At 38.5% G+C, this 476190-nt stretch overlaps 16 protein-coding genes and 2 long non-coding RNA genes across 29 annotated transcripts; 8 read left to right on the top strand and 10 right to left on the bottom strand.

The window, feature by feature from the left end:
- The first annotated feature begins 21566 nt into the window (after positions 1-21566).
- On the top strand, positions 21567-34142 carry ppp1r14ba (protein phosphatase 1, regulatory (inhibitor) subunit 14Ba). The gene is made up of 4 exons (XM_007244502.4): positions 21567-22237; positions 31445-31528; positions 32153-32185; positions 33032-34142. Exons 1-4 carry the CDS (start codon positions 22046-22048, stop codon positions 33113-33115), a joined length of 393 nt encoding a protein of 130 aa, XP_007244564.1. The 5' UTR covers positions 21567-22045; the 3' UTR covers positions 33116-34142.
- Positions 34143-34147: 5 nt separating this feature from the next.
- On the bottom strand, positions 34148-37564 carry fkbp2 (FKBP prolyl isomerase 2). Its single transcript, XM_007244501.3, has 6 exons — positions 37439-37564; positions 36378-36538; positions 35700-35812; positions 35523-35569; positions 34938-34973; positions 34148-34450 (listed from the first exon to the last, which is right to left on the bottom strand). Exons 2-6 carry the CDS (start codon positions 36534-36536, stop codon positions 34389-34391), a joined length of 417 nt encoding a protein of 138 aa, XP_007244563.2. The 5' UTR covers positions 36537-36538; positions 37439-37564; the 3' UTR covers positions 34148-34388.
- Positions 37565-53759: 16195 nt separating this feature from the next.
- Positions 53760-56706, top strand: LOC125782464 (uncharacterized). Its single transcript, XM_049466646.1, has 2 exons — positions 53760-54163; positions 54645-56706. The coding sequence occupies exons 1-2, from the start codon at positions 53840-53842 to the stop codon at positions 56181-56183; spliced, it is 1863 nt and encodes a 620-aa protein (XP_049322603.1). The 5' UTR covers positions 53760-53839; the 3' UTR covers positions 56184-56706.
- A 113-nt stretch (positions 56707-56819) lies between these two features.
- LOC125782465 (uncharacterized) lies at positions 56820-59366 on the bottom strand. Its single transcript, XM_049466647.1, has 2 exons — positions 59074-59366; positions 56820-58239 (listed from the first exon to the last, which is right to left on the bottom strand). Exons 1-2 carry the CDS (start codon positions 59312-59314, stop codon positions 56906-56908), a joined length of 1575 nt encoding a protein of 524 aa, XP_049322604.1. The 5' UTR covers positions 59315-59366; the 3' UTR covers positions 56820-56905.
- Positions 59367-62332: 2966 nt separating this feature from the next.
- Positions 62333-327791, bottom strand: pcxa (pyruvate carboxylase a). The gene is made up of 21 exons (XM_049466645.1): positions 327386-327791; positions 319178-319319; positions 318914-319098; positions 314466-314631; positions 313268-313413; positions 311762-311879; positions 311076-311227; positions 282728-282846; positions 233031-233193; positions 176070-176252; positions 111053-111197; positions 107034-107123; positions 106071-106292; positions 101223-101379; positions 98752-98992; positions 97446-97695; positions 75865-76109; positions 70082-70261; positions 67297-67545; positions 66830-66970; positions 62333-65900 (listed from the first exon to the last, which is right to left on the bottom strand). The coding sequence occupies exons 2-21, from the start codon at positions 319317-319319 to the stop codon at positions 65649-65651; spliced, it is 3546 nt and encodes a 1181-aa protein (XP_049322602.1). The 5' UTR covers positions 327386-327791; the 3' UTR covers positions 62333-65648.
- LOC103023274 (uncharacterized) lies at positions 62792-68098 on the top strand. The gene is made up of 5 exons (XR_007425148.1): positions 62792-62878; positions 64518-65952; positions 66917-67025; positions 67330-67617; positions 67774-68098. It is a non-coding gene; the product is annotated as an uncharacterized LOC103023274 (long non-coding RNA).
- On the top strand, positions 126157-135438 carry lrfn4a (leucine rich repeat and fibronectin type III domain containing 4a). 3 transcript variants are annotated; one of them, XM_007244506.4, is made up of 4 exons: positions 126157-126598; positions 127349-127889; positions 129347-130953; positions 133432-135438. In XM_007244506.4, the coding sequence occupies exons 3-4, from the start codon at positions 129368-129370 to the stop codon at positions 134483-134485; spliced, it is 2640 nt and encodes an 879-aa protein (XP_007244568.2). In that variant the 5' UTR covers positions 126157-126598; positions 127349-127889; positions 129347-129367; the 3' UTR covers positions 134486-135438. The 3 variants fall into 3 exon arrangements, with proteins under 3 accessions (XP_007244568.2, XP_007244567.2, XP_007244569.2); XM_007244505.4 differs by having other exon boundaries at positions 126157-126757; XM_007244507.4 differs by lacking the exon at positions 127349-127889.
- Positions 303694-306368, top strand: LOC125782466 (uncharacterized). Of its 5 annotated transcripts, none has more exons than XR_007425152.1 (5): positions 303694-303746; positions 303866-303942; positions 304106-304137; positions 305179-305276; positions 305353-305412. It is a non-coding gene; the product is annotated as an uncharacterized LOC125782466 (long non-coding RNA). The 5 variants fall into 5 exon arrangements; XR_007425153.1 differs by lacking the exon at positions 304106-304137 and adding an exon at positions 304019-304050; XR_007425151.1 differs by lacking the exons at positions 304106-304137; positions 305353-305412 and adding an exon at positions 305440-306368 and having other exon boundaries at positions 305093-305276.
- Positions 327792-328738: 947 nt separating the features above from the next.
- calm3b (calmodulin 3b (phosphorylase kinase, delta)) lies at positions 328739-333209 on the bottom strand. The gene is made up of 6 exons (XM_007244509.4): positions 332826-333209; positions 331723-331753; positions 331485-331628; positions 331283-331389; positions 330956-331091; positions 328739-330774 (listed from the first exon to the last, which is right to left on the bottom strand). Exons 1-6 carry the CDS (start codon positions 332826-332828, stop codon positions 330746-330748), a joined length of 450 nt encoding a protein of 149 aa, XP_007244571.1. The 5' UTR covers positions 332829-333209; the 3' UTR covers positions 328739-330745.
- Positions 333210-336765: 3556 nt separating this feature from the next.
- slc3a2b (solute carrier family 3 member 2b) lies at positions 336766-341688 on the bottom strand. Its single transcript, XM_007244513.4, has 9 exons — positions 341569-341688; positions 340176-340438; positions 339369-339559; positions 338871-339044; positions 338629-338720; positions 338403-338539; positions 337706-338015; positions 337569-337619; positions 336766-337448 (listed from the first exon to the last, which is right to left on the bottom strand). The coding sequence occupies exons 2-9, from the start codon at positions 340391-340393 to the stop codon at positions 337098-337100; spliced, it is 1524 nt and encodes a 507-aa protein (XP_007244575.3). The 5' UTR covers positions 340394-340438; positions 341569-341688; the 3' UTR covers positions 336766-337097.
- Positions 341689-348087: 6399 nt separating this feature from the next.
- Positions 348088-350818, top strand: banf1 (BAF nuclear assembly factor 1). Its single transcript, XM_022676187.2, has 3 exons — positions 348088-348244; positions 349779-349946; positions 350037-350818. Exons 2-3 carry the CDS (start codon positions 349821-349823, stop codon positions 350181-350183), a joined length of 273 nt encoding a protein of 90 aa, XP_022531908.1. The 5' UTR covers positions 348088-348244; positions 349779-349820; the 3' UTR covers positions 350184-350818.
- A 3083-nt stretch (positions 350819-353901) lies between these two features.
- gng3 (guanine nucleotide binding protein (G protein), gamma 3) lies at positions 353902-361012 on the bottom strand. Its single transcript, XM_007244511.4, has 3 exons — positions 360818-361012; positions 358701-358800; positions 353902-354879 (listed from the first exon to the last, which is right to left on the bottom strand). The coding sequence occupies exons 2-3, from the start codon at positions 358797-358799 to the stop codon at positions 354751-354753; spliced, it is 228 nt and encodes a 75-aa protein (XP_007244573.1). The 5' UTR covers position 358800; positions 360818-361012; the 3' UTR covers positions 353902-354750.
- A 2754-nt stretch (positions 361013-363766) lies between these two features.
- Positions 363767-375662, top strand: bscl2 (BSCL2 lipid droplet biogenesis associated, seipin). Of its 2 annotated transcripts, none has more exons than XM_007244516.4 (11): positions 363767-363908; positions 365515-366044; positions 366246-366327; positions 366585-366728; positions 369021-369155; positions 369268-369365; positions 370568-370697; positions 370855-370936; positions 371977-372057; positions 372167-372229; positions 372968-375662. In XM_007244516.4, exons 2-11 carry the CDS (start codon positions 365734-365736, stop codon positions 373174-373176), a joined length of 1335 nt encoding a protein of 444 aa, XP_007244578.3. In that variant the 5' UTR covers positions 363767-363908; positions 365515-365733; the 3' UTR covers positions 373177-375662. The 2 variants fall into 2 exon arrangements, with proteins under 2 accessions (XP_007244578.3, XP_007244576.3); XM_007244514.4 differs by having other exon boundaries at positions 370568-370709.
- Positions 375663-388455: 12793 nt separating this feature from the next.
- On the bottom strand, positions 388456-391899 carry plvapa (plasmalemma vesicle associated protein a). Its single transcript, XM_007244517.4, has 5 exons — positions 391415-391899; positions 391031-391073; positions 389645-390357; positions 389270-389555; positions 388456-389147 (listed from the first exon to the last, which is right to left on the bottom strand). The coding sequence occupies exons 1-5, from the start codon at positions 391799-391801 to the stop codon at positions 389095-389097; spliced, it is 1482 nt and encodes a 493-aa protein (XP_007244579.3). The 5' UTR covers positions 391802-391899; the 3' UTR covers positions 388456-389094.
- A 7835-nt stretch (positions 391900-399734) lies between these two features.
- Positions 399735-411407, top strand: nxf1b (nuclear RNA export factor 1b). 2 transcript variants are annotated; one of them, XM_049466029.1, is made up of 22 exons: positions 399735-399988; positions 402147-402387; positions 402695-402759; positions 402805-402911; positions 403086-403169; positions 403558-403662; positions 403841-403921; positions 404086-404155; positions 404935-405023; positions 405141-405248; positions 405346-405455; positions 408247-408283; positions 408465-408536; positions 408645-408700; positions 409052-409159; positions 409276-409334; positions 409706-409821; positions 409909-409951; positions 410124-410196; positions 410314-410496; positions 411078-411138; positions 411240-411407. In XM_049466029.1, the coding sequence occupies exons 1-22, from the start codon at positions 399955-399957 to the stop codon at positions 411279-411281; spliced, it is 1944 nt and encodes a 647-aa protein (XP_049321986.1). In that variant the 5' UTR covers positions 399735-399954; the 3' UTR covers positions 411282-411407. The 2 variants fall into 2 exon arrangements, with proteins under 2 accessions (XP_049321986.1, XP_049321987.1); XM_049466030.1 differs by having other exon boundaries at positions 399736-399988; positions 402695-402807; positions 402847-402911.
- Positions 411408-411656: 249 nt separating this feature from the next.
- On the bottom strand, positions 411657-417513 carry prdx5 (peroxiredoxin 5). Its single transcript, XM_007244518.4, has 6 exons — positions 417337-417513; positions 416509-416643; positions 414961-415092; positions 414503-414541; positions 414211-414275; positions 411657-412102 (listed from the first exon to the last, which is right to left on the bottom strand). The coding sequence occupies exons 1-6, from the start codon at positions 417427-417429 to the stop codon at positions 411994-411996; spliced, it is 573 nt and encodes a 190-aa protein (XP_007244580.3). The 5' UTR covers positions 417430-417513; the 3' UTR covers positions 411657-411993.
- Positions 417514-423767: 6254 nt separating this feature from the next.
- Positions 423768-441828, bottom strand: esrra (estrogen-related receptor alpha). Of its 4 annotated transcripts, none has more exons than XM_007244522.4 (8): positions 441299-441826; positions 438161-438262; positions 431984-432370; positions 431587-431703; positions 431344-431457; positions 430540-430707; positions 429721-429990; positions 423768-427736 (listed from the first exon to the last, which is right to left on the bottom strand). In XM_007244522.4, the coding sequence occupies exons 3-8, from the start codon at positions 432363-432365 to the stop codon at positions 427483-427485; spliced, it is 1305 nt and encodes a 434-aa protein (XP_007244584.1). In that variant the 5' UTR covers positions 432366-432370; positions 438161-438262; positions 441299-441826; the 3' UTR covers positions 423768-427482. The 4 variants fall into 4 exon arrangements, with proteins under 4 accessions (XP_007244584.1, XP_022531905.1, XP_022531906.1 ...); XM_022676184.2 differs by having other exon boundaries at positions 441601-441826; XM_022676185.2 differs by lacking the exon at positions 438161-438262 and having other exon boundaries at positions 441601-441828.
- A 7186-nt stretch (positions 441829-449014) lies between these two features.
- On the bottom strand, positions 449015-465630 carry LOC103026898 (potassium channel subfamily K member 4). Its single transcript, XM_007244521.4, has 8 exons — positions 465330-465630; positions 462604-462715; positions 459046-459322; positions 458534-458645; positions 458236-458396; positions 454858-455044; positions 453788-453930; positions 449015-452949 (listed from the first exon to the last, which is right to left on the bottom strand). The coding sequence occupies exons 3-8, from the start codon at positions 459244-459246 to the stop codon at positions 452329-452331; spliced, it is 1425 nt and encodes a 474-aa protein (XP_007244583.3). The 5' UTR covers positions 459247-459322; positions 462604-462715; positions 465330-465630; the 3' UTR covers positions 449015-452328.
- Between the last annotated feature and the right edge of the window lie 10560 nt (positions 465631-476190).

The raw sequence follows: 476190 nt of genomic DNA, 5'->3' as shown, positions 1-476190 counted from the left end.
TAATGGCAAAATTCAAGATTCATCTGTCCAAAATATATCATCCCACAGGGTCTGCTTTTTGTGTAGGTTTTTTAAATCCGGTCCTGGATTTTGTATTGACTGAACATTTAGGAAACATCTGATATAATCAAAAGTAAAATTTTTGACCACATATCACAAGGTCAAAAAATGAAAACTGGATTCAGGGTCTATGGCAAAATTCATACAATTTTTTTTGACAGCAGGTTCAAGAGAAACGACTAGAGAAGATCAAATCCACATAATGCATATGAGGAACCTGACCCACTAAACAAAGAGACGTTGAAACGACGTCTTTTCTAGGTCATTTTTGCACGTCCAATTTTGGTCTCCTGAAGGTGCAGACTGTGGCGCCAGACGACGTCTTTTTTCTGACGTCTTCTGCACGTCCAGTATTGACGTCCCCCAGACCTCCGGATAAGGGCTAATTCTAGTTTAAATTAAGTCGTTGTGGACGTCTTTTCTACGTGAAATTTACATGTATACGTTTTATAGACCAACTACTTTGAGGCTCCCTGCATAACTGTAGTGCCATTTCAGACGGTGGCAACTGTTCCATTGTTCCAGCTTCAGCAGTTAACTGGAAACGCATACAAAGCTAAGCCAAACAATTACTGGAACAGGTTCACAACCTTCTGGAACTAGTTATGCACGTTAGTTATACACAATATGCTTTACAAATAAATTGCATTTCAACCCTCTCACTTTTATCAAAACATATCAACCTGCAAAGAACCAGTAAAAGCAAGGGATAAATTAATTACCCCCATCTTACCACTGTTGATTTTAAATTGACCCTTTCTGTTTGGGGAAACATTAATATAATAATAAACATAATGAGTAAATCTCATTTGGGGTTAATGCCTTTATTTTACAACATAACATACACCTTAGATTCACACCATAACAATTTCACTAAACATTTACCTTCCCTTAAAACTATTACAGCTTTACATTACACCTTCCCTTAACAATATTATACCTTCCCTCAACACTATTACACCTTTAACATTACACCTTCCCTCAACACTATTACACCTTCCCTCAAAACTATTACACCTTTAACATTACACCTTCCCTTAACAATATTATACCTTCCCTCAACACTATTACACCTTTACATTACACCAACTTAAATTTCAAAACGCTCCAGACAGGCTCAGCTGAGTCCTGTAGCCCGTGGCTGGGCTGTAGCTCTGACTAACGGTGAATTTACACTGCTCCGACGCGACAACGCACAGCGACGGATCCCATTCATTTTCAATGGGAAGCGCCGCCTCCGTCAGACGCAGTCGCGCGGTGCATCATGGGTCCGACGCGTCGAGAGCGGGGGATGCGATGCGATGAAAAGTTGAGCCGAGCTGAACTTTATGCAAATGAGTCCGTCCAACGCAATGCGTCTATCCAATCAGAGAGCAGGTGTTGGCCTGTAACGCGTCCTCAGCGCAGCGCATGAAAACATTTTAGTTCCGCTTTCAAGCGTCCAGAGAAGCCTGGAAGAGAAGTTTCAGGCTCCCCTGTTCTTTATAAAATCCCTGCTGATTCACAGGGACTCTGTCAGCGAGGAGAGAGGCTGCTGTGATTGTTGGAGTCTCTGGTGGGTTTTTTAAATATTAATATGTAATTTAATTGGAAAAGTTTGCTTTTTTCAGCTTATATACTGCTCACTAGACAGTGTAATGAAGCTCATTCAAACATTTATATCTATAAAGACACATTTATATTTATTAAGTATTGGAAATAATAATATCTTATATAAAAAGCATTTCCCATTTATTAAAACGATTTAATTGGACGACGCAGGGAAAGCCTTTGTCACGCCCACATGCGACCGGTTGGAGGGGGGTAGTGCGACCATGTGCGTTTTCGCGTCGGAGCAGTGTAAATTCACCGTAAGCAAAGACTGCGTGCTTGTGGTGCTGCAGCTGCAGCTCCGACTAGTGGTTGGATGAGGAACTGCTAAATCTGAGGAAATGCTAAATCTGTCACAGCTCACAATTTTTGATTTTATATTTATTAAGCCTTATTTCAGTATCAAACGTTTTGATCAAAGTTAATATAACTTGTACTTGATGTAATTTCTATTCACTTGAATAGTTTGGTTCTTGATTGATGGAGTTTTTGGATTTCATAACATGACAAATTAAAAGGATTTATGTTAATAGAGCAACAAGCAAACATTTTTCCATGCAACTGTAATATTTGATTGAATAAATAGTATATTGAGAGTTATTTAACATTAAGGAGTAATTACATTCATTTTATATTACATCTGGTTACATTTTCTTATATTTATAAGTTACATCTGGCCCTCAGAGGACAGCCAATATGTCAATGTGGCCCTCGGCAAAAATGAGTTTGAGACCCCTGCATTACACCTTCCCTTAACAATATTATACCTTCCCTTAACACTATTACACCTTTAACATTACACCTTCCCTCAACACTATCACACCTTTCCACTACACCTTCCCTTAACACCATTACAACTTTACATTACACCTTTCCATTACACCTTCCCTTAACATCATTATACTTTCATTAAGATTCTAGGTCCTGAGAGACAGCGGTGTGTCCTCCACGTCTTTGTGGTGCATGTTTGAGATGCTCCGAAGTATGAAGTCCTCGGTGGCTGTCCCGTCACATTTCATGACTCCATCTGCACAAGTAGAAAAAGACAAATTAGAAATCTCAGAAAATGTTGAAGATGGCCATTTATTTTTGTCCCACAACAAACTATTTTAAATTGCCTTATTTATGTAATATTCACATAAACTTACTTCTTCACACTATGGCTTAGCTAACGCTAAGCTAACGGCGGGAATACACATTTAACACCTGACGAGAATTATCGTGCTGTTTTAATTCTCACACATCATATTAAGCTATTTTAATTATTTTTTTCCCACAACAAACTATTTTAAATTGCCTTATTTATGTAATATTCACATAAACTTACTTCTTCATGCTATGGCTTAGCTAACGCTAAGCTAACGATAAGCTAACGCTAAGCTAAAGGCGGGAATACACATTTAACACCTGACGAGAATTATCGTGCCGTTTTAATTCTCACACATCATATTAAGCTATTTTAATTATTTTTTTCCCACAACAAACTATTTTAAATTGCCTTATTTATGTAATATTCACATAAACTTACTTCTTCATGCTATGGCTTAGCTAACGCTAAGCTAACGATAAGCTAACGCTAAGCTAAAGGCGGGAATACACATTTAACACCTGACGAGAATTATCGTGCCGTTTTAATTCTCACACATCATATTAAGCTATTTTAATAAATGTTTTCCCACAACAAACTATTTTAAATTGCCTTATTTATGTAATATTAACAAAAAATTACTTCTTCATGCTATGGCTTAGCTAACGCTAAGCTAACGATAAGCTAACGCTAAGCTAAAGGCGGGAATACACATTTAACACCTGACGAGAATTATCGTGCCGTTTTAATTCTCACACATCATATTAAGCTATTTTAATCATTTTTTTTCCCACAACAAACTATTTTAAATTGCCTTATTTATGTAATATTAACATAAACTTACTTCTTCATGCTATGGCTTAGCTAACGCTAAGCTAACGCTAAGCTAAAGGCGGGAATACACATTTAACACCTGACCAGAATTATCGTGCCGTTTTAATTCTCACACATCATATTAAGCTATTTTAATAAATGTTTTCCCACAACAAACTATTTTAAATTGCCTTATTTATGTAATATTAACATAAACTTACTTCTTCAGGCTATTCAAAATGCACTTGATATTGCCCCCAGTTGCCTAGGTTAATTGTGGGTGCCACAAACTTATATAACTTAACGCTAGCTTAGCGAATTTAGCCAAAGACGGTTCTTTGATTTAGCTTAGATTGGCTTATCAGCCTAGCTCTGGTTAGTGCATTGACTTAATGACCGGACAATGCTTCTACGTTAAAGCTTCGGTTACAGTAAATATTATTTGCATTACGGTCGTTCTCAAAAGTAATTCCAATTCCATTTTAACTATGGCCACTGTTTAGCTATCGTTAGCAAGCTAGCTAGTTAGCTAACTGCCTGGGAAGAGAGGCAACGCCAGCAGGTTCAGATGATTTAAGACCACAGAGCTAAAACAACTAACACTACAAATACATTAACTTATACATATCGTCTTACCTTATAGCTTGGCAGCTGAGTCCGGTCCGGAGCGGAGCTGAGCTGAGCGAGCTGAACTGAACTGAACGAGCTGAGCTGAGCTACTGCAGCAGCCAAAAAATGTTGAGCGTGTTTTGACTCGGCATATCAGAGTGGAGTTTATGATGACGTGCGGTCTCAGCAAATCAGAGTGGCGTTGACTGGTTGAAATCAACTTAACAATTTTCCACATAAATTGCATTTCCAAATAAAAATAAAAACATACGTAAATAAATACCTACATTCGTTAATTAATTAAATAGATAAAAAATATAATACTCAAATAAATAATTAGAAATAAATGATGCTTAATCATAAATAATCTATATTCATAGTGATTAACAATATTGATAACAACAATTTTGACATACATTTAAAAATAAATATATTCTTAAATAATGTTAATTTCCTGCACCTGTATTAGACGTCCCCATGACGTCCAAAAAAGTGACCTAGTCCGACGTTCAAATGTTTAACTGCATATTGACGTCCAAGTGGGGTCATAGTTAGACGTCCAAATAGCGGACCTAGTTTGCACGTCGTGTAGACGTACAGAATTGGTCTTGGACCGACCGACGCAATATAGACATGATCTTCACGTCCATAAGACGTCTAATGTTTAGTGGGGAGTTAGTAAGTAAGTGGATATGAAATTTAAAAGTAAAGAAATAAATAATCTAGTATAAAAAAAAAGCCAAGAAACAAAAAAAGTAAATATTAGCAATTATATTTAGAGTCCAAGTAAACATTAAATGGGGAACATGGAATTACAGAAGGATTGGTTCTGTTAATGCTTTGCTCTCTTGACGTTTTAAAACCAGGTTTCTTTAACCCCCAGAGTTTATGACGAATGAAACACAGCGAGTTTTAATGAAAGGGAATGCACGCTTGAATGACAAGAGTTGATATTCCTCTCTAAATCCTGTATTCTCCAGAATGTATGACAGATGGCTCTCGACTTGGTCCTATTCCCCCCACAGACCGCCGAGCAGCACAGCAGCCCCAAACACTCATTAAACAGAGGAAGGAGAGGGATGTTCTGAAGTGGAGAATATAAATAAATAATAGTAGTAATAATAAAAACAGAAATGAAAGCCTCGTGGGGAAAGAAAAAAAAGAGGAAGAGAACTTAGCTACAGCCCTTAATACGATTAGCCCAAAACACTTCAGCAAATACATGACACTGAGAGTATGAGACGTGAAAGTGATGGAACATGGCCTCCCTGATTACCACACTGGCACTCTATTAAAAAAACAAACTGCAATTATAGGGGCCCAAGCATTTTTTTTTGCATTTGGCTAGTGTTCAATAACTTGCATACTTCATTAACTTGCTTAAGTAGAAATGTTGGTTATCTATACTTTACTAGAGTAATTCTTTTTCAGATTACTTTTTTACTTCTACCTTTTAAATTTCACACAATTATTTCAATTTCTACTCCTCGCATTTTAAAAATAGCCTTGTTACTCCTATTTCATTTCAGCTTGTTGTAATTCCAGCTTCTCATTGTTCTAAAAAAAACCTTTTCAAATAAATCTCTCCATCAGGATAGAGGGAATCTGATTGTGGTTGGATGAGAAGTATAAACATATTACATTCTGACACCCTTTAGAGCACTATAGGACTCTGTGGCACGGCCTAAGCTTTTGTCCTTAATAGCATTTTTTCCCCCTTACATTACTTTTACTTTTATAGTTTAAGTTGTTTTTAAACCAGTACTTTTACACTTTTACTTAGTAGTAAAAAAGTAAAAAAGTTGAGTTGATACTTCAACCTTTACAAAAGTATTTAAAACCCTAGTATCTGTTCTTCTACCTGAGTAATAAATGTGAGTATTTTTTACATCTTAGGTCTTCGTGTCCAACAGTGTTCATTTTATTAACGAAATCTGTGAAGAAAAATTTTGGTTCTCTATATTTTTCATGACAAAAACAAGACGAGAACTAAAAAAATTTTATACCTAAAAATAAAAACTGACAAAATGTATTACACTTTTCGTCAATAAATAAAAACTAAATATTTTTTATTTTATTTATTAAAATTATTTGTAATACATTTTATTTTTGATCGGTGATTTGAACATAATGTTTAATGTTTCAAACCTGCGGCACTACACAGCATCTTATACCAGGTAAAATCAGCGCTGTGTGCCCTCTGAGGCAACGCTTTCCTTCTCACTGGAAGAAATACAATTTATAGGCTTTTTAAGTTCAGCTGTGCTAAATAACATAAATAACAAAACTCGAATACAATAAAAAATAAATACAATTCATCTAACAAATTGCGCTCATAAGGCATATGTCTCACCACCAAGACATCTGTAAACAGGTAAGCTAATGATACATTCAGATGTATGGAAGACTGTCCATGTAACTTAGCTCGGTTAGCTAGTTAGCGTTAGCTAGTTTTTTAAATGTTTACAGGGGGAAGCTTATGTGCATTCAAGGATCATTAGCTAATATGTTTCAGTTATACTGGCCACAAACGCCTGTTTGTGAGTCATAAGGCAACTCATACAGTCTTCACTGCATTTTACACACTATTAAATTTATAAAACCAAGAGGTAATGCCTGTTAGCCGTCTTAAAACCTCTTTACGTGTCGTTTAGCATTAACTCCAGCACAAACAAGTAACAGGTTAGCTAGCTAGCACACAGGAGAACACAAAGCAAAACTAAAGTTTCAGTCTCATGCCTAATCCTAACCATTTCTGACATAAAGCCCTAAAAGCAGAATGCTCCCATTTACCTGTTAATTTTGTGTTTATGGGTGGTTTAAAATTTTCAACAGTTAGAGTGTTTGCTCTGCTGGATATGTGCTTAGCTTTAATAAATACAGAAGACTGTATAAGCTAAGATTACTGGTCTTTGCAAAATAAAAACACAGTTAAAAATTTTACAAAAAAATATATGACATAAACTAAATATTTTAGAAATTTAATTGCCTATAATTACACTGCCTGACAAAAAAAAAGTTGCCAGTATAAGCACAGAGATTGCTGGTCTTTGCAAAATAAAAACACAGTTAAAAATCAAACCACAAAAAAATAGATGACATTACTTAAATAGTTTAGAAAATTAATTGCCTATAATTACACTGCCCCAACAAAAAAAAAGGATTCTCTGCATTTGCTGTGGCATCGTTTCGATAAGCTTCTGCAATGTCTTAAGATTTATTTCAATCCAGTGTTGTATTCATTTTTCACCAAGGTCTTGGTGTTTTTTTTTGACCAGGCAGTGTAATCATAACTAAATCACTAGAATGTTACTAAATCTCTTATACATTTTATCAAAAGACTAACACTAAAACTAAATGAAAATGACCTGTCTAAATTATCACTTTATGTAAAAGATCATCCAGTGCCAGTTTGGGGTGCATGACCTGGACAAAGCACCTGCAGTTATAACAGTTTAGATTCATATTTAGACCTGCATAAATTTGACCAAAATTAATTATGTTTGTTGGATTACTTTAGCTCAATTATTCATTAAAACAGCCTCAGGAACTCAGCTGGAATGCTGACATTACACAATAAAAAATAGGGCTCATTTGCATACTGCAGCCTTTTTTTATATTAATAATGCAAAGGCCAATCTTGCTATAACAAATAAAGAAACAATAAAATTGGAGTCCTCGTAATAGGTACAGAAAAACAACAGGAGTTTAAAATCTCAATCAACAGCCCACTGACTTCTTGGCTGGAAGCCTCTGGACCCATTAATCCCCATAAATTCTCCCTTATTTAAACCTTTTTACACCCGTTTTTACACCTGCTCCCCAGACAGGCTGTGCATGGCGCTGTTCCAATATCAATCTGTCCTGCAGATTTCTGACTTTATGACTGAAACAAACACCTGTTCCGTTTTGTTTTTTCACTTGCTTGTTTTTCCCAAGAAGCAAACCTGTCGGAGTCGGCTGCACTGAAGAAAAATGGTTGATGACAAAGTTTTGACCTTTCCTGAGGAGCAAAAAAAGAAACTGAGCACAAAAGCCAGTGTTCAATAATGTATATGAAGCAGAACACAATGCTGTTTAACACCGCAGGAAAACCTGCACATATGTTGCACTGGTTTAGCACCTTTTACAGGGCATGTGACTGTTTAGCTGTAAAAATTTAATCATGCTGGTCAACCAACTTGGTCATGCTGGTCATTCTAGTAAACCAATTAATACCAAACTCACAACAACATACCCTCTGCTGGTCAAGAGCTATGCTGTTCAATGTGCTTCTCAAAGGTTTTAAAAAGCTTTGAGATTTTGTTGAACACAATTCTGTAAAACAATATTAATACAGCAACAATGGCCTCGGGAGAATGGCATATTTTGGCCTGTTAGTATGAAATTAACGATTAATATGATGGCAAACATGCACTATTAAAATTGGTGTGTGGTATTTTCTGTAAAGTATTAGTGTGAAGTACAAAACTGGAAGGAAATCTTAACTTCTTAAGGACCTCATTTCATAAGATCCGATAACATTCAAAGCTAAATTTACAGCAGTCCAAACATTTTGCAAACATTTATTTCCACAGAATAAACGGGGTTGAATAATTTTACCCCATGTAAAATAAAAGGCTACAACCCAGAACCCATTCCTTATTTTGGAAGGCAACAAGAACAATGCATGATCAGAGCTCTACAGACACTTGCATCTGAGATTTCGACTCTTCCTCCCTCCATCTTTCTCCCTTTTCCCTTTTTGTAAGTTGTCATCCCCACTTTCCCTCTTGAACATGAACGTCCTTGCCTCCCGAGTCCAACAGAGCCTTACTCACAATAGCTTCTCAAGTGAGTCATTTTGTGTGATGCATCCACTCTTGCTCAGGATTAGTATTGTTATGCAACAAGTTTTCTTTTTTTCTACAGAGAAAAGTTATTTCTACTTCTGTTCTTTTCTGCACTCTCATCCTAGCAAAAATTATTCCTGCCATGAAGCTTCTAGGCTTTACACACTGAGCCTGACAAATTCCCTTCAAGCTGATTCCCACCTGCTGTAACCGGTGGCCTTGAAGGAACCCCTCATGCATCAGCTTTGATCATGTGAACGCCCCAAATGTTTGCCTTTTGGATGTTGAAATGAAAGAACGAAGAACTGGTGCTCCCACCCACTTCCATTCCTCGAAATATCCGAGTCACAGGAGGTTGGAGGCATTCGCAGCAGAAGCTACTTGAAGGATAACAAACTAGAAAACGATTGTTTTGCCATGACCATTTGTCTGAGCGATCACAGGCTCGATTTTCAGATCACTTGGAGGGAGAACAGAAGGGTCTGCAGCAACGAGTATTGCAGCAGCCATTTAGTGTCATCAATCACTGTAGTCCGGCTGCAATAGACACCTGGCACAAGGGTCAGCTCACACTGCGTCTGCTCCTCACACACAATTGTTGCTGGAAATAGGCTCCACTTTGCTGAATTATGGCTGCCGTGTTTCATATTTCGAAGAAGGACGCTGGGATTTTGTTTGAAACAGATATATTTGACTGCTGTCCACTGAAACACATCTCTCATCTTATATTTTTATCGATTTTTAGTTTTCCTCATAGTTTTAACCATGTAGCTGCTCTTTACGCTGAATAAATACACTGCCTGGCCAAAACACGTCTCACTATATACACTATAATATTGTGTTGGACCATCTTTAGTTTTGATTCTGGCATGTATTCACTGTGGCATCTTTTTCACAAACATCTGCAACAGCAGAAGACCCAGTCGGGTTCCTCTTTAGTCAGCCAAGAACAGAAAGCTGAGGCTGCAGTGAGCACAAGTCCAATAAACCTGGACAAAGGTGTTTGCAATGGTTCACATACTTTATTAACTCATTCACTGTTTACTACAGTGTTTCTTAAGCAACATTTACACAGCAGATAAAAGTTCAGTAGGTCATCTGATCTATCTTGTCATAAGTGACACAAATAGCAACTATCTTTATCGCAGCACAGGAAGAGACTGAAGAGATAAACACTTGTTTCTGCATAGCGATGCAAATCTGATTTCATCCCACATAGCAATCAGATTTTAATCTGAAAATATAGACCACAAATTTGTCGCATGTCCAGAAGACCTGGTATCATCATGGTGTGGGGTGAAATTTCGTACAATGCCAGATCACATTTGTTATGTTTGTTATGTTATTAAGACTCTATGTCATAGCCAACTTCATGTGTTTCAATGTGTAGCTCCATAAATATTGCCCATATCAGCTGCAATATTTTATCATTTATTGTGTCTTGTAAACATTATATTTCTTACAGATAACATTGCAATTCAACACTTCCTTCTGTGTGCAACTGCCTTTGATGACAAGTGTATTTCCTGCCATAACACTCTTTTTTTACAGCTCAACCATTACATGAAGCTGACATATTGAACATTTGTGGAATTTCCCTTAAAAAGAAAGGATGTTTCAGCACCACAGCTGCAAAATGATCATATAGCCAAATGCAAAATTTACAACCTAATTACAGCAAACAGTTACAACATTTTCTTTTTCCAGAGAGTGCTAATGTAAGTTATAGTGGTCTCAGGTGCAGCCATTATCTTTTTTATTGGGTGTAATGTTCTGATGAACATTTGGCCCCAGGTCAAAGACCTTGTGGAATAAATATTGGATGAGCATTTTCCTCTCTGGCCTCTTTTTATTATAAGCATCGGAGGGATTAGCCGTTTTTATGCGCTTATGTCTTTCCCTGCAAGAAGAGAAAGCAATCCCTGCTTGAGCAACAACATATGCGGCATATTTCTGTTGCTGTCTGTTAGGTCACCCAAATGTCGAAGTGAGAGAGAGAAATAGAGAGAAATAGAGAGAGAACACAGACGTGGGATTGAATTAGAGAGATGTAGAAAGTAAAATGGAGGTAGGAGGAGAAGGCAGAGAATGGGTGCTTGTTTCATGAATCACTAGCTGAAGCGAGTTAGTCATCAACATAGTGTCACTTCAGGGTGAGGATGATTCACTGGCCCTGCAAAGCAACACTGTAGTCTTCAGCTTCGTCTTCCTCATGACTAGCGAACGTTGCTTTAGTGAGCAGAGCGGAGGGCCATCATTGTGCTTGTTTTTTTCCAGAGTGGATCATAGCATTGGTCACACACTACAGGGATAATTCGATCACAATGAAAACAGATTTATGCTACGTAACCTGAGGGGAGGGGTGTAGCATCGGATGAGGTTCTGCTATTTGTACTCTTGTCATTATCATCATCTGGCTTGGGGAGCTTGGCAAAGCTCTGCACTGCTTTTTCGATTTCTCCGCGGTCGTCAGCCCGCCAAGGAGGGAATTTAGTCGACTGCTTTAGGAGTTAGTTACTGAGTGTTTTGTGTGTCCAGTGTGAGAAAAAGAGAGAGAAAAGCTAAAGCTAAAAGGCTTGCCGTGGTAGATTTACCACCAAGCCCCCTTCTACCATCTCAGCGCGACACAAGAGTATATATATATATATATATATATATATATATATATATATATATATATATATATATATATATATATATATATATATAGATCGAACTGTTGAAGAGGAAGGGGGCCTGGAAGAGCTGCTTGCTTGCTTGGGCTTTATCCAACATTTCAAGCCAGCGACTCTGGTGAGCGCTTATACAACATCTTTTTTTTCATGCTCTTCTTACATGGCTGGAGTTCAGCTGTATCCTCACGGGAAGCCCTGGGAAGAGGTGCTTCTCTACACTTTTAAAAATGTAGGTATCAGCAAGGGTTCTTTGGAGCGAAGCCAAAGAACAGCCACCTTCCCCAAAGACCTTTTCAGTGGATAATCCTTTAATACTCCAGCCTCTACCTGTATTTCAATGCTCATAATCACTGTCTACCGTCTGCATGCCCTAGGAAGCCAATTTACCTCGATTGTTCATTGTAAGGTGGTTAGGATTGAAAGTTTAAATCAGGCTTTTTCTCGTCTTGCCGTTCAGATAAAATCAATTCTGTTTAATATTATCGTCTATTAAGTCTTGAGACTTGGCTCACACAAATAGTGACGTGAAACAGAGTGCGAATTATACAATGAGCTTAATTATTTCTTTGGGTTGTAAATGAAAATCAGTACAGCGCAGGCACGTGCTTCACTAAACTTAAGTCTTACAATCCTTACAGTGTCTTGCTTCCTTACTGTAAGGAAGTCTACAGCAAGTAAAAGATAAATCCATTACATCAGCTAATATAGCACAGACCACACAATACCCTTTATAGTCATAAATAATATATTATTCAGCAAAATCCACAGTTAATCCTGCAAAAACACACACAATGCTTTTGGCTGCTAGCTTTCATCAGCTTTCTCGCCTTTAAATTTAAATTCATATTCTACAGGATCTCTCCCACAGGAATCATTTGTTAATTAATTCTAAATAAATAGAAAATAACAATGTAACTGAAATCCCTGTAGATAAGGCTTTAGTCCCATCTCATCCACATATTTTGACACTGGGAATACAATATTAAATGTTAAGTGGAGATTTAGGAATGCATTTTTATAGCTTGGCTATTGTTAATTTTCAAAGTAGCCTAATAAAAAGATAGAAAAAAGTCTTACCTTAAAAAATTGTAATACACCAGTTTACTGTAAAACTACTCATCTGAGTAACTTATTACTCACTAGGTCTACTTAATGCAGCGTATAAGGCTTTTAGTTTCCTGTTCACATTTCCATTCCACCTTGACAGTTTCCCTGCATTTAAACAAATTTTCTCTACGTTAAAACACAGTTCCCTCTTTAGACTGTGGTAGATGATTAAGTGTTTTAAGAGTTTTACACATTTCTGCTTAGGGTGTGCAGAAATCACGAACAGTCCATATAAAGCAGAACGTGGATTCCCATTAGAATTTTCTGTTTCACCTTAAAAGTGCCGAAAATAGTATCCACAGCCTGAAGTCTGTGTGCCGCCACAGCAGCATTTAAGGTGGAATGGTAAATTAGCAGCATTTAAGGAGGGATAGCAAATTCATGTAAGTTATTTATGTAAGCAAAAGTGTGTTTAAGGTGCATATTTAAGAAAGCTAAGTAGATGCTGTAGCTTGAGCAGCTTGCGTACCTTAACTATTGAGGCAGGCAGGTAAACGAGAGGAATGCTTAACATGAAATGGTATTCTTCCAGGCATAGATACTGCATTGTTTTTGTTGTATTTAACATTATATGTAGGAAGTATTTTTAAATGTTTTGAATCGGAGGAATGAATCTTAATTTTGACCCCAATTCTCCCCCATAAAAGATGTCAACAACCAATAGGAGAACTACGGGAAGCCACAAAGCAAGCATGGGAACGTTTGGATGAGACTCCAGCCATGGCTAATCTGTGAGTAAAAAGTCTGTGACTTGTCTTTAGATGTGAGAGGTTGTCAGACTTTAGTCTGTTAAAAGTCTTTTCAGAATCTTTTTGAAGTCGTCTAGTGTATAAAAAGGTTAGCATAAATTGTGGGATTGTGGTGGTGCGCATCTCTGAGGATTGGAAGGAGGTAATTATCTCTGAAACATTTGTGCAACTATATTAATGAACAATACTGTAGCTTAATCCATACAAGTAAACTGAACGTTTTGGACAGCAATACAAAATGCATGAACCCCTATATATTACAGTAAAAAGAGATTTTCTTTTAGACACATCTATGGAAATCTGCCTTAGATTAGTTTCACAAAGCGCAAAAATGGCTAGCATCTCCTCCAATATTTGGAGATGCTTGCCACTGCAGATGTTTGTTGCTTTACGTAACAAAATTAGCAGTTAAAGTTTTCTGCCAAGAGATTTCATCTGTTCAATCTTATTGTCTTTGAAGTTGTTTGATAAGATGGCAGTTGGCTGGCCTTATGTGTGTCAGAGGAAGCACATGTTACCCTTCACCCTTCCAGCATTAATGGCATTGTGTGACTCTTCTCAGTGTGGGAACTTGATATGACTTAAAAAAGGGTTTTATGAAAAAAAGAATGAATAATACATAAGTAATACAACAATAACTTTTTTGATTTTGGCACTGATTAATATGTAGCGCTCTGTATGTGGTGCTCACTACTTAGTATCTGGTGCTCACCACTGGTGCTTTAAGGTTGATTAAAGTTATTTCAGGAACAGTTTGTTCTTCTACGGCTTTACATTCTTATTAATCCATTTGCTAACACATGAAGTGCTTGATTTTGTGGCAGAAGTAGAGAAGAGCGCAGGGGTTTGGAGAGAGCTGCGGGACCCAGAGCTCATAAGCTGAAGCTGCCATATGACACGCAGGGGCCACTGAACCAATTACATGCTGCATTAGGGGACTGGATGAGACTCTTTTTAGCTGGGATTTCATTTGGATCTTACTCTGCTGGGGAGGCACATTGCTAAAAACCTAAAGACCACTGATGGACAGTAGTGCTAACCAATACGATGAAAATACCATATTGCGATTATTTGTTATTTTGCAGTTAGCCATTAAATATATAGTAAATTCCAGAAATGACAGAAAACACTACTCTGAATCATCTACAAATCACAATAAACCAGTTTTACAGATTTGGAGGGTGAAGTAATGCGGTTTCAGTAATATTATAATACATATATATGCACTAATATACTGTACATGTACTGTAGATATTGTTTAGACCATCAGCTCATCTACTTGTTGCACCTGACAGCGCATATATGCTAACTCTTTTTAAGCTCTATTTAAATACAATTACCGTGAATTTTGCTTGCAATAAAAGTATTTAATCAGAATTATATATACCAACATAATGTATACAATCATTATCACTATGTTTTAATACAGGAATTCCTTTGATTTTATTGTCAAGGAATTTCTGCATTCATCCATCTTTCATCAAATCTTATTATTTATTTTTTTTACAAGCATCTTGAGAACACAAAACACAGAGAATATGGTGATCAGAGTCTGCCACCTGGTGGTCAAGCACTCTAAAAAAGCAATCTAAAAAAAATAATACTTTAAGTGCAAAATATTAATATGTTAATTAGTTAATGACTGCCAACCTGTACAGCCTGACACTGATGCCGATAGAAGACTACCTGCACCTGACCATTTCTATTCTAGTTTTTTAAATTTTAAAATTAAAACTCAACTCTGACACAATATAAAATATAACACAATAAAAAAAAACACGATTAAAACATTTAAAAAACAGATTTATATCATATCAAAATGGTTAAAATGAAGATACAAGTATTTGTGTGACAGCCCTGATTTATTATAAGCTCTCAAAGGGAAGGCTTTGAGTGCTTTTTAAGCTTTAAGAGAGTTTTATTTTCTCACCTTGTGATTATTTGTTTTAATTTCGTTTTTTCGTCTTATTCCTGGATTTCTGTAAAGCTTCTGTAAATCTGCTTAACATGACTTTGGCTTTTGTCCAGGATTTTGGTATTTGTAAAAATATTTAGCTAGTTTTTGACTCAAACAGAATTTTTTTTCCTTATAAAATTTACATAGTTACCCCCTTTTGTACATTTATTACGTAATATCAAACACTATATCATTATAATTATTTACTATAGGAAAATCATTGCATTTTAATGGACCTAATGCTTCTTGTCAGACTAACAGACTAAAAGTTTTTTATATATATAGTTTTATTATTTAATTTAGCTTAAATTAAATTAAATTAGTCGTTCTGTTAGCTCCACTCTGACTATAATGGATCTGTGGTCTAATTCTAATCCTAGTTTAAGGCTATGAAAATGATCTGAACCCTTTGCCCCAATTTTTACATACAACTGTTTATATTACCCCCTCAATCAATCAATTAATCAGTCAATCAATCATTGAATTCAAGTTTCCTCCACGGTATTATGTGGATGTAAAAACCTATCCTGCTTTTGTTGGAGTATCTGTTGTCCATGGAAAACTTTCTATTAGATGTTGGAGCATTGCTGTGAGCAACAATACATAATACAGTGATTGACAGTGAGGATTTGATTGCATTCAGCAACAAGAGAATAAGTGATGTCAGTATTTTTGATGATCACCACTTAATCCCTAATGCCAAAAAAACGTATCAGATGGCAGACCACCATTCCAAAGACACAAATGAAGATTTGTATTAAGAGTTTTTTCTGGCTCCAGCATGTGGCCAGTCAGAGTAATTGCAGTAAAACCTTCCTTAATGTTGATACGTTGTATCACACACTGCAGTTGCATGTGAACACTGGGCAGTGACCGAGTATAATCCCAACAGTTTCTAATGTTGTAGCTCTTTAGTGCCACGTAAAGGAATTTAAACATTTCTCTTCCTGCTGGCTTCTGCACATTACCCAGGACATGAGCATTCATGCCTCTGCTAAACCTGCTGTAGTAGGAATGAGCATAGGCGTAGGAACCGGGGGGGATGGGTGGGACATGTCCCACCCAATATTAGAAACAGTTGGATTTGTCCCCCCCAAAAATGACATCAGTTCGCTCAGATCAGCTGTATTATTAATGAGGAGACAGACCGGACCAATCACGGAGCTGGTTCAGGTATTAAGTCCCGCCTCTCAGTAGAAACAGCCAATCAGCTTGCTGGTTTTGCGGCGCGCGGAGCAGAGGCAGTTTGCTGTTGGGGAAGCCCCGCCCCCTCGCTGTGAGATTAAGCAGCGGGATCGGGATGCAGCAGCTTCAGCTGATTTTAAAACAGAGATGGATATACGGAGATTTTACTAAAATAAAAAAGGTAACGATAAGCTAACCACGTAAACTGTGATGATATGTTTCTGATAGCTGGTTAAAATACACGTCTCTGAATCAGCACACAGATTAAACTCACTGTGATTAATAAACTGCAGCTGTGAGAGTGAGTTAGTTTATCTTTGGAATGAGCTAGATTGGGAGTCAAGGTTAAAGAAAAAAAATAAACTATATATGTATTGTTTCCCTGTACCTGATCAGCTAATCACTTTCATTTTCAAACTGTTTATTCATTTAGGATTACAGGACTTAGCTATAATGAACGAAAATTAATTTAGCTAACTAGTTATCTAGAAGCTGGATGTAGAGGATAGCCAGAACTTAGTACAGTACTTTAAGTTGGTACTTTAAAGCAGTTACTTAACCCCGATCACTGCCCTAAACTAGTGTTTTCCACCTGATCCAGCTGATCAGCTAATAAACATTTACTGAGTTTACCTGTTAAAATCCTTTAGCCCCCTATGGAGCCTAAATTAATCATGTATATCCACCAGAGAGAGCTCTAGAATATGCAGAACATTGTTAATATGCAGTAGAATATGCAGAACATTGTTAATATGCAGTAGAATATGCAGAACATTGTTAATATGCAGTAGAATATGTAAGAACTGGGTTGAGAAACACTGCTGTAACGTGACTTCTGTTCATTTGTAGTTCACAGTAAGACCACTTATCCTGACGTTTGTAAAAATCTCTATGAAACGTAATTACATTCTTTTACATAAAAGGACACCATCTTAAGAAGAGCTCTCAGTAGAAAAAAAATAAGAGTGCAGGAGAAAATGTAAATATACGACCGAATTGACAATATTATTTAAAATATTAGGTGATAACTGATATTTTTTGTCATATGTATATAATTCAGACATTGCATGCATAATTTTTCTAACAACAGTAACTGTAATGTGGAGTAACATGTTTAGGTTGTAAAATCACCTTATAATAATAATAATTTACTTTTAATTAATAGTAATTTCCACAAATAGTGTTCTAGGAAACTATTGGGTGGGCTTGGCAAATGTGTCCCCCCCCCAATATCAAGCCCGCTCCTACGCCCTTGGGAATGAGAATACTGTGCCAACTTCTTTTGATCTGGGGTTGTAGTTAGTATTAGTATTGCTTATTGTAGTATTAAGTATTGTGTAAATGAGACATTGGGTTTTTTGTGTTACTTGCTTTTGAATTAAGGATTAACTCTCCCACCTAAATACTGTGTTTTGGTCTATGCCTGCCATGACAACAACATTGGATAATAAATCTAATTTCGTACATGCAGCCAGCCACAAACATCAACCTCACTTTATATGCTTGCAGTCAGTATATCTAGCTCCTCCTGAATGTCCTCTTGCCAGTACCCTTGCTTTTTCTACAGGGACCTGAGAGACTGTGAGAGGTTTAAAGGCATGTGCCTGAGCTATTTGAATTTTAATGACGAGTATTTCCAGTCTAATGAACATCAAGTGGCTTTCTCTGGTGGTTCTTGTACTATAGGGATCTAGGTTGGACTGAGGGTATCACATCTGGGAATTGCTCCTTAGCTACGTTCTACGTTCAGTCTGCCCTCTGTCCTCACTCAGTAAAAAGGCTTGATAGCAATTTTCTTTGGTCTGTGGCCACACACTATTTGGCAGTGTCCCATGTGTGTTACAAGGCAGAATGCTGGTAACACAGTGAAGGAGAGATACTGGAGCGAGCAGCAGGGTTCACAATGTCACCCGATGCACCAAAAGTGGCCAGCATGGGAGTTCACTGTGCCAAAGAGTTCTCCAACCCAGTCCAATCTGGACTTCTGACTTCTGAACTGAGAGCAGAAAAGCAATAGAATATCTACATCCTACCAGACATCAGAGAGGAGACAGATGCTCTCATAAAATTAAAAAGCGTGGCCAGGATCCTCAAGAGCCTGTTGTGAACTTTGCTGCTGCATAGAGTCAATGTATCTATATATATGTAACATACTTGCAAGGAAAGTTGGGCTGTATTAACAAAAAGCTGCAGCAAGAAGTTTAAAGTAATTGTCACATGCTTTTGTGAGATTGTTTGATGGTTAAAAGGAAATCTGATTCCTGCCTAATTCGCTGTGTAAACCTACAGTTTTCCCATTAATCTGACTAACTAGGTGTACGTAAAGTAATTGTTTGAATTATTGAAAAATATATATATATATATTTTATGCAGTTATCAGATGTATAAGTTCATGCAAACACACATGTGACTTCACCAGTACAGAAAACATGATTAGAGAGATCAACTAACTCATTATGCAAGTGGTAATTCTTATATTAAGGAGAGCCTACTACAAACCAACCACATTTGCTGAAACTATTACAATAACCACAAATGATGAATGTGCAAAGCCATGTGAGAGTGTAATTTAACTGTGTCAGCTGTGTAGACCCAGCTAAAACCAAAAAGTGAATTATCTCCTCACAATGGACCTAGTGTCATTGAGATGCCATTAATGCCTTTCCACAATATTTTCACCTATTTTTGTAACCCAGAAGAAAGTGGAGGAATCAAAATGACCATTAACCTTAGAGAGCCTAACAAAGCAATTGTAGCACCCATTGACAGGCATCACTTACTGCACAAGTAACTCTGAACTCTCTGCAATTAAATTAGAAAACAGCCATCATCTGTTCTGACCACAAATATACAGCTGTCTGGTACCCAAAGTTTTTCCAAAAAATCATTGTCAATAATCATGAAAGTAAGTAAATGTACTGTATCCATCTACCATATTATGTATGCATGAAGGACAATATATAAAAAACCTTACCTTAGATCATTATGAACCATTTATATTGGTTCATTTAACATAAAGCTACACCAATGTTGTAGTGTAAAGATGTGCTACACAATTACCAGAGTAATAAATATAATGTAGCTTAATCATCACAGTACCTCAGGAACGATATACTCAACTTTATATTAGAAAAAATGTATGGGTTTTTTTGGATCTACAGCAAGTATGTATCATGTTTACATTGTGATGAAACACAACTGTGGGTATACTGTACTGTTTACATCCACCACTTAAAAATCACTTTAAATGACCAGGGCTGTAAGGGGTTGACTGGTCTAGAGGGCTAAAGGCACTATCACTACGCTCCAAGTTCAAATCCAGGGCCATGCTGTTTGCCATCAGCAGCAGAGTACAATCAGAGCACAATTGGCCTTGCTTTCTCTGGGTGGGTAGATGGCGCCATCTACCCCATTACTTCTAGTGCAGGGCTCCTCAATTCTGGTCCTGGGTTGGCCTCCCCTGCCCTACACACGTGTGGCTGTAAGGCCCCCCTCTCCCAGCACACGATTTAACTATCCAGCTCATTAACACAGCTCATTACCCCCCTAGAATGCCCTTTCTGCCCTTTCAATGCAGTTGGGTGTGTTAAAGCAGGCAATACTTTAAAATGTTCAGAGCAGGGTGGGGGCACCAGGACCAGGATATGCTATTATGTGAAAGTACTAATGTATTCAACGGTTTGTACTTAATATTGCAAGTAGTGTATTTTTTAAAATGTACTACTCAAGTACTGAAATTTTGAAGTTTTTGAAGTTTTATGTAGTTATTACAGAAGGCAGTCAAAAGTGAATAAAGCAAAAGTGAATAGAGCAGTGTGGCCTTCTTATAAAGCAGCTTCATCATTTACTGTTGAGGCAGCTTCATCATAAGCCCAGTGACAGTGGGACCTACCGCTCTGACAGTGATAATGCAGGTTTGGAATGATTAGTAACATTTTTATAATTGTAATGTGTAATGGTGCAGCACATAAAAAAGACTTCATTATTTCTTTCCCACAAAGCAGGGAAGCCTCTAAAATGTGCAAGACAGGGGGGCACTAACCTGAACTGACTAGTATTGAGAAACATTGCCTAAAAAACATGATTCCTTTGCCATGAACCAATCCTAATCTACAGCTCTGGAAAAAAAATAAATTATGAGTTGACTTTGATTTTACCAAATTAAAAACCTTTGGAATATAATCAAGAGGAAGACTGATGATCACAAGCCATCAAACCAAGCTCTTAAACTGTATGAATATGAACTTGTTTTCCTTGCATTATTTGAGGTCTAAAAGCTCTGCAACTTTTTTTGTTATTTCAGCCATTTTTTATTTTCTGCAAATAAATGCTCTAAATTACAATATTTTTATTTGGAATTTGGGAGAAATTGTGTCTGTAGTTTAGAGAATAAAACAACATTATTCATTTTACTCAAACATATACCTATAAATAGCAAAATCTAAAACTGATTCAGAAACTGAAGTGGTCTCTTATTTTTTTTTATCAGAGCTGTATTACCATTTCTTATATATATATTTTTAAACAGGAATATGATAACACATCCCATCCATGAGAAACATGAACATATAAATATATACATATACAGCAAGCTCTCCACAGACCAAAAAAAATCCAGTTACAAATGTGCTTTTGAAGAGCTCAGCCTACTAAGATGTTAGATTAATTCTAAGAAAGGGAATATAGCAGGCCCAGAGCTCAGCTGGGTGTCATGGCTGCGTACCGGTAAGGAGGAGAGATGTGATTTGGCGGAATAGTCCAAATGAAGCTGAGGGGGGAGGACGCGGTGATGTGGCTTGGGGAATATTATAATATCAGGGCGGTGTTTTTATATTTAACAGCAGTAAGGCTCCTAATGCGTTCTGTGTGTGGATATGTATAATTTAAATTAGTGTTAATTTATTTCTACAAAAGAGAATACATGAATGCAAAATATGGAGCCTGTGTAAGAACTGTGTGGTCGGTCACATGGAGGCGCCCACAACCTGTGTGCAGACAATTGATAGCCGGAGCCAGGAAGATGGACTTTGATGTGTTACATAGCAGGGCTACTTTGTCTTATTAATCCTTTCTTTCATTTTTTATTCATTTTTAAATCAGTTAGCTGCCTGGAGCTGGAGCCGCATTAGCAGACGCCCGTACAGCACACCCACAATTGGGGAAAAAACGACTGCTAGATAGAAATAAAAAATAAAAAAAGGAGATGAGGAGGGCATTTGCAGGATGCAGTGGAGCTCCACATGGCAGGGCATGAGTAGCTAGTCTGGCACTGCATTTGAATTGATGCTGTGAGGAGGGATTTCTCCTGTAAGAGACACTTAACTAACATTATTATTTTTTAAGCTTCCTTTTTTTGTATTATTAAATCAAATTACTGGACAATGGCGGCGGTGACAAGTCCGGAGTCGACACCTCAACCCCGGGTCTATTTCCAAACCCCTCCCGGCACCGAGGAAGAAGTTCCACAGAAACAAGGGCGAGTGACCGTGAAATATGACAGAAAAGAGCTGAGGAGGCGACTGAACCTGGAGGAGTGGATAGTTAGCCAGTTAATGAATTTGTACGACTGCGAGGTAAGACACCACTTTTGTTAGACTTAACGTTACTGTCTGTCATTCCTTTGTTGTAGGTGAGGAGAAAGAAGAAACCCTTTGTCAGTAAGCTTTGTGTCGGTCGTGTCTTGTTACATTTGTCATGCTGTCTCGCTACATTTCTTTACATGTCTTTAACAGCTAATAATGTCTATATATTTAACGCTCACTGTCACATTTGTACGCTGTTGGGAAGCTTTAGCAAAATTAGCTAAAGATAAATAGATGGAGCCCTGTAGAAGAAGGGCGTGGCATGATTCAACTCCAGACAAAGCCGTAAATGTACCTAGCTAGCTATAAGTAAGGTGACTGTGCAGGTGATAGCATGAGTATGGACAATAGGACAATGGACTCTACCTGAAGCTTAAAGCTCTCTTAGACAAAAAAAATAAATATCTGTAGCCTGTACTTCACAAAGCGGTGAGCTTTATAATATTAGACTGCATCTTTTTCTGTCGCTTCAGTAGCCCAGTTTCAGCCTAGTCACAGCTTACTATAAGCCTAATATAATCTGACAGATTTATTTTTGCCTGCAGAAATGTTCCTCTCCATTTAAACTGCTCTTAAGTGGCCTCTTTTCTCATTTTTATCTTAAGAGTTAGGCTCCTTCCTCTGTTGCCTGCATACAAGGCAGCAAGGTTGTGAGGAGATTTTCTAAGCCTTTTGTTGGCTTGCCCTCAGGGATCCAAGACATCCCTCAGTTTAGCCACTGAGATGATGTCATCTGTTCAGACATGCAAAGCATGCTGGAGTTAGTGAACCTCATGGGCCAATAACTCTGAACCAGATTGTTGTCTCCCGCTAAAGAGCATGAGTTTGTTGAGAAATAGGGTTTATCTGTCTGAAAGCGAGTCGTGGTAGGCCTGTGTCTCAATGCTGTGGTATTTAGTAAGTGCACTTTGTTTCATAAACCTGGTCCTGCTTTTCCTTCACCCGAAACATTCAACTAATCAGATCAATCAGATCAATCAATCAATTTATTGTACAATAAATGGACATGACTTAATAATATTTGATAATCGCAATATTGTCTATTGTGTCTATTTGTGTGCTTGTTCACATATACATCTCTGAAAAAAAATGAAGAAACCTTCAGTTTCTGAATCAGTTTCTCAGATTTTGCTGTTTATATGTTTGATTAAAATGAACAATGTTGTTTTATTCTATAAACTACTGACAACATTTCTCCCAAATTCCAAATAAAAATAGTAATTTAGAGCATTTATTTGCAGAAAATAAGAAATGGCTGAAATAATAAATAGATGTAGTGCTTTTAAGCCTTAAATAATGCAAAGAAAACAAGTTCAAATTCATAAAGTTTTAGGAGTTCAGAAATCATTATTTGGTGGAAAAACCCTGGTTTTTAATCACAGTTTTCATGCGTCTTGGCATGTTCTCCTCCACCAGCCTTATACACTGATTTTAGACTACTGGTGCAAAAATGTAAGCAGTTCAGCTTGGTTTGATGGCTTGTGATCATCCATCTTGCTCTTAATTTTTTTCTAGAGGTTTTTTAATTTAGTAAAATCAAAGAAACTCATAATTTTAAGTGGCCTTACATTTTTTAAATAGCTGTATATAAAAGTCATCAGTGTTTTACACAGACATTGCAATGATCAATGCTTTACTAACTGTGGACCCATACACAATACAGTGTGAACAAAACAAACTATACATTAACTATGATAACTGAAAATTCTGTTCACTTTAATAAATATTTGCTTTGTTATGCTGTTCTGTTATCATTATGTCAGTGGCATTTAATGGTCTTAATATGACAATGTTTTTTCACAATAAGTTCTGAAACAATATATAGTCCACAATAAATTGTTATCGTGACAGGCCTAGGTATCAGTGACCTGGCGCAACCATCCCTGCAGTGTCTATTATATTAATTCTAAAAACAAAAATAGTGGTCTGGCAGGTTTTGGTAGAGTTTGACAGCATGTCAGGAATAAAATAGGCATAAAAACAGAATTTTGTGTAGCAACATGTTTACACTAAGCTGCATTAAAAATACTTTTTCCCATGTTGTTTGCAATTACAGAATTACACATTCTCATCAGAGAGGTCTCCATATCACCAAATCCCTAAAACTGAAGGGCTGTCGCTTTAACAAGTCCTTTCAGAGTCGCAGTGGGTGTGTTAAAAGTAGAGAAACCACTAAAAATGTGCAGGGCATGGGGAGATCCAGCACTAGGTTTGGAAAAAGAAACTGAGCTGATGTGTTCCGTCTGCTCTCTGGACACCTAGCTTCAGGTAAGTATCGGGTGTTTTATTTGGAAAGCAGTGTTCACTGTTCCCTCACTCATCTTGGACATCCAACTCCTGAAGGAGGGAACAGGTTTCACTATCCACCCAAATCTAACACCATTTAATCTAATCAGGAACATCTGAGGGCAGGTGCTTTAGACTGGGGTTGGAGCTAAAGTCTAAAGGTGGGTAGGTCTCCTGGAGAAGGGTTAGGTGATCAGCACTGTGGTTTGGACAGCACCTGCATGTATGGCTTGTTAGGAAGGCTCAGAATCCACCTGATGGACTTTTAAAACGGTGGTTTTAAGAATTTTTTAACCATGCCATACACACACTTACACACATGTTACATGTCATATTAGCAAGCTAAGCATGACAGGATGTTTGATCATTGTTTATGTTCAATGTAGTATGCCTATTAAGATATCTGGAAACACAAGAGAACAGAATTTTGGTAATCAAACTTATTTGTCCAAAAATGGCAAAAAGACTTTTGGAGTTCTGCCAATTAAATGTAAAGAATTTATAAATTATACAGAATATTGGTTCATTTTTTGTAAATCATATGTATTGAGTAGGAGCGGCATAAATTCATATTTCGCTTCACTTACATGTTTATCATAATTGTATTTATCAGTTTACTACCTCTTTACAAACTGGCTATTTCCAAATGTTTAATGGCCAGTGTTTAATTAAAATACAAATAATATAAGACTAGAATAGTAACTTTAGGAAACTTGGAACTATTCGAGAAATATTTTGTAAATTGTAGTTTTATAATCGCTTTTTCTTTGAAAATCAAGAGAAAATACGTTTAGGCTATTCAATTTATGTAGATATAAAATGAATGAAATCCTGCAAAAAGACAATGCACCTGTAAAATATATTGCAATAAAAAGCAGGTGGAATTTTTTTAAGATTTTAATTCTTAAAATTTCAGTGCATGCAGCAGATATTTCCACAGTTTTACAACCTTTTAACTGAGCCTAAATATTATGCACCTGTAGTTTTATTGTTTAATAGAAAAAAATCTAATATTAATGTGCGCCGACAGAGGAAGTTGACCATGAAATTGCCCCTGTCCCAGAAATGTTTGTTCTCCAATTAGGTTTGACTGCTAGAAAGAACATGTTGCATCACAGCAGCCCTCAGCTCAAATTGAAAGTCAAAACTAGCCTGTCTGAATGGATAACAATGCATGAGACAATGCACTGTGTATTTTCTGAGAGATTTCGACAAGCATTCATGAAAAAAAACTCTTTCTCTTAATGGTTTGGAAGAAGGCCTCAGTTAGCTAATAGTTTTTTGGCCTACTAATTTTTTTCTTCCTCATATTAGTGCAGTAGACTGGAGTATGACTCAGATGCCCTTTTAGTGGTGCAGCAGATTAAATGGCTTTAAGAATCTATGGCTGCTTTATGCTCTTAGTAATATCTCTATACTGTTATGAGCCATATTATTTCTAATTACCTTTAATTTCAGTGGTGCTTTGGTAAAGGTCCTAATGTTAATCCAGATGTTAATGCTATAGTGTAATCCAATATGTAGTACTTTGTGCTTAATATCCTCCTGCTTGAGCATTCCCATAAATAAGCTTTAGGGCTATTGATGGGTGTAGTGATTAAAGACAGACTTTTGCATGCTGCATATTAAGAGCAAATGGCAGCATCCATCTCTGTGCTCTCTGCTCCATTAAGCTGTGTGCTGTATGCAGCCCTGGGCAAGGCAACCTAGGCCTGCTCAGTGTAGCATTGCCGCAGAGCAATATGGGTCAGTGTGAATTCTTTCATAACTCAAGCCTGCTCCCATACTGTCACAGTTCTGCTTGCTCAGTGACTGCGATTACACAGACGCCTGCACACACGCCACACTCGCATGCTTATTTAAAACACAGCACAAGATTCCAGCTCGGAAGCTCTCTGACAGTACTCTGTACACTGAACTAGGCCTGGGGATTCTCCAGTACTGATGATAATCATTGCATTGTGCTGTTTTGGAATCTGGTATTCGGTATTAGCATTAGTTGTTAACAGTTTTTGCATCTGTATGTTGGGTGTTAAAATACTTATTTATTCACTGACAAACAGGGAATAGCAGTATATAAATTAATCATGAAGTGTTACCTCAGGGGACAGCTTGAGAACACCCACACCTGTTTAGATTTCAAGGTGTTATCATAGCCACCCACAGTGTCTAGCATCCTCTCAGCAGGGTGAAATTAATTATTTTTACAGTTCAAAGAGGTCTGATAGTGGGTGCCATATTGATCCTCATTTACCCCCAGTGCCACACATGTACTAGGACAACTGTGTCATAGAAGGCTCATTGTAAGATATAGTAGTGTAGCCATGTTTTTCTTTTAATTCAGCAAATCTCACCGCTAGGAGGTGAGACCTGTAAAGTTAAGTTCAGTAAAAAACTGTAATTCTTAAAAAAAAAAAAAAAAAAAAAACGAGCACTGGATGTTTATCTACACATAATTCTTTCCTGTTTATTTGGGTGAGTAAAGTGCTTCCGTTTATTTAGAGTAACCTTAGATTTCCTGATTTATACTAAGGCTGGGTGCAGCAGCATTAGCATTAGCAGCGCTAATACTAGCAGATAATACTTACCTCTGAACAACAAAAGAGATAGCGGCTAATGCTAATTCTGCTCCAGCAGTGCTACCTGGGACTACAGGGCGATAATACTCACCTCTTAATGGCAAAAGAGCTACCGTTTAGCGTGACTGGCAGCTAATGCTAATACTGCTGGAGAACGGATAGAATAAAAAGTAAATTAAAGTCAATTTAAAAGTCCTACTTTAAAAGTATCAGGTTACACTGGTTTGTCGAAATAGTAAATTGTTCTAATGCATAATGTATGTCGGAACTGGGCTATTCCAATCTTGTCTAATTCTGGTTGTCTGTATAAATTGCTATTTATTTATGACCTTCTCAATGTTAGTTGATGGGCTACAACAGCTGTCCAACCCCTTTAGTTGAGAGGATGGACACAACCACAGATAACATTGTCCTACCAACAAACCAACCATTTTACCCAAAATTCCATTAGGTGTTAATCTTATATATCATTCAAACTTTATTAATCTCAGACCAGGCAAATGTAGATTTATTTTTTTATTTTTTATTATCGGATGGGGTACGTGAATGGGATGTACCAGATGTGGAGCAGAGCAGCCAGAATAAGCCTTTAGCATTCTGTATTCCAAAATACTCTTCAGACTGTTCAGAATCTACATAATTAGCTATAATTATCATTATCAAATTATATGGAAGAATATATGATGATTAGATTTCTAGATTTCTGCCCAGACTGAAAAGGCTGAGCATGCCCAGTAACACAGCGGGAGAAAATGGACTGTGTGTGAGAGAGATGGGGAGTGAGGCTGATTTAAGACCAGGTGCAGTGACAGCTGTCCTTGAAAACTGTGAGATGGTGAAGCAGAGAGAGAGGAAGCAGCACAGATTTTACTGAATATGCAGATTCAGCAGTGAGAGTGAAGGGCAGAAATGGAGGAAATGGTGAGTGAATAGTGGCTTCAGTCACGTGCGCTGGAACTGAGGCGTCGGCGTCCTGCCTACACCATTCCCATCATTTCTCCAGCCACTGTGAAGAGAGAGAGCCTCTCTGTTCCATCAGTGAGTCTGAGAACGTGATTGTCGGCTGTGTTTAGAGAAAGACCAAAACACACTCAGCACATTGTGTTCTGTATGTGTTGACAGGAAGTTAACTACAGTTATCGTCTCTCGCACATGCATAGACCCAGGGGGTTCAGCACATCCTGTTGAGAAAAGGGACATGTGGGAGGAAACCAGGGACAAAGACCTCAGAGAATCTCCTTAGTCACGGATATGTACACAATAGACTGAGTCCAGTTTAGTGTGACATGTGTTGATGTACTTTTCATGAAGAAGAAAAGAAAACCCCCCACACAGCACAGTACTAGAAGACACAATACTAGAAAACATTACCAACATATTGCAAGCAGTAATAACAATAGCAAAAATTCCAAACACAAATCATCACCAGACTGGCATCATTTTGGCAACATACAAAAAAAATGTTGGTCAGGCTATCAGTTAAATACAAATTGAGCTTTAAACTTTGGAATAAGTGAAAACCCCGACTATTTCCGACTTTAATATTACAAAGTTTCTTAGCTTAAAGACTGTATTGTGTAACTCTTGCTAAAGAAATGCATTGATTATCTGAATCTCATTCCAAATAAGTGCTCTGAAGTTGTCAAGTGTCTGTTCTATTATGTTGTATGTAGGCCTGTCACTATTAGAATTTTTTGTGGACGATATATTGTCCCAGAAATTATTGCGATACATGATATTTTTGTAATTTTAACACTATTAAATACCACTGACATAATGATAACAGAACAGCATAAAAAACAATTATGCACTTTTTAAAGACAGAAAAAAAAATAGAACTAAACATTTAATATAATTAGTTTGGGAATTATATACTTATTTCTTCACCAATTTTAGTCCACTCTGTGTGTTTAGAGTCACAGTTATTGAAGCATGACTGACTAAAATACTGATCACTGTTATATACTGTGTGTGAACAAACATACAAATAAACGCAATAGACAATATCATAGACAATATCGATTTTCAAAAATGATTGAGGTCATGTTCATTTACTGTACGATAAATCAATATTGCAATTATTGTGACAGGCCTAGTTGTATGTAGCACAAATGTGTCATTTGTGTGGCATATTAATGGCAAAAACAAATTGAATCTGATATTTTCAGTTACAATTTGAGCTGGAAATTGTAATAGGATACATTTCCAATTGGCAACAGTGTCTGAACAGCGAGATCTGAATTAATGTGAGTTTTTTTTCTCTAGGAGAAGAAAAAGGTCTGTAAGTAAAAAAAAGGATGTGAGTATAGAGGAAAAGAGAAAACAGCAGTAAATACGTTTTTTTTATTGGTGGGCTGCAGAGCCACCTTATTAGTTCTTGGACTTATGTCTCTGTTCCAATAATATCACAACCAGTCAGTGTTTCAAATGAAATGGCAAATGCACCCACAGGAGGGCACTGCTGCAGCGTCGGTGAGAAAAAAAAAAAAAAAAACGCTTAAAAACAACGGTTATACAAAGAACACAAACAAAAAAAGTGGAAGTGGCTGAATAACGTTTCATTTTTACAGTGAGCTCGAACTAATTCTCGGTGATAAGCCCAGCTGTCAGCCTGAACTTCTGGTGAGGATGAAACCGAAACTTCATATGAAGCATTACTCTCAGAGCAGACTGTTATGTGATATGTGACACATTACAAAGATAGTGTGAACAGATTTGCTTAGGAAATTTGATTTGAGACGCTTTCAACTGCTGTTTGAATGTAGCCTTTAAAATATGAATTGTTCTTCACAATTTGAAAGAGTTTCTTAGTAGATATACTACTACTTTGTCCAAATGCCCAAATAGGCCAAAATACATTCTGCTGTGCTATGTTGCCCCATGTTATGTGTCTACTGGGTACTACCTGTTGAGTTTCATGTCTCTACACTTGCATTTTGGATTGCATGATTAAAAAAACAAACAAACAAACAATTTAAATTAAATTCCAAAATGAAACAATATGGTTCCCAAATGTTGAAAAAAAAAAAAATTGCTTTTAGGGACTCATTATTTTAAGCAATACTGCTTTATTTCTTTTGAATAAAATTGAGCAGCATGTACAGTGTCTCTTTAAACCCAGATGAACCACACTGTAAAATAAACTCAGTAGATTTACTATCCCTTCACCTTCAACATACCAGATCAACCATAACAGCTTTATAGTAGTTTAGAACTGGTGAAATGTAACAGTTCAGGACTGGAGCTATTATAATCATCTACATATTGTATGTCTATTTGTGTCCTTATTTCTATTTACTCATATTTTTGAATATGTATCACTGCACTGTAGTTCAGAACAGCATGTCAATGGGAGTTTTCTGCATTGCATGGTTCTGCATTGCAATGATTGTGTAACAGGACAATATATTGAGATATATTTTTATCACATCACCCACCCCTAGCTTGCTTGCCACGCTGTGGATTCACATTCCAAGTCTAGCAGTCCTTCCAAATGTTGCATTAGTAACCAAACAGTTTACCAACCTGTTTTATAAGAAGAGAATGAATCACTTATTTTAAATGTCAAACTGACTAGAAAAAAAAAACTTCTTTAAATATTAGCAATTACTAAATAACATGTAGTTGGAGAAAAATCACTTTGTTTGATCCAGCTCCTAACACACCTGAAACTAGGGGAAGAAATACCTATGATAAGAATGTTGACCTGGCTTAGAGATCAGGACACTTTTGTTTAGAAACCACTACTGTTCACTATGAATTGTAGGGCTTTGTATTTGCAAGAGCTTGGCGATACAGTATGTATCATGATACAGGGCTTATGATTTAATAAACTGCAATACTGTAAGCAAGACTATATATTGTTTAAATCAAATAAAAAAAAGATGTCAGTATAAGAAAATATTTATAAAATTGGAACAACACTTAAATCTAGCTATCAGGGATTGAACATAACACGTTTTAATTTAAAACCAGTCAGTACTGTTTTTGAGAATCGATACTTAATTGCACAACATAATATTACAGTACAATATTAATATATTCTGACTCCTAAAAAGACTATACTCGGGTTGTTGGTACTTCAGTAGCCTTTGTTTGCACAATAAGAAGAGAGAAAACCCATTACATCTGAGCTTTATGAACGCAAATGTTTATTCAAATCCTTTTCTCATGCCTCTGAAATACATTTGCATTTTCAAACTGCTGGTGAATGTTTTTATACAAGTGTGTACTACTGATATGGAAAACATGCACTTAATAAGTGTAAAAAGAAATACTGTAGTCAATTATTGAAAAGACTGTAATTGTCTGTAATTTTGTGTTTGTGCTACAGGAAGATGAAGTTCCTGAACTGGAGATTGATGTGGATGAGCTACTGGATCTACCCAGTGATGTGGAGAGAGCCATCAGAGTGAAGGTTCATATACTACAGTTTTTCCTCTATGTGTTAATATACATACTATAGTGGTGTTTTGACATTTTAAATCTTTTCAAGTGTAGTTTGCCATTAAACCAACCATGACATTAGTGCTGGATAAAGGGTGTGTACAGATTAACCTTTGTGTCTTTTGGTCATGGTGCTCTTTCTCCATTGTAATGAAAATGGAACTGCCGGGAAGCTGAGCACCATTTACAAAACTCAAATCATAGAAGCACCTCAGAAGACTACTGGTCTCCCTCACCCCACATACTATAAACACTGTGTGGTACCTGCTAAATTCCTTCAAAATTGTGAAAAACATGACTCATTTTCATTTCTACAAGATTTATTGGATACAATTTTGGATAAAAAAGTCCATTTTAATTAAATGAGAAAATTGCAAGTACTGATGATTCTCATTTATTATGTGTTATTCTTAATACAGTCATATTGAACTAAGACACATTGAATCAAGATACATTGAATTAAGACATGTTGAACTAAGATGTTTTGGAAAGCTTAGTATCCCAAAATCATTAGTGAGCAGCACTGATGGGATTGTGAGGGATATAATCACATTATTTAATGCAAACTGACATTTTAAATGTGCTTACCTTCCAGATGCTGCTTGTTGACTGTTATAAGCCTAATGATGTAAGTTCATTTTTAAACTATCCTATATATTGTTTTTGTTTGGTCAGCTTGATACTTTCATGCTGAATTTTTAAAAGCATTCTGTAATCTCCTTTGAGTGAGATAGTTATGACAGTATGGAAGAAATACAAATACAGTATGAACCAAAGATATTTAATTGTTTGTCTGGTCAACAGTACGCCTCTGTAATGGTAACATAAATGCAGAAAATTAAATTAAGGTCTTAGAGCAACATTGTGCTGGTTTAAAAACATCTTTTCCTGCAATGACCATTTATTTTTCAAGACAATGCAAAACCACATGCTGCACACATTAGAAACAATGACAGGGGGGTACAGGTACTTACTTATCCCCAGTAGAAAATGTATGGGGAGATTTGAAACAAAAAATCTGACATTAATGACCCTGTAATGGTGTACACCCTTGTACACAGACATATTTGCAGGAAGAACTGAGGAACACATGAAACACTTTGAAAAGGAATGGGAATATTACAAAGCGGTAAATGCTGCACCATCCTAGCTGTGTTGCAGGCTTGAAATGAAGGAAGAGATTTATATTAACAGATGAATTAAAGTTGACCAGACTGATCATGAAATATCTTATGTTAATTATGTCTGTCTGGGTTAATTATATTCATTTTTCCATACTGTCACAACTTTTATGATCTGGGGTTGTAGCCCCAAGTCATTTTTAGGCCATTTCTAAACTAGCCTCTAAAATGTCATGTTTTATTACATTATGATTTCAGATTTATAATATTAAAAACATTTTTCTCACTGATGAATATTCTAAAACTGTTTTCAATAATTCAGATTAAATTCATGCATTGTTAATATCCTGTAGGACTTTGTGGCAGCGCTTTTGGAAAAGGTGCGAGGCATGCAGAAGCTCAGCACTCCACAGAAGAAGGGGGACATCACCCCGTGAACTCCACCAGCTCCTCCCACTCTCAACCCTGTTACTCCAACCCTGAGGGGTGGAGGCGGGCACACAGACCCTACCACTACACCACAGTGTCTGTCTGTCAAAACGAAGACGAGCGAGGAGTTCAGCCAAGCCTATCTCAGCTGCAGGTTAACCACCCCAACTGTCTTACTTTGTTTCAGTACTGTTTCCTGGATATATAATTAACGTAGAGAGTGTGGTAGTGTCCTTTTTAGCTTAAACGTAAGGGAGAGGAAATGTGGAGCGGTTGATGTTTTTCAGTTTTGTACACTAAAACACTAAGTGCCATTGGACATGGCTCGGTGCATCTGTAATTGAGTAGAAGATTAGATAAGACTCTTCTTTTTCTTTCCCTTTTCTCCAAGTAGTTTCCACTTAATGTCTTTTTTTGTTGTTTTCACAAGAGCAAGTAACACTTGTTTCAGAATGGGCTAAGGCAGCTATTAGAGACAATGAAGTGAGTGGTTTTGTTTTAACTTTGAAGTGTTTTGATGTGAAAACAGGGAAACAAGAATGCTGGGGATTTGTGTGTTGGAACCATTTTAATTCAGTAGATTTTTACAGTAAATGCGGATCAAGATTGAAACGTGCTTTAGCACTTAGTTCTAGATTAATAAAGTCAGTGTCAGTCAGTAGCAATACCATGGGAGTGAATTTGCCAATCAATTGTTACATTCTTATCAGATTTTTTAAAAACAAATCCTTACGTGTATGCAGTCCGAAGGTTATGAAGAACTTGAAGGTTGTGAAGACTATGAAGGACCCAGATTTAAAATTGACACTAGTATGTGTGGTAAGGCCTTGCTCTATGAAAAATCAAGTCTTAACGTCCAGACATTTTTGTACATAAAACCTTTATTCAATTCAATTCAACTGAATATGAACTTTCTGACAATGAGGAAGTAAACACAGTCCCTATGTGCTGGAATGATAACTGTACTGTATGCACTCTCACAACCAATTATGTGTACTAAGGTTCTTAAGAAAATAAAGAATGGTGCTAAACATGCTGGGTCCATGAAGATATGTTTAATTTTCAGCAAAATTAAAGTTGACTTAATCCAAATGCACAGGTACACCTTTTAATATTCATTTCCAAATCTGCAAAATACTACTGAGCAAATCCCCTGAAACTGCTAGTCTCCAGAGCAGCAATAGCAAATCCACCTTCAGTGCTTTTACAGTGTAGATAAACACTGCTATTGCAGCACACTGATTCAGATCTGTTAAGACTTACAGGCAAATCTATCTGTCACTATAAATCAGCTCTTCTTTCGATGCTCAGCAGCTCTACTTCAAAGATGAGTGTGGCTCCACCTGGAGGACAAAAAGTAAATATAAAAATTAATGCACACAACATTGCATGTATACAGAGTTTCAAAATCTTAATCCTGGTGCTGGAGGACCAATACCCTGTACATTTTAGTAGCATATTTCTGTGCCTTAACACATGTTTCTACTTCATTTTTAAGTATTGTATGTGTCAAATGGCCTTTTTGGTTTATTTCGATGGGATTTCATTATGAAGAATCCCGGGTTGCAAAATCTGTACACCTTTTACATATTACTGCAAACTGGCCAATTCAGGCATTTCTAATTACTAGATGCAAGCACTAGATTACTAGAAACTTATAAAATTTAACAAAAATAATACAACATCTTCCGTCCGATGCTGGCTGGGATAGGCTCCAGCCCCCTGCGACCCTTAATGGATAAAGCGGTTGACGATGAGTGAGTGAGTAATACAACATCTGCACACCAAAAAAAATCTTAAGAATGAGATTACATCTAGAATACTACATACCTGGAATTTTGGGTGGGGCTCCTCTATCTCCATAACCTGAAGATACATAAAGCAACAGTAAGAAACAAAAATAATTTTAGAAATGCATGAATATGCTATTCACTAAATCAACTCGGAAATGTTGTCAAAGTTAGATTTCAATGTATTACATGAAAAAAGGCGTGGCAGTAGCCATAGAACCAAAGACAGTCCCAGAACCCTGCAACTAACTATGTTGGTCAAAATGGAGTGAAGAAAATAGTATTAAGGTCTGTATTATCATCAGACTCTTCCTGGACTATGTTGGTTCTTGGTACTTGGAGCCATTCCACTAACAAACTAGGCACTAGAAAGTCTGATTAGACTATTACAACAAGTTATTTGTGATGCTAAGTCAGAGATCTTAGTCCTTAATGCTCATTTTGCCACTCTAGGTTCCGACAAAGGGAAGTAATCAGTTCATGGTTTATCTACCACCATATTTTAAACATTTCTCCATCACAACAGGACAACAATAATTCCTTCATGACCAGTGGTCATCAGTTCTGGTGATAAAGGGACAGAAATCAACACACAGTTGGACAGTGACACCCAAGGCTTACTCACCAAGCTCAGATGGAATGACCAACTTCCTCTTCTCTCCCTCACACATTCTTAAGAGAAGAAATAAAGATGAGACACACATTAAAACTTGGTTTAATGTCCTTTTTGCATTGTTCTGGAACCTTTGTACAATCTCTCACCTTTAACTAGTCACACAAGCAGAAATATAACTGAACTCACCCTAGAAGACCCTGGTCCCAGCCTTTAATGACCTGTCCAGTACCCAGAGTAAAGGTGAAGGGCTGATTCCTGGGTATACTGCTGTCAAATTCTGTGCCATCCTCCAGCTTTCCCTTAAGGCAAACAAAGCAAAAAAAAAATCAGTAGGTAAGAAACAATGACACAGCGTTATGAAAAACAAGTAATAAAAATGTTCAGTTGATGTTCTCAATCATATAGCTGTGTGTATTTGCATGAAATGATATGGCATTTAGCAGATGATTATATCCAAAATGACATACAAATAATGAAGAGAAAAAAAACATTTTGGCAGAGCCTGAAGGAGGCCAGAAAGATAATATTGTGATAGAAAAAGAAAGGAAGAGAGAGGGGGCAGGGAGAGTTAGTACTCTTTGAAGAGCTCTGACTTTAGGAGGTTCTTTAAGAGGTTCTTATCCTGCTCTGGTAGCAGTAGGTAGCGTGTTCTAAAACCAGGGAACTATGTAGGAGAACAGTCCGGATTGCTTTGTGTGAATGTTTTGCAAAACTAGGCAAGGTTCACTGGAGGAGCTGAGGGATAACATAAAGCTAAGTCTTTAATAGCATGTGCAGAGTATCTCTACTTTTATGAATTACTGCAAACTAAAATCAAGCAATACAGAACCGGACAGAAACAAGTAATATAGTGAATACACCTACAGTGTAGTGCATATTCAGAACATCTCCTTTTCGAGACTTGATAGGACAGTTGTCCACCCTTTTCTTGATCCCGATCTGGAGCTTTTTCTTCTCAGCCCCATGTACAACCTCTGTGAGGAGGGAGATCAGGGTCACAGCTAGCAAAATGTACAGCTTCATATCTGTAGACAGGACAGAAACGGACAGGATTCAAAATGTGAATAACAGCTGTATTTGGACTTCATACGTCTAGCTAATATTTAAAATATAGAAAAAAATAAAGGAGAGATACAGGTACGTTAATGAACACATCAGGTGTTCTTTAACTGACGTGTCATTCAGCACAGTATAAACATTAACTAGCTAAGCTAGGTTACCTAAACTGGTTAAACAGTTTCCTTTATATGACCGAGGTTAGTTATATTTGAATTACTCGATTAAGATTAGAAACAAAGAACTTGCGAATTAGTGGTTAGTTAACCTAGCTCTAGCTAGTTAACGTTACATATATACAATAATAATAATAATAGCTAGCTTGTTAGCTGAGTAAGCTAATATTGAGCTTGGCTATTCAGGCCTGAGCAAGAGGAGCACAGAACGCGTTTATATTCACTAAAGCCCAAATAAACACTTCAGTAATTCAGAGCATAGCTGAGAAAAACTGTAGGTTATTTTTATTTCTCACAAAACACTTGCTAAGCTTAATTATTTTCAACTTTTTTTATGGGCTGAGTAGCCAGGGCACACAACGAGCTAGAGACGAATAGTTCAGGACCAGAAACTAAAAATCCGTTCCACGATTTTGTTCCAACTCAAACTATAATCTGTTGGGCCTCAACTTAATACTAGGCAGCTGGAACAAAGCTGGCATGGATCTTTACTTTCTGGACCTGGACTAACAATATCTAGCAGTGTTATACTGAGCTACAGCTAACATTACCAGAGCTAGCTAGCTTGGTTGTTTATAACTACATGCTGTAAGTTAACTACAATGCATATGTCTAGATTAATGATTAGTGATTTAATCAGTCTTCTACTAACAAAGAACTTGATAAATCGTATTTCCCATTAGATTATATTACCTCCAGCTGGAATCAGATGCACAGGATAGAAGCTCTATTGAACAGAAAAGCGTGAAAGGCGCTACCAGACCCGGTTAATATAAAGCCTGCCCATTTCCTATCTCCCTGGTTATATCAGAAAATAACTAACAACCGCTAGAGGGAGCCCGCGATGGAGTCCTCAATGAATGGGGTGAATGGAGCTATACGGCTAAAATCTTAAATTAATAATAGTAAATAAATGCTTTTCCATTATATTTCTGTAATTTTAGAAATTAGAATAAACAGTTTTGCTTTAAAGGCAAAAATGCTTGTCTATATGTTTTATGATATTCCACAGCAAACGGGTTTTAGGCAGTAAAGACGCTAGCATTACTGCTAATATGTGTTGACTAGTTGGTGAGCTGCAGAGATGTAAGTAGAACTACCGCACTTCACTACTGTACTTAAATAGCACTATAATGCTGTATCTGTATCTTCTGAAGTATTATTTTTCTCCTACTTCCACTTTTACTTCACTACATACGTTTTCATGAGTTTAATACTTTAACTCCAATATTTTTTGTGCTGCATCGTTACATCGTTACAATGATAAACCTTATCACAGAGCAGTAGATGCTCAACACTGTCACTGGGTTTAATTAAGCTGCTCCTCATTGAGTGAATCAAGTGATCAAACTGTCTTATAAAAAAAAAACATGCTGCACCCCTTCTGCCTTTCGCTCTGCAAACTTTCCACTGCTTTCTATAATAACTACAGAGCACAGTACTGCAGACATCCCAAATAGCAAAAAATAATTTCAGAGAGGTACCCCCGGACCTGGACTTGGACCAACCACTATTTCCACTTAAGTGTGGAGCTTAAAGAACAATTCAACTTCTACTCAAGTCACTTTCTTAATAGATCACCTGTACCTATCTGAATCTTTAGTACTGTAGCGTGGAAGAGCAAGGAGGACTCGTGAGACTCATTGCAAGTACTCAACAGCTCTTTATTAACAGGCTTGCCACTCACTTATAGCCTTTAACAAGGCTGGGAGAGCGAAACCCAACTGCTCACACAGCATAAACAGCCCTAAGGTCACTAAACCAACTAGGAATCTACCGGATGGTAGATTCAGAGTGGTGCCCACCACTCTGCATAACCCCACCTAAAAGGGAGGCCCCACACCTGACATCCACTCACACACAGGCACACGGAGGCGGGCACACAGAGACAGGCACACAGCAGCCACACACACACACACAGACGCCACAGTACTTTATCCATGTCTGCTGATATGATGCTAAAGAAACAGCCAGAGCACTAAGTTTAAAGGTTCAAAAGAACTGAAACTTTTGATAATTTTCTGGGTTGAGGATATTGGTGCACTTTTTTTGTATACCATGATCAAACATCTATAAACTATGATTTTGCTCAATTGCTCAATTGAACCCCATTCATTTAGAACTCACTCGGTAGCGCCCTCTGGCGATGTGGCAAACCCAGGAAAGAATCTTAAATAGGTATTCCCTTTTGTAGAGATTCTTTGGGGCTACTATATTCTACTATAATAAAATGCCTGTGATTGAAATTCGTGTAGGTTTTTATATAAAAAGAAGAGGGCCGTGGCTGTTCTGTGTTCGTTCGGCGAAGTTCTGAGACTCTTATTTTGATGGGTGTTTAAGAAACCCGGATGTTGTGTGCTGCGGTTGCTTGGTTGTGGGAGTGCGGGTAGCTGAGCGCGCGGCGGGAGGCGCCATTTCTCTCTTAATGTCTTTAACTCGCCTTGTTTTTGGTTTAGTATAAATAATAATTTCACTTATGTAAATATAAATATTCATATAATAAATATCCAATACAAAAATACATACATGCTACTAATTCTAGACAGGCTAAAAAAGTATAAAGTGTAGCTAGCTAGCTACAGGTGGGTGTTTTCACCACAGCCCACAGAAACAAGGATTTGTAAGTAAGAACTTTTCGATACTATTGTTCAATACTCTTATTCTTTTTTTTGGAATATGAAATATGAGTCAATGACTGAGATACAGCCATACAGCAAGTCTAGATTATGATGAACTAATTCACAATAATGAGATACTAAATATGAAGTTATAAATATATATATATATATATATATATATATATATATATATATATATATATATATATATATATCAGGGAGCCCTAAGTGATATGCGGTAGACTCCCACAACTTCCGTGAGACTTGGGAAGTCTGTATTAGTGTTGTTCAGTGTATAACTCCATTTTAGTGGAGTTGAATTTAATTTAGTGGAAAATAGATGGTGTGTAGTGATGTATACCTATAGTTTAGTGTAGCATTCGACTTTCTCATGTGATATCACTGTAAGACTGAGGTGAGGCATCATTTTAGTGCTGAAAAAAAAAATCAAACCATATTCTGTGTTCCTTACAGTTTATGCGACAGATATAAAGCACAATATGTAAAAAAGTTTAATTTGTTTAATAGTTTTATTTAGAATAAAACAAAATAGCATTCACTGAGCAAAAGTCTTTTAAATGAATCATGCTTATCAGCACATCCAGCCAACATTCTCATGTGGGGCTTGCATGGGTGAACATGGGCTAGGCAGGTCCCAGGTGGACATGGGCTCAGTTTGGGTTTGCATATGTGTTTATACTTGGGCCAACTGGGCTTCCTAATTGCCCCTGCTTTGTTACAGCCCACCTTAATTTCACATGGGTCCCATTTAGGTCCTAATGGCAGTGTACAAGCCATGTTACTGTCCCTGATGGAATCCATAACAGACATCCATATAAGGGGCCAATGTGGAACCCCTTGGCAAAACATTCTGCTTCCCAGCTACTGTCAAATGATCTGCAAACTTCAGTTGGCTACCTATCCAGACCCCACATGTGGGGCATGATGTCTGGGCATTCTCTTGCACCCTGCAGGAAACTGGCTGTTCTGCACTATTTCCTGAAGATGGCGTGAGATTCTCATGCTGCAGTAGAGCAGTACAGTGCAGGGATTCAAACATTTATAAGCTGTCTTTTCTGACAGTTTTCTGTCAGCTGTACATGAACTAGTTTAGAGATTGCCAAGTAAATGGTGCTCCAGTCTGCAGAATTTGCTTTCTGGAGATTGTGGGTGGAAGAGACAGCTGTCCATTTTACGAAGGATGAGGGGCTGACGTCTCTGTATCACTTTACCTCAGAACCCACTGAAACAGTTCTGATTGATTCTAATAGCTCAGATGCTCTGCTGCATCTCTATTTGGTCAGAGTTTTTCAGTAATGTGTGTTTGTGTTTGACACCACTGTAGTGCCATTTTGGAGGTATCGTTGTGGTGATTTTTGTGCACGTGGGAGATTAAGATTTAGAATGTATGTTTTGGTGGTATGCTTTTATTTCAATTTTTTTCATACAAACTACAATTGGTAAATAATTATAGATGTTCAAATCAAATGCTTTAATATTAGAATGAATGTACAAATTGTACTTTAATTTTCCATGTTAAAAATAGTGTTTACAGCACAATCTGGTCAGTTTATATTGAAAATTTCAGTATCTCCAACTTCAGAGGGTTTCATGTGGTTCTTTTTAGTGAGAAACCCAATTTTCCAATAAAACTGACACCATGGAAACAGCATTACAGTAATGGGTTCAGTGAATGCAATGAAATACATAACAGGAGAGGCAAAAGCTATATTGAGAGTATAGCATACCAAAACACACTCAGCAAGGATGCCAAAAAAATGTTTTTCGGATAAATGACCAACATTGATTCAATCTGACCCAAAAAGTTGCTATGTTATCATGACTGCTATAATTGCTGCCTTCAGCCTCATATTTAGATATTTCCAACTATCTTGTTTCGTATGTAGGTTATACCTGTGAATAGGTCTAAATCTAGTCTATAAATCCCCGGAAACCCACAGTCAGATGAACATAGCATCCTTTCCTGCATTTAACTTTCCTTTCATTAAAGCAAAATATTACAAACGTATTTAATGTCTAGTCTGTAATGATGAGGATATGATTATAAAATATAGTTCTAAAGTAAACCAGACACATTATTTATCCCATATTAATAAGTAAACAAGATCATGTCATCATCATTAAACAAACCAATGTCTGACGTAGTCTTAAAGTAAACCATAAAGGGGATTGTATGACATTTAACAGATAAACCTAGCTTCTGCTACTTTAGTGTTGCTAGAAATAGGAGCACCAGGATGTCAATGACAGGGGTTGTAGGTTTGACTCACTAGTGTGTTTGTGTTTATTGTGTAGATGGGCTCAAGGCAAAAGTCACATTTTATCCGTGTGTTCAGGAAAGATATGGATGTACTTTTCTAATCCATAACAACTCGGAAATAAAGTTAATGTTGGCTACTGTCAAATAAAAAAAAACATTACCTCACAGAACATGAAAAGTAAGCAATTTATAAATAAATAAACATAGAGTAGCCTTGACGAAAAAAACCTCCAAAAGCACACTTTAAAGCAAAAATCATCGTTTTTTACCATTATATTTTACATTTAGTAATAAACTTATTCATTCACCTCACTCCAGATGAAAAAATGTTTTTGCATTGTTATTATTGTTTTAATTACTGTCTTTTCCAATCCGTTTCTAATTTACATTTTTAAATTCAAGTGGTAGATGGAAAACCTACTAGCACTGAGCTTGTTACAGATAGGAATGTGAAGAGGAGGAATTTTTCATGTATAACTGGCTTCTGCGAGCCCTGTTATTAAAACCCTTGAATGGTGTTGTCAGAGGGCATCAATGACTTTTCATTTTTTACCAAACTACAATATAAAACTCCATTGAATACTTTGTGTAAAACCATGTATTCTGTTCTAATCACATGCTTTTCTGCTGCTGCCTGAACTTCACCCCCTCTCATCCACACATACACACACACACACACACACACACACACAAATCCACAGCACTGTGGGGTCTAATGTCTGTGGGGTGTAATTCAGTGTTTATACGCATCAATCTGAGGGGGCAAGTGAAACATGTGGAATGTGTTAAAGAGTAAAGTTTATTCTTTTTCAGAAATAAAATTGGTTTGTTTTTAAAAGGATAAAATATACATTCTGCAGTAAGTGAATAATTAGGGACAGTGGAACAACAACCTTTATGATTACATTTAAATGTTTACAGGGTTTTTACTTAAAACACAGACTACATGCCACCTAGAGTGGACAGAGCAGTGGATGATAGTGACTGGTTCAAATTGCCCATGCAAATACAGTCCCCTCCAAAATTATTAGAATAGTAAGTCCTACTCATTTATTTTTGCTGTAGGCTGAGGCATTTGGGATTGACATTAAAAGATTCATATGAGACAAAATATCAACATTTCAGCTTGTATTTCCAGGTATTTACATCTGGATCTGATTTACACTTTAAAAGACAGCGCTTTGTATGAAACCACCCAATTTTCTTAAGCAAAAGTATTAGAACAGATAATTTTAAAATAGATTAAAGTGAATAAGAAATGTTTTTATTCCTGCCATCTGAAGGTTGTTGCTGATGTCACAAACAGGTTTTAGGGTCTTTTTTATACAGCACTTTTTGTAATCAACTGCTGTTGTTTTCCTTGATCTACCTGTTCGACATCTGTTACTTAGTACACCAGTGATGACTTTCTTCATCAGGACATTCCAAACGGTTTTACTGGCTTTCATCTTCTTTCAACTTCACAGTTGCCAATTGATAGCTCTCTGGTTTTCATGTTGGTTACTTCTCTATTTTTAAATTTACAGTCTGCACAGATAAAACCCAAATCTGAAACTGAGTGTAGACATTCAGTGCAGTTTATTGTTTGAATTATTAATGTATTAGGACAGTGCAGCAAAATACACCTAGCAGTCACATGTTCCAATACAAAATAAATAAAAGGGTGGATTCAGACAAACAGTGGTATTTTCTGAACTGTGAATCAGACCCAGATGTAAATACATTGAAATGAATGCTGAAATGTTGATATTTTTTTGTCTCAAATTGATTTTTTAATACAGCAAAAATAATGGGATCAGGCTCATTGTTCCAGTACTTTTGGTTGGCACTTTAGATGAGAAATCACATCAATGCACATCAATGCAGGAGTACATTTGAGCTTTTAGTAAGATTTAACATGGGATTTTAATGTTAATAAAATGTTTTACACTATTTAATTGTGATAAACTTTTAAGATTTGATAGATACCGGCTATATAAAAAGCAGATTTCATCTCTTATCCACAGCATTGAATGTTATGAACTCAAATTGCTCTTCTTTTATGAAACCACTCTCAACTAGAGAGAAAGAAAATGATTCAATTTCTAAAAAAAAAAAAAAAAAAAATCTCATTCCCACCATCATTAATCACAGTGCACTCCATCTGCTGTCTGTGTTTTATCACCGTATGCCTCCTAAAGATTCATTACAAATAAGTACAGTACAGTACAATCAGTGCATCAGGCTCTTCTGGCTTAAACACTGATAGCACAGACTGGTGGTAAAATTGATGGACTAACTGAGCCTGGTATAGGAGCCATATTTGTGAAAATCTAGCAATAAATTAGACCCATTTCAGCAGCTGAACAGAAGCCATATGAGCATTGAGCATTGAGTGTGTGAGTGTGTGTGAGTGAGCGTGTTGTAAATGGGCCTGCTCTAAGTGACAGGCAGAGGGCTGCTGTCAGCAGTCTGATGAGCTGTGCTCATGGCCGCTCCTGAGGGGAATGAGTGTACGGCTCTGATCCTGAGTCACAGGACAGACATAGAGAGTCATACAGAGCCGGTCTCCGTCCCCAGCTGGACACACTAAATGAACTTGTCTGGTCAACAGCCCCCTTGATCACGCACAGCTCAAGCTCCAAATCCAACCTGGGTCTAGAAACCCAGCAATCACCCAAATACTGATCCAAAAAACCCTCACTGCCAGCGCAGAACGTGTCTTCCATAGATGTGGGCAGATATCAGCACATATTCCCTTCATAAGACATGTGGAGACATAACATAACATTTTAAAATCATGACAGAAAGAGGACCCATCCTAGTTAAAGCCTAGGTTTACCAGCTGCAAAGCATCCCTGATAATAACGATAATATTGCCGGAACCTGGGCCAAATATGATATTTACCAGTGGGTCATACACCACTTGGAATGATAGACAAAAAGTGGGATAAATGTGATTTTGTGGGACATATGTGCTACCAATTTATATTTTTTATTTAAAAAATATTTATTCACGCCACAAAGCTGAGCTTATTATAGTTACCTCACTCTTGTCCTGTTACAGTATAGGTTTATTAGGCAGTATGTATTATTATTGTACTGATGTAAAAGCTATAAGAGAGCAAGGCAATAAGTTGAAGCAGTCACATTATAAAATTAACCAATTACACAACCCGGGCATGGATAGCTTCCACACATATCAGTACTCTGGGCGGCTAGTGTAAAAACACACTTAATCTCAATAAAAGTGAACAATTAAATATTATTATAGTGTTTCCATCATCAAACTTTGTCTTGTCTCATGTCTCTTGTCCCATGTGGAGCCATCCCCCTTGGTAGTTGGCAGGATCATCGTAATGGTGGCCTCTATTTGTGAACATGTATCGTTTTGCTTTAATGCGCAAAAAATTGCAAAATGGTTGTTATCAGCTGGAATTGCTAGCAGTGCTAACCTGGCACAATGCTAACAATGGTAGCTGGTATCTAAATAGGAACACAGTCATTTGGGTATGATGTCATTTCCAGCACAAGATAAGTTAAACTGAGCACAACAGTGACAGGTCTGCATGTAACACATTTATTCATTACAGAAGCTTGGTATCTATGCAGGAAGTCTTAGTCTGGGTGAGAAAATGGTTCAGCTTTTTATAAGACTGGTATAAGACAGGTATAAGACTAACCCATTTCATATTTCCAATTGGTCACTAATTATCTATGACCCAGTAGAGAACAAAGGCTATCTTTTTTGGATTTAAAAAGAGAAGGTAATAAGGGAATAACTTCAAGCAACGCACTTACAGTATTTGGCCCAATTATCTTTGACAAAGTATTAAAACTCTCAGACCAGTGATTATGGAGCTTGGGTGAAGTCAGAACATTTAAGGTTTTCAGGAGCCATGCAGCTAACATCTGTCCCAGGCTGTCGATCAGCTTGCATGTCTTAAAGTAGTTAATAGTAGTTTTTGGTTATTGTTAGATTATTTGTTGTAGTAACCAGTCTCTGTTTAGCTAAAGGAACCCCTTTTTCAGTCAAAATGCTTAATGTTTTCTGGAGACATGTGACACATAGGGAGTGATGTAATGATTTATTATGAATAAGTTTATTTTGAAAAGCTGGAAGTGGCCCTGCTAAGACTGATGATTTGATCGACCCAGTGGCCATTTATTGTGCCTATTTGATCATATTTTTTAGCATATCAACAAACCTGTACTGTACTCAATGGAGGAAAACTTTCCAGTTTTCTGCTTATATTAAATAACAAATATAAAGGAAAGGGGGTCTGGTCAAGACCAAGTCATGTGCACAGTGGTAACTCTGAAAAGAGAAACGTTTTGAATACCACTCAGAGGCAAAATTAAGACCACTCTTTAAAAAAATAAAAGACATTAGAGTAAGTTTGTGATAATTGTATGTTCTGACAAACCAATGTTTCAAGCAAACAAATGAACAGTTTTGGTCTAACAAAATTTAACTTTTTGTACACTGACTTTTTGTACAAATGAGGTTCAGTGCACAACAGGGGTTAGCCAACCAGTTTTTGTTAAATTTACACTTACCCCATGCCTAAAATTAAAAAAACAATCTGTTTGTTTCCCATAGTCTGTCTTTAAATCAGTAAGCCATCTTGCATATGACCCCTCCTTACAGACCATATTCGTATAAGCAATACTGCACAGTAGAACAGTGCACCACAACTAATCAGTATGTAAATTGATCATGAAGTGTTACCTAAGGGTATGGCTTGGAGTGCCCACATCTGTATAAGTTCTGAGGTGTTATATTTTGAGTGAAGTTGAACACTGGCCAGTGTACTTACTGCAAGGCGACACAAACAGAGTTTCAGCAAGGCCTAATGACGAGTAGGTTCCAAAAGAATGGAAAGCTGTTTGAATCCAGTTGTGAGTGCATTAAACATTCTTTGATTCACAGTGTCACATATGTACTATGTTGTAAATGTGCCATAGGAGGCATTACCACTCACAGTAGACAGTGCAGTAGTGGTAATGATTGTGACGATTGGTTTCCGGCTATAGGTGTACATGTAAACAGACAATTGCAGCTGGAAGAAGATACATCAATATTCTATGCGGGGGGTTGCAATGTCCGCACAATTAGTCCCATTACATTGTGTTGTCAGTGTAGATCTTGCTTTTAATTCCACATTATTTCTTAATAGCATTTCAAAAATTGTGAGCTGGAAGTGTTTTACTGATTTACAGGCATTAGTCAGCTTCACTATCATATTCACAGCCAGCTAATTAGATGAACCCATGGTTTTGGGGGTTTTGCACAAAGTGGAAAGAAGCTAACAATTTATTATGCTCTGGGTAATTCATAATGCCATTTCCTGACCTGTCTAACCAGTACTAACAAGCCAATTAAGGCTTAATAAGGAAGGGTGTCCAGAAACCCCTGCCACTTTTTGCCTGCCACTGTGCAAATGTGCATCTGAGCAATTTCTGTGACGTTTGACTGCCAATGTATGGGTGATGAATCTGGGTTTATTTTTTAATAGCAATAGGTCCATTCTGCAGTCCATGGTTGCTTTAAAACTAATCATGGAAACGTTCACCAGAAAAAGCAGAGCCTTTTTTTGTCTTACACTGACATTTTCTTCAGGTCATTAATATTGTGAGGTTTACAGTTTTGTGATTTAGTCCTTGTCAGCATTAGGCTGAAGAAGCCTGGGGAAAACAGTGGAGTGTTGTATCTTGTGATTATGATGAGGATTATGATGATGTATTATTCTGTAATACTTATCCCAAACACTTCATCTACAAGAGCAGGTCTGGAAAGATGACCCTTATGGCACTCTAGCAGATCTTGTGGCAAATGACTAATTAAGTGTTGGAGTGGGGCATGCTGTGAATCTTAATGATGAGAGCTCTCTCGGGCAGGGAGGATTTCACTGTATTACATGGAATATGAGGAAGGGAATCAAACCATTAACTGCGAATGAAGCCCGAGCGCTTGACTCGCTTTGAAGGAAACTGTCACCAATTACATTGGCAGTGTTGCTAAAGGGAAAATCTTGCCATTTTCCTGACTGGTCGGCTTCACGGCTTTGTGAAAAACAGCAACGTGTGCAGAAAAGTCTGCCGATGCAATGAATCGCAGCACAGCAGCCTATCGAGTGGAAAAAGCAAGGGACTGCCGAGCAATCAGACCTGTCTGCTGCAGAACGGCCCACACCCTTCACAAGCGACTGTTAATGCATGAAGTGTGTCCATGAGAACGCGGTCACATGCAGAGAGCACCGCTTGCTACGAAACAGCAAAAACAAAGCATGCAAATTGGCCCTCGCACACATGCTGAGAAAATGAAGCCAATGGGCGTTGATTCAAGGCACACAAATGAAGCCAATTAGCTATTTGCTCTCCATTGAGCACAAGGGCCTCCTACAGCAGCTCGGGTTCTGATGTGTTCAAAAGGCCATCAGTCATAACCTTGCAGCAGCAGACCCTCCGGCCCCCCGAATCAGGCATAAAGTCAAGCCCTCAGTAATGAGAGGCCAGGTGGAGGCAAGGCGCTGGCTGGGTTTGCAGGGCATGGGAGGAGAGCAGGGCTTTAATTTTGCTCCAAAACCACCAGGCCACCAACACAGTCATGGACGAATGAATGCTAATGCCAGCTTTCCCTCAGAGATGGCCAGCGGGCATCGACACACTCTCACTAGCATTAAAGGAAAAGGTTACTAAAAATGGCATTATGTACAATGTTATACGTTTAATACAAAATATTATTTTGTTGCTGTAGATACGAATAGAAGAGTGCTTAACAAAACCTAACATGTTTGTGAGAGATATGTAAAAAATGTATTTGGGGAAGATTAATATATCTTTTCTTGTGGGAGAATATCTTTTCTTATGCTGAATTTACACTGCACAATTTTTGATTTGCCACAGATCAAATGAAAATTAGCATTAATAGCTATGAACTGTTTACATATGTACTACAAATATAAATGTATAGCAGACTAAATATCTGGAACAGTCAGGGAGTCCAAATCTGCTTGTGTGACCAGCTAGGCTGCAAACAATTTGGGAATGGCAGTAAGTGTGTCAAAAAGTCAGTGAAATTACAAGACAAGGCCCTGTTCTAATTCACATTTCCATTGTAAACCATAAGACCCCCCTGGAGGTGCATTTTAATGAAAGTTAAAATGGTTGTGATTGTTCAAAGGTTCAGAAAATGTACAGCATTATTTGGACACTTTGCCTCGTGCCCCTTTACCTGTATACAACAAAGTCCTCCTTAAGTGCAAATGCTGCAGTTGCCTTGATTATTGCCTTGGTTTATCAGTTCCTGCTGTTTTCACATTGCTACTGCTAAAATGGATAAGTAGTCTGCAACAGAAAATCTTTCCAAGGCTGCTGAAAAATTAATGTCACTACTGCTTAAAGTTAAATAGTGCTTTTCTCTTAACTTTAGATACATTCCCTTTCAAAACCAGTTCAATTTTGTTATAAATACATAGATTGTAGATTTCATTGTTTGAGTTTCTTTATCTACATTTTACCTTAGGGTGTGACTTCAGTATGCAATACACCTTTCTCACTGGCTCCTTGCAACATCTATTTGCCTATTGGGCATATCTTCCCGCCCGCCTCATTTACCATCAGTGTGTAGTCATTCCCCCGGGCTACCATCACTTGTGTATTCTGAACTATGTTGCACTTGCTTTAATATTAAAGGCTATTAGAGTAGCTTACCACTTTCTCAACTGCGACTTTAAAATTATTCTATGTTCTCCTAAAGTTAAAGTTCAGTGTGAAATGTGTGTTTGTAATCTTTCAGAAACATTTGTTTTTCACAAAGAGCTTTAATAACATGCCACACACACACACTGGCTCTTTTATCTTTTCTTCTGAGTGAGTGCTGTTTAGAATGAAACGCTGAGATGAACAGACAGATGGACCCACAGACGGACAACAGACACAGAAAGGAAGGCAGGATCGGCTCAGTGGTCAGAAGAGCAGACATGATGGTAAAAAAATGTTAAAGTCTGAGACACAGAGAGAGTGTGTGTGTGTGTCTCTGTGTGTGTATGTGTGTATGAAAGAGCTTTGTGAGGCTTTTCGGATAAGAGAACGTGTGTAGGGCGTGCTGGTATCGATCTTGGCTTCGTTTAAACTCATTGATCTCTGTGGGGGTGATGTGCAGACTGCAGGAAAAGCTCGGCTTACTCGGAGGTCATGAATATTTGAATACCTGACATTGGGGCATTACAGAGAGGCAGGGTTAGACTTTGAATATTCATGTCTAATTTATCACCAGGTACTGCTGAGGCTGAAAGAGAGAGAGAATTATGCATTTCCAGAGCTCACCTCATATAAGCGTATTATTTACAGTTTATATCCAGTACCTAGTTTACCTTATCAGGCTTTAAATAAAGTAAATCAAGGGAGATGCTGATGGATCCCCAAAGTTTGAACTAAACAGCTCTAGTAGCTAGATGATAACCTGGTATATTGGTCAGATATATTGGTCAGATAATCAGTCAATATACAGTTTGAAAATGTTTGTGTAAAAAAAAATAATACAATGGCAGCGGAAAATCACAGAGGGAAAAATATTATAAAAGAAAAATGTTGGATCTGGGGCTTTTTAATATAGTCATGACAAAGAAGCTTTAAAGTTGAGCTGAGGATAGAGAAGAAGAAAGGGAGGAGGATAAAGAAGGATAGAGGGGGTTAGCAGATAAAACTAAGCGGAGCTGCTACGACAAGCTTGGGTGAAAGACATTGATTTGAACATCCGCTGATAAAGAGTGACAAAGTGAGTGGCAGCAGTGCGAGAGTATCTGCCTCTAATCCTTAAGTGCTAAAGTAGTGTGACTTAATCAAATACAGATATAAGCACTTCCCACACAGAGAGTCATATTTCACATTTCAAATGTCTCACATGACGCAAAACATGTGACTCACACACACTTTTTCATCTGCTTTATATGTCAGATGAACTACGAGTTTAAGGCTTTCTGCCTTTTGTTTCCTTTTGACTCATTGTTTTTCTCTTAAATATCAAACAATTATCGGTTGTAGAATTCCACCAGCATGCTGCTGATGAAGCTGCTAAAAACACTTCAGAATCAGAGGCCCACAGCACTGTTTTTTTTTTTTTTTGTTGAAGAAATTAGATACCTTGTGCTCAAGAACAAAAAACAAAAACCCAGGGTCTGTCATAGTATCAGGTTGTGTCAGTGCACTTTTTTGATGCAGCATTAAAGGAGAAATTCAGTGTGAAATGGATTTGGGGTGTAATGAAACAATTTCCCTTCAAAATACAGGGCTTTTAGCAGATGCTCCCAACAGGCTTACAATGCTAGCAATAGTGGCATTGCATTGCCCATGCAAAGAATCACTATTTTAACACCATTAACTACAATCTTTTTTTATTAAACTACTTGTGCACTGGCCTTATGGGTAATGGACTGGCCTGCCTGATTTTCTGACCTATCCCCAATAGAGAATGTGTGGAGAATTTTAAAACAAAAAATCTGAAGAAAGTCAACACCATGCTGTTGCACACCTTAAGAAGTGTTTGCAGAAAAAAATGGAAAGAAGCACCTGAAACACTTCATCAATTTGGTATCCTTGCTGCCAAAATTACTTTTAAATGTTGTGAAATTTACAAAGGGGTAAATACTTTACCATCCCAACTTTTTTGTAATGTGATGCATCGTATACACACACACACTAGGTCATCCATCAGTTCCAGCACCATTGGGTTTTCAAAAGGGGTACAAACGTGTGCATCAGTGTGTGATGAGAATATTAGTAGTGTGAGACTACTGTGCTTTTTAAAGCAGGGAATCTAAACCCTTTTTACCTACCAATATTATTTGAGTGCTTTGAGCAAATGAGTTTCATTAAGCAGTGGGTTCCCTCAAGAACATTCTTTCAGAGTTAGAAAAGTTAAGTTCACTTTGACTTTTATGTAGACAGTATTAACCCATTTCAACATCATTTCATTTATTACTATACACCCTGCAGCACATTAAAAAAAAAAACATTGGGACAAAGGCAGTTTAGGCTTAGTAATAAATTAAATGTGTTTTGTAAAATGTTTTAAAGAAGTACAGAAAACAGGATTAAAAAAATTTAAAAAGTGAATATTCAACATTTAACAGCATACATTTGTATGAGGAATGCCAGATAATGATTTAAAAAATAGAAATACATATTAGACCCACTAAGTAAAAAATTGCTTTTTATTGTGTCTGATGGTGTTGACAAAAACTGTAGTAATAATTGAAAAAACGCCTATTTTAGAAAAGAAAATACAAAATGAGAAAGCCAAGACCTCAATCTAGACCTTAAATTAAAACCTGTTTTATCCAAATTCCCAACTTTTTGTTGTGAAATAATTCTTTCAAAAGTTTTCTTCAGCAGTAATTTTGGAAAAATTGCAATATTTTATTAATATATTTTTGTTGGCGTTTAAAAGTATATCTATCAATGGTCCAGGGTTTGGTTGAAGTGGACGTGCTAAACATGTGCTCAGTCCAGTCTATCTTTATATGAATCTGGGTGGGTTCCTTTATCTTCATTCTGATTGGACAGTCTAACAGGGGCTTACGCTTTGAGTCTTTGCTATTGGTTATTGTGTAAGAGGGGCGGGGCAGAGAGAGGAGCTGGAGCTGAGTGCGAGGGAGAGAGAGCTTTTAGATTAAAAAATGCAGTTATTACTTTAAACAAGTGTCTTTTGGACCTTTGTAATGCTTAGCAGTCGCTGCTAACTTTCTTACTGAGTGTTTCTGAGTAGCCTTCCTAACTTTTTAACCGTTTATGTGGTTTGTTAGTGAGCGGAGTGTAAGTTATTCAGTCGCCGCGTTAGCTAACCTAGTTAACTTAGCTTAGCTAGCTTAGCTTATGCCTGATTTTTTGGCCAAACGAGCTTGGAGTGCGAGTTCACCGTCAGCTAAGTTACCTGTGAGAGTCTTTTGCTGTTTTTTTAGTCGGAGCGACTGGAACAGAGAGCTGGACTTTGCCTTGGTAAGAGAGAATGAGATACACAGCTCCACAGCGCCCTGTGTTAGTTGGAGCTGCGGCTAGCGGCGCGGGAAAGTGGAAAACCCGACTTCAGAGCTCCGCAGCAGAGAGAGCGCGCGTGAGTGAGCGACTCAAGCATCTCATTAATTTGAGGGACTTGGTAAAATGCGGAATCCGGTGTTTTAACAAGATGTGCTGCCTTGTCAAATGGTGCTACAACTGGTAGGTCGCAGACAGCTTACTTACTAAATAAATAAATACTTTTTTAAACAAATAATTAATGCTCATTTGATTTTAGTACCGCTCAAGTCGTAGCAGAGAAACAGGGTGAACATTGAGCATAATGATCTGAGAGGAACTCTGTCCACTGTCACCCCAGACTTTTGCTGCCTTCAAGCCGTGTCGAAAATATCATATTTACGAGATGAAACACTTGAACGCCATCACAGACTCGTATTTACCAGTGGGGAAATTCAGATTTTAAGATAAGCTCCTAGTTTCCCAGTTAAGGGCGTTTCAGTAACAAGAGGTCAATAAATTGAAGCAAACAGGTCGTACTACAGTACGAACTGCGGTTACTGCTGCTACACTTGAACACTTGCAAGTTGTTCTTAGCTAACAAATTAATAAAATAACTAGCTATTCGTTAAACAACGCAAAAAGTCTTGTATAATTTATGGTGCTAATGGGATAAAAATAATTGCGTGTCTTATTCGCTTCATTCTCTTGCAGTGCAAAATAAACCTCCTGTTTTTATGACAATATTCCAAAAGTATAAACAAAATCATTTTCCTATTGGCGTACATTTCCACCCGACCAAAAAACAAGGTTGGCAGGTGAAAGCATTTTGTTTTGTAGCCTTATTTAGTTCATGCATTTTGGATATTTAAATGTATTGTAGTAACCTTTATACATTTAGTTGGTGGGGTCCTTCTCAGTTTCTTAAAAATGCCCTTAAATTCACTTTATATGCATATGTAAATGTTTAAATGTTATTTTGAAGGCTATTTTTAAAAAATAAATTTGTTTGGTTTGAATTTTATAAAAGTGGGTCACGACTTAATGAGAAAATGGGGTCCCGGGCTGAGACCAGTTGAGAGAGAACCTTACAGGTAAAAAAAAACAAAAAGCACCATATAGAGTGTGGGCAACTACGTCATGGCGCGTTGCATGCTGGGTAGCGGCCGCCATGTTTTAGGACACTCTATCAAAACATAAATGGACCGTGCGAAGAGCAAGTGCAAGATACCTTACCGCGATAAGCTAAACAAAGAAGCAAAGGAACGCTACCTTGAGAAAATTGAGGGAATTAATGGGCTTGATCCGTACGAACATCATGAGTGGACAGGTGATTTTAACGAGCTACCACAAATTACTATTCCTGACGTGTTTAGCTACCTTGTTTGTGGCGTGAGCGCCTACACATTCGAGCAGTTCAGGAATTATAAATCTCTCGAAGCTCATCTTCAGTTTACCAATGGATGGGTGCAGGACCTGCAGATTTTCAGAGTCAATGACCAAAAAACCGTCGTTCTCACAAAGGTAGGTGAACAGTACACACACACACACACACACACGTCTTTCAACAAGCAAACTTTTAAAGGCTATAGACTGCATTACATTTGGTCATTGCAGTTTGCAGGCCAAACACTACTGTGACATGTTTCTGGTGATCAGTGTAAAACATGAAATCTATTGTTTTGTGTTTTATTATTGTCTTTCACTTAGACCACACTGGGTAATGTGGTTTACTTTTGCTTAGTGTGGTCTCTAGACAAAACACTACTATGACATGTTTCTGGTGATCAGTGTAAAACATGAAATCTATTGTTTTGTGTTTTATTATTGTCTTTCACTTAGACCACACTGGGTAATGTGGTTTACTTTTGCTTAGTGTGGTCTCTAGACAAAACACTACTATGACATGTTTCTGGTCATCAGTGTAAACTATTAAGGCTATTCTGACCTTCTTAATTATTATTATTATTATTATAGTATTAATTTTACAATTTTTTTGTCTTAGGTTTTGCACTCTCAGCGCCTCAATGAACCTCCGCTTCAACCCTGGGTGATTGTCAGTTCTAGTGGCCAAGTGGACTGCGCGCACTGCACATGCATGGCTGGCATTGCAGAGTCTTGTACACACATTGGGGCTCTCCTGTTTAAAATTGAGGCTGCAGTGCGTATACGCGTGACCAAAACAGTCACTGATGTTCCAGCTTATTGGATGATGCCCACTAATGTTGACAAGGTTCAAGCAGAGGTAGGTTACAAGATTGACTTCTCCACTGGTGCGGCTAAGAAGAAGGCCCTTGACAAGTGCATCAGAGGGGAGAGAAGTATGCCAAGTATACGTACTCGTGTTGGTTCCAGAAGTCTGTGTGAGCATAAACCCACACTTTCAAACCTGTCTCCCTTGCTTCAGATTTTGCACACTCATAGCAAGGCTGTTTGTCTTTCTGGAATGGAGGACTACTACCATCATTATGCAGACCCTGTTAAGCCAGTGGTAGTGCCAATGTCATTACTGCATCTTCGTGACAAAGGAAAGGATAGATGTGAACTGTCTGTTCTGCAGCAGCACTGTGAGAGCCTTACAAACCTGGTGGCGCTAACAGAGGCACAGGCAGCAGCAGTGGAAGTTCAGACAAGACAGCAGCATCGATCCCCTGTCTGGTTCACATCAAGAGCAGGAAGAATAACAGCTTCCAATGTCCACGCTGTTGTGTCCACCAGTGTCACTGCACCAGCCATGTCGATTGTGAGAAAAGTGTGCTACCCCAAAAAAACAGCAACCACAGCTGCAATCAAATGGGGGATAGATCATGAGGAAGAAGCAAGGCAAGCCTATGTCAAGCTGACAGCAACCCAACATGAGAACCTGAATGTGGAGAAATGTGGGTTTATAATAAATCCATCCTTTCCAGAAGTCGGGGCTTCTCCTGATGGTTTCATCAACTGCACATGCTGTGGGAAAGGGTGTCTGGAAATCAAATGCACATTTAAGTACCAGAACAACTTCATCATGCAGGCCTGTGCAGGTGACAGCAATTTTTGTCTCCAGCTAACTGATGGGGAACTAAACCTTAAGCAGACACACAAGTACTACAGCCAAGTACAAACACAGATCTTTGTGACTGGGTCAAAGTATTGTGACTTTGTAGTGTGGTCACAGAAAGACTGTGTTGTAGTTCGGATCTTACCCAATATGGCCTTCTGGACGACACTTCTGGCAAAGGCACAGAACTTTTTCTTCAAGGTGTCTTTACCAGAGCTTGTAGCTTGTTACTACACCCGAGCAGCTTCCACAGCGCCCAATGCTAAGCCTTTAACTGAAATACAGCCATCTTGCACAAGACCAGGAAAACAGACACGAAAGAACATGACCAAAATGTGGTGCCTTTGCAAAGGGCCCGAAGAGCAGGATGACATGGTGGCTTGTGACAATGAAAACTGTGCAATTCAGTGGTTCCACTTCAGGTGTGTAGGACTCACTCAGGCACCTTCAGCGAGTGAGCCATGGTTCTGTGCCACATGCACTAAGATGCAAAAATGTCAGTGACACGCAAGTACTTAAAGGTTACACTTCCACTTCTTTTGCCTCTTTAATTTATGCCTTGAGTTTGTTCTGAAATGCTTTGTTCTAAAAAAAGGAATAATAATTCAGACTTCAGAAGTGTTTACAATTTGTGCCCCGCTTTGGGTACACTCAGGTCATATGGTAAAACAGTTTGTATTTTTGTGATTCAATGAGTTCATACTTATGTATGCATTTAGTTGTTTACCATTGTATTGTTTACTTTATCAATTTTGTTGAAGGTTGCACTGCTACTTTACCTGTTATATGCACTATATTTTGTATGTTAATTACACTGCCACTTTACTTGTCTGCACTACATGGTTTACTTGAATATGCATTTATTTGTATACCTTTTGTATTACATGTTTATTTCTGTTTTGTATGTTGATTGCACTACTACTTACCTCTACATTGGTTCTATGAAATTTTGAGTGCAATGGGTTTCCATTAAGATTCTTTCAAAATGCATTGTATTTATATTTCAAATGTTGTATACTTGTTTACATTGCCAAGTCACATCAATCTGTTGTATTTGCAGTTCATTTACCATCACCTCTGAATGTTTACATACATGATGATAGCACTCATTATTGTTACACAAATAAAGAGACTTAAAACTGAAGTAGTTTTGTTATTTATTTACAGTGTGCATCATGAATAATGCCTTTATGTTGCAAAAATTGCATATTCATTTCACAAGTTTTTCATGGTTTCAGAACAACACTGGGGCACATATTAGTCAAAGCACAGCACACAGACACAACTTTGTCCAGTAAAACCATGTCCTCACCTTCACAAGGGAGCACCATGCTCAGTGGTATGTTCCCACTTAGTATGGTGTATTTTGTACGTACACATCCAATCACCCTCTCCACATGGACCCTAAGGTGAGCTATCTTCCGTGTCTCCTCAACATCTTTTGCGTCCAGCTGGCAGCGACCTCTTGTGAACGTGGGGATTTTTACTTCTGCACACATTAGTCCAACAATGTCCCTGATGTCAAATCCACGATCAGCCAAAACCAAGTCTCCAGGCAGTAGTTTTTGAAGAAGGCCACTGTTTTCAGTCACATGCTTGTCACTCGCACGACCTCCCCAACCTTTGGAAATGAAAGAGACAGCTCCTTGTGGTGTGATGCCAATGAGATACTTTAGAGTGTGCTTGTGTTTGTAATGGGAAAATGTTTGTGCTCTAGCTTTCAGATTTGATGCTCTCTCAATGTTAACTTCAAAGCAATCCACAATGACTGCAATACGATTGCCAAAAGCCTCCACAAACTGATGTGGCATGCTGCCTTGCAAGCAGTGTCTCTCTGGCCAGTGCACCAAAGGGCTGAGGTGTGTAAACATTACACCTATGGTATCTCTAAATGTGGTGGAGACCTTCTTTCGGTCAATGCAGAAGAGGTGTGCAATGTGTTGGATTGGCAGATTTAGCCTCAGGCGCATTAGAGTAAGGATCAGCATCTGAAATTGTGAAAGTTTTCGGCCTGTCTGTGGGAGACAGGGAAGAAGCTGAGTCAGCACACCCTTCAAAACAGCAAAACACGGAAGCCCAGTATAATACCTGACCATCACATCATCATGAAAGAATTGCTCATCCATTTTCTTTCGGGACAGCTCTTCCTTCAGTTTCCTATTCTCCTCCAGCAAGCGGTTAATTTCGTCATTTCTGTGGCTGCAAAATCCGCATTCGAGCTGGCCTTCAGCATTATCCTTGGAGGCAACTTCATCCACCTCTGACCCCGGTGCAGCTTCATCCACCTCTGACCCCGGTGCAGCTTCATCCACCTCTGACCCCGGTGCAGCTTCATCCACCTCTGGCCTCTTTGCATCTACACCTGGGGTTTCATCCATCTTTGTCAGACCAACTAGATCCGGTGGGACTGAAGGTACAGTGTTGTCCCCTGTGACAGCTTGCTGTCTCTTTGTCCTACGGCTAAATCGTTCAGTGTGCGTCGCTTTGACTTCTGTGTGCCCAAGATGTAAAGAAGGTACCCAGTCAGGATGGCACTCTAAATATTCATAGGCTGGCTTCCCTGAAAAAAAGACAGAATTACTTGGTTGGTTGACTGACACACACATGCACATACCTACACACACATACATACATACATACACACACCATACACACACACAATCACACACACACACACATGCACATACCTACACACACATACATACATACATACATACACGCACATACATACATACATACATACATACATACACACACAAATGCACATACCTACACACACATACATACATACATACATACATACATATATGCACATACCTACACACACATACATACATACACACACGCACATACATACATGCATACACATACACACCATACACACCTACACACACATACATACACACACACACACACCATACACACACAATCACACACACACATGCACATACCTACACACACATACACACCTACACACACATACATACACACACACACACACCATACACACACAATCACACACACACATGCACATACCTACACACACATACATACATACACACACGCACATACATACATGCATACACATACACACCATACACACCTACACACACATACATACACACACACACACACACACACACCATACACACACAATCACACACACACATGCACATACCTACACACACATACATACATACATACATACACACATATACACACACACACATACATACATACACACTGCGCTGTGCAGCTTGACGTGTGAAGTTAGCACGCTAGCTATGCATACATTGATTATGATTGTTCACTCGGGTTTAGCTAGATAGTAATGCCAGCAACAAGCCAACAGTCCTAAACCATGCAAGTTACATATGATTTGATTAAACCTTACCTGTGTGGAAATGTCGTGAGCACACAAACATGTGTCGGGAAATACTGCTGAAGGTTATGTTTTTGCGTCTTACAGCAGCCACCCATGCTATGCGGCGTCTCTTTGTTAGCTCTGCGAGCTGTGATCCTCCGTGTTGCTTCCAAGCTGGGAAGCTGAAAAAACGCACTCCATTTGAAATACGTTTCCCCCTCCGGTCGTGGGAGCGATTGTGGCACTTGATAACGCAACAAGCATTCACCATTTCACTTGGTAAACAAAACCGCCAAACAAACACCCGTCTCTGCCGAAGCTTCCGTGTCCTAAAATCCCACAATGCACTGCGTTGTTTATGTCTGCTGACGTCACGTTCCCATTCTCTATTAGAAAATGCTCCTGGCAAAAGTCTGGGTAGTATATTTGAATAAGTTATGCCACTGTGTCAGGTATAGTAAATGCCATATCATTTATTAATGTATTATTGTAACATGAAACCAGGTTGTCTAATCCACCCAATGAAAAGAGAATTATCATGAAAAAAAAATGTGAAAACAAATTATTAATGCGGGTTAGCGCACGCGCGGTGCCGTTACGCGCACATATCAATGGGTAGCATAACTAGACAGAACAATACCCGCTAGCTCCACGAGATAGCTAGATAGTTAAGTATTAGTATAAAACAGAGCTTTTCGTTGATTTTGAGTAAATGAAATAATATGGGAAACGTAATAACCATTTATTAGTTAATTTTCACTGTTTGCTGGAAGCCAGATTCTGCTTTTTACCGTGTCCCTTAATTTGAGGTATTGTAGCGCTACGTTTCTTTTCTTGGTTGTTGTTTACTGTTTTAGGGCCTCAGTAAAATTGTGCTCTCTGAAAAGCATATTATGATGTAATCAATCACAACAGTGGTGACTATATCATACTACCCACCTCTAGTATCCCACTACTCCAGTAATGTCTCGAGCACAGTATATAAAGTGGATCATTCTATATCACAGCCAAACAAACACCCGGTCTGGTCATTTCTATTTCTTGCTCAGTGATTCATTCCCTGGCCTACACACACACACACACACACTCACAAACACACTCTCACGTTTACAGCTGTCCATGGTTACAGCGAACAGTAAATCAATAAGCCCTGCGTGTTTAGAGTGCTGTCCTGGGCTTCATCTCCACTGATCAGTCCTAACTTTGATGAAACCCACGCGGAGCTCTCTGCCGGTCCTGACTCATAAATATAGGACATCATTCATGTGTTTATTTTTAAAACACTCAATATTTCTTTTTATATTATTTCTATCTCGGCTGAATTGGATGTCCTTATTTAATCACCTTAAAGGGAAACCTCTGCTTTGTGTGTGCACAGTAGGGCTGCCACAAACGATTATTTTTATAGTCGACTAATCACAGATTATTTTTTATGATTAGTCGACTAATCGGATCATACGTTAATTGAATATAAAACACAGTTTATCACAATAGAATGCAGCTGCTATTATACAACCAACATTAGATTTCAGCTATATGCTAACTAAAAATAAAAACAATTAAAATCATAGTTCATTAAACCTTTAATGAAATATGCAGCTTGTTGTAACAGACAATTATTTTACTGCTTAGCATAAAGTGTAAACAACTGTGTAAAATAAGGATAAGGCACTGGCATTTATGAAACATCTCAACCGTGAGGTTGTTTGAACTATTATGAAAAAAAAGTATATTAATAAAAAATGCCTCTCTGTCCAGATATTGTGTACATTACCGTACACAGGGCAGCGGTCTGCACAGATCTGATTGGCAGAGGAGAGCGTTTGGTGATTTTACACCACACATGACTGATCTGTGAGTTTACTGCACCGAAAAGCACTGAAAACAGAAGCCACTGTCAGAATGAAATCCTTCTCTGTAGTTTATCGGTTTGGGACGGCATTTGTGACAACGTCTGGGTCCGGATCCGGATCGCGGTCCGCCTATTATTGACCTCTGTTTTAAAGCTATCAAGATGAGTAAGTTAAGTACTAAGTTAACGCTCTGTTTACGCTAATTTTAGCAGCTAAATAGCAATTTAGCTTCTTCGTCATTTAATCAGCCACAACATGCCTCCTTTTCAGGTGCTCGTGCATCGCGGTTGTGCTGCCGAGGAAGGCAAGTTCTTCATTGCAGATATTGCATTGCACGCGTTTCACTTTTATTTTCTTGGTGATCCCACACTTTTGAGTTCTGTAGCGGGGTAGCCATGAAACCAGAGCCTGTCTGTATAATGTCCTGAGATGTCGTCCACTACCTACCCCAGTTTCCACTACTGCGCATGTGCGTCCAGGACAGAAAGGCAGTCGCAGCAGTTTGGAGAGAAAAACAAAGAAAAAAAAAAAAAAACGACTAATCGACTATTAAATTAGTCGTCGACTATTTTAATAGTCAACATAATCGTGACTAGTCGACTAATCGTGGCAGCCCTAGTGCACAGTATTTGGGAATACAGTGTTTTGGCACAACAGTACATGCTATCTCTGTCTGTGTACATATATTTTACGTTGGCCCCATTGCTGACACAGGTCTGCAAATGCAAGCCCATACAGCTTGCCTAATCACTAGAGAACAAATTAACCAAAATGGATACAAGGTATTTATTTATTCCAGAATGATACAGTGTGTGAACGGTGTTCAGATATAAGTAAAAACATCCACTGGGTGGATTTCCAGGTGAACTCTGTAAGCATCTTTGTTTATCAGAATAGCTTTCTTTAAAAAGAGGCCTTTGTTTTCCTTTATTTACACTTTCATCTCTTGTTTATATATAATTTACATATTTTAGGGATGTAATGGTACCTGTAGAGAACAGTCATTGTTTAGGGGGCAAAGGGGATATAGTAATACATACGTATTCATCAGAGACACAATACCTGGGACACAATATTATGGGTAAAAACTGTAATTTCTGATATGTGCGTGCCAACCAGAAACCTTCATTTGTAAGCTGTTGGTATTGTAGAAACTGTTTTTTTCTGGTTATTTATTATTATTTTTTATTATTATTATTTTTTAGTATTGGGTTAAGTTGGGGATCCTCACAGCAATGCTCCACAATCTGGTAGAACGCCCTCATTGGACAGTACAGATATTTACTATATATTTTGGATGAAACAATAAATTAGCAGCTGTCCCAATACATCTGTCCATCATGTAGTGTACTGTGCATATATACACACAAAGTTTGGTTTAATTAAAAAAGGATTCAACTCTCAAAGTATCTGAAATGACGAGACGCAGGCAGCAGTCTGTTATCCTTCTCTTTATTTCGCTTTCATTTTCTGTTTCCAATGATAAAAGAGCACAAGGTTATGGTGAATTAGTATACGCATGTCTTCTAACTAACTCACACAGTACAGTTCTCGTTATCAAAACATATGAAAAGAGAAAAACTTCACAGAAAAGAAAGAATGCAATGAAAAGATAAGATAACAAAACACTATCATCTCCAGCAAGCCTGTATGATTATTTCCACTCCCCTCCAGCATGATCCCAATTATTAATGCATAAGTTTCTAAACTGTAGCGCTCTGCATTTCAGCTCAAACAAGTTCATGAATTTGAAAACAGGATTAAAAAAAAAAAAGGAAGAAAAGACAACACTTGAAATAGCCATATTGTTCAGTATGTAAAGACCTTTTACTTACAATGCCAAGTAAAGTTCACATATCACCTGGGAGACTGACTCTGTATTTCTGTATTTCTAGTGCCGGCATTTAGAAAAGCCTGGACTTATTCAACTCAGAAGTGTGGGCACATGAACACTGAACGACACCATGAAGACCCGAATACTGGTGAGTGTTATAGTCACAAGTGAATACATAGAGATTTTAAGAGTTTTAGAGAAAGGTTTAAATCCCCACACCAATTCACATCCCAACAGAACATGAAAACAAATAACAAAGAAGTTTGACTTCCCTTCCTTCAAATCTTTTTGTGCGCATTGTGATGAAACAAGTAGAATGTATTATGGCTGCACAATACTGGAAAACAACTGATACTGCAATATATTGTGAAAATACACAGTACAGTCCAGTTAGAATATTATAACAATCTCCTTGTTTTTAGTCTGTACATTTTTTCAGCTCTAATGTTCATAGATAGGAGCATTTTGTAGTTCTAATTACAGACATATGTACATCTTTTTCATTGCATATTTTATTATTATCCCCCTTTCACCCTTTTCTGCTGGATTTTTTTAACTGGCCACACTACATACACTCCTAGCTAGATGCTTCACCTTGTAGATGTCAGATTGTTGAGACAGAGACAGAAGCCCATCTGTTATTACACTGTGTGATGGTCATTCTCTAATCTTGCATCAGTAGTTACAGGATACTGTTGGACCATTCTCATTTTAAGCAGTGACACTGAAGTGTTAAAAACTTCAGCAGCACTGCTGTGTTTGATATAGAGTCTTGTATCAGCGCAACACACTTACACAGCACAACCATGCCAGTATCACTGCAGTACTGAGAATGATTCCCCACCCAAACAATTCCTACTGTTCCTGTGGGGTTCTGAACACTGAAGAACAGGGTGAAAGAAGGATAAGAAAGTATGCAGAGAAACATACATGACTACAGTCTGTAATTACAGAAAAATGGACTGTAAAAGCAAGTGTAAGAATACATCATAATATTCTGACTGGACTGTGTAAAAATACAGGTCATCGTACCAAAAGTCACAAGTCAGATGTGAATAATGTGTGCTTGCCCACAGTGCAATATGCTAAATCGATATATTGTGCAGCCCTAAAATGTATCCACCAACTCCGGAGTTAAACAAGGTTTAATAAAGGCTTAATAAAGCGGACATGTCAACATGAATGTGCTTGGTTCAATGAGTTTCACACTAAGCTATTAGTAGAATGACCGCTGTGCTTCTGTTCCAGTAGCCGTTATTTGAGTGAGTCAGTGAATCCAGTTTAACACCCACTAATGCACAGTAAACACAGAGCATAACCCCAACGTCTACACTTCTGCTACTGCATCCGTTTCCAGTTTGTGGAGCTGGGCTTAAATCAACACAGTTCCACCTGACTTGGCTGACGTTATTGGTTGGAGATGTTTCATGATAAGAGGTTAGAAGATAAAAGCAGTTATCCAATCTGTTAGCCGCCTGAATTAGCAACGTCGACGTTCTGCAGCTGTATCAGCCCGGATGCGGCCTAATGGATTATCGATACGCTGTCATTCCAGTGTAGTGCGCGTAGTGCTTTCAACAGCCTGCTTTTACAGATCACTTATGTTTGATTCGCAGCTACAAAACATAACTCTTAAGCGAGAAAAAGTTCCAGTGTCGTGCTCTCTATCGAGCGAAGGAGAATAAAAGATAGCAACAGAACGAGGCTCTCTGGGCAATGATCCAAGGCTTGGTGTGTTTACTTATTTATTATTATTACAATTACAACTTTTTACCTTTTATTACCAGGTGGAATGTAAAGAGAGTGGTGTGGCGCGATACGTTACATCACATCACATTCCCGTTGAGGAGAAGGGTTCCCTCTGTCGATGTGCTCTGACTGCATGAGCTTGGAGACAGGCTCTGCAGCAGGCGCTCCAGAACACATCTAATCATCAGTCCTCGTTGGATTGATGATTGCTGGAGCTTGGCCAGGACCGCCTCAGCGAGGGAGCCTGTATTTTAGCAGCTCTGCCTGCTTAATGCACGCCAAGAGACCATACAGCAAGTGTCAGGCTAATCAGGTTAATGCTAACGAGGCGGTTGGTCCTGTTACTGGGCGACTGTGGCAGTGTGAGTTTTTTTTGTTTGTTTTTTGTTTCTTAAATGTTGCAGTATTGGTCAATTCAAGTTAGTGCTACCCTGTGATAAAGAGAAACATCATGAACTTTCACCCTTACATGAAAGTGCACGGTCCTAAATCTGCTGAAAGTTAAAAGAAAAAGAAAAGAAAGGGGGTTAGATAGCTGTGAGGGAGAGTAGAAGAGGTTAATAATAGTAATAAAAATGATATGACCACTAGACATAAGATCTTGTGCTTTAATTTTTTTTGTTAATTAAGATCTATGTTCTATTTCTTTTTGTGCAAAACTAGGCTTACATGTAATTACACATCTGTTAATTATTGCTTGTTTTTTTTTTTATTCTCCATAATAAATCTCTTCACCACTACATTCATGTATCTAGTTAGACGACTGACATAAACATTAATAGAACACTCACTCAACGTTAATGTAACTACTTTCCAGCTCATGGATGATTACCTCTAGTGATTATCATTACAAATGACAGATGATTATATCAGATGAGTGCAGACAACGCGAAACGAACTCTTGCGCACCCGAAGCACAAACACCCATTTCCAGATACATTAGGCAGTGACTGTTTAGATAATTTGCGACTTTTCTCCTCCAAAAATAGGCCTTTTCTCCCGCCTTCTCTGTTCTAATAATCATATGTGTATGTCTCTGATTGTGTGTAGTACTGCTGAATGTGCTTGCACTCTGTGTGCTTTTATGTATGTGTGTGTGTGTGCTCTGTGCTTGCAGGGGCTGATGCCGTTAATGTCAGGTTAACATTTGGATCCCTCAGGCTGTGTCTCTACTCTGTAATCTCCAGGATCAGGTCATCTCCCTCCAGGCTGCTGTCAGCATTCACGTACACTTTGGCCACGGTGCCGGACAGCGGTGAGTTGACCACCGTCTCCATCTTCATGGCGCTCAGCACACACAGAGGCTGGCCCTTCTCCACCTTCTGGCCCTCCTTCACCTTCACCTCCACTACCTTCCCAGGCATCGGTGCACCCACCTGCCCCCGCACATCCTTCAGAGCCTTTGGATGGAAGTGCATCTCCTACAAGAGCACACAACACGACAACAGCAGCTTCAGGATCTGGCCATAAAGAGTAAGGAAAACAATAAGAAAGAAATCTGGGAAGTGTGTCTGGAGTGTGAAGAGCTATGAGGCTGCCAGAGTTTAAACCTGAATCAATCTGATACACCAAAGTTTAATCTTTATCAATTTATCAGAACTAGGGTCAGCATGTATTAATGTAGTATCAGATCAAAGCTCATCTAAGGACCAGTCTATCAGATCATAGTTTAAGCCTTTTATCCATATATAAAAGTTTAACCCCTTAACAGGACAGGATTTTGTCAATGATCTGCCTGACAAAAATTACACCACTAAATCTTGAGGATTTCATGTTAAATAAGAAACATTACTGAAAAGCATAATTATAACTGTAATATAAAATATATATAAAAAAAAGTAAATCTGCAAATATCAAAAAATAATGGAACAAAAAATAAAAAAATTGGCTCTTTTCTGGACTGTCCTCAAAACCTTTTGTTTCGGTATATTTGTCTAGTTTTGACGTCTATTTTAAAACTTTCAGAATTTGGGTTGATTCCTGTTGCTGACATTGAAATATTAAGTGGAGTAGAGAGAAAACAGGGAGCTGTTTTGGGTTTTGTATCTCTTACACCTGTAGTCCGTATACGGGACAAGGCATTTTAAGGAGTAAATCTGAATCAGTTTACCAGATCAAATCCATCAAAGCATTATTCTATTAAAACAAAGTTCAACTTTCTATTAATGTCAAAGCAAATCAATTTTTCCAGTTAATTAATCCATGTTGTAAAGGCAACTAAATCAGAGCAGATGCCTAGTTTAAATTACGTTTTTAACAGTCTTGACTACAGAAACCATACAGCAGCAATTAATACTCAGGAGATTATGCTACAGAGATTTGCAAGCTGCAAAGTATGAATTGTGCATACCTTCATTGCCACGGTGTCTTTGACGAGGACAGATCTCAGCTGACCATTGAGCTCAAAGAAAACCTCTCTCTGTCCTGCTTTGTTCAGATCCCCCAGAGCCAGAGCTTTTATATGGAGTGTTTTCCCTCTCTCCAGCTCAACCTGAGCAAAACAGCAGGAATGGAGGGACAAAACAAAAGAGAAGATAAAAGGAAAGGTTAGTATTCTGTGAAAGAATATAGGAATGATGGAAGAGGGCACTGTAAGAAAAATAGAGAGAGAGAGAGATATAACGTGCAATAAACGTATTACATGTAGTTTGAGGTTATCTATCGCACTGTAATGGCAAAAGAGAAACTGAATTCAGTCTTTATGATGTCACTGTATATGTGAGTGGACTGACAATATTACGTTATGTTACAATTAAACAACAACCAGCTTTGTTTGAGCTCATAAAACATTACAGCAGCAATCTGATGAAGAGTCACCTCAAACTCCTCTGCAATTTTGGGCCCATCCAGGAAGAGGCGAGTGTTGAGACAGTCAACTGGACCGAATGCAGTGGTGAATTCCTTAAACTCCTGGAACACCTTTGGGTACATGGCAGCCGACATCACATCCTCTGGAGTGATGTCGTCTCCGTGCGTATCACGCAGCTGCTTCTCCAAAGCCTGGAAGTCCATAGGGGGCAGCGAGGCACCGGGACGTCCCTCTATACGAGGAAGAGACTTCAGTACCTGCACCAAACGAGGGGAGGAAAACTGTGTCAATGCATCAGTCTGAAGATCAATCTGCATTATTTTTGAAAGGTAAGTAATTAGGTGCACACAATTATTTTGCTTTATCATTTAGGTAGTGTTAAGGTTAAAGCTAAGATTATGATTAAATATATATTTGTAACCAATTGATAAATACATTCATTCACATGTTGAATTCTGAAATCTCCCTCTCCCCATCTCTTACAGAGGTTCCAGCCAGTTAAGTGGACTGCTTGCTAAAGTACTCGGATATTAAAAGTAAAGTTAGTTTTCTCCGAGTAGCGTGTTTATCCGTCCAATAAAGCTGTGGTATAGATTTGGTTGGCTGGCATCATGTAATTTCTGAACAACATGCTTGCCTTCACCCTCCTAACACATGTAGCGAAGTGTGAGAAAGGTGTGTAGCTCTTTATTAAAGTTGAGACATATGTACTTTATTACTTTGTAAAGTTAATACCTACATCACAAAACACATCCTACAATAAAATAAACAAATAAAGTTAATTAAAAAAAACATATTTAAAGATGTAAATTATGGTGTACTGTTTCTTTAGACTACATATCACTACTACATTATGTATTAATGATTGTAGTAATGTCCGATTTTTCAATTATTACAACAACCAGATCCAGAGATTCGTTCTGCGTCTCAGGAGAAGGCGAGAGGGGGATTAACGGAAACATTGTAATCATTCTGTAATACAGTTTAAAGCTTCCGTATACACGAGTGGTTGGAGTGGAGAGCTTAGAATTCCCTGAGAGGCTCTCATGAAAAACCTGCAAATATTTCTATCTGATTGTAGTTCAATTAATCTCCTGTTCCCGCTTCATTTCCTTCTGTTTAAGAGGCCGGTGGAACGAGCCAGGCTGCAGTCCTCAAGGACGCAGCGTGACTAGCAGTGGCTAGAAGTGGAGATAAGTTAAATATTGATATGGGCAGATCTTTACACCTTCCTTGGGGGTAGAAACACTAGTGAAACCATGCTGCAGGATACAATGAATAACAATAAATTAACATCCCTCAGGCAAACACTAGTACAGAAGATGAGCAGTGCTAATATTTCAGCATTTTACACAGATGGGGGGAATCAGGGCCGATGCTACAGAAAATACGTTATTTATCTGTGACGTATGCTAAGCAGATGGCCTATTTGTTTTGAAGTAATGTGCTAAATAAATTAAACAGTGGCAGCATGGTCCACACACACACACACACACACAGCCATTGTTCTCCGGTGACGCCAGCAACACATTTGTCGGGGAAACAATTGATCCTGTACGGGAGAGGCTGCTGGGTAATTGGGGAGCGAATGGCAATTGGGGCGGATGCGATTTTTTTTGACACTTCTCACTGACAAGCACAAGACAGCATGACTACACTCCAGAGAGAGAGATGAGAGGGCGGAGACAGCTCTAAACAAAACAACTTTACTCAGAGAGAGAGAATGAATAAAGAAAAAAAGAAAGGATAAAAGGGAATGAGTAAGAGAGAGAGAGATGTTGAAATAATGGAGGGAAATGGGAGCAAAAGAAAGAGAGACATTAAGCAAGAGAGAGAAAGGGAGAAAAGAAAGGGAAAAGAAAAAAATTCAAGAGAGGGAGTGAGAAAAGGAAAAAGATGCAGGAAAGAGATGAATATAGAGAGTGTGAGAGAAAAGGGGGATAGAGAGGCAGTAGAAAAAAAGTGAAGAAAGAAAGAAAGTGAAATTGAGAGAGGTTTGGATGGAGGGCTAGATCTAGATAATGAAAGCAAAAAAAGTATTAGCAAGAAAGAGAATAAAAGCATATAAGCGAGGGAGATGGAGAGCATAAGACAAAAAAGAAGGGAAAAAATGAAAGAGAATAAGAGCATAAGAGATTGAGGGAGAAAGAAAAAGAGAATGTGAGAAAGAAAGGAAGCAAAAAGAAAAGTGTGTTGGATAGAGAAAAGAAAAGATAATTAAAAGAAAAAGCTTTAGGGAAAAAAAAGAAATGGATGGGTAGGGGAAATGGGCAGAGAGGAAGAAAACAGTGGAGAGAATAAAAAGAAAGTAGAGCAGAAATGGCTAAAAAATAAAGAAAATGAGTGAGAAATAATAAAAATGAGTCTAAGAACAAAGCAGCCTGAGAAACGGCAATTTAGCAAACAAAACCGTCTCTCCTTCCTCTTCACTTACAGAGAGAGAGAGAGGGAGAGAATTTCTAGTAATGGAGCACACAAAAGAAAACGAGTATTAGAGGATGTAGAATCTGCTCTGACTTATTCTTTCCCTGCTGCTTTGTTTTTTTTTACAGTGCTGTATATTTCATTTGATACAATAGGAACAGATAAAAATAAATGTCTCGTACAAAAGCTACAGTACTCTTAGAACTGAAGAGCTTCTTTATTCTCAGCACTTCTCGCTCGCTCGCTCTCTCCTGCGGTAATCAGCACAGTGGTTACAGACAGGCTTAAAATAAAAGTGCTCCGAATAAGAAGCTTTAATTTAATTCAGTATTCATACCGGGGGGGCGGCCGGGATCATGGGGGGCTTACCTTTGACCTAAAGGGCTCGGGAAAGCCACCATGTGGGATGCCGACGTGGCCCTGCAGGAACTCCACCACTGAGAGAGGGAAGGAGAGCTCGTCTGCCCGCTCCTCCACCTCGGCACGGGTTAGCGAGTTCTGCACCATGAACTGCGCCAGGTCTCCTACGATCTTTGAGGACGGGGTCACCTGGAGGGAGACAAGGAGGAGAGTGAAAAGTTAAAGTTTTCTACACTTGTGCTCTAGTGTGTGAGTCTGTGAAATATATTTTTCCTGATTTAGTTGAGCCAATTAACCTACACCTTTACTAGGACTGTCCCCATCACTTGCAGTGCTCCCAAAACAAAAAGGGTGAGGACAAGCGGATGCCTTCTCTGACTCTGCCTCTTTTCAGCCTGCTGTCAGACATCCAATGCAAGCAGCAAGTCACAATCCACGGAATCTTGCAATTCTCAGGTCACAACCTCAGCATTTTAAGCCTAGGATGCACTTCTTGACTGTTAAAGTGGCAGCAGATTATAAACAAACTGGTTATCTCCCACCTCCCCACTGAGTTTCACTGTTTATAATTTATCGGATATTAATAGAAGTCATTCAGATTAAGTTGTGAACCAGTAAACAGGTCAGTGTCTTACTTAGAAGCAACTCAATTCACTTGGCGGCCATCTTTACAATGACACTGGGAAGTTACATCCACTCCAAGTCCAGCATCCCATCTCAATGAATGGGGAGAGACCAAAGTATTCTAACCCAAAAGTCAGATTATCATTTTAACAACATATTTTACATTAATGATATAATCTGAAAAAACATTGGATAGTTTATAGGAGTTGGATTCATAATGCATAAAAAAAAAAACTTGATTTCTCAGCTCATTAATGCTACTGCGCTTGTGCAAGCTGATTGGCTCTTTTTCTTAATGGGTGGAAATTTGAATGCATGCTGTGTTGAGTGTCCAAGCACTTCCAATCATATTTCAACCAGTGGTTGGTCTACTTATTAATAATGTCTAGTTTAGCAAAACAATGAATAAATATGTAACATATTTAATTTGCTCTGACTGAACTGTGATCTGGAGGCCAAAAATCTGAGTTTATACTTCTTTAGATTCTCCATCCAACTGTGGAACAACTAGCACAGACTTTGTCAGACTAAGAATCAGGGCAAAAGGTATGTTTTCTCTGTCAAGCCATTTAGAATTCTATGTTTGTGTGGTTTAATGTACCATTAGTATATTGTTCATTTTCCTTGCCTGTACGAGGTCTACAGTTAAACAGGTTGTTTTCCAGTGCGTAAAAAAATAAAATACCCCACAACCTCAGCTTCATGCTTTAGTCTTGACTGGCTGGCTGCCAGCTCACTCATTTAAGTGGTACAGATAGTTTCAACATCCATAAAAACATCAGGAGTACAATATGGAACATCTTAATGATTCTGAGGATTATTATAAGATGAGAAAAGTGGTTTGTTTGGTACTTATGTTGTTTTTTTTTTAGCAGAGAAGAGCCTCAGAAGCTTAAAGGGCTGAAGGACTCTTTTCACTACACAAATATGTCCTCTATCTTCCTACCATGGCCTGGTTTATTAAGTTTTTAGCCACTAAAACTGCTAAAAAAAAGTGAGAAACCTCATCTAACTGTGATTTAATAATATTAAAGAAGTAGCATTCAACATTTTATTTGTAATATGATTACTGCAGTTATCTGATTATTCTATCAGTCATGTAAACAGCATACGTTTAAGTTCATTAACTTAATTCATTTTTGAGAGTGAGGAAGAACAGTAAAGTATGGAACCCAAGGATCGTTTCAGGATTGAGAAGCTTTAGCTATATGCATGCACAGTTCAAATTGGGCAGGAGACACAGGAAGTGGCAATGGGCGATTGATGTGATAAGGCTAGCTGACAGCCGCTGGAACTATCTGATAACTCCTGAAATTCAAATTTGAGCCACTTTACCTGTTGTGTTAACATAGCATTGGGCCCTCCATGGCCTTCCTTATATAACAAGCACTGTTGTGATTGGCTGCTTTGTTCTGAATCCTTTATACAGATGCTTTGGAAGACTGCAACATGCTTTCTGACACCCAGGAACAGCAGGTTTGATAATTTTCCTGACATCTTCCACTCTACAACACTCTCAATCATGTCAGTGTAACAGGTGGGATAAACTCAGGTTTGCAGCTGATGTAAGCCTGTCATAGTTGCAGCATCATAACATTCAGATAGCGCTGAATTTGGATCTTACATGGATCATTCAGATAAGAGAGGCAGCTGTATGTTTTAAAGCGTTAAAACAGTTAACAGTCAGACTTCCCTTCCACATTCATTACATGCCAAAACAGTAACCCAGTGTTTTGACTCACGTTTCAATTAATATTTTGTGATGTGAAAGACAAACTTGTCCTTCACTGCTTTATTTTCAGATCATTTTACCCAAGAGTCTACTCTCGGTGATTAATTAGAATTACCAGATTACATTATGCTGTTTTAATCATAAATTTACTTCAGTGCTGTAATTTTAATCATATTTTTTTTTTACTTCACTAGTTGTACTCTTGTCATACATTTACTTAAGTTGTGTGATTTTAGTCATAAATGTACGTCAGTAGTTCTATTCTTATCATAAATATACTTTATTAATGTAATTTTTGGTTGAACATGTCATTTTAGTCATAAATTGACCTCATTAGTTCTACTCTAATCAGAGATTTACTTCAGCTGCGTGATTTTAGTCATAAATGTACCTCAGCAGTTCTATTCTATTTATTAATATACTTCATCAGTGTAATTTAGTCGTAAATTTACCTCAGTAGTTTTTCTAATCATACTTTTACTTCAGCAGTGTAATTTTGCTGTGTATTGCAGTGTATTTAAATATAAATTTATATCAGCAGTGCTACTGCACTCATGAATTTACCTCAGAAGTGCTACACAGAGAAAGACAGCCAGTCTTTTAGTAAACAAACAAATGTTAAGGCTACGTTAGCTCAGCTAACATAAGTGGCAAGTCATTTATGGCAAGCAGCAAAACCATGATCATATCATGCTTGCTAATGTACACGTAATATAAAGGAAGCTTCTGCATGAACCACTTGTCCTCACACACCGGCCACCCACCAGCCACCTGAGAGGTGTGGGACCACAAATATGAGTCACTGAAAATAGATAAGGGTGTCCAATCTTTTCCACACAGGGTCAGCGTGGCTACAAGTTTTCATTCCAGTCAAGCAGAAACACATCAGCTGTTTGAAGACTGACCAATTGATTAAACAAGTGGAATCAGGTGCGCTGCTGTTGTTTAGAATGAAAACCTGCCGCCAGCGAATAAGATTGGACACCCCTGAAGTAGATCACATTGACTGTCCCCCTCAACCACATCCTCAGCACAACAGTGGAGGCAGATGAGATGAGGAACCGGACCGGATGGAAATCATGCTAATGAAACCTGGCGTTAGCACAGAGGCTAGCACCCAAACGTCACGCCTCTTGCCCGTCTGTGCCACTCGGCCCCCTAATATTGACAATATTAACGGGGAGGGGAAACGGAGGAGGAAGCACAACAGAGCGTCACCTATCTCTGATCATTTAATTAAGCCGTGGGAAATGAAAAGCAGCAAGGCGAGACCAAGCGCTCACAGATGCCATTGATTTGGGATGGTAAAGGGGTGACGAGGGGAAAGTGGTGTGGGGGGGGTGCTGCTGGGCAGATAAGCTTTGCAAAAAGTGCCCCATTTGATCTGAGTCTGGGCCAGAGAGCCCAGTCACAGGATTACACCCCTCCTCCATGTGTTTACGCTATTTTCTATTTTTACTGCAGCTGAGAGAGGGCTGCAACAGTCGAGTGATGAATATACAGAGACGAGAAGAAGCCAGAGAAAGTCGGGGGCCAATTAAAGTCTTAAAAGTCACAGATGAGCTCTTGGGTCCACGGCTCTCACGATCGTGGGAATGTACGCGTGAATTGGAAAGAGCTGAGCGGGATGTCTGTCAGAGCCGTAGGTGATAATTAAATCCTATTACACTATAGAGCCAGAGCTGCATATGTGAATAGATCACAGGAGAGTCATGTGATTTAATTACAGCATATGTGCGCTTTCAAAAGGTAGCGCTGAAATCAAACAGCTGCCTTCGACGTGCCGTGTTTTTGGTGCTATTTGACGCAGGCCTCGAATGAAAGCGACACTTCTGTGATCACGACACAGCAGCTTGTCCATCTACTTCAATCAGCTGCACAGCGGCTCTGTCGTGACACATCTGTCTCCAAAACCTCCTAAACTTTATACAGAAAGAGAAAAAGAAACGTTCTTAAAGCACCCATGTGCGGGAGAGTCAGCTTTCCTTGATTTACAAAATGACAAACTTTGATTTTATGTCATCACCAAAAATATACAATTTAAAAAGTTGATATATCCAACTTTTCAGACCTGCCACTTGTTAGCCAATCAGAATAAAAAGTGGTTACATATTAACACAAAGATGGTGATTTATATTGTTACTGTAAAGCAACAATCTGTATCTACAAAACAGCAACTGTAGCAGAAGGAAAAGCAAAATAATAAACTTAATATTTAGTGGAAGTCAATGTAAAAACTTGTGTTATGCAACAGTTTTGACTTTTCATTTCATCATACTATGTTTTCACAAAGTACTGTAAGTGTTCTTAATTAAAAAAATATGAAATAAATTAAACATTTAAAGGATTGGGGTTCATTTGATTTACTGTCTAATCAAATCATTGAGCTTTGTACAATTTCTTTGCTTTGCCTCTGTTTCACCTGTGTAGTTTCTTTTATGATAAAAGCCCTATCACCCTCAGGGCTTTCTGTAGTGCACTGCCATCAGTCACTACTACTGCATGCAGCATATGAACATTCCAGAGCTTTAGAAAACTTTCAAAAGACCTGTACAGAAAATAAAAACCCTGCAATCACAATGGCAGGCAACAGAGCGACAGGTGATCACTTGTTTCCTATGGGAGGAGTGATTTGTAGCCGTAACACTGCAAGCAACGACAGCGGAAAGCGACAGATTTGAGATTTTCTGAATTTTATGCAAATAAATTATGATGCTGTAAAGTGACAGTCTACTCTGAGTGATTGAACAAATTCTTTGGACCAATCACAGACATGGGGGTCTGAGATTCCCAGCTTCTGCTCTGTGAAGTTTTGATTTATACTGTACTTCATTCAAATCCCCAGCAGTGTGCTTCTTAACACAACTCTATAGTTTTATATGATGCAGTTTTGCACAGATACAGGGTAATTTAAGCTTGAAAGAAAGTAGTGATCAGATTGATAGGTAGCTTGCTAGCATGCTAGCTAACTGGCCATACCAATACATGTTTCTCAACACGAGGCATAAACAGCCTTGAACACACACACAAGAAACAAACGTGGGGTGACACAAGTGCCATGCCTCCTTCCAGTGTGAAAATAGTGCAAGAGACCCCAAAAGACACATGGGCTTTGATATGCTTTGCTTTTTTAAAGGGTGTTCTAGGTCTTTCCTACTACACCCAAAAAAGAAATTGGGTACCCACATACATTTAAACACAATCCCCTCTTTCCAATCTGTGACCTCTATTAAGTTTCCTTTCATGTTCTTTCTGTTTTACTCTCCCTCGCTTTTCTGTCTACTGCCTGTTTTTGTACATAACACGACTGGGGTTTTGAGGACACAATCAAAGAAGAAGTGATGGCAATATCAAAATAACATGAGCTTTAAGTAAACGATATGTAATTGTGTAATATGTAAATTGTGACTGTCTCATTCATCAGTCAGCTACTCACTTTGATAAGGTCTCCCAGAAGTTTGTTGGCTTCGACGTAGGCCTTCTTCACCTCCTTGAACTTGTTGCCGAGGCCCATGCTGTGAGCCTGGAAGTGCAGGTTGGTGTACTGACCACCTGGGATTTCATTCTCGTAGACGTCAGCGTTTCCAGATTTCATGGTGGCCGTGCAGTCAAACGGAGCATACAAGCCACGGGTCACTTCCCAGTACTCACTGTAGTCAAACACCTTCTCCAGAGAGAGACCTGAAGAACGAGAAACAGAATAGACCAGGGATTCAGCAAAACTCATATTAGAGGATAAAAATCCCTAGAAATGCAGTGTAGCAAAGCAAATACCTGCACGATGCTAATGTGTAATCATTAACAATCAGCAGCCATTGAATACTTTACTGCCAGTAAGTCCTAATCAAGCATGCAGTGCTAAAATCTTCTGGAGTGTTTAATCAGGAGTGTGAGAGTGCAGAGGCAGGCAGAGGAGTGGGGGGTGGGAGAAATGGCAGGGCACAGATTGCTTCCTGCTTCTCACAGTGCCATCACTTACCAGCGGTAGTCAATTAATCAATCAATGAGGCGCTTCACTCTCAACAGTTTACATGCATGTTTAACCCACTCGCGCCCCTAATTACTCAACACTGTGATCACAATCCAGCTCCAAAAACTCCAACAGAAGCTCCAAACAGACCCTCCCAGACAATTACATGTGACACAAAACACTCTGCCACTCTGTCACGTTGTGTCCCAATTACTAACTCTACCAACTGTCACTGTTAGACAAAAATCTTCTATCTCCGTTTTTGTTGAAAAGTCTAGGCTGCAGTCAAAACTCCTGTTAAAATTTCCACATATTATAGCAAGAACTACTCAACTAAGTAAAGAAAAAAAAATACTACGTAACGAAAGTCAGTCAATTCGAAGAATTTCAAGAACTTGTAACCCCTCCTCCCAACACAAACATCCATATATGGGCCAACATAGAACCCATAGACAAAACTGTCTGATTCTCAGTTGGGCTGTCCATACAGGCCCCACGTGGGGATCCTATTTGGGAAAATATTTGCTTAATGTACAGTAGCAGATTAAAATACCAAGAGTGTGCAGATCTGTCCTCAAAGATAAATGTGATACTTATAAGAATATAAAATATATCCTGGTTTCTTTAACACTTTTTGTTTACAGAATAATTCTGCATGTGTTTCTGTAGAACTTTAATATAGTCTTCAATATTAAATTTATCATGTAAAAAATTATAAAAAAGAAGAAAGAAAACACATTACAGACTGGTATTGCATGTGCACAATGGATTATGGGTAACCAAGAGACAAAGGATACATGAGTTGCGTCCTTCAAATTATTCTAAACGTTAGCTGCATTACTTTAAACAGCCTTCTGTGATGTGGCTGCTGAGAAACGCAGCCTACATTTTGGAATGCAGTTATACTGATTCTGTCTTTATATTGTGTTGAAACTTTATTATGAATAGATCAGTAAATAAATCCTCCATACTTACTTGGAATGAAATCTTTTTACACAAATATACAATACAATACAATACAATATACAATGACGTAATGATAATGTTGTAATGTATATACTTGGCAAGCAATACATGTCAGAATGTCATTTGTCATAGTGTATAAGTCTCCAGTAGCATCTGAGTGGAAGAAATATTCTGAATAATAAATATCTGAATAATTACATAAAAATAATTTCAATAACAAATATCAATGTGTGAACTTAAACATAATGAGGGACACACATCATTTCCTGCTCTAAATAATAATCATATAAGAATAATAATTTCCCAAACTCAATGAATCTGCCACACACTGATCACCCAAACTACTAAAATAAAATCATACATTTATGGTGTTGGGTAGGCCTGACCAAATACTGTTTTTTAAAACCCCTTGCAGAGTCTGTAGGCTTTAATAGAAAAACTTCACAATCTTACAAAAAAAAGTACATTTTCTGTTTCAGAATTTCAATGACATTTACAACATTGGGGCTGCCATCAATTCAAGTCAATTAAATTTTACAGACAGTAATGTATTACCATTCTATTCCCAGTGCCCATTTTTCAAAAAATATTTTAGACAGTGTTCAATTGTGCTTTTACTTTGATAAATTAAAGAAAAAGAGCATTAGTCTAACCATAGCATGTTGGACTTTTCATGTAAGAGGTTATATTTGTTAGCATCCTCCCAGATTAGCATTAATACTGTAAAAAGTCATGTGACTTCCCAGTAAAAATGTCTTACTTGTAACTTAAATTGAAATTTGACATCTGATTTCATCTGGGAATACACCATTAATAAAAAAATCAACCCTATACAAGATTCCATTTTTAGCATATACATCACCAATATAAATCATTGCATATGGTTTTAAGTTCCTTATAGATTTAGTACATAACTGAGACACAGTATAACTCTCTATTCTCTCTTTCCCAAATCTCAATATCCAATGATTTCTACTCGCTGTTATCCACTGTCACAAAAGCTATAGTCTCTGTAGGCACTATTGACGTAATGGTGCTGTATGGTGAGCCCACCACTCCATTAAACCACCAACTGTCAGTATACGTCTATCAGAACACACACAATCACACACACACACAGAGCTCTCCCACACCCAAGCCTAACCATGATGAATTGGCATTATGTGGAAAAGAGAACAGTGAGAGTGGGAGAGAGAGGGAGAGAGAAAGCAGAGAGTGAATGTGAGTGGAGAGAGACATGCTGAGAGCTTGATGGAGAGATGAGAGAAAGGCAGATAAGAAAGTGACAAGGTGATGGACAAAGTGAACGGAAAATAAAAAAAGAAGGGAGAGTTTTGGGAAGGCAGTTCAGAATGCTAATCTCCTTCATACTCCTCGTGATGAATAGAACATCCACCTCTTCAACGCCTTTACTAGAACTCAATATGAATCAAAAAAGGCCTGTCTGCACTCTGGTGGAGGAAGCAGAGTGTATAAAACGATGAACAGCACTAAACTGGAAAGCAAAAGCTAAATACATATCGAGTGAGAGTGTGCAGGTGCAGCAAGCTCTGCCATTTCCTCTATGCATGAACTTGCACGTTTTTTCCTTCCCCAGATGTGTTATTTCAACACCTCTGTTTCTCAACTGAGCATGTGATCAAGTTTCAGTGAAGCAGGGCCAGACACTGCCGATCATAATCATTACCACCCACTGCACTACTACTGTTCACTATGGTTAATAATGCCTTCTAAGACATACTGTCTGGAACCTGCGTGATGCTGTGGATGGAGGAAGGTTCTATCCATGTGGCTCCTATGAACAAGCCTCCTTTAAACTCTTATAATTTACATTGGCTTGCCATGAGCACACTGGCTATTGTTTCGTTTTACTCACAAGATAACACCTCATAACTCAAACAAAAAATACAGGTTGGGCATTCCCAAGTCATCGCCTGAGGTAACACATCAACGAGATTCCATGACTGTTAGTATGGCAATGTAGGGATTAGATCAGATCAGATGATTTCAGATCATGATGCAATCACCATCAGGTTTAACAGCTGGATTAAGTGCCTCACTGTGGGAAATAGGGCTTCACGATATATAATTTAAGCATCGTCATCACAAAGTGCGCATGTGCGATGTCACTTATTCTTGACACAAGAAGTAGATGCACAACGTTGTCTCTGTGTCTATGTGAGTGACAGGCTGCTGCTGCCTGAGAAGCAGGAGGGGGAGGGGGCAAGAGTAAACACATGGTAACCGCATGGCCTCCCTCCACATGGTTGGGCACGTGCTTGTAAATGTACATGTCAAAAGCTGTGCACCTCAGTCCAGCACAGTTTTGCGCAGATATCTCCAGTTACAGCTAAACTTATGCTTTGAATCCTGAAAAAAGGCTCTTATGTACCTTTTTAAAAGCCATTTAAATGCCTGATTAAAGGGTCGATTACTGTTGTTTTGCTGTTTTCCTCGAGTGTTCAGTGCTGGGCTGTCTCAGCTCTTGATCAATCTGGACGTGAGCCCTGCATTGTTTAATATTGTGATATATATTGTGGAAAAAAAGAACATTTGCAATGAAAAATGTTTCCAATATCAAGCAGCCCTAGTATGAAAACATGTTTGTTGGTGTTTGAATTTGCAGATATTGTGAAATGTTTAAAAAGGGTATGCATGATCACCCTTTACAGATTTGCATCAAGCTCTTTTGACTTTCCTCTTGTAGTGTGTGTGTGTGTCAATACAAGTAGTGCTGTCAAATAAACAATTTTTGTTGAAACGGCAAATTAAAAGACTTTGGATTTTGGAACTTCTGAAGCTCCACTGGATTAATACTTAATAATCTAATACATGTATATAATTGTTCATTTTGTAAAAACCTTCAACTGTCAAAACATGTGCACCACAGAAGCTATAGTAGATTTAAGGCAGCTACTGAGATTTATATATTTAATGCTGTATAATTCTAAATTTGTCCATGTTTATCCAGGAAAAAATGTGTTTTCTGTAATTTGCTAAATCCAATGATTTCTCCCCAACAGAGGCCCTGTTTGAGTTCATGTGTAATAGAGACCCCCTGTATCTTAGATCGAGCACTTTAAGTGTGCTGGGCACTTTTAGTGCAAGTAAAGTGTTCACATTGGGAAGCAAAACTGAAGTGGTATACTGTTAATGCCCATATAATGTGCTAGAAAATGTTGCAAACTGGGGCCAACTAAGCATCCAGCACACACATGCTGCACATTCAAACTGCCTTCACCCATCTATATATTTAACTGCCAAACTGTGAAATGTCCTCCCTTAAAAGAAGCTGAAGTGCTGGTGCACACATTTTACCATCAACTGGACGACTGTAATGCTCTTCTGCTTGGCTGAAGTTCATGCAAATCTAGAGTGCTCACAAGAGCAGGGAAATCATATTAGACCTATTCCCCCATCCCCCATATACTGGTTACCAATTCAATTCTGCTCCTTCTTCCAATACTTTCAATGGATCTTGAGGAAACTCTTAAGCCCTACACTCTATTACACGTTTTGCACCCACGATGCTGACCTACTCTCAATTTCTCTCATTTGGAAGAAAAAAAACACAATCCAGGAGGAAGAGTGTTCTCTCATAAAGGTCCCCAACTCTGGAATTAAATTTCTGTTACTGTTTCGGGCACAGACATACCACTTTTTGTTATGTATAGGTATATGTTTGAGTAAATTGAACATTGTTGTTTTATTCTATAAACTACGGACAACATTTCTCCCAAAATCCAAAAAAAATATTGTCATTTAAAGCATTTATTAGCTGAAAATGAGAAATGGCTGAAATAACAAAAAAATGCAGAGCTTTCAGACCTCAAATAATGCAAAGAAATGCATACTCATTTCAAGTTTTAGGAGTTCAAATATCAATATTTTGTGGGAAAACCCTGTTTTTTAATCCCAGTTTTCATGCATCTTGGCATGTTCTCCTCCACCAGTCTTACACACTGCTTTTGGATAACTTTATGTCACTCCTGGTGCAAAACCCAAGCAGTTCAGTATAGTTTGATGGCATATGATCATCTATCTTCCTCTTGATTATATTCCAGAGGTTTTCTATTTGGTAAAATCAAAGAAACTCATCATTTTAATTGGTCTCTAATTTTTTCCAGAGCTGTATTTATATTTGACTGAACCTGACAGGACCCAACTATTCAACACCTTGTTATGTTTATCATTTCTAAATGTCTGATGAATAAATTTGTCTAAATACTATTTTACAGTGTTGAGCATTGAATGTTTACAGTATTTTTAATACAGTTAACAGCTCCATCTGCACCTGACCACCCAGTTTTAGCACAGAGAGCAGCCCAAACATAGTGACAAGAGAAAAGGTAAGAAGATTAAAAAAAAGAAAATATCTTTCTATCTGATACTTAAGATTACCAGGCCGTGTACTTCAGGCTACACATACAAAGCAAAGCTAGATCTGCTGTTCATTAAAGCACATTGCAAACGCATGGCAACAGCTAGGATTGCCAGATTTCCTGGCGATAGTGCAGTAATTGGGCTAATTAACAACCTGAAGGACAGAGCATGCACCTTTAACAACCACCTAGGCTTGAATTTTTGGGAAAATTATATAAATCACCCATGACTTCAGGGAAAATGGAGGGACATGTGACCCAATCAGTGAGTATGAGGTCCACAGTGGAGGCATTTTAAGGTTTCTTGTTTGTTATTTTTTACCCTGGAGGAAACAAAGACTCTGGAATTGTTATGACAAATGGCTTAATATTGTATATTTGATTCCAATTGCTCTTAAAAAAGTGGGGGAGGAGTAAACTAACTTTTTTAAGGTCAGTCTTAGAGGACTATGTAGTATTGCTAAACTGTTAAATGAAGCTGAGAAGCTGAGGCACGTATTTATATGCTCAGGGCTAAACTACAGTAATGCTGAGAGATTTAAAAATCTCAATTGTTTGTCCCCACTGTATCTTGAGGAGCTTCTGAAGCCCTACAACCCATGGGTATATATAAATGTACTATTAGCAAGATGCTGGTCTACAGTTGGTTCCTTGCATTATATATATATAAAAGAACGGTACCACTTTAAAATAAGACTACCTTTATTAAGGGTTTCTAAATGGTTTACAATTCATTATTATTAATGGTTTAAATCAATAATCAGTTATAACACATACGTAGAAAGGGCAACAATATAGATGGCTGTGGGTTCACTATTTGGCAAACAACAGGTCATTGTTGCCCTTTCTATGTATGTGTCATAACTGATTATTAATGGTTTTTAAGGCATTTACAACCTAATTAGTAACCATCAACAAACTAATTGTAAACCATTCATAAACCCTTTATAAATGTAGTCTTATTTTAAAGTGATACCAAAAAAACAATGCAGGAAAAGCATCATTCCATTATAAAGCTTGTTACTGTTCAAGAGACAGACACGCTCTTAATCTTCAAATCTAGACTGAAAATGTTTCTTCTTTTACAAGCTCTGATTGCAGGATTTTGATCATTGTGTCTGTAGGCTTTCTAAATACATCCTTTGTAGGTCCAACATCAAACTACATCCTGTATATTCCTAAACCCTTTCTTCACTCTTCATTTTCCATTTTCTTCCCTCTTCCCCATGTCCTGAGCTGCCTCCTCCATTTGTTTTTGGGTACAGGTTCCTCCCAACCCACAGTGGACCTCGGAAAATACACAAAACTCCCAAAGAATCTGAGCTACCATCAACTAAGCCGACACAGCAGCTGCAATAAATTCAAGGCAACAAAAGGTAAGACATAAAACCACCCAAAGCTACAAACACTCGGGTCTCATAAGAGCTACCTCTACATCAAAACACCGACCAGCAGATTTAAAAGCTGCTCATACCCTGCAGAACTACACATCATGAAAAGGCAGAAAAGCTGGCTGTGGCGTGCACACAAGCACGCTAATCAAAACCTTCGCGTGCACACACACACTCACCTTTATTTCAGCTGCTACATTCATTATAACTTCACTTGACTGCAGCTATTATTACGCTGCTCCGGCTACTGTGTCGCATATTGTTCTTTCGGGCCCTTAAACTGTATTACATGCTGCAGGGTCTTTTTGTTCTGGCTGTGAATCTGTGCTCTTTCTACTGTCAAGTGTATGAGAATGCCTCTCACACAGGAGGGCATTCTCATCTTTATAGTATTTTCACACCACAGGACCACAGTACACAAAGTGGGTGGGCCACACATGTGACACCTCTGAATGCGCCCGTTCCACGTGGCCTAGAAAAGTCCTTAATCTGGAATCTTAAGCTGGCGATGAATGCTGCGTGGCACAGGCGGCAGCCGGGCGCTAAATTGTCATGCAGCGGGGGGAGTGCTGACAGCAACATTTGCTCGGGGAAACTGACAGCCTCCCAACAATTCAATTACCTAGGCAACATCTCCAGGAGCGGAAACTGAAGATAGGGCCGCGGGAAGGAATCTGGCGGGGATAAACAAATCCGAATCAACAAAGCGGCGAACGCCTCCTCATCGCGCCAAGTGCTCTGATGTGATTCTCGCTGGCGAAGTCACACGCCCACGACGCGCTGCTGGGAAAGATACAGGCCGAGGCACTCGGGAGGTGGAGACGGGGAGGACGCTCTCCGCGCAGGAAAACACCACAGCTGGCCAACGCAGAGGCAGGTTGAGTGGTTCACGCTCATATTTATACGAATGTGAGTGAATCAGACAGAAACAGCAAGACGAGAGAGAGGGTAGAGCGCAGAGACAGAGGAGGAAAAAACGTACAGTACTAGTCAGAGGATAAAACACCTACTTCTTACTCTACTACTCACCCCCTCCAGCCTGGGAATTTCTCAAACTGCAAGAATGTATGCTGACTAGACTATTTATATTTAAGTTTAAGTTTTTACAGCTGTCAGAAGTCAGTAGTAATAAGCAGAATGATCTACAGAAATTATTATGATGATATATTATTAAATAAATAAATAAATAAAAGTGCATCTTAAGCCCAATCTGGATGGGATTAGTTTCTACTCAGTGATAAAACGCTTGCATCCAGACTGCAATTGAAAAAAAACAGGAGGAGCAGTGAGTTTTAGGGTTTCTTGGTCACATAAAATCGCGTTCAGTAGATCATCCATTTCCACTCGCGGTTGTGTTTACTTGGATCTCCATGGAACTCAGAGATGTGCATCCGGACGAAAATAAAATTACCAGAGTTCAGCGAAGAACAGTAGGTAATTCTGCCTGTAATTTTTGTGTGGAGGATGTCTGAGAAAAACACGTACATAGTTGTTCTGGACGGGAATAAAATCACAGAGAACTCCCCATAAAAGAGAAAATCAAAAGGGCTTTATACAAGGTGTTGAGTATTTCTATAATGATTACTCTTAAACTTGTTGTAATAGTATAACCTTGTGATTGTAATGAATTGTTTTAGTCAATATGCTGCAATATATTAGTAGAAAGCTGAGATTATTGAAATGTACAAGATGAAAACTTGAGCAGAAAAGTGATTGAAGTCTTTGGATTGACCTAGATTTCTACTCTATGCCACATTGCAAGTAATATTAAAATACTGTTATTCCATAAAACCTGTCTTGGTCATATTAGATATTTATTTCCTTAAGTTTTTACTCAAAATCATGTGAACAATACAAATTTTACAAATTTAATATTTCAAAAGTTAATATTCTGTATTTCAAAAGTTTTAGAAGCCACAGTTTACAGATGCCATGTCCTGTGGACTCAAACAAAGTGTCCAGCTTATTATCGATGCACAGTTCAAAGACTGCATATCTAATAGTGTGGAGTTGCAATAGGGCCTATGGTGTGGGCAGCTTAAACATCTGGAAATGCACTGCATCAGTCCTGAAGAGTTTATAGAGGTTTTAGAACAACAAATGCTCCTGTTCATACAAAAGATCTTTCAGCAAATTTTTCATATTTCAGAGTTCAGGTGCTGAACTTGTATCCTACACAGCTGATACCTCCTACTTATAGATCACCCTTATATTTTTATTTTAAACTATTTTTTCCATAAGTAAATTCAAACACAGGCGTCCGTTCCACTGTTTGTATTTATGCTAGGGTCTGTATACACTTCATGCATTATGGGATGTTTAGATTGCTATCCAGCCTTGAACTAGACTGGACACTTCAGGGAGCGGTATAAGATTCACTAGACACACAATTGGTTGAAAGTAAACATAGAGGCAGCTGGAATAAATAGAATAGTTGAGATAAAGTGGAATCAAGATAAGATTTCTTTTTTTGGGCGTAAAATGCACCTAGAATATGTAATCATGACGTTTTTTTTCTTGCAGAATCTTGAGTTAATGCTTAAGTAATACTAAAAATACTTTAGTAAAGTATTGTAGAATGCATTGATGTGGTGATGCTTTTGTCATGTCTTTAACAGCATGTTTTTTTTAAAGGTTTAGCAAATGAAAATTAAGCAGCTTGAGGTATATTGGCTGTTTTTTTTTATAATTAAAGGGGCACTAAACCCCCTGATTTTAGCTGACTCCACCTTCAGCTCAAGTTTGACTAAAATTAGCAACAAAAAAAATGACAGGGGTAGTTTGGGACGGGCTCTGGGTGATGTATGGGTTTAGAGGCAGGGCAGGAGGCAGAGCTGATTGGCTGAGAGCTGCAGCAGTGTCCCTCTGATAGCAGTGAAAACACTGTTTAAAAGCGCAGTGGCTAATTTTTAGTGCCCTGTGTTAATGCAGCTTCACACTGTGCAGATATAGACAGCTCTGACCAATCAGAGGAGACAATGTGCTTACGTGGTTTATTGGTGTGCTACAAATAAACAAACTTATCAACTGATCCGAAACATAAAACCAACTACAGGTGTGAAAAGATCCTTTTTATTTAAAAAATATAGTTCTTATTCAGAAATTAGAAAAAGGCTAAAAAGGGGTAGTTTGGGAGGGGCACTGGGTTTACAGGGTTCTTGCTTCATTTTAAAAGTCAAATTTAATGCTTTTTAAGACCTTTTTTTTAACCTCAATAAATATAATTTAAGATCCAAAAATGAAGACATAATTTTGTAAGTAGAAAATAATTTATTGTATTGAAAATCAAAACTTAAACGCATTTGTTATCAATTGTATTTTTTTTTATTTTGTTCCATTGTGATGCGCAACATGTTAGCTAGCTCACCACTAATGTTAGTTAGCTCTCCGCTAACCCTAGTTCTCTTCCCGGTAACCTAGTTAGCTTGCCGCTAATGTTGTTAGTATGTTAGTCATATTGCCACTAATGTTAGCTCTGCTAAAGTTGGTTCTCTTCCCTGGTAACGTTAGCTAGCTGTACGCTAACGTTAGTTATCTCCCCAGTAATGTTAGCTAGCTCGCGGCTAATGTTAGCTAGCTCTACGCTAACCTCAGTTCTCTCCGCAATAATGTCAGCTAGCTCGCGGCTAATGTTAGCTAGCTCTCCCCTAACCTTAGTTCTCTCTTCGGTAACTCGTTGTTAATGTTAGTATGTGATTTTCCTCTGGCATTAAACGCACCATCTAAAACTTTAATACCTACAGCAAATTTAAAGTAAATTTAAGACAATTTAAGACCTTAATTATCCAGATTTTAATTGAAGACATTTTATGACTTTATAAGGACCCACGGGAACCCTGGTTTTCCACAGCAGAGGCGGAAATTACTACAATAAAAGGGCTTTTTTATGGGTTAGGAATAGATAATGTTTATACAAATTTTAAGCAGAACTGGTATGTTTTATTACTTTACTTAAATGTGTAATGAACACATTTATCCTATTAATAGAAAAAATATGGTTTAGGATTAGCAGCTCCTCAAGACATATGAAATTGGTGGAGCTTTACATCCAGCCAGCAGGGGCACTAGTCCTCCACCTGGTGGATTCTCTTTTGAAAGCTGCAGTGCTGTGTCCAAGCTATTCCATGGTAATTGCTCTAAAGTGACTGACAAGCTAGGTAATGTGTTTGCCTGAGGTGACTGATTAGCTAGATAGCGTGGTCGCCTGATGTGACTGACGTGTTCATTAGCATGTTCATCTAAAGAGATTGATTAGCTAATTAGCGAGCTTTCCTGAAATGACTGACAGGCGAGTTACTGGGCTGAAGGGGCTGACTAGCTGGTTAGCATGTTGGTCTGAAGTGACTGACTAGCTGTTTGGGTTGTAATCACTGAAAGCTGGTCAGGCAGCTGCTGTAGGAAATTTTCAGTGTTCAATTATTAACCAGCAAGCTGTTTTGAGGGGAACAGGTGCAGTAAAATATGTGATAAATAGAAAGTGTAACCTATAAGAATGAGATTAGACCAAATTGTGTGAGTCTTACAGATAATGCATATCAGTCAGCACTCTGGAAATTGATTGATTCTGTTTACTTTGTACAATTGTCAACATTTCATTTCACGGCCATATTTAATGCAGACTTATTTTATATAGCTAGACACAACAGTTCTCAGCTACAGCTGAGAAAAGGGCTCTCATTACATTACATTACATTACATTACATTACATTTGGCAGACGCTTTTGTCCAAAGCGACTTACAATATTGAAGTGCAAATAATAGAAGAGGTTAAGTACAAAAATAATAGAAGTTAAAAATAAAGCATCTATAGATAGGGCCTTAAGGAGGTCAGAGGGAAATAATGGGATAGAGGAGTAGAGAAGAGGAAGAAGGAGATGAGGTTAGAATTAGTTAGTTTTTTAGAGGTGTTAGGAGAGTAAGTGCTCTTTGAAGAGCTCTGTCTTCAGGAGTTTCTTAAAGATAGCGAGAGATTCTCCTGATCTGGTAGTGGAAGGTAGTTTGTTCCACCATTGGGGAACTCTGTATGAGAACAGTCTGGATTGCTTTGTGTGAGTGTTTGGCAAAGCGAGGCGACGTTCATTGGAGGAGCGCAGCGGCCGGGAGGTAGCGTAAGCCTTCTGGAGCGAGTGCAGGTAGGAAGGAGCCTGTTCTGTCATCACCTTGTAGGCGATTGTAAGCGCTTTGAATTTGATGCGAGCAGCAACCGGTAGACAGTGGAGCTCAATGAGCAGCGGAGTGACATGTGCCCGTTTTGGTTGGTTGAAGACCAAACGTGCTGCTGCATTCTGAATCATCTGTAGTGGTTTTACTACACAGGCCGGGAGGCCAGTTAGTACGGCATTGCAGTAATCGAGGCGTGAGATTACCACAGCTTGTACCAGGAGTTGGGTGGCCTGTTGCGTCAGAAACGGTCAAATTTTTCCGATGTTGTAAAGCGCAAAGCGGCAGGACCGAGCAACTGAGGCCACATGGTGCGTGAAGAGAAGCTGGTCATCAACCATGACACCCAGGTTCCTAGCAACCTTTGTCGGTGAGAGAGAGAGAGTCGATGGTTATGGCAAAGTTGTGTTGAATAGAAGGTTTTGCTGGTATGACCAGAAGTTCAGTCTTTGAGAGGTTTAGTTGGAGGTGGTGTTCCTTCATCCATGCGGATATGTCTGAGAGACACTGTGATATTCGTGCAGAGATTGAGTGATCATCTGGTGAGAACGACAGGTATAGCTGAGTGTCGTCAGCAAAGCAGTGGTAGGAAAAACCATGTGAGCGGATAACCCGACCTAGAGAGGTAGTGTATATTGAGAAGAGAAGAGGTCCCAGTACCGAACCCTGGGGAACCCCAGTGGGTAACGAGTGGGCTGGGGACAGCCGTCCTTGCCATGACACCCTGAACGAGCGCCCAGTGAGGTACGATCTGAACCATGACAGCGCATTGTCTGAGATCCCCATGTTCGAGAGTATAGTTAGGAGGAAGTCATGGTTGACTGTGTCGAAAGCAGCCGAGAGGTCCAGCAGAATGAGCACTGAGGACTGTCCTGCAGCTCTAGCAGTTTTTAACGCTTCTGTCACAGCCAACAGAGCCGTTTCAGTAGAGTGCCCTTTCTTGAAACCAGATTGGTTCTGGTCCAGGAGGTCATTTTGGGTGAGGAAGCCAGAGACTTGATTGAGAGCTGCTCTTTCTAATGTTTTAGAAAGAAAAGGCAGTAGTGAGACCGGTCTGTAGTTATCAACCTGGGCGGGGTTGAGAGAAGGCTTTTTAAGCAGTGGTGTGACCTGTGCTTGTTTAAAAGCAGTCGGGAACACACCAGATGTTAAAGAGGCATTGATCGTGTGAGTAATAGCCGGAATGATTGCAGGTGCAATGGTTTGGTCAAGTGGACACGTAGTAGAACGGCTACGCGTTAGGAGAGCCAGTGTCTCGTTCTCAGTGAGAGGAACGAACGAGGAGAAAGCGACGCCTTCGGTAGAGGGATACCGGGCAGCAGAGCATGATGTAGGACTGCTACATGTCGCATCAGTAAACTGTCTGCTGATAGCTGCCACTTTCCCAGTAAAGAATGAGGCAAGGGCTTCAGCCGTAAGGCAGGTAGCCTGAGGAGGAGGTGGAGGGTTGAGTAGTGTTTTGAATGTAGCAAATAAGTTTCCGGGAGTCTGTGAGGGAGCTGATTTTTTTGTGATATAATTCAGCTTTAGCAGCAAATAAGCAAATTATGTTCAAATGTGATGCTACACTGCATCAGCTACTGATGCGTATGTTGTATATTCTAGCACTCACATCCAATATTTTGACCAGCTGCCACTGTGTAAAAATATCCATTTCTTCAAGTAATCTTTATTCCTCTCAAATGGAACTGTGGCGGTATGGCAAACAAAAAAAAAAGTAGTTGAAGTTCATCTGAAAGGACTTTTTTAAAGCATCAAGCATTACTTACTACACATGGTATCTGTTTTATAGCTGAAAGATAGGAGTTATACAGAGCTATTTAGGATAGTAAAATTAGCAGAAGTAGCTTGCTAACTAGCTAATTTAACTAGCCTTAGCATCTATTTAATTACCAAATCTCTGCCTGCCTTTCTCTGTGTAAATTTTGCTCATGTAAGTATCCCTGCTGAGGTACAATAATAATTAAAATAGCACAGATGAGGTAATTTTTTGACTCAAATTACAATGCTAAGGTAGGTAAAGGCAGCATGTGACTAGAGTAGCAGTGTTGAAGTAAATTCATTATTAGAATAGTAGCAACGATGAGGTACATGTGCTGTGCTTTGTTGTTTTGACTGCTGGGATATAAAAAAAATTGAAGTGTTTACAACACACAATAAATATTGTTTTAATTGTAGTTGTCAAAAAAACTAGGGCTGTCAACGTTAAAGCTTTAAGGCACACGATTATTTTGAAATCAGAATTTTTAATGGAAGTTAATTATGCCACCAATTTTTACACCAACTCCCAACGAAATCTGACCTGCCCAATGCACATGAACTGCCCGCTTGTGGTGAGAATGCGATCTGGTCTTGATCCGACCCAGCTATCAAATAGACTAAAAATAAGGCGCATTTTAATCTGATATACTAGCCAGAAAACATACTAATATGAACAAACTTTTTCTCTGCTGCTTCCTGCTGTTTACACATGTAGTAATGTGCAGCGTTCACTGCTTGCAGCCACAACACTCTCTTTAATGCTTTGGTGCTTTGGTTTTTGTGGAATCGTGGCTGAACGACAACATTCCGGACAGCGCCATTCAGCTAGCCGGGCTAACCGCGTTCAGAGCGGATAGGAGCGCGGCTCTATCCGGGAAGACCCGCGGTGGAGGCGTGTGTGTTTACATCAACACGGAATGGTGTAACAACGCTGTGACTGTCGCCAAACACTGCTCTCCGCTGGTGGAGTTCCTGATAGTCAAGTGCAGACCTTTTTATTTAGTACGGGAGTTCTCCGCCGTGCTAATAGCTGCTGTCTACATCCCACCCAGCGCTAGCATTGGTGCTAATGCTAAAGAGGCTCTGTGTGAACTCTATCGGTCTATCAGCGATCTGCAGAACAAACACCCAGACGGACTGTTTATTATCGCCGGAGATTTCAACCACGCAAATCTCAAGTCAGTGCTCCCTAAATTCCATCAACATGTGGACTTTACAACGAGAGGAGCGAGCGCGCTGGATCTTGTTTACACAAACATCCCCAGCGCGTACCGGGCGGAGCCCCGCCCCCACCTCGCTTTCTCGGACCACATGTGTGTTTGGCTGACTCCAACATACACACCACTCATCAGACGCTCCAGACCAGTTCAGAAGCAGGTGAAAACCTGGCCGGCAGGCTCCATCTCTGCCCTTCATGACTGTTTTGAGTGCACTGCATGGGACATGTTTAGGGAGGCTGCTACTGAAGGCGATTCTGTTGATTTGGAGGAGTATGCAGCATCAGTCACTGGCTACATCAGCAAGTGTATTGATGATGTCACTGTCTCCAAGACCATCACTACACGCCCAAACCAGAAGCCTTGGATGACTGCTGAGGTACGTGCGCTGCTGAGGACCCGCGACTCCGCCTTCAGAGTGGGTGACAAGGTGGCCCTGAGGAAAGCGAGAGCCGACCTGTCAAGAGCCATCAGAGAGGCAAAGCGCGCACACGCCCAGAGAATCCACAGCCACTTCAAGGACACGGGTGACGCGCGGCGTATGTGGCGGGGCATCCAGGCAATCACCAACTACAGGACAATGCCACCGTCCTGTGAACGTGATGCCTCCCTCCCTGATGCCCTGAACAACTTTTATGCACGGTTTGAGGCACAAAACAACACGATGGTGAGAAAGACCATGCCCAAGCCGGACGAGCAGGTGTTGTGCCTGACTGCAGTGGATGTGAGGAACACTCTGCGCAGAGTCAACCCACGAAAAGCTGCAGGACCAGACAACATCCCCGGCAGAGTGCTCAGGGAGTGCGCAGACCAGCTGACAGATGTTCTCACGGACATCTTCAACATCTCCCTGTGCAGCGCCACTGTCCCAACGTGCCACCATCGTTCCCGTGCCGAAGAAGTCCACAGTGTCCTGCCTCAATGACTACCGTCCCGTTGCACTTACACCCATCATCATGAAGTGCTTCGAGAGGCTAGTCATGAGGAACATCAAGACACGACTGCCCTCTTCACTGGACCCCCTGCAGTTTGCGTATCGTCCCAACCGCTCCACGGACGATGCCATCACCACCACCCTTCATCTCTCCCTCACCCACCTGGAGAAGAAGGACACTTACGTCAGAATGCTGTTTATAGACTTCAGTTCAGCATTCAACACCATCATCCCACAGAACCTCATCAGGAAGCTAAGCTCGCTCGGCCTCAACACCCCCCTCTGCAACTGGATCCTGGACTTTCTGACGGGGAGACCCCAGTCAGTCCGGTTCGGGGGCAGCATCTCCAGCACCATCACACTGAACACTGGGGCCCCCCAGGGCAGTGTCCTGAGTCCTCTGCTGTTCACCCTGCTGACTCATGACTGTGCTGCAAAACACAGTTCTAACAGCTTTATCAAGTTCGCCGATGATACAACCGTGCTGGGTCTCATCACCAAAGGCGACGAGTCAGCATACAGAGAGGAGGTGCAGCGGCTGACAGACTGGTGTACAGTCAACAACCTTCACCTGAATGTGGACAAGACAAAGGAAATGGTTGTTGACTTCAGGAGAGCACAACACACCCACTCTCCACTCAACATCGACGGGTCCTCTGTGGAGATTGTTAAGAGCACCAAGTTCCTTGGTGTCCACTTAGCAGATAACCTCACCTGGACCCTGAACACCAGCTCTACAGCCAAGAAAGCCCAGCAGCGTCTCTACTTCCTTCGGAAGCTGAGAAAGGCCCGTCTCCCTCCACCCATCCTCACACTCTTCTATAGAGGGACCATTGAGAGCATCCTGAGCAGCTGCATCACTGCCTGGTTTGGGACCTGCACCGTCTCTGACCGCAAGACCCTCCAGCGTATTGTGAGGACAGCTGAGAGGATCATTGGCGTCTCTCTCCCCTCCATCACGGACATTTACACCACCCGCAGCATCCGCAAAGCAACCAGCATTGTGAATGACCCCACCCATCCTTCACACAGACTGTTCTCCCTCCTGCCTTCGGGAAGAAGGTACCGCAGCATCCGGTCCAGCACGACCAGATTCTGCAACAGCTTCTACCCCCAAGCCATCAGACTCCTCAACTGCAGAGACTGAACTGATGGTTTTTCTGTACATGCACACACACTCTTACCCCACTTACCCCAGAAAATGGAAAGCACTAAAAACCCTACTACCTCACTGGACTCTATTGTACACTGTGTAATAGAGGTAATTACTACCTCACTGGTCTTTTTTGCACACTGCATAATTTGCACACTGTCTTGTTATTTATTATTCTTTGTTTGTATTGTGTTGTATTGTCTGTCTGCACTTTTGTACTGTTGCACTATTGTTCTGTCTACACTGTGTTTATGTGCACCATGGTCCCTGGAGGAACGTTGTTTCGTTTCACTGTGTACTCTGTATATAGCTGAAATGACAATAAAAAACACTTTGACTTTGACTAATACATCTGCACTGCATGTCCCATTCAAAACACTGTGTTTAAAAGCTCTGACCAATCAGAGGAGAAAATGTGCTCACATGGTTTATTGGTGCGCTCCAAGTAAACAAGCTCATCTACTGATCCGGACAATAGAAACTAACTACAGCTGTAAAGAACGCCCTTTGATAATAAATAAGCAAAATGTTTCCTCTTTCTAATTAATCATGCTTTTTTTTTAATCCAGGGCCCCATGTTGGTTTTATCTCCCCTTAAACATACATATGCATAATACTAATATTTAAAAAAACACCACTAATATAAATATAATTGCATTTTACATTGTTACATTCGTTTTATTTATATTTAAATATACACTATACAAACTTGCATCTTAAGAAGAACAATTGTAACTAATAACAGTTAATCACAAAATATTGTTGTGTTTAATCTGATTACATTTTTTTAAAACAATTAACACCACTACAAAAAACATAAATTAATAAATATAGGCAGTTTCTTTAATTCAGTAATGGCGAAATGAATGATATCTATTAATGTCCAAATCATACATTTACTAACGTATCTAAGATACTCTAGAGATACTGTAGAGAGTGTAGATGTCTGAAATTTATTCTGAAAGCTCTGGCAGTGTGGTGGTTTTTGTTTGCTTAAGGCAATTAATTCAGTTTATCAGGTTCATAACAGTAAATAACACATATATAAATATATAAAAAAATAAATGAAATAAAATAAACATCTACATTGTGATCATTTTCAAGACCATTAGTGATGTTTACTTATCCAGCACGAGCGTCTAACGATTAGACTTTATCAGGTGCTGTTTTAATGAGGTGCTCCTGAAGTCAGCCATGTGTAGTGGCTACAGTCGCTGTGGACAGTCCAGTGACCTAAAAGCTCTCACGCAGCCTCGTACACACACCCGGCGAGGCAAAGCGCCAGGCTAATAAGCCGAGGTTAAGCACCAGCAGTTGCTGTAATGTCACAATTAAAGAAAGGTCAAGGGGTCACACACCGCATCTAAACCATGTCGGCACATTCTGCTGCCCTTTTCTCTCGTTCTCCCTTGGTTTCCCTCTTTCTCTCTCTCTCTTTCTCTACACATGCTTTCTTTCACTCTTTCGCTCATGCACGTCTTTACGACAGCTTTTGTTTGTCTGCAATCTGTTCACGAGTTTGTTCAGTAATGGCTGACATTCCCAGACCACCGTAGGCTCTGGGTTTTGAGAAGAGAATCAAAATCTGCATGCAGAAAGAAATGAGCCCACCAAGAAGAATGAATACCACAATAATAATAATAAAAACTAATAGAAAAATTAACAAAAAAGCAAATACACACACAACAACAACAGGGAACAAAGAAGGTGCTTCAATTAAGCAAACAGCCACAAGTGCCCAGGCTTGTAAAATGGGTTTAATGGAGTGTGCAGTTATTTGGAATGTGCTCTCTTGCCCTGATGGAGGCGTGTCATAACAGGGGACATTAATGCAGGGGTAAGTGGTGTTCTACAAAAACAAAGAGGTGACAGCGCACACTCGCCACACGAGAGCGAATTTAATCCAAAACCGGGAGCCGTATTCTCCTCCACAATGCCCTGGCACAAGAGCGGGCCACACTTTGATGGGGAAAAACAAAGCAGAAAAGCAGAGGAGCTACAGCGCAATCAATTAATCAACAAGGTGGAGGGGTGTGTGTGTGTGTGTGTGTGTGTAAATTTTACTGAAACAGTTCCAGCTGACTGTTAGTAGCGTTCTGTTTTATTCACAGTTATCCTGCGTGTGGTTCTCTGTATTCAAATATCTACCTCGCTGCTTTCTATTAGGTTTATAGGCTTTCTTAACATAATACATAGTAACTGATAGACATGAGCACTGCAAATAACCTAACTTCTATAATTAACAAATCTATCAAATTGTCTATTGTACAGTGAATCAAATAATCATGCCTACGTCACCCATTACACTCACTATTCAAATTATTCAATATATGATGCAATAAATCCACAGAAGCTTAACAATTAATGTTCAGCAGATTATATATGAATTTTACAGAGCAAAATAAAGCACTGCTGTTAATAAATGATTTGACATTATAGAGGATTACAGAAAGGTGTTGTTGAGAATTGATGAATTTTTACTATGACTTTTAAACTTTTTGTTTAACAGTACTCTTTTGTTAATTACAAAATATTTTGAAGCACTATCAAGTACTTTTTAAATGTTATGAACAGCTATATAATGCTCCCTAATGTTTGTTAAAGTAATGATGAATGCTATGAAGCATTACACAGCACCTTTTTAAAGAATAAACATTCTGGAGCCAAACAGAACACATTTCTAACTTATGAACATTCTGAAACATAGAGCACTTTTCCTACTTACTAACATTACGAAACATTAAAGGCTACTTCTTTTAATTATGAACATTACGAAAAACTATAGAGAACTTTACATAGAGAACATATTCTTACAAACATTACAGAGCATTTTAGGCACTCCTTTAAACTGCAAACATTATGTTGCACATTTTTTTTTTTACTTATAACATTAAAGGATTTTGGAGATATTTGTTTTACTCATGAGCAATTAAGAGCACTATAGAGCACTTTACTTACGATTTCACGGATCATTATAGGGTACTTTTCTTCACATTACAGTGCATTTAGAGTATTAAAGTGCATTATTACAAACAAATATATAACAGGGCATTATTGAGCTCTTGTTTAGTATAATTTTTGGTTAGTATAAATTGTACTTTTAATAAATATTAACATTTAGAGTATAATAAAGCAGTTATGATTATGAATAAATGTAATAGAGCACTATAGACTGATTTTGTTAGTATGAATATTTAGAGTATAATAAAGCCAGTTTGATTATGAATAAATATAATGGAGCACTATAGACTGATTTTGTAAATATAAATATTTAGAGTATAATAAAGCAGTGTTGATTATGAATAAATATATTGGAGCATTATGGAGCGCTTTCGTTAATATAAATATTTAGAGTATAATAAAGCAGTTTTAATTATGAATAAATATAATAGAGCATTATAGAGCGATTTTGTTAATATGAATATTTAGAGTATAATAAAGGAGTTTTGATTTTGAATAAATGTAATGGAGCATTATGGAGCACTTTTGTCAATATGAATATTAAGAGTATAATAAAGCAATTTTTATTATGAATAAATATAATGTAAAATTATAGAGCGATTTTATTAATATGAATATTAAGAGTATAATAAAGCCGTTTTGATTATGAATAAATATCATTTAGCATTATAGAGCAATTTCGTTTACATGAATATTAAGAGTATAATAAAGCCGTTTTGATTATGAATAAATATAATGGAGCATTACAGAGCGCTTTTGTTAATATGAATATTTAGAGTATAATAAAGCAGTTTTGATTATGAATAAATATAATTGAGCATTGTAGAGCGCTTTTGTTCAGTATCATTTTTTTTCAGTATAAATTGTGCTTTCATTAAATATGAACATTTAGAGTATAATAAAGAAGTTTTGATTATTAATACATGTAAGGGAACATTATAGAGCGCTTTTGTGAATATATATATTAAGGAGCATTGTACAGTGTATGTGCTAATACTGAATAAATGTTACAGAGCATGATATGGGTGATCATTTGAATAATGAGAAATATGTCAGTGGAACTGGTGGCTTGAATGACTAATTTTGACTATTATTAATATGCATATGATTACTCTTACTCACCTGTATTATGCTTGGTTCCCTTAGTGCAGGCTACTATAGCCCCCATGCTGGGCTGTGAGGTCATGCCGGCCATAGAGTCCACTGCAACGTCCACTATGTCCGCTCCGGCTTCAGCACACGCCAGCATGGCAGCCACTCCAGCTCCTGCTGTGTCGTGAGTGTGCACGTGAATGGGCATGTCAGGAAAACGGTCCCTCAGAGAACCGATCAGCAAACGACTGGCCTCCGGTTTCAGCAGCCCTGCCATGTCCTGCAGAGAGACGGAGAGAGCGTAATAGAAAGTTTAAGTTGGTGTACGGGTAACAGAGAGACAGACACACTCGAGCAGAAGTACAGTGTGTGTAGGTGGCAGTGAAGTGGTAAAAGCAGGACTGAGGATAAGAGTGGGAAAGAGGAAACGTCAGCAATACAATAAGAGGACTTGACCTACAGAGCTTACAGATACACCAGCACCATTCTGCAGAAAGTCTTCAGAACTGCTACACTGTTATATATAAACATATACAGCTCTGGAAAAAAAATTAAGAGACCACTTGACATGTTTCTTTGCTTATACCAAACTAAAAACCTCTGGAATATAATCAAGAGGAAGATGGATGATCACAAGCAATCAAACCAAACTGAACTGCTTGAATTTTTTGCACCAGGAGTGGTGTAAAGTTATCCAAAAGCAGTGTGTAAGACTGATGGAGGAGAACATGATGCCAAGATGCATGAAAACTTGAAAACATGAAAACCAGGGTTATTCCACTAAATATTGATTTCTGAACTCTTAAAACTTCATGAATATGAATGGTTTTCTTTGCATTATTTGAGATCTGAAAGATCTGCATATTTTTTTGTTATTGTAAATGTTGTCCTTAGTTTACAGAATAAAACAAAAATGTTCATTTTACTTAAACATTTGCCTATAAATAGCTAAATCAGTGGTCATTTTTTCAGAGCAGTATACCACAAAAAAAAAACAGAAGGAATCAACTGTCAGGAATGAAACTTGGTGGGTAGTCATGTCAGATTGTCAAGCAGTGAGTCCTGCTTTTTTGTCCTAGATCACAGATGGCCTGGTGCCACCTTTGGTCTTTATTTGGTGAACCTTTTGGTGAACCTTTTGGTGAACAAGACAATGCCCATCCATACACTGCTTACATTGAACCCCATTATACACTACTTCTGTATGTGTAGATGACCAAGAGGTGCACATTTATCAGTCCACATGATCAATCATTTATTGTTCCTGGTATTTTTTAGCTTCTTTCTAAATATCATTGCAGTAGTAGTATATATGTCAGATCTCTGCATTCCGCACCTTGATGCACAGTATGTGCGTTCCAGCTTTCACCAGCTCGTCAGCCAGTTTCAGGTAGTAGTCCAGTGAGTATTTCTGTCTCATGGGATCAGACACGTCTCCTGTGTACGAGATGGCCGCCTCCACCACCCCTCCTGCTGCACCCGCTGCCTCCATACCCAGCAGCATGTTGGGGAGGTAATTCAGAGAGTCGAAGACCCGGAAGATATCCATCCCGTTCTCTTTGGCCACCTCACAGAACCTAGAGCAAAGGGCACAGGTGAAATAACATTGTGTACAACAACTTAATGGTTATGGTGAAAAGTCTGTTTTCTATGAGATTTTGGTGTCTGAAGTTTTATTTATTTCACTTTATACTGGAGTTACCCTAATTTTTGCACTATAAGATGCACCTGATTATAAGGAGCATTATGCAACAATAGTAAGGAACAGGGGTGTCTGCATGGTTTCCCTTTAATTTAGCAGGTCACGCCGCTGGGAGGTGGTGGTGGGGCTAAGCTAAGTAAACAAAACTGTAAAAACATTTTTCTTTTAAAATCAAACGAGCACTGGATGTTAATCTACACACTGAAAACTGTTCATTTGGGTGAGTAAAGCGCTTCCATTTATTTTAACCAAGCTTTGATTTTCAGATTTTCACTAAGGCTAGATGCAGTAGTATTAGCATTAGCGGCTAACCACTAGTAAATGCCACCCAGCTCGCAGACTAGAGTACGATATGCTCACCTCTGAACGGCGAAAGTGCTAGTGCTTACCACAGTCAGTGGCTAATGCTAATGCTGCTCCAGTGGTGCTAGCCAGGTTTAGCAGCAGGTTACAGACAAATAATACTCACCTTTGAACGGTGAAAGAGCTAAACGCTCAGTGCAGTTAGCGGCTAATGCTAATACTGCTCCAGCCACGATGCTGGAGAACTAAACTGAAACTGGAGTGGTTTTACTGCTCCTTACAACCTGACTGGTAAAATTCATGCATAAGGCGCACCGGATTATAAGGTGCACTGTTGATTTTTGGGAAAATTAAAGGATTTTAAGCACACCATATAATACGAAAAATACGATATATGCAATAGTAGAGGTGTGCCAAAAAATCGATTCACATAAGAATCTTGATTCTCATTTACTACGATTCAGAATCGATTTAAAATGTCCCAAAATCGATTCTGAGGGGCGGGTTTTAGACTGATTTTGGGCTGGGTATTTTTGTTGGACCTGGCAACCCTGGGGATAGCGCTTGTCCTTTCAAACGGAGATCTTCCAGACACACACAGAGCGTAGGTGTTTGAGAATCACCGGTAAGATGGCAGAACAAGCACTATATTACATTAGATTAACGTGTAGTTTCAATGTTTTATGGCAGAATGCTTCATAACAAGCATAAAAAAGATCGCTAGTAGTTAGTTTCAGTAACTGTTAGCTAGCTAACTAGCTAACTTTCCAGTTCCACCTTAAATAACGCTACAGGTGGCAGCGGGCTGCAGCATTTAAGGCGGAACGGAAAAATACAATAAGCTAATCAGAGCTAATTTCAGCTCCTCATCACAGAGGAATTAAGGAATGGACCATATGAATTAATTTCTCCACCTCCTGCCCCCTTTCTGAAGAAATACAACGACCTTAAATTAACTAGTTAATCAGCAGCTGCTCCTGAACTTTAGCGCTCCACTGCTATCATCACATCAGCCCAGCAGCGTCACCTACACACCACCGCTAGTAGCCTGGTAATAAAGCAGTGTTATTTATTATTTATTTATTGTTCATTAACGTCATTGTGATATCCCAGTGATTCCTCTGTCACTGAGGACCCACATTCCTGCACATTTTATTGTTTTTGTAACACATTACCTGCTCCAGGACCAGTGTATATTATGGAGGGTTTTTTTTTCAATAAGATTCATAAGCCAGAAGCAGAAATTTTTATAATTCAAATCGTTTTGAATCAAAAATCGATTTTGAATCGAATCGTGGCCCCCAAAATCGGAATCGAATCGAATCGTGAGATAGTAAACGATTCCCACCCCTATGCAATAGTTCTAAAAATAAACGTTCCTTGAAGGATTCTTTAGACAAAATCATAGGGGAACCTTTATTTGTAAAAGAGGTGCATATGTGAAGCACATTTTAAACTTTGTAAGGTTTAAAGAAGTCAATTCTTTACCAATTTAAATTTTTTTTTTTACATCTACAGATGTTTACAAAATAGTTTTTCTATGAATTAAAAAATGCATTCGTAGCAGAAGTTGAAAAACTTTAGCATGCAAACGTTTGCTTTAACTAAAACATGTTAAATTAACAGTTACATCACAACACAACTTGATTACTAAATAATAAAAAATACATATTTTTTACATTTATTTTCACCATAATGGATTATTTATTACTACATAACATTTCAATACATCAATTTTGGGCTAGATTTCAAATCCTTTAGTAATCTGAATGAGGTCGTGAAAAAGTGTGTGTGATGCTCACTTGTACACAGCATTGTCCGGGTAGTTGGTGTATCCTACAGCATTGGCTCCTCTCAGAAGCATCTGGAAAGGCACGTTGGGTAACAGAGACCTGAGCTCCTGCAGCCTCTTCCACGGACACTCGCACAGGAAACGCATCGCCACATCAAATGTAGCGCCTTGAAAAGAAGAGGAGAGAGAGTAAAAAAACAGAACAAACAAAACTAAACAAAAGTAAATAGTAAATTATAATAATAATCCTATCATTCCAAAGCTGCCTGCATGTTGAAATCCTTACTATCAGACAGTATGAACCAAATATATTTCATTCTGTCTGGTCAATGCTTTTGTACCAAATCATGATTTTAATCACTTGTTGAGATCAGCTGTTTAAAATCACATTATTATTTTATTTATGTATTTTAAATGTATGCATTACTAGCGCAAAAAAATCCTAAGCAAATGCATAAGGTCTACATAAACAGCTTTCTACATCATTTACTCTGAGTCTTTTTTATCTTGCACATTTGCACAGCACTCTACATAAGCTTTATTTGAGGTTTTGTAAAAACTTAACATGTTAAATTGATGCTGTTTAGATCCTGCTGTTTTTCTTGGCAAAAAAAACTCTGAAATGAATGAACAACTGACAAAAGCACTACCTAGGGAATAATGCCAGGCATATAATACACATTTTACCCCATGTTGTGATGCCTGCATTTTTCAGCGCTCATGTCTTTATCAACTTTGCAGCCAAACATTACCAGCAAGTGTGCTTTAAACAACAGCATGTACAAGAAAAGAGTCAAATAAAACTAAACTACCCTTTATACACTATAGAGCAAGGGATATGCCAGGATTACAGAGCATTTTGGAAAATAAAGTCTACAACATGATTTATCATGCAAACTTAGCTATTTAAAAAATTAATTACTCATTAAGGTTTTTATGTATTAGGATACAACTATTAATAGTAGATAGCTTCAGTTGTTTCAGTCAGTATTTTTACACCTGAAAGTCTGGACTGGAGTCAGAGTGCATTTTAAAGTTCATGTCTTTGTTACACTGTATACATCTAGAATAGCTAATGTGGCTGAATGCTGTCTTCATTACCCATGTACACTATGTCCCTATACTTCAAACTAACTGGTTTGTTGAGAATGTTAAGAGTTCAGCAAGTTGCCTGTCTGGGTGTCGTGCTGAATTGTGCCTCCCTGCCAGTAACTAACTCCCCATGTTTTGCCGTTCAGGCAAATCATGCTAGAGGTTAGATCGGGCCCAAAAATTCCGACCCCACCCAACCCGAGCCGAACCATAAACTGTCATCATGAGCCCGAGCCCGACCCGCCCCATAAACTGGCTGTTTTCGGGCTGATTGAATGAGCGAAATATGATCAGAATTATGTTAATTAACACTGAAACATAGAAGCATAGAACTATTATTTAATTAAAATGATTTTTAAGAACAGCTAAACACAGTTCTGCAAGTCAAAGTCTGCACGAGAAGCGCCAGTCTCTGCTCCTCCGGGTGCGCTGTGCACGCTGCTACAGTAAAACACGGCTTAGACGCGCACTCCAGTTTTCGGTGTAGATAGCGCAACCGAGCGTTTTCTAAGTGCAGATGGCGTGACCGCGGTCGCTTCGTGGACAGAATCGGCACAACACCCCCCGCTGTACAACTGCGGTAGTGAAAACAGCGCTTATAAATAAATTAGTTTAGTTTCACTTTCAGTTTTCGTTATTTTCGTTATTTTATTTAAAAATAAAAATATAATTAAAAAACAGATGCCTACATCGATTTCGGGTCGGGCCTCGGGTCAGGTCGGGTTCGGGCAGAGAATCTAAGCTCTAAATCATGCAGCAGAATGAGCGTAACAGAGTAGCCTTAAATTCACGTTAGTGCTGGGCGATTTTGGCCTAAAAAAATTTCACAAAAAATCAGATTTTCGATTTTAATCGATTTTTCTCCTTTACTAAAAATTAAACTACAGTAGAAAAGAAATGGTTCAAAATGTGGTTTACCTTTAAAAAAAAAAATTATGTGACCTCTTTGGTGTTCAGACGCTTTGGATTGAGTCGACTCATTGAGTAAAAGGATTTTTTACAAGCCCATGCTGCCCACAGCCCACAGCTGCTGAGTTACTCATACACTGACCAACACTGGGTTTGTGACTAAAAATTGAGAAATAACGTCCTAAACAAGTCTAAGAAGAAACTTTAAAGGACAGATTATTATTGTTTTTCACAATTAATCACGGATCTTTACTGGAAAGTGATGACGCTCCAGTTTTTAGAAACACTACAATGTTTTTCTAGCTAAATATATGCTTTATCCCACCAGGTGTTCGTGTTGCAAGTGCTGGAACAGTGCTGGAACTTTTTCCAGTACGAGCTTAATCCTCAGCGGAATGTTTATAAAGTATGTGCGTGTTCGTCTAAGGTAGGCGCCGGATAAACACTTCAGAAATGAGTAGCGTTTTCAGATATTTTAGATTGAAAAGATAAAATCGCTATTACTCATTAATCATGAAAATTGCCCAGCACTAATTCATGTTATTTCTGTTTTAAATGAGGGTTAACAGTTCTACAATTACAGTAGATACAGATTTATGCACATGGGCAAGGGGAGGGGAGTGAATTTCGGCATAGCACTGTCTCCTTTCTTCGTCTGTTGCTAAATGGGTGAAGATAGCCTTCCTCAACTTTGTTGTGGACGTCTAGAGAGAGAAAACCTAACCTCCAAATTTTGTGCTTTTAGTCCAGAACTGACAGTTCCGAAAGTCCAGACAAAAAAAGGAGGTAGGTGGGAAAGCAGCCTAAATGCAACTCAATAAATGTTTAACCGTGGTTAAATCACTGTTGCATAGCCTGAAGTTTCATGTCAAAAATAGTTATTTTTATTTTCTTGAAACTTTTGATGACAATGTAAGTCAGCGAAGCGTGAAGTACACTCTCTCTCCCCTCCTGCATTTTTCCCCCCTCATTTCACTCTCCAGCTTTCCTTCTTCTGCCCAAGCTAAGACGGAGCGTCCACCGCTGCTGTGACCTTTGCAGGTTGGCGGACCCACACCAGCGTCTCATGATTATTCTGCTGAGGCGGAAGCACAAATAAGCCAGAGTTTGAGAGGTTGCGGCTCCTTTACAGCAGGGGAGCTGGCACAAACATATGAAGTCACACATGTGGCCCTCAGGCCACTCCACCATGTCTTCCAGCTGGAATGACAGACAGTACAAGAAGCCATATGCTAGCACAGAGACTTGTGCTGAAGGCAAGTGGTGGAATCGTGAAGTAACAAGAACATACAGTGTGACTGCTGCTGTGAAGCTCCACTCTCACATCTCTACAAACCAGGATGAAATATACTCACCGGGGATATGTGTAAACACACGCACATACATTTTTATATGTATATGTATGGATATACAGTATTTTTGTGGAGATTATTCTTCAGTTTTCTTCTTAGTATCTTTTTATTTTTATTCTGCCCGATATTTGCCATGTATTACATATAGGGCTGCAAAGATTAGTCTATTTGTCAAGTCCAAATGTTCATTGTCGACTAATCGTCAATTAGTAGCACTACAATTACACAGTTTGCACTTACCTCTGCCTGCATCTCCAAAAGTGACGAATCACAACAGATAACAGATTTCCTACAGATTTTCACTAAATGGCAGTACTTTTCATATTTATAAGACAATGTTCTGGACAATTGACCGGCATTTATATCCCATATTCAGCTGTTTCTATAATTTTGAAGAAATTAAAAAATAGAGAAAACTAGAAACAGGAGCCCAAATCACAGCAGGCAGAGTCTGAGGGCATGGCAAAAAATAATCGTTGACTAATCAACAAATCATGGCAACAGATTAAAAGAGAATGTTGTCCCTTAGGAATTTATTAGGGTAGACTCAGGTTTTGGTGCCCTTTAAACCCTTTAACAAAAACACAAATACATGTGTACCACCCTTAGAACACCCTAGCAAACAATGAGCAACATAATGGCAACTGCATTAAAAATGCCATAGCAATCACCTTGCAACAACATTCTTTAGTACCCATCTTATTTCTTCTGATATGACCAACTCACTGGGTGCTCAGCACCCAAAAACTCCCAGAATCGCCTCTGACATCCGTCAATTATGTGAAAGCAACAACTATCAATTTTTTTTTTACATTCCAGATAAGATTTTTCTTTAACTGATGATTTCCAGGGGTTTTCAACACAACATTCTCTAAAGTTCAGGGTTAAACATATGGGTCACTTTTTAAAAAATCAGGCCTATAAAGGTAAGGTTTTAATCTAGGCTGAAAATAAATTAAGACTCCACAGCTATTTAACAAATTTATCTGCTTATTAAAAGAAAGACACTCTTCAGCACAGCACAGTACATTTAAACCCGGCAGCCAAACCAATCAGAATCTCTGGAGGTAATTTAACAGTGAAGTCTAACATAGAGATAGAACCAAGGGAGTCAAACCAAGTCAAACCAGGCTGTTCAATCTGGGAATCATTGAATTGGAACGACTGGAAAGACTGCGGAAGACTTTACTTGGTGTAACGGAAAAAACAGAACCTCGTGAGAACCTCAAGTTCTACAGTTGGTAACATTTCACTGATGAAAGAGAGAAGTCAATAGACATCAGCCACACAGGTTAGAGCAAAAAGAAAGGTTACAAAAAAGTAACACAAGTTGCCACTTTGTACAACTGTGGTGAACAGAAAAGCAGCTCAGTTTGCACATGTTGAAAAAAGTGGAAGTGGAAAAGAGCTTTAGCAGCAGAAGACCCATTGGGATCTATGTCTGATAGCCAAGAACAGACATTTAAGGCTACAATGGGCAAAAGCTTACAAATAAATGAGCTTACCTCCCCAGTTTTCCATGCTGAAGAGGTTGCTGAAGTTGTGGGCCACGAAGGGGGCGATTTTCTTCAGGTCATGGGTGCGAACTCTGGTGGCCAGGAGAGACTGGTGGGCATCTCTGAAGGTGGTGTCCATCAGGAGTAAGCCTTGGTGGGCCCGCACTGCTTTAGCAAAGCCTTCGGGACCCTCCCTCAGCAACACATCTCTAAATCCTGCAGGAGGGTCACCTACAGCACGCACACACACACACACAAACACACACAGAGAGACACAAACACACACACGCACAGCTAATCAATACTACCGACATTATCAGCACCACCACACTGTGGATAACCGATTTAATTACACAATTATTCACTTAGTGTTGTTCTGATTTGTTTTTTTTTTCTCTCTTTCTCTCTTTTCTCTCTCACACACACACACACACACACACACATCTACACACATCTGCAGACAAACACACACACTCTCACACTGCTCTGTCAGAGCACCTGGCTTAATAGATACATTTCCCAAAAGGAATAAATTAGCCTTTGTAAGCCACTTAATTGATTCCTCTTTACAACATAAACAAAATCAGCTGAAAACCCACAGTGAAATGCAAACAAAATAGAAAAAAAATGAAAAAGTCAAAAGACGCTTTTATAAACACACACCTAAAATGTCAACCTCCCGCTTCACATGAATCCGAATATGTTGATGGCTTACATTTAGACTGCAGGGGTGAAGGGGATTAAGTCGCTCTTATCTTGAAAACACACACACTCGCGCATACACTCGCGCTCCCTCTCCACTGTGCATCACTAAAATCCCATGGCTGTAAAGGAGTGAAACTGCGGCTTACGTTTGACTCACGCTGCAGTCTCCAGTGCTCTCTGACTGCGCACACTGACAGTTTATGAAAGTGTGCGCCGCTATTTGTGTATGTGTGTGTGTGTGTGTGTGTGTGTTTGTGTGTTACTTACCGAGAGCTACTGTGGGGACGACCGGATCAATGGACGAAGGCTTAGCCTTGACAGGGATGGGAGTAGTAGGGCCGTTCACCAAAACATGACCTGAGATTAGAACATCCACACACATACAGAAACACACATACAGAAACACACACACACACACTTAGAATGCCTTCCATCCACTTCACCCCATATCCACACTCAGAAGCGAAGCAGAAGGCCCAGGAAAAGCAGTAGCTCTATGATCTCAAGACCTGCTACAAAAAAATCTTGACTTTACCAGTGAACTACAGCATGGCTTAAAAGACTCCTTAACACTTCGGTTACCAGCTCAGGACCTGCTTTAGCCCAGACCTGCACCTGATCCAGACTAGAACTCTACTAGAAGTGCAGGATACAATACAAGCAGTTCAACACTTCTTTGGACAGTAAAGTAAAGACAGTAAAGTTATTCCTACAAAAGTAGGATAAACTATTTGAGCAGGCGTCCCAATACTTCTGTCCATATATCTGTACCTCTACAGTGTGTTAACTAGTGCTGGGCGGTATACCGGTTATACAGTATGTACCGGAGGGGAATTTAGAACCCTTGTGTATGCGTTTTTCACATTCCGTGAAAAACGCATACTGTGTAGAGTAGCGCCGCCATAGAAACACACTAGAAGAGCCTCGTAGTTAGCGCTAGCCAGTTAGCATAACAAGCTAACACTTCCCGTTCTGCCTGGAGAAACATGATAATTGTCTTAAATTTACTGTAAATTTGCTGCAGGTATTACATTTTTAGTTACTGGGGAGAGAACTAAGGTTAGCATAGAGCTAGCTAAAATTAGCTGAGAGCTAGCTAACATTAATAGGGAGAGAACTAAGGTTAACGGCGTTAACATTAGCAACGAGCTAGCTAACATACTAATGTTAGCGGAGAGTTAGCTACGTTACTGAGGAGAAAATCAGGGTTAGTGGAGAGCTAGCTAACATTAGCGCTAAGCTAACTTACATGCTAACATGTTCTAAATCACAACGGAACCATATTGAAAAGAAAAATTGATAAATGGGAAACGCGAAGTTTTAATTTTCAATTCAATAAATTGTTTTCTACTTAAGAAGTTATGACTACATTTTTGGGCCTTATATTATATTTTTTGAGGTCTTAAAAAGCATTAAAAAAGACTTTTAAAATGAAGCAAGAACCCTGGTAACTATAGACCTGTTTAAATATGTTATTAATACTGTAGCTTGAAGGATAATATTAATGCACACTGAAATAAATGTATTCGTTACCTGGAGAACCAACCAACTTAATCACTTCAATGCCTCTAATGGCTTAAAAAATAATATTGATAATAATATTTTAAACTGATATTAAACTTGTGTCTTCCTTATCTTAAATATCTCTTTTGAATACTTACATTTTCATTATTTTATGTTTGTTTAAAGTATTTATGGAAATTTGTTGGCGTAATTCCTTTTTGATTTCTATTGTTTGCATTCAACAGCTGTTTTTTTGCTAATGAAGTCTGATTTCTTCATTTATTGTGTAATTTTGTGGTACAAAATGAACCCTATAGTAATCAAAGTCTTAATTTAAAGCCTTAGTGTTTTATATTATATGTATTCCTAACAGTAGAGTAAGTCACAAATCTGTATTGACGCCCAGTCATGCAAAAAACTATATATGAATAATAATAATAAAAATACTGTGATATACCGCCCAACACTAGCAGTGATAACTGTTCTAAATAATCTGAAACCATTGTGTGAACAATGCACTCACTGTATTCTGTTATTCACACCCTCTTGTCTGTTCAGAGTAAACCCAGCTGGGGTATTAAGCCCACTGTTCGTTCTCCGCCTATTATGGGAATCAACTTCGTATCCCTCTGCTGATTTGAATATCGTACAGTTAGCACTTTTCTCCTTTTTATCCTTGTTTCCCAGCTAACAGAGCAACACTGATAAATGACCTAATCATTCAGAGAGACCGAGACATGCTTCTGCTGACAGAAACCTGGTAGCAGCCATGGGGAATATTTACATTTAATTCTGCTGACTCCACCACGGCAACACTGTCTATCCCCAACTCAAATAAAGAAGAGAATAGGGCTGGACTGGCTGCTGTTCAGAATGGAGGTTAAACTGTACTGTCCAAATACAATGAGACCCAACATTTAAATAAGCTAGCACAGGCCTGCCATTAAAAAAAACAACAACAACAGACACGTTAATTAAGCAGTAAAGCTGTGATCATTCCAGTATTTAAACATTCGTACAGAGACTAAACTACAAGAGGTGTTAATTACAGTCAGCCTACAGTCTGCAGCAGTGGGGAGGCCACTTTAGCACTTTATTTACAAAAGAACTAACATGCAAATTAACAAAAGCATTTTTCTGATTATCTTATAAGTAATGAAATTCGAACCACTGCTTGACTTGTAGATTTTAAGTCTAAAAATATATATTTTTAATTATGTTGAGAGAGTTAAAGAAAAAAAAAGCTATTTTGATTAGATTTGAGATCTTTTTGATTTTTATCGGCTGATTTGTTGAGCTAAGATGAGTTTTTTGGGTGATATATCTATGTAAAAGTATTTACAAATAGTTTAAATAGTAAGTACATAGCTTTGTTTGAGGGCAAAGTACCATTTTAAAAATCTATGTCATTTTATCCTGTCATTTTGCCTTAGAATGAAAGATGTGGATATCTCTTTTATTGTGGACATGTGAAAGAAAACACACAAAAAACAAGCAACATGCAGGAAAGCCTAGCCTAGCCTAGCTTTCAAGACTAGAACTCGCTAAGAACTCCTTTAATCATTTTGAAGTCCTATTATTACATTATGTTTTTGTCTTCTATGTGTTCTCTAAGGGCCATACATTAACAATCTTTAGGTAACTGACTTTGGTGGACCAGCAGAAAAACAAACACAGTGTATAATGCCACTATACTTTGTGTCGCTGTAGAAGGATGTTATTTTATTTTGTGTATTTTGTTTATTGTTGAGCTAAAATGCAACTGGCACAAGCTATGGGTGCACTGGGGATGCGCTTGTGATGGCAATTTATTGCCAAGGTAGCAATGAACGTCTGACTGTTGGCGTCTTTCTAGGTTGTTTGCCAGAAACTGAAAAACTGAAAACACCTAATTACGAGATATCATCAGTATACAAACATTCATGAGGGCCTTTGCTATTTAAACAACGCAGCAGAAAAGCGTGAAAATGAACTGTCGGCGGGATGTAAGATAGCAAAGAGCATTACAACATGGCATGCGCAGGGTGTAAGATGTTCGATTGGTACAGTGTACTGTTAGTTTGATAAAAGAGGACATAATAGGGTCTGCTGGAACTCAGCCTAATCTATCCCACCCAGGTCACTATCATTGCTACTCTCACCTGAATTGTTGTTCTTTCTGTTGGCTAGCATTATCTTTTACTGCGTCAAGATGAATATAGAGTGACATTCTAGATTTCGTTTTAGTATCAAGCCACAGCTGGTGAAATGTGCTTTTAACAGTAGCTTAGATAGGGAAACAATCATGATATCCACACATTTTAAAACTCTATAATATGAAATATGAAACCTGCTGCAGAGTGTTTAAGGTTGAGTAAATCATTTTTGTGTGGAGTCATGTCTTTAAAAGGTTGATACGGTTTGCTGTGTTAGAGAGTTAGTGAAGCTGTGAAATATGCAGAGCAATGGTGCTTCAGAAGTAGGGTCAGAAACCACTCTCCTGAGAAACCTGAGCACCACTATAGACAGGGGTGAGATAATAATAATACTGTTACATTAAATGAAAGTGGTATCCATTCCTTCCACGAGAGAAGCCTGATTATACACTATATGTCCAAATGTTTGTGGACACCACTTTTAATAAATGCACTCTGCTAATTTAAGCTGTTCCCACTGCTGACACAGATGTGCAAATGCATGCACACAGCTTGTCTTGTCTTTGTAGGGATGTATTGCCATTACATCAGGATTCTCATTAGACACTATGCCTGTTAAGCTGATCATGTACGGTGTAATCTTCTTACCCAGGTAATGGAGGAGTTTCTGGGCTCGATTCTGGACGGGTTTGAGGTTGAACAGGTCTGGATTCTCATCGATGAACTGTGTGTCCACCGTGCCAAACAGGAACTGGTCATTGCTCAGCACATTCTGAAGGAACGGGATATTCGTCTGTCAAAAACAGAAAGAAAAAGAAGGATGGAGCCTGAGAGAGTGCTTACACTGGACAGCCGCTACCACTGGAGGAGCGCAGAGCCCGTAGATTCACACAAACACACACAGCTAAGGTGCTAATGCTTCTACAGGGGCAAATGGGGCCTTTTAGTGGGTAGTCCTAAAATCAATACCATTATCTAAACACTCAATACCCCTTCCATCACACTGCCCACACAGTACGAGTGTGTGTGTGCCAGAGAGGGTAAAATAGAGACAGAAAGAAAGAGGTTAAAAGAAAAGACAAAAAAAGATAAATAGATTAAACAATAGAAACAGTACGTTTACAGGAAAAACTGATAGAAAACTGAAAGAAAGACAAAGGGGTGGAAAAGGTAATAGGAAGAAAAAAGGAACATATTTAAAATAAGAGTAAAAAAGAAATATAATAGAAAAAAAAGAAACATAAAAAATGAATAAGAGCTAAATAAAGGAAAACAATAAGATTGGCAAAAAGAAAAAGGAAAAAAGAAATTGATTGAGTGAAAAGAAAGTAAGAAGGGGCAAAAAAGAGAGAAACAATAAAAAGAATAATTAAGCAAAACAAAGTAAAGAGATGGGCTGACAGAAATGAAAAAGAAAAGAAGGAAAAGGTTTAAAAAAAGACTCTAAAGAAACAATACATTTACAGGAAAAACTGACAAATCAGAAAGAATAAAAACGAGAGAAAGACAAATGGGTGGAAAAGGTAAAAAAAAAAACTAAAGAGTAAAAAATAAATACAATAGAAAAAAACAAATAAATGATATAGATATATAGATATATAACAAACGATCAGAGGCGGTTCTTTAATTAGGCAAACCTAGGCATTTGCCTAGGGCCTCGACCAAATCTGTCCTCCATAGGGGCCCCCAAATCTGACCATTCCAGCTACAGTAAATATACCAAAAACAATGTTAATTTGTTACTTATGTAAAGTAAAGAAAAAATATATTTCTATTAAAAAAACAACAGAAATATCAGTAGAATACCGAATTAATGTCTAAATATTAATTGTCCAAACACACATAACTTACCCCACTCCGTTGCTTACATTGAACTAGTCCATAATATGATGACGTAGCAACGTGCCACACGACATGACTTCAAACCAAAACAGCGGGAACTGTACGCGACTAGAGTGAGAGCTGTCACAGTGAAAATGAAGCGGAGTTATGAAAGTGGTTCTGCTAAACGAAAGAAACGGGCAGAGAAAAAGAATCGCAGAGGCACTGCCAAAATTCACCTTATTTTTTTACATACCGATATTGGGCGGGGCCAAATGCCATATTAATGCCACACAGGTGCCAGGCAAACCTGGTACAGATTCCTCTAATTACATCCACGCCTAAGCAAACATTGGTAATTTACACTGATAGTAAATAAACACGAGTGTTACTGACCAAAATAAACGGTTTTTAGGAGAGATATAAGTTACGTGTAAATATTTATAAGACAATACTTGACAAAATCTGTTTTAATGAGGTTAATAAACATCACTGTGACAGCGCTATTCACAGTTTCACCGCAGCAAAGGACGAGGACGTGAATCACTTATCTAACCAGCCTGTACTGATTTCTGCCCCCAATAACCCTTTCAATAACCTACAATAGACTTTAATAGTCTTCAGTAGCCTTCAACAGTCTAACCTTGCAGCTGTGGTGTGTCCACTAAACTCCGTAGTTATAAACATCATGAGGTTAGCAGCGCGCTAACTGACCTGTTTATAATGTAATCCGAGCAGTGACTCCGTGACGGCTGCGCTAAACTGCTGCTGTTAGCTGCTTGGGCTGAAAGATTAACTGCAGAGAGCTGTATTATCCAGTTAGGGGGGTTAAAACCTTTGATCCTACACAGGTGAACTGCCTCTGTAGCCCGTGGCTGGGCTGTAGCTCTGACTGAGTAAAGACAGCGGGGCTTGCAGCTGCAGCTCCGACTAGTGGTTGGATGAGGAACTGCAGCTTCCACACACAGCTCTGATAAACTGCTTAAACCGAAACTCCTGAATCAGATCGGCTAAAATCAGAAGAATGTCTGCCGATCGCCGATATCGTATTTTGGCTGAAAATCTGGCTGTACCGATACACTGCCGATCGATCGTTCCATCTCTAGTTATTTGGTTTATGTGTGTGTTTCAAGAATGAGGGCCACTTGTTTATATTTTGCCAAGGGCCCCAAAATGGCTAGATCCGCCCCTGCAAATGATAAAGACTGAATATGAGAAAAAAAGCTAAAGAAAGGAAAAAAATAAAATTTTATAATTTTCTTCTGAAAAAAAGAAAAAAAAGTGAGTGAGTGAAAAGAAGGTGAGAAAGGGCAAAAAAAAAGAGAATCAAAGAAGGAATAGAAAGAATAATTAAGCAAAATAAAGTAAAAGAGATGGGCAGACAGAACTAAAAAAAGGAAATAAGGAAAAGGTAAACAAAAATACTTGAAAAGAGAAAAAAAGAAAGCAAAAGAGACAGATATAAAAGAGTGAAAGAGAGCGAGAAAGAAGCAGATAAAAGGAAAAAAAAATTAAAAAGAAAAATATTTGGAGAAAAGGAGGCAGACAGAAATTAAAGAGAAAAGAAAATAAGAAAAAGAAAAAAAAAATCATGAAAGAAATAAATGGGTTAAAAGAGAAAAAACAAAGGGAATGAAAATGCTAGACAGAGAGAAAAAGTAAGGTAGAGAAAGAGAAAGGAAAATAAGAGATAGAGTAAGAGAGTAAGAGAGAGAGAAGCAGAAATAAGAGAAGTGAGAGAAAGTAGTATATAGTCATATACAAAGGAGTATACTGCTGAAGCACAGAAAAATCCTATTCTTTCTTTAAGAGCAGAATTTTAATATGATCAGGACTTTACTGTCCATCACTTCACAGCTCAACACTCAGCTCTTCACACTGCCCAGAGACAGAGAGGAGACCAGGAGCAGAAACTGCAGCTGAGAACAGAGGAGAGGGAGTGAGTGAGTGGGAAGAGACCAGAATAAAGGGACTGGAGAAAGAAAGAGAGAGAGAGAGAGATGCAAGATGTGCAGCAGAGGAGTGAGTGACTGAATGAGTGAGCTTGTAATTGGAGCCTTTCTTTAAAGCACAGAGCATTCCTTACCACCTCCATATATGCATGTATTTACACACTTACACACACACACACACACTTACACACACACACACACACACACACACACACACACACACACACACACACACACACACACACACACACACTGCATGTTCTCCTGTTGCGATGCTCATGAACACACGGCAACACTCTGACCCAGATTTCTCCAACTACAAACCCCAACACACCATTCATCCTCTCCCTCTCTCTCTCTCTTTCTCACACACACTTTCTCCTGCTCTGTCTCAAACAGTACATACACACCTTCACACATCACAAATTCACATATTTTATACAATTTATCCAATAGGTCTTTATATTTGTATGTATACATTATTAATACAATAATAATGATTTGATGCATATCTCACTATTAATCTAAGTATTTAACAAGAACAGTTTTATTAGTGTTCATTCAAGACCTGATTTGGTTAATTAGTGATCCATTAAGGGTCTTTCTACCAGCCAGACGTCTGTAGCAACATCACTCTGGTGTGTGAGCGAGGAGCAGAGTTTTAGTAGTGTGAGGTGGGAGTGGGAGTCTATGGGCACTATATGAATGTAAAGTTAATGTTATTACAACAGACTCTATTAACTATTGACTATTGACTTTCAATGCAGTATGGAATCAAATGAAGAAAAAAAAACAGCAATTGATTAACTCAACTGCTACATAACAAACAGGTCGTGTCAAAATAAAAGTCACTGATACAAATTTATAAACAGACTAATTTTAAAAAATCAGAAAGTCAATAAAACAGAAAGACTATAGCCCTATCCAGACGGGATTAGTTTCTCAGAGGGTCCTGGGGTAATTTCCTCTTTTATGGGGGTTCCACTGTGATTTTATTCCCATCTAGAACGACCATATGTTATATGTTTTTCTCAGATGTCCTCTAAGAAAATTACAGGCTGAATTACCTGCTGTTTTTTGAAGAACTGTTTTTCATGGTCCTCTGGTATTTTAAGTCCCATTTGGATGTGAATCTCTGAGTTTCGTCACCTCTTGTTTTATAAAATAGCTATTTGTCCACTGCTTCACACCGTAATTAGACTTTGGACTCACGTTTCCATGGAGATTCACATAAACACAACAGCGAGTGGAAATGGAGGAGCTACTGAACACAATGTCATGTGACCAAGAAAGCCAAAAAAAACTCACTGCTCCTGATTTTTCAATTGCAGTTCAGATACAAGAGTTTTATCACTGTGTAGAAGTGTGAAATATTTTTCACAGATGTCCCCCTGAGAAACCAATCCTGTCTGGATAGGGCTTTAGTCTGTATAAAAGTCAGTAATACTAATAAAAAAGCAGATTTAGCAGATTTAAAATATAAATTACTATTTAAAAAAAGGAAAAATACTGTGTCTAAATACATATAATTTACAGTTATAGTGCAGCTAAAACTCCAATAATTATTTATAAAAACAAAACAGCTAATCTCAGTTGATAAACAGAAAAAAGAATTCAAATATCCATTACATTTTCAAAACTTTATGGGTGTTTTTATTTTTCCAAAATGTATCCAGGACTGGAAATTGCTATGTTCAAATTCCATGACTCATGACCGTACAAACCCTGTAAATAAAAATCATTAAAATGAAGCAGCAACAGAAAATACTTTTAAACTAGTTTAAAACAAAATTACTTCCTCACATTTTACTGCTTTTTTCTTTTTGTCTGATCTTAAAAAATTAATCCGTGACTCAAAAAGAGTAATCCGACCAGAACCTAAAGTGTCGTCTTCTGTTACAGCACTAATAAACAAACACACACACACACAAATACACACTGCAACTTATTGAAGGGAGGATTCAAATGGGTAATGGCCTGGTTGACGTGCTGGGATTTTAATGGCGTTTGAGATACAGCGCCAACAGGGAGCTTTCAATACCACCATGATCACACCACCACATCCTGCCCGCACGCTCAATACTCTGAATGCCTACAGAAAAAAACACTCACACGGAGGGAGGAGGGGGAGAGAGAGAGGGGATGGAGGATAGATGATAGAGAGAGAGAGAGGGAGGGAGAGGAAACATCCTTTTGCTTTTAGTCGTGTGTGTGAAGAGCGCATCGTGCAGTGGTATACCACTGGAAGAGATTTTCTGCCCACTAGCCTCATGGTTTTCACAATGACTGCATCAAGTGGGCGGCCATGCAGGGAGGGAAAAAAAAGGAAAAAAAAGAAAAACAGCACAAAACAGTCCTTTAAAGCACAGAGAGACAGAGGACAGCTTCAAGGCCACCTGTTTGCCGAACACAGGGCTAAATTATAAGGAGCTACTAGCCGGAGAACGGCCAATAAAACAGTGAGCAGCAAGAAAAGGCATTCATACAGAGAACGCTCTCTATACGACGGGACAAAAGGCGCGACTAATGGCGATATTATAATGGTGTTTGATGGATTGCGGCTTGCCTGAGCAAGGCCCACGAGTGAGTGTACAGTGAACAAGCTGTACTTGAGCTGAGAGGAGCTGTCCGCAGTGCTGAAAAGGCTGCCAGGCTTTTTCCACACAGACCAACCTGCTGCTGCTCTGCTACAGAGTTCTGTGGTCATTAATGGCGGGGCTATAATGAGCGCTGAAGGACACGTGCTAAAAATAGGGCTTTTGTACATATACTCTGTTGTTTAAATGAAAAGCTACTCTGTTTAATACAAATGAAACGGCGGTAAGCACTGAAAAAACAAACTCCTGCAGTCGGGGTGATAAAGTGAGAGAGCAACACAAAGAATATCCAGCCTTAAATGAATAGGAGAATAGCGAGAATGCAAAATGAGTGAATAAAACTAACAAAAACAAGTTAAACTGGCCAGAGAAAGAGAGTAAAGCTGGCCAGACATTTTTTATAAAGCTTTACAAATAAGAACTTCGCATCATTTATTGTTAAAATATCTGCGTAATTAAAAAGTCAAAATCGAAACAAAGTAGTGGTGTTTCTACTTTTTTACTATCTCAAAATTATCTCAGGGTAGAGCTGATGCTTTGTTTTAATTAGAATCTTTTTTTTATGTGCTGAGTAAAAGTTTAACAGAGATCTTTAGCATCAAACAGGAGCAGCTATGTGTGTGCACATGTGTGAGAGAAATAGATCGAGAGAGAGAAAAAGAGAGAGAGAGAGAAATGGGTAATGAGATAATAGTAATGATATTTAATTTACATTTTAGCAGAAATAAATACTTTAATTTACTTCCTGGACACTCCAGGATCTGTGATTTATAAGAACTGATTTGTGGAAGGTGGAAGCTGGAGGCAAACTTGGTACAATGCTTAATTTACATGCAATTAAAAAAAAGTGTTACAATTTAATTTTTTTTCTCATACGTTAAAGTGTTAACATTGACAGCACTAAAACACAACAAGAGAAGATTTTTTCAGCATTTTCACTTTTCACTATTAGTTCTAAAGCTTTGTTACACTTCATTAAACACATGTATTTTCTTTTTTATCTTTTTGTCACTTTAACACAAGCATGCTGTCCAGTTTTCAATGTCACTCACAAGATAACACCTCACAACTTCTACAGGTGTGGGCATTTTCAAGCTGTTACCTGAGGTAACCTGAAGTAATATTTCATGATCAAACTACACTCCAGTTTATTCAACTTTTTGTTAGTGTATTTATACATAAAGAACAATTTAAAATATGAATCAATGTGCATACTATTGCAGTATGACTAGGGCTGTGCCATATCGTATCATATGCGTTAATATCGCGAACATTTTTTAATATCGTGAACGATATTATACCCTGAAATAACTTGCCATATAAATCACCCCTAATTATCACATTAGGGTTCTACTTTTTTGCTGTTTTTAGCAAAAGAAAAATTCACACTGTTCTCATTTCCCATTATATATCTACTAGAGACAGATTATATCTGCCCAGTATTATTTATTTCACTTTAATCCTGGATATATGGAGATATTTGGAGTTCATTATTATTAGTATCATGACATTCTGGATCATTGACTTCTGTTACAAATCTGATAAAATTCTTGTATTTGTTAATATCTCAGTTAGGGGTGTGGCATATCATATCTTATGCAATAATAAAACAAATTTTTCATTTTGTTGCAGTAGTGTATTCTTAAAATCTTTTTTATTTATTTAATATTTTGTCATATCGCTAAGAGTATCATTATCGCGAAAATACCATTAAATATTGTGATATTATTTTAGGACCATATCGCCTTCCCCTAATTATGATCAACTCATAACAAATGGGCTAATATAGAGTAACTGCTCCAAAATGAATGGGAATAAAATACCATTCTGTTAACTCACATTAGTGGGTTAATTCCCTTTGTCTACAAAGTTTACGTCTTCTTAGACCTGAGGTTTTGTTTCGACAGCTGCAATATGACAGCTGTTAGTACTGTATGAGCAGCTGATAAAGAGTTCCTTGTTCCAACACCGTGACAGGGAATTGGTAACATCGGTAACCTTGCACACAGTCCTATAGAAGAAGTGCTGTCATGACAGTGTGATTTATGAACTACACGTTCTTAAACTCCAGTTCATTTGCTGATGCATATTAAAAGAAAATATGCTGTGACAATGGGATTCTTTCCCTCCTAATTAGAGTGCTATGGATTTCCGTTGCTATCCAGCGCAAGCTATAAGTCAGAGTTATACAGTGAGCATGCCACATGACCAGCGTTTCTGCTCTCTGTCTCACTATATAACTATAGCCAGAGCCAGGCTGAACTTATAACACCAGCCGAGTGCTCTCTTATGCCAAGCTCAGACTACACAACATTTTTGTCCCTCACGATGTTCACTATGTGAGTTTAAGCAGTTATCTTCGTTTCGTATCGTACTCAGGGAACTGGCAACACTACATGATAGTCACCGACCAATCATAGTCCAGGTCCTTGCGTGAGTTAGTAGGTCATCGTGGCAGAGGAGCATAGAATCTGATGGTTATAGCTAAAGAAGCGCTTTGCGTGATGGTAGCGCTTTTGTGTTCAGAAAAATGCAAAAAAAGAGGAAGAAGCGACTGTGGGCTCAATCCTGGGTGATATCACTGGCTTTGCGTACTCCAAAGAAAACTCGAGGTATGTAAACAGAATAAAGAATGGGGTATTGTTGCCACAGTTTAAAAAACTTTTCTTTTGTTTCGCTGGTCCAGCAAACTGCAGGAGCACCGTCTCGCTTTCTTTTCCCATTTTTACATCTGTGTGCCACAGAACGCTTTGTCTTCCTATTGGTCAGCATTAGGGAGCAAAATCTGGCTAAATTTGTCAAGTTTGATCCGGGCATTAAACACAGCCATGCATTTGTAAGGGTGCTGCATTGTCTTATTAAAAAAAAAAAAAAGGAATGGACATCCCTGAAAAATATGTGGTCTTGAAGGCAGCTTATGTCTCATTCCGCTAAAATCCACTTTTTCTTGTTTTTTTGTGAAAAACTATAGGTCTCTTTACATTGTTATGATGCTGCACATGGAATTGTTCCTCAACCTCCATTGTCTGCAGTAGCAAGTAAAATATGCTGAGAGTCTGACTTTAAGCAAAGTTATGGTTAATTTTACCCAGAATTTACTGCTATATCTTTACAACTAAGGCTGTATCTCTGAAAACATTTTGTCCTTTGAGTTTTAGAGTTGTAAAATTGACTCTGGGGGCGAGGCAGGTAGGCATTCTCTGCTGCAGTGCTGTTAGCCAATCAGAGGTGATATGTCTGCATATATGAATATTCATGAGCAAGAGCCCAAATCCTGTCTTCCTTCAGAGACCCGTAATTCAGCTATCTAAAGCAAGGCTATGCAGAAACACAAAAACGACATTCACATGGCATTCATTCATACTAGAGACCACAACTAGACATTTTAAAATGAATGAAAAAATTATAGAACGAGACCTTTAAAACCACAATTTAATTTCCAGCCAAAGTCAGAGTCAAAGGGGACTTTGGATGATTTAGTCTGGTCTAAAGCACACAGTCTCCATTTCCTCCATCCCAGATGCCTCCGAGCCCAGAAAAGTTGACACCAGGCTTGCGTGCCGGCTGCTTTACTGCTGGCTGCTGAGAGCTCTGCTGTGCTGTACTGCATGTAGTCAGGCCTCTATATATAGCCATGCTTAGAGACTGGCTGTGACTGACTCACTCTCCTTAGCTAAAAAACGCAGAGCCCTGAAAAAAAAAACAGAGGCAACAAAAACTAGAGGGGCTATAAGGGGGTGGAGGAAGCAGTTGGTTGTGTGACTCTGCTATTCAGCCTTGACTGCTTAGTTATAGTGTACTTTTTTTTTCCCCGTCTCTTTCAGTTCAGGACACGAGTCATTTTAGAGACAGGGGTAGTTCTAGTCCATAATAGTCCATAATGCCTCTGCAAAGAGCTACTGTAATACTATGGATGTTAAATACATTACAGACAACTGCAACAACACAATAACGACTGAGATTTGTGACGTGTGAAAGTAGGAAATAGGCTCATAAATGCACTAAAAATAGATTACTCACAAAACAGAACCTCAAGATATTTTATGACGCTTGCTGGAATTAGTACAGAAAAACAGAGAGCCAAATATCAAGCACATTTAAAAATCCCAACAAATGCTATTGTTATAAAATTAACAACTATCCGACTAACAACTAACCAGCCACCATGTAACCATGGTCATGTAATGGCATTAATTTAATGATGATAGCATTACACATTTAACTAAACACTATGCAAACCTTGATTGTTTTCTTTTCATGGCTCCCCCTACAGGCCGGGAGAAAATATTTAATGTCACACTGCTGTTCCTCCGGTTCCTCTAGCCATGCATTATTGTTTAAAGCCAAACTGACCACTGAACTGAAAAGTTTGTGCATTAAAAGTAGAATATAACAAAAACACACCCATCAACAAGGTAATCCAAAAGCAGCGTGTAAGACTGATGGAGGAGAACACGCCAAGATGCATGAAAACAGTGTTTAAGAAACAGGGTTAAACAGGGATAAACAGGGCCACCAGTCTTAGGTTCTTCTGTCACCTCTCTGGCCAGACTGGAAGTCAGGCTTCCCCATCACCCACCATTTTAACATTCATTTATAAGTTGTCTGACCAGAGAAGGATGCGTCCCCCCTTACATATATTACATATCCTAGATAGTACATGTGAGCCTTGGTTCCCTCCAAGGTTTCCTTCTCCTCCAGCTCTGAGGGAGATTTTCTTGCCTCTGTTGCTCACTGGGGGTTATGTTCCACATTTTGCCTGATTCTCTGTCCTGCACCACATTTCAGCAAAGCTGTTTTGCGACAACATCAGTTGTAAAAAGCACTTTATAAATAATTTGGATTTGATAATCACAGTACTGTTTGTTTAGAAACCTCATCTCTTGGCTGTGTTTGATCATAATCACAGTATTGTTTGTTTAGAAACCTCCTCTCTTGAGAATAATCACAGTATTGTTTGTTTAGAAACCTCCCCTCTGGCTGTGTTTGGTCACAATCACAGTATTGTTTGTTTTAAGACCTCCCCCTGGCTGTGACTGATCACAAGCACTGTCTGTTTTTGAAACCTCACTCCTGGCTTTGGTAATAAATCGTAGTATTGTTCCCCATGGCTGTGTTTGGTCTTAATCAAAGTGTTGTTTGTTCTAAGACCCCCTTGACTGTGCTTGATCATAATCACTGCTGTGTTTGTTCACATCCTCGTAGTGTTGGGGGCACTGCTTGTGATGATGGAAGTTTATATGAATGGGGCTTGGGTAGGTGGTCTTCCAAACTCTACTGTGTTTTGTGTACAAAACAAATGCTGTACTATGTTTTTAAAAACTGTCTGACAACTATCTCCCAGACAGGACTACACAGTAATGCTTGCAGAGAAAAATGAGCATAACAAGCTCTACACGCGGGTGGTGTCCTAAACAGACTTGGCATGTGCACGGCTCAATAAAAACATTATGAGCTGATGCCTTTGAGAGAGAAAGTTTTCCCCTCACTTTGCACAAGTGTACCATACTAGATGGACAGATGACAGACAGGCAGACAGAGAGATGATGCTCACTAGTTACCTCTCACTCACTGTAAGTTGCTCATACAAAGACAGTGAGGCTATGGGGAGGCTTGTACTGACTGGGATGTCGAGCATACAGCTCACGGACCAGGATCGGTCTAATAATCCAGCCCACCAAATTAATTTCACTTTTCAGAGTACTGTCAAATCAGGAGCAGAACCAATGAAAATTGCTGTTCAGTTTTGCTGCTAGTTTAAAACAAAAAAAAAAGGCACATGTTACACCCACTGTAAAAACTGAGCCATCACAACCTTTCTTTCCAGTAGTAACAAAAATTAGAGCAGAAATGTCTGGAGGAAAGCAGTGTAAATTCAGTAAAAGCACTAAAATCAAAGTACTGTGTCCAGTTTTGTCTGGTGTAACATTCTATGTCCAAAGTTTGGCGTGAGTTTAACTTTCTTTAATACACAATGTCCCATGTGTACCAGGATGATGTCATAAAAAGCATTACCACCCACAGTGGACAGTGCATTAAGTGATAATGATCATAACCAGTGGCATCTGGCTCAAATTTTCCTTGAGAGAACAAACAAGTGCAAACTCTAACAGAAACCACATCCACATTTAACACAGAAGACACCAATTAAAAATGATGAGTTTCTTTGACTTAACCAAATAAAAAAAAACATTAGAATATAATCAAGAGGAAGATGGATGAACACAAGCTATCAAACCAAGCTGAACTGCTTGAATTCTTGCACCAGGAGTAAAGGCATAAAGTTATACAAAAGCAGTGTGTAAGACTGGTGGAGGAGAACATGCCAAGAAAACATGTCATCAATGAAAACTGTGATTAGAAACCAGGGTTATTCCACCAAATATTGATTTCTGAATTCTTAAAACTTTATGAATATGAACTTTGTTTTCTTTGCATTATTTGAGGTCTGAAAGCTCTGCATCTTTTTTATTATTTCAGTCATTTCTCACTTTCTGCAAATAAATACTCTAAATGAGAATATTTTTATTTGGAATTTGGGAGAAATGTCGTCTGTGGTTTATAGAATAATACAACAATGTTTATTTTACTCAAACATATACCTATAAATAGCAAAATTTTTGTCCAGAGCTGTGTATCCCACAGGTCAGTGCAGCGTAGTTTAGCATTCATATGACATGGCAAAATACATAGGGAACTGTATGATGTGCTGTTTATTAAATTTTGAAATGGCAATATGTTATAATGGAACATAAATCCTGGACATAATATATATTTTAATTCTAGATAATCCCATCACATGGTCACATGTTCTTTATATATGCTACATCCTAAAAGGTCATCGCACACTACATATATGTATACATATCATGAAGTCCTAGAGTGGAGTTTCTGCAGGGGTCTGGTCAGAGCTGTGTTAAGGCAAAAGTGTATAGGTGTGAGCGTCTCGCCGTGAAATTCGGGGTCAGGTAGAAGCTATCCACACTCCTGCAGCGACCTCCTGCTGTCACACAGGTACTGATTGAGTGGTAAAACTCTGAGCCCTTCCTCCCCCGCCCCCCCACCCACAACTCCTTCCCCAACCAACCCTTAGTCCATCTCCCCAGTGCAACTCGTGCTTCCACTTCTCGTGCTTTCACAACTCTTTTTCTCTCTCCATTTCGCCTCTTCCATTCCATCTCCCATCCTCATATCGCAAGCCAGGACTGCTTCAGGCTCTTCCACTCCCCCTCCCCTTCTCTCTTCCTCCTCCTTCCCTCCCTCTCCCTCTCTCTCTCGCTCTCTCTCTCTCTCCACCCTCTTGCTCTGCTTTCACTGTAGCAGACACGTTGCAGGCACACAGACACACACACACAGAGACACACAGACACAGACACCGACTCCCATCCCTGCACCAAAAGCCACAAATCACACAGTGGCTCGGCTCGAGTCGGGGGAGCAGAGGAACGCCGACAAAACAAAGCGATGACTGGCAGACGCGAGGCGAGAGCATGCGATGATTTTGGAGTTTAGGCATTCGGAACCCCTTAGGCATTCGGAACTCCTAAACAGACTTGGCATGTGCACGGCTCAATAAAAACATTATGAGCTGATGCCTTTGAGAGAGAAAGTTTTCCCCTCACTTTGCACAAGTGTACCATACTAGATGGACAGATGACAGACAGGCAGACAGAGAGATGATGCTCACTAGTTACCTCTCACTCACTGTAAGTTGCTCATACAAAGACAGTGAGGCTATGGGGAGGCTTGTACTGACTGGGATGTCGAGCATACAGCTCACGGACCAGGATCGGTCTAATAATCCAGCCCACCAAATTAATTTCACTTTTCAGAGTACTGTCAAATCAGGAGCAGAACCAATGAAAATTGCTGTTCAGTTTTGCTGCTAGTTTAAAACAAAAAAAAAAGGCACATGTTACACCCACTGTAAAAACTGAGCCATCACAACCTTTCTTTCCAGTAGTAACAAAAATTAGAGCAGAAATGTCTGGAGGAAAGCAGTGTAAATTCAGTAAAAGCACTAAAATCAAAGTACTGTGTCCAGTTTTGTCTGGTGTAACATTCTATGTCCAAAGTTTGGCGTGAGTTTAACTTTCTTTAATACACAATGTCCCATGTGTACCAGGATGATGTCATAAAAAGCATTACCACCCACAGTGGACAGTGCATTAAGTGATAATGATCATAACCAGTGGCATCTGGCTCAAATTTTCCTTGAGAGAACAAACAAGTGCAAACTCTAACAGAAACCACATCCACATTTAACACAGAAGACACCAATTAAAAATGATGAGTTTCTTTGACTTAACCAAATAAAAAAAAACATTAGAATATAATCAAGAGGAAGATGGATGAACACAAGCTATCAAACCAAGCTGAACTGCTTGAATTCTTGCACCAGGAGTAAAGGCATAAAGTTATACAAAAGCAGTGTGTAAGACTGGTGGAGGAGAACATGCCAAGAAAACATGTCATCAATGAAAACTGTGATTAGAAACCAGGGTTATTCCACCAAATATTGATTTCTGAATTCTTAAAACTTTATGAATATGAACTTTGTTTTCTTTGCATTATTTGAGGTCTGAAAGCTCTGCATCTTTTTTATTATTTCAGTCATTTCTCACTTTCTGCAAATAAATACTCTAAATGAGAATATTTTTATTTGGAATTTGGGAGAAATGTCGTCTGTGGTTTATAGAATAATACAACAATGTTTATTTTACTCAAACATATACCTATAAATAGCAAAATTTTTGTCCAGAGCTGTGTATCCCACAGGTCAGTGCAGCGTAGTTTAGCATTCATATGACATGGCAAAATACATAGGGAACTGTATGATGTGCTGTTTATTAAATTTTGAAATGGCAATATGTTATAATGGAACATAAATCCTGGACATAATATATATTTTAATTCTAGATAATCCCATCACATGGTCACATGTTCTTTATATATGCTACATCCTAAAAGGTCATCGCACACTACATATATGTATACATATCATGAAGTCCTAGAGTGGAGTTTCTGCAGGGGTCTGGTCAGAGCTGTGTTAAGGCAAAAGTGTATAGGTGTGAGCGTCTCGCCGTGAAATTCGGGGTCAGGTAGAAGCTATCCACACTCCTGCAGCGACCTCCTGCTGTCACACAGGTACTGATTGAGTGGTAAAACTCTGAGCCCTTCCTCCCCCGCCCCCCCACCCACAACTCCTTCCCCAACCAACCCTTAGTCCATCTCCCCAGTGCAACTCGTGCTTCCACTTCTCGTGCTTTCACAACTCTTTTTCTCTCTCCATTTCGCCTCTTCCATTCCATCTCCCATCCTCATATCGCAAGCCAGGACTGCTTCAGGCTCTTCCACTCCCCCTCCCCTTCTCTCTTCCTCCTCCTTCCCTCCCTCTCCCTCTCTCTCTCGCTCTCTCTCTCTCTCCACCCTCTTGCTCTGCTTTCACTGTAGCAGACACGTTGCAGGCACACAGACACACACACACAGAGACACACAGACACAGACACCGACTCCCATCCCTGCACCAAAAGCCACAAATCACACAGTGGCTCGGCTCGAGTCGGGGGAGCAGAGGAACGCCGACAAAACAAAGCGATGACTGGCAGACGCGAGGCGAGAGCATGCGATGATTTTGGAGTTTAGGCATTCGGAACCCCTTGGTTTGTTTGCAGGATCAGATACAAAAAGGGGACAGCGTCGGCAGGCTTAACGAACTAGTCCATGAAGGAAAGTAGGAGGCGAATGGATTGACAGGGGTGCACCGCCAGGCTTGAGTGGACTAAAGCTCTCTCCTGAGAGGACACAGCGCAATGAAAAGGATGGTAAGTGTTTGCCATCGTTCCCTTCATTTGCCGTGAGGAAAGTCTGCAGGCAAAACAGGAAACAGGAGAAGGCAGAGCCATGGAAATGCCTCTAGACTAGACGAGAGACAGACGTGCAGACCAGATGGATTAAGCCAACGGGGGCTAAGACAGCTTGAGGTGAGGAGAATTAATGCATAGAAATTGGACTTTCTGAGATCTACCTTAAGAATTTCTCCAAGCCTGCAAGCTTGTGCAGGGTGTGCATACACACACACACAAAAAAAATAATATATATATCTACATGTACACCCAAGTCATAAGTGCACACGTAGTTTCTGTCAGAGCCCACGGGGTCTGCTTCAAATGAAAGGAGTCCTAATTGGATTATTTGCTTTAATGCACCAGTTTTCAGAAAGATCCTATTAATTCTCCATCTCGGAAGCTAACTTTACAGACAGAGAATTAAGAAATCTACTTCTAACGCATTTCTAGACTGAAGTGAAGGATTAAAAGCAGTGGCAGTGTTAAAGAACAAGAAGGGGCATGCCTAAAAGGCTAATCAACACTAAGATTAAGAAATCGAGGTGTAGATAGGGATTCCGTGGGCATGTTCCAGAGCAGAACAACAGAGTAACTAGTAAAGCCACAACAAGGAAACATTACCTACATTAGAAACATTAGTGTCCCCTAAAACAAACACCCCAAAATCCAAATGTCTAATGATAAATGTCTAATATGGGTCAAACTATGTTTTTTTTGTGCTTCTAGCTCTTTCAGCTCTAAGCCCGACTGATTGGACAACGTTTGCACCTTGCAGCCATTTACTCACCGGGGACAGGTTTGAGCAATGCCACAAAAGCCCAAGAAGGTCCCAATCATGCATCAGTTTGGGATTTTCAGGCACTGACGAAGAAAGCTCTACCCTGATTGGATAAATTAAATCTAGTAAACGGTCAGAGCGTGTGAAAAGAAGCGATGATGAGCCTTGACCCTACACACATCTTTAAAGCCCCGAGGATTATAGAGAGCTCTGTGGGAACAAAGCACTTGAGCTAATAATTATGTGACAATCATTGCTTGATTGGTTAGATCATTCATCTTCTGGGATCAAGGAGCACGGATGTAATGAAATTCAACGAGGAGATAAAAATCAATGTTTCTGCCCAGCTGCCTGTGCCATTCCCTCCCAAGCTCCTTTCTGGGGTTTTCACCCTTAAATATTGAGGAAACTAGCAGGAGACCTCAGCCCCACAAAAAATGGGCAAAATGTGGAACCATTTTAAATCTTGATGCAGCACAGACATTTCAGGTATGAACAACGTCTCTCTTCTCTCTCCCCTTTCTCTTTCTCTCTCTTTCTTTCTCTCTATTCTCTCAGGCATAAACACATATGCATTGTAAGCAGTTGAAATCCCATGACTCTCTCTCTCTTTCTCTCTCTCTCTCCACATGTTTGCAGCCCATTGGGTTTATTCCTGCTCTAAATTATGCTTTCAGAATGATTTATCACTTGTTTAAGCTCCAGAAATGGTTTTAAATATGTCAAGGAAAGCAGCCCTTACTTAACATAATCCTAAACCTAAATCCAATCCAGTTCTAGCGCAACATAACCTTAATCTTAAACCACATTAAACCACAAATGCTTAAAATTCAATCTAAGCTAATTACTGAGTTAACTACTCATGGATATTCATATGCTCTGCTAATTTTTATGTTCTACTGATGTTAGAAACCCATTTTCTCCACTTATCTCTCACTCTCCAGCTCATAAAAAAAAAGACGAGAGAATTACTCTGGTAGTCAAACTGTGCTCTGTGAGCGTGACAGTGAAGCCATTATATAAGTCTAAGGCTCAAATGAGCAGGAATTGGAGTATTCCAAGTTGAAAGAAAGATAAAAAAAGTTGCATCAACCTGCATCAACATATAAAGGCATATAAAGTCCATTCAAGCATTCATGATTAGCGTTGGGAATTATTAGTAAATTAGGAAATTAGGCACTTTGATCACTCTCATAATAGGCAATCTAGCTTCGCCGCTCACATCAATTAATTTTTTATTATTTTTTTTGGACAGGACTGTAACACACCATGGCACAACATACGCACACACAAATACACTCACACACATACACTTGCAGCCAGTTATGGATCAGGGTAATGGAGCGATCAGGCCACTGTAGGAAAGCAGCAGGCAGTAGAGCAGGGAACAAACAGAAGGACACCAAGCCAAAGTAAACAGACTATGTCTGTGCACACAAATACAACAGCCACCATCCAATCTCACATCCGCAACACGCAGAAGAAATGGCCCATTCATCACTGCCCCGAGTCAGATCACACGAGCCCTTGTCTCCTCCAGAGCTCATTCACAGCGCACAGAAAAAGATGTTCATACTAGTTCTTGCTAGACTAGGCTCGCCTTGTATATGATAAACGCTCATATATTTAAGCAACTGTCTCAGAAATGCAGGTGAAGCCATTAATCATCAGTTAGATATCAATAGCTAAGCTCTCTCTGGTGATTCCTCTGTGAACTGGTACACTGTTAGATTAATCAAGCAGGCCCTAGATGAGCGAGTGCTGAACAGAAGTGCAGCTGGAAGAGTCTGTGAATTTCGACAGACATAACGGGCGCTGCTAGTGTTTTTAACAAGCCGCTTAATAATTTATCGTTTTTTGACGTAAATTCGACTAAAGTAATTCCAGTGCCGTAGGTTATTTCCAGAGATGAAACAGCTGACATTGTGATTTCTCTTCCTTCGCAGGTCTGTGGATAAATAACTATCATGCCAAGCCCAGTGCAGCTGTGGCCATCCAGGATAAAAGACCCACAGCTAGGACAACTCAGCTATGACTTGAAATGCATCCGTCCCAAAAGAGCACCTGCTTGTCTTATGTCTCCAGCGACTGTCCTGTGGTTGGGCTTGGTCGGCCAAATCCTACAGGGTTACAGTCCAGGCGTGTCGGCCGGGGAGACATGGGGCATGGTGTCCATCTGCCCCTTCCACTGTGTGTGCCGGAACCTATCAGAGTCTTTAAGCACACTATGTGTAAACAAAGGACTTCTCTTCGTCCCACCCAACATAGACCGCCGCACTGTGGAGCTTCGCCTTGCTGACAACTACATTCTGGAGGTTGGCGGAGCTGACTTTGCCAACATGACAGGGCTGGTAGATCTGACCTTGTCGCGCAACACCATCCATGCCCTTCGGCCGCTGGCCTTTGCAGATTTGGAGAGCCTGCGGTCACTCCACCTGGACACTAACCGATTGACTGTAGTGGGACCTCAGGATCTTACGGGCCTTCTCAATCTTCAGCATCTCTTCATAAACAACAACCAGCTTACTGATGTCTCATCTGATGCCTTCGATGACTTCCTGCTAACACTGGAGGACTTGGACCTGTCCTACAACAATCTCCGCCGGGTTCCTTGGGAAGCAATTCAGAACATGGCCAGTCTAAGCACCCTGAATCTAGACCACAACCTGATAGATCAGATAGCTGAGGGCTCTTTTGGTGAGCTCTACAAGCTCTCTCGCCTGGATATGACCTCGAACAGGCTGCAGACACTTCCACCCGATCCTCTGTTTTCCCGCTCACAGATAGGAGTGGTCAGCCCAACGCCATACAATGCCATCATCAGCTTGAATTTCGGAGGCAACCCTCTGCATTGTAACTGTGAGCTATTGTGGTTACGGAGGTTGACCCGTGAGGATGATATGGAGACTTGTGCCACACCTTTGCACCTTGCTGGACGTTACTTCTGGTCCATTCCAGAGGAAGAATTCACATGTGAACCGCCTCTTATCACTCGCAACACCAACAAGTTGTGGGTCTTGGAGGGGCAGAGGGCCACACTGAAATGCCGCTCAATTGGTGACCCTGAGCCAGTCATCCATTGGGTATCTCCAGATGACCGCATTGTGGCAAACACCAGCCGAATACGCTCATATTACAATGGGACATTGGATTTCTTGGTTACTCGAGCTAGAGATGATGGCGTCTATACCTGTATTGCCATCAACGCAGCTGGGGAGTCTACTGCCCAGGTAGACTTAAAGGTCATCCCACTTCCTCACCGGGGAAATGGAACAGTCCCCCTCATTAACTCCCGGGACCCTGGTTCCTCGGACATCAGCAGTGGTAGAGGAGGGATGGGGGTGGTAACAGTAAGGAATGTGACTACAGGTGAGGGGGAGGACACTGGAACTGGCAGTAGCAATACCGGTACTGAAAGACTGGTGGGAGTTCTGGGAGTGACTTCGAATTCTGCTGAGGTGCGCTGGAATATGGGTAGAACTTCAACACCTTACCTGGTGTGGATGTACCAGATTCAGTACAACAGCACAGCAGATGACGCTCTTGTGTACAGGTAAGAGAACATACGTTTATCTCTGAACTGGTAGAAGCAGAAGCAGAACACTGCTTTATTTTGCAGATGGAAGATGCTAGATTTAGAAGTTTAGTGAGAGCTAATCTGTGGATTACAGAGCTCACAAGCTTATGAAAATATAAGGCCATGGAAAACAGACAGATCTCCAAAGCAGAGAGGAGACACAAATCAAACCATGAGGGTTTAAGAGATGCTGGGAGATATTTATAGTCAGAAGGGAGGGAAAGTGGAGTGAGGGAGAGGACCTGCTGACTCCAGAGAGGGGAGGATGAATTCTTTAAAAGAGCACAAACTACAGTCTACAACGATGTCACAACCTATCAGCCTGACTGAAATGGATCTAAATGGAGAGAGAGAGGTGAGAGGGGCTGCCAGACAAGGCAGGACATGCTGGGGAGGAGGAAGAGGGCTGTGATAGCCCTTTACAATTGTGCAGCTCAGAGAAGAAGAGGCAGTAACTGGGTAATTCTATATAAAGGTGTCACAAACAAGCCAGTTATGACAGTACGGATGTTATATCCTGGTAGGAAGATGAAAATAACTCAGTTCCTGCCTCCTAGGTATTCTTCACTTGTCACCTCGCTTTTGAGGCTCTGTCCCCATGCAAAACTACTCCCCTCAGTCGATTATTCCACTGGAGTGCCCAACCAAATAAACCAAAATGTATACACTAATAAATTTACTCTGCACATAAGTCCTCTAAGCAGGAAGTAAGAAGTAGGACATACCATAACAGCAAAGCAAGCTGTAGAATAAGTCTATGCATCTCCAGCGGGTTTGCCATTAAATCACACATGACATAATGGCTGAAACCAGCACAGCGAGACTACACTGCATCATCCGTTTGGTGTCCTATAATGGGAATCAATAATGTACAGCGAGAGGGAGGGGAGCAAGTTTGTGTGACACATGGATATAAATATAGAAAGAGACAGAGGATAAAGCAAGGCGAAAGAAAGAGGTATGAAAGGAGGAGCTGGGCGAGGCAAAAAAAAATCTCAAAGGTTTTTCTCTCCTCCTCTTTCATCAGTTATTCGGCAATAGCAGGGAGCTGAGTGGGTGGGTAGGCACACAGTGCTGATAATGGATCTGTTACTAATGCTTAGCTCATCAACATGCAAATGTGTGCAGTCTAAACACCCAATGCCAGTCTGGACCAGTAAATGACTTCTACAATACACTATTATGACACTGGACACATTTCATGCCCTGCTGCACTGGCTGTCGACAGAGCAAATGTTCTGAATAGAGAATTTCTCTGGCCATTTTCAATTAGACTTGTAAATAGGGAGAAGTGCAGTCAAAACCCAGATGGATGTAAAAAATTACTTGACGAGCACAAAGAGTACTAGAGATCCCGTGTAAACCGTGTGTCTCTCAAGTGTTGCAAACATTTCATCAAACTAATATGGCAATTTTTCCTCACATACAATTTCATACTAAATTCAACAGCTCAAGGAGTTGCAGCATTCATTGCAATATACACTCCAGAAACAAGAAGACATCTGCGATTTCAAAACAAAACAAAATATCATTATCACACATTTACCCTGAAGCCTGTAATTCTCAATTATCCATTCTATATTGAAATGTATGAGCACGGAGATAGAGGCCTATGCAAATCAGACAGTCATTCATATGCAGCAAAAAGCTGGGCTCACAAACAAGAAAAAGCCAGCTTGCATATAAACACAGCCTTTGATAAATATGCGGCTACATTTATTCAATGACAGTACAATCCTTTTTACTTAGGGCCCCGAGATCAAGGGAAAAGCAGCATGAAGAGGTGTAGAAATTAAAGATCAAACGCTATAAATCCAACAAAAGCAGTTTGGCATATGTAAGACACAAGTTGACAGAGGGGGCAGAGAGGAGCAGACAAGAAGCTAGCATAAAGATAAAAAAAAAAATAAATGCTCAAGGCCTTTGTGCAATAACTGCCAATTACTTCTCATTGGCAAACACCCGAATCTTGTGTAGCCATCCAGAGCACTTTCATTATTGGTTTGTGTAGCAATCTAGTCCAGTGGCCACAGCTGGAGCGGTGCATTAAAGAGCTTCATATCGACTGTTTCAGCAGGAGCCAGAGGACAAAGTGATGATTTTAGGATAGTAAAAACTAGTGTAGGAGGGAGTCCTCCAGGCTAACAGCAAGAACACAGAAAGAGCATTGTTTCACAAATCTCTTGCTTGTCAGGCCACCACTCCTCAATCGCCTGTGATTTCCTCTGAATTTCCTCACTTTCACATTCTCTTTCTTGCAGCATATTGATTTAGACCATTTCCACTACAGACGTACGGCTCTGCGAGCTTCTATCTCTCCTAGACTTGCCATAATCATCATTAGTGCACTTGAGCTGTTCCTCGTTGTATTTCATTTAATTCATCTCGCAGTCTTTCTAGCTTGACAAGGCTCTCATTATTCTCTCTCTTTCTCTCATTTCATTTTTCTGACAGGATCCTGCCTCCTACCAGTAACAGCTTCCTGCTGAAGAACCTGGTCTCCGGTGCAGACTACAGCTTATGCGTCCTGGCCATATTCGATGATGGCATTTCCTCCCTGGCCACCACAAAGGTGTTGGGCTGCACCCAGTTCAGCACTAAAGAGGATTACCCAGAATGCCGCTCTCTGCAGGCTCACTTCCTGGGCGGCACGCTGACTGTGATGGTGGGTGGGGTGGTGGTGGTGACATTGCTGGTCTTCACCGTGGCTATGATGGTGCGGCACAGAGTTTGCGGAGACTGCAGGGACGATGCCAACCTTTCAGGAGAGTTCTTGCCGGTCAAAGGGGTGGATGTTTATGCCCAGACCAATGGAAACAACAGCGTGATGATGGTGGCCGTGCCAAACGGGTTGCTGGCCCAGCAGACGAAAGCAGTGCCGGCCAAAGCCAAGCACAAGTCGAAAGCCAAAAAGAGCCCGGAACCACACTGCGGTCAGGGCACGGACTCGGATCCTGGGAGGGGGTCCGAGAAATGCGCCCTCACCTTCATACCTGAGAGCGAGAGAGCAAACACTGCACACACCCTGCCTCATTCTGGACAAAAAGCTGCAAAGCATGGGGGCAGGCTGAAACAGAGGAGGTCTCTGGAGAGAGACAGGGACAAAATTAAGGAGCAGGACAAGAGACAAGCCTTAGCTTCCCTGGCCACAGTCCAGGCAGGACATGAAGAAGGGGAGGGCAGCTCGGACTCAGGGTTGGGAGAGTCCGGTGTGCCGGGGGCCAAGCGAAGCTGCTCCTTTGATGCGGGCGACATCGCAACCACCACGTGCTACAGTTACGCCAAGCGCTTGAGTGTCATCTGGACCCGCCGCAGCCAGTCACTGCACGGAATGCTGGTCCACTGTGCGTCCACCACCAGCACGTCCAGCGTCAGCAGCGGCGAGCAGTACGGTCATGCCTTGACGCAGGGCTATCTGCACGCCTACGCCTCAAACAACTCCTCCAACTCCAACTCAAACTGTAGCATGGCTGCCAATCCTGGAGACCTGGAGGAGAGTGTGGTATAGAGGCTGATGCAAGACGTGCAGAGCGAGCAAAGCATGAAAGAGACTGTAGCGCTGTAGCGTCTGTGGTTGCCTGAGGGAAAGTGCTCCATGTTCAGCATGTACCAAGCAGATAAACGTGCCATGCTAAACGCAGTACTGACAGGAGGAGTAAACCGATACCTTTCATGTGAACAACAATGATAAAAAAATAAAAACAAAAAACAAAAAAAATGCATTCAAGGAACAACAGCTGTAATGAGGAGTTCTGTACCAGAGAAGCTCCACACAAAGAGCTGCCCATTATTTTGGTGTCTTGCTTTTATTCTTAAGCACTATGAGGCCAAAATCAAATTATAGAAAGACAAAGAACAAGGAGGGAGGGGGCTGGATTTGGAGAAATGAGATTCAAGAACATGTTTGTTTGGTCGTCAGGCCCCAAGCGCACGGGGATTACAACCTGGAGCTTCTGTTTCGACAAGATTAATTAACCAATTAATAAATTATTGGGATAAAAAAATCCGACACCACTTTACACCAATGCAACAACCTGTGAATGCAAATCAGGGGCTCAACGAAAGGATAAATATCGGAAAAACTAATTCTAAACCAAGACAGGGGGCCATTCTTCCTCTGTAATATGCTGCCGAAGGGAAAGAAGCACACTTCTTTTTTCTTTTTTTTTGATAAAGGTGGAAGTTGAATGATTACAAATACCCTGTAAAGGTTTTCATTTTTTGTGGTCATTTTGCTACTGAATATTCATTTAAAACAAACAGGAAGAGGCGTTGAGACTGAGAGAGCTGAGAGCATCCATTTGTTCATGTGTATGTACCATCATTCAGCAACGGTTCTACTGGTCCGACCTGCGGATCTGAGTGTTCTCATATGATCCTTTTTTCTTCAGAATAATAAAACAGAAAGCTGTTATGTTAAATTGAGATTCTGAATTATGGAATAAAAGTTGCTATTTTTGAGATGCTCTATCTGTTATGAAAGAATTTCTGCTAAAAAAGGTTTTGCATAAATAATGGAAGATGATGGATTTGGGATGAACCAAAACAGAATTTTTTGGGTGAAGTTAAAACCAAACATTAGATCAAAGACTAAATACTGAGTATCAAATACTTTTTTTTTTACAGGTTTTTACTCAATTTTGCTACTTATTTCACCATTTCCACCTATTAAACAGGTTAAAAGTTTTCTTTTTGTCATTTTAGGCTGAGTAATTTCGGATGATGGAATTTTAGTGCATCCATAACTACCAGACATCACACCACCCACAACTAACTAGTCTACAATCTACAGTGCTAACATTATATCAAGCTACACTTCTACATGTCATGTTACAGGAACTAGTATCGTGTCCCATGACTTTTGCCCCGTCCCTTGGGAAACGAACCGGTTGAAAAACTGACCTGTTAAATATGCATAGTATATGGATATTATTTATGCCAGAGACGCTTGTCTATTTGCATGGACAGTTCTAGCCAGATGCAGCCGGTCATGATCATTATCATTAACGATCATTAAGGTAATGCCTTGTATAACATATTTCCGATAAATATGTGACACTGTGGATCGAGAAGGACAAATGCCTGAATTTTAGAAAATTTCAGAAAAAAAATGTTCATACATTTTGCAGAGCCCACACACATTTTACAACAAATTAAGCTATAATAAAAAAACATTGTAACACGTTCTATGAATCCTGCATACACAACATTTATTTTATGCCATACATAATAGTCATAGATTTGTACATTAACACTTACATGTTATAAAATACAAAATTGTGACTTTATTGAGAGTTTTTTTTATAGTATCTGTTTTTAAGAACAGTGTACATAATAATATATAAGTAATGATGAAGCTATCATGCTTTATAATGTGATATGTTTTAAATACAGGCTATATTAGTGTGCAAAATGTTCTTATAAACATATTATAAGGCATTATGAAACCTCTCTTTATGAAGTCATATACAGTTGTGGTCAAAAGTTTACATACACTTGTAAAAAAACATAATGTTATGGCTGTCTTGAGTTTTCAATAAGTTCTACAACTCTTATTTTTCTGTGATCGAGTGATCGGAACACATACATGTTTGTCACAAAAAACAGTCATAAAATTTGGTTCTTTCATAAATTTATTATGGGTCTGCTGAAAATGTCACCAAATCTGCTGGGTCAAAAATATACATACAGCAACAAAATTTGTCAATTTTGGTGATGTAGCGAGTTGTGTCAATCAAATTAGCTTCATGTCATGGCCTCTTCACTTCTTGTAAGTGATTCTGATTGACTACAGCTGTTGCCTTCTCATGAGCCCATTTAAATAGGGCTCATTTGACCCAGTGATTAGACTCAGCTACAAAAGCTACAATGGGAAAGTCAAAGGAACTCAGTGTGGATCTGAAAAAGCGAATTATTGACTTGAACAAGTCAGGGAAGTCACTTGGAGCCATTTCAAAGCAGCTACAGGTCCCAAGAGCAACTGTGCAGACAATTATACGCAAGTATAAAGTGCATGGAACAGTTGTGTCACTGCCACGATCAGGAAGAAAACGCAAGCTATCACATGCTGCCGAGAGGAGATTGGTCAGGATGGTCAAGAGTCAACCAAGAATCACCAAGAAGCAGGTCTGCAAGGATTTGGAAGCTGATGGAACACAGGTGTCAGTCTCCACAGTCAAGCGTGTTTTACATCGCCATGGACTGAGAGGCTGCCGTGCAAGAAAGAAGCCCTTGCTCCAGAAAAGGCACCTTAAGACTCGGCTGAAGTTTGCTGCTGATCACATGGACAAAGATAAAACCTTCTGGAGGAAAGTTCTCTGGTCAGACGAAACAAAAATTGAGCTGTTTGGCCACAACACCCAGCAATATGTTTGGAGGAGAAAAGGTGAGGCCTTTAATCCCAGGAACACCATGCCTACTGTCAAGCATGGTGGTGGTAGTATTATGCTCTGGGGATGTTTTGCTGCCAGTGGAACTGGTTCTTTGCAGAAAGTAAATGGGATAATGAAGAAGGAGGATTACCTCCAAATTCTGCAGGAAAACTTAAAACCATCAGCCCGAAGGTTGGGTCTTGGGCGCAGTTGGGTGTTCCAACAAGACAATGACCCAAAACACACATCAAAAGTGGTAAAGGAATGGCTAAACCAGGCTAGAATTAAGGTTTTAGAATGGCCTTCCCAAAGTCCTGACTTAAACCCCATTGAGAACATGTGGACAGTGCTAAAGAAACGGGTTCATGCAAGAAAACCATCACATTTAGCTGAACTGCACCAATTCTGTCAAGAAGAGTGGTCAAACATTCGACCTGAAGCTTGCCAGGAGCTTGTGGATGGCTACCAAAAGCGCCTAGTTGCCGTGAAAATGGCCAAGGGACATGTAACCAAATACTAATGTTGCTGTATGTATATTTTTGACCCAGCAGATTTGGTGACATTTTCAGCAGACCCATAATAAATTTATGAAAGAACCAAATTTTATGACTGTTTTTTGTGACAAACATGTATGTGTTCCGATCACTCGATCACAGAAAAATAAGAGTTGTAGAACTTATTGAAAACTCAAGACAGCCATAACATTATGTTTTTTTACAAGTGTATGTAAACTTTTGACCACAACTGTATTGCCCTTTATAATATGTTGTGTACAGTATTTTGCACACTATAAGGCTCACTTAATATCCTTTAATTTTCCTAAAAATCTTCAGTATGCCTTATAATAGTGCGGAAAATACAGTATGTTGCTATAAGTACTTAAGAGTATATAAGTGCATTCATAATGAATAACGAATGCAGGACTCATAAGAAGTGTTATCAATATTTCTGCAGGGACAGTATAAGAGGACTCTTATACACTCTCTGCACTTCTCAAATTCTTTACTGGTGGTAAAAGCTCGAATGTCAGAGCGAAAGAACAAACGACTCGTTAAAAGTCCACAGAAAGGTGCTTCAGCCATCAGTCATGGCTTTATTGCAGAGCCTGTGTCATTTCCAGCCGTATTTCTCCGCTCGCTGCTGCCGGCTAGATAAAGAATAGGGCTTGTGACAGAGGACGACAGGCCTATGGCAACAGTGTTTGTGCAACAGCTGATAGAAGAGCGGGACAGAGAATGGGCTGGAGACGGATGGCAGGAGCAGGGGTGGGCAGGCGTGAGGACGGGCGGGTGGGAGCGAGACCGGGCTGGTGTGCGGAATAGAAATGGAGATATCTAGCGCTGCAGCAGGGAGCCTTTACTGGGAGAGAAAGAGTGGTTTACATGCTTCTTCACGCCGCAGACCCTGTTAAGTGCTTTGTTATGATATGTGGTCGTACTGGTGAAGCCCCCGGGGGGCTAAATATAGGCGAAGTGTGGAGCTTGAGAGCACAAGAGAAAGAGCACAAGAAAAAAAAAAGCATCTATACGCTACACATTCGCACCCCGAGAGTGAAGAGAATGAAGACAGATATAGCTATAGGTGCTGCTATGCCCCGGAGGACACTTCACACGATGAGATTTCTCAGTTCATTTACAGCAACAGTTTGGCAAAGCTAAGTAAAACTCATTTACACAATTATCCCATTCCTTAACGAGCACTGAAAGCTTATAGAACAGCCTGCAATAAGCATCACGCAAACTGCGCCACTGAATAATCACAGACTCGCCTCGAACCTCACCGAGTCGTCAAGTGGAGACTTGCTCGTGTGCTTTCTGACTTTGCACTGCCTGTTGTTTTCTGGAACAAGAACATTTTAAAAACAGGGAACATTTATTCTTTTCCTACCTAACTATTGTTTGGAGCCCAAATTGAAGCCTGTCTAACCCTGCGTGAGCCCATCAGCAATAAAAAACCCGCTCAGCGTCGCTCAGCTCCACTTCTATTGGTCACTAGTAAGTGATTCAAGTCTAGAGAAGCAGGGAGCAAGATTATTTGGACTGCACGGCAATGCAAATGTTTTTCATTTCATTTTTACATAATGAAAAGATACACCAGGGCTTTGTCTGCATAGAGCTATACAATATTCAAATCACAAGAATTACAGTAAAAGAAAAATAACAAACAAACAAAAAAAAATGTTAAATGCAGACAGAATAATCATCATGTATTTCAGGACACATTCCAAAAAAAGTTGGGAGAGTCTAAATTTCATACACAAGGTGCATTATACGACACTAGTAAGGAACAGGGGTTTCGCCATGTTTTCCATCTAATTCAGTAGGTCTCGCCGCTGGGTGGTGAGACCTGTGAAGCTTAGCTAAATTAAGTAAAAACTAAACTGTAATTCTTAAAGAAAAAATAAAAAATAAAGTCAAACAAGTGCTGGATGTTAATCTACACATATTTCTCTCCTGAAAACTGTTTATTTGGGTGAGTAAAGTGCTTCTGTTTATTTACAGTAAGCTTAGATTTCCAGATTTCTGGTAAGCCAGGGTGATATTAGCTAGTTGTTTTGTAGGTTGTAGGCTAATATACTCTAGTGCTTAGCGGCTAATACTAATGCTGCTCCAGCAGGCTACCACTAAGGCTAGCAGGCTAGCTGCGGTTGGCCGACAGCACCACACTGAGGAACTCTGAGTGCTCCGGTAAGCCAGGAAAATTATTAGCTAGCAGGTTTCAGTTTTAGCACTGTAAACACACAGGCTACAGGCCAATAAAACTATCTTCCGAACGGTGAAAAAGCTAGCACTGTGGTTAGTGGCTAATGTTAATGCTGCTCCAGCAATGCTAGCTAGGGTTAGGAACAGGCTCCAGGCCGATATACCTCACCTCTGATCGGCAAAAGAGCTTGCATTAAAAAAAACAAAAAAACATCTGCACCGAACTACAATTTTAAATTCAATAATCTGCATTTTTTATTTGCATTTTCAATACTGCCACAATTGTCTACAGAAAACAAAATGAAATGTGGCTTATCTTTACAGCAGTCTCATGCCTGATATTACGTTTTATATTTTCCCTAATAGTAATAGCGTATGTTACATTCACTAAACAGCAGATGTGCATTAAGACCTTTCCCTAGATATAGAACAAATAGTTTGCATGACCATGCAGTCCAATCAAACTGGTTGCCCAATCCTCTAAATATAAAACACTAACCGGTGACCATTTATAGGCAGCCTGTGCAACACTGGGCAGATATCCATGGCTAGACAGGTTTCACTTGGGGATTTGAGCAATACTTTCGCAATACAAGGATAAAAATATTTGTTCGCTTGTTTTTTCTTCCACTTGAACTCCGGCTGACTACAAATAACTACTAGGCCAAACAATTAAACTCATTTTAGGAACACTTCATCACGAGTGACCTACATCTGTCTCAGGACAGCAAACATACACTACACTCACTCAGCATATTATTAGGAATATTATTTTAATACTGGGCAGGGCCTCTTTTTGCTCCTAAAACAGCTACATATTTTCATGCCATGGATTCCAAAAGATGATGCAAATATTAATTTATTAACATAAACATTATATTAACATTCTCTAACGTACTTTAGATTCTGGTTTATGTTTATTTTACAACATCGTAGAATTCTTATCAATTGCTCAGGTTCACTTTTTTCATGCTCAGAATCTCACTGCATTCTACCACATACCAGAAATGTTAAACTAGATTCATACTGGAAAAACAATGATGTGCCAGAATATTCCCACACATTTATCTACCAAATTTACCAGATTGGAATGTTCAAACAAAGCAGGTTGATAGATGGATTAATGCTGTTCATGCTGCCAAAATAAAACAAAACAAGAATGTATATCAGGACAGCAACACATTCCAAATAAATTGGGAAAGGGGTAATTTAGGGTAACTAAAAAGGTTAAATACTGTTTGTTTGTTTTTTCACACTATGAGGAGCACCGGATTATAAGATGCATCATCAATAAACGTTTATTTTTTGGTCTATTTTCATACATAAGGCGCACTGGATTATAAGGGGCACTATGCTACACAAGTAAGGAACAGGGGAGTTGCCATGTTTTCCTTATGATTCAGTAGGTCTTGCCGCCGCTAAGCTAAGTTAAATTAAAACAAAACTGTAATTCTTTTAAAAAACAACATTTTCTTTAAAGTGAAACGAGTTCTGGATGTAAATCTACACAGATTTCTCTCCTGAAAATTGTTTATTTGGGTGAGTAAAGCGCTTCTGTTTATTTACACCAAGCCTAGATTTCCAGATTTCTGGTAAGCCAGGGTGATATTAGCTAGCTGTTTTAACACGGTAAACCTGCAGGTTGTAGGCCAATATACTCTAGTGCTTAGCGGCTAATACTAATGCTGCTCCAGCAGTGCTAGCCGGAAATATGTTTAACCCTTCACTATAAATTATATGACTTATATGAGTTGAAATAAATGACTAAGCAAACAATGGATCACTTTTAACATTTTTAGGTGTTGTGATGTAACTGCTTATCAATGGTTTTTAAGGCATTTAAAACCTAATCAGTACTAACTAATAATCTGATTTATTGATCATTTATAAACCCTTTATAAGGGTAGTCTTACTTTAAAGTGGTACCATTTTATTATCTATGGATTTATGAACAAAAAAAAAACACAGCCTTAGCTGGCTTAGCTCACAATGATGTTCAAGGCTATTAATGGGATGTGAGAATATGTCTCCTGATTAGCTATTGCTGAGTCACTGCTTATTTCCATAGAGCTGCATAAAGAGATGACCTTGTGCCACCAGCGGTCGCTACTCCACCCGCTGAATGACTTATGACTGCCTTCTGACATTGATGGGGTTCATGCAGGGTAATAAAAGACGAGGTAATGAACGTTCCTACCGGATATAAATCAATCCTTGGGCTTACGTTATACAGCATCACTGAACTATCCTGCTCTGTGAACGCCTTCAGAGCTGTACTCAATTAGCACATCCTGACTGGTAGGTACATGTACAGCAAGTGGATGATGTACGCAGGGTGACGTGCAGCACTCTCTGGTGCAGAGTGAGGTAGCCTGTTCTTTGTCTTTCTCTGGCTTGGAGAGTTCTCGAGCAGCTGCAATCACTGATCTCCAGCTCACTCCTTCTTTTTCTCCAAGGCTCTTGACAGGCCTGTAGCTGCTGCAGCACAACCGCGTCGATAGCTCCAGCCTTAGCAACTCCAACAGCGATACAAGGCTTCAAACTCTAAAACCCGCTCCACATGGAGGCTTCCTTCACGCTGACAGGCTGCACTCGCAGCAGTACCAGCGAGGGAATACTTCCCTCAACTCGTGCTCATTGTTCAGACAATGACAACACATACACACAAAATGCTGCAGCTTGCCTCTTTTGCCCCTACACCACTCTATACCTAGCAGAAAAGATTTTTTAACAAAGATTTTTTTGGGCGATCCTTTGAGGTTTGGACTGTAGACACCTGTTGCATCATTGAATGGAGTGGAAGACTGGGAATTAATTGGGGCAGCTTGAGAACAACGTCTTATTCTGTTGTACTCTTTTTTTCTTTTTCTTTTAGTTTGCCAGCTCTATTTAATTCTAATTCTGACATTCCTTGGTATAATGATACAGCTCTGAAAAAGAAAATAAGATATTATTTTAGTTTCTGAATCGGTTTCTCTGATTTTGCTATTTATTGGTATATGTTTGAGTAAAATGAACATTGTTGTTTTATTCTATTTTATTCCTAACTACAGACAACATTTCTCCCATTTCATCCAAATACAAATATTGTTATTAAGAGCATTTATTTGCATAAAATGAGAAATGGCTGAAATAACAAAAAAATATGCAGAACTTTCAGACCTCAAATAATGCAAACAAATAAGTTCCCTGTTTTTGCATGCTTTTATGCCACTCCTGGTGCAAAAGTTCAAGCAGTTCAGTTTGGTTTGATGGCTTGTGATCATCCATCTTCCTCTTGATTACATTCCAGAGCTTTTCAAATTGGTAAAATCAAAGAAACTCATCATTTTTAAGTGCTCTCTTTTTTGTCTAAAGTTTTATTCTATAAACTACAGACAACATTTCTTCTCCCATATTCCAAATAAAAATTCTGTTCTCATTTAGAGCATTTATTTGCAGGAAATGAGAAATGGCTGAGAGCTTTTAGACCTCAAGTAACGCAAAGAAAACAAGTTCAGAGTTTTAAGAGTTCGGAAATGGAATAACCCTGCTTTTTAATCACAGTTTTCATGTGTTGGCATGTTCTCCTCCACCAGTCTTACACACTGCTTTTGGATAACTGCTTTTATGCCACTCCTGGTGCAACAAAAAAAATCAAGAAGTTCAGTTTGGTTTGATGGCTTGTGATCATCCATCTTCCTCTTGATTATATTCCAGAGGTTTTTAATTTGGTAAAAATCAAAGAAACTCATCATTTTTAAGTGGTCTCTTATTTTTTGTTTCCAGAGCTGCACTACTGCTTTAAACGTAAAAGCAAAAAAATCTTGAAAAGCTGCTCCTGTCTACATAGATCTTCCTCTCTTTCTTCTTCTACTCTCGATTGCTCCACCTGTATCCCAGGCACAGACAGTGCAGATGATGGATGGATAGCTGCCAAGAGTGTCCTTGTTCTCCTCCTGGGGCAGAAGGGTCATGATGTACCCAGCCTGTCTTCAATTTAAGCAGGGTGCGAGTCGCTTTGTGTGTACGAGAGGGTAATTAAATCTTCACACAGCGGATCACGTCCGTGACTTTCTAACCGCCTCTCTCGCCCTTTCTCCCACCAGCCAAGAATTACTAAATAACACCTCCTCCTGCACTCCCCCCGGTCTTCCTCGTCTCTCAGTCACGCCCCGCTCCTCGCTCTCTCAGCTGCTCTCCAGACTCACCCTTTCCCATCGGGACGTGGAAGAGTGTGGGAGTCTGACAGGAGCTTTCCCCATCGAGGTTCAAGCTGTCAAACACCAACTCCTAACCGCCCCCTTCACCCCCCCATCACAATCCACCCCCCTCCCCTTCATCAGTGCCAGAATCCCTCATTCTGAGCGAGCGTCGGCTGCCAGCACAGGAAATGGCACAAAGTATTACCTCTTAAACTTCTGAGCCTCCCGATTTTTTTTCCGCACGGACTCTTTGTTCCCGATCCTTTAATTCGGCTCATTCCTCGCTCTGCTTTTCGGTGTAAGAGGCAGAGAAAAAGAGACAGAACTGATAAGATCCCCCAGGTTTAGAATACCTTTACCATGCCTTTAAGAAGTTCGGGATCACAATTCTGGTACATGTTTTCAGGAAACACATCACTACTGAGGGTTCAGACCTCAGAGCCAGATCCACAGTATTAGCACTAAGGCTATGGCTGCTAGCGATGAGCTGTTAAGAAAAGGACTCCTCTTGCTGATGTTAGCTAGAAGTTAACTTTAGTAGATGATAGCCAGGTCTAAATAACTTAAATACATTTCACTTCAGCTAGATAATAACTACTGTAATATTTATTATACAACAGTTAGTTCCGACTCTACAATGTGATTGGCTGAGAGGCGTTATATGAGTGACGTTATCGGCCGATAATGCACTGTAACCGAAGCTCTCCATGTATTACTCCGCCACATACAGGTAACCTAGCAACGATGTTAACTTCTTTATCTTACGTTAGTTTTATGTTAGCTATCCTCTTTCCAATGTCAGCTAGATGGAACCTATTCTAATAGGTGATAGCTTGATGTTAGCTATCCTCTTTTTAGTATCAGCTCGATGTTCTAAACTGATGTTAGCTAGATGGTGGCTGCTCTAGTTGGCTCTCTAATAGAATTCAGTAAACTTTAACTCATCCTGGATCAGCATATCGAGAAGTTTGATAAATGTGGGTAAATATTAGTTAGACGTTATTTTAGCAACATGTTAACAACTCTAGCTAATGTTAGCTAAATTTTAACATCTGTCTCAGTCAGAAAGAGGCTAAGTATTGTATAAATTAGTTAGATGTTAAATACTGTAGATGATATCAAGGTGTTAACAACACTGGTGATAGATATAACCAATTCTGTCTAATGTTAGCTAGACGAAAATTGCCTTATCTGACATTCGTTAGATGTACCATGTTTCCCTTCTAATTCAGCAGGTCTCGCTGTGGGGGGTTTAAGTTAACAAAACTGTAATTCATAATTTCTCTCCTAAAAACTGTTTATTTGGTTGAGTATATTTACAGTAAGCTTAAAATTCCAGTATTTTGTCCAAGGGTGAGCTCTATCCACGGTTAACAAGTACTTAGCTAGCCCTGGTTATCAGCGCTAGCCAGCCACATTAAGCTGCGCTAGCAAGCTGCAGTTAGCGCAAGTAAATGTCACCCAATAGCAGCTAATTAGCGGCTAATGCTAATGCTGCTGCATTTAGCCTCAGAGCTGGAGAAACTTTACTGAAAACTCACCCTTATAATTATTTACTTCAGCGGATTGGCTTTACTGCTCCTTACAATCTGACCAGTAGAATTCATACATAAGGTGCACTGGATTATAAGGCACAGTGTCGATTTTTTTGCTAAATTAAAGGATTGTAAGTGCGCCTTATAATCCAAAAAAATTGGTAGATGTGTTAGATGTGTGAACTACATGGCACAACTTTATGTAATAGAGTTAGCATAACGTTAGCTAGATGTTAAAATCTATGTATGCAAGGCATATGCTACTCTATTTGTTAGTTTGATGCTGTTAGTGGTACCACACTGGTAAGTATGGTGGCTCCTGGAGTGTTCACCGAAGAAAAACGTATTAAATTCTCTTGGCTATGTTTGAATTATGATCATATTTCTTAAACACATCTCTCAGTGTGCTTACTTAAGTGTTGCATCCGGAATGTTTTAGCCTCTAAATACTAGAACTATCAATAAAGTCAGTTTATTTTTACCATTGTCTTCTTTTATATTTATAATGCCCAGATTGGGCCTCACTACAAGCTGCAAACTGAAGCTCCATGCCCTACTGCATTCCAGGAAACCGATATAACGATTCAGCAGAGCCGGCCTGAATGAGGTCAGCCGGAGTGAAGAGATACAACACACATCAGCAATGCAGAGAGAGTGGACACTGTCCTATCGTAGAAACAATTCGAGCAATTTGTCACATTTCTTAGGATACCAGGATATTCTTTCTTAGAGAGTTAGTGCAGGAGAAGGTACTGGGAAAGGTAGTGGGCTTGATAACATAACTGCCCAGGAACCTGTTCTTCTTCTTCCTCTTCCTCTTCTCACAGAGGAAAGATATCCACCATCTCTAGGGCACTAAGAGAGTCTATTTGGGTCTACCTCTATAATTCAATTCCTCATATTCACTTTACCTCGAGATTGGACTGTCTTTTCTGCCACCCACGCTATCTTCAGGTCTTTAAGATGATCCATCTTAGTTGGAACTCTATCACTCTCTGTCTGACACCTTTGCAGAGACTCCAGTCTCAGTGTATCTCACTCCATCATTCTACTCCTATGTCTCCCATTCAAATTTAATATGGCCTTTGGGCACACGCCATGGCCCACCTTCCTGACAGTGATATGTAATGGTTTCGGTATCATACAAGAGCTGCCTTCCTCTCAGAAAGCACAGTACCCAGGAGGGGTGAGGTGAAGGGAAAAGAGGAGGAGGAGGAGTGGGGTGAGTAAAGTGAGAAAAAAAAGAGAGAGAGAGAGTGAGCAGGAGAAAGCGTGAGGTGAATGATGACAATAAGCAGCCCAGCCACGGAATCCCTCAAATCCCTGCAGAGCGAAGCGAACACAACCCGAGCCTTTGAAGCAGGCGAGACTGCACCAAAGATAAGAACACCACGAGAAGAAATATTAATGCCTGTATTAAAGTTCAAATTGTTGTTTATCAGGAAGCTTTGAAAGGATGCCTAAGCTTGATTACCGACACCGACACTCTTTCTCTCGCCGTCGTTGGAGCGTCTGTTGGGATTTCTGATGTACAGTGCGTTCAGCACATCGCTGTCCCAACCCTGAACCCTAATCACTGCTTGTCTGAGAGTGCTTTGTGCTGGGAAGGGTTTCTTTTGCATATGTAAACAGGTCAATAACATCAGAACTCTCTGAGAACAGGTGGTCTCAGAAGAGTCCGGCGGTGGTTAGTATTGTGGTTTAATTGATCTGGGACCTGTGATCTGTGAAAGAAAAACATCCTCATTATGTTATATATGGTCAAAGAACCACAGTCATACAGACTTCAGTGAGTACAGCTGCCTAGGTTTTGAGTGGTCCAACACACTCAGGTGCTTTCACTAGTTGGTACCCTGGATTATGCTGTTCGTCATCATCAGCCAGAGTCTGAGAGAGGGAGCACAATCAGCACAACCATGCTCTCTTAGGGGTGGGTAGATGGCGCTCCATGCCCATATCAATCCTAGAGTGATTCGGATCAGCACAGGCATCTGTCGGCTGATCTATCAGAGTTGTTTCGCTGTGCTTTCTTCTGAGTCTAAGTTTGACTTCACATGTATGAGAGGAGGCATGTCTTCACTACCCTCCTAGTGTTAAGGGCACTACTAATGACAGGAGGAGTTCCTATCAACAGTGATTGAGTAACTGGCCTTCCTAACCGGGTAGACGGTTGCCTGTGAACTTATCTGACCTGAGCACTGTAATTTTGCAGCAGTATGCAAACAAAAATGCAACTATTATAATGATTTTATCTTATATACCAATGAGAGGGTTAAGCAAGGGATGCCACAACACACAGTTAACCTTCCCCTACTACAGTAATGCACAATGCACAACTTTGTGTTTCCACAGCTTTTACAGAAAGTCAAACAAAGAATATTCTACAATATAAAATAAAATATTTAAAAAATAATTTTATTTGGATATTTTTTCTCATTTTCTCCTAATTTACATCTACATTTCCTAACCCATCACTAGTGATCTTCTAACACCAGCACATGCCTCCTCTGACATGTGAGAACTGCTGCTGATGCAACATTGCTGAGTAGCATCACAGCGCTCTCGGAGGAAAGCGCAGCGACTTGGTTCTGATACATCAGCTCACAGAAGCAGCCTTATGCTGATCAACATCATCCTTTGGAGTGATGTGGGAGGGACAGCGCCATCTACCCACCCACAGAGAGAGCAAGACCAATTGTGCTCTCTCGGGGACCTGTTAGCCGATATAATATTTTACAATGAGTTAGATGTTTAATAAATAATAACTGCTAGTGTTAGACATCTTTATCATCAAGTTTTTTATCCTACTTTAGCAAATATGATCAAATAATGACAGTCACTAATCATGTCTCAAATCTGTTTTTTTAATCAGCAACAGTTTTGAAGAACCTATAACTGACCCTCTTATAAAGCAGTTCATAATTATTAAGGTCATCTCAAAAAAGCTTAGTTTACAGATTTCTTGATGCCTGTATTTTTATGATCGAGATCAGGATTGTACAAAATTCAGAAACGAATTGAGAACGGCCCCTAAATTCTTATTCACTTCTTGAATTAGAATTCCATGAAACTCAAAGGAATTCATAAATAATTTATAATTAAGGTGTACTTAACACTGTAGCTTTACAGTATATATTACATATAATTACAACATGAAAGAGTCAATAAGAATCAATTTTAAAAGAATCTCTGAATAGCAATGAGTTCAATTCCACTTCCTGTAATTTAAATTCTAATGCAATTCAACATTCTGTAGGGTGGATTTAATTCAAATTCTGACAATGAATTCAATTAAGTTCTGAAATTCTGAATTTTGCACAGCCCTGACTGAGATAGAATCTGTTCTGATCAAAAATCTGAAATGATTTGAATCAAGTAATGTGAAACCAGTCTGTTGAAGCTGCAGTGTGAACTAGAAGTGGTCTGATATTTTATAAGTGCTGAAAACACACTGAGAAAATAGTTCCCATTACATTTATATTATGAACACAAAAGCTCTGAGATAAGCTGGTGCGGACTGCCTTTAAGGTTTGTTTTAACATAAGAGAGTTTGGTTTATTTAAGGAACTACAGGAACTGCAGTCGTGATTCTCTACTTCAAACTCTCGGCCAATATTTCCCAGGCAGAGAGGGAAAGTTGGTTTAGTGTGTGTGAGTTTTTGGGTCAGCCTACTTTGAAATGCAGTCAGCTTCACCTGCTGCGCTCCATTTACCTCAGTAGTTTTGGATGTCACAGCTGGGAATGACGTCATTAACTGACGGCATTAATCTTAAATATAATTGTACACTATTATAAATCATAAAAAACACTAACCATAGAGAATCCATTCACAATATACTATACTGCCAAAAGTATTTGCTCACCAGTTCAGGTTGCAATGACTTCCATGGCCACAGGTATATAAATCCCCTACTAACATTAATTAAAAAAAGAATGGGCTACTCTCAGGAGCTCAGTAAATTCCAGTGTGGTACTGTGATAGGGTGCCACCTCCAGTCATGAAATTTTCACACTACTAAATATTCACAGTCAACTGTCAGTGATATTACAACAGTAAAAGCAACTGGGAATGACAGCATCTCAGCAAACAAAGTATTAGGCCATCTAAAATGAGAGAGCGAGGTCGGTGGATGCTGAGGTGCAATGTATGCAGAAGTCAAATTTAATCACTGCAGAGCTTGAAACTTGATGTTGACCTAAGATAAGGCATATAGTCGGTATTGATCAAATATAACAGGACCCACGCATTACTGTAATCATACTCTGGATTTAGTTTTGACCCTGGTGTTAGCATAGATAACCTGAATATATTGTTTTCAAACCTTCGCAATTTCAGATCATTACCTTTTTCATTTAAATTACATCTTAGTCATAAAATACATACATCCCCAAGCTACTCTATGAAATGTTTAAAAAAAGCCTTTAACAGCCCAACAATTTAATGATAAGCTTCCCGATTTATCAACTACAATGTTCTCTCCTGTAGACTCAGTAGAACTAGACAAACTAACCAAAGGTTTAGAAAATACCTTTCGTGTGGCACCCCTTAAACATAAAATAGAGAAACAGAAAAAGCTTGCACTGTTGTACAATGATCTGAATAAATAAATCAATATTGATCAACTAAACTAAAATTGTTTCACTCTGCTTGGAAAGACAGTCTTTCGAATATAGAAAAGAACTTAAAAAGCCCACTCAGCGTATCTGGCCTCACAAATCAAGATTAATAAAAAGAATCCAAAAGCTCTCTTTAGTGTTATTACCAAATTAACTAAAAAAAAAAAAAAAACAAACAATCAGGTACCGAACCTTAGATTCCAGCCATTCACACCAACAACGCCTTTATGGACTAAATATTTTAAACATTTGGGATAAAATTAAATACATAAATAGCATCATATCCTCCCTGTCATCTGATGAAGAGCTTCATTAATTGGGTTTCCATGATCAAGCAGCAGCATACAAGCCTTACATCACCAAATGTCTCACTTTTTTTCTCTCAGATAAGCATTGCTAGCGATACCAGCCGATACTGCATTAAACTATATTTTGCAGGCAGCATTAATCCAATTAAACCCCACAGACCTGGCATGAAACTTACCCTAAATCTAACTTTAAACGTAACCTTACCTGAAAACCAATTATATACCTCACTGGGCGCTCGTTCAAGGTGTCGTGGCAAGGACAGCTGTCCTCAGCCCACTCCCTATCCACTGGGGTTCCCCAGGGTTCGGTACTGGGTCCCCTTCTCTTCTCAATATACACTGCCTCTCTTGGTCAGGTTATCCACTCACATGGCTTTTCCTACCATTGCTTTGCTGATGACACCCAGCTATACCTGTCATTCTCACCTGAAGATAACTCAATCTCTGCACGGATATCGTCGTGTCTCTCTGACATATCCTCTTGGATGAAGGAGCATCACCTTCAATTAAATCTCTCAAAGACTGAACTTCTGGTTATACCAGCAAAACCATCTTTTCAACACAACCTCTCTCTCGCTCTCTCTCTAACCGACAAAGGTTGCTAGGAACCTGGGTGTTATGGTTGATGACCAGCTTCTCTTCACGCACCATGTGGCCTCAGTTGCTCGATCCTGCCGCTTCGCGCTTTATAACATCAGGAAAATTAGACAGTTTCTGACGCAACAGGCCACCCAACTCCTGGTACAAGCAGTCGTCATCTCACGCCTCGACTACTGCAATGCCCTGCTAACTGGCCTCCCGGCCTGCATAGTAAAACCACTCCAAATGATCCAGAATGCAGCAGCACGTTTGGTCTTCAAACAAACAAAACGGGCACATGTCACCCCGCTGCTCATTGAGCTCCACTGGCTACCAGTTGATGCTCGCATCAAATTCAAAACTCTTACAATCGCCTACAAGGTGATGACAGAACAGGCTCCTTCCTACCTGCACTCACTCCTGAAGGCTTACGCTACCTCCCGGCCGCTGCGCTCCTCCATTGAACGTCGCCTCGCTTTGCCAAACAAACACTCACACAAAGCAATCCAGACTGTTCTCATACAGAGTTCCCCAATGGTGGAACAAACTACCTTCCACTACCAGATCAGGAGAATCTCTCGCTATCTTTAAGAGACTCCTGAAGACAGAGCTCTTCAAAGAGCACTTACTCTCTTAACACCTCTAACACACTAACTACTTCTAACCTCATTTCCTTCTTCCCCTCCTTCACTTCTCTATCCCTTTATTTCCCTTTGACCTCCTTTAAGCCCTATCTAAAAATGGGTTATCTAAATTCCTATTACTTTTGTACTTCATTATTGTAAGTCGCTTTGGACAAAAGCGTCTGCCAAATGAAATGTAATGTAATGTAATGTAATATCTACGGTGGCCGAGAAAGCCCAGCGCAGTGCAAATTGAAAAGCGCTGCAAAAGCACAAAACACATCCATCAAAATTACAACACAGGCGCAGCAAATAGAAAAACGCGCTGCAAATAGAAAAACGCGCTGCAAAAAGAAAAACGCGCTGCAAATAGAACCACAACACAACAGAAGTGAGTCACAACACAACGGAATTTTCCCGGGGGACCTTAAAACATGCTGTACCAGCTGTATACAAAGGACAGTAAGTGGCAAACAAGCTTCTGAAAAGTAAGTTATGTTTATTACCTGTGATTACCACGGTTGTGTGCATATTATTAAAAGTTCTGCTTCACAAAACGCCTTGTTTGCCACTTATTGTCCTTTGTACACATAGTGAAGTCCGAGACGTTACTGAAGACGCAGCTTAGCTGGTACAGCATCTTTTAAGGTCCCGCGGGAAAATTCCGTTGTGTTGTGACTCACTTCCGTTGTGTTGTGGTTCTATTTGCAGCGCGTTTTTCTATTTGCAGCGCGTTTTTCTATTTGCTGCGCCTGTGTTGTAATTTTGATGGATGTGTTTTGTGCTTTTGCAGCGCTTTTCAATTTGCACTGCGTTGGGCTTTCTCGGCCACCGTAAATATCCCTTGCATCAGTCCTAAACCTAAAACTTTGGGGCAAATCCTGACACTATAAATATAAATATAAATATAAATATAAAAAACGCACAGAGCAGGGTGTCCAACCTTATCATCAAAAAGCTGAAGTTTCAACGCCAACTAAATACGATCCGAATCATCTGAAGAAAAAAAGAAAATGGTGAAGCTATCTTCATTTACCTTCAATTATTTAATAAAATGCATTAAAATGAGGCAATCTAGCTAGACCACTAGATAAATCACTTGTTAAATTAATCCATTTTTCGTTTTTTCAGACAGTTAGAAAGGTTATCTGACCCCGTCAGTACAGGAAGTTCAGGTATAAGCATCTGGCAACTCAATGCAACCTTCCATTAGCTGCGAGTCACAGGTGGCTTATAAGAAAGCAATGACATCTACATCCTGATATTCCCACTGCACATCTTCTTGGTCATCACATTTCCAATTCCACAAATGGTCTGCTGACACCGCCCGATGCAGTCACCCAGGCTTATTTTCAATGCTGTCAGCAATATAAGTCCCATCTTTCTGACACCTGTGGCACATGTGTATCTTCCTCAGTGTGAGGAATCGTCCCTCTTATTCTTAAATTAGCTCTGGAATAGAATGAAAAAAGCCATGCACATTTTTTAAAATAATTTTACTTCTAATCTTTTTTCTACTTTCTCCCCAATTTACAGAGCCAATTACCCAGCCCACTCATAAGAACTCCCCCATCACTAGTGATGCCCCAACACCAGGAGGGTGAAGACACATGCCTCTTCTGATACATGTGAAGTCAGCCACCGCCTCTTTTCCAACTGCCCAGTAGTATCACAGAGCGCTCGGAGGAAAGCGCAGAGACACGGTTCCGATTCATCAGCTCACAGATGCAGCCTTGTGCTGATCAACATCACCCTTTGTAGTGATGAGAGAGAGCAAGGCCAGTTGTGCTCCCTCGGGGCTCAGGTAGCTGATGGCAAGCTACATAAACAGGATTCGAACAATATCCTGATCATAGTGGCAGCACTTAGCCCAGCACCGGATCACTCAAACCCCTAGCCATGCACATTTGAATGCTTTTCCTACTTTTTCACACCAGCTGACACTGTAAAAGGCCTTGTTAATGAGCTGACTAGGTAATTTGGTGTAATGGGGAAATAGTGATTTGTTGGTCACCAACGAGTTGGCGCCAAGAACTGCCTCTTTTAAGTAAATGATGGAAAATGGCTCCTGATTGTGATTCAATTGTGATGCTTTTTCTGTTAAAATATCTGTCTCATTTACCGTCGCAATTCCATGATAGTTAGCTAACTATTGAACTAAGCCAGCATGTGCGCCGTTTTACGACTAAACAATGCGTGTATCTGATTGGTTAGATTGTCCTATGACTTTGCTAATAGACTCATTACTACACCCTTCTTAAAATCAGTAGAAGTTCCATGCAGACACAAGGGTGCAGAAGCCATTTTAAAAAGCAGTTTTGATTGGTTAGAACAGCTGTCACTCAGATAAGAGTCCTATAGCAACTGAAAAATGCAGACTAATTCTTTGAATTAGTTGCTGTTTATATTTTAGTTAATTTATAAAATATATGCCTATAGTTTACAATAACTGTAATATATATTTCCTTATTAAATATCATGTAATGATTTACATGCACAACACTGGTTTTCTTACTATATGGATGTGCAAATGACTGAATAAGGCATTGTTATCCACTGGTATCACTAGCAATAGTAACCATGGACAACGCTAACAATGAAATCAGTAATTCCCAGCCCTGACATCTAACAGCTAATGTTAATAAAACCTAGCATAAGAACTGATTAAACAATTGATTAAACTAGTGGGATCAGGTGAGCCGCTGTTTGTTTTGAATGAAATCTTGCAGTCACACCAGCCCTTTGTAGACAAGGCTAGACACCCGAGCCTCAGGGTGTAATAAAAGGCAGAGGGAGTCAGAGGTTAAGGAAAGTCAGTTGACAGCTGTGTTAGTTGGGTAAGTGTGCTGTGCTGGCAGGAGTGGAGTCCTGGTGCATGCAGGTCAGTTCACAAACGTGAGCCATTTACACCAGTATCAGACTAACGTCACATTAAAAACATGAGCAACTGAATAAAAATATCACATTTACACTGGAAATTGGAAATGAGAATTTGTAGAGGGAAGGAGGGCAAGATCTAATAAAAAATAAAATAACAAATCAGAGGCTTTAAATCATGAGTAAGAACAAGAACCAGCCAACAGATCCTGACACATCTAAACTAACTGTGTGAAAAAAGTACATCTTCATTAAAAAAACATGCTTCTTCAAAAACAAGGTCTTAAGGGAACTGTCAGAAAAATTATTTTGCTTTTTACAATTTAAAACATAAAATCGTTAAAATAATAAGAATAAAAGACGAGATTATAAGACATTTTTAGTTTATCTTTCACATCTTGAACTCCTTCCATCAAAATAGAAAAAATCTATTTAGATTTAGTATTAATATTAATATTGCTTTTAGGGCTGGGAGGTTAATGAAAATAATTTGATTAATTCAATTACAGTTTTTCAAATGGGATAATGGATTTTGTACATCTCTACACATCTTTGCTGTCCAATGAAAAACAAGTATCTCCATTTTTGACGAGTTTTAGTTTTCTATATAATCTGAACACACAAACGGTCCCCAACACTCAAAATCTCAAAATCCATTGATGAATGGACCAATAGAAATTCTCCAAAAGTACCTGAAAAAAATATATATTTAAATTGACTTCCTTTAAAAGTCAATAAGGTTTTTTTTCTCTCTCCTATAAAGTTGCTAGTTTGGAAATAACATGTTTAATATAAAGTAATATAAAGTAAGGTTGAAGTGGGCTGATTACTATTCGTATATATATATAAAAACTTGATTAAAAATATTAAATTAAATGTAAAGGAAACAATAGATTGTGGATCATTTTAAATGGTGTTGTCTGTTTACAAATAAGAACTAAGAATCTAAGTCGTCTTTGAAAATCGCACATGTATATATGAAGAATATTGAGTTGTTTTTTTTTACAATGTCGACCAGCCCTAATTGCATCATATTAATCACATGTAGCTCCAAGCCCCAATTGTAATTAAATAAAAAAAAATCAATATTGTATTTATTTAAAACAACAACAAATAGTATTCAATAATAACTTAGCTTTGAAAGCATAATCAAATCATCTATTTCTCTTATGTAACCAGACTGTTTTTTCTGAATCTGATTATATTATTCCCATTGCATGTAATCAGTCTGAGGCAGACTGCGGTGTCTCAGTGAGTGCATAGTTAAAAGAGACGGGGGGGAAAAAAATCAGCATGCACATTTATCTTAATGGATGGGTACAGCTGCACCACACGCGCACATTTCCCAAAATGCACCCACCATACATTATTCAGCCGAGATATTTTGGCAACAAGGAGGCACAGCGTAATTTACAAGCACTTGCAGAGGAACATTCAAAGCATTTTAAACCAGGACCACACGACAGGTCAACACCCAGGGGTGGAAGATTCCTAACTGTGTGTACTTTGCTGCTGTACTTCAAGACGCAGTCGCTTTTATACCGTGTTTTTATGTTATTTCACACATTTCAGTGATCTTCCAAAATCCTCGTCCCAAAAAGACATTAAAACGAGTGTGTCTGCCTCTTCTTTTCATTGTGTGGGCGGGAGTCCCTGCATATTCATCACTACCTCTGACTGACAGTCCCTGCATCAAACAGCATGGTTTAGTTTCAGACAGGACGAGGGCACTCTACACTAACCCACGCTTATACGTACAAGTCTGAGCACAATACAGACGCATGATGAAGATGAGCTTACCTATTAAAATACACTCATCATCATCATCATAATCATCATTATAAAAAAACAGACAAAAGCAGAATGGCAGTGGTTCATCTCTTTAGTGACGAGTCCTGCTTTTGTCTTAGTGGAGACAACCACTGAATCCGTGTGTGGAGGCACCGTGTTTGTTGTCACAAGTCATCTTTGATCTTTATTACAGGACCTTTGACAGCCAAATTATAATAATTAATAATAAGAAATAAAGGTCTTGCAATCAGTGGTCTTGCCTTTTATGAACACACACTTTGGGGTGCCATTTCAACAGGACAATGCACATCCACATACTACTGCCATCTCATACATCGCTATGCCTAAATGCTAATGTGTGGAATGCTCTTAGACATGTTCATCAATACTCCATTCCTACCTAAAAATCTGCAGTAATTGAATGAATATTTAGGATGCATGGGATGGATTATCACAGAACACCATTAAGATCCTCTACAACACCATTCTAAGACACACTTGGACACTAAGACACAGTTTGTCCAAACACCATTACTGAACTGAAAATAACAGACAAAGAGGACAAAGGAGGCAGGCTATGCAGAGTCCATGTATATATATATATATATGTCTATGTACATTTTCAGTTCATTACTGGTGGCGCTTGGAGCTGAAGCCAATGTTATGAAATGTAAACAGTGTTTTTTAATAAGATTCTTGTGCACTTTTTAAGTTATTAATGCCTCGTTTTTAATGTCAGGTTTTCAGATTCTAGCAAGGAGGTGTAGAGCTACTCTGAGCTGGATAACGGTGGAAAAAGCTATTTATTTGGGCAAATTAGGCCCTGTGTCACCCAGTCTGAAGGGTGTTTGGACAAACTGTTAAAATCTCTGGATCTCGGAAAGCTGTGGGAGAACAGAGATGTGCTATTTTTCAAAGGTAAGTACTTTTTATCATGTTTTACTACACCAAAAGTTCATAGTACATTTTACACCGCAGTTCTCCTTTAATGGAAACTGGAAAAGACTCAATTGTAGGAGTGTGACAAGATCACTAGGAACAAGATCTCACGAGATTACAACATCACAATATTTCTTGTCAAGCTCGTCAACCTGACTCATGAGACGAAAAAAAAAAAAAACAGTTAAGTATGGACTTTTTAAGCGGGATCTGGCAACACAGTAGCACTGGTGTTGACTGCGGCGGCTGAGCAGTCAGAGCAGCTCTCAGCAGAAGAGGAAAATCCGGACATTCGCATAGAAGCTGCTATCACTACTTTTACTTGCATCTTGGCTTCCCAGTGGAAACAATAAATGGTAACAGAGTGACCAACAAGACACAAATTATATGTAAGTACTGTAAGAAAATCATGCTGAACACCATGGCTCTTTACTTAGGCCAACTGTGCATGTAAAGAAAGTGACAAAAAGACAGACAACACTTAAGAAATGTTCTGTCTCTGTTCGCACTCCAAGCATAGTCTGTCTTAATAGGACTGGTTATGATTTTACAAAGTTAAGTTACAAGAGAATAAAAAACACAGAAACCATAGATTTAATGTGACAGGTTGTGCTTTGCACTTATTGCTTGCACTATATAAGACATAGAAAAGTTTTTTATATTGTTTTTATATTTTTATATTGTTTCTATTTTTCATAGACTCACTTTGTGAGTGAAACCAGTCTGTTAAGTTTGCGTTATATCTTCATTACTGATTTTCAGACAGTCGAGCATCAAGTATGCATGTTAACCAAAGGAATGCAAAAAAAAAAAAAAATCAACATACAAAGCGAAATATGCCTGTCTTTCAATCTGCCAATACACAGCTGCCACAAGAAGCGTTAAATCTTCTGGGAAGGAAGAACATAGACTATCTGCTACAAGCCAACAAACACAGGGGAACATATATAGACACGGATGGAAGTTAGACTTATGCTAGCTGTGTAAAATGCATAAAAGCACAGCTGTTTATAACATGTTGTGATGTCAATTTGAAATCAAACATCTGGTGCATCTTTATAGTTGCATGACAAACATGCTGACTAAATTCCCTGCTGAAAAATGGAAATGGTAGCTGGTTTTAGATGGTCTAAGCTGGTTTTTGATGGCCATGGAGGTTGAAAAGCTGGTCCTCCAACTAAAATATAGCTTATACTGATTAACCAGCTTTTGAGCAGCTTACACTGTATTTAGCATTTGATTTTGGTTATGCTTGGTGAAGCTGGTCATGCTAGTCAACAAGCTTCCTTTTGAAGTTTACAGAACTCTAGGGGTCGCTGTGCTGAAATCACACCCTGCCATAGGAAATGAATGGGTGCCTGATGCTTTCCAGTGTGAACGCAGGGTTAGGCGCTCGTGTATTCTTTATAAAACATCACGATACGGGGGTCAGAATTCACGGGTACAAACAGTCTATAAGAAACTTGTGGAACCAATGAACGCAATGCGGAACTAATGTTCACAGGAGTGTTGCTATTAGCAACTCGCTACTGACTTAGCCTGCCCCGAGAAGTTTAGCTATGAGCACGCAGGCTGAGTATGGTGACCGGAGAGTACACAAGCTGAAGGCTGAAGCACACAAGCAGAGAGTAAGCGCAGAAACACAGATGATTTAAATTGTACACAACCGTCGCTGTGCTGAAATCGTGCCCTGCCACCCTGTTGCTTTCCAGTGTGAACGCAGGGTTAGGCGCTTGTACTGTCTCTCTCTCTCGCTTGCTTGCTCTGTTTCTCAACCACTCGCTATCTCTCTCTCTTTCAGATGTTATAATACAGTAAATATGATCTAATCTGCCAGACCTGAACCACACTACAATATTATTACTGTCCCCTCACAATAATACTGGGAAATTCCAGCATTAAAAAATGATGATTCATGATCAAATTCAAAAGATAGAGCCATTCATGATGACAGTAGGAGAGAACCCTGGTTTCAAGCATTTAATAAAAGTGCACCTCTAGTGAACTCTAACTGCTTTCATTGCTGGTGTTGCTGTACATTTGAATATATTAGAAAGAGATATACAAATAAATCTGATATATTATATTTATTTGATTTGAAAACAAACCTGACCAGGCTAGACCATAAGAGCTGACTAGCAAAAGTAGCTTGGTTTTGCTACACAACTATTATGGTCAAGCTTGGACATGCTGATCATGTTTGTAGACCTGTCAAATGACCAAACTGATCCAAAAACATCCCATATATGCTGGTCAACCATCTAAACCAGCTAAACCAGACTCTCCAAGAAATTCCAGCCAGATTTTAGATCCTGCTGTGTGGAAGTGAGCAGGGAAGGAGCTGCAATAATGTACTCTCTGTTGATGTGGGTATTTACAGCAAGTGATGGAGGGGGAGTTGATTTCACAGCTCATGAATATGCAACATGAGGTATTGATGGAGGTAAAGCGAGGACTTTCATTCCCTGCAGTCAATTAGGGTTATGCATGACGCCCGAGATAACCCCAATTCAAACGTTATTCCAAACAGAGTGGTTAGTTTGGAACTACAGAGGCAATTCTAGCTCATTTTTGTGTCACTGTATCTTTGGACCAGCAAGGTTCTAAAACCCCAGGGCGCATGTTACGTTATGGAATCCTGGGTGATCTGACCTGTTAAGTAACCATCACATTTCACAGATGTGAATAGGGAACAGTGTACAGTACTGGTAAAAAATAAATAAATAAAAATAATTGGACACATTCTCATTAATATTTTGTTCTTTATTTGTAATATTTACTACATTGTATATTAATATTAAAGACATCATCATATTAATAACTATTAAGGAACACATATGAAATTAGGTAGTAGACAAAAAAAAGACAGATTTAAGACAGTTTTAAGAACCAGGTTCCAGGTTCTACCTCATAAAGCGACTGAGAGAATATTACTAAGAGTGGCCAAAGGTCTCAATCCATCGTTATTTCACTGAATTAGTGGTCTCTAAAGAAAGACAGGATTTTGGCTCTTGCTCATTAATATTCATACACGCAAACATATCGCCTCTGATTGGCTGACAGCACTGCAGCAAAGAACGCGACCTGGCTTCGACCCCGCAGTTAATTCTGCAGCTCTAATACTTCCCTAGTGTATATTTAAGGTCTCTGTAAAACGTGGAATCCACCGGAGATCCGATTTAAACCTATAGTTACTTATACAAGATAGCTAAAGTTAACCGGCTGATGTAAACAGAGCTGTGTTAGCTCCTCCTTAGCTGACGAGACAGTGTCTGCTCTGCTGCATCCTGGCTTTAGCTCTGTCTGTGGGCGGTCCAAAGCCGAGGTGGGCGAGGCCATGAACTCAGGAGTTGACGTAGACCTGTGCACTTTTCCTGATTGACTTGTTTTTCTGAGGCTTTTCTTTTACTAGCTACTGCAGACAGTGGAGGTTGAGGAACAGTTTCATATAAAGCATCCATATATAACTCTATATGCATCTAGAGAACTATTGTATTTCACAAAAAAACTAGAAAAAGTGGATTTTAGCAGAAGGAGACCTTTAAAGAATCTTTTTTGGCTTCATAATTGCATTTGCGTTCCTTCACAGTTATGATGTACTCAATATTAATCTACAATGTAGAAAATAAGAAAGAAAAAGAAAAAGATAACATTAAATGAAAAGGGGTGTATCCAAACTTTTGACTGGTACTGTATCTGAAGGACACGTCAAGTCTCGATCACTCCTCAAACCACATTTGAAGGTGGTTAGAGACACATATGACCCCTTTATCATTGTAGTGTGAACGCCAAAGCATCTTAAAGCCTATTGTTAAATGTTAAAGGATATACAATATAAAAACCATGATCTGCCTCTCACACACAATATATTCCTGAATATATACATATTACCATCTACTGCATTATGGTGGATGATAATAGATATGCTCTGTTAAAGGTCAACATGTTTCACAAGTCAGAGTAAAACGAAAATACAATATCCTTACATCAAATATTACTAACTTCTTTATTTACATTTACAATTACTTACGTATAGTATTTTTTTAATTATATCAATCAATCGGTTCACTCCACCTATCAAAAATACAGCTCTGGAAAAAAATAAGAAACCACTTCAGTTTCTGAATCAGTTCTCTGATTTTGCTATTTATAGGTATATATTTGAGCAAAATGAACATTGTTGTTTTATTCTATAAACTACAGACAATATTTCTAAACAAAGAAACAAAAAACGAGTTCATATTCTTAAAGTTTTAAGAGTTTAAAAATTAATATTTGGTGGAATAATCCTGGTTTTTATGCATCTTAGCATGTTCTCCTCCACTAGTCTTACACACTGATTTTGGTTAACTTTATGCCTTCACTCCTGGTGCAAAAATCCAAGCAGTTCAGCTTGATTGGATGGCTTGATCTTCCATCTTCCTCTTGAATATATACCAGAGGTTTTCAATTTGGTAAAATCAAAGTACCTCATCATTTTTAAGTGGCCTCTTTTTTTTTCCAGAGCTGTATATATTCTACATACTCTATACTGAGAGAATCAGCATCTCCTGCAAAGAGCTGAGAGTTAAATAAGCAGATTACGTGGTCAGTACAGAGCTGACGATCACCTGAACCAGAGATCAACTGTAAGTGGACTGACACCCACGTGTTTTTTTTTTTTTTTTGGCAAACCACAATCCTCTAGTTTGATTCGCACCTAAATATCTGTGGAAAAACAGACTGTAATAAAAGTAAGCAGATGATTACAGATCTGCTACTTCTTCTAAGCCTTTAATTACTATTTTGGAAGATCTGTAATGTGCTAGGGTATTAATTTATTATGCTTCATGGTTTTTATTACAGCCTAATTATTATTCATTATTCAACAAAAACATGCAAAAACCAGAACCAGTAATGAAAAACAGAAATGCGAGACTTCAGGTTTAAAGAAATTGAATACTCCAACTCAGATACCCTTTTATAAGCGAGAAAAAGCAATAGTTTCAACTCTGTATGTTTATATTTAGGCCTTAAAAGTCAAAACTGTTCTGATTAAATTCTTGCTTTGTGTTCAATGGAAATAATTAATGAAGATCAGAATAAAAGGTGTTAATTCTATGTAATGCAGTATTTGTGAATAAACTGTGTCAAACGCTGTCAGGTTGTTAGTTGCTGTACCTCTACAGAACTGTGTAGGTGGGCGCTGGCCTAAATGTTTAGGTTGCTGGTTGGAGGACAATAGATACAGATGTTTATTTTCAGGAAAGGGTGGGAGTAAGATGAAGTTTAGTGGGAGTGGGACTTAACTACACAATTGGTCCCACGGAGACCTCTAAGGCCAGAAGATTATTATTGTTTTCTTATTAGTCAATAGTGATGTAATAGTATGTGTACATATTATAAACTGTCACAGAATAGTGAAACTAGTTTGATGCCACCTGGAAACTTTAAGGTGTGAACTGTTAGACTTTTATTATACTGTGGGAACTGTACTGGTTCAGGAGTTTTGCTGTGGTAACTGTAGTTTTGTTTGTCCCCCACTCAAACTCAAGCTTTTATTTCTCTTTTTTTCTTTATCTTTCATAGTTTTCCCCCTTGGAGTTAAAGCACAAAGTGCGATCACCACTTGCAATATAGAATTTGAAGCTGTTGGCTCTTACAGTGGAGAACAACAGTAAAAAAAAAAAACAAATTAACAAATTCTTTTTTAGCGTATTTTTCGCATTATAAGGCGCACTGCCACCTTACTGCCGCCCGACAGCGCTACACCGAGGAACCCTGATATATCATCCCAAGTAGCTTTTTTTTTTTTTCAAATTTTTACCCATTTTCTCCCCAATTTACACGGCCAATCACCCAACCCACTCATTAGGATTCCCCCTATCACTACTAATGCCCCAACACCAGAACGGTAAAAGACTAACACATGCTTCCTCTGATACATGTGAAGTCAGCCACCGCTTCTTTTCGAGCTGCTGCTGATGCACCATTGCCGAGCAGCCAGCGCGCTCGGAGGAAAGCGCAGCGACTCTGTTCTGATACATCAGCTCACAGACGCCCTGTGTTGTGGACATCACCGTAGGAGTGATGTGGGGAAAGAGCACCATCTACCCACACAGAGGGAGCAGGCCAATTTTGCTCCCTCTGAGCGCCAGCAGCTTGATGGCAAAGCTGCATGAGCTGGGGTTTGAACCTGCAACCTCCTGCTAATAGTGGCAGCGCTTTAGACCACTGGACCACACGGCGCCACGTAGCTTGTTTTAAAACGATAAACGTGCAGGAAACAGGCCAAAAATTCTCCCCTCTGAACAGCCGAAATACTAGTGCTTAGTGGGTAATGCTAATAATGTTCCAGCAGTGCTAGCTGGGGTTGGAAGCAGGCCACAGGCCGATAATACTCCCCTCTGAAAAGGCCGAATAGCTAGCGCTTAGCAGATAATGCTATCACTTCTCCAGTAGCGCTAGCTAGAGTTAGCAGAAGACTACAGTCTGATAACATGTAATTCTGTCTAACCTTTCTAATCTTGATTTATCTACTTGATAAGTCACTTTAAATACCATAGCAACACCATTGAAACAGTACATTACATAACATTACATAACATCATAGTGGTTGGAAGGTGGTTGTTATGGTCTTATAAGTTATTATAAAGTTATCCCACCAAATATTGATTTCTGAACTTTATGAATATGAACTTGTTTTCTTTGCATTATTTGAGGTCTGAAAAATCCATCTTTTTTGTTATTTCAGCCATTTCTCATTTTCTGCTAATAAATCATCTTGGACGAAATGTTGGCCGTAGTTTATAAAATAAAAAAAAACAATGTTTATTTTACTCAAATATATACCTATTAAAAACAAAATCAGAGAAACCCCCCAGAGCTGTATATCAAACTCTAAGCTTCATAACAACTGAAATACCACAGCAACCCCCTTGTAACACTATTGCACCAATCTGGCAACAACATAGCAACAACACTGACAAAGTGTAATTGTGTTAGTTTACCTGCTGTCAAGCATAAAGTGAATTTCCCTTCTAAATCTTTACCTGTTTACTTACTTTTACACCTTCAATCTTACACACTTTCTAACTCTGATTCAACCACTTTACCAGCACAAATCTAAAACAGTATCAGTAGTTTCTGGGCACTTTTCACACACTTTTCTGATAGATGCTGGGATTGATGCTTTAAAGAACAGACAGATCAGGTGAAGGGAAAGCTGTGCACATACAGACTGCTGGCTCTGGGCCAGGAGCTGAAGAAAGCCGTAACTGAGCAAGTGAGGATCAGAACGTACTGAGAGAATAAAAAGACATGTAGAGAGAGAGAAGGAGAGAGGGAGAAGAGGAGGACGGAGATAAAAAAAAAACATTCCTTCTAGACCTCCGCCTGTAGCTGGGCTCATAAATTCTCTCCTTTGACCTTGCCTGAGCTGTGCAGAGACAAATCCTTCAGAGAAGAAAGAGGAGTTTGACAAGCTGCTCTGCGGCTGCAGTCCGCACTCTTACACATTCAGCCGGATAACGGTGGGCGGCTTACCTGAGTCTAACAATGGGATGGTGATGTGTGTGTGTGTGTGTGTGAGAGGAGGTGACAGGCTCTTAGAAGTTAAGTTGAACTTGAAAACCAACACACCCGCACACACACACAGTTCAGTAACAGGTTTAGGGACACACTCCGTCAGCAGTACTATACTGTGCGCATATAGTGCTTGGACCCAATAATCACCACTTGCAAAAGAATTTGAAGCTTTTGGCTCTCACAGTTTTTACAACAGTCACTGAAATTAAAATAAAAACCTCACGTTCAGATAAAGGCTATATATTTTTTATTACGTTTTGGTTGTAACCAATTATCATTTCCATAAATCAACCCTTTCTCCCCTCACTAAACACTTCAATCTTAGAAAATTAAAACTTCAAGTCTCACAAGCATTTGACACAATCCCATTTCTATTTTGTACCCATAGCCCAAGGAAAAGAGGTGAAATCTTCCCCCCAAGTATTGAGAGAACCCTTCGAGTAGTGCTGGGTGACTATGGCCTAAAAAAATAAAACTAAAACGATTAAAAATCAAACTACAGACTTTACTAAACTGAATGGATGATCACAAGCCATCAAACCAAGCTGAACTGCTTGAATTTTTGCACCAGGAGAGGCATAAAGTTATCCAAAAGCAGTGTGTAAGACCGGTGGAGGAGAACATGCCAAGATGCATTAAAACTGTTTAAACCAGGGTTATTTAACCAAATATTGATTGTTGAACTCTTAAGACTTTATAAATATGAATTTGTCTTCTTTGCATTATTTGATGTATGAAAACTGCATTTTTTTTGTTTGTTTATTTGGAATTTGGGAGAAATGTTGCTTGCTATGAAGAAAAGCGCCATAAAACATTAAAATTACACATTAAACTATGATGGTTTAATTTTTAACAAGGAAAATACTCAAATTTGTGTGTTTGTTTGGTCACCTGAGCCGCCATCTTACAAGTGATTCTCATAGTCCTCTGGAGTGAAGTGGGGAGAGAGAGCGCCATCTACCCACCCACAGAGAGGGCAAGGCCAATTGTGCTCTCTCAGGGCTCTGGCAGCTGATGGCAAGCTGCATGAACAGGATTCGAACTGAATCTCCTGATTACTGGGTGAAATTGGATTGGGCCTTTAGATACACACTTCGCCAGCAGTACCATAGTGCACATGGTGCTTAGACCCATTGATCGCCACTTGCAATAAAGTTTGAGAGACTTCACTCTCGAGTTAGTCCGTCTCAGCTTGTTTCTGAATACACACGGACACACACACACACGGACACACACACACACACACAGACACAGTTCAGTAATAGGTTTAGGGACACACTTCATCAGCAGTACCCCTGCAGGGTGACTCTCATCCCCAGATCAACTCTCCAAAAGCCAGATTCATCACTTTCATCTCCCTCCATCCCTTCTCTCTGTCTTCCTCTGAACACCTCACTCCTTCTCACCATCTTACACAAACACAAACACTAAGGCCTAACTTTCCCTCCATCTTCATCTTCTCCTTTATCTGCCTCTTGTTTGTTCTTTCGTTCTCCTCCTCTCTCTGTTAACCACCCCCATCTACTGCTCTCCCCGGCTGCACAGCGGCTTGCAGAGGAACGCTGGTGGCACTACCCTGCTGCAGTTTTCCCATTAAAACCTCCTAGAATGGAGCAGCGCTCAACTCAGGCTCACTATTTGAACAGGTAATTAAACCTCCCATGGTGGCGGGGTTCTAAATAAATTGGCTATTTAAAGATGTCTAATAAAGAAAAAAAAAAAAAAAACACACCAGAGCTCTCCAAGAACTCTCCCAGCAGAGTGGAGGGGCATCTGGGCCAATGAGGGCAAGAGCCAGAATGTGAGAAGAGTCAGAAACAGAAATAAAAAGAAAGTAGGAGAGATTTATTAACTATAGTCTTTAGCTTCTTATTTTTCTCCTGGGACTTCCTCAATCACAACCTGCGAGTCGCATAAAGCCAGAAAGACACATCCTTGTTGGGGGGGGCAGGAGTAAACACGAGGTAACAGCATGATCTCCATCCACATGGTTGGGCAAGTGCTTGTAAACGCATGTGCCGAAAGCTGTGCACCTCAGTCAAGGTCTTTCACAGTCAATCACACTTTAAAACCCAGAAAAATGCTCTTAATTACCTTTTAAAAAGGTAACACCACAAGTAGGAGGAACAGCCTCACAACTAGCGCTACAAATATTCATCATTTTGGTAGTAAACTGATCTGATGATTATTTTTTTTGATTATTCGGTTAATCCACGATTATATCTGCCATGTCCTCCATCGCTAAAACGATAGAAACAGCTATACATGAGATTTAAAAGGCATTTAAATGTCTAGATGTTGTTTAAACGAGCAAAGTACTGATTAGTGATTAAATATGTAATCTGTTGTGTTTGATCACTTTTGGAGACACAGATTAAGTTGAGTGTAAACTGTGTGAGTGGAGTGAGCCATTTACCCATCTCCCAAATTAACGATTGGGAGGGGAGTCGCGTGATTCAGACCAAGATGGACGCTCTAGGCTTCAAATAAATCCCTAATTTTTTCCAATAACAATAAATATCACCAGCTAAATTGTGCTTTAGAGAAGCCTAGACTGCAACGCGACAAGGACTTTCCTATTTTTTCATTGTTGAGTGTCGCTGCTAAAAAGAAAACTGTCCAATAAGCAGCCTCACATGTCCTTTTTCTGGTTAATTTTAAAATATACAATTTACCTGATCTCCATGTTTTTGGACTGTGGGAAAAAACTGAGTTCCAGGAGAAAACCCACACAGTCACAGGAAGAACATGTAAAGTCCACCCATATAGGGACTTGAGCCCAAGACCTCTGCGGCCTCCCGAGTGAACGACATGGATTAATTAGTCGGTGCTCGCCTAGACACCATTGGTGGTGCTTTAAACAAAATAAAAGCACCTGTTGCTTCGGTGGAAAGCTCTTTGTCAGCTCTCTTTAACCGAGTGACAAACCTAGAAAAGCGTTTGGAAGAGGTTGAGGAAAGGGGCTCCGCTACAGAGGACAGCCACGGACAGTGCCCACAGCACCTGCAGAGCTGCCATGGAAACAACAGTGGAGCAGCTGCAGCCGACGTAAAAATTGAAAATTACAAATTAACGGTTGGTCGACATTGAAATTTGTAATCAACAAATGTATATAATCAACACTGTCGATTATATTGAATAATTGTTGCAGCCTTACTAGCAACTGGAAGTGAGAACCACTTAAGCTGCTCTACCAATCTGTGCATTTCCGTCAGCAAGTGTACTTTTCTAGTTTTGATTATTGCCAAAAAAGGATACATTTGATTAAAACAGGAAATGTGCAAGCGGAAAAATAAGAAAGAAAAAATGAGAAAAGGAAACAAATAAACAGAGAGGTGGAAAGATGGAAGAAGGAAAGTACTTAAATAAATGTGAGAGGGAGATATATAAACAGAGAGGCAAAGAAAGGTTTTTACAGAGATGCAGAGCAGAGAGAGACAGAGTATGCAGAGCAGAGAGAGAGAGAGAGAGAGAAAGAGAGAGATTAATGAAAGATGCAGGGTGAGGGGAGGATGTGCATTAAGGCAGCAGAAGAAGCTAAAATGTGCAGAGAACCTGAAGCACTCTCAATCAGTCTTCATTCAGAGTGGGTGCACACACACACACACACACACACACACACACACACACACACACACACACACACACACACACACACACACACACACACACACACACACACACACACACACACACACACACACACACACACACACACACACTGACACCACACCCAGTACAGCACCTAGAGCGGCGGGCTCTTATCTCATGACAGAAAATAAACAATAGCCTGAGCTGAAGATAGACAGAGGAAAAGACAATAGACCAAGACTCAGCTCGATACAAACACGAGGGTCAGGGTCAGTACAGTCATCTCACTGCACGGTCCAAACTCTTCCTCTGATTCATTTAGTCCATCATTTCCAATTCCCACACACTACACAGACAGGACTAGAGCTGGTTCTGCTGCACCTGCAGTTAATCCAACATCACTGAACAAATCAACACGCATTTCATCTACCCAGCAACATTGTACTGACCACCCCATCTTGAAAAACCTGGAACACCATATTAACAACTTCCAACACCATAGCAACCATTATGCAACATCATAACAGCCACCTATCAAACACCTAGCAACACCACAGAAACCCCGTTGGATATCATAGCAACTTTGATACAACAGCAATCCTTTATACTTTATAGCAGTCACAAGGAATATCAAAGCAACCACTAAGTAACCACCGAGCAACACCATACCACATCCCGGACACCATGGATACAACAGTAATCACTAAGCAACAGCACAACAGCCACATATCAACCACTTAGCAACAAAAAGAAACCCTGTTGGATATCACAGCAACCAACTTTTATACAATAGCAACCATTTCAAAACAGTCACATGCACCCTGCAACCACTGAGCAACTTCAAAGCAACAACTAAGTAACCAACTAGCAACACCATACCACATCCCGGACACCAGCAACCACCAAAAGAAACATCATAACAGCCACCTATCAATCACTTAGCAACACCACAGAAACCCTGTTGGATATCATAGCAACTTTGATACAAGAGAAACCACTATAAGCCACTTCATAGCAACCACTAAGCAACTTCAAAGCACCCATTAAGTAACTTCAAAGCCGGGGCGCCGAGTGGTCCAGCGGTCTAAAGCGCTGCCACTATGAGCAGGAGGTCGCCGGTTCGAACCCCAGCTCATGCAGCTTTGCCATCAAGCTGCCGGCGTCAGAGGGAGCAAAATTGGCCCTGCTCCCTCTGGGTGGGTAGATGGCGCTCTTTCCCCACATCACTATGGTGATGTCTGCAGCACAGGGCGTCTGTGAGCTGATGTACCAGAGCCGAGCCGCTGTGCTTTCCTCCAAGCGCGCTGGCTGCTCGGTAATGCTGCATCGGCAGCAGCTCGAAAAGAAGCGGTGGCTGACTTCACATGTATCGGAGGAAGCATGTGTTAGTCTTCACCCTCCTGGTGTGTTGAGGTATCACTGGTGATAGGGGGAGTCCTAATGAATGGGTTGGGTAATTGGCTGTGTAAATTGGGGAGAAAATGGGAAAAATTAGAAATAAAATTATAAAAAAAAAAAAAAGTAACTTCAAAGCACCCACTAAGTAACCATCTTGCAACACCATACCAGATCCCGGACACCATGGATACACAGCAACCACTAAAAGAAACATCATAACAGCCACCTATCAATCACTTAGCAACCCTGTTGAGTACCATATTAACCAACTTTGATATAACAGCAACCACTTTAAGCCACTTTACAGCAGCCACATGGAACATCACTGCAACTACTAAGTAACTTCAAAGCAACCACATAGTAACTTCAAAGCAACCACTAAGTAACTTCACAGTAACCACTAGGTAACTTCTAAGCAACCACCAAGTAACTTCAATTCAACAACTAAGTAACTTTAATGCAACAACTAAGTTGAATAAGTTGAGTTCAAAGCAACCACTTAGTGACCAGCTAGCAACACAATAGCAACTACCAGGCAACACCATTCTAACCATGAAGTAACCTTATAGGTTAATACCCTATAAGGTTCATACATGGTAAGAATGGGTTAACACCCTAGCAACCACTCAGGACATCATAGCCACCAACTTAGCCATTTAATAGCAACCAGATGGAAAATCACTGCAACCACAAAGCAACTTCAACCACTTGGAAACCACTTAGCAACACCATTTCACATCCCAGACTCCAATCACCACACAACCCCATATTACCCATGTATTAACCACTTAACCACACCACAGCACCACCTTTTAACCTTAGAGCAACACCATTGCAACCACCTAGCAGCAATCATCTTTTAACCACATAGGATACAAGTTAGCGACACCATAGCAACCACTTAACAGCAGCATAGCAACAACTAACTGCAACCATTCTGCTTTTCTGTCGTGTTTAAAGGTAAAATATTACATAAGGTTGCTTTATATACCACGCTGCACCGTCTCCGCAGTTACTGCAGAGTTTCTTTGATCTCATAAAATGGGATTTTTAAATATCTCACAAACATATAAGAAGAAGATCTGAATTTAATTCATGAGCGAAGCTGACAGAACTGTTTTTAATCATTCACAGTCTCGATAGTGAAGTCTGTCACTGTTTCAGTTGTTACCTGATCTAATAAATATTACTGCTTCCTCTAGTCATGCTTACAGTCGTGAACAGACGACAGACGATTGATGATTTACCGGTTATGCTTAACGTGATTCACACAGGTCGCCAGTTTTTTTTTCATCTTTTTAATGATGAGAGTAACAATCTCACTGAGAAGAGATGAAGAGAAAAAGCAGAGGAGAGAAAAAGAGAAACAGGGGGACGCAGGGAGAGGAGATTGGACGTCCATGATGAAGTGGAGCATTAAAACGTTCCCTGACTGCCGACTCTTCAAAGCTCAGCTGCACCATAATACAGCTGCTCTCTCCTCTACTTGACTGTCTATCACACAAACACACACACACCCTTCACCCCTCTACTTATCAAAGACTGCATTCATTGAATTCTCGAGCTGGCACTGACAAAAAAAATAAATAAATAAAAAAACCCAGCAGATTCAGGATATAGTGGAAACACAGAGATTCGCATTGGACTAAAACTGCTCTTAAATATATTACTTTCATTCTGACTGATTAAAAATCCAGTAAACATCCCATAAAATCCCGTCTCCTTTCTGCAACAGGGCTGGTTCTAGCCTGCTACATCCACTTTATTCTGCATGACAACAAAGAAGGGGCCACATTTGCTTACTTTGTGTTAGAAAATATGTTAAATATTTTCGAATCCTGTTCATGCAGCTTGCCATCGGCTACCGGAGCCCTGAGAAAGCACAATTGACCTTGCTCTCTCTCTCTCTCTGGGTGAGTAGATGGCGCTCTCTCTCTTCCCACATCAATCCAAAGGGTGATGTCGATCAGCACAAGGCTGCGTCTGTGAGCTGTTGTGTCGGAACCGAGCTGCTGTGTTTTCTTCCGAGTGTGATGTAATTCTACTCGGCAATGCTGCATCAGCAGCAGTTTGAAAAGAGGTGGTGGCTGACTTCACATGTATCGGAGGAGGCATGTGCTAGTCTTTACTCTCCTGGTGTTGTGGCAATACTAGTGATAGAGGGAGCAATAATGAGGTGGGTTGGGTAATTGGCCGTGTAAATTAAGAAGTTAATGGGAAAAAAAAGGAAAAAAATAAGAAAGGCTGTAAATATACAGTAAAACATCTATCCTAACATCCATTTGTCTGCTCTAACCAGCTTCTGGAGGAGAATCCAAAGCAAAAACCTGCTGACATGCTTGTGAGGTTAACAAGCCGCTAACAAGTGCTCCCGTGCTCACAAATTGGCTTTTCAACTAGTGTCTTCTCTGACAGCCTCGCTACACCTCTCTTCCTCTCCTCAAAACTGTAAGAGCAGATAAACAGATGTTTGGTGGATGTTTTAAACTTAGCTCCTTCAACCACAGATGCAGATCCTTTTTGGAAAGTGTTGGATATGAACCCTTAGAACCCTACGGATGGATTTTCCGTCCAAAATCCCACCTTGTGTTCTCAGCTCAATTATTCAGGATTCCCTTCTCACATAAACATAATCCATATATGGTTAGAAAGGGCGGAAATAATATCAGTAAATGACTCAAAAAGTGTGAAACTACCTTCTTTGTATAGTTTTTATTTTACTTACACATTTTTACTAAGCAGATATTTTGCACTAAACATTTTTATTTATTTAGACTAAAAAGTTGACATTTTTGTATGTAGTTTTTTTTTGTGTGCCCTGATCAAAATACTGAAAGGCATAGGCTGCTCTGAGTGTCAGGTTTTTAATAATCTACATGTATCCTAGAGGTGTGATTATCAAGAAAAATAAATCCACCTGATGCTCTCCATGTATTTTGTCAAAGTAATAAACCATGTAATGAACTATCATCAATATTCTTATGCTTTCAACTCATATACACTCTAGTCTTACCATTTTTGAAAATATGTCTTAGGTGTGAATATATTTAAAGTCTATACATTCAAAAATAAATAACATGATCAGTTCCAGTAAAATATAACAATTATGCTTCCTTTTACATTTTAAATGATTACATTTTTGAGCAGCCGTGTGGCTTCTGGAGTAAAAGAGATCAGGGCATCTGATATAATTACTGTGTTATAAGACCTGAAAAAGAGGAACTGACAAAAACAAAGAAAAAACACACCAAAACAGCCTAGAGTTTAAAGAGTTAAAGTTAGTTAGCTAGCTATATGGTGTCCCCACACCACAGCTCTCTTTTGTATACCTGGGATGCCAAAGCATCCAACTTGGGTACAACAGCAACCTCCTAGCTACTCCACAACAACCACCTGTAAATCACTGCAACCACTTAGTAACCACCTAGCAATACCCAGCATACCACATCCCGGACACTATACCAAGCACCAGCTATTAGCTATCCCCATATTAGCTATCTATTAACCTTAGAGCAACACCCTAGCAACCACCTAGCAGCACTTCAGCGATCATCTTTTAATCACTAATATACAATAAATGCACAATACAGAATAAGGTGGATTAGGATGGGCTGGTATAAATAATAAGTGGGCAATTTAGGCGATACACTGCTCTGGAAATAAAATTAAGAAACCACTTAAAAATGATCACAAGCCATCAAACCAAGCTGAACTGCTTGACTTTTTGCACCGGGAGTATAAAGGCATAGAGTTATCCAAAAGCAGTGTGTAAGACTGGTGGAGGAGAACATGCCAAGATGCATTAAAACTGTGATTAAAAACCAGTATTATTCCACTAAATATTTATTTCTGAACTCTTAAAACTTTATGAATATGAACTTGTTTTCTTTGCATTATTTGAGATTATGTGAAAGCTCTGCATCTTTTTTGTTATTTCAGTCATTTTTCATTTTCTGCAAATAAATGCTCTAAATGAATTTTTATTTGGAATTTGGGAGAAATGTTGTCTGTAGTTTATAGAATAAAATAATGTTCATTTTACTCAAACATATATACATATAAAGAGACTCAGAAACTGAAGTGGTCTCTTATTTTTTCCCAGAGCTGTATACAACTACACAATAAATGTAGTATAACAAATATATATGTCCATCTATCTTTAATATATAACTACATCCCCCTATAACTTCTACTAGGATATGTTTAAGTAATACATATCAAACGTGTATTAGTATTCCTGTGTCTTGCAATTGGTTAAAAGGTTTACCAACTATCATAATGAAAAGTTTATTATTATTTTTATTTTTTGTTTTGTTAACTGGTTAGAAACAAAAATAATGTAGAAACAGTATTGGTATTTTCTGAGACTGAAAAAATAATTATTCTGAACTTCTGATGACGCATGTTTAGGTGGGCTGAGCCCTCAACTGCCCATAGCTACCACCAGCCTTTTTCTCTCTCAATACAAATACATACATACATACATACCTCACACCACTGTCACTGTGTTCTATCTGTGGCCATCACCTAGCTCCTCTGCTAAATATAGTACATGTAGCATGTGTACACACACGTATGCATAAATGTATATGTGTGTGTGTATGCGCATGTGTATGTGAAGGGGGGGGGGGGGGGGGTTCTAAAGGCAGAGTGACTCATTTGTTATAATTAGACTCTATTACAGTTCTGAACAATGTATTTCAGAACAGAGAATGAATTCATCTCTATAGGAGACGCACTTTTGCTTCAATTATGAATCACGTTTAAATATAGATGTATAGAAGTGTGAAGAACTATTACAGAATACTGGTAAATAACTTAAAAACCTAAAAGTAAAATGGCTCTTCTAATATATACTTTAAAAAAAAAACATTAAAAAAACACCTTTATTTATAAAAAAATAAACATTGTAATTTTTCCCACTGCTACCGTCTACTCACTGACAGTGACTCACTCACAGAAATTTTGACCAAGGCTGCACGAACTAAGGGCGTTTTCGCACCTGTAGCACCAAAACAGCCACCAATAAACCATGCAAGCATGCAGTGTCCTCTGATTGGTTGGAGCTGTCTTCCGCAGGAGCAAGAGAGTACATATAGAGAAAAGATTCTGTGTTCCAGTGTGTATATGTGTGCAGTGTGATCTCTGCTTTAATATAGAGTGTTTTTAATGGGATGTGCACTGCAAATATCCACGTAGTAAACAGGGTCGCACAACTGTGAGCAGTGAACGCAGCACAGACCGCGTGTGTAAACAACATGGAGCAGAGACAGCATTTGTTCGTAGCTGTGGTAACTAACTTTATCTAGCTAATATATCAAACTAAACTGTGCCTTATTAGGAGATAAGCTAAAAAAAAAAATTAAAAAAAAGAGTATATTTGATAGCTATATTTGATAGCCGGATCGGAACAGATTTGGGGTTCTTCAAAGAAAGGTTTTACAAATATTTGATGTGGAATCTTGTTCTGTTTCATACGTTTTTTACCTTGATTGAAAACCATTTGTAGATTTTAAAAATTGGTTCTATTTTGCCATCAAAATAATGCTCTATCATTATGACAGAGAACCAGCATGTTTGCCAGCATTGTGGGCTGTGCATTTTTGTTTAAATTATAGAATATTGTGCATGAATGTGTAGGTGTTCTGGATTGGTAACGATCCACACCCTCTCGCATTGTCTCTATAACTCACAGCCCCTCCTTAGCGCATCCTTTTGGACAAGCTGTCACTTCCAGCATTTTCGAGCTGCGCCTTGTTTCCTGACTAAGGCATTAGAGCTTAAAACATCTTTAACCATTTTCCTGTAAACATGCGGCACTCTGAGTTGGAGCACGTCCAGAGCTGCTGCTGCTGCTGCTTCAGCACTTTCCTCCTCAAAACGTCTCTGGCAAGAACGTTCTGCTTTAATAGCCAGCTGTTGCTGAAGTCCAGGGCTTTCTGCCTCATTGCTATGAGCTCTGGCGAGAAACTGAAGTCATGTAATTGACCCCTGAATCACACGGTCTTACCTTGACCCCGCGCACCCGGAACTCTGCCAGGGCTCGGCTCATCTTGGCGGCGGCGGCAGGGAGGTCCTTGCCGCTGGAGATGACTTTAACGAGGAGAGAGTCGTAATGAGGGGAGATGACGGCGCCCTGAAAGGCTGAGGCACTGTCCAGTCGAATGCCCATGCCTTCACCACTGCGGAACACCTGAGACAGAGAGAGAGAAGAAGAGATTGAGGTTAGACTAGACATTTCGTGTAATGATGTGGACTTTTGTGCAGAATTTTGAAAAAGTCACAGTATGTCTAATGGGAAACTGCAGTCCAGTGGATTATGGTTCGAGAAACAGTGAATCGCAGATCATGCTGCTTCTATAAGCAGCAGCAGAGTCCGAGAGAGCATAAAAGGCCCACATTGATGCTGGTCAGATTTTTGTCTGTTAGCAGGATGCTGCAGCTTTCAAAAGAAAAAAAAAAAAAAGAGGAAGAGCTCTTCCATCTTTACGGAACTTTTTAACATTACTGAAAAGGAGAACATTTTGAGAAGGGCTGGGTGCAATCAACATTTTAAACCAGCTTAACTAGATACAAGATTTAAACAGTGGTTAAAAAAGAGGAATTTGTTTTATGCACGGTTCTGGCTTAACAACGTGAATTAAATAAGCAAGACTTATATACAGTATTATGCAAATGTTTTAGGCACCTGTGGAAGTTTCTGTAAAGAAAAAGCTTCTTATCTGTAAAGTAAGTGTTTATTAGCCCAGTAAAACACTGGCATTACAATAAATACAAACAGCAATTTTACAAAAAGCAGAGCTTTAACAGCCCTGTTTTTCTTAAAACATCTCCTAATATCTCCTCATCCAAGTTTAATAAATTGGTAAATTTGGTAAATCTGGAACTACACTTTGTTCTTCTGCTCACAGGATATAACATACCTAGTTAAAAATGAGAATTCCTTCTTATGTTTTACTGTATCTATGTTTATTTGCATCTTTTACAATCATATGTGGTGCTTTTTTCAGATAAAAACCCTCATATTGCTGAGATAAATGGATTAGTGTTATTTTTCTTCTGTGCCTAAAACATTTGCAAAGTACTGTAGATGCATACAAATGAGAGATCAGTATAACAAAGTTTAAAGGGATCAGTACCAGATTTTTTACAGGCACACTTAAAATCCTTTAATTTCCCCAAAAATCATCAGTGCGCCTCATGTATGAAAATAGACCAAACAAAATAGATGTTCATTGTTAATAATATGATGTGCCTTACAGTGAGAAAAAATATGGTAAATTATATATATATATATTTTAAATATATACAGGAGCTTTAAATAATTCAAAGCAGAAATCACATCCACATCCAGTGCAGGAGGTCCCACACACATTTCTCACAGGTCAGCATAGCATTATTTAGTGTAGTATTATACTGAGCAGAATATATAGCAGAAGAGCAGTAAAATATGGAATAATTGCCATTTGACCCATACGCTACTGTTTAAATTACAGTCAAACTCAGCAGCTAACTAATTAAACTCATCACTTCATCTGAGCCCCGGCCAGCAGTTAATAGCTGCAATTCTGGAAAGTAAGTGGACGGCTCCAGCTCACTAACTCTGGAAATGTGCTTTACTTGGTCACAGTTTATGTTTCTGCACTGTGTGAGGGTTAATAAATGTCAGCAGCAGTAATACTTATTGCTGCTTTACTAAGCTAAAATGATTGTTTTCAGAAACATTAGCCGGCAGAGCGAGCGTTCGAGTGGAGCCCAGTGAACCCTGCAGGGTTAAGAACACAAGATCCTGGCACAGTTGGTATAAAGGTTATCTGAGGCTGTGCGTTACAGCTCTGTGCTGAGGCTGCATGTTGTGCTAATCTGTGGTTAGTATAGACTGCAGCCCAGTGTGATTCCAGCATGTTCATTTTTATTTTGCTGCTCTTTTATAAGCACAGGAAGCAAGCATTTTTTAAATTAGTTTATATTTTCCTTATTATTTAAATTTTTATTTTATTCATGTATTATTAATTTATATTTTTTTATTCTAATGATTTATATTTTGATTCTTATGCTCTTAGTTCATTATTATTAATTTTATCATTTCTTATAATAATCATTTTACTTTACATTTACTATTATCTTTTTATTTATTTTATATTTTATAAATTCTTTACTTTTTGTGTGTCAATTTGTTTTTTATAGTCTTTTAGAATTTTCTATTTTACATATATATTTATTCATTTATATTAAATGTTGATTTAAAATTAGTATTTCTTTTATTTATTTTTTACTATTTGATTCCTTATTATTTTTATTGGAATTGTAAATAAGGGTCAGCCTCAATGTTTTTCCGAGTAAAAAAAAATATAGGGTGATTAATTGATTGATTGATTGATTATTTGATTGCAAAAGAACCTATCAACTCCACCCAACCACACACAACCTGTGGATAAGAAAAATGGCAGCGAATGCTGACAAAGTTGGAGTGTGTCATGTGGGGCTAAAGCGTAAATACTGATAATATTTCTGTTAAATAACTTTAAAAAAAGGATCTACAACCACAAATCAGAAAAACGCAGTGTTTCTTACATTTATTTGAACTTTAATTTCATAGCAGACAGTATGCACCCAAGATATTTCATGTTTTGTCTGCATAACATCTTTATTTTTTTAATATACATCAATTGACACTAGTGCTGGGCAGTATACCGGTTCATCCTGTATACCAGAGGAGGAAATTACAATCTGTACACAATTTTCAGAAACCACCATACTGCTAGAGGCGCTGAGCAGCGCCATGTAGAACAGCACCACCAAAGAGGCAGATACAGCTCGCTAGCTAACACTAGCCAGTTAGCATAACAAGCTAACACACTGGAGTGATGCTAGATCAGTCCTGTGTAGTTTAACACTCTTTCCTACGCTGTTTTTCCTGGAGAAACATGAGGACAGAACTCATGGAGCTTCTGCTGCTGCTCCTTGCAATATGAGAAACTATAGCCCTTCTATATATAAAAATACTGCAACTTGAAGGATAATATTAATGCACAATGAACTAAACAAATTTGTTAACTGGAGAACCAAGAGAATTGGTTCTACTTAAATACTTTAATGCCTCTAAATTGGTTCAAGAATAGAACATTTAAGAAATATCTCTTTTGATTACTTATGTTTTGAGTATTTAACATCCATTTATAGTGTTTTTATGGAACTATTTAAAATATTTAGTTTCGTAATTTGGCACATCTCTTTTTAATTTCTATTTTTTACATTCTTAAGCTGTTTTTCTGCTAATTAAGTCGGATTTCTTCATATATTGTGTAATTTCGTGGGATAAAATAAACCCAATAGTAATCAAAGCCTTAATTTAAAGCCATAATATTTGCTATTATATTATTATATGCACTCTTAACAGTACAGTAACCTATATTATATAACAGTACAGAAACCTACAATTAAGCCCAGTCATGCATAACAAATTTGAATAAATAATAATAATACAAATATAAAAATAATATTGTGATATACCATGAAACCAACAGAATCTAAAAAAAAAAGTTGTGATATACATTTTTGGTCATCCCGCCCAGCACTATTTAACACCCTCTTGGCTGAGAGAGAGGAGAGCAAATACGAGCAGAGAATCTACATTTTGCCAACAAATGCATGAGAAAATGTTTTGAAATGTTCAACAATTTTCAACAACAACAACAACAACAATTTTCCTCAAAGAAAGATTAGAATGGATTTGAATATTCCAGAAGACTATAAGTACTGGACTGGCCTACCTGCAGTCCTGACCTCTCCCTGCTTAAGAACGCATAGAACATTATAAAACACAACAATAAGGCTGTTAAATGTAGCTCAGTCTTGCTACACGCAACTTCAGCTTGTGAAAAAAAAATCACATTTATAGTCAGAGCACGGACAGATCAATGGAGCAGAACAGTGAGGTCTGAGTTTACTAAGAGATCAGTGTATGTGTAGATACTGCTGCGATTAAGTGGGTGTGAAAATTGCTGTAACTCAGAGGTCTCTGTTGTTGCACTTGATTCTTGATTGGGGTTTTGCTGGGGCAACACAGCATTACTATACAACAGCCCAGAAAACACACACAGACAGACAAATACATAAACCTACACACACCCAACCATCACCCAACTGCCTGCAGTCATTTGCCACTGCAATTGTGCTCCATCTCACCCCCTGACACAGACATTAGAGCCATCAGAGTGGCTGTGATGATGTGAGAGGGCAAGTGTGCGTGCGTGTGTGTTTATGAAAGAGAGAGAGAGAGAAAGAAAGAAAGAAAGAAAGAAAGGGAGGAATGGAAGGCAAAGCGAGGGTGTGGAGGAAGTTTGTGAAGAGCTGAGTTGAGCTCAAACAAGTGTTGATCTGCTGGTAGCGATGGCCATCTCTCAACGTCTGTCGTTCCGCTTCTTCCACCATTAGATGTGCTAATGAACAGTGAATCCACCAGAGATTACACCATCACCACTACGCCAACTGTCCCTCACATTCCTAGCTCTTATACTGGGCTGGAATCGGACGTGATGTTGCGTTAAAGGCCTAGAGCCAGATTTACAAACGCTTTACTGAGATTAATATATTCATATATTCATAAATATATGAATCATAAACACCGCAAGACAGATTTCTTATTTACATTATTTAGTTGAAGCTGCAAAATGAAGAATAAATGGAATCAAATGTTAAAAAAAAATAGATAACTGATTTGAGAGCATTTTTTTCACTTTTAATGCAGTTAATTATGTTCTGTAATTGAGTAATTAATTAACATTTAAACTGACGATTTTAAAGTCTGAAGATCTGAACTAATAGTAACATCAAGAACATATTTAAACATGTTTTTTTTATTTGTCTTAAAAGGAAAGTTAGAGAAAATAATTTTGATGGACAAGTAAAGAGAAAATGAGAATTTTTAAAGGAAAAGTAATTAGAAGTTTTGAGGGAAAAATAAAGGAGAAAAAAAGAAATTTTGAGGGAAAAGTAAAGGAGAAATAGAGACAATTTGGGGGAAAAGTAAAGGAGAAAGAGAAAATTATAGGGAAAAGTACAGGAGAAATAAAGAAACTTTGAGGGAGAAGTAAAGGAGAAAATAAGATTTTTGGGGGAAAATATAAAGGAGGAATAGAGAAAATCTGAGGGAGAAGTAAAGGAGAAATAGAGAAACTTTGAGGGAGAAGTAAAGGAGAAATAGAGAAACTTGGAGGGAAAAGTAAAGGAGAAATAGAAATTTTGAAGGAAAAGTAAAGGTGTAAAACGAGCAGTTTTGAGGGGGGAAGTTAATTAGAAATGTTGAGGGAGAAGTAAAGGAGTAAAATAAGAAGTTTTGAGGGAAAAGTAAAGGAGGAATAGAACAATTTTGAGGGAAAAGTAAAGGAGAAAAATGGAAATCCTGAGGAAAAAAAGTAATGAGACGTATTAAGATAAAATACAGGGGAAAATAAGAAATCCTGAGAAGAAAGAAAAGGAGAAATGTTGAGGGAAAAGTAAAGGGAAAATTAGACATTTTAAGAAAAAGTAATGAGGAATTTTGAGAGAAAAGTAAAGGAGAAAATCAGACATTTTGAGGGAAAAGTAAAGGGGATAGTGAGAAATCCTGAGAAAATGTAATGAGAAGTTTTAAGGTAAAAGAAAAGGAAACAAATGAGACATTTTAAGAGAAATTTTGAGAAGAAAAATGTACTGAGAAATGTTAAAGGAAAGTAGTAAATGAGAAATTTAGAGAGACAAGTTAATGGGAAAAATATTTAAATAGTTAAAGTTCAATTTAAGAGGAAAAAACAAACAACATTCTCAAAAAAAAAACATTAATGAGAAATTGAGAAATTGTTTAAGATATAAAATTTAAGAATTTAAAAATTTAAGAGAAAGCTTAAGAAGAAAAATGACAATTTATCCTTATTTTTCAAGAAATACTTCTTTTAAGTTTGAATAAAAAAAACAATACTAGGAATAATTATTTTTAAATCTTAAGATGTTTATGCTAAATTGGCCCCTCATGACGCAAAGAGATGGAGAGCATTAAAAGGTTAAAGCATGGCTCACAGTCTTGTACTGACTTCCACCAACCCAAACAGCAGCTATCTGATATCATGGCCTGAAAGGTTGAACTTGTGTAAAAGCAGCTTATGTTGTTTCTCACTCTGTCCACGGTGGATTGGCCAGGCCAGCCATGATCTAACAGAAAGCAGGAAAGACGAGCGAGCGAGACGTGATCACGGCTTCTCCAGGGCCGCGCCGCGCAGCGCTGCTCATCATCTGATAAATGTTTCAGGACAGGATTTCAGCGGTCCCTCGCTTGATCTGGGTCACGGCGAGTACTCCGTAGGAAACAACGCTCAAAAGAGATCAGAGCAGAACTGAAAGCAAGCAGAGCTCCACATGACTCAGACACATCCTCATCTCTCTCTCTTTCTCTCTCTCTCTCTACATCTCTACAGACTCCATATTCAATATTCTTTACAGCTCTGTGGCTTCAGTGCTGTTATATTTAGAGTTAGTACAGCTGTGTGTGAGTCTGTACGTCCACAAAGAAAAACAGTGTGACATAAAACAGTGTGACAAACTATGAACAAGACACTGCTGGAAAACTACAAATATAGCTTTAAAAAAGAGACTGATTTTGCTATTTATAGGTAAATGTTTGAGTAAAATGAACCATGTTGTTTTATTCTATAAATTACAGACAACAGTTCTCCCAAATTCCAAATAAAAATATTGTCATTTAGAGTATTTATCTGCTGAAAATGAGAAATGACTAAAATAACTAACAAGATGCAGAGTTTTCAGACCTCAAATAATGCAAGCTCATATTCATAAAGTTTTAAGAGTTCAGAAATCAATATTTGGTGAAATAACCTTGGTTTTAATCACCGTTTTTAGGCATCTTGGCATGTTCTCATTCACCAGTCTTACACACTGCTTTTGCATAACTTTTTGCCACTCCTGGTGCAAAAATTCAAGCAGTTCAGCTTGGTTTGATGGCTTGTGATGATTCATCTCCCAGTTTGGTAAAATCAAAGAAACTTGTCATTTTTAAGTGACCTCTTTTTTTTTCAGAGTTTACACACATATATATATATATATATATATATATATATATATATATATATATATATATATATATATATATGCCGTTCCTAATCACCTATTCTTCTTCATCCTCTCGGCACTGAGAGAGACCTGTGAAGAACACACTGTTCCAAAAGCAGTGTAAACTAGGTGCATCCAGGCTTCAAATACAATTCAATTACAGCCTCCCACCTGCAGAACAGGAAACACAGAGTGAGGCCACAGGATCTCAGCAGACCTGCTTCCCAAAACTTCCATTTGCGGGAAGATGGGGGGCTTATCTAACATGAGAAGTGCTGGAACTAAAGATATAAAACGGAAAAAAATAACATTTGAACATAAGTTATAAAATGTCATTAAAATTATTGTGAGGAAAAAGTTACTGTTACATAAGTTATTAAAATACCCTCAATTTGATGTTTCCTCAAGACAACGCCAGAGACTGGTAGATAGTTATAGGAATGTTTTTCCCACTCCTCCATGCAGAATTCTTTCAGGTGTGTGTCCGGTGTTTGTCTGGATGGTCTAAAAATGTCCTAATCTAAAAATTTAAAATCAGGTGCCACACATCAGCTGCAAAATATAAGTAGTAATAAATGTGAGGGTATCCTAACTTTTTTCTCTCTCACTAGAACATATTTTTTTGTTCATTACATTTTAACTTAAGTATTATAAGTTTGGTTTTATAAGCTACAACTCTCAATATTGTTCAAATGATCCTCAAATGTCCATATGTACTGTATGAATAAGTTCAAAAAGGATTTCTCAAGGTGTCCTAATTTTTCTATGTGACTGTTTATTATTGACTTATTATACCTTATATGGACATGAGCTTAATAAGCTTTGATGACCTCGATATCACCTTTTAACATGAACAGTTTTATATGTATGTTTTTATATTTAAATTTAAGTTACTAATTACTATTATTAACTATTATTAATATTAAAATCAGTGGCTTAAATCAGTGGTCTTAAAACAACATAATACACTTCAGTTTCTGAATCAGTTTCTCTGGTTTTGCTATTTATAGGTAGATGTTTGAGTAAAATGAACATTGTTGTTTTATTCTATAAACTACACACAACATTTCTGACAAATTCCAAAAAACAATATTTGCTAAAAACGAGAAATGGCTGAAATAACAAAAAAGATCCAGAGCTTTCAAACCTCAAATAATGCAAAGCGAACCAGAAGTTCATATTCATAAAGTTTTAAGAGTTCAGAAATCAATATTTTTCAATCAATAGTTTTCATGCATCTTGGCATGTTATACTCCACCAGTCTTACACACTGCTTTTGGATCACTTTATGCCACTGCTGGTGCAAAAATTCAAGTAGTTCAGCTGGTTTGATGGCTTGAGATCTATTGTCCTCTTGATTATTTTCCAGAGGTTTTCAATTTGGTAAAATCATAGAAACCAATAATTTTAAGTGAGCTATTTTTTTACAGAGCTGTACATGAAAAAACAGTTAAAGCTATTAATAATTAACAGATTTTAACTGTATACCAACTGTACACACACACACACACACACACACAAAAGAAGAGATGAAAAGATGAAGAGAGCAGTGTTTCAGTGAAAGATCTCAGCATGGATTCAGGCACTGTTGAGCGCTCCTGGAAGCCCTGCATGCTACAACCTGCAGACAAATATCACAGCCACCCAAGTGAGAGCTAACAAGGCGTTTCAGAGCTTTGTGCTGGAGAAGATGCGCAGAGTGTCAAAAAAAAAAAGAAAAACAGCGAACAACTGGTACATAAGCCTCTATCTATAGCACACATAACGCCTATCACTTGTTAAAATAGGCAGAGTGGAGGAGATGGCGTATGAGAATACTGAGTTTCTGCAGCCACCTGTCTGATGCACACTGATACTGCTCTCAACAACACCTAAAAAAAGAGAAACGCATGGAGGAAAAACAAAAATCTGCCTGATGCTTCAGACTCTAAAACACTAAGGTAAAAGTTAAGACCTAAAACTCAAAATGTCCCAAAATCTTTCTTTTTGTTTTGGATGAGACAGAACAAAGACAAACATTCTCAACTTTAAATTTTTTATCTACAGCTCTGGAAAAAAATAAGAGATCACTTCAGTTTCTGAATTAGTTTCTCTGATTTTGCTATTTATAGGTATATGTTTGAGTAAAATGAACATTGTTCATAGTTCAGCTTTCAGACATCAAATAATGCAAAGAAAACAAGTTCATATTTATAAAGTTTTAAGAGTTCAGACATCAATATTTGGTGGAATAATCCTGGTTTTTAATTACAGTTTTTTTATGCATCTTGGCATGTTCTCCTCCACCAGTCTTACACACTGCTTTTTGATAACTTTATGCTCTTAAATCGGTGTTTGTTGTATGCTATACTCTTCACTCTATAGCCTTTTTTTCCTCCATGAGTACTTCAAGTCTATCTTTTATTTACATTAAATGTACTTAAAATTTAATCTGTTTTAAGTTGAATTAATTTAACTATTAACTATTAGCTAATTAAGTAAGTAATCTGTAAACATTCCTTACAAAATAAACAAAAGAATTGTAACATTATTTAACATATATACACAATATATATACACAAAATGTGATGCTTGATATCGCCGTCTGCTACACCAGGAGGCAGGCTATGCGGCGTCTACAGGGGTTGGACAATGAAACTGAAACACCTGGTTTTAGACCACAATAGTTTATTGTCCCGGCAGACAGTTCTGGTGGAAACAGGAGAGTTGAGGAGCACATTGAATTCTGTCGTGATTTGGGCAGCCGTGGTTTTATGTTTTTTTGGATACAATCCGGGTTAGCCCCCGAACATCCCTTTCAGACAGCTTCCTCTTACAGCGTCCACAGTTAATCCTGTTGGATGTGGTTGGAAGTGGAAATTATTGGTGCACGTCTTGCTGGTGCATCTGTGACCAAGACAGCAAGTCTTTGTGATGTATGAAGAGCCACGGTATCCAGGGTATGCTGACATTACCCTGGATACCGTGGCTCTTCATACATCACAAAGACTTGCTGTCTTGGTCACAGATGCACCAGCAAGACGTGCACCAATAATTTGTCCTCTTTTGAACTCTGGTATGTCACCCATAATGTTGTGTGCATTGTAATATTTGATATTTTGAGCAAAACTGTGTTTCTCTTACCCTGCTAATTAAACCTTCACACTCTGCTCTTACTGGTGCAATAATGTGCAATTAATGAAGATTGGCCACCAGGCTGATCCAATTTAGCCATGAAACCTCCCATACTAAAATGACAGGAGTTTCAGTTTCATTGTTCAACCCCTGTATGTACATATGTTCATGTCATGATCACTACAGTGATGGCGGTGCCCAGAGATTGCTGCATTACCTGCACTATGGGATGTAAACAGTGGTTTTAATAAGCTTCTTGTGCAGTTCTAAAGTTCTAAATGCCTCATTTTAAATGTCAGGGCTCTTCGGATTCTACCACTAAGGTGTGGAGCTACTTTGAATCTGAATAACGGTGTAAAAAGTAATTTATCCGAAGTGCCTGTTGTAAAAAGAGCGCTAGGAAAAAACACAAAATACTGGATATGGAAAGATAAGGAGAGCAGAGGTGTGCTATTCAACAAAGGTTAGAACTGTTTATCACATTATTACTGTTTAGTCAATTTTACACCAGAGTTCTCCTTTAAGAACTCACCTAGAAGATACAGCTAGGTTTAGGACGTACAGTTGTGGTCAGAAGTTGCCATATGCTCAACGTGGACATTAATGTCAGTGGGGCAACTTGTCAATGCAATCGACATGCACCCATAGTAAACAGAAACAGAGCTCCAAACCACTCCAACCTTCAGCTTAAGAGGAAACTGGTTCAAGGTGGTCAGGAACAACTCAGGAACCACCAAGACACAGACTGAGATAAACTAAAAACTGCTGTCACTATCCTCCAGTTAAGAGAGTGCCTGTATTTAATTATTTCCCATCAAACGTCACATTTGAAGGACTAGGTTTAGAAGTCAGTGGAACTTGCTTTAAAGAACACTTTTTTTGATGATTTTGGACATATATACATGTGTATTCTGACAGGGATTACAGTATATATGCAAAACTGATACAGCACTACTAACAGTAAAGTACAGACAGAGAGAGAGAGAGAGAGAGAGAGAGAGAGAGAGAGAGAGAAAGAGAGACAGAAAGAGAGGGAGATCTAGAGAAAAGGCCTTTTAGCCAGAGAAAGAAAGCTATCCATTGTGAAAGGCAGAGTGAGAGTGAGTGAGTGAGTGTGTGTGAGTGTGTTTGGTGGCTTTATATCCAATGACATTTCCACATGATGGTGAGTAATGCTGCAGGTCTCGGCTCTTCAGTGTGTGTGTGTGTGTGTGTGTACACGAGCATGATAGCTCTCCATCTGGAGAAAGAAGCGATTAAAGGTGTGAAGTGTCCTGCTTAGAGAGCGCCGCTGCATCACTCACTCCATCCCTCTCTCCCTCGCTCCCTCTCGCTCCCTCTCGCTCCCTCTCGCTCCCTCTCGCTCCCTCTCGCTCCCTCTCTCCCTCTCTCCCTCTCTCTCTCTCTCTCTCTCTCTCTCTCTCTCTCTCTCTCTCTCTCTCTCTCTCTCTCTCTCTCTCTCTCGCTCTCTCGCTCCCTCTCTCTCTCTCTCTCTCTCTCTCACACACACAGACACACACACACACTCAATCTTCATAGGGATCCATGTGTGCCGCCTCCACCCACGGTTGCCAGGGCAACTCAAAATGGCGGCCTGCCAATCCGGTCCTCGTTCCCTCTCTTTCCTGGCCTTGGCGTTAAACGCAGCATCCCTTTCCTGCAAAGTAGGTCAGTACACCTCCACAGCACTACTCCCCCTCAGCCCCAGACCTGCTTATCCTGCATCTGCAACGCCAGCCCCAGCTCTGCTGCGCTGCCACACGTCTGTCCGTCTGCCCACCCATCCATCTGTCTGCCTGCCTACCTGCCTGCAAGCCTGCCTGCCTGCCCTGCTGCTCGTCTATCTGTCTGTCTTACACAACCCTGAAGAAGAAAAAAAGAAAAAGACAGTAATACAAACCTAAACAGAACCACGGGCTGTAAAAATGCACAAGTGCACCATGACACATCGGTCCCAAGGTGGTGATTCACATGCAGTGACTGCACTGAAATGCGTAAAAAGGTTAAAACTGCAATTAATACAATTAAAGGAACAATATCTACTAAATGACCTCCTCTTTAGTTCATCATACAATAGCTCCCCAGCAATACTGCAAAGATGGCCTCCGAACAAAAGAACTTTATCATGAGTGATTAAATTATTATGGAAAATAGCTTCTGTAGTATACACAAGCTGTTTGATCATAGAGAAAATAATATCATAATCATAAGAGAAATAATATCTGGTTTTCTGACCATCAGTTACTATCAGTTTTAGTTTCAGACCAAAAATCAGCACACATATAAAATAGAGAATGCAAAATGTTTACTTTGCTGCTGTAACAAGTGATTAAGATTTAGTTTGACATAGACTACGAGTACTCAACAAACAGAAGCATGCATATGAGGAGAAGCAAGATTCTGGCATAGAGAAAGCTCATGGAAGCAGTACTGCAGTACTGTGTGAGGAGTGATATGAGCTGGAGAATGAGTGACGTGAGTGCTGGATGACAGTCTGGACAGTCTGCAGCTCTACAGATTAAGACCCAAGCTGGACACCAAAGTCTTAGCTTGGCCAGAAGAAGCCTCAGCTTGTGTATATAGTCAGTTAGCTAAAAAGTGTTGGAATGTTGAACGCTTTATTCTAGAAATGAAAGGATCAATCAGCTATGGAGAAAAAGCAAAGTAGAGATATTTACATACCACTAACTGTGATCGGATATCCCTCTCAAGAGTACAGCACTTTGACCAATACAGTGAGTACAGCTTACTGTATACACGTAAAAAACATGTCTGTTTTCTGGTCTATGTTCATACACAAGGCGCACTGAATTATACGGCACATTTTTAAAAGGCATTAGTTAGGAAAAGGGGTGTCACCATGTTTCCCTTCTAATTCAGCAGGTCTCGCCTCAGACCTGTACTGCTAAGCTAAGTTAAGCAAGACCTGTACTGCTAAGCTAAGTTAAGCAAGACCTGTACTGCTAAGCTAAGTTAAGCAAGACCTGTACTGCTAAGCTAAGTTAAGCAAGACCTATACTGCTAAGCTAAGTAAACAAAACTGTATTTGCTAAAAAATATAACATTTTCAGACAAGTCAGACGAGTCAAACAAGTGCTGGATGTAAATCTATAGAGATTTCTCTCCTGAAAACTGTTTATTAGGGTGAGTAAAGCGGTTGTTTATTTACAGTAAGCTTAGATTTCCAGATTTCCACTAAGGCTGGAGCATTAGCATTAGCGGCTAACCGCTAATGCTGCCCAACTGCTGCCCGACAGCAGTACACTGAGGAACCCAGAGTGTTCTGGTAACCCAGGGCGATATTAGCTAGCATTTTTTTAAAAAGGTAATAGCGAAGATTACAGTCAAATAAACTTGCCTCTGAACGACCAAATAGCTAGAATGATTAGCGGGTAATGCTAATGCTGCTACAGCAGTGCAGACTGGGATTAGAAGCAGGCTACAGACTAAAAATACTCAGCTCTGAACTTCTGAGTGGCTAGCACGGTTAGTGGGTAAATGCTAATACTGCTGGAGAACTAAACTGAAACTCCTGTATAAAGCTGCACTTCAGCAGAGTAGCTTTACTGCTCCTTAATACCTGACTGGTAAAATTTATACATAATGCACACCGGATTAAAAGGTAAAGTGATGATTTTTGGGAAAATTAAAGTGCAATATTTTTTAAGAGCGCCATATAGTGTGAAAAATATGGCAATACAGATCTAAGACTTTCTACACTTCATACTGCAGCACTAAAGCTGCAGACTAAAGCTGCAGACGATGTCCTCCTAGTCAATGAGAGCAGCACAGTCAGTGCTAATATTATAAAACCGCCTTATGCATGCCCACTTTCTGACTTCCTGCCAATTTCACAGCAGCGCAGAGTGATTGAAAGGCTACAAATTGAGCAGCCACCCGCTAAATATTGCAAGCATTCGCAAACTGAGCAGCAATCAGCTAAACATAACAAGTATCCACCTTCAGCGTTTCGTGCATATCTGAAACGAATCTCGAAACGAGCCGGCAATTTGACAAGTCTGAGCAGGCTTTTCCTCCGACGGCACAGGGCACTGAAAAATACATTACACAGCCTCGCCAGCGGCTGCTCCTGCTGCAGACACAGTCTCCGGAGGACGCAGGTACGGCCTCGAAACCCGCTCAGCCTGTTTTTGTATGGAGAGGGTCGTGACCCCCAGCCCTCTGGAGCGCAGATTAGAGGGAGAGAGAGCGCGGAGATCGCGGGCTCGCGGGCGGGAAGGATTACAGAGAAGCAGACACTTTACTCTGATCATCAGGCTTCCATTTCACACTTAAGCCACAGGATTAGCCGGATTCCATTTCATAAACACATAATAGCAAATGAAAAAAAGATGAATGTAAGTTTGGCTTTTGTGAGGGAGGAATTAGATCAGCGGGCAAAAAAAATAAAATAATAAATAAATAAATAAATAAAAAAGCCACTCCTGTTCACATTTTCCCAAACATGAAAGGATAAACTCCGTGCCTGCTAGAGCATTAAACAAACAGGCTCCCCTTTGTGAACGGAAACACAATTTTACATTCTCCCCTGAAAAAAAGATGGTTGGAGTTTATGCAGCATCGCTTTTCTGAAAACCAGCTCAATATGTTCCACTGCACTTTACAACCCGGTGAAGGTAAGAGAGGACGAGAGTGACTAGACACTTTATATCACTTTACTACGAGCCATAAAACGTCCCTGGAGAGCCAGGCTATCAGAATGAAAGCTTAATCTTCAGTGCAGTGCAGAGCATCAGGAACATAACGTTCCTCTAACCCCAGAACAGAGAGTAGTATTGGATTACCTCACTGAAAGACCTGGTCTTCATCTTCACTGTTAAAAAAAAAAAAAATAAATATATATATATATATATATATATATATATATATATATATATATATATATATATATATATATATATATATATATATATATATATATATGCTGCCACCAAGGCTCAGAGTTCCTCAGACTCCCAAGACCCCGTTTACACCCAGTCCTTAAATATGACTAGTACCTGGATTATTTTCTAATAATATTTTAACCACAATTTCAACCCACTGAGTTTCCCTGATTTTTAACTTTCATGTCGATCAATGATCACAAGCGGTCAAAACGAACTGAACTGCTTGAATATATGCACCGGGAGTGGCGTAAAGTTATCCAACAGCAGTGTGTAAGACTGGTGGAGGAGGACATGCCAGGATGCATGAAAACTGAGATTAAAAACTTTATGAAAATAAACTGTTCTTTGCATGGAGGTCTGAAAGCTCTGCATCTTTTTTTGTTATTTCAGCCATTTCTCCTTTTCTGCAAATAAATTCTAGAATTGACAATATTTTTATTTGGAATTTTGGAGAAATGTGGTCTGTAGTTTATAGAATAAAACAACAATGTTCATTTTACTCAAACATATACCTATAAATAGCTAAATCAAAGAAACTGATTCAAAAACTGTCCATTGGCCATTGAGGCCCTAAAGTTTTTTAAAGATTATAAATTGTAAAATGGGATGGAGTGCTTACAGACCTGTAGCTCTCCAGCTGCAAAACAAGCAAAGCAGGTAAACCCAAGAAGAAAGGAAAAAATAAATAAATAATAAATGAACACATCAATCCTCACGAGGGATCAAACCTGTGTCGTCAGGGTTGCGGTCCAATACACTACCGCTGCCCTGGCTTGTGAATTGGGATACGGCTGGGAAAAAAGAAATCCCTTATAAGGAGATAGGGAGCCTTAGGACATTATCGTTTTTTCATTATCGTTCATTGTTGTTCAGACAACCTCACGGGCCAGATGTTTCATGCTTGAAATTGCTGACCCTTGACTTAAAGGATCTGCTGCTAACGTCTTGGTGCCAAATACTACATGACACATTCAGAGGTCTTGTGTTCTACAGAGGTCAGGACTGTTTTGGTGACACAAGGTGAACCCACAGTGCAGTAGGCAGGAGGTTTTATTATTATCATGACTGATGTTTCAACTGGCTAAACCCTCCAACTGTGAAGAGTAATCAACTTCATATAATGGTTTCAACTTCTAAACCGTCAATCAGCACATTACTGAAGCAACACACAGTCTAAATTTAATCTTTGCAGGGGGTTTGAAAGCTCAGTCTCAGACTGCAGTTCTGTTCTTTGACGCACTTGTCTTTCCTGACAGGAACAACAAGCTAGAAATTACTGAGTATAAGCAGTGTAACTTTATTTAGCATTCAGTAATGTCATTACTTCTCAATCAATCTCCCTACACACAAAACTACACTAAATAAAAGGACAAAAATGTAGATATTTAGTATTACACAGATAGATATCTTCACTTTTAAACTTTTTTTGTAACAGTCAGTTTTTTTTTCTTTTATGCATCACATGATGCATAAAACATAGAACTCTCTCCCAAGTGATCTATTGATTTATTCTCCAAAACTGAAAACTAGTTGTTGAACGCACAGCACAACATCTAAGCATATAGCTTATAGTTAATGTTGCTTTATAGATTATTCAAATTTAATATTTGTATTAGTACTTTATCACAAACTATCCTCTAGTAGATGTTGTTTTTCAATCCTATCAATGTAAAGGACGTATAGAGGTACTGTAGGTGAGCAGTGATAGTTATAGTGTTTGAAATTAAAATATTTATAAATACAGCTCTGGAAAAAATTTAGAGACCACTTCACAGTTTCTGAATCAGTTTTTCTTTGATTTTACTATTTATAGGTATATGTTTGAGTAAAATGAACATTGTTGTTTTCTTCTACAAACTACGGACAACATTTTTCCCAAATTCCAAATAAAAAAATATTGTAATTAAAGCATTTATTTGCAGAAAATGAGAAATGTTAAAAAAAAATTTAGACCCCAAATAATGCAAAGAAAACACGTTTATAATCATAAAGTTTTAAGAGTTCAGAAATCAATATTTGGTGGAATAACCCTGGTTTTTAATCACAGTTTTCATGCATCCTGGCATGTTCTCCTCCACCAGTCTTACACACTGCTTTTGGATAAAAATTAAGCAGTTCAGCTTGGTTTGATGGCTTGTGATCATCTATCTTCCTCTTGATTATATTCCAGAGGCTTTCAATTAGGTAAAATCAAAGAAACGTATAATTATTAAGGATTCTTTTATTTTTTCCCCAGAGCTGTATATCATATACATAAAACTAGTATAAAAAAGCCTTTGTTGATTGTATTTGTTATTTGATCTTAAAATGTGAAATTGTCTGAGGGAAATTTTGAATAATTTTAATAATAAAACCAAAACTATAATAAAATATTTTTTACAATGCTTGACTTTTCATAATTCACAATTTAATTTTATTCGGTGTTTAATTAGTCTAATTATCTGTTTTTGTTATTATTATTATTATTTTACTTAAAACAAAATATCAAATAAATCTCACACACACACAGACACAGGCAGACACTTCACAGGTCATGTTGTTCTTTCTGAACGAACAGACCCCATCGCCTCATACTGTTAGTGGTCCTGGGTGGTCTCACAGCCTCAGTCTGCAGAGGAGAATTACTGTATCTGAACTGTATCAGTTTTACAGTCAAACATTTTCTAAACACTGAACGTGAATTCCCAATCGTAACATTTCCCTTTACTGGAATACATTAGGTCTGGTTGAGTTAAAACAAGCAAACAAACAATTAAAGCTTTTACTGCAGACAGTAATCTCAGATATCATCTGAAAAGCAGACGAGCTGAAGAATATTCTAATTTGACTATTTGAGTCTAATGGACCTTTGGGTTTGGGGTATCTGGATAAGTGTGAATTTCTGCTTTATTAAATTCTCCCTAATCACTGCTATCAACATCACACAACACACACTAACACACTACGCCATGTGCAGAATGTACTTCTGGTTTGTTATATAAGCAGCTCAAAACACCTTTTCATAATATATATATATATATATATATATATATATATATATACATATACATATATATTTCACATATTTGTCCTATAAAACATAACTGCTTGACTGTCTCAGATCAGGAGCAGCTTACTAAATATTTAAAAGTCAAAGCAAAGTCAAGCAGTTAGTCCTCTTGTTTTAAAGCACAGATGATCAGTCCCTCTTTTTGAAGAGTCCACTTTCTGCAGATGAAATCATCTCACAATGTACAATTAACATCATTTCTTTACCTTTCCACTTCTCATAAAGTGTCAAAGTGGCGTTTCCCATTTTTCTCCCACTTGTTTGATTCCTTTTAATCTTGTCTCTTTGTCATTTTTGTATCTTTTCTCTATGTTTTGATGCATTTTTCATTTGAGGAGCTGTTATGCTGTTGTAAATGGTTGCAACACTATAAAATGTTCATGTTCATCACTTCTGCAATACACTATTATATAGCACTATATAATCAGCATGAGTGCAGCTGTTTATGTACCTATGCATCATTTGTCCTAATTTCTGTGGACACCCTTTCTGAAATAAATAGATTTTACTTCTTTTAAATGCAACCATTTCTGGTGCAGATGTGCAAATGTATACACACAGCTTACACACAGTCTAGACCCTGTAAAGAAGTACTGCCAACATAAAAGGAAAATGTACATACTGGCACTAGGGGTGGGCGATATGGCTCTAAAATATCATCGCAATATTTCATAGTATTTTCACGATATCGATACTTTTGGTCGATATGACGAAACACTGTATTAGAAAAAATATTCAGAATTTTATTATTGCATGCAATATGATATGACTAACTGAGATATTATTTATTTTTTTTATCAGATTTGTAACAGAAGTAAATGATCCAGAATGTTGTGATACTAGTAATGCACTCCAAATATCTCCATACATCCAGGATTAAAGTTATATAATCTCTAGTCTCTAGTATATATATAATGGGAAATGAAAACAGTGTGAATTTGTTAAATATTTTTTGCTACAAACAGCAAAAAAGTAGTACCCTGATACGATAATTAGGGGTGGGTGATATGGTGCGATATTTCAGGGTATAATATCGTTCACGATATTTAAATTTTTTTGTCGATATCACGTACAATACAATATGGCACACCCCTAACTGGCACCATACCTAATACTAGGTGAGGGATAGAAGGGTATAAAGCCCACAGTATTGAGCTGTGGAGCACTGGAACTAGGGGTGGGCGATATTGCACTAAAATAATAACACGATATATCATGGTATTTTTGCGATAACAATACTCCTGGTGATATGACAAAAAATGTATTTAAAAAAAATTCAAGAACATACTATTGCATCAAAACGAACATTATTTTTTATTATTGCATACGATATGATATTAGATATAAAAAAAACAAGACTTCAAGTCAATGATCCAGAATGTCATGATTCTCATAATCAAATCTTTTTTTTCTAAACATGCTCCAGTGCGCTCTTCCAACAGGAGAATTTAAAGTGTGCAGGATGCTATTGAACGCGCTACCAATACTCAACACCACTACCCCTAAATCATCAGGAACTGTGTGAGAATATTCATGAAGCTGCATGGGATGGATTATTACAGAATACATTAGGAATCTGTACAACTTCAAGCTGAGATGTCTGGCATGTTGAGCCACACTACATCTTTAACACTAGTTCTGTTTGTGTAGCTCAATAAATATTAGAAATTCATTAATAATTTACTGTTCTTGGTAACTATTTATGCAACTAATTTAGTTTTTTTTTTTAAATATATACATCCAAGTGTATATACATCCAAACCCTTGATAGGTGTCACTGTAGTAAGATGTCAAATGTTTTACTTCATGACCAGTCTAAAATCCTGCCTGTCTAACTTACATCTAAACACTGCTGCTTTATTTTACGCACTATAAGGCGCACCTAAAATCCTTTCATTTTCCCAAAAATCGTGAGTGCGCCTTTTAATCCAGTGCACCTTATGTTTAAATTTAACCAGTCAGTTTGTTAGGAGCAGTAAAGCCACTCTGCTGAAGTACAGTGTTATACAAGAATTTTCATTTATTTTTTTTTCCTCCAGCAGTATTAGCATTAGCCGCTAACCGTGCTACGCGCTAACACTTTTTCCATTCAGAGTTGAGTATTATTTGACTGTAGCCTGCTGCTAATCCCAGCTAGCACTGCTGGAGCAGCATTTGCATTAGCAGCCAATCACACTAAGCGCCAACTCTTTGGCTGTTCAGAGGCGAGTATAACGGTTAGTGGCTAATGCTAATGCTCCAGGCTTTAGTGCTGGAGAAATTTGGAACTCTAAGCTTTAACTGTAAATAAACAGAAGTGCTTAACTCACCCAAAGAAATGGTTTTCATGAGAAAAAGCTGTGTAGATTTACATCCAGCGCTCATTTGACTGGTCTTTTTTGTTTTCTTCAAGAATTACAGTTTTGTTTACGTAACTTAGCTTAGCTTCACAGGTCTGCTGAATTAGAAGGAAAACAGGGCAACACCCCCGTTCCTGACTAGTGATCGCATAGTTGCATAATGCCGCATATAGTCTGGTGCGCCTTATGTATGAAAATAGAGCAGCCTTATAGTGCGAAAAATACGGTAGTTCTGGCTTTGCTTTAACATTTTTCCCAGAAAGTAAACAGCCATTTGTCTGGGATATTTACAGACACACACACACACACGTGTCAAGCACTTGGCTGCCCTCCCTATCAGTGCCGAAAAATTGGCCCCTGAATTCCTCCAAGCTTTCAAAGATCGAACAAATCACAGTGACATGGCAGCAGCCCAGCCCAGCTGCTACTGCCCAGCAATTAGAACATCAGAGGAAGAATCTATCCCTCTCTCTTTCTAACCCTCCTGCAGCTCTCCACTAACCATCCCTCCATCATCATTCTGTGGCTACAGCTCTCAGGACACGAAAGTCCACTCAGCAGACAAGTCCTCCGAGACACAGGACAGCAGAATCTCTTAAACTGCCACATGATTACACATCCAGAGCAGCACAGCGTGATGTGCAAAAGTTCATAATACAATCTGTAAGCTGGATTTTTTAGTCACTGTGCTGCTGAAGTTTTCTAAAGGGGACATAATATGCCTCATTATAGAGGTTAGAATAGGTCTATGGGCTATACAAATCATGTTCATGAAGGTCTTTGAACAAAATCACTCTCACATAAAGGGGTATTCTCTTACCAGCTCTATTCCTGCCAGGTGCAGTACCTTTCAGAATGAGCCATTTAAGGGCTTTGTCACTTTTATGCAAATAGGTTGTTGCTGGCCATGCCACGGTTATGCTGAGCAGTTACCACATGTTATTGCAAGCGTGTGCTCAAAGGGATATAACAAGAACAAGCTAGTTCATGCTTAACTGTGATAGAAAACTCCTTTTTTGAAAGATCTTACATCTCTCTCCTCTGCTGAACTGCCACAGATTCCTCCTTCAGACGAAGCATTGTGACTAATCCTGTGATCCAGGGTGATTCTATGCAGGTTTCCTTATTGTGATGTCACAATGCTCCTATCCCAGCGGCTCATAGAAGCATATGATTTCTTGATACCAAGCTCTTTTAAACAATTCACGGAAAACAGACGGATGGATCAAAACGCAATTGGAGATACAAAAGCACGCAAAAAGTGATTTTTGCATTTTATGTCCCCATCTAGCATTGTACAAAATGGCATCTCGCACCATGATACAAGATGATGAACTTCACAGCTGATATCAACAGGTCTCTTTCCAGAACTTTTAATACCTGGATAAGGAGAGATATCCACAGATATGAAGAGAGTGCTCAGATTTTTGGGTCCACCTACACTCGTGAACCCATATTTTCGATATTAATATTAACTTAATCAAGAGCTACTTGTGGCCCAAACTGACTGACTGCCACTAAATACACAGCTTGTTTGTAATAAATAAATTCAGCGATAAAACCAGACAAAGTTCATATCACGCAATCAAGAGCCCAATATCAAAAAATATATTTTATTTATTTTACTTTTTTATTTACCATATTTTACAGGCGCATCGCATTATAAGGCACATTTTAAGCTACAACAGTAAGGAATAATGGTGTTTCCATGTTTCCCTTCTAAGTCAGCAGGTCTCGCTGCTGTGGGCACCCACGTAAACAAAAATCTGTAATTCTTAAAAAAAAAATAATAATAAATAAAAAATAATAGACAAAAAAAAAAAAAACTGAAATCTGTTTATTTGGGTGAGTAAAGCACTTTCATTTATTTACAGTAAGCTTAGAGTTCCAACAGTGTGGTTAGCAGCTAAACTAGCCATGGTTAGTCTAGTCTAGCGCTAGTTGTGGGTAGCAGTTCTTAGCACTATAAAATACCACCTGTTCTGTGTAACCCAGGGAGCTATCAGCCAGCGGTTTGTCCCACATAGCTTGTTTTAATTTGGTAAATAAAATAATGCAGGCTACAGTCCAATATACTCAACTCTGAACGGTGAAAGAGCTAGTACTGCGGTTAGTGGCTAATGCTAATACTGCGTTAGCCTTGGTGCTGGAGAAATTTCACTGAAACGCCTTTATAACGCTGTACTTTAGTGGAGTGGCTTTACTGCTCCTTAATACCTCACTGGTAAAAAAAAAATACATAAGGCGCACTAATGTTTTTGGGAAAATTAAAGGATTTTAAGTGCACCTTATAGTGCTAAAAATTTGGTTGGTTGTATGATTTAAAAAACATATGACGTATAAATAAATAATAAAATTTAAAGAAGAAGTATTACACATAACTGCAAAAATATTTAGCTTAATCTGCCCAATGCTAACACTTTGACATTTCTGTTATTAAATTATGTGATACATGGAAATGACCCATTTAAATTTTTAAATCTTTAATTTTAATCATTTTTTAAAAATCCTAATTAAGTCTCAATTATTAATGTGTTCACAGCACTCCTACCAGATGTACACGAGACCCTCCGGATGAACACGTCTCCAGCGCTCACACTCCTGTGAACAAACCTGCATGTTAAATAAGTGAACACAGGTGGCGTGGTCTACTTTTCACCCACACATACGTACAGCCTCTTAGCACAGCTGCTGTTTTTTCCTGAGAGACTAATGAGTCAGGAAGAGCTCTACTGGGACTGGGTAACAAAATAATAGCCTTAATTAGGTTCCATAAAGGCAAACACTGCAAGGTCAAAGAAGGCGAGAGGGGAGCGTAACTCTCGTTCTTCTCATTAAATAAAGAAAGCTATCAATTTTCCTGGATTAATTGATTTTTGCAGCTTTTTAACGTCACGGTTTGATTACGGCTAATTACCAAAGCTACACCCTATCACGCTAATCAAAGCTAGCTCCAAATCCTCAAACAAATCTAGCTAATATTTGAGAAAAACATCATTCCTGGACATGAAACGCTCGTATTTCTATCTTTGATTAGGTGATTAGTGGGAGAAGAGTCGGTCCTCATTATGCCTGCAAGTCATTTATTGCTGTGCTAAAATATTACTCCACTTTAAGACTGCAGGTATTAAATATTCTATAAAATAATCTGGAACATTGGAAAATTCTATAAAGCAGAGGAGAACCCTCAGGGACATCCAGGCCTTCAGAAAAGGCCTAATGCTTTCTTGCTATTACACAATACATTAATATTAATTTAATAGAAAGATGCTTGTTTTTGTACATTACAGATACATAAAAAATACAGTGAAATACTATAGGTCTCTTTGAGTTGTAACAGCTCCTCAGCTTCCATTGTCTGCAGCAGCTAGTAAAAGAAAAATGAGTCGATCAGGAAAAGCAACGTGTCTACGTCCACTAGTGAATTCATGGTGTCACCCACCTCGGCTCAGGACCGCCCACAGACCGAGCTAAAGCCGGGCTGCAGCAGAGCCGACAAGATCTCGTCAGCTAAAGAGTTTACAGCTCTTTTTACATGAGCTAGATTTTTAGCATTAGCTATCTTGTGTAAGTATCTATAGGTTTAAATTGGATCACCGGTTGATTCTGCGTTTTAGCGAGACCTTAAATATAAAATATACACTGGTGCTGGTTGTGCTAACTTGTCAAAGCAGCCTCCGCTCTTCCCGCGGCATTGATAACATTTCTTTCAGCCACTCAGGTTAACTTTACCTAGCACTCAGCGCTAAATCTTTAATTAAGGCTGTATCTCTGAAAACATTTTATTCTTTGAGTTTTAGATCTTTGAAATTGACTGTGGGGAAAGGCAGGTAGGCATTCTCTGCTGCAGTGCTGTTAGCCAATCAGAGGTGATATGTTTGCATGTATGAATATTCATGAGCAAGAGCCAAATCCTGTCTTTCTTTCCTAGGGCAGTCCTGATGAGAGCCAGTTTTATCATAATGTTTTTGATGGTCTCTGTGACTGCACTTGAGGATACTTTCAAAGTTCTTAGTATTTTTCAGATTTACTGACTTACTTATTTTTTCTTTATTTGGTTGAGTAGTTCTTGCCATAGTATGGATTAGAACATTACTCAAATAGGTCTATTCACTGTTTACCAACTCTACCTCATAAAGCTGACTGATAAAATCCAGCCAAGATGTGTAAACCCGTCATTTAAATCAAGAGATGCTACTTTGAAGAATCTGAAATATATTTTGTTAACATATAATTTATATAAAAACATATAATTCCATATGTTTTTCATCATAGTTTGGAATACTTTAGTATAAGAGTCTGACGTTAAACAGAGTTTAAGGGTTAACTTTACCTAGCACTGTATCTTTACAACTAAGGCTGTATCTCTTTAAAAAAAAAACTTTTGTCCTTTAAGTTTAAGTTTTAGAGCTGTGAAATTGACTGTAGGGGGACGCAGGTAGGCGTTCTCTGCTGCAGTGCTGTTAGCCAATCAGAGGTGATATGTTTGCATCTATGAATATTCATGAGCAAGAGCCAAAATCCTGTCTTTCTAATACTAATACTAATTCAGTAAAAATAAAGCAGGGCTAAATAGAAACACCTGAGCACTTTTTCTTTTTCACAAAAAAGCAGCTCACATGGCATTCGTTCATACTGGAGACCACAACTAGACATTTCAAAATGAATGAAAAAATGATGGAATGAGACTTTTGAGAATTTTCTTGTTAAGATGCTTTTGGGGCAACTGGGTCCTGAATGGTTATAATTGAGACTTCAGAAGCAGAACTGAAGACCTGAATGTTAAAGGTTAAATGAATTAAGCAGTAATATATTGATGTGGGTTGGGGCCAAGATCATGTGATACAAACATCACCCTCCAGTCCTCTTTATTTCAGAAGTGACTGGAAGCCTGATTAGTATTCTGTCCATTTTTCATCATTTTTCACTCTCAGTTAGTGAGGATGAACTGCTCTGGGCAGATTCACACACGTGCCTCATTCCACCCATTTCTTAATCATGAATTTAACTGAACTCCAGCAGATGTAGAGTGACCATCCCCTGATCTTCATTCCTCCAGAGGTCCTGCCTGCACCTCTGCTGAATTAGGTCACCTACTTTAAAGAGTGAATATATATAAATATGCATTACATATAGATTTATTTATTTATTTATAGAAATAATCTGTTTTTTAATTGATAGTGTTTTTTTAAACATCTCATAAAATCTTGTGATTCCAAGGTTCCATTTATAAAAATAACATTGTTTATAGACACATTTTTACACATTTCAATAGAATTTGGACATTTTTGTCCCAAAGTAAAGGTCAGTATAATAGCCATGTTTAGCCAGAAAACTCATTTAACATTTATTCTGTTGCAGTAGCACATTCCTAAAATTAATAAAATTTATTTTTTAACATTGCCAATAATTTAGTTATTGCAAAAATGCACTAAAATATTGTGATATTATTTTAGGGCCGTATCACTCACTCCTAGATTGAGTCAATGAGAAAGTACACAGAAAAGTCAAATTAAATACAGTTATATTCTAACCAGAGGTGCAAAGTAGTGACATATAAGTAAGTCCAAACTGATGAATAAATGTAAAATGTAATGATTTGAAACACATAGGGTGAATAAAAAATGGCAGAATTAAAAATAAGCAAAATAAATGCAATACATTTACAAAGGTTTTGACACAGCTTTGCATTCCATTTTTTCTTGGTAAATAAATTAACTCAGACTATGAAGCAACATATAAGAAATGTAGTAACTTTAAAGTGTTAAACAAACCAAAATACTCTGTGAAGCATTTAGGTGCCTTTATCTGAGGAGCGGATTCTGAAGCTGATAACTATGATGAACTTATCCTGTACAACAGAGGAAACGATTGGTCTTCCTTTCCTAGGGCAGTGCTGATGAGAGCCAGTTTCATCATAACATTTTTGATGGTCTTTTAAATGCACTTGAGGATACTTGTATAGTTCTTGATATTTTTCAGATTGACTGACCTTCATTTCTTAAAGATTTTTTTTTAAATCTTTACTTACTTGAGTAGTTATTGGTATAATATGGATTAGAACATTACTCTAAAATAGAGCTATTCACTCTATACCAACTCTACCTCTTCACACCTTTACAACTGATGCTCTCAAACATTAACTTTAAGAGGACAAGACATTTAAGTAATTAACTCGTGTTCAGTTCAGCACAGCTCTTAACTGAAAGCTGATCATTCCAGGTGACTCTACCTCATAAAGCTGACTGATAAAATCCAGTCAAGCTGAGCAAAGCTGTCTAATCTTAGCAAGAGGTGCTATTTTCAAGAATCTAAACTAATAATAAAAAAAAAAAACTTTTTTGTTCACTTAATATAATTGCACATGTTTTTCTTTGTCGTTTGGAAGACTTAAGTATTACTCTACAAAGCAGAAAATGTTAAAATGATAAAAAAAAAAACACTGAATTTTAAGGTGTGTCCAAACTTTTGACTGGTATTGTATGCCTAAAGTGAACAGTAAACCAATCCTATAAACAGTTAAGATGTGGCTGAGGGCAGTGTTGATGTTATCAGGAGCTGTTGAGTTCAGGAGCTTTGATTTATTTATCGTTCTTTAATATTTAAAATCCATTGAAGCTGCAGCTTGCGTCATTCTGCATCAGTATAAACACCACTGTTAATATCGCTGAAGCTCTTAAGTAGCCACCCCCACAGACCGTCATGTCCCGGGAAACCTTTACACAAGCGCATTTCATTGTGCTTCAATTATTCAGGCACCAGTCTCAGGGGATTCGTTTTACATGGGAAGGTGGGCTAATTCTACTATTAACAGAAATCTGCCTTTTGCAAATGAGTCATTTTAAGGGTTGTGTATTTCCACTTCAATACAAATTCTAGGTCTAGAAAGTAAAAATCGACCCACCTCTGTGTGTTTACATAGGTTTACATAGGATCTCCGGTGGATTTTGTGTTTTACAGAGACTCTAAGACTAGGTCAGTGGCTGAACTGCACTGAGCAAGGCATTACACATGTTGTAAAGTAACATATAGCATTGAAAGGACTGTTATAAGTGTAAAAATGTCTTTATTTTAAAATGTTTCAAACTGTTATCCATCTCACTCCCTTGAGGCGATATGTTTGCATGTATGAATATTCATGAGCAAGAGCAGAAATCCCATCATTTCTCTCCCCACTCCTCCACTGGACTAAAGCAGAGTTATTCAGGATCACCGGAGCACTTTTTTTCACATAGCATTCATTCATATTAGAGACCACAACTAGACATTTTAAAATAAATGAAACGATGGAATAACACCGTTAAAGCACAGAAAATCTACCATTAGGGGAAAAAAAAAACACATCATAGTAATTCTGTATAAAATATTTAGTTACATTCTCTATGTAAGCGGAGGAATTCAAAGATCCATTTATGTGCATTTTATGTGACCCAAACCAAGCTGAAATATATTGCTCTACCCCAAGCGCAAAACTCCAAAAAACAGCACATTAAAATTGATTTCACGAGGCTCTGCATTCCCAAGTTAATCGCAAAAAGACTACCAATATCTGCTTAAAGGTGTGTGAATGGAAAAGCAGGTACTGACCATATTCTCAGGTGGTCCCCGGTGTAAAAAGTTTATCTGCTGTCTAAAGGTGAAATAAAGTTCAATCCACAATATTTTGATAATGCTGGACCAGAGCTCAATTCATAGATATTTCATCTATGAACATGTTTTATAAGAAACTGAACAGCTGCTGAACACACTGCAGATATTTCTGCTGCATTTCATTTACCTCTGAGCTGGAAATTACATTACACAAGTTTACACTGCAATTGTTGTTAACATTGCCAAGAGGTGTCAAGTAACTTTGTTACCATAAATGTTTGTTATCTATATTCTACACTGGAGTTTTTAATTCTACTACATTTTCACACAATTATCTGAACTTTCTTGTTTTCATTCTGGCTTCTCAACGTTCAAAAACACACTAGCAGACTTACAGTTGCAAGAAAAACTATGTGAACCCTTTGGGATTACTGGTCATTAAATGTTTTCTGACCTAAATCACAACAATAGACAAACACAGGCAAGCAGGACTAATCAATTCAAGCAGCAATGTATGTAGAACATTCCAGTGCGCCTCCAGCAGATAGCAATAAACGTATAACCACCAGACTACAGAGTACAGAGTAAAGAATGACAGCAGCTGATTATGAGCTGGAATGCTTTTTTAAATATAAAAACCTGTCCTCTGCACTTTAAACTTTAAGCTATTGTGTAAAAAAGAACAGCACTGACAGAAGTGTCTAATCCGAGTCTTTCCCACCTTCTGCCCCTCAATTACTTCTTCAGACCTGCCCTGCTGCTGCTCTCTCCAATTTGTTTAAGACTGCAGTTAAACCAGTCACTCCAAGGTCTTGGTGCCACTAAAGAACTGCCTGAGCTTCAGCACTTTCAGCCTGGATAACATAAGAACTCCGGTTCAACAAAACACCCACAGAAGCAGCTTTTCTGGAACTGAGATTGGTAAAGAACGTTTCAAAATACAACTTTATCCAATACAAGCAGTGTTACTGAATGTATCAACTCAATCCTTGAATTTTACACAAAATACACAGTTTACACACAATTTAGATGTGTGCGTTTGCTAATGTTTCATACAGTGCATAACAAGATTGACACGCTTAGCCTTTCATTACTATTTTTCTCCTGGAGGACGTCTTTGTGTCCAGGCAACATCGCTATATTTTGGTTACTTCCGCCTTTAATCTATGTAGATTAATATCCAGTGCTCGTTTGACTTATTTTATTATCACTTTTATTACTGCTGAATTAGAAATTCCTTATAGTGTCTTCTTAAAATGCTTAGTGTGAAAAATAGGCTATGTAAAAATAAGTTACATAGCATGTCTGCATTTTCCATGCTTGTGTTAAAGAGAAAAGGCAGCTATCTTGTGCTAATAGAGACCCAGGCTCTGTAAATATATTAACTTTTCATTTTACACTGTTAAAAAAGTTTCACGCTACAGACTTTTCAAATGCTTTATCTTCTACTAACAACATCCATTAAAATATGACCAGACTATGCCCACTGACATCCTAAAAAAGATGGCTCATTTGCATAGTGAAGCCTTCTGCAATATTAGAATCGTAAAGGTCAATATCCCAATAACAAAATACCGTACACTTCCCAGCAGGGCCTCACATTCTTCCAGATTCCTGATGTCCATTTTACCTCACTAAGTACAGTCAAAGCAGCTCTATGGGGTTCCAAACCTGCCTCCAGCCAGTGGATGCCTGGGCCAGTGGAGGCTGAAGATTCCCCAACCTGTTCTCTCTCTCCTTTTCTGTTATGGATTCCTTTATCTTGCTGGTGGCACAGCTTGCGGCTGAGTAGAACCAACAGGACAAGTTGTTATCATTAACATGTTGAGCCATCTGCCTCTCAGGATGGGGGAGGTTCAGCAGCCACCTCTAGTGAAAAATGACCCACTCTCAGTGGGGAAGCTCAGCCCATATACAAATGTTATATTCCCTCCACCAGCACACCAGCGGCGGCAGCGGCTCACAGGACGTCACACAATAATTCCACAGCCCGGCGGTGTAAGTACCATCAGCGCACTTGAAGCGTCACTCGCCCTGGAAATGAATGTCTTTACAGGCTTCCTTATATTGCTACTTATGCAATTCCGCACCCACGACCCCATGGGCAGTTTATAATAACTCAGTAATATACTTCAACTGTTAGATTACATTACATTATAGCGCCAGCCCGGTACTGGCAACATCACTGGCAGGTGAAGAAGCACAGTGTGGACTTTTGATTTTATGGAAAGTAATTTTCTCATATATACAGCTCTGGAAAAAAAAATAAGAGACCACTTAAAAATTATATTTTTCTTTGATTTTACCTAATTGAAAAACTCTGGAATCTAATCAAGAAGAAGATGGATGATCACAAGCCATCTAACCAAGCTGAACTGCTTGATTCTTTTGCACCAGCAGTGGCATAAAGTTATCAAAAAGCAGTGTGTAAGACTGGCGGAGGAGAACATGGCAAAAAAAAAACTTGTTTTCTTTGCATTATTTGAGGTCTGAAAGCTCTGCATCTTTTTAGTTATTTCTATATAAGCTATAAATGTCACTATTATTTGAAATTTGGGAGAAATGTTCATAGAAATTTATAGAATAAAACAGCAATGTTCATTTTACTCAAACAACTTCAGAAACTGAAGTTGTCTCTTTTATTTTTTCCAGAGCTGTATATCAAAGGAAAGGGAGGATTTGTGAAAAATATAAATGAACATTCTATAAACTACGGACCTTAAATAATGCAAAGAAAACAAGTTCATATTGATAAAGTTTTAAGAGTTCAGAAATCAATATTTGGTGGAATAACCCTGGTTTTTAACAGTTTCACAGTTTTCATGAATCTTGGCATTTTCTCCTCCACCAGTCTTACACACTGCTTTTGGATAACTTTATGCCTTTACTCCTGGTGCAAAAAATCAAGCAGTTCAGTTTGGTTTGATGGCTTGTGATCATCCATCTTCCTTTTGATTACATTTTCAATTTGGTAAAATCAAAGAAACTCATTTTATTTAAGTGATAATTTTTTTTTCCAGAGCTGTAGCATGACCAAGATGTGTTTGATTGGCTGTTACACTGAGGACATGTGTAAACACACTGCAGTGAACTAATCACCACCGCAGTGACTTTATGACTACATGTTGTTTACCGTGTCCCATATTTCAGGTTTTATGATTCTGTCTCAGTCTATGCGGAGAGATAAAAGGATTCATTGCGTCTTTGATCATCACTCCAGCTATTTCGTGTGATGAGCACATTTTGTTATTTGCCACAAACTGCTATCCACAATCATCCACTTGAACCATAACCAAGCCAAGGCCGAAGTTACTAGCAACAGCGTTCAGTACAGACAGCTGCTTTGGCACAGCTAGTGCACAGGAGAGCATTACTTTTGGATGGCGAAGAGGGGACCCTTAAAAAGATCTTTGTTATCTATCTGTTCCTTTATTTAGCGACACTAACAACATCCCTGACGTGTCTCTGAGGAACAACTGTGAAGATCCTGAAGTTTGAAGATGATACCACTGGACTAGGCCTCATAACCAACAGTGATGAGTCTACAGAAAGGAAGTGAGGCAGCTGCTATCCTGCTGCAGTAGCTGCTAATGAACAGACAAAAGATTCTAGAGAAGGATAGTGAACTTCAGACAACCCTCGTCCGGCTCTGGAAAAAATGAAGGGATCACTTCAGTTTCTGAATTAGTTTCTCTGATTTTGCTATTTATAGGTATAAGTTTGAGTAAAATGAACATTGTTGTTTTATTCTATAAACTACGGACATTTCTCCCAAATTCCAAATTTATTTGCAAAAAATGAGAAATAACAAAAAAGCTAAAAAGGAGCTTTTAGAATCTTTGACAAGTTCATATTCATAAAGTTTCAAGAGTTCAGAAATCAATATTTGGTGTAACAACCCTGATTTTTAATCACAGTTTTCATGCATCTCGGCATGTTTTCCTCCACCAGCCTTACACACTTCTTTTGGATAACTTTGTGCCATGCTTGGTGCAAAAATTTAAGCATTTTTATATTTCAGAAGTTTTAAATTTGGTAAAAGCAATAATTATTAAGTGATCTCTCATTTTTTTTCCAGAGCTGTATTCACACCCTCTACACCAGTGGTTGGTGGGTTCTACTGTGTGGGATCCACCAAGTCCGGGGACCTGAAGTGGGAAGGGAATACTGTCTCTATCAACAAGAGGGCACAGCAAATTACATTCCTTCTGAGACAGCTAAAGAACTGCCACAGAGCCACAAATCCAATTTTTCATAATCAATAAAAATAAACTTAACTCCAGCAACTAATCAGCACAGTAGAGGAGACTATTGGAAATAGTCTACAAATCTGCAATAGCCAGGAGACAACTAATGCCAGGTTCACACTATACTTTATACTTTTTGCTGACAGTTTTTCGTTGATCACCGACAAAAACTCTGCTCAGAGGCAAATCGGGGTGCTCTCAGAACTTGCTCAGCTGTGTAGAGTGAACTACTGTCACCGACTGATCACCGACCAGTCGCAGATGCCTGGCAAATATTAGGCATGCTAGATATCTGACCCAGTCGGCGACTGGGAGTCAGGAGTAGCGGCTACATACTGCCAGAGGCATTACAGAGAAAAACCATGGGTCAAAAACATCCTCCTGTATTAGCAAAGAAGTTTATGTAAATCTGAGCCCTTTATGTCCTCCCTGTTATATCATAAAATGACTGTTACACTCTAGAAAAAGCATGTGAGTGAGTCCTCTATGAATGGGGTGAATGGAGCTAATAGCTAAAAACTTAAATTATTATAAAAAATAATAATGGACTACTTGTTCTGAGTATTTATTTCATTTTAGAAGTAGAAATGCAGAAAAATCTTAGTTGATTCCTCTCATCATGTACATCACCTTTTTCAGAACCTCTGGTAGAAAAATCCAATCCATTAAAACCCAAACATGTGCCCAGATGTGCCAATAGATTTTCCCCAAAGCTGAAACAATCATCAACCAAAATGGTCCCCTCATTTTTTGAATAAACTGATAACTATACAACTGGTTATGTCTACTATATCTATATCTAGCTTAATTCTTCTAAACAGACTGTGATAAACTTTGTTCCTGTGTTTCTGGTTTGTTTAATGTGTTAGATGTTATACATGGGAATAAAACATGGCAAATAAAAGTGGTTCTGATTCGGATGCTGATTCTGATGGAATGGCACAGCTGCATGCCTCCTCTCTCAAATTGATCTTATTTGGGTTCATTTACTGGTTATTTTTGCAGGGAATGCCATCTGAGGTCACAACGCATGCTATTTTTAGAGCTGAGCAATAGCGTAGAATAGCGATGCAATCTGGAATTTCTCAATGACCACCCACGAGTTTCTCTCAGCAGTGCTGAAAGTTGCGCTACGAACAAGCAGGTCATTGAGGTAGACTCTACAAAGCGGAGAGAAGAATATTGCTCAGGGCTTTTTCCATCAGCCTTTCAAATGATGATGGGCTATTACACAGCGTGATGTGAAATTTCCATAGCCCAGGGTTGCGTGGAGCACAGATGCCTAAAGACAGTCATTCACAAAGAACACGCCATCCTGAGAGCGGACGACGCCCTTCACAGCCAACATCATTTCACCTGCTTCAGCTCTCTCTCCGGAAGCTCGCTGTGCCTATTGGCAAGTTCCCCTTGATGTGCACCCTAAACACACATGCTGGCAGAGCTTAATACAGCCAGGCAGACCACAGCACAAGCTAATTACAAACCAGTGAATGAAGGCTCTCAGCAGGAAAATGGAAGCAAAGACGGCATTAAAAATCAGAAAATACACACAGCCAAACCAGCTGGAGCCCAGATTAGCCAATGCTATGCATTGGTCAGACATAGCTTTGGCACTACCTGCCAGAAAATTGAGTAGATCCCCTTTGGGCCACAACAAGAGATCTGACCATTCGAGTCATGTGCTGCACAAGACTACTTGAGGCATACTGGTGGAATCTGGCACAAAGACTTTAAGTCTTTAAGACTGCAAGTTGTAAGCTGGCCTCCATAAATGAACAAATGAACCTAAATTGTTAAAGTGTTAGGACTTTGAGATAAATCATCGTTTTTTTATTTCTAATGTTAATACAATATGACTTTTTACAGTAAACACATCAAAACAGCTGTGATACACCAATAATAACAGAAAACTTAAGCTATTCGTGCTGCAGACTGTCTTCACGTGACATAATAAAGCTGGAGGTAGAGCGAGGTAAAGGTCCACAGTGAATACCCCCACAAAACTACTTCTTACCTTGGGAGAAACAAATGCAGCCAAAGCCTAGTGGCTCAAAACTTTTAAAGGAGCTTAAATCTTAATTTATTTTGTTCCAGATCCAACCGCATTACAGTACTTTTTTTTTTAGATCAGATGCAGCAGTGCTGCTTGAGTTTTTAAACAACGTGTCCACTCTCTTTGCCCACAGAACTCTGTCCACAGGACACTGTTGTTGTACAATTCTCAGTCCAGCAGTGACACTGAGGTGTTTTCAAAAAAACTACCTACAGTTACAAGAAAAGGAAAGCGAAATACACCCAGATCTTTAGTAATGCTTCAATAGCATTTTCTGCCTTCGCGCTTCAAAAAAACACGGCTTAAGAAATAATCAATGCAGAAATCTGAGTAATTCCAAAAGCTTCATTTACTTTTTTTGCAACCGTATCACCTTCTTTGAGGACGCGGTTTAAAAAGCGGCTTTTGTCTCCCAAGGCAGCTCTTTTTATGAAATAAAGCAGCATAATTTTATACACAGTCTCTCTGGGCACATTAAAATTTTTCTGTTTCTCTGATCATCACCCCTGCAGTTTGTAAGCCCTGTAATAACGAGCTCCTGGCTGGCAAATCCGTTTCGACGTATTTGTTAGATGTCTCGTGTTGCTGTAGAAACGCAAACATATTAGTAATACTGTTCAGATACGTGTATATGGAGCTATATAAGAAGTGCCATCTATTTATAAGTGTTTTTAATTACCTCTAGTCCTAATGCAGTGCAGCTTTGCTGATCAGTAATTTGAACTGTGCTTATTACAGACAACGCAACATAACTAAAATATATATAAATACAGCAGGCTTTTAATTTTTTGGTGCTGGATTAGTGTGTTGCACTGTCCCATTGACTGGTATCGAGTTGGATTGGTTGGTTATTTATTAAAAAAAAAAAAAAAAGCACATTTTATTCTGAACCCTGCATGACTTTATTCAGCTTTTCTGATTTTCTATTAGTCCAAACAAAAAAAAGGAAGTGTAAAGCTATTTGGAAGGAAGATATAGATTACCACAAACAAAAAAAAAAGTTATATTATTTTACAATGAGCATATAATTATCTATTATAAATACCTGCTGCTTGAAAAATGGATAAGCAGGGCCACTTTATTAGGTACACCTTGCTAGTACTGGTTTGGACACCTTTTTGCCTTCAGAACTGCCTTAATCCTTTGTGGCACAGATTCAACAAGGTACTGGAAACATTCCTCAAAGAGTCTGGTCCATATTGACATGATCGCATTAGATTTATCTGCTGCAGATTTGTCGGCTGCACATCCATGATGAGAATCTCCCGTTCCACCACATCCCAAAGCTGCTCTACTGGATGGAGATCTGGTGACTGTGGAACCATTCCAGTGCAGTACAGAACTCATTGTCGTGTTCAAGAAACCAGTCAGAGATGATTCGCGCTTTATGACATGGCGCATTATCCTGCTGGAAGTAGCCATCAGAAGATACACTGTGGTCATAAAGGGATGCACATGGTCAGCAACAATATACTCAGGTGGGCTGTGGCATTGAGACGACACTCAATTGGTACTAACGGGCCCAAAGTGTGGCAGGAAAATATCCCCCACTGCTTTGCAGCACCACCAACAGCCTGAACCGTTGATACAAGGTAGGATGGATCAATGCTTTCATGCTGTTGACGCCAAATTCTGACCCTACCATCTGATTTTATGTCGCAGCAGAAATCATCAGAGACTCATCAGACCAGGTAATGTTTTTCCAATCTATTTTTAGTCTATTGTCCAGTTTTGTTGAGCCTGTGCAAATTGTAGCCTCAGTTTTCTGTTCTTAGCTTAGGCACCCGGTGTGGTCTTGGTCTTCTGCTGCTGTAGATCAACATCCGTCTCAAGGTTTGAAGTGTTGTGCTGATGTTCAGAGATGCTCTTGTTCTGCAGACCTCGGTTGTAACGAGTGGTTATTTTTAAGTTTTACTGTTGCTGTTCTATCAGTTTAAACCAGTCTGGCCATTCTCCTCTGACCTCCTCTGGCATCAACAACGCATTTGCGCCCTCAGAACTGCAGATCTGCTGCTTACTGGATATTTTCTTTTATTTTCAGGTAATTCTGTGTAAACCCTAGAGATGGCTGTGCGTGAAAATCCCAGTAGATCAGCAGTTTCTAAAATACTCAGATCAGCCCATTTGGCACCAACAACCAATCATGCCATGTTTTAAAATCACTTAAATCACTCTTCATTCTTAAATCATTCTTCCCCCATTCTGATACTCGGTTTGGACTGCAGCAGGTCGTTTATGCCATGTGTTGCTGCCGTCATGTGATTGGCTGATTGGACATTTGCGTTAATGAGCAGTTGGACAATGTACCTAATAAAGTGGCCGGTGAGTGTATATTAAAAGTGTATATTAAATCTTGAACATAAGGCAAAAAAAAAAAAAGTTTTGTGGTCAAAGAAACAAAACGATAAGACAATTCTAAAAAATGTCTCCAAGTATAAATCTTATTTAAAACTAAAAAGACCCTGCAAGAGAGAAACAGCAAACAGCAGATAGAGGGAACGGGAGCGGAAATAACCAACATAAAGCAGAAGCAGATAAGAAAAAAAAAAGGAAAAAAATTATATCAGGAGTCCAAAGCAAAACAGGAAGAAATTAGAAAATGCAAAACAGTCAAGACAGGATGGGGATGGAAGATGTGATGAGTACGACAGAGGAAGACAGAATGAAGGAGTATAGGAGCAGCACTTTCACACAAGCTGCGAGTGAATAAGGAATGAGGAGCGATTGGGAGGAAACCCGTGTGGGGGGAGGGGGGGGGGGTGTGCTGTGGCAGAAAAGAGAGACCCTGGATGATTTCATTACCTCTAAATATGGATTGTGATTTGGAGCATATTTCATTAGGAGGAAAATGTCAATCTCACTTAGAGAGGAGCGTGGGCTGGTGGGCTTTCTGCTGAGGAAAAGGGGGGGGGGGCGATGGAGAGAAAACGATGTTCATTTCAACACGCTTGTGTAAATGGGAAATTTTCAATTTCATTTCAGAGGGAAAGGCTGAAATATACTGTTTCGGTAAGGTGACGGCATGCTATAACCACCAAATGGAAGTCTGCTGAAATGTATTACCCCACAACACAAAACGTGGCCCGGGTAAGAGCCTGTCGAGCTTGAAAAATCTGTACAGATACTTAAGCAAATACAGACAAGTTAAAAAAAGCAGCTACAGGTTACAGCAAGTCTAATTACTACTAAATATATATATATATATATATATATATATATATATACACATACAGTTGATCCATGTTGATCCACTGTGCTACATCAAGTCTAAACTCTTACAGCACTTCATGCTTCCCTCTGCTGACAACTTTTATAGAGATGCGGAATTCATTTTCAAACAGGACTTGGCACACTGCCAATAATACCAATTGGTCTTACATAATATTCAAATTTTCTCAGACACTAATTTTTTCGTTTTTTAATTGGCTGTAAGGCATAATCATCAACAAAAAAAAAGAAATAAAAGCATAAAATGGATCACTCTGTGTGTAATACATCCATGTAATATACGAGTTTCACATTCTTAACTGAATTACTGAAGTAAAGTTCAACTTTTCAATGATATTCAATTTTTTATTAGATGCACTAGTATACAGCATATAGTACTTACTATATGGCCAAAGTTTTACGGACACTTGTTTATCCTTGCAAAATTAAAAAATATATATTAAAAACGAGTCTGAATCTCCTATTAAAGGTCTTTCTGATGTTGTTTATGTGGACTAAAGAGTGGAGGTGTGAATGCCCTATAAGTTCTGGGACCAATTTTTTTTTTAAACAAAAACCTTTCCTAATTGGAAATAATAATAATAATAATAATAATAAAAAACAATACTAAGAATCTTGAGATGGTCATTTGTAACATGACCTTAATGTTTCATAAAGGTCAAATCTGCAAAACAGAGGAAAAATAGAATCAATCCAGGAAGTCAATACATTTTTGTAAACAATTAGAACTAGAATAAAACTGGCAACAGTTGGGAAAAAAGTCCTTAATAGAAAGTATGATAACCGTGGTGTGATGATTAGAAGCCTTTAAAGCCTTTTAAACTAGATATTAATTCTGTAACTGTTAAAACTGATCGATTAATTTAAAAACATACTTTCTGAATGCCTACTATTTATATATTTAAGAATATATTTTTACGAATACAGATTACACTGTACAAATACAGACACTTCTGGGAATGTAGAATTGTATGAACCTGTAGTTCTAATACTTGAGAAAAGGCACAGTCACACTGCTCCAGAGCACACTGTCGGGGGGCTTTTTACTCCTCTAGCTGATGTTTGGCACTGGGCATGGTGACCTAAAGCTGCCCCAGAGCATCCCATTCTACCAGGAAAGCTTTTCTGTGGAGATTATAGAGGCTGTGTGCGCGCACTTCAACACCTGTGCTGACAGAGGATGCACCATCTTAAGGCAGCTGAATCCGTTTCTTCTCAGGAGTGTATATTGAATAAAAACACAAAATGCACTCTGAATTCTACATATACATCTACTGTAGAACATACAGTGCATCTCATAATGTTTGGCTCAAATACTAAATCTAATTAATCAGATGTATTTAATATATATATATATATATATATATATATATATTAACACAACACCAGGAGGGTGAAGACTAGCACATGCCTCCTCCGATACATGTGAATCCAGCCACTGCCTTTTATCCTACAGCTGCTGATGATGTAGTATTGCCGAGTAGCATCACAACGCGATCGGAGGAAAGAGCAGCAACTCGGTTCTAATACATCAGTTCACAGATGCAGCATTGTGCTGATCGACATCACCCTCTGGAGTGATGTGGGAAGAGAGCGCCATCTGCCCACCCAGAGAGAGAAAGGCCAATTGTGCTCTCTCAGGGCTCCGGCAGCTGATGGCAAGCTGCATGTACGGGATTCGAACCAGCGATCTCATTGCCGATCATAGTGGTAGTGCCTTAGTCCGCTAGACAACTCAGAGCCTGTGAACTGAATAATTTATCATTATAATCATTATATTTAAAATATTAGTAATGTCCAGAAAATAATTTACATTTCAGGGCTTCACAGGTTTTTGATTATTTGGGTGGGTTTCATAGTCTTATTAATGTAGTGTATGAAATCTAAGCTTGCTTCTGAGCTTTCAAAATTGCAGAATCTGTAGTGGCCATTCTTCAAAAAGAAAACAAAAGCTGTGCCAGTGGAACTCAACCAGAAACTGATTAGAGACAAAAATCAAACCTTCAGATTACCAAAATCAACTGTGTGAAATATCATCAAAAAAAAAAAGAACACACTGTTGAGCTTATTACATGCAAAAGTATTGGTAGGCCAAGAAAGTCAATCTTTAGACAAGCAATCAATTGTCTGTTAGGCACAGCCTTCAGGACACAGGTGTGTATTTGCCAGGAACTACTGTATTTTTCGCACTATAAGGCACACTTAACATCCTTAAATTTTCCCTAAAAACATCAGTGCACCTTATGCATGAATTTTCCAATCAGGTTGTAGGAAGCAGTAAAGCCAGGAGATTCAGTTTAGTTTCTCCAGCACCGACTGAAGCAGTATTAGCATTAGCCGCTAACTGCGCTAAGTACTAGCACTTTTGCCTTTCAGCGTTGAGTACATTGGCCTGTTTAGTGTGTTAAAACAAGCCATGTGGGACGAACCACTAGCTAACATCACCATGGCTTACCGGAACACTCAGTGTTCCTCAGTGTAGCGCTGTCAGGTTGCATTTACATTCTGCTAGTGCTAGCAGTTAGCTGCCAATGCTAATGTTACCCACCCAGCCTTTGTAAAAAAAAATACATAAAATAAAAATAAATAATCTGGAAATCTAAGCTTAATGATAATAAATGGAATCACTTTACTCACACAAATAAACAGTTTTCAGTCGAGAAATCGAAAAAATACATTAACATCCAGCACTCATTAGAAAGGAAACGTGGTGACTCCCTTGTTCCTTACTAGTGTCGCATAATAAACCTTATTATCCAGTATGCCTTCTGTATGAAAATAGACCAGAAAATAGATGTAGTAACAGTGTAATAGTGTGCTCTATAATCCAGTGCACCTTATAGTGCAAAAATGTGGCACTACTTGCAAAAGACTTCATGAAAAGAAACACAGAGGCTACACTACAAGCTGCAAACCTCTAATCACAAAAAAAAAACAGGATTAGAATTTGAAAAAAAAAATTAAGGTCTCTGGACAGATGACACCAAGATTAACCTTGATGCCAAGAGGCCCAAAACAAGCATGAGCTGATTTGGTTTGATTTGAAATGTAAAACAGTGTAGAAGAGGGACATTATGGAGGGCACTGCAGGTCACTATATTGCTCTTACATTTTCCTGCTATTGTTGCAGTGTCCTGTGTATTCTACTCTACTCTGTGAGCTGAATGCGTTCACACTCTAGTCCACTTGCTACTGACAGCAGAAAACTTAAGGGTTTAGGGTTTTTCCTGCAACTTCAGCATTTCAGTGAAACAAAGGGGAGAAGACATTTTAAAACAAAGATGGCCCTAAAGCAAAGAGAAGGGAGTATGTTTAGCTCTTCTGAGAGTAATTAGAGTGCGGTGTGAGAAGTTCAGACTGATACTGAATTCAGTGCTAATAAGCAGATAAAGCTCAGACGAAGTTTGATTTTTTTTTTTTTATTGTGTTTCTTTACAGCAGCTACAAATTGCTACTCAATTTGAATAATATGCACAGCACTGCTGTTTGTACAGACTGTTAGTTAACACTTTAGTAAGGTCATGTTCAAACAGCAGGTAAAAATGGCCCAAATCTGATCTTTTTTCTCATATGTGACACTGATGTGTATTTTTTGTGTAGGAGTGAACAGCAAAAAAACACTTAGTCTCAATCTGATGAGAATTTTAAATTCTGATTTGGTCCACTTCAGTATGTGGTACTGAAATTCAATATGCATTTCATATGATTTGTTGCAATACGATTTTAAACAGTGTGAGCGGTTCAGAATCAAAAATCAAAAAAACTTTTACCTCAAGAAAAAGGAAGAAAAGCTTGTGAGAAACAGGGAAATGGATGACAGCAGTGAGTGAGTTTTTTTTAGCAGTGGGATACTGAGGTAACAGACTGATGTCTTGGTTAAAAGAAAATTAAAAAGGCTTGTGTCACAACTGTAAAAAAAAAAAACGCCAAAAAACAGTAGCTCGCTGGTTTGAATCCTGGTTATGCAGCTTGCCATCGGCTACCAGAGCCCTGAGAGAGCACAATTGGCCTTGCTCTCTCTAGGTGGGTAGATGGCGCTCTCTTTTCCCATATCACAACAAAAAGGGTGATGTCAATCAGCACAGGGCATCTGTGAGCTGATGTATCAGAACCGAGACGCTGTGCTTTCCTCCGAGTGTGCTGTAATGCTACTCTGCAACGCTGCATCAGCAAGTTCAAAATAAGGCGGTGTCTGACTTCACATGTATCGGAGCAGGCATGTGCTAGTCTTCACCCTCCTGGTGTTTAAGGCATTACTAGTGAGAGGGGGAGTCCTATCAATAGAAAATTATATTCTAATAGTAAAATGGGGAGAAAATTGGATCCATATTTGAAATAAATTTATTTAAAAAATTTGTTTAAACAGCCTATAATAAACACAGATTTGGTGAGAAAAGCTGATTTTGCTAGTCAGCTAGCATGCTTCCAAAATTTACAGAATGTTTTACTAGGCAAAGCAAGCAAAAAAACAAAAAACAACGACGTTTTTTTTTTTTTTTTTTTTTTTACTATTCCCAGTGCTGCAGTGACACACCAAACCACCATGTCAGTGTCACTGCAGTGCTGAAGATGACCCTCCACCCAAATAGTACCTTCTCATTGAGGAACAGGGAGAAATAAGTATAATAAAAGTATGCAGTAGTAACTACAGAATTATAAAGTACTCCTATATGCTTAGTAGAGCTGAAAATATAATAAATATAAATATAACGCACTTAAAGTCCTTTAATTTTACCAAAAATCTTCAGTGTGCCTTATATAGCGGCATTAGCCACTAACCAAGCTAAGCGCTAGCTCTTTCGCCATTCTGTGCGTTTACTGTGTTAAAACAAGCTATGTGGGACGAACCGCTAGCTAATATCACCCTTGCTTACTAGAACACTAGCACTAGCGGTTAGCGGCTAATGCTAATGCTCCAGCCTTAGTGCTGAAGTAATCTGTAATCTAAGCTTACTGTAAATAAACGGAAGCACTTTACTCACCCAAATAAACAGTTTTCAGGACAGAAATCTGTGTAGATTAACATCCAGCGCTCTTCTTATTTCAAAAGAATGTGTTTTTTTTTTTTTTAATAAGAGTTTTGTATTTACTTAGCTTAGCTTTACTTAACTTAGTTAACCTACTTCCGCTCCACCACCCAGCAGCAAGCTTCTGCTGAATTAGAAGGAAAACATGGCAACACCCCTGTTCCTTACTAGTGTTGCTTAATGCGTCTTATTATCCGGTGAGCATTATGTTTAAAACTAGACCAGAAAATAGATACATTCATTGATAGTGCGCCTTATAATATGATGCACCTTATATAGCGCGAAAAATACGGTAGAAACAGTCGTTCACCAGCAAATAGGTTGGGTTTTGGACATTAGTATCCCAGTCAATCAACAGCAACTAGCTAAAACCAGACTAGAATAGCACAGGGTTGATATTAGCCTTATTCATTGTAGCCTTGTCAGTAATTCTAACGTCCTTACCACGGTCACTCATGACAGGAGGAGGTTAATTCTTTCGTCTTGTCCAACGACAGGAAGAACTAAAACTAATTCCTCAGGGTAGCTATGCTGTCTTCTGGTCGCTCAGTCAGACAGAGCTTGAAGCTCCTACGAGTATTTTGTGGACTTCCTCAGTTTGCCGAAATTCTTTTCATTAGGCTCCAACTTTGCATTGGTGGGCTCTCTCAAGGGAATCCCACTCTCCACAGAGAAGTTACACAAGCCCCAGATCAGCAGCTGTCTCCCCAGCTGAATTTATTTTAGAAATGAGCTCGGGAGAAGGGCTCTCCAGAGCTCTGTTCTTCCTTCCTCTAACAGAGAACCAAGATTTCTACACAAAACCCAGTGTTCTCCTTAAGCCACCCAGTGAAGCACAGCTTTAGGTCCTGAGGGCTTTACGTAAAAAGCATAGGCAGATGTACAACGATCAGCCATACCTTTAAAACCACCGTCTCCATTATGTAAAATCTGTGTATCCTGTTATGATTGTTTCTACTATATCATATCATATCGTACAATCGCTTATTTTATCAATATGTTGCGTCAAATAGCAATATTTTGATTACAACGTAGGCTCTCTAAACTCTCTAAGACTTGCCTCTCAATTTGACTTACTAAATTAACTGCTTCATTACTCCACATGGTGGCGCTAACCAAATGAATAGGGTAAGCATTCTGTATTTTAGGGTAAGAATATTTTATTTTATCATCAGTAATACAGATGACGTGAATTATCATAGAGTAGTTTGAGCTATATCGAGTATCACAGGATCACCGTATCATGAAATGACTTTAGTTTTGGCAACAAATGCTCATCAGATACTGTTTCATAAAGATCCAGCTAATTTACAACTCTGTTTTTATGGCTCAGAAACTGTTTTTCATTTAAAACTAGGCTGATCCGAGGCTTTCCCTCCAGGTGTCACACAGATAATTGCAAATATCACTCGCTGTAGAACCACAAGTCCAAGGGGTGGTGGGGTTGGATCAGATCCAGCCCCACCTCCTGGACTTGTGGATTTGCAAAGACAACCATCTCAGTAATTGCAGCAGCATTTCCTCCATTTTTGCAATTTGTTGAGTGATTATTTACCTAATCAACTAGCATTAGCTTTTAGCCTTTCAGCCTTTTCTTTATATTCTCCCTAGGTAGATGTTGCGTTTAGGTTTTTCCCCCCATTCTATGACACCTTAAATATATGTATTTATATTAACCAGTTTTCCAGAGACATCAGTACAATGTCACCTACTTGTTAAATATCATCACAGTCAAGAAACATATTTGCATGTCCATAATGTGAAATAATGTCAAAGGAAAAACCTTCTTAATTTCAGTGGAAGTTCCCCAAAGGTTGTTTTAGAGCATTTCTATTGGCTGTTTATTAAAAAACATATAGCAAAAACTTTGGGAATAACTGCCAGATTCCGATTTTTTTTTTAACAACGATATTCTAAAGAATGGAAAATGAAAATGTTAACATAAGGCACATAATTCGAGTGGACGCACCTATTTTTATTTCTATTTAAAACTGTGAACTGCTAGCCTACATTCGTAACAATACAAATGTATTTCCCAGAGGCTCCTTTAGATAGGCTATCCCAGTTCTAGGTCATCTTTTGGCAGCATCCCCACTTCCCTCCCTCCTTCCCTCTCCTCCACCTGCATTATTCCCTCATTCCTGCAGCACCTGGTGTCACTACGCTGCTTTCGCGCCTTGGGACAGCGAGATGAAAACTGCGGAGAACGGCAGAGGCATATTCTGGACTTATCTCCTAGTTGTAGCGCTGGAGATAACAATAGAAAAGTTGAGTTGAGACACTTAAAATGCATAAAACTTTGCTGTAGGTAAAGTTTCGAGCTTCTTGTACGGCTCGGAAAGAAGACAACGGCCTTGGCGCGTGATTTCTGCTGGTCTGTGCAAAGAAATCCAACATTTTTCACACATTTTTCCATGACTCTATTCTCTTTAAATGTCATTCGGATTGTCATTAAACTCGGCATGAGGCCACTTTGGCCTTTCAAAGCGTGTCGACACATTGAGGTGTTATCAAACGTCTGCAATGGGAACAGCGGGTCCGGCCGAAAGCTTTTGTTCTCTGGCGGTAAAGCGCACCGCTTCCTGCTCGGGAGAGGCGCGAGCGATAAGAGAGACACAAAGGAAAGAAGGCGAAACTCAGGTGGGACCTCTGGAGGCAGCTCAAGGGCGCTGAGGAGTGGTTTGGAGGTCACACGTGTGTAATTAATGATTCGTCCAGGCGGCCACATGCAGAGGAATGCTGCGAGCTAGCTGGCACTGAGTGCAGCCGGCACAGGCTTGACGGCACAAGCTCTTCAAAATGGATGTGTGTGTGAGAGAGCAGAGAGAGCTGAGTGAGAAAGTGTGCCATGGGTATAGAGTTTCGTTTCTTGCTTGCTTGCTTTAATTGTGTTCCATTTTCTCAGCAACATTGTTATCCCAAAGTGTGGGAAGGTTTGGTGCCCCCTGAGTTGTTACCTGCTGACAGCAGGCAATGACAGAGTTGCAGAGTCCTTAGGGGAGAGCAGAGACCAATGAAAGGTCTGGAATAGTGTCCAGATTTTACCTCAGGACATAAAACACTCAGGAACTCACAGATATTATAAATAGACTGTGCGGACCTCCTCTGGGTGCCTTGCTTAAGAACATGGCAATGAGCTGCTGAACAGCACCAACAATGAATTAGCAAACACATAATGGATAAAGGGGCTCTTTCCCAACCCTCTGAAGTATGGCAGAGTTGAGCTGTCTCATTAGCCCTAACAAGGCTGTTAAGCCTTGCTGGATAATTCTGAGTATACACCTACGAGACGCTACATTACAGCCACGACACAACCCTAAAGAACATCCCCTCCCTTTCCACCCCTCCACCAATCCGTGCTTCACGTGCACGCAAGCAAGCCAGCAAGAGCAGGCGTCGAAAGTTCCCATGATGTCGCTTCCTCTGGCCGAGTCTTGGCTCGTCTCCAGCGACTCTCTGTAAACTGGCCGCGTAGCCGAGGCCACCGCAGGAATACCAATGCGGCAGGCGCTGAAGCCTCGTATCCCCAGTGCGCCTCGCTGCACGTAGCCCGAGCCAGCGGCGCAACTCAGTCCTGCAGGAACAGCAGCGCAGCGAATGATACGCTGGTGGGAGGGAAGCAGAAGGTTGTAGTCAACAATGTTGAGCCGCATGTGTAGGCTGCCCTTCAGAGACTTAAGCCCACAGCAGCAGCAGCATGTTGATCAACTAAACGCTTGGCCTGACCAAAAGCAGCGATTAAGTCAACAGGCGTGGGCCAATCACTGTGAGCTTTCGGCTCTGCTGGATCCAGGTTCCTACATACACGGTATGTGAGAGAAAAGGAAGGACTGCACCAGACATAAAAAGTGCAAATAGTAGTCCTAATATTACTTTGTATGCACTGTACAATCTCAAACTATGATTCGCTGCTGCTCTACATTCCCTTCCATCCATGCCATCCAAGAAAAAAAAAAAAAAACATGAAAAATATGTAGAGTGCCATTTCTAGTATAAGTCAGTTTCTAGTAGATAAAAAAAAAAAAAACTTATTTGTAGCTATAACTGTCTTGCATGCCAAACTACACAAAATAGGGACCTTCAAAGGACAAATGGAAAACATTAATGATGCAAGAAAGGAAAGTTGAAAGAAAAAAGTTGACATTGTAACAAGTATTATTTAAGAGCACAGTCTTTCAAGAATTCACATTCCTGCGGTCCTTCGAAGCTCCTACAGTCCACTACAGAGATTGTTATTCACGTTTCTAGCCTCGCACGAAAGACTTGCTTCACACACATGCATTTCTGGACGAGCTAAAAGATACTAAGAACCTTTAGAGGGACCTTTAAAGAATAAACGGAAAAAGAATGTGATAAGTAGAAAGTAAAGAAAATGTCAAACTGCTAACAAGTTGAATCAGTACAAAAAGTACTATTAAAAATGGCATTTCTTGCTGCATAGCTTCACTTACAGATGGGAAATTAGTGGAGTAATTTGTGCATCAAGCTTACCTTAAAGGACACGCTTTTTACAAATGCATCTCTCTCTCTCTCTCTCTCTCTCTCTCTTCTGAGATATTATAATACAGCACAAAATGATCTAATCTCCCAAACCTAAAACAACCCTACACTTTTATTACTGTACTCTCACAATAACATTGGGTAAATTCCATCATAAAACAAATTAATCATGATTTTAATTCATTTTTTATTTCATTTTGCCAATCTAATGCTGATATTCCTTATAAAATCACTCCTAAAAACTGAAATTTATCCAGCAATATGCTTAGTTTAAAGGACCAATTTATACTTCTGTGTCAAAAAAATCCAGCGACAGTGCGCTATGCAGCGTTTATACTTCTGCTTGCGTGTAGCAGCACCTCTGCATCGCACTGTAGTTTAAACTGCGAAGGCAGGAAAGTGCGGGTGGGAACGCGAGGCCCAGTGGACCAATCACAGCTGCGGCTGTCCGCGTTGAGTGACGCATAGTTACATTTTAAAGAGGTGCGCATCGAGCTATGACGTAGGGTCGATGTAGAAGTATAAATTGGCTTTAAGCAGTATTTTTTGGTTGCAATTCAAAAAAAGGTATCGAAAAAAAGTATTGTTTGGCTATCGGTATCAAAAAAAAAAAAAGGTACCCAGCCCTAATCAAGAGCAGAATTCACTTTTTTTAATGCGAATGAGAATGGCCACTCCACTGTATCTAGCCAATCAGGGAAGAGCAGGCAGGTACATCCTACGAATGTCTCATACAGAATACTGTTCAATAGTGTTGGAGACAATCTTCCGAAGACAATATTTATTACTTAACTGAAGCAAGTGCTACTAAACAGCCCTGTACACGTGTACAGATCTCTGACACACTTCAGCAGTATAACTCAGTCTGGATATATGAGCTCTGGTAGAGCAGATCTAAAAAAAATACACAGTTATCAGCCCCATTCACACCCAGCGAAGAAGCACTCTAAACTAAAGGAGACAGACTCATCTCCGCAGCTCAGCAGCCATCTGGCTGAGAAAACAATATTTTCACGTTCCTGTTCTCCGTGTCTAATAAAGACAGATACAAATCGAGACAAGAGTCTTTTGCACGCTGAAATCATCAAACTGGAAACAGCTAAAAAAAAAAAAATACATTTTTGTGCAAAATAATACAGTAATAGTTACTAATAATTTTAAAAATGTCTGTCAAAGGGCATCGAGGAAGGTGAATCAAGGAATCAGCGTTAATAAATCTTTATACATTTGTTTTCTATTTTGTGATTAACTATTAAAAATTAACCTGTAAAAAAATTACCGCTTATTACCATATTTTAGGCATTTTTTACTTTACATTACATTACATTACATTAGGCAGATGCTTTTGTACAAAGCGACTTAAAAAAGTGAAGTACAAAGTAATGGAAGTTAAAGGTAAAAACATCTTTAGATAGGGCCTAAAGGAGGTCAAAGGGGAATAATAGGATAGAGGAGTGAAGGAGGGGAAGAAGGAAATGAGGTTAGAAGTAGTTAGTGTGTTAGAGGTGTTAAGAGAGTAAGTGCTCTTTGAAGAGCTCGTCTTCAGGAGTTTATTAAAGATAGCGAGAGATTCTCCTGATCTGGTAGTGGAAGGTAGTTTGTTCCACCATTGGGGAACTCTGTATGAGAACAGTCTGGATTGCTTTGTGTGAATGTTTGTTTGGTAAAGCGAGGCGACGTTCATTGGAGGAGCGCAGCGGCCAGGAGGTAGCGTAAGCCTTCAGGAGTGAGTGCAGGTGTGAAGGAGCTGTTCTGTCATCACCTTGTAGGCGATTGTAAGAGTTTTGAATTTGATGCGAGCATCAACTGGTAGCCAGTGGAGCTCAATGAGCAGCGGGGTGACATGTGCCCGTTTTGGCTGGTTGAAGACCAGACGTGCTGCTGCATTCTGGATCATTTGGAGTTGTTTTATGACACAGGCCGGAAGGCCAGTTAATATGGTATTGCAGTAGTGTTGAACCAGGAGTTGGGTGGCCTGTTGCGTCAGAAACGGTCAAATTTTTCTGATTTTATAAAGCGTGAAGTGGCAGGATCGAGCAACTGAGGCCACACGGTGCGTGAAGGAGAGCTGGTCATCAACCATAACACCCAGGTTCCTAGCAACCTTTGTCGGTGAGAGAGAGAGAGTCGATGCTTATAGAGAAGTTGTGTTGAAGTCTCTCAGTCTTTGAGAGATTTAGTTGAAGGTGATGCTCCTTCATCCATGAGGATATGTCTTAGAGAATTTTAAGGTGCACTATCAATAAACATCTATTTTCGGGTCTATTTTCATACACAAGGTGCACCAGATTATAAAGTGCATTATTTTTTAAGTCAAACAAGTGCTGGATGTTAATCTACACAAATTTCTCTCCTGAAAACTGTTTATTTGGGTGAGTAAAGTGCTTCTGTTTATTTACAGTAAGCTTAGATTTCCAGATTTACACTAAGGCTAGCCCGACAGCGCTACAATGAGGAACCCTGAGTGTTCTGGTAACCCAGGGCGATTTCAGCTAGCGGTAAACGAGAAGGCTACAGTCTGATATACTCACTTTAAATTGAAAAAGAGCTTACCAGTACTTATCTAGCTGTAAGCGGGTAATGCTAATGCTGCTGCAGCAGCGCTAGTCAGGGTTGGAAGCAGGATACAGACCAATAATATTCAACTCTGAACGGTGAAAGAGCTAACTAGCACTTAGCTTGGTTGGCGAGTCATGCTAATGCTACTCCAGCAGTGCTAGCAGGGGTTGGCAGCAAGATACAGTTTGATATTCTCGCCTGTGAACGGCGAAAGAGCTAACTAGCCCTTAGTGAAGTTAGCAGGTAATGCTAATGCTGTTCCAGGAGTGCTAGCCGGGGTTGGGAGCCAGATACAGGCCGATAACACTCACCTCTGAACGCCAAAAGAGCTAACTAGCGCTTATGGTGGTTAGCGGGTAATGCTAATGCTGCTACAGGAGCGCTAGTCAGGGTTGGAAGCAGGATACAGACCAATAATACTCATCCTGAACGGTGAAAGAGCTAACTAGCGCTTAGCGTGGTTGGCGAGTCATCCCAATGCTACTCCAGCAGTGCTAGCAGGGGTTGGCAGCAAGCTAAAGTTTGATATTCTCATCTCTGAATGGCAAAAGAGCTGAGTAATGCTTAGTGTGGTTAGCAGGTAATGCTAATGCTGTTCCAGGAATGCTAGCTGGGGTTGAGAGCAAGATACAGGCCGATAACACTCACCTCTGAACGGCAAAAGAGCTAACTAGCACTTAAAGGATTGTAAATGCACCATAAAGTGTGAAAAATACGGTAATCACCTTCAGTGACTAACTTTGTTTCTATGCAAAATTACCAGTTCCAGTCACTACTGTGCCCTGACATGTTCTCAACTACAGGAAACACAGTCAAAAAAAAAAAAAAAAGGTTGGCACTGAACTCTGAGAACGCAGACATGCTTGTTTGTCTCAGTAACTGATTAAGGAAGTACAGAGTGTGGGAAGTGGGGGAAGGTGGAGCTCCCGAGTTTACCCTTATTTCCCTTAATTACAGACGGGTGTTGCTGATGAGGAAACACTACTGGCACTGTTTAAGCACTGCTCTCACAATGGGGGAGAGAGATGATGTATATAAGGGTATATAAGACTGTAAGGGTTACTAAGAGAGACTTGTTGGTAAAAATGACAAAATTTTCGAACCCATTAAAAAGTTTATGATTGTTTCGGGTACTGAGCAGTTTTACATCATGAATATTTTCTTTATAATCAGCAGCGACAGAAACAGCACTACTTTCACATCATTACTTTCTCTGACAAAATACATGATGTAAACAAGGAATCTGTCAGTTGCATTGATCTGCAGGGTAATGACTAATGTCTGATCACATTCAAAAATTAATTTTACTATAGCACACTGCAGTGGTGTGCAGTGAGGCCCATCTAACCCTTCAGAGATGGGGTGACAAAAAGTCCATGTAAATAATTACATAATTTTTAATCAGGAAATATATAATATAATTATTTTAAGTGTAAGCATTTATTTTATAAATTAACAAAAAAAAAACAGCAACTAATTCAAAGCATTAATCTGTGTTTTTGAGTTGCTATAGGACTCTTATCTGACTGACAGAGGCTTTAACCAATCAAAGCTTTTTAAAATGGCTTCTGCCCACGTGTCTGCTGCCCCTTCTCCTGATTTTGAGAAGGGTGTAGTAATGAATCTATTAGACAAGTCATAAGGACAATCTAACCAATCAGATTCATGATTTCTCTCCGGGGATGGGGTCATGACTATCTAACCCCTTCTCTGCGCTCGGATTAAGGGGTTATGCTACGTAGCGCGCATGCGGGATTGATTAAATATTTAGCTAACTATCATGGAAATAAGACAGATATTGTGTTATATTATATTATGAAGCCGTTCTAAAGGCTACCCTTCAACGTGAAACTAAGTAATAGGCTGCCTGACTGGTGAGATTTATGTGTACTTAATGTTTTGGCTGCTCTGGCGTCCTGTAGGCAAACACGAGTGATCTTTGTTGAACGCCTGTACTTGCAGGCAAATTAAGCATTGATTGTTGAGTCTATTGTATACGTTTGTGGTTTGTAGCTGTATTTGTGGGCAGTTAATGTGTATTAAGTTCACATAACTCACTCAAGACAGAGAATATATAGTTAGTGTAGTATTTATCAATGTGTCGGTCGGGGGGGTGGAGGGGGATGTGTTAGGTCAGGGAGGGTGATTGCAGAAGGGGTACCCACTATCTTCACTGCACGCCACTGGCACACTGTATATAACTAAGCTTTTACAGTCAAGGTAACAGTGATCATACAGCCAGCTACACCCAGCCTAACAGACCTCTGAAGCCCTGTCATCACTGTGTTTCTCAGGGCATGCCTCTAATAAGAACTCTGGGGTCATGCTGGAATTCTGAGTAAAAAAGAAAAAAAAAATGATAAAATAAGTCTTTTATACAAATGTTTCAGACTCTGGCTCTCCAGAATTAAGAGGATTACGTCATTGTGCAGTCGGCACTCGACACTGAATCTAAAATGCTTTGACAGCTTCTTAAATGAGCAGTTAGCCCACTGCTCAAAATACAGCCAATTAATCTGAAAGCATTACTGAAGAGAGAAGAAACTCCTTCACTACAATTTACAAGCCTGATATCAAATTATAGAAAATCACAGTTTCTGCTGTTAAAGATCACGTTAATGTTAATGAAACAATGTTTTCTTTTCTTGCGCCTAATACTACATTTTATATGATCTAAAATTCCTTGTATGTTTAATGGGAGATGAAGCCAATGTGGGGCGCTGGAATAAAAAATGCATGATTGTAAGGATTGGTTGTAAGGATTTCTGAATTAGAACTTAATCAGTATAAAAGGCCGTTTTCACACCTGTATTTTGTTTCTATGGTCCGGATCAGTTGATGCTCTTTTTAAGTGGAGCATTTTCTCTCTCGTTTGGTTTGGTTTCACACAGGCACAAACCTAATCGCACCAAAATGCTCTCCAATAAAACACGCGAGCACAGATTGTCTCCACAGATTGGTCCGAGCTGTCTGGCACGTGAGCAAGAAAGTAATATAGTGAGATAATTCTGTGTTTCATAATGCACGTATATCTGCTGCGTGCGTACAGACCAGGCTCTTAGTGTGTAAACAGCATGGAGCAGCAGAGACAGTGTTTGTTCATAGCAGTAAATGATCTGGCTAATATATATAAATGCTCTAAATAATAATAACATTTGAGATTTGGGAGAAACGTTGTCCGTAGATTACAGAAAAAAAAAAAACAATGATCATTTTACTCAAACATTTACCTATAAAAAGCAAAATCAGAAACTTATTTCAATATTTGTTTCCACCACAGACTCCTCTGAGCCCAGAGAATTCAATGCCACTTTTGAGTATAGTTAACATAAGGCTTCTGTTTTGCAAAGAAGAGTAGCATTTGTGAAACACAGGGGTTGGACAATGACAGTTTTGGACAGTTCTGGTGGAAACAGGAGAGTTGAGGTGCACATTGAATTCTGCCGTGATTTGGGCAGCCGTGGTTTTATGTTTTTTGGATTCAATCCGGGTTAGCACCCGAACATCCCTTTCAGACAGCTTCCTCTTACAGCGTCCACAGTTAATCCTGTTGAATGTGGTTCGTCCTTCTTGGTGGTATGCTGACATTACCCTGGATACCGTGGCTCTTGATACATCACAAAGACTTGCTGTCTTGGTCACAGATGCTCCAGGAAGACGTGCACCAACAATTTGTCCTCTTTTGAACTCTGGTATGTCACCCATAATGTTGTGTGCGTTGCAATATTTTGAGCAAAACTGTGCTCTTACCCTGCTAATTGAACCACCACACTCTGCTCTTACTGGTGCAATGTGCAATTAATGAAGATTAGCCACCAGGCTGCTCCAATTTAACCATGAAACCTCACACACTAAAATAAAATAAACAAATACTTAAATTAAATAAATTAAAATAAACAAATATTTAATAAATGTGATTTATAATTATTGGAGTATTTAAAACACATTACAGGCCTGTAACTCCAAAGATTTAAATATGTACACTCTCAAGCAAGTGCACAAGCACTTTCACGCACACACACTCGCAGCTTCTTCTCTGGCACACTCCCAAAATTACCCTGACTGGTGTCTTCTCTGAGGTTCGTCTAAAAAATGTGTTATTTTTGCTCCAGCAATATGCTCCACTGAGCGCGAGCCAAGCACTCCAACCCAATCAATCTCAGGCTGTTAAGTAACAAAGCAAAAGCATCGATTACAAACTAACTTTCAGCGTCTGCCGTCGCTGTGTGTACAGTGCAGCGATGAGGCAGCCGGTGCAGCCGGGCCGGCGCATTTCCCACACCGCGAGCAGAGAGGTAACGAATCCTCCATTACGCCGCTCTCTCTCGCTCTCTCACTCACTCGTCTCCAGCGGGGAGCTGATAAACAATGCTTCCATAATTCTCGTCCCTTTAAATACGGCCTCGTGTTGCGAACACAGTGCGGGTTTACCATCGCCACGTTCATTAAGATAATTATGTTTATTATGATCATGATGACGACGACGCAGCCACCGCTGATGAGGAGGACAAAGCTGATTTGCATTATGTTCTCTCAGCGCCATGTGCCTCAGAGTTCCAGCTGATGCTTGGTGTTAATGATCAAAACCAACACACACATACATAAAAAAAAAAACACAGACACACACTCACAAACACACACAAATTAACACACACACACATCCACTCAGCAGATGGAGCAAGCACTGCCAAAAGCTAAAGCATCCAGTCATCTCTTCATAGCCAGGCCTTAATAAAGGGTCCGGAACGTGTGTAAATGGAGAGTCTAGGCTCCACTCGTCGGGAAACGACGCAAAGAACTTCAAACACACAGCACAATAAGTACCTCCCTGACACACACACACACGCGCGCACGCGCGCCGACCCACTCTGCTTCTCTCTTTGTATCCAGCGCACACTCTCGCACATCTATCAAATGAGCGACAGCCTTCTATTACACCCCAAAAGCAGTCTTTCTGCGCTCGTTTTCCGCACTTATTTACCCGGAATTTCCACTCTCCCCGATCTACACTCATTTAGCCTTTCACAACAAGATCCAAGTCACCCCCCCGACCCACTCTCTACCCACCACTCCGTCACGTATTTCAGAGAAAGCAGAGGAAAGAGGAAAAGAAAAAAAAAAATAGAGGCGAAAGGAGGGGCAACAGAGAGCCAGAGAAGGAGGCTGAGGGAAAGAAATAAGAGAGAGAGAACAAAATAGAAAGAGAGAGAGAATCTCTTCCCTCTTCCTTTCCCACTGGATGATTTTCACATCAGATGCTTCAGGGGCTGCTGCTCCACTTCTGTCTCCTCTCACACAAACATCTTGTGTAACATTTTCAGCCTTTGCAGGAAAGAAATAGAGGAAACAAAGCTAAAGACAAGGGGGCTTAGACCAGAGCCTTGCTGGCACACCTACAAACAGTGAGAGAAGTGCACATATGAGGGGTACCATGTTCCCACTTGGGTTCTAGCTCTGTCTTTGTCTCGGTCTCTCTCTGAATACTCCAGAATTTCCCTCTGCAATAAATAAAGTATCCATTAACCTCTCTCTCCCTCTCTGTGGATACTCTAGAACTTCTCTCTGCGATCAATAAAGTATCAATCTCTGTCTCTTTGTCTCTCTTTCGGTCTCTCTCTCTGTCTCCGTCTTGCTGTCTATCTCTGGATACTCCAGATTTTCCCTCTGTGATCAATAAAGTATCTATCAATCTCTGTCTCTCGCTCTCTGTCCCTCGCTCTCCGTCCCTCGCTCTCTGTCCCTCGCTCTCTGTCCCTCGCTCTCCGTCCCTCGCTCTCCGTCCCTCGCTCTCCGTCCCTCGCTCTCCGTCCCTCGCTCTGGATACTCTAAAATTTCTATTTGCAATCAATAAAGTATCTATCAAGCTCTGTCTGTCTATCTATGTCTCGCTGTCTCTTTCTGGATACTCCAGATTTTTCCTTTGTGATCAATTAAGTATCTACCAATCTCTGTCTCTCGCTCTCCGTCTCTCGCTCTGGATACTCTAGAATTTTCCTCTGCAAACAGTAAAGTATCTATCCATCTCTTTGTCTGTCTCTCGCTCTCTCTGTCCCTCGCTCTCTCCGTCTTTCTCTTTTTGTCTCTCTCTCTTTGTCTTTATCCCTCCTCACACCACCTCCCACCTGAGCCCCCCTACACAGAACTGGATGTAACACTCATCCTAGGTTTCAGCCATCTGGCCTCAAAGGGCATCTATTTATCTGTCAATAAGCATCTATAATTCAGGAAAGTGTCCATTTGAGCACTCTGGCCAACACCTCCCCAAGCATCGCACTAATCCATCCTCCTCACTCGTCCATCTCTCTCTCTCTCCCTTTCTCTTTCTCTTTCTTTCTCTCTCCTTCTCTCCACTGCGAATATTCCTTCCATCTTCCTCTCTGTCGCACAGGTTGAGCAACATTTCCTCTTGATAAATCTATCTGCGGGATCTATTTGATGTCCGCCCAAGTCCTCTTCCCCTCCCTCCTCACTGCTCTCACTCTCTTTCTCTCTCTCTCTCTTCCTTTTCAATTCTACTGCTCCAAATGTATCCTCACACCCCCATTTACACACACACACATACACGTTTCCAACACCCCACCATGTTCATGAAATTCTCCCAACACCACAGGACATCCATGTAGGCCTTTGAAGCCTGCGTGAAAGCAGCTTTGTTCAGGTGGGAAGCATTCCTATCGGGAGGTTTTGATGCTGCACTCAGCCGAGCGCAGGAGCACGGATATTTCCAGCGGACAGGACAGCATTTCAAAAGGGGCCGGTCAGGAAGAGCACGGCGCTGAAGTGCGGAGCTGTTGAGAAGCGAGAACGTGGGTAATTGGGTGGGTAGTACTTTGATAGGAGCCAAGGGCCTGTGGACAAGGTGTGCTAAATATAGAATAGCCAAGAGCTTAGCATCAGGAGGAGTCAGAGACCCTGGATAACCCTCAACACACACACACACACACATACTTACATGCAGACAGTCAGACACACACACACACACGAAGCACGCACACGCACCTGCTAGGCTGTTTGGGCATCTTTAAAGCTTGAGTATCATCAGACGGTGGCCAGGGAAAGCTGATATCTATACTCTTTCAATTATTCATCACCAAACATATCATTTCAGCCCAACCTCAAAGAGAGGCTGTTAGGCCTGCAGCCGCACGACTGTATTCACACCGCATGGGCACTTAAACACACACACACACATGTACACCACATGATAAGCACTCAAGATACCATCACACCAAAAGAAGCATGGTGTTAGCCCACCTCCAAGCGGCCGGTGTCCGGCTGGAAGCCGCGCGCAGGGTCTTCCGTGGTCACTCGGCACTGGATGGCATATCCGTTGATCCGGATCTTATCCTGCTTCAGACCCAGCTCAGGCAGACTGCGGCCCTCGCACACCCGCAGCTGAGCGTGCACCAGGTCCACACTGGAGGAGAAAAAAAAGAGAGAGACAGAGGGGAAAAAAAATACATTAAATCCAACATACATAAACAAATAATAATAATTATTAGTAGTAGTATCTGCCTTTAGATTTCACCATTTAAGCCCATTTTAGGATTGGCACCTATGTGTGAATGTTTGAGGTCATCACTATGATAATGGGTTAAATGCAGAAGCTGAATGCTGTACTCAAAATTCTGTACTGTTGTACAATAGCTATTAAGGTTACTTAAGGCTATTAAGTATACCCTTTCAGTAAATACATGCAAATGAACGTAGCATAATCAAGTTGTCAGGTTTCTGGGCTGTCGCTGAAAAACAAAAAGAGTTTGAGCTTCCTTCAAAGATTTTCTATAGGGTTTAGGTCCGGGTCTTCAAAACCTTGATATGCTTCTTATGGAGCCACTCCTTGGTTATCCTGGCTGTGTGCTTTGGGTCATTGTCATGTTAGAAGACCCAGCCACAACCCATCTTCAATGCTCCAACTGAGTTTTTGCTAATTGGCAGGTGTTAAAATACTAATTTGCTGCAGTAACACAAATAAATTATTACAAAAATCCAGCGTGCAGAGGATATAGTGGTTACCCCTTCTGCAAGGGAGTAGAGGTTAGACAGCCATGGCCCCGCCCCTGGAGTGAAAATCACGAATCTGATTGGTTAGATTGTGCTATGACTTTGCTAACAGACTCATTACTACACCCTTCTCAAAATCAGGAGAAGGGTCCACGCAGACACGTGAGCAGAAGCCATTTTAAAAAGCTTTGATTGGTTAAAACCTCTGTCAATCAGATAAGAGTCCTATAGCAACAAAAAGAAAAAACACAGACTAATGCATTGAATTAGTTGCTGTTTTTTATTTTAGTTAATATATAAAATAAGTCCATACACTTACAATAACTATAATATATATTTCCTGATTAAAATTTATGTAATTATTTACATGCACTTATTGTCAGGGTTAGAAGGGCCTCACTGCTCACCACTGCAAAAATCATACATTGTGATTTCTGGATTTTTATTTATTTCTTTTTTAAGATTATGTCTCTCACAGTGAATATGCACCCAAGATGAAATTTTCAGACCCCTCCAAAGTCGCAGGGTGTTTAAATACTCAATTCCCTCACTGTATTTACTGACAGCATGATGAAAATGCTATTCTTGTGCTCACTTGAATGGATAATAATTTACTCATACAGGAAAGGCTGTTCTTGGCTGTTTGAGTATTTTTATAGATGTAAAATAATAAAAAGCAGCAAATATCCAAAGCTTTTTCAATCCTGCATTTGTAAAAATGACGTGTGTAATTGTGCAATCGATCCACAATTTGGATAAAGTGTTTTTGTGTGAAAACTAGGGCTGGCCCGAATAGCGTTTTTTGAGCTCCGGATATTCGGCACTGATTCGAAGCGAATATTCGAATATTCGTTTTTAAAAAAAGAGGTAAAAAAATAAATTAAAAAAAGCAAATCACGGCCCCTTTAATCCACTGAAAAATGTTCAATTTGCTCTGACCGACGAGACATATTCACCCCGGATTTTTGGTGTTTTTATCCCCCATATATTTTCTGTGTTTTTAGCTCAGATTTCTTTGTGTTTTCATCCCGGAATTTCTTCTGCCCCACACGCGGCTTATCCGCTGCGTAAGCAGGCTAGGAGGCTGCTGCTGCACGGTTTCTCCGCTGCGCAAGCCAGCCCAGTAAATTGCTGTTTGTGTTTTCACACTTAGGCTATTTGCTTAAAAAAACAAACAAAAAAAAAACGTTTGTTCAGGAAGTATTTTATATTCTTAAACATTGTTAATTATATTAGAGGACAGTCATTGTAAACTGTACTTGGTCTATTTCGGTTAAAGGTTTTGTGCAGGGCATATTACTGATTTTGTATTTTTGCACTTGGGCTATGAGCTCAATATTAAATATTTCGTTTGTTTAGAAATTATTTTATATTTTTAAACCATGTTAAATTATATTAGAGTAGAGGAAAGTCATTGTTAATGACGTTATTGTACTTGGTCTATTTCGGTTTAAGGATTGTGCAGGGCATAGCCGTATTACTGATTTTGTATTTTTGCACTTGGGCTATAAGCTCAATATTAAATATTTCGTTTGCTTAGAAATTATTTTATATTTTTAAACCATTTTAAATTATATTAGATAAGAGGAAATTCGTTCAGACATCATTTTTGTAGGCCAGGCTTTTGTAACCGATTTAGCCCCTACTGTTGCCACATTACCCCTTACGTTTTATTATATAAATCAGTTTCGAAGAGCCTGCATTTTTTTTTATCATGTATAATAGAGGTCTGCACGAGACTGATTTTTAAACCCACTCTTCCACGCTCCCGCGTTTCTGTCTCGTTACCGCTCCGCAAAAAAATTGCTTCTTTTAATCCCGCGCCCGCCCGCCACATAGTGCGGTCCCGTTCCTTACCCCAGTCCAAACACCATCGGTGTGTGCGTGTGTGTGTCGGTCCATCCTGCGCGTTGAGAGTTTTCTTTAGTTTTTTTTTTTTTACAATTATTACAGTTTTCTTAACTATTTATTAATTTGCTCCCGCATCGTCTGGATTAAACTCCCGCTCCAGCCAATAACAGTTCAGTTCTGTCCCGCGCGTAAGATATTCTGACGGCACCCGCGAAAACAGAAGTGGTTAGAGTGAGGTGGAACTCTGGAAAGGAGAAAAAAAACGAATATCCGAATACCAAAATTAAAAACCGAATACCTACTCAACGAACGAATATCCGAATACCCGAATATTCGGGTCCAGCCCTAGTGAAAACAAACCAGCGATAATGAGCTCCTCCCCAAACAAGCGCGTAATCAACTCTATCTTTTGGGGGGGAAAAAATTGCCGAGATTTTTAATCTTAGTGTAAATGCGACACTACACTACACGACACTAATATCACGAGACGAGACGAGACACGATATTGGGTTCACGAGAACGAGACGAGACGAGATTTAAAAATAAAATTTTAAAGAAAACCTAAAAAATGAAAAATGGCTTGAAAACTGGAGTTTTATTTGACAAAATCCTATAACGCAAACTTAACAGACTGGTTTCTCTCACACATTGCTTCTATAAGAAATAGAAATAATACTTTTCTAGGTCTTATATAGTGCAAACAATAAGTGCAAACCACAAAAAGTCATTAAGACTATAGTTTGTGTTTTTTCTCCTAAATCTCTTGTAATTTAACTATGCATAACCATAACCAGTCACATTAAGATTATGCTTGAAGTGAAACAGAGACAGAACATTTTTTTAAACACAGTACAGAGTTAAGGGATTAGTACAGCTGCCTATGAAACAGTTACGTGTAGGATTTACTTACAGTATTTACATATGGGTTGTGTCTTGTTGGTCACTCTGTTAGCGTTTATTGTTTTCACTGGAGCCAAAATGCAGCCAGACATACAACTTAAAAGTAGCAGAAGCATCTTTTACACAAATGCCCGAATTTTCCTCTTCTGCTGGGAGCTGCTCTCGCTGCTCAGCCACCACACTCTATCGCTATCGCTACTGGGTTGCCAGATCCCTCTTAAAAAGTCCACACTTAACTGTTTTGTTTTGCCCCGCGAGACAGGTTTAAGCCTGACGAGAAATATCGTCCGTTTTAATCTCGCACCCCTAGTAAATGCTATAACCTGGTATCACTGAGTAAGAACAGTTGTACATACATAGCTTCTCAAAATTGTACTTCTCAAAAAGCTTTACCTGATTTAAAAAAAAAAAAAAAAAAAAAAGGGATTAAAAAAAAAAAAAAAAAAAAAAAGTCACAACTCTGTGGGTGATTGTGCACTGACCAGACAAAAGCATCGATTTTATATCAGTGCAGAGTTATCCTTTCTCTTACACTCCTCCTTTCTCTCTCTCTCTTTCTCTCTCTCTGTGCGTCACTCACACACACAAACACTTAGAATCTACCAAAAAGGATTCTCTACACACATCCTCTCCCTTCTAAAACTTCTGCAGGTGGGCTGCACTGTGGTGACATTCACACCAGCTGTGTGAGAGCTAAGGGGGAAGATGCCTTCACGCTCCAGCACCTCACTATTATACCAGTCTGACAGCACCCCCTCCTTCACTCGACAGCACCTTTACCTGACAAAGAGCAGCAGACAGACAGACTGAAAGAGAGTCAGAAACAGAGAGAGGGAGGATAAAAGTGAGGGAGTTTGTGTTTATTGTGAGAGAAAGTTAAAGAAGTGTAAGAGAAAGAGAATAAGGCCCGGAATTACACTGTGACAGCTACCCGCCAACAACAGACAGCAAGACAGCAGCACAGCGGCGCGCTGCCACGGCCTGCAGATACTCTACCCTCAGCTCCGTTCCCACCAAAAACCTCCACAATTAAATCACTCTCCGCTCCAATTGGATAAGCTGGTCATTTCCACGTCTGATTGCTGGTCTTACTCAGCAGGACTGGCCGCCTCGATGAGGAGGAATGAGTCCTCTGCAGTGGAAAGGTAGATTTATTGAAGAGCTCTATACAATCACACTGATTCGTTTTCACCTCGCGGGAAAGGACAGAACAGATTCAAGGGTTTTACACAAGCTCACACTCAACTCAAGAGTGTGTTATATGTAGAGCTGGGTGATATGGCCCAAAATAAAAATCTGCATTTTTTTTTTTAAATCCGGTTTTTCATTTTAATCGATTTTTCCCCCTACTAAAAATCAAACTACAAATGATAAAGAAATGGTTTAAAACAGGTTTTAATTTTGTTTTCATCTAAATTTTCTCTTTGTGGTTAAAGTGCAACCAGAAACAACCAATTGTAAAAACTATTGTAATTAGGGAGAACATCTAGTAACTTTTAGAAAGCTTTTACCAACATTGTTTAGATACTGACACAATGCACCCTCAAACTTAAAAAATAAATAAATAAATAAATAAATAAACACGCCCTCAAAAACAAATAGAAATAAATAAAATGGTGCCCTTTTTGATAAAACGTTTTGACAAAATATGCATTATTATTACCATTTTGTAACGTATGCATATTTCTATTTCTATGGCACATTAGTCACTTAATCAAATGTCATCGCACCCTTAACTTTGCTCTGTTAATTATTTAATGACCATTAGCAACATCTATTGCACTGCTCCGTTTACAGATAGATCTTTACCTTGTATAGTAAGTTTTTTTATAATTGTATAATTTTAAAATGTTTTAATTTATGTTTACATATGTTTCTTATTGTATTGTGTTGTTGTTGCTGGATGCCTACATTTCTTTGGGATAAATAAAGTATCTATCTATCTGTCTGTCTGTCTGTCTGTCTGTCTATCTATCTATCTATCTGTAATGACAAAACTAAAAACAAAATTAAATCACTTAATTTGTAATTCAAATTTTTAATTTAGCACGGGTCATGTTACAAAAATTAAATATAAATTAAAAAGGCTTTTTTCCCATTTCATTTTATTACCATATGGGTATTTCAAAATCTAATCTAAAATGAAAAGGCTAATTGTGAAAAGAAAAATGAAAGCTTCACTTTGGCCTTGCCTTTTTTTGATGAACTGCATAATAAATGTCAAAAATACAATCAGAATGCAATGATAACATTTTTATTTATTAGTGCTTGCAATGGGTTACCTCCCATAGCTATGTTCTCCTGGTTCTTATCGCTGTAATTTAAAAAAAATTGATTTTAGTCTGGACTTGTAACATCCAAGGCAACATGCACTTTCATTTTAATTTTAAAATTAGCTTAAAGAAACGCATCCTGCCACCCCTCATTTTTCACCCGTGACTGGATTTTCTAAAGAGCCCAATTTGGCGGGAAAACCGTGAACCTGGCAACTCTGTCTACAGTTTACACCACAAAGGTGGGAATGATTCTCTATAATTCTCTCCTGATTCTCCATCCTGTGATCACATCTCTGTAAAGCTGCTTTGCAGACAGCAACAGCTGTGACTGGTTCACTGATCCTCGCACACGCTTTTAAAAAAGTTTAAACATGCACAATAGCGCAGGGTAGAGCTTAGATCCGGTACGTTCTGCCCGAGCCCGACCACACCCGACCTATAAACTGTCATTATGAGCCCGCCCGATCCGCCCCATAAAAAACTGGCTGTTTTCGGGCTGTCTGAACGAGAGAAATATGATCAGAATTATGTTAATTAACACTGCAACATAGAAGCATAGAATTATTATTTAATTAAAATTATTTTTAGGAACAGCTACATACAGTGCTGCAAGTTCACGTCCACGTGCACCCAGAGCTACATGATTAGAACATTTTTCATTTTTATTATAGTTTAATTTAATTTTGTTTTTATTTTTTCTCCAACAGTTCAGTAAGTTTTAAGTCGTTTTCAGAGTGGGCTTGCTAGTTTTTATTAGTTTTCACACATCTTAACAGAGAGATCAATCTAAGAAACAAACGAGAGAGAGAGAGAGAGAGAGAGAGAGAGATTTGCGTGTTCTGGTGTCTGAGATATTCACAGGTAAAGGTTCTCACACACTGTATCTCCTGTTTCTCTTTTATCTGCCTCACGCTCATGTTCTAATCCCATACATAATTCTGCAGTCTCTCAGTGTTTTCTGTCGTATTTTGAGGCTAGCACAAGCGCTTTAAACAAAAACTAACGCCATGGACCGCAATGTGCTGCCATGCTGCCGCTGTTGTGCCGTATCCGACTCCCTACTGAATCGGACACTGCTTCGGGAACAGAATCAGCACAACACCCCCCGCTGTACAACTCCGGGAGTGAAAACAGCGCTTATAAATAAATTAAACAAAAAAAAAATGAGGGTATTCTATCAGTAATTTCAGTTCGTTTTAGATTAATTATCATTTTTATTAGACTTTCAGTTTTCGTTATTTCGTTTGTTTTCGTTAGCAATAATAATTGGTTACTTAGCAACGTTGTGATTATCACACCAGAGCTTTATATAAAATAAAAATATAATAAAAAAAAACAGATGCCTTCTATTTTCTGGAGCCCCACCAGACCCGGCCCGAGGAATGTGGTGGGAAATCTCGTCTCGACCCGATCCGATCGGGTCGGACCTCGGGTCAGGTTGGGTTCGACAGAGACTCTAAGCTCTAGCATAGGGGCTGATTTAATGCAGAACTATAAACCTGTATAAACACTGAAAGTGTAGCATCATCGCTGAGTGGCACTGGCAAAATGTGCTGCGCACAGTCTAATAAATTTTTCTCTCCATAGACTGCTCCTAGAAGTAATGAAATATTAATAAAACATAATGGATGGTCCAGTGCTTTCAAAATGCTGTAAAAAAAACAAACAAAAAAAAAAATAAAATAAATAGAAAAATACAAACAAACAAAAAACAATTTTCTATATGACAGCAATTACAGCATCTACAACAGAGACTTCAAGCAAGTTTTAATATTTATGAGTGCACTCTATAGATGCTGGAAAGCTGATAAAACCTATATTTGTTTGTATAAAGCAATCATTTTGAGCAATGTTCTATCAGGCAGGGAAGCCAAAACACCACAAGCTGTTTATGTTCTTTACACACAGTTCTCACAAGACATTAGGAGAGACGGTAAGAAGAATAGAGGAGAGCAGTGTTCAAACAGCTCGCAGGCAAAACTTCACAATTGCTCAACACATCAGACCTCCTCTCTCTGCTAAATGAGCAACAAACTACAGAGACGGGTCATGATGTGTGTGTGTGTGTGTGTGTGTGTGTGCTCGAGTGAGTGTGTGAGTGTGTGTGTGAGTGCAGAGAGAGTGTGCTCATCTGCCCAGCGGGTCATAAAAACACCTTAAACTAATAAGAGAGATGGAGGAAGCTGTATTTGCATCAATAATTCAGGCAAGCAAGCTCTTATCTTACACAATGACGAATTTGGAAGATTTAGGATGATTCACACACACACTAAAACACACACACACACAAACACACGCCAAAAGGAAATGTTTTGTTGTGTTGCTGTGCATCATTAATTCTTTAATACACTGTCACACTGAAATCTCAGGGTATTACACACACACACACACACACACACCTCTCTCTCTTTCTCTCACAGTGACACAAACACAGTCGTAAAGCATGCTCATGCTCAGTGTTTCTGTTGCCTTTATCATGAAAGCGACACGCTGGTAGCGATTAAACGGAACACGAGCCCCTCCTTTACACTACAATCCTCTTTAATAAACACTCCAGCGTGCACTCAGCTAATCCCGGCGTTTCACACTCGTTACAAACACCTAAATCCACCATCCAAACACAAATACAACACACTGAACCCATGAATCATCACTGAGAACTGAGATAATATAAGCTCTTACACACTAGTGTATGTTAAGGCGAAGGAACGTAGGGGGAGAAACACAGTATACGTGAAATATACAGGGGTTGGACAATGAAAAAATGAAACTGAAACACCTGGTTTTAGAGCACAATAATTTATTGTCCCGACGGACAGTTCTGGTGGAAACAGGAGAGTTGAGGTGCACATTGAATTCTGCCGTGATTTGAGCAGCTGTGGTTTTATGTTTTTTTGGATACAATCCGGGTTAGCACCCGAACATCCCTTTCAGACAGCTTCCTCTTACAGCGTCCACAGTTAATCCTGTTGGATGTGGTTGGTCCTTCTTGGTGGTATGCTGACATTACCCTGGATACCGTGGCTCTTGATGCATCACAAAGACTTGCTGTCTTGGTCACAGATGCGCCAGCAAGACGTGCACCAACAATTTGTCCTCTTTTACACTCTGGTATGTCACCCATAATGTTGTGTACATTGCAATATTTTGAGCAAAACTGTGCTCTTACCCTGCTAATTTAACCTTCACACTCTGCTCTTACTGGTGCAATAATGTGCAATTAATGAAGATTGGCCACCAGACTGCTCCAATTTAGCCATGAAACCTCCCACACTAAAATGACAGGTGTTTCGGTTTCATTGTCCAAACCCTGTTTGTCTGTAGCACTCCATCCCATTACATATAAAAGAATATAACTGTTTTGTTAAGTCTTCATAATATAAATACTAATGTTTTAATAATGGAATTCTCAGTGTTTCTTGTATAATTACAACATTTCATATTCAAACTACAATTTTTATTGTAACTGAAATTTCCTTAAGTGAACTGATATTGTATCAAATCGGGACCTTTTGAATTGGAATCAAATCAAACTGGGATCAAATCAAAAGAAAAAAATGTAACGTTTCTGTGTTTGGTATCATTGAATTTACTTGCTTAGTTGGCGTGTGCACATCATTTAGTGATCTTAAATATCTATACATATACAGGTTACACATATACATACATAATTTATATATTGACTTAAAGTGCTACTGATTTAATCTCCTTCACAGATTGCTTTTAAAGAACACAAAGAGCTATAATAATTTGAAAATACAATGTAGAATAATATCTTTCAATGAATGACAAGTGTGCTGTAGAGTGCCACTGATGATAAATAATATATTATGTATATATTTAGTGTTTAATTCATGACATGGTCGAGAAAACATTTAAATCTACTTTCCTTCTCAATTGGGGAAAAAAAGCATATGCTATCAAAAAGATGCATTTTAAACCGCATTCATCAGTTACCTTGATACTGTTATAAAAGCACTTATGAGAAAACAAAAGCAGAGGGAACCAAAGGCATTCCTACACTTTACTGAACCTGTTCATGAGTTTTATAGATGATTCAGAAATATTTCACAAGGTGATGCTTTTGAATGAGTGATGTGTGCTATACATTAATAATAGTAACACATTTATAGCCTTCCTAAACAGGCTTAGAAACTGTATTAGTAACACATGCCAAGACTGTGGTGTAGCTGTTAAATCATCTATCTGTGAGGGACGAGTGAAGGTGAACTCAGGTACCCTGTTGTGTTTTCAAAATGTTTAAATTATTCATAGCTGTGTCCTGAAGCAACACTGAGTGTTTTTAATTAATTGCATCATACACTTGGTACATATTCATGAATATATTTCACGTACAGTACTTGTCAAAGGTTTGGACACACACCTTCTCATTCAAGGTGTTTATGATTTTTACATGGTAAATTTAATATTGAAGTTTAATAAAGCTACACAGGAACACATGCAGATTTATTATTTATATAACAAAAAGTGTTAAACAAAGCAGAATATGTTTAATACTTTAGATTCTACTAAGTATCCACATTTATCTCTGAGGACAGATCTGCATACTCTTGTTTTTTTTTTCTCAGCGTCTTGAAGGAGTTCCTGGAGGTGCTGAACAATAGCTGCTGCTTTTCCTTCAAGCTGTGAAGCTCCAGCTCATCCCAAATCACCTCAAATCACCATCTCCGTTCATCAGGTTTAGATCAGGAGAATGTGGAGGACTAACACTTTTTTTTTTACAAAGTAATTGCATATGTGTCCCTTAATTACAGTATGTATGTATTTAATATTAATGTACACTGTATTTAATAAAGAAAAACACTCAATTAAAACGTGTATCCAAACTTTTGATTGCTACTGTGTGTTCCAAAATGATTATGGTTTCACAAAGCAAAAATTTGCTGGTATAAATCTGATGGCTATATTGTTATCCAACTTATGTTCTTCTTTTATTCTTTATATTTTCTGGCAGATGTTTTGCTGCATGATTTTTGCAGTCCTACATTTTTTATGAGATAATTAAGGTTCCAACTGCAGATTGTTGTGGGATTCAGACCTGTTGATACCGATGAGCCAGGTGTTGCACCACCACGCCTCAGGAGGTCACTCTCACCTCTGTTTTAGCTCCTGCACACCTGCGTTCTATTGTTCATTATTCTGTGTATATATTGGCGTCTCACCTGGATTCTGGTGCGATGTCTTGTCTGGTTTACCTAGCATTTCGAAGCGTTTATATACTCTGTCTATCCTGGTTACTGTATCCTTGCTCACGTTTTTTGACTGAGATTTTTCGGTTTGCCCCTGTCTGCTACTGTCTGCCTGGATTTTGTTTTTGCTGGAAAATAAACCTGCTTTTGGATCCTTACCCTGGTTTCGTGTGACACCTGTATACAGCTTTTTGATATGATACGCATTTTTTGCATAGTAACCAATATTTACAGATTACCCTTTTTTGCATTATAAGGTGTTCTTAAAAATCTTCTCTATAAGTTCTCTATAAGGGGTAACCCAAATTCGTCAGTGCGGTTTTAATCGTTAAAATCCGGTGGGCCTTATGCATGAATAGCCTGCTGCTAACCCTGGCTTTGCGGTTCTGTGGAGAGTATTATCGGACTGTAGCCTGCGTGTTTACCATGTTAAAACAAGCAACGTGGGAAAAAACACTAGCTAATATCACCCTGGCTTACTGGAACACTCAGGGTTCCTCAGTCTAGTGCCGTTGGGCGGGATTTACTAGCAATTAGCCACGAATGCTAATGCTGCTGAACCCAGCCTTAGTGAAAATCTGGAAATCTAAACTTACTGTAAGTAAACAAAAGCACTTTACTCACCCAAATAAACAGTTTCAATAGAAAAATCTGTGTACATTAACATTCAGTGCTCGTTTGAAGTTAAAAAAAAAAAAAAGTTTTTTTTTTTTTTTTTTTTTTTTTTTTTTAACTTAACTAAGCTTTACTTAACCTAAGTTGCCACCCCAAAACCACCCAGCAGCAAGACCTGATAGAAAACATGGTGACCCCATTGTTCCTAACTAATTACGTATAATGCACCTTATAATGCAGTGAAATAAAATGTATATAAAATGTGCTTAGTACTTTACTTAAAACATCCAGTGCTGGTATCCATAGACCCCCAGGTAGACCATCTAGATAATTTAAGCTCTAAAACTACCAGAAAATGATGCGCAATAATCCACAAAATTTCAAGATGAGCAAAGAGATTAATCAACTCTGCAAAAACCCTTTAGAGTAGAACAAAACACAAGATATAGTAAGAATGACTATTAAAGATTTAACATATCTGTGTCTTATTGAGTGCTCACTAAAATGGGGAGTCTTCAGCTGATGTTTGAAGATTTGAGGATTTTTGAGGATTCCACAATCTCGCATAATGTTGTTTGCAACAACCTAGAAGTGGAAATCACTAAAGCTGTACCTAAGCCTAGTCTTGATTTGAACGCTGATTTTCTATTGAGAGTAAAATATAATCTATGACTAGGTTGTCTGGGAAACTGACCCCAGAGTGCCAGCTCTCGATTAGCACGGCGCTAACATTTCTAGCATAAGTGAATAATTCAACATAGATTACGGCTATTATATGAAGCTTTTGTGACCATATGACAAAAGAAGAACAACTCAGAATACAAAGTACTTCAACCTGCAACCACAAACATGTGCTACTAGAGCCAGGAGTTGCAGGAATCACCTGGTTCTGCAGAAGCATTTATCTACAAGCTGCTTTTAAAGATCACCTGATGGGACTAATCTGCAGGAGTTAAATGGTGTTTTGCACATATGTGGTGTTTCTGTAGGCGTCCAATCACACAGGGCCATTAGCAAAAGAGTACAGAATACTGTCACCAGTTAAATAAAAAAAAAAATAAAATAAAAAAGTCACTATTCTCGCATTACCTATATCGCTCTCTACCCCTCCTAGCCTACTCTCTCGCTCTACCTCTCTTTACCCTCTCTCTACTTCTCATCCCCCCGCTCTCTCTACTTCTCTCTCTCACTACCCCTCTCACTACCCCTCTCACTACCCCTCTCACTATCTTTCTCTCACTATCTTTCTCTCACTAACTCTCTCACTAACTCTCTCACTAACTCTCTCACTAACTCTCTCACTAACTCTCTCACTAACTCTCTCACTAACTCTCTCACTAACTCTCTCACTAACTCTCTCACTAACTCTCTCACTAACTCTCTCACTAACTCTCTCACTACCTCTCTCACTAACTCTCTCACTACCTCTTTCTCTCTCTCTACCCCTCTCTTCTTTCTCTCACTACCTCTCTCACTACCTCTCTCACTACCTCTTTCTCTCTCTCTACCCCTCTCTTCTTTCTCTCACTACCTCTCTCACTACCTCTCTCACTACCTCTCTCACTACCTCTCTCACTACCTCTTTCTCTCTCTACCTCTCACTACCTCCCTCTCTTTCTTTCTACTTCTCACTACTCCTCTACTTCTCTCGCTCAATCTCTACTTTTCTCTCTACCGCTTTACCCCCTCTCTCTTCCTCTACATCTCTCTTCCTCTGCAGCTCTCTCTCTCTCTCTCTCTCTCTCTCTCTCTCTCTTGCACAGATGGCTCATGTAGGTGTTAATTTATGCAGATGCACTCCTGATCAAGACATACCTTAGCTTGCCGGAAATGCAAATCCTATTCTATGCATACGCGCACACACACAAACACACACACACACACGTGTGCACACACACACACACACACACACACACGTGTGCACACACACACATACATACACACATGCACACACACACGCACGCACGCACGCACACACACACAATCATCATCATATCGCCGAACATTCTCAGACAGCAGACAGAAAGAGAGAAAGAGAGAAAGAGAGAAGCAAAGAGAGGAAAAAAGGACAACAGAACAGCAGAGACTGCAGTGCTGAGGTCTGAGCTGGAGCAGTGGTTTGGGGACTCTGTTAATATATTCAATCTGATTTTCAATTCCATTTTAATTGCCAGTCAGCAGCATATGCAGTGGCAGAGTGAATGACTAGCATTGCTCAGAACAGACGCCTCGCCTCACACACCCAATCACAAAATGCCAGTCGAGGTTTTAGACTGTGCTGTGTGTGCTTTTGTGTGTGTATGCTATTGTGTGTGTGTGTATATAAACATTTTCACTTCGTAGGTCAGCCCTGGTCTTACCCTGGTTTTCCTTCAACACTTCACAAAATATGGCCATGATTTTGTAAAGTGCTTTACTTTGAAGCTAGATGTTCTTTTTAAAATAAAAGTGCAAAAACATTTCTTTTAGGTTACTGAGGACACGGATAGGTTTAGGGTTGGACATAAAAAATGGTAACTTTACAGGAAGGATGTGAAAGGAAAACATTTTAAAGGGGCTTTAGAAAGGAACTGTATTTATCTTCCCACATCGGAGCAATTCTGAGAGTTTGTGGTCAACGGAAGTGGCAAAAAGTGAACCTTAAATCACAATGGTTTCCTCACTGAAAAGCAAATCCAGCATGGCCAAAAATGGAGCTGTAAAAAATGACCAATTTTAAAAAATTCATGTTTTTCTAATCCAGTCATACACTTACATACACTTAAAACTCTTAAGTGAATGTGTGCATTTTAGGACTATACACAGCATTTTAAATTGTCTTGTACCACAGTTAGTTCCAACCCTGTAATGTGATTTGCTGAGAAGTGTTCTATGAGTGCCATTATTAGCTGGTTATGTACTGTAATGATAGGCCCACCAGAATTAAATGCATCATCTAAATATTTAATACCTACAGCAAATTTACAGTAAATTTAAGACCTTAAATTTAAATCTTGATAATTTAGGTTGATTTTTTTTTTTAAGACATTTTAAGGAACTTTTTAAGGACCTGCAAGAACACTGAAATAACATTATGCAATTTACAGAACGAACTAGAATCCAGACTACAAAACGTGTAGCTTTCAGGCTTTACTTAGCATATTTCCCTGGCATAAAAAAACAAGCACAAAAAATTTCACAAAATATGATTTCTGGCCACATATCAACATCCACTGATCATTGGTTCTTTCGGAATTTTGGCAGATCGTAGTCAAGCCCAGTTCTCTTTAATTTGAGCTAATAATTGTTTATTTCGTTGCCAATTTGGCCGTTTCTCTTACACATATACTGAGTTACAGACTGGCTGCTTAAGAAGTCTGCAAAGTCCTTTATATCACATATGCAATAGACGAGTGTCCAGACATCTGGGCAAGTTATAAAAGCATGAGTGAGTGCGAGATAAAGAGAAAATCTGGTCTCTGATCATAAATCCAACCATGGCCTCCTGTTTCCCACCGGCCACCTTTCAGTAGACTTTAAAGATGTCTGACATGGTAACAATTTCAGGAGTGTTAAAGCCGATTCCACTTCGGCAGCCCTCGGCACAATCCAAAGGCCGACACACACACACACACACACATTTACACACACACGTCTTATCTCTGGCCATAAGCACTGGCAGGTGTTCGCTCTGACCAGCTTGTTTAAACAGTTGTGTCCCTCTTCTGCTATTTACTGATCACTGGATCTGATCTGCCCAACAGCTGTTTGCGGTTGCAAGCCCCCCACAACCCTGTCTTCACCACCTTCCCCACCCAGCAGAGGTGGAAAAAGTACTGAAAAATTGTAATTAAGTAAAAGTACATTTAATTTGCTAAAATTCTACTTAAGTAAAAGTAAAAGTACCCATCTAAATATCTACTCGAGTAAAAGTAAAAAGAACTTTGTACTGTAAAAAGTACAAATCATAAAATATATACCGTATTTTTCGGACTATAAGGCGCACCGTATTATAAGACGCACTATCAAAGAACGCCTATTTTCTGCTATTTTTCCATACATAGGGCGCATCGCATTATAAGGCGCGTTAAGTGACACTAGAAAGGGTGCCTATATCAAAGTGAACAGGGGTGGCGCCATGTTTCCCTTCCCCCACCGGGGGTGGTCGCTTGCCGGTGGAGCGTCTCAGTATATATAAATCTAGCTCTTTCAAAGTCAAACGAGTGCTGGATATTAATCTACACAGATTCCTCTCCTGAAAACTGTTTATTTGGGTGAGTAACGTGCTTCAGTTTATTTACAGTAAGCTTAGATTTCCAGATGTCCACTAAGGCTTGCTGCACCAGCGTTAGCATAGCTATCCGCTAGCACGCTAGCTAGTCACCTAAACTAGTAAAGTTAACCCAAACTTAAACGACAGCGTTACACTGAGTAATCCTGCGTGTTCTGGTAAGACAGTGAGATATTAGCTAGCGATTCGTCCCCCGTAGCTTGTTTTAACACTGTAAACAAGCAGATTACAGGCTGATAAAACTCACCTCTGAGAGAGTTAGCGCTTAGCATCTAGCTAATGCTAGCCAGGCAAAGCAGCACAGACTTACAGGCCGATAACTCACCTCTGAACGGTGAACGCTTAGCGATTAGCATCTAACTCTAATAATACTGCTCCAGCAGTATTAAAAGTGCTAAATTTAGAAAATACTGATCTCTGAACAGTGAAAAAGCTAGCTAGCTAAGCGGTTAGCATCTAGCTAATGCTATTGCTGCTCTGCACGGAGTGTGTGTTTACTGCTCCTTACACCTGACGGGTAAAATTTAGATAATACTGATCTCTGAACAGTGAATAAGCTAGCTAATGCTATTTGTTGCTCCAGCCTCGGAGCTGCACGGCTCTGGACTCTGTATAGCACTGAAACTCTGTATAACGCTGCACGGAGTGTGTGTTTACTGCTCCTTACAACCTGACGAGTAAAATTTAGATAATACTAATCTCAGTGAATAAGCTAGCTAGCTTAGCGGTTAGCATCTAGCTAATGCTATTGCTGCTCAGCCTCGGAGCTGCACGGCTCTGGACTCTGTATAGCACTGAAACTCTCTATAACGCTGCACGGAGTGTGTGTTTACTGCTCCTTACAACCTGACGAGTAAAATCCATACAAAAGGCGCACCGTATTATAAGACGCACTGTCAATTTTTGTGAAAATTAAAAGTTTTTAAGTGCGCCTTATAGTCCGAAAAATACGGTATTTGGAACTTTCAGGCAGTATTTGTTTAGACCACCCCATAAAACATTTTCAAGAACAAGTGGCATAGGTTTCTATGATCCATTTTTTTTCTTTACTGTTAAAAACATAAAAATTATGCTCATATAGGTGACTATAATATATTTTTACAGTTTTACAGTTCATTCTTATTTTTTTTAACTTTCCACTGCTATGCTTTAACTGCTATTTACATGTTTTTTTAACATCCAAGCAGATGTTCCTAATAAAAACGTAAGGAATTATTATGAAAAACATGAAAACGTACAAAAAAACTGTTGGTCGGCACATGCGCAGTGTTGTACGAAAGCACATATTGATGGGTAGCATAACTCAACAGAACACCGGTTCCCCCGAGAACAGCTGATTCACACAGCATCTCTTCAGCTAACCTTAATAAACCTTAATAAACACTGCTGGCAAAAGTTCAGCTGCGCTGCCATGGAGAAAAAAACTCAATGTATTTTTAAATTCAGACAATTTGGGTTTTTTTTCCCCAGCATTTTATTTTTTACTCAGTAACGGGGAATTTTCCAACGTAGTGAAGTAAATTACTTGTGTCAAAATGTACTTGAGTAAAAGTAAAATGACCTATTTTAAAAACTACTTAAAAACATTACTAATAAAATAAAATCTACTCAATTACAGTAATGTGAGTTAATGTAATTAGTTACTTTCCACCTCTGCCACCCAGCACATGGTTTCAGAGGGTGGGAGTCAAACTGTGGTATTCTGTGTCTCTGTTGCAAAAGTTATATGATACACTGCCTGGCCAAAAAAAATAAAAAAATACAAAAACACACTCTAATATTTGGTTGAACCATATTTGGTTGAACCAAACCATCCAGCACATCCCAAAGATTCTCAATGAGGTTAAGGTCTGGACTCTGAATCCATGTGTTAAAATGATGATCTCATGCTCCCTGAATCACTCTTTCACAATTCCAGCCCCATGAATCCTGACATTGTCATCTTGGAATATACCCGTGTCATCAAGGAAGAACAAAAAAATCCATTGATGGAATAACCTGGTCTATATTCAGTATATTCAGGTAGTCAGCTGACCTCATTCTTTCAGCACATACTGTTGCTGAACCCAGACCTGCAGCATCAACCCCACATCATTTACCTAGTTAAATCCAGGCAAAGACTTTTTTTTGGCCAGGTAGTGAATAAACAGAAAATGATCAATATTATAGGATTTATATTATATTATAACTGTGTGCTTTGTGTGTGCACTGTGTATAGGTAAGTCCATTTGAAAGCTTGGCTTATCACTGAGCATGCATTTGTAAAATGGGCACGTTATTAAATAATAGCCACATCTTTGGTTTGCATGCTTGGTTTCAGGGTTTTTTATTTCTTTTTTTACTTTAATCAGGTGATGTGGTACAGGTTTTATTAATCTCATGACTAAACACCTAGTCTTAAAACTCTTATAATACTTTTAAAAACGTACTTTAATGTGAGGATGAACTTTTATTCCCATTATTCATTCTACCTTAATTAATGCAGCAGATCATGCTCCCTCTAATTGGCTGATCTAATTCTGTGTCTCAAACCACACAATGTACCCAACCTACCTACCTAGTAACAGTATTGCTCTATTTTAAACCCATGCTGTCTGTGTTTAGTGTACATATGTGCAATTTAAGAAGGAGTGTGCATCTTTTATGTAATTTAAGTTTTTTTTTTTTCACTACAATTAGGAATAAAATATAGAAAAAATATTATAAATATGGTATAGTAAGTCATAACCATGAAGCTAAAGATAGCACAGTTGAAGATCACCCCACAGCTACGACTTTGCACCTGGCATCATATTATGAAAAGCCCGAAATTAGTGCAGTAGTTTTCCTGAGTGGGGAGAGGGCAAAATATTAAAATAAATTGCATCAAATATATACATACATACATATATATATATATATATATATATATATATATATATATATATATATATATATATATATATATATATATATACACACAGCTCTAGAAAAATTAAAAGACCACTTCAGTTTCTGAATCAGTTTCTCTGATTTTGCTATTTATAGGTATATGTTTGAGTAAAATGAACATCTCCTCCACCAGTCTTATACAATGCTTTTGGATAACTTTATGCCAATCCTGGTGCAAAAAATCAAGCAGTTCAGCTTGGTTTTACGGCTTGTGATCATCCATCTTCCTCTTGATTATATTTCAGAGGTTTTCAATTTGGTAAAATCAAAGAAACTCGTAATTTTTTCAGAAGTATATTCATGCTAAAAACAGGGTGTCTGGTAGATCATGCGACCTTTTTCTAGGCCTACAGCTTTTGCTTGTTGTCTTGTTGAACTCATCCTTTTCAACAGAGGTAACTCTTGGTCCTCCTTTACTGGTGTAGTCCTGATGAGAGCCAGTTTCATCATAATCATTTTGATTGTCTTTTTGAATGCACTACATTATACTTTTAAAGTTTTAATTTAGTTGAACTACCTATTAAATATAACGTCATTGCTCAGCATCAGGAAATATGGGAAATAATGGGTAATAATTCACAAGCTACAAAAAAAAAGACATCAGCTTCTGCTGCGCTAACAAGGACCAGGCAATTAGGTCACTTTAACGTTTTTTAAACTGTAATACCAGACTAATAACGAACATAGTAACACACACACACACACACACACATTTATGAATATCATCATATAGGCTTTACAGCAATTATGAGCAGTCTAGCTGTAGAGTAATAAAATGGCTGTAAGTAGTGTCCCCCTACCCCCCCGCCCCCATAATCCCCTCAGAGATGAACAGAACGTCCCTGGCCTCCTTTCTCTGGGTACACAAACAGGCCATGTGACAAGTTAAATGAAGCTGGCGGCAAGCGGAGCTCCATTTCCTAATGCTAGATAACGAGCCAGTAGTGAGTGCGGCGGGCCGGCGGCCACGGCACAGCTGGATGGCGGGGGTTAAAACCCCCTGATGGGGAAAGGCTTGGATCATGAGTGTGACTCACGCGGGCTGAATCATCGCTCTCGATCGCGGCACGAGTAGAAATAACCCAAAGCCTGCCTGACAAATCCTCCCCCCATCAACCCCTAACCTTCAGTTCATATTTATTCATTACTTACTAACCTCGTACTCCCTGACCCCAATTTTCACATAATATTAGCTCATGACTTACTAAATCATCCACAGCCATTTGCCACGTTTTTTTTTCCTCTCCTCCTTCTCCTCCTCCAGGCTCACGTTCTAAGATGAATCGATATTCTAGCGGAAACGGGTTCGAGGCATTAATGCCTCAGCCGGTGCCCTGTTAGGCTACAACAGTGTCCAACCATCTGTCTCATTCATCTTTCTAACTCTATCTCTCTCACTTTCTCCCTCTCCTCGCTCTCTCTCTCTCTTATTCGCTCACTCACTCACACACCTTCATATCCATCTCTCAGCCTAATGTCCTTGTCTAATCTCCCCCAGGCAAAAAAAAAAAAAAAGAAAGTCCGATACAAATGAGTGCCTGCAATTTAGCAACAACTCAGAGTAATTAGAAGCCCATTACCAAGGTCACCCAGAGACAGCCCACCCACAATCCAGCACAGAGACAACAAACACACATTCAGATCACTCAACAAAAAAAAAAGCATCAGCATACTCCGTGGTAATTTCAACTCTGCAGGTGATTCTGCCATCAGGCATCTGTCTCACAGACCTGATCAAAGCAGTGCTGGAAGGTTCTGATGAGATTAAGTAGCACCGCATTCAAGAAGCATCAAAAAAAACGTCACAGGAATAAATGGTATAAGTCAAAATAAGCCTATTCATGTCCATAAATTCAGAAATGATATATTTACTTTGGTCCATATGATTTAATATGAGTGTTACTACACCCAAATTGTATAGAACTGCAGGACAAACACAATTTATAATAGAAGAACAATATATGTTTATATATTTTTTTTTATATACTTTTCTGCACTTCAGTTCTGTTGTGGATTTGGACAGATAGACAGACAGACAGAGACACTTATCTATCTAAAATGATTGTGTGAGAACAAATCTAAAGAACAGTACTAAAGAAATATAAATGGAATGCATAAACGGAAAACAATTTACAATAAACAATAATTCACAATTAACACAATTAACACTAGATAACAGTAGGGAATATATATATATATATATATATATATATATATATATATATATATATATATATATATATATATACATACATATATACATACATATATACTCACACACACAGTAGTATATATACACTACAGTGTGTGTATATACTACTGTATATACACACAAAACAGTAAAATGTTTCTACTGTATGTCTGAAAATTATACAAAATAAAACTAAGTATTAATTACAGAGAATATAAAGCGTATAAAGAATACCTTTATTATGTTAGCAATAATTTCCTGAAATATTGTAAAAACATTTTAGGGCCATATCATCCACTCAAAGTAGTTCCTTCCAGTGACAAACAAACAAAAAATTAAAAAAGTAACCTAGAGACACAATCTGCACCTAATTCACTCAGTGTATGAATTACAGAGCTAGAAATATTGTACAGCTGCTACTGCAGGCTAAAATCAGACAAAAAATTCATCATCTTCCACTGCGTACTCTGAAGACACAGGTTCATGCTTCACAAATCTGTTTATATTGCAGATGAAGTTAATAAAGCAAGCAGAAAGATGGAGAGTTTTATCTACAGTATGTTGCACAGACACGTCTACATTTTTACTAAATTTCATTAAATCATTTGCACATTTCCTCATTAATATGTTTTCCTCAATTCTCCTCAATTTTCCATTCTTTTTATAATCAGAAAACCTACAGGCTGCACGTTTACTATAATACTAAGCTCATTACCACAATTAGCAGTTCTTACTACCTTACACTCAGATCTGAAAATACAAATGCCCAAGATAACAGAGCTAATTAAAAGCCTAAGCAATTCAAATCTGAAATAATAACCAAAGATTAGTAAAGATTACTGAAGAACACACGCTTCAGAGACACACCTACAGCCAGATTATTATCTGTTTATAATACTTTACATTACACCACACAGACTCTCACAAATACTCAAATATCCAAAACATGACTCGCAGATACTAGAGCTACAGGACAACAAATGTGATACTAGAGCTGCAGGACAAACAAAATATATACTAGAGGAGCTACATAACAAAATATATACTAGAAGAGCCAGACAACAAAATATATACTATAGGAGCTACATAACAAAAAAAATATATATGGGGAGCTACATAAAATATATACTAGAGGAGCCAGACAACAAAATACATACTAGAGTCGCTACATAACAAAATATACACTAGAGGAGCCAGACAACAAAATATATACTAGAGGAGCTACATAACAAAATATATATTAGAGAAGCCAGACAACAAAATATATACTAGAGGAGCTACATAACAAAATATATATTAGGGGAGCTACATAAAATATATACTAGAGGATCCAGACAACAAAATATATACTAGAGGCGCTACATAACAAAATATATACTAGAGGAGCCAAACAATAAAATATATAGTAGAGGAGCCAAACAATGAAATATATAGTAGAGGAGCCAGACAATGAAATATATACTAGAGGAGCCAGACAATAAAATATATACTAGAGGAGCCAGACAACAAAATATATACTAGAGAAGCCAGACAATAAAATATATACTAGAGGAGCCAGACTATAAATTAGATAGTAGAGGAGCCAGACAACAAAATATATACTAGAGGAGCCAAACAATAAAATATACAGTAGAGGAGCCAGACAATGAAATATATAGTAGGGGAGCCAGACAATGAAATATATACTAGAGGAGCCAGACAATAAAATATACACTAGAGGAGCCAGACAATAAAATATATACTAGAGGAGCCAGACAACAAAATATATACTAGAGAAGCCAGACAACAAAATATATACTAGAGGAGCCAGACAACACAGTATATACTAGAGGAGCCAGATAACAAAATATATACTAGAAGAGCCAGACAATAAAATATATACTAGGGGAGCCAGACAACAAATTGTATACTAGAGGAGCCAAACAATAAAATATATACTAGAGGAGCCAAACAATAAAATATATACTAGAGGAGCCAAACAATAAAATATATACTAGAGCTGCAGAACAACAAAGTAGATACTAGAGCTGCAGGACAACAAATGTGATACTAGAGCTGCAGAACAACAAAGTAGGTACTAGAGTTGCAGAGCCATAAAATAGATACTCAAGCTGCAGAACAACAAAGTAGGTACTAGAGCTGCAGAACAACAAAGTAGGTACTAGAGCTACAGAACAACAAAATAGGTACTAGAGCTGCAGAACAACAAAGTAAATACTAGAGCTGCAGAACAACAAAGTAAATACTAGAGCTGCAGAACAACAAGGTAGGTACTAGGGCTGCAGGATAACAAATAGAGGTGTCAGACAACAAAGTAGATACTAGAGCTGCAGGACAACAAAATAAATACTAGAGGAGCCAGACAATAAAATATGTATTAGAGCTAAATGAAAGTATATACTAGAGCTGCAGGACAAAAAGTACATACTAGAGCTGCAAAACAACAAAGCAGAAACTAGAGGCAACAAAGTAGATACTAAATCTGATGAAATGCAAAATAGATATTTTAGGAAGGCAACAAATATACTAGAGCTGCTTGACAAATCAAAAGAAACTAGAGCAGCATGATGGAAAAGTAGATCCTAGAGCTGCAGAACAACAAAGTAGATAGCAAGGTTGCGGACAAGCAAAGCATTTACTACTATACAGCTTCAGGAAGACAACACTGATACTAGAGCTGCTTGACAAATCAATAGATACTAGAGCAGCACGATGATACTAAGATACAAAAGCTGCAGAATGACAAAGTAGTTACTAGAGCTGTTGGCGAGAACATTGCTGTGAGGATTTTGATCTGATATGCATTGATGATGTATGATCAGTAATACAGTAAAAATACCACTCAAATCTACCTGGTGGCATTGGGTATGGTGAGTTTAAAGTCATGCGTGACTGCTTGCTCCGTAGTGTCCTGGTATATTTGCAATGCTTTTCCACGGTAATTTAAGAAGATGTGCATGAGGAACTAAATGCCTGTATCAGTAGTGGGTGCACAGTAAAGCAGCTAAACTGAGACTGTCTGGGAACGCGCACATTAATCACGAGGACACGCCATACACTGATGTGTAGCACCTGTGCTTGCTGTGTTTGTCCTGCTCTGAATGTTTAGGAGGAAAAACAAACAAACAAATGAGGGATATTCCAACAAGACAATTCATTATAACAAAATAGGGCAGCAAAAATGTGCTGTTTCTTCATTCTGAGTAGTAACTCAGGAAACACACTACCAGTTTATAGTGTTTTTTTTGTTTTTTATTAGCATTTTATAAGCTTGTCTAGTACTGAAAACAAGCTCTGCTTCATAAAACAATCCTAAGGATTTTTTTTTTATTTCAGTAATTCAGTTTAAAATGTGAAACCCTATATGTTATATAGATGTGTTACACACACAGAGTGATCTATTTTAAGCATATTTTAAAACCCAAAAGTCAGTGTTTCAGAAAATGTGAATATTATATAAGACCAATTGGTACTTTTGGCAGTGTGGGCAGTCTGCCAAGTCCTGCTGGAAAATGAAATCCGATCTCCATAAAAGTTGTCACCAGAGAGAAAGCATCTTCCTCTTCACTCTTCCTCCAGACTTTGGTCCCTTGATTTCCAAACGAAATGCAAAATTTACTGATGGTCAGTGATGGTTTGGAAAGTCATGTCATCTGCTGGTAAAATCTTACAGCACTTCATGCTTCTCTCTGCTGACAACTTTTATTTAGATGAGGATTTCATTTTCCAGCAGGACTTGGCACACTGCCCACACTGCCAAAAGTACCAATTGGTCTTATATAATATTCACATTTTCTGAGACACAATTTTTTGGGTGTTCATTGTCTGTAAATACATCTGTGTGTAATACAGCTTTAAAATATACGAGTTTCACATTTTGAACTGAATTACTGTAATAAAGTAACTTTTGACGGATATATTATTATTTTTTGAGATGCACTAGTAGCTGCAGGACTTCAATCAAGTTTTTGAAAACAGAAGAAGGCAGCCACTCTGACCCTCTGTAAAGAAAGCTGCTGACCCCTGATTTAAATGATCTTCTTCCAACACATTCCTCTCTGATGTCCACAAACAAAATTTTATAGAAGCAGGATTTTCACTATTGCGATTTCTGGCACAGCTCTACAATATCTTCTATATGAAGCTGCATGCCTGTGTCATCTAAAATACGCAGAAAAAAATCAGCACAAAAAGTCAGATGGTGAAAGGAACTGTTCCAAACGGCATTACACTTTATAGAAAGGACCATTTTTTATCACGGCAGACTGCATTCTTTCAGCTGCGATCCTTCATAGATCAAGATGAAAAATGTTCTGCTTTTGAGGATGAGCTCTACTCAAGTCACTTTTCATAAAGAGAGCTGACTCAAGTTGATGTGCTGCTACAGTTTTACTTGATTAATAATTTAAAGTCATTCTGCTCAAAGAATCCTCTGCACTTAAATCACAGAGGGATAATTTCTTTCTCCAAATAACATGGTTTTAATAAGCGCAGTTTCTCTCATTTATTAACTTAACTAATCATTGATAATTATTCTGCTCAAAATGCCACTACACATTACACTATACCAAAAGACATATAAAAGACAGCAGCATTTAAACTGATAAAGTGCTATCTTAGGGGACAGCTTGGGAAAACCCAAACCTCCTCACATACTGTACATAAGTTGGGAGGTGCTCTCTTGTGAGAGAGGCTAAACATTGACCAGTTTGGCCAGCTAATGGGTGTTTAATGTTACTCGGTCCACAGTGTCAGGTGTGTACTGTGTTAATACCTCACAGTAGGCATTACCACCAACAGTGGATGATTAGTAATGATCGTGACCGGCAACTTCTGGCTGGAACTGTCCATGTGAAGAGACAAGCAACTCTAACTGGAGGTAGCTACTTTAACTGGAGGAAGGAAGAACCCCACTCATGAGCGAAGCATGGTAAAAGTAATGTGGCATGTCATGGTGGTATATCCTAAAACAAGACATTGATTATGTGGCTCCCACTTCATCTAGCAAAGGACCATTCTTGGTCAATGTAGCTTGTATTTGCTTTCACAGTTTTTTTACAGGAATCATCATATGCTTCTATGAGCCGTTTGGACAGCTCCCTTACTGCGACAAAACAATAAAGAAAACATGTAAAGAACCACCCTGGTAGCACCCCTCACCTGTCAACCCCCACCAGAGTGCCACCCTGTAGATTAGTTGAAGAAACATAATTCCTTTCCTTTTGGTTGAGAACAGACAGGACAGACAGGACAGTACACAGTAGGTTTAACCAGCAGACTTCACCTGAAGGAGGAATCTGTACCTACTGTGGCTAACACTAACCTGTGGTACATGCTCAGCACAACCATGATGTAAAAAGCAACAGCTTATTTTTATAAAAGTGACATTCTGAAAGAATATAGCTGATAATATATCTTCATGTGAGAGTGATTTTGTGTAAAGAACTTCAGGAACATGTTTTTTATAGCCCACAGACCTATTCTAACTAGAGGTATAATATGTTATCTTTAGTAAAGAATGAGTTGCAAGAAAACTATACAGACAAATAATGACGTTAATAACAAATAGTCAAAATATCATAAAACATATTAATAAGAGCTTGTTTCTTTCTCCTTTTCACTTAATGTGAACTGTGATGTAGTTTTTGAACATTCTGCAAATAAATATCCTCTAAGCTCCTTCTCCACTTTCCAAGAAGCCTCAAAAGTGGATGGCACACATTTTAGGTTTAGTTACATTACAAATTTAAAAGGTTTCTCAATATAAATGCAGGGTAAACTTATCCAAAACAGCTGTGAAATCTTAGTTCCTTCATGAATGTGAGCACTTCATGAACTGCCAGTATATAAGTTGCTCAAATCTATGAAGCTCTGGAAAAAACAAGAAACCACTTAAAATTACGTGTTTCTTTGATTTTTACCAAATTGAAAACCACTGAAATATAATCAAGAGGAAGATGGATGAATGGATGATCACAAGCCATCAAACCAAGCTAAGCTGCTTGAATGTTTTGCACCAGGAGTGGCATAAAGTTATCCAAAAGCAGTGTGTAAAACTGGTGGAGGAGAACATGCCAAGATGCATGAAAACTGTGATTTGAAAACCAGGGATATTGATTTCTGAACTCTTAAAACTTTATGAATATGAACTTGGTTTTTGTTTTTGCATTATTTGCGGTCTGAAAGCTCTGTATCTTTTTTTGTTTCATGCATCATTTCAGCCATTTCTCATTTTCAGCAAATAAATGCTCTAAATGACAATATTTTGATTTGGAATTTGGGAGAAATGTTGTTCGTAGTTTAAAGAATAAAACCACAATGTTCATTTTACTCAAACATAAACCTATAAACAGCAAAATCAGAGAAACGGAGAGGTCTTTCCATTTTTTCCCAGAGCTGTATTGGTCATGCCACAGCAGCATATGTCAAATACAAATCTAACTCTTTTTAACACTTAAACACATTCCCTGGATTTGTGAGGTCAGCTAAGTTTACAGCACAAATCGACATCAGTAACGTTCACATCAATGACTGTGCAATTATTCAAGCGTGAGGAACAAAGCAATGTGACCTTAAGAATAAAAAAAACAAAAAACACATGATCCAATTTTAGCTTACTCTTAACCATGTGTATCTAAATAAAGAATAAAGGCTCCATTGACTGTTTAAACTGGCTGAGCAGGAAATGCACGGCTGCAGCTGTCCTACACCCATTTAAGAGATAAGCTGGCTTAAATGGATACGATTAAAGCGCAAAATACAATACATAATGTTTTAACAAGATTACGTCTCAGAGAATAGCATGTCATAGCTTTCTTTATCTTATAGTGGGGGGAAAAAAAACCATAAAAGGTCTCGTATGAGTCAGGACGAACTGATTACCCCAGGCTCTAATCTACCCACCGCAAGAGACGGCACGGTTTAGCTTATTTGCTGTACGCTAGTTTTATATAGGAATATGTACATTCATGATATGTAGAGCTGTAACCCGGAGCTTCCCTATTTGAAATAGAGATTCCACTTTTAACTTCCCGTGTCACACGCCGCGTTTGCTCGGCTCAGCAGCTCAGATGCTTGTTCAACATGGCAGCTCTTTAAAATAAATGAAGTCTTGAGACGGGAGTGCTGACAGGTGCTGAACCCCTGAAAAGTATGGAGGTGAGGTAGGTATTACTATTAAACTGAACTGCCAGCGAACTAAACGGTATGCTAAAATCTCCTCAAATGGCACAGTCAGTAATTCACAATTTCAGATTTCAGGCTTTGGAGGCACACAGGTCAAAATGTTCCTCTTCTAGACAACAGGATCTGCCACGTCAGCTCCCTGCCACCACACACACACTGCAGACTGCCCTCCGAGGTGCTGTTGAACTTCTACACCTGCAGCATTTCACTTACAGCATTCTCATGGGGAACATCACAGCCTGTTTGGGAACAGCATCAAGCAGGACAAGCAGGCCCTTCAGAGGGTTGTGGGATCAGCCATTCGAGTCACTCGAAAGGAAACTTTCTGACCTGCTGACCGTCTAGTACAGAGGTCACTAATAGGCGGACCGCGGTCCGGGTCCGGACCCAAACGTTGTCAAATGCGGACCCAAACCAACTGAGAAGGATTTAATTGTATAGGTGCTTTGTGGCGCAGTAAACTCACAGACCAATCACGTGTGGGGTAAGATCACCAAACGCTTTCTTCAGTCAATCAGATCTGTGCAGACGCGGTAAGGAAAAAATAAATAAATAAACACACACCTCCCACTGCGGGATCAAAACCGTGTTGTCAGGGTTGGGGTCCCGCTGCTCCAGCTGTTGAATTGGGATGCGGCCATGAAAAAACGCCTTTATAAGGAGATAGGGAGCTCGAGAATGGGCGGAAACAATAGTCACGCCGAGCACGACAGAGAGAGAGGCGAGGAATGTATACAAAATTTGGCCAGAGAGGCATTTACTATTATTATTATTATTATTATTATTATTATTATTATTATTATTATTATTATTATATATATTATATTATATATTATATATTATATTATATTATTTTCATCATTCAGTTCAAACAACCTTACAGGACATAGCACTCAATTATAACACAAGTTAACAATGGGTCCGGACCTTGGCCTGTCGAAATGTCCTCTAACTGGACCATACTGTATTCTAATTAAATGGTCAAGTATATAGCAAGCAGTGCTAGACTAAGGCCAAAAAGATTGAAGACTGAAGATTAAAAAAATAAACCTCAGCCATGCCAACAACAGATTTTATTCTCTGCTGCGGTCAGGGAAGCACATTTCCCTCTATGAATGTTATACACACAAAGGGGATGAGAAACGGCTTCTTTCCGCAAGCTATATGAGATCTCAACCACCAGTACATCACTTAAGACTAAAGGATCCCCACACTCATTGCACAAATCAGGCCTGAAACCATGATAATGTCCAGAATATCAACATGCGATACGAGGTGCACTTTGCTGCACTAACAGACAGACAACTCAACTCTACTTTCCAACAATTCCATAGCTCAAGTCGGAATTGTATACAGCTCTAAACAAAAATAAGAGACCACTTAATGATGATGAGTTTCTTTGATTTTACCAAATTGAAAACGTCAAGAATATAATCAAGAGGAAGATCACAAAGATGATCACAAGCCATCAAACCAAGCTAAACTGCTTGCATTTTTGCACCAGGAGTGCAGGACTAAAGTTATCTAAAAGCAGTTTGTAAGACTGGTGGAGGAGAACATGCCAAGATGCATAAAAAAATCTTTGATTAAAAACAGGGTTATTCCACCAAATATTGATTTCTGAACTCTTAAAACATCATGAATATGAACTTCTTTTCTTTGCATTATTTGAGGTTTGATTGGTATATTTGTTGCTGCCATGAGTTTATCATTCACTACCTGTGTTAGCCTCCATTGCTGGCTGCCAGCTTTAGATGGGATGGTAAGATATAAATTGATCACAAAGCATAACCACAAGAGTCGTGTTGAGTTGAGAGGTGTTCTCTTGTGAGTGAGGTTAAGCACTTGCCAACATTCTCATGGCAAGGTGACACGAATTAGTGGGTGCCAAATGGATGGGAAGTTATTTTTGCAAAGTTGTAAGGGGAATTAACAATTCTCAATCCACAGTGTCGCGTATATGTACCAGGAATACGTCACAGGAGGCACTATTATTTAAATGAGTATGTGGCAAGTGACCACATGCATATCTCACAGGTCAGTACAGAATTATGTTGCTTTTGTAGGACATGGCAAAAGACATGTGGTACTGCTTAAGCCAGTAATAGAATAATAACACTGTACTGTAATTCTGTTAGCAAATGTTAAACATATTTCATTTTTTTTTTTTTTGAAAATCGCCTAATGTTCCTTTAAGCATATATGTTAAGGCTTAAGATAACTGAACACAGACAGCAACAAGTCATCTAACCAGGCAGCAAATAAATAAATAGAAAGTCATTTACATTTTTTCCCTGTTCCGTCTCTCTGAAGGTCATAAAAATGCCTGTGGGTACAGAAGCACCAGCATAAAAGTGACGCCACCCAGACAGCCAGCGCCTTGCCAACACTTAGACAAGGACATGGTTTGCAAGACAGCAAGTCACGTTTAAAACTCTGAGCCGCTGGCTCGGCATCTGACAGGGCTGCGTTTCAGCTGTCTCGCTTTGTTTATTTACTGTAGTTGGTGCTGATAAACTGTGACATCCAGTTCATATTACTTTCTGAGCATCAGTTAGCCAGCCAGCACCGAGGAGAGGATGACTTGCCAGCTGCCAAGTGCCTGCTTGCTTGGCTTGTTACAATGTATGCCATCAATAACTAACCAGCTACTTCAAACTGATGCACATCCAACAATTCCCCCATCATCTCATCAACACAGTTTTACAGAAAAATAAAGAGAAATGTTAATAACAGAATAAATAGCACGCAGCACACGTGTGACCTTACAGTACCTCGAATTTTCTTATGCTCGTTACTGTGGGAAAATGTCAGGTTCCAGAAGAAAGACAAGTCTAGCTGTGAGAAAATCAAAGTTAATTAAATCAACTAATAATCCTTAATTGTTTCATTTCTCTTTTACGTTCTTTTGCGTGTTTTCATTATTAACAAACTCTTATTCTTACTTTTATTCTTAATTCTAATTCTTAATTTTAGTTGTGTGTTTTACTTTGCATTACTTTAATCTTTTTTTAGATTCTATTTATTTATTATTTATCAGTTTTATATGTTTATCTTCATTTGTCGTGTGCCTCCCTTTTATACCTTTTTTATTAAATGAATTATTTAAATCTTAACTATATTTTAATTAAGCTATTGTGGTGATGCTTAATTGTGTTTACTCTTATTTTTATAAACTTATCGTTATGCAATCAGAAACTGATTATTCTGAAGTGGTTTTATTTTTTTCTGGAGTTGTATATATATATATATTTTTTTTTATTTCTTTCAATCCCTGTCTATTATAATCTATTATAGATCATCCTCATCAACAATGAGGGTTGGCCTCAATGTTCCTTTTGAGTGAAAATAAAGACTCATTGAAAACCAAATTAGAAGAAATTTTGTACCATTTTTTGTTATAAAAGGTAGGAGAAAAAAAGAAATCATGCATTTTCAGTGGACAAAAGCTCTGTATGAGGATTGGAGGGACAGTATTAGTGTGGGGTAATAATGAGCAAATTCAATAATCACCTAATATTTATACTCACAAGATATGATAATACTCCTCATATAACTCTTTAATAACACTCCACCAATATTTTCAAGTAAATATCAAAACTTGGATGTGTAAATTAAACAGAACTGAAATCACAAACTGGTTGACAACAAGGATGCTGGCACTGTATGGAGCAGAATACTATCATGGGCATAAATAGGCTGGATATTTATGTGATATCAATTATAATTCAATCATACACAACAGATTCATTACTTTAAATATTATCAAATTAGAAATTCACCACAGGTTGTTAAGGAGGTGCCACTGAGGTGCCTGTTGCTGTCGCCGCAGGGCCGCCTGCTGCCAAGGACTTTGCCAGAGGGCCACCTGCTGCCTGCCACTGAGTACATCTCTGCAGGTCAACCTGACCTTAAGGTCCCGCCAGTACTGTAGATAAGACTGGTCTAGTGAAGCCTACACTGCCTGTGGCCTTAAAGTCCCCTACCTCACCTGTGGCCACCTAGCCTTATACCCTGCTCACGACCACCTAGCCATGTAACTTCATTGTAAACACCTAGCCTTGTAACTTCACCGAAAACACCTAGGATTGTGACTTCACCGTTAACACCTAGCCTTGTAACTTCACCGTAAACACCTAGCCTTGTAACTTCACCGTAAACACCTAGCATTGTGACTTCACCTTAAACACCTAGCCTTGTAACTTCACCGCAAACACCTAGCCTTGTAACTTCATCATAAACACCTAGTCTTGTAATGTCACCGCAAACACCTAGCCTTGTAACTTCATGTGACCTCTTAGCCTAATACCCTGCCCAAGGCCACCTAGCCTTGTAACTTCATGTGACCTCTTAGCCTAATACCCTGCCCAAGGCCACCTAGCCTTGTAACTTCACCGTAAACACCTAGCCTTGTAACTTCACCGTAAACACCTAGCCTTGTAACTTCACCGTAAACACCTAGCCTTGTAACTTCACCGTAAACACCTAGCCTTGTAACTTCACCGTAAACACCTAGCCTTGTAACTTCACCGTAAACACCTAACCTTGTAACTTCACCGTAAACACCTAGCCTTGTAACTTCACCGTAAACACCTAGCCTTGTAACTTCACCGTAAACACCTAGCCTTGTAACTTCACCGTAAACACCTAACCTTGTAACTTCACCGTAAACACCTAGCCTTGTAACTTCACCGTAAACACCTAGCCCTGTAACTTCACCGTAAACACCTAGCCTTGTAACTTCACCGTAAACACCTAGCCCTGTAACTTTACGGTGAAGTTACAAGGTTGGGTGTTTTTGGTAAACACCTAGCCCTGTAACTTTACCAAAAACACCTAGCCCTGTAACTTTACCGTAAACACCTAGCCTTGTAACTTCAGCGTAAACACCTAGCCTTGTAACTTCAGCGTAAACACCTAGCCTTGTAACTTCAGCGTAAACACCTAGCATTGTGACTTCAGCGTAAACACCTAGCCTTGTAACTTCACCGTAAACACCTAGCCCTGTAACTTCACCGTAAACACCTAGCCCTGTAACTTCACCGTAAACACCTAGCCCTGTAACTTCACCGTAAACACCTAGCCCTGTAACTTCACCGTAAACACCTAGCATTGTGACTTCACCGTAAACACCTAGCCCTGTAACTTCACCGTAAACACCTAGCCCTGTAACTTCAGCGTAAACACCTAGCCCTGTAACTTCAGCGTAAACACCTAGCATTGTAACTTCAGCGTAAACACCTAGCCTTGTAACTTCAGCGTAAACACCTAGCATTGTGACTTCAGCGTAAACACCTAGCCTTGTAACTTCACCGTAAACACCTAGCCCTGTAACTTCACCGTAAACACCTAGCCCTGTAACTTCACCGTAAACACCTAGCCCTGTAACTTCACCGTAAACACCTAGCCCTGTAACTTCACCGTAAACACCTAGCATTGTGACTTCACCGTAAACACCTAGCCCTGTAACTTCACCGTAAACACCTAGCCCTGTAACTTCAGCGTAAACACCTAGCCCTGTAACTTCACCGTAAACACCTAGCCTTGTAACTTCACCGCAAACACCTAGCCTTGTAACTTCATCGTAAACACCTAGTCTTGTAATGTCACCGCAAACACCTAGCCTTGTAACTTCATGTGACCTCTTAGCCTAATACCCTGCCCAAGGCCACCTAGCCTTGTAACTTCACCGTAAACACCTAGCCTTGTAACTTCACCGTAAACACCTAGCCTTGTAACTTCACCGTAAACACCTAGCAGTGTAACTTTACCAAAAACACCTAGCCCTGTAACTTTACCAAAAACACCTAGCCCTGTAACTTCACCGTAAACACCTAGCCTTGTAACTTCACCGTAAACACCTAGTCTTGTAATGTCACCGCAAACACCTAGCCTTGTAACTTCATGTGACCTCTTAGCCTAATACCCTGCCCAAGGCCACCTAGCCTTGTAACTTCACCGTAAACACCTAGCCTTGTAACTTCACCGTAAACACCTAGCCTTGTAACTTCACCGTAAACACCTAGCCTTGTAACTTCACCGTAAACACCTAGCCCTGTAACTTTACCAAAAACACCTAGCCCTGTAACTTTACCAAAAACACCTAGCCCTGTGACTTCACCAAAAACACCTAGCCCTGTAACTTCACCGTAAACACCTAGCCTTGTAACTTCAGCGTAAACACCTAGCATTGTGACTTCAGCGTAAACACCTAGCCTTGTAACTTCAGCGTAAACACCTAGCATTGTGACTTCACCGTAAACACCTAGCCCTGTAACTTCAGTGTAAACACCTAGCCTTGTAACTTCACCGTAAACAGCTAGCCTTGTAACTTCACCGTAAACAGCTAGCCTTGTAACTTCACCGGAAACACCTAGCCTTGTAACTTCACCGGAAACACTTAGCCTTGTAACTTCACCAGAAACACCTAGCCCTGTAACTTCACCGTAAACACCTAGCATTGTGACTTCACCGTAAACACCTAGCCCTGTAACTTCACCGTAAACACCTAGCCCTGTAACTTCAGCGTAAACACCTAGCCCTGTAACTTCAGCGTAAACACCTAGCATTGTAACTTCAGCGTAAACACCTAGCCTTGTAACTTCAGCGTAAACACCTAGCATTGTGACTTCAGCGTAAACACCTAGCCTTGTAACTTCACCGTAAACACCTAGCCCTGTAACTTCACCGTAAACACCTAGCCCTGTAACTTCACCGTAAACACCTAGCCCTGTAACTTCACCGTAAACACCTAGCCCTGTAACTTCACCGTAAACACCTAGCATTGTGACTTCACCGTAAACACCTAGCCCTGTAACTTCACCGTAAACACCTAGCCCTGTAACTTCAGCGTAAACACCTAGCCCTGTAACTTCACCGTAAACACCTAGCCTTGTAACTTCACCGCAAACACCTAGCCTTGTAACTTCATCGTAAACACCTAGTCTTGTAATGTCACCGCAAACACCTAGCCTTGTAACTTCATGTGACCTCTTAGCCTAATACCCTGCCCAAGGCCACCTAGCCTTGTAACTTCACCGTAAACACCTAGCCTTGTAACTTCACCGTAAACACCTAGCCTTGTAACTTCACCGTAAACACCTAGCAGTGTAACTTTACCAAAAACACCTAGCCCTGTAACTTTACCAAAAACACCTAGCCCTGTAACTTCACCGTAAACACCTAGCCTTGTAACTTCACCGTAAACACCTAGTCTTGTAATGTCACCGCAAACACCTAGCCTTGTAACTTCATGTGACCTCTTAGCCTAATACCCTGCCCAAGGCCACCTAGCCTTGTAACTTCACCGTAAACACCTAGCCTTGTAACTTCACCGTAAACACCTAGCCTTGTAACTTCACCGTAAACACCTAGCCTTGTAACTTCACCGTAAACACCTAGCCCTGTAACTTTACCAAAAACACCTAGCCCTGTAACTTTACCAAAAACACCTAGCCCTGTGACTTCACCAAAAACACCTAGCCCTGTAACTTCACCGTAAACACCTAGCCTTGTAACTTCAGCGTAAACACCTAGCATTGTGACTTCAGCGTAAACACCTAGCCTTGTAACTTCAGCGTAAACACCTAGCATTGTGACTTCACCGTAAACACCTAGCCCTGTAACTTCAGTGTAAACACCTAGCCTTGTAACTTCACCGTAAACAGCTAGCCTTGTAACTTCACCGTAAACAGCTAGCCTTGTAACTTCACCGGAAACACCTAGCCTTGTAACTTCACCGGAAACACTTAGCCTTGTAACTTCACCAGAAACACCTAGCCTTGTAACTTCACTGTAAACACCTAGCCTTGTAACTTCACCGTAAACACCTAGCCTTGTAACTTCACCGTAAACACCTAGCCCTGTAACTTCACCGTAAACACGTAGCCTTGTAACTTTACCGTAAACACCTAGCCCTGTAACTTCACCATAAACACATAGCCTTGTAACTTCACCATAAACACCTAGCCTTGTACCTTCACCGTAAACACCTAGCCTTGTAACTTCATAGCCTAATACCCTTCCCGTGGCCACCTAGCCATGTCTTTCACCATAGCCACCTACCGTTGTACCCTTACTGTGGCCACCAAGCCTCGTACCCCATCCATGGCCACGTAAGCCTTGTACATTTCCTGTGGCCACCAAGCCTCATACCCTTCCCATGGCCTCCTGGCCTTGTACCCTTCCTGTGGCCACCAAGCACTGTACCCTTACCGTAGTCACATAGCCTCGTACCCTTCCTCTGTTCACCTTGTCTCTTTCCCTTCCCGTGGCCACCTAGCCTTGTACCTTTACTGTGGCCTCCTAGCCTCATTCTCTTACCATGGCCACCAAGCCTCGTACCCTTACCATGGCCACTACTGTGGCCTCACAATGTTTTAACCTGCTTTTGGCCCCCAAGCATCCTAATTTGACCATGCCCCCCAAATACTTTATCCTGCCTTAGCCAACAAGCTTAGTACTCTTCCCATGGGCACAAAGTCTCTGAACTGACTGTCTCTGGACGGACACTAAGACAGGCAACTTTTATTTCTTTGCTAGGCCACAATTTGTTCAGCCTCTTATTTAGTTTAGTTATCAGTCCACAGTCGTGTCTTTGTCCTCATTCCTTTGCAGTTCTGCTTCAGGTCCCTGTCACTGGTTCCGGTCTAGGGTGTCAGACATCTTTTGAAAAGGGCTAGTATTAAAACCTGCCAAGCATGAGCATGCCATCAGTTGTTTGAAACCTGTCCAACAGTTTAAGTGACACTTAGCCCAGTCCTGTCTAGTCTGCACATTGTTTTTATTTCTCTGAGTAACTTTTGCAATAAAATTAAGTTTGAATTCAATGAAGTAGTACAGTAAACAGCAGTGATATCATCAACATCAGTCAATATTATTGAGCAATCATTATATCAGCTGGCCTCTAGAACGGCCAAACTAAAGCAATAATGCCTCATTACTGGAGTGAGGCAACTTTTGTCTCCGTCCTATATCTGACCACTAGTGGCCTTCAAAAAGGCACTTTTCCCTCAAGGTTGCTGTCCTTTTTTGAACAGATCTCTCGTCTATTAGAGAACAAATCATGAAAGCTTTCTCAAATAGATTAGCTATTGTGCTGGGAAGCACTCCTTCAATTGCTGGTCTGAAGTTCAGAACTTTCTTCATTTATGGAATGAATGCTCAGCACTTCACACAGTCTCTATCAAAGGATGAATGAACACAAAAACTCTCTTTCTAGAAAAACAACAGCATGTTGTTAAGCACAGTAAAACCAGCTGGCAAGCACAGGCTGGGCCAATGAATCAGAGCAACACATTCCCCGCTAATTTCTAGGATATACACTACATCAATGCATCTACTGTCTCCAAAGCTCCAATTATGTTAACCGTAGGCTTGTGGTTGTGCCAAAAGCTCCAGGTTCGTGTCTCAGTTCTCATACTTTTGATTAAGAGTCAAGAGAGCGCCTGTGGGGTTTAAGACAAGACAGGGTCTGGCTTTAAAAAGGAGCTTTCTATTCGCCGCTCGTCTTGTAATCTTAGGATTCCCTGAGGACTCCTGTCAAAATTGGTAATAAAGAATGCACACAATGCCTTCAAAACTTCAGGATAAAAAACACCTGCACTCGCTTGAGAGACTCCTCTTGCAGGTTAATGCGGTTTAATAACCACATCTTAATGTAGCACAGAATTTGATTTTACTTTTACTACTGTTGTTTTTTTAGGGCATAGGATGTTGTGCTGTGAACGGAAGCCACGATTTGTGACTAATAAAGAATCCAAAATTACACAGCACATTTCAGGCACCTCAAATCACCACAGACCGCAGCATGAGTGTGGCAGTCATGGACATGTAAATGAAGAGAATGATGGAGAGGTAGCAGCAGCAGGAGGGAGAACCAGAGAGAGAGAGAGAGAGAGAGAGAGAGAGAGAGAGAGAGAGAGAGAGAGAGAGAGAGAAAGGATACACAGAGTAAAAATAGAGTGAGACTAAGAGAAAGAATAAAGAGAGAGAGAGAGAGTACCTGCAAAAAAAGGGAAGTATGATGGAGCAAAAGACAAAAAAGAGCAAGGTTCTGGGGAAAAAACGAGACCACGAAAAATTTGCGTTTCTTTGATTTTATCAAATTGAAAACCTCTGAAATATAATCAAGAGGAAGATGGATGATCCAAAGCCATCAAACCAAGCTGAACTGCTTGATTTTTTGCAGCAGGAGTGGCGTAAAGTTATCCAAAAGCAGTGTGTAAGACTGGTGGAGGAGAACATGCCAAGATGCATGAAAATTGTGATTAAAAACCAGGGTTATTCCACCAAATATTGACTATTGATACCAGCATCAATATTGGTATCACTTAAATCAACAATAGTAAACAGTACACTGTCATGCCATAAGTCATGAGACAGTATGTCCAGTATGTAAATTAATTATGAAGCATTACCTCAGAGAATCAGGCATCACAGGCTGGGCAAGACAACATGAATTGGTTTGAGTAAAGTCTGATCAGGAGGTGCCAGATGTTTCCGTTCCCATATTTGTGTGGGAATTTATCCTTCCTAGATCCAACGCATCACATGTGAGTGTCAGGGATACATGACCAGAGGTGTCTGGCTAGAGTGGTCTGTTTGAACTACGTGGCAAAAGTCATGGGACATGACAATTCCTGGTCCATAACTTATGGTATGACATCAAGATTTATAAACTATGCAGAAATATGTACATGTTTTACAATTTACATTGGTGCTATGTGTAGAGGTGATTTTTACTGGTTATTGCTCAAAAAATGAAGCACCTGGGGGGGGGCGCTGAGTGGTCCAGCGGGCTGCCACTGGCATTATGATTTGGAGATCAAATGCTTGTTCGAATCCCGGTCATGCAGCTTGCCATTAGCTTCTGGAGCCCTGAGAGAGTACAAGTGGCCTTGCTCCCTCTGGGTAGGTAGGTGGCACGCTTTCTCCTCATCACTCCTAGGGTGATGTTGATCGGCACATGGCGTCTGTGAGCTGATGTATCAGAACCGAGTCGCTGCGCTTTCCTGCAAGTGCGCTGTGATGCTACTCAGCAATGCTGCATCAACAGCAGTTCGAAAATAAGATATACAGAAGATATACAGCTGAGTAACAGCTGAATACGTGGGACAATGGGCCTAGCTAAAACTGGAAAATAATAAAAAACAGGACTTTGAATTTCCCAGTAGTCATGCTGTGGTCATTAAGTCTGTATTTGGTAAAGAAAAAGGAGTGTGTGATGACTGAAGAATGTGAAGAATATGAGGCAGAAAAAGAAGAGCATTTCCTACTAAACTAACAAAAAGTATGAAATAATCTAAAGTAAATATTTTAATTAACTCGCAGAACAACACAGAAAATTCCAGAGTGTTAAGAGATATTGAGAAATTGGCAGTTGCATTTGGAACGAGTCCATCAGCTTCCACTGCAGCCAGATATGTGTATGAGTGCCATACGCTGCAGTACAGTGAGAAAACACATCAAACCTCTAAACACACTCGCACTTACTGCATAATTATTTTACCCCACACTGTGGTATGTGTAAATAAGACTCATTTTACTGCATTCATGCATTCTATTTCTAATTACGAAAAATAAATGTTTATAAAAGTATCCAGAATGTTAAAAATATAGAGTCCTAGATACTTTTGTATCCAGAATGACTCAATGTGTAAGTGACAATCAAATGTCGAGGTAGATGATTCAACACAGGCAACCAATTAAACGATTAATTAAAGGTAATTACAGTATGTGATTTCTCTTTTAATAAACGTTTGCTAATTACCTAGATACTGATTAAAAATACCTTTTATTGTGTTTTAATTTGTAATAATGAAATCAACCCTGTTTAACATTATAATTATGTATAAATAATTATTTTCTGGTTTCAGCCTATAATGTACATGTCTAGTAGTGTATGTTCTTTTTGTTTGATGAGCATATTAATACATGTTTAGATTTAATCACTTTCACAAATAACCTGATTAAAACATCTAAAAAATAATTAATTTGTAATAATTAAATCAGTTCGGTCGAACATTATAATTATATATAAATAAATATTTTCTAGTTTTAGCCAGTAGTGTATGTTCTTTTTTATTAAAACATTTTCAGATTTCATCACTGTTATAAATAACCTTGTATCTCCATTATGATAACGTTAAATCAATTAAGTCAATATAAAAAGATTTGGCCCCTTTCTAGTGATTCAGTTCTCATTAATGTTTGAATGTTTGATATAAATGTTAAAATCTGCCACTTTCACATTATGACACAACATTAAATGGCAACAAAAAAACTGATTCAACGAGATACAAATGAATCAAATAACTGTTTTAATGTGAACTTCAAAAATTGAGACATCTATACATAAAAAAAAAAAAAATCCACCACAAGGAATCTGACTACATGAGCTTCTGGAGTGATTTTAAAATTTTGCACTTGTCCTTAAAGTGGCAGGCCGTATTATTTTGTATCTAAACTGAAAGCAGAAGCATTTCTGAGTGGAGAAGGGATAAAAAGTTGTGTTTAAAAGGTACCAGTGTGCTGAAACCATCATCCCTGCTAAGCCTAATATATTTATTCTAAAAACTTATCCCGCTTTTCGCGGGAGTTCTTCTGACCACGTTACACGTCTTTACGTAATTATGTCACATGTACAACCTCTAAAAGAGGATCCGGCTCAGTTTTACTGAACGCGGGCGGCTGGTGGAGCAATGGAGACTTCAGGAGGGGAAACTCAGAGCTCAGTAGCTCATTTACTCATAGTAAAAAAGTGTGTAGTTGAAGTGAAGTTTCTTACTAAGCCAGCTCTCTCACTCTCTCTGACTGAACTGAACATAACCTGGAATTGAATTAATCTGCTCTGAAAGGAGACCACATCACACCCGCCCAGTTTCAAATGATTCTTCCGCATGCTCGGTGCAATTACCCATTCTCACCACAAAGGGCCCTAAATCCCCTAAATACCAAAACTTACAGCAATCAGCTTTAACAGAAACATAATGATGTTATAAAGCTTATTGTAAGGTTGAAGTTAGAGCAATCTTTTGTTTTTATGTTTGTTGTTACTTATCAGTTATGAAAAAAACAATAGTTTGCATATTCGATAGCCTTAAAATGATGCTGTTTGTTACTCTTTTAGCACATCTACAAATACAAATGACTAAAAAGAACAACATTTTTTTCAGCTGTTATGTAAGAACAAAAAAAAATCTAAATGCATCAATATGCATTGATCACACACGTGTATAATTGTTTATGAGGTCAATAAAGCCATTCCTAAAGAGACAAAGCGCAGAAAAAAGATAGATATATGAGAGGAAGGTAGATATGTCGGATCACTAAACAGGTGGAGACTCTCCAATTAGGTACTGTGAACACATGACAGGAATGTTCAAGGCATCTGGCATCTCCTATTACCCCTCCGGTGGCAGAGACAGACAGAGTGGGCGAGAGTAATTGATCTTAATTATTGTGACCAACTGAAGGTCATAACACAGACATAGAGTCGCAGCGAGGGAGAGAAAGAGGCCAGCAGCATACAAATAAACCATCAGCCTCTCGCATACATTACACTACTGCTGATCAGGCAACAGTCCCTGCCTTTCATCTCTAAATGAACAGGATTATGGGATGGACTGGAACTGATCGCAGATCAGCACTTTAACTCCACGCCTTCGGGAGAAATACGGACCCAGAAAAGCTGCCCATCTGAACATTTAGAAAAATGCTTCAGAGTTTCAAAGTTCACCTCAGGCACAGCATCCAGTCTCTCACACACAGTGAAGGAAGGCAACTGGTAAGCAGTTACTAAACAGTCTAAAGGATACATCACCAGTCAACAGTATTAAAAAAACACATATATTTCCAGTTTTGCTCATATTTATTAGGAGGTCACCAAATTTTGTGACTTTTGGATTTGTGCATTTGGATATTAGGCACAATACTTGAGGCTGAAGGTTTTATTTATTTTATTTTATTTATACAAATAAAGCATTTTCACACCTGTAGTTGGTTTCTCTGGTCCAGATCAGTTAATCAGTTCATTTACTTAAAGCATTTTCTCCCTCTGTTTGGTTTGTTTTCACACAGGCACAAACCTAGATGCAGCAAAAATGCACACTAATAAACCACGAGGATGCCGGGTCCCCTGATTGGTCAGAGCTGTCTTTTGCAGGAGCAAGAAAGTAAACATAGTGAGAAGATTCTATGTTCCAGCACGATTTATCTCTGTGCAGTTTGAAGCTACTTAACACAGAATGCTGAAATGCTGTGCTTTCAAACACAGTGTTTTTAATATGACTTGCAGCGTAGATGCACACAGTAAACGGGCTTGTGCGGCTGCGAGTAGTTAACACAGCACTCACCGCACATGTAAACAGCATGGAGCAGAGACAGCGTTTGCTCATAGCTATGATAATTATTGTTATCTGGCTAATATATATCAGATTAAACTGTGCCTTATCAGCAGTTTGGCTCAAATAAAAGGAGTATATTTGATAGCTGGGTCGGATCGAGACCGTATCATCATATTCTCACCACAAGTGAACCGCTCCAGAGTTTGTTTGGGACCACACCGAGACCACCTCCTCTAGCTGGCCTAGGCCCAGGTGTTTTGATCCACACCCGAGTGCGATTACTGTTTTCACACCTGCTCAATTAAACCGCACTAAATGTACAAACAAACGAGAGTCCGTTTTAACTGAACCAAATATTGTTGGTGTGAAAATGCCCTAAATTTGACCTAACCATTTGCAGATTCTCACTGTCAGCTCACCGCCAACACTGTATACAGAAAAAATTTGAAACACTGCCTGGGCCGGGAGCAGGTGGTGAATTGTAGGCCTTTGCCGCTGCTTAAAAAAAAAATTCCTTACATTAGAGAACACATTACAATATTACTTCAAATAAATTATCCATTGTTTAGTATAAAGTATTTTAACTTATTCAGCCAAACACAGAAAATCCTTTATTTCTTGTCCATTTTTAACTAGATAATTTCGGTTACCGAACATTCTGTAAATCCCTAATATTTAAACAATACAAGTCCACTTCTCCCAAATTTCAAACACAAATATTGACATTTAAGAGCATTTATTTGCAGAAAATAAGAAATTACTGAAATAACCAAAAAAAGGAAGAGCTTTCAGATGTCAAATAATACAAAGTTCAGAGTTCAAAAATCAATATTTGGCGGAATATCCCTGGTTTTTAAATTACAGTTTTAACGCATCGTGGCATGTTCTCCTCCACCAGTTTTACACACTGCTTTTGGATAACTTTATGCCACTCCTGGTGCAAAAAATTAAAGCAGTTCAGCTTGGTTTGATGTCTCTTATTATCTTCCAGAGGTTTTCAATTTGGTAAAATCAAAGAAACTCATGATTTTTAAATGGGATTTTCTTTTTTTCCAGGGCAAATGAATTTGTATATCAAAAGTCAATGTCAGACTCAAAGAATTATACAGATATCAAAACATTTACTGGCGAAGTGACAGCATTTGAGGATTTTTTGACACTTTATTTGATTAAACTTCCCTGCTGCAAGAACATGGCCACCTCAAGCTGGTTACACAGGTTGACCATGTTAGATTTTGAACAGCACAGTGTATGATTTTGTTTATGCTTGTAAACCAGCTAAACGATCAAACTTAAAATCAACATGACCAAGCAAAACAACCAGAAAGGCCTCACTTATTGACTAGCATGACCGAAATTAAATTTAAACTACACTGTCCTGGACAAGGGCTGATATGTGCTATATTATCATTATCAGCATATGGTATGTTTTTTTTTTTTATCTGAATGAGCAGATTTTTTTTAAACACCAAGCGTAGACCATCCAAAAGCAGCTACCAGCAAAAGCTTTTTTCTGATCTGGATCTGGATATCTTAATCTCAGCAGGGTTGAATAACTGCCACTACCAGCACGGTTTGATATGCTATGCTTTAAAATCATGGGAATGAACAGCATGAAAGCAAACCCAGCACGCTAGCTCGGTGGTGTTTGTGTTTGTCAACTGTATGTGCTCGTCTGGATAAATGGCTGCATTCGCTCCACTTTCCTAATACTGACGACTGACTAATCATCTTGCCATTCTGAGGCGAAAAGAAAACAGCCTTTTTCCAGTTCTCTGCAACGGCCAGACTTAAAATGTTGAAGAGTGGAACACAAACCAGCAATCAGCGGGCCAACGCTGCTTCTACTGCTGTACGCTTCTATGACTGAGCTGTCAGGCAGCTTAAAGAGTGGTTCAGCAGGATGAAGAAGGGAAGCAGGACCGGTGTGTGTGAGAGAGCAGGACACACTAGCTGCACTGCGAGCTGAAGGTCTGGAAGGCATGTCCGTAACGGCTCTACACGCTTGCTGGGTCTCCGGCTCGGTTGCCATGGAATGCCAATTGAAGGCTGACAGCTTCAATTTCAGGCGACAAGAAAGACATCTATAATGAATGAAGCCCTATTGCTTCTGCATGAGCAAGCATCGTCGGTCAACTCACTGGCCTGGAACACGTTACAGGCAAGAAAAAAAAAAATCAGAAAGGTCAGACCTGTATGTGTGAAGGTGTGTGTATGTGGGTGTGTGCAGGGAAAGAAAGAGAGAAAGAGAGAGAGAGAGAGAGATTCAAATCTATGCATTACTTTTAACAGAAGCTTTCCCATAAAATATAAACCACCTTCTCCTTCCTCTCTTTACAGTAAGCAAACATCTCCTCCACGACCCCCCGCAGATCAATTATGCAGTGCTCAATATGCGCTCAATATACACAGACACCTCTCTCAACACTGCTCTAGTTAAAGAGCTGCTTCTAAAGTATGAAAAAGAGAAGCCTGTGCCAGAACTGGCTTCTCCCTCCTCGCCAGCTCCTGCACGCCTGTTGACACATAAAGACGAGCGGAGGGACGCTTTTCTGCAAGTAAGGAGAGAGATATGTATATCTATGATTTATATCCATGAGCTCTTATTGTTTCGTTTGACAGCTCCTCATTCTACACTCTGCTCCAGGCCTACTTCTGTCCCCACCTAAATATCCTTCCTTTCTGCCAGGGATGAAGGGAACTGGTGCTAGATACTTAATTTTTTCCTTACTTAAAGTGAGTTCAATATCACAGCACACAAATTAACCCTCCTGTTATGTTACGGGTCAAATTGACCCATCTAGAAGTTTGAAGATCTAAAAAAAACTATATTTAAAAGTATTTTTTCAGTATGAAACTTCTTCTGCTTGTCTTAATTAGTGTAATCAACATATAATATGAAAATGGTTTGTAAACTAAAACAAAATTGCAATGTTATGTTTCAATGTTATTATAAAACGGATGGATGGATGGATGGATGCTTTATTGATTTTTTTTTTTTTTTTTTTTTTTTAAGTTTGAACATGTATTTCTTAAAAAAAAAAAAAAATTATCCTAATTGAATTATCCTAATTGAACCATTACCTGTTAGAGGTAAGGAAGTAAGGAACACCATTGCACTAAATATTAATTATGTTGATAATATTTAGAAATGGAGTTAGTGATAGAATATTTACACAGCTTTTTAGGATTTTTGTCAGATATCTTTAGGATAATTAAACATGCGACATGTCAATATGACCCGGGAACACCACACTGGTTCTGACAAATGAACATAATTAGAGGGTTAAATCAGTAAAAAAAAAACTTTAACTACTATTTTCTTCCTATAGTGTGAAACATACGGTAAATAAATTTGCCTAGATATCAAATTTATTGTATCAAAAAGGAATTTATGTAATCACCTACATACATCATCCTCTATTCACACATATAAAGCTTTTATTGATCCAAAAAACTTGTTTTTGGTGCATAACTTATTTTGGCAATGGGTGTAGAATGTATATTCACTAGTACTTTACTGGTTATGTATAGTCAGAACAAATAATTTAGGTAAAATGTACTTTTTTCCCCCATAAATCATCTTCTCTTGATGCTGCACGGCCACCTGTGGTAAAATCACTTCACCCTCAGTTGATCAGATCATTTTATTGTAGTCCTTTAGAAAAATGGCCTATGCCAAGAGTGTGCCTTAAGCTAATTTATTAGCTTACTTAAGCTAATCAAAATAAAACAGAAGGTAATTTTAATAACTTTGATGGTGCTGAATTCACTGAACTAAGTTCCACAGTTCAGGGCTCGTCCCCAAATTGTAAAGGGAAGAGATTTTTACTATAATATAAAGTTCACTTCTTATTAATAAAGGCTGTAGGCTATAAATATTTCATAATTGTTTAGTCTTATTAATGAGTTTTAATAAGTTTTTTTTTTTACTTAAAGCATTATAATCTGTATTTTATTTATCAAAAATATCCATAAAGCCCATAACGCTAGCTAGAAATGCTCTGCAATCTGTAGCTGTTAAATTTTTTTTTTTGTTTGTTTGTTTTCTTTTTGTTTTTGTTTTTTTTACTGTTTTCCACCTTTTCCATCAGTATTTTCTAAATGTTGGATTAAGCCCCTTTCCGTACGAGATTAGTATCTCAGGCGGTCCTGGGCTAATTTTCTCTTTTATGAAGGGTCCTTTGTGATTTTATTCCCATCCGGAACAACCATGTATGCATTTTTCTCAGATGTTATTTGAGAAAAAAAAAGTCACTGACTGAATTACCTACTGTCCATCTCTGAGTTTCGTCACCTCACATTTAATAAAATAGCTATTTGTTCACTGCCAAGCACTGTAATTACAATTACATTACCACAGAGATCCGCGTAACACAAGAGAAAGTGGAAATGGAGGAGCAACTGAACTCAATGTCACGTGACTGAGAAAGCCAAAAAACAGTTTTTTCACTGAGTAGAAGTGTGAAATATTTTACACAGATGTCCCCCTGAATTAGGATTATTTAGGATTATTTCTGTTGGTTTTACTGCTTGACTGTATGATACATGTATGAACTATCCTCTTAAAGCATTGCTAATTTTTAAACAATCATAACAACTATGTTTTTTTTTTTTTTTTAGACAATTATTTTATTATAAGATGTCAATATAATAATAATTATTATTATTATAATAATAATAATGAAAAAGACCTACTTTCACTCTCAAAACAGCCTCAATTCTTCATGGTATGAATTCCAGTAGATATTGGAAGGATTATTTTGGGATTCTGGTCCATTCTGACACGATTGCATCATGCAATTCCTGCAGATTTTTCAGGCGCACTTTCACATTCGGAACATCCTGTTCCATCCCGTCCCAAAGGCAAGAGAGCAGAAAAGAGAGAGAAAACAGCCCAACTGGCGCTATTAATCTGGCTAAGATCTCACACTCCCTCATTCTGATATGTGGTGTAAACATATCATGAAGCTGGCCTATAATATCTGCGTAATTTCATGAACTGTACTGCTGCCACACAACTGGCTGATTAGATGACTGCATGGATGAACAGGTGCACAGGCACTAATGAAGTGCTTGGCTAGTGCACATGCAATTCAACTGTATTTCATTGCCTAATTGTTGCTATTCAATATCTGAATTATTGCATTTTTAACAGTGCAGCAAACAAAAATAGTGCCTTCTTAATTGACTTTTACAAAGGAATACTAAGATCATTTACTTTTAGAATTAAAGTTGACGATTATTTGTCATTTACTGATTACAATTTATAGATTTCAGACTTCGAAGGCTCACATTTTCACAGCTGAAAAAATTGATTGACTAACTGTCTTGCTTCGTGTTTATCCAAATAGAGTAGCTCCCTTTAAAAAAAATCTAAGCTATGTTAGATGTGGAAGCCAATTTTTAGCCTAAATATGCAATAAGCTCATAATTAAGACAATCCTGACAACTGTGAGGACCAGTTTATCTATATTTTGCAGGTGTCACAAGATGCTTCAGTTCCTCATTCAGCTGTTATGCAATTTCGGTAATTGTATCTCACTCAAACTTCCATCAGTAGTACGTAAAACGAATGTGTCTCTTAAAGAAGGAAACGAGAAAAGATTTTATAACATCGGTAACCAGACATCCCTCTCAAGAGTGCATTACTAAGCCCAGTACAGTACAGTGTGATTCAGCAGTGCTAGCAAACACCATTTACAACACTCTGAGCTCCACAGAGCAGTTCTGCATGTACGGAACTTACATCCTCAGTTCCATCAGTTTAATGTGTTGATTTTAAAACAAAAATTAAATTTCATTTTTAGAGACAATGCACAAAACATTACCGAAGCCCTGCATGATGATGCATTACCATGTTTACCGGTTATGGTTCATTTCACATCCAACCGCAACCTCAATCCATACTGGCAGTCATCCAATCAGATGATTAGCATTTTATATGGACCTCAAAAACACAGCTTGGTCTACAGTAGGTTATCTATGTTGACTTTAAATTTCTCTACCCCAGAGCAAACTCTTCTAGGCAATCATATTTCAAACATATTTTTCATTAATCTCACAAGGTGACTGAGAAGATATGAACAGATATGAACAAGCTGAACAACCAGCATAACCATAATGACAAACATGGCCACACTGGTCCTCCAAATGATCAAGCATCTTGATGTCAGATCAATAAGTTTATCATCGAAATAAACATTTCATTAAAGAACAGCTATGACCATCTGAAACCAGGTCCCAACAAAAGCTGGTCTACAGCTGAACTGTCTGTCCAGCAGGGTGAGCCACAGTCCTCCAACACTGAAAACTGGAATCCATTACCATGTTGTAGAAATTAGTTCACCAAATGCAGCATCATGTATGTCGATAGTGTTAAGTACTATTAAGCGCAGAAACCCCTCATCTCCACATCATTTGTGTCAGTCGGTGAGATGTACATTGAGACGCTGTGCTTGATAAAGCGGTGAGTTGTGCTGTAAAGGGTGATGAACACAGTTCAGTGCTTCTCAGCCTGTTTTGCTTTCACCAGCGAAGCATGAACTGACTCAGATGTGAGATTTGATGCAGGTTGTGTATGTATGTGTGTAAAGCTCTAAACTAAACTAAAAAATTAAGAAACGACTTTAATTTCTTAATACTTTAATTTCTTAATTTGATTTTGCTATTTATAGGTATATGTTTGAGTAAAATGAACATTGTTGTTTTATTCTATAAAGTACAGACAACATTTCTCCCAAATTTCAAACAAAAATATTGTAATTTAGAGCATTTTTTGCAGAAATGACTGAAATAAAAAAAAAAGATGCAGAGCTTTCAGACCTCAAATAATGCAAAGTTTTAAGAGTTCAGAAATCAATATTTGTTGGAATATCAGAGTTTTCATGCATCTTGGCATGTTCTCCTCCACCAGTCTTACACACTGCTTTTGGATAACTCTATGCCTTTACTCCTGGTGCAGAAATTCAAGCAGTTCAGCTTGTTTTAATGACTTGTGATCATCCATCTTATTCTTGATTATATTCCAGATGTTTTAAATTTGGTAAAATCAAAGAAACTCGTCATTTTTAAGCGGCCTTTTATTTTTTCTAGAGCTGTATGCATGTGTGTGTGTGTGTGTGTGTGTGTGTGTGTGTGTGTGTACATGTTACATGTCTAGCATTCACTCACTCTGTAATCTCTTCGGTAACGGTGTGTTCCACCTGGAGACGGGAGTTGACCTCAATGAAGTAGTGTTTTCCATGCTTATCCACCAGGAACTCGACCGTGCCTGCATTTTCATAGCCGACCTGAGAGAGACGACACACACACACACACACACACACATTCAAAAGACTAGAACCGCAACACAAACTGGTTAAAGCCATAAAGCCTCTTAGATCAGCACCCTCATGGGACCAATTCCGCACAGAGCAAAACCAAATGAAGACTTTCATGATACAATTACTTTCCTCCAGTAATGGCTGCAGCAGCGTCGGTACAGGAAGCGCTGCTAAAACGTCCAGTTTATTTCAGCAAAAAGACAAATAGTCTTAATCTAGCTTTTACGTTTTCAAAGAAAATATCACAGACCCTCCATTTTATTAGCAGTAAAAATATTATTAGCCCTTGAAGGCACCAAGGTGATTAAACATTTAGAGCTGACCTTTAAAACGTCCGGCTGGCTGAGAGCACGACTGAGAGAGAGAGAGCGAGAGAGCATGAGAAAAAGTACAGGAGCGAGAGAGAGAGAGAGAGAGAGAGAGAGAGAGAGAGAGAAAAAAAGAGAAGAGGATAGAACAGGCTTCAGGACAGCAGGTAATCTGTTAGTAGGCCATTTCTTCACAGAAGAAACACAGACTCCCACACACACACACACACACACACACCCTTACACACAAATACTTTCACACACACACTCACACGGCCTCTCAGCAGGAGCGCTTCCATAATCCCGCATCCAGATTTCACACAGATCTGATCCAATTCATCTGTGGCGCTGTGTTAGCGTGGCTTTACTGACTGCTCTCAGCAGAGCGCACCTTCAGATCCGCTCCCATCTCACGCCTCACTTCAAGCCCACAATCAGCACTCATGTAAAACACAGCCGGCTCCAGCCCAGCTTAAAAGGAAATTGAGCAGGTGGACACTTGTTACACACAGACACAGGAACAAATATATAAGGATGGTCGATATATAGTTAACAACGGTACAACGGTACCTGCGATAAATTTGTTTTGGTAAATAAATCCAGAATATGGGTGTTTTCCTACCTGAAGATCCCAATTAAAATTGTACATCTACAGGGGTTGGACAATAAAAACTAAAACACCTGTCATTTCAGTGCGGGAGGCTTCATGGTAGTGGTGTCGGACTTTACATGTATCAGAGGAGGCATGTGCTAGTCTTTCACAGAATTTCACATACCTCACTATGTCCAAAATGACAACTTTAGGGTAGAAAAAAATCATAAAAAATCTTATTGGTATACAGAGTAAAGACGCTTGTAGAGTGGGGAAGCGGGGAAGGGTGACGATATGAAAACAATTCAAAAGCAACCGACACTAGATGCTAGCCAAGCCCAGACCCACACTGGGAGTACAACGCTAATGCTAACAGAGCTCCGTAAGATTTGAGAAGAGTTGGGAAATGCTCAACGTGACATCATGGACTCGAAAACACTGATGGAGGCTTCAATTGGAGAAATCAAGAAAATAATTGACATACTGGAGGAGAGATTGAACTCCGCAGAAGAGAGAGTAACACTGAAGATCAAGCATACTACAAGAAAGAGCATTAGCTTATCTACTTAAAAAAGCTGCCATTCTAACTGCTAAACAAAATGATGTGGAGAACAGAATGTGCAAAAAGTAATATCAGATTGTACAGGATGAAAGAAGAATCCTAAGGAAGAGAATTGATTCCGTTTATCACTGACTTTCTTAAAACTGCGCTAAAGTTAACTGACACCTATTACCAATTAAATGACTGAAAGGGTTAAAAAAAGTGTGTCCACATACTTTCAGCTATATAGGTAGGTGAAGGAGTCAAGCGTGTGACAAAAACTCATTTGCCGAGCTACATATACACTTACTGGTTCCTAGATAAACCCCAATAAGGTTAATTAAAGCCGAACACGAATGAATAATTAACAGTATTCTGTTATTATCTGTTTTTCTGTGGTTATGATTCGCTCCGACATAATTACTATATGGATTTTCGAACCCAGAGTCAAAAAGAAGGTCTGAAAGAACACCGTGGTGTGTTAGTCAAAGGGCAGATTGATTTAATAGGTATGTAAATGGAGAGGTCTAATCACAAGAAGAGAAAAGGAGGGAGCGTGGAGGACAGATGGCATTCCACTGAGGGGAATAAAAAGGGGGGAAGGGGGCGAGGGAAATGAGTAATTACAAGTTTCACAGCTTGATACAATTTGTAATTACTTCACAGCTCCACGGCACCAACATTGCTGGATGATGTGCAACACTCGGTAATCCAGGGAGGTCACATGTAAACATGTGCATCCGTGAAAGGATGGTGGGATGGATGGTGGAAAGAAGATGTAGCGATGCTCAGAAAAAGGGAGAGAGAGATAGAGTGAGAGGGAGACATATAGACAGAGAGCTGGCTACCACCTTAAAAAAGAGGTTTCAGATGAGACATGTGCTAGTAGTCTTCACCATCCTAGTGTTGGAGAAACAGCATGTAATAGAGGGGTCCTAATGAGTGGGTGGGGTTTATGGCCTTCCAAATTGAAGAGAAAACTGAATACAAATTAGAAAATTAAAACCACAGAGGAAAATAACAAAAGACATAATAGTTAAGACAGATAACAATAGACTAGGTGATACTAGGTGATATACAGGATATTCTCTATATTAATACTTAGAAGGGTCTCGTTTTGTTGCCTTAAAGAAAACCACTGAAGGAAACTGGACTCATTGTTAAATGTTAATGAAACCAGTTAAAATGTTTAATGTTTAGGTGTTACATATACAAATCTCTGATTAAAGCAGATACAGTTGCATCTCAAAAAATATAAATATAATTTAAAAAATACTTTATTTCTGTAATTCAGTTCAAAATGTGAAACTCATATTTTATATGGATGTAATACACACAGAATGATCTATTTTTGGACTTGATATAACAGTGGACCAACACCCGCAGATGACATGGCTTTCCAAATTTTGCACTTCATTTGGAAACCAAGGGTCCAGTGATGGTTTAAAGAGAGACATGTCATCTGCTGGTGCAGTGTCTACCAGGAGATTTTAGCGCTCTTCACGGTTCCCTCTGCTGACAAACGTTATGGTGACACGGATTTAATTTTCCAGCAGGACTTGGCACAATGCCCACACTGCCAAATGTACCAATTGATCTTATACAATATTCTAATTTTCTGAACTACTGACTTTTGGGTTTTCATTGGCTGTAAGCCATCATGTAATCATCAACAATAAAATAAATAAACGCTTCAAATAGATATTTATGTGTATAATATATATAATATATATATATAATGTATGAGTTTCATATTTTGAACCAAATGACCGGAATAAAGTAACTTTTCAATGATATTCAATTTTTTTGAGAAATGCATAGATTATGTGAACAAACATTTGTGGACACTCCTTCTAACTAATGCACGCGGCTACTTTAGGAAGCTTGAATTTTTGCACCAGAATTGGCATAAATCTATCCAAAAGCAGTCTGTAAGACTAGTGGAGGAGAACATGCCAAGATGCATGAAAACTATGATTAAAAAACAGGGTTATTCCACCAAATATTAGTTTCTAAACTCTTACAACTTCATAAATATAAACTTGTTTTCTTTGTATTATTTGAGCGGAAAGCTCTGCATCTTTTTTATTATTTCAGCCATTTCTCATTGTCTGCAAAGAAAAGCTCTAAATGACAATATTATTATTTGGAATTTGGGTGAAATGTTGTCTGTAGTTTATAGAACAAAACAACAATGTACATTTTACTCAAATATATACCTATAAATAGCTAAATCATAGAAACTGATTCAAAATCTGAAGTGGTCTCTTCATTTTTCCCAGAGCTGTATATGTAGCACCTTCCTAGCATTCAAAGACGCTTAACATTCAGCACTCAACCAACAAACACCTGCGAGGAGCGGCTGCCTACTGTGCAACACAGCATACTCTCAAAAAGACAGTCCATCTGGAACACTGCATCGAGCAATAGGGGGTTCATACACACATTCACACACCAGCGCCTTTTTGAGTAGCCAATTTATCTGATCTACATGCTTTTGGACAGTGGGGGGGGGAATCTTAATGGATCAGAGGGAAATATGAAAATGCTACCAAGGTAGGGACTTGAACCCAGGACTCAAATACACACATGATAACGTTCCATACACTACTAAAATAGAATACAAGCGAATAGAAAATACTGCCTTTTTGGAAAGAACATGGATACATTTTCCTAAAACTACAAATAATAGCAATATATCACCTTGTTGATACTATCATACTGCCTATCCAGGGCAAATACACACCCTAGTTTGGTGAGAAAGCTGGTTTAACTATTTTGACCAGCATTGTGTGTTTTATTTGATTTTGGTCATGTTTGCTAGCTATGTTGGTCGACCAGCATCTAGTTATCTCATTGTCGGAGTTTAAACACAACACAAACTGGGTCACTATCTGCCACCATTCTTTACATGTTAACTATTCATAAAAAAATTAATCGATACTATACAATCTAAGGGTCACTGGTTAAAATACTGAAGCAGTCAGCATCTGAGAGAGAGCACGAACAGTCATGCTCTTTCTGGGTGGGTAGATGCAACTCTCTTTCCTCAGCACTCCTAGTGGGATGTTGGTCAGCACAGACGTCTGTCTATTGGCCGATGTAATAGAGCTGGGGAGCTGCGCTTTCTCCCAAGTGCGCTGGCTTCCTGGTAAGATAATGCTGCTGATGTAGCATCAGAGGAGCATTGCTCATGATTGGGGGAGTTTTATGTACAGGCATTAGATAATTGGCCTCCCAAACTGGGTAGAAAATGTGATTTACCTGAGAAATAATTTATTTAAAAAAAATTGATACAGTATTTTTGAGAATCAAAACATTTCGCAAACAGGAATTAAGCATATTCATTTTTATACTCATTCTCTGTGCATTGCCACTTTGTTTATCCCCTGTAAGATAGGGCATTTCTTTATCTATAATATTTTATTTATTTTGTTAAGATAATTCATATATTTCAATCTACTTTTTTAATGAATATATTACTACTGTAGAGTTATTGATACTGTTTTATTGTTCTTAATGTGATTGGGTGCTGCAAGACTTGATTTTTCCTAAGTCTGTCTCTGTGTCTCTGTGTCTCTCTGTCTCTGTCCGTCCGTTTCTGTCTGTCTCTGTCTCTGACTGTCCGTCTCTGACTTTTTCTGACTGTCTCTGTCTCTGTCTCTGACTGTCTGTATCTGTCTCTCTCTCTGTCTGTGTCTGACTGTCTGTATCTGTCTCTCTCTCTGTCTGTCTCCGACTGTCTGTCTCTGTGTCTCTGACTGTCTCTGTCTCTGTCTGTCTCCGACTGTCTGTCTCCGACTGTCTGTGTCTCTCTCTGACTGTCTGTCTTTGACTGTCTCTGTCTCTCTATGACTGTCCGTCTCTGTGTCTGGGTCCGTCTCTGTCTGTCTCTAACTGTCTGTCTCCGTCTGTCTCCGTCTGTCTCCGTCTGTCTCCGTCTGTCTCTGTCTGTCTCTGTCTGTCTCTGTCTGTCTCTGTCTCTGACTGTCTCTGTCTCTGACTGTGTTTTCGCTGATTAAGTTTTTCTTTCCACTAAGAAATATCCATTCAAAATAGGCTTTAGATTTTATGATTATCAATATTTTCTACTACTCTCCACATTTTTTATAAGCACGGATAATATAATTCTACATATCCGTCCAAACAGGAAACCTCAGAGAACCTTAGAGGAGAGAAACAGCCAAAGCTGAACAGAATAAAAAAGGTGTGAAAGGGATGAACGTGGGCTTGGAACAAAGTATGGTGACGGATCCATGTCAAGGCTGTGATCCAATACCTGCGCTGAAGACATTAGGAAAAAACTGCAGCTGTCTCCATAGCAACTAATGCCACAAAAACAAGTTAAAACTGATTTCCACAGGGAGGTCTTTTCCCATGCTCATCCCCGTTAACACCGTTTAATACTGAGGCCTTGTTTAATTTGTGTCCACCTGTAAAGACAGATAAATAAGTAAAGAGAAAAATAAATAAACCTGACAACTTGCAATTGCATCCTTTTCCTACAAGCAGACACAGATTTTCATTTTCCTGGAAAAGCAAGAACAAACGCTGCAGTTTACGAGGCTTTACCTGTAACACAGAAAAAAAAAAGCAGTGGCGGGGGTTGGGGGAAGTGAAAACATGCGCCTTTGGGATAATTGGTGTCGTGTTTGGTGAACGAACATTCGTCTTGCTCGCTGCACGCTGCGCCGTAATGTAGTTACCTTTTTCGACAGGGGGATGCAACAGCAAAGCCTGACGGCACCCCGGGCCAGAAAAAACAGAAGAGATCCAGAGAAAAACAGAAGAACAGGGCAGCTCATTTTCACATTTTCATTCCGAACATCCTCCCTCTTTTCGCTAAGGACGCTCACCCCCGCCTCCCCAGTCTCCCTGACTCCGCGGAAAACACCGGGCCTGTCTTGGGGGTAAGAGACATTAAGATCAGTCTGCGCTAAATCAAATTTCACACCGATCGTCGCTGCTCCGAGCTCCGAGCCAATTAAGCAATGAGACTCACAGGAGGGACGGAGGGAGGTGGGGGGGAGTTGGGGGGTGTAGAGACACAAGTGGAGGGATTAGAATGCAGGAATAGAAAGAGTGAAGAGAGAAGAGAAACGCAGAACGCCTTTGAAGGTCGGAAGGGTGTGTTGCATCCGTAAGACAGCACACAGAGCTATAGCATTTTCATTTTTCTTTTTCTACTGTAGCCAAAAGGCGTAGTTCTGTTTTCTGGAGTGGACACATTTACAGTATGTGTGGGTTTTACAATGCTTGAGGGAACCTTGAGTGAAGCTGTATAATAATTGGAGGTCTGTTTATTAGGGGTGTGCCATATTGTATCGTATGCAATAATATCACCAACATTTTTAAATATTGAACAATATTAATATCACCCACCCCTAATTATCACATCAGGGTACTTCTTGCTGTTTTTATCAAAAGAAAAATTTACACTATTCTCATTTCCCATTATATACCTACTAGAGACAGATTATATCAGTCCAGTATCATTTATTTTACTTTAATCCTGGATATATGGAGATGTTTGGAGTGCATTATTAGTATCATGACATTCTGGATCATTTACTTCTGTTACAAATCTGATAAAATTCCTGTATTTTTTTATATCTCAGTTAAGGATGTGCCATATGATATCTTATGCAATATTAAAATGTAATTTTCATTTTGTTGCAGTAGAGTATTCTTAAACTTATTTTTTTCGTTCAGTGTTTTGTCATATCTCCAAGAGTTGTCTGGAGAATATGCAGTAGCCTACATGTGGAAAAGTGAAAAGGGATGTTGCACATTAGATCTACTGCGCCGCATTGCTTGGCTCCCAAAATTTCAAAACTACTGTGATTTGGTTTCTAAATTTACCCAATTTTCTTCCCAATTGTAAAGGCTAAATACCCAATACACAGAGGGTGAAGACCAGTACATGCCTACCGTATTTTTCGCACTATAAGGCGCACTGGATTATAAGGCACACTATCAATAAATGTCTATTTTCTGGTCTATTTTCAAACAAAAGGCCGGATTATAAGGCGATACGGTACTCTGACACATTCGAAGACACTCCACATTTATTCTGAAAAAACACCCTCTGAGGAAAGCAGTTCCCCAGCTACGATACATCAGCTAACCATCACCACACTAGGGCCCAACAACAAAGCCACAACTACCAAATTAGCTAATCATAAAAAATAATATACTGTCAAATTAAGGTACGATAAGCAGTGACATCAGTTAATTATTGAAAACTTTTAGTTTCCTTCCTCCTTCACAGGCTTACTCAAGCATAACATGCCCACATTATCACACCAAACTCACAAACAAGCCATTATGTTCTTTTTTTTGTTGTTGTTGCAGCGTTCAAAAGCAAGGTGTAATTTTATGTGGGAAAACTGATGACAGTCTAAGCTTGATAGGCAGGCAGTGTGGCAGCCAGTTTAGGATGAAAAATTCCCCTCTGTCACACTCCACTCAGTCGCAGCTTGAATGTGATGGGGTTCTCAGTGTTATTGGCACAAAAATATATATGTGCATTCAGGTGGGAAAATCTGTTTTTAGGTGACAGCAATATGTAACTAACTGTGGAGGACTAAACATTACATAAAAAAAAGTATTTCTATGCGGAATTCCTTTTAGAACACGGATTTGTGATCTGGATACATGTTAAATATGGTACAGTAATAATAATTTCCAAACTATTACATTTTTATCTGTGTTCTAATTTAATCGATATATCGTTATACTGAGGTTAAGCAACGTTATCTTTTATCTTTTCAATACTGTATTATTTCTCAAAAACAATTGGCTCTGTAACACATTCAGTCTGAAATAGCAAACCTTCACACTGTGTGGTGTGATGCTGTCAGCCGCGCTTTTTCCTGTGGGGTAGTAGTGAGTTCACGGTTTGAGCATCACACCCTACTTTTGGATCTTTAACAAAAATGCATTTATTAGGATCATTTTTAAGGTGAGAAGTCATTAGTGCGCCTTAGATTTCGGCGTGCCTTACGTATGAATTTTACCTGTCAGGTTGTAAGGAAGTGCAGCGTTATACAGGAGTTTCAGTTTAGTTCTCCAGCACTGAGACTGGAGTAGCATTAGCCTTAGCCGCTAACCACACTAAGCGCTAACTCTTTAGCCATTTGAAAGGTGAGTTTTATTGACTTTATTGCTGCTAACCCTGGCACTACTAGCACTGCTGGAGCAGCATTAGCATTAGCCACTAAACGTGCTAAGCACTAACTCTTTCAACGTTCAGAGGTAAGTATTATTAATCAGCCTGTAGTCTGCATGTTTATGACGTTAAAACAAGCTACATGAGACAAACCATTAGCCACTATCTCCTTGGCTTACCGGAAAACATAGGGTTCCACAGTGTAATGCTGAAGTGCTAACAGATAGCTGCTAACGCTAATGCTGCTCCACCCAGCCACAGTGAAAATCTGGAAATCTATTCTTACTGTAAACAAACGGAAGAGCTTTACTTACCCAAATAAACAGCTTTCAGGAGATAAATCTGTGTAGATTTACATCCAGCGCTCATTTGACTTTAAAATATATATATATTTTTTTTTGTACAGTTTTGCTTACTTATCTCAGCTAGGCTTTACCCAGCAGCGAGATCTTATGAATTAGGAGGCATTAGAAGGAAAACATGGTAAGACTCCTGTTCCTTACTAGTATCACATAATGCGTCTTACAATCCAATGTGCCTTATGTATAAAAATAGACCAGAAAATATAAGTTTATTGACAGTGTTCCTCATAATCTGGTGCACCTTATGGTGCAAAAAATACGGTATCTATTTTTAATTCATAGACTAAATGTTCTTAAAAAAAATTGTATATAAAATGAGACAGAAAAGCCCACCCATACTATTCATGTAATGTAATTTAATGTAATGTAATGTCATCATCCTCAGCCCTTGTTGTTGTCCATTTCAGATAGATGTTTAGCAGTCAGTTTAAATTCTATGGTGTATTTTAAGAGCAATAGAATTTTAAGCATTTCACATTTACCCACTGACCTGCACATTCCTTTACATCGGACGAAAAAAAAAAAAAAAAAAAAGAGTCCCTGCTAAAAAGTGCCTATGGATACTATGCCTATGACAGGAGCACTTATTCAGCCACTTCTTAATCCCATATCTCATGATTTCCCATTTCAAAGGCCTACTGGTATCACGTTTTAATGCCTGATAAAAGGTCAATTCAAAGAGAATTAATTTGTATTGGTCCTCTAAACGATCAAACATGAATACGGACTTATCAAACATGGCATTCTGGTTTCTCTAATAAGGGCAGATGATGAAACATGATGAAGGCAGGCTTTCTCTCGGATTTGCCTGAGCCTGAGCGGCAGAGACACACACACACACACACCCACACACACACACACACACACACGTGCGCGCACATACACACTCTCTGAAAGGGACAATAAAAGAAGGCATACCTTCTTGTATGAAATAATCCATCAAAGAGAGCATAATGAAGTGCGCTGCGGTTCTGAAAAGACAGACTCGGCATGTTTTAATCAGTCACTTCAATGAGTGAGTCAGTGAATGAGTCAAATTACCTCAACAGCAAGTCTTCTCATGGCATGACTGCAGGTTTACTGGAGCAACTTTGCACCAACAAACTAAAGGTTTTTTTTTTTTTTTAGGCATGGAAAACTTCAGCTTGGCACTTGGCGAGTCTGAGGACGACACAAACACAAAACATCTGCTTACGGAAGCTTTTCCATGAGGCAGCGCTGAATGCTGTAAGGCTGGAGCAACACTGCGAGAAGTCTTTTCATCATTTCCCACCATCTGCCCGTTCTAAACGTGACGTAACTTTACCCTACACTTCCTTGAATGAATGAATTTCCAGTAACAAATATTTACAAATACATACGCTAAAAAGGTAATAAAAAATAATAAGCCAGCCAAGCTCAGGCCTGATCCATCAGAAAACAAAAGCAGTGCATCATCCATGCAAAGCACACATTTGCAGCCATTAAGGAGCTTTAAATGGAAAGCATCATGCAAAGCAGGTCTTTTAATGTGTGATTCATTATTTTGGAATCTGTTTGGAGGAAACTGGCCATTTCCGAGTCACACGGGAGCTGGATAAAAACAGTCTGCTATGAGTCAGTGGTCACTCGACATGGCGATTTTAACATAAGGACAAAAAAAACAGACAAACACAAAAAAAAACAGTAAAAAAAAAAAATCTGAATGACTCTTGTATCACAATCAGTCTGAAATAGCAAACCTTCGCACTGTGTGGTGCGATGCTGTCAGCTGCGTTTCTTCCTGTGGGGAAGTAGTGAGTGCTCAGTTTGTAAGAGCACATCCAACACACCCTACTTTTAGATGCTTAACAAAAGTGCTCCAATTAAGATTACTTAAAAAGCCCAGGAGTATTTAAAGAAATATGAAGTAGTGTTCAAATGTTTAAGTCAACATTATTTTTCTCACCAGTTTAGTTGATTCAATTAACCCACCCACTAGGAGGGTAAGTACAAACGCAAGTCTTTTCCAATGAGACATGGGAATTCAACCTCATCCTCTTTTCAACCTGCCACCAGTGCAGCATCACAAGGTGATTATCTAAAATGCCCAGAAAAAAAAAACAAAGATCTGGATTCCCAGCTTTTATACATCAGCCTACAGGACGCAATAAAGCGAGAGGAAGCCATCTATCCAACTCCATTCCTGCAGCAGGACCAGGGATTTGTGAAGTGTGGGATCCTCTGACCCTAGAATCAGTGTTCTAATCTGCTTAGCCACTCATAGTCACTACTGGGTCACTCTCTCTGAAGTCATGTTGAGGTCTAGAAGAACAAGGAAAGGTTCAAACAACCTGATTGTTGGGACATGGGTTGAGGAATCCCAATGAATACTGTGAACAAGCCCCATCTCTAAAAAGCTAATTAAAAGCTAATTCAAAGTCTATTTTGAGAAAAGTGATCAGAGATCACTTTTTGCGCACTATAAGGCGCACTATCAACGAAGGTCTATTTTCTGTTCTTTTTCATACATATACTGCACTGAATTATAAGCAGCATTACGCAACACTAGTAAGGAACAGGGGTGTCGCCATGTATTTCTAAAAAAATATATATATACAGTGAGTCCAAGAAGTATTTGATCCCTTGCTGATTTTCTTTGTTTTCCCACTAATAAAGATACTATCCTTCTACACTTTTAATGGTAGATATATTCTAACATGGAGAGACAGAATATCAAGACAAAAATCCAGAATATAATTTTAAAGAATATATTTTAATTAATTTGTATTTCAATGAGGAAAATAAGTATTTGATCCCTCTTGCCAAACACACTCAATACTTAGTGGCAAACCCTTTGTTTGCAAGCACAGCGGTGAGACGTTTGTTGTAGTTAACCACAAGTTTAGCACACACACCAGGGGGAATTTTGGCCCACTCTTCTTTGCAGATCCTCTCTAAATCATGAAGGTTGGTGGGCTGTCGATTGGCAACTCTGACCTTCAGCTCCCTCCATAGATTTTCGATCGGATTGAGGTCTGGCGACTGGCTGGGCCACTCCATGACCTTAATGTGATTTTTCTTGAGCCAATCCTTTGTTGCCTTTGCTGTATGTTTAGGGTCGTTATCATGTTGGAAGACCCAACCACGGCCCATTTTCAGATCCCTGGCAGAGGGGAGGAGGTTGTCCCTCAGGATTGTGCGGTACATGGCTCCATCCATCTTCCCAGTGATGCGGTGAAGTAGCCCTGTACCCTTGGCAGAGAAACACCCCCAAAACATTATGCTTCCACCTCCATGCTTGACGGTGGGCACAGTGTTCTTGGGGTCATAGGCAGCATTTTTCTTCCTCCACACATGGCGGGTGGAGTTGAGGCCAAAAAGTTCAATTTTGGTCTCGTCTGACCACAAAACCTTCTCCCAATAACTTGGTTCATTTTTCAAATGATCATTGGCATACTTGAGGCGCGCCTCCACATGTGCTCTCTTCAGCAGGGGTACCTTTCGGGCACTGCAGGATGTGAATCCATTGTTGCGCAAAGTGTTGCCAATTGTTTCCTTGCAAACTGTGGTCCCAGCTGCCTTCAGGTCATTTGCTAACTCCTGCCGAGTGGTTGCAGGACGATTTCTGACCGTTCTCAGCATCATTGCCACCCCACGAGGCGAAATCTTCTTTGGAGCACCGGGCCGAGGTCTGTTGATTGTCATGTTATACTCTTTAAACTTTCTGATAATTGCACCAATAGTTGTTACTTTCACATCCAACACCTTACTAATCTTTTTGTAGCCCATTCCAGCTTTGTGAAGGTCAACAATTCTGAATCTGAGGTCCTGTGACAGCTCTTTGGTTTTACCCATGTTGGAGACTTGAAATCTGTGTGATCTGTCTGATTCTGTGGACAGGTGTTTTTCACACAAGTGATTAGTGAAAACAGGTGGCTTCAGGTCAGGTAACAAGTTGATTGGGAGTGTCTAACTGGTCTGTAAAAGCCAGAACTGCTAATGAATACTAAGGGATCAAATACTTATTTCACTCCATGAAATACAAATCAATTAATATATATTCCTTAGATTTATTTTCTGGATTTTCTTTTTAATATTCTGTCTCTCCATGTAAGAATACATCTACCATTAAAAGTATAGAATGATCATGTCTTTATTAGTGGGCCAACGAAGAAAATCAGCAAGGGATCAAATACTTCTTGGACTCACTGTATATATATATATATATATATATATATATATATATATATATATATATATAGAGCTAGCACTTACATGGTTAACAGCTAATGCTAATGCTGTTCCAGCAATGCTAGCCGGGGTTGGCAGCAGGCTACAGGCCGATATACTTACCTCTGCATGGCAAAAGAGCTAGCATTTAGCGCGGTTAGCGGCTAATGCTAATACTGCTCCAGCAGTGCTAGCCGAGGTTAGCAGCAGGCTACAGGCCACTATGCTCACCTCTGAACGGCGAATGAGCTAGCGTTTAGCAGTAGCACATTTAGCAGCTAATATTAATACTGCTGGAGAACTGAAACTCCTGTATAACGCTGTACTTCAGCTGAGTGGATTTAGTGCTCCTTACAACCTGCATGGTAAAATTCTTAAGATGATTTTGGGAAAAATAGATCTGGTAAGTCATGCTTTAAAACTCTTTTAACCACACACACACCACATATTTATGCTACAATTTGCATACAGTTCAGACAAATGATTGCTTGCGACAGGAGGGCGTCAAAGTGTTTCTCCAGTTGCCTTTTGAAAAAGCTCTCAGATGCAACTTTTGGAAAGTGTACCTCTTGGTGAGAGATTGTGGAGACTGCTGGAACTGCCTTTATGTTGCACTCAAAAGACATTTGCCCAGGTGACAGATTTTGAGAGTAGGAGAATCGCTGGACTGAGAGAGACAGGTTGGTCATTTGGACAAATTGCCTGCCATCTGTCAGCCAGTCAGTGTTGCCTTCATTTGCAGTCATGTTGTGTGAAACCTGGACTGCTACAGACTGGAACATTAGTGACCTTAGTGAAAAATCCATGCACTGTTTGGAATCTGACAACGGACAAGTTTAAAGTATGGAGGCCTTGTAGTGAGCTCTGTCCTGCCTTTACTGTGAAGTAAAACATGGTCTAACTGTCTTAGTGTGCTGGTGCCTCTTTTTAATTGTACACCTTTTCTCAATTAACATATCCTTCTGCGTCTGAACGAAAGAAGCTAACTGCATTACATATAGCATAATTACATTACACACAGTTTTAGTCTATTCAAATTATTCTTTCTGTCTTTTTGGGTGTGCTATGGTTTTGTCAATGAGTATATTCAAAAAAATAATAATCACAAATCCCATGCCCATCCCATCGGCATGCCACTATTGGATTAGAACTGGCTGAACGTCAAAGTTCCATTTTCATAATTAACAGAAAAAGTAAACTAGTGCCATCAAGCACATCATCTCTGCTCTTAACCATTTTTTGTCCTTGCTAATCTTGTAAGCAGAGAAGTTTAACATTCCTTTATAACTAAGTAACCAACCCTGAACTCATTCTGTTCCAAAACCTTCCTTCAACATAAAAAAACCTCTATTAGACACCAGAAATCTGTTTATTGTCTCTATGAGGTCTGCTTCTTTCTTGTAGTGTTGCACTGGAACCAATAAGCTTATAGCAGTGAATCTCATATCCTAACAATTAGCATTATGATAACACTCCTGAATGATATGTACTTGCTTTAAACACTAAGAATACCTAAAAAAAAAAAAAAAACTAAATACAGACTTGATTATGTGGGCCATAAATAGCATCCATCAAGATAGTGTAATTTTGTCTGGACTTTATTGGTGGTTCAGAGACAACAGTACAGCTCTGGAATAAAATAAGATACTTCAGATTCTGAATATGTTTCTCAGATTTTGCTATTCATAGGTATATGTTTGAATAAAATCAACATTGTTGTTTAATTCTATAAACTGAGGAGAACGTTCCTCCCAAATTCCAAAATAAAAAATTGTCATTTAGAGCATTTATTTGGAGAAAATTAGAAATGGCTGAAATAACAAAAAAAGATGCAGAACTTTCAGACCTCAAATAATGCAAACAAAACAAGTTCATATTCATTAAGTCTTAAGAGTCCAGAAATCAATATTTGGTGGAATATCTCTGGTTTTTAATCACAGTTTACATGCATCTTGGCATATTCTCCTCCACCAGTTGTACACACTGCTTTTGGATAACTTTATACCACTCCTGGTGCAAATATTCAAGCATTTAAATTTGGTTTGATAGCTTGTGATCATCCATCTTCCTCTTTAGTGCATTTGATTTGACCAAATTGAAAACCTCTAGAATATAATCATCATTTTGTTTAAGTGGTCTCTTATTTTTTTTCCAGAACTGTACATCAGCCAGAAGTTCTTTTTGCAAAAACCTTCCTCACAGACCTCCACTGTAGCCTTACGAAACCTCCGGCTGTACGGCTAAAATCACAATATGGAGATTCAGCCATCAAAATGAAAGCCTGAGGCTAACAATAGCATGGCGCAGATATGACTGATAAGCCACAAAAATACCAGACCTATAGTGTGCGTAATGGCGGCGTTCTGATGAGCTGCGCTCTACAAATACTAAAGAGCTTGAGAAAGGCTCCAGCCATCTGAGCATGTCGGGGCTCAAATGAGATTGTTGCGATGGTGCTGAGAAATCTGTGAGCCGAGCCCATCTGAAGCGAGCCAAGTGTCTTAGCTTTCCTCTTCTCTTTACTCCACCATATGACGGAACAGATGGGGAGGAATTTCATCTCTCAATCTCGCCTTTCACCAGGTCCTCTCATTTCTCACTTATAAAACACGTGCACGCTTTCTCTCTCTCTTTTCTCTCTCACTCTCTCTCACCCTCTCTTTCTTCACACACACACACACACGTTAATGTGGTTATTTCCCCCCTATGTACTGGTACTGATCAATTAACAAAACGAATGAGGAGAGAATATGCAGTGTTCTGTGGTCTGTTCTTCACATTTAAGGCACCCTGTGTTTGTGTGTTCATGTTTGTGTGTGTGTGTTAGTGTGTACATGTGTGTGTGTTTGCACTACCTACTGTCAGCATGTGTCTGAGAGACTGAAGATAAGGCTGGCTGCTTGAATGACAGGTTTGATATATGTGTGTATTGTGCTGTATTTATTTACTGAGCAGATTCTAGCAGCTCTGAATAGCCTGGAATTATGCATGTTTATCTCTCACCTTCTATATCCGGATCTACTGGATGCATGAATTAGTGTGTATTTATGTTTTTAAGCCTGAAAACATTGCCCCAAAATATATGCATGTGCTCGACTGTCTGCGTGTGTGTGTTTGTATGTGTGTGTGTGAGTGAGTGAGTGAGCACGTATAGAGCCTATTAGTACATTCATGAACAGCAGCACTTTGATGCAGGTCTTATTCACTATTCAACAGAATAGAACTGGACTTGGACAGACTCCAATCTCGTATGGATAACTAGATGCTAAAATCTTTTTTTAAATTTGCTTTAAAATATATTTAAAAGGACATAAATACAATAAAAGTTGTTTCAAGAAAATGCTCATTTATGTTAAGCGTTAAATACAGATTCAAGTCTGTATTTGTGCATGTTAGCTCGAAGATTACAAATTTGCACAGAAAGAAGCTTTACCAATGGAAAGTAAGGGGTAGAGTAGCAAATAGTTAAAGTTAATATCACAGTGTCATATGGACCCATTACATTACATTACATTTGTCAGACGCTTTTGTCCAAAGCGACTTACAATAGTGAAGTACAAAAGTAATAGAGGTTTAAAGGTAAAACATATTTAGATAGGGCCTAAAGAAGGTCAAAGGGAAATAATGGGTAAGAGGAGTAGAGAAGGGGAAGAAGAGAAAGGGAAGTAAATGTATGGCTAAAGATGCACTAGTAAAAGATTTGTTAATTTTGCCACGTTATATACCAATGCATAAAATATGCTATTTATATTTTTTCTTGTTTTTTCAAACAAAACATACTTTTTCTGTATCAGTTATTGGGTATTTTTACATTTTTGCTATTTTGCCCATTCAGAAGAAGAACCACAGCTGTCTACACCACTGCCTTTTTTTTCTTTTTTGTAGTTAGTCCAGTATCACAACCCCTTCCAGAGTCGCTGTTTTTTGTGTCAGAAACTTTAATCTCTGAACTGACCTCCAATGGACGTACCGCTTAACATCCATGCCAATGTAAATGATGCTATAATTATGTGGGCAGTGACTCCTAAAGGGGAAAATAAATGAGTCTTAAAAAATGAAAGCAAAATTACACATTATTTTAGCATTTTAGGGAAGCACCGAATACAAAAAAAAAAAAAAAACTACAAAAAAATAGAAAAATTGAACACAAAAAAATACATAAAAAGAAATACCAAACAGCTTCAGTTTTCAGTAACAGTACTTACTAATCTCAAAAAAAGAAAAAACTCAACTAATTATTAATTGACATCAGTTAAGACATTATTAACCATTACAAAACTATTTAACTAATGTCCCAATTTATCATTATTTATAACATAATGAGGCATTAGGTTTGGTAATGTCTTAACCAGTATCAATTTATAATTAATGAAGACATTACAGTACTTTACCGTTTAGCAATGTTTATTACAAATAAAAGTACTGTTATTTGTGACCCTTATTGTAGTGTTACCCACTGAACACTTTTACATCACAGCAAACAAAATACTGATTAGTATAAATTATTGGTATAGCAACATTAGACCAAATAATTTGACTATAAAATTACATCATATTTTCCCATTTAATTAGATTATCCCATTGTAAACAGAAGAAGCATGTGTACCAAGAATATGTAATACATAAGGCATTACTGCCCACAGTAGACAGCACAGTGGATGGTAATGATCCTGAGAAGCAGTGTCCGACTAGAAACATCCACTCCCCCAGAAATCTTATCCTCATTTAATACTGGAGGCTCCACACACATATCCATAGTACAGGGCAGAAGTCATGGGACACGATACTTGTTTCTATGTTTGAGCACATCCATAAACATAATTGCATTACTGCACGTCTTTGCTCACGAATCAACAGAATTGTAAGAAGTGTGGGAAGTCCACAGAAGGCCAGAAGGTGCTTGTATTCATGCTCACTCACTCACTGTCCTTCTCTCTCTCTCTCTTTCTCTCTCTCTTTTAATGCAGTGAGCCAAATGCTCAGTAATTGCTGCAGACCATGACATTTGCAAATTGCATTCTTAGTGAAAAACAGGAAATCTAAATGAGCTTTACTGAAAGAGGAATGGGAAGACCATTAAAAGTTGCGCAGACACATTAAGAGCTTCACACACTTCAAACTAACCATCCATCAGCGCCACGTCCATCTGAAGCCCTTCAGTCAGAGGTAATGAAATCTTCCCACCTCTGACTATAGCCCCTCCCACCGCGAGATCTTTTCTACATTTAGGTTTTGTTTAATGGCCATTATGAGATCGTCAGAAATTGGCGGCTAAACATTAAATGGGCATCATCAAAGCTAAAGGTTTTAAATGCGGCTCTCCTGCCCGGGTTTTAAATTGGCTTTTGAAAAGAGACAGCCTTGTGCCAGAAATCGATTTTGTATGGACTAAACAAGCAGCCGCACTCAGACCATCTAAAGAATCACAGCTTCATCAATATAAAAGAAGCACCTGACTGAAGCAAAAACCCTGTTAAATTATCTGGCATATAACTATCCTTTACAAAAAAAAAAAAAAAGGCCTTCTTTCACATCTCATCGTTTAAGGCCGACAGCAGCCAACCTGATGGATGTGTGCTTCTCAAAACAGGCCGATTAGTACTGGGCGTGCTCCACCTATCGATCAATAAGGGTTGAGATCTTTACAGTCGGCTTCTGACACATGCGTCCAAGATGATCTGATCATCATAAGTGGCCAGCACAAAGAACGAGAGTGAATAAGATACAATGCATACAAAACATCTTGAGGATGCATCAATAATTAATTTGTATACTTGACTTATCATACAATATATGCACATGATTGTGTGTCCATATATTATATAATCATTTTTAATGACTTTGTCCACTGATATTGTCCACTGTGTTTTTTGTGTATTTGTTTACATAAGATCTTTACATGACCAGTCTTGTAGCCTTGTATTCAGTTGTGCAGTGACCAGTGATTGAATCAATAACAGCTCCTTCATACTAAAGATGTGCAATAAATAAGATGCTAATTTAATGTTTTATGGTTAAGGTTTTGGGCACTGTGCTTGGCTAAACTAATTTTTCCCAGGCTAAAAAGTAGTGTGGAGTGTCTATTCAACGTGAAACTCTGCCTCACTCTACCTCCAGCTTTGTTACGTTACGTAATAATAATTCTCAGCGTAAAATACATCCTGTTGGTGCGTGTGGGCAATACAATAAATACAATACGTAATACAATTACGAGTTAATGTTATTAACAGTAATATCACAGCTCTTTTAATGTGTTTACTGTGAAAACTCGATTTGAAATAACAATAACATTTATATTCTTTTCCTTTATCATGTGTCACAGCTGAATTTTGAATAGACCAATAGAAATGCTCCAAATGGTTTGACAATGACTTTAATTAAAAAATCTTCTCATCTAAATTTGTCATTTTGCAGATTCATACCAAAAGCTATGGGCTAGACAGGAAGATGAAGGTCTCCTACATAAGCCATTAAAGGGAGGGGAAACAAACACACAGCATGGTTAATAATAGTTATTTAATAAACTGACACAGCCTCATGTATTTGCTCTGTATAGAAATCTTAATCAAAGCACTGAACCGGCAAATATTGCAAAGTGGTTCATATGTCAGCCCACGTGGACTGATATGAGTTTCCCCATATCATCTCATTACAGCAGAATAAATTATTATTGATCACTGGTTAATACCCATTACAGGTGATAACATTCTGATATCCACTATCAGTACTGAGCAGCACCCAAACAATACAATAGAAAAGAACAATATGAAACTAGAAAAGGTAAAGTTCGTGAACGAGCTTTAAGTTGGCTTGGAAAAGAACGCTAATAACGTTAAAAAGTTAAAATGGTTGCTAAGCTTTTTCCGTCTGAAGAGTGTGAAGAGTCATTGACATGCTGTTAACTTTTGGCTAAACGCTAAATGCTAAAAACGCTGAAATCTAAAAACGTTTGATTAAACGCTGAAATCTAAAAACATTTGGTTAAACGCTGAAATCTAAAAACATTTGGTTAAACGCTGAAATCTAAAAACATTTGGTTAAACGCTGAAATCTAAAAACGTTTGATTAAACGCTGAAATCTAAAAACGTTTGGTTAAACGCTGAAATCTAAAAACGTTTGATTAAACGCTGAAATCTAAAAACGTTTGATTAAACGCTGAAATCTAAAAACGTTTGGTTAAACGCTGAAATCTAAAAACGTTTGGTTAAACGCTGAAATCTAAAAACGCTTGTTTAAATGCTGAAATCGTAAAACTTTTGGTTAAACTTTTGATTGCTAATGTGTTGCTAGGCAGTTGCTATCATTTCTGAAAAGGTTGCTAAGCTGTTGCTAGGCAGTTGCTAATGTTTTCCAGGTGGTTGCTAAGCTATTGCTAACTGGTTGCTAGGCAATTGCTAACATATACCAGGTAGTTGCTAAGGTGTTGCTAGGTGGTTGCTAGGGTGTTGCTAGGTTGTTGCTAAGGTGTTGCTATGGTGTCTGGGGTGGTTGCTAAGATGTTGCTACGTGGTTGCTAGGGTGTTGCTATGGTATCCGGGGTGGTTGCTAGGGTGTTGCTAGGTGGTTGCTAGGGTGTTGCTAGGTTGTTGCTAAGGTGTTGCTATGGTGTCTGGGGTGGTTGCTAAGATGTTGCTACGTGGTTGCTAGGGTGTTGCTATGGTATCTGGGGTGGTTGCTAAGGTGTTTCTAAGTGGTTGCTAGGTGGTTGATAAGGTGTTGCTATGGTATCCGGGGTGGTTGCTAAGATGTTGCTAGGTGGTTGCTAAGGTGTTTCTATGGTATCTGGGGTGGTTGCTAAGGTGTTTCTAGGTGGTTGCTAGGTGGTTGCTAAGGTGTTGCTATGGTATCTGGGGTGGTTGCTAAGGTGTTTCTAGGTGGTTGCTAGGTGGTTGCTAAGGTGTTGCTATGCGGTTGCTAAGGTGTTGCTATGGTATCTGGGGTGGTTGCTACGGTGTTGCTAGGTGGTTGCTAAGGTGTTGCTATGGTATCTGGGGTGGTTGCTAAGGTGTTGCTAGGTGGTTGCTAAGGTATTGCTAGGTGGTTGCTAGGTGGTTGCTAAGGTGTTGCTATGGTATCTGGGGTGGTTGCTAAGGTGTTGCTAGGTGGTTGTTAGGCGGTTGCTATCATTTCTAAAGTGTTTGCTAAGTGGTTGCTAGGCAGTTGCTAACGTTTTCCTAATGGTTGCTAAGGTGTTGGTAAGTGGTTGCTAGGCTGTTGCTATCATTTCTAAAGTGGTTGCTAGGCAGTTGCTATCGTTTCTAAGGTGGTTGCTAAGTGGTTGCTAACGTTTTCCTAGTGGTTGTTAAGGTGTTGCTAAGTGGTTGCTAGGCAGTTGCTGATGTTTTCCAGGTGTTTGCTAAGTGGTTGCTAACTGGTTGCTAGGCAGTTGCTATAATTTCTAAAGTGGTTGCTAAGTTGTTGCTAAGTGGTTGCTAGGCAGTTGCTAACGTTTTCCAGGTGGTTGCTAAGGTGTTGCTAAGTGGTTGCTAGGCAGTTGCTAACGTTTTCCAGGTGGTTGCTAAGCAGTTAATAGGTGGTTGCTAACACCTGGCTGGGGTGCCGGGGTGTCCAAACTTTTGACTGATAGCTGCTCCATACAGCAGCTCCTCCATACACTCACAGTACTGGAGGAGCAGGGGAGAGAAGGGGTTCCGTGCGCAGAGCTGCTCGTGTGTGAGATGGAACTCTGGGCCCCCCATTCATTTCTATGGGAAAACTTTGTACGACAATTGTACGAAAACCGTACGTCGTATCACTTCGCAAGGTGGTTGCTAGGGTGTTGCTAGGTTGTTGCTAAGGTGTTGCTATGGTGTCTGGGGTGGTTGCTAAGATGTTGCTACGTGGTTGCTAGGGTGTTGCTATGGTATCCGGGGTGGTTGCTAGGGTGTTGCTAGGTGGTTGCTAGGGTGTTGCTAGGTTGTTGCTAAGGTGTTGCTATGGTGTCTGGGGTGGTTGCTAAGATGTTGCTACGTGGTTGCTAGGGTGTTGCTATGGTATCTGGGGTGGTTGCTAAGGTGTTTCTAAGTGGTTGCTAGGTGGTTGATAAGGTGTTGCTATGGTATCCGGGGTGGTTGCTAAGATGTTGCTAGGTGGTTGCTAAGGTGTTTCTATGGTATCTGGGGTGGTTGCTAAGGTGTTTCTAGGTGGTTGCTAGGTGGTTGCTAAGGTGTTGCTATGGTATCTGGGGTGGTTGCTAAGGTGTTTCTAGGTGGTTGCTAGGTGGTTGCTAAGGTGTTGCTATGCGGTTGCTAAGGTGTTGCTATGGTATCTGGGGTGGTTGCTACGGTGTTGCTAGGTGGTTGCTAAGGTGTTGCTATGGTATCTGGGGTGGTTGCTAAGGTGTTGCTAGGTGGTTGCTAAGGTATTGCTAGGTGGTTGCTAGGTGGTTGCTAAGGTGTTGCTATGGTATCTGGGGTGGTTGCTAAGGTGTTGCTAGGTGGTTGTTAGGCGGTTGCTATCATTTCTAAAGTGTTTGCTAAGTGGTTGCTAGGCAGTTGCTAACGTTTTCCTAATGGTTGCTAAGGTGTTGGTAAGTGGTTGCTAGGCTGTTGCTATCATTTCTAAAGTGGTTGCTAGGCAGTTGCTATCGTTTCTAAGGTGGTTGCTAAGTGGTTGCTAACGTTTTCCTAGTGGTTGTTAAGGTGTTGCTAAGTGGTTGCTAGGCAGTTGCTGATGTTTTCCAGGTGTTTGCTAAGTGGTTGCTAACTGGTTGCTAGGCAGTTGCTATAATTTCTAAAGTGGTTGCTAAGTTGTTGCTAAGTGGTTGCTAGGCAGTTGCTAACGTTTTCCAGGTGGTTGCTAAGGTGTTGCTAAGTGGTTGCTAGGCAGTTGCTAACGTTTTCCAGGTGGTTGCTAAGCAGTTAATAGGTGGTTGCTAACACCTGGCTGGGGTGCCGGGGTGTCCAAACTTTTGACTGATAGCTGCTCCATACAGCAGCTCCTCCATACACTCACAGTACTGGAGGAGCAGGGGAGAGAAGGGGTTCCGTGCGCAGAGCTGCTCGTGTGTGAGATGGAACTCTGGGCCCCCCATTCATTTCTATGGGAAAACTTTGTACGACAATTGTACGAAAACCGTACGTCGTATCACTTCGCAACCTCCTATTAATTTAAAGATCTCGATAAGATCTATAAGCTCGCCGAATTTGGTGTTCGTATCTCAAAAATTGTGGCAGTTACGGACGTTTAAAATTTGGCCCCATTCATTCCTATGGGAAAAAAATGCGTACGTTTACAAAGTTTTTACGAAAACCGTACGATATATCGCTTCAAAAAGCACAAGCAACCTGAACCGCTATAGGTACTACGATACTGTAAAAAAGCTGTAGGAGGAGATGCGTACAACAAAAAAAGCGCGGAATAATAATAATAAGAAGATTACGAAGAACAATAAGTTGGCTTTTCCAAGCCAACTTAATTATAGAAAAGCAGTTAGTGCTACAGTTAATGTTATACAGGTCATGAAAAATAGAAAACCTAAAAAAAAAAAAAAATATCATCAGATTCAAATGCAAAACACTTATCTCCAAAACAGAACAAAACAAAACTTCACAATAGAGAGATTGGTTACCAACTAATGGTTACCAATTAGGTTGTAAATGCCTTGAAAATCATTAATAATCAGTTATAACACGTACATAGAAAGGGGAACAATGACCTGTTTGCCAAATAGTGAACCCACAGCCATCTTTATTCTTGCCCTTTTTACGTATGTGTTGTAACTGATTATTAATGATTTTTAAGGCATTTACAACCTAATTAGTAACCATTAATAAACTAATTGTAAACCATTTATAAACCCTTTATAAAAGGTAGTCTTATTTTAAAGTGGCAAAAAATTAAATAAAATGTGAAAAAAGCATATTTAGAGTCCAGGGAAAGACTGTGTGTGTGTTAGTGTGTGTGTGTGTGTGTGTGTGTGAGTGTACAGTACTCTATCTGTCATTGATCTCTCCTTGGGTGTGTCACTTGCACAGATACCACAGTCTCAGTGTGTGTACATGTGTGTGAATCTCCACACAGGCACTGTTTCTCTCAGTTTGAGGACCTAAAGAAGACCCTGCCATGATTTTCCTTAAATGCAAAGCGATCAGCTCAGTTAAATGACCCAGTGCACCACGCCTAATGATCAGATCAGACAGAGAGAGCAGTGGCGTGCAGCACCGGGGCCCAGCGCCGATCTGGAAGCGCTTTCTCAATCACACTTTAATCCGATTGCTCTGCACAATGACAATCAGTGTCGATTCACTGCTCACGCCTTTCCCAAAAAAGCCCTGCCACACGCCTGGGTTCAGTCCCTATTCAACAGCACGGATGAACCAGACACTTTAATTCCAGGGCCTCATGGTTACAGCAGCACCACCAGCACCATCTGCTGTCTGTGAGCATTTACTGCATCTTAGGCGTGGATATGGGGTCCAAGCACTCAACATTCTGATCATACTGGCTTGGATTAATTCCTCGAAAACCATTTGCTTTTTCTATATAGTGAACATTCTTCTCCACACATACTCTTACAACGTGATCATACTGTCGTTTTTCTTTTTTATTTATTTTTTTGCTCGCTGTATTCACAAGCTTAATAAAATAAAGAAAGAAAGAAATAAAGAAAGAAGCATTAAAAAGCAGAACTTCTGAGGATTCTGAGGAACGTCAATACAAAAGACTTCAAAAGTGTGCGAATGCTTTGGAGGGACCCTTTCATGTCTCTTCCACTGTTTGAAAGCATGAGAATTTTTTTTTAAATACAGCTCAGGCCGTAAAAAAAAAAAGAGGGGGAGGGAAAGAGAGAGAGAAGAAGAAGAAAATATTGCGTAAAAATGGGGAAATGCTTTCAACATAGCGAGTAGAAACTGTGCCAGGCCTTGCAGTGAACAAGTGACTCACTGTTTCTTTGACGCTGCAAAAAGGAAGAAAAAAAAAAAAAAAAAAAAAAAAAAAAAAAAACGAAGACAAAAGTTTTATGGAGGTGTTTTAAAAAAAAATAAATAAAAAAGAGAGAGAGCTCAGTTACGATTACGAAGGCCATAAAACGCTTGTTGGGATGAGCAAGGGGTTGAACATTATACAAAACAAGGCCAAGCACAGCGCTGAAAGAGCTGCTGCAGAACAGCCTCATGAGTGGCTGTGTGGGTGCACACTCACAGATATGAAATCACTCAGATCTAGGCACACAGCCAGTGGCTTTGCGTATTTCCACCCAACGGCCTTCAGGAAAGCTAGGCATCCGTGTACTGTCTGTGCAGGTATGTTCTGTAATACCTTCAATCTAAGCAGAAGGGGTTCTATAATGTGTTGAATAACGGCTCTGTGATACCATTTCAGGGGGTATGGAGACCCTATATAAACTCTATACTTGCAGATAAAAAGAATTACAATACAGGGTAGCTGTAGGTATGGGGGAATTAAATGTAAGAATATTTATTTTTTTACCATTAAAAGACAAATTTAAGACCACTTTTGTTGTAACAAATTGATAAAAGGCATTAATGTTACAGATTCTGAAGAACAAATGAGTCAAATAAACATTATAAATGAACAGTTTTTTTAAACACAAAAAATAGAACTGTTCGTACAACTAAAATAGAATCCAGTGCAAAAATGGCATTACCTAACCCCTTATGCCTACAGTTCCACCAAGTCTACTGTACAGTACTGTCTACCTGAATATAGCACACATTAAAGCCAACTAATGGTTCAAATTAGCTGCTTATCTGCTGTTGAATTAGTAAACTACACTACATATTAAATTTGGAAACTTTTAAGAGGTGAATTTAAAACATTTTAAGACAAATTAAGGCATTTTTAGGAGTTTAGGAGACTTTTTTAAGGATATGAAGATACCCTGTATATACCCATGTTTATGGCTGTGCAAAATCAAGATAATTTCTCTATATACAAACAACCAAAAAATAGCATGGGATAGCAGTATATGAATGAAGTGGATCATAAAAGTGTTACCTCAGGGACATCCTAAAGCTAACACCTGTATAAGTTGTGAGATGATATCTTGTTAAGAAGGTTAAACACTGATCATTTACATGGCCTTGCCATGAGCACGCTGGCTAGAGTTTGAGCGAAGCCATATCACAGGTGCCCGAAGGATGGGACATTCCATTTCCAAAACTGAGCGGGCATTTAATTTTTTTTTTAGTGGTGTCAATCGATTAAAAAATGTAATCCGATTAATCACAACAAAATTCTGTGATTAACTGCGATTAATCGCATTTGTTTTTCTTCAGACGCAAATTTGTATAGTGGATATTTAAATGTAAGTAAAAGAATGAATGTAAGATGTAATGTAAAATGCAATTATATATAAGCTATATTAGTGGTGTCAATTAAAATGATAGTATATACAGTACATGTTTAAGGGGAGATAAAATCAACATAGGGTGCTGGAATAAAGAATGCATGATTAACTTAAGTTAAAAAAAATTGTTACTGATTCCAAACAGCGTGCATTAACGCTTTAACACTGACAGAATAGACAGCACAGTGGGTGGTAATGATCGTGGTTGGCGGCCACTGGCTAGTATTGTCTGTGCTTACAGACTCAAGCAACTCTGGCAGATGTCACATCCCCCATTTAATGAAATTTACACTGTATATTAATTCAAGTATGCCTGTTTCTACAGTAGGATTATTCAATTCGGGCCCTAGAAGGCCAGAGTTCAGCATCGTTTGTTGATTTTCCTCACAAACTTCTACAAGAATTTCAAGAATTCCAATCGTGAACCCAGACTTTATGCTACACAAAATGTTCCATTTATTAATATTCGGCTATGTACTATTCCATAAACAACCTTACCTTAGCACTTACCTATTCCCTATACTGCTAAGGCTGGATATTCTTAAATAACGCATGTACTTTTATTTACACTGTACAACATTCACTCCAAAATGTTTGAGAAAGGTCATGTCATGGTTCTGATGATAAAGTGCAAACACTGGAGGTCAACCCTCTGCTGCACATATAGTGAAAGACCTACAAATACAGCCTGAAGAGGTGAGTTTATATGTCAAGCTTGTTCCACCACTGAGAATCATGGAGCCTTATGAGCATGCTTGGTTTTTAAACATGGACGAGCCAAGAGCCCACAGGTCTGAGACCTTAGCTGGCATGCAGGTGAGGTGTGTAGCTCTGATCCAATGTGCATAGGTAATGAGGGGCTGAGTGCTTAGAGGCCTTACAACCTTAAAACAGTTCTAAACAGAAGTATATTAAAATCTTAGCCTAAGTGTAAGACTATATGTTAGGAAATATATAGAGCAGAGAAATCAAACCCTCAGAGTTGATGTTCAGAAGTGAATAATAATTCTTGTCCAACAAGGCTTTAAGATGATATATTTATATATATTATAAATTTATAAATAAATAAATAAAATAACAAAATGTTAAAGCAGTTTAAGGCCATCATTAAAGCTAGACAAACCGATGCTGTTAAACACTTATTAAATTTAATTGTATGTATTAAACTATTTTCTATTTCAGAGACAACCTTTCAAAACCTTTTCGGAAACCATATGTTCATTAAATCTATTTATTTACAACCAAAAATGGGAGCCAATTAAACTGCACTGTAATTATTATAAAGTTTGTTTCTTCACAGGAATGTGCCCAATGTCTGTTTACTATGGCTTAATATGGACTAAATAGAAAAGTCTGGTATAACTAAATTAAGAAGAGATTACTTTTTTTAAGTGTAAAGTAACTTTTTGTTACTTTTTTTTGCTTAGAGGATAGAATGCAAGACGCACAGCTTTGCACTTGGGGCCAGAAAAAAAAAAAAACTGTCTTGGAATAAATTTTTTAGTTTTTAGTTTTTGAGAAAGCCAAAGTTCACATTACAGATGTAAAATGATTATATGGCAGATTTAAGGATGCGTGTGCACTGCAGAATTTTATTTTTACAAGACCGTATGTGAGAAAAACAATATTTGAACTCAATGGGTTTCTTTTGTTCTCCAGCTCTCAAGTGCTAAGCAAGTCTGAACAACGTACCAGTGTGAAAAAGCTCTGAGTATTACCAGTTTGGCCAGGTTGACGGAGTCTGCGGTTAGCCTGTCCCGGAGGTGAGGGTCTAACTGGGTTGCTGGGGCAATCTCCACCACCTTCTGGTGTCTCCTCTGGATGGAGCAGTCTCTCTCGTACAAGTGAATCACGTTGCCGTACTTGTCTCCTGCGCAACACGACACATCGCAGACAGGCAGATGAGTCAAAGATCAAGGCCGACTGCTCATCACAGGAACCATTCTAACGCAATCTGTTACTGCAGTCATAACCATCTGTTAATATCGTGACAAATCATCCTGCAAGAACGATCACTTCTTCCTTATTAACAAAAGACTTAATCTGTCTATCACAGGAAAAGCTCTATCTGATCTCCACTGCTCACCATGCAAGCATCTCAGTCACTGCGTGTTAATTAACAGTTACAACGAGTGTCAGACAGCGGCGGAAAAGTTGCAAAACTCTTGGTTTGACATTTTGCAGTGCATGTCATTTTCATTCTCAGCCAGAAAGCAAATTAAAATGCAGAGAGAAAGAGCTTTGAAAACATCCTGCATTTCCTGACAGAGGTATAATTAAAAGGACAAGGAGCGCGCCCGTAAAAGCAGCCCATAAAACAATGGGCTGAAAGCCGAGCTTTTTAAGCTTTTTAAAGCTGAAAGAGAGTGCCTCAGGATTATCTACTAAAAAGCACCCAACTCACCCAGGATTTGGACCTCAATGTGTCTGGGCTTCTCAATGAACTTCTCCACAAACAGAGCTCCATTTCCAAAGGCAGCCAAGGCCTCAGAGTAGGCCCGCTGGTAGTTCTCCTCCAGCTCCTAAACATTAAATAAACAACAAGGTCAAAGAATTAAAGCAGATGTCAGTAAGAATATCTTTTAAATTGAAAGGAGTAGTATTCCTAAATATGGGAAGGGGCAAAACACTATAATCAATGGTATTAGTGTGCTGCACAACCAAATAAAAAAAAAAAATCTAAAAGCAGAGTGGTCTGGTAGGGTTATTGGATGTAACTGCTCTCTACATTTTGACTGTATTTCATAAATTAAGCAAATAAAAAAAAGTACATACTAAATAACACAGGCCTTCACGCAGCAATGTATGCACATTAATCTGTATTTAAAGGAGAGCTCCAGGGTGTAAAACTGACTTTTCGGCCTGCGAGCCATTTGCGGCCCGTTTCCTTGAAGGAGTGACCCGCAAGGTATTTTAGAAATAAAGTGAAAGTTGGCCCACTGTTAAGCAGGTTTTAATAATGTGAGATTCAAAGTTTGAACGCTAGGTGTCAGAAACGGGCCAAAGAGTCTAAAAGCAGAGAGAGTGCTTAGTTGTAGTGCAGAAAAACGGGCTCACGAGTCTAAAAGCGGAAAGAGTGCTCAGTTGTAGCGCAGAAAAACGGGCCAAAGAGTCTAAAAGCAGAGAGAGTGCTCAGTTGTAGCGCAGAAAAACGGGCCAAAGAGTCTAAAAGCGGAGAGAGTGCTCAGTTGTAGCACAAAAAAACGAGCCAAAGAGTCTAAAAGTGTAGAGTGCGCTCAGTTCTAGCGCAAAAAAACAGGCCAAAGAGTCTAAAAGCGGAGAGAGTGCTCAGTTGTAGCGCAGAAAAACGAGCCAAAGAGTCTAAAAGTGGAGAGAGTGCTCAGATGTAGCGCAGAAAACGGGCCGAAGAGTCTAAAAGTTGCCGTAATTAAGGAGTTTAATATAAAGAGACATCATGAAATAAAACATCAATTTGAAAAATCTTAGTACCACTATCAAAGATAGATAAAGATAGTAAGACAAGCAAAATGGTGTGTAAATGAAAATAATCAGGAAAAATTATTATTTAAAGTGTTATATTTCATTATATGTTTTATTAAAGAGTCTGTGGCCCATGACTTCAAATATATTTCTCCTTTTGACCCCCAACAAAAAAGGTTTGGACACCCCTGCTCTGTAACTATAGTAGATCTTAAAAGGTGCACATCATCATGTCTGTCTTTTATACTTTTTAAATAGCCTCCATGCACAGACTCTGCATGCTGTACTTTACTGCATCCTTCCCACTACAAAAATCCTCTCCCAAAAAAAAATCCCTCTTTTTGCCACACTGAACAAGAATCCTGTGGTTATCTAGCGAGCCCGGGTTTAAGCCAGGGCATTAATGAGAGCGGGCAGCGAGACGTGAGGGCTGAGGTTGGCTCATCTCTCCGCAGCAGACATGCTTTACCTCGTACTCGCGGACCACCCGCATGCCACGGCCCCCACCCCCGTACGCGGCCTTAAAGATGATGGGGAATCCGTAGGTGTTGGAGAACTCCTGCACCTCCTGCAGAGAGGAGATAGGAGCGTCTGTTCCAGGAACCACCGGTACACCTGCAGGAGAGGACATACAGGGACACACTCAGTCACACACACACAGTGAAGATAGTATGGGTGTTTAGACTTTATGACCATACTGGCAGTAAACAGTCTGAACTGAGGCCAAATACTGTTTACAGCTATTTAATTAGTTGGGAAAAATGTGCTGTAATAAGAAAAACCTGGGTTTCTTTTTTCAGTTACTGGCAACAAGGGCAAGAACAAGGTTACTGCTGGAAAAAGTAGCAGAAAAAACAGCAACTACAGATTATGGCTATATACAGGGGTTGGACAATGAAACTGAAACACCTGGTTTTAGACCACAATAATTTATTTTCCAGACGGACAGTTCTGGTGGAAACAGGAGAGTTGAGGTGCACATTGAATTCTGCCGTGATTTGGGCAGCTGTGGCTTTATGTTTTTTGGATACAATCCGGGTTAGCACCCGAACATTCCTTTCCGACAGCTTCCTCTTGCATCCACAGTTAATCCTGTTGGATGTGGTTCGTCCTTCTTGGTGGTATGCTGACATTACCCTGGATACCGTGGCTCTTGATGCATCACAAAGACTTGCTGTCTTGGTCACAGATGCGCAAGCAAGATGTGCACCAACAATTTGTCGTATGTCACCCATAATAGATGTATAGATGTATAGATGTATAGATGTATAGATGTATAGATAGATAGATAGATAGATAGATAGATAGATAGATACTTTATTTATCCCGAAGGAAATTTAGGATTTTTTTTTTTTTTTTTTAAATGTTGTGTGCATTGCAATATTTTGATCAAAACTGTGCTCTTACCCTGCTAATTGAACCTTCACATTCTGCTCTTACTGGTGCAATGTGCAATTAATGAAGATTGGCCACCAGGCTGCTCCAATTTAGCCATGAAACCTCCCACACTAAAATGACAGATGTTTCAGTTTCACTGTCCAACCACTGTATATATGTATAGAGAGAGAGATACAGAGTTACACCAGTTCATCTGAACAGACTAAACAGATCAATTTAGGACCCCTAGCCCCCCATTAACAGAACACCGATATAAAGCGTTAATCTACCAGCACGGATAGCGATGGCGCGAGCCTCCACTTTGTCTCCCATCTTGCGGACGACCTCAGGGGCGGGGCCGATAAAGCGAACACCAGCATCCGCACAGGCCTGGGCAAAGTCGGAGCGCTCAGACAGGAAGCCGTAACCAGGGTGAATTGCATCCACGTCATTCTCCTGGGGAGCACGAACAGAAATGTAACCATATTATGCTCTTAAATAGTTTTCAGCCAAACACACCAGCCTTTGTGTGTTTACAACTGAAACCAACATGATCCAAATATTGCAATGTGATTAAACAACAAAATTACAATATGCTTCATGATATAATAGCAGGACATGGTTAAAGACCATATATGGCCATCAGGCATTATATTCGGCAATCATTTTGAGAATTAAAGTAAAATAAATTAATTAAATTGGAGGATCACTCAATAAACTGATTAGTGACAACATCTAAACAGGGTTCATACACTTTTTAACCAATAAATTTCCACAATTTTTTCATGATTTTTCCATGCCTTCAAGGCAAATTTTCATGACCCTACGATTTTTAATATATCAGTGCAGACATGGACAATAAAAACAAAAATGAACTAAAACTATAATTATTAAATTGATTATAGCAGGTGTAAAATGAATCTGATAAAAAATAAAAACATCAATTTTTATCATAAAATATGTCAGATCCTATTGAATTACTGAATTAATTTATTAGCTCAAAATAGATTTTCTCCATGGATAAAAGGAAACACAAAATTTTGTAGAGAAAATTTCCATCACTTTTTCAAAACTTTCTGGGTATTTTTATTTTTCCAAAACGTATCCAGGCCTGAAAATTTAGGTTTCCAAATTCCATGACTTTTCCAGGTTTTTCATGACCGTATGATCCCTGTCTAAAGTGAATGGACTGAAATAATACAGTACACGCTTCCACAAAGTTATGAGGAATATCCCAAATGACTGAGAACTGAAAAGTTGACACCATTTCTAAATGTGGATAACATAAGGCTTTTGTTTTGCACAGCAGTTTTAAGTGGTATTTATGAATGCATTTCCATGTTTTGGTGCTTGATAAAGGATTACAAAAGTAATCCCTTGACAATGTGATTATTATCGTTACTGCTGAAGGATGTTTCTTGATGCGTTTCAGTGACTTCTGATGAATTAGAGATCAGGTTTAGCCCGAAAGACCTCCTGATTCATAAAACCTAATTTAATCACTTAATGCACTGTAGAGTGAGTGAGAAATATGCAAATCTCTTTCCATCTTTTTTTTTTTTGAAGTAAAATTGTTTTTAAACATTTAAATATTTTTTATCATGCATTTTTTTACAAACTGAAGATCATCTGGCCTTCTTTTCTCCCAAAGAAAAACTATTTTTTGGATGCTGCTTTTGTATGGCTGGTACAAACGCGTTCAGCACACAATTGTTCAATGACAATTGTTCAGGGACATATAACCACTATAATCACTGACTGATGATTTGCAGATTGTAGACTACTGCTATAAAAGAGCACTGAGGGCAAATACTGTAATAAAGAGTCTTAAATAACATACTGTGCAATTCTATAACAAAACAAACCTTTTACATACAAATATTCAAATTGAAAGAGTTTAATTCTAAACATAACAGAGGCAAAGCAATCAGTGCTAAAATCAATTCTACAGGACCTGAATCTGGGCCTTGTCACTGGTTTTCTGGCTTTTTTTTTAGACCATGACCAAGAAGTTTGTGTGAAATGTGTGAGCATGTGTGAAAGCTGTTTTCAATTCAGAGTGTTTTTTGTAAAAATGCTGGTCAAGCCAGAGGGGACTGATTAGCACATAATTGGTTCCTTTTGTCTCTCCAATACTAGTTTTAGGTTTCATGATGGTGGAAAAGAAACAGAAAGTAGTACATGCAGTAGTGCTTAAAGATTATTTTGTATAAAAGATGCAGGGCTAAGACAATCAAAATAAAAGTATCAACGTATCGACAACCACAATGTGTTTCTTGTTATGTGTTCTTTTCCAGTTAATAATGACAATAAAAATTCATTAGAAATTTTCCGCAAACCAGCCCTGGCTTATTTGTGGGTGTGGACTATTGTAGAAAAGAATAAAAACACAGGAGAAGTGAATGGAGAAGAAGCGTGAGAAGTAGAGTGTTTGGACAAAAGAGACGGGGGAGAAAAAAAAAAAAAGTTCTCCACTGGGTCATCTGTTAACCATTTCAGCCCAGATTACAAGTATCTAAAAAACGAAACTTGTGACTACAGTACTGAGTGAATCACAGCAGTGGCTCATGTCCAAGCAGATGGCTCAGATTCCAGCAGCGGGTCATATGCCAGACACTCATCAGCTCTCAATCCACCACTGAATCTTTGACCTGTGCCTCAGGCTAACGAAGCCAAGCTCTTCCTCTTTGTTTCTGACATGACAAACTAATTTAGGTCCTCACAACACAGCCAGCCTAGGTCAAACCAATTGTGTCACTCTCATCCTGATTTTTTAACATGGTTTCTTTTATCTTAGAAAAAAGTAGCTGCAACATCTTGTCAACAGGCTGTACATGATGTTTAAAAGCTTGAACTATTTCCGCTCACTCAGAAGTTCACCCTCACCCAACCTGAACCCTTTACACTCCAACTCCAATTAAAGCCTCTGTTAAGAAAATACCTCATGTATAATCATGAAAATCAAAGTAGGTTTAAACATGAGTACACAAGCTTCCAAAGAGGTTGGATCTGGTCATAAACTATTAACCAGTGATCAAATCAAGGAAAAAATATATATAATTAATATATTAAATCATAAATTATTTTCTAAAATATATATTTAATAATGTATATTTAAAGGCAAATAAAAAATGTTAGACTGGAAAAATTGAACTATATTCATATTAGTGATGTTAAACACTATAAGAGCTTAAACATATAGTATATTTTAGTTTTGTTGATTTTTAAATTAAGTACTTTTGAATGTGCTGATTAAAAGTTCAAAGGAGAGCTTTAGCATCTAACATAAGGAAGCTCGTATACAAAAGCTTTAAAAAGAGGAAATTAATGCTAGACATTTCGCTTCCCTATCTTTAAACAGATGAATAGATTAACTAATCCAGGTAAATGAGATAGCATGCCATATTGATGCATCACAGGAGCTACAGAGAGAGAAAATGAGAAGAGGAGGGCAAAGAGAGGGAGATTTAGTAATAAGATTTTATCCATATTTTCACATATATAGAGAAATATTCCTTCTAAAATCCACTGTATTGACACTGTTTACATGGCTAAATAAAACCACTTATTCTGTACGTGTCTTGGTGAACATTTATTTTTTTTGCTTTGCCTTCATCATGTTTAGTGGTAAATAAATAAACATAAAAATAAAAAAAAAAATCAATTCAGATCCATATACGCTTTGTATCATGATTCATGATACATGCCCTATACACGCATATATTCAGGTAAATAGATGCATGACATCTGATGTGACTATTTACGCCCATGACTGACACATACCAGATCTAGGACCACGTATGAAAGTGACTCAAACTTAATAAAAAAAAAAAAAAACTTGACAATAGGGCTGCAACAATTAGTCAATATAAACAACATTGTTGATTATTTAAATTTGTTGACTACAAATTTAATTGCCGACTAATTGTTAATTTGTAACAGTACTGCATTACATGCTGGGAACAAAAGCGTAAATGGCTCTCTCAGCTTGGTCTGTGTCTCCAAAAGTGCCCAAACAACAGATTACATATTTCCTCCCCCAATAATAGTACTTTCTACATTTAAATAACCTTCAGACATTTAAATGCCTTTAAATCTCAGGTTCAGCTGTTTCTACTGATTTTAGGGATGAAGGACATGGCAGAAATAATCGTTGACTAATCGGAAAAATAATCATCAGATTAGTCGACTATGAAAATAATCATTAGTTGCAGCCAGACAGTCCAAACTATGGAAGCCCATTTCCGCCACCTGAAGAAAAAAAAAACGTCCTCAACTAAGTCATAATTATGAGATAGTAAGTCATAATTATGAGATAGTAAGTCATAATTATGAGATACTAAGTCATAATTATGAGATACTAAGTCATAATTATGAGATACTAAGTCATAATTATGAGATAGTAAGTCAAAATTATGAGATAGAAAAGTCATAATTATGGGATAGTAAGTCATAATTATGAGATAGTAAGTCATAATTATGAGATAGTAAGTCCTAACTATCTCATAATTATGACTTACTATCCCATAATTATGACTTTTCTATCTCATAATTATGACTTAGTTGAGGACGTTTTTTTTCTTCAGGTGGCAGAAATGGGCTTCCATACCAAACTGCCCTGATGACACAGCAAAAAAATTAGACTAGCAATATGACCGCAGTCTCTGTCATTTTGACTCTAGTTAAACAATTTAGTAAATAAAACAGATAAATAAAGGTCTCTCTCTACTGTCCTGACCTTAGCCACTTTGATGATGTCAGGTATGTGGAGGTACGCAGCGACAGGTGGCAGGCCCCTGCCTATGAGGTAGGCCTCGTCTGCTTTCTGTCTGTGCATCTGACCGATGTCCTGCTCTGAATACACGGCCACTGTCCGGATGCCCAGTTCCGTACACGCCCGGAACACGCGGATAGCGATCTCTCCTGTGAACAGAGTTTTATACACATTTATTATACATGGTCTTTTATGATGAATTACTATAATTATTCCATCCAAACTCACCTCTGTTGGCCACCATGACCTTTTTAATGGGCTTGTACTCCACTGCCTGCGGTGATGTGTGAGCAGAGCGGTACTGGCAGCACGCCCTCCGGACCGCCAGCACACTCAGCGTAGCGCGCATCCCTCCCAGCTTCAGCAACATCTGTGAGACAGACAGACAGACAAAGACTTTAAAACCAACTTTATTGTGACATTAGCCTAGAAATACCTGTTTTAACATTAGCTATAGCTCCACTTTATCTCTCTGTGTTGTTTTTGATCTGTTTTATGGAACTGAAGCTCACATTATAGGATGTAAACAGCGTTTTTTTAAAAGTTATTAACGCCTCGTTTTAAATGTCAGGGCTCTCCTGATTCTAGCAAGTAGGTGTGGAGCTACTGGATAAGCCTGGATAACGGTGAAAAAAGGGATTTATTCAAGTGTCACTCAGTCTAAAAGGTGTCTGAAAAAACTGTTAAAATTTCTGGATCTCGAAACGCTGTGGGAGAACGGAGGTGTACTATTCATCAAAGGCAAGTACTTTTTTTTTCATGTTTTACTACACCAAAAGTCCATTTTACACCAGAGTTCTCCTTTAATGTAAGGGAGTTTTTTTTCCTTGCCACTGTTGTCATCACAATTACTGGTATCTCTGTGGTGCTTGCTCATAAGAGGCTTGGACCTGGTTTCTCTGTAAAGCTGTTTTGTGACAACTTTTGTTGTAAAAAGCGCTATATAAATAAATATGAATTGAATTGAAAGACCAAAACATAGAAAATTTAAACGTTAATCATTCATTTTATTAGAATTACACTTTGTAGTAACTATTTTTAAGTTAAGAACAAATGAAAAAGAATTGTATTGAAGTTATCAAATTATGGTAAGCCAGTTCCACTATGAAGAAAAAGCTATTGTCATGATAAATGTATCTTTTTAATAGTGCATGGTAATACTTTTATGTCAATTCTTACGAGAGAGAGAGAGAGAGAGAGAGAGAGAGAGAGAGAAAGAGAGAGAGAGAGAGAGAGAGAGAGAGAGAGAGTCAATGCTGGCAGAAACTGAGAGAAAAGCAAAGAGCGAGCAAGAAAGAAAGTACAGATAAGTGAGGTGTGATTAGTTGCTCAGTTAGAGCTACTGTTTAACACATGATAAGATAAAAAACACAATGGACCTGAGGGACTGAGAAAGAAGTGAACAGAAAACTGAGCCATAAAGACCTGAGAGACACACAAACACACAAAAACTCACACAAGCAAAACTAACAGTTCATTAAGAGCTGTGAAATCTGACACTTCACTGACTGGACTCCTCATTAACACACTCACTGACCTCCAACACCTCACCAATACAATCACACTGCAGCCCTGCACGGCCGAGTCGATTACTGACACACATCTGCCAGACATTCAGTTCTAGTCTGGCAGCAGCAGAGCTTTCAGAGGGAGGGATCAGATCACTACACACTGCTGTGCTGCTGTTACACTACATGATCATGCTGAGGAGAGTTAGAGAGGAACAGAGCAGCGCACCTGGATAAACAACAGATATTAAACTCAGGAGGGGAACAAAGAGAAAACAGAGAAGAGCTCAGTGTGAAAACTGCTTTATAAGAAGGCATGACAGTCTCACGAATAGTCACTCAGCAAAATAGGTTCCAAACAGATGTGCTTCTTATTTTTTCTTATCTAGACAGTGTTTTGTGCTTTATCAGAAAGGGTTGGGACAAAATGGAAAATGAAAAATAAATAAATAAATATGGTTAATGTAATTTAATTTATTAAATGTATCAATTTAAAAATGAAGTTTAAACTATAAAGCATTTCCCGCTTTATAAGGTTCAGGTGTTATTTTGTTTCATTCTTCCTACAGTACAGGGTCACTATCACATTTTTCATATCAAAATAAGGACTGTCAACATTAAAGTAAAAAAAGTTTTCTTTATTCAATTTGTCATGAATTTTGGCTTTATCTCCCCTCAAAAATATACCAGTATGTACTAGTATTTTAATTGACAACACTAATATAAATATAACTGCATTTTACCTTTCTTACATTCTTTAATTTAAATGTAAATATCTACCACAAAAACTTGCATGTTAAGATGAACAAGTGCAATTAATTACAGTTCATCACAGAATATTGTTGCGATTAATCTGATAAAAAAAAAAAATCGACTGAACTATAGGCAGGCCAGTCCTATACCCATGCCTTCATATTCCACAGCCAAACCTTTGTAATGCGCAGCATTTGGTTTGGCACTGTATTGTTGAAAATCTCATAGATATACCGTGAAAACAACTTAATTACTGAAGAGAAGAGTAATGTACAGACATCACACACGTATCATATTAAACAAGAGAACTTACTATATCAAACCAGCACAGTAACATCCTTCTGATATCCAAAAATAACTATTATTTTCCTTCTGAACACAGTTAGCATCCAAGCTAACACGCTCCAGTCCTAACAGTTAGCATCACCAGTTAGCAGATAGGCTAATCTTCCATTTATGGCTTTAAATTAAAGGTCACAGGGCAGAAAATACGATTTAAAAGACACAAAATACAAACATAAAATAAAAGGACTTTCCTAAGTAAACTTTTGATCAAATTATTGCCAAATATCTAAATTCTGTTAAATTGTTTTTTTTATTATTTCATTACCTGCCCTAAACTCTCCTTGTCCCTAAACTTTTTTGGAATGAAATGTGTAGGCCTGAAATGCAGGAATGTATGTATTATGATATATTAAATAAATTTCAACAGAGAAAATATTAAATATATTGGGTGTATACTATCTGCAATGAAACATCAAAGTCAAAGTAAATAAGAAACACTGTTGTATTTCTATAAAAATATTTCCCATACTGTCCTAACTTTTTATGATTTGGGTTTGTACATTTTAAACATACTACCTTAAAACCTTTACCATTTCACAAAGCAGTTTTGCAATTTTATGCCAAAAAAACACAACAAGAACTATAAATGGGCAATGTTCCTAAAGGAAATATAAAATGTTTCTTACTTTCAAGCAGATGCCAGGCAGTTGCTAGTGGGTACATTTGTGTGACATGGTTTTTGCTAAGTGTTTGGTATGGAGTTGGCACGGGGTTGCTATGGTATTACAAGTGATTGTTCTTACACTGTGTGCACAAAGATGGAGGGACACCTTCTCATTCACTGCCTCTTCTGAAATCAAAAATGTATCCTGCATTTAAATGAAGTAATTGTCTCTACTGTCCAGAGAAAGTTTTCTGATAGAATTCGACCGAACACCGACTCATCCCCAACTCACAGTACCACTGCTCCACAGCTCAATGCTGGTGCCAATAAAAACCTCAGGCAATAGATATGGTTTAAGTACTTCAGTATTTCATAAAATACTGGGAAAAATAAGGGGAAATAGCAGAATCGGAAAAGCACTCATTAAATAAAAATGATAATTTAACTTAATTTTTGTAACATTTTTGTAACAGTGTGTTTTGTTTAACAAATGCACTTAAAAATAGAGAAAAATGAATATTAGTTTAACTACACTGCCTGGCCAAAAAACGAAGATCACACATACTAATATTTCTTTGGACTGCCTTTAGCTTTGATTGTGGCATCAGTTGGTGTTTGACACCGACAGGCTGGTTAAAATCTTCTTTAACCATAACGCTTTTATTCAGGAGTCATTTTCTTTGTCTGTGTGGTCAAATGCAAACTTTAATCCAGTTTAAAAGTGGCAATTTTGGAGCAGGAGCTTCTCTTTTTTTTGGACAGCAGTCCAATATTGCCAATATTGCCTTGGTGAGTGTCTGTACTGTACGTCCAACCAAATCTTTATGTATAAACTGCTAATCTCTTGTGGTTCAAGCCTAACAATCAACTGTACAGTACATTAAAACTAACCAGGTCAAAAGCGAACACTGATATACACTTCTTTGTGGTCCAAGGTCTGACTGCTTTAAGGTCAGATGAAGCAATCACGGAAACATGAGCCTTGGAGGTGAAAGGTTAAAAAATAAAAAGTTAATTAAAAAAAAAATAATAAAGAAACAATCCAATAAAACAGGAAATAAAATAATACATAAAACAAACAAAAACTGCTTTTATATCCCGCTTCCTTTTTACTAGTGTACTCATTCTAATCACAGTTGAGGTGTCCAGTTTCATTCGTTCTGTACGTCTGCCAATCTCTCTGAATGGCCCGGTTCTTCATTCTGTTCTCTCACTCTTGCTCTCTGTAAAGGCTGCATTCCTCAGGCAGATCAACAATACACTGACTGTTCTGTCCCAACATGTAAAAAAAAAAAAAAAGTTGACGATAAATAGAGCTTACATGGTGAATAAAGGCTGCAAATAATCTGGGCAGGCATGTAGAGGCACTGAGTTATAAAGTTTTGGCAGTTTGATTGGCTGCTAAGGTCTGGAGAGAATACAGGATTTTTTGACAACATTCCACAAGCCAATCTCCCTCACCAAAACAATGAGAGAGGGCCATGCAGACAGTGTGGTTTGGTGATGATAATAGGAATGGCCCTCAGGAGCTGGGAGGAACTCTCAGTGCCTTGGACGGTATGTCCAAGGCTTCTGTAATTTCAGTACTAGCACACTTGTTCTGGGGAACAATCTACATACCTTTGAAATACAGGCCTATAACTGTCTTCATCACACAAACTAAAGGGTGAGTCTCTTCAGTAGTAATGTGGCATTAAGCGAGCTGTGGATATACTCATAACCTGTGTATGAAATAACTCCTACCAATGAGCAGCATAGAGAGTATTTTAAGCTAGTGGTCCTCAAAATAGTCATGATAAAGGGATAAATAGTACTGTAGTGTTTCCACCACATATTTTGCTACTTTTACTAAATTAAAGCCATATAGAGACCAGAAAAAGCCACTGTTGATCACATGATTAAAACTTCCACAGAAAAAAGGCACACAGGCCTCTGGTAAACAAACAAAAGCTAATGCTAATGCTAAGTTACCTCAGCTAATGCTACTCTCCTAGCACTGTACTGCTATCTAACGCTTTACTACACTTTGTTTTTTGAAGAACAATGCACAATTAACTTAACTTAACTTAAATTAAATTAATGTAAATAAATCTACCATAGCTTTATCTTACACTGATGTAGCAGCACCATGATGTGTTCATGCTGGTGCTGTATGTCCAGTGACAGTGTAATGAAAAATGAATGATTCAACTCATTACCCTACAACAACCACACATTATTAGACATTTTTTTACTTTGCACACAAAAGCACTGCAAACTGAGATCTCATAACTCAATCATAGAGTATTAAATAACTTACCCACTGTACTCGTGAATGAAGGGGTTTGTAAAACAGACCACTAATATTTGGGAGGGCTGCAACTAATAATTATTTTGGTTTATTTTTCTGATTAGTCGATTAGTCGACTAGTCAACGATTATTTCAGCCACGCCTTCCATCTCTGCTTGCTGTGGGTATGCTCCTGTTTCTAGCTTTCTTTTCCTTCACTTCAAATTGCTAAAAACGGCTGAACAAGGGATTTAAATGCCCTTCAAATATCCAGAACATTGTTCTTTAAATGTGTGAAGTGCTGATATTTAGTGAGGAAATGTGTAACCTGTTGTATTTGGGCATTTTTGGAGACGCAGGCACAGTTGAGTGTAAACTGTATGAGTGTCCACAGTAATTTATGTAGAGCTGCAAATTAAAGATTAGTAAACAATGAATAATTGTAGTTGACAAATTTTTATAACGGACATTGTCGATTATATCGACTAATCGTTGCAGCCCTAATATTTGAATGCATGTAGACACAGAAAGTACAAATCACACTTCGAACTGTCTCTCACTGCACATGTACATTTGATATGTTGAAATCTCTACAAATGCAACATCTGTCCATGACTAATATAGCCTGATACAACAAGAGGCAACTCATTTCTTAAAATGTCTACATAAGTATCATATTATCTGACACCTGCTGGCCTTCATAAGCAATCAGTCAGAGGTAAAACACTGACTAAGCTCTCGCTTTCTCAAGACCAAATCAAGAGTGCAGACAGATTTAACCAGCTCATATTTCACTGCTCTCCTAATTACATTATTAAAGCATGCTGTTTAAACAGCTAGCTTATGGTTTTTACTTCTCTCAACTTTCAGGACACAATTTTCTGAGGCAAACAGATGTCCTCTGACTACCTATAAAAAATGCTTCCTCCTCCACCTACTGAAGAACACAAAGTCAGTGCTTCTGAACCCACTGACCTTATTTTCACTGCTGTTAAGGTGCACTGAGTGCAGACAAAGCACAGTCCCTTAACTTAACTTACCAATTAACATTTTTGCCACACAATAACATAATGCATGACACTGCTAAAAGCAATACAGCCCTATCAAACATGTTTTAGTATCAGACAGCACAAAATATATTAATACATACAAAGTATATTTTAGCAGTTTAACAGGAAGTCTAGCAGAACTTTCAGAAATCTCAGGTAGATAAGATAAAGAGTTTACAGCAAGCAGAAGGTAAATTTATGGGAAGGTGACTGAGTAGTTTCACACAATCAGCAGTAATGTTATGAGGATGAGTCATTTTATTACTGTCATTTTTTTTCCCAGATTGACCACTGTTTTACTATTAAACCACATTATGCAAACGCTGAACTAGTTGTTTTCTATAGGAAATAATCTGAATATCTATTGCATTTTATAGTTCAGAACACATCACCAAAAAAATCACTGAAAACAGTGATGTTCTGTGGTGGTATGTCTGCTGAGATGTTAAAATAAATGCATATTTTTAAATAAATGTCTTCACGTATGTTGTAACTGCCTTTCTTTGAAAAGAAAGATTAAAAAAACACTGGGCTATTTAATTTATGCAGTGGTGAAAAAAAGCTAAAATAATGTTACCCTGCAAAAATAACAATAATAAATAAAATTAGATATATATTATTAGATATATAGATATATGTTTGAGTAAAATGAATATTGTTGTTTTATTCTATAAACTTCGGACAGCATTTCTTCCAAATTCCAAATAAAAATATTGCCATTTAGAGAATTTATTTTCAAAAATCAACATTTGGTGGAATAATCCCGGTTTTTAATAACAGTTTTCATGCATCATGCATCTTGGCATGTTATCCTCCACCAGTCTTACACACTGCTTTTGGATAACTTCATGCCACTCATGGTTCAAAGGTTCAAGCAGTTCATCTTGGTTTGATGACTTGAAATATTAGAAATCAACTGAAACATTAAACTTCAGCACTTACAGCCTGCAGTCATGCTCTATGAGGATTGTAGCAAGTTTGTTCTAATGGTAAATATGGGTTGGTGCAACAGCAAACAGTAGGTTAATATTTCAAGATGATGTGTGAAGTTTGTGATTAGACATTATCAATGGCAGATTTCCATGAGCACAAGTGACATTTTAATATTAACCGGTGACATTACGCTAGCAGGGGCTTTGAACTTTAGCCTAAAAGCTAAGAGTTTATGGTCACACTGCAAACAATGATAATAACGTTATCTAACTAACAAAAGCAAATGGGTTAGCTAGAAATATATTTCTGCAGTCATCAAAAGCTGGTTAACTGCAATTAAGGGAGTCCTGCATTAAACTGAAAAGCAATCATTTATTATATAAGCTAGTTAACAAGGTTAGTCAAACAGCTAGATATTGATATTGATAGATATGTACACAAAAGTACTAGCTACAGTCAATAGCCACAAGTTTCTAACAGAGACATGCAAGTTACTACGAAAGGGAGAGGGAAGGGAACACGTGTAACAATATAACACGGTCAGCTATAACGTTAAACCTCCACAGCAGGTTTGCTAGTTAGCAAGTTAACTAGCTTAACTACACTCTTCAAAAGTATTCTGCGCTAAACGGGCTTAAACATGAAGCGTGGATAAGAAATATATAGTTAGGTTAACCTAGCTGCACGTTTTCTACAGCCACATAGACTGTGCTAGTAGTGCTAGCCTGGGAATAGACTGCACACTGACGGTCAAGTTAAGACATTCCTAGGAAGTAGCTAGCAAGACACTATGGTGATGAGTAGACATCCCAGGGGTAAGAGTAAACCACCCAGTCTACACCGTTACTAGATAACCTCGTGTGATGGAAGCACTTCCTAACACAGCCTCCTTTAGCCAGCTAGCCTTCTTTCCCTAAACTGCAGACACGCTTCAGCAGTAGCTACATTAATAAACACTGATGACGGGACTCTTACCTTTTTTTCCTCCTCTCGCGAAAATTACGTGTCCGGAATCGTATTCAGAGTCTCCAGAACCGTCCGATCAGAGCAGCCAAACCCCGGCCCCTGTGCGTAACTTTCTGTGAATAGCGAATGTACGCCAAAAGGGGGCAGAAACGCCACTGTGTGTATATAATCAGTAAAGCCTGCGCTGCGCTGCGCTGTGCTCCTCTACACCTCACAGGACTGTTTACAATTCAAGACAGCGTGCACGCCGATGCACGAGCCCAACCTCTCTTCAATATGCTCGATTATGTAGCTATTTATGGTTATAAAACACTGCAGTGAATGAGATTCATTTTAGAAAAATCACTTTATACTGGCTACTACTTTTCGCAGGACTGACACATTAAAAGGACTCCACACACAACTCGCCAACTGGCTACTTTCCTTGAATTAGTAATCCACCCGTCTGTATACGCCGTATCTATTGGTCACTGCCAGCACCCAGACGTCCCGCCCTTCAACACGCTTGTCATTGACCTAATTGGTCGAGGTCGAGGCTGCCGCAACGCTATTGGTCTCCTCGTCTGTCACTGGCCTGTAATGCGCTTCGTGCAGAGTGGGCGGGGCTAAACAAAATACGCAAGATTAAATGTCGCTAGCTTCATGCTAAGCTAACTAACCCCGAAATGGCTCCCTACTCCTTATTTCTAGTGCACTACTGAGTGTTTAAATAAGGGAAATGGCTTTAGTTAAACAATTAGTAAGCTGTATATAGGGTTTGTGTGTGCATTCATTTTGGAGGTCTCATAAGATTTATCCCAGAATTAGTTAATGTTAAAACTTGTGGTATGACTTATTTATGAGTTACCCCCATACAGTTAACAGTTAAGTTAGCTAATATGTATATGGTTTTGCATATTAAACCCATTACAATCCACTCCCAGCCTATTATTTATTTAATAGTTTGTAAATTTCCCAAAGAAAAATACACTTATCAATAAACATGCTCACAGATTCTGTACATATTCATTGAAGTACTATTCCTGTTCAAAACTTGATCTATATCTCAGAACTAAAAGTACATTTTACAAATAATAATAAAAAACATAATGCATGTTCCACAATTATTTCCTCTTATATCTTTTTTTTAAACACATTAAAGCAGTCCTGAATTTAGATAATCTTGTCAAATGGCGTGAGAATGTCTTATGAACACTTACGAACTGAAAAAAAAGAAAAGACTTTCATTGCCCAAATCATTTAACAACAACCACCTGGTTATTTGCATGGTTGGAAAATGTACGTAAACACAGCAGCACATGCTCAGTCAAACATTTGGGATATTCAGAATTAAAAAAGAAAGAAAACACAAGAGCCTTGATATAGAAACACAAGTCCCAGAAGTTTATTTAGCAAGAATAACAGTTCTGCAATGGAACGCATAACTTAACCTTCCCTAAATGAAGTTATGAGCAGGGAAAAAAGATGGGTGATTTTCCAGAGGTTTAGCCTAATGCTGGACTAAATGAGAGATTCCTCAGTGAAATTCATTTTCAGTCCAAACTTAAACTTACTTGCTCTGGTAAATCAGCCATTTGAATAAGACAGATAAAATGACATAAAAAAATACATTCATAACAGTAGAAAAAAAAGTTAGTATAGTGGATGCAACATTACAAGCGTATAATTCTTCCTGCAGGTGCTGCTTTTGTAAGCTTCTCCATCTTATACTGGACATTTACAACCAAGATAACATTAACTTATTTCTAACTTTTGTTATTGCTGAGAACATTGAGCAAGTGCTACAGCCTCTAACCTGGTGCAGTGACAATAGGTGACTGTCAAAAACTGGAATGAGAGGGTAAATGTAAAACTGCAAAGGATAAAATGCTGACAATGTGGGTGAAAATAGGTTGATTGTGCAAGTTTATTGCATGTTACTACAGTTTAAATTTAGCCTAGCAACTTGTATACACACTGCATGTGCAAATATGTGCACATGCAAATTCGGTTTAATGCGTCAATCTTTGAGCATGGTAACTATTTCCATTACACTGCTAATGTAGTAGGAATGCTCCAAATCAGTGGTTTACAAGGTGGCCCTCAGGGCCCCACTAAGAATCCAGGTTTTTGTTTCCTTTGTTGAGTAGTAAACTGAAACAAAAATCAGAATTGCCTGAACCAGTAAGAAAGTTCTTCCCACTCTATTAAACAAAAACTACATACACCACCATCATGGATCAGAGAAACCACCTATACTGCACCATTTCCAAGCATTTTTCCAGAGACAGGATCCATGTTCCCAGCATAACATACAAAGGTAACACCCTGCAGGAAGAATCACGAACTGAAATCCAGAAATGGTACACACTGAATAAGCTACATGGCGTGGTTGGACACAGTGCAGCATCAAAATGTAAGACCATATGTTGACATGATTAAATTATTCTACATCTTCAGTACGAAACTTCACACCGCAAGCGCTCCAAACTACTAAATTCGATCTGTAGAAAAACAGCTGGACAGCTGGGAAGTCCTCTCTGAAAAGACCCATTAAACCTCTATAGTCTAGAACAGATGGATGGCATTTGCTTGGGACAGGACTAACCGGGCTTTTAAAAGAAACTTGGAAATTCAGGCCTGTGTTCAGAACTAAAACCCTGTAGTTAACATCCGCCTCCCTCCTTTTTAAAGAACGGGACATTTTAAATTAGTACAGTTCCTAGCAAACTTTGGTCCCTTATTAATTCCTCAACTACCCACAGCCAAACCATCTTCTACTTAACTTCAGCGTCTGTTCTGGGCAGTTACTACACACCCACAATAAACCGCAGCTATTAGACTAACAGTACGTGGACATTTTTGGACCATTTTTTGTCGTTAAAAGCCCCTGATATCCATGAATGGTTGTTCACCATACAGTTCTAAGACCACTGAGCAGAGGTTGCATGAGAAACATGCAATTAAAGGAAGAGCTAGCAAGTTAGAAAAAGAGGCAAGCAGAGAAGCACAGAAACATGCCAAATGAAATAAAGCATGCATTGCTCTTTGCCATATAGTATGTTATATAATCTTTAAAATATTGATACATGTATTACATTGTCATCACCATATGTACGCTTCATAACTTAGTGTATATGTTAATATTTTTCCCTTGAAAACCAATCAATAATAATAAAATGGGAGTGAAGACATGGAAAATGAGTTGACAAGTTGAGGTTTTATAAAAAAAAAAACAGGCAAAGCAGAGGAAAGCTCAAATGAAGGAAAGAGGAAAGGGAAGAAGAGAACTAACTAATGGAAAGCAGTAGGAGAATGGTTGTGAATGCTTGTTGAACACTGACAGTGAGAGTGCTGCCCACTGTTTGGTCTGCTGTAGTCCTTTGGATTTTATTTTGCAGTCATCATTTGGACAAACTCTGAAAACAGGAGACAATAATGAGAGAGCTGTTCTTCTGCTATTAAGTTCTTATTAAGTTAAATTACCATCTTTAATTCATACATAATTACAGATACGATCAAGTCAGTTAATAAGTTACTGAAAACCATATAGATGTGTCCTATGTCCATATGTTATTTGGAAAACTTCTAAAAACCAACCTTCATAGTTGACCTGGCCATCACCATCAATATCTGCCTCTCGAATCATCTCATCTACTTCCTCATCAGTCAGCTTTTCACCAAGGTTTGTCATAACGTGACGCAACTCCGCAGCACTTATGTAGCCATTTCCATCCTGTACAACAACAAAAATATAAATGAACGTACAATTAAGTCACTGGCTAAGGCAAATACATCCTGATCATAACTTAAAAGTGCAAATATTTGTTACTGTTTCGTACACACCTATGAACACAGACACACACACACACACACACTACAGTCACTGCGAATAATGGCACTGAAACCGAACACTGTCTTCATTACCTTGTCAAAAACTCTGAAGGCTTCTCTAATTTCCTCCTCGCTATCCGTGTCCTTCATCTTCCTTGCCATCATGGTGAGAAACTCAGGGAAATCAATCGTCCCATTACCTGTGAGTGAATTAAAACAATTAATAAATCCACCATGGCATACTCCTGATGTCTCAAGCAATTTAACTCATTTGTGCACATAAACCATTCCTCACCATCAGCATCAACCTCATTAATCATGTCCTGAAGCTCTGCCTCTGTAGGGTTCTGGCCCAAAGACCTCATAACTGTCCCCAATTCTTTGGTGGTGATGGTGCCATCGCCATCTTTATCGAACAGCGAGAACGCCTCCTTGAATTCTACAAGCAAAAATAGAAATATTTGGTGAATCATCCATGTATGGTGAAATTGAGACAAGAACCATCATAATGTTGCTTTAACATGTTTAATTACCAGCGATCTGCTCCTCAGTTAGTTGATCAGCCTGCAGACAGAAAAATAAATGTTAAAATATTTCGCTTAATGTGTGAAATGTGAATTAACCATCGTTTATTTAAATTAGGAATACATTGAGAGTGACCCTCATTAAACAAAGAAAGGGATTTAAAATATTAAATTAAGTATTAAGATTAAAATTTATAGCATTGAAAAATCATAACCATAATGTAAACTGTAAAAACAACAGTTCAGTTTTAAATGATAAAAAAATACAGATAATAAGCTAGTAAAATTTAAGACAAAAAATATAAACAAACTACAATTGATAAAAGGGAAATCCAAATAAACGAAATTAGAAACCTAAACAGATTATAATAAAGTACTTATGATAAGAAATGCAAATGAGTTGCAAATGATGGACTGTTTTTAGTTCTATTGAACAAGTCTGGCTAACTGTGTCGCCAGCCACTAAAACGGATGGGGAGATTCTGAGTGTTCCACTGGTGATGTGATGTAGTTACTGTACCAGATAGATAACTGTGTGCATCGACAGATGGTTTCATCCCAATGAATGGATGCAACGTTAGTTATGGTTAATCTGTGATCTGTCTGCTTATCTAAATTACATGCAAACTAGCTAAACAGATTAACAGTTAACAGTCCGATATGAATTCTGATCAATGTAGGTTTATAACGGCATCGATCGCGTTGCGTTAGGCCTGCGATTCATCCACAATCTTAACCTGGGAGATTTTTCACCAAACGAGTGGATATCCATCGACCAACGATTGGCTTATTTAAAGGTAAATAATTAAACAGCTAGATGGCTTATGCACATAACCTAGGTTTACTCAGACTAAAAATATATATTAGCTAGTAGCCCTACATCTTATTGGCTTTAGTTAGCTAGTTAGCCACTTAGCTAACGTTAGCTAACCTAGCTAGCTGTAGACGCACCAGGCGATTCAATTGTTAGCTAGCGGGCTAGTTAGCTAACTAGCTATGCTAGCTGTCTGGCTAACCCATTCACCGCGCATCATCATACTGACATTTTATACGGCAATTGACTCAAATATATAATGCTAATCCTAAAAATAAGCATTTTAGAACTAACTTACCATCTTTATTGTTTGGTTTTAATGGGAGTACTGTATTTATACGTAGATAAATTAGCTCAGCAGACCGCCGCTGTCTTCCCTTCAGTCGTCCGTTGGTTTATCAGCTCGCTCTTCCCGCAGCTAAGCGGCTGTGCGCCCAAATGTTGATATCACTCCGCGCACGTACTTCGGTCACAAGCGGGTCGCCGCACTCCCTAACAACCAAGCCGTCTCCACGGTCTCCCTGCGCCAAAGCCCTGCGATAACGAAGCAAATCCGACAGAGGACGAGGTCGGGCCGCTCCTTCTATCAGTGTAAAAAACAGATATGGCTCCTAGTTCTTACTGTTCCTATCAAACCGCACTAACTGCGCAGCCACTGCTCGAGAGGTGTGCCTCCAAGTTTGAATGAATCGGTCAGGGAGTTTGTAGCAGAGCGATGGCGCGAGTCAGCTGACCTAAACGGGATTACGGGATTGGCTTTCAACCACCTGCAATGCGTCAGGGAGTCCTCACAGGGAGGAGGGAGCATGCTGGAGTCTTAAAGAGACATACAGGAGACACTAGAGGAGAAGGAACAGCGTCAAAGAGGTTCTGTCTTAATCCATTCTGTCTTTAATGCTTATAATAATGTGTATTTTTTATTAATTATGCAGGTTCATGTATTTTCCAGGTGATACAAGCAGAACAATAAGGCAGGTGTTGCTCTGTGGTGCTGCCCAACTCTAGCATGTTCCAGACAGTGTCTAAACTGAGCTGCAGATGTGGTCACTCAAAGTCAAAGTGGTTTTTATTTGTCATTTCAGCTATATACAGAGTACACAGTGAAACGAAACAACGTCCCTCCAAGGACCATGGTGCACATAAACACAGTGTAGACAGAACAATAGTGCTACAGTACAAAAGTGCAGACAGACAATACAACACAATACAGACAAAGAATAATAAATAACAAGACAGTGTGCAAATTTTGCAGTGTGCAAAAAGGACCAGGTGAGGTAGTAATTACTCTATTACACAGTGTGCAATAGAGTCCAGTGAGGTAGTAGGGTTTTTAGTGCTTTCCATTTTCTGGGGTAAGTGGGGTAAGAGTGTGTGTGCATGTACAGAAAAACCATCAGTTCAGTCTCTGCAGTTAAGGAGTCTGATGGCTTGGGGGTAGAAGCTGTTGCAGAATCTGGTCGTGCTGGACCGGATGCTGCGGTACCTTCTTCACGAAGGCAGGAGGGAGAACAGTTCGTGTGAGGGATGAGTGGGGTCATTCACAATGCTGGTTGCTTTGCGGATGCTGCGGGTGGTGTAAATATCCGTGATGGAGGGGAGAGAGACGCCGATGATCCTCTCAGCTGTCCTCACAATACGCTGGAGGGTCTTGCGGTCAGAGACGGTGCAGGTCCCAAACCAGGCAGTGATGCAGCTGCTCAGGATGCTCTCAATGGTCCCTCTATAGAAGAGTGTGAGGATGGGCGGAGGGAGACGGGCCTTTCTCAGCTTCCGGAGGAAGTAGAGACGCTTCTGGGCTTTCTTGGCTGTAGAGCTGGTGTTCAGGGTCCAGATGAGGTTATCTGCTAAGTGGACACCAAGGAACTTGGTGCTCTTAACAATCTCCACAGAGGACCCGTCAATGTTGAGTGGAGAGTGGGTGTGTTGTGCTCTCCTGAAGTCAACAACCATTTCCTTTGTCTTGTCCACATTCAGGTGAAGGTTGTTGACTGTACACCAGTCTGTCAGCCGCTGCACCTCCTCTCTTTATGCTGACTCGTCGCCTTTGGTGATGAGACCCAGCACGGTTGTATCATCGGCGAACTTGATAAAGCTGTTAGAACTGTGTTTTGCAGCACAGTCATGAGTCAGCAGGGTGAACAGCAGAGGACTCAGGACACTGCCCTGGGGGGCCCCCGTGTTCAGTGTGATGGTGCTGGAGGTGCTGCCCCCGAACCGGACTGACTGGGGTCTCCCCGTCAGAAAGTCCAGGATCCAGTTGCAGAGGGGGGTGTTGAGGCAGAGCGAGCTTAGCTTCCTGGTGAGGTTCTGTGGGATGACGGTGTTGAATGCTGAACTGAAGTCTATAAACAGCATTCTGACGTAAGTGTCCTTCTTCTCCAGGTGGGTGAGGGAGAGATGAAGGGTGATGGTGATGGCATCGTGGAGCGATTGGGACGATACGCAAACTGCAGGGGGTCCAGTGAAGAGGGCAGTTGTGTCTTGATGTTCCTCATGACTAGCCTCTCGAAGCACTTCATGATGATGCGTGTAAGTGCAACGGGACGGTAGTCATTGAGGCAGGACACTGTGGACTTCTTCGGCACGGGGACGATGGTGGTGGACTTGAGGCACGTTGGGACAGTGGCGCTGCACAGGGAGATGTTGAAGATGTCCGTGAGAACATCTGTCAGCTGACTCTATGGAAATTGTTGCTTTTATTACCCTGAGAGATTTGTATTTGTGTGTCAGGTTTCAGGATTGTTTATTTTCATTAATCTAATTTTTAGCAACACAACCCTCCCTGAATATCCTATAAAGACGGATATGCGAGTCTAACTACAGTTTTTATCCCATCATTAGATCACAGGATGCTGGCCTGCTTTTTCTTATAAAGCCCCACACCTCTGAAATGAACCTTCCAGATAATGTTTGGGACTCTTCAAGTCGAGGCAGAAAACTCACTTGTTTATTTTTGCTTTTGGTAAGTATAAGGTTTTTTCTCATAGATAAAGGCTGCAGATCCATGTGTTCATCAACATGGGGAATATTGGTAAACTAAGATGCTGTTGCTTGCATGCGATCTCTCATGATTGTGGGCGCTGGAGTGAGAGCGATTCCCGGGTTTTAGAGACTCGTGTCTGTGTTACCTTCTTGCTCCTTTTACTTGGGCTGTTCCGTTTAGATCTGCCACAATCATTAGCCACTCTCTGATAATGTTCACATTCTCTGCTCTACATAAATTCACTTAAGGGCACTGGAGTGGGAGTGAGAAGAATTCCAGTGTTTAGGGTGCACACATGTCTTTGTTACCTTCTGGCTGTCTTTTGGGCTCTCTCCGTTGAGCCCAACACACCTCTGAAATCAATCCTCCCGATTATGTTTGGGACTCTTCAAGTCTATTCTGAAAACTTCAACTTTTTTCATAAAGGCTGCAGATCCATGTGTTTATTGAAACAAATTATTGGTAAACTAAAGCCTTATCTTTGCGATTTTATTTCTGTCCAGAACGACCATGTATGTGTTTTTGTCCTTAGATGCCCTCTGAGAAAATTACAGGCTGAATTATCACTAACCTAATAAGTTTTTTCACTAACCTCTGTGATAGTGACTTTTTTAAAATAATAAAAATAGTTGGCAGTGGAGAACAGGTCTTCCTTTTTCCTTTTCACTGTCCTTTGTGTTGTTAATCTTATGTCTTATTACTTGATACTTGCAAAGCTGCTTGTTAAAAAATGAGGAGGGTGACAACTCCAATCAGTTAAATATGAATAATATGGATACATGTCTTAGTAGAATAAAATAGAAAGCATAGAAAAGCCAGTTATCACCAATGATGTACTGTAAATGCCTATTTTGGTTATGCAAGTACAGACTGTCATCTGTTGATATATGTAGGCCTATTTATCAGACCATATCTGGTTATATGTAGCAGGTTTGAATCATTACATCCAACTCCTTGTTGATATATATATATATCTCAAGGTATATTCTTCTTAGCTGCCCACATGTTGGCAGTGCCATTCTCCTGCAGTGGATTAATATTTAACAAGTATTAAAATAGCCAGGTCAGACTAAGCACTCCCAATGCATAATGAATTGCTCTAAATAAAGATCCATGGGGACACTTGATACCCATCAAGTAGACCTGCACAAAAGATGGTAGCCTTGTTTGAAAGAGCTTTTAATGATTCTTCCATGTCTCAGTTACACATTGTACAAGAGGAACCCCCATCTGAGGAAGAACAACAAGACAACACTTATGAATGCTCTCTCCTTTATTTCCCCCCCATGTTTCTCTTGTTCATGGTTTGTTTTGAGGGACTGTTTTCATGCAATAAAAAAAAACACTGCCAATGACTTTTGCTTTAAAACTTTTTTTTGGCTGGCTGTGCACATTTTCTTACATATTTGCATACAATTGTACTCATTGTGTTTAAATATAATCATCAAGTTTATGTTTCAGTGCATTTGGACCACAAATATCAAGGGAAAGTACAAGTAACAGAATGCCCAACAAGCAAAATTTTTCTACCATGTTTAAAAATAATAATAAAATTGACCTCAAACAAATTTAAAGCCACAGCATCCTTTATGCTATGTAAGGGAATTTAAGCATAACAGCCATTTGTGGCTCCACTTTCAGCTGTGCCAGGTCAACAGTGGTGTCAGGGGCCAGCTTTTCTGCATCAGTGCTGATGACTACAGTGGCTTTGTCAGGAAGCTCACTGTGAGACAGCTGTAGAGTGACCGGCTCACTAGGGTGCCAGTTCAAAGCAACTATGTAGCGCTCACTCTGATCCCACCTGCGCATGTAGGCCATAGAACTACTGGAGTTGCTTAGAGGCACATATTCTCCATGCAGGAGTGACCGTTCCTTCCCCTTAAACTCACTCACGGACTTGAAGAAGGAATGGAGAGCACTTCGCTGTTCTTTCTCTTCCTGCATGGAGGAAGAAACAATGCATTGTCAGTACAATCAGCTCTGTGTAGGGCTAGAGATAAGCTTTTGAGAAAATAGATTATTATTAACAAATAAAATGCAGGAAAAGGAACTAATTACCTTTTCAGTGTCATTCAAGGTATTAAACCACACCATCTGCGGGTACACAGTCTAATTTGGGCAGAAAACAAAGGAATGATTAGACTCATTCAAGATTAGCGTTCACAATCAAAATGACCAATTCAAAACCATCTTACCTCATCATCTTCCAGTCCGATTTCATCTCCATAGTTAAAAACAGCTGTACCAGGCAGGGTGAGCAGCATCAGCTGGCTCAGCTTCACATGTGCCGCCTTGACTATGGAAGCCAAGTGACCCCTGACACGATCACCAATGTTCCAGATCAGATTGTTTCCTTGCACAGAGTATAATTGCTCCACAGCCTGCACAGTCTCCAGTCCAGGCTCAGGTTTTAGGACCCGTGAAAGGAGCAAATTCACACCAGTCTTGTTCATGAGTCGCTTTACATCATCAACAGATGTTGACTCGGTAACTCCTATTAGAACCCTTAAAAAAAAAAAAAAAAAAAAAAAAATCATGGTCGGTTATTATAATCACTAAACAAAATGGGCTTGAATTCCTTTTAATAAAAAGATATTTGCAAATTAAGCTTTGTGCCACTAGATGGCATCTTATTTCCTAAATATACTCCACAAGATGGTCCCTAAACTTACTCATTCTAATGTACTCTCACAGAAGCTGTAAGTAAAGCTCTAATTAAATGCTACAGACCTCATTTCCAGAGCTAATGTGTTTTAGTTACAGATAGAACAAAACTTTATAGGAATATCTCCAAAAGCAGAGTAAGGCAGCTGTGGTTAATCAATACTCGCAAAATTAATATAAATAAAAATATTGAAGACATTCACAAGCTACGGTGAGAGAAACACTCACTTTTTCTTCTCTTCCTGCGTGTGATTTTTGACAGTTTCTCTCATGCCAGTCCAAAAGGAGTCCAAAGTGTCAATACGATCAACGCCATGAAGGAGAATTCCATCCACGCCTTTACTCAGCCAATAATTAGTGGCAGACTGAAAGAGACAAGACCAATATTAAGAATTGTGCATTGGCACAATTTCCAAAAATAGAAGTTAATTATATCCATGAATAATAAACATACCGTGACTTTATCTGCGACATGAGTAGAATTACTATTGAACCAAAGGTTTGATCCGCTATAGTTAGGGGTCAGGTCCAAGACCACAGACATACCTGGAAAATAGAAAAATGAACATTATATTTAAAACAAGCAACATAGAACATCCTCTTGTATTCACAGTAAAAGGTACAGTTTATAAAGTACAGATAAATCATTAGCATGCATCAAGTAATTAATGTCCAAAAACAGCCTATTAATCTCACTTTTCTTGTGCGCATCATCGAGAAGCTTAGACAGCTGCTCCATGTTTCCAGCAGTAGAGCTGATCTCCTCCAAATTCAGGTCTTCAGGCTTATCTGGACTTGAGGCGTGGATAGGGCCTATAACCAGACCCTTCACCTTCAGTTTGTTAGCATAATCAAGTTTCTTCGCCAAACCTGAGAGAAAATAAGCAACAAAGATGTTAGTCTCTAATATAAGGTTCCATATGAGTGTGTATGTTATACCTCTAATAATATAGTTGGGCTATGCAAGTAGTATTTGAATGGTTTAATACCACAAATAAATGCAAATGTACAGCACAAAAAAATAAGACTTTATATGTGGAGTGTTGGCTGACTTGAGATTATTTATTCCCGATCCCTAAACCTTAAACGCACACCTAGAGTGGGTATTCTGAACATAATACATTCCTTCCAACAAAACCATACTTTTATGGACAAGACACACAGCATTTGAGAACATATTGTAAGAGTCCTTACTTGCAATGTTAGATTCACCAGTGAATGACATAATATCTCCAATCTGGTACAGGGGACCCTCATCCCACCAGTTCATCTCAGGCAGGGGTTTGCATCGGGGCGCCTGAACAATGATGACGATGGCACCGGCCAGCATCCCAATCCAGCCGAGCCAGAACGAAATGAGGAGTGCCCATCTGACCTTAATCCACCTTAAAATAATAGAAATATACAGTATAAAAGTTATGCTGGAATAGAAGATAACACAACAAATGCATTTAAAAATATATCAATATATCTACAGCTCTGGAAAAGAATTAAGAGACCACTTCAGTTTCGGAATCAATTCCTCCGATTTTGCCATTTATGGGTATATGATTGAGTAAAATGAACATTGTTGTTTTATTGTATAAACTACAGATATTTCTGCCAACAGACATTTCTGCCAAATTCCAAAAAAATAATTTAGTCATTTAGAGCATTTTATTTGCAGAAAATGAGAAATGGTTTGAAACTAAAGCAAAGCAGATGCAGAGCTTTCAGACCTCAAATAATGCAAAGTTAAAATTTTTGTAATTGATGGAATAACTTTTTTTTTTAAATCACAGTTTTCATGCATCTTGGCATGTTTTCCTCCACCAGTTTTACATTTTGCTTTTGGATAACTTAAAAATTCAAGCATTTCAGCTTGGTTTGATGGCTTGTGATCATCCATCTTCCTCTTGATTATTCCAGAGTTTTTCAATTTGGTATAAACAAAGAAAGTCAGCATTTTTAGATGCCATCTTATTTTTTTTTCCAGAGCTGTATGTATTCACACATACATACCCTGGAGTTCCAGCAACTCTCAGAAGCTCTTCTTTGGACAGGCCAGTAAACTTGGCTTCTTTCTCTTCAGGAATTTTCACCTTCACACTGCCATTTTTCTCCGTGACAGGGGAGCTGGCGTCGCCATTTCCAGTTTCTCCTCCTGTCATGGGCTGCTTCTCTGGATCCACCTCGTTAAGCTCCACATCCTTCATGTCCACTTCAGCGTCTTGGGTCATCTTGGCTGATTCTGCAAGCTACGGTTCCACTTCTTTCACTTCCACCTGAAGAGATGGGAGAAAAGACAGCGTGACGTGATGACTGAGGAACTAGAGCTCAAGGACACGCTGTAACAGTGTGCATTGTTGCATCAGCGAAACCGGCTTTTGCTCCAGTGTAGATTTTGTTAGCCTAGCTAACAAAGAACAAAGAAGGGGGTTATTCAAGTAGCTTAGAGCTTTAAAACCACCCAGTAATAAAAAAGGCTTTTAATCAGGCCAGCATTATTAAGACCATTAAGACCTAAATCTGGGACCACATAATCCTGGCTAAACCCGTGATGTTGGGTTAGGTTAGCGCACAAGCTAGCTGCTAACCGCTAGCTAGGTTAGGTCAGCTGCTTTTACCACAAACTAGCCTTTTTTATATATATTTTTTTTAGCTCTGACCTTTAAAATAATACCAACAGTTCACATTTAATATTTCAGCTCCTCCTAATATAATCTGACGCAACAACAGCCAACAGAATTTCCACAGTCATCATCACACATACGGGAAACAGCGCCTGCATCATCAGCACAGTCAGTACCCACTCGGAAAACCGGCTTTTTCCAGTTCTAGTCAGTACAGTCGCCTTAAAACGCGATGTGTTAACATTTTAAACGTGATTTTTCACACAAAAAATGAAATAATAATAAAAAAAGACAAAACAGAAAAGCCATACTTTTTAAAACAAACCTCACATGTCTCTCTCTCTCTCTCTCTCTCCTCCATGTGTCACTCACAGTTTAGCTAACCTAGCAACAAAATTTCTATACACATTATTCCATTAACACTCCACATCAACATCTATACTAAAAAAAACAAATAGTTGATTATTACACTGTACCCTAAATAGTTTAATATGTAATATGTATGACCGTATAATGTGAACGCCTATTTTAAAGCTTATTTTGGCTTCACTACTAAAACAGGTAACGTTATTTCTATTTGTTTCCTCATTGAATCATACTAAAGCAGTGCTTCTATTTTTTAAACAATATAGTTAGTTAACAAGAACCCTTCTAAAAAGCTCCTATTATTCTTAACAAATAGGTTACAGAGATCATGCTAAAGGGTTAAACGGCTTTAAAAAAACAGCCTTACTCGGTAAAAATGAATAAAGAATAATTAAGAAGATTGAGAAGATTGTTACCTTAAACAGAAAACGAAGAGCGTTAAAAATCAAGTCCTGTTTTCTAGGATTTGTTCTAGTATTGTGTCTCGTGTCTCTGTATCTGTTCCTCAGGGTGATGCTGAGTCTTTATACAGACCTCGCGACGCTGTGCTCCCAAGCCCCGCCCACATTTAAGGTGGAGTGGAAACTACAGTAACTGCAGCTGCAGTACAGCAGGTTACAGGATTTCTGCTAGCTGAACAGAAAATAGTTTTAGGTTGTGAATATGGTTAGTGGGATTTAATATACCAGTAAAAATTAATTGGTTACATTTTATAACTACAATACGACTCTATTTAAAATTAATTCTGCTAAATGTTTAAACCACTTTTAAAGCGGATTGTTTTTCTACACCACGAGGTTGGGATTTAAGCAGAAGCTGCTTTCAGGGAACCGTGTTAAAACAAGATGTTTTTTTTCTGGGAAAGAGAATAATATGGAGATATTCATATCGTATACATTTTCTTTATATGTTTGTATATAAACACATTTAGTTAATAAATATTAAATACAGAAAGAAGGCCGTAGGAGCCAGTCAGACGACTACTTTGCTACTCTCATCTTTCAAAAAAAACAACAGAAATGTCTGTTTTTCTGACTCGTCAAGCAGAACACCAGTCCACCTTAAAAGGGTCTTACTAGGTACCCCCCACCCTCAAGCCTGTCACGTTGTAAGTTTTTTTCAAGAGTTCAAAAACAAGTTTAGGCTGGAAGGCATTGTGTTTCTTTCCTGGAGAGACTCAGAAAAACAACTGCATTAGGTGTATATTTATAAGATGGTCAGTTAAATAATACTTTTAATAAAAGGAGGTATATACTTAACATATATATATATATATATATATATATATATATATATATATATATATATATATATATATATATATTATGTTTTATTCTATAAACTACAGGCAACATTTATCTCAAATTCCAAATAAAAAATATTGTCATTTAGGGCATGTATTTGCAGAAAATGAGAAATGGCTGAAATAATAAAGATGCAGAGCTTTTAAGACCTCAAATAATGCAAAACAAAACAAGTTCATATTCATAAAGTTCTAAAAGTTTAGAAATAAATATTTGGTGGAATAACCCAGGTTTTAAACACAATTTTAATGCATCTTGGCATTTTCTCCTCCACCAGTCTTACACACTGCTTTTGGGTGACCTTATGCCACTCCTGCAGTTCAGCTTGGTTTGATTGCTTGTAATCATCCATCATCCTCTTGATTATATTCCAGAGGTTTTTAATTTGGTAAAATCATAGAAACTCATCATGTTTAAGTGGTCTCTTATTTTTTCAGAGCTGTATACTCTACTCTTACGATCATCCTCTGAAAATGATCATGATCTGTAAATGCTATGTCATTTGTTTGCAAGGCAACAGTTTTTCTAGTTCGAAAGATTAGAAATGGTGTAAGGCTAGTTATGATTTACTTTACTATGTTATTATATAGTGGTGAAATTTTGTCTGGCAAACACTGAATGGTTCAGCTGTCTCACCCGCAAAGATTCTCACCTTTCACCCACTTTCTTACTTCTCTGTCTGTAAAATGTGCTGAAGCAGTGTATAAACAGTCAAATCTGCTACATACAGGAATAATAGTGTCTCATTTTAAAAATAAAAATAAAAATATTTAAAATATATCAAGTCTAGTCCGATAAGTTGCACTGGTAATTTGTTCTGATTGAATACCTTTGATCAACACGCTGTGATTCAATCACTAGATGACAACAAGTGATAATCAAAAAGTCTTTTGTTTATTTGACTTTTTATATGTAAATGTGATGGGATGTGTTATTGAACTGTATGAACTAGCTACTTTTTAAAACACAGGCTGAGTATATTATAGGTTATAATGTTACAGTATAATGTCATGATACAGTCTATTGGTTTCCAGAAAACACTTTAAATATGCTCTGGTTTAAGAGAACAGTGTGACCACCCCAGCAGTTCATACTGTTTATAAGAGCTGCTAGAATTCTCCAGCTCTACTAGGAAGCAGAAACATGATCCTGCAAGGAAGCTGGAGGTCCACACGTGTTGTCTACAGCTTATTTTTAGTACATTTAGAAAGCAAAAAGGGACATGTGTTATCATTTGTATACCAGAGAGGCTGTTTTAGATTAGCAACAACAATATAAAGGAGCCTTTTCCATCTAAAATTAGTAGTTTTTACAAATGTTATGATAATCTACAGTAAAACTGTTTACAGGCTGGACTCCTCCTTCAGGGTGGAAGCAGGGAAAAGGATCATATATCATGTAAACACATCGAGGCACATTGTGTCCGGACATGGAGTTTTAAAAACACGTGGTGGTTCAGAACCAAGCTTTGTGGAGTTATGAAGGAGTTACAGAACCTCCACAACATGTGTGAACAGGCACTTTATAACTGATTCAGCTGATGTCATCAGTAGATTGCTGAAGTAAACATCTGGAAGTGAAACTCAGTGAACTCTAGCTTGAAACTAGAGAACAAAAGAGCAACAGCCAAAATCTATCCCTGACTGCAGTGGTCTGTGATTGAGGGGCCAGTCAATGGAGTGTCTGTCCTTGACATTGATTTTTACATTCCTGCGATTAATCAGTCGTGGCTAATCTGCAGTTATCACCTATTATCCTGTTTTGTCTGCATTTCCTTTGTACATATATGATGCAATCAACATAATATATTATCATTAAAAAAACTCCTGTTAATGTGTTTTTTTTTCTGAAATGCAATGCTTTCCTGATCATTGTGTGAAAATAATCTGAGAAATGTGGCCCATCACCATATCATAGAAACTAATTTTTTGTATAATGTTACAACAACTTTACTTATAGGTATAATAGCAATTAATGTGAAGCATTGTCAAGTATATTGTGCCTCTGTTTCAGATCTGCCCCATATCCTCTGTTTGCAGAAATGTTAATTAAATAAAAATTTGAAAATTCGTAATCCAATCTTTGCAATGTAATCTCATTGTTTAGAACTGTTCTTATATCTAATTATTCATTATATAGAAATATTCTGGCATTAATGGTGATGGCAATTTGCTGTCAGAGAATTTTAGTTAAACATTAAAATTGGGTTGACAATAAAACCCAACCTTGTACAGACATTGAATTTTGTCTGGAAGTCAAAAGTCACATGTGATGATTAGAAGACATTGAATTTTGGTTCAAAATAAAAAAAAACCACTATATTTTGAAAGATAACAACATCTATCAAAGTTTGGTGCTCAGCTGATGCCACAAGTGTATTTATATCTTAATTATGACACGATCCTTGTTTGTCTTTTTAATATTGATAATATACAAATCTGATATGACATTTATACTAAGCATTGCCGTAGCCAGTGTATTCAAAATTATATCCTTAAGCCTTTAAACTCTTCTAACCTCCATAATTCTTAGGCCACCACTGTAATGTTCTGCCTATGTTGATACTGTACATTGCATAGATAAAATTCTTCCTTAAGTGTGCAAGCAAAGGTAGGTTATTAGTGGCAACAGGGTGTGGTAATCCGAACTGGCTCAACCCAAAACATAGCAAAGCGTTTTAGGACAAACAACCCTACTGAAATCCTTGAAAATACCAATAAGTTTGTACAAAACACTGAATGAATGTTAGCAGTATTTTTCTATTTCCATATAAATGTCATGTTTTGGTGGTGATTTGTAATGTAGCGTAAATGTTTACACCTTGTAGGGTTCGGAAATACCATACACATATCTAAGTCTGGTTGGACTTGCTAGAGCAGGAAAATCAAGTCCATCAATGTATCCAAAGGCAAAGCATAGACTCACTAATCATGACTCTATGGCGGGTTCTACTGCTGTAACTGCAGATGCTTGTTTTTTTTTTTACTCCTGTTAACTCAGACACTCAGACCAAAGCAGCAAACAAGGATTATAGAAATAGTTTGGCAATCAAAAAATACACTGGCATACTGACATACTGTTATACAACCTCATGCCTCAGTGGGTTTGCTATTTATACAGAGCACTACTGACAAGAGCACTAGTCAACTAGTTGTAACATCTATAGTAAATCCTAAAGCCTAAAAAGCAAACTTTACTCACTTTCACCGTAAACTGCTGCTGCATTTGTCTTCTTCTAAGAATTCAATTAGTCTGTGTAAAGTCCCCTACTGTAAAGAAATAGGCAAAGTCAGTTTATTTCTTTACAATAAACAATATCCCAGTAAACCATGCAGATTAACTCTGTTTACAAATTAAATCATAAATCATTGAGGTGAAAACATTTCAATTTCTCCTATAATGATTTTTAAATTATTTCTGTGGGCTGTGCTCTAAATTTCAGCACTCTGTAGAATTATGAATTTAAGTTATTTAAGTAATTTCCTTAGCCCAGTTTAAATGGCAACACAACAACCATGCCTGTAATGATATAATTTAATGTGATAACAATCAGATACACAAACCGTGTTTCATTTTTTTGCCTCTTGATTTTCATGTAGTGATTTTGATATTTAGCCAGGAGCAATGTGTTGTTCCTTATTATTACACTAAAGCTGTTGCTTTGGACCTCCTGCTTGGCGGATATGAAATGTCTGAAAGGATTCACCTTAGTGACCTGAGATCAGATCTAATATTATCTGCCCCGTCCTTCCAAAAACAGCACTCGTCACTGAGCAAGGTCTAAAGTAGTTCCTACATAATCAGCAGAATTCCCAATATAGCTTTCAGACTAAATGTTTAAAGACCTTTGTCTGAAGCAAGTTGCCTGTTGCTACATTTGCTGAGGGCTTTGGTATGCCCAGTGAGAAAATAGACCCTTTTCCTGTTTGTACACAAACATCAGCGTCTGCTAATTTACATCCTCTCAGTCTGCCCTTCAGAATAAGACAATGGGTGTGTCCAAACTTTTGAGTATGTAGTATAGTATTAAGTGTTCTTAAATACCCATGAGACATACTTTTTTAAATTTTATGCTACTCACGTTTTGAACAGTAAGAGGATAACAATGCATGTGTAACTGCAGCAGTGGCTGGAGAACTTGCAGGGACCTATGTATGTTGGCATAGCAACACTTCCTGTTTATACAAAACAGTTAAGTATGTAAACATTTAGTATAATAAGCTGTCAAATCTTTACTATTAAGATTAATATATAAAATATACCTTATATTATTAGTGTATAGTATGCAATGGGACACAGCTAAGCTGGCCTGTTGCAGCACTTGAAAAATTTAACAGAAAATTTAACTAGATGGATGGATTATACAGACAATGTATTGATCACAACAGATATTTAGGCAATTAATTGGGCAGAAAGCAAATTGATTAACACAATATTTTAAAGGAAACATATCATATGAAACACTTTTTATAATTAACCCTTCCATTCCTGAATTATCTCCAATAATGGGGGAAAAATTTAAGAAAATGTAATGCTGTTTTCTGTCTGTAATGCATAGAAAACAAGACTCTAATATTCCACCATAAAATCTATGTAGCAAGAAATCCAATTACCTAAAATAAATATACTAGTTTTTTTTACATTTTCATTGCATTAGAGGCATGTGTGTAATATATATATATATATATATATATATATATATATATATATATATATATATATATATATACCTTTTTTATTTAATAAATCAATGATCATCCCTAAACAGTAAAAAGACATGATTAAAAAGTGTTCTAGATCACATTAAATTAGGAAGAATTAGCTGGGGTTTTTTTTTTGCCTCAATGGCTCTAGTACTAAGCTACTGTTTTTCCAGTGGAGTGGTTGGGGGCCATGTTACTGTTTATTGGTTTATAAACTTTGTCATTGGCTGGTTCATGGTCTATTCTGATGAACAAGAGCACTCAAAAAGTGTTATGTACATCAAAACATTTAAAAATACATAAAAGGTTTGATTGGACTACATGGAGCAGCAAGAATGCTTTCATCTTTTTTCATCCAGATGTTATGTGCAAGAGTGTTATTTAGCCTAAACATTTGAAATAATAATAAACAATGTGATATTCAAACCTTTAACTTCTTTCTGTAAGAACTACATAACACAATACTTGCACTTTTGTTTGAGTAAAACATTTTGGAATAAACTACTACTTGCAATACTCAAATACAAAACATGTTAAATACATTAGTGTGGAGCTTAAAGAATATGTCAACTAGCAGACCTGAATTATTTTCTAGTGATAAAAAATGTATATAATGCACTCATTTAATAAATAAATAAAAATAATATGTATTATTTGTATTATTTTTTTTTTACGTTCATAGCATTGCAATTATTTAACATCTGTTTATTCTGTATAAGTGCAAGAATACATAATGTCCAATGCAATGAATGCAGGGTCTGAAGGGGTTAAGTTACCTTTTTTGATAGAGCATTTGTACTTTTACTCAAGTCTTTAGGTCTCTAGTACCATGTCTACCTGCTTATTTGTGTGTCTGACTGCACCCTTAAACCACTCGCCAGACACGCCTGTGTCCAGCAGAGGACAGCATTAACAAAAAAGAGCCTGGGTTTATGGAGGGGAAGCGGAAAGCAGTGGGGGGAAGGCCAAAGGCGGGCTCAGGAAGCTGTTAGCTGGGGTTTGAACAGTGTTAGCAGCAGCAGCAACACAACACACTGCAGAGTGTGCATGAGGACTGACACAGCCTGAACTGGGCCTTAACCAAGGTACTTTACTTTATGTGTAACTAACGGATTAATTGAGGAATGTGTAGCTGTGTGGGATCTAACTAATAAAGAGCGTAGTTTGAGAAGTTCCGAAAGTAACGTTAGACTATTGAATAGAAGTGAATAATTAGCTTGAATGCTAACTAACTATTGAAAGTGAGGCGAGTATAGCTGCCTACTGTTACAGAACGGTGCTCTCAGTTAAGTTACCTACAAACTCTCTTTATCAGTTAATTAACTGCATTTTTCTTGCCTGTGATTTGTTAATTGTGGTGTGTGTGCGTGTTTTACCACTGTTTTGTAAATAAGATAACCTAATTTAGTGATAGAAATTGCCAGTTTACGATCTCCCAATAAAGCGCGCCGTTTCGCTTTCAGTATCCAGAGCTAGCAAGCTAAGTTAGCTTCTGCTAGCTAACTATAGTAATTCTAATATTAGTTAGCTTAGCTTAGCTAACCTAAATATCATTTAGTTAGCTAGGTTACTTGTTGTGAGCCGGGAAAAATGGTAAAAATAAGTTTATTATTAGCAGTGCTCTTGCGGCCCTTCGTAGACTGGGTATTATAATGTTAAAGCGAGTTGATACTACGAATAAAAAATTAAACTTTGGTCTTCTGACTCACCAATAGCAACGTTGGACTAGTTTACCTAAGTTAGCTAATAGTTACCTTGTTAGCTAGTTTATTGTTTGCGTTATCTAGCTACAGTTAAGCTTAACTAGCTAGCTATTTAGCGTTAGCTAACTAACTAACAAAGGAGGCGCCACGAAGTCAATATTTAATATCTATTTATAGTACACTCTACAAAGCTAACTAACTTGGCTATACTAAGATTTTACCCATGTTTACCTATGTATTTCTAGCAAAGTAGGGGCTAAAATGATTTCTTTCTTTTGCATTAATAGACAAGAAAACAAATTTACTTTAATGGAAAGAGCCCCTGCCGCCCTATTGAACTGTATGGGAAAAAAAACAATTTAAAGAAAAATGTTTTGATGTAACGAGTGTCCATTCTTTTAATCCCAAAATACAAACTCTACTATGAAATGTGGGATAAGGCAGTAAAATATTTGTCTGATTGGCTTGTAGCTGTGTAACATTTCTTATACTTCTGTATTTGTTGCATTGGCATTTATTGCAATGATTGCATTTATGTCATAGAATCTTTGTTTTCTGCCTGTAAAGCTAAATTGGGGAGAAAAAAAAGGATTCAAACAATCTCTAGGGATAAGAAAGCAATGCAGATTTGCATTTTAGGTGTGATTTCTAGTGCAACCTGCTGTACTACATATATAATCTTTTTGGTGGAATCTTCTGAACTGTCAATATAATAAATCCCTAAGTTCAAACAGAGTATTTTATGTAAACAGCAGAAACAATGGAATAAATTGAGGCAACACTTTTTTCTGCTTAAATATAAATGTAATTTTTAATACTGCCATAAGATGTTATTTTGTAGAACATTACAGAAAAAAAGTTGTCTGATATAACTGACAAATAATGCAACTTGTGTAAAATTCTTCTGTATTTTCAGTGAGATTTCGAAGAGATTTACCTCGCCAACTCCAAACCCACAATGTCGTCAACATCACAGAAACACAAGGAGTTTGTGGCAGAGCCTATGGGCGAGAAGTCCGTGATGGCACTTGCTGGAATTGGTGAAGTGCTTGGCAAGCGATTGGAAGAAAAGGGATTTGATAAAGTGAGACAACTTCAGTGGCTGAGTCATTTATTATGAATGTGCTGTTGTGTTGTAATCTAATGTGTCTTTCACTTTCTGTTCTACCCATAGGCATATGTTGTTCTGGGTCAGTTCCTAGTGTTGAAAAAGGACGAGGAGCTGTTCCGGGACTGGTTAAAAGATACATGTGGGGCCAATGTAAAACAGCAAGGCGACTGCTACGGCTGTCTGCGAGAATGGTGTGACTCCTTCCTGTAATTAGCATTTGTGTTTTCATTTTTTAGTTATCTGGTTTTCTTTCTCTTTTTTTTTTTTTTTTTTCTTCTTGGCCCTCATTCTCACTGTTTATGTATCAGGCATGTTTCAATCTTGTGTCCATTTAAACAAGTCACTGATGTATCAGTAAGTCCAGCCTCACGTTAGTACTACAATTCAGCATTTGCTTTGGCTACAGCTTCTGTAAACCACCGCTTTTATTGTTTTTTTAATTTTTGGTCAGTTACACCAAATCCACTTGCCAAATGCTGTTTGACTCAAAGGCTCTAGATGTTTTATCTTGGTCTGGAGTGCTTCTGGACTACTGGCTGACACTGTCCCTTGTCTGTCACCTTCTTGATGGTATTTCTAAGTGACTGTGTTCAAGCAATTCATGAGTTAAAAAAAAACAAAGTATGAAAGTATTTTCATCTGTATATGTTTAAGAGTTTTAACTAACAGTGAGTAATTACTATGTAGAATTTTTTTAAAGATTTGGAGGTATGGTGATGAACAGAGAATGGTTGCTTTACATTTTATGTAACAGTGCTCATTTCAGTAAATAAAAAAATGCCTTAAGAAAGAAAATATGTATGATTTTAAGAGTGCACATTAAATGGTTCCTGTTGAAGGAGAAAGATGTATTGGTTCATGTATAACATTAGCCTACTGTAGTCTTAATGCTTACCTGATAATGTTCTGCTGCATTAACATGGTTAAGATGAAACACTGGTAAATACACAAAGGACTGTAAAAATAAGATTAGCTCACTAAATGTTTCAATGGTTACTGTTAAACAGCATTTCTTGTCTATCTTTCTTTCTTAAATAAACATGTATACATACATGTAATGTGTATACATTTGAGAGTCCTGTGCATTTGGTCCACATTAGTATGGCATTATTAGAACAAAAGGTTCTTTAAAAGGCTAGTATTTGTATCAGAAGGCCAGCTGCTGTTATTTTCATATGTTATTTTTTAAGCGTAGCTGTTTGCATAGTTTTAAGTCAGAGGGAACAGATATAACTCTCAATAAATAAAGTAAATAATACTTGAATTTTTTTTATTGTAAAATCTAGAATACAGCGTCCACTTAATTTCATATTTGGTAAGCTTTTACATTTGTTTGGTGGTCCATTGCCATTAAAATAAACATTAAGGAGTTCAACAACAGTAGCTCATGTTACTGTACACCCAACCACTAGATATAGTATTTATAGTGATTTTATGGGCAAACTATAACAAACCAGTACCATTTTTTTTAATGATGTGGGGTCTCAAACTTTTATTTGCACAGTCGGTGAAACTCAATGAACAGATCAATTCCAACAGTTATTTTAGGAATGCATTATATATTCTGAGAAAATCAATCCATCCAATTTCTTATTCACTTCTTCCTGGTCAATGTCGCTTTGGGTCCATAGTCTATTTAAAGTCAGTTTAGTCATGTTTTAATGTATGGTGGAAAATATTTTGTTTCTCTGCAATGCTGTTACAAGTACATTGAAGTTATCATAAAAATATGGCTGGGAAGTTACTTGGTATGGTATATTAGGAGTGTACATCTTTTATACACTGCTCAAAAAAATAAAGGGAACACTCAAATAACACAATATAACTCCAATTAAATCAAACTTCTGTGAAATTAAACTGTCCACTTAGGAAGCAACACTGATTGACAATCAATTTCACCTGCTGTTGTGCAAATGGAATAGACAACAGGTGGAAATTATTGGCAATTAGCAAGACACACTCAATAAAGTGGTTCTGCAGGTGGGGACCACAGACCACTTCTCAGAACCTATGCTGTCTGGCTGATGTTTTGGTCAGTTTTGAATGTTGGTGGTGCTTTCACACTCGTGGTAGCATGAGACGGACTCTACAACCCACACAAGTGGCTCAGGTAGTGCAGCTCATCCAGGATGGCACATCAATGCGAGCTGTGGCAAGAAGGTTTGCTGTGTCTGTCAGCGTAGTGTCCAGAGGCTGGAGGCGCTACCAGGGGACAGGCCAGTACACCAGGAGACGTGGAGGAGGCCGTAGGAGGGCAACAACCCAGCAGCAGGACCGCTACCTCCGCCTTTGTGCAAGAAGGAACAGGAGGAGCACTGCCAGAGCCCTGCAAAATGACCTCCAGCAGGCCACAAATGTGCATGTGTCTGCACAAACGGTTAGAAACCGACTCCATGAGGATGGTATGAGGCCCCGACGTCCACAGATGGGGGTTGTGCTCACAGCCCAACACCGTGCAGGACGCTTGGCATTTGCCAGAGAACACCAGGATTGGCAAATTCGCCACTGGCGCCTTGTGCTCTTCACAGATGAAAGCAGGTTCACACTGAGCACATGACAGACGTGACAGAGTCTGGAGACGCCGTGGAGAGCGGTCTGCTGCCTGCAACATCCTTCAGCATGACCGGTTTGGCAGTGGGTCAGTAATGGTGTGGGGTGGCATTTCTTTGGAGGGCCGCACAGCCCTCCATGTGCTCACCAGAGGTAGCCTGACTGCCATTAGGTACCGAGATGAGATCCTCAGACCCCTTGTGAGACCATATGCTGGTGCGGTTAGCCCTGGGTTCCTCCTAATGCAGGACAATGCTAGACCTCATGTGGCTGGAGTGTGTCAGCAGTTCCTGCAAGATGAAGGCATTGAAGCTATGGACTGGCCCGCCCGTTCCCCAGACCTGAATCCGATTGAGCACATCTGGGACATCATGTCTCGCTCCATCCACCAACGTCACGTTGCACCACAGACTGTCCAGGAGTTGGCGGATGCTTTAGTCCAGGTCTGGGAGGAGATCCCTCAGGAGACCATCCGCCACCTCATCAGGAGCATGCCCAGGCGTTGTAGGGAGGTCATACAGGCACGTGTAGGCCACACACAATACTGAGCCTCATTTTGACTTGTTTTAAGGACATTACATTAAAGTTGGATCAGCCTGTAGTGTGTTTTTTCACTTTAATTTTGTGTGTGGCTCCAAATCCAGGCCTCCATTGGTTAATAAATTTGATTTCCATTGATGATTTTTGTATGATTTTGTTGTCAGCACATTCAACTTTGTACAGAACAAAGTATTCAATGAGAATATTTCATTCATTCAGATCTAGGATGTGTTATTTGAGTGTTCCCTTTATTTTTTGAGCAGTGTAGAATTTGCCAGAGGGAATCTCAGAAGATAGATATTTGATATTTGGTAATTAGCTCTTTTATGTTGGAGTGATTTTCATATTTTACACTTTTTCTAAACTGAAATATAAGGAGGTCAAATTACAAACATACAAGGATAATATTAAATGTTAAGGAATCAATAGCTTGTGCATCACTTTAAATGGTGCTGTATGTTTACTTATAAAAAAAAACTGAAGTCATGTAAGAACTAAAAAGTGAATGTGTGTGAATATATATATATATATATATATAGAGAGAGAGAGAGAGAGAGAGAGAGAGAGAGAGAGATTTTTTTTTTTACAATATTGCCCAGCTCTACATACCAATATTCTAAATTGTCTATTAAATAATTTTTGGAGTGTGTCTATTGGTCCTTGTTGACCTTAAAAGTTGTCTTTTTATGTGGAGAAAAATAAATAGATAAAAAAAAAAATTTTTTCTCAAAGCAACAGCATTTTTGCTGTTTGTAGCTGCGTTCTCCCACAATTCCTCTATCGTTGCGTTCTAGGAATTATTCCCAAATTCCAAAATAAAGACTTGCAAAGACACAAATTGCCTGTCTTGGTAGCATTTACTTTATTTTCTCTTGATTCTGTACCCAGTATTTTTGTAAACCCCCAGGTTGGACCACAAAAAGGTTTTATGTTTGCAGTAAGACTCTTAAACCAGTCATCTGATACTGTTCACAATGGGCATTCTGATAACAAACGGAGAGCCAAAACTTAAATCCATACGGCATATTGGGTTCTTCCTAGCTGTTTCCATTTCGCAAACCCCTTATTAACATGTTTCAGATGATCGTGCATTACAGTTGACCAATACATCCAAACAATCAAACACTCTTCCCTCTCGTTAGTCTACAAGCACACAGTCGTTTCAAGGGATACTTTAAAGCGAAAATCCAAATATACAGAATTTATAAATCACAATTATTTAGCATGTGAGGGACAAACTCACTAAAGCAAAAAAAATATTATTTAAATGTGTAATAAAAGTTGAAATAATTAAAACATCCAATCCCATCACCTGTTTCCTTTTCATGGTTTAGAAAAATCGTGTGTGTTTGTTAACCCTATATGATGTAGTAGTTGTTAATTTCTGCCTACTACAGAGCCCCTTTCACAGAGACACAGCGTCTCTTGAAGAACACAGAAAATAACACAAAATATCCACACGTCAGGTCTTAAAGTTATGAATGCTCAGCCTTGGCCACTTTAAAATGATAAAATTCTGGAAACACACTTTTTATAGAGCCAGAAATGTAAAAACTTTCACGTGTGATATTTTGTGTTAGATTTGTGAGTGTGTGTATATATGTATGCATGTGTGTGTGTGTTTGTATGTGTGTACACAAATCAGAATCATCTAAATGAGGCTAATTCCATTCTTCCGGAGTCGTGCTCAGAGGAGGGCGCAGAAGAACTTTTTCTCCCTGAAGGGGTTTTCTGAGGTGGGCACAGGGGTGATGAGGGGGTCCTCACAGGCATGTGCATCACAGTAAGCCATCAAATCTGCAGCTGCCTTGGATACCTGAGTGTACAGTCCACAGGAGAAGTCATTGATACAGCTTCATTTCTTTAACATCAATGAACGCATTTATATGCACTTTATAATCTGGTTACTACAGAACACTGGAGTTTGTCAGTAGACTGATCAACATGTTTACATGAACGTGGATAATCTGATAATGGGCTAAAACTTTTGCTTTGAAAACAGCCAATGATCTTACATTATATAAACCCATAATTTCTTTTTCAAAAACATTGTGTAACTGTCTAACTCAGAAAGCAACAGAAACATTCCAAGTTGAAAATTGTATTACATTAATAGGCATTCAAATCAACTTGAATCAAAAGTGATATTTCTTTACCTTGTCGGTTCATGTATATGGTCATATTTAGAACAATTCATCATGTTATGATTTTTTTTTTCAGATTCGTGTTCCAGCGCTGATTTTCAACATATTAAAATACCGTATAAACACGTACAATTCATGATTTTAGCCTAATTGAACTATCGACAGACAATGAATGTATTTGTGGAATAATGAGCCAGACAGCACACATGCACTTATGTTTAAAATACAGTAGTATTGCCTATTTATTTTTTGTTTTACTTTAAATATTAAAATCTACGTATAAAAGAACAATTAAAACAGTTGTCACATGTCTGGACATGTCTGAGCCAGACTCATACACGCACAAATCACAACAAACAGGCTATGTTTGAAACAACGCTGCTCCTAAACAAATAAAATTAACACTACGATTACAATGAACTTCTGTCTTTCTTCTTTCGCTCACAACTTAAAGCACTGAGGCTAATGTCAGACTAAAGTCAGGCTTACTCCAACAAGATCTATGCTCCCTAATATCCAGAAATTGGTGGCTCCACCTTCCTTCCTATATATTAAAAACATATATATCCCACTATTAAGAATTCTTTACAAAAATGTCACACATTAATTGTCTCAGACTGATAATTTGGCTCATGGACTTTCAGGGGGCAGCCATATTAAATCATTAATAAGACCCTGTAATGTTTCAACTAAATACAATGACTATTTCCTGCCTTTTGGAATACATCATTGTGCACAAGACGGGTGGGGTGGATAATATTGATCGATAATATCATGTTTCACTTCTCACATCCAACATCCTTGCCTGACTTCAAGTGAAAACTAACCTTATTTTACTAAAAAGATTCTTTATTTTTAAACAGTAGTGGAACCTGTTTGAAAATGTTCTATACAGAACCATCTATGAAAGATTTTACATACACTGTTAGTTTTTAAGATATCATGGTTTTACACATACTGACGTGTAGCTATTAAAACTTAATACTGTGTGTTGCCCAAAAGGATCACAATACAGGAGGATATATATATATAGGGACTGCATACTGAGTAATGTTTTTTTTTGCATTCTTCATAAATTAGCTTGGTCTATTAGCCAAACAACTCACTCCTGACAAGCACATGTCTCCTGTAATGCATGTGAGGTCAGTAAACGCCTCTTTTGGATCTGCTGCTTTTACAACATCGCTAGTCAGCCAATGTACTCAGAGGAAAGCACCGGATCCCCAGCTCTGATAAACTACTGACAGATGCCTGTGCTGGGCAGCATCACAATGGAAGTAAGAAGAGAGGGCATCTCTTTGGCTATATTTTCTTTCTTTGCTAAAAAGAATATCACTTTGGATTTGTTAGAAAAGGATCAAATCCTAAAATACTTGTCTATTTAAAGCCAGTGTGTCTATAGCTCAGGGGTGCCTAATGTCAGTCTGGTCAACCCAATACTCTTCAAATGTTTGACTTTTCCCTAATCTGGCACATCTGGTACAATTTAGGTTCTAATCAGGTTAAATCAATTATCTGATTGTCTGTATTGTGGCCAACTTTCTAACTGAAAATTCAGTTTTTGGTCACTAAAATCAAAACTTCTTAAAAAAAAGGCAAAGGGGATTACTAAAAGAAGCATTATGGAATAACGAATGTATATGCTGAACATATACATACACTACATAAGTAGAAAAACTATAGCATCCACATCTTAATAGCACATAATCAACATAATAATACATGTTAACACTTTTTGATTACAAATATATAGTGCTCTAATTATTATATATAGAATCTGTAATTGTGTAACATGCATAAGAGACTACTTATGGAGTAGTGTGGGGATTAATTTGGGATTAAACCGATATGAAGGAAAAATCATAAAAAATAGTAAAAATGTGGACAGGGCCTAACAATCACTTTGGAAGCACAGCTGCAACCAAAAACGATTTAACCCCATTGCAAATTAGGTCTATTAGGCGAAATGTACAAAATTATGAGAAAAGTTCATACAGACACCCTCAGATTAGCCAGCAGGAACAGGCTAGTCGTACCTCTTGTCCATCTTAAAAGTGGAACAACAGCCTTTCATTATCATTATCATCAGCTCTTCCTGATGTCAGGTCGTGATGATATTTGCATTTTAAAGTGTAGGATCAGTATCTCTTTGTCTTATCTGGCTTTAAATGAATCCAAATGTACATTTTGCGACCTTACTGCACTTTAAAATATTTTATTTGATTTGTATTTTTGTCTCATCATTTCATGAAGATGTTTTTAAGTGCCAAATGTGTAAATAAAATCTATTATTATAATTAGCTTGAGCCATCAGATTTGACCGTGATTTCCATGTGCCTTGGGTTCTTTTACATCCACTATTCAAGCACTATTCAAGTGACTTAACCTAACACTCAGGACTCACAAAATGCATAGGTTTACCTTTTTATTCAGGTTTGACATTGCACTAAAACCAGTTAACCAGGTTGTTCTGGAGGTATAGATTTTATCTACAGGGTTCTTGCTTCATTTTCAAAGTCAAATTTAATGCTTTTTAAGACCTTTTTAAGACCTTAATAAATATAATTTAAGGCCCAAAATGTTGTCATAATTTCTAACATTAGTAAGTTAGCGAGCTCGCCACTAATATTAGCTATCTGTATACTAACCTTAATTATCTCCACAGTAACTTTAGCTAGCTCGCTGCTAATGTTAGCTAGCTCTATACTAACCTTAGTTATCTCCACAGTAACATTAGCTAGCTCGCTGCTAATGTTAGCTAGCTCTATACTAACCTTAGTTATCTCCACAGTAATGTTAGTTAGTTTGCTGCTAATGTTAGCTAGCTCTATGCTAACCTTTGTTCTCTCCCTGGAAACCTGTGGCTAATATTAGTATGTGTTTTCCTACCAGCATTAAATTACAGTAAATTTAAGACAAATTAAGAACTTATTTACCCAGATTATAATTTAAGATATTTTGAGACTTTTTAAGGACTCATAGGAACCCTGATCTACTACATGATTTAAAAAATACTCACACATTGTAACGTCATTTTCCAGGATAACAATTAATATCGTCATATTGCCCATTCCTACTCAAGACTCCTTATTTTAGCTCTGGTTTCTGGTTTGGGATTGGGAACCAGTGCCTCAGGAGCAGCTCATAGCTTAATTCTTCTAATTGCACTGCAATATTGGCTGCAGTAAAATGAACTATTTTAGAAATAGTAATTTAGCGTCACCTGATCATAAAGTTCCACTTTCATCATGAGCAATTTCTGCTGTGTGGCGTGTCCTCGAAATGTGTAAGGCGAAGCAAAGTCAAAACCGAAAATTGTGGGACATCCATGGCCGGAGGGGGATGTCAGAATTAGGCCATACCTATTAACCTGATTCTGTGAGCACGTCTGATACAAACTGGTCTGAGTGAGGCACGAGTGAGCAGACGACTGGAAAGCATAAGGAGAAAAGATGACTTTGGCACCAGGCCAGCTCTGATCTTTCCCTCTCACCTTGATCCGACAAAAACTGGCTTCAATCTTCAGCTGTTCCACCAGCTTCCTGGCCTGACCGACACTCATGGTGCTGTTCACAGGGGTGTCTCCTTTCATCCTGCCACACACACACACACACACACACAAATACTAGCAGAAGATAACCACACAAGTTGCATCAGCTCATACTCTCTTAATTGCTGTGAATGGAACCTGTTAATCCCACAGAGAGCAAATCCCTGTCGCTTCACTAATTGTTATAGACACCATTTAAGGGCCCAGATCCTGCAGTTCACATCTATATATCCCATGAGGTCAACTGACTAGTGTGCACTCCTCTAAGCAACAAGCATTCTATAGAGTAAGGGTGTGCCATATGGTACATGATAATTTGGTAATTTAAGTAATCCATATAGTAATGTGCTGTCCTGAAAAGAGTCTATTATGTATTTGTTTTGTTATTTACTGTGAAGCTTTCACAAAACCTCAAGGTTACCAAATGTTTGAAACTGTTACATTTATACTGTCTATAAGAGATTTTTTGTTATTTGTATAAGAAGAGCTATTAGTCCAGACCACTGAATAACACTGTAAATGTTATATGTGGATCTCTGTATGTAAAAAACAGGTGATTTTTTTATACACTCAGAGAGCTATTCTAGTTGAAACACACTATGTCCAAATTTTGTGAATGGACAAGGCTTAACCACCTAGGCTAAACTGCCATAAGTTGCAATAAACCGCCATAGGTTAAATATTAGGGATGCACCTAAATTTCCTTTTCGTCCAAAACCAGAACTGAACAAATGGAAACATTTGAATGATGGACAAAATCCAAAAAGTGAAGACTGGCTTTAGCAGGTTTTTGTGGATTTTGCCACTTTTTTCACCAGTGCATAAGTTAAACAGCTTAAATCTATTTCTATCTTGCTTTACATATGTTAAGTGTAGAAACAGGGGAGTGGCACAGTTTGAACTGTTATAACATATTGTAAATACATAAACCACATCTTCATTTATAATACGTAAGAAGCATTATGTTCTCCACTATATGGGGCCTTTAATGCTGGAATAAATCAATACATCTGCAAGAGATTGTGCTTACAGCAAATGTACTGACTCTAATGGAAGGCCGGCATCCTGCAGACCCCTTACCAGCAGTTACGTCTCTTCTCCTCTCTCCTATCCTCTCTTCTCTTCACTTCCTTTCCTTTCCCTTCCCTTTCTCTCCTCCCCTCCAGAGACTCGCTTCCACTGGTGTCATTTACTACTTCCTTGCTAAAAGCTGCCTGCCCTAGAAAACCTAAACCTCACCTTGATAAGAGAGCAGCTGATTGCAACAGATCTCCTTAATATCTTCATACTGCAGAAGCAATGGACTGCTTTGATTAGAGTGAGTGCAGCGTGTATTCTGAACAGTGTATTATTATATCTGTCTATTATATCTATTCAAATGTATTTTATTGGTCACAATAATATACAATGTACTGTAGTGGACTGTACAGAATATTCACATTTAATTTCTCCTAAGGTAGCCAGGAAGTCTCCACTTATAGCCTGCCTGTGTCCCCAGACAAATCAGTGCCTCCATGGGGAGAAGCATCCTACTTCTCAGCTATAAAAGACTAGATGATACTATTTACTAAGAGAAGTCTAGAATAATCCTAAAATAATCTACTTTTGTTTGTTTTTTTTACAGACATATAGGATATTTATACATCATGCACATCATCAGACAGCAGGCAACAGTAAGTGGGCCGGATACACACACACACACACACACACACACACACACACACACACACACACACACAGGGCTGCATCATGGCTACTCAGACATCACCAGTAAATACAAAATCAGATTAGATGCACAGGATGATTTGATGACCTCAGGATGTACATCAGGATGTTCTCATTGAGCACCACAAAATAATGTAAATGAAACAGAAGAATAAGTCTAATTTCAGGAGGAGAAGAAGAAGAGATGAGGATGGAGGAAGAAGATGAAGAAGAGGAGAGGCTTGAGGGAGGGAGACAGGAAAAATAAGAGCTAGAAGACTGTTTCAATCACCCTGGGCCTTGATTTCCTTTTTTTTTATCTTGTCCTCCCCCCTTCTTATCCTCCTCTCTCTTACCCTTGTTGTGTTCCTCTTCTGCTGCTAGCTCTCCCTCCTCTTCTCTCCTTATTTCTTCTCCTTTCTCTCCCTCTGCTCGGCTGTGTTTTCTGCTCCCAGTGCAGCCGGACCCCACCCTCATAGACAGTGTGGATGCTACTCTCTGCTCTGTACAGTCCAATGCACTGCAATTCTGCTAAACTGAGCACCAGCCTCCTGATACAAACTCCCCTCTGCAGTTAATGGAACGTGCCGTGCAGGGGCAGGGGCGGAGGGGGCTCCACTGGAATTCATCAGGCCTGTGGGCCGGACTGTACCATTCCTGCTCCCCTTGTAGGGGGGGTTGGGTAGAGTGAGTGAGGGGGAGGTGGCACGTATAGATGAAAATATATGACATGGAGGAAAACACGGCACGCTTTTAGCACAGTGTGTATCGCCTGTATGATCGTACCACAGCATTTAGCAGCCGTGTGTGTGTTAAATAACCGGCAATTGGCATCTTCAGTAAATCATCCCTGTTTTTGCTCTGTTACCATGGGAACTGCTGCAGTCTCAGCCTCTTTTGTCTATGGCACCATTTTGCCTCGGTGGTCTCTCTCTCTCTCTCTCCCTCCCACCCAGGTTAAAAGATGCTCCACATCTCCACCTTACTCCATATACATCAATACATTACCCCGCGCCTTGCTCCACTGCCCTGACCTAGCCAAACTGCCCTCTTATGCAGGGCCGCCGCTCTGCATACGCAGACAACGCAGCCAGCGTTAGGCCTCAACCATTTTGCAGTTGCAGGGAGCCAAATTGACTGAGAATGAAATGTGTTGAAATTATGACATTATTAAATTTAAAACCCAATGTGAATTATTTATGATACGCTCATCTTTTTTGTCTTTAAACATTGCATGGGGCACCTACTCTACTACTTAAAAGCGGCACGTTATTATTTTTGTGCATAATATAATGCCCCCACCCCTATTGCCTGAAATGGCACGGCTCGGTTTGCTCTGTTGGTTGTTGCCAGATGTGACATTTTCCAGTCAAATAAATAATCAAAAAATGCATGGAGGCGCTAAATCTTGCGCATGTTTAACCATTTTTAAAGTGTATGTGGCCATTCTATACAAAAACTTGTCCAGTGCAATGTTTGTGTAAGTTAAAAACTTAAAATAAAATAAACAAATAGGATGAAAAATCGTAACTTATCTGGCAACCTTAGTCCTGACTAAAGTAGCAAGGCTACTTGAGTTTGGCAGGAGACAAGTTCACCGCGCGAAGTTGCTACTAAATGGTAATTCAACTATGAAGCGACGGTTTGAGTCTGGAGCTGAGAAGAAGAAAAAGAAGCAGAAAGATGAGGCCCATGCATCCCTTTCTGGTGAGTAACTTCGATGATAAAGGTTTAAATAGTTTTGATTACTTCATGTTCAATGGTGTTGCCTGAGCTAGTTACGTTGGCTTAGCTGATTTGGTAGCTTTAAACGCTTAACTAGAAACTAATCTGGGTATTGCAAGGCACGTGGCACGTTTGCAAATAGTAGTAGTGTAGTTTGAAGATTTTTAGTGACTTTAATAAAAAATTAATAAACAGAGTAGCCTACCTATTGACTAATGCCGTCAGTGCACTATCCAAATGGTCTGTATGACAGCAGGATCAGACAGCTCTATAGATTTTGACAGGCTGATATAAATACACCACGAATATAAACGATAATTTCATAACCTTTAAGGCTGGCTTGTGTAAATGACGTGTCCACTGCTTAAAATAGACATGCATCGTTTCATTTATTATTTATACATTATAAATAGTACTTAGTTGTAAATATTCACAGTTACATGTGTAATTTTAATAAATAGTAAAATTTTGCGTAAACCTTTTGTGTTTGTGTGTGTTTTTTTTTTTTGGGGGGGGGCCTCCCTGACCAGTTATGCTTAGGGCCTCCAAAACCTTAGCAGCGGCCCTGCTCTTATGGCAATAAAGCCTTTTAGCCTAAAATCCCACCAGTGATAAATACTGATTCTGATGTTAATGTTTTAAACCCAAATTCATAATTTATGTAACTAATGCAGTAAGTGATAGAAAATTGGGTATAAAACTTTAAGAAATTAATATTTTTCATTTGATATAACAGTTAGTCAAGAAGAAATGAGTTTCAATCATTTTTCCAATTTTCAACTTTTCATTACAGTCCTTTTCGATCAGAAATAAAGGAAACAAAACTATGTATGGTCCGTGTAACGTTTATCAGTTCAGTTTTCTGACCTGTTGGGGCGAAATCTGAAAATAAACATTGAAAGTAAAACGTCCTTATTTAATTTTTCCAAATTGTGTTTTTTTCTCTTTTTTTCTGAATTTTAAATTGTGGAAAGCAGAAATTAAAAAATAGAAACTTGTAAAATGGAATAAAATCTATTTTCTTCTTTACTATACCAAATGGAAAAAAATATAATTACATTTTACTTTTAATTTTCTATTTTTAGATTTTTGCCCCAACAGATCAGAAAATTGAGCTGATAAACGTTACATACACCATTTATTTTAAGTTATCTGTATTTCTAATTTTTGCATTTTGTAACAAATGTAGTATAATTATAATATGAAATATAGGGGGAAAATGAAATGCTTTTTTTCTGAAAGGCACAGAAGTAGATAAAGACGTAAACTAGAAAAACAAATAACAAATCTTGACAATGCCAAATGGACAAAGGCAATAAAAGAAATATAATCATAACTCATAGGTAGTTTGTACAATAATTACAGATATTAATACTCTAATTTCGAGTATATATTTTTAATATTGATGTTTTTGAAACATTTGATATTCTTCTATGTTGATGAAATAAATATAATATTCAGTTTAAAAATGACCAAACTTTTACAAATTATGCCTTTTTTTTCTCAATTTAAACCCATTCATGTTCGCATTTGTGAGTGAGAAAAATCACGATAACGATACGATGTCCCTTCACAGCTTCCGTATTTGTAGTTTTACTGTGACTACAGGCGAGTTAGCTGAAGTTTGTACACAAACATGGCTAGCTAGGTTAGCTGGTTATTCTCTTTACACGGGGTAAATATGTTTGTGTTCAGGCCTAGGAGACTTCGGTTGTTCAGAAGGTGAGTATGAGTATTTCGCCGATTCGGAAAGGAACGGATTTAGGACAAAACAAGCTGTTTCTACAAGGTGTAACTACCATAGTAGGTAAAGCTAAGCGAAGCTAAGCTAAGCTAAGCTAGCACCCAACATAGCAGCACACTGAGTGATCCCGGCATATCTCTCAAGCTAGGTTAGCTAAATTAGCTAAACTAGCCACTTAACCCAGCTCCTGCTTTTGTTTGGTTATTTCTAATGGTAGAATTATGAAAATTTAGGCTAGGTGTATCGGATGTTTTAGACATTGTATGGATGTAAAGAATGTTGCTGTGTCTGGTGCTTTGAGCTTTTTATATTTTTATGATTGTTACGCATCCAAAACCTTCAGCTGGTGTCCCCATCTTTAGCTCTGGAAAAAAAAAGAGAGACCACTTCTGTTTCTGAATCAGTTTCTCTGATTTTGCCACCTATAGCTATATGTTTGAGTAAAATGAACTTTGTTGTTTTATTCTATAAACTACGCACAACTCTTCTCCCAAAATCCAAATAAAAATATTGCCATTTAGAGCATTTATCTGCAGGAAATGAGAATGGCTGAAATAAGAAAAAAGATGCAGAGCTTTCAGACCTCAAATAATGCAAAAAAAAAAAAAACTAGTTCATATTCATATAGTTTTTGGCATGTTCTCCTCCACTAGTCTTACACACTGCTTTTGGATAACTTTATGCCACTTCTGGTGCAAAAATTCAAGCAGTTCAGCTTGGTTTGAGGGCTTGTGATCTTCCTTCTGATAATATTTCAGAGGTTTTCAATTGGGTAAAATCAAAGACAAAGCCTTTTTAAGTGGTTTTAAGTGATTAACAGTAAATGTAATTGTGACACATTATACTGTAACTGTAAGTTTTTTTCTTATGGGTGGGCACGCAGTGATTGTCAACAGTGGCAAGGAAAAACTCCCTCACACTAAGAGGAAGAAACCTTAGGAAGACTCAGCAAGACTTAGCAAGAGGAACCCATCCTCTTCTGGTCTACCCAAGCAACACAAATAAAGAACATTACATAAAACAACTATACAGAGAGATAATGGGGAGCTGTAGCTGATGTAGAAATAGGGTGTGACTCATGAGTGTGAGTAGGTGATGGGCACATGCTTAGTGTTAATGTTAAAGTACAGGCAGTTTAAGCATCTGTACTTAGAGCTTTGGAGTGTGGCAAGAACAGACCAGTTCCAGAGCAGGACTGCATAACTGCGTGCAGCAGGGCAGTGGAGAGCCAGGCTGGGCAACATCAGGACACATCAGGAACAGGGGATCTCGATACATGCAGAAGAGATAGAGGGATTAGGATGGTTTTGTTAAAACTCTGCTGACTAGTGGGACAGGCCTTATTCAGGAATGCTGGAACCACAAATGCACACCCAACAGTAGGCGGGACAGTCATCTCATTACATGCAAAAGAAATAGAGAGAGAGAACAGCAAGGAAGAAAAGAACAAGGGATTACAATGATTGTGTTAAAACTCTGCTGACCTGGAACCATAAATGAACCAGTCCACAAATGAACCTTGTAGTCACCTCTTGTCCCATGTCCTAGCTATGCAAGCTCATGATTTTGTGTTTTTGTTTTCAGGTTTTTGAGGATTACACCAGCCAAGAAATGAACATATCTAAGAAGAAAATCATCTTAGACTGCAGCAAGTGAAATAATGCAAAGAATAACAACCTGCTTGTTTGTTCTATTGTGTTAAAAGCACCATCATGTTATTTATCTATATAACTTTTAAATGTCTTGCACAACCAACAACCAGTAAGTGCAATCAGCTGTGTAAGAGCGGTTGAATTGTTTTGTATGAGTGCTGAGAGGCTCCACACTGTGCCAGCACCCGAGGGCAGGAGGAGTCCAGGGAGTGGCAGGTCTCAACCAGGCCGGGAAGGCAGTGGCCTGGAGCAGATGGGCACAGTCATGGGGCCTGTTCTGCTCTGGCTCCAGGACGTGGCAGGCGTGACCCTGCTGAGGGCTCAGCGCACTCTACTGCGAGCCGCCGTCTTCTTGTGTGTGCTGGTGCTGCTGCTCTGGGTGTCTATCTTCCTCTATGGAAGCTTCTACTACTCTTACATGCCTACAGTCAGCTTTTCCACACCAGTGAACTACCAGTACAGGTACAGACACATGTTTTGACATCTTGCTGGGATGTGGAGTATGATAATTATTGTTGTATACTGTGTTTGTTGGCTTGCTTTATCGACTATACAGTTAAGCTCTTTGCTATTGACTATTGATGTTTCTGTTTAGAGATGTATCTGTGTATTTCTGTTTATTGTTGTTATATTATTATTATAAGTGGTTTCATTATTTTTCAGAACTGACTGTGAGTCTACAGATTCTGTTCTCTGTTCATTCCCCATGGCCAACATCTCTCTTCTAAAGAATGGTAGAGAACAGGTGAGCTTATCTCTTTTATCTAGTCTTGTAAAACGTCCAGAAAGATAATACACATTAAATCATTTAAATTTTTTTTTTATTTTTTATTTTTTTTTTACCAGTTTCCTGTTGTATCTAAGTTCCCCTCTAATCCACACATACCCCCAAAATAATGAAACCATACACATAGTCTAAAAATAATGATGCAGATGATTCTCACAGTTTAATATGCTGAAATATGCTCTAACAGTTTGTCTCCTCTACATTGTCTACTGTAGGTGATGATGTATGGTCAACCCTACAGGGTCTCTCTTGAATTAGAGATGCCAGAATCTCCAGTTAATGAGCAGCTCGGTATGTTTATGATCAAAATGTCTTGCTACACCAAGGATGGGACAGTTGTATCCACTGTGGCTCGATCTGTAAGTAAGAGTAAAACATTTTTTTACTGTAATTTTATTATGCATGTTGTATTTATTGTTAAATTATTGTCTGTTTATTCATATCTGTTCTTAGAATTACAGTACTTTGATTGTTATTTCATTGCAGACAGTATGAACCTAAGATATTTAAAGTCTCGTCTGGTATTTGCTTTGTCGTTAAATGAGTGAGAAAATTAATTGCTTAATTGCTTGGTATCTTCTGTGCCAAAACCTCTTGGGTGTTGAAAGAAGCATTGGCAACATTACAAAGTGGTTAATGGTTTAACCTCTCAACTGTTTTATGGAATGTGTTGCAAGCTTAAAATGCAGGTATGGTTGTAAATGAACAAATAAGATTAAGTTAAAAGAAAAGGTAAAACATCTTGGGTTCATACGGTCTGCAATAAACTAAAATTCAAAGTACAGTAAATTTAAATTTAAATTTGTTTTTTCTGTATTAGGTCTATGTATAACCAAGATTTGTAGAAAGTGATATAACAATATAGTCTTAAATAATATCTTCATCTTTGTCTATTTTTAGTTTACTACATAATTTTAACCCACAAACTGTGCCAACTTTTTTTGATGATTGGACCAATAGAAACTCTTCGAAATTACCTGAAATTAAAAAGTCCATTTAAAGGTTAGAAGGATTTTTCTCTCTCCTGTAAAGTTGCTGTTTTGGAGATACTTGTTTTTATTGGACAGTGATCATATGTTATTTGGTAGTGAATAAGCATGTGGTACACTCATTACTCAATGTAATCCTTCTGATCCTTTTTTTTGTTTTGTTTTGTAATGTTGATGTCTCAAAATATGGTCACAGGTTTACAGCTCAGCTGCTTACCACACTTACCAAAGATAGTTGTTTATGTTTTTGGAGCTGTAATTAAACAGTGGATTTCTTAATAGAGTTTAATAGAGTTAATGACATTTTGTTACAAGAACTTACAATTAATGCCCACAAGAGGGTGCCAAGTTATTGCAATGGTTGGCGAGGGTTACAAGCAGTATGGGGTATTATTAAAATGAGTTTAGAAACAATGGTCTATGTTTAGTTATCAGTAGTTTGAAATGTATTACAGTTATTGATGGGGCTATATGTAGTGTGCACTTTTTTAAGCCAGTGTTTTTTGCACAGTACTACATGTAGAACTTAGCACACCAATGTCAGCAATACTTAGTTACCTATTTATGTCATATATTTCTTATATGTCTATAGTTTTTAATTATTATAATTAGTCTCTAGTTTAATGTTGTCTGTAGTCTTTAAGTTGTTGTGTTTATGTTTAGTGTTGTATATATTTTGTTTTTATTTAATTACGTATATTAGTTTGTGGGTTTGTAGGGGATTGGCAAAGTAAGAATTACATCATACAATTTAACTTCCTGTTTGCTGTGCACATTATGGGTGTGACATATCATACAAAAAAAATACTTTCATAATTTCTGAACCGAAAAAAATAAATCTATATTGTGATAATAGCTTTATTTTGTGTGGAGGGCAGTCTAAGCTTTTTTTAAGGGTATGCAATTTATGCATGGACAAAATATTCTGCACTTCATTATTTTGCAGAATTGTTTTGCTATATGACACTAATTTTATGTGCCAATTATTATAATTTTTTTTTTTTACACAAAATCAGGTTGTGTAAGTTACTGTTTTTATCACTCTTTAACATTTATTTTGTTGCAGTTGTATATTCTTGAAATTAAAAAATAGACATTGCTAGGAATATTGGTCTTGGAAAAAATATCTATATAATCTTTAATCAGTTGTGCTCTAACTATATTCTTCTTGTGTGATATAAATAACGGTACATCATAATTTTATAAAATACTCTTTTATGCTGGACTGCATTTTTAAACCTTAGATTCACACTTTTCCTTTCTCGTGTGGTAATTGATGCTGTGTTTTTTGGATGTGCGGCCACCTGTCTGCATCATCTGTCCCCCTCATTCGTCCCTTGGGTCTTATGTGTGTCCCTCCCAAAGCTTTGCATTCAGTGGAAGAGGATTTGAGGTTGGTATTTGGAGTAGTGTTGGTGGCTCACTGTTTAAGAGCACTGGGTTGTTGATGGCAAGATTTTGGGTTTGATGCTTGGGTTTGACACGTGAGTATGGCCCACCTTGTGTACACACTGGTGTGTGGTGTGTATGTGTGTGTGTGTGTGTTTACTGTATGGATGGGTTAAAGGCAGAAGTCAAAATCGGTGTGTCAAACACATTTGATAATTGTGCTATTGTCATTGTTTTTTTTTTTTTTGTTTTTTTTTGGTCATTTCCCATCAGGCCATGCTGCACTATCGCTCCAGTCTCCTGCAGACCCTGAGCACCTTGTTCTTCTCTCCACTGTTACTGACTGGGATGTCTGAGCAGAAGCAGCTTGTAGAGGTGGAGCTTTTCTCAGGCTACAAGTCAGACTCTGTGAGTACCCTGAGGATGATTAAGCTCAGGCAGTTTATCCTTCTTTTCATATGTATAATATTTTTAATATTGGAATATGAATTCATGGTTGTGTTCTGTTTTGTTTTTACAGTATCATCCCACCACAGGAGCTGTGATAGAGATTCAGTCTCGACGGGTGCAAATCTATTCTGCCCAGCTTAGGATCCATGCTTACTTTACTGGTATCAGGTGAGAACCATGACCTTTGGGAGGGACCCACTACAGGGTTCATACGGTCATGAAAAACCTGGAAAACTTGGAAAAATTTGAAAATAGCAAATCCCCGGCCTTGATAAGTTGAAAAAAATATATATAACAAAAATACCCAGAAAGTTTTGGAAACGTCATGGAAATTTGGTCTACAATCCCTTGTGTTTCCGTTTATCAACGTAAAAAACCTTTTTTTTTTTTAATTGATTCAATAGTTTAGCCTTACACAATGGTGCTTTCAAGATATGACACACATATTATATTTATTAAAGATTGTGTGCCAGCGTTATCAGATTCATTTTAGACCTAGTATAATCAATTTTTATTATCGTTTTAGTAGATTCTTGGTTTTATTGTCTATGTCTACACTGATGTTTTAAAAATCGTATGATCATGAAAATTTGCCTTGAAGGCATGGAAAAGTCATGAGGATACCATGAAAATTTATTGGTTAAAAAGTGAACCCTGACATTATTGGAGGTTTGATTTCACACTGGGGTATTTCTCTTAACACTGTATGATATGGCCAATATTTATATTACAATGTATTTCTCAATTTTGCTTGATACAATTTAATTCCAAAAGCAATATCAGCAGTACAAAAGCCACTACCTGTGGTGTTCGTAATCATCGCTATATTAATATCGCAATTTAAATTCATTTTCTTGATGCACAGAATTCATCCAAGTATTCTGACATTCAGACAATGCATTGGCAACAGTGATTTATATATTTTTGCTGCACATCATCCTAATTAAAATGCATTATTTAAGCACTGAGGATATCCTCAGTATGTTCGTTAAAACATGTAAAAGCCTCACGTTACTGTAAATGTATTCATACCTAAGTAAAATGACTAATTATCCAGTGATGAAATACTTAAGCAAAACATTTTTTAAAATGTATTTAAAGTAAAAAAATATTCACAGTGACTTTTGATGTCTTAAATTTAAACATTTATTTGTGGGATATAAAGTCACAGATAAATGAAATCATTATCCTAATTGTAAGTAATTGTGCACATAATTTACAAAACAAAATTTTCATCTCTTTTAGTGCCAGAATCACACATTTTTTCCAAGTACTGTAGATCCTTTGCGTTGTGTGTTGATACTCAGCCAGTACGCAGTGTTCAAGTGATGTTCTGAGAGTTTCATTGTTGTTTCCTCCTTTCTCCACAGATACCTCTTGTACAATTTCCCTCTAACGTCAGCAGTCATAGGAGTTGCCAGCAACTTCACCTTCCTCAGTGTTATTGTGCTCTTTAGTTACCTGCAGTTCATCTGGGGTGGGCTGTGGCCCCCGGAACAGGTCAGAGTGCAGGTATTTCCTTTCGCTCTTTCTAAGAGTTATGCTGCAACCTGCACTGTATTTTTACATTTTACTTTAGATGAACTTTATCCAGATCAGGTGTGATGGCTACATTATTATCATTTCATATGATTAATGTGTATTTATGTGTGTTTAGGTGATGATGGGAGATGCAACCCGTCTACAGCAGAGGAGAGAGGAGGCCCGGAGACGCATGCACACGTCAGCCAGCACACCCAGTAAGAGCCAGTTAACTAAGTTAGCTAAGCTAAACACAAATCAATTGAATAGATTATAATACATTGGCATGCCACATGTCATGGGACAGGAAATAGTTTTGTAACAAGTTTGCAACTGATCACAATTATTTCCATCCGCTCTTTAATTTATGATTCCCAGATCATACACAACACTGTGGGTCAAGGAATGTTAAATGTCCAAACAACTTAAAAAAAAAATGTAACCACCAGCTACATACATGCATACACGGTACTGTCCACCAGTCGAACACTTCTGACAACTGGTTATTAATCACTTACTCCACTACTGAAACAGCCCCGTTCCGTCCAGACTCACATCTCTTAGTTTTGTCAAAAAAAAAAAAAAGCTACTTGTCCACAGCCACGCACCATAATTCCACAATTCCACAGAGATCCACGTAAACACAACAGAGAGTGGAAATGGAGGAGCTCCTGAACATGATGTCATGTGACTGAGAAAGCTGAAAAACTCACTGATCCTACTGTTTTTCAATTGCAGTCTGGATGCAAGAATTTTATCACTGAGTAAAAGTGTAAAATACTTTTCACAGATGTCCCCCTGAGAAACTAAACCCACCGAATATGGCTTTTCTTTACCTCTTTTCTCTTTTTTTATCTCTATTTATTTCCACATAACATATTAAAAAATATTTGTTTCTCCATTGGTTTTTGTAGCTGTTCTGCTTTTTTATGTTTTCCCTTAATATTTGTTTTTTATTATTTGGATTAGTTTTTTTCTTTACTCTCCCGCCTATCATTTTGCTTATATTATTATCTTTCTATTATATGTACAATGAGCACAGAAACTATAACTCTGTATAAACGCTAATAAAAACAAAGTAGTCATCCAAAGAGTGGTGGTGGGCAAAAAAAAATGTAATCTTCTATCCTTCCATAAACTCATCTTGCTGACTATCATTGTTCAGACTGTAAACTGAATATTTGATGTATGTATTTCAGAGTATGTTCACGTTTGTTAATAATAATCATAACCATATATAACATAACCATGTCTGCAGTTATGAAGTACGAGAAGGAAAGAAATGTTACTGCTGACCAGCCGCAAGAGCCACAGCGAGCTGGAATTCTTAGAAACAAACGTAAGTGTTAATATGTATAACTATTAATTAATAAAACTGTTTAGATTCTAATATGTCACAACTAAAGTTTAGTAAGCTCATGCTGTACCGTCTTTGGTACTTTTTGCAGGTGAGCTGGACACAGTCAGTGTGATTGGTACTGTGGGTGAACACAGCCAGGACAGTGAGCAAGGTAAGAATGGAAAGGTCATGCACTAGAGGTATAGCAGGTATTAGTTGGGGTTGAGTCATTCTCAGCACTTTAACAACAATGACAAGCAGATCAACAAAAAGGTGTCAGCGACTGAAAAACTGCAAAAATCGTGTAGAGTAAACCTTTCATCAGTGTGTGTGTTATTGTGGTATGGGTAAATCAGACACAGCAGTGCTGCTGAAGTTTTTAAACACTGTGTCCACTCACTATTCACTCATACCTATAGTTGTTCCACTTAGTAGATGTAATGTTAGAGACAAAAGCTCCTCTGTTGATGCACAGTTTGTGTTAGTCATCCTATAGTCCTTCATCAGTGATCACAGGACACTACCCACAGGACATTTCCCCACAGGATGCTGTTGGCTGGATATTTTTGGATGTTCAGTCCAGGGGTGACCCTGAGTTGTTTAAAAACTCAAGCAGCACTGCTGTGTCTGATCCACTCATACCAGCACAACACACACTAACACCTCATACACCACTACCATGTCAGTATCAGTGCTGAAAATGACTCATCACCCAAATAATATCTGTTCTAATGTGTTTTTTTTGGCGTCCCCTCCATTAAAGAACAAGATCAAAGGTCAACTATAGTCAAAAGGTCAACTACTGTCTGTAATTATAGAACTACAAAATGAATCTAGAAAAACTGATGGATTCTACCCTTGAACTGCAGAAGTATTTCCTTTTTTAATGCATCTTTTCGTGCTTCACCAGTTCTGAAGTCCTCCACAGATGATGGTCTTGTGCTGAGGAAGGTTCCACACACTGAAAAAGCGAGTGTGAATGAGGAAGATCTGAGCAGAGCAGAAGAGTCTGAGCCGGAGTCCCAGTCCCAGTCCCAGTCCCAGTCCCAGCCCCAGCCCCAGCCCCAGCTTTCTGACAACAATCTAAGACAAAGACATGGACCATGGATGAGTCTCTGAGTTCTCTATCTCTTGGGCTTTTTCCTACTTGCACACATTCTCTCATACTTTTTTAGTTAATTTTTTTGTGTGCCCTGCATACGTCCTACTGGGGATCAATAGCTGACATGCACTGACGAGCAGGTACACAAAAAGTATTCCTTGTGTTGACTAATGTGTGCTAGCACACGCAACTTTATTTCTTTCATTATTTAAGAACGATTTACCTCACTGCTCGCAATCTTTTCACCAGTTCTTCAGCTTGTAGCTTTCTCAGAACAACTTTCCATAGATCACAGACCTACAAGTTGCATTTATGCTAAATGGCAAGTAAAACTAATACACAAGTAGCATACTTACTGCTATTGTGGCTGTAGTCAAAATTCTTATGATCATAGAGCTAAATACTTTTTGATCTCAAGGAAGTTTATGAGGAACGCCTGGAGAGTCATGTCCGGCACAGTTTGGGGATTTCCTGCTTCATACAACTCTGTTAATTGCCAATATTCGTGGGAGTGCTTGAGTACGGAAACTATCAAACTGAACTGGCCATCTGCCCTATAGGAGTGGCTCTGTCTACATGTGCAACTACTGCTTTCATTTCAGATACCCAACAAAGTTACTGATTTTAATTTATACTCAAAAAGGAGGGACCTGTTATGCTTCTTATTTTCTTTTTTTTTTAATCACATTTTCCTCCTAATTCACAAGGCCAATTACCCAATTAACTCATTGGGACTCCCGCTATCACTAGTGATGCCCCAACACCAGGAGGGTGAAGACTAGCAAATACCTCCTCCGACACATGTCAATCAGCCACCACCTTTTTTTAAGCTTCATGAACGGAATTCGAACCAGCGATCTCCCAATCATAGTGGCAACGCCTTTTCACTGGACCACTCGTGTGTGAATAGTCAAATGTGAACCCCCACATTTGACTATTTTAATGTTTGACATTCTTATAATGTGAACAGATCTTTCCCTAAAATGGCATTCATGAAATCTAATCTTTTTGTTCACATTCATGTTGGATGCCCGCAAATCAGATATACAGTACTGTGCAAAGGTTTTTGGCACCAAAGCAAATGACACTAATCAATTTATCTTAGCAATATGAATGTTTTAACCTGAAAAAGCACCACTTATAATTTAAACAGATGCATATAAACATAAATACAGTAAAACATAACAAGGAATTCTCATTTTTACCTAAGTATGTTATATCTTGTAAGCCAAGCTGAAGATCAAAGTGTAGAAATTCCAGATTTATCCTGGATGATTTCCCTCAGCCAGCATGTGTATATGTTCAGTTCCATCAGCAGCTCACCTGATTTACCACATTTACCAAACGAGTTGTTGATATGATGAGAATTAGAAATAACTCTATTAAACTCAGATGAGCAGATATTAGGATATGTTTTAAGGAAAATGTGCTGTAAAATCTGCTTTTTGTAAAGTTGCTGTTTTTATTTATTGTAATGCTAAGTTAGTGTTTTACTGAGCTAATAAACACTTACTGCCTAGATAAGAAGCTTGTTCTTTACTGAAATGTCCACAAGTGCATAAAACATTTGCACAGTACTGTATATCCAGTCCAATACCACATATAAAAGTGACCTAAATCTGATTAAAAAAAAAGGTCAGATGTGATGTTTCTACCCCCAAACTAAAAAAAAAATGCAGAATTGACTCACTGTAGCCTGGTAATGTGAACAAATCTACAAAACATCAAGCTGGACTTGTGGGGTGTTCTTCAAACACACCCACAAACAGAAACAGTTAAAGCAGTGACAGAGCTGTGGGTGCCCATCTTTCACTGATGCAATTCAGAGAGGTTCCTCTTCACAACTTACAATATTTAAATGATCTTTTTCTGATATCTTGGTGCCAAATTCTACACAGAATATTAAAGTGGAATCATTGCTTTGCAAATTTGGCAGAAAAAGGATAAGGATACAGTGTTTTTGTGTAGAAGGAACGTGTATACACACTCATGCATACACGCACCCAGTATACTACTGCACACACTCCCAAGTGTGAAATTAAACAAATGAATCTGTTACAGCTAGTTATTTTAAAATGTTGTTATAGTTTAAACACAGAAGTTTGTATATTCTGTCTAAATATAAAGTCCAAAAACAAAAGTACAAACAAGTATTTCAAAGTGTGAAATGTACTATTAGAACAATGAGCACTTTTTTTGACCACTAACAATTTGCTATGGGTGTGCATGCTGACCAATAACTACAAATTTTGGGGTAGAACATGAAGGGACCGAATGATTGATGTAAATAAGTGCACGCTAAACAAGAGTTTGTTACTACATACAACGATAGGTAAATATACCAATAGGTATACACAGTAGCAGATATTGAATGTGCCAAAGATTTTATGTTTTAGTGTAGTTAGTTATTTGTTTATATTGTTCTTCTGTAGAATATCTTGGTTTTAAGGTATGCTTTTCTGTTAATATGCTCTATTTATTTAATAAAGTTAAAAGCATGAAGTTTTCATGTGTACATGGATTTTATGTCTGCATGGAATTTAGACTGTGTAATATTTATGTCCCGAATCATATATACAGTAATTTAGTTCTAAATGATAGATTTCGTGGTTTGTTAAGTCACCTGTGTCGTTTTGTAACAACAATAATCTATATGCTTTTAATCCGATTTCCAGTCCTGATTTTTTTAAATAATGGGATTTAGGGGAACAGCTCTAGATGTAAGTAATTTGCTTTGTAGTTTCACAGCTGCTAAGAATAACCAAGTTAAGAAAATGGAAACTGGATTCAAGGTCCAAATTTAAAGGCCTCTGCTACAGCTATTCATGATACATGAATATGTGCATGTTTGTCACTCCTAATTGTTTCAGATCATCAAGCTAATTTAAATATTAGTCAAGGTCAACACAAGTAAACCCAAAATGCATTAAAAAAAATTCATATATAAGAGAGAAATAAAATCTATACCTACATGGCACTGTTGAAAAAAAGTCAACTGTGGTTTATCACTCGTGATTACAGTGTCTCTAGCCACACCCAAGCTTAATTATTGCCACATCTGTTTTAGTCATAAATTCAATTAATTAGGAACTGGCCTGAAAACAAGCGAAGCAGACCAAAAGATACTTAAAAGCTAGACATCTTGCCTTTATTCAAAGAAATTCGAGAACAAATGAGAGAGAAAGTAATTGACATCTATCAGTCTGGAAAAGGCTATAAAGCCAGTCCTATAGTTTTGGGAACCCAGTCAGAGCCATTATCCACAAATGGCAAAAACATGGAACGGTGGTGAACCTTCCCAGGAGTGTCCGGCCGACCAAAATTACTCCAAGAGGGCAGTGACTAGTCATCCAAGAGGTCACAAAAGGCCTCACAACATCCAAAAACACTGCAGGCCTCAATAGCCTCAGTTAAGGTCAGTATTCATGACTCCACCATAAGAAAGAGACTTGGCAAAAATGGCCTGCATGGCAGAGTGCCAAGATGAAAATCACTGCTAAGCAAAATGTACATAAAGGCTAGTCCCAATTTTGCCAGAAACCATCTTGATGATTCGTTAGACTTTTAGGGAAAATACTCTGTAGATTGACAAGGCAAAAGTTTAATTTTTTTGGAAGGTGTTTGTCCCATTACATCTGGCGTAAAAGCAACACCGCATTTCAGGAACAAAATAAAAATTGTCATCATCAGGGTGTAAAAACTTTAGCACAATAACATTAGAAATTAATCACTGTTTTCATGAGTATACTGTACATTGCCCACCATGAAACAAACATTAAGGAAGCAAAAAAAAAGCACTTTAATGATAAAGGTTTTTATAGACAGCCTCTATAAAGAGCATATTCCAGTATGGAGGATCCAGCCCCTCCACCCCCTACTCCCTGGAGTCTTCCAGTATGCATTTGTGTGAGAAACGGGGAAATAAAGTCAAAAACAATAACTACTAACCACAATATGTGTTTCTCAGTGCTATTTTTGGATCTTTTCGTTCTTTTTCAGGAGTCATAGACTTGTCTGCTTCCTTTCATTGAGGTTATTGAGAGGATTGAACCCCAGGGGCTGGTTTGGACACTGGATGCTGCATGCGGACTTCCTGCCCTGCATGCGTTCAGTAGAATCCTAAACATGTCATCATGAGGATAATGTACTGCTGTTGCGATTGTGTGAACTCACACAGGAACAGCACACTGCTTTGCTCCTTATCCTTTACTGACATAAACTCTTTAATAAAGTAATAAAATAATGAGGTTAAGGAGATTACATTACCTTAAATATCTTTATCTGTATCAAATTATAACAGCAATACTCCAAAATCTAGTAGAAAACCTTTTCTATGCAGTAAAGACAGTTACTTCAACCAAAGCAGGATAAAAGTTTTTTTTTAATTTTTTTTATTATAAATAATCTGGATTTCAGAAAAAACAATGAATGAGCAGATGTCCCAATACTTTTGTCTATGTAGTGTATCTTTTCATGTCGGCACCTTCACATGTTTATTAATCTAACAGTTACTATACCAGCATACCGGTAATTCTCTTTTGAGGATTAACATTTTTTTTGAAGAGAAGACAGGTATTCAACATGGTTAGGTAGTGTGTCTGAGGATGAAAGGAAGTGAAATACATTTATAATCATGCAACTATATTAATAAAAAATAACAAAAGAATAGAATGAGGACACTTGGCACATTCTAGTGATTATCCAAAAATTTGTATTTTCAGAATAAACAAATAAGATCTAAGATCTATGAATTAATTAGGTCTGTTGCGTGTTGAGATTGACCTCCTAAATCATAGTTAAAATAAGATCAAATATACCGAAAAACAAATGAGGGAACTTAATTTTGGCTTCCCCATGGTTTTTATCCATTTTTTAACATACATATCTTACATTTGCAATTAGGCCAATGTACAAAACAATATGATAATTTTCTGGGGACAGAAACGGCACCTAATCAGTGGAAAGGCCCTAGGACTAATAGAAAGCTCAAATAACGTACAGTATATGCCAAATAAGAGTGTGCCATATCGCATCATTCATAATATATTTAAAGATTTAAGATATATTTTTAGATTTAACAAAAACATGGTGATAATAACAGTATTCTGTCTTAAAAGTGATCTATCTATTTATTATATAAAAACAATTAGTGTTTGTTAATATAATCAAGAATATCATTCCCCCCATCGCCAAATTAGTTCATTTTACCTTCAATTTTAGTTCAAATTGAGTCACAAGCAAAAGGCAAATCAAAGATTCACTTTTACCATCCTGTTACACAAATTTGCTAGACATTATTTAGACTTACTGGTGTGTATGACAGGCTATAATTGTGAATAATAATTTGATTATACTTTCAGGATATTTACTGTACTTGTTTCCACTGAGATGAAACATACATTTAAATTTACGAATATATTTACGGAGTGTCTATTTGCACCCGGGTGCAAATAGCACGTGCCACACAGCAAGGCTATTTTCACCCCTTAATTAAAAAAAAAGAAAGAGAACTCATCTGCGCATGTCTACCAATGAATGCGAGGGAGCGAAAAGGCGCAAATTCACAGATGGGGAAACGGAGACCATAGGAAATGGTAAGCAGAATTTGGTTATTATTTATGTACAAAAGGCCCATCACTCAATTTAACTCTACATTTTAAGATAAATATTTAAGACAGAGTGTGAGAATTATTATCTATCGAACACTGTTGACTGAAAACGAATAAGCTATAGCTTATAAGCTAGTGTTTTGGTGGATCTCAGTTTAAGTTATTTGATTGAATTAAAGTTTGAGGCAGTTAGGTAACTTGTATCTAACCTTATCTTAGTTATTAAGTAAAAAGTTTTGTATTTTGTTGCTTATTCTGATTAATTTAGCTAGCTAGCTAGCTTATTGCTGGCTAGTACAGAGCCCGGGAGGGGCCGTGGGTAAAAAATAATAATTAAATCGAGCGAACGATGTAGCAGTTCATGCCAACAATTTCTCTAATTCGTGCGAACGATTGCTTTTATTCCAGCGAACGATTAAGCCAACTCTTATTTCTAGTTCATGCATGCACAGGCAGGATAAACACAGTCTCCGGCGATGTTCATGCCTTCTGCGGTGGCGTTTTAGGGCAACTCTTAATTAGAGAATAAAGTCTAATATAACGAGATTAAAGTCGTAATATTACGAGATTAAAGCCGCAGTATTTTGATTTTAATTGTAACTGCTTGGCCTGCAGCGCAGGGCACGGAGGGAAAAGAGCACATACCGTCAGTTAGAAACGTAGATAAATGACGGTGATCTCAGGATCTCATAACAGATCATGCATGATCACCGTCAGTTATCTACGTTTCTAACCTGCTTATTATTAATGTTCTAGTGTTACAGCTTTCGGCTCTGCGCTGCGAGATTCCTCTGTGCGGGGAGAGCGCGCGGCGCGACACGGAGGCTTTCCACCGCATTTTAGTTTTTGCTACCAAACGAACATAAATACAGTAAATTCCAGTCATGAATAAAGGAAATAAACCTTTTACTGAAACAAGACGACTGTCTCTGTGTGTTATAAATCACGTGTTATGATCAATGTGGAATTGTGTTTATTAATTCCTTATGTTCAACAATAATATAACGTAAATAAGTATATTTTACTTAGTACAGTATATTCATATTGTACACTGTAATAATGAGGAAATAAAGATGATATAAAAAATTATATAATACAGTGTGTGACATTTGTCTATGAATGGGTCATATAATGTACTAGGCTACTTTAAATCTGTAACACTATATAAAATTAAAATAGCTGGCCTAAAATAATAATAATACAATGTTTTAAGATGTTTATTTGAGTGGGCAGTATATATTATAATTTGGATCAATTTGATAATTTATTCCAGTATGTCATAAAAATGTGTGACCAAATGTAATTGTAAGATGTAGGACATTAATATCCTGATATTACACCAAAAACAGGTATCCTGTTATCTCATACAACAATTATCCCAACTAATTTGTATTACAAATTACACTTGTATGCAAATAATTATATGAAAATGAAACCATTTAAACATACTATTTTCTGATACATCATTATCAGAATTATAATGCAGACTTATAAGCTCAGAAACATACATAAACCGTTTTATCACACTGTTTCATGTGCATATTTTTTTGAACTACTTTATAATTATTTGGATTTTATGTCTTTTTATATGACATAAAAGCTAGAAACAGCATATGTTATACATGAAATGCAATTTTGTGTTTCCATCATTATATACCTGTAAAAGGTGACCATATTTTGCTACACAGATTCCCATATAGAGGGTGTAAATACCATGAATGTAATAATGATGTAACCAGATTTAAGAAGGGGTGCATTTCCTTGGAGGCTGACTGAATATCTAGCACTAAAAGTATTTCTTGGTTGGGTGTACAGTTATAGGGGGTGCTTTATAAGGTAGATCTGCTGGGAAATATTGGGAATATTTTAATATGAATTATGTTTATTTAATTAATACATTAGCCCTATATTACTAAATAGTGAGAAATTAACTATTCCACATTGATCATAACTTTGACGTGCATATCATGCTTCACAGTATATTTGAATTTGATATGGTTTTTATAACACACAGAGACAGTCGTCTTGTTTCAGTAAAAGGTTTATTTCCTTTATTCATGACTGGAATTTACTGTATTTATGTTCGTTTGGTAGCAAAAACTAAAATGCGGTGGAAAGCCTCCGTGTCGCGCCGCGCGCTCTCCCCGCACAGAGGAATCTCGCAGCGCAGAGCCGAAAGCTGTAACACTAGAACATTAATAATAAGCAGGTTAGAAACGTAGATAACTGACGGTGATCATGCATGATCTGTTATGAGATCCTGAGATCACCGTCATTTATCTACGTTTCTAACTGACGGTATGTGCTCTTTTCCCTCCGTGCCCTGCGCTGCAGGCCAAGCAGTTACAATTAAAATCAAAATACTGCGGCTTTAATCTCGTAATATTACGACTTTAATCTCGTTATATTAGACTTTATTCTCTAATTAAGAGTTGCCCTAAAACGCCACCGCAGAAGGCATGAACATCGCCGGAGACTGTGTTTATCCTGCCTGTGCATGCATGAACTAGAAATAAGAGTTGGCTTAATCGTTCGCTGGAATAAAAGCAATCGTTCGCACGAATTAGAGAAATTGTTGGCATGAACTGCTACATCGTTCGCTCGATTTAATTATTATTTTTTACCCACGGCCCCTCCCGGGCTCTGTACTAGCCAGCAATAAGCTAGCTAGCTAGCTAAATTAATCAGAATAAGCAACAAAATACAAAACTTTTTACTTAATAACTAAGATAAGGTTAGATACAAGTTACCTAACTGCCTCAAACTTTAATTCAATCAAATAACTTAAACTGAGATCCACCAAAACACTAGCTTATAAGCTATAGCTTATTCGTTTTCAGTCAACAGTGTTCGATAGATAATAATTCTCACACTCTGTCTTAAATATTTATCTTAAAATGTAGAGTTAAATTGAGTGATGGGCCTTTTGTACATAAATAATAACCAAATTCTGCTTACCATTTCCTATGGTCTCCGTTTCCCCATCTGTGAATTTGCGCCTTTTCGCTCCCTCGCATTCATTGGGAGACATGCGCAGATGAGTTTTCTTTCTTTTTTTTTAATTAAGGGGTGAAAATAGCCTTGCTGTGTGGCACATGCTATTTGCACCCGGGTGTATGCAGCAGTGTGTGCTATTTGCACCCGGGTGTATGCAGCAGTGTGTGCTATTTGCACCCGGGTGCAAATAGCACACACTGCTATGTACACCCGGGTGCAAATAGCACACACTGCTATGTACACCCGGGTGCAAATAGCACACACTGCTATGTACACCCGGGTGCAAATAGCACACACTGCTATGTACACCCGGGTGCAAATAGCACACACTGCTGCATACACCCGGGTGCAAATAGCACACACTGCTATGTACACCCGGGTGCAAATAGCACACACTGCTGCATACACCCGGGTGCAAATAGCATGTGCCTTAAATTTATGCATTTTAGGCTGGGGTTCACTTGAGTGGGAGGCAGATTGACCCCTAGTTTATGCACATGCAGTTACGTGTAGACTAATAGAGTGGAGAAAAGGTTTAAAGGATAAATATGCGTGTCTGAAGCTGTATAAATCCACACATAACGTGAGGTCAATCAGAAATCAGACATCAGTGCAAAAGCTCAAACATGCAATAAAAAACCCTGGCTGAATGCACTTATTACATTACAAAAAGAGACATATTCGGGGAAAAAAAAACATTTGGCCACCCTGTTTTCCCTTTGCCCTACAGTGTCTAAATACCTTTTGATTTTCCAAATTAACTTCCCATTTTTCATTATTTGATAATAGAATGTTCACTTTTTGAACATTTTTTTTTAATTTAAAGATTTAAAAGATTTATAATTGATGTTAAGTTAATATTCCTAAAGTTCCTATTATTTCATATCCCATCAGGCAACACCTGCATCTGCCTGCAGTGTTCACACACAACTTGATGGATGCACGGAGTCCAGTGTTCACCCACACCCAGTTCCTACCGTCACAGTGAAACAGCAGGAGTCAAGAGGCCAGGCAAAGTTTTTCCTGTCTTCTAAGAACAGTGAACGTGCATGTTTATGCATATTGTGTTATGCAGCCTTTAGATCCCTGGTTGCGGCTAAAAACACTATAAACAGTTCCAGTCAAAATTCAGACACACCTCTTCTTATTCAATGTGTTTTCTTTTTTTTAATGATTTTCTATATTGTAAATTTACTATTGAAGATATTAAAGCTATAGAGGAACATGTGGAATTATTTAGAAAACAAAAAACACAAGAAACCATGTGGTGCAGCGCCGAGTGGTCCAGCAGTCTAAAGTGCTGCCACTATGAGAGGGAGGTCGCAGGTTCGAACCCCCGCTCATGCAGCTTTGCCATCAAGCTGCCGGTGCTCAGAGGTAGCACAATTGGCCATGCTCCCTCCAGGTGGGTAGATGGCGCTCTTTCCCCACATCACTCCTAGGGTGATGTCTGCAGCACAAGCCGGCTGTGAGCTGATGTATCAGAACCGAGTCGCTGCGCTTTCCTCCAAGCGTGCTGGCTACTCAGCAATGAAGCGGTGTCTGGCTTCACATGTATCGGAGGAAGCATGTGTTAGTCTTCACCCTCCTGGTGTGTTGGGGCATTACTAGTATTAGGGGGAGTCCTAATAAGTGGGTTGGGTAATTGGCCGTGTAAATTGGGGAGAAAATGGGAAAAATTTAAAATAAAATGATAAAAAAAGAAACCATATGGTGATAATGTAGCAGTATTCTGTCTTGAATGCAGTATATTGTTTACTGTGAGTATTTTGTTGTGTATTTGTTGTTGTTTAGCTCCGCAGTTTATATGCAGGCATTAAATATTCTGCACTTTGATAATGTAGTAGATGTTTTTATCACATTTTTTTGTATGTTACATGGTATGTGAAATTCTTTTAAGTAGCCACATTTAGCTTTGATGACAGATTTTCACACTCTTTGCATTTTAATCTCAGTGTCTTGTTGAGGTAGAATTCCCTGGAAAAAAAATTTTTTAGCATCTTGAAAGAAGGAGTTCCTGGAGGTGCTGAACAATAGTTGCTACTTTCCTTCACGCTGTGAAGCTCCAACTCACCCCAAATCAACTCAAATCACCATCTTAGTTGGGTTTAGATCATGGGATTGTGTAGGAAAAAAAACATTTTTTGTTTGCTACATAATTCCATATGTGTCCCTTTACTGTTTATATGGCTTTAATATTAATATTCTACAATGTAGAAAATAAATTAAACACAGAAATAAAGAACTACCCTCATTGTAAAAAAAACAAAGCTTAAAATTGTTCTTCTTAATATGGTTTTTAAGTCAGCTGAACAAGAAATATTGAATTGCACCATAGACTATAGCAAACTAATTATTACCTGAACTAAATTAAGTTTCTTGTTAAAACTTAGCCTAGCAAAATTATTTGTGTTTTTCAAAATTTACAAATTGTAGCTGAACCCTAGTTGTGTCCAAGCCAACTACCCTGCACTACTGCACATGCTCAGTTTGACTCTTTAGTTAAACGGGGTCTACTAAGCAATTATGCAGGGGTTTTCACCTGATGTTGGTCACTCTGTTTGTATATTGGGCGTGTCCTCCCACCTCTCACTCACCATCAGTGTGTAGTCATTCTCCACAGGCTGAGTTATTTCAGGATTTATCTGTGTTATATTATATTTAACTGTCTGGTCTCAGTGTTGAAGGCTATATGAGCAAGTTACTATGTTTTGTATTGCTCAGTGTGACTATATGCTGGCTGAGTCCAGCTGATTATATTTGCATTATCACAATGATTATATGACAGATTTAACAGATATGTAATAGTAATTAATTAATAATCATTTGCTGACTTAAATTAGCAAAAAATAAAGTGTTTTAGTCAGCAGAACTTACCAAGCACATTTCATGAAACTTAAATAAGGCCAACTAACAACACAAAGTAAAATTTTAAGTTGATTATCTGTTACAATTAATTACCTGAACTAAACTGAACTAAGTTCTAGTTGGCACAACTGGTCTGTTTTTTTTCTCTCAAAAGTTTGAGTTGGCTGCAAAACTCAAAAATCTAGTGCAGTAAATTGCCTTGAAATTTTCCCTTAATGTTTTCTCAATGTTTTCATTTCTACAGCACTTTTAAGCTCTGACCTCACATACATTTACAGCAAATTCACCCACTAAAATAAATACATTGTTGATAAAATGACAGCATTTTACAGTACGTAGTATGTAGTTCTTGTACTCCTACTGGAACTGTACTCATAAATGTCCATGTATTCTGGAATTAAATGTCCATGTATTCTGGAATTAGAGCTATTTAACAGTGTTATTTTTATAATTACATAATCCTCATGTCAAAAGTAAAGGAAGGGTTAGTTGTTTGCCTGGAAGTCTGGAATTTCAGACCCTTTGTGTGGTAAGACGCTTCCCCCTTTATTTATAAAAGAGAACAAGAAAAAAAAAGTTTTGGCCTCTAATGTCTTTACCACAGGCCCCTGAGTGGGCCAAAAATAGGAAATGTAATTAGCCTTTGGAGGAGAGAGTGTTTCTGCCGTGAGGGTCACAGCAGGGGTCTGAGTTTCATAATCAATTAGGGTCGGAAGGAGCCAGCAATAAAAAAGTGTCAATCCTTTCTTTTTAAAGGGTGGAGAGAAGCTACTGTGTTTACTAAAGGATGTTTTATACTCCAGCTTCATTCAGGGGTCCATTTAACATCCTTGGTTCGTTCAGTAAAATCTGGACAATTCATCTGTAGAGTAAAATGTACGTGTAGAAAGGAGCAGATCTTAACGCATCAGAACCCAGACACATTTCTGAATATAATCTGATACATTTAGTAAGCAGCTCATTTCTGTTTGTTTTGGCCACAGGACTGTAAAAATGTTTGAGATTAAAATCATGATGTAACATAAATTACAATAATTAACTAACTATGATTAGCATTGTGTCCTAGAACTCAGGTCATAAGTAGTAATCTGGAATGTAAATCATTCAATCAAAGCTCTTGAATGGTTAACTGTTTGGAACAGACCTGTGGAAGCATAAATCATCACTGTCCAATGATAAAACAAGTATCTCAATGTTTATTGATTTTTAGTTTTTAGATTTAGATTTTAGATTTTTAGTTTACCACATAATTTAAACAAACAAGCTGTCCAATGTTTCTTGATGAACGGACCAATAAAAATACAAAACTTTTTTTTTTAAAGAAGCTCCAGCACTAACAGAGGTCACTTATATTCTGTAAATAAGGTCAAATGAAATAACACACATTCAAACACACTTTCCTGCGATGCTCTCTGGATGTTTAGTGTATGTCACTCAGAAACTCAAAGAGATTTTAGTGCTGTAATGAACTTTCCACAGCTTTAGCTTTTAGCCTAGCCAAATCTGCTGATATTCTTTGGATTGGGCTTTCTGAGATCTTAACTAAAAAAACAATCTGATAAAATGCCTTCTGGTGTGCATGGTTCATCTGAGACAGTTCTGTCTTATAAGAAAAGAAGGAAGGGGTGGTATCTGTGTGCAGAAAAAGCTGTAGCGACGAGGCCTGAATTCTCATAGAAAGCAGAGTTTGGGGGTGATGTTCTGAAGTAAAGTGAGGAAAGGCTTTTGCCTATGGGCTGGTTGTATATCAATTTTGGAGATATATCCTCCTAGGACCTGGCGTCCACATGTGTGGACATCACATTTTTGGTTGCCTAAACCACAACACTAAATTTTGCTCTACATGGGCCTGGTGTCCTCTTATGAGGCCATTATACTGTCACCTAGTGATGGCTGAAGAGTAACCGTGTTATAGTTACAATTTTGTTCAGGAATGTAAATGAACATTAACCACAGTAAATGTTTTTTTTTTTTTACTTTGTTATGTCTTTCTGGTTTGCACTTCATTGTGTTTATCGAAATATAAAACTAAAGTCCTCATATGTGGACATTTTTCTTAGAATCTACATCATGTAGAAGGATTTTTGTTTACACTAACCAGGTATCAATGAGCCCAAATAGCAAAGATAAATAAAAAATGCATGCCATGCAAGAGTTTCAGGTTTCAGGAGAGTATATAATCTTAGTATAGAATCTTGAGATTTTGAAACTGGGTCGTTTTAAAGCTCTGTTTTGATTGTGCCTACAGTGTATAAGGTTCCTCATCCAACTATGCCAAGAAAAGTACAGATTTTCATTCTAGGCCACATTAAAATGATCAGCCAACAATTTGTAATGAGTCTAACAGAAATGCTGTCCATAAAAAAAAAACATTCTTTCAGATTGTCAGACAGACTGAATTAGGTCTTTTAACAAACAACATAAAAAGAATGAATTTCTACATATTCATTTCCCTGTACTTCTTTAAATGCCCTCACTCACCTCGAAACTTACACGTCATACCAGTGCTTATTTAAGACAATGGTGGCCAGATGTGAAGACACAGCTGTCAAGAAGTTGAGAATATTCATTGTTCTGTTGTCAAAACTACTAACATGTGAGTTTCTCTCTCAGCCAAGAGAAGTTCCAGCAGCCTTAAGTGGAAGTCACTCGCGCTAAACAAAGGATTTCCTTTAAGCAGAACAGTGGGTTCCATTTTATGACGCCATTATTTATTGATTGGCGTCTTGTTTCTGCTCTGCTTAAACATTTCGTTTGTTTTTTTTCTATGCATATATTTTTTTGTTCCAGTGTTTCTGGCATTGCTTGTGACAGGAAGCAAGTCAGCATGCAAAACAAAATCTTAATTGTTTTACATTCTGCGCCTGAAGTGCGGGTTATCTGTGCCAATGTGTCTTTTAGGACGAGAGACAAGGTCCTTCTTCCTTTTGGTGGAGACGACCTGTCCTCCCAGTGGGTATATCCTGAACGAATGGCCAAAATTAAATATTAAGAGTGATTTCCTTTTTGTTTCGTTCTTTGACTACTTCATTGTTCGCACTCTTAATTTATTGGAATGAAAGTCTCCACGTGAACATCTTCACCCATGTTATCTAACCTTCCTGCCAGTGTGGCTGAATGAGCATTCAGCCTTGGCTCTAAGTGGGTTGCTTTGGTTGGAGAGGGCTTTGTTTTAAGTAGAACTTCCCACTGACGCAAAACAAATGACAATAGCTCTTGGTTGGCCAGAGTTATTTTAGGGCTCGTAAGAAAGGTGGGCCTTCTTGCCTTGTTGGAAAGCTGATTGAAAACCACCCCCCTCCCCTCCCTCCTCACACCCTGTGTGTTTATTAATGATACCGGTTGCATGCATCTCCCTGTCAGGACATGGATGAGACGCTGCTATGCTTCGTAAACACACTTATGTCCTTTGTCCATCTCATCCTTCCCATGCTACACCATGGAGGCGTTGGCAGACAAACACAGGCATTTTAACCCAGGCATTTTAAAGTTTCTCGCCAGGTTGGATTGGGAATTGACCCTCAAGTGCGTCAAGAGGTACACACTGTTTACGACAACATTCCACTGACGTGTGTGAATTCAGGGTTCATGCCAGGTTTGTTCATAACATACAGTTTATTCACCCATGAGTAATACTGTCGAGAGCACTGCAAACACAACAGTATTATTTATGTGTGAATACACTGTATATTATGAATATATATTGTATATATATATAAAGTATTTTAACCTGTATACCAAAATAAAACAATGCAATAATTGCACTGAGAAAGATTTTTTCAAGCATTTGAAACATTTTATTGTAGATATTTTAGTACAATTACATAATTACAGGCAAATACAAACATTTGAATAGTGTTTAAAATAAGCATTGTTTGGTTCAGTATTTAAATTTAAATGTTACACAGAAAAAAAATGTTAAGAACACATTTTATATTTATTTGCTCAATTTAAGATGTTGAGGAAATAAACCATAATACAACAAAAAAATCACATACATAATGAAATGCAATATGCTGTTTCAAGCCAATCTTTATAGCTTTTTCCCAATTTGTTAAAATAAGCAAATAAACATGAATTGTGCACTCAAGTGTGCAGATGTAAAAATGCTGCTTTATTTACTCTTAAAAAAAAGATCAACAAACAGTGTAGTTTATCCAGGGTTCCCAAACTTATGCATACCTCTGGACATAAATGAAGAAATATATGAGCCATATATGCAAAATCGTTACATTGCCATCTCTGCTATTTCATGAGATTTAACTAGCTTACTGTAGCTTCAAGCTTATTTTACTTCATAGCCTTAAAGATCTAGACGTAATCCTCATGTTATCCAAGTAAGTCTAACAGAAATGCTTTCATGTATATGTACTAAATAATGCAATGCAATTTGCTGTTTAAGCCATTATTTACATCATTTCATATCATTATTTACTCGAGGTTTGGCCTCTGGTCATTCCTTCAGTCTGTTTTTGCATACTGATGAAGCTCTTTCAAGTGCTGATTAATTTTTGCTGTGGAGAAAAGGGAAAGATGAATCAATAGAAATATTGATAGTATAGTAAACTCATAATTGCATTATACTAGACTAATGTCTTTGTGTGCCAGAATCTGTCCGGAACCACACTGGCCTTACCTGTTATGTCACCTCCAGTTATTGGTTTTACTCCTCCGAATGGGGACCCTCCACTTGGGTTAGATCCAAAAGTACCTAACGATGGTGATCCCAGCCCAGGGTTTGAGCCCAGCCCAAGGTTTGAGCCCAGCCCAGGGTTTGAGCCCAGCCCAGGGTTTGAGCCCAGCCCAGGGTTTGAACCCAGCCCAGGGTTTGAGCCCAGCCCTGGAGAACTCATGCCTGTTCCAAAAGATGAAGCTCCAGGTCTCATGAATGGGATGGTTGGTGTCCTGGGGAATGGCGGGGTCTGAAATAAAAAAAATATTTAGATAAAATTAACCATAAGAGAAACAATGTTTTAAAATTTCTGTTGGTTAATAAAATAAAAATGCCCACCTTACAAACAGACAATGAAGCATTTAGGTTGTTGACTTTGTCGTTCAGCATTTTAATCTCAATGTTCTTCACCGACAGTGAATTCTCCAGAAGATTCGTATTTGCGTTTAGTTTTCTGATGTCCAGCAGGAGATGTTCCACCTCTTTGTCATTGTTTTGTTGGGTTTGCTTGAGAATCTTCTTGTTCCCCTCAATGATCTCACTGCGGTTGCGGATGCACCAGCTAGTATCCTCATTTAGACGTTTGTTCTCTGTGAGGCATTTGGCATTTTCGCCGACAGTCTGGGTGATCTGGCTCCCCACTTTGTCTAGGTACAACTGAAGCTTGTTCTCCACCTCGGATGAGAGGCTGCTGCAGTTTGCACGGATTTTCTCCAGCTGAAGACTCTGCTTCTCACATGTCAGCTGGAAGGAAATGTGCTTCGAGAACAAATCGTCAACCCTTTTGAGAAATTCCTTGGTGACATCGGGAATCCCTTGTAAGGACTTAATGAAGTCCTCCTTACACTTCTTCTCGTATATGTCGAGCCTCTCCTCAAGTAAGGCTTTTTCCCGCCGAAGTTCAATTGCTTCCAACCGATATCTGATGAGGTCTTTCTGAGTGTTCTCTAACTCGAGTTTGGCGACGTGCATTTGCTCTGTGAAGTTGGCCCTGAGTAGTTTCTGCAACTCCTCAGTTTGCTTCAAACGATGTTCCAAATATTTGTCGTTGGCTAATAGAAAAATAGAAGAAAATAGATAACAAACATTATGAAACATAGAGCATAGTTTTGGAATAACATAGTTACTCATACATCTAACCTAAATCTAATCTTCTTATCCTCTTGAATACCCCCCTGGACAAGGTGCTGGTCTACCACATCTAGAGAGCAAATTAGCATGGCCAATTCACCTTTGACGTACATTTTTAAAAGTTAGGCATAAACCTCACATGGACACAAGGAGAACACACAGACAGTGAGCCCAGGTATTGCATGTGATACTCGCAGCATCAGTGTAGTGCCCATCATTGCAATACTACGTCCAATATCCTGAATTAATTTAACTCTAGTTAGGCGATTCCACAGGACCTGACTCCACCTAAACCTGACCTATTAGAACCCTTTGTGCCCAATCCTGTTCCACAAACTCCACACTTTTCTCATGGAGCCAACACCTATAGAGCCCAATTGAATCCAAGGTCTGTTTCACCATCATCCGATCTATATCCAATATCCAATGTCTACAGTATATGAGTGCATTTGATGAACTGGGTCTAGGGAAGCTTAACCCTGCACTACTCATATTCCACTTGATTCTACTGGAATAAGTCTTGACTAAGTGACAGCAAACCCATTGAAAGTGTTCGAGTCTGAACATGTAAAGAAGAAGAAGGTCAAGCCATACTTGAACAAGGCACCCCATTGGATCTCTTCGCCTCACACTCAGCCTGTGGAATGCAAAACACATGCAAAGACCACTGCAGTCATACTTTTTTAAAACAAATTTAAAACTTTTAATTATCTCATAAATTGCTATTTGAATGGTCAGTAACTGCAAATATTTTTGAGAAGTATACTTTTACTTTTACAATTTCCCAATGCATTACTGTAGGGATTATGTTAATTCTATTATTGTAACAATTTGTCACATTTCATACCAATATCTTATCTTCAATAAATAAAAACTCCTAAATATCTAATGTGCCATATGTCAGTGACCTTATGAGCATCTATTTATGGTATGCTGAACATTACAGAGTATTGATAACTGACAAAGAACACAGCTTACCAATTTCGTTCTCATGCTGTTGAAAGAAAGGTTTAAATAGTCGGCTTGTCTGCGTATGTAGGTAATGTTATTCTCACACAGCTTCTTCGTAGCAAGAGTGAGGTTCAGTTGCAGACTTAGGTTCTTCTCCTTGGCTCTGAGAGCGACGTTTTCCAATGAGAGTCTGCTATAACTTTGTTCAAGCTCCTGGATTCTCTTCTCCTCCACCGTCTGCTGAGGTTCTCCATAAACCAGAAAGAGCACCAGGCTGACAATGATGAGAGACTGGATCAGTGAGGAGAAAAATAAGACTATTCTCATATAATAACCGCAGCTCCTCTCCTTCGATTTGTGCAGGTTCTTGGCTGCCAGCCCCATTTTGGTGTGTGAGTAGCCACTGTTATACATGGCTACATAAAAGTGGGCACTTCAACCTGAAAAGTTCCTTGTAGAACAGAAAAGCAGTTAAAAACACACTTTATGGGGTAGGTCTTGTAAGTGTGGTAGCTTTTATACTGGGGCATCTCCTCCCCTTGTTTCCTGGCCCTTCCCCTACATGAGCCCCTAAAGGATAGGTCTGTTGCCTTGAAAATCTTAGAACTGTGAAGTATGTGCCTTTAATTCCTCCACAATCATCAAAAAAATAAAAGTAGATTTTTTAATTCTCACATTCTGCTTTTGTATTCATTTTAATGCATTTATTTTACTGTCATTGCACAATAAAATTTATAGAATACTATAACCATTAGTTGTAGAAATCCAGTCCTACCAAATGTATAACACATTAATGTAAAAACAGAAGTATATTGCAACTTTTTCAACTGATTGAAACTGTTACCCTGTTCATTTTCTCTTGAACTGGTCTCTTCCAGAGAAAACTCTTGTTACACACCCTGATCAGTCAATACAAATGTGCAACATCCAGCATTTATATCTCTCTACTGTAGTTATTGTTTATTCTAATTTGAATTTATTTTGGGTCTAGTTTTTGGTTACAGAGAGGACTAGAAGTCATTTACATTATCCATACCATATTTAAAATTAATTATAGCCAAATACAAAAATACAGATGAATAGAGGAATATGAGAGAAGATTATAATAAAACAGTGATGGCAGGGATCTCTGTAGGTTTGGACTCTAGTGATGAAGATAAGGTCATTTATTTTAGAAAGAGTCAGAGAATGAGGGTAGTTGAGAAGATGAGGAGAAGGAGAAGGAGAAGAAAGAAAAAGAAGAGCTATCTCAAATGTCCTAAAAAGCCATTGTCTTTTAGTACAAGCATTGTCTCAGACTTTTGAGCCAGCTCCTCACCCTCCTCTGGACGTTTCTATAATGTTTGTTCATGTTTTGTTTATGTTTCATGTTCAGTGTTTATACATTTATGTACACAACTCAATATCGTTACTGTCCAATGAAAATCAAGTATCTCCATTTTGTCGATTTTTAGTGTACTACATAATTTAATCATAAAAACTGACTTATTTACTTTGTCACAATTTCTTGATGAATGGACCAATAGATAACTTCCAAATATACCTGAAATAAACTCTTTTTACATTGAATTTCACTGAAAGTTAAGAAGCTTTTTGTTACGCCCTCGCCAGGTTTTCCTCTGTTGTCTGTCACGTTCACGTTTTCTCATTGTGTATTACGCCACGTCATTGCTCTTTCTATGTTTATGTGTTCTTACGTTCTTGTTTACTTCTAGTTTATATTTTGTCACGTTTATTCCTAGTCTTGTTATTTTCCTTGTTTGTACATATCCACGTATTTATCCTTGTATATATTCCCTAGCCCTGTTTGTTATCTGTTTAGCTTAGTTACCTTTAGTTTTTCCCTGTTTGTTTATGTACATATTTATATTCGTTATTTCCCTGTTTGTTTACGTGTTTATTTGCTATTTGTTATTTATTAAAGTCATGTCTTACCCGCTCAAACGTCCGCCTCCCGTCTCATCCCAGCGTGACACTTTTTTTCTCTCTTGTAAACATCTTTGTTTTGGAGATTCAAACTTTTTAATTATCAGTGTAAATTCAAACATACAATATAAATCCATTAAATATTATTCATTGTGATATATATATTTTTTATGTTTTTTTATTGCAAACCTTTATTATGTTGCTTATTTTAAGAACATTCCTGGAACATAATTTTTGTTTAAATAATGCTATGAATACCTTTATAGCAATTACACCAATCACAGCAATCACAAAAAAAAACACCTTGTTCCACCATGGCAACAAACATTACATTACATTTGTCAGACGCGTTTGTCCAAAGCGACTTACAATAGTCAAGTACAAAAGCAATAGAAGTTAAAGGTAAAACATTTTTAGAACAAACCCGTAATCCTTTATTACTACTACTACTAACTGAGGTTTAGTGGCAGATTTTTTTTTTGTTACTATAATTTTTTTTACTGAAATGATCATATACAAAAATATTCCAGCATATAAAAAATGAGGACTGTTTATTAGCAATAACCTGGTGATATGATACATAATGTGATACAGTGCTTATGTTACAGTATATTCATATTTTCGGAAAACTATCATTTTATAAAAAACATAATTTGTTTAAAATAGGGGTAAAAGAAAAGTATTTTTATACTGTCAGAACAGTGGGATCTGACTGTCTGCTACGAATCTCTTTAATGAATTTTTTATTCAGAAATCAAGCATATTTCTTTTAAGAATATAATATTGCAAAACATAATAATGGGATATGATGAATTTATATTTTTTTACACCCCTAATAAAAAAGTATGTTGAGAAACCGCATGGTCCTCATATACCTACAATATACCTAAATTTGCAGCTAAACCCTAAACAGACACATCTGGCTGATGTTTTTCGTTGCTTGGTTGAGCACTGGTGGGTGTGCACATGTGATCACTGTTTACAGATATCAAGCCTTTATTTATAAATGGACCCTATCATATTTGCCATGTTCCACAGTTGGCTGAAATAAACTTGATAAAATCACACACGTGTCAAACTCTGTGGTCCTACTATAAACACTTCATCAGAACAATAAAGCACTCTTATACAACCGCTGATTAAGATCATCTCATTGTTTTACATTTTGGATCTGATGATGCCATGGATTCCTCTGGGTTTCTACATCAGAAAAGTCAAATTCCTCAATTTTATTTGTTTCTGGCAGAACTTTTACAGTCCATTACTCAGCCACTGACGCTATATATTGGCGTGGGACAAACTGTCCCAGGTGTTGTTAACTGCTCCCGCAGCTCTGTGATGAGTTTTGTTGTTTGATTTGTGACCTCACACAGATCCAGACAGCTTACAGCTCTGGCTCCTGTCTGGCAGAACGGATGTAAATCTCCGATGCCAGTAAGCTGAAAGGATGCGAATATAAAAATAAACATCCTTTACGTCCACTGTCTTGCTGGAGAACAGTTTTTTTTTTGCAGTCAGCATTTTATATGGGAACGCCTTGCTTGAAATCCTGTCTTGGACAAGATTATATCGCCACAGGCTCGGACAAAGTCTGTGCTTTTCTTTAAATGTATTACAACCCCAGATCAAAAGTTGTAATGTTTTGTAAAAAGTAAATAAATATATTTTAAAATAGAATGCAATTATTTACAAATTTTAAAAACAGAACACATATCAGATGACATTTCACTATTCCATTAAATATATAAACTAATATAGAACTTTATAGCAGCAGCAGGGCAATGTCTACTATTGTGTAGCAAATGCTGGAGTTCATGATGTGATTTCCAGTCCAGAATCATGTCTATTTTTACATTTTATTGTGCACAGGGATGGGCACAATTAATATATTTAATTAATTTTCTTCATGAAATGGTAAAATGTATCACTTTTAAAATTGGATAAATATTCCATATTATATTGTGAATAAAAGATTTCCAATGCATTGCTTTCTGTTTTTTTTTTTTTTTTTTTTTGCTTATGATTTTGGAGAACTGTGCCCAGGTCATCATCCAGGCCTTCTAAGATAAGTAGGATATTCCTGACCTGCACTGAAAAGTGGCTAAACTGTGAGTTGGAGATAACTGTGCTAGTGATGTATTGTGATATATTAATATAGATTATAATTAAGTGAATGAGTAGAATTTATTTTACAGACGTTTCATCACTAATCTACGGTGGCCCTGAAGTGCAAAACAAATTAACATGTCAGAAAACAAAATTACAAAAACTAAAACACATTTACAAAACTTAAAACAAATTTACAAGACGCAAAACACTTTTACAAATACTGAAACACTTTTACAAACGCTGAAAAACTTTTACAAACGCTGAAACACTTTTACAAACGCTGAAACACTTTTACAAACTGAGATTTCTGACGGAAAGGGAGGGTCTAACACACAGGAAGTGCTTGATGCGGACCCTCCTTGTCAGTCAAGCTGCGTTACGATGAGAGAGTTGAGTTATGAACACCAAACTATGTTTTGTGGCACGTATTTTAGCAGCAGCAGTAAATACTTAAACTATCCCTGTCCTGTTGCTACCCCCGCCGCGGGGTTCACCTAATGCCCGGCGGCCATCAGCCACTGCCCCCGCCGCGGGGTTCAGCTAATACCCCAGGGGTTCAGCCACTGCCCCGCGGTTATCAGCCACTGCCCCCACCGCGGGGTTCACCTAATACCCCGGGGGTTCAGCCACTGCCCCTCGGTTATCAGTCACTGCCCCCGCCGCGGGGTTCAGCTAATGCCCGGCGGCCATCAGCCACTGCCCCCCGGTTATCAGCCACTGCCCCCGCCGCGGGGTTCTCCTAATACCCCGGGGGTTCAGCCACTGCCCCGCGGTTATCAGCCACTGCCCCCGCCACGGGGTTCACCTAATACACCGGGGGTTCAGCCACTTCCCCGCGGTTATCAGCCACTGCCCCCGCCGCGGGGTTCAGCCACTGCCCCCCGCGGCGGGGGCAGTGGCTGATGGCCGCGTGGCATTAGCTGAACCCCCGGGGTATTAGGTGAACCCCGCGGCGGGGGCAGTGGCTGATGGCCGCGTGGCATTAGCTGAACCCCCGGGGTATTAGGAGAACCCCGCGGCGGGGGTAGCAACAGGACAGGGATAGTTTAAGTATTTACTGCTGCTGCTAAAATACGTGCCACAAAACATAGTTTAGTGTCCATAACTCCACTCTCTCATCGTAACGCAGCTTGACTGACAAGGAGGGTCCGCATCAAGCACTTCCTGTGTGTTAGACCCTCCCTTTCCGTCAGAAATCGCAGTTTGTAAAAGTGTTTTAGCGTTTGTAAAAGTGTTTCAGCGTTTGTAAAAGTGTTTTAGTGCTGGTAAAAGTGTTTCAGCATTTGTAAAAGTGTTTCAGTGCTGGGAAAAGTGTTTTGCGTCTTGTAAATTTGTTTTAAGTTTTGTAAATGTGTTTTAGTTTTTGTAATTTTGTTTTCTGACATGTTAATTTGTTTTGCACTTCAGGGCCACCGTACTAATCTAAGAGAATCATATTTAATCCCAAACCCTCCCCTCTACCTCTCCTCTCTACCCCTCCTCTACCTCTCTACCTCCTCCCTCCTCCCCTCCTACAGTGGCCGAGAAAGCCCAACGCAGTGCAAATTGAAAAGCGCTGCAAAAGCACAAAACACATCCATCAAAATTACAACACAGGCGCAGCAAATAGAAAAACGCGCTGCAACTAGAAAAACGCGCTGCAAATAGAAAAACGCGCTGCAAATAGAACCACAACACAACGGAAGTGAGTCACAACACAACGGAATTTTCCCGGGGGACCTTAAAAGATACTGTACCAGCTAAGCTGCGTCTTCAGTAACGTCTCGGACTTCACTATGTGTACAAAGGACAATAAGTGGCAAACAAGGCGTTTTGTGAAGCAGAACTTTTAATAATATGCACACAACCGTGGTAATCACAGGTAATAAACATAACTTACTTTTCAGAAGCTTGTTTGCCACTTATTGTCCTTTGTATACAGCTGGTACAGCATCTTTTAAGGTCCCCCGGGAAAATTCCGTTGTGTTGTGACTCACTTCCGTTGTGTTGTGGTTCTATTTGCAGCGCGTTTTTCTTTTTGCAGCGCGTTTTTCTATTTGCTGCGCCTGTGTTGTAATTTTGATGGATGTGTTTTGTGCTTTTGCAGCGCTTTTCAATTTGCACTGCGCTGGGCTTTCTCGGCCACCGTACACCGTACAAACCCAATACAAACACTGTGAGAAAATGGAATGATCGATATCTGCGATAACAGAGATAAAGTCTCTTTTATCTCTTATATGCTCTTATTTATTTATCAGGAGTGTAACAATGAAACTTTGGACAGCATCTCCTCTATCCAGCATACAAATAAAAGACAATGTAAAAAACAAAGCTTAAAATATGACTTGTTTAGAATGGATCAACTGTGTTTGTGGCAGACAGTGTTATCATGACACTCGAATCTCTGACTTACCAATTTTCTACTCCAATACAATTCTCCAGTGCATCCCGTGTGATACTGAATATAAAAATGACTGGACAAATTGAGTTGAATTATTAGACAAAAATAAACAACAGAAAATAAACAATTTTAAAAGAGTTAAAGTAAGAGAGACAGAGAGAGAGAGTTCAGAGATCACTTCAGTTTCTAAATCAGTTTCTCTGATGTTGCTATATATTTGTATATATTTGAGTAAAATTAACATTGTTGTTTTATTCTATAAAGTACATTTCACCCAAATTCCAAATAACAATATTGTCATTTAGAGCATTTATTTGCAGAAAATGAGAAATGGCTGAAATAACAAAAAAGATGCAGAGCTTTCAGACCTCAAATAATGCAAAAAAACAAGTTCATATTCATAAAGTTTTAAAAGTTCAGAAATCAATATTGGGCGGAATAACCCTGGTTTTTATCACAGTTTTCATGCATCTTGGCATGTTCTCCTCCACCAGTCGAAAACACTACTTTTGAGTAACTTTATGCCACTCCTGGTGCAAAATTTTAAGCAGTTCAGTTTGGTTTGATGGCTTGTGATCATCCATCTTCCTCTTGATTATATTCCAAAGGTTTTCAATTAGGTAAAATCAAAGAAACTATTCACAAAGAAAATATGCACTATTTACAGTAACCCATACAATGCACAATGCCGTGTATAATGATATAATGTAGTTACAGTGACAGACAGGCAGATGTAAATAATCAGAGGTCATATCTCTGAGCCGCAGGCTACAAAGATTTATGCGTTTGTTTGGAGCCTTAGGGCCGGTTGAGCTGACTGTGAGAAAAAGCCGGAATTCACGCCACTAAACAGAGATATTTAGAAGTGAAATCCGCTCTGTTATCGCTTTCCTCTCAGCTTTTTCACCCGCCGGTTCCTCCAGACTCCATCAGCAGGCGGCGGTCTGAGCAGCGAGCAGCGCGAGCAGCGTCGCCAGCCAGCCAGAGTTGCCAGGTTCGCGGTTTTCCCGCCAAATTGGGCTTGTTTTAACATTCAAGATTCAAGATTTTTATTGTCACGTCACAGAGTACAGATGTACATGTGAGTGAAAAACTTCCCACCACTGTGTAAAAAAATTATATTTACAAGAAGAGTAATACAATAAAATATAATATAAAAAGACATACATATAGCTTTACAGTATAAACACTATACACACTTAATAACAATAAACATAATAACTTACACTATAGATAAATATTGCACATAACAAATATTGCACTGATGTAGATATGCAGATATCTATAGTGTGTGTGTGGAAGTGAGGAAATAGTCCAGTAGGTGACAGAATAACTATGAGTAAGTGCAGGTAAGGAATGAGTTGAGTGTGAAGTACAAGGGGCAAGTCTGATAGATGTAGTGTAAAGTAAAGTCCAGTTGCGGGTGAAAATTCAGGGGTGGCGGGTGCGTTTTTGGGCTACCTTTAAATTAAAAAGAAAAGTACGTGTTGCTTTGGATGTTAAGTACCACAATGGGCAAACGTGTACAAGTCAACACTAAAATTAATATTGCTTGGATCAGGATGTAACCAGTAATTACAAGGTAATGAAAAAAATGTTAAAGAGGAGAGAAGAGGGTTCAGGAGGGGCAAAAACATAAATGAGTAAGTAAAAGTCAGATATAAAACTGTTATAAAATAACTAATAAAACATAGTATTATTCATGACATTTAGATAAATAACATTACTGATAATAAATCCCTTATAAACAAAATACTAAGTCGTACATATTGTTGTTTTGTGTGACAGACATGTTTTTTGGGCTAGATTAAGCTTCTGAAGGGCGGGTTTTAGACCTACATCTGACGTTAGGCTGGATATTTTCTTTGGACCCTGGCAACCCTGCAGCAAGAAGTAAGAAAGCGAAGGGGCGGGGTCATGCGCGAAGCATGCGCAGTGCGTAGTTACGCTTGGTGAAAAAGACCCTAGTAGAAAACAAAGCGACTGTCGGTTAGTTGGAGGCTCAGCTTAGCTGAAGTGGGTTTTATCTTATTTAACGTTTATATATTTTCTCTTTAGCGATAAGAATAGGAACATATCAAAGCTGCCTATAGTTTTTTCTTGTTTTATTTAAATACTCCGCGGCCTAAGTTGGCTTCTTATTAGGCGTAAGATGGCGACAGCGGACGAGCCTCGGTACTACAACGGTGAGTGAAAACAGCTACGCTGACTAGCTTAGCAACTGTGCTAACATCAGCTATATGTTACCTAACGAGCTAACACGCTAGTACAAACCTCAATTTTACACTTTTGCTGTTTGTTTTCTCGTTCTTTATTACATGTGGGCCTGTTCCATATGTTTCAATTGCCTGAGAGCTGTAGTGAACCGCGCTTTATCGTTATAGTTCTCACTGTTCGCGTTTAGACATTCAGTCTGGCCTCGCTACTGCTTAGCTAAGCATACAATAATTTAGCTCGCAGATTACACATTGTATTTAGCGTTAGCTAGACTTCTACTCAGCCACTCAACAAATTAACCGTAACTAATTAATAAATAGTTAAATTAAGCTACTTTACCATCGATACATTACAGTAAGCCTCTGGTCGAACATTATTAGTTAGCCGTTAGCTAACCTAAGTTAGCTATCTGGCTAAATCTGCTTTGTGAACTTTCGCTTTTTGAGTGTGATCTTGAACCTAGCTAGCTTAAGTAGCTAACATAGCTAGCTAGTTTAAATTGACAAAACATGTCTAGCTACTATACACCCATATTATACCTGTTAGTGGATCTGTATCTAAATTGCAGCATACTTTGGCTGACTAAAGCACAAATAACCACGTGTAGCTGAATCAAGTTACAAACACGTTAAAGTGACAGCAGTTTTATAGAGCTAACTAATCAATTACTTTACATTTTCGGATATAGGGTTCAGTACCCTTCATTTGATCTCCAGTCAAACAGCTCTTACGTTTTTTTAGCAGATATTTTGAAGGTATTAAATGGCACACACTCCTCCACGTGCATTAAGGGGAAAATACATTTTAAAAAAGTGGCGAAGAGGAGGGAGGAGGTTTTAAACTGGACCTCAAAAATGAATAAAAGATAACCCAATGTTTCTGCATGATATATTGTCTTGAAAGTAATTGCTGTAATTATTGTATTATTATTATCGTTATTATTATCATTATTACTATTGTATTGTTGTTATTATTATTATTATTATTATTAGTAGTAGTAGTAGTATTATAAATGTCATACTATTTATGCAATGATAGTGCGGTAACATAATAATACCTTTACACTGATTTGTTAAAAAAACATTGAACAGTTAATACAGAATTAGACATTGGAATTTGTGTAATAGTTAAATGTCCTAAATAAGTAAATCATAAATGTAATATGTAGTAATGTAAATTGATGTGTTAATATATAGTTGACAGCCAATTTGTGTTAAATGGGCAATATTGAAGTTAGCAAAAACTAATGAGGTTCTGTCAAAGTACAAATCCTCAATCATTTATACTTTTAATAATAAACAACCTAACAACTAGGTTTATACATGGGGGCTCATCTGTACTCTACTCTCCCCCTCACTCCCCTTTAATTACATGACAATGACAAGCTTCAACACCTACCCGCTAAATTGCTGTGGCCATTTATGATCCGATCGGCAGCATTTAGAACAAACATGAAGATCCGATACCTAACACTAAGATGCTGTGCCCTGTGTATGATCTTATAGACAGTCAGTACATGTGTTGTAAGTCGATAACATACTTATTGTGACAGGCCTAATAAAAGATACAAGCATGGGCCTTTTGACAACTATGGAAGACCTATGGAAGAACTCTCGTTAACCACCCAAGAAGTCCTATCTAACAAATTATGCATTTCACTCTCTTTTGATATGACAAACACTCCACATTTTTTATGTGCATCTTTTTACTAAGAGAATATTATGTGAGTCTGAAATGTTTTAGAGGCGGTTGGCAAGCAACCAGACACAAAAGAACACATGCAAAGCAAACTGCTGAAGTGTTATTGATTTTAGATGTGGGAAAATGTGCCTGCAGTTTGTACCAAATGTCCAATTACCAAGTGTCCTAGAAAAAATGGAAGATGGAGTGATAATGTACTTTTTGCTTAAAGATAAATATACAGATATACAGCATGGTGTGAAATTTATCTATTTAAAAGCAAAAACTTTTGGTCTATTTAACACAAGAAGATAAGAAGAAACTGAATTAAGTGGTTATTAGTTCAGGACTGTAATAGAATCTGTACTAGATATGTTTCCATGTCAATATGTTTGTACCCATTGTGATTAGATTTTGGATGTTTGATTAATTCATTATTATTTTTAGAACATGATGATCGAGTCAGTGGACCCAAGCACCGCCATAGGAAAGGCAGGGGGCCCTTCAGAGCTCCTATGTACAGTGACCAGATCCAACGACCGAGGCATCGTGGAGGGCATGGAGGAGGAGGCGGCGGCGGAGGAGGAGGAGGTGGTGGAGGGGCTGGTCCCAGATCAAGACTTGAGGATAACGATGGAGATGTATCCATGGGAGATGACACCTATGATGGCGGATCCCAGCGAAGATTGTGAGTGTGTTGAATTTGGAATATTTCTATGTTTTGTGAGGTGTTTTTAAGTTTGTTGTAAGGTTTGTTTTGTAGTGGGATTTACTTTGAAGAGTCAAGCGAGTGGAGTTCAGTATCTGTGCACAGGATTAGCTTAGTCTTTTAACAGCTCTGTTTCATCCTGTCTAATCATAGAGTTTCAGTGCCCTGGGGTAATTGAAAGGGGCAACACAGGAAAAAGTGTGGTCACGGTTGTGGAAGAAGAAGAAAAAGAATGTGTGTGAGATACATATGTTTATTTATATTAACGTCTTTTGTTCCTGTCTAGTAATCCTTATGGACGACCACAGAATCGCCGAGATGGCCGTAGAGGTGGAAGAGATGGCGGCGGCGGTGGTGGTGGTGGAGGAGGTGGAGGAGGAGGAGGAGGAGGAGGAGATGGTGGTAACCACAGGGGTCGTGGAGGACGAGGAGGAGGAGGAGGAGGTGGTGGAGGAGGAGGAGGAGGAGGAGATGGAGGCCGTAAAGGCTGGTCCAAGATTTGTGTAAGTGTAAAATACACTTCCCTTTTTTTCTGTAAATATTTTACTTTTTTATTTATATTTGTATACACATAATTTTTGTCTCCATAACATGGGTTTCTGCGTTCTTTTAGAGTTTGTGTTCAGTCTGTTTTCTTTCTCCAAGAACTGAGGTTTTTCATATCTGTCTCCATTCAGATTCCCCATGGGAAAAAATATGACAAGCAGTGGCTTCTCTCTGTCCTTCAGAATCATTGCTCCATGCCCTTCAACGCAGTAAATGTAAGTAAGCTTCAGTTCTAGACTTTAAATGTGCTAGTTTTTATAATTCATATTAGCTTTTCTACAGCCCCTCTGTGCAGAATAGGCATTTTCATCTATTGACACATAGATGATCCAAAAATAAATGTTAAAGAAAAAAAAAACAAGCATATTTAATGTGAGACTTCAAAAATAGGGGGAAATGCATATTTTTATAACATAACATGAAGCAAAAACTATTCTTTTCCAGTTGTTATGCAGTGCAGTGGCCTTTAACAGTGGCATCAATGCTTCCTCAGATCAGTTTCTGACCAATTTATCCCCACAGTTTGTGCTAAGTTGCCTTCTTTTTCTGACATACACACTGATCTGTTTAGCTTAAAAGCACATTTTTTTTCCATCTTTGCAGTACCATCTTGATGGCAACAGAGCACAGTTCTACATTGATGATCCAAGCACAGCAAATGCTTTGCAAAAAGTATCCAGAAGAATCACAGACAAGGATGGTTATAAGGTAACCTATTGTTTTGTTTGCATAAGTTAAAATATTTTTTGTTGCTGATATAGATGCTGATGTGCTTGCCTTTAGATATAATAAGTAATTGAAATATGTAGATAGAAATCAGTACATCAATTACATAAGTGTTCTATTATTTCATGCACCTGTTTCTTGTTTAAACTCCTCAAATTAGATAACAGTTGTTACGAATCCTTGCCCACCACCCAACTTTGTCCCTCAAGACCTAAAGCCAGAAGACCTTGAACACTTAAAGGTGAGTGAGTGATTCTGTAGGTGAACACACCATTTTTATAGTTGTTGTTTCCCAGTTTTAATCATTATTGACATCACAAACTTTTTAGTTATTATATAGTACTTAGTTACTCTTCTTATTAACAGCGCTTTTTAATTAACACTTTTTTCCCCATTTTTCAACAGCAATGCATGTCAAAACGATTTGATGGTTCACAACAGGCTCTTGACTTGAACAACATAAGAGTGGATCCAGGTAGGCCCTCTCTTAAATTGTTAACAGAACTGTGAAGTAGTATGTCTTATTCCTGGGCTTGGGGCGGCACAATATATAATTTTAGCATTAACATTAGCAACATACAATAGTTGCAGGACATGCAATGTCAATGTAAATAAAAGGATATTGGTGCTCAAATTGAGAGAAATTGCATTGTTCTCATTGTTTATTACATATTAAAAAGAGCCACATTATATTTGCCCACTATAATTCTACTACAATCTTGGATACACTTTTTAATAATCATGACATGTTGGCTCGTTGACGTAAGACATTTTGGAAGATTTTTTTTGTTCAATTTCTAGCTGTAATAAATGCAGAACACAAAATTGCCTGGTTTGCATTTCAGTTTATATATTTGTGAATGAAGCCATATAAAACATTTGGTGCACAGCAAGCCATTTATTAGAAATGTAGTTTTTTTTTTTAACCAGTATTCTTTTAGTAGTCAAAACCTTATGTCTTTTTAATGGCTTTGTACAAAGGAGCAATGACTTGAAAATTGCATTGTTTATTTAAGAAAGTGACTTCACAGAAGAAACAATTCCATTAAAAAAAACAATTCCATTAAAAAAATATATAGTAATAAACTAGTCAGGTAGAAGCATTATTTTTTTTTTCAGTTTTTTTAAATATCTTCTGTATGAAGTGCCATTTAATCCTATTGTATCAAATTGTTTTTTTTAGTATATATTGGGCTGATTCTCTTACTGTGTTCTATATCTTGTTGACCTTTATCCCCCACCCCCCTCAATTAGACTTGGTTTCCCAGAATATTGAAGTTGCCCTGAACAGGAAAAACTCCATGACAGCTGTCATCAAAATCATTGGAGAAAACATCCCTGAGGTAAAGTAATGGGTCTTTCTTTCATGTAGCTAAAAACATATCTACATATCTGAATAATTATACCATAAAGGTTGCAGAGAAATTTCATCTTTTTTTTTTTTTCTCCCCTATCTACAGCTGCTTTGTTTAAATCTAAGCAACAACCGGCTGTACAAGCTTGATGACTTGGCCGATATTGTCAGCAAAGTACCAAATCTGAAGAGTTTGAATCTCTCTTACAATGAGGTATTATGCATTTAGAACAGACTTGGAATACATTGTTGTCTTTTCACAGTTTAAAAGGCTAAATGTTTGATCATTTTGTGCTTTATTTTCTTTGCAGTTAAAGACTGAGAGAGAGCTGGACAAACTGAAGGGCCTTAAGCTGGCTGAGCTGTCGCTGGCCAATAACCCCTTGTGTGGTCACTTCAAGGACCAGGCTGATTACATTAGGTCAGTCTTTTTTTTGCCTTGTGCTCTGGAATCATGTGAGAGGGGTTGAATGAGAGTTGGATGGGTGAATGCATGTGTGTGTGTGTGTGTGTGTCTGTGTGCACACTATGTGTATCTCCATGGAGTTTAAAGAATCATATCAGGCTAAAACAACTGGAGCATTACACGGAAGCTGTAGAAGCTTTATCTAGGAATTGAAGGAAATGGTTGAGTAAATGTCCCATGCCTTCATGTGCCATTGCTCTTAATTAGCAGCACAACAGCTGTATGACATTGTGAACATCTGTATAACTGTTATACACAGCTGATCATTGAAAGTAAGGCTGCTTTTTGGAATATTATGATGGGGCTGCACTCACTCACTTCACCTTCAGCTCTTCCAGAAAAAGTGCCCAAACACAAAAAAATTATATATTTTCTTATTAAATGTCAGCAAGGTTGTCATTTATCAGCATTTAAATGTCTTCTGGGTGTTTGGAGATTATTTAAATCCCATGTTGAGTAATAGAGGCAGCTAAGAGGAGGAGCTGTGCCCACAGAAGACATTAAAAGATGGCAGAAATAATCAACAGATGAATCGACTAATGAAATATTCCAGTTTTACATCATAACTGGAATGTATGCCATACAAAAAAAAACATTTGTTAACAAATAAGCTGATAGAACCTGTGTATGTCTAAACAACAACATAGTTTGCCTGAATACAGTCATACTATCATTTTTGACCTTTATGGTAAACCTAAATGGGTCAGATTTAAGAAACAAGTTCTCTGTTATGCTTTCTTTGTTTTGTGTGTTTTATGCTACGCCTTTTCTAAATAGATTTCTTAAGCAGTGCTGTTGGCCGTGTTACTTTCTATATAGTTTACTGCTCATAAACTCCGCTATAGTGTAAGTGGATACATTTAGCTCACTTGAAAACCCTTACTTATATCCTCACCATCTGCAGCTCTTTTTGAGAAACACATTTGACCCATCAGAATGCCCAGTGTCTCCTTACCCTGAGAGCATAGGGTCCAAGTTGACTCTAAAGGAGAACAAAAGATCAAATCTCTGAAGATTCTGCATTCTGCAGTGCTCAAGCATTCTCCACCACTCTGTGATGATGCTACCTCATGCACCCCCCCACATATACCTTATTGGTTTGGGCTTAAGTCTGGGTGTGGCTGCTGGTGGCCAGTGAAGAGGGCTGGTTAGCCAAAGACGGGTAAGATCCCACCACAAACCAGGGACAACCTAAGGCAGGCACAGTCGTGATACTGGCCACAGCATGCAATATAGAACAGATGCTGTCATTAAAAAGAAGCAAAGAAGAAAAGAAGAACGTGGATTTCTGTCGTTGCCAAGAGAAAAAAAATACTCTTGGGTGGTGGAGGAGCGGGAGCAGCAGGTTTTTAAGAAAAGCCCTCAAGCCATGCAGTGCTCAGCAACATTGTGACCTTAAAAGCCTCCATGAGGGGTTTGGTGCACAAAGCCAAAGCAGGAAAACAACTCCGAAAATCAACATGCTCTCTTTCTGGGCTCTTTCTGTGCTGAGGAACAACATGAGTTTGAGGTCATGTTCTCAGAACTACAATAACCATCAAGTTCTCAAATTCCAGTGGGGTTCTCTAGGTTAGGCTTTAATTAGACATAGGGAAATAGGCTAGTAAAAACCTGTAGTTTTAATCTTTTTTTTTAAAGAAAACCCGCCATTTTTCAATATAATGGTAGGGTCCAAATCAAATAGGTTTGTTCCAGACACTTGTCTCTTTCTGCATTTGCAGTGTTATTGTTAGCATTAGCAGTATTCTATATAGAAACTCAGAGTCCAACTTCATTGTGTTTGTTTCTTTATGATTAGCTCCTTTTGCAGTGTTCCCTTGCATTTTTCCTTTTGTCTTATACTTATCTTTTGCTCTTCAGCTCTACAAGGCCTCATTTTCATCTTCAGCCCTTGTTTCTAATAACCTGACCTAAATTGGGATGCTCTTAATTTTTTAATTTAAAAGGGTGTCCCATACTACTTTGTATATTATTTTAAAGTATAAATAAGTATGCAGTCCTATGCATATTTTAATGCACAGGGATTAAGTAATACACTGCATCAAATATATGCATTCATTGTGGTTTTGATCAAGTTTACTAGTTTATCAGTTAAACGCCCGCTTCCAGCATTTCAGCACACAATTACCATAATATTATATCTTTGTACTTAATAAACCTGGCAGTTCACAGTTAACCACTAATGGCATGTCAGACTCAACTCACCACGGCCCCTGAGAGTTCAGTCCACTCCCTATGCGCCTGAAAGTACTGACCGTGTCCAGCGGGTGTTAACAACCAACCACCACACACACTCCCTTTCACTCCCACCCCTACCCCTCAGAGTCTGCGTGTGTCAGTGTGTTTCAGCGTGTAGGGGGGCTGGTGGTGAGTATTGCAGAAGGGTGAGTACCATGTTCCTGTCAGATGTTTGTAGCAGCTCAGAATTTCTCCTTTATTTGGAGGATAAGGAAGGATTGATAGGCTGTGGTAAATGTATACATCTGCTTAAAGCAGAGACCATCTTGATTATGTAAGCATTTCCAGTTTAATCAAAAATCATACATTTTCTGGTACCTCAATTAATGTATGTTTATAAACCCGTATTTTCTTTTAAATATCCAATGTTTCCATTCAGGCCACCAAGGGGAATGTGAAGCTGGGGTATGTGGCTGTGTGCGGGCACTGTGGGAGGGGAGTGTTTTAGTGTTCTCTCTGTATAATGGTCATTCTCTTTTGTCTTCTTCTGTTTGTGCTTGCTGGACAGTGCCATACGGGAGAGGTTCCCCAGACTGCTTAAACTGGTAGGCCCCACGCGTTACAGCATTATCAGACCATATCTGACCCAATTGTTACTGTTAGCAGTTAGTGGCACACAATAGAACATGAGCTTGTTATTTGTTAGACCATCTCATGTTCCTTTGGCAAATGCTTGTTGATCTGGTGTATCTCACCTTTCAATTGTTTTCCTTTTACAAAATTCAGGATGGACATGATCTTCCTCCTCCTATTGGCTTTGACTTGGAGGTGGCCCCTGCAGTTTTGCCCCCGTGCAAGGTGAGAAATGATTTTACATATGAACCTCATTGTTGTATTTTTATTAAATAGCTTGTTGCTTTTCATTTTAATGTTTATTTAATTAATTATTTATTTTTATAAACCTAGCCAAGCTACTTCTGCTCAGAAGAACTCAAAAGCCTGATCCTTTGCTTCCTGCAACAGTAAGTTACTTTTTTGCGTGAACCACAGCATAACACAAATAGAATGGAAATACCCTATGGCATTAATTTTTAACTAGTTGCATGTGAAGCATCAACAGCACATCTAATGTGAATTGTTCAAAATATTACATACTCTATGTTAACACTTAGACTTAATATTAAGGGGTTGGCAGGATTAGTAAATACAGTAAGTATTAGTAAGTACAGGATCCAGCTAATGTCAGTACAGCTGCTCTGGACATTTACTTTTATACAGCTTCTCTGGTTAAAGTGGTTTCTGTGTTTATTCTTGGGTTATTTTAAATTGGTGTAATGACTGCCACTTATCATTTCTTTACCTCTCTTTCCTAGGTATTACACTATATACGACTCTGCCGATAGACAGCCCCTACTTGATGCCTATCACGATGGAGCGACTTTTTCACTCGTCATTCCCTTCACTATGCAGAACCCTTCCAAGTACAGTACACATCTTCTTTTTGTTCTACTGTCAGCTTGTCACATGTTGTGCCTTTTCTTTTCACACTGATCACATTGATACTTAACTGAAATGCACTTTCTATTTCATCTCATAGATGCAGTTTGGGAGAGTACCTGAAAGACAGTCGCAACCTCAAACGAGTGAAGGACTCCAGTAAGTCTTCAGACTTTCCTTGGCGTAATATGTTGAGACTCAGATTTGCCTTTGTGGTTTATTTGATTAAATAACATGATGAGTCAGTATAAATGTTTTAAGCATTCATATTTGTGCATGTGTCTGAAATCTAGTGGTTGTATTCTAAAGCTGAGTGGATAATTATTATGAGTAAACTGACACCAACAGCCACTGTTACTTTTACTAAAATTTCTAAAAGTCAAAGGCTATGGTGTCGGGTACATGGCTGCCTATAGGTTTCACACCAGCCATGGTGTAGATTTGATCCAGAAGCATTTATGCTTTTTTTCTGGATGGAACTACTTTTTAATTGTATCTGAGCTAAAATATTCTTTTTCCTGGTTTTCTAGCTACACGGTTTCGCTTGCTGAAGCATACAAGATTGAATGTGGTAGCGTTCCTGAACGAGCTTCCCAAGACTCAACATGATATCGCCTCCTTTAATGTGGACATCAACACCTACACTGTAAGTAAATTGTGCTGTAGCAAGAGCTCAAACTGCACTGGTTTACTTGGTTGCCTAGCTCTAATCCCCCTGTTCTTCTTTTTCCAGAACACATTGTTGTCGTTCACGGTCAGTGGGGTGTTCAGAGAAGGTATGCTAATGTTTGAATATTCATAATTGATTATTACATTATTACATTGTACATTATTACATTCAAGAATTTCCCCCCGGGGATCAATAAAGTATCTATCTATCTATCTATCTATCTACATTAATCTTGTGCATTCCAGATTATAAGTGTTGTCTTTTTTTCTCCTCTCAAGTGGACGGTAAATCCCGGGACTCATACAGGTCTTTCTCTCGGGTGTTCATCGCTGTGTCTCCTGGAAATGGAACGTAAGTGTCTTGTATCATATATTTGCATGATTTGAAAGGTTCATTTGCCACAAAGTGTGGATTTGAATACAGCCTTGTTCTGTGCTATTTTTCATTCAAACCATGTCATGTTTTCAGTCTGTGTATTGTGAATGATGAGATGTTCATCCGAAACGCCACGACGGAAGAAATCCGGCGAGCTTTTGTGGCCCCGGCCCCGACCCCCTCCAGCAGCCCTGTGCCCACGCTCTCTGCCACACAACAGGAAATGCTCTCTGCTTTCTCCCTGAAGTCTGGCATGAACCTGGAGTGGTCTCAGAAGTAAGTATATGCAGCTTTGTATCACAGAACTATAAGCAGGGTCTTCCCGAACAGATTTTACTCATTTAAAATATATTTATGGAGTTCATGCATTTGTTTTATTTATACATATTATATTAATCTCAAATTAAAATCTTACTACTAATCTAGGACTGGGATATGTTTTATACTGCAAATGCAGCTTGTATAATTGAAAATGAATTCTATGGTTATGTTCAGACTGCAAATCTAATCCAAACCACATTTGGGGGGGGTTTTAAGTGAATTTACAATTTGAACAGTTGCAGCTCAGTCTGGCTGCTCAAATTAGCTTTGGAAGTGTCTCTTGTCACTTTGATAAAGGCAAACAATGACCAAGTCAAATCCAGAGTGACTAAAGTGTTTAAAACCAAGAAGAACAAAAAAGGTTCCTGCTTTTGTCTTCTGTTGTTACTGATGCCTTAATCGTTATGACATCAGCCTCTATACTTGTCTGGACACCATTCCAGTCTGATCTGATTTGTCTGCATTCCGAACAATGCAGTAACTATGCTATTGTTTTAGATCTTCAGTGTTGATTAACTTGTCTGATCATATTGTAGGTGCCTACAAGACAATGACTGGGATTTTGACAGAGCAGCTCAGATCTTCACAGACCTCAAGGTACTAAAACTGTTCTGTTTTTCTGAAGTTACACTGTTGATTACATAAATTGGTGAGTTTTCCAAGCTTTGCCAATATCTTTTTTTTCTCTCTCCCTCCAGATCCAAGGAAAGATTCCAGATGTTGCGTTCATAAACTCCTAAACTGTTTTGTGCATTTTGTTTCGTTTTTTTTTTTTTTTATAGTTTTGTTCTGATGTAAGCATAAGAAACTTGCGTCAACAGAAGTATTTGTAGTTGATGTAATTATTATTAAAATGATTTAATTAATTTTGGTGCTGTTTATTCTCTGTAAAATGTTAATTACACACAATGTACCAGCTTGTCAAGCTTGAATTATGTGACTGTAGCTACCTAATTAAATTTTCAAAAGGACAGGTGAGGATGCATTAATGTGTCTACTGACCGGTTCCTCAATCATTTCTCACTGCCGCTTGCTCACTGCTGCTTGCTAACTGCTGTGAACACAAGTGCAGTATAGTGCTGTAAAGATGAAGCCAAATAATAGTACATCTCAAATGCAAAGATTCTAAAGGGTTTATTTTTGGAGAAGAAGTAACAAAAGCATCATTGAAAGTAACTGGTTACAAAGCAGCATTTCATCACATGACATTTGTGCGCTTTGAGTTTACATTGTGCGTTTTTAGACTGAATTTCAGTATTCCTGGATAAAGTTCTTAAGCCTTAATTTACAATTCAGCACAGTACTGTCTTTGTGTAGGCTAAACTAGGCTTATTGCTATGTCTTTCTCTTTGGGTTCTACTGCTCTGTATAGGGAATTGTAACAGTGGATGACTAAGGAGGAGGGTACAGTTGAGGATGTACGTTGGTTGGAGTACGTTGGTGCAGACAACCTTAGGCCAGGTCAGAGAGGATGTTGGAGGCTAAGCTGCAGGTGAGGCCAGTGCCATCAGGCTCCACATTCAGCTTCTTCACCACACCATCCTCAACAAGCATGGCATATCTAGACACAGAATATTATTTACATGAATTAGCAATTTTGGAACATCGACAGAAGTCCTATCAATCTCGTCCAGCCTTCAGTAATGATTCACTTTCAGTTGCACACAAACAGAAAACAAAAATTAGTACATTGTGGTTCTGGCTGGTTCCTATTGTAATCCAGGTGGTTGGTATGGGTTAGCTTGTTGTTGGTATTAAGTGGTATCCAACACTTTGCTTTGCTGTTGCTATGGTGTTTAGGTACCAGGTGGTTTCTATGCTGGTTTCACTGGTATCCCATAGAGATGTAACCGTTACATTTAGCAAACATCTTAATGTGCCTGCTGTCACCAAATCTTGCCACAGGTCTTTTGCAGTTCCCTGAGGTTTTTGCCTTTTCAGGAAGCTCTTTCTACCATATCCAGCTAGCACAGCCAGTATTCCTTTTTAGACAGCAGACACTTGTAGGGGTGGGCGATATGGCCCTAAAATAATATGACTGTTTCACGGTATTTACGGCATAATGATACTCTTGTCAATATGACAAAACCCTGAGTTAAAAAAAAAAAATCAAGAATACACTACTGCAACAAAATGAAAATTAAATTGTATTATTATGTACTATGATATACCACCCTAACTTAGATATTAAAAAATACAAGATTTTTTATCAGATTTGTAACAGAAGTAAATGATCCAGAATGTCATGATACTAATAATGCACTCCAAATATCTCCAGGATTAAAGTAAAAAAAAAAAAAGATACTAGATCTGGTAGATATATAATGGGAAATAAGAAAAGTGTTAATTTTTCTTTTGGTAAAAACAGCAAAAAAAGTAGTACCCTGATGTGATAAATAGGGGTGGGTGATAGGGCACAATATTCAGAAATGTTGGTGATATTATTGCATACAATACGATATGGCACAGCCCTAGTGCTAGCTGTATCTTTCAGGAACACGTGGGTGCCTTTTTGGTGTTTCCATTTTTATTTTCCATGTTTGTGCAAAGCAATATTCTTATTTAACACAACACCATATTTCTAACTTGCATTAAAATGTTTAACTAAAACGTTCACATATTTGTAGAGTTTTTTCAAAACACACGATGCAGAAAATGAAGCTCTTGATTTGCCACCTGATTTGCATATGTGTGATTTTATGTGGAATTCTACTCCTCTGCCCACTATTTTAACCCAATAAAACCTAAATTCCATCAAATCCCCAGTAAAAAAAGAAAGAAAAAAAAAGAAGACTAATATTCTACTATAAAATCTATATAGCAAATAAATCCAATTCACTAAAATATTTGATAGTTTTATTTTCATTGGATAGGAAGCCTGTGTGCAACATTTTATATTTCACATAGAGCGTTTTTTTCATAAACCATCCCTAAATAGTAAAAATACATGATTATAAAGTGTTCCAAATTACATTAAATTAGTGAAAACTAGCTGTTACTCAAAGGCTCAAAGGTATTACGGTTTTCTAGTACAGTGGGCGCGGCCAAGTTACTGTTTCATTGGTTTATAAACTTGTTCATTGGCTGTTCTGATTGACGACTGCTCTCAAATAGTGTTATGTGCATTAAACCATTTAAAAAATAAAGAAAATACATGATGTCCATTGTAAAGGATGTAGGGTCTGAAAGGGTTAATAAGTGAAAAGGCAAAGCAGAAGTTAGAACTTAGATTCTTATATGCCAGAAATCATAGGATAGCAGTAAACAAATGGATCATGAAGAGTCACTTAAAGGGACTGCTCTGAAATGCAGACACCTGTATAAGGTGTTAGTTTGGACACAGGCCAGCATGCCATGGTGAGACGACATTAATTATTAAGTGAAGGCCTGGTAGTGGGTGCCATCAGGATGTGACTATATTTTCAAAGTTCTGCAGGTGATTAACATTGCAAATTGAGAAATGTTAGTGTATGTATGCGTGTACTAGGAATATGTCTCGGCATAATGACATTAATGATTGTGACCAGTGGCGTCTAGCAGAAGATCCCACAGGCCAGTGCAGTATTCTTCAAATTTCAAGCAAAATTATTTCCCCTCTTATAACATGGCATCTACCACCCAAAGTAAACCTAGGATCAGTTAATATATACACATTTTACAGATTCTTACCTTTTGGATCTCTTATTGCCAAGAACTTGGAGGATTTCATCATTATCCAGAAAGAGATCAACTGCCTGCAAAAGTAGAAAGAAGCAGTTAGAATTGATTTAGACATCAATACATGATATAAAGCTGCAAGTATGAGGAACAAGTGGCTAATATAGAACAAACCACACAATCCTATTGCTCAATCCTGGGCTGGCAAGGGTTACATGCATGGGAGTTTCCATAATATTTTTTCTGTCAACAGAACTGATTACAAATCTGAGTGACGGAATATCAAAAGTATGAACATTCTTACCGCAGTGAATGCGCCGGTAGGATCTGCCAGCATTCGTACCTATAATAAAATAGAGGGGTTTTAAAATAGAAGTTTTAAATAGTCAGTTTTATTGTTAAAAGCTTCCTTGTCTCTACAGTCATTCACCACAATGACTCAATCATCAATTGTCTATTTTTTTTAGGACAACTGCGGTGGAATTGAGAAACATTGGAGACTTCACAAGGAAACTGACTGATAAAAATGGCTTACGAAACATTAAATGCAATCAGTGTGCCAACTGGTAGTTAAAGAAAACACTTCCAGCATCTCATAACCCACCGTCTGTTTCCTCATCAACTAATTCATGTTTCCTTATGAGAAACTGACATCAGCAATGAGTCATAATGCATAATTGCCCTGGATCCAACAGTAAACTAAACAGACTATTGTTCTCATTAGATTTTCATTATTTTAACCTGCCTGGCTGCCTGACTTACCTTGCCATCAGTGCCATGCTCCTTGCCCCATGCAGCCATGACAAAAGCGTCATTTACAGATATGCAGGCCACCTCCTGCACGCCTTTACTCTTCAGCTGTCCAGCTTCCTCCACAAACCCCGGGAGGTGAGTCTGGTGAGACAGGGGATGTGTCAGAACCACAGCGACATGGTTACACTGAAGACTATTACTATAATGTTTTCATATATATGTATTCTGTATTTTTTAATTAGTGTTCTAGAGAAAAGACATTATTTCTGTCTCTAAAATGCAAGAAATGCTGATTTAATGTCTTGCTAGTTGTAAAAAGGGTCTCTGTATCCAAATCCAATTGGGAACCATATGTCCTGACTTTTTAAGTAATGACGCTTTATCTGTTTTGACATTATTCATTAGCATTTTCACACAATAAAACAGAAGGTTCAATTATTGAACTTCAATTCAGACATGACTGAGGAGCTTCTTGTCTGAGTAGGCAACATTTCTTTAGTTTCATACAGCCTAAATATCCAGATAATACCATTTCTTCTGAAATAGATCTGTGATCGATTTGATCTGGGATGTCAGAGTTACTGCGTTCCAAGTAGGACATTTTAAATGGAATTCCCATACAAGATTTTCTAGTCTAAATGTTTTTGTAGCCTCAACTTTAAAATTCAAGAACTGTCAAACCAGTTGCGGTAAAACTTTAAAGTCTTTAGGTAAGTGATTTAGTTTGAAGATTTATACTATTATTATTATTATTACAAAAAAATATTTAAAATGTCAAGTAGGTACTAATGTTGAATTAGCTCTAGATCATAAACATGACAATAGTGCATCCGAAAAGTAATCAATCTACGTTTCACTAAAATCCCAAAAGTTGGTGGGCATTATAACCCTCTAGCTGTTCATAATTTTTTGGATTGGATAGGGGTGGACTTATTATGGACTTATTAACATCTTAGATGCTGTAGCATGTAATGCCATTACCGTCATAATTAACATCAATTTCAGAGGCACTGGCATGAAATCCTGTGGGATTCCACAAGCAAAATGATATACATAGCTGGAAAATCCAGACCACTTAATGATGAGGATTTTCTATGATTTTACCAAACTAAAAAACTCTGAAATTTAATCAAGAGGACGATGTATGATCACAAGCCATCAAACCAAGCTAAAGTTCTTGAATTTTTGCACCAGGAGTGGCATAAATTATCCAAAAGCAGTGTGTGAGACTGGTGGAGGAAAACATGCGAAGATGCATGAAAACTGTGATTAAAAACCAGGGTTATTCCACCAAACATTGATTTCTGAACTCTTAAAATTGTTTTCTTTGCATTATTTGAGGTCCGAAAGCTCTGCATCTTTTTTTTATTCAGCCATTTCTCATTTTCTGCAAATGAATGCTCCAATATTTTATTTTTTTCTGCATTAGGATTAATAACTGATTGACATAGCAGGGGGTCAATGGGTTTAAATAGTTGGATATTTTTAGTAGAAGAGATGTCTTTGCAGTTTTTGGACACACTGTGTGTTGAGGTCTTGTGTGTTTGTCTGTGTTACCTTGGAGCATCCAGGAGTAAAAGCCCCCGGCACTGCAAACAGGACCCCCTTTTTCCCCTTAAACAGCTGATCCATGGACACTTTCTTATCTGGGGCTCCTTCTTGGACCTCCACAGCTGGTAGACTCTCTCCAACCTGTCACAAAGACATTATTAGACTCTAAAACTGAGTCTAAATGCCCCCCACTCCACTCCACTCAGGAGAAAAGGCTTAGCTGAGGCCGCATCTGTTTCTGACAGCAACACGTCGCTATTGTGAACGCACACAAACGCTTGTTGACGATGGACCGATTCTGCTTATATATTTTTAAGGCTATAAAGTGGTTTATTTTGTGCTTAATTGAAATAATCCGTGATATTAAGTTATTAGACAACATGCTAGATCTCAGTTTGTGCTTAGATAGCTGGATATGAAACGGGTTATAAAAGATGTCGTTTATAAAACAAATAGTTACTCACATGATCGTTGAATGTAGCTTTTAGCAGCTAAAGCTATCCAGGTCAGACAGTCATATCTAGGCTAACATTACCTGTTACAGGAATATATCACATATATTTACACTCAGGCCTGTCTCTAATCTAATCTACAGCGTGGTGACTAGCACATCCATCTCTAAAAATATCAGCTGCAATATTAAAACACATCTGCACAGCTATTAAAAATGCGTCTCACAGGCAGAATGGCCGCTAGTATTTCAGTTCTGAACTAAATAAACACATCAGGAGCTCTAACACACACTAAGCCCATCGTCATGTGTCCCTCCACAGCTATTTTAAGGCCCTATTACCCATCTTAACTAGTTATAATTACGGAAATTACTGCTCCTACCTTGATCGGCATGTTTACAGTGAGTGTGGTGTGAAGGGCTCTGATGCAGCTGACTGCACGGCTTCCTCTCAGTACAGCTGAAAGAGTGATCATCTGCTTTTATATGAAGAGCAAACAACGGAAAACACGAGCAAGGAGAGGCCTGTCTGACACCCAGTCTGACAGTCAGCTCATCCCTCAGAAAAGCATCCAATCAGACAGTCAGTCAATTAGCCCCACAGGAAACCAGCCAATCAGATAGTCTCTCAGCTAGACAAACAGAATAAACAGCCAATCTAAAAAAAACTGACAGTTATTTCCACAGAACAAAACAGCCAATCTGATACCCTGTCAACTAGACATACGAAAAAACAGCCAATCAAAAAACCTGACAGTTATTCCCACAGAAAAAACAGCCAATAAGATACCCTGTCAACTAAACAGACAGAAGAAACAGCCAATCAGAGAGCTAGGCAGCTAGTCCCGCAGAAAAAAACAACCTATCAGATCGTCTGTTAGCTAGATATACAGGACAACCGCCAATCAGGTAAACAATTACATAAACATACAAGAAAAATAGCCAATAAGATATTCTGTCAGCTAAACTTACAGAAAAACACAGCCAATCATAGACCTATACAGCTAGAGAGAGTTGCGTCAACTCCGTTCACTCCAATGGACCAGTTTTTTACAGCAATGGCGGACCGTGGAGCCTGTCAATAGTTCCCGGAAGTTAGCAGCAAATACTATCAGCACAGTGAAGCTGGAGCAGGATACACCATGTGTGGTCCACTTTTACAGGTTAGTACGCTTAAATAATCTGATTGTGTTTTATCAGGACATCAGAAACAAACTAACATGTGCACTGAAGCATTTTAGTAAAAAGCAGATTTAGGGGAGTAAATCTATGCCAGGACAACGCGAATACAGTTACTGGCATTTAACATTAATGACTGAGAGCCTATTAGTTGTAAATTCCTAAATATCTTAATATCTTATATATCCAGATAGACAATGCTGACCTAACTAAGTAAATATCTAATATATCAATATATTATATATTCAGATAGACCATGCTAACCTAACTAAGTACATATCTTAATATCTAATATATCAATATCCTATATATCCAGATATACCATGCTTAACTAATTAAATATCTTAATATCTTATATATCCAGGTAGACCATGCTAAGCTAACTAAATATTGTAAATATCTTGTATGTCCAAATAGACCATGCTAAGCTAACTAAATAAATATCTTATATATCCAGGTAGACCATGCTAACCTAACTAGCTAGGTAAATAAAGCTTAACTCTATTCATTTCAGAAAGAATTTTAAACACTAACAAGAGATAAATGCTTAATAAATACAGACTACTGTGGAAACTAAGTACTAAGTAGTACTGCAGAATTTAGCTAAATGATAGCTACCTATTGCTCAGGTAGCTAACGCTAACTAGCTATCTTACTGTTTGTCTTAGTAACTACTAATTTAACAGAGATATGATTTAAGGTGATATGACCAATATTTATTTTATTATATATGTTTGATTAAGGATATAGGCTATATTGTCAACAGTAGGATAAACACTTTCCAATGCATGTGTAATTTAAGATAGCATAATTAGTTATGTTTAATAGTAGTGCATCTCAAAAGAAATGTTTAATATTGTTTAATTAACAGTCATCTTTTGTATTAATTATGCTTACAGTGACACATCTAACAATTTATATTTTAAGTTTTAAATTAAATATTTTAGGGATTTATTATTTCTGTTTTTTTTTCATGAGCTTTTAGAAAAGTAAAACAAAAACAGTTTGGGATATGTCTCTTTATATGTAGTGATTATAAAATTTGACAGATTTTTTTTATTAAACTATGATAGAAAAAAAAATCATTATATTCAGGTTTTCTGAGATACACTAGTAATAGTGTGCCAAAAACAAACCCAATAAATATAAGTGTGTGTTATTGTTTGTTTTATATAAATATAAAATAAGTAAATAATGAATACAAAATATAACAACTTTAATACAATCATCTTTCTTGTCTTCATTTTATATTAAATAAAAATAATAATAGTAAAATGTAGATAATGTTTCCAAAATGTTTAATTGTATTCATGTATTAAATGCAATCATGTCTCAATTTTCTTATTCTCTTTCTGCTTTTGTATTCCTCAGGGTTCATTCTTCCGAACTACACAAGTAAACCCCATTTTATGTAATCTGTGGTGATTCTTTGGTTTATTTACATGTGCAATGTACTATTTTCCTTTAGTTGATTTACATGTGTTCTGTACTTTGTTTTTCTATATGTAGCCTCTCTATATTCTGATATCAGTCTTTAAAGTTATATATCATCTCATGTTTGTTGTAAAAATAATAAAGCTGTTGCAAATAATGTGGTTCCTCTTTCTTAATCCAAATAATTCTGCATGAAATATTCAGGTGGTGACTTAAGAATATTTGCAGATCTTTGTATCCTTTGATTAAGTTATTTTTGCAGTAAACTCTAAATATATGCAAGCCAAAACTTCTCCATCTTCTTTTGAACCTAAAATTTTACTTGTAAAGTAAAATTTTACTTGTAGCGACTGCATTTGCACGGTGTCATGAAATTAATATTAATTAACATACAAATTTAGCCTATAAAAACTCTCTTATGGATTACAATATTGGATTCACACAGAATAACATAAGCCTTAAATAAGTCAATATATGGTCACAATAATCCTCAATGAATTATCTATGTATAATGAAATAATATATATATATATATATATATATATATATTATTTCATTATACATAGATAATTCATTGAGGATTATTTATATATTATTATTAGTGCCCCAAAATCGCAATCTCTGTGTTTATGGGCTCAAATTGCCCACCAAGAACTTCCTGGAACTATCTGAAATCTCCATGAATCACGTGACCATCAAGGATTTTGAACTTCCGTTGTCGCGACTCTCTCTCTATGGCTCTGGTCCCATGGAAAACGAACAGCCAATCAGATTGTCAGTCACCTGGACATATAAGAAAAAGCAAGTCATAGATCTAGCCCGTCAGCTAGTTCCACAGATAAAAAACGCCAATCAGATATCCTGTCAGCTAGACCTACAGAAAAAAACAGCCAATCATAGATTTAGGCAGCTAGTCCCAAAAACAGCGAACCAGAATGCCTGTCAGCTGGACATACAAAAAAACAGCTAACCAAAAGGCCTGTCTGCAAGTCCCACAGAAAAACAGCCAATCCAAGTCCAAGTTAAGGGTAATAACCATAGACTGTATATAGCTGGACAGAGCATCGTCTCTTAAAAGTGAAGCCACCACAGGTCGGGCGCCCCCTGCTGTTCGGCTGCAGAAAGCTGTGTAACTCCACCCATTCCCATAGGTTTCAATGGCAAAACAGACAACATTCAATCACGTTTTTTTCTAATATTCTGTAATTCTACCTCCATTATTTAAATGCAGCAGCTAGTGTAACCTCTGCTTATATTGTCAATTTTTTATATCCCCACAGAATTTGGTTTTTAAAACATTATTCAGCTCTATTCAAAAAACGTGTGGTTATGGTAAAAGGGCTGGTTATGGGCGGGACCAATAACAGACCGTCAGCTCCGCTCCGCCCCGCTCTGCAGTCTGTGACCGCGAGGCAGCCCTCGGGGGCGGGGTTATTTAAATGAGTAGGCTGCTCTCCACAGTCTTTCTCCCTCCTCTGGTCTCTACTGCGCAGAATCAGGTGGCAGGATCGCCAACATGGCGGAAGATTTTGGCTTCATTTTCATTGAATGAATGGGAACGGAGACACGGCGTCCATCTTTTTTACAGTCTCTGGTAATAACTCACAGAGCAGTGTAACTCATTCTACACGTAAATGTTGAAAACAAAGTCTTATGTTAGAATATACTGGGTGGCAAAAAAATAATAATAATAATAAAAAAACACGTTTTCTGTAAATACATCATCCTTAAATCAAGTACTATTGGCCAGATTGTAAATCTGAGACAGGCAGCAGTGAGTGCTGTTGGATCAATTGTGAAGAAATGAAATGAATTGCTTTGCGTTTTGCTTACAAAAGATTCACTATTACAGAAAAACACATTTATTTTTTGTCTAAAATTCTGTCAAATTTGAAGCTTCTTTAGTTCCAAAATGTAACAAAATTGTGTGGCACACACACTGCCTAGTTATTGACAAACACCACCCCACCACTTTTAGCTTTGAAGGACATTCTAATGACTGGGATTATTGGTTGATTTAAGATTCCACTGGAGTAATTGGATACCAAATTTAGAAAAAAAAAATGTCTAATTGTATGTGCATAAACCAGATTTCAGAGTCCTACAAAACCAGCAAATCAAATTGTTATTGCACTTTTAAGGAAACATTCCATTCTATTAATTTTATAAGTATCAAGTGATATCACTATCTTATTGTAGAGTGATGTATGTGATGTCAAACTTAGAAAATTGTCTGTTCAGTGGTGCATAAAGCTAATTTTGCAGTCCTACTGTTATACAATCTCATAATATTACTGTATCATTCTCGAGTAATTGGATACCAAACTTAGGAAAAATGTCTATTCGATTGTGCATAAACCAATATATAAAGTTTGGTATCCAATTACTCGAAAATGATACAGTAATATCACTTGAAACATATATCTGGTAGACATGAGAATGAAGTCTTTAAGAATTTAGTGCTGTGATATAATAATTGCCTATTTAATAGCACTCCAAACATTTTCAAAATGTTACACTGTTCTACAAATAGGCAGCAGTCTTTCTGGTATATCTGAGTTAAGTTAATTAGACCTGGTCATGTTTATATAGATGTAAAACTTGTTTATGTTCTATTTTAAATCTCTGCAGGAGAAGCGCGAGCCTCTGCTCCTCCGGGTGCGCTGTGCACGCGGCTACCGTAAACACGGTTTAGACGCGCAATTTAGTTTTCGGAGTAGACAGCGCGACTGAGCGTTTTCTAAGTGCAGAGGAGTGACCGCGGTGACTTTTTCTGTTGTCATATCGTCTTCTTTCACTGCAACGCGTTTATTTCCTCTGAACAAGATAAAACTCTCCATCCTTAACAACGGCCAAAACCCTCGAGCTCCAATTGCAGTAACTTCCGGGGCACACAAATGGGTCAAGCTTAAAAATCTAAATCAAGTTTGGCTCCGAATCCGTTTTTTAATTTTCCCATTTTTTTGGGATCATCAAATAAAATAAAGTTTTTTAAATTTATTTTTTATTTTATATTCAAAAACGAAATAATGAATTGTTTTTTTTTTTCGATTTTCAATTGAATATCAAGTGAACGAATGATACACGGATTATCTAGGCAGACAGCCAAATATCGTCATCTTTGTTTTTATAGGTGTTGTAAACCCCTATTAAAGATCTATATTAACTTTAGTAATGAATCCTGGTTCTGTTTGGGATCTGACACCACTTGTGTTAGAGTATGGAACTCTGTGTGATTATCTGGATAGCCATCATACGACAGTCTCTCACACCTAGCAGTGATATAAGAGATACTTACAGCTCACTGATATGTGAACAACATCCTGTGGCCCAATTGTTCTGCTTCTCAGGGCAGGGCTTCCAAAGGCCATTTTTTCAGCAGGATAATGCTCACCCACCCACAGCAAGGGTTTCCCACATCTCGGCTAGATTACAATACTTTCTTGTCCTGCCCAGTCAGCAGATTTATTGGCAATCAAGTATTTATGGGGCAATACATATCTACTGGACATCTGTGGCCCAATGTGCCATACTGTATCTCGTTTTGGTAGAGGCAGCCCTGTTGTTTTATTCTATAAACTACAGACAACCTCTCTCCCAAATTTCAAATAAAAATAGTCATTTAGAGCATTTATTTGCAGAAAATGAGAAATGGCTGAAATAAGTGAAATGCAGAGCTTTCAGACCTCAAATAATGCAAAGAAAAGTTCATGTTCATAAAGATTTAAGAGTTCAGAATTCATATTTGGTGAAATGACAGTTTTCATGCATCTTGGCATGTTCTGCTCCACCAGTCTTACACACTGCTTTTAGATAACTTATGCCACTTCTGGTGCAAAAATCCAAGCAGTTCGGCTTCGATTAATGGATTCTGATCATTCATCTTCCTCTTGATTATATCCCAGAGGTTTTCAATTTGATAAAATGTAAGAAACTCAAAATTTTTAAGTGGTCACTTATTTTGTTACAGAGCTGTTACATTTACATATTTCATTTGATCTAAACAACACCATTTATGTGTATATTTCTTTGTTAATAATAACCATGAGTAATTTAAAGAAGTCATTTGTTGCTCAACCCCTTTGGAGAAGTATGTCTTGTATCAGCATGACTATCAGAATTATGTTTCCATGTGAGGCATTTTAGTTATGGAACACATAAAACAAACAATACCATTACAAAGGACAGAACAAAAGGGAAATACTGATGTGTGTTAATTTATTACAAAACACAAGACACCAACAATATCTTAAAATACCCCTATATTCCTGTGGTGTTTTAGTGTTTGCCTTTTCCATCACAGTGATTCAATATGAACAAGTTGTTGAAATATAGTCACTACTGCGAAACTATTGAGCTTTACAAAAAAAGAACAGCACACAGAGACATTCACAATCATTAGACTGAAACTCACACACAAAAAGAAAAAATAAAATAATATTATTAAACATCAGCAAATTGAGTAAAAAATAGAATTTACTCTTTTTAAATACAATATTTTTTAAAATACAAACATTGATTTGTTCTTTAACTTATTATAAGCTTTATTATTTCTATGGATTGTTATTGTTATTACAGCTGAGGTTTGATTTATAGTATGTCACTATACAGAGAAATGTGAAAACATAGTTTTGGTAAAGTCTTGTATTGCTCATTTACATAAATATACAGACACACTAACAGCTACCCATGACCTTAAATGATCTCTAGATCATGTGATGCCCCAAAATCTCATCTAATATGTTGACAATGACAAAATGGCATCATATGATGCTGATCGTTATGAAAACACTACTGTAATATAATTATTATATTTGCTATTGTTATTATAATTATTGACACAAACATTGACATTTTGTTTTTTATTTTTTTTATACAACTTTCTTTGAATGGACCCAGACATCCATGGTTATGTACACATTCCGTGACATCCCGAGAACCACTGACAGAGAGACAATTGATCAGAACAAAACGTAGGGAAACATTTTAAACAAACTAAAAAGCTTTTAGTGTTGATTTGTTTAGCTGACATGCTGGCTTACTGCATGAAGTCCTGCCAATTCTGACTCAGTTTGCAGAAATTGTGACTTTACTCACCACCACTTATACTGAGGGCCTGAAATTTGCACAAAAGTATTATTATTTCCTCATAAAAAGACATTTAATATCTGTCCCTGGCTTTCTGTTTCATTTAGCTATGTTAGTTTTCACAGACAAGTGAGTGGATCACTTATTTTTGTAAAATTACAAAGAAACAAAAACAGAAAAAACTAACATTTAACAACATTCAACCAAAAAGATTGCTTTATTTCGGTACCAAACCTGAGGCCTTGTGTAACATACGGAAAGTCTATGTTCAAATCAGCTAAAACATGACAGACCACAAACAAGAAAAGAAGCTCATGTTAGCGGGTCAAACCTTCATGCACCTATTGCTTACACAATTTCCCATGGGCTGGTTATTCTCAGACCAAGATTAAGCTTACTGCTGACTGTGACAGTGGTTTTATTAATAGAGATTTCCTAATGACAGTTCGATTACTGCCCTTAACTAGAAATCATCTGTGAACAGGATGCCACCTTCTTTATACCTGCAATAAGTGTAAAGTTGTACCATTTGTACCATTCTTAATGAGCACATACAATCATTGCTACAAACATACAGTGAAAAGCACCCTGAAGACACATTGTACTTTGACATAGGTCTGAAAACTGTTTATCAGTGGTTCGATAATATTATTTATTCTGCCTTGGCCTGGACGGCAATTGGCTTTTTTTTCCTCCTCGAGTTTTTGATTGCGAACAATAAATAAAAAGAAAAAAAAAACAACAACAAAAAAGGTAGCAGAGTTGCAGGGCTCTTAATATGATTGCATATAATACGAGACAAACGTCCGCAAACAATCTAAAAACGGCCCTAAACAGCAGTGAACCAAGAACAAAACTAAAAATTGTACAAGTCTAAAAATAGTAAAAGAATGGTCTCAGGCTGAGAGGGCTCGTTTTTGACCATGTATTGTGAGGCTCTTTATGTTGTATCAAACCAAAGTTGAGGCTTGCAGTCCTCCCAGTTCAAGCTGACCAATGACGGCCATCTACTGCGTCCATGTCAGTGGTAAGAGTTCAAATTAGTTTTTTCCCCCCGATCTTCTCCGGAGAAAATACTCCATTCCTTCTCAGTCTCTCCAGGGTTGAAGGATGCAGAGGCGTCATTTGTGTTTGAGTTTTAAACTTTCAGCAGAACAACTAACTCAACCAGCATTATTAGCTGGCCCACAAGCAGTCTCTGTGTTGTCTCCTGCACTGATGGCCAGTGTAGTAATAATAATAATAATAATAATAATAATAATAATAATAATAATAATAATACGCTATTGGTCACCTGAAGAACATCGACAACAAGCTGAACCTCAATCTTTCGCTTCACTTCTCTCTGAAGAGGAGTTCCTGCTCAGTCTTTTCAAGTGGATTACATAAAAAAATAAAACATCAACAAAAAAAAAACCCTCTCTCCTCCTCTCCGGCAGCAAGCTCAAAAGTACAGAACCAGCTGGCCTACAGAGGCTGAGGTTGCTCATTTTACCCTGATCTAAATGCACCATCATCAATTAGCTCTGACACACAAACTGTGAAGAAACGCACACAGAGACATACACGCTCACACGCATACAAAGATGTTCTGGTTGTTTGTCTATAGAACAAATGAAATTAGCAGAAAATCCAAGAGTGCATTACTCTCTTTTGCAGTTCTATTTGACAGCATTCCCTTTGTGTACCCCTTTGCCTTTGCTGTGCAACTACAGGCGACAACACTTAAATTTCAACTGAACAAAAGGCTTGACCGTGCCAAGTCAGCAACGCCCCCCTCTGCTGAGACAAGAGCATGACTTGTCCTACTTTTTCTGAGTGTGATCGCACATATTGCTTCAAAATATATTGCATGTTAGAACACATACGATATTTCTGGTAGTGTAGCACGTGCCAGTGTATTCAGTTTACTTGTACACTTCAAAACGTTTGCTGCAGCTGAAAGTACGTTTTTATAAGTAACACTGTGTACACACGTTTTATGCCTCTGATCACTCTGCATTTGACAGTCCAAAATCCATTATATGTCTTGCATATTTTAAGGTCCTACAAAGTATTGTTGTTGGGAGAATAAATGCAGTGCTTGCGTATATCAGCAAGTACTTTTTTTAAACTGCTGCAGATGAATCTGATGAGCGAGAAGGAAAGCAGGATAGTGGGATTGGAAGTAGGTTAAACATTGTCTTTTTTTTTTTTTTTTTAAACGATTGCCTGCTAGAATGAGTGGATATTCAGTGATGTGGCAATTTCTATGGCTTATCTACAGTTCCACAAGAGGGAGCTATTTATGACCAATTGAAATAACCAGCCATACTACTATAATCTTAAGAAGGTTGCAAAAGAGTTTTTCTTTACCCTTGACACATCACTGCCCCTAAGGTAACACTGATGGAAGGTCTTTTCTAAACATCTGTGGATTAAATCTAAAGGAAGCTGCACGATAAGAGTAATTATTAACAGCGCGGTGAACGGTCCACCAGCTCATTTTGCTTATATTGACTTTTGGGCGCAAATTACTCCCACAAAACGTTGTGGTTTAAGATATCCTTCCATCCTAAAACGAAAATCCAGCTATTCAGTATAAGTACCTCAAGTTATATATGACCCCTCGAAGCTATGGTTTCACACGTGGATTCCTTTTGAAGAGACGTATCAGACCTCATTCAGTTCCACTATGAAAAGAAATATCCCTCTTTCAGCCCTTGCGCTTCTTTTTTTGTGACAAAGAAAGCTTTGTCATATTATCATCAAAAAATGACTAGTCATGCCTTCTACAGCTGAGTCTTTTCCTCACTCGTTCCTCACTCCAACTTTCGTCCAGCTCCTCGCTAGGGCGAGTCCATCATGGCCTCCAGCATCTCCAGAAAGAGTTTGTGCATGGGCACTCCACCACGGGTCTTGATGCTGTAGAAAGTGGTGAGAGCGCGGTTGGCAGTCTGCCGGAGGAGCGGCAGCGTGAGGAGGAGGCGGCCTGCTCGCTGAGGGTCGTCTGGACGCTGCTGCACCTCTAACTCCAAAAGTGCCTGGTGTAGAAGATCCCGTAACTTCTGTACGGCCTCTATGTCCTCGATGTACACAGAGTCTGGGAAGACAAGAAGACAGGCAGCATTTAAGCATTTAAAATTTAGTATTTAGTAACATACATTTAAAAAATGTGAAAACATCCTGCATCTCTCAAAGATGCATTAAAGTACAACCAACACAGACAACACTTGCTATGCAAACAGTAGATTTGCATATATTCCATCCCACACAGCAATCAGATATCAGTTTGGCTAACTAATTAACTAATCATTTGACTAACAAGTTTAAATGCATGTGGTTTTAAAATATTCATCATACAGCCCAGATAATAACAACATTAAATAAGACTAATATTTTTTCAGGGCTCTGTGGACACACTGAATACAATCTATTTAAATTTTAAACTTGAGTCACTTCAAAAAGTGGTTCTAAACTTGATCTGTGTCCGATTTGTGGGTATACAACATGAATGTGAACGGTAACACCAGAGGCACTTGACGCTGTTGTCATCAGTCAGCACCAGAGTTGTGGCAAAACAACAGAGGTGTTGTGCATAATATCGATGTGCACATGCGTGCCCTCTTGGAGACAGAACTTTTCCCTTTTCAGAAAGATACAGGTCACCTATATTTATGAATGGAAACGGATTTAAGATATGAATGAAATCTGATATGAGCAAAAATTCTAAACTTTTATGAGGGTTGCAATATTAACATAACTAATAATGCAGATAAACTACAACAGCAGAAGACAACGTTAGGGTTCACTTTATTCAGCCAAGAATAATCATTTCATGTTTTAAAAACCAACATCTTGTGGAAACTAAAAATAGAACTAAAACACTACCTAGTGTTAGTATGATGTTTCTAATAAAATGCTCAGTTAGTGTATATCGAGAATAATCACACAGAACTCCCAGTATTTGCATAACAAATAGATTGGCTTTGGGCTAAGCAGGAAAAAGGCCAGAGTTGACTGTTTACAGTAATCGACATTGTCCTGAGGCTCTCACGCTCATTTACTAGCCGCTGAAGGTAAAACAGCCAATGAGCAGCTAGCTCTGTGTACTACAGCAAATTTACAAAACAGGGTCAGTGTGGGTTTGATTCATGAATTAAACTGACTGATTCTTTTTTCACAGTGTACTGACATGGTGAATCAATGATCTGATTCCCTCTGTTTGGTAGGAATATGGGCACTAAGCCTGTTCCTGGAAGGCCACTGTCCAGCAAAATCCTTCGTATTTATCAGAAGAGTTGAATTAGGTGCATTTAAGCAGAGAAATCACCAAACCGTGGTGTTGTATTAAATTCCCCCTTTCATGGAAAAACAAACACACCTCCATTTTTTATAAAAGACTGTGATGTGGTATATAAACACAACAATTACTTCCTAGTCCAGCTGTCTTTATACAACCACAAATCAGAAAAAAATGTAAAAACCAAAAAACAATGCAGTTTTTTTTGTTTGTTTTACTTTAACTTCGACCTGCAAATTATAAGTGATATTTCATGTTTTGTCATTCATTTTGTTTATTTTCACACGGCCATTTTTGCATCTCTTGCCTGTAATATCTTTGGTTCATACTGTCTGCAAAAGTCAAATTTATTATTTAATTTAATTAACTACATTTTTGAATTTGCATTTTCCATACTGTTCTAACGGTTGTATATTATATTTATATATTAGTTATATTTGTAATATTTTGGCGATTAAATTGTAGAATATGGGCCCGCTATTTTTCTTTACACAACAAGTTGTGAGACTATATTTCAGATTTTGATTTGATTTATTTAATGTCTGCTTTCTGTATTTGATGCAAATACTGAATTTTAAAACCAAAGAATGTACCATCAATAATCATTTCAATTGCAATTTCTTAGGTTTAATCCAATGACAAATAATAATGATCGAGTGGTTATAATGAACATTTATATTGGATAACATGTCAAACCTGGAAAAACTCTACACTGCGCAATGGTAACCCTACCACCGTCACAGTTTTAGAATCTTGACATTCTAACAGTGAATCAGCTCCTCACCTGAGTTTGTGAGAGCGATGGCCTTGAGCATGACAAACTCCTCACGATCCAACTGCAGGGCTCTGAAACGGCGTGCCAGCTGACAGATGGCAGCATTGAGCTCAGTCAGGCCGGCCACACGCGACATCTCCTCATCCAGCACAAAGTCCTCAGCAAACACCACCTCATCCTCACAGCCCAGAGAACGGTAAGCCACGCCGAGCACCAGGACCTCCAGCCACACAGACTGCAGAACTGACATCTGGTCAGCCAGGGATAGAGACAGGAATCCTGCAGAGCATATGGAGGGAGAGAGAAAAAAAGAGAGAGAGAGAATTTGAGCAGAAGATACAATGAAGTACAGAAAATGAAGAATAAATGGGCATCTGGGGCCTGGATGGCAGAACCACAACTGTAGTCCTTCATTTAGAACAATCTTCAAAATAGCCTGGAACTGACAAAAGTCAAGTAAGTGTCGATCACAGCTCTGGGCGGCAATTAGGTAAGAAACCTCCCACACTCAGCTGCTGGCTCTCCACCTACAGCTCTCCTCTCAATTATAAAGCCTCTTCTCTCCAGATACCTGTTCCTCCACAGCGAGGGGTGCGATTACTCAGCAATTCTCAGTTTCCCCCAGCAGTTTGGAGAGCAGAAGGCCACCAGAACACAAGGGCTGACAAGTTCTCCACCGCTTTTCCCAGCTGGCCTTTTAATAGCTTCAGGAAATGCTACCTTGTTATCAGCACCTTTGAAATCTAGACCATACTTTCACCTTTACCTCTCTGATTTTGAACATCCCACACCCCCTCTCTGTTCATGCCTCCAGTTCTCAGTTCTCACCAGGGACGTGCTTGGCCCAGCCGATGATGACGACGAGCTCGCGGTCAGCCAGGTCACACAGGGTGGTGAGCGTGCGTTGAGCCGTGTCTGGCTGCAGAGGGTCCGGCATGGCAAACAGCTTCTCAGGCTCAGCCACCAACAAGTGGGATACGATAATGCTGGGAGAGCCTGAAAACAATATAAAACACATTATAAGAGACAAAACCATTAATGACACAAAAAAAATCCCAATGAAAAATAAATACTACTTCTAATAATAATTTTAAAAAGTTTTTTTAAATTAGACCATTTACACATCATTACACAGTGAGAATTTGATTCACTTGTCTGCCTTAACACTTCTATCCAGACACTAGTCACGATCATTACCACCCACTACGTTGTCCATTGTGGGCAGTAGTGCCTTCTTTGAAGTATTCCGAGCACATGTGTGACATTATGATCAAATAAAGCTAAATTCTTGCACAATTTCAGAAATTAAATGTCCCATCAAACCTGCACTAAATATCAGACTTCATATAATTCTCTAATAACTCTCTATAATTCACATTGCCTCAACACATGCATGCTGGCCTTTGTTCAGTCTCACTCACAAGACAACACCTCACAGCTTATTAGTATCATAATGTGTATAATACTTCATGATCAATTTACATATTGCTGTTTAATGACTTTTTGCATGATGGTGTATTATTCATGTGTCAAACTTTGGACACCAGTATGCATAGCCTGACATATGTCTGGGGTTTAACTTTATAAACATAAGGTTAAACACATAGTATTTTTCACCACCAATCTTTTTACCTCTCTCTCCTTCTTTCTTTATAGGGATTGGGGCACTCTGATATGTTGCATTCTCCACTTCTGGTCGTCTCTTGTACTTTTGCCTCCCCCCTCTCACACGGTCTAGACGGACTCCTGCAGACACACAGAAGAGCAAACTTTTATTTCACAGAACTCTTTATTTCAACCTTTGAAATAGGCTCTGCTAAGTCTCCTGAGTGGGCAGTGCCTGAGTGGAGAGTGAGCACTGGATTTTTCACTCACCTTCTTTAAGCATGCCAACTTTGAGGCACTTTGTGAAGCGGCATGCTTGGCAGGCCTTCCTGCGCCTCTTGGTGATTTCACATACGTTGGATGCTGGACAGCTGTACTCAATGTTGCCTGAGAAGGGCATGGCAGGTGGAAGGGAAGAGGATAAATATAAACACCAGAGTTCAGGAACTCAAGATTTGACAGTTTTACCTTCATGCTGGTAGAGTAGGAAAATAAATATATTGTAATTTAAAGCATTGTAGACTTTGGTAATTGGAATAACTTTATTAATAAATTATTATTAATAAAATATGTTAATTTTTTACCTGTGAATATTGCCACGTGACAAATGTGTCTATGTATAAGCATTATTATAATAATGTGTTAAATAGTTGCCAGGTGTGCTCACCTTGTATGGTTCTCTTAAAGAAAGCCTTGCAGGCTTCGCAGGAGGCCACGCCATAGTGATAGCCAGAGGCTACGTCTCCACACACTAGGCACAGCCTCTTGGGGAGAGTGCTGAGGGCATATTTACAGCGGCCACCTCCGCTGCCCGTGGAGCCCTCGTCCGCTGCATCTGCGCCATCCTCCTTGAAGTGACAGCGAAGGGCTGGGCTGTATGTGGGTGAGGAGTAGCGTCCAGCACCATCCCCCCGATTGCCTCCTCCGCCACTCTGCGAGGAATCTGAGGAAGCGCCACCTGGACTGGCCCTGCCGCCACCTCCTCCACCTTCTGGACTGCTGGGCTCCGCCTTTATGTGCAGATCAGTGCGCCGGTCTCTGGAAGACATGATACCTGTGGAGGCAGAGAGGGTCCAAAAGAGAGAAACAAAGATAGAAGTGAGACTGTAGAAAATTAGATGCGTTCTGAACCTTAGTCTTTTTCACAGAATCAATAAAAAGACCTTTACAGTAGAAACAAAGGATCCCACAAGTGATGGGAAATAAGTTTACAGCAGCAGCCAAGCCAAGTCAATATTCAGTTATTCATTTTAAATTAGGAAACCCTACTAATTATATGTACCTAGGAACCATGCACATATGGGTCCCGTAGGATGTAAAGGGTTCAATATCTAATATTTATGAAAAGTAAAGTAATACACTGCAACTCTTTTGCACAGCAGTTTCCAGAGAAGTGCTTAATTGACATTTAACTGGATTAAGCCTAAAGAGTCATTCATATCACCACTAGGGTGATTCTAAGAGAATCTGTGTGAGAGAGAGTGAGTGAGTGAGCAGAACAGACTGAATTCTGCACAGACTCGGCCCATAATCCCAACACCTTGGCCTCCGCCCACACCAGATTAGGGTCATTAATCCAGGGGAGAGGAGAGACAATCCTCTAATTATACCTCTAGAAAGAGAAGCCAGGCAGAGCCCAGCAGTCTCCAATCCACTCGACCAGACCTGCACTTTGTCGTCCCTCAGAGACACCCCTGATCTTTCACTTTCACAACGAAGAGATTACAAAAGACATTACAAAATATGATATTACACAAGACATACTAAAGCTGCCAAATAGGGAGTACTGTACTGACGGCAGCACCTAATGATGACTGCAGTCACGGAGCAATAGACGTGCAGACACTGTCCTGGCACTGGTGTTAGGCTGTGAATTGCATCATTTCTAAAGACATGGAAGGTCGGCCCCTTCTAATGTGAAGCCATTCAATATTACTCTAAAAGCAATTTCTTTCTCATCATAAGCTTCCTCTTGTCAGTCATCAAATGTGCTTAAAAACTAAACCAAGGTCACTGCTTTAAAATATATTGAACACGGCAGGACTGTGTATATAGATTTTTAGCTATGTAAACCAAATAGGTCTTTATAAAAATATGTTCAAATAGATTACAGACCACCTTTTGAAGTGATTTGAGCGATCAGATTTGTATCAGATTTAAATGGATATTGGCTGCATGATATTCACAACTGCATTTTTATGGCTTTATGTGGAGCTATGCTCCAAAAATTACATGCTTTTTTTCACTGAGCTGGATGTAAAATATGGGATTTTGTTACTGTAGAATAATCTATGAGAATCCACTGCTTTTAGCAACATTAGATGACACTGCAAAAAAGAGGCAATAAAGTCCTCTATGGAGAGAATGTGCTGTTTCAGATGGTAAGACAAGACAAAAGTGACACAGACTAGCAGAGGCATTTCAAGCTGCTATCAATCGCAAATTATAGGCAAGGTTATCAACAAAAGCCAAGATAACTTCTCATTGGCAGGTCAAGAAGATTTCTCACTTCTATAATAAATCACACAGGTACAATGTGTGTTCTTGGTCATTGGTAACTCACTTTGCCATGGGAGTTGAAACTTTAACAGCAATAGCAATAAAGCTAAACTCAATGTGCTCTGAGTGCCGCTAATATACAAAGATTACTGTGAACTTTCTAGGAACTCGACAACAGGTGTCACCCGAAGCCCAAGTACACAATAACTAAAATGCACGTGGAAAGAAAGGCGAGAGGGAGCGCTACAGAAAGAGGGGCAGATAGGTTCATAGAGAACTGAGAGCACCATAGTCCCCTCCTTCCTCTGATCTCCAGCGAGATGGTGTAACTCTGGGCACTGAACAGAGTGTAACCGTGGCCCAGTGCCTCGAGTCGAGTTGAACACTCTGGCCTGCAATCTGTGTTCCAACACTTGCGCAACTTCTGAACTTTGACATTACACCCTATTGCCCCCCCCTTCACACCCCAACCTGAGCAAGACACAGCCTTTACTGTCATAAAGGAACACTTCAAATGCAGTAGCTGAACAGATGCTTTTCGTCAAGCTATTTTGTGAAGTTCACTATTTATCAGCAATATTTTAAAAGGATATATAGAGTTGTTTCTCTGTCTTCTCTAGAAATAAGACCTGTGCTCATTCTACAGGAAACTTTACAGCAGGTATAGGCAATTCTGAGTGCTGGATTCCTGCACAATTTTCGTATTTTCTCTGCTCCAACAGACCAGACAAACCTGGTAATTAAAAGGTGACTCGAAACAGGTGCGCTTGAGCATAAAAAGAATAAAACTGAGCAAAAATACAGCACTACAAAAGGGCTTACCCTACTTAGTTATAATGCTAAATGAAAAGTAATGGTAGAATAGTAAATTTAGATAGGGTACTAGTGTTTAGCCAACACACAGGTGAAACGTTGCTGAGGTGGGTCCCAGTTGAAACTAATTTTATATAAAATAATTATAGTCTAAAAAAAAAACAAAACAATATAACAAATATAAAGTACTGCAACAACAAAACAACACAATTAAATTGCTTCATATTTAGTGTATGTATATGAACTGAAAAAAATAAACAAATAAACAGCAGTAAATAGCAAAATACACAAAGCTGGCTGCTTTTAAGAATATCACAATAATATATTTTTTGACTGTATTTTTTATTATTTTATTGAGTACAATACGACATTGTACGCCCCTAACTTGGACCCAACTGGTGTTCCCAAATGAGCTCCATATAGAGCTAGATAGTTAGTGGATTTAATTCAAATAATTAAATTACTGTTTAAATGCAATTTTCTAAATAGTACAATCCATGTGTGAAAATGATGATCTCATGCTCCCTAAACCACTCTTTCACAATTCCAGACCCATGCCATCAGGGAAGAGAAAATCCATTGGTGTAATAACCTGGTCTATATTCAGTATATTCTGGTAGTCAGCTGACCTCATTCTTTCAGTACATACTGTTGCTGAACCCAGACCTGACCAACTGCAGCATCAACCCCACATCATATGCTTAGTTAAATCCAAGTGAATACTTTTGTTTTGGCCTGGCAGTATATGTGGGGCCAACTAGAAACCCATAAAAATTGGGTGACAGTTGGGACACCCATACAGTTCCAACATGAGTGTGTTGTCTATATGGGCATCATCACAGCACCACTGGAATAAAATGTATCTATACAATGGAACAGGATATAGCTTTTAAGTGCATAACTGGGGTTACTTCTACTCATCTTTTAGCTACTATTCCTAACCATTCATTCTGATTTGAGGATCAAAACTCAAGGAGGATCAAAATCTCTAACCTAGCTGAAATAAAATAAATCTAAATAGACTGAGAAGGTGCGAGCGTCCAACAGCTTGACTGAAAACCTGCAGACTTCAAACGAGTCCCACAGAGGTGTCACTTCCACCAGCTATCAGGTGATCAATCCCGCTGACAGAGGGGTGATCATCTCTCAGATATTCAGACTGCAGGGCTGGCTTCCTTTCATGTTAGCCAGCGTGGGGTCTTCATCCTGCCCAAGCCCACTCGAACAAGCTATACACTAACAATGCACACTGGTCACACTGCCATCCACGTGGCGTGTTTACAACGCTCAGATATCTCACATTTCTTACATTTATCCTTCAGGACGAAGCAAAACCCGCTAAAACACACAGGAGCCGCTGACGTTTACTAGCATGCTAGCACTAGCCATCTCTCCCGGCTGCCCCCATTCTCTCACTCGCTCCAGTCACGTTAGCTTAGCACATTCTCTCGCTCAGACACCGCGGAGCTAACTTACCTCTACCTTCTTTAAGGTAGCTCAGCCCAGCGCTTTCCCTCACTCTCGCCGTTATGAAGATTCCCCACAAAATATCAATCTCTCAGAAATAGAAAAGCTGCCTTTTTTCGCTTCTTTAGCTTTGAAAAGAGCGCACAAACTCAGCTGAATGACTTGGGTGCATTTTTGAACTTCACTTTTCCCCCACATGGACTCTAAAAACGTGTCGTTATTCATTGGTTGTCTTCAGGAGGGAGGAGAGAAGGAGCAGCAGCACGAAAAGCCGGTTTTACCCATTGTTTTTTAATAATAAACCGAGACACATTAATTGCAGCTGAAGCTGACATCAGTAAATCTACAGTAAACACAGTTCTGTCACAACAACACTTAAGAAGAGCTTAAAAACTCCTTAACAGACCAATGGATAAAAAATGACTAAAAAAATTCTATTATACTATGTGTGCTTACCTAAAATTATTAAGTCGAATAGACCACTTCTCCTTGTGTCTTGTAGGACTCTCCAGGATTTATTATAACTTATTTTACTGAAGAGAAAAACGGTTTTAAATAACCTACACTTAAAGCAAAGGTCTGTTAAGGGGATAAGAAGACAAATAACTAGCTAAGCTAGGTTACAATAAAATGGACCAAGCCTGAAGAATATAGCCAGGTTAGCAAGCTAAATATGTACCACAAAAAACAACTTTACTTGAGTTAAAGTAGAGATAAAGCTAGAGGTAAAATATAATATACTCCGCTAAAATTAAGTAGAAGTCCTCCTTTTAGATCTCCACTTAAGTAAAACCACAAAAGTATTTGACTTCAAATATACTTAAGTATCAAAATGATTTATATTATAGCTCTAATGCTGCATCATCATTTGAGCCCTTCCAACAAATAACCACATTTCAACTATTTCTTTCTTTTGGATTTCTTAAGGAACTGTAAATATATGATGATTATTTGAAAAGGGTGATATTTGTTTATTCCTTAACTAAATTTAGATACTCTACCCCAAAATTTAATAGAAAGTCTTTAATCATTATAATAATAATGTCTATTAAAATTATCCTGCACACAAAACACTAAAGGCAAACATTTTCTATAAAGTAGAACCAAGTGGCTACAAGCATTAATTTAAGATTTATTTGCACCTTAGATACATGTTTACAAGTTTAACCAAAACTGCTTTAAACACAGGTTCAAGTCAAGAGTCAAGTCAAGAGGCTTTTATTGTCATTACATCTGAGTACAGGTACACAGTGTGATGAAATTACGTTCCTCCGGAACCATGGTGCAACATAGAACCACAAGCAATAGACAACATAAAGTGCAGGAGTGACGACAGTGCAACATAAAATGATAAAATTATAACACTAAATAACAATAAATACAATAAATACAAAAGACGAGACAATTTAAAGACAGGACAGTGCAGTACCGATACGGTATAATAAAGTGTATAGTTGGGATAAGGTGCAGAGATGTGTGACATACTGTAACATATAGAACATATATAATCACAGCAGTTACTGAGGTAGAGTTTATAGTTTCACAAATATGTTTTCCTTTATTGCACTGCACCTATATATTCAATATAAATATATATTCCATAATTTACGTAGGAATAGGCACTCACAAAATGTTATGATGTTGCACTCATGTTGAACTTATGTCAGCTTGCACTTGTTCGCTATATCTTAACAGCTCAAAACTACTTTAAAACAAGCCAAAACGTGTGCTAAAAATTGTGGGCTTGCTCTACACTTCTTTCATTATTACATTTTATGTTTTCATGAATTGAACTGTAATGCATTAAAAAGTAAAACATTTGATTTATATATATTTTTATTATTAGCAGTGGAGTTATCAAAGTACAGTATCAAATTACATTTACTTTGTTACTGTCCACCACTGGTCACAACAACAGATAGAGCTAATGAAGTGAAGCTGCTATAACGCTACCAGGGCTGAGAAGTATAGCTAACCAAAAAACACACATCCTGTGGCTCCCTCTACATAGATCTTTACATCTTTGTTAAGGGCTGAGAGTTATTTAGCTAGAAAATTTGCTTACCTTTTTGCTTTTGCTTTCAGCCACTTGTATAAATGGTCCTCTCACTTCCTTTTGATTTCAAATGTGTGACAAAGGGTCAGTTCACTCTAGCCATCAGGAACCCTGAAACATATAACAAGAATGAGTGAGAGCGAAGCTAAAGGAGTGACAAAACTGTGATTTTAAGAACAATGTAGCATTCAGCACTGAACAACTCTACAGCCCTTTGATTACATTTCATAAATCATTTAAACAAGTGCAGGCAAACTAAAAGTATGTGCTTAAGATAATAGGTGGCTCCAGGATTTATTTATAGAGGTGTCAAACCCTTGGTCGAATTATATTTTGTTGACATTTGTAAAGTTAAATGTAAAGTATTCTTCTGTGTTCTTTTAACCCACATATTAGTTACTTTAATGATAATCATTTTAACTGCTTTCCACCCTATTATATGTATTTATTCCAGTGTTATATTGTGTTCAATTACAGAAAGAACACTCCTAGTGCGGCAGTACATACTGTTCAACCATGTTTGGAACTTTCTGAGACTCGTAGACTCATGGCACTATAATTGTAAATCTCAACATGGTATGTATTGCACGTATCTATAAAAAAAAAGGAAAATCTACATTTACAATGCTGCAGTGTGCCATTTCAGTATATGCCCCTATACCTCTTACAGGGCAGAGTCTGTGGCTGTCTGATTTTCAGCCGTTAATGGGCTGCCTGTCTACCTGTCTGTGTATCGCTGTGCTGTATCTGGGCTGCGTCTTCCCCATCAGCACCATTAGGCAGAAAATGCTGACAGACTTGGAAAATATGTCTTTGTTTTTCTCATAAGCAAACATTTGCTGATTTCACTCACTGTCATTCACACACTCTTCGCACGTTTCATAGCGGGGCATGCTCTCACACTTTGTCTCTGCACACAATAACCCCCCCTCCACCACCACCACAGCTTCTCTGACACATTCCAAAGGTCAAAGTCACATGAGGGCTTGAAGGACGCAGACGCAGTGCAACTCTCTCTATCGCGTAGAGAAATTGTGCAGTTTCACCTGGGTGATAATTTACCAAGTTTAGAGAGATAAACAGAGAACACTGACTTGGGAAAACAATTTGGAAGTGAGGAAAAAAAAGATATGAATGAACGATAACATTTTCATTCATTTATATCAGCAGATGTATTTTAATATGTTTTATCTATTCTATCTATGTTTTATATTTATAAACAAATTGTAGATCTACAAGCATTGTAGTTTATCACCACCAGCATGGAGATTTGACCCAGGTGAAACTGTTTATATACTGACTTTTATAAGTAGGACCTTAAAAAGGTTTGTTTTAACAAATCAACAAGCATCATGTTAAAAACAATGCTACTGTGTAAAGCCTGCAAACAAAATGGTTAGGACTTATCAAGTCAACTCTTTGGCAAGACATAAAGAGTCTTATAAATAGTCTTACTATTTATTCTCACTTCGGTCATTATTTAGAGAACACAATTGTAAAAACTTAATAATTCTTATAACTACAGTAATCCAGTAGATTTTAAATTTTAAAAGTTGCTAAATACATTTTGACTGGCTTTACAACTTTAATGTGTAAACCTATGACTTAAATGACTTAATTTGGATAATATGATCGCACCCCATTAGGTCACAGATTTAAAGAAAAGCAAAACTTGTAATTAGGTTTCTTGCAGGAAGTGAAGACACAGTGCCCTAGTGATGGACCGACTGTGTTATCTGAAGCCCAGTGTGTAAAACTGATTCACAGCAGAGCAACAGAAGATAAGTGAGGTTTATTAGCCCTTGAGTTTTGGCTACAGAACGCCTGCAACGTGAGCATACAGCAAAGATTGCCAAAGCAGACTTCAAAAGGTGACCTTGTCAAGTGAGCCCTGACCGGTGAAAGGTTGATTTGTAAAACAGGATTACAACTTCTTAAGAACAGGGATTCCCATCTCACTTCTTGTCCTAGAGGGAGCACAGTGGCCTGCACTTACTAGATCTGAACCAGAGGTTCAAATGGGTCATGAGGTGAAATTGGTGGAGTTAGGAAGCACATGCATATGCCCTAAGACTGGGCTACTTGTAGATATCAGAATGTACTTCTAAAATGGAGAGACAATTCTGCGCTTCATTTATTTATAGAGGTGCTGGACATCACTTGGCAGAGGTGAATACTTTCAGACTTGGCTTATAAACTCACATCTCCTGGTGGCAGAACATAGTTAAGACTTTGAATAGCACCTAAAGTTAACAGGCTTAATGGGAGTTCATTCGGGAAAGTGAAAATGGCCTTAAGGTGGCCTGAAAGTAGGCGGACATACATTGTAGAAAGAAAAAAATCGAGCATAATCCAGAGGAATGAAACTAAACCGCTGAAAGAAGTCAGTCAGGAACTACAACAGCTTTGAGTGTTTGAATGCCGAGTTGCCTCTGAGGATCTGACGTGTGGGGGGGTTATTTTAGGACTGCAACCGAAGGCCAATGGGAAATGAGACATGACTGATGTAGTGTGTGTGTGAGTGGGGGGGGGTCGCTGACACAATGTTATGGACCAGGATTAGGACAACATGATCAAGGTCAGGCATCAGCAAACTGCTGGCCCACTGCGGACTTCTTTCCTCCCTGATTTCATGAGTGGGCACTTAACTGTCCTCACACTTCCACAGTCAGCCTGGGTGGAACAGGATAGTGTTATGCAGTCTAGACTTAAGTCTAGACGTTCATAAGTTAAAAGATTACTGGTGGTGGGTGGGGGGTTAAGCTAGGAAGTTTTTAAAGCACAGGAGCACTGGTTATTCTTATGATTTTCACACAAGAAAGTTAAAGTTAAAGGATAGCTTAAAGCTACATTTTACAGGCATGTTACTGATGGGCCAGGGGCTACAATCAGAATGGGTGGTCACAGATGATGATCACTCACATATAGCTAGCTACTTATTAACACACAAACACACAATCAGCATACAGAAAAGGTAAAGGTACAGTCTGGAGCAGTAGACACATAACTAGTTAGTTAGCTAACTAGCTAGCTAACGAACTACATACTCTGGCTCTGGTTCGACTACAGTAGTACTAAGCTAGCTAACTAGCGAATTAGTTACTTAAGGTATTTCACTAGCTAGATAGGTTAGCATCTCTGACTTACCAGCATTGGGAAGAATACGACTGGAGAGACAGGTTGCCAGATATGGAGGTAGGTTAGGCAACTGTATGAAGACAAGACCCCACGACAGAAAACCAACAGTCAATCACTCCAACGTATATATGTGCGTGTGTGTGTGACTGTGCTGCGGTTGTCACGAGTCGTGGATCATCGTAGCCTGCGGTCCGGCGTTTAGAGCAGATGCTGAATAGGACTACAGTAGGCTAGCAATAGAAAATGCGCAAATTTATCCCGAAACGAGCTTAAAACCAGCGACACCGCGCTGCTACACGCTGCTAACGCACCTCCTCGGCATCTCTAGTAACAGCAGGGCGTTCAGGCGGCCGGCCGGCAGGGTTTAATCCGTATGTTTCGGGTCATTTGGGTCCTTCCTCTGCCGCTTCTGTTGCTACTGGAAGCTTGAATCTCGTCTTCCGCCGCTACGAGGGTGCTCGTGGTTACGTACAGCCTGTCCCTCCGTCTATCTCCTCCCTCTTCCCCCACTTTTTTCCTGCTTTTTCTCCGTTACGTCCTTCCCAAACCGCGTCATTTGTGTGCCCACCCGTACTCAGGCAGCTCCCGCCCCCGGCACTACCGCTACTACGCGATTGGCTAACGTTAGGCTGGCGTTTATAGCCCCCTACCATACAAATCGCTAGATTTTTTGCCCATTGTCTTTTCTTCTGAGCCATGATTGGCTAGTAGTCTCCGCTCTTGCGCTGTGATTGGTTGGAAGTCTAGGCAGGTATTCAGCAATTTAATAATATTTAAATTAATGTATTTTAAGACTAAAAAAACACACATTTAGGGAATACATGTAGTGATACAGTTCTTTGGTCATTATATTGCGACAAAAGTTATTTTATGCTACTGATATAATAATAAAGTAATGCAGTTTCACTACTTTTAAATATTAAAGGCTAATATTATAATTATTTTTATATAAATATTTATTTCTATTTTAATTATTGTTGTAAATATTGTTCTCTGCATACTAGTGAGAACCTGCACCCACCTTTTTACTCACACGTACACCCATACTTTGTGACGTGACAAAAAAAAATTGAATCTTGAATCTTATTAGGCATATTCGAACACATGGACATAAAATAATCCTTATTAGAAAACATGTAAATTAAAATGAAACACTGTTTAAACAACATACTGACCAAAAAGATTGATGTCTTGACCATATGATAAATGGATAATTAATAATATGGACAATTATGTTGTGGTCATATTGCCTGCAGACAGTCATAGAGTCTTGATAAATTTATCTTAAAGGCCAGTTCTTATTTGGGGTGCCCCCTCGACCCAGTAGAACCAGGAAGGACACTCTGTCGCCACTGGAGAGCTCCTTCAGTGACCAGCTGCTTCATCCAAAGCATCTGAAAAGAGAGGCATCGCAAGTCCTTCCTTCCTGCTGCTGTCAGATTTTATGACTCGCACTGCACCCAGTAGACCACACACATACACATACAGTGTACATGTACCCACACATTATACACTATGCAGAACTCAGTAAAATTGGAATATACCTTATAATGTGCAATTCATATTTGTTTTCATGTGCAATTGATGTAAATATTAATGTAAGATTTTTGAGTGGTGGTGGCGGGCAAAAAAAAAATATTTTTAATGATCTTTTAATCATTGTGACAGGTTTATATAATTAAAAATATATATTAATAAATACACATTTTTAAGTAGGTTTATTTTAGTATATTATTTAGTCTGTTTAGCTTTGCCATTGAGGGGCATTAACATGTTATCTATACATGTGTTCAGAGACTTTAGCTGTATTAAGAGTAAAAAGTTTGAAAATGAAAACTCTTGAGCTCTTTCAAAGTGCTTTTAAACTTTTTAAAAATTAAAATAATATTGGCTAATAATAAAAAGATATATATTTTTTTTGAGTGGTGGGAACAACTGTAAAAAAAATGTAAAAAAAAAAACTATTAACCAATGCTAGCGTGGAAGGCGGGGCTTGCTCGAAACGGGCGGAAAGATTACAGAGCGTTCAGGCCACGCCCCCTTCCCCTTCCGACGTCATCGTCCTACTGTAATGTCCGTCCTGCCTCACGACTGAGCGCGTTTGATGTGTCCCCATGCAGCTCCTCATGGAAATTGGTTGTGACCGGCGCGCTACTATTTTCAGTGTCTAAATCAAAAGGAGGGAGCTCTGGTCGTGCGCAGGCCCCCGTTAAAGCAGTTTTTAATCCTCGTTATGACGTGACTGGTCACGATTTCTGACTTAACGAAATCATGCATCGTTGGCCTGCGTTCACGCAGACTGCGTTAAACAGACGGTGTGATTCTGAGCAGAGCTGGAGCTACAGCTACTTTACACCAGGCCTGCTTTAGTAGAGTGGAGTGGAGTGGGGCTCAGTAGAATGTGGCACTGCATGGGACTGCATTGTTGTTATTATTATTATTAGCTCTATATATATATATATATATATATGTACATATATATATATATATATATATATATATATATATATGTATATATATATGTACATATATATATATATATATATATATATATATATATATGTACATATATATATATATATATATATATATATATATATATATATATATATATATATATGGTGTATATATTAGGGCTGCCACTGATGATTATTTTGGTAGTCGACTAATTTGCAGATTATTTTTCAGATTAGTTGATTAGTCAATAATTATTTCTGTCATTCCCTTCATATTTGCTTCTGTTTCTAGATTTCTCTACGAGTTCAAAATGATAGAAACATCTAAAAATTAGATTTAAATGCCATAAAAATGTCCAGGATATTTAAATGCCATTTAAATGAGGAGAATGCTGCTATTTAGTGAGGAACTGTGCAATCTGTTGTGTTTGGGCACATGCCTAATTGATTGTAAAAACTGTAGTCAGACAAAGTGGTCGTGGTGTGTCTATGGCCATGTGGTAGCCCGCCACGCCACTGTAAAGTCACACATCGCTTTAGATGGCATGGAAAAAGTTCTCCTCCCCACACTCAGACTCTCTCACTACTCGGTCTTGTGACACTGGGCCCTGCTCACTGCTCTGAGTCAGCTGGTGCGGAGAAAAAGTTCCGGGCACAGGGCCAGAGCAGAGGAGAAAAGAGCGTCAGACAAGAAGAGGAGAAAAAAAGAGTTAGCTAGAACCTTAAGAGCCTCCAGAAAGGATCTGAGAAGCTCAGCCAGCAAACCAACACAATGTGTGGCTAATGTGTCTTAAGGAACCCATACAAACACATAGGCTATTTACACAGCCAAATTAGCTTCTGAAAGAAGGGAAACCTGAAGCTGAGACATGCTACCTCCATCACAGCACCTCCTAAGTGATTAAACCTCCCCCATGCCTGAGCAAAACATAAAAGATGTGCCTCCATACAGTCATAAAAGAGATTAATATGGAGCAGAGAGCGCTAGTGCTGCTATGTCATTGAGAGTGTACCAGCGACCTTGCTTCAAGGTCGCAGCGCTCATACTGCATTACAGCTGAGCTGCGGGGGGCTGCAGTCCCACACACACTGACTTTATGGAGAATTCAAGGAGTGCTTCACCTAGAAAATCTAATCTACACAATTTTACCTTTACCCTGGATGTAGTCAGTCAGTCTGTACATGTCTGCTTTATTAACCTTGCTGTTTTCCTGCTTGTTTTTATTATGTAGTTATTTTAATTTTATTTTTGCTCAAGCAGGAGTACTTTACCTACTAAGTCTGTCTATATCACCCAAACAAACAAGGTTAATAATATTGCTCACAAGCATTTATTCAAAACCAAAGAACACAACATAACACACATTAGATGCTGTGCCTTGGCTGATAAAGGGAATAAAGGGAAAACAGTGTTGCTGCTTTTTTAAAGGATTATTTTGTCAGCGTCCACATGGTTCACATCAATATCTGAAGCTTTAAAATAATTATAAGCACCCTTGAGCTAGTAAGATGTCCATATGCAGTGTATAAGCCATTTAACTACAGCCCTGTTATAACGGATTAGTGATCTCAGTTTGCATACAGCATCAGCTTCAGATCTCCTAATTCACATGGTTTTATAATAGTTCAAGCTCGCCCTTGTTACGTCTTCATATTTTTCTTTATAATGTAGTCTATGGTCCTTAGAAAATTGTGCTCATCAAATAAATCCCATGCTACTTAGTACTAGGCCTACATCTACATCACCAAAACAAAGCCAAGATTATGATATTATGTGATATGTTGTTCACAAGCATTAATTCAAAACCACAGTAGACAACATACCACACATCAGATGCTGTGCCTTGGCTGATTAACTACAGTAAGTCTGGGATAAAGAGAAAACAGGGTACACGAATTTTCACGAGAACTGTTCCTTTAAACAGCACCCAATCCACACCGTCCTTTTGCCCTTCAACTGTTTTTATAGATAAACAGAGATTAACACCTCCATGCCCTTCAATTTCAGATCTGCGGGAGGCTTTCATTTGATCAGGGTGGGGGTGGGTTTTGGGGTAAATGTGGTTTATGACTTTGCCACAGAAGGTCATGCTGTGCCAGAATGCTGCCAAGGGTCACGACCTCGGCACAGGTGGGACCAGCTACACAAGCACACCACAGGAACACAGAGAACAACTGGAAGTAATATAAAAGCTGCAGAAGCAGTGTGAAGCCTAACACACTGTAGGTAACAACCTTACCAATATAGAGGGGGGCCATGCAGGTGTAGCACCTTAGACAGGTGTGGCCTGTTCATATTTTAAGGAAGTACATGAATTCAGAAAAAAGAGTGTGTATATACAGCTCTGGTAAAAAAAAAGAAAAAAAAAGCCCACTTTAGTTTCTGAATCAGCTTCTCTGTTTTTGCTATTTATAGATATATGTTTGAGTAAAATAAACATTGTTGTTTTATTCTTTAAACTACAGACAAAATGTCTCCCAAATTACAAATAAGAGCATTTAGAGCATTTATTTGCAGAAAATGAGAAATGGCTAAAATAACAAAAAAGATACAGAGCTTTTAGACCTTGAATAATGCAAAGTAAAACAAGTTCATATCCATAAAGTTTTAGAAAGTTCAGAAATCAATATTTGGTGGAATAACCCTGGTTTTTAATAACAGTTTTCATGCATCTTGACATGTTCTCCTCCACCAGTCTTGCACACTGCTTTTGGATAAAGTTATGCCACTCCTGGTGCAAAAATGTAAGCAGTTCAGCTACGTTTAACGGCTTGTGATCATCCATCTTCCTTTTGATTTTGATTATATTCTAGAGGTTTTCAATTTGGTAAAATCAAAGAACCCTAACCTTTTTAAGTGGTCTCTTATTTTTTTTCCAGAGCTGTATACATAATAAATGATACAGATATAGTATTACTGATATATTTAATAATGTATATTTTTGAAAATGTGGATATTGTGTATAAAACGACTTTTGTCAGTTTTCATATGAAGCCTAAAATAATTATAAACACCCTTGAGCTAGTAAGATGTACATATGCAGTGTATAAGCCATTTAACTACAGCCCTGTTATAACGGATTAGTGATCTCAGTTTGCATACAACGTCAGCTTCAGATCTTTTAATTCACATGTTTTTTAATAGTTAAAGCTCGCCCTTGTTATGTCTTCATATTTTTCATTATAATGTATGGTCCTCAGAAAATTGTGCTCCAGTCATCAAATAAATTCCAGGCTATAAATAGAGACAGGGGGTAATAAAGCACGGAAGCGCAGTTTCTATTGTAAGCACGAGTGCAGTGCCTTTACAGCGCCCTCTAGCGGCCGCTCACCGAGACAAGCGTGCCCGTCTGCCGACGAGTGACGTCACGCAGCGTGTCCTTGAGACCAAGGTCAGATGTTTCAGAGGACCAGAGAGTTCAGAGACTGAAGCGGTGCTGCTGGGCTGGTTATGCAGTTATTATTAGACAATGCTTTAAAGGAGAGAAAGAACAAAAGAACACAGAGAGAAGGTGATATTGCTTTCAAAAATATACAATATACTGAAATAATCCAAGTTTATAATGTTATATTTAATGCAATATAATAAAACAATTGAAAAATAATCTAAAATTCTATGAGATATAACTAGGTCTTCAGTAGGTGTAAATATGCCAGTTTATTTGTTTTGTACAGATGTAGTGCACTAACACAAGCAGCAGTGTTCTCTTGTGGAGAAATGGTCAACCCTCTACAGTGTACTATTTATATTTGATGAGAATAAAAATCATTGCACTTTTTTTAAGCTTGGGGGTCACTTTTATAGCGAAAAAAAAAAGAGAACAACTGCTTTAACATGATTTCCCTGTGATCTAACTGCATAATGTTGCCCAACAAATCAAAAATGCCTGTTTTAGGAGGTAAATGAAAACAAAACAGCCAAAATAGGCCTGAAAATAGCCTTTCAGAATATAGTCTTAACATATTAAAAATAAGGGGCTGCGTTATAATCAAAATGTCCCATTTTTGCCACCAAAAATTTATTATTATTTTTTAATTCAGACCTTTACTCAATAGAAATTCTGGGTTTTTTAATTATTACTTTGTATAAATGTTTTGTTTTGACTGGTTTTCTTTCAAGGATGGCAAGTGGATTCTTGTATATATATATATATATATATATATATATATATATATATATATATATATATATATATATATATATATATATATATATATATATATATATACATATGGAGTTTTAAACACCTTAGTTCACTGCTAGACTGAGAACAGAACACCAGCCAGAACTATTCAGACAACAGTGAACAGTCCTATAAGCATCTTGGTAATAATTTTTATAATAAACCTTTACCCAATGATAAAGGACTAGAGGATGACCAAGGACAACTGTGCAGCAACAGACGAGCTTCTGTCTCTGACTTTACATTTACAAGATGTACCAAAAGTGGACAATAAGTAAAAACAGTGTTTACAAACTCCAGCAGCACTGCTGTGTCAAAACCACACATTCCAGCACAACACACGCTAAGACACCCAAAATAATTCCTACCCTATAGTGTCTCTATGGGGTCTTGACAATTGAAGAACAGGGGGGAAAGGACACTAATAAAGCATGAAGAAAAAGATGGACTACAATCTGTAATTTTAACTATCAAGTGCTTCTATATCCTATATGGTAAATAGAGCTGGTAAATAGGACAATGAGTGTAGAAACGAGGATGCAGTGTTAAGGTTATGGCTGACCAATGTATATATTTTTTTAAGAGGATCCAGAATGCTGTGTTCACATGATTTGTTGCACAGGAGGCAACTACATGCTGTGCTAGAGGAAGATATAACCAGGCCAAGACTGATTTTTTTTTTATTGTCAAAAATAAGTAATGCCTTGGGAGATCGCTGGTTCAAATCCTGGTCATGTAGCTTGCCATCAGCTGCCAGAGCCCTGGGAGAGCACAGTTGGCCTTACTCCTAGAGTGATTTCAGTCTGCACAAGGCGTCTGTGAGCTGATGTATCGGAACATACAGAGCTCACTGGCTGCTCAGCAATGCTACATCAGGAGCAGATTGAAAATGGCACGGTTGAAGGTGGCATGGGTCGGAGGAGGCATGTGCTAGTCTTCACCCTCCTTGTGTTGTGGCATGACCAGTGATGGGGGATATACAACTGAGTAGAAGCTGAATAAGTGGGACAATTGGCCATGCTACATTCAGAGAAAAATGGGAGAAAATTAGAAATAAAAAAGTGATGCAACCCAACACAAAGAGAAACATTTTCATTGAATTTATTATTAAAAATGACAGTGTCTTACAGATATTTAGATTATGATTGAAAAGAATCTTCCGTTTGCTTATATCTGGTGTACGATCTCCTGAAGAACACCAACAGCCCAAATACAACATATATCAACAGTTCTGTCATGCATTATGGGAGGTAAGAGCTACTTTTCTCATTTTAAACCATGCTTATAGCTGATAAAGTGCAGTAATCATTAAACAATATGGTAGAGACAGCTCAGAGTTGAGTGGACAGAGAGAGGAGATATACACACTCAGTTTAGTGAGTATATATTGTAAATCACATGCTGTTGGAGGAGTGGTGTGGAGTTAGAAAATTAAAGTGTGTGTATGTGTGTGTGTGTGTGACAAAGCTGTGTTATAAAAGAAGACTGAGGCACTTTTACCATGAGACTTTTACCATGAGTCACTGCTGTGTTAAAAGCTTAATGAAGATTTTATAAGGCAATTACTTTGTGAACACAGTGAATAGATAACTAAGGGAAGAGCCCTGAGTTTACTGGGTAAAATGAATACTTCACCATTTTTAACCTGATCTCTATAAGCCACATATGTACACATACTGTAGGGTTGGTAACCACAGCCCAAATTAGTCAATGTGGTATGTAGTTCCTTATACTAGTATACTAGAAAACAAATGAACAACAACAAAAAAGTTGTTAGGAGACACTTATGTTAGGGGTCAATGGGCATGGGCTGAATGAACTGCCCATTGTATTATCAGTCAATTTCGAGCCAACGGGCTGTCTGCTCTTTTACTAAAACGCATCATATTACAGTCTGTGGTAACTGACAATGTGCTACAAATGCAACAGACAGACAGATATTGGGTTTATAATTGTTAAGTGTTCTTTAAAATGATTTATGGCAGTGGTTCCCAATCCATTTCCTGAAGGCCCCCAGCAGGTCACATTTTAGTGGTTTCCCTGCTGCAACACGCACATTAATTTAGCTAATTATATGAAGCAAGTGCACTCCAAAATGTATGCATTAAAATAAATATATAAAGCTAATAGGATTTGAACAATCATATTCATCAAATTTGCTTGATACAGGATCTCCAATGACTACAACTGTCTTGCACCCCACTTAGTGTTCTTGGAACGAGGTCTCAGTGGACCACAACTGTGCTGTGCTCTGTTAGGGCACTCTTAGGGCCGGGAAAGGGCAAGCCAGTTTTATGGACTGCACCACTCCTCCATACCTTATACAAGATTATGGCTCTGTGAGTGGAATTACATAGTTAGTCCATGTCTTTGAGGCACCCAATCACTAGCCGCTTTTAACTTACACACAGCTCCCGGCATCCAATACAGTGACACCATCAGCAGCATTTCTCTTACAATATTAGCACTTGGGAAGGCTGGCAACCACCATTGTGCTGAATGGTAAAATAGTTCCCCTGTAGCACGGTAAGACACACTGGCCCTTGGGCTCCTAGGACTCCATGAACAGGTTCAATAAAGTAAATTGCATCTCTCCAATAATACAGCAGTGTCATTCTGCATCCTCTTTTCGACCCATCCTGTCAGAGGATGGTGCCAATGGCTTTGTCATTGGCTTCTGTGATTGCATCAGCAGATGTGTGGCCAAAAAACTCACTGCCCGTCCAAATGCCAAAAAAATGCCATCACTAGTGCTTTGTATCTTCCATTGATGCTGATGGGGTGCTGCACTAGGCTGCAAAACCCAGAACCCTCTGGGGTCAACCACAGAGAACTTGCGCTGAGTGTTATAAGCTACTCCAGAACTGTCGGCTTCACCAACGAAAAAAGTAGCAGTAGCAGTGCCCTCAACCTGTCAGATTCTCCTATCCCTGGAGTTCCACCCAATACCTCTGGTACTGCCTGCTCATCTCCTCCAGAGATACTGATTTCCTCTAGGGGAAACAAGGGCTGCACTGACAGGGAGCCTCGATATTCTGCATCATTCCTGCAGTTCTTCTTGAGAAAACTCTTCTAGAGTTCAAGTATGAATTCTTCTTGCATAAGTGTAAGCCAGAGTTTGTGCATTTGGTTTAGTACTGCAACCATCAAGACTACACTGTAAAAATGTTGCCAGCACTTGTCTGACTCAACCAGAAGGCTAAGGTCAATGCCACGTAGATATCATATTGTTCCTGTCACAGATCTACAAGAGCCTGAAGTGTTTACCTCCCCAGTACTTATTTCCCTTTACGTTTTTAGTTACCATCAGTTGTCTGCATCTGTTGGTAGAATTTATTGTTGTTGTTATATTAGATTGCCCAGTCTTCTTGTTTTTTGGCTGCAACAGAAGGTTATATTTTGAACATTTGCTGAGAATATGTTCTCAAACTGGACCATTAACAAACTAAAAGTGTGGTATGAGTAGATCACTCGTTAACATTATGTCAACTTTACAAAATAGGGTAGAAACATAATTTACAGAAGTTCTTCTCCTAGTTCTACCAAATTAAAAAAAGTAATCAATAATCTGTTGAAAATTCTTAGTACAGTAAGTTAAATAGTTTTGTTTTTTTTGAGTTGGTGTTAGAGCAGGGCAAAACACCAAAATATGCAAGGCCTGGTCCTCCAGTATCATGTTTGTAAACCACTGCATTTCACTATACTTCTCAATCTATTTTAAGCTTGTGCACAACTTCAAATTGTACACATTCAGTTCATAATATAATTTCTGAATACAACCCCCTGATATCTGTGATTATCTTGTTCAGTGTCCATTCATGAACCATATGAAGGAGATCTGGGTGAGGAAGAAAGAATGTAATATGCAATGGCACAAAAGTGCCAAACTAAAGGTCAGTAGATATGAGTCAGATGATGGTGTGTAAGATTTAGCATTGCGGAAATGCCAGACATAACAACAATGTCTGAGATGCACGCAATGCCGCATCTATGCGTAGCACAGTTAAGTCGATTTAATAAAATAAAATTTAAAAAAATACAAGAAGCTTAAAGGCAATTTACTAAAGGCCAGCCAGGTCAGCAGCTGAGGGTGCTGTACTTCATCACACTGATAAGCCACCTCCAGCTCCAGAATTCACCAGTAGATGGGGCTAAAAGATTAGCTTTAGTCTATAAGCAAGTGTGAGTGACTTGTCACTGTGAACTTCTGCCCAGTTTTTTTGTATTTTTAAAGAAAAAGCTTCTTCTCTTCTTTCTTTTTTGTGCGGAATCAGGCACAAAGACATTTCTGCCATTGACAGAACAGCAAGTTTAGTCTCAAAGCAGTGGCACCATTGCAAAAGGGCTTTGTAGAGGACAGCCACAGTAATGCACATCATCACAGACACACACTTCCTAGTTAAGGCTTTGGTGGAGGAGGTGGGGTGTGATTAGGAGGCACAGCATCCCCATTTGGCTTACTGTGCTCCAGCATGGTGGGGCTAGTTTTGGGCGATTTCCTTGGCGCTGGTCTCCTTGGACGTCTCTTCTTGGCCTTCTGCTGCACAGCTGCTTGATAATCTGATGAGTCCATCAGTGGGTCCAGGTGAAGCTTCCCACTAACAGCATCTGAAGACTCGTCAATGAAGGCGAGATTCTCTCCAAAGTAATCCAACGGTTGGGAGATAGTGGGGTCTTTAGAAATTTTAGGGAGCGTGCTAGGTTCTTTCTCATCTTTATCTTGGACTCGTTCCGTCTGAGTACCCGCTGAGCCTGCCTCAGACTTCTCAGAGTCTGACTCATTAGACGATGTTGAGTACGAGCCAGAGGATCCGGAGCCTGAATGGCTGCCGGGCTGTCCGCCCTCTCCTGGAGCTGCACCTGAATGGCTGTGGGTGCCACCATGACTGCGGTGGCCACGACGCTTTCTCCGTGAACGACGCTTGAATGTTTCATCCAGTTTGCCAGGGATGCGGAAATCCACAGACATGTTCTGGATGTTCTGAGTCCAGTCAGTTGCATGTGCTCTCAGCTCTTCCATCTGAGAACAGAGGGAACAGAGAGGGAGATATATGGAGTATTATTTTTATTAATAAAAGAAAGAAATTAACTAATTAATTTAAAACAGACAATGAGGTACTAAAAGGACAAAAGGTAGAAAAATAGAGACAAGTAAGACAAGGAAGACCAGGAAAAAAGGCACCAATGCTGCTACAGAGGGATAACATGCGAACTAACAAGTGAGCTATGAGGTTTATGTAGAAGGGCATGATGGGTATAACCATAACATCAACAACAATAATAATTATTATTTATATGTGCTTGTGAATGTGCTTTGTGAAAAAAGCGACAAATAAAAATCATCTTAAGAAAACGTCAGGCTGCGCAAGGATGGAAAAAGCTGCTGCCTTCAGGTCGTGTCAGAAATATCCTATATACGCCACCACACAATCGTATTTACCAGTGGGAAACTGGTATTTTTAGATATGAGTCTCCCAGTTGGGGGCATGTCAGTAACAAGAGGTCAATAAATTGATGCAGACAGTTCGTACAGTAAACTGCTTACACATCTGTTATTGCTGCAACACTTAAACACTTGCAGGTTGTTATTAGCTAACTATTAAAATCAGTAGCATTAGGTGGAAAAATGCAAAAGTCTTGTATGGTTTATGGTGCTAATGGCAGCAATATTTTTTCAATTTGTGGGGGAAAATTATCTGTTAAAAAAAATAGCAGTTATTCTGTTAAACACTAAAAAGTAAAATGTTAAACAATAAAAAATAAACAATAAAGTAACCTTTAAAAGTACTAAACATTTTTTAAATTAAAATTTATAAAAAATATGGAGAAAAAAATAATGAATAAACCCCCAGAATTACCTCAGCGCGTGTCTTTTTGGATAGGACAAGAAGCCAGTTTCCAATCATTGCGAGAATGGAAACAAAGTAGGCCAAGCCGAGTAAGATCCAAAACCACACCAGAGGTTTGTACCAGTGGTCTTGCCCATACACATTTCCATCACCTGAGCAGGAGAGATGAAAAGCACAACATGTAAAGAATACAGGTTAAGGGCATCACTGAGATTAAATTATTAAAGAGAAGGAAACTATATGCAGCTGTGCATAAACATAACTAATCACATGTAGCAATTCATCTACAGATGGGAAAGGAGGAATGCTTAAGTACAGAGATGCACAAGCCAGTGTTCCACTCTAAGGAGACACTGTGCCACGCCTCAGCTGATCTGCAATCTGCAACAGTACAATCAACAGGCAAAAAAAGCTCTGCAACTTCTTGTTATTTCAGCCATTTCTCATTTTAAATTTTGCTAATTAAATGACAATATTTTTATTTGGAATTTGGGAGAAATGTTGTCCGTAGTTTATAGAATAAAACAACAATGTTCATTTTACTCAAACATATACCTATAAATAGCACAATAAGAGAGCCTATAAGAGAGTTTCTTAATCTTTTCCAGAGCTGTATATTTCAGCCTGCTACCATTATTATTAAATATAAAACACCACTTAGTGCACAGTGATTACTCAGAGGAACAAGTTTAAAAATGGGTCTAACGATCCTGCACCTAAAAAAAAAATCAACACCTAAATCTGGTGTAGTTTACTGGTTTGTAATTTGTCCATAACGGTGACTCCCACATTTTGAAAGAAAGTCTCTGTGCGTGCCTGAAAGGGATAAACTGAAAAAGATCCCGTTTACACCTGGTCAATTCACATATTTTGAGTATCAGGATTATATCTGGATAAGACCAAACTGCATTATACTGCAAGTATAAATAAACACCAAAGACTACTATTAACCATCAAGTGTAAATTTATGTTACCAAGATCTTATTATACAGTGATCAGGTGTAAATGGGCTCTATTTACACGATTCTAAGCATCTAAAATAATGCTTTAATAGACCAAACTGGTCTAATGTAGTGTACCAGCGACATAGTCTCCAAAGCCCACAGTGGTTAATGTGATGACCACGAAGTAGGTGGAGTCCAGCACGTCCCACTCCTCCACCTCTTGGAACACCATCGTGGGAACAAAGACAAAGAGCGCAAGGCCCAGCATGATGGACAGCAAAGCAGATATGACTCGTATAATAGTGGGGCTCACTTTCCACTTCTGAGAACATCAAGAAAGAGAAAAACATCAATCAGTCAGGAGACAATAGTGAAATTCATAAAAAATACTGTTTTTACAGGAACACTTCATAACACATACACATACAGCACCAACACATACAGCAATACACAGTAACATTCAGAGGTTTGGACCCACTTACTGTAATTAAGAGTACAAACCGTTAAGCCTGATGGTACAATGGGAAAAAATGGAAAATAAACATTTTCCTACTAAATTTTAGAGTATCTCCCTGCAAATAATATCTGTAAAATCACCTGATACGAATAGACTGTTTTTTTAATGTATCATGTGATTTTCTGAAAAAAAAAAAAATCTCTATAAGTGCAATACATGAATATTCGAGCTTTTAAATTTAGAAAATTAAGTTTAGGATTTTTTTTTTAATTTTACAAAAATACTGTTTTTTATGGGGATATATCATTGTGACTGCAAGAAATATGCAAGAAAATGAATGTAAAAAACTGTAATTTTCTGTAAATTCTCTTCCAGAAATTTACTGTTTTTACCTGCATTTTCTGTCTGTCAGAAAACAGAGAATTACTGTTATATTTCATAATTCTCCATAATTTAAATAATTGTGACAATGGAGTGCTCCCATCATGCTTTGGAATTTTTGGGCAGTTAGAAAGTAAGGAAATTTAGTCGTAGTTTTCTACAAAGTAGTAGTTATACTACATTTAGAGAAAGTAAATATTTTTAATGTATTTAAAATGTAGTTTTCACTGATAATTTTATGTTGAACTACCTTTAAATCTAACAGTATTTATCTGTTTTTTGACAGCCAAAAAATCTCTGTAAAAAATGTTACTTTCTGGCAGCAAGGGCACCAGAAATAACTGCAAAAATCCTGGCATCCCTGCTGTCGGAGAATAACCGTTTTTTACAGTTATTTCTTTTAAAGTGTGGTAGCAACATGCTCTGGAGAGGTTTTCTTACGGTGACATACACAAAAGGGATAGAAAACAAAACAAAAAAAGTTTACCTCATAATTCTTCAGAATAACCTCCAGCTAACAGCTAGACGGTTAAATCTTGGGTGTAAGACAAATCTGAGTGTTCCAAGAGGACAATGACCCCCCACACACATCACAGGTGGTTGTGGAATAAACAAAACAAACTAACATTAAGTTTTTTGGGAACAGATTTCCCCCAGAAGTCCTCACCTTTACTCAAATCTGTGTGCTATGCATAAAAATTAAGTCTACTTAATTGGGTGCAGAGTGGTCCAGCGGTCTAATGCGCTGCCACTATGAATGGGAGGTTGCAGGTTCGAATCCTGTTCATGTAGCTCTGCCATCAGCTGCCTGCACCCGGAGGGAGCAAATTTACCCTTGCTACCTCTGGGTGGGTAGATGGCGCTCTCTCCCCATTACACTCAAAGGTGGTGCCGGGCAGCACGAGACATCTGTGAGCTGATGTATAGGAAACGAGTCGCTGTTTTTTCCTCCGAGCACGTTAACCGCTCAGGCAATGATGCATGGGCAGAAATTATAAATAAATAATGTAAAAAAACTCAATTTACCAAAAAGAGTTTTCAAATATCCAATCAGAAGGCTACCAACTACCTTAAAGTTGCTAAATAACTACCAAAAACTACCTGTGATTAAGGTGCTGGTCAACTTGCTAAGAGACATTTGACCAAATACTATGTATGTTGTGCATATATTTTTAATAAAAACGTGTGTGAGATTCTTATTTTAATTTTTTTAGGATGTTGTATATTAAGTTATGTCATTCTGCACTACAAAAAGAATAAAAAAGAATAGAATAAAAATCACTGAAATGCCAATACTGCCATGATATTCATATATGTTACATGACATGACTCGCAAAATAATGGGGCTCACTTCCAACTTCTGAAAGCATCAAGAAAGAGAACAGAAAAAAAAATCAACAAATCAGGAGACAGCAGTGCAATATATATAAATATTACTGTTTTTACAGTTTAAACACATTACTGAAAGCCCAATAATGCCATTATAATAATTGACACAACAATCTCTGGTACCACTTTAAAATAAGGCTCCTTTATAAATGGTTTATAAATAGTTTGTAAAAGAAGTTTATTAATGGTTATAAATTAAGTTGTTAATACTTTAAAAACATTATTAAGCACTTACAACACATAAATAGAAAGAACAACAGTGAAAATAACTTGTTGTAACCTATGTAATAAAATAATATAGGAAGTCAGTTTAGTCATACAATATTTTTTATAGTGAAATAAATACAATTATTAATAAAAATGTTCATGCGGACTGGTGAAAAAGACAAAGTAAGAAAAGCACCTAGTAAGATTAAAACTTTAACAGTATAAACAAATGTGGACTCAATACTTGGTACACGGCAGGCCACATAGTTGCCCTTTCTATTTGCGTGTTGTAATTGCTTTTTAATTGTTTATAACTTAAATAATAACCTTAGTAAACTCCTTTGTAAACTATTTATAAACCCTTTATAAAGGAGCCTTATTTTAAAGTGGTACCCAATCTCGTTATATTAATAATGCACTTTGTGTATCAACTATTGGAGGAAAATAAAATAAATTGGCCAAATAAAGCCTGCCTCTGGTATATATGTGATGAAAAAGAAGAACATATTGATTTATCTTTTATATTTTAATCAAGTAAATTGAAGTATAATTAGTATGATTTAATTTGTTTTATGTGTACGTTCTGCGATGTGACTGTTACACAACATTACAACGACATTAGTATAATGTTGTTGGTTTTAACTTCTAACAAAAAGTTAAAAGAAAAAGACACTATAAAATAAACAGTTTGGACACAAATATATGTTTTCATTGCATTTCAAATAACAGGTAGGCCCAATTTTGTATTCACTGCTAAATTTAACATGCTAACATGTTAACATGCAAGTAAAGATAACCTTTGACCACATTGTATGTTTTTTTTTTCTAATATGTTAAACAAAGCTATTAAACATTGTGTAGAAACATGCTGAAGTGTGCTCTGCAGATGATTTGTTCACTTTTTGTTATGTATGTAGAAAATCAACAAAACATCATTTGACCAGGAGTGCTGCATATTTTGCATACTCCTGTTTATCATTAAGTTCATGCTGGATTGCATTACTAGCAGTTATTTAACTGTAGTGTAATGATTGTTGTTTTTTTTTGTTGTTGTTAAAATCAAATTCATTCTTTCTCACCATGAACAGCATCTCTATCTTAGCGATGGCCTTCCTCAGCCCTGTGCCCAGATGGTCCCCTACTCCAGCTAGCAGGAACCCAAACAAGGGGATGCCTACCAGGGCATAGCAGATGCAGAACAGCTTGCCCCATTTTGTCTGTGGGGAGATATTCCCATAACCTGGAGCCCACACAGAAACGCAATGTGATTTGAGGATCAGATATTTTTAGAGAACTTGCTGTGTGAGCAATCCATAGAATGCAGGAAGCAGGCCAGTGCCTGAGCGGGGCTCATCCAGCAATGTGGAAATACCATACCGATGGTAGTGATGATGGTGCCGGAGAAGAAGAAAGCACTAGCCAGGTCCCAGCTGCTGCTGAACGTGTTGTTCTTTGCGTTGACCCCTGCTTCAATGGCTTCTGTAATGTTCTATAGAGACGTAAGGAATTAGACAACATATAAGCTTATTCCCAACTATACTGTATGTTTTTGGGTTACTGTTTCATTGTTTATATATTTGTTCATTGTCTGGTTTTATTCTAATGGACAACAACTCTCAAATAGTGTTATGTGCTACAAATCATTTCAAAATAAAGAAAATACATGACGTCCATTGTAATGGATGCAGGGTCTGAAAGGGTTAAATAAAGACAGATCAAACTCAAATCTACAACTTATAACTTAACTTTGGAAGGGGTGTCCACCAACATTTGGACATATAAAGTATAAAAAAGGTAAGCAAACTCTGAATCTGATAGCATTCCTAGTGTTCATGCCTGTTGTAGGCCATTTTGAGAATTTCAATTTTCTTAGCTATGGATCTGCATACCTCAAGGAGTTCGTGTAGATTTTCAGAGCTTATGCAGCTATAACTCTCTAAGAATATGCTGCATGTGTTCCGCAGGTTGTCGTACAGCTCATTGTATTGTTTTTCCTCAGCTGGGGCCTCCAGTGCATTGAACACCAATGCCCCCATCACCAGGTAGAGAAGGACAGCCGCAAAGATAACCAACAGCGTTGAGCAGCGCATGGCTGGACGTCCGTTAAGGCCAGAGGCCGCCCGTTTCCTGCCACCACTGCCAGCGCTGTTCCTCTCCGCAACAGAACTACAAGAGAAACAACAGTGCACTGAAGAGCCAGCCATCTGGCTAATACACTCATCCTCATACAGTTGCAAAAATATTCCGAATTGCAGCTATATTCAAAAGGAAGACAAACCAGCGCCAGAAACAAAAAATGATTTATAAAATTATATATATTTGGATATAGCCAACACTTTCCTTGGAGCTGTAGAGATTCTTAATGGTGTCTTATGATAATCCATCCCATGCAGCTCAAATATTCTCACACAGTTCTTGCAGATTTGGCCGTAGGCGTGAAATGTTTAAAGCTCATCCAATACCATCCCACAATTTTTTTAAATTGAGTATAGATCAGGCCATGTGTCTGGCCACTGTATGGTATCTATGTCTTCAAGCACAGGTACAGCCACTGGTTACAGGACCTCATTTACATAATGTTGGGCTGTTTCAAGTGTAATTCGTGTCAGTTTATTCCTTCTGAGTGCATCTGATTTTTTTTTTGATAATGAGTATATGTAAAAATATAAATATTCTCAGCATCTGAAATCTATCTATTTATCTTGAATCTATCTAGAATATACAGCTCTGGAAAAAATTAAGAGACCACTTTAGTTTTTGTATCAGTTTCTCTAATTTTGCTATTTATAGGTATATGTTTCAGTAAAATGAACATTGTTGTTTTATTCTATAAACTACATTTCTTCCAAATTCCAAATAAAAATATTGTCATTTAGATCATTTATTTGCAGAAAATGAGACTGAAATTACAAAAAAAGATGCAGAGCTTTCAGATCTAAAATAATGCAAAGAGAACAAGTTCATAATGTCAATATTTGGTGGTTTTCAATTTGGTAAAATCAAAGGAACTTTTATTTTTTTCAGAGCTGTATTCCTGTTTTTCCTCTAGAAGAGAGTGGAGATATTTACAGAAGTAAGCTAAACAAACCATTTCTTATAAATTGCTACATTACTGTTGACGTTTAAACAGAATTGTGGGATTGTCCACCATTTTTTTTTACTAATAGTAGTTGTTATGTTATTTATAAACTCTTAAAGACACGGGTGCTACAAAAGGTTCTTTGAAGAATGCCATTGAAATACTATGTTTGTGAATGGAGTGTGTGTGTGTGTGTGTGTGTGTGAAGAACCTTTTAAAGGTTCACAGGTTAATGCATTTCACCTGTATAAGTATTACAAGTGAATACAATATTAATTGCTTAATTAATAAATTGCAGGTATTTACACAGCAACCCAGTGCAGTCTAAACTTTATGTGCTTTTAGTGTGCAATAAATGTGCAGTCATATACTGATTTGATTTACAATTCAGATCGAAACATCTGTCCAACCCCTATATTTATAACAGTTATCTTCTGATATTTGATATGGTTATAATATCACCATTCCCCATTTCACTTAAACAGCTCAAAAAACAGAGACCAAGTATATTTTTTTCTACATTGCCCTGGTGTGTATTGTGTGTGTGTGTGTGTGTGTGTGAATGAGTGTGTATGCGTGAGTATATGTGTGTATGTCTGTATGCCCAAATTTGGATTTTGACACTCTCTCTGTCCTGGGTCAACCTCACCCGTGCCCAATACAGGCCACATTTAGAAGGTAATTTCTGGTGTGTTTGCAATTGGCTGACTCTTGCCAATGAGTGTAAAAGATTATGTAGAGCACGGTGTCCATAGACAGACATTAATTGGCCCTTGGCATCACTTTCGAGAATACATTATTAATGGCCCGTGAGCAGTTTTTTCTTTTACGTGACAGTGGCAGCAGTATGTGTCACTACAGTGTTAGAAAGGTTAGTTCAAATAAAGAGCCATTTATTTATCTGAGTGGACTGCAAATTAATTAATTAATGTCATCAAGCAAGAACTGTAAAATATAGAGAGATGAAGAGAGAAGTTCAATCTATCACATACTAAACCAAATATGACACACTACCGAGTATAGCGCGAACTTTTATCAACACCTGGTTAAGGAGTTTCAATTTCCCCACACTAATGAAAACACACTAATAGAATTCTAAACAGACCTACTCTCCTGCGCAACACACTACAGCTGTTAAACCAGATCTACCTGTTACACCTTAGTTTATGTCTGTCTTGTGTTTTTCTTTTTTTTGGTCCTTTCTGCACCTGTTCTCTGTTCTCCTTTTTTGTTGTCCTCCACATGTGCTCTAGCATGAGCACATGGCCTTGTGTTATTGTCCCGTCTCCGCCCTAGCCCCCCTCTGTCATTAGAGTTCCCACCTGTCTTGTTTGTTAACCCGCCCCCTTGTTACCGGTCCCAGGTGTTCCTCACCCTCATTGTGTATATAAGCCCCTTTGTTTTAATGTTCTCTTTTGTGATGTTGCCTTTTGTGAGCTTCATGTGCATTTGTCAGTTCTGTGAGTTTTTGTTTGTTACTTGTGTTGTTTTCCTAGTCCTATAATAGTAATTTAGTATGCTTTGTGTGCCCCTTGTCAGGTTTGTGTGTTTTCGTGATCACAGTCTAGTCTCAGTTCTTCTGTTTCTTGCTTTCTCAGTTTTGTTTTATATATCTAGTCTTGTTATCTTTAGTCTTGTTTTTGTAGTTAAGTTTGCTTTTACTTGTTCATTAGTTGTTTCTTTTGCATTTTTTTCCATGTTTGCTTTCTGTTTAGCTTCTGTTTAGTTTGTTTGTTTAATAAATATTCATCTGCCTTTATGTCCACTATCTCATCCCTCATGCCTTGTGACACTAACACACAAAGCAGAGTTTAGTTTGTTAGTTTTGCTGTGTTATTGAGTTTCATAGGATTAATGATGCACAGCATAGAAAATGTTTAATAATGTTTATGTGCAATACAATGTTTAATAATAAATACTAATAGTTTGGACAATAATTGTTTTAAATAATTGATGAATATTATTTATGTAAAGGGAGCCCTTAGATCTAGCCCTTAGATCCTTTAATGCTGAAATATTTGCTGTGTAAAGAAAAGGATAATTAAGCATTGAAGAACCACTGAGCTATAGAAAAAAAAGAAATTATAAAAGAGATGTGATTGCATTGAATCTTTAAAAAGGTAAAAACAACCTTTACATTGTCTTCTTTAAACTTTACCTAGTTTCTTTACGCAAATTTTCATCTCTCGTACACAAATGGCCCTTAATGAAACCAAAAATAGTTCTTTGATGGCATCACTCAAAGAATCCTTTGTAGCAGCTTTATTTTTAGGAGTGTACAGTACTGGTGATGTCTATTGCATCTATTTCAGTGTAGCTTTGTATGCTTTGCTGTTATGATCATGTTGGACAGCATTATTCTGTGTACCTCTCCCTGGTCTTCCCTTTTTTCCACCACTTGCAGCCACGTCGATGGCTGAGGATGGAATCCCGAGAGCCGTACTTGATGGGCAAATCCTCGCAGTCCGACTGAGGAGACACTAAAGATATAAAACATTACTGAACATAACTAAGGGTGTATAAACATGTTCTACATCTGATACTGATGTGGACAGCAACATACACACAGTATACATGTCTTTATGGCTTAAATTCAGCAAAGCTCTGGAAAGTATTTTTTTTATTTCTGACACTGAATGCCTTCAAGGCAGTAAACAAGTATATTTTTGTCCTTTTAATTTGTGACAGGCTGGCAGCTCTGAGGTATTTGTGCATGCACGATATGCGTGGCACACCTTTACAGAGCCATGTTATGGAACTGCTTTGTGTGTGTGTGTGTGTATGCGTATGCGTGTGGAGAAGAGCAGATGCACCTGTCATTGGCGTTGACATGCATGAATCATATAGTGTGAGAGGAGGCCCTGGTTCCAGTAGAGACACCTGTGCAATACAAGCTAACTGTTGGACACTGAAATGACGGGCAATCCGAATTGAGGGGCCTCCTGACCTTGTTCGTCTTTATCTGCTTCCTTCTGTTCAGCAAAAAAGGATAATAGGTTGCCAAAAGGGCATCAATGCAATGATCTGTAGAAAGCAATTCAAGTGCATTGATTCTGGCCAATATTTAACTCTTGAGATAATGGTATAAAGATTATACAGTCAATACTTTGCTCCTGCAATTACATTGGGGTATTTATCTTATTTATAAAAATGGAAACTAGAAATGATTTGGAAATTAACAACCATTTACTGGCATGCCAAAAGTCATGGGACATCTGTACTTAAATTGATCATGAGCATGGGAATATCTACACATTGTGTGTATACATTTTGAGGTGTTATCTTGAGAGTGTGGTTGAACCATAGACTGTATATAAGTATGAACAGCACAACAGTGGTTGAAAAGTGAAGCCACTATATCTCTTACGCCCTTTGGTTAATGGCTCCAGTAAAACTTTTAACCGCACCTTTTTTTTTTATTCATTTGCATGAAAGATGATAGAATTTTTTTTTATCTAAAATTACACATGAATAAATGTTTTTGTTTGGAAGTTGGGTTCTGTACATTCTGCAAGCCCCCCTCTTGTGTTAATAATTCCCAGTGTTTTTCGTTACAGTTGATGCGCTTTATAGGAGTTATTTTGTGATATTTAAAGGGGTGTGGCCATGTGGTGATTAACGCGCTGGCTGTGCGCGTCCCCAAGTTTAATCCATGCCTGATGGGTGGGTGCTGATGGATGGGATTTCTGAACAATTTCAAAAAATGTGCAAGCATTCAAATTCCTTGATCCAAAGTTTCATCTGTGTACAAGGAATACATTATTATAGAAGGCATTACCACCCACAGTGGGCCAAATGTCATGGGACAACACTACATACAGTAAAATCCCATTGATTTGCTTGAATCCCTAGATCCTTTCCTAATGAACCACTGGATTATCCACTAAGGAACTGTTGCTCAATCAGAGATTTACACCCCTAGTAACAAACTCTGTATCAGAGTCAGATCATAGTTACAGAGGCGCTGAGCTGATGGATACTGCACACCACGGAAAAGTCATGTCACCCCGCCCTGATCACTCAAAGTGCTAATAATGGAGCTGGATTGCGATGCCAATTTGACAGCTTAATGACTCTGGACAAACACAAAGGAACAAAAGCCTGAGAGCTAACAAAGTGGTCTGTCGCCTCTAGGGCACTGGGGCTTTTGCGCCGGGAGGAGGTTTCTAATGTTACTGGACTTAATAAACCCACTCTATGGTATTGTACTGTAATTTGTTTTCAGTATGGGGTGAGGATTGAAGGTGGTAAGCCTACACCCATGGGATTGCACTGAGGGAGGGTCGTGTGTGCTGGTCTGTAAGTGTATATAGAGCCATCTGTGTGTTTAAAAGAGAGAGAGAGAGATAGAGAGGTAGACAGAAAGAGAGAGCGTGATCTCAGTGGGTCTAAATGCCAGGGGTGGGGGAGCACATTTCTGTGACAGTTTATTGGGCTCAGGCTGATTCAGAGAGCAGAAGGAGCTGCTGACGCTACTGCTTCAAGATCAACATTACAACTGAGACTGAGCTGGGCAGAAGGAGCTATGGGCACTTTACAGAAGCCTGATACACACAAATCCATGCAGACACACACTCACACACACACACACACACACACACACAGATATATGGCACCATCAGACCAATAAACTGGATGCTCTTTAATCTATAATGGCATTAGAAACAACCTGTATAAAGAAATGCTGGTGAGCTGAAGGCAGTACATAATTACAATCATAATGGTCAGTATAAAAGCGCATGTATTGATATCTACGCACTATTACTTACTACTGTATCCTTGCATGACTCTACAGTATAAACACCACTTCAGCCATAAAGCTACCCTCCTTAACTCCACTGCACCAAAGCGAAGTAAAAGTGCAGAGTGGATGCACATCATTTCACGCCATTCATGCAATATTAATAGAAGGCTCATTACTCCAGCATTAACATTCTGTCAGACTGTTTTTCAGCAGTGTTAAGACAATAGTAGTAGTAGTAGAAGAGCCACTTTACACCCCACTTAGACACACACACACACACACACATATATACATGCACACAAACGTACACACACATACTCCGGACGCATGCGTCTGTGTCCATCTCCTACCTCAACGTAAGTGGTCCAGGAGATTCAAAGAAGCAACCACAAAACTGCAGTTACTCAGTCCAGACACACACTACTGAGGGTGTGTGGGCGTGAGCATGCCTGCCTTCTGTATGTGTATATGGGAGTGTGTGTGAGTGAGTGAGTGAGTGAGTGAGTGTGTGAGTGAGTGTGTATGGGTGTCTGAGAGAGCTGGCTGCTGAGTGTCCAAGAAATGAAAAGATACTCCATCAAACTGCTGCTTGAGTTGTAAGAGAGTGAGCATGAGAGAGTGAGGTAGTGTGTATGTGTGTGTGTGTGTATGGGTCTGAACGAGAAAGAGGGTGGACAGGGAGGGGACAGCGGGTTGGGGGGGGGATAAATAGGTGCTACACTAAGGGGGAAGAGATAAATAGTAAGAGAGAGAAAGAGAGGAGAGAGAGAGAAATAAAGGGAGGGGTTGATGCAGATATTCTCAGTCTGAATGAGTGGGCTGTTCCCTTGATCAGTAATTTCTCTGGTTCTGGTTCTCCATTGTGCACAGTGCCTATGTGTGTGTGTGAGTGTGTGTGTATATATTTATTTTTTCCAGGGGGAAGTCCCATAAAATATTCAGGTAGGGAAAGAGAGGAAGACAAGGAGAGCAAGGGAAAGAGAGACAGAGAGAGAGAGACCAAGAGTACACCAAGCTCACCCATCACTGTCACAGGCTATTTAACTTGCACTCTGTGAAGAGCCGTAGGGGATGCCTAAGTGAGCTCAAGGGCCCAAAAAGGAATTATCGACAGTTTAGTGACTCAGAAACGCAACTCTTTTTGGTAAATGTTCTATGTGTAACTTTCAAGAGATGTCCTATCACCAGCATTTCATCATGCGCAAAAGCATATAGTCACTGTATGGAAAAAAACTTTATATCTCCAAAATGGCAAATTTACAAAAGAATGAACACTCATGAAAAAAGTCATTAGGATTCAGTGGAAGTTAATGTAAAAAATGTTTTATTCTCAGTGATGCTGGAGCATTTTAATCGATCCAAATGAAAAATGGCAAAAATGAGAATACAAGATTTTGGTACGTTCTATCTATATCATTTTATCATCATTATGCACTTGTGTGCATAATTACTGATGTTTCTGAGGATAATGTGTTGACCCATCCAGTGTTGACCAAGCCTCCCAGGAGTCCACAAACTTGCAATCTTTATCTAAAGCCAATGAGAGGCTTACTCTGCAGCTTCACTCGTAGAATGAATAGTCCATCTCTTCCTCACTCCACTTAATCCAGGGTGTGCCAGAACTTTACAGAAAGAGTGCACCCAGCAAACCCCCCAACAGGCCACACTTGAGCATTTAGTTTTCTAAAGGTCTGTTCTCAGCAGCCAATCTAGGACAGGAGACATTTAGCAATTGTTTGTCTCTGGTAAGGACTTTTCTCTAGTCTTGAGGAAAATTATGATTGACATGGAGCTTACTGTTTCCAAAATTCTTTTCGCACTTGAACTGGCACCTGTGCTAACAATCATCATGTGTTGAAGAGTTCCCTTCCCAGTGCACAGGGTGCAAGAAGGGGTCTCAGTGTTACTTCAGGCATAAATGTTTGCCAGGCTAGTTAAGGTATCATAGACAACTTGGACCACGGGTTTGATGTGGCTGAAATCTGCCTGCTAGAAATCTGTCCAAGTGATCCTTCACCACAGTGTGTTTTCCCATCTTGTCCAGGCTCCCTGCTGACGAGGACCTAGCATCTTGTTGACATGTTCCATAACTGCACGCACTTCTTCCTGGAGAAGGTGTTGTCACTCTACTTTGTTGATAAAAGCCCAGGACTGATTACTGCTCATAGTCTGGTTGCCACTGTCCCAACAAGAACCTTCAGCCCTAGACTTACAGGGGTTGGACAATGAAACTGAAACACCTGTCATTTTAGTGTGGGAGGTTTCATGGCTAAATTGGACCAGCCTGGTGGCCAATCTTCATTAATTGCACATTGCACCAGTAAGAGCAGAGTGTGGTGGTTCAATTAGCAGGGTAAGAGCACAGTTTTGCTCAAAATATTGCAATGCACACAACATTATGAGTGACATACCAGAGTTCAAAAGAGGACAAATTGTTGGTCCACGTCCTGCTGGCGCATCTGTGACCAAGACAGCAAGTCTTTGTGATGTATCAAGAGCCACGGTATCCAGGGTAATGTCAGCATACCACCAAGAAGGACAAACCACATCCAACAGGATTAACTGTGGACACAAGAGGAAGCTGTCTGAACAAGATGTTCGGGTGCTAACCCGGATTGTATCCAAAAAAACATAAAACATAAAAGCACGGCTGCCCAAATCACGGCAGAATTTAATGTGCACCTCATCTCTCCTGTTTCCACCAGAACTGTCTGTCGGGACAATAAACTATTGTGGTCTAAAACCAGGTGTTTCAGTTTCATTGTCCAACCCCTGTACCTCTCCACTCCACTTCCTGCCTGCACATACCTTCTTGCCTGATGCTACTTTGGGATCACTGGAGTCTCTGTATGCTAAGGCTTCCCTTGTCTGAATCACCATGAACTCTTTTCAAATGTAACCTTCGTAAATAGCTACTGATTTTCCTCCTCAGAGCCTCAACTGTTAACAAGTGAACATCATATGGTAACAGTGCCATTACATCCTGAACAGGATGGCATGCCACGCAGATACATCCAAGTCTTAAAATGACCAGGCAACCTTGACTTGTCAGTCTTGGATTTGTGGATGGCAGCTGTGTCCCTCAGAATGCAATCAGAGAGGTTCCCCTTGCTCTTGTCTGGCTTTTCTGACAGTATTAGAATGGTGGTCCCCAATACTGAAGCAGAACTTGCCCACAAATTTCCCTTACTTTAACACAATGGACCTTGATTTAAAATGAAAACTATGGCTTCTTTCCACTGCAGGGTTAAGTGGCTCTGAGCACAGAGGGTAACTGTTCAGGTGGATTTTCCCATTGGACAGGGTTCTGCATAGAACACCTTAGCTATAACTGTATTTGGGGGCATAGTATGGTTCTGAATGGTTTATTGTAGAGGTCCACTGATTGGCTGCATGTTTGTGTAACCAGACTAATGAGTCTATACTGGCACAGAATCGTATGGCAAGCCCTATTGTAACTATTTGGCTCTGCAGTGGAAAAGAGGCTAATGTTCCACTCAGACATAGCAAGGAGAGATTTGCTCTGTTTTAGAGATGCTCACCAAGTCAGAAATGCTCAGGTGGTGGTGATAGGAACCAGACATTTGTTAAGAGTTTAATAGGCTACCTCTAAAAGCTCTTTAACAGAAAGTTTTAAACAAAATGGTTAGGAACATGCTGTCAATGCCTTTAATTGAGAAACGGTCGGGTGTTGTGTCCTAACTTTCGTGTATAGAGATATCTAAGCTTAGAGGAACAGCATCGTTGGACTCTAGCCTATTCACACTAGCTGTGGATATCTAACCACTTGTGTATGTTGCTCTGGACAATTTTAAAAGCAAGACCTATATTAGATGTACCTTTTTAGGAGAAGTAAATAGGGTGTCTATATTAAAAAAAAAAAAGAGAGAGACTCTGGGTGTCCATTGTGGCTAGGAAGTTGGCTTTAAGTAGGACCAGGGTATTGTGTATGTGTGTGGATGGCAATAAACATCAATGGATAACTATTTACTTTTTATTTTAAATGTATGCCAACTCCTGTGTTTTACAAATTTAATGAATAAAAAGAGAAATGAGGACCAACATTTACCTGTTTCGTATTTTAATGGCAATGTAAAAACTAAATGAACTAAATAATAATAAATAAATAAAATTTCTCGTATTTTATGAAACATTTTCTCAGTGCTTATATTTTTTTACACTTGAAAGAGGACAGTCGAACACCACATGCATCAAATGTTGTGAAACAATTACTGGTGTCATTGGGAAGCAGTTTGACCATGCAGATGCTGGTACATATATACACTATGAACATATTTAAAGTGAAATATGAAGAAAATAGGAGATTGCACTGCTCATAAAATCAAGAAGTTACATGGTTCATAGTACAAATTCAGATACCATGTTGGCCTATTACATGTGTCACAATCCATTTAAGAAAGGATGTTGCAAAGCCAAATATATACAAATTATATTATTTGTATCACTACTATAAAATTGCATTGCATGTACAATCTCAGTTCACTTAGAGTAAATAAAATGTATTTATTTGGATTTAGTGTTATTGTGGCATTGTGATCTAAACATCACCACTTTAAACAAATCAGTCAGTATTGTTATCTCTAATGAGCCATTAAAATGAATTAAAATATCAGTATCACTGAATTACGCAGACTTGAATAAACTCAGTGGAACTGTCCATAAAAATATAATGGTACTAAAAATTGATCTTTGGAGCAATGCCACAGAAAAACACACCTTTAGTTCTTCAAAGATCCATTTTTTTGCGAAATGGATTTGAAGAAGTTTGAGAAGACTGAGAACCCTTTAGGGATCTTTATGTTTAAAAGTCTCTCATCAGTTCCCATCAGTCAGTTGAAGTGTAGATACATTATGGCTCTTATAATTACTCCTCAGTGATAGAGTCATAAACCTCTATCATAAACAGTTTATCTCTCTCCACCTCACTCTCTCTCTCTCCATATACTGATACAATCATACAGCTAGGGTGAGTATCAGCATTACATTCGACGAGTGCCAGGACGCATACTTCAGGGAGCTTTGCGTAAGACATGCCGCTGTTGCCGTGGCCTTGCAGACGCAGCACAAGCCCATCAGTCCTGAGTTCTGTTCCAGAAGCTACATGGTAAGACTGATCTGAGCACACGGCCGTTTGCCACGAGGCCGTTTCTCAGAGCTATCTGATTTAAAAGCTACCGGCTGCTCAGACACGGCTGCAAACAGTCAATGTTTATCTTCATCACCTCCTTTACACTGCCGGGATCTGATTCCATTTTACTGCTCTTACAGATTATAATTTATTTACAGTGAAAAACTTTTCTCCCTTAAACTCCAAAGTTATTTAGAAGCTGTATAATTTATCCCTTTTAAAACTATATATTAGCTTTTATTTTTAGATACAATAATAATATCATTTATAATAACCAAAATAATAACAATAACACTAGAATAATGACTATTATTCATTTGAATGTCATTCATATTAAATCAGTAACACTGCTATTACTATTATCCCTATTGTTGATAATAATGCATTCATTCGTTAAGCTAAAATTTTTATTAACAGTAGTATTAATAGTAATTTCAGTGTATTCATTTTTTTATATTATTACCATTTAATCAATAACACTGATTTACTATTATATTTTACACTATTTGTGATGATAATAGTCATTCATTATCATCTTTCCTTCAAGAATCCATAATGTTATTTATAGTAGTAGTAAATATATCAGCATATTTTAATTGATCTTAATATTATTAGTATTTAATTAATAACACAGACACTATCACTATGTTATAATAAATTTTTCATTAATCAAGATAAACTGTACTGTACAGAGTTACTGTATTATTAAAAGTAGTAATAATAATAATTTTAAAATATTCTATTTAAATATAATTGGTAATAATTACAATGTTTTTATTATTAGCTCTACTGCTAATATTGATATTAGATTGAAATAATATTTTATTGCATTAACAGCAGTGGTCATAATATCAGTATTTTTATTTTTTATTTTTTATTTGAATATGATTCACCAATATGATAGTATTAGAGCAATAATACTTTTGGTACTGGTAATACTATTATTAATCATAATAATAAGTTTATTTATTATATTTGTGTTGTTATGCTTATGCCCCAAAACAGTAAAGATTCCGTACATTATTACATATAATTACATCATATTAGTAAGCAAAGATTGACTGAGATAGAAAATAATTTTGCAGCATTTTTCATTAATATGACTTGGGGTTCATGCAGCTTTACTAAAGTAACACAGTGCAATGTAGCGTTCTGGACTGGAGTGACAATGACAGAGATGCTATTCTCTCTTTTACAGGGTGTGGATCATCAGAACGATTAGGAAGCTGCTATTTTAAACCAGGGTTGGGCATCCGAGGGCTGGAGTCCCGCAGTTTGTTAAATTTTCTTCTCTAACAAACATCATAAACCTGGCAATTAACAGGTGAGATCAGTTAAGCGAACCTGAGATTGCCACCACTTATTTAAACATGTTGTATTTTGCTGCTGCTCCTTTAAAATGACATTTGTAAATGATGTTTGTTCTAATTGTCTGACCTGCACTGTGCCTTATTCAAAAATCAGCCCAGGCTAATACGCTCCTTATAACTGGAAAACGAATAGGTGGGGCTAAAGTGCTTTTGATCTAAGAAGCACAGGTGTTTTATGATATCACAAAAACAATAAACTGAAATTTGCTGAGTTAGTAAATATAAAAGTCGGTGCATATAAAAACTCCATTGCACATCTATTCACTAACAATCTATTATTTATAATGATGAATTACTAACTCTGTTTTTTCTGCTAAAAGGGCTACAACATCCACTACTCATACCCAGGCCTCCTTTACATACTACGCTACGCTAATTCCTACCGCTTTGAGTAAATAGCTTAACTTAAAGCAGGAATAGCTGCCCTGGGACTGTTGTGACCACCGCTGGGGGAAGCAATCAGCCTGTAATAGGCCCTAAAGCAGTCGCAGATGATGGAGGGATGGCCTACTGTAGCAGTCTGGAGGGGCTTTGACTGTAACCGCAATGTGCTGGCTTTCCATAGATGAAAGTAAACAGCAACTGTTGCCACAATCAATCCTAAACAGCTGTTAAGGGGTCATGTGACATTAAGGCACATGGTCTAACCTTGTTTTTTTTTTTAATCTACACTTTTGTCATGTCACGCTTCTGTGTAAGCTGAACACGGAGTGAAGTTCCCAACAACAAAAGACGAGGCAGATCAAACTGAATGCTAGTGTATTAAGTAGAGTGGCTTTATTCCTGCTGGGCTGGGCTTTGTAATTAACTGATGTAGTGCTGTGCTGTTTACACTGGGCTGTGAGCCATCTCCTGTAAAAATGAAATACGCTCTACCTTACTTATTTCAAGAAAGCTTGCACCAGAGCTCGCTTCCACAATCTGATGTGGAAAATATCCTTGAAATCTAATAGGACAAGCGTGGAAGTCTTATTCACAACTACTCATGCTCCAGTTGTCCAAAGATTTCAACCACTATGGCAATTTAAAGACAGCACATTTGATTAGTTCCAAGAGTGCATTTATTAGAAGAGAAGAATGAAAAATATCTCAAGATTGGTAGCTTTAAATGCATTCATATTGCATAAATAAAAATACAAGAAAAAATGTAACTCGATCTGCCAGCCGACCTTTACTTGGTGTCCAAATTTCTGGATGAATGTCAGACCACTTTAAAATGAATACAAAGCATTTTTTGCTTCAGTATTTTATAAGATGTTTAGTCTGGCCAAACCAATTTGTTCTCTGTTTTTTCACATCTGCAGAGTGGCACTCTCCATGTTACATGGGGAAGATTCCTAATCTGAGACTTCTGACCATGGATGGTTGTGGTGTTAAAGGTTTGAATTCATGATCGCTTGTCTCTGGACAAGCAGGCAGTTAGACAGTTGTGCCACTCTAAGGCTATGAAATCATGTACTGTCACACATTAGCCTGTGTCTGTCCTGTGTTTTTCTTTTGGTTTTCTGTGCTCCTGCCCTCTGTTTTCCTGTGTTGTGTTTCCAGCCATGTGCTTTTTTTGAGCACATGGCATTGTTTTGTTATTGTCCAGTCTCCACCCTAGCCCCACCCTAGCCCTGCCCTAGTCATTAGTGTTATCACCTTGTGTCTCATTTGTAACTCCGCCCCCTCATTACCTCCACAGGTGTCCCTAGTGTGTGCCTGTGTATAAATACCCCATGTGCTCCTTTGTTCTCTGTCGTGCTTTTTGTTTGATGCTGTCCTGGTTGTTTTTTTTTTATATTGTTTGATTCTTTGTTAGTTTATTTCACTTCTTTGTTTGTTTTGACCTGGTTTAGTCATTTGTTCTAAGTCTTTGTTTTTATAGTCTTAGTGTTTATTTTCTTGTCCTAGTTCTTTGGTTTGTCTTATTATGTCAAATAAAACCGACTTGCATTTTCATCTGGCCTCCTCCTCTTCGTTACAACATCTCTGTTTCTGAGAAAGAAAAATAATATTTTTTTCTGTTTCAGTTTTTAAGAATTTCATCGCTCTAGAGACAGACGGTGGAGTAACTGTCTGCTCGTAAAGTGTGAGGAGACCAAACATTCAAATCCCATTAAACAATGTCAAACAATTTCTATTCTGTGAACATCATAAACATCAAGGGCTAACATGCAGATGGGAATAAACAGACTAAAAAACTTTTAAAATTCAAGACACCTTTTTATTTCAGAAATGAAATATGGCAGCTTTTAAGATTGCGACCATGTTTTAAACACAGAGCCTAAATATAGCCCCTTTTTACCCATTATTTGCTGGAGTATTTAGATATGTTATAAGCCCTTTGTTTTATTTCCCTTTTTGTTTAATTTCAATTTAATTTATACTGCAACTTTTGAGTTATTTAAGCATTTCAGCTGCAGCTGAAAAGGTTTACAAAGGTTTATAAGTTGGTTCAGCTCAACTATCGACCAAACTGAGACGCAGAGGTAAATACCTGAGTCATATAAAATGTTATGAAAAGATTATATATTCTTCCATGCATTTGCATCATCGAATACTTTAACAACTCATAACCTAACCCCTGTCTGCCCTATTCATTATATTTGTGATAACTGTAAATAAAATAATGTACAGAAAACCTGTTGACTTGTAGCTCGCTAATGTCAGAGAGATGTATTTTAATTCTTCTATAATTCTGTATAATCCTATAATTGAGTGAATGCTATTCTTTTTTTACAGTCTATAACCCTTAAAATCTGTTTAATTGTTTAGTAGAGCAAATTAGAATTAATTTGAGTATCTTATTAAAGAAGATGTTAAATCTAACCCAACCTGACTGTACCTTTTAAACAAATTATCAGAGGAATGTTAGGCTAATAAAATCCCCTAGAGGATGCTGTGTCTCTCAGTGGTATAACTTTTCCATAAATCAAGAAGATTTTTGGTGTTTTTGGTGGAAATTTTAACGTAAGCATATTATAGTTACAGAGGGTTATGATTAATAGAATACTATAACTTTACTGTATGGACTTTTGAAAGAGGTTTCCAATTTAAAAATAGATGTCTTTATAAATAAACAAAAAAAAACATTAACACATTTATTATTGCTCTAAACTAACAAAAAACAAACCAAGAAATCTTGTTCTTTAAGGAACAGAAGTGGTTTGTCTATGGCTTTACTCAGAGACTTACTATAGTACCTTTTATTTTTTAAGAGTGTAAGCACAGGGGTATTAATATCTATATTGAAAAAATGCAAACTTTTATTATTTTACACAGGTTTCGGTGTATATTTTCTTATTTTTTGTAATTTTACGAATTTAAAAAACTGTTGTCATGTGGAAAGAAATGAAATATACATGAAATAACTTACAGGAGTGCCATAAAATGTTTGTTATAACTGGTCATTTTCTGGAACCCCTGGTACCTCAAAATTACTGCCCTAAAGTAAATAAATAAATATATCCTGTGTTTTGTCATTTTAAAATCCTAAAAACTGCAGGTGCAACAAAAATTGCCCATAAAATGGTAATATGCTCTACTTTTTTAAACAATGGAGTAATATAAAAGAGTAATAATTTGCAAAAAAAAAAAACATTTGATGTGACATCAATATCATCCTACACACAGTTTCTGTCTGCTTCTAAACATCTCAACTGCCTCTGCTTAAAATCAGGTTGGCTTGATTTAGTTTGTTACAAACTTTTATACCCACTTTGCTTCTTCAATGCAATTTGCGTGAGAGCCTTCAGCTCTCCTCTCCTCCAGCCCTGCTGACTGAGATCCAGCAGCCGTGAAACAGGAGCCCTATTACTCACAAGGCCAGCAGCAGTAAATCAGCAGCGACTCACACAGATGCATATGTCAGATTACTGCTATAGCAGCAGCGGTAGGAGAGTAAATATAAAAACGGATCAGTCAGTGACAAAGAAAGATCGGCTTATTAACACAGATTTAAGGTGGAGCTACGGTGTTAGATTAGTATTCGTTTTGAATAATTAAAGTAAAAAAAATAGGCGTTAGAAACAGAAGCAGTTGTGAAAGCAGACGAGAGTGTATCTGTATCAGAATAAATTCTTGAAATTGTTAAAGGTTATACTCGCATGGTCTCAGTAATGAAAGCAAACCTGCCATGTTTTTTTAGGATTACATTCCATTTAAAGGCTTAAATGTCTAACGTCTAAAAGAAGATCATATAAAAGCTCTTCCTCAGATAACCTGCTCATGTGATGCAAATGTGACTTGATTTAAATGTGTGTCATTGCCTGATTATGACCCCCTGCTGTTCTGTCTCTATTTTGCAGAGTGTTCCAATTATGAACAACTGGTGAACCCTGTCAATATATATATATATATATATATATATATATATATATATATATATATATATATATATATATATATATATATATATATATATATATATACACACACAGCTCTGGAAGAAATTAAGAGACAACTTCAATTTTTTTAATTAGCTTCTCTGGTTTTGCAATTTATAGGTACATGTTTGCGTAAAATGAACATTGTTTTATTCTATAAACTACAGTTAACAAATTCCAATTAAAAATATTGTCAATTAGAGCATTTATTTGCAGAAGATGAGAACTGGTTGAAATAACAAAAAAAGATGCAAAGCTTTCAGACCTTAAATAATGCAAAGAAAACAAGTTCATATTTATAAAGTTTTAAGAGCTCAGAAATACA

Source organism: Astyanax mexicanus, chromosome 17 (assembly GCF_023375975.1).
Source record: "Astyanax mexicanus isolate ESR-SI-001 chromosome 17, AstMex3_surface, whole genome shotgun sequence".
Lineage (NCBI taxonomy): Eukaryota > Metazoa > Chordata > Actinopteri > Characiformes > Acestrorhamphidae > Astyanax > Astyanax mexicanus.
Note: the sequence above shows the minus strand (reverse complement) of the source record. Positions and strands in the feature narration are given on the sequence as shown.

Bases quoted from the DNA above. Each gene is read 5' to 3' on its own strand.
- banf1 (XM_022676187.2), top strand. From the start codon at position 349,821: ATGTCGTCAACATCACAGAAACACAAGGAGTTTGTGGCAGAGCCTATG. The intron at 349,947-350,036 runs GTGAGACAACTT...TTCTACCCATAG, and splicing joins AAGAAAAGGGATTTGATAAA to GCATATGTTGTTCTGGGTCA.
- gng3 (XM_007244511.4), bottom strand. From the start codon at position 358,799: ATGAAAGGAGACACCCCTGTGAACAGCACCATGAGTGTCGGTCAGGCC. The intron at 354,880-358,700 runs GTGAGAGGGAAA...CTGTACACTCAG, and splicing joins CCAGTTTTTGTCGGATCAAG to GTATCCAAGGCAGCTGCAGA.
- plvapa (XM_007244517.4), bottom strand. From the start codon at position 391,801: ATGTATAACAGTGGCTACTCACACACCAAAATGGGGCTGGCAGCCAAG. The intron at 391,074-391,414 runs GTAAGCTGTGTT...TGCATTCCACAG, and splicing joins ACAGCATGAGAACGAAATTG to GCTGAGTGTGAGGCGAAGAG. The intron at 390,358-391,030 runs GTATGGCTTGAC...TTTTTCTATTAG, and splicing joins CAATGGGGTGCCTTGTTCAA to CCAACGACAAATATTTGGAA.
- LOC125782465 (XM_049466647.1), bottom strand. From the start codon at position 59,314: ATGGTGAATGCTTGTTGCGTTATCAAGTGCCACAATCGCTCCCACGAC. The intron at 58,240-59,073 runs GTAAGGTTTAAT...TCTTTTTTTCAG, and splicing joins CTCACGACATTTCCACACAG to GGAAGCCAGCCTATGAATAT.
- ppp1r14ba (XM_007244502.4), top strand. From the start codon at position 22,046: ATGGCGGCGGTGACAAGTCCGGAGTCGACACCTCAACCCCGGGTCTAT. The intron at 22,238-31,444 runs GTAAGACACCAC...TTTGTGCTACAG, and splicing joins TGAATTTGTACGACTGCGAG to GAAGATGAAGTTCCTGAACT. The intron at 32,186-33,031 runs GTAAGTTCATTT...AATATCCTGTAG, and splicing joins ACTGTTATAAGCCTAATGAT to GACTTTGTGGCAGCGCTTTT.
- LOC103026898 (XM_007244521.4), bottom strand. From the start codon at position 459,246: ATGCGCTGCTCAACGCTGTTGGTTATCTTTGCGGCTGTCCTTCTCTAC. The intron at 458,397-458,533 runs GTATGGTATTTC...TGTGGGCTCCAG, and splicing joins CACCATCATCACTACCATCG to GTTATGGGAATATCTCCCCA. The intron at 453,931-454,857 runs GTACACTACATT...TCTCCTGCTCAG, and splicing joins CTTTGGAGACTATGTCGCTG to GTGATGGAAATGTGTATGGG.
- calm3b (XM_007244509.4), bottom strand. The intron at 331,092-331,282 runs GTAATGAAGACA...GTTGTTGTACAG, and splicing joins CCTTCAGAGTTTTTGACAAG to GATGGAAATGGCTACATAAG. The intron at 330,775-330,955 runs GTTGGTTTTTAG...TCCTGTTTTCAG, and splicing joins TGGCCAGGTCAACTATGAAG to AGTTTGTCCAAATGATGACT.
- bscl2 (XM_007244514.4), top strand. From the start codon at position 365,734: ATGAGTGCTGAGAGGCTCCACACTGTGCCAGCACCCGAGGGCAGGAGG. The intron at 369,156-369,267 runs GTGAGTACCCTG...TTGTTTTTACAG, and splicing joins CAGGCTACAAGTCAGACTCT to TATCATCCCACCACAGGAGC. The intron at 369,366-370,567 runs GTGAGAACCATG...CTTTCTCCACAG, and splicing joins GCTTACTTTACTGGTATCAG to ATACCTCTTGTACAATTTCC.
- nxf1b (XM_049466030.1), top strand. From the start codon at position 399,955: ATGGCGACAGCGGACGAGCCTCGGTACTACAACG. The intron at 404,156-404,934 runs GTAGGCCCTCTC...CCCCTCAATTAG, and splicing joins CAACATAAGAGTGGATCCAG to ACTTGGTTTCCCAGAATATT. The intron at 409,335-409,705 runs GTAAGTCTTCAG...CTGGTTTTCTAG, and splicing joins CAAACGAGTGAAGGACTCCA to CTACACGGTTTCGCTTGCTG.
- prdx5 (XM_007244518.4), bottom strand. From the start codon at position 417,429: ATGATCACTCTTTCAGCTGTACTGAGAGGAAGCCGTGCAGTCAGCTGC. The intron at 415,093-416,508 runs GTAACACAGACA...CTGTCTCACCAG, and splicing joins TTACTCCTGGATGCTCCAAG to ACTCACCTCCCGGGGTTTGT. The intron at 414,542-414,960 runs GTAAGTCAGGCA...ATTTTATTATAG, and splicing joins AGCATGGCACTGATGGCAAG to GTACGAATGCTGGCAGATCC.
- LOC125782464 (XM_049466646.1), top strand. From the start codon at position 53,840: ATGGACCGTGCGAAGAGCAAGTGCAAGATACCTTACCGCGATAAGCTA. The intron at 54,164-54,644 runs GTAGGTGAACAG...TTTTTGTCTTAG, and splicing joins AAACCGTCGTTCTCACAAAG to GTTTTGCACTCTCAGCGCCT.
- slc3a2b (XM_007244513.4), bottom strand. From the start codon at position 340,393: ATGACCCAAGACGCTGAAGTGGACATGAAGGATGTGGAGCTTAACGAG. The intron at 339,560-340,175 runs GTATGTATGTGT...TATTATTTTAAG, and splicing joins AGAGTTGCTGGAACTCCAGG to GTGGATTAAGGTCAGATGGG. The intron at 338,016-338,402 runs GTGAGTGTTTCT...TTTTTTTTTAAG, and splicing joins ACGCAGGAAGAGAAGAAAAA to GGTTCTAATAGGAGTTACCG.
- pcxa (XM_049466645.1), bottom strand. From the start codon at position 319,319: ATGTTGCTGAAGCTGGGAGGGATGCGCGCTACGCTGAGTGTGCTGGCG. The intron at 233,194-282,727 runs GTGAGTGAATGC...TTTCTCCTCCAG, and splicing joins GTTACCGAAGAGATTACAGA to TGTGGACCTGGTGCACGCTC. The intron at 107,124-111,052 runs GTAAGAAGATTA...TTCTAATCTCAG, and splicing joins GAAACTCCTCCATTACCTGG to GTCATGTTTTGGTGAACGGC.
- lrfn4a (XM_007244507.4), top strand. From the start codon at position 129,368: ATGCCAAGCCCAGTGCAGCTGTGGCCATCCAGGATAAAAGACCCACAG. The intron at 130,954-133,431 runs GTAAGAGAACAT...TTTTTCTGACAG, and splicing joins GATGACGCTCTTGTGTACAG to GATCCTGCCTCCTACCAGTA.
- fkbp2 (XM_007244501.3), bottom strand. From the start codon at position 36,536: ATGAAGCTGTACATTTTGCTAGCTGTGACCCTGATCTCCCTCCTCACA. The intron at 35,570-35,699 runs GTGAGTTCAGTT...TCTTCTCTTAAG, and splicing joins TGGGACCAGGGTCTTCTAGG to AATGTGTGAGGGAGAGAAGA. The intron at 34,974-35,522 runs GTGAGTAAGCCT...ATGTATCTTCAG, and splicing joins GGTCATTCCATCTGAGCTTG to GTTATGGAGATAGAGGAGCC.
- esrra (XM_022676185.2), bottom strand. From the start codon at position 432,365: ATGTCTTCCAGAGACCGGCGCACTGATCTGCACATAAAGGCGGAGCCC. The intron at 431,458-431,586 runs GTGAGTGAAAAA...GTGTGTCTGCAG, and splicing joins AGTTGGCATGCTTAAAGAAG to GAGTCCGTCTAGACCGTGTG. The intron at 430,708-431,343 runs GTAAAAAGATTG...TATTGTTTTCAG, and splicing joins AAAGAAAGAAGGAGAGAGAG to GCTCTCCCAGCATTATCGTA.